Below are 576716 nucleotides of genomic sequence, written 5' to 3'. Positions count from 1 at the left end.
TAGGCTGCTGGGTAAACGTGGGGTGGTTTACATATGAGGATAGAGTTCCACGAGGCATTTCTAAATTCACCCCGTATGCGCTAAAAGGGAAGAGGTGAGGGGGTTGGCTGAGAGAGCGGGAGAGAATCAGGTGGGTGGGTGATGCGGGTTCCTTGAGATGAGAAAAGGAGACGGGTGTGGCTCGAGGCATATGAGAGATAGAGGGAGCGGAAAAGAAGACGTGGAAGGTTTAAGGGTGCGTTTGGTGAAGGGACGGTGTGAAGTACGCAGTTTAAACCGCGTGAGGTACTGTTCGGGTTCAGCTGCTCAGATTGAGATGACTTCATAGTCTTTATGGCGAAGTAATTACTGTGAAATCTCTAAAGTCAACTTTTTGTGGAGCATTGTCGTGGAACAACTTAACTAATGATCAAAGAAGATATCGAATTGCCCACAATTTTACAATAAATTGTATAGTAAAATTGTGAGCAATACAATATCTTCGTTGGTCATTGGTGAAATCTGTACGCACTGACACGTCTGGCTTAAGGACAGTATTCATTCCCCCGGCATAAGGATACGTATTTTTATTAGGATAGAACCTCTAGTATACTATTTCTCTCCCACTTACGGACACGGGCAGTTTATAGACACAATTTTACCTCGCCATTGGTTTTCTTACCGATCTCTCAAAAATTGAATTATATTAAATAAAAGGATTTCATTCTGCTGGCTTAAATTACTAAACTTTAATACTTGCGGGGTAATATTAAGCTTAAAAAGGTGTTTTCTCTTCAGATCATCTCCGACTTTAGAGCACCTCTTACTTACGAACACATTTTCGAGGAACGTTTGTATCCGTAAATGACAGGTTTCATTGTGGTTAATTTGGATGCTCTCAGTAGAGCATTCTTCGCTATCAATTAATACTGGCTACTTCTAGTCTACGTTTTGCTGAATTACCATATTTGACGGCATGTAAGGCGTACCCTCATTTAAGAGTGGCATGCACAAGAAAAAATAAGTCGCGCGATAGCCCGGAAGCTCAACATCTCAAATTAGTTCCTTTTATATCTTTTACGATCGTTTAATAAATCGAAGCGAGCTGTCGAACTCGAACATCGAAGGAGGAGCTATCGATGGATCTTCCATCTCCTTCGATATCGCAGGAGGGATCAAAACGATAGTATTATATTATATAAAAAATAAAGTCACATAATAGCAATGACCATAATGATAACAATGACAGCTACAACGTTACATTGTATTCATGACATTCAGTATTCTAATTGAACGAGCGTGCCCACCACGAGTGTAAACGATACATCAGCATTTCCATGGTATATTATCTATTTTTTGTCTCTTATATAATTTAATTTTGTCCAATTAGTCCCCTTTTCTACTATACTTCATAACAAAGCATTTGGCAAACCTTGTTGGAAGCTTTTCTCTGTTTGGACCTATTTCCTCATTTCTATACACATTTTGAAGGCATCAGTTTTCCTGTTTTTCTTGTCCCTTTTGTAATCCTTGGTAAAAAAATACATTATTTTTATCCATATGGTGTATGCTGCGATATAAAAATAAATTTGAAAAAAAATACTAATTTTTATGACTTAGCTGGCTTTGGTGTACTAAAAAAATTTCTTGATACTCTTGTTGAAGCAAGATAAACGCATAAACCTTTTACTAAGTGCTTTCGTGAATAACATACAAATATGGATGGTAGATGCTTGGATTTTGTGTCGTGATGCAAATTATCTTTACTCCCGCCTAATGGCTTTTTGTTTCCATGGAAGCTAAATGCGCCGGGAACATAACTCCGCCCCCTTAAAAGGTGTCCTCCAATGAGAGTTTAGACCTCCCGCAGCCCGTGGAGACATCTACCTCATTATTCCCAGCCCTCCACTGCGCAGAAGACTTGAGTTTCCTCGAGAAAAAACGCCATTAATTAAGCCGGCCGCCGCGAGCTGGCGGTTGGAGACTCATTTCCCTCAACGACAGGAGAAAGATGCCTCCCTAAGGCAAAAACTTTCTGTGTTGTAATCTCTCCATTTTTTTATTATTATTTTAAACCCCAACTCTTTCCTGCCAGGCAACCAAAACTGCCTAGTTTACCGAAAAATAAATGCGAGCAAAATCGCCATTTGCAGAATTGAGGAGCTTCATTACGGCCCTCAAAGTTTTTCCCTCCCCGAAGCGGACTTAGCATCTTTTCGCTTGAGTAATGACTACGAGGAGGCGCCTTCCTCTCTCCCTTCCTTCCTGAAGATTAAAAAAATGAGCAAAAAGTTCCCACCCTTAGTATTATTTTTGTTTTTTTTTTACCTCGAAAATATTTCTCCCTCAAACGAGGCGATCCCTAAGGAGCGTCCCTGCGTATTTATGCGAGGGTATCTATGTGCGCGTAAGCCCGTTATAAGGTTCCACACGGGGTGGAGAAACACTCGGGAACACCCCGAGAACCCCTTTCCCTTCGTGCTATACCACTTCTCCTACCCCCTCCATTTCCTCTCCCTAATTCTCCCTACTTCCCCCTCCCTTCTCCCTGCTTTCCCCACAAAAACCGTCCCACAATCCCCTTCTCACGCCCCCACAGCGCCGCCCTCCCCCTTCCCATGGTTCCATGCGGCACACACATAACCGCAAACCCACCCCTCATTCTCCCTCTCTCTCTCTCTCTCTTCCCCCGTAATCTTAAGCCAGCCTCTTAATCCGTGGGCACACGAGACATCCGCTTTACTTTTTAATAAGTTCTCCAGGCGCCCATTTTTGGAAACCCGCCCATTATGGCCGAGGACCGTTAAAAAAAAGTAAGAAATACGGGGTAGGGAGAAAAAGGACGCTTGCTGCTCCTATAGGGACGTTGGTTTTCCCTTTTTATTATTATATATAATTTTTTTTTTCTTCTTCTTCCTTCCGAAGAAGCCATCACCACAAACCTCCCTCTCCTGCCATTACAAATACACCCACACACGTACACGCACAAGGGAATATATATATGTGTGTGTGTGTGTGTCTATCTTCCTCCCACCGTTTATTATCGTTTTTCCACCCTCCGAACCACCACCCATTCCGTATTCTTTCCTTCCCCCTTCCATTCAAGGGCCTTTCTCTTTCCTCTCTCTCTCTGCGATAGGAAGGGGGGGTTGGGAGGGATTGTGGTTTCGGCTCAGGGTCCGCAGGGAAAGGGGGAGCAATAAAGTCACCGTTAAAGAGAGAGGAGTCCTCGTAATTGCAACTTTTTATCGATAGGAAGCGCCACTATATAAAACAAGCATTTTTAAGGGAGAGAAGGCGGGGCTGATGGAGGATTGAGAGGTATAGGGATAGCGGTGCCGCCTGTGAGGCGATTGTGGGCTGCTTCGAAGTGGTTAGATACATCGGCCACCCAATACAGGCTGCGCGTAAAACTTTGCATTTGTAGTCTCGTTTAGCTTTATTTACTCTTGCACTTGAAAGTCACCTTATGCAAGCGAATTCTACTTGAAATTACGGTAAATTTCATGATTTATCTATGGAAAACCTTTTTTTTATTCATAAAACAACAACCAATTGCTAATAAACTAGGAGACGCTTTTAGTGAAATTAAATTATTCCATAAGTTCTAGCGAAAACTGATTGAGTGTGCCAATCCAGGTTTACAGATATACTTACTTCGTAACTTAATTACGACCACGTATATTTTTTCCTGACATTGAACGATACATTATCTTGCAATGCTAACTGAGTCATAATATAACTCGATAGCTTAACTGGCTAAAGCACTAGAGCGGAAATCCGGGGGATCCGGTTTCGAATCCCGGTCAAGGCGAATGATTATTTCTCTGTGGATTTTTCGCAGACTTTTAAAAATGATTTTCGTCTGCCTTGAGGCTTAAAACGGTACATACCTTATACGATTGGGTATACTGTTTAGATTTCGTGGTAGTACAGCATAATATCATTGAGTACCTGCCTATCGTGATGCTGGTGTCCCGAATTAAATAGGCTATTATGCATCCCTATTGTATGGGAGGTATTGAAATTAATATATTCTTCATATTGAAAATTCATAGCTTAGTTATGAAACGTAATGAAATATTGCTTAGTCTCTAAACCAATGTGGCAAGTGCTATTGCATGAATATCTCACCTTATTGAAATGGTTAGTGCCATTGTAATCCATTCACGTATTGCCATTGTATCCACTTCACGGAAAGTGGATATGAAAACATGCAGAGGGGTACGCAAGGTAAATATCAAGATCTCTCCTTTGGTAGCTGCGAACAGTACTTCGCCTTCCTCTTGAATAAACTACGATTTCATATTTTTAAAAGTAGTCCCTACCCCCCTGCATGCTCCCCCTTCTTGATACTGCCATCGTGTATGCAAGGGCATAAAACTATGCAGTTCCTTCCCCTCATTTCACTCACCCTTATTTCTCATCGCTCCTTTTAGCACCATCTACTTAGATACTCTTCCCCTATCCTCAGTCATTAGCCCCCTCCCCAAGGCCTCACCCCATCTCCTCACATTACGCATTGTTGATTTTTCTTTATACTCCTCCGAAGAGAGTAGCCCCTTTATGCATTGTTTATTTTTATTCATCTCCGGAGTCGTACGAAGGCCATTGATTAAAAATCCGAAATAACCCATTTTTCATGTTTTCGACGGGATGCATCTTTGGTTCATTCCCGTGAGCGCGTCATTGTTTGCATTTTTAACGAGAAAAATTCATGTCGGGAATCCTATATTCAGTTTGCTTTGCGATGTAAACTTTGATGTTTTAATACCGGAAGTTATTGCGACAAGCATTATCGAGTCAATATTTACTGTACCGTAAAAGCATATCAATATCCTTGTTCACTGACTAAGCTCTAAGCCTAAGGTATGGTATTGTTTATGATGAGGGAGTTGAGAACTTTTTCTGCCCGTTAATACGCTTCCAAAATAAGTTCAGCGTTATCAAAAATGCAGAGGTAAATTACCTGTGATTTATTGATTGGCAAGGCCATTTTTTGCTGTCTTCAACTCAGCAATAAAAAATCACGGTTTTAATTCAAAATATTGCAAAACGTGCAATATCCACATTATCGCCGAGTGGAAATTTTATGTTCACTGAAAAATGTTTACAATTTTGCCTTAAGCCAATAACGCTAATCAAATGTTACTATCCAAATTCTCGTTGTCATAAAGAACCAGTTCTCGGTATTTACGTGCGCTGAACGTAACTCATGCGTGGAATTATCTCTCTTCCTATTAACAAACTTGTTATAATTCGGCGTTCTTCACTCTGGTATATATTCAAAGTAGCAATAGACGGAAATGCGAGATTTTATGCGGTGACATTGAATTCAAGTGTAAAAATATTATAAAATGAACGTTGTTGACATGAGAAGAATTGAACCTTGAAAATGACCATATCATAGTCACTATGACTAAGAGGTAAGTAGGCTAGATATAATACTAACTGAACTGACGCTATCTTCAATGAATAAAGGTAGCTCTGCAATTGGAGGACTACGGTCGATACTAATAACGAGGCCCTTTAATTGCACTATTCCGGTGGAAAAATAAATATCACCATATGAGTCTTTGTAATGATGTTAATTTTCAAATGCAATTTCCGGACAGTTCAATTGGAGCGTCGATTTTTAGTGGGCCGTCGGTCGATGAACTACAAATCGGAAATTGTACCTTGAAATCCTAATTAATATGACTCGGTACACTTAGTCTATCGATGCAGTTTGTATGTAATTCTTTACGACGTTCTTCATTTATACTTTCAGTGGATTATTTCCATTCTAGGGCACGATCGTCCAAAGCTCTCTGGGTTCCTTCTTTGCATGGAACTTTATTACGCCTTTCTGAAGAGTTAGGTGAGCACTTTGCGAAGATATGTGTATAAGGGCAATGCGCGCCCTCAAATCTCACCGAGACATGAAAATTTTGCGGCGAAGAGTCGTGTTACACTTCTCCGGCGTGCGTATTTTTTTGCTCTCCGCTTGCTGCCGCGGAAAGCACTAAGTGAACTCAAGGCCGTCAACCTTTCCTCCAGCAAGGCAGATACAAACTTTTTTGCTGGAAATTTACGGCGACGAAGACACAAGTTTTCAACCAGAATTGGAGGTTACAAGTGATGGGAAGAACGTCTAGGGTGCCCCGTTAAGAAGCGGAGAAAAAATGTAATGTGTGTAATAATTGTAGAGTCAATTCTCTGGTTTCACTCTTAAGACTGATAAAAATAAATAAGTCTTTCAATTTTGTTTCCGAAAATTTCATTGAGAGTCAGGGAAAAATCTTGTGGATCTTTTAGGATCACGTAGAATATTCTTGCGATGCTGGTCTAGCCGTTGGAAAATTTTAAGTTGAAGTTAAAAATTTCATTGTGTGAAAATGAACGGTTAAAGGAATGCTAAGAATCATAGCAAAAAAAGCTTAAATAACCATAGGGAGCCATGATAGTTAGGCTAGGTAACAATACTACTTTATGAGTTTATGGCTATAATTTTATTCAAATCACGTTAGTTACAGGCAAACGACTCTACATTCGGCCCACAAAGCTTCAAAATACATTGGTTAGGAAGTATGAGCGGGTTATTATTTATTACCATATGTCCATTCAATGCAGAGCAGTAACAAATACTCTCCAACCCAACTTAGTTGCATTATATTTTGCTGGTGTATTGTTAATCCTCTATTAAAAATTTAAAAAATGGACATCTTTCCATAACTTACACGGGATACCAATTATGCCCAATTTGCAAGGAATCGGAAAGGGTCGGGTTGAGTGTTGTGCTTGTAGATAGAGGCTCCTCAAAAGTGCCGAAATCAAATGGAATGAACCAAGGCATTGAATTTCCCACGTGATGTGCAATGTTACTCAGCTTATCAATATGAATGGTGGCATCTATGTAAGTAAAACTTTTACAACAAACTATGCGAAAAGTATTTGTTCTGAGACGTTCATTCGGGATGGAACCTCTGTAAGGAGGGAGGGATGTGCAGGTTATGGGCGTTGGGCTGAGAGCTGGGATGGGGGAGGGGAAGGGTAGTCGAGGAAAATTGAGGCAGAGTTAAGTGTTCGGGACCCATCTGCTGCTGCAACATGTTTATTAAATTTCATCGGGATGTGGCATACACAAAGTGTGGCTGCTTGAAAATAAAAGTAAAGTGAGGGGGGGTTGGGTAGTCCAAGAGGTGAGAAGGGGGAGGTTTTCACTCTGGGGTGGGGGATGTAAGGAGGAGTTTTTTTAGGGAGGAAATAGGGTGAATAGTTTTTTTCTTCACTTTTTTCACGTTTTGTTTTTTTCTTTGCATTTTCATCCACCATGTCGCGTAGATGCCTTATATTTATGCCGCAATTACACCATGTAACAATGCTATAAATCAATTTTTAATGAACGGAATCATATAATTAATGTAATAATATATTATCAGACGTCCAATCCTGGAAATAAATTAATAAAATATTATTATATAAATTCTTTTGGTCTTTACCGACCCTGGATGGGAGACATCTAACACTGTTGAAATAACATTTGATGCTTACCGGGCGAATAATGTGGGTAAAATTTTCTAAATACTTTAAATACTCCATGATAGCTAACGTTTCAAGCTCCGACTCGGGGTTCATCTTCAGGGCTGCTGAATTTCTTATATGCAACACTTTTATTTAATTAACACATTTTCGAAGTTATGTAAATTTTTTGGTTTTCCAAAGTGCATTCCTTATAAAGTATTTTACATATAATATTCCTGTGCAATATTGTTACATGCCATCTCGATTTCTAAAAACTGCATTCTATTGCAAAAAGTTATGTAATTGTGTTGCGTTGCATACTGTAAATGCGGATTTAAAGGATGGCGGTCGCTTGCATGTTTTTTTTTCTTTCCAGCGCATAAGGGGTGGGGAAATACTTTATCTCGCTGCACCCTAATGCCTGAGGTTCAGTTCTTGTTTCTCCTGCTCGTTTTAACTTACGAAAGAATATTCCTTCTCCGTGTGACCCCACTCTTAGCGCTATACCACCATCGCTTTTTTTCAACCCCTAATGTTTTTCGCCCCTTACTCTCTCTCCACCCTCCTTTCCCCAGCCTCTCTCTCGGTCTCTGGAGACCCACGGGCAAACCACGAAAAAGCTTCAAACTGTGCCATAACCCCCGCCTAAGCCAACCATCCGATTCTTTATGCCGAAAACATCACCATGTTTTTAAGTCCCTCACAACACTATAGCACTTCCTACCTGCATTTGCTCTACACCGCCCGTTAAGACGCGATATCTCTTTTGCCTCCAATGGATACCTAGGAGGAGTGTAAATTTAGTAATGAGACTGAATTTTTACGATTTTTCTATTAAAATATAATTACCATTTCACATCAACGGCCTTGAGAACATACTTCCAACCTTGGGAAGCCACACATGGCTGGAGACGATTCTTCCATTCCTCAAATCAGTGCTGGAACTTTGCCTCAAGCTGGTCGGTTACGGCTGTTTAAATATTCTCCCAAATGTCCCAAAAGGATTTCCCTTATTTTACAATCTCGGTAACGTAAAGAAGTCTCGAGGACTCGAGTCGAGTGAATAAGGAGGCTTAGGAGCCACATAATTGCTTTTTCTGGCCAAAAACTGATTGATAAAAATCATGGTGTGACAACGTTGTTTGAAATCTATATCACTCATTTATGGAGGAATGATTTCGCGCAAACACATCTTTCTCACAAAAAATTCACCACGCAACAACTAACTTGCACTGGCCGCGTATCAGATGCTAGCCTGCGTCTCCTTCATCTGCCGCGTCCCCAGTATTCCCAGATCGAACTATAGAGAATTAGTCTCGTTATTTAATTTACGAACATGTACATCTCCCTTACTTCATGATCTTCTTTTCAGTTCACACTATCTACGTGTTATATCCCATGTCCAAAACCAATGTCTTTTCTTGTATGAACTTTCATGGCCACCGGCACGTCTCAATTGAGATGGTTAGACATTTGGAGAGGAGTATACGGAATTTATTTTTTTAATACTGGAAAACAATTTAAATTTGTTTTATAAGCTCAATAATTTAATGCTTGACTCCGTAAAATTTAAGGTTTTTTCTCCGATATTATCATCTAACCAAAATCGAGGTTCAACCTTGATTTTGACAATTAATGATTTTCCAATCAGATTTTAGAATCGAATTATCGCCTTCGTAACATTTCACATTGAATGTAGCGAAAAGAGCTAGAATAGAGTATTTTCGGTTAAATAAATATGTCCTAAATACTTTATTACCCATTAATTTGGTAGATGTTGGAATAAAAAACTACGACCGAAATATCTTCGGTACGCATTTTAAAAAACTAATTCTCAGCATTCGGAGCGAAAGTTGATCAGAATTACAATGCGATTTTTTTTCTAAGACCCAATATTGTCTTAACTATCCGTAAATTATGAAATAAATTTTCGTGCTGCAGTCAATGTGGTGCTAAACATTGTCGGTTGTGGGCATGCTTCCTTAGAAGAAAGCGATTTGCGCCCGAACTGCTGAAACCGAATCATTTTTCTTGTTCCTCCGTATTAAAGACAGCTTATTGCATATATGGCACCATATCGAGGAAATCATCGAGAATATCTACGGTGAAAGTCTCCGAGTGACTATGTACTCGGGTGTAGTATGCTGAGTAATCGAGCGCGAGCGAGTAATCGCTTCTGACGAAAATCTAGTGAACGCAGTAGCTGTGAAAATATTGAAAAGGGCATTCCTACAGTAATAAAGGAAATTAATCAGAAATTTCACTAGGTACACGCAATCGAAACATTATCTGAAAGTGAGAAATATGCATCAATTATTTTGTGTATTACTTTTTGTCCCTCACCGAATACATTTTTAATAATATTTATTTCTTGGAATTACGTTTGCGACAACTATTACTTTCAATACATTTAGCTTCTATCTCTCATATACGATTATTTATGATTGGTGGAGAGGCCCATTATCTTTACCAGTTACTGTTAATGTTTCAGGCGGAGGAGAGTTTTTAAGGTATATGATCATTACGATTATAAGTAGTCTACGAAGAAGTGGCTTGTATGATAGGTTAAAATTTTGGGTGGGAAGGAGTAGATGTAAGATCCTTACAAAAGGTTTATCTTGTATTAATGCCTAATCATGCATGGAAACGCGAAATATAACAACCCTTTATTTTGTAATCTTTATTTTTCTTTTTTGACCAAAGTCAAGTGAACAAAGGGTAAAATGAAAAGTTACATTTCAGAACTGAATTTATAGCTCTGCTTTGTGTTGTCCTTTTGATTTCATAGAATGAATCGCAAATCGCCGTCTTGCCGATGCAAGGTTCTGGACGACGGACGGGATAAAGATGATCCTCCGAGGTAGTTGGAGTGTCTGCCATCTACTGAGAGCTCTTTGAACCCACTCGTGAAATTCGGAAAGTTGCTTTGAAATTTCGCATTCAATTGATCCAATAAGTGTATTAAATATTTTTCTTGGCCACTTCAGGTACCCAAAGTTTATTCGTTTTGCTCTAGTTACGGGTTTTCTATCATTGGTACCTAAATGTGAATTTATGAAACAGGTAGATGGATAACACGATTTTCTCAAATTAAGCATCGGGACGCTATAATTAGAGATATTTAATTCCATTAGTGTCACTTTTATGCAATAAGAAAATAATAATAAGCTTTTTCTTCCTCCTTGTGTGATCACATCAATGGATACTATACAGTTTAGACATTAATCACAAGTTGTACGTCTACTTTTCTTGTTTTTAAAGTCATTCTTTATTAAATTTATTTACATTGACTCTATGTAGTTGATAGTGGTTTCATACGTCAACATAGATGTCACAAAATATAACCATTCATTTATTGAAAATACAATAGCTGAGTTTGGTGGTGAATCGTTACTTGTGAAATTATGGTACGTATTTTGCATAGGTACTACATGTATTTTACAACTTGTATCATTTTACGATAAATCGAATTATAATAAATTGTACTGGTAGGTCTAAGGTAATAGGCTTGTTTAAAAGTCTTCAATACCTTCATCCTAACACAATTTACCTTTTCAAGCGATTCTTGAGCTGTCCCATAAGAATGGAAATAGAGAAAAAAAATCATATCCTGATTATTAATGAAAACAGAACAGAGTAAATACTAAAAATATCCTTTCTCTTTTTTGCTTTAAGTCATTAACTGCGATTAGCGATAGAACGATCTTATCAACTGATATTTTTCATTTTGCTATTACGTGAATATATTTTGGACTAGATTTGCCATGTATCCCATTACATTTTTTTTTAATTTCAAGTGTGCTCTTTATGTACCAAATATATTCTTGTGTACCAAAAATTCCATTATTACTGCATAAACACTATGAGTTAGATGCTGCACGTTAGGATGAGTATACCATTTAGCCATATCTGATCTTCATTTATTGAATACCTTTGTAGTAATTCAATTTACTGAGTCACAAGTCATTTATAAAAATTACGAATGGAATAAGATATTCTAGCACATATATTTCTGCCATTTTAGGATTTTCATTGCAAATCCCGTATGAGGAAAATAAATTCCAGCGTAACCTTTGGATTTCAATGCCATTATTTTATGCGTAGTGCATTCTCACATTCACAGTGGCGCCGACTACATGGGGGGATCCGAGCCCCCGCAAAAATTCGTTTCGGGTGGGCGGAGTTGCAATAATTAAAGAAAATTAAATAATTTGAATCTAGCAATTTATTCTTTTGATGATAGTTTAGGATTTATTTAAATATAATTGCAGTCTTTTCAGAGCTACATATTCACTGCTCTGTAATGTTCTATAAGCATAATTATTACTGCAAATGAAATTATCTTTTTACGAAAATACCGTGCTTGTTCATGTTTTATTTTCTTTTTTCAAGCCAAATAATGTATCAGGCTTGTCGAGTGTCCCACAGTGTCGACTAATTATATGAGTCTTCTAAAATGCTTTTCAAAAAAAAACAAAAAAATTCACTATTTTTTATCTAAAATTTAGAAGATTTCTAGGGGCAAGACCCTCCATAGGGGCTCCCATAATATTTTTTGGTCGGCGCTCCTGCACATTCATGTACATAGTGAGCTAATCCTTCTCACAGCTCCAATAAAGACTTCAAACGTATGTTCGTGTTGACTGGGCACTCGAATTTTTTATATTACCTTACAATATAATGCTATTGGCAGCGCCAAGAAAACCAAATAAGAAATTGATATCACCAGTGATGTCTGTATTTTTTTAAACAAATAATGCACTTAGTCGGATATACAAGAAAATACAGACGTGTGTATGAAAATTTTATGAAATAGAAAAATTGGGCGGAGAATTACGTCTATCCATTCTCAAGGATAGCTGTCCTACTATTACATGTTTGCGGAAAGAATAATAAGAAGAAGAATAATATCTCTAATTATTCGCATATATGTGGCGCCTTGATGCCGATATAGCCTAATTTTAGCATAAAATCTAAAAATTTACAGTACCCAAGTTTATAACTAGAATTAATCAAGCAATTATCAACACTTCAGACTTAAATGCACCACTTGTTTCATGTAGTTCTTTGAAAACTCAAGAGCTTTAATTTTAACCTGACTGAGGTTTATTAAAAGTTGAGAAATCCTGCTATCTGAAATAAAGTTTGTAGATTATCGTCAAGAATTTCCTTAATTATTGTCGCCTTCCTAAGCCTATTCGTCATATTTCTATCATATCCCTAAGCTCCTATAATAGCTGCGAAAATCGGCTTGCATCACCACATTCGCCCATCTTTGGAGAGTGACTATGCACAGTTTCAATTTATTGGGTGAAAGCAAAAATATATTTTTGGAGGATTTCTTCCAGCGTTTCATTCGATCGCGGCGCACTGTGCGCCGCCTCAGATGGGCGCCGCCTCTTGGTGATCGGCAGGGCAAACACAGGGCGGCCCGCATATATCCGCGGGACGGCCCTAATCACCATCCGGTGGGATCAGCGCTTCGTCCCCTCCGCAAGCTGGGTTCCCCCGACGATCCGGGCGGGGGCTTCGCGCGCATGCCCGGGCCGAGGGTGTGACGCTCTCGGCACCACCGCAAAGGATGCAGGGTAAACGCGGGATTCGGATGGAGGGAGGGAGGAGAGGGATGTATGGGATTTTATACGTGGGAGAGGCTTCGGTGGCGTGCCTTTGTTGTGGGAGGAAGTTGTAAGTGTAAAAGGACGGACGATACATGCGATGTGATGGAAAAAAGACGAATATGTGCGGCTAGCAAGGTGATGGCGCTAAATAATTACGGAAATTCTTGACGATATTCTACAAACTTTGTTTCAGATAGCAGGGTTTCTCAGCTTTTAATAAAAACCCGATTTGGTTAGAATAAAAGTTCTGGAATGCTGCCATTTGCTTGTTATATTTGTAGTTATAGAATTGCATATTGTTAATTTATACATGTGTTGCTAAGGCTTGGCTATATTGGCACCAACGATTTTATATATTCTAAACCTAATCACCTTTATAACGCTTACCTAATCACCTTTATAACACCATTTCCCATGGACACTCTCCAAAAATACGGATTCTTAAATATATTAACCGATTGCCTGGAGTACAAATAACTTTTCATGAGGAACGAGTTCCTGACCAATAACTCCAAGCACTTATAAGTCGTGTTGCTCATGCTCAATTGGTAACAGCTACCTTAACACATCATGTCATTAATGAGCTCCTTAAGAGAAAAACAGAATACCGTGAGTGGTACGGGTTAATGCTGGAGCCAACTGCCCCAATGGTAGAGTGTATGAAGGAACATTTATTTAAATATTCAAAGGCAATAGAATCCCAAAAAGCATTGGTGGACTCAATTTATATGACGGGATCCAAAATATTTAACGAGAACAAGTTTACTACTAATACCAGCTATCTCCAGGATGTCTACCCGGAATGACTGTAGGTCCTAAGTACTGTAGGTCGCGTCCATACGCCAGCCATCAGCTTAAAAAATATGACTAAATGTTGTAACTAAGATTTGTGTATTTACTTGCTTGAGTTGTTCGTGGATAGCTATGATGGTTCTACATTGTTCGTGGAAGTAACGAATTCCCCGGGAAATCCGTTTGGCAATGTTATTTTGTCACCCATAAAGTCGAAGATAAAAATGTTGTACTTTTCTAAAATTATATATAGTAGTCAGCCACAAGCTCCTGAAAAAAAAATTATTTACTGGTCCAAATTTTTCTACGCATCTTCTAAGTACATGATCGAAGTAATTAGCACCTAATACGTATACAAGAAGTAAAATCACGTATTTCCCGGCATATGCTCTCGATGGAGACTGATCAGTTTTACAGAAGTGGAGTTAATAAATCTCTAGTGCTACCTCACTATGGCGTCGTCATTCTACCATTTATTAACATCTACCGTTTAAATTTGCCCTTCCATTGTATAATCTCCTTGGCAAAATATTACTTTAGTTTGAACCATACCACATTATGATATATTTATAATAAGTAATAATTTTGGATAAAATTTTCCGCAGTAGAACTCTAATCGATTTTATCCATGGATCTGTCAGTGCTTTCATAACTTTCGATACATAAGACTTTGTCATTACACCTTTATCAATGACTTAAGATAGAATTGTCTTTTACCTATTTTTTAGTCATATCTTATATTAAATCCTTCTTTACATTGAATTAATGGAAAAAGTACGTCTTTCTTTCTCAAAATATCGTTTAGATATTTTCCTAGCGCCTGATTTCGGCAAATGGGTTGAGTTTGCCTTCAAAGACCCGACGGCGAGCATAATTTTACTATTAGGAAGCACACTGATAAAATCAATGTAATTGTAGTCCTCTCCGGAGTCAATAATCGGAAATAATTCAACTTCAAATTCCGAAATTCGGAAAAAAAACCTGGAACCTAGTCCATTAAATGGCATAAATTTCCACATCCAATGCATATATATTTTGAAGAACGGACCCAAATAACAATTACCGCTCGCCTGTCGCTATAATTTCAAAATTCTATCTTTCTTCGAGAGAAAATAAAATCATTTTTCGACACCCTTCCATTCCTGGAGGGCTGCAAATGAATCCACGCTTGTTTGGAAAGCAATCAATAATCAATTCACAGGATGAAGAGAGAGAAAAACGTCTTCATTAATCTCTCCCATCAACACGGGCCGTTCCGGGAGACGAAGAAGAAATTCTGCGCTCAGCGGGTAAGTAATGAAATGGATAAATAAACGAAGGACGGAGTAAGAGCGATGTCAAAAGTAAAAATGATGAGGAGCAGGGAGAGAGGATCCTTTGTTATTTTAATAATATATTTTTTCATCCCGGAGAAAAATAAGGGTAAAAACATCATCGCAGCGTCATGATTGACGCATTGGGAAAAAAGTGGGCTGGGGGAACTTATGAGCGAGAATGAAATTAGGGTACCATCAAGCAGTAGAAAAAGGGGTGGGTCGGAGAATATTATCATTTGCCGTCCTCGTTTCTTTATTTTTTTTTGTAGCAAAAATCTCCGCATTCGAGTGAACGAAGTGTTTTTTTTTAGTCATCATGGCCGCTGCCCGTTCGCATTTCGTTGCTTTCTTCTTCCTCATCCACCAATCCCACAATCCTCATCTCAACTCTCTCCCTCTCTCTGCCCATTTTAAAGATAATGGATGCCTTAATAAAAAAAAGCGAGTCACCCTCAGTGCTCGCTTGAGGATCTCCAATAATGGAACGGAACAAAGGAGTAAAGCGCCCAGAAATTCATCTGTTTAAGCGATAAACCCTAATGACGATTTCAAACGCAATCTTGGAATTACATAAAAAAGAATATGTTCTCTCCGCAGAGGCATTCACGACGTAATGGGATAGTAAGGCGTTAAATTTCTCCATTAAGCCGAGTAATTTACGATTCCAGCGAAATGGGCTGCCTGAGTGGTGGGAGAATTCTCTAACTACCTACCGTGTAGATGCAGCACACTTTTGAGTGGAATAGAAAAAAATAACGGATAGATATACTGCGCATGATCGGAGCCTAAGTGAATTCGCAAGTACTGCACAGACTATTGTAAATTGTATCATATCAGTGTAATTCAATTTGCCGCGAAATTTATCTTGCCTATTCGACTAAGGTTATCCTTTGCATCTCTGTGGAAAAAAAGCCGCATAAGGTTTTCATGACTGCCCGCATTTTTAGTCCGGATGTTTTATTTGCACTTGTATACATTTCCCGCAAATGCATACACATTTTACTCTTTTTACTATGTTGCCGTATACTCTAGCTGCCTACCGTGTAGATGCAGCACTTTTTGGAGTGGAATAAAAATTAGTTCGATAAACTGCGCATAATGGAAGCCTTAAAGAATTCTCAAATACTGCACAGATGTTTGAAAATTGTATTATATTTATTGGTGCTAACTTACTATCATTCACTCACAAGCTATTCTCCGTCTTGCTTCTTCTAGCGTGAAATTTGAGCTTATTAAGTAGCCTCTACGTCGAAATTTGATACTGCAAAAGTAGGTAGGTACACATTATTACTATCACTAAAAGATGAAACGTAAATAATACTTCAGCCGGGAATCCTCTGAGTCCTTGATCCATTTCGAAATACAATCATTATATAATGGATTTTGTTTTCCGAACGCAGATTTGAAATCTAAAAATGACAAATCGAGACGAAAATTATGCAAATGATTTTTTTCATTCTCAATCGCATATCATACGGTCGAGGAGAAAAGGTAGAGAAAAAAATTCACTCAATGATTGATCCTGCAAAAGTAATCAGCAATTTTTTCAAAATCCATTATATACTCAAATAGCCGCCGGCTGCTTTTGGATGAGTTCCTTATAAGGGTATACCTATTTCACAAATTGCAAATACCGGAGCTAGCGCGAAAATTAAATCCGGTGAGTGGCCGACATTAGAGAGAAGGTCGGGACAAAAGAATTATTTCTCGAAACTGGATATTTCGGTTCGCATTTCTTCAATTTATACCGACCGGCCTCCACCGTGGAGGGAATCAATTTACCGAAGAAATAATATTCGGAGGCAAACAAGCTCCTCTTTCTTTCTTTATTTTTATTGGCTCATCTGCAGGATTCCGTCGTTATAAAAAATTTTGAATCTGAGATGAGGAAGGGAAGAAGAGGAGCAATTACCATCGTCCTTTCTGTCTCACACGTAGCGCCGAGTTGGTGCTTATGTACGCGGAGGACACAACTGACGTGGCGTTAGTCAAAAGCTCGCTGGTACGTATTTCGACGATTTATATAATCCGCTAACAAACGCTGAAGGAAGTTTGAACGCACAAAGACGTAGATGTCAGTTTCCTGAAAATTTCAAATGTGGTCCTTTCTTCTGTCTTCTTCTGATTTTCATTGAGAAATTGGGCTTTTCAATCTTTAACCTGGTAATTTTACTTCAAAATTCCAAATTTTTGTCGGCTGGTTTAGCATTGTTTCTATGCATAAAAACATTAATTCCTAATTGAATGTAACTACCATAAAAAATTAATACCACTGATTAAAAATGCGTCATGTCGTGGCAGCCATGCTGAAAATAAAACTAAGGGCCCTAAATGAAGTGCTGCTTTAGTTTTTTTCTATTTAATTATGCATCTGAAATCCAATAGGTGACTCCCTACAGCGGAAAAAATGAAATATCTCAGTTTGTATCAGAATATGTAAAATATGCAAACAATTGTAAAGCTTATTCTCTATCCTAAATTTACACACGTCCATCTATCCACACAAATTGTATGCAAAACTTTTGAATCATTTTTTTTATCTCTCAGTCAGCGAAATCCGTAGCATGTATGATGAAAGCATTTATGATTTGATTTACTTTATTTGAGAACTGAATTTGACTGCGTAAGTTAGTAGAAAGTAGGTAGTATACTGAATGATCGAACCCAAGGGCTGTGATTTTGCACATTCAGTTCGCTTCCCTGGGACACCTCAAACTTCGAGACACTTATTTGCGATTACTTTAAGGCGTCACCCTGGGATGTGAACCCGGGACAATTCGATCGACAGACCAACCCTCTAACCTTTAGGATACCATTCTCTGCTGTTCTGGTGTGGTATTTGGGGGAGGCGACTTACAGCTAAGGTCATTTGCACCATGAGGGAAGGGTGGAGAGAAACCTGGCGTCGGCATTAGCCTGCTCTGAATGAAAGGCGCCAAGGGGAGCGCGGCTTAACGTCCCATCCGACGGACGGAGTGCTGCACTTGAAGTGCACTATGCACTCGAGTAGAGATCGGGTAGCGTCTGAAAAATCTCTGCTACCGCCCGGATTTGAACCCTGACCATCTGGGTGGTAAGCCAGCATTCGGGCCCTCATATCAACCCGATCCCCACTATTCTCTGAGGTAGGTTCCAAATGCCTAATAAAAATAGAAGAATAATCATTAACTACTCTGTGGTAGAGTCAACTTTTTGCGGAGAGATGCCGTGGCAAAACATATCAAATAATCAATGAAGATATCGTATTGCCCACACATTTTATTAAAACAGCTAACAAAACGTGTTTCCATTTTTGCACAAGTACTTGATGAATGTGTAACAATCGCAACATGTGTAGTAAGCTGTTATAATATAAAAATCGGGCAATACGTTATCTTCGTTGATCATTACCCCAGCAGAACCGATATTTCGCCGGTGTATATTTTACCGTTGCACGCATCAGGCATATTTTATGTCGTATATCTCTAGTATATAGTAGTTTTACATATATTATATTATACGATATAGTATTTTATATAAGTTGTATTTTTACCACATGATTTCTTTTTCCATTTACCACAGCACCGTTGTCCTCGTCCTTTTTCTATTATATGAACCTACCCCTCTCTTTCCCACTATATGAATTTATTTATATAGTATAATAATATATATCAATATTTCGGTATATTTTAGGAATCGCGAATCCCTGGCAGGTTCCCATTTGTTTGTAGCATTGTAATTGTAACGAGGCGATGAAAGGGGGGAGGAGGAGTGGTTTCTTGAGCGTTCTCAGAGGGAAGAAGGGAGAGTGGGGCATTAACGATGCTGATGACTCCGTTACGTGAGCACGGTGATGAATGGTAAGAGAAAAAAGTCGTTTGAATACAGAGGGAGAGAGAGAGAGAAGAAAAAATAAATGAAAATCAAGAAATTCTTCTCTTAAGGCTCCTGGGGAGGAATAATAATAATAAAAAAATAAAAGGATTCCGGGAAGATGGGAACAATTCCCTCTGTCGGTTGCTAAGGTGATTGGCCCTCTGGCATTACGATAGGGTGAGTGGCAGGGGGTGAGAGAGGATGGGGCGATATTTTTGTAAATGCTAAAATTTGATATCATTATATTTTTCTCTCTCGTTCCGTGCCATCCTATCCTTGGCCTCTTCCCACCCCCCGATTCGCCCTCTTCTTTCCTAGTGTTTTTGATCGTTTTGGTCTTCGGGGGGTTGGAGGGACAAATGAACTGTAGGAAGGTTGTTAGAGTGAGGACTGTGGGGATGGAGAATGAAGGCTTGCCTCCTCATTTCCATCCGCCCCCTCACACGCAGCATGGGCTTTAATTTTTTCCAACCCCCCCTACCTCTTCCAAGCCACCTCTTTGCTTTCCGGAATTATAATATAAAAATACCCAGTCCCGTGATTCGATTATATATCTACGGCAAGCGCATAAAGGAAAAAGATGAGCGGATCGGATAATTTTACGGAATGGATCAAAGAAGCGGATGAAAGGATAAGGTGCTCAAGAGAAGGTTTTGGGTGTGGGAGAATTATTTGGAGTGTCTGCCGTTTCTCCTTTTGCGGGAAATGTTATTTTTTACTTATTTACATATTTTTATATGTGGATGTACCATAGTGCGGGTAGCTATGGTTTGGTGGGGGTGTATACCGCGTATTGTCGTGGAGATGAATGAATAAAAAAAATTGCATTCGAATCAGCACTGTTATTTTTGGAATTTTCTTCTTGCTTCTCGTTCTTACCAAAGACGGGATAATATTCTCACCTCTACATCACCTTTTTGCTTTGTTAATTGTGTCTCACTGAAAAATGTATACGATTGCGAGAATTCATTCTACTTTTTATTCATTACCTAATTTTTTTAATTTGTTACTCTAATTAATTAATTTGATACTCTTTTCCGCTGAAGCAATACGATCGCATATGAATTTCTAACTCTGATGGCGACACTATCCCTTATTCAATTGCGGAGGAATAACTTTCGTAGGCTGTTTATTGTTTTACCTATTTTATTACCTACTCACTTCCTTTTTCTGTTGGACGGAATACCGTAAAATTCAACGCCCTAATTATCACTGCTCCTTATTGGGTCCCCAGCTGTTTTGATTCCTCCTTTTTCTTGGGGTTATTCAGTTATAATAGCCTTCTTTCTGAACTTCTAAAAGAGACAGGGCCCTAAAATTACCTCTTAAGGCAACTTGCATTTCATCATTTGATACCTTATGTGATATAGAAAATTGTTATAATACTATAATTGGTTATGAAACATAACGTAAAGTCTTGCTGAGGTAATTGTAAAGTGATTGCTATCTCCTTTTGAAATAAATTAAAGATTTTTATGGAGTCTACTGAACGACATTTATAAATGATAGTAAACAAGACTGGTTATTGCGATCGGTTAAATTTAGTCAGACGTGGTCATGAGATAATGAAATGCGTTTTTCTTTAATCATTTTTTTGTTGTTATTTGAAATTCTTTTCTCGTAGAGATACGATAGCACGCCAAGGGTTCTCTCTTCGGGAATTTTCCTCCCATAGGACACCACCATCTCTTGTTCTATTTTGGCGTGTAATGAACACGTTTTCTGAGGGAATTCTCTCCACGATTGCTTTTTATGCCTTTCTTTGTTCATCAACTTCCTTTGTCGGGAGTTATTACAAGAAATTGGACGCCAGATATAATTGGATCCCTATAATGATGCTAGATGCTTTTCGTTGTCCCATTTGTGAATAGATTTCAGGATCGCGTGCAGGTTATTCATTCTGCTTTGAATTTCTTTGATCTGAGGAAACTAAATGTCTTTAAATGAATAATTGAATTAAATGTGATACACAAGTATTCACTATATTAAACGTAAACAATATTTACTTAGTTCAATGATGCAAAGTATGTAATTCTCTCCACAAAATATCATTTTGAAAATGCTAATCCACTTGATAAGGTATGTTTACATGCATGATCGAAAATAATTTCTGAAATACACAAATACACTAAATTACATCTTAAGGTGCATTATATGTCGGCATTATATGGGGGCAAATAAAATATACTACAAAATATTTCATAATTTGTTTCTTTTTCATGACGGAGAAATTTTACACCACTTGCACTGCACTCAACATACTATAGTTAATATGTGGCTTGTTCACGAAACGTTTTCATGATTTTAATGCACATTTTTAATCAACGTTCTATGCTACGCGCTTGAAATACATCGAATGCATCTCCATTCTTTTCAGACTGCAAAGTGGGATCATTAAACCATCCTCAAACTCATGGCTTCCATTACATTCACAAAAGTCACCTATGAACATGGCTTTATTTTGTTATCCAATTAGTTATTTTATCGGTGCGTTACGTTAGCGGAAGTATTTATGTTTGTAATTAACGTTCAGTTCTTCAGCAAACTGTTACTTCGATGTCCATGTCCATTTCTCGTTCGACTTTGCTTGTATTGAATGCAGATGAAGAATTTATATCTCACTTTTTTATTTTTTAATGCTTTTTAATCAACTGCCTCTTTCGATGGAGATTATGTAAGAATCGGGATTTGGCATTTACTTTTCGTCGCGATTTCAGAGAATTTTTTATTCGCCTTTTATTGAAAGAAAAAGCGAGTGTCCTTTTCCTGTGTCTTGTTCGGAGTGATATCAACCCGTGAAAACTAGCAATGTAGAATGAGTGGAGGAAATAATTGAGTGAAATGTTTATTTGATTTTTAGGATTTATTTAGTTTAATTGCCTTGAAAGAGAGCCGAAAAATTCTACAAAACGAAAATGGAGGCTTGAAATTTCATTTCATAATCGAGATAGTACCTTTTTGAAACCTCTCTTGTATTATATTAGTAATGCGAGGCAATTGTAATTATTTTTGATGAAATCTTCACGGGAAATCAGCCGGGTAATGATGGTCATTGCTGCCAACGTTTCGATGGCCTTCTCTGCCATCGTCTTCAGGGCGAATTCCCGTGAATATTTCATCAACAGCATTCGCCGGGAAAGCACCAAATCCTTCTTAATTGTAATTACAACCATTTGGAAAATTCTCAAATTCGTTGGTTGAGATACCTATTGAAGTGAATTCAGTATAAAATATATTTATACTTTTTTGTTGCAGTGATGAATTGCATTTCTTTTGTTGGTAGTCGGTTTTGATGGGAATACGAAAATTAAGGCTTAATTTTAATTTGTACTAGTATGTTCATATTAATTTTTAATATTTAATTTTTGAAGGTATAATTCGGTCATAATCATTTTTCATGTCTTGAATTATCATTGACGTTCTCCCATGCGTTGTCCACTTGAGTTAATGAGATATCTATGATGAATATATTTTGCAGAGATTCCTGCCGAGTCAATGATAAGGTTGAAAAAAATTAATGAAAAATGATGTATTTTCCAAGAAGTCTGTAATTGAAGTTATATCCCTTTGCCCAGAACCACTCGCCGGATAACTTCCAAGACTTTAATGCTTGAGTTATAGCTCATTTGTTTTGTTCTCATTTCCGAAATCCCTTGGAAGAAAAAAAAGTATTTAAAATCCCTGAGACTTTTCAAAACAGGCACGATAGCTCATCAATTAGGCAGGGAAGCCATTGAGGGCCAAAGCTTCCAAGGATTAAGATTAATGAATCCTTCTTTCGCTTTTTTCCCGATCCCTTGGTCCGTGAAACCGATGAGAATAAGTACGGCTGCTCAAGTGAATACCTTGCGAGCCTTTCATTTCGTCTTCTCAAGAATTCAGATTTCTACCACCACCCTCTAATCTTCTTATGCATAAAAACTCCCCAAGTTCTTAAGTGGAAAACTTGGTTTGCAGAGATTACTCATGGAGCGAGGAAAAGAATTAATGGGGATTATGACGTAAACGGTAAATATTTCTAATTCCAAGATTTTGGAAGAGTTATGGTCTCTGTATTGAAGAAGGGGAGTGGAGGATCTCCATTTTTTAAACGAATTGTGCCATTAAAAAGGTGTCGGATTTTGAGCGAAAAAAATTCAAGTGATGACCTATGGGAATCCTATCGGTGGGTCTAATTGCTGGAGGACGCGTCCTTCTGGGGTTTTATAGGATTTGTGCCAGCTTAAACTTTTTTCAAATAAACTGATAGACATACAGTCAGTACAAACTACTCAGTTATGATGTAAAGGTGCGTACAAGTAAGCACTTCCCAGCTTGATAAGGTGTGAGGAGTGTCATAATAAGACATATTGAAAAGGATCTAAAAAACAATCGCAATGCCCAAATGTTTGATGTTTTTCCCTTTTAATACCTTTATTAGTGGTATTTTTGTTTAATATAAATTATACATTATCTATTCAATATTTAAAAAATTTTGGTCCATTTTTTCCTGCTTATACAACGAGAAATATTCATAGAAGTTGAGTCGAGTAATGGTAAATGAGATTAATGCTAATGCAGAGTAATCGAATGATTACATCTAATTTCATGTGCACTGGGCTTAATAAAGCCACCACTCTGGTATTTAGATTTTATCTTTCATTAGGCTTCATCTGATTTCTCTAAAAAATTTGCAGCTGATTTCAAATATCATTCTACTCTTTGTGATTCACGAAGACAGGGACCAAGGAATAATTTGTACTTATTACGGACATTGCTAAGCTAGAGTGTTCTCTACACTACCTCTTGGTTGTTGCACTTCTCAAGCACGGTTGTCCGGCAAATATACTGGGTGAAAAACTTATTGAGATTGCCAGAAATACTTAATTTCATTTTACAAAAAAATATATATTGCCCATATAAGTTTATTTTAAGATTACCCTGGATCTGTACGTTGGATATAATCAGCAGCTGGCCATAAGACATTTGCCCAATGAAATTATTTCGGCCCACGATTTTTCCACAAATCCATTCGATTATAATTATTATTTAACCTTCAAATCCTGCACATAGATGCACGAAGACAAGCCTCATGCAGCTGTTATCTAATTGATTATACGAAGGTAACACCGTAGCCACGAGATTGCCCTTAACGACTATGATGGAATTAAAGAAAAATTAAAATTCAGAACAGCGCTCCAGTAGGCTTTTCTGAGAGGATCTGACTTTTTTAAATCTCTTTCCAGCTGAAAATTTTTCCTTCGTATTTTTTTTCTCCTGATGGCAAGATCCGACACGACTTTAATGAGGCCTCCCCACCCTTTTTCGCAATTACAAGTTCGTCGAGTGCGGGCCAAGAGGTCCTTTCGGTGTCTTGAAGGACCCTCGTCTTAATTTTCACTTTTTTTCATCCCACCGCATAAAATTCATCACACGTCCACGGAACGTACCCCGGAACACGAAAAAGAAAAGGAAAAAAACTGAGGAAGTCGATCCGCTTCCCCCTTTTAATCCGCCATGCTAATGAAACAACGACCTGGCGTCGAGCAGTAGAGTCGAATGAATGAATAAAGAGGAAATGAGCGGGGAATTGCGGGATTACCGTATCCGATTACGAATGCATGCGGAGGACAATTATTACACTCGTGTCGATCCATTCCAAGGCGGTCTTTCTGTTCATCCACCTCTGTTTTATTTCCTTCAGCTCGCCTCTCCTTCGAGCTGAATTAAGAACTGCAAGGGTGACGGAGTCAAGTTGGGCCATGTAGTGCCAAGACAGCTTCTCCCCCAATCTTTCTAGGTGAAGTAGGTTTACCAACCCTCATTGCTCTGGAATTTTTGAAAATCTGTCGGCGCTGGAGGCATTCCATTGCACTCCTTGCGCATCAAGATAAGATAACTTTTTTTAACGAATTCGTCCACCGTTTTATCACCAGTCAGGTTTTGAACCGGCTACTTAAAAATCTGACCTATAGAGCTTATGGTTTCGGGATTTAATGTGGAAGGAGTGGGAATTTTACTATCTTGAAAGAAGAGTAAACTTCTTATGCCCTCATCACTATCTCGAGGCTAACTTGATGGAATTTTTCATTTCAAAGTAAGGTCCGATAGTGTACTCAATGCATATTTTTGACCAATTAGTAAGTGGGTTCAATTTGAAATGGCGGAGTTTCTTCAATGCCTTTCAATGTTAACTTGGAAATTACCTACGCGTAAGTATACTCCTAGCTTGTACTTTTTGTATCAGATATCATTTGCATTCATCTTTGTTAGGGCGTATTCTGTGCCCTTTGAGGAAATTTTAAATGCAATATAATAATATTATTAGCTATCAGTAATAACTTTTAAAATATAAAAACGGCTACATTTATCTTCATAGTAACGGGTGGTAGCGGGTTTGCATTAGCTTAAGCTTTGGCCTATTTTTGGATGCGATATATGATCAGGTTAGACTATAATTAATGCTATGTTATCTTTAATTATTTAATTTTTTTAAATATGAACCGTTTAAAGGTTTTTTATATAAACTAAAATTTCGTCGCGTGATTGCAAATTATTGAGCGACGAGACCTTTTCCTTCGTACGATCTAATCGATTCAATAATTTACGAAATCCAGCGTGTCAAAATAAATAAAAGGGCTATTTCTCCTCCACGTATTCATGCATTGAAATATCGTGGAAGGTTTTTCGGTTACGATTACGATTAACTAGTCGTCCATCGTTATCAGAGCATGCGTATTTTCGGCCGTGCCCTGATGATAAAGGACGACTCGTTCGTCGAAACTTCGACCGTGACAGAAAACCTGACGTGGTGGAAATCCCAAGTAACATTCCACGGTACAATACTCCGGTAAAGCCTGCGTTCATTCCTCATTAAAATATCGTTGCAGATATTTGCTCTTTTATTTAATGCTTTCTTCACTGCACCTTAGTATCTATACAGAAATGCCTCGTGTTAAACAGGAAGCAATGCTATTTCGATTCCTCGGTTGGCAATTCCCGAAGTTGGCATCCCTAACTTGTGAGAGAGGTGTTCTTGTTTGCAGGAGGCGTCGAGGTAAGGGGGCGGGGAAGGGAAAAATCAAACTGCCGTTCGAATTTTAATTGGATGTTATTCTTGCACGGAGATCGGGGGCGTACGGATGCTGGGGAAAAAATGAGAGGAATCTTTATGCATATCCTAACTCACTCCCCCGAAACGCCCATCCTCTTCCCCCCTGGATCTCTTGCTCCCTTCTCCCTCCGCCCCTGCATGCCCTTTCCAACCCCCTTCTGCAACAACCCCCTCGTCACTGCCTCCTCCTTCTTCATTCAACCCCGTCTCGACGATCACCGACTGGTAACCACAGAAGCAGGACTAGCGTCGACTCCTTCACCACACACACTTCAAAGTTGTACGTAATCGAGTGCCCGCAAGCGCCGTATTATTAGCGCCGAACGAGGAGTTCAAGCACTCCCCGTTTCCTGGTTTTTACGCTCCTACATCAAGCGAAATTCAGCACGTTCAATCTTCCGTATTGACTGCGTTCATAATTGTAATTAAAGTTCCAGCAGTGAAATTAAGGTATTTCCATATTTTTTTCTCTTAATTCGAAAAAATAGGCAAATAGAGTCTACTGATTGATTCTCCCACCAATATTGAAATAAGCACTAGCAATTTTCCACGATTATAAATTTTATTCCTACCTAGGTTTCGATGTTACTACATCATCTTCAAGGTAGCATCTTATTTCGTAGCGAGTGTGGTTAACTCAGTCAGTAGATACAAACGGCCAGATTCATTTTTCATACCTTTATTCATTCGTTTTTGGTGGCTTAACTGTTTTAATTTATTATATTTTTCCACTAAATTTTTGCTTTGATGTAAATTGACATTAAACTGGGACATGTTCCATGCAAAACGCAAAGAATAGAGATGATGTAGAATCAATCTACTTGCAATCATTCAAAAGGTGTCCAGATTTTCTTTCTGATATTTAATGTGCACAGATGCGCAACAAATTTTTTAGAAGTCTCCACCTTTTAAATACCCGATCTGATACCCGATACAAAAGTCAAGTTCTATACCACCTATGTGTTACAGCGTTCAATTAATCAATCAAACAGAGAACATGAAAAATATTATGCAAACTTTTAGCAGAAGCTCAAGGTTATTCCTCTTCATTTTCTGCTCGAAGCGCGTACTGCCTCTTTTTTCATTTTCACTCGGACTATCGCTGGATAATTATATTCAAACTTCATGTCTTTGATAAATATAGTGTCCTAACCTTCGCTTCATTTTTGAAAGTTTTCGAGAAACATTTGCCGAAGTCTTTTTTTCCTCATTATCCATAGTTCCTATCAGGGTGGCTCCATAAAGTTTCCTTTCAGTTAGGAACCTTTTCTTTGCATGTGATTATACTACTTATGTACGTCATATTTCTCACAGTTTTACACAATAACTGAGACATCGAAACATTTAGTAATTAAAAACATGTGGTAAAAATAGAAACGAGGCAATTTAATGCGTAAAAATGTAAGCGTATAAAGCATAAAAATATGAAGAAAAAAAATTCGTTCGCGTTGGGACTTTCACGCGGGACGTGTAAAGGCACCTTTGCACATGATATGTATTCTAGCAGAAGAGAAAGCAATTGGAGAGGTAGCGCACAGGATTGACAATCACTTCGGTGGGATGGAGATTTGAAAAATGGCTGATAAAGATACGCAAGATCTACTTGAGAGATCCTTGGATCAAATCCGCGAGGTGCATGAGTGTGAGCGTGATTTTCCTAGTTTTATATATTTTGTATATTTATTTGATGTGAGTGGGTCACTGGCGGAAGCGGAAGCTTCGCAAACCTGAGTGTGTGTCTGATTGAGACCTACGCGGAAATTTGTTCCTTGGAGCAAATCTGCTAGGCGAGTGAGTGAGCTTACGCGATTGTTTGTTTCATTGTTTCAGCTCAATTTTGTGTATCACCCCATTGTCATCCTTATAACTTACCAATCCACTACCTTTTTGCCAGGCAGAGAATACGGCCTTGGGGAATTTTCTTTCAACTGTTATACGGTCGTAGATCGTTCAATCACCTGTAGCAAGATCTACTGGTTAAGCTAGGGACATTTCAGCATCAAAACAAGGCAATCTGTGTCGACCCCTGGTTGCGCTGAAATATTTTCAGCTTTTATCAACTTTATTGGCCATTCTTCCTTCTTTGTAAAACTCAATTGTTTGCCGATGAATTAACCGTTTCATTTTCCTTCTATTTCAAGATATTTAAAAAATAAAATGAGTTTTTTTCTTCATTTTCATGACCTCTTATTTAGTACATAATTAGTTTTTTTAATATGAATTTTTAATTTTCATAAATGTAGCATATTCGTAAGACCAACACTCCAGAAAAATCATTTACTTTATTTATGAAATTTGCAAAACCATTTAGAGGCGGACTGACCAGGACGCGCGGGAATTTCCCCCGGGAAACCAGACCCGGAAAGGCCCCAGGGCATGTACCTGTATAATACGTGCATTGGCGCTGATCGAGTACCTTGCGAGCGAGTGTTCTTTACGTTCAAGATCTTCTTCCTTCCAGCTCCCATGGCTCATTGTCACAAAAAAATAAGAAATTTATTCGTGTTGAAAGACTGTCAGCTTGTAGGGCAGACAAGAATACGATATTGGATATGTGTTTTCGCAGACATTCGAAGAGCTTTAAACAGTGATACTTTAAATTTTACATTGCATACGTCTGTTTAAGTAATTAAAATTGCTCATCTTTATGTTTCATCTCACTTTTTAAAGGGGTAACTAGCCTTTTGAGGCCACTCGAGCGTATCGCTGCCGGTATACATGGTCAACCACTTCGCACTTCTCCCCTGAAATCATAATATGCACTAAGTTAATAACGCCTAGCTTTCGTGAACAAAATATCAAGAGAAACTGTTGCTAAAATGTGGTTTTTCCGACGCTAGTTAATTTTTGACTTCTTTTGAAAGCCGATAATTACGATACTAACACGAAAAACTTGTATAGATAAAAAGAGTTGTTACTTCCCCAGGAAGAAAGTGGCAAATGTCCACACCTTACCAATGCTACCTGAAACCATCTCCATCCGCTTCTCCACCCCTAACTTACTCTCCTCATCCCTCTCCCATAATACATCCCCCCCGCCCTCGGTCTTTAAGAAGATTTTTCTACTTATTCAGTTCAGAGGGTCTCTCTTTCTCAGCTTCTTTTCTCTTGAATAAAAAATATATGTCTCTTCCCGGGGAGTGAGTGCCTAGGTGGTTTTCGGTCATTAAAAATGATGGAGGGTGGGTTGGGTCGAGGGGATGGAGAAATGGATGGCGGGCGAGCTTTTTCTTGATATGTCGGGAAGCGGGGGTGGGTTTTTTTGGGGTTGGAGATGGTGGTGGACCAGAGAAAAGAGAAGATGAAAGGGCTTGGCTGCTGCCCGGTAGCGGAGGAATAGAGGGAGAGTGGGGGTGGGGCTTAGAGAGGTCTGAGAAATGCGAGGAAAGGAAAAACGACGGGAGTTGAATTTACGCGAACACGTGGAAGAGTTTTTAGCTACGCACATGCAGATTGAGGTGGTGCCACTCAATTATGAAAATTTCAATTAATTTATATAACTAGCGCAATAATTATTCCTCCCATCGATGCATTGAGATTTCTGAAGGCCAAAATATTCATTGCCTGGATGCAAGGCAAGCAAGAGTACAATTATTCTTAGATATTATTATTATAAAATTAATTTCTTAGTGATGTCTCCATGTTTCTGGGTCTAGACAACGCCGCGGAAAACTACGCATCAACTTCATAATTTCTTAGTACCAAACAGTACTTGGTATTAATTGTATGGAAATATTATGCTGACTAATTACTGCAAATTCTAAATGGACATGTATTTTGTGTTTGTCCATACAATTACTTGGTGTTAAGGTGTATTGCAAATGAAGACTGAGGTGGTTCCGCTCAATTATTAAAATTTCAATTAATTTTTATTTCCGGCATATATATTATTCCTTCCATTGATGCATAAACATTTATGAATTCCAAAATATTCTATGAATTGATGTATGGTATAAAGAAATTTAATGACATTTAAATATTATTCTAACTGTGGATCAACCGAGATAATAATGGGGAAGACTTAAGAAGAGTAAGAGAAGGGAAGAGAAGCCTCATGAAAACCTTTAGAACTGAAGACGGAACAACCTTATAGGCCACATCTTGAGACATGATGGCCTGATGAAGACAATCGTCGAGGGACAAGTGCGGAAAGAACGGAAAAGGAAAACCTCGAACAAAAAAATGCAACAAGCAAAGAAGGATGCGAAATAGAAGACAAACGTAGGTGTAAAAAGATTAGCTGGTAGAATTGAGTGGAGAGCTGCGTCAAACCAATCTTAGGATTGCTGACCAGTGATAATGAATTTCTTCGACATCATTCTTGCATCCCAGCTCTACCTTATTGTTACCGAGGCCGGTATTTTCATCAGTTCCTTTTTCTATCCCTATCTTGACATTTTTTATGCATGCCTAGCGCATATTTTTCGCTAAATCTTATTTGGAAACTTTAAAACGTTTCATAGAAAATGTATTCCGTTATATTCAATGCTGTATTTATGAATGTAATACAAATTTACTATGTTCTGTATGCCCATTGGTGTTCGCTAGTTATTGCAGCTTCGTCTTTGCTTGCTTATTTTCATTTCATTCCACTAGCTTTTTTCTCTCATGGCATTTGAATTAGCGATTAATCTTTTTTTTGCAGTATGCTCATAAATTATCATTATTTATGACATTTAAATGAGAAAATTTTCAATGGCTATTGGATTACTGTACTTCTCACATCAATGTATTGAATATTTTGGTATTCCATAAACCACTGTTTTTTAATGGCTTAAATTTTTAAGTGCCGGATAGCCACCGAAGCCATTACCGCCTTTGTGTACTCGGAGAAGTGAAGACCTTATCTTCATAACGCGGCCTCATCGTATTTTTTTTACCTACTCCTATATTTTTCTCGGGCTGGGAAAATATGCAGCTCTGGAAGGAACTTTGCCGTTAATAGCTTTCTTAAGTAAAAGGTGATGAAAACGGGCCGGGATCAGGAAATTAAAAGCCTTCTTTTATACGGGAGACTTAAAAGAACGTTAGTCGTCTGAGGGTATGGGAGGGGGAGTGTGGATTATTGGTTATAGAGGCTATGGCTATGAATTAATGCGCGGTAGGGAAAAAATTAAGTGGGCTCTCGGCGCCTTGAGGTGGTCCCCATTATTTTTCTGGTTTTTTTCAATCGAGGTTGTTTCAGGATAAATTTGCATTACTAGAGGAGGAGGTAGGTGTGACTATTTTAAGCATTTTTGCCCCCATCTCCTTAACCTTTTATATTGCAGACCTTAGGCGACTTAAATATTTTTATAAGGTACATTTTGTATAGTCATTGGAAACGGCGCATAGTAGTGACACTAAATAATTAAATGAGATCTTCTCCGGTAAGTGCTTAAACCATTTTAAACCATTAAAAGCAGTCATTCAGGCTAAGTAACGTTACGCTGCCAGGCCAATTGAATAATCGCATTAAAACAAAATACATACTTTTTTAGCTTTTTACCAGGAGGTATTTTCAGACCTCTTCATATAATAATATTAATAAAATATGCACTCTCAATTAAGAAAATTTTATGTTAGTGTGTTTATATCAATTTGGTGTAACTGCTCCATCATTTACAGGTGAGTAAATACTACAAAGTGGAAAATCGCATTTCATTCACCAATAAAAGAGAAAAATATTCTCAATTTCAGTATAATATCTGAATATGATACACATCACTAAACATTTCGGCAGAAATAGAACTGCGCAAATTTGTTTTTGTGGCATAAAAGTTGAATTACGTTATTTATTCTCATTATACGACTTTTTTTTACCTTTTCTGGTTAATTTCCTATTTGATTCTGATGCTATGTTTGCGATGCCAATGGTAAGGAAACGTACCTCAATTTTTACAGGAGAAATTGCTTAAAATCAGCTCCCATAACACCTCAACAAATGTTTCAGAATCTTACTAAAACATCGCGAATGTCTCGACAGCACTGTAGTGCGGCACGATCGAATCCTAGCAGACAACGGCTGGGACAGGGTGCGGGCTCAGGACTTACTCGGCTTGGGGTCTCTCTTTACGGTCCAGCCCCCCTGCTGGCCAAAAGGAACTCCGAAAGCGAGGTTTTATACATATATTTCTTTTTCCTCCACCTTAAGGAGGTCATTTTCTTTCCTTGTTATGAGTTATGGAATCCGAAAGCTCTTTTTTTATTCGAAAGAAGTTTCGTTGCCTCGAATCTCTATGCAAGGTTTTAAAAGGAAATGAGGTTCGAGACTTCTCCGACCTCATTTTTTTAATATTATATATTCTATGCTTTATTGATTCTTCGAATGGCCTCTCACTCTTGCCCCCTCAACACCCCTCCCCAATACCCCAATCTCTTCACGAAGACATTTCCTTATTTTATCGCAAAAGTCAGCTTTTCAAAGGTAGTCGATATTATGAATTTGAAAAACTAATGGCCCAGCAACTTAATTCCGTCCAAGTCCCTCAGTTTCTTTTTCTCTTGGACTCTTTTTTTTTCTACCATTCGGGAACTTTCTTCGTTTTCCCTTCTCTTTCCTTTCCCGTTTATTTTTTAGGTAATAAGAGGTCAAAATTGGGAGCTTAAGGATGATTAATAATACTTTTTGAAGTCTTTCCCAGGGTTTCTTCAAAAGGAGAGATTTTCTTGAAGCGATAATTATGATGATTAATTTCCTTCAGATTCTTCACGCCAAAAGAAGGGATTCGATCGGTTATCCCTCCCGCATTAATACTTATCATTCACCACTTTTAAGGGTTCGCGACGATCTGTCAAGGTAATGAAGAGTCTTTAAGATCGGATGCGTCTTTCTACTCGATCGGAAATGAGTTATGAGCCCATTGGATATGCATCAGATTATCTATCCCCTCGAAATCAAATTTCCAAAGGAATAGTTACTAAAGATCAAAATAATTTTCATATTTGGAAAATATTGAAAGAGTCCAATAATTGCTATTGGCAGAGGCAATGTTTTACAAAAGATATTTTGAAAGATTAGCCCATTTGGTGATTGAATATTTTTTCTCAGAAACTAAGTGTATTGAGTGCCTATTTTAGTTCACTTTAACATGTTTCCTGGATCTGGGCGTGAGATGAAGTAGAGGACGTAATTAATTTTATTTTTCTTTTATTTTGCTTTTCAGCGTAATTTTACAAGAAATGATGCATGATTCAAATGTCCGAAATTGTTTATCATGTGATTGTCAAATCTGAAACCCATTTCAAACATTTATCATTGCAAAACTATCAAAACAAATCAATGATTTTTACCGATTAAATATGATGTACAAAGTTCCCACACGTTGTTGAGATAGCAATGGCTGCTGTTAGAGTGGTAGCTTAGTGTCGCAGCAGCGCTATTTTTTTAAATTCTCGGACCAAATAAAGCCAATCAAAGACTTTACATTCGGCAATAAATTTTTAGTGCATGCAAGATAAAAGCTTTTATCGTAGAGTGAGATGATTGAAACATTTAACCAAGGGTGGGTGTATAGGGAATTAATTATACATCATTCAAGGTAATATTTTCAAACCACCACGTTTTAGTAAATTAAGCTCTTTACTGACTATTGGTTTGGTTAGATTGCTGCAGTTTCTAGTAATATCAATGTCTTGAATGAATATCAAAAAATTATGCCTTAGTATCCAATTCAATCACATAACGCTTGATTCCAATAAAATCGATGGAGAAGCATGACAGACATTATGTGGTCAAATAAATCTAATATGCTCTTCTGGCGAACTTACTTAGTGCTGAAAATTCTTTCGAGTCTGCGCCTACTAAAAACGGATAGCATTTTTTCGCATATATCGATCGTAAAAAAATTCGACCTTAACACATACTCACACAAAATGACACACATTAACTTGGTAAAATCTGAGAGAAAAGCTAAAGAAAATTTACCTACTTTGAGCATCCTGCTGTCAACATTCAGTCTTTTCAAAGCCGTTTTCTGGAAGTCCACATCGATGTTACATATATTAACTTATTATTGACGTTTAATATAATACCTTACTCCCCTAAATTACAGCTGAAGTGGAGCAAATGGCGTAACGTTGTGTGCCCAGTGGGCACTAGGTATTTAAAAAGCGAACTTTTCACTAACTCGTGTAAGCAATAAATAAAAGGTATGTTGCAGTTATTGTGAAATTTTATCGCCAAGGAAAACGGCGCGTGTTGACTATCACCCCTCGTAAGGTGTTGTCTTATTGAAAAAATTATGCATTTTTCGTTGTGTACGGACGAAATTTAAATAAAAACGAAAATAAATAAATGCCAGACCGCAGGCAGGTTGTCGAACTCTCGCAACCCTCACTATATTTTTTTAATGTTGTCTTACTGTTTAACCCTGTATCCTTAAACCGCCTATTAAATCTGCTTACGGATTAGCTTGTTGATATAGGTGTCATTGCGCATTGAATAATTAAATTGGCCTAACGCATGCATTTGCTTTATTTATCTGTACCCTGGTAAAACAAAAACTGCCATTTTGTACCGGTGTAATATACCACTTGTAAGTCAGGGGATTAAGTCGTATGTTAACGTCAAACGGAGTTCATTTCTCAATATAAACTTAAATAACCAATTACTTTTAATATGTAATTGTTTGGGTAAACTTGTTACCAATCTATGTTACCATCCGACCGAATTTTCGACTTGTAACTTTATTTTAATGATAATTATAATAATTTTATTTTTTCGATTTGCGTAACTCACCCGCTTTTCCTCCGAGACGCCATTACGTGGTCTCCAGTCCTCCATTTTGTCTTCCCTCTTCTAGCTTCGCGTCACACTCTCCCCCATCACTCCACACCCCCTCCTCTTGGCGCCCCTCCCCCACTTCTTCCCATCACTTACCCTCCCCTACAATAACACCCTCTCGAAGAAGAAAAGAATCGCCTTGCGCAGAATCCGCGACGATCCCCTCCGCTCCTTTCGTCATCTTGGGGATGCTGGTCCACTCAATCCACGGCTATGCGCCGCGCCGTCTAGACGTCTATAGGCTGGCTCGTAAGGCACTCCTTCCATGGCGTGTAGGCTGAACTGGAACCCAGCAAGGGATACGGCACTGTTTTTCCGTAGAAATACCACGGTCTCACGGCTCTAGCTGCTCTGAGACATCGCCTGTTGTCCAGAAAATTCCTATCTCTAAGACATATTTTCTTCTCACTAGTAACTGTACGTACGCTCTCTAAGAGCTTGTACTTTGGTTTCAAGAAACAAGTGGGCCTCTCATACATATTCTATTCCGTTTCTCCTTCGAAATACTATAGGCTCATGACTCACTAGCTACTCTGCAGTATCGCCTCTTGTGCAGAACTTTCGCATCTCTGAAGTCTTGTTTACACGGTAAACTATCTCGTACAAGTTAATGTCAAAATATAGGAACTCGAAAATGAACGACAGAATGCACCGTAACAACCCAACTTGTGCAGAAAATGGGACCTGTTCTAATTTGGTTCATGCATTTGTACATGTTCCGTTCTGGTCCACAAAATCGTTCGCGCAAACAGACATTAAATCGTACGTGTTAATGCATCGTGTAAACAGGCCTTAAGACTCAATTACTGGCATGTAACTGTACGCACTCTCTAACCACTACTTCTTTGGTTTGAATAAAGAAGTGTACCTCATGTACAGATTCTATACTGTTTTCTGCATTGAAATAGCACACGATCGCTATATTTCCTATGGAATCAGCAATTGATCGCACAATTCGCAACTGATAGACGCATTATTTTTTTTACCTCCAAACTCAACCCAAACTGCGCATTGAAGGACGACTGGATCTCGCCTAGAAATAATGTTTCCCGCGTCGAGATAGCACATGCTCACGGTTCATCTGTAATAATAACTTTGATCGGATAATTCGCAGCTTAGAGGCACATTTTCTTGAAACTCATAACTCTCCTAAAGCACCCCATCTGCGCACTCCTTCCTTGGTTGACAAGAATGACCAGTCCTCAAGAAAGATACTTTATCTCGTTGCTCTACTGTTTGTTATCGCTGCTTGATTTTCTTTTGTTCGTTTGTCACTCCCCTTAACTATGTTTGCGAGAGACTTAGCGCTATTTCCCACGCACATCGAGATATTCATTGCTTACGACTTAATAGCGCCTCCTTCGAAACTTCTTTCTACTAAATGTCTCACGAGTCAAAGACGCTTTTCTTTTATCACCTAGCTATATGATTTTTCCGTCTTCCCTCAGTAATACATTTGGACTTAAAGTTGACCACGCAGATAACTATTTATTATATCTTCATAATTCTGCCTTTTGAAAAGAAAAGACATGTTTTTTTAAGCCGTAAACAGCTTCCGAAAACCGCAGAAGGAAATAGACCGATATGAGAACATTTCAAGGTGCCTTTTCAATATTTGCCCTTTACATTTTCGAGGTATGCGGAAAGTAATTGCAACCTAAGTATTGATTTATTTTGACTATTTTGTCTTAAAAATTCATTTTATCGATGAATTTCACTGATTATTCCGACGAAAAATCGTGTGAAGCTTCTATAAAATTCGGTACTTCTACAACGTAGCAAAGCCCTGTGTCAATGTTTCGTTTGCAAATTGCGTCATTAGTCTTCTCCATATCATTGAATCAAATATTTCTTTAATTAACCGTTTTTTTCCCTCTGCAATATGAATGGAACACTAATTTGCTGCTTTAGCTTTTCTCGGTAAACGATGATGTTCGTTCTCGGCTTCCATAACTGTTTTCGATGTTTACTGTTTGTGTGAAAGTAAAAGAAAATCGAAGCTATCCTCACGGGTATATAAATCAGGCGAAAACGCTGTAGATCTCCGAATTTATAAATCGTGAACTACGGATCGATGTGGCTAATGATTACGAATAGCATGCCCTTCTGTTGTTAATGCCGCTGCGGCTATGTAAACATTGAAAGAAACCATTGCTGAGCTGCGGTCAGAGAAAGAAGGGTAGCGACCTCCCTACCGGCAAATAAAAACAAGTATTTTTTTCTGAACCTCTGAATTAGTCGAAAAAAGAATGTGGACAAGAAAAAAAACTGACTGACACTGCCCCATCTGCAGCAGATTAGTATCGAAGACAAAAAAAGAATCTTCTTTTTTTCGGCCGGCCTAATGTATTACTGCTCTCTGCCCAGTCGCAGCAAAACGTTTAATGTTCGTACCTCAAAAAAAACACGGCGTGTTACAATTTTTAACCTCAGCACTCGGAATTAAAAGGTGTCCTGACCCTCGGAGCGTGACTATCTTCGTAATTTCTTCTTTTCGCATGCCCTATCCTAGCGGTTCGTTCTACTATTACGATTTTATCGTGCGAAAATGGGAATAAATCGACTTTTTCGATCGGCTCTAACCACGATCTACGGCCCTAAACCTACGGTCCTCTCAGTGCTGCATATACCCCAAATACTGTCACACCTGCAATTATGATTGATTAAGACACTATTTAAGACGAATGGACAGTAATATTTCAGGAATGTTTAATGAGAAAAACTTTCCGATTGCGATTATCTAAAAAAAAACTCGACTTTCGATTATCTGAGATTTGATTTTAACTGTGGATATTGCTGGTTTTTTCTATCGATACGAAAACATTTCTCATTATTATGCCAGATACCGCTCATTTATCGTCGGAAAATGTTTTAAACAAAGCGCATACTAAAGGACTTTATCTAACCATCCAACCTATTTTGCGCCTATGCGTGGTTGTCGGAAGCGACAAGGTTCTGTAAAAAAAATAATTATGTGAAAATATGAACCGTCTAAGATTCCCTGGAACTTTCGGGCCAAGACGAACCTACGAGCAGCTAGTTTCGCGGCTTGACTCTCCGCCACTTCGCCCGACCTACCCCATCCGCGCCCGCGCACACCCGGGGAAAACGGCACGAAAAACTTTCTCCCGACCCGACTGGCGGACCGGGCCACACTGCCGAAGGCTTTAGCGAACTCGGCGCGCTCATGTGCTCCCTTGGATGAAAAAATTGTGCCAGCGGGTTGTTGTGCGCGGGGAGGGTTTTTTTCACGTCCTTACCCAGCGGCTGTCGACGTAGGGGTAGGTTTTTGGGGTACGTTATTTTTTTTCATTCGAGGGCGAAGAGAAAGGAGAGAGGTTGGCTGTTTGAAAAAAATGAGCGAGCCTCTGTGTGTGGGACTTGGAAAAAAAACCCTCCCCTAGGATACCCCTCCGATCCATCCCTCCCCTTACCCTTTATACTTTTTGCCTATCCAGGGGTGCACACCCGCACGAATTTTTTTCACCCCTCCCCCCAACCAGGCTTATACCTTCACTATGTCGGTCTACCTATGCCATCCATCCAAAGGGAAAAAGTTCAAGCCCCCTCTCCTTATGCCCCAGTCTGCCAACCCCCCGACCTTCCTTGTCTAGGCCCCCGCGTTTTTTTTCAGAATAGATTGTCTGGGCGTGGAGGGGTCGTGTCGAGTGCGTTCTGGGTTGGGAAGCAGCTGAAAAATATCACCCCCGTTCTTATGGCTTTCCTCTTCTCTTGGTGCATACGCACGTTTTTTTAATCGCCTCCTTATACGATAATTTTTGGCGAAAATTTGTTTATTTCGAGAAATAAATGAAATTTCCGCGAAAAATGTGCGGTGATGTTCGTGTGTATATCGTTCTGAGGAGTGGTGAGTGAATACTAGCGTATTTTGAGACTTGTCAAATTTTTTTTCGTATTGTGGGAATGTGTATGACCTGCTTTGCTTTAGTCATTGCTCTTTTAGCGAAGAAATATTTTTCTTTCGCTGTTTACATTTTTTATTGTTATTGAAGGTTATTTATCCACCACCTCGGAGCCGGCGTACTACTACCAATGTCCACGCCTCCATATCCTAATTCCATTATAAGTTATGTAGTCTTTTGATTTTAGCGTAAAACCCACTTATGATTATCCCAGCCGTAAGTGCTGATAGCCTGTAACAAATGGATTAAATATTATGATTGATTGATGACACTTACAATGATTGGCGAGTAAGCTGGTTTCTATCATTTTAGCGAAGAGTTGTTTCACCTTAGCTGCCTCTCAGCATGTAAAATATTTAATATGAATAAATGTTTCCATTCAGAAGTCTGTTTACATCCTTAGTTTTCATAGATAAACGACCTCTATTATCGTTTATTAGTTCCACCATTTGCATTAGGATAGCGATTCCCATATTTGATGCATAGAAAGGTATCAGTTATCCGTTTCACTGAAGCTAAAAACATGGTCACCCCTCTAACTGGATAATTATTTTATCTGATCATTGCAATAATTGTCATCTTACTCTTCTATTGCTTCCTATAACGCATATCTTTTCTTTTAAAACTTGAGCCCATTAGCCCACCACAACTGCATCAAATCCAATTCTATTATATTCTGTACACTATCAATCCCTCCAATCAAAGCGTGAGTTGGCAGAAAACTTGATTGTGAAATGTAAACGGATGACCCCTACTCTGTCGAAGTGTTGAATGGTTTTAGAGATTAAAGAAAATTGTTCAAAGTACGAGAAACTGATTCATTTGGAATTTATCGATAAATATTGCCTCATTAAAGAAATCCCTACCTGACAAAAACGAATTCGATGGGGTTTCCAGATAACGTCAAGAAATAAAAATATGACAAATTATGTAGAGTTTAATACCGTTGTTTCAGTAGTAATTAATTGCCTTTTTGAAATGGGTTGATAGGGGCCAACCAATGTTTCCAATCATTCCTTCTCGGTTTTCTCGATAAAGCATGGCTGGAAAACCTCTGCCTTCTCTGCACCCTGGCAGGAATACGTCCGTCTGACCGAAGAACTAATCAAAAGGCTCGATCTAATTTGATCAAACGAGCCACTCTAATCTCTCTCTCATTTATTTTCCTACCTATCCCTTACTTCTCCGCAATTTCACATTCTATTTTCCCCGAAATTCTTTCGCCTCATTTCTCCCCTTGCACAGTTTTCCCTGTCCCTTGTGTCAGCTCGGCGTTACTGCCGCGCCGGTGGATGTCCACGTTACGGGAGGATTTGGTCCCCATACGCTCCCAAGGGAACAAAGAAGCCCTAAGGTGTGAGCGGGCCTCGAGTATCTGAACTGAACCCACGCCTTTCTGGTGGGAAAAGTAGATAAGTCGTTCATTTACTTACTCCCGGGATTATCATTCAATGAAGGAAAAAATTAGGAGCAAAGTGTTTCGCATTAATGAACTAACAAGCTGGTCACTAGTTCAACCTTAGCAGTGACACATATTAGTTGGCATACCGAACGACAAGTTACGCAATAATACCTACGTAATTTCGTCGACATCATTAAGGTACCCAATGACGTATTACTACGGATGGATGGATTATAATGGATGGGTGTATTTATTCTGATTAATATTGTGGTTTTGTCGACACAATCAAAATGCTCCATGATGTGTACCTACATATTCGTTCTGTATTGATATTTCAATTTTTCAAAACTCTGGTCCGTTCAAGGATCTACTCGATAGAATGATCCCTCGCTGTACATAATTCGGTATTTATACGTGAGTTAGTCGCCGAAATTAACGTAATATCACCGTAATGTTAATTTCTTGTTATTCACAATTATAATATTCATTTTTTTTCATGCTCTCGTACTCTTCTTTCAGTCTCCCTATCTTTTATTTTTGTCATTGTCTGGCATTCTTTGCCTTCTTAATCTATGTCGTACTTGTGGGGGGCAGCTTTTTTCTATTGGTCTCTTGAAGCAGGCATTCTCACCCTGAATTCATTGCCCTTATATCAGCGTGGTTTTACAATTTAGGCTATTACTATAATTGAAAGAGCGCACACATTTATCTCGGACGGATAGACAACTATTTTTTGGCTTTAGTCCAGGTGACGGCGAATAATCATTTTCTTCGCCAAAATTTTCGGGAATACTAGTGCTTGAAGTTGGCTTCCCGGATCGCGGATTTTTAATATTCTGATTTTGATAAAGTATTTAATAATTTATAGCAATTAATAAAAATGCTGGGCTGGAATTGCATCAAGTTTGCAGTAAAGAACTTCGCCCTATTTTTAAATCGAGTTGAATCAAAAATAGGGTGAATGAATTAGGGATTATAATATGTTTAAAATCTGAGAATTTTAACGAAATTGAATGAAATACGCCCGTGTTGGAATGATGAGATGTAACTTTCCATTAATGTTACTTTAAGTTCGACCAGGGTTTCAGTCGTCTGCGATGGCATTGTCAAAGTTGAATCTCATTCTGCCAAAATTAATGGTTATTGCCTCCTCACATGCAATATTAGTCTCCAAATTCCTCCTATCGCCTCATTTTCGAAATTTTTGGGAGTTGAAAATTTAGTAAATGGACCTATTGGAGGTGTAGTAGCGTAAACGTTTGGTGAGCACATGGCTACTAATTTTCCATTTAATGAAGAAATTTTTGACCATTGCTTTTAGCTTCCTTCCTGCTCGGCAACATGCTTTCCCAATATGAACTTGTTCTCAACTAACCACGAATTTAAACGTGAATTCTTCAAAATTACACACAGAGTACAACATCAGTGACGGATTCTGAGGAGGGGATGCTATACCCCCCTCCCCGCTCTGAGGCATCCAATTTACTCAAGGTAAAATGGTAATTTGGTTCAGTTTTAGAATAAATACAGAAGAAAAGAGCCCCTTATCCACCCTTGTTCCTATCCTGGATCTACCACTGTAAAATATATTTATTTTTCTTTGAAAATGTTGATGTTTCAGGGTTGGTAATGTGAAAATATTTCGTACTGAATAAGACAACCTATGCGAATTGAATTAAAATAACATACTCACAATCAGTACTAAATATAGATTAGTGTTGGTCCTAAACTTTGTGAATGATTAGGCTGTAAAGTAATGTATACTTAGAATATGAAATGGGTATGATACGAAATCCGCTCTCCGTCTTGACGAGCAGCGCCGATGCCGCACCCTTGCCTGTTCCGTCTTCCCTCCTGCACCCTCTCTCTCTCCCCCACTCCCCAACTCCCTCTCATACACATCTTGCTTAATTTTTCCGTCGTGTTTTTGACGGAACAGTGAAAGGCGGTGGATGAGGGCCGGCACACTCGGCCTGCCCTCAGTCCATTATCGACCCATCTCCCACAGCGAGGTTCCGTTCCAAGGGGGTGAGGAATGCCCTCGTCTAGCTGTCCCCAACACACGCTCACTTCAACAAGAGACACCTCATCCCGCGTCGTTCCTCAGATCCAAATCGTATCGAGCATTGTTGCTTCGTTTAAAGATTTCTGGGTTTACGTTGTGGATTCCCTAAGTAGGAAAAAAAATTGGAAAATAGCTATGACCCGTCAACGCCCACGGGTGCCATATGGCACCCAGTGCAGTGCCGAGCCAATACTCCTGCAATGCATTTAATACGCGAATTTTAGCAAACATTTCGGTGCACATACTTAGTAGAAGGTATCATCTATTATTAAGTCAGTTTGGACTGTGTTCGTTGTGTTGAGCTCATATGTATCATATTTTATAAAAGTGAAATGTGTGTGAATTTAAAAAAAACTTTGGGCGCTGACGGGTCTTGTGAGTTATATCATTACGAACATTACGATAGAAGATTCTCCAGTCGGCCTCCAATTAATTTTCAATTGACCCAATGGTTTCGAAGTTAGCAGAGATTTGCGTTGTGGTTACAGCAAATTCATCCATTTTCGTGGTATTAACAGTTCTGCAAACTGTTAATGCAAGATCTGACTACCATACTACGTGCTAAGTTACATGTTAAAGACAGTTCATAATTATTTAGTCCCATGCTCTTTATCCTACTAGTAGTCTTTCTACTGATCTTGGTAATGGTAGGCGCGTCGAAGCGTAGGTAGTAAATGTAAGAAGGTGGCCTAATGCATTAATTCATATAGTTTCAATTTTTTGGTATTTTTCCGAGATAATATATCAGTAATGCACTCAGATTTTCGATCAAGAAAGACTTGTGTGACTCCCGGAAATCGATATATCACCAAATTGAAACCGAGAACTCCGAGCTCTATTTTATACGCGAATTAAGGGTAATAAAATCAACTACAAATGTTTTATATTTGAATATTAGTCATAGGCCAGTCAACATGAGAATATTTGGCTTTAGAATTTTAAAATTGAAAATAAATCCAATAGCGTATTTTTCAAGAGCTATATCTAAGGAATGTATTAAAATACGAAAGATTCTGGATTTAACTGAGGCGATATTTATTGTATTGAAAGTCAGAAGTGGAGTCTTCACAATAAACCCATAGTTTGGGCATAATAAGCATACTGCACAAGAAAGACAGGCTTTGGATTTCGAGCTATCATGAGGGCAACTATTTGCAATTGATTGGCAAAAGAACAGATTTTCTGTTATTTCAACAATTAATGTCCTGAGCAATGAGATTAATCTAAAAATTTTATGGGATCATCTTTTCAATTACAGCTTATAAGGAGATTAAACCCTGTGAAAATTTGCGTGTTTCTAAAATATGACAATTTTACTGCAGTATTTTCCAGGAGGAAAGGTTTTCCTATGTTGGGTACAGGAAGATTTTGACAATAGTTTACTACTCACCTTACCTAGTTATCTTTACCTCCCCGAAAACGCTGAATTTTGTCCTTTGTATCATTTTATTTTTCATCGTCATTTTATGGCGTTTTAGGCATTTTTTATAGGAGGTACACGACTTATTTCCGCCGCTACTGAGCCGGTAGTGTCAAAATTTTAGCGTTACATTTAAAAGATAATTCCGCATTTAAAGAAGTACACTGGTCAAACGGGAGTAATGAGTCCACCTTAAGGTGCGTTTACACTATGTAACATGTTACATAAACTAGTTACATGTAACATATTTTACGAAAAAGTTACAAATCCGTGTAACAAGTTACATGCAACATTGTGTTACAAAACCAATATTCGTGTTATATTACAAGTTTTTGGTATCCCGCACAAAGTGGGAAAATGTGTAACATGTTACAGAAAAGAGGTGAGGCGCATGGTGGGGATAGGCAGTTGACGGGCGGGCTAGGACTGAATCTGTAACTTGTTCTTTGTGTATTTTTGGCTCCGCTGGACTCTTGTTATAAAACAAATGTTACAAGTAACTTGTTACAGAGTGTAAACGCACCTTAACCCTTAACCAGTGACGTGAAAAATTTGTTAAACTACCAGTGGCGTGCGGCCTTGGAAACCACAATAAATCCTATAAGTATTCATAAAATTTTGCGACGGCATTTTTTATTGCTTAGGTTTATGCTTCTTTATCTGCTAAACTATTCTAAACTCTATATTTTATGCGTTACCAATATGCATCAGTTTTTCGTTAAAAAGGCAATTTAAAACAGGATCAAACAACTGGCGTCAAAAACACTTGAGGAATTACTATCGTTTTTAAGTGTCAATATCTCGCCATATTTCAAAATAATGCCTTCAATGTTAAAGTGGAATGTCTAACTAATTAGAAACAACTAAATGTATCTCGTTCATTCCTTTTCCTGATGCATTCTGCAGGCATGACGTGAGGCCTCTCAGACCGCTAATCAGATTAATTTGCAAATTTACGGAATCAAATAATGATAGCATTTCATATTAGGAGCGTTATATCTTTTATTATACAAAAATATGAAGCTAATGATGATTTTAGATAATTAAAAAAGTCATTTTGAAAATATTCATAATTTCAAAAACGCAGCTGTCTCCCAGACCGCACGTCACCGGTTAAGGGTTAATGGATCTTAATCAGTTGATTCAATAAAATTTTCTCGGGAATGGCATACGTACAGGTTTTTCCCGCATAAGCTGAGGCCGACCCTAAACGTGTGCGTGAATTCCTCCCCCGATTCACATCACTCCCCGCGTCGCATTTCTTCCGTCCTTACCCAACATGAACTCCCGCGTGCTAGGTCAGATGCACTCCGCCCGCCACAGCTTTCCCCTTCACCCCTAAAAAAAAAGACCTAGCCACACCCCTTCCGGGCCACAAAACAACTCCTCCCCAACCTCTCCTGCGTGTACGAAAACCCCTCAAAAGTTCGATACGCAACCCTTCCTCCTCTTACATAAGTAGTCTCCGCTTTTCCTATGACTTTATGATCGTCTCAACCCTTTTCTCTCTCTCTCTCGCTCCTCCCAACCGTCCCCCCCCCCCCCCTAACTCTCAAGGATCCCAATTTTACACGATCCAATTGCCAATATAGGTTTCTCCTCCACTTCCGATCTCAGCTCGTTGAAAGGTCGGGCGCCCGTTGAGCGATGGAGGCTTGAAAGAACCGTGAGCGGACCGACTTTCTCCGGGGACGAGTCATCGAAAAAAATTGTGCACATGCCCCCCAACCTCATTGGGTCTATTCAGGCTGCTCGAATGGTCGCAGCCCACGGGCCCTCAGCAGCGATTGATTATGTTCTAAAAAGAGTAATTGGTCATGATGATTGCTGCTTTTTACAATTTGTTGTAATTTACGAGTGCAATTTCATCACTATTATACATAGTGTTTCGGGGTAAATCTGCAATATGTATATTAGTAGGTGGTAGGGGAGACAATTTTAAGCATTTTTTTATCCATATACATGGGGTCGTAAGTCTTTAGTTATTGCTCTATGGAAGTCTTTATATTATTTTTAGTTATGTTCTTTGGTAGGTAGTTTATTTAGTTATGTGGTAGCGCAAACAATTTTTGGACCCACTCTGCAGTTACCGTGAAAACTGTATTTCTTAGGTACCGTATCCAACCTTTACGACATTTTAATTAATACTCTGAATTTTGAAGGGCATTAAATAATTAAGGTTTTACTAAAAAGTGTGATTATAACTGTCTGAAATAATTACTTATCTCAAAATGGGTGAGATTGCGCAATCGTATATTTTATACTCACTAAAAGTTCTCGTTTTATTAGGCTCAAATGTTGAATTGTTCCAGGCATGCGTATATTTAATGCCATTGAATATTCCTACAGAAACACCATGTAGAATAGTTTGGATATGCTGCTAATTGGCTTGAGAGAGAATCGCCGATGGCAAGAAAATTCTAATGCCGATTTGAATTGGAAGTATGAGATATCTCCGAACTGGGTTTTTCATTCACGTATCAGTCTTCGGTGGGAATGAAAATAGGTGACCCCTAGTCTAGCCCTTGGTGGCTTAATAACTATTTTCCTCTCGGTAGATTATTGCCTAGCCAATCTAAAAACCGGTTACGGAGGTTTGTTCTCTACTTTAATTCACGTAAGATTCCCTTGCCTTTGAACATTTTCATCATCATAATAGGCCAGCAGCCCAAGGATTGGTTCCATATAACTCTTTCGTCAGTTAATCGTGTCATATTGTGTCCTATCTTTCACATCTTTGATTACTTTTCCCACATTTATTCGAGGCCTTCGTCGTTCCTTTGTCGCTGTTTTTAGGTTCTCCCTGCCGAGTACCAAAAACCCTTTAAAACAGAGTTAGTTACAATCACTGCCACTCATGGGCGTACCCAGCGGGGGACAGGGGGGACTGCTCCCCCCCTAGAAGCAAAAATGAATTTAGAACTAAACAAAAATTATAAACAATTTTCTTTGGAAGAAAAATGATATTAGTATAAGACATGGAAATAAAATTTAAATCAGATTTTTTCAAGCAAATTATTATAAAAACTAATAAATTGCTGTCATAATTTCCTTAAAATTTTGGTTTCATTACCCTATTCTGTGCAAAAAGTTACAACTTGAACGACCACGTGTAGTTTTGTTTCTGGGTACGCCCATGCTGCCACTGTTCCTTGTCATTTTGGATATGTCTTAAAGAAGTATTTGAATGATATTCTAGTGTAGGCTTTCGCGGTGTGGTAAATATCCAGCGGAGAGGTTTACGGTATAGCACCGCGTGTGTCCATAGTTCCTATGCTGTCTTCAGGTTGATAAAGACTTCGTTGACATCAATATTCTAGCTGTAATACCGGCGAAACTGTCGTCTACGAAGATGGACACACGCGGTGAATATCCCGTTTACCTCTACGCTGAACGATTTGAATGATTTAAATGTCTAGACTTCTTAATTTACGACAATCTTTGGTGGTTTTTCAGCAAAAATTTGAGCACATTTCACTCGGAAGGTATTGAGTAGCAACTCGTGAACGCATTTTGTGTGTGATTCACTCATGCATATCCGTGCATGCCGGTCTCGGTATCGGCGGGGATAAGTCCTCGCCTTTCACACCGAAGGCCGCGGGTTCGAGTCCCGCCTGAATAGGATGCGCCAGTCTTGGGTATGGATGTGTATAATCGTTTATTGTTAATTGATGTTGAAACTCCCGATTTAAAGGCCACATTGTGCTGTTTTCGGGGGTAATAGAGATGAGTAAATTCTTTGATGAATCAGAACAACAGTTAATGTGCCTAGTTTATACCAGTGCTTGTTCTCACGACGTTTTTGATCAATGTTTAAAGGTAAAGTAGTCGTCAGAAAGTGACGATTGGGACACAATAAGAATTTAATGAGTAGGTAATACCTCGGTAAATTTTCAAAAAGTAACGATTACGAGTGAAAATAATCTAAAATGTAATAGTTACCGAAAACTCAGTAGATTTAAATCAGTTTTCCCGATCCTTATGTAGTAGTAGTATGATCCTTACTCTAGTAGTAGTATGTATACGTATTATAGCGGGCATTTGTTGAGGATTTTCGGGGCGCGTTCTGGGTTGGAGGCAAAAGGGGTTGTGCCTAGTCACCGCCACTATTTGATCGGCGAGAGAGCTAGCTAGGTTTCTCTTTTTCGCATCTGCCGCTCGCTTCCTTTTTCCGGGGCAAAAGCCCTCTTTTTCTCATAACGAGGGCCAGTCAGCCACCGTTCCGCCGCCGAAAGGGGCGGGGTAACGGCATTTTTTTTCTCTGAACCTGGTTAGAAAAAAAATTATGCCCACGATTTCCGAGTATTTACCAATTTTAACCCCTATGTTGTTTCCGCCGTTTCTCCAAAATCATAACGTCCAATAACGGCCAAATGACGACTTCTCTCTCTCTCTCCCGCTGACATCAGACCGAGGGTTTTTTTCAGCGACTGCGCGGTTTAGAGAAATTAGCATATGGGTATTGAACTGAGAGGTGAAGAGTTTTATTATCATGAACATTTTGAAATATTTTCTTCCAATTGGTCTTTATTCATCGGCTTACGTAAAAAAAAGCTATCTGTCTAAAAATTTCTAAAAATTGTATTTGAAACAACTAATTTTTGCAGATTATAATTGCGATATACCATAGAGTAAGTATATACTATGATACATAGAGTAAGGATATACGTATGAAACGCGAGAAAATATGTATTACTCGTACATAACTATGCATGTAGTTTAGATATTTATACAGAAGTGGATATAATACGAGAAAGTATACACCAGTCATAATAAAAAGAAAATTTTGGAACTTCGCTGACTACTTTTGGTGGTTTTAGCAATTTAATGGTATAAATGAAGGCAAATCACATAAACTAGATGACAATTGCGTTACAGTTGTCACTACAGGCGTTAAAAATAGCATGGAAAAGACTACAGGCATGGAAAAATCATTAAATTGAAAATATGTTGATATATTGATCCGAATTTTCTGTACCCTAATGATAAATACGCCATTTGTATTTAACGTACGAGTTTTGCACTAAGAGATTATTACTCATTTTATTAAATCTCCGGCATTAGCGCATCAGATCAATTTCTATCAAACCAATTTTACATTTAAATATTAATTTATTTCTTTCCTGCGAGTTTGCAAGCGTCTCAACGTCGCAATAGAACTTTTAGGTTTTTAATCTAATTTTAAGGAAATAATGTCAGGAATAGTCTAGTCATTTGAGCAATGGTCATCAAAGAGTTTGAAGAGCAGACTTTGTAATTTTTGAAATTGATGTCATTTTTCTTCGGTACTACTAAGTTCAAATAGCCCAAAAATCTGAGAAATTCAGACACCAAAAAAATGAAGCAAATGAGTGAGAGAGAGAGCCAAGTCTCACCTATTCACCCTTCAAACAACTAAAGTACCTGCTTCAGTAACCAGAATGAACCATGACATAATGAATGATTGCTTACGCTCAGTCAGAGCTATGGTGGTTGACTTACTTTACCTACATGTGTGCGGAGTACCGATTAGGCACCTTTTGTGGCACAGAATGTCTACACTTTGCACACGGTACGCGCGAGTGACATTGCCGGTTAGAAAAACTTCAACTCGTTAATTAACAAGACTTGTTTATTTTTAAACGATTTAATTCTCTGTCTGGACCCAAAATCTACCATCGGCCTAATTAACAACCGGTGACCTTATCCTCCGTAAATATAAGTCTGCCTATAATGGGCAACCGCGTTCCATTATCCAAATATGGTATTTAAAGAATGTTCCTTAAGTATGAAATTAATAATAATATAGGTATACTTATGCATATGAAATTTTAGCTCCAACGTTTAATGTTAAATATATTTGTGTGGCATAAAATGGTGATATTAGCTAATGACAACTTCAAATGTTTGCGAATTTATTCGGATGGTTTATAGCTAGATTCGGATGTTAATAGATAATATTCACTGTGATTTTTGGTACTGTTTGCTGCGTGGCAGATCTCAAGTGTATGAATACGTATAATACCTGGTTGCTGAAACGACTAAACTTATTGCGTGATGTAATAATGATTACCGAAAATTCAAATTAGCTTTTTTTCAGCGTAGGTTAGAAGAACCACTCTCCCGTATTAAAAGAAACAAGATAAAATACTGCGAGTTCATAAATGATAGTTAAAATTCATTTGTTTTGTTTCATAATGTTTTCTACCCATAGTAGAACATTGTGATTGAAATTTTTGTAACATATATTTTACAAAATGAAACTCGTTTCAAATATTTCGGTGGCATGATAAAGCTATTAAAATGACACTAAATTTTTATATATACCTATTATTTTCGGATTTTTTTATCCAAAAGAGGAATTTTAAATGCCCTTGGAATTTTTGTGCTCAAATTTAAAGGAAGTATCACTGAATTATAATATTGAATCATTTATTTCGAATTTGAGGCCACAGATGAATCATTTTAATGTCTTCGGGAACGCGCGCTGGAAAGTCAAACGCAAGACTAACTAAGAAAAAGAGAACATTTGCTCATTTTTTCCAAGAATACCTGAGTCGACTTAAAAAGAATCTTTTTTCAGCATTGCACTCTTATGCATCGGTGTCGGGATGTTAGATTTCGAAAGGCATTATTTTTTTTAATACTGATAAATAATATTTATTTCCCCCGTTCCTTGCATTGCAGGTAACAAAGCATCTTTTCTTGGTAGTCTTTCATTTGATAATCATCGTTCCAATGATTACGTTATTTTCCCCTGAGGGGAAGTCTTCGGAAGGTCGTCTGCTCCATTATTAAGGTTGGTAATATTGTGAAATTACTTTGGCTAGTTGCATAATACTTAAGTTTTGTATTGATTTTATATGGACTTCCATCGATCGTTGTCATCTCCAGTTGAATAAAATTTTGTCTCTGTAGGGGGTAATGTTAAGACACTTGTTTAGTTTACGTTACACCACAAATCTAATACTTTTCCCTGTGAAAAACAAATGCACGCCGTAGATATAAAATATGACCAATTCAGGACTGGAGAACCATCAGGACAAAATACCATTGGATTAGTCGGAATAGGTGTTATTTCCGAACCAAACAGTGTCTTTTTCCTTGGTTGATTGAGTCCCCGTTGTCCTGTAGGCGTTGAGATAATATAGTGGTAGCCGAAAGCGACGGGACAACGGTTTTGTGGGAAAGACAATCGAACAACACCAGACAAACGTGTCGTGTTTGCTGTGAATCTAAATACCTCTGCCCAATCTCATAAGAGAGAAGAACAACGGTCCTTAATATTTTTGATATCATTTGGTTTCATTATGTGAATCTCGTACTAAAAGTATTCCGATACCCGAGGTACAGTCGTATTCTCTGAGATATTCCGAACAATTTTTGTTGGTTTTCCTCACATAGTATATAAATCACCTATAACTCCATAATGGATGCATGCAGTTTTGAAGTTAGTACAACAAAAACATCAGCATCGAATTGTTGGTTATTTTTCTTACAAACCCATTGCCAGTGCTCCAGCATGATGTATTATCACTTCCACTGCCTTTTTCGTTTATTTATTTCATTTAATCAAATGAATAACACGGTCTACGATGTCTAATCTAGTCACTGATACAGGATCAAATTCATTTCCCACCTAACTTCAATCTGCACTTAAGATAAAAACTGTCACGAAAAAAGAGTGAGTCTTGACCATTCACCACAATCACATTCTCAATATCATGACAAAGTACCGTTGAATCAGAGGGGAGAGGGGCTGTGTCCGAACCGACTAGTGTCCAGTCCCGTGGTCAATTGTGTCCCCTCGGTGTGTCCAGTAGGTGTGTAGGCTGAGATAATGTTGTGGTAGCCGAACGCGATGGGACACCGGTTTAGCGGGAAGCAGTCCACCCAGACAAACGTCGAGTTTGTTGTGAATCTAAAAACCTCTGGCCCCATCACATCCGAGGAAAAGGCCCCTCATTTCGTACTACTAGGGCCTGAGGCAGGGAGGGTGGGATACTCGTGTACTACTCCCTACCCAGACAGACAGGGCGGGGGGGGATGATTTTTTAGGAGCTGTTTTTTATGCGAAGGGCGTAGGGCAGGGTATGGCAAGTAGTGGGTTGAGGGTAGTTCCCCCTCCCTTTCCTATTGGGATGGAGTGTGGGGAATTTTTCGGGACAGACGCGAAAGGTAAGGAGGGGACCGTGCCCCCCCCCAGAAGAGGGGGCTCTAGAAGCTATGTACTATGGTGTAGCGGGAAGAATTCGGGAAGGTAGTGGTGTTGGTGTGGGTCTGAGGAAGCATTGCAGACCTTAGTGGGGTGGAGGGCAATTTTTTATGTTAGTCTCATTTCCCCTCCCTCCTATGGTCGCGCACCCCACGGGTTTTTTTCATGTGCGTGGAAGGGGGTCTAGGGTCGTCCCCTTCCTATTTTTTTCATAAGGGGTGGCGGATACAGGAGTGCAAGTCCGAGGTGGGGTGTGCGAGGGGGGTCCCGGGGGTTGCGATCCGAGGGGGATGATGTTGCGCTCTCAGGGTTTTCACTGCTTCCGCACGCTGGAGAGAGAGAGGCGGAAAAAATGGTTAGCATCTGCGGCCAGCTTTCTCCGAGTGCATTCCGCGAACGATTGTGGATGAGCATGTTCGATGATTCCATTTAACTAACTCGATATCTCGTTTATTCGTTAGGGAAGACCGTTGCACATTTACTCGGATTTTTGTTATTGAATTTAGTATTTTTTTCAAGTATTCTTAGAACTAAAAGTTCCCCACAGAGCAGTTTCTCGCCTACCTTTAGGTTGGCATCAAGGGGACTGCATAGAGGAGGCCCAAATCCATCCCATAGAGGGCTGATTACTGTTGCCTCATCGGTCCCATTTTAATCGGCTTTCAAAAATGTCCGCAGGGCGGTGATAAGTGCAACGCGATCCACTTTTTTCCAATATTTTGCGTAATAATGTTTGTAATTGCGGGAAATAGCATTGAGCTTTTATGAATTTGTTAGATCACATCATCATGCGCATGAATTTCCATCAGCACTCCTAATTATATTTTATTTCTCCGTGAAACTCGGATCACTGTCCGTCAGCGTCGCGAGTCGCAACTTCTGTTAACCCATTTAAATGCTGGGTGGGTGACCACACATTTGGAGGCCGACTTGAGAATCCTCTGTTACAATATTCGTGGTTAGCATGTTCGATGATTCCATTCAACTTTCCCACGATGAAACTCACGAGTGTGAATTAGTACATGCTTTAATGATAAGCGTTAGGTAAACATTCAAAGCAAAGGTCAATTTACTCATAAAGTAAATAAGTAACTTAATATTCTAAATCAAATACATTTTCTACAGCCCCATTAAATTTCAAATCATCAAAAATACAAAATTGAAAAATACTCGAGTTACATTGACTTGAAATTGATATCAGACATTAAACCAAAGATCACTTTCATAGACAATGAAATGATCAATAACCCTTTTCAAACAAATTTGCATTTTTTGTCAACCCCTCCACATAATAACAGCTTTCCAAGTGTCGTATTTCTTGTGTGCGTCCAAATCCTTATTAATGGCATCATCTTGTCCCACCTCGAATGCTTTACCATAAGTTTTGAGATCATGAGCACATAGGCAATAAGTGGATGAGACCGGTACACATTTACTCGGATTTGTGCTATTGAAATTTGCATTTTTTCCAAGTAATTTAAGAACCAAAACGTACCTACTCCGCAATATAGAGCAGTTTTTGACCTACCTTTAGGTGAGCAGGTTTGATGATCCCATCCTAAATGACTCGATATTTCGATTATTCGTTTGGGAAGACCGGTGCACATTTTATGCGGGTTTGTGCTATTTACTTTTGATTTTTTTCAAGTACTTTTAGAAGAAAGACTAAAACACAATTCAGAGCAATTTCTGTCCTACCTTTAGGTGCAGGTATATATATTCTTGTATTTTCATCGCCACCAGTCTTGATTAGAGGCAGGGTAATAGATAGGATCCTCGGCCACCTTTCTCTGACCGTGACGGCTTAGATTTATTTCAACCCACAGTGTGCGTTTATTTTTCAAATTAAAATAAATTACTACACCGAATTAATGAAATTTTTAAAGAATTGCCAAACATATTGGTTAACTGCATTACTTCCACATGTGAAAACATCAATAATACGAATCAGTTCATCACTGCAGGCCATTTCTCTTAAGCAATTGCGACTTGACAAAATGAATTTTTGGAAAACATTCTCGTCCGAGCAGGTAGACCAGAGGTACTTTGGATATGTAGAGAAGCCGTGCGTAGCATAAATTCCTATCTTGTGGAATACTTACCTGCGCTTTCGCCATTTAATTATGTACATTGAAATTGGGGCGATGAGCTTGCCGGAGACCAATGCAGCAAATGCAGCTCCCAACTACGAGCCAAATAATGCATTAGTTTTTTTTCAACTTACACAACTTACACACCGTCGCATTCAAAGTAGGGTTCTCATTCCCTCTGCCTTTAACTCCGCAACCTGTATTCGTTATTTCTGATCCGTATCAACAACACGTGCATAAAAAAGTGAATTTCATATTGTCTTCAGCGAGAGCAGGAAGTCGAAAATGACTATGATGACGAATGCAATCGAAGTTCGTGCGACCGCATCGCGTTGGACATGCGAATAGCTAAATACATGAGTGATTCTCTCATTTCTTAGGGTATGTGATACATTTATATAATCTCTAGCCAAAACCGCTCACAAGAACAGAATATTTTACAAAATTGTACCGGCCGGGTTACGAAAATTTTAATTGGGCTCAAAGCTTTACGTGGAGTTTAAAATGGCCGTAAGTGAAAAAATAGATATCGGAAAAGTATAGTTTCACTATAATTTGGTTTAAATAATTTTATGGAGTTTTGTTGAATAATGATTTTTTTTAAGTAGTGTATTGGGGAGATAATATTTCTCATACTTGCCATCGTGGGAAGCCGCGCAAAACCAGCCACAACGGCTTCGATGTAGAAACCATTCCCTAAAAGGAGACAGCCGCATCAGTTGCAGTTTTCATATTTGCCACGCGCAGAAGTTCACGATGATTGTTAAGTCGTTCTCCTAGGGAGAGGCTGGTTCATTGCAACCCGATGGAACTGAACCCTACGTTAGTACCAAATGTGAGTAAATCGGTAATATTCTTTGAGATCTTTGTAGATCTTTGGTAATATGGACTTCGATCGCGCTGATGGTGTAGGGAGAAGAAGCTTTCGCCTTCCTACCCTCTGTTTGAAATTCAAACGCCAGGAGATTCCTCACGCATCAAAACTATCCATTGGGATGAATCATCGTAAGCGAGCGAGCCATAATTGAACACCGTCGTTTCGAATGTTTACTATCCGTTCTCTAATGATTTCCCGTTTATCCTAAAAATTTCCGCTGTGGTAAGGCACTTCATGGTATTGAATTATGTATATTCCCTTTTAATTGGAATGTTTTATTCCTACTGAAGTTAGTACAGTACTGATTTTAGTAAGCTGCATTGTTGGCCCATATTTAACTCTTAGAATTTGAAAGTTTTTTTCCCTATAATACCGAAGAACTCCCAGTAAAGGCTTCTCCTCGTATTTTGACGGCAGGAAAAGCTAAATGGATTGTGTAACTCAAAATAATGATGTCGATTAGTAAAATTTTTCTGTTGCTGGAATTCGGAGAGAAAATTATTCCATTCACTCCTCCAAATCTTTGTCTCTGTTTCCGTGTCAATCATCTCAGCGTGTGGGAGATCTCAGGTTCACCCACAATTTCATATGTTAGCGCTCATTTATATACGTAGTTTGTAGTCATACTGCGAGAGGTCGCATGAGTCCACGCTTTTCCTCTGACGGGTGCTTTGTGTACTAAATCGTCCCGGGAAAGGACAGAACAACGAGAGCGCGAAGGTGATGACTATTATGAACATGAACGTACATGTATGTTCATGATTATGAAAGTATTCGTAAGTAGTAGAAGTATTGGTAAGTACTCGTAAGTAGAATGGGCTATGTTTCCGCTGTGTTTTTTCATGATTAGCAAAATTCCTTCTTGAACTACTATATTTTTTGTCCACAAAAATTTATTGCTATCGCTGACCAGTATATCACTTGTACTTCATTAACTATCCTGATACAACGCTAAAGTTTAATAATAGAACATTACTTTCTAAGTAACGTAATTCACATGGTTGTACATTCATTTTTTGCTGGATAAATATAAATGTGCAAATAACACATATATTCTACTTTATATGCTGTAGTAACCTGAAAATGGTGCAAATTTCGATAAGCATCGGCTTAAATATTTTGAGTTATTAAGTGATTTTCTGGTTGCCTTCAGTACTGTATGGGTCTTCTTCTGCAATACCAATACAGGAGTACGAACGTCATCTTTATGTAAAATTCTGTTGTTAAAACCCAATCAAAGGCTGATATTTTTCTCTCATTTTATTCATTGGTGGAACCACTATAATAAAAAATGAGAATATTTCTGAATAGCTCATATCAACTCAAAAGTGAGATAGTATTTAATGTGGATGGTTACAGGCTTTACATTGTGAAAATCCATACTAAAGAATTAAAAAGGTCTGGTACTTTTTTCACAGAATTTATGTAAGTCGACTGGTTTCGACGACTGGTTCGCCGAAACCGGTCAACTTAAATAAATTCTGTGAAAAAAGTACCATACATATTTAATTCTTGACACAGATGGAGTTTATAAACTGAAAAAATGAAATAAATAAATAAAACAATTCAACAGGTTAATATGAGGTAACATCTCTGACCTTCCCAAGTATCGTGATCATTTAAGACTTTGGGACTCCTTCATTTGTGAGTCATTTGAAGGAAACTAAGTGAAAGTGCCATCAGTAACAATCAATGGGAATCCAAATTAAAGATAATCTGGTCATTCTGGAACTATGTATGAGACAGAAAAATAGAGCTGTCGATAGTTCTGTGCACCACTGACCCTAAAAACTAGCTCCTTGCGTGCTGAGGAGTCATCTCATTGGCATATTGGACTATCTAAGTCAATAGGTGATTATGAAGCTTCCAATCTTTTTCTATATTTTAATGTATGTTCATTCAAAATATTAGGATTAATCTTTACTCATTTCTGTTGGAGCTCTACCTAGGTAGACTTTGAACTTGATGAACTGCCGCTTGATTTAGTTACAGACATGTTGTTTAATTATTTTACATGTCTTCAAGACTTAGCATAAAAATTTTATCTCTTTAATGTGTTAAATATGTTAATAGAGTGTCTATTATTAAAATATATTTATTGCAACATTGTGCAATAAATATTACTTTTTATGATAAAAATGTACAAAACATGTGAATTTAATTTTCTACCAGTAGACAAATATATGAAAGTTAAAGATTCAAGTGTGGTGGAGTTGAAATTTTCCATATTGAAATAAAAATACTTGCAATTTTCAATGGTTTTAAAATATATTACGAATTAGGTTTCACAGTTACTACATCATCTTCGAGGTTAACATTTCACTCCATTGCGTAGTGCAAAAGTACGTATGATGTGTACTCTACACTCCATTTACACCTTGAAGATCATGTCCCAAGCAGCGCCCGAGCGCATTATATGTGCATTAAATGCGCGTACGACCGCATTGGTCGCTAATCCGCATAAATACCGCATTACTAATGCGCATTCGCGATGCACTTTCTATGCAGGTCGCAGATACATCCGGAACAGTAGAAATCACTGCAGATACGACATAAGCCAAGATTAATGAAAGCAAAATTGTCTGCTGTGTTTTTTCTTTTCCGGCCTCATCAATATTCCGGCGAATTCGCAAAAATTTTGACTCATATTAGGGCGACATATACGTTTCTTCATTTGGGATATTCGAGTCTTTCCATGACAAGCTCTTAATGATTTAATTATTTAAAGGTACGGGTAGTAACGTGACTACTGTGAAAGTGAGTTATAACGTAGGCTGGGTAGTGAGATTTTAATATTCGCGGGATCGCTTAAGCGGCGGCCATGTAGCACGACCATGGCACGACCGGCACGACCTCAGGCCTCAGGCATGGCATCATCATATGGCAACCAGATGGTGACGGAGACTTCGGCTCATAGGGCCATAGATCTTTCATCTTCGGCCCGCTGTTCAAGTGGTGTTGTGCTCTTCTCAGTTCGGCGGTTCGGCTTTATCATTTGTCGTTCGTGTTCCTCGGTTATTGAAAACACCGGAATCTCGAAGAATGGAAGTAAGTAAATTAAAATATACCTTTCTATTAATTTATGCAAATATAATTAAATACAATAAAATAAAATTATAATATATGTATAGTATTACTTCGTTAAAACTTTCGCGGGTACTGGCCATGTTGAATTTTCTATTCAGAATCCCTTGAGAAAGCGACCAGCATCGGTCGGGAAACGTTGCGACCACCCAAGAATTGACGCGGCGATATAGCCCAAAAGTTTTTATTCATCGACGAGTACCCGCGAAAGTTTTAACGAAAAAAAGTGCTCTAGTTTATAGAAACGTGAGAGAGTGAATATCGTGAACTGCTGACGTGAATTTCGGCGATCATGTCTTCCAAAAAATTCATGCCTTTGCAACGGTCTATTAAAAAGCGCGCGAGTAGATTGGCTAAGAGACAGATTGATACTTTTTTTAGAATTCTTAATGGAGAGAGTGAAAACACTGGAATATCTTCCCCTCCTGAAATTCCTGTGCGAGTACCAGTTCCCACAAGCATGAATAGTCACAGGCAAAGTATGAATCGTTTTGATTATAATGGTCTACTCATAAAACTTATTGAACTAGGATTTCTATGTCTTGCTACGAGTACTTTTCCATCAACAGCTCGAAAATATTGGTGAAATGAAAATTTAAAATGATTGTTTAGCAGATGGAGAAAGGGGCAGTGATGAGCTTAAAACACCTGGACCGTCTTATAGAGGTCACCAACATCACCCCTCGACAAAGTCATCTGGGGAAAGTCTTACATGCCTAGGTAATTTTTGAGATTTAAAAATTTCATTACTTAAACGCCATTTTTTTAGTCTTACTGCATATTTTTTTCCTTTGTTTAGATCCACCATCTGGCAGAAGCTTGGAGAATGCGCACCAAGAGAGCACAGTGCAGTCCTCAGGGGCATCAGAAGGTGAGTAGCTAGAAATCTGCACCCATGTTATCAAGTTAAATATTCAATTTTCCTTCTTGTTAACTTTTGGTATTTATCTCGGTTTCCAGAAATGAAAAGATGTCTTCAAAAAATATTGAAAAATCAGGAGGAGATAAAGGCGACATTAAGAGCACATAAAGCCATATTAGAAAATATATGTGCTCATATTGGGAGTGAGTCGTCTGCAGAGAAATTCACAAAGCCCAAAGGGTGGCCCTCTGCGATGCCTCTCCCAGATCATGAGGCCTTCGAGAAGTTTGAGTTTTTTCTGGGGAAGAAAGAAAACTTTGATTTTGTGGTACGTATTCAGTCTGATAATGGTTAATGAACAAAATGTAATTTGAATCTATACATAAGGTAAACAAACTATTTTTCTATTTTTTTACACTGCAGACAAAATACATTTCTTTCATATGTTATAGCCCTAAGGGTTATGAGGAGATGAGTAGGAATATTTGCCGATACATCATTTCAAGGCAGCTGAAGGTGAAGTTAAACTGGAGGGGAACAGAGCAGAAGAAAGGACTTTGCAGCACAAAAACTGCTTCTGTTCTGACTGGTGTGTATTTTTCCTTTAGCACAGATTAAGCAAATAGGCACGATCACTTTCTTTAAATTCTTATGTATTTTTTTTCGTTACAGATGCAGTACTTTTTAAGTACCCAGGCTCCGGCTCAAAAGCCATAGCCAAGGCAGTGGGCTCCTGGCTGCGTAATAACCTCCCCTCTAGCAAAAAACGAGCCTTCGCAGACACTGGAAAGATTGGCTCAGATGATAATTTGGGTCAAAAATAGGGATGGGTTGATGAGTTATGCACTGGGTCAGGTCCTCCATTTCTCCTCCCAATGTTTCGACGGATAACTTGCCCATCGTCATCAGGGATTCAGGAATCCAATACCAAATCCTCAAAGACTCAGGGTATACATACAGAATTCTGTGGATGAGGGCAGTTCAGCATCTCCTGATTGGCTACCAGTCCCCAGTCGTATTAGCCAATCAGGAGATGCTGAACCCCCTTCACCCACAAAATTCTGTATATATACCCCAAGGCTTTGGATCAAGGGGCTGGCCGACACAGTGCCATTATTACTTTGCCCAGTGCTTCCCTCTCCAGGTCCAGCTGCCAAGACCCTGGTGACCAAAGACGACCTGCTATGACTACTCAGCCTGCTGTTGGCCAATCTACACCCGAAAGAGAGGACAACAGTAGCAGGGATCCTGGACAACGTAGCTCTTGATGTTCTGGGATACTCCATCGGTGTATTCCAGGAACCAACAGCTGGCGGCCATTGAGAAGGCAGACGGATGAGCATAAAAACCTTTTTTAATTCCTAATTCTTAAAACTAGCCTTCTCAAATCCAGCCCTTCCGAGACCGATCTGATTTTAACGTAGCTATGATCTAATTTCATTACACTAAAAATTAAGTAAATTCATAAAAATGAGAATGAGTAACTAAATTTCAATAGATAATCATTAATCCAATATGGCAAAGCTTTGTTTGAAATTTTGAAACTGCTTAAAATCCTTGAACTGTGTTTAGAACTTTACAATCACTTATTAAATCATTTGTTCTTAGCATTTATTTGCCGAAATAACTTTTATCTCAATTAAAATACCCATCTCATCACTTCAATTCCTATTTTAGTATTATCAGTGAAGTCATTTGAATTTTATCAGCTACATTTCCTTAGAATTGCCCTTTTACCCTCTCTAATATCGACTGGAATCTAAATGCCTACCTTCTAACGTTTACTTAAATTTAAATTAAATAAAAATAAATTAATATACTGCTATGCAAATCTTTCTGCCCTTGAAGAAAATTTAAATATTAAAATCACACTAAATTATGTTTCTTAAGACAGTTTAAAAACTTATCCCTCGTATGTAAATATCCTGCACTTCTATGCTCGAATCTGTCATTTATTTTGACGACGGGCTCTATGTAAATAATTCTTAGCTATGACGATGAAAATTCTAAATGGCGACTGCAAGTTTGCTCCACTTCATAATATGTAAATATACTTTCAGTGATCAAAGCTTGTTGGCTTCAATATGACTTGTGCTTATAAAATGTAATATAATGTATATTAACTCCAATTTCTGACATTGCAGCACTGCAAACAAAGACCAGATACACCAGCAATGCAAGGACACCAGGATAACAGTGAAAGACATCACCGCGAGCACTTCATCGACCAACAACAACATCAGCATCATATACACGGCGGTCTACGTGGGGTTTTGCCGGTTTCCCTCACGTCTCGGACGAATGTCAGACCTATAGCCATCCCGGAGGAAAAGAGTTCCAGAATTTTTTACTTTTACCATATCTGCTACAAGCTGGCAAACAATGTATACATAAATAATAACAATGTGAAATGGCCTGAAGAGGAAGTATTTCCTATAAAGGGGACCTACTGTAAATAACCATAACTCTACCTTACTGTGTAAATATGTTCATGTACACTGCAGTATGGAGGATTTGATATTGGATTCCTGAATCCCTGGTGACGATGGGGGAGTTGTCCGTCGAAACATTGAAAGGAGAAATGGAGGACCTGACCCGGTACAAACCCGTGAAAACTTCACTGCCACCCTTCGGTGAGTGATGGGGAGACAGAAAGCTAATAGGGGCCCCACCATTCCACCTGTCGATTTCCACCATTGTCAACAGATAAAAGTGTTACATCATCTCACAGATTGAGGCATTTCATCTATCAGAGGGTTAAAATAAAAAATACTGAACACTTAGGGAGTCATTCTTCTTCAATATGACTTTATTACTGTAGCAAATGTTACCCGCGATCACATCAAACTTGCGTGTATGCAGCACCGCAATTCTATTGGTTTTTTGTATTATATATTTTTGTATTGTTCATAATAATTTAGTGTTTATTTGCAAACCTTAAATAAATTATTGACAATTACTTTAAAATTAGAATATGAAAAATGTAAATTTCATGATACATATTGTGTAAAAAGATCATTATTTGAGGTATTCGGTGATTCAACTACCTAATTGGACATCCCATCCTTAGTCAAGACATCTTACTATGATGATATGTATCTAGTTGGAAATATATTTGGTGTACTTCTCATAGCACATTTTTTTATTTGAACCTGCTACAAGTGCAGCTGGCACTATCCTTTTAAAATTCCGGAATTTTGTCATTTTGTTTTGTAATTTGGCCTGTCCTGCAATAATAAATACTCATTCAAAAATCGCAGATGAGATACTTGATTGAGTTGTTTTCAGTCTACTCTAAAAAACAATGTGTTGGTGGTACTGCTTTCCTTTATCTAATGTATATTTCCCTTTCTCTTTATTCCTCTCTACAGTGTGTTTCAGGATCTATTGTACTTCAGAAGGGATCACATTGTCTCTTTTAATCATCTGTCCTTGCTTTAGTATTACACCCAGTGCCGGAACCAGGACATATGGTCCAAACAAAATTGCCATTTTATCTTGCGTAAATAGGACACTCAAGGGGGGCTATAGTCTACCATTGTTATTATTAGCCCCTCTCTGAATCTGCCGCTGTTTAAACCTATATCAATGCAGTGAAATTAGTGCATAAATAATGCACATTCAATGTACCTAAAATGCGTAGAAAAAAATGTGCATTCAGAATGCACTTGCAATGTACCGAAAATGCGAAAAAAAACGTGCATTCACAATGTACATTCAAGGTACCTAAAATGCACAGACAAATGTGCTTTCAATGTGCATTTTCTATGTGCGTTTAATGCAGAAATGAATGCATATTAAAAGCACATATAATGCACTTTGGCTCTACTACATGTAGTAACATTGAAACCTAGGTCATAATAATTTTTGCAATCCTGAAAAATCGCAAGTATTTATTTCAATGTTTATGAAATAGCAATATTTTGAATAACAAATGTTATGGGAGAACAGGATTCAAACAATTGTCCCCATTTTAAATTTTCCTGACTTTTCCATAATTCTCAGTCAGCCTTTTTAAAATTTACCTGACGTCACGTAAATGGCAAAAGGTAGTATATGAGAATGTTGTTTAAAAAAAATACTTTTCTGCCTGAATGGGCTGTAACCCTCAGATTTGGAAGAGGCCTGTGGCCCTGGATCTTCCTACATTGTTGAGATATTTGTTCACAAAATAATGAAGTCGCACGATTTGGCCGAAATTAAAAGTGTTCTGATTGGTCTGAAAATCGGTATCTCAATGCATCGTGTGGTTTAGATTAAAAATTGAAAAATCGGTATTTTGACCCCCAAATGCCCCCAAAAAGTAAAGTTATAGTGGCAGTTGGCAAGACTGTGATAGATAGAAAATAGAAAATTTAGTGTTTTGATATTTATTTCAGATGATATCAGAGGGGGTCAATTCTATGATTCCTTGTCACATCTCCTCTCATTAAACCCAAACATTAATGTGAGTGAGTGAGTAATCAGAAGAGGGTACATGTACAGATTCAGCAAGGTATATTGTAAAATTTAATCAAGCGCTTGCTGCGCAGGATCAAACAATGCTGCGTAGCATTAGCAGCAGCTGATAAAAAGTCGTGTATCATCAACTTTGCGCAGCCCACTTCCAGCCAGCCAGGAGGACAACAGATCTGTGATCAACATATCAGATGAATGAGGATGAATCTGTAATTAAACATTTTGCTGTCATTTAAAGAGATTAAAATGCCATTGAATTCTCATGAATTTCAAATGCAAACACAAAAATTGCTCATTAAATGGCACAGAAAATGAGTTTGATGGGTTTTAATTCTACTAACAAATATTTTGCCCAATTCAATGCCTGCCTCACCTGCCATACCCAACAACACTGTCTATTCAACCATGATTTTCATCTGCCCTAAATTCTCAACCCTAGTTACTCTGAGTAATACATAGGGTTCTTCTGCAATATTTTTGAAAATATTTTATGTGCGTTATAGATTAGGTGACCCAGTTTGCATTATGAATAAGAATAACTAGGTTGGTAAATTAAAAAAAATATCTTTACACATTCACAAAATTAATCAGTAAAAATGATGATATTATTTACCAATTTCAATGGTTCCAAGAATATAAATTTTAGCAGTAATATTTCTACAGGTATCCTGTACGTAATGTATGAATGTGTATTATTCTTGAAATTTTGGAAGCATGCAGATAACGCCAAAGGATGACTGGCGTTTTATGTGAGGGTGCCCATTATTATTGCGAAGAGAGGGTATTTTCTATGTCAAGGGAGTTTTTTCCGGGCTATAAGCTAATATGCCTGACATAACTTTCAGCATGATATTTACTTCCCTGACATTTCCAGGAATTTCTTCACCTATGTGAACCCTGTGAAATACAGGTGACATTCTCTAAAAATTAGCATCAACCGAGCTAACTGCTAATGAGGATCTCAATTTACTTTTTTTGTACTGTAAATGGATTGATCACTAAAGCTAATTAATCCAGAGTTAGTACGAAGGCATTTTGGCCCATACACATCTTTTCCGTTACCACAGGCTTGGTTTTCAAAATTTGACAAGTTATTATAATTTAAGATTTTATAATTTCTGTAATTAAAACCAGTCACTTACCCCCCTGGAATATTTTCAATTAGATTATGCTAGTAGTTTTGACAAAGGACATCGTTGAAGTGGAATTAACACACGACGAGACTCTGCAGCTTAGAGTAGACTTGATTGGGGTGTAGCTTAGCTCCAACTCAGAGCCAGATGCATGAATTGCATCAATCACCAAGTAGAATTGGGAAGGACTGTTAAAAAATTGTAAAAGGTGTATATAAAACTAGATACTTTTGAGAGCTTTCACCAGCAATCTCAAAAAAAAAAAACAACGCATAGTCCAGTCATCTAAGGCATTGCATCAGAAAGTTTGTATCACATAATTTTTGAGCTTAAGAAATACTGTCCCAAATTCATTACAGAGTTAAATGAAGATGAATGAGGATGAATCTGTAATTACATATGAAGCAGTCATCTACAGAGATTAAAATCCTATTGGATTCCTGTGAATTTCAAGTGCAAACACAAAAAGAAAAATTGTTCATTGGCACAGGAAATGAGTTGGATGGGTTTTAATGCTAATAACAAATATTTTTCCCCATTTTTGTTATTTATGAAGAGAATATACATTAATGTAAAATTAATGTGGTGACAAAATCACTTTACAGTAGAATGTATCGTGGAAGTATAAATTCCACTTAATGCCGCTTGTTGCATTTTTATTCACTACCTAAGGTGCACCATATGCAGTAGCATGTATGGCAGGCTGACAGTTCCTCTTTTACCCACCCAAGCAGAGCCAAAGTGCAATATATATGTGCCTTTAATATGCATTCATTTCTGCATTAAATGCACATAGACAAAACACATTAAAAGCACATTTTTGTTCCCACCTTAAAGGTACATTATAAGTACATTGTGAATGCACGTTTTTTTTCTACTCATTTTAGGTACATTGAATGTGCATTATTTATGCACTCATTTCACTGCATTGGGAAAGGTTTAATCAGCGGCAGATTCAGAGAGGGGCTACGGTAGACTATAGCCCCCCTTGAGTGTCCAATTTGCACAAGATAAAATGGCAATTTTGTTTGGACCTCCACCTTATGTCCTGGTTCCGGCACTGGGTGTAATACTAAAGCAAGGACAGATGATTAAAAGAGACAATATGATACCTTCTGAAGTACTAAAGATCCTGAAACACACTGTAGAGAGGAATAAAGAGAAAGGGAAATATACATTGGATAAAGGAAAGCAATGCCACCAACACATTGTTTTTTAGAGTAGACTGAAACCAACTCAATCAAGTATCTCCTCTGATTTCTGAATGAGTGGTTATTATTGCAGGACAGGCCAAATTATGAAACAAAATGACAAAATTCCGGAATTTTAAAAGGATAGTGCCAGCTGCACTTGTAGCAGATTCAAATAAAAAAATGTGCTATGAGAAGTACACCAAATATATTTCCAAAGAGATACATAACATCATATTAAGATGTCTTGACTAAGGATGGGATGTCCAATTAGGTAGTTGAATCACCGAATACCTCGAATAATGATCTTTTTACACAATATCATGAAATTTATACTTTGCATATTCAAATTTTAAAGTAATTGTCAATAATTTATTTAAGGTTTGCAATAAACAATAAAATATTATATCATCATCATCATCACTGGTCAACAATCCTAGGATTGGTTTGACGCAGCTCTCCACTCAGTTCTCCTATCAGCTAATCTTTTCACACCTACATATTTCTTCTCTTTCACATCTCTCTTTACTTGTTCCATATATTTTGTTCGGGGTCTTCCTTTTCCATTCTTGCCTTCCACTTATCCTTCGACGATTGTCTTCATCAGGCCATCATGTCTCAAGATGTGGCCTATAAGGTTGTTCCGTCGTCTTATTAAGGTTTTCATGAGGCTTCTCTTCTCTCCTACCCTTCTTAGGACTTCCTCGTTACTAACTCGGTCGATCCATTTGATTTTCGTCATTCTTCTGTAGCACCACATTTCAAAGGCCTCTATCCTTGCTTTCTCCGCTGCGGTCATTGTCCATGCCTCACTTCCGTATAGGAGCATACTCCAGATGTAGGTTCTTATAAATTGTTTCTTTACTTCCATATTTAAGTTTCCCGCTGTGAGCAGGTCTCTCTTTTGGTGGAATGCTCTCTTCGCCTGGGCTATTCTGCTGATAATTTCTTTCTTGCTTCTCCCGTCACTAGTTATCTTGCTTCCCAAATAACAGAATTCATCCACCTCTATCAGTTTTTGCCTCCCTATTTTAATGTTAGTCTTGACTTCTTCTCTTCTGCTGCATACTAAGATCTTGGTTTTCTTCGTGCTTATTTTCAGTTGATATCTACTCATTACCCTACCCATATTAACCAGAATATTTTTCAAATCATTCTCTTTTTCTGCTATAACGGCTATGTCATCGGCAAATCTTAGCATGCTAATTTTTTCTCCATGGATATTCACTCCCAATTCCTTTTCTTTGATTTCATTAATGGCTTTTTCAATGTAAACGTTGAAAATTACGGGTGACAATGTACAGCCTTGTCGCACTCCTTTCCTAATTCTTGCTTCTTCACAGCTGGGCCCTGATTTTATCACGGCTACTTGGTTTTTGTATAAACTGTGGATGATTCTTCTGTCATTATAAAGAACCCCAACTTCCTTTAGGATTCCAAGCATTGTGCTCCAATCCACGTTGTCAAATGCTTTCTCTGAGTCCACAAACGCAACAAATGTTGGCTTGTTCTTTTCCATTCTCTTCTCTATGAGCAGTCTTAGGGTCAATATTGCTTCCCTTGTGCCATTGTTTTTTCTGAATCCAAATTGGTCCTCATCCAAGTACTCTTCTGCTTTTCGTTCCATTCTTCTATAGATGATCCTTGTCAGTATCTTTGACGCATGTGTAGTAAGGCTTATGGTCCTAAAATCTTCGCACTTCTCAGCTCTTTTCGTCTTAGGAATGGGGAATATAATGTTCCTCTCGAAATCCTTGGTATCTCACCTGTCATATACATTTCACTAATGATTTTGCATAGCTGGTTCAACGTCTTCTCTCCTGAATTTTTGATTAGTTCTGCAGGAATGTCTACAATGCCAGACGCTTTATTTATCCTGAGGTCTCTTACAGCCACATCAAATTCCGATCTTAAAATTGGGGCTCCCATGTCATCGGCATCCACTTCCCTCTGGTTTTTGATAGCTTTCGTTCTGAGGCGACTTCCTTTGTACAAATCTTCCAGATATTCCTTCCATCTCTTCCCTTTTTCTTCGTTTTCAATCAATAGTTCTCCATTTTTGTCCCTAAGGGTATTACATCTTACGCCCCTTATGTTATGTTATGAACAATACAAAAATATGTAATACAAAAAACCAATAGAATTGCGGTGCTGCATGCACGCAAGTTTGATGTGATCGTGGGTAACAATTGTGACAGTATTAAAGTCATATTGAAGAAGAATGACTTGCTAAGTGTTCAGCATTTTTTATTTTAACCCTCTGATAGATGAAATAAATCTGTGAGATGATGTAACACTTTTATCCGTTGACAATGGTGGAAATCAACAGGTGGAATGGTGGGGCCCCTATTAGCTTTCTGTCTCCCTGTCACTCACCGAAAGGTGGCAGTGAAGTTTTCACGGGTTTGCACCGGGTCAGGTCCTCCATTTCTCCTTTTAATGTTTCGACGGACAACTCGCCCATCGTCATCAGGGATTCAGGAATCCAATATCAAATCCTCCATACTGCAGTGTACATGAACATATTTACATAATAAGGTAGAGTTATAATTATTTACAATAGGTCCCCATTATAGGAAATATTTCCTCTTCAGGCCATTTCACATTGTTATTATTTATACGTTGTTTGCGAGCTTGTAGCAGATATGGTAAAAGTCAAAAATTTTGGAAAAGCCCCCCGCGGGGCTTTGTAAAATTCTCTGCAGATGACTCACTCCCAATATGAGCACATACATTTTATAATATGGCACTATGTGCACTTAATGTCGCCTTTATCTCCTCCTGATTTTCAATATTTTCTGAAGACATCTTTTCGTACCTGGAAACCAAGTTAAATACCAAAAGTTAACAAGAATCAAAATGAGTATTGAACTTGATAACATGGGTGCAGATTTTTAGCTACTCACCTTCTGTTGCCCCTGAGGACTGCACTGTGCTCTCTTGGTGCATATTCTCCAAGCTTCTGCCAGATGGTGGATCTAAAAAAAGGAAAAAAAATGTACGCTGCAAGACTAAAAAAAATGGTATTTAAGTAATGAAATTTCTAAATCTTAAAAATTACCGTGTATGTATACCGTAAGACGTATATGTCACCCTAATATGAGTAAAAAATTCTGCGAATTCGCCGGAAGATTGATGAGGCCGGAAAAGAAAAAACACAGCAGACAATTTTGCTTTCATTAATCTTGGGTTATGTTGTATCCGCAGTGATTTCTACTGTTCCGGATGTATCTGCGGCCTGCATAGAAAGTGCATCGCAAATGCACATTAGTAATGCAGTATTTATGCGGTTTAGCAACCAATGCGGTCGTACTCGCATTTAATGCACATATAATGCGCTCGGGCGCTGCGTGGGCAGTATCTTATGTTTGATGCACAAAGTGCTTAATTTGCTTTATATTACAGAACAGAATTAATAATACCATTAATGCACTTACCTTTTAGATGGAAAGACATACCAATGAGTAAGTTGTGCAGATGGTCTCGTTTCCACCCACCATTGGCATGCCACGGTGAAGACCCAGCAGTAGCCACCAACCTTCCAAGTGCAATCCAGGTCCACTAGGATATTGTATTTTGAGCAATTCTTCTAATGCCTAAGTCAGAGAAAAAAAGGTAACTTATCAACAAAGTACATAATGCTGTGATTTCATGGTAGGTAATTAAAAACATGGTCAAATAAAAACCGTCGGTAGATACAGCAGAAACTTGATGTAACTGATATCTTGTATGATATGTAGCACAGTGTGGTGGAAGTTATTATGAAATGTATTTGTTAAATGTTACATCGTAATGTTTCCATTGAATTTATTTGAGCACAATTTTTTTTGTTGTTGCAACAACATTCTCAAGTGACAATTAAATGCGGGAGTGTGTCATTCAATTAATATTGATGAAACAATTTTCAAGGCACCCAAAAAATAGTAAATTCAATATTACAAAGCCAAAATTTTTTCATAAAAATTTTTATGAGGACCTATCTTCACACATTCCCTTAACTTTCAATGCATTTTTCTCATAAACGTGTAAATTATGATTATAAAATTGTAAAGTCATTAGTTATTTGCAATTAATGTGCTCCATCAATGTTTGAAGAGGTCTAAACCTCATCTATACCTACAATGATGCAGAAAATGTCATTTCCATGGAAGAAAGTATTAGATTGGATATAATATTCATTGGAGATGGCATCTGCATGCATTTTTTGAGATGTGGCAGTGCACCACTCTACACTCCATTGGTCATTACAGCATAAATTAGCGAATGATGACTATACATAGAACTCAGGGAAATCGATAGCTCGAAATAATTATTTAGTATGTATTCATTTTGCTTTTCAGAAAGGAGTAACTTTTAGAATGTTCACGATCTTATGTGCTGGTTTCTGAGAAACATGGATCAAAGGCTATATGATGTTGAGAGGTGTGATCACAGATCCTGAAATTAGATTCTAAGGATATGTTGAACCACTGCCTGATGTGGGAAAATAAACTGTCAGACAGCCACGTGCCCCAAAATTGTGTCGGGGCATACATTAACCAAGAGGAAACCAATTTAATATAGTTTCAAGATCATGGAGCTTAATCGTCCTCCAGGTATTTCCATCAATCCGAGAAGTTTGGAAACCAGTAGCACGTCAGAGTTCCCATTTAGTCAACTAGTGCTCAAAACCACTGTCATGGATGATGGATACCAAAATGTGATAGACAACCTTAGCGAGTCATTTTTTTTTATATTGCGTGATGACATTGCCTTATTCCCTTAAGAGCTTAATCTTCAATCACCATATGATATCCAAAATCATTTATGAACTCTTCTCGGGATACCATGCGGGTAAGATTATGTAAGAGCACCAACGTTTCGGGTACCAACTCCTTACTCATTCTCACGGCTACTGACAGAAAATTTGTAGTGACCGTTGAAGCTCAGCATAAGGAGGGGCCGGATTGGCCAACAAAGTTGTTTCCTTGTTAACACGGGTTCTTCTAGCTGATATGTTGAAAATTCTGGAGAAGAAATTTGACAGTGGGACGGTAATGCTATTCCATCATACGCTTACATCCACCAATACAACGATAGTTTCTACGAAATGGCAGATGGAGTTGCAATGGGATCCGCTTTGTTACCAGCCATTGCCAACTTTTATATGCAAGATTTTGAAGAGAGAGCCCTTTCATCTGCTCTGTTATGCCCTAAATGCTTCCTAAGATATGTTGATGACACCTTCATAATATGGCCTCATGGACTTTCGCTCTTTACACTTTTTTGGAACATATGACAACCAACAACCAACGCCCGAACATCAAGTTCACTATGGAGATAGAGCAGATTATTAAGATTTCCTTTCTTGATGTCCTCGTCAATAGGAAAGAAAATGGCAAACTGAGTCATAGTGTCCTTCGTAAACCCACACATACAGATCTGTACATCAATGGCCATAGTCACCATCATCCTTCTCAATGTGAAGCTGTTCTTTCCACCCTGATACATCATGCGAGAGCAATTTCCAACGTGGAGAGTTTTCCAGTGGAATTGGACTATCTCAAAAATACCTTTCACCAGAATGGGTATGGAGAGCAGCAGATCTCTTTGGCCTTCAGAAAATCCTCCGAAACTCCAAAGAGCTCAGCTATGAAGGAGGATCAAACTTAACCGACATCCAGGGCCTTTTTACCCCATATTTCTACAATATCGGGCAAAATTTCTAGGGTTTTGAGGAGGTATAACATCAAAACCATGCATCGACCTATGCCAAGTTCAAGAGACCGCCTCTTTTGTGTAAAAGATCCAATTGGCCTTATGACTCCTGGAGTTTATAAAATCCCTTGTGAATGTGGTAATGTCTATGTGGGGGAGACTGGGTGAACAATATCTACCCATCTCAAAGAGCATCAAAGGCTTTTCCGACTTGGTCAACTGGAAAAATCAGTCATAATAGAGCATAGCCTGGATGAGGACCATAAAATAAGGTGGGATGACACCAGAGTTTTATGGCAATCAAATCGATTTTGGGATCGTTTAACTGAAGAGGATATTGAAATAAGACTTGAGAATTAAAATGTCAACAGAGACACCGGATATTTGATCAGCAGCTCTTGGAATAGAACTCTTAAAAGCATTATGCTTGCCAGGGCATAGTCTACGCTGGTCCACGGTCCTCCCCGACTACAATCGGGGCTCGACCAATCCGGCCCCTCCTAATGCTGAGCTTCAATGGTCACTTCAAATTTTCTGTCAATAGCCGTGAGAATGGGTAGTGAGTCGGTACCCGGTACGCTCTTACATAATCTTACCCACGCGGTATTCCGAGAAGAGTTTATACATGTTGTCCACCAGGAAAGTGTAAAATCCAAAATCATTTCTCACACTTGTGGTAAACTGTTGCAATTGCCTCATGGTGGCATCAAAAATCTGTGCAGCATGAGGCTTCCTCAAGTTATAGTCACTAATCTGATGCAGTGCCAAACAGCTCATCATAAGGCCTTGAATATTCTTCCCAAGCCAAGTTACAGCAGCTAACAATGTAAAAATGGTTAAAGGATGAAAGAAGTCACAGATATTGAGGGCAGGGTAATTTAATAAGTTTTCTTCACTCTTGTTTTGTGCAGTTGCAGTTGTGCAACATATAGAATTCAACAGCAGCAGAGCCGGAGTTAAATTTTTCAGGATGAGATGGGGTGCAGCTTTCCATACCAATGTTATCTACAAATATGAATTGAAAGTTCAGTTCCAATCGTAGAGAAGAACATGATTATAGTTTAAAATATTTTTAAAAGAGCATGGGTCTCACATATTATGTCCTTGATTTAGACTGATGTGGTAATATTTGAGCACTTTTAGAAAATTTTAATCATTAAATTTGCGGAGATATTAACTTTTTACGATTTTAAACTTTCAAATTTTTGTTTTTCATCAATGAACACTGATGAATGTATTGAAAATTGTATTGCTATTCAAAAGCGTAAGTATTTCACGTGAAGATAAATTTCACTCTTCGAACTCTTGCGATGACTCCCTTCTTATTCAAATATAATTAAAAATAACAAATTTTTAAATTTATTAAGTCATCAAAAGTACGCACAATGTACTGAACGGCACTAAGGAAGGCGAATACTTTCGTAATCGTATTACCTTCGCGCTCTGGCTGTTTCCGGGACAATTTAGTTCTCAAATCACCCGTTAGAGGGAAATTGTGGACACACGCGACCTCTCGCAGAGCGATTACGAACTACGTATATGAATGAGCGCTAACATGAAATTGTGGTTGGATCTGATTGTGAGCTCTCATTCTTTGAGATTGAATTGAATTATGTTCTCTCCTAATTCCTACGTATCTTATATAATTCAGCTTTGCCTGTTCGTACGATTAATGTTTTGCGAAAATTTATTTCGTTACTCTTTGATGAATTTAGTTAATTTCGTTAGTCGCAATTGCTTAAGATATGGCCAGCGGTGATGAACTGATTTTTGGTATTGATTTTTGTTCGCGTTTGGAAAAATCTAAAATCAGTTTTTAAAACAATCTAAATGTATAGCAATACTTGAATAATGATTCACCTAAATAACTCGGAGTCGTGATGTATTTTAATGTAGAAGAAACACTAACTCTGGGTTGAAATAAATTTAAGCCGTTATCATTTCCGAGCTAACTTTGACCGTTTATCAAAATTGCGTGCACATTATTTTTACCTGGTATAATTAGATGTCAATTGTCATGACATAATAAATTTGCGGACCATCTGAAAGATAATCATAATCTCTCTATCCTTTAACTCTCGCAAAATGTTTTTTTTACAGTGCCTGAATTCATCAAATGTAACTCTGAATTATAGCGGAATACAAAGTTTTTGGCTTCCCTCAAGGCTATTTAATTTTCAGTGCAATGTAAACTTCAGTAATGGCCGGTTGCATGAAACTTCCGCTGTTGGTTCGGTAGCTATGACATGGGTCCAGTAAATTTATGGAACTCGTAACTTATTGAACGTTCTTGCAACGCAAATTATTTGGTTACCATGGTTTATGAGTCTAATAAAGGGTCTAGCCGGTTAAGATGGTGAAAAGTGCCCCCCGATGTTTAGAAAAATAAAAAATATACACTTGAAGTGCATCAAAAATTATGTATTTCCCCAAAGTTCCAGGCCTTAACAATGGATAATAACCCCAAAAAAATTTAAACACGATTTTTAGTTTTTTGACTATATCTCCAGTTTTTATTTCTGTAAAATCCCTATCTTGATTTTAAAATGTAAATACAATTACGTTCTACCACCCTGATTTTTTTCAAAGTTTTTAGACCGAAAACTAAACTTTTATATAAGTTTGAAATATTCAAAATTAAATTTAAAAAATTAGGAAACAATAGACACGCCGAAAAAAATATATGAATTGTTACCCCTACATCAAAGTATATTCCTAATTTTTTCAGATTTTTAAAATTGGTGGAACACTGTCAAAAACACGAATAACTACTTTGCGCAATTAATTCTCTGAGCGATTTTGTAGGTGCAGCGTGTGAAATAATAGTGCTGTGAATTAGTAGAGAGATGAGTGACTTATGAGCCTCCTGAGGGACCGCAGAATTGACATCGACACCGAGGAGTTAATTCATTTGGTCCCTGCATAAAAAAGCTAGAAGGCTAAATTCAATTTTATAATAATATTTTTATATTTTCCTTTAAGGGTTTATAATAAATATGTATATTTAACCGTATACGCTATTTTATTTATCTTGTAAAAATAATTTTATGTTTTTCTACTATTCCATAAACCCCCAAAAAATATTTTCTGGCTACGGTCTTATCTAGGAGCCCAAAAGTACGCATACGCTCAGCTGAGAATAGCCGGAGCACTAACGCCACCCCCGAAGCTTGGAGAATTGGAGGTGAGCGTTTATGCTCCAGCTACTGCCAGCCTCAGAGTAAGGATGGTTTCTCTGAGCTGCCAGCTGAGGGCTCCTAGATGAGCGAATTTGATTCGATGGGCTTTTGTTGAGCACTTATGTAGTGGAGGTATCGAAACATATATTTCCTGCAACCGGCCCTTAGTCCCGTAGATTAGCGATTACCTCATTTCGTTTCGTCTCTTTTCGAATGTTACCAATTAATATCAATTCTAACGTTCTAAAATCATCGTTAAAATTCGAAAATGATTGCTTCCTTCCATTAAAAATTTGAATAAAAGAACTCGAGTTCTACTAGCTGAGGATATTGACGATTACCATTACATTTGAAGGCCAAAGCTATGGAAAATTTTTTCTATTTATTTTACATCAATGAACCATCCTCCATATAATCGTACTGAGAATTTCGATACTTATCAACTTTGCCTTGATTATTTCTCTTAGAATGAACCCCATTTTTTATCACTTAGAAGGCTGAATGACCTTACCCAGTGGCGTTACTAGGTTAATGCTTTGGGGGGATGAAGGGGCCAGAAGGTGATCCCCCCCCCCTCAAACAACGGGTATTCCGGGAAAATGTTTGAAAACTGACATGCCTGGAAATACATTTTACGTAATTTTGGCACTTAAAATTTAACTTTGAGCGGATGCAGTTTTTTATGTCAAAACTAGACAATAGTTGGAAATAATGTTTTATTTCTTTGAAGCTTTAGGGGGGATCTACCCCCTCAACCCCTCCCCCCCATAGTTACGCCACTGACCTAACCTATTCGACGCATGTATTTCTGTAATCGTTGCTTAGAAGTTCACATGATGATAGACCGAATGTGCAAATGAAGGACGTAGGCGGAATTAGGCGGGGCACGGGGACACGTGCCCACCCTCCAGATGCTTTAGAAATTGACAAGATTTTTAATACTCTTATCATTACTTTCGTTTTGTTTTGTGTATTACGGAGCTTCAATCATTTAATTTAATATTAATAATTTTCATATAAAAATTGATAGAATATTTCGGACAGTAATTTTTATATGTTGTTTTTCATCTAAAATACGAGAGGACTGTTTGTCTGTCAGATCCTTGTGCCCCCATAAAAAATCCCTTAAAAAGGATGAAGGAAATTAACATCAAAAAACTAAAATTGAATGTTTGAATAGATATTCAACGTTGTGATTCACTTACAACGTTACAGAAAACAGGGCCGTATATTTCATCTAAGTAGTGCCTAAGATTAAGAGCCTAACTCCAAACCAAAATAATCGTTGTACCTAACCTATCTATTTTGGGAAGTTATTCAGTTCGTTACTTCTAGATGTAGTTTAATTTGTTGACCGAAAGAAATCACTGATCTGAAAGACCTCCTTTAATTCCGCCTAACAGGTTTTTTACGGCAGCGCTATTCAGATCAGCCTCTTCGGAAAATGTGACTAAGTCGTCAAAGGCAATTAAATAATTTGAGATAAAGGCGTTTCAAATTTAAAATTGAAACGGTAAATTTTGCTTTTGCTTCATCGCCAGTTGATGCGCATGTAATTTCCATGGGAATATTATTTTTAAAATGAGTATTGTTGAAATTGAAATTTATGTTGAGTTTAATATTCCCTTTTTACGCTTATTCGTTAAATTATCTCTTTGAAATGGAACCTTTCGTTTATATTTCGCCCTTGTGCCTTATTAATTTTATATGATGTGGTGGCATCCTTTTGCTATTGAAAATTTATTTTGCCAATATATATTGGTTTTTGCGAAAAACAGGATTAACTAAGGGCATTACTTTAACACGCCCCTTGAGAAATCTTACATACGTGGATAGGCTGATGAAAGTTTTTCACCAGTTTGGAAACAACTTTTCCGTTAAAAATGCGTGTTCTGATGGCCTTCAGTTAACATCTTCATTCTCTCTTATTTAACCCCTAAAATGTGCAATTTACCAGTGATAGGCCTTTTCTGGTAGTACGTCTTAATCTTCTGTGTCCGTTCAGCTTGACTTTCGTTTATTGAGGTCAATTATCGCCAGAAATACTGGCGCCCCGGCGCTCAAGCCTTTCAGTTTAGTGGAAGAGTTCTCTCTACCTTCCTTTGCCGTTCGACTTCAGTCATGGGCCGGCTCTAGACATTTTTCCAGTGTTAGGTAACAATGTTCTGCCCCCCCCCCCCCTCAAAAATAGCCTGAGAGGTAGTAGAGTTTCTATCTGGATGCATTTTTAAATGAATACAAATACTATGAGAATAAAGGTTGAGACTTAAATATCAGCGTGAAATTTAAACGTGCGTGCTCTTATGTATCGAATGTTTAATTTTTAGAGTTTAAAAACCAATTTTAAATATTGTACTGATCGCTTAGGCGCCTCCTTTTGCCCGGCGCCCTAACGGCCGCGTACTTTACTTACCGGTTAATACGGCCCTGACTTCAGTCCTACTACTTACCCTGTGCGATGCTGTGAATTATCTTATCCTAGTCTCTTTACAGAGACTGGAATTTTTTCACTTAATTACAACACAGAGAACAGCCTCGCTACTGAAGAAGTGTCATTTTTAGAGATGGAACTACGTTACCTAGCACTAAAATGTTTTATTGTTTTTTATTTATTATTGTAGGTTAAGCATAAGCTTTAATTTCGCGATTTTCGGAAAAAAAATGAGACAGGTGACTTCTTCATAATTTGTCAAACTTTGGACCCACATCAATTGTGATTGCCGCATAACTTGGGCAAACTGCACGCATCATGACAATAAAAATCTACGTACGTCATCTATGCAAATGTTCACTTTTCGTACCAAAAAAAGTAATTTAGAGGGTTTTCTATTTTTTTCAATGCCCCCGCTGCTCAACTGCAGAAATACTAAGTCTGACCCGGTGAATAAAGCTACTCCTTTAAAGTTCTAATCACTTCGAAGCACTGGAGAGTGAAGCTGGTAGGAATAGTTAGGTGATAAATAAGTAATTGTTACGTAAAAATAGGTAATAGTTAGGTAAAATAATAGTTAATGGTTAGGTAAAATATGTAATCGTTAGGTTGGGCAATAAATAGGTAATAGTTAGGTAAAACTGCCGTTCGTCATCATTGACATTAGACAGGGTGATCATTAAAATGCCCAATAGCATTCCGAAATGCACTGCTTCAGTCCAAAATGCGATGCACTAGTTCTGTCTGAAAAAAATGGTAATTCGGAGAGCCTTACTCGGAGTAATCCTCGTGAAGATTTTATTAGCTGCCCATTATTTTGAAAGAGTCCAACATCAAAGATTATTTTTCGTACTCCGATGACTGTACGATTAATATTGATTTGCTGATGAGACCGAGGCTATGCATATAAATATGTCCGGCCTTTATTATCTCTAACCGTTTAGGAATTGCACGCTGTAAACGCTCTTGCCGTAGCAATGAGTCGTCCATTGGTTAAACCACCAAGAGTTCACACTTCTCAGTGCAACCATCATTTTTATTTTATTTTTGCAAGGTCAGAATCTGCCCGGAAAAATTATTATAAACAGCTTAAATACTTTGTTACTATTGTTAGAATTCTTATTTAAAAAATTAAATTTGCAATGAAATTTATTTTTACATCAACAGCCATCCATTTCCATTTTCGTCATGGTAAATTAAATGTGAGTGGTATTACAGTCGATTTTGATGTAATTGAGATTTTTTCGTAAAGGGTCTATTGTGCCTCACTTCATGTTTGTTGTACATTCTATATTTGAATTCATTTTACAGTCACTACAGCTTTGAATTTATTTTACGTACAGAATTCCTTTGGACGTTTTTCTTTCGGTAATGATTATTTTTGGTTCTGTTTTTTTCATTTCGTATTTAAGAATTTTTAAGTTAATTACAGACCTAATTACAGGCTTATTGCCTTACAGGTTACCTTGCTTCCCCGAATTTAAATAAGTATCAGTATGTACATATGTATGGAAGAAAAAAATATATTATCATTTTTCATTGATATCTGAGAAGATAAACCTATTCGGAAATTGTGAAAATAAATAAAAAATTATGGTTTGATCATTAAGGCGAGACCTTTAATGGCATGGCCAGAGGAAGACCCATTACCTGGGCTACCGCACCCCGTCCTATGTCAAGAGATAAGAAGGGTCGTTCGTAAGAGATTAGCAGGGTCGGCCACAGGTAACCGCAGGGCCATCGGCCAACCTTTGGTAAATTCCCACAATAACCCGTGTTCGGATTAAGTTCGAATCAGCGCAAGGAATGAGCAAGGATATTCATTTCTCCACTCAACATGCGCGAAACTGGGATAGCAATGAGAATTCTTGAGAATTAACTATTATTTAGATTTTTATTTTTTTTTACGATACACTTGTGTCCTCCGATGACTGTACGATTGTCCTGCGTGTTTGTTTGATGCATGTAAATATAGCTGTGATGAAATACACATTCCTTGAACCGAATTATTCCTGAAATTGATGGCTGAGCTGAAATTGAGAGAATAAACTCATTTTCAGCAATGGAATCGACTTAGTATCACTGAAGTATTTAATTTTTCTGCAGAAGGTATTTCGCTATGAAAAAGATACAACTCCCAAAGTTAAAACATTCTCGCGCTTCCAATAGGGTGGTTTCCTATTATTTTTTTATTGCCTAAATCGAAAGATTATTACTCCTGGAGTACGTATTTCACGCTTTTAGATTTTTAAATGACGATATCTATTTTTCGCGATTAAATGAAAAGTGAAAATTTTCAAGCGCGCGAAAACGCGACGCTTAAGTATGAATGTCGGGAAGTCTCTCCGCGTGACGTATTTCTGGTTCCCGCTCCCGCCCTGCGAGGTGACCTTGAGGCGAGGCTTAGCGCTGATACGACGCAGGCTGCTTGCGGCTAGCCTACTACTAGTAGTACCCTGCTGGCTGGTAGCGCTTGGCTTAAATAAGGATTATTAATAACTTATCAAACGAGGAAAACTTTCCGACCTTAGCCAGTTTTAATAAGTGATTGTTAAGACATGTTTCCCTGAGCTCTGCGCCTCATGCATGCAATGGTAACCTCAGACGACGTATAACTCCTATCTTCTCGTATAGAAACTGCGTCCCTGTGACGTCACGTGGAGTGGCATCGCATGGGCGCCAATCTGGTCCTTTTCAAATGAGGATAAAAATGGACCATTGCCATTCGTCTAACCCGGTATTTCTAAAACAAAATAATTTGTATATTATGAATACACTAGTGGTGGGTAACGAATCGCAATCAATGCCTTTTGTTTTCTTTGATGAAGGAAACCACCCTATTAGCCTACCATTCAAACCACTTTCAACCAAGCATTCACATCTCATCAGCGCCGTTTTAAATCATTTCAAAGTTGGGTTTACCTACTTTATTTTCCAAACTTTCCCGGCCAGAAATACGAACTTAGCCGAGGCCTTGAAGTGTACCCCGATGGCGAGCCAGGGTTTTACTTACACTAGGACTTATATCTAGGAGTTTTACTTATATCCATTTTATTGTCAAACCAATGTAAAGATTATAACATTTATCAATAGGTTTTATGCTTGGATCGTATAAGTCTGTACTAAAATGCGCATCATTTTCCGCAATTTCTGGAAGACAATAGCATTGTTAGCCTATTTTTCAATGGAAATGAGTTGTAAGATCATATTCCGCAATTCTCATAAGAGTAAAATACATTGGGGAGCCTAGACCCCAAACTCAAATGGTAGTTAGTCCGAAAAAGTACGTAACCAATACATATAATTACAATGAAAACAAGAACATCAAAAGTTTAAACACGCTAAAAACATCTTTGTGTTGTTTATTCTTTCATAGTACATACTTCAGTTTTAAGAGGCTAATTTAAACAAATTTTCCAGGGGTGGCCTCGGAGACCCCTCCCCCCGTTTCACTGGGGGTAAACCATAGCCCCTATACCTCCAACATAGTTGCTGGCCCCCCAACATAAAACACTGAACTCCGCCCATGGTGAAATATACTATGTTTCCCGTAACAATCTCCTTTAGCCCAGTGCTCGTGCTTCACCTCAGAACAGTAACGGCACTCGTCGAGGTTTTTCGGCCCTCGTCAGGGGTTCTCTCTGCGCCTCATGCTGAGGCATCGGCTGCTGAAGGCTCCGTTCTTGTGTACACATACTTTGTAGGTCTCCGTCACGTCGATAGATGTAGAGGGCGCCCCTCAAAGCCCATCTCAAATTGAAATCTTCCACTCCTCCGCGCCATCAAAGAAAAAAATGAGGGTGCCTTCCCCCCCGATGCTAACTAATTCGTGTCCCCACTCCTCTGCCACCCAGACCCTGAACCTCTTCTTCCTTCTCTTTACATTAGAGGGCGGCAGTGTTAAGAGGAAGATTTCCTGGAGGCTCCAGCTGTATGAGGATCATAAGTATTCCAAACCGCTTTGTTTGCTCATCCCGCCAAGGCTCCCCGCTGTGGTTACTCCGTCCTTAGCATTTCTGTGGCTTCGCTGAGGGTACGACATCAATCAGTGGTCATAAATTTATTTTAAAAAAAAACACTCGTCGTGAAAGAATAAAACTTTTCGGGCCTAACTTTAACACTAACTGTGCTTACCTTAGTACTGCAGATCTGTACCCCAGTGTTGACCATTTTTAATGCTTTCTGCTATTTCTTAACAACCAACCTTTGATGGAATAGGTGTTCGGTATCATTAAAAAAATAAATTTTGCTTTTTTTAAATTTGTTTATCCAGTGGTTAGATTTAGAGGTCTACCATTTTGTCAAAAAATGGAAAATTAAGATTTTTCAAAAGACGGATGGCATAGTATTACGCCCATAGAACGCAGAGTGTGAAGGAAATTAGCTTTTATAATCGCAAGAAAAAATCACTCCGCATTTGATATTTAGACTAACACCAGTTCGACTTGATAATGACGACAGCATTCGATAAAACTTGGTAGTGGGATAAATACTGTCCTTGGTAGTAAGATAAGTACTGTGAGCATTTCACTTAAATAATACTCTACTAGATCTGGAATGGTACGATAGTAGAAATGTCTGATATGTGATGGTATATCTTGGGTAATTCCTGAAGCAGAATTACTTATAATCTCATGCTTCTCAATCACAAAAATGAATTATTTAAGTTATTTAGTATTTCAAAAATATTTCTTTTACTGGCGCTCTTGAGACCATCATCACTTTCTTTGGTCTCAATTTTCCATTGATCTGGGTCGAAACCAGAGAGAGGCTCCTTCGATACTTCGATCCCGGATTCAAATCCTGAATGACGCCTGGAAAGAAATGAAGGGGACATGCAAGGGGACATTTTGCTTAGCCGGAATTCGAACCCCGACAATCGGTAGTTACTTCGAATACTTTGCCTGCATTTGCCTTTACCCAGAGCATCCGGAAACACGGCAAACTCGCGGCCAACAGTAGCGGATGCAAAAAAAAACTCAAGGTGGGCGGCACAAAAGACATCTTGAGTCACCTTTTCTTTTATTGTAATAAAAAATAATCAAGTCACGTACAAAGTTTAAGAAATTTTTAGTCTATACATATATGCAATAAATTGCCACCTTATGACATAAAAAGTTACAATTAGGTCCCGCAATGCTTGGCGATATGTAGGCGGATACATTAAGCGATACGGGCGGCCCCACAATTGCCAAATGTTTGCACCTATATGTATCCGCCACTGGCGGCCAATAGGAGCTCTTACCTCAAAGTTTCTGTAGTTTAAAAATGGTGCATTTTTGATTTGGACGTCAGTAGTAATTTTGGTTGTGCCAAAAATCCACAGAGAAAAAAGTCATTCGCCTTGACCGGGATTCAAACCCGGATCCCTCGATTTCCGGCTGAGCGCTTTAGCCAGTTAAGCTACCGAGGAAAACAGTAACTTTGCTTCTTACTGGCATCAGCAATCCAGGGTTAAAATTACGTGACACAATTTTCTCCACCCTGTATAGTGTTAGCTCCTCCGCAGAAGTTCCTCTCCTCACATCTCTCTAAGGATTCCAAGGGTGTTGGGACGAGGCTTATGCTTTCAAACAGTGTCTACCCCCTTCCCCGTCCGTGTTTGCTTAGCTAATTGAGCAGGGAGGGTGGGGGCGGAGAAGGAGGCGACCAACCGTTAGGAAAGGGGGAAGGAGGAATGGTTGAAAGGATTTTCGGTTAAGTAGCAGGAAGAGGTCCAATGTGGAGGGGAGCGGCCGGCTATGGAATCTGTTTGATGCAGAAAAAAGCGACATAGAGGACGAGGGAGATGAAGTGAGTTCATTGTCTCAGCGTGGAAGGCTCAGAGGATGGTGAAAGAGCGAGTGGTTGTGGGATAGCCATGTGACAGGGGGCTATTATTTTTCCTTTTTTTAAATCCCTCTGGTGGGTGGAAGGGTGTGGATGGGAACTGGACTGAAAGAGTTCCCTTGTGTTTTGGCAGTTTTTCCGACCGCCAAAGAAAGATTTCCTCTCCTTTTTCCTCATAGAAGCCACATGAAGTTCTTTTCTAGAACTCTCTCTTCTCGGTGAAGGTTCCTCAAGGCTTCTTCATTTTTCTCAGTAATCCTCCTTTGGTGAACTTGTAGTTTCGTCTCGGAGGACCGAAGGAAATCTCTCTTAATACTTGAGACCACTTTTTGGCGTTAGGGATTTATCTATGCTTCTATATTTCTGTTGTAAGATATTGAAATGCTTTCCACTGGCATTAATGATCACGCTCGGAGGCAGTGACGTAGCCAGGATGGGCACAGGGGACAGGTCCCCCCCACCTAACCAATGAATTTTAGCAGAAAAATATTAACCTATAATACAAATGTATTCTGCTCTACCAGCATGTTTTAGTTAAACAGCTTTCCGACGACCCATTAATTGAGTAATTTTAAGTTCCAAAGTAGTATAACATGTGATTTTTAGAGATAAAAAAATGTTCATATTTATCCCAAATGTTCAACTCCCCAGTCCCCCTGAGTCGTGCATCGTCCTGGCTTCTCCCCTGCTCGGAGAGTTACGTAGGATTACAATAATATCCAATAATTTATTAATCTGTGTGCACGTCCTCGAAAACAGCCATTAGATTATTCCATTTGTTTTTTAATGAAATGTTACAAATAACGACTACAAACACCAAGGAAACATGCCCGGCGGAAATCGGACTGCAACCTTTGAGTTAGAATGTGGAGACTTCGCCCCGATGAGACGCAATAATACAATGCTTCGCGTTCGGCGAAGTCAATAAATATCAATGAAAAGTATCAAAAGACCTACGCCAACAGCGTCATAAATACCACCAAATTTTGCCTGAAATAATGCATCTCTTCATTGCTTTATGAACTCGATTAGTAAATTTTACGTGATACGTCGTTAACAGCCGTTGCTGTAAAGTGTTTGTATTTGAAAATTGAAGTAAAAATTACGTTTCTGATTTCATCTCATAATTTCGTACGCTTCCGCGCGCAGAGCATATTTATTGCATTCATTGAGCAATCTTTATAAAACCTTCAGTCGTATTTTCAGTTAAAAAGAGAGATCGTTTCACATATTTTAATACTTTCATTTAACATTCAAAATGTTGTTATAATCAACTGAAAAAATTTTCTCTGCAACATGTACTGAGTAATACAGCTACCTAAGCTGGGGTAAAAAAGAATCCTACGTATGTTGTAACGTCAATTTTCAAGCTATTTCCTCTTAAAAATGAAACTTAAGTTTATCTTAGTTCTCTTTCTTTCACATGAAATGTTTAGCCAAAGGACACCTCTTTTTTTTCTTGATAAGTTTCTCCATAATCCATATTACGAGCCATTTCTTCCATATTTCCCGGAAACTATCCTTTTGCTTTACTATTTACATCACTTCCGTATTAAAGCTATCATATCATGGAATTATAATTGACTCCAACGTACATGAGATGGCTTCAAGAAGAAAATGTTTAACCTGAGTATTTATCCTAGAAAACCTTTCGGTAATCACGGGAAAGTATGTAAAAATAAAATAGCTGTTTTTAATCATAAAAGGAACTTTATTATTGATCAGCACATCGATTTTAACATTTCTCTAAAATTGGTACCATAAAGACATGTAAAATAAATAATTCACAATTTGACTGAAGTTCAAATGGGCAGTAGCACATAATAGGGTTTTATTTTTTGTACTTACTCGTCAGAGGTAAATATTCAGATCACACAAACTATGCGATTCGATAAAAATTATGTTTACGTCTATTTCGACTCCATAACTCTCTAGATTATAATAAATAATTTAAACAATCTAATATCATTATGTACATCACTGAGTTTACTCCCCTTATACATTTGAGCAATCAAAATATTTGACATCAATATCTGTAAAGCTAATATTTAATTTACACATATAGATATTTTTACAATAAACATTTACTCTTTCACAAATCAACAATCACATAACTAGGTATATATATATATATATATTTCTTGTGCTCAAATATATATCATTTTGGTTAAATTACATTGCACAGATTTTTATCAAACCCATACAAATTCAAAGTATACGAACACATTTAGCGTATTTTGACTAAACTTTATCTCGACTCGTCTCGTTTCGTTCGATTAAAGTACACTAGCATGAAAACGAGACATAAGGTAACTTGTTGCATTCCATCTGAGTATTATCATATTATTAACATACGTTTCTTCCGTGCGACTTCGTAAAGTATCCCAAATGTAGGCTCTGGGGAAATGGGAGACACTATTACAATCAAATTTATCAAAATTTAGATGATGAATCAATATAGACTTTGAAAACACACTAAATCCTCTTATATGATTATTTCGATGCATAATATTTCGCACATATCTAATAATGTTCTTGAATTTATGTGCTAGGAATGCTAAATGCGCACATTACAATTTTCAGCGTCATTCCGGAATAAAGGAATCCGCTACCTAGTGTACACTTCATATTAAACACGTTTAAATATACCACCATTGAATATCTCACGTTTCACATTTTCTTGGAGTAGGTTATTCCGAATTTTAGAAACAGTGAGGATTGCTATTGCTTCCAGCAATTTGAAGCAACCTTAAACATGAAATTAGGATTCACACTTATACAGGATGGCATTTTCGTTTGGTACAGCTGAAAAATGTGCTGATAAAGAGCTGAACTTGTACGATTTGACTTTCCACGTCCTGCTCCGATGAGAGAAGTCCTTAAGAATGGCAATTATCATGCAAGAACGACATGGTTTTAGCATAAAAAGTTTTCAAATGCTTCACTGCATTATTCGTCTTTGCCTCGAAAGGATGAATACTCTTAGCTTCCCAAAGCATCTTGTTTACTTGCTCATTAGCCTTTAAGGAGGATTCAAAGCACTCGGGAGTGTAGGTAAACATGGTCCAGTCCATTCGCTTTTCAGCAGTCCTTTTGTCTCAGCACAATTAACACATTCGCCCATCTCACTTTTTCTCCGAGGATATCTCAACCGTTTCCTCAAAGAAGACCTTTTACGATCAGGCCTTATCCCATTAGGATGAGGAGGAACTCTTTGGCCTCTCGTTAAGGGGGTCCACTACCTCGACGGAAAACGTACGGACACATGAAGTCTATTATGACTCCCTTATCGCTGCTTAACGTTGAGGTTGGTGCTTTTGGAATTTTAGTTTATTTTTCATAGGAAAACATGAATTTGCGCTTTTCATACCGAATATTGGTTATTTAAAAGTTCATTTCGAGGACCGGAAACTCAGTTGTAAATATCCATTGATGCAGTTTTACACAAAATAATCACATGTCTAAAAGATGCCAAGATTGCTCCGTCGAACATGATTAATGTATGCATAATTGTGTTTACGTATACAAAGCTACGACATGATTCATAAGGACGTATGTTCTGAGTTTAAAATATAAGTGAAAAATTCTCATGGTGTGAGTTCGTGTTTTCTATAACGCATTTCAACGCAATCTTGTGTATCTATTTGGACAAGTTGATGGGAGACCAATCGATGGTTTTTTTGGTCGAGTTTTACGCTTTCCGTTCAGGTCGTATCTCCATTTATCACTCTAGATAGGGAGTAGTGAATGAGCAACGTAGGCCTTGCGCGGCGAACTAAGGTAACGAAGACCATAACGCGAAAGGTCTTGCTGGAAGCAGGTAAAGTCTAGTTTTCCGTTTCCCACGAAGGTGAAGTACACACCAAAGATCACTTTACCAAATGTTTTAATCGTGGAAGGATTCTCTTCAATGCCAGCTAGGGAGCGCCAAGACGGTGGAAACCGTACACATTAGGGCTAGGAGCAATGAATGGACTGGATAGAGTTTAGCCGACGCAGATCTCGGCGCGGACAATCTTGCTGGAAGCGGGAACAGCCTATTATCCGTGTTCTGCGGTGGCATTGTACCTTCCCGGGAACACTGCACTAAAGGTGGCGCGTATGCCGTTGGCCGCATTCTCCCAGAGGTACCCCAAGGTGCCGGCTCGGTTTCCGGTTGACCGAGAAGCAGGACAGGCACACCACTCTCACCCACCTCGACCCTGGCCAAGTCCGCCTCTGCGGCGGGTACCCGAATACCCAGAGCGGAGCAGCCACGGGTCGCGGTCACGTCCACCGTGACCCCGACCCTCCAGGTTCCAGGTCGCCCGCAGTCACCGGTCGACGACGCGGCCGCAACTTCCAGACCCCGCGCGACTCCCGCGTCGTGGACTGTGACCGCGGCAGCCGTCACGTGGAAGTCCACTTCGGCCGCCCCGGGAACCGAAGGGGCCGTCACGATGGTGGTGGTTCCTTGTTGGCGCCTCCAGTTGCTCCTGGGTGCGGCGTAGGCGTAGGATCCGGAAGCGGCGACGGTGAACGTTGGGGAGGTGCAGGCGGCGTCCGAGTAGAAGCGGTACTCTGCGGCGAAGCGCCTGGGTGCGGCGGCTCGAAAGCGAAGTCGCCTCCGGAGGAATAGTCCGGTAGAGGGTCGGGATTCGCAGCGGGAGGAGGCCCAGTCGCCGCCGCCTAGCAGGGCAGGGAGGCGCGGGCGGGCGTGGAGGTGCGGCGGAGAGCGGGGAGTGGCGCGGGACACCATACGGCAGATGTGGCAGGCGTCGCTCTGCAGAATTGAATGAAAGAATCATTTAGTCATTAATAAATGAATGGGAATGGATGATAACGAATGAGCGTCAGTGATTGCATCTAGATACTCGCGTATTTTGCATTAGTATTCTCGACTCGAGTACGCCGGAATAGATGAAATCTTCTCGGGTTTTCCAGCGGGTGAGTTGCCTGTAAGCCCACGATTCGTTGCCTGCCTCTACCATCATACTCAGGGCGTCCTCCCAGAGGCAGCCATCAAAACGTTGGTCTGCAAGCAACTCACCCGGTGGAAACCCCGAGAAAACTTCACCAGTTTCATGAGCCAAGAGCAAAATCATACGCGGATATGGTATCTTAAGACAAACATAAAAATACTCAGCAAGACTAGAATGATGATTGTACTAGTTTTTCCTGTAAAGGAAAAGACGATTTACCAATTTTTAAACTTTTATATTTGTTACAGTTATTTTCGATCCTCTGTGTTATTTTCAAGTCCGCTAGGCTATGTTACGTTGCATTGTAATAAAAGAGTAAGAGTGAGTAATTCCTTGGACGTTAATAGTGAAAAAACACCAGGAATTATTTTATCATCGTAAATAGTAAAGCGTAAAAAAATTATTCATCGCAAATAGAAAGCGAAATTTAACTTTTTCTTTTCTAGTAGATAATGGAACCGTTTATCCACTTCAACCGAGATACGGAGACCAAAAACCGCGACGCATATTTTAAAAAATTAAAAGTTATTTTTTAAATCTTAGTTATTTTTAACCCACTTAGAGTTAGAACAGGGTGTCACCATTGAATGGTGACACTGTAATAAAATTTCATGGTATATTTTAAGTCTGATTCGTGCGGTTAAAATTTTTACTTAATGACTCGGTTGAGTAGCAAGTACATTGTACATACATAGATATAAGCTTAATGAACATGCCCTCAAATATTTTCTCGAAATGACAGGTTCACCGAGTCCATTTCGCATGCATGATACAAGTCGTAAAATGCAAAAGAGTAAAAAACTAGCTTGTCCCTTTTCCTTTGAATTTGCATATGGGAATTGTGCTTTTTCGACAGGCGGATATTCATCGTCTTCCTCCGTAGAAGAAGGAATGAGGACGGAATAGGAAATTAGGGTAAAAGGCAGGATGCCTTGAAATTCCAACTCTCCACAGGGGTCCGAAGGTCTTCGTCGGCCAACAGGTCAAAGACTCCTTTTAGCTCCGCAGAGGGTTGCAAAAGGGACTATGTGTCGCCTTTGAAAGGTTGGGCAGGTAGGCAGGCATCAGATTTATGGCAAGGGTCGCGTGTTGAAAATTAAAGGCAAGAGAATTATGGCTCCACGTGATGTAAGCGTAAACAGTGAGCCTATAAGACCAACGGAGCTCTCGTATTGTTTCCAAGTGATAGGCTGTAACTCACGAGTAGTCGGAAATTCGGTGAGGGATCTTCGTATTTTCCTGTAAATGTTGCTGATTATGCATGCTTTATCAAGTGCATCCACCACTTTCCTCACCTTTTTTAAAGGGAAATGTGGTCTAATGGGAAGAAAAATCCCTTCCACCCCTCGTAACTAGCTCAATAAGTAGTGAGTACTCTCTGTAAAGTCGATGAACTTAGCATTCTAAAAGATACTTATATTATTGTCATGGCGGAAATATATATTCTTTATAAGTCTTTTTAATCTATCAACACTTGCATTCAATTTAGGCCCATCTTTTCTAACATTTAAGCTATAGATAAAGCAATATTCGAGTTGTAGAAATGGCTTCTAGCAATAACTAAGTGATTTGAAGAAATATATTAACAAAACTGAAAATTTCTATCTTAGTTTCCTAAGTGTTTTGATAGACTTCGTCGCCGTTTACAAATAACTGGACGTATTTTTTTTATCAGCTTCACAGTTAATATTCTCTTTCAATGTGGCACGGTAAATGAACTACGATTTCAGTTTTTGATTATTTAAATGATAATGTCAGCACGGAATATCGTAATGACAATGAATATAGCTATTACAATTAGGCAAACATTTCTATTCAAGTGCATGGAAGTTTTCAAATTTTTATGTCATTTTACAAATAAATGAATTTAAAATTAAATTAAGTTAATATGTTATGCTGAGTTCATAATCCGGGATTAAAGTCTATAAAGCACAATTAGGCGTTCGAGCCTCTTTTTAAACTTCTGGTTCAAAGTCCAATGAAGCTGATTAATTTTATCGTAGTCTACATTTTACAGCGGTGCTAAGGTCCATGCACGCGTGTGCACGACAGCGTAGAAAGTCACAAGTTTATTCATTTTAAAATTAGTATTATGACGAAATGAAATGGACCAAGTCAGCAATGAGGAGGTTCTGGAAAGAGGGAGGGATAGGTAAGTCCCATCAAAACCTTATTTCGAGGACATTTAGCGAGCACATGTCTTCGAAGTTTAACTTTGTTTGCAGTTGTTCGTTACACCCTAAAAATGTTGCGCAGTAACAAAATCATGGTCGGGCAAAATAAATCACCAAGGGAAAAAGAAAAGTTTTTATTCATTCAACTCCTAGGAATTTTGGAAGTTATTTTTGCCATAACGACCGTCATTTTGTCGTGAGGATTAGAGGGAGCACTTGCCTGCTCGACGTGCTGCAGGGGCGTCTGGAATGCGGTGGACCTGTAGCCGGCCCTGAGGCTCGGCGTGGAATGCACGTCTCCCAGAAGAAGCTCCCTGCGCATGGTCTGCGTTGGGCCCGGCGCGTCCGGGGCCGTCCTGGGCCTCCGGTGCGACCTCATGAGCTGCAGCTCGTGGAAGGTGGCGTCGTGGATGGCGGCCAGCACGCAGTCCACGTCCCCCGAGACGGCCCAGGGGGCGGCCCCTGAGGGTCCTTTGGCAGATGCCCCCGCCACTCCGCCCACACCGCTCCGCAAGTGCTGCCCGCGCCGACCCCTCCTCTTCTTCCGCCCGCTCCTGACACTCCCGGCCGTGTTGTCCTCCTCGATCGCTTTCCTGTTGAGGAGAGTTCGGATCATTATTAATCAATATTACATCTACATAGTGCCCTAGCGAGCCACCTGCAGGGCGTTTGGCTGGGGTGATCAGTCACCGGCATGCGAGGGTATCCCCACATGTACACCGGACGGTCATGAAAATATTAGGCATGCTAACAAGTTATACGTCCATAGTCACGCAAAGGCACCTCACCCTGCCAAACACCCTAGAGGTGGCTCGCAGGGTCTTATGTAGATGTAGAAAGGCAAAACTTTTCAATGGTTATTTATTAATTTTATTATATATTTCGTTATTAATTTATATAGTTAATTGTTTCGGTATTTATTTATTTATTTTCTTAGTTATTTATTAAGTTTTTGATTCAAAAGTTATAAATTTCTATAGCAAAGCCATATAAGTACAATCGAAAAAAAGGAAAACATGTACTGAGTCGTCCTAGCGAGTGACACCATACATTTTATTAATCGAGACACCGTTGCTGGGCATTATCGCTGACTGGCTGGATACGTTGCACTAGCTAGAGAATAAGCTTATCCTAATTACTTTCTTTGTGTAGGCTTTCGGGGTGTGGAGAAGATTCAGACAAGAGGTTTACGGCATATGCATCGCGTGTGAACATCATCGTAGACGACAGCTACGCCGGCATTGCTGCTGTCTTCTACAGGACCTATCCCTGAATCTCATTCTAATTGCTTATAATTTATTTTAATAACCGCAACGTATTTTAGGATCATACATTGCATGAAACTGTTAAATATTAGACTCGTCAATCATAGAGTGCATCGAAACTAATCATCACTGTGTAGCCTAATACGAGCTTTGTTTGGAAATTTTCAACTCTTTATACAGCTCATGATTGAAAAGATCCTCCACGCCGACCTTGGTACCTGAAGATATCATTAAGGATATCATTTGGAAAATATGATTCGAATGACTGCAAGAGCTAAGAGGTCTGTTGTAATCGTAAGCGTCGTTTAATTTTTTTTAAATCGAATTCAAAATTAGCACCTATCCCAGATATGAACATAGTTATTCCTCCAATCAACAACAAATAAGTAGCAAATCCAGTGTTTATAATGAAGAGGTTTAAACGAATCAATAAGATATACCCCAGCTGTAACTAAAGTGGATGAGTGAGCCAAAGAAGAAACGGGAGTAGGGGCTGCCATGGTAGCAGTTAACCAAGAAGAAAAAATTCGTGTTCTTCGACGTTACAATTTTACACGTACATTTAGGCCGCTTTCGACGGGGCATGTATTTGCACAATCTAACGTGTGTACAATTGCGTGTGTGAAATTCTTCGCGTAAAGCGGCGAATCGCGAGAAAGCATGAACGAGAGAAGGCAAATTAGCCCCTGTTTTTATCTTCTTCGTGCATTGGCGCAACTGCACCCCATAATGAGAAATTAATGCAGTTCTAACCTGCGCGGTGTAAAACGGCCTTTACAGTTGTTCGAAATTCCAGCTGCACAATGCACTGCCTCATATCGCGTGACCCATCCCTCCCTCTCTTCCACGACGTCATGCTGTGGATACTAATTCAAGTCTATGGTTGAGAGGGACCGTTTTAAATCATTAAAACCAATCCTCTGTCGGGCTCCTTTGAAATCTGGCGAATGCAATCATGAATATGGATGGCTGTTTAGCAAGGGATGCGTCCGCCTTTGTGTGCAACCCTGTTGAGTATCCGTTTTGAACGCCGCTCTTTGAAGGAAGGAAACAAGGTTAATGTGAGTCACTCAATGCAAACTCCCGCACTCTTTTGCTACCATGAAATTTGGAGTAAAAGGCATTGCATTCATTATATCTAAATCTAAATACTTTGTTGCTAGCCGCTCGATAGACGTGTGATAGAGCAGGAAAACAAGGTGTATGTATTTCTCTTACCAAGCCATCTCATACCCAGATGTTGAACGAATTAGGCTGGGAGCCGCTGGAGACTCGGAGGCTGCGCGCTACGCTTAGATTGCTTGAACAATTGAGAATGGATATCTTTAAGAGCGACACGGAGATAATAATATTAGAGCCGCACTATATTTCCAGGTCCGTTAGAAGAGATAATTTAAGAGAGATGTTTTGCCGAATGGATAGATATCCGAATTCGTTTTCCCCCCCGAACCATAGAGGATTTCAATAAATGCTAGTCGTAATTTCCTTACAGCACTTCCTTTTTAATTGTAAATGACTGGTGTCCTAACACCCCCTGCCACACGCTTTTTAGGTGGCTTGCGGGGTATTATGTAGATACCTTTTTTACAGCAATGGAATGCTAGAGAAGGAACCATAGAAACTATATAAATGTATCTACATTTACTCGCTATGATAAAAACCGCGACTGCAGACATGTGGCCGAGGAGGTTAGTCCATCAGCCGTCCAATGCACTTTTGCAAACCTAGCATAGTCTATAAAGAACTTTGGTTAAATAGGGAGTTCCTATATCATGATAACTTCACTTTAAGGAACTCACATTCATTTAAATGACAATTCAGGATAAAAATATTTATATTGAAGTGATTCCCAAAAATATGAACGAATTAATTCACTAGGGGGATCAGTGGTCTTTTTCAATACCAGTCTTTTGATTTGATTTGTCCTACGCATCGATGCGGCTTTGTTGCGAGGATAACCTTCGCTTAGGCTTCATTTCTCAAGTTTTACGCGAGTAATTTGTCTCCAAAAGTGACCCGTCCTCTTGACCGGTAGAATACTTGAGGGACGACGTTCCGATAATCCGTGTGTGTCTCACCTGGAGGACACGTTCTTGGCTTGGTGGCTGTGGTTTCCGTATGCGACCCCTTGCCTCTGGTCGTCCCTCTTCTGGTGACCGCCCCTGCGACCCGACGTGTCCCTCTGGTGCAGGCCCTTCCTCGCCTTGCCTCGGTGGTGGTGGTGGTGTCCCTTCTTGCGTCTCAGCAGGTCGCCCACCTCCACGCCGCCCTCCCTCAGTAGGCTCCTCAGGCCCTCCTCCTCGTCTGCAGTCACCCCCACGTCCCTCAGCTCCATCCCCCCCATCCCCTCGTCACCCTGCGCCTCCACACCAACGCCACCCACGAACTCGTTCATCACAACGTACTCCCTGCAACGAACATACAAATAAGATAACAAACCCAGCTGGATACTCATTATAGTACAGTGTAATGTAGATCATTACAGTATAATATAGGTATATAAAGGAACGGCGAAGTGCTGGATATGATTGGCGAGGAGAGGCAGCTTTTAGATGAGATACGGAGGAGACAGAAGGTATGGATGGAGTTAGTGCTTAGCGGTGAGGGGATGTTGAAAATGGTGTTGGAGGGTAGAATGTTGGGGAAACGAGGGAGGGGAAGGAAAAGAATAGGATTTTTAGATAGATTGAAAGAGAGTAGGCCTTACAGTGAATTAAAGAAGGCAGTCCTGGAAGGAAAGAGAGGCTCCCAGATCACTTCTTGAATACTCTATGGAAACCTACCTTAATCGGTAGAATACTATAATAATAATATTAGGTCTATATATACAAATACCAATAGGTATAGATACTCATAATAATATAGATCAGTGCTTAATTTCGGTTGCTTCGCAGGTTGAGGTTAAGAAATTGTCTCTAGCCCGCGGCCCCTACAGGCTAAAGAAAATATTGTATCGCACCGCACAATATACAACAAATATGGACAAACTCGTCAAAGATAAACAATGTCAAAAATCGCATTTATGGAATGAACTTTTTAACCAATGAAGATTATTGCACTTTGAAATTATGTTTTTTTTTACTTTATTGATGTGGGCTATGTGACGTGGAGCATTGTGGCCCTCCGGACGATGTCAAATCGATTTTTGGCCCTTGCAGTAAAAAAGTTTTAAGATCCCTGATGTAAACGAAGATGCAGTTCTTCCGGGCTTTGCTCGACGTCGATCCATATTTCTTCCCGACGACAGTTTCAGGTCGCCGAAATAAGATGCAAACAATATCGGCAAAATTGTTTCCCGGAAGAAAAGTGGACCGGCGCGAAGTAAGAAGCCCGGAAGAGCCATATCTTCATCCTAAAACCTATTGAAATAGTAAATTTTCATCTTATCTTTTCCAATTTTGTATTTTGCAAATTTTCAATAACCAAAGTAGGTATTTAGAATCAGGGAAAATAGGGTGGTGTTAAAAAATATCATCATTTTCTTTTAAATATTTAGTAAATTTTAAAAAGTTTAAAGTAATCGAAATTTTTAGGGGGGCTTATATTCGAAAATTGCATGTATAAAATGTGTTGGTATGCGTGTCGGTACATAGAAGTTCAGAATTAAAGCAATGGTATATACCCTGGCTTTACGATTGGTTCGACTTACTTACGTACTTCGGCATACGATCTGTGGGGAATTTAGTCTGTATTTTCGAATTAGGGCTCAAATTCGCATGACATCACAGATTTAACGAAATAAGGGCTTTCATTGAAAGTTCAATAAGTGTCTAACTAGATTCTAAAAATAGCATTTTTGAAATATCGTAATTTTTTCAGCCTAAAACGCCCCCAATAATAAGAGGCATAGAGGCAGTTAGCAACGCTCTAATAGACAGAAAATTTTGATGCTTCGACAAATTTTGCTAGGGTTTAGACGGTGTTTGAGGGAGTTGATTCTGTGATTTTTTTGTCGTATCTCGTCTCGTTCTCCACAAAATTTTGTAAGAATCAGTCTGTCAGTCAATGGTCGGAAGTGGGTTCTATAGTATAGTGATTCCTCTTCCGATGATTATTTTTTTACTTGCTTTCCGGGTTAAAGAAATTAACTCTTGTAAGACAACCTATGGAATTTGCTAGTCAGCAATACAAAGAGCGGGTAATATGGGAGTAGGGAAGTTAGTTGTTTATGACTTTAACTTTATATTGATATTTATATCATTATTTACCAGCCTTAAGGATTCATTGAAGTATTTATCACTCTTTGATTTTTCCTGGTGAAAAATATTCAAGAGTTCTTTTCGGGCTCTACACCATGTTCATTCAGTCGTATTAGGACTGAATAAATCTATAAAGATCAATATAAGGTTAAATTAATAACAAAACTAACTTCCCCACGCCCAAATTACCCGATCTACACCAGGTTAATTCAGTCGTACTGCGTCAGAATTAATCGGGCGTAGAACCCGAGAAGAACCCCTGAATATTTATCACTAGCTATTTCTTTCATTTTCATTTTATCATACTCTTAAGATCATATTTAAAAAATTAAGTTGAATTATTATGAATTTATGTTGATTCTTGTCTCGTTCACCCCAACACATTTGTGTGAATCAGTCTGTCAGTGGTTGGAAGTGGGTTGTGTAGTGTTTATATGATCAAGTTACATAGTAAAGCTTTTTTAAATGCGTGGAAGGTTACTAGGGAATTCCACCCGGTCAGATTCTCCAACTCCATCTCGGCCGACGTGTCGGTGTACGAATTGTCCATCGTCATCAGGAGATGGAGTTGGTGAATCTGACTCGGTGGAATTCCCGAGTGACCTTCCACGATTCTATACGCCGGGAAAGCCTGCGATCATTCTTTTGTAAATTGGTTGGCAGATCGATATCTCCACTGCAAAAACGCTCAACAAACGCCCACCGAATCAAATCCGATCATTTAGTAGCCCAACAATACGAATCTGCTCAGCTGGCAGTGTCCGAAGCATAAACGCTCATCTCCTATTCACCAAGCTTGGAGGTGAGCGTTTATGCTCCGGACATTGCCAGCTGAGCGGATTCGTATTGTTGGGCTACTAGATGTGCGGGTTTTATTCGGTGGGCGATTGTTGAGCGTTTCTGCAAATGGAACGGGACTCCTACGGCGGGCTCACAGGGATACACTCCTGGGGCAGGGCCTATAAGCGCGAGGGTTTTTAACTCTGCACCGCAGAAGGGGGAGGACAAGAAGGAGAAAGGAAGGAGGCGCCGCCGCGATAGGAGCCCGACGACGCCTCCTGGGACGGGATTGGACGAGGAATCTCGCACCGTTACAAAGACGGGCAGGTCCTACCACCAGCGAAACCAGGCAACAGCCATTGCTATTCTAACGACTTTGGAGGGTTAACCTATGAGGAAGAATAATCCAACGATCAAATCGTTAGATTGAGCGTTTCTGCAACGGATGAGGGCTCAGGGGAGCCCTTCGAGGATACAACACACCGGGGCCGGGAACCAAGCCAGTGGCTTATACGCCCGATCACCCGGGGAGGGGGAGGAGAGGAAGGGAAAAGGAAAGAGGCGCCGTCGCGATCGGAGCCCGACGACGCCTCTGGGAGAGGAAAGGTGCGGAAGGGACGGGAGAGGGAAAGACACCTCAACGCTATAGAAGCGAAGAGGACCCTACTATTAGCGAAACCAGGCAAAGCCATTAATGTGCCAACGATTTTGGTGAATTTTCCTATAAATGAGAATAAATCTATCGATCAAATCGTTGGATCGTCGTTTCTGCAGTGGAGGTATCGAGATGTCCCTCCTGCTTTATCTAGAGGGGAGTGCTGGCGTGTCCACTGACCTGTACGGCCTCCAGCCTCCGCGCCGCACGATGACCCCGGGACAGGAGGCGTTGATGCGCCGCGAAAGGTCCGCCGCGGCGTCCACCGAGTGAGCCACGACGCCGATGCCGGAGAGCGCGTAGTCCGTCTCCGCGGCGCCCGCGTCCGGCGACAGCCACGATCGTCCGCGCATCCGCAGTGTTCCCCGGGCCGTGATGGTGTAAATAGGCAGGGCGCACGACTCGTCCGAGTAATGGTACTGGGTAAGTCGAAATGAGTAGGAGGAGTAGGCGGAAGGCCCGAAGGGCGACGAGGGCCCTGAAGGAGATGGCGAGGGACTCTTGTAGAAAGTGTAGCTCCTCAGAAGAAACTCGGGGCCCGAACGGATCTCGCAGCTGAAATGAGAATTTAAAAAAAAATCTTAATATGTAAATGGAGATTTATTATTAAAATTAGACATTGCAATATTTCCACTTATAGTTTTGTTCTTACACAAACCGTTTCGTCGTTACAAACGACATAATCAAGTGTGATAATGTCATTTGTAATGCCTCATTTTAATAATATTACGAACTTCCACCACATCGTGCCTAACATCATACAAGATATGAAAATTTATGGTGATGCTCACAGGGATATCCACATTAATTGTTATGGAAACAATTCCCTGCTTCCAGAGATAAAACGAAGTCATTTAAATTAAAAAAGAAACAAACGGAAATATTAGTGGAGCTTTTAAAGATAGTTCATTTATCACTATCGTCTCAGGATCAACTTTTATGGAAGTTCATTTTAATAATGAAATGAAAAAACTTCGTTTCATTCCATCAGTTTAATTTAAGGTATGATTAATTTCGAAGGCATCTGATGATGACGCCGCTGCGTCGAAACTAGTCGTACCTTAAAATAAATTGGTGGAATGAAAAAAAGTTATTCATGTCATTATTAAGATACTATGTGATTAATTTCAAGCCTAGCGTATAAACTGCTTTGAGATTTGCAGTTACCAGGGGAAAATTCCTTTAAGGCTTTTACAAGGCGCACGTAATTGCACAATCTGGCAATGTACGAAAGCGCAGTCAAAGTTTCGTCGTGTAAGGCGGCAAATTTCTAGAGCGCATGCGAGAATGCATGGATTATTGTAGTATTCTAACGATAAAGGTAGGTTTCCATGGAGTACTAAAGAAGTAATCTGGAAGCCTCCATTTCCTTCCAGCTCTGCCTTCTTCAATTCACTGTTAGGCCTACTCCCTTTCAGTCTATCTAAAATCCTATTCTCTTCCTTCCTCTCCCTCGTTTACCTAACATTCCACCCTCTAACATTGTTTACGACATTCCCTCCCTGTTTAGCTCTCGCTCCTTCCATACCTTCTGTCTCCTCCGTATTTCATCTAAAAGCTGCCTCTCCTCACCCACCATATCCAAGACTTCGTCGTTTCTCCTCCTCTCCGTCCACTTCACCTTCTCCATTCTTCGCCGCACCAACATCTCGAATGCCTCGAGTCTTCTCTCGTCCTCCTTTCTCAGTATCCACAAAAGATGACAAGATAGCCCCATTCCATTCAAGCATTCGTACAATTGCACGCCATATTGAGAAAGTAATGCTCTTCTAACCTACGAAATTACGCACCCTGTGTAAAACGGCCTTTAGTCAGGGAATCGCTATCTGGTACGAAGCCTTAATCTACATTAATCGGTTAGATTGAAGTTTTAACCTCTCTCACGAAAGTGAGGCGATATTACTCGTTATTTCCCCTGATTGACCATGGTATTTACGTAATATTTCCTTTCACGATTCAATTGCTTCCCTTTGGCTCCATGATGAGGTACAGAATTCAGAAAAGGGAAAGGAATATTATCTTACTGGTTCGTGTTATTGAAAGCATGTGAAATGCATGCATCTAAAAATTTATGTTTGACATAATGCATGGTTTTATGATATAAACTTATAGAGTTTTAATAAACTTATTTCCTTCCACTAATTATTTATTTCTTAGTACTCAATATGAACTCCACTGTTGTGGGAACACTCATGAAACGAAGACCATTTGGTCTCTAGACTAGCGTTCATATTTTGCTCCCTAAATGAAAAGGCGATTAACTTATACTTGGATGTGTTGGGTGGGATGAAGAACATTAGATTTAAATTGAATCAACCATGAAGAACTAAAAGAAATTCTTCCCCTAAAAATTACTGACAGTATCACAGCATTATTCACACTTTGGTCAGCCAATTAGAGTTATCCTGTCATCGGAGACGTTTTATACCATTTGAAATTTAGTAATAAATAGGTGCAGTTGTTTCGGTAATGGTTTGTCGTCTTATTCGGAGTAACCATTGCGATGGGTGGAGTTAGCCATGGAATCTCTCTCGACTAGGAGCATTCATTCCGTCACTCGTTCAATTAGCATGGAGACGCGAGAGGTTTCCAAGAGACGTGCCCTAGTCGTGCCACGAGGAAGAGGAAACACGTGGTGCATACTTGGATTTTCAGGCGTCTATTTTTTTATGGCTGAAACCTTTGCATTATTACCCGCATCTCGTATAAATAAGTTCAACAATACTCGCCGCACCGTTACGAAAATGTCGTTTGCTATTGTACGCCCTCTCGAAATACTCAAAAATGTCGAATGCCTTTGGGACCTTTTCTGTGGGTAAAAAATATAAGCGTAGGGGCTTATGGGGACAAGAAGGATTTATTTATATTTTTAATCATTTGAAAGAGAAATTCGTGAATCCTCTGTAAAGCATCTTTCGGGTAACATTCGTGAGGGCAAAGGCCAAACATCGTTTTGACGTATGGAGTCGAGTGCAGCTGTTGTTATGTCAACCGACCATATTGACGTTTTTTTCCTTCCGATATCAGTGACCCGGAATGTGAAGGGGTCTAGAAAGATACATTGTCCCATCAAAAGAGATTCAAATGGCTGCAAGAGTTGTTTATAATAGCTGTATATGGAAAGATTTTTGGGATCATCCTTTTGGTGGCTAAGAACTTTTATATGAAAAAGACATTTACCGAGCGATACGTTAATTATATATGCCTTTATTTTGTGGTAACAATCCATTTTTTCTTGTACAATTCCATGCTTCTCCGTGAATTCAGGATTTAAAATGCAAGCCTACTTCATTTAATTTTTCGAGCGTTGCTAAAAAAATATTCTTTGGTAGATGATGTTCGTCGATCTGAAAAGGCTACATCACAGTGCCTTTAATTTAGATTATTCATGTGATAAGTTTTTTAATTTGTACTAAATCGCTCCATAGAAGCCAATTTTGGCATCGTTTACACTCGTTGGAAAAAAATTAATCCATTTGCTTTCCCACAGAATGACTACCATTTTATAATGATAGAGTAGCGAACAGAGAGGAATTGATTTTATAATGTCTCAAAACGGAGTGATGTTAGATGCCTTCTTTTTTATTGATTGTATGGGAAAACTCGAGTTATGTAAACATTTTTAAGTAAACATGGCGTTTATAATAGTTGAAAAATTACTTTTTTTCTTTCACTCTAAAATACTTTCTTTTTTATTTCACTCTAATTTCAATTTTACCCAGAAAAAAAATATATTTTCTTAAATGGAACCCCTCCGACCGGCATTGTGTCACATTTATTTGACATTTGAGTGACATCAACATAATTCCACAACCTCTGTGTACAATAGTTGGCAAATCGAACCACGGACCTTTGGTTTTCTGGGCCACTGCGCAGACTACTACGCCATCCACGTCCCTGGATTCCAACGAAAATTTATTTTTATTTCACCGCCGTCAATGCAGCAACATCGAAATATTTTAAAAACCTGTCTACTCTTGTTAATATTCGTTTCCAGATTAAAATAGACAACTCTGCAAATTATTTATCGTGTATCAAGACTGTCTTGAACGCATCAAACGACTGGAGTCGCGTTTATTATTCTATTGCACTCTTTAAAAAATCAATTTTTGATAACCTTATTAGCATTCATGTTGAAGTAAGCCTAATATTTTTCTTGTGACGATTGTATAAATTGCCTATGCAGCAATTTCATGCATTCAAAAGTCGCCGTATTCAAGTTATAGATAATGTGTGCGTTTAAATCCATTCTTTCTAACGTGCCAGGAAGAAGATCCCAGTAGCTAACGCCGTAACTAGAAAAGTAAATTCGAATCGACGGATCCTGGCTGCTCGAACGTATTAAACAAACATTCTTACCACGTCACTGACAATAAACCACGAAAACGACGTGACAAACGTGGAAATTCGGGTGAATAACTTTCGTCAACAGCGTAATTGGACCCAGGCTTGTGGTGTTTGGCAGTGAGGGAGGGGACGGGAATCTTAAAAAGAGGGCGCGTCTCATCCTATTATCGTTCTTCAGCTGTCGCCCTGTCGCCACAAATGCCACCTACCGGAGTTACGACGGATATTAATGTCAATCCCCCCGGTTAGCGTTGCTTAGCACCGTCAAATGAACGAGAAGAAGAGAGATTCACCGTATCTGCTGAGGTTCTTTCACCGGGCGATGGGAATCTTCCTAACTTGCTTCCTCTCCCCTTCGATATCCCCTAATAATGGAAAGTCTTTCATATTTAAGATCGTGATCTAAAAGGTTTTTCTTTGATTAGCATTCGATGTTCACAGGCTCGCGGAATCTTGTTTGTGAGCTCTTGTTAACGCCTTGCTGGTAGAACGTCGCCAGTTTTAATTTTCGATGCATTTATGTCAGCCTGAGGCGTCTCCATAAGTACATTAAACTGGCTCGGCAGTTCATCGGAAATAAAATAAAAAATAGATCGGCGTTATTCACTTGGAAATAGGTAACTTTAACTTTCGATCTTTTTATCAAACATTTTGGGAATCTTGTTTTATTTTAAGAAGGATTTAATTCTTTCCCGATGAATAGTGGCTATTAATATCTCTCGGGCTTCCCACCGGGTGAGGCACTCCATACCTGCCAACATTCATGAACCAGCCTTGAGGACGATGAGAAAATATTTTATCGAAACGTCGGCAGAAATGGAGTGTCTTACCAGGTCGAAATCTCGAGGGGCATTCACAGCTTGTTGTATTTTACCCGGATGTCTTATACTGGTATCCAGTGGGTAGTGATACTTCCAGCCTTGATTTTCAAAACTTTACTTTTCCAGTTAAAATTGCACTTTTGAAGTATTTATTTTGTCATGCAGATCTCCGAAAACTCCAATAAAAGACGTTCTCTTTGTAGAACAAGCTTAGTCATTGATTTAATATTCTCTTTTGATCACTTGAGGTAGAATATGAAGCATACCTAATACAATATATGAAGAATTTACCTCTCTTTTTTCCACAGGTAGAAGCGATATATGGCAACCAAAGGATAGCCTCCTAAAAATTCTCTTCTGGAGTCCTAAATACACCGTGGCTTTGATGGTAATCCTCTTACGGATAGCTTTTCTTGTCTTATTTTGTAGTGCTACCTTAAGTCTAGATATTAAGATCGCGAACCATCAGACTATTTATATTTAATTTTAGAGAAGTATTCAATTCAGGTCACAAGAGCGATCAATCCAAAAGCAATTAAAGATAGATGATTGGAAAGTCCATCTTTTAATGCTGATTACTGCAAACTAGCTCATTCATATTAAATTTAGCACCAAACTCTTTCCAAGGGACTTATGTCCTGAAACGAGAATCAATATTTTGCTCGCGGCGATACCCTACGTACAGGTTCAACGAGCATAGTGTTTCAAATCAACTGTGCATTTTAAAGTGTTTTACTTTTTTTGAAGTTAAGAGTGTATAAGGTTAGAAGTTGACTACATCCCATCCGTTATTGGTAGTGTTGATTTCCTGTCTTATATGAATAAATCTTGCAAACTTACAGAAATGTTAGCTGAAATCGAACCCTAAATATCATTTTCAAATAAAAAAATACTCTTTAAAAATGTATTTCGACACGGAGCGCAATCTCCAGAGGTATATCAAGGGCTGAGAGTACGTCAAGTCCACCTAACTCGATAGATTTTTCACACGAGCAAGCTGACATTATTCAAGAACTTCCGTTTCCACTCGACAATTCCCAGGAATTCATTCCCGGCTGTATGTTTTCTTGGGACGGACTTCGTGACATCCTCAAGAGGGTCCTCCTTCCAATGACAGCGCACAGTCAAAAAATCGAGAGATTTACCAAACTGGCCGGCGCCGGCCGGAAGCAGTTTGTCCTGTTAAGTGGGAAAAGCTGGGAAGTCGTGAGGAGTTGGAACTTGGAAGAGGGGGTGGTTAACGGGTGTGCATCGCGTCAAGGGAGAGGGAAGTGTCGGCACCCTAGGATGGTGGGGTGAGGGCCAAACCACTGTGCAGTTTCCTTGGTGACCGTGATGCATTGGAGTTAAACTGTAGTGCGACTTCGGACCTTGAGTGAGTGAAGGGCGGAGGAAATTTTGACGGACGTGTACAGAATTGAGTGGCTCGCGAGGGAAGTAAGAAAATTCCAGGGTGGAGACGCCAGTGCTTAGACAAAAGCGTGCGTCCCCTGTGTGTTAAGGTGTGTTCGACTAAGCATTCGTGTCCCTGGCCAAATAAATGCATGAGCGGACTGAGTTCTTCACCTACCAGTTTCGAAGTAACAGCGTTTTAAACACTCGAAGCTGAAAATCAGCAATCTACTGTGCAAGGCAGACGTTTTTTGATGGTTGGAGCGGTAAATAGATAAGTTCCGATAAAATTGCATACAAGGTAATGGGTGAGATCAGTACAAATTTGCCACATGGTAATTACAACTTTCCACTCCTCCTGCTGAATATATATTCAGATAGTTAACTGAATCACCATATCTAGCAGCAAATACTGAGGCAGATTTGGCCAAAATACATGTGGAAATGTTGCCTCGAATTCAAGACACCAGCGTTGAATGTGTTAATACATTGAAGGATATCAATTCGTAAACTGTGCGAGCATTGGCTTCAATTTTTAATTCCTATCAAATAAAATACGAAATAGCGATGATTAGATAGAATTTTGTGTATTAAAATTCATTCCAATGGTAAATATGTATTAGTGATTTCATTCCTTCACACACATATTCCTTCACACGGCTTGGCAGGCTTGCCTTTAAGCCTACTAATTCTGTTCGTTTACATTCTCAATTGGTTTGCGAAATTACATTCTGATGGAATAATTCAGTTTTTAATCGAGTCACAAAAATAATTTTACGTGCGATAGGTGGAAATAGTGGCTCATTGACCATTTTTATAAACATCCCTTTAAAATTTTCAAGAAGCATTTCTGTAAGGAATCGTTTGAAAAAGTCTCAATTAGATTTTCTGTCTTTCAAAAAAGATTTTCATAGCATCATTTCCTGTAACCAATGATTGATAATAGCCTCAATATCTACCTCATTAAAGACGTTAAACATATTTAGACTGATTGTTAGCGTCGATTCGCGTATTCTCTTGTCAAGAGCTGATCGAGGTAATTACAAACAAGAAAAAATTATCATGCGCAGCGATTCTTGTGAGAATGGACTTAATGTTTTCCTTCTGCTTGGTCTTCTGTGGAGTATCACAGTCACTTTAAGAAAAAATATTTCAAACCCCCAAGCAAATAACTTGCAGATCTTGAGGATTTATAGAACGCCTTTGGTGGGTAAAAAACAATGCAAGGCACGGGGAGGAGTTCGCGATTTGAGAGAAAAAATCGTAGAAAGGATATTGCAGTTACTTCTTACACTTTCGGAAAGAAATTATCGAGTGCAAATGAAGATTAGACGCATAGACTGAATAATGACCCTGAATATATGAAATTATAGACTTCATAAGGATAAAATGCTATACTAGCGAGATATTTTTAGGAGTGGGTATCTTGATAGTGAAAACCGTAACCAAATTTCAATGGTCCACTTTCAGAACTTCTATGTTCCAACATTTATGGACTCTCTGCTGATTTATTTGAATATGTGGAGTAATATTGGGCGATAGAAAATAGCTTGCTGTAAGGATCACCTCTGTCAGCTCGGCTTCCGTTTTCACCTTCCTGCGCCCCATCCCAACTATTACCCACTCCACCTCTAGCATCTGAGCTAGTAAGCATATCAGATACCTACACCTCTTCCTTCCTTCTATTTCCTCACCCCCTTCCCCGAATCATCACATTCTTCATTTCCACGGGAGCGCATTGTTTCCTCTCTCCCATGCGAAGCCTACCATGGGGAACTGCAAAGACAAGCACTGCGGCAGGGGGAGGGGTGCGCCGAGAGAGAGCTGCGAGGAGACAGCGCGTGGCAGTGGCAGTAGTTAATGTATCGTCGCTGAGAGTGATCACAATAAAAACCTGTAAAGAGTGTCTCTGAGTTTCCTTCACAGAATCCCTGCCAAATCGGTGTTGATTCCCCTTTTGAGTGATCAGGGGTCTTACATTGCATAGACTGCAATTAATCTCCTTAGTTTTACATCGTGATGCCTTTAGTTATTCAGGAATTAACGAACAAGTTGGAGGATATTGCATCATAGACTATGTAGTTAAGCTCCTTTAACAGTCTTCGTCAGAACTTAATTCACCTCTTGTCACAAATTAAAAAAAAAATAACTTTAACTTTATAATTTTATCTCGCGTATGATTTGATCTTACAAAAAAAACGAACTTGTCAAAGAAAAGAGCTCTTCGCAATATTTTAGAATCGTTTAAATAAAACTACAGTTTTCCCGGATAAATGGTGTGGATTTCATCAAATGTTCAGTTTTATCTTGCAAGGCGTGACAAAATACTCAATATTCTACAATACATGGGCAAGAACGAATATGGTTCCGGGTACACTACTCTTGTCTTAAAATCCACTGCCCAAATAAATGTCCAGCTCTTTTTTTCCACGGCTCTCTCGTTCATTGTGTATCATGGATGTCAGCATATTTTTCCTCGAGTTTATTTTATATACACTACCTCTCTCGCTAGACTGCATAAACTACCCTTCTTGTGACAAGCCTGTTGGTGGCGTACTTCTTTGCTTGTTTGACTTTCTACCTACGCTTTTTTCTCCATCTTTCAAGCCCACCACTCAACAGCTATCTATTTCCATAGACTACTCTTTTGGCTTGGAAGCCATTTAGTGCCACGTTCCGTATAAAGGATTCGTATAAATGTTTCTACAGCTACACAAAATGTGTGTAAAGAGATCGCGCTTTTTAGTATATATTTTCATTCTACACCGGAGCTATTCTCGCGCAGGTATATTCAGATTGTTTGTATACGGCTGATTCCCATTCCAAAAGGGGCCTAAAAAATCTCTGTTGTGTGTATGGTAACATAAGCAATATGTTTTAAAGGAGTGCTTGGTTGAATTATCTTTTTAAATTACTTGATGAAATAGTACTATTCTAAATGCTTGTAAATTAAGTTTCAAAAAGCACTGTTGTACTTAATTAAAAATTGGCTATTCTTATAGACAATCAAAGTAAATAGAACTTTATTAGCGTTTTTTGCCAAAAGTGGTTTTTAAGTATATTAATAAAGAGTAATAGGTGGTTCTAGTCTCGAAATTGATCAAGAAATTGTCGTCTTTCACTGCTCGCTTATTTTATTTTTATTACATTAAAATTGACTTTAAGAAACATGCTTCCGTACACGAAAAACGTTTCACTCAAGTATTGATTCTATATAAAATTAATTAATTCATTAGGAATGGTGTTTACTTGAAATGCAATAATTAAAATTTCTACCATTCAATTGAAATATCAATGGAACTATTGATGACATTTTACTTCTAAATTGATGAGATAAACAGCTAAAAATACAATTGACGACACTCTACTTCTAAATTGATGAGATAAACAACCAAAAATAATCAACAAAATGCTACGATCATTAAAAACTTACTCTTATTTTGGCATCAAATGAAGATTACCGCTATTCCTTTATTTCTACATTCATCTTCAGTAATATCGAAAGAGAAATTTTTGGATAGATTTTAAGGGAAAATATGAAGAGCAGCGTAAAAAATAAGAGAATTAATGACACAGTACTTGGAGATGATGAAAGAGAGGACGATAAATATCCAATCAAAATAAGGTCGGAGATAAACTTATTGTCAGTTGCAGGCACTAGGGTTTTCCATTAAAACAGATATTGCCTTATTTTATCCCCAACAGTCAATTTGAACCTCGTTCACTTTACTGAGCTATACAGTGGTAGATTGCAGCGAAATAACCTGAAAATCATTGAGGTTAGGCAGTAGGTTACATTTCTCGGAAGCTCTCGTGCAAATGAGATAAATTATGTCATCAGTTAAAGAATGAAATGAAAATGAAATCATTTCTGCTGCTTGAGGTTTGCTTTCCTTGGATTGACGTTGTTTCTTAGGCGCAAAACAGGCGATCACAGGAAGCTAAGTGATTCTTTCTCATATGAAAATCAAGTTCTATAGAAACAAGTGAAGCTGAGGCCTAGACTAAGATACGAAACAAGAATACACGGGTTTTCTTTAAATGTTTAATCCACTCTCTCTTTGAAGAGTGTTCGCAGTCTTTCCCGGCGTATTGTATCGTGGAAGGTTACTCGGGATTTCCACCGGGTCAGCATCTCATCACGGCCGACGTTTCGATGAACGAGTCGTCCATCGTCATCAGGGCATGACAGAAAATATGCATGTGATGTGTGAACAAAATATGTGATGGAAAACATGACCTGATAGAAATCCAGAGTAATCTTTCACGACACTTTCTATTTATTTCGCTTAAAACCTACGGTGAATGCATGCTTTTCAATTGAAGACGCTTATCTCTCTTCATCTCATCTTATTTATTCTGGATATTGGTTTTGATTGAGTGATTAGGATGGCAGGAAACTCAACTGAGAAAAAACTATCAACGGTCGTATAGATAATGACTTCAAAACGTGATAGGTTTGAGGAATTTTTCTAGAGTGATGCTAGGAGAATCAAAGATTATATTATTCACGTGATTAAAATCACGTCAACGATTCGAAGGAGACTGAGCAGAATTGAATTTTCGGAAGCGAAATCCGGTGCGAGAGTTTGAAATTCCTTGGAACGATACACACTTGGCTGTCGAGTTGAGATAATATCTTGCCTTCCCTAATGGGCGATGAGCTGTAATTTACACAGGAGATAAACAAAGAATGGATTAAGAGTAATTATCTTCTTTAAGGCTCTCATAACGTCCTCTAGAAATTTATTGATTACAATCACTAATTTATATTTCAAACAGAAAAGTGTTTATAGTATCAATAAATCAAATTAAACTCTGTGATTAAACCAATTACGCGGAGAAATTATCGCATCATATATCTAAATAGCCTCATTTATGAGATGTTTTTCATTTTTAGGTGGAAATTGATCTTAATTACGTATTGTTAACCATTATTGGTTAAATTTTAATCCGTGAGAATGCTTCAGTCATAAGGTTAATGGAGGAAATAAGATTGTAAAGATAGCCCGTAGGATGAAGTTTGACTTCCTTTTTGACAGAAAATATTCGGTTATTCTATTATCTGACCTGGGAAGCTTTGATAATTATTGTTAAAATTTTGATGCAGGAATAATTCTTACTGGTTTCTTATACGGTAGTTTTACGGCAACAGAATTGAGTTATGTAATATTGAACTTAGCTTGCCTTACAATTAACTTCAATGGCGTCCATAAAAATGAATTAATGTATTTTGTGGACTCTGGACTTAAAATAAATACTTAATTCCATTCGCAAGTATTAAAAAAAAAACTTCATTTATGCATGACACCATTTGATCGAACGTAAAAAATTTGTTCCTGGCATATATATTTTAAATTAATAAAACTTTCAGATAGAATTTATTCCTGATTTATCGGCTAGATTATTGACAGTTTTATATTCACTCAGAACTTAGAATGATGAGGAAAAAGAATTATTTCATTCGCATATTTGTTGCATAAAAGAGTATTTTTGCAACAAGGTTTTTTTTATTATGACATTTTAATTTTCTTTGAAACTATATGTCCTTTCTTATTGGCAAGCACTACAGCAAAAATCAAATGGCATTTTCAAATAGCGTGTGCAAAACATGGTAGGATGAGGATTATTTATGACTGTCGGTATAGAACAGATGTGGTGGTTTTTTTCCCGAAAATGACGTTATCTGTTTCTCATTGGAGTGATATTGATTTATCATTTAATGCTCAAATGTTTAAGTTGAAATACGTAGGTAACTCACCATACCGGTCCGTGTAAGCGACCGAAACCGTACGCGATGGACATCGTTGGTCATGTGTGACGTAAAATCACTTATTTGATCACCTTCCGTTGCTATTAATACTAGCCAAATTTCAAGCATTTCAACCTCCTACCTAGTAGACAGACTGCGAAAACGTGTATTCCAGTTTCAGTGCGTCATCTCACTGACGATAAGTTATTTCTATTTGCGAGTCAGTTTTCCTGGCTATATCTCTTTAAAGAATTTCGAATTAATATTTCTCTCTCCTTTTTCCCGCTATTTTCTTCGGGTAAATTGAAAAGAGACCACCCAAGAAGGTTCGGCTTCTTCGCGTCAACGAGCCAATTTCATTTCCAACGTTTTCCTTAAGAAGTTATGCCCAGCCCCGAGGAGGCACTTCTTGGAATAACCTAACGGCTCCAGACTTGCCATTACCACATTACGCCCCTCGCGCGGACGACATCAACGATGTGACGGTGCGACGCTAGTGAACGTTCCTCGTATTCAGCTACTTAAAGGGGTTCAACCCTCCTTCAGATTGGCTAAAGTCTGCAAATGTAAGTTTATTCATTTATTTAATGACACATTGCAAATATGCCAATCGCCAGGTGGCAAGTAATTAGCGACTACAATGTAAATGTACTATGGTTACATTATTAGGAAAATAAAAAGAAACAATATGAAAAATGCACCCAGCGAGAGGGGCAAATCAAACGAATAAAACTTGTGAAATTAGACGTTGCAATAAATCCACTGGGTTTTACTTCAACAAAATGCGTTTCGTTGTTACAAACAACTTCCACTTGATAATGTTGTTTGTACCAACGAAACGCGTTGCGTTAAAATAACACCCAGTGGAATTATTGCAATGTCTAATTTTAGTATTATTAAGAACTTCCACCACATCGTGCCTTACATAATAAATAATAATAATAATAATAAGTAAGAAAAAATAACAATTGATCAAAAAGAAAAACCAAGGGCTCACAACAAAAGAAGTCAATCACTGTATTGAGAGGCTAAACCTACTTTCAATTTGCGACAGATTTGTCTTTTGAGCTACTTCTCGAATCTATTTGCTTTTTTTGGGTAAGGATTTAAGAGTTCCTTTGATAGTGATCTCCTTCCCAAATACCCCTATTAATGAATGAAAATTTATTTGTATTCAAGTTCTCTGGGGTAGTAGTTTTGATATTTGGCCTACACAATTATAAATCGCAAAGTTTGGTTATTATGCACTCAGGGGTCGTAATAAGCGCCCTAGATAACAGATGAGAAGAGTACCAACGGCACAAATTTAAATGCCGCATTTAACGTTCGACTTTGAAGTTGTAGTCGTGGTATACTGGTCTCATTAGCTATAAGATCTGGATTCATGTTCATTCAAAATTTTAATACTTTAATTAGGGATGGACAGGCTGAGAAGTATTTGAAATACAAAATACCACGCCAAATGTATTTGAAATGCAAAATACTTTTGACTTGGGTTTGTGGAAAACAAACTGCAAAATAGTATCTTAAATACCTTTTAAAATACCTTATAAAAATACCTTACAAAATAACCTGCCTTGGCTCGTTATGGATAGATGCAAACAAGAAGGAAACGATTCTAACGAAAACGAAGTAATCTCTGAAGCATATTGTACAGGGGTGTTATCAGAGCTACTTTAAAAGTGTTTTACAAATGTATTTTTTAATTCTTGAATAGCTTAGTACTAAAAATCTGTATTTGAAATAAAAAATACGAGATAAACTCAGGTCGTGTATATGAAATGCCAAATTAATATTACATATGTATTTTAAATACGCATTTTAAAATACTTGTATTTGAAACACTGCCCAGCCCTGCCAATTATAAGTTTCCCACTCCTTATGTACCGTGAAAATGTCTATGAGGTAGGCGAAACCCGATTAGTTGCATTAGGTTTTACTGTGAGGAACATAGGAAGTATTTTGTTCATTTATTTTATATTTATATATTTATTTATTATTTTGTACGCTACCCTTAAACTGTAGATTACGCAATTAATATTTAATCCCAGAACTGAGGAGATTATAATAGATTCAAGGTATTGTTTTGAGGAACAAGACTTGTGAGCCGCCGTGCTGCCGGCGGCTCACAGTTCCAGTTCCTGCCCCCTGAACGGAAGTGCAGAGGGGGCAGCATTACGACGTATGTCGAAGGAGTGGGGGGGGGGGGGGGTGCGGAAAGGAGTGCGGGAAACGAGAGAAACAAAAGAAGGTCGTGGACGTAAATAGAGTAGAGGACTGCGTGTAAGGCGCATGGCCCTGTGAGAAGAAAAGAGGGGCATAGAGCGCTCACGGTTTATTATTTTTTCACGACCACGCAACCAGATATTCGTTTGTTTTCCGGAGCGGGATCTGCGGTTCCCCGAAAAATCTCCACAAAACGAAGGGGATTGTGGGAAAGGCGATGAGGGTTCTCCCTCGAATCTCAGAGGAGGTTCTTTTTTTAAAAGGGAGTGAAAGGGTGGGACAATGGTGGGTTAGCTAAGAAGACGATGTGTGGAACGAGAGCTTCTGAAGATTCTCCTCTAAGTGGGTCCCGTTAAGCGTATTAAGTTTCCGTGCGAGACGAGGAATATAGGTAGGAGTTCATTTTTGTAGTTGTGCCGTACTTCACGCATGTCACGGAAGAGAGACTTGAAGTGTGTGCTAACTGGTGGTGTATATCATGTGGGCATCCAAATCAAGGGATTCTTGGCGTGTAGGCTAGAAGGCCTGGTTACATTATGATTTAGTGGTAAAGTGTATTTTTGTTCTCCCTTAAAGCATGAATCATACGATCGTTTTTTCCGTTCCTCTGAGTGTTAGCTACAGCGATAGGTTTTCAAAAATGATCGCTCGACCAATCATTTTCTAAATCACACGGTCATTCGTACTGTCTCTTTTTCCATCGCGTATTCCGTCACTCTCGTATTTATTATTTTAATGTATTTAATTACCCCTACATACCACTTATTCAGTTAAAAGCCAAGCGTACATTACAATCGCTGTAAGCGGCCGTGCATTCTGATTGGCTGAACGACGGTGCCAGCAATGGTTTCAGCGAGGGAAAAAGGGACGAGCCGAGGGATTAAAAAAAGGATGGGATATCCATCCCTGGAGCCATCGCGGAAAATCATCGCGTGAAATGACCATTTTTCTGCGATCATTGGCGCGATCGCTGGAGCTGTCCCTTGAAAGGGATGGGGAAAATGATCATGAGGAAAATGATCGTTATTTATGCTTAACCAACATTAAATTAAGCATTAAAGATTTGTATTGAGGTTACCTATGGCTTTATCCGGGTTTAGAACGTGTTCTCTTCCGCATAAAAATCTCCCCCCAACGTAACCACGAGACTTTGAGAAAGTATTCAAAATTTAATTTCATCTATATGAATAATTACACTCTATGCATAATATTAAATAAAATTGCTATTCAATATCAAATCGTTCAATTGGATGACAGAAAGAATACTAAAAGCTCCAGTTTACATTAGATTTTCAACGCATACCCAATCTGACCAATGCGTTAGTATTTTTCACCTATATAAGTACATGAATGTTTGTACGCGAATTTGTGATCGTAAGTTTTCATTAAGAACACTATCGTAAACTTGAAACTTCGCTGAGATATTTGTGGAACGCGCAGAAAAATTGTTAGCGGTTTTCGGAGCAAAGAGTTTTCTCTCAATAATTTTTAATAATTCTTTTGTTGTTTCTTTCACGGGTCCAATTTTTAATCATATTACAATTTAAGTACCCAAATATTTATCTCATATTTCAAATGACACTTCTGGAGAATAATATTCTTATTTCGCGAAAATGAGATGCATAAAGAGCTGCTTGGCACTAAAATTGGGTCAACCTTGTGGATTATAGACTATGAGGGATTGACAGGGAGTTTTACCTGGAACCAATGGCGTAGCGAGGGGGAAGTTACTGGGGTCCGGGTTTCCCCCCGAAATATGTTACTTTGATTCATCATCAAAGAAAACAATATAGAAAAATCATGAATTCACAAAAGATTTCTTTGAAATATTAAGTTTTTTCTTCGACCATGAAAAGTGTAAAAATTAGTTTGAAACCCTCTACTTATTGTTAGTATCCTGTTTTTCAAAAATGTTTCCCCGGGCCCCCAGGTTTTGGACCCCCCCAACGATATTCCTGGCTACGCCACTGCTTGGAACGCTGACTGCAGCGATGAAAATAAAGCGGTGATGAAGAAAATGTTCCCGGGAGTATGTGTCGGGCTTGTCACCTTTTATCGACTCCGAGCACGTCGATCACGCCGATATCGTGGAGACATATCTTCTCATCGCTGACCAGTGTGGTAAAATCGTCTGGGCGGGATCGAAGAAGACCACTTCCTCCCGATGTCCCATCCCAGATAATCCAGTGTCCTCAGCTTTTCCTAGCCCTATGAGGTGTGTGAGCAGAATGCGAGATACCGGTGTGTTCCCCTCACACCCTTTGGCTTCCCTCCCGAAAATTCCACCGGTGGAGCGTCAAAGGAAAGATGACGATCGCACCCGAGGAATACAGATATTTGTCGAGATAGTCACGTGATGATTTCCCTGACCGAGAGACAAGCCAAGAGCACGTCTGACGCCGAGAATTTTCATGAAATTCTCGTTTTTTTTCCTTCCTTTCCTCCCAACATCTCTCCGTCCTGGACGAAACGTGATAGCTATTCATCGAGGAAATTCTTGAGCGGCGAGGAGAATGTGCAATATCAATTATTCAAATCCCGAAATGGGATACCCGAGTCCATTTCAATGCTGTACGGATGCTGTGGAAGTCTCTAATGCTCGTCCTCGGATGGGCCGAAACCTAAGTCTAGAGCCGTGCTTTTCAATGTTCTGAGGGACCATCAATCTCAAGTCAGGTCTTCTGCTACTCGTATGTCAGGTCTTTCGGTCTCTATGGAAGGAATCGGTCCTTAGGATTACTTGTATTAACTATACATGTGGGGTTATTCGCACCTCTCTTGTCTTAACCCTTTTACTGACAGCGGGCCCATATAACGGCCCTCGCTGATTGTGCGAAAACTGCCACGGGCCATATATCGTCGCGAGAGTTAACGTTAAAATTTGACATAAGAAGACACTACTTGCGAATTATCTGTATGTGTTTTAGAACACAGAATATTGTGGAAAAAAATTAAACAGTAAAATAGTTTCAGTTCCTTAATGCTAAAACCCATAGTTATTTCCAATCATGTGGCCATAACTATGTTTAAATTCTGGTTCAATATGACGCAACGGGAGTAATTACTTGACTTCATCTCAGGTGACTACTTAAGGGGTAGAATCCCAATGCAATTATCTGGTACTTTTGATTTTGCGATATAATTACCGCACTATCTCCTCGAAACCTCCACTTAAATCGGCCCAATATGCAACTTAGGAGGTTCACCGGAATTTCTGGAATCTGATTTTATGCCAGTAACAAGAAACGAAATGGAACTGACATTCCCTCATTGCTATTAAGTGTTAGGCAGCAGACGAGGGGAATGTGGAAGCTAAGTGGGGCATGGAGGGAAATGTGGGAACATCATGATGTAGACGCCAACTCGTGTAATGGCGGGTTTAAATTGCGAGCCTCTGTTAGAAAAAAGTGGGGGAAGACCACTATAATGGGCACTAAAACCATTGAAACCGCCTCTTTGTTTGTAAATAAGACCGCATGGAAACGTCCTGAATCCATACGCTCCGCTTTCTTCGTAGCTGAGCCGTTTTGCAGAACTTCGAGGAGTTGGGGAGACATATTTTCTCTTTGTCTGGCTTCTGAACTAGAAACCCGAGTTTCCGTCGGCCTGTTTTTTGAAGCATTCACCCGGATTAAATAGAATATCCCGAAATTATGGGTTCATACTGCTTATGAAAAGCATCGTAGAAAGTTTCTTCTGCGTTGTAGTGATATTCCCTGACGTCATTCAACTGTTGTAATAATATTTATAGCCATTTGATGGGAATTATGTATTCGACAATAGTGATAAATTAAATTGTGTGTTCAAAATTATATTATTTTTGACGATTTGAAGTTTTGGGAACTCCCGATCGGTTTTTAGTTGCGTTCGCGTTTTAAAAGATTATCTGGTTTCATCTGAGGTCGCTGCATTTTAATCCTCATGCGAGCAGGAAGTTGTCGACGGATACCTGTCACTTCAATTAGGTAACGCAGCTCGTACGTTGACTATTTATTTTTGATTTTATCATTATAGCTTTACTATGAAGGAATAAAGAATAGCAGCGTGTGGTCTAGAACCGTAGGTATGGAATGTGCCACACACTCTTCCACGTCGCCATTCAGCTGCTGGAGGATATAAGTCCTGTTCATGACGTCATTTCTCGTAAAATCTTTGGATGTTTAAAGAACGAAGACATTTTCAAGAAAAAATTGAAGGTACCTCTAAACCTATGATTCCGAAATTTTTAAACTGCTTCTGTGTATAATATACCTTAATGACCTTATCGTGTATAATATTTGAAAACTCAAAAGGTGATTTTTGGTTTCTACTGCATTAATTTTTACATATCTATATGCTCTCTTCGATGATTTATGTGGGAAAATCGGCAGATATTTTCCGAAATTTCTGAGATATCCATAAAATAATGAAATGGAAGTCTCATCTTATGGATGACAGAGAATTGATCTTTGGATTTTACGAAAATAAAAACGGACAAGTCCCTGGACGAAACTACGTCGTAAATATTTTTTACATGCAAGAAAGTTCAAGATCCTGAAGAATTATAATTATATAAGAAGAATAATTATTCATCCTCACGTCATAGAATTCATTCCCTCTATTCCATTACTTTTAACAGTGATCACCTTCTAATTACGATTGCTGCCTTAAAAAACTACTAATCGCTTTCACGGTATAGGTTATAGGAAAACTTTCCCCATATTATTCGGCTACTATAAAAGTCTTTTTCTTCTCACCAGAGGTTCCGTAATCCTTGTTGAATGCTATTGAATGAAAAAAGTTTTCATTTTGTTGCTATTTTGTCCTTAATTGGTAACGCAAGTCAGTAAGGATATTAGACGGTCGAGGAGATATTTATCACCTGTTACTACAAAATGTATAGCAGAGCGTGGTTTCGATCCACGGACCTCTGGGTTATGGGCCCAGCACGCTTCCACTGCGCCACTCTGCTTCGTGGACGGTAATAGTAATATTCGTGGATAGTAATCGTAAGTTGAGTGAACACGTCTGAAAATTAGGGTAGGAGTGCTGGGTTATCATGTTCGCATGAGTCTCAAATGACACATTAACAGTTGCGGATATGGGAACAACCGCAGAAGACGGTAAAACCTGCCCATTTTGCGAGGCATTCATCTTAATATAGTCTGTGTAGTGAACGTTCCCATGCACAATGGGTCTGAAAAAACATCACGTAGCCAATGCACTGATCACAAAGAAAACCGCGCTGCAGGCGGACAGGACACTTAAAATATTTTAATAAAGTAGGTGGTCCTCATCTTTTGTTCGTCATCAAGTGCTGTACTGTTCATTCATTGAGGTAGTACTTTTCAACAGCAATGCTGATGCTTCTTACGCGGGCATGACTCTCATCCAGGCTCCTCCATTGGAGAAAATTGGTGGGCAAAAGCCGGAAGAGGTTCTCAATTGGCTTTGAAAAAATACTCGAGTGCAAAGGCGGTAAAAATCAAAGAGACTGCTCCTAGCCGAGCGCCTTGCAGATGTTTATTCACCCTCCATTAATCAAGAGACGTATAGTGAGACAAATGAGGCATTGTATCAACGGGCCCCGGTATGAAAAAATCTCATGTCTCCTCGCCTGCGAGGAAAAGAAATATATGCGTGGCCCTGGCCCGATTATGAAACGTTTCTCCGTTTTAATTTGCTCAACCGTGGAACACACATGCTCTTGTCAGTTTCTTTATCTGAACTTATAGAATTCGCTTAATCATTGAATTTTTTCGGCTTCAATGGTGGCAAGGCGCTGAGTACGAGACCACAGTTGTCATAAACAATATTTCTAATTAATTGCATATTTCTTTGCAAAAAGTATCTTAAAAAACTAAATTTTGGATAAATTTAATTAGAGAGGGATTATATCACCCAATTGTTATAAAATTCATGTAGAGACTTTAAAAATTTCAAAGGACGCCATTCAAAAGTATTTTATTCGTCAAATTTGACACTTTACGCTCACGAAAATCGCGTAGCTTCTTTATATCAGGTTCTCACTAAACAGGACTCCAGCATGAATTTACTGTTGAAAAACTTGAAATAGCATAATTCCACGGAAGAAAAAACATTCATCTCTACCAAGGGCCCTATAATGTGAAATCTTGAAACTTTAGAGCTATGAAAACGACATGCCTTTGATGTTAAGGTAATAAAAAATGCTATTTACAAGCTAGTGTTAGTTGAAGTTATGAAGCACACACGCAGATTTCGAGCCGGTGGATAATCGTCGCCTGGGACAGCAACCAATATTGAAATGGCGAAAGCCGAAATATCGCGACAGGAGTGACGTTTCTGATTGGCTGATTCCGACGATAGAGTGTGTATAAATATTGTTTATTTCGATTGGAAATTTTATTGCAATTTGCTTTTATTCCCACGCAGAAGAAATATTAGGATTTTAATAAAATCCATTATGAATGATTCATTTGCTTACGTTTTCCCTTGTCCATAATAATATCAAAATTAGTATTTCAATTTTGGTTTCAGAGTTTAGAACCGGCACAACCTCCTCAGTGGTATTGTATAGATATATTTCGTCTGAAAGACGTCACGCCAAGTCTTCACTGCGTAAGACTTGTAGACATGAATCGAGATACCTCGATTTCCTCAAGGATCCATCAGCAGCAAAAAATATTGGTGAACACATCCATTAGGGAATGCAAAAATGTCTGGTACATAGCGCAAGGAGGATATCTTAAGAAGCGTCACGTCACTCGTATCCGATCTTTAGAAATTCGATCAAATAATAATGGAAGAGCTGGATACCAATGGAGGGATAGGGATCGATTCGTAGTTCCAAAGAATCTGCGTGGCGACTAGAGTGTTTTGAGATTGACTAAACGTTCGTCTGGGTGAGTAAAGCGAGAGATACCTATCTCATGGTGGAGGGCTGTGAGGCTTATTCTCCACATCCCTCCTCCACTCTTCCACTAACCCTTCGCCTTCATTCCATTGAATTCTCCGCCACTGAGTAAAAATCCCTCTTCAAATACACCCCCGTATTCATATCTGATTTGTAAACATGGAATAGAGCGTCTGAATATGTCTCAAACCTTGACTACAAGTGATGTCAGGAGCGAGAGAGATAAATTGGAAATAAAAATAAACGGTTCAGTTCAAGTACTATATAAATATTCGGCAGTAAATTTATACTTTTATTATGGACATATCATCATGGAGTCTAAATAGCCTACCTAAGGGTAGGATTGAATCTGAAAATTTTCTGCCTCTACCAAAATATGAATCCAGGTCGTGGTAGTTAAAATTGTTAGCGTAGTAGTCTGCACGATGGCCAGGAAAGGCATAGGTCCGTAGTTCGATTCCCGGTCCAGGTGAATTTTTTCTCATAGCAATTCATTTATACTCTACTTTATTTTTACTCTGTGGTACCTTCAACCTTCCTCGGAGATCTCATTGTCGATAGCATTTAGTATTAGCCTTCCTGTGTATGTTATTCATCCCTCAGACTCCACGACCGTTTACCCCATTGCATTTGCCGCCGCTACTTCTAAAATCCCTTCCCAAACTCCGCTCCGCATCCATCCGCCAAATCCGCAGAGAATCCCGTCTCGCTTCTTTCATCTCCTATTTGGTTTTCCCCTTTCTTCGCAAACCAACTCACACTCACCCACCCACGTAGACTCGCTTGAAATCCTAGCACGGCGCAAATTGGATGCATTAAGGGGGTTCAGCGTGTAACTGTGCGCTTCGGAATCCATTAGAAAATGCATTTTTAGACGAGGGGCGCTTTTCAAACACTGCATTCCGTGCTACAAAGCCTAAAGTAGTCGAGGATTAGGGTGCCTGCATCAACAGAATTATCCTCGAGGCCACTACAAACTATGAAGTAAGTTTCAAACAGAAGTACTGTTTCAGGTGCGCCTGGTGGAATAGATTAACATCATTATTATTTAAGGATAACATTGAGAGTCCCCACAAAGATAAGAGCCGATTTACTTTCCAGAACGCGTTTCGCTGCTTGCATATGTACTTGAGAATATTTTTCTTACAACTAAAATATTCATTCTAAGAAATCTTTGTGGAAATTTTCAACCTTTAACGGCATAGCTGCACCATGGCATGCGTGTAGTAATAGGGTAGTTTCCTTCATCAAAGAAAACGATAGGCATTGATTGCGATTCGTTACTCACCATTAGTGTATTCATAATATACAAATTATTTGGTTTTAGAAATCCCAGTTCAGACGAATGGCAATAGTCAATTTTAACCGCATTTGAAAAAGGCCCGATTGGCGCCCATTCGAAGCCACTCCACGTGACGTCACAGGGACCTAGTTTCTATACGCGTAGATAGGAGTTTTACATCGTCCGAGATTACCAATACATGCATGAGGCACAGACTTCAGGGAAACATGTCTTAATAATCACCTATTAAAACTGCTTATAGTCGGAAAGTTTCCTTCGTTTGATAAGGTATTAATAATCCTTATTTAAGCCAAGCGCTACCTGCTAGCAGGGTACTCAGCTACCTGCTAGCAGCCTGCATCGTATCAGCGCTCAAAGCCTCGCCCCAAGGTCACCTCAGAATGCGGCAGCGGGAAGCAGACTGACGTCACACGGGCTTTTCCCATCATTCATACTTACCCTTCGCGTTTTCGCGCGCTTGAAAATTTGCACTTTTCATTTAATCGCGAAAAATAGATATTGTCATTTAAAAATCTAAGAGCGTGAAATGCGGACTCCAGGAGTAATAAACTTTCGATTTAGGCAATAAAAAAATAATAGGAAACCACCCAATTGGAGTTTGTTTACAGTCACCATCCAAAGCGCTGACTCTCTCATTGTTATCCTAACAGTCACTTTCACTAAAATGATGCGCGGATAATGTGCAATGGACTCTTTTGGGTATTTGAGGTTAAAAATCACGTAAACTTTTATAAATCGCATTCGAAATGTAAATTACGAATTAAGATCCATTTAAGTACTACTAGTTCTTTCGAAAGAGATGGAATTCGCTCAATTCTTAAATAGGATTTTCCAAAACCCCATTCACTCCTACTTCCCATCTACTGACCTCTTTTCTTGAGCCATACTTAAAACTTAGCTGGTTTCGACAACTCCAGGTCATTATCAAGGAGCCAAAGGTTCTTTATACTATTGAATTCAATTAATTTATTATCGTGGGCCATTTGGCCCATGAGATAATTTACAAGTGCACAACAATTCAGTAAAAATCATTTGAAAAAGGTTCAAAGAAAAAAAACACTACATCAAGACTCAATAAATGCAAAAATAGAGAAAAAAACTAAAAACAAAAACAAAATATGAACCTATAGAAGCATATACATACAATTGCATCCCGAATACGGATACCCGGGTATCTAGCAACACAACATTTTCAGACATTTTAAATACATTTGAAACAGTATCACAATTTATTCAAAGAAAAATATTTACGTGTAACAGAAAAACGTATTCACCCCTAGATGTTGACTTAAATTGGTCTAAACCGTTGGAGTTTCGATGAAATATGTATATTATAATGAGTATTTTTACGCTAAGTCTTCATTCCACGAAGTTGAAAGTCAAAGAAAGAAATTCCCATTCATTGCATTTATTGCCTTAATTTTAGTAATAACTTGCTGGTAAAATGTTTTTAATCAAACCCAATTAAAGATATTCGAATAGAATTTAGTTCTATTGACCATGAATTGATTTCGAAATTGCTATTCTCGTGTCCAAAGATGGTTGGGAAGCTGACTCATTGTAATCCGCGGCGTATTGATGCGAAATTACGTGACAAACAAGCGACGGATCTGTTTGAGTGAAGCAATTTTTTTCTCCCGGGGTCATAGTATGGAGCGAATACTGATTCAGTTGAAGCTAATCTCTTTAAGAGTGTGCATCAAGGAACACTTCCCATTGAGAAATTTCCCCATCTTAACTCCGGCTTATCCCCTTTCACTCCCTCACGCCTTAACAACTAGATTCCATGGGGTATTTCTAGCATGCACCCGTCCCTTGCGTAAACACCTCTGGGAAATATTCTAATCGCCCCATGCTGCGCTGCAAAAGCATGATTTTGAGAGCCTACACTAGATCAAGGCCCGTTCCTAAGCGCTCCTCTTTTATTTGCCTTTTGGATATGGGCTGTTTGACGTTCGCTTACGATGAAAGCCCCTCTCAGCTGCCTCTCCGTTCTACATTCGTCTCAATCCATCCCATCCACACTCTTTCAATTTACTTGAAGATAACTGCTCCTTCACTAGCTATGGGCTGTTTTGGTCAAACACGTGCTAGCTCAAGCCTGAATCACACGATCATTTTTTTTCATCCTTTTTGAGGGACATCTCCAGGGATCGATCCAATGATGGCGGAAAAATGAACCTTCCAAGTGATCATTTTCTACGATGGCTCGAGGGATGGAAATCCCATCCTTTTTCTCATCACTCGATACGTCCCTTTTTTCGTCGCTGATGCCGTCTTTTAGCCAGTTAGAACGCACGGCCGCTGACAGATGTAACGCCAAGCTTGGCTTAGATTGTGATTGAATTACAGTTGTAAATGCGAGAAAGTGACGGAATAAGCGATGGAAAAAAGGACGGTGGGAAAGACCGTGTGATTCGGAAAATGATGGGTCGAACCAACGTCGAACGATCACTCTTTCGGTCCCTGACAACCTATCGCTGGAACTATCATTTTGAGGGGCGGAAAAAATGATTATGTGATTCAAGATTTATTTAAAAAGCGACTGAATGATTCAGTTTTTTCAGATTCAGATTCAGATTACAATTTTTTTATTTGTATTCTTTATTATCCATTCCTGAAGATATGCGATTGCTAAAAATGAATTTGGCCAGAAAAAGATACATTTCGCTTCTTTGCTTCGAGTGTAGTAAAATGGTGGATACAATGGCCAATGGGAATTAACAAGTATTCTGTGCCAGAGAAGGACTCGCTGGATAGGATATGTTATAGTACTGAGTGATGCGTGAGATATATAATGGAGCGAAAAAATAAGAGATAAATTCTCCCGAAGAAGACCAAGAGATAATTACTTGGGGCATATAAAGATGGAAACTAGGAAAATGATATTACATTTACATACTACCCCGAAAGCCGCGTAAAAGGCGCGTGGCGTCTTAGGACACCAGCCAGTTGCACATAAATAGGAAATGCTTACGAAATTACGACTGGCATTTATTAACCCTTTATGGTTCGGGGGATAAAGGATTCGCATATTTATCCGTTCGGCAAAATATCTCTCTTAATTTATCGCTTCTGTCGGACCTGGAAATATAGTGGGGCTCTAATATTATGTTCTCCGTGTCGCTCCTAAAAATATCCATTCTCAATTGTTCCAACAATCTAAGCCTAGCGCTCAGCCTCCGAGTCTACAGCAGCATTAATCAGGGAACAGTGGGAAATAGCTAGGATACCAGCTCGGTTACCATACTCAAATCCGTTCCGTCGCTTCCAGTATATCTTCAATTTTCCTGAAAGTGATATAGATTTTATTTTCGACGTCTTTGAAGCAATAGAGATCGTACTGTGGAAGGCTCAGGCCCCTTTTCTCAGCTATTTATCTCCGCCAACTCCTCCCCTCTACTTCATTGCATCTTCCACCGCTGCTTTGGATACCACTTTTCAAAGCCTTAAAATAGTATACCAGACTGAGAATTGCAGAGCCGTGAATAGATGCCGAAAAAAATCGAAAATATTTCATCTTAGATAATTTTCTGACAGAGCACTCCATCCTCAAATCATCATCAACAGTAGTCAACAATTTTGTGATGGGTTTGACTCAGCTCTCCTACCAGATAACTTTTTCATTGTAACGTATTTCTTCTCTTTTAAATCCTTTATAACCCATCCAATGTAACTGATTCGGGGCCATCTATCACCCTTCCTTCCTTCCACCGGTCCTTCCCCAATTGTTTTCGTCAGGCCATTATGCCTTAGAATGTGGCCAACTAAGTTTTCCCGTCTTCTACTAAGAATTTTTACAAAAAAAGTTGTCTCCCACTCTTCTTCGCACTTCATTATTTACTCTTCCATCCTCGAAATGACTTTTTAATGTTCGCTGCAAATGTTTCGTTTTTAGGATCGATTGAGCATCGGAAACTTGATGTTTGTCGGAACGGCGGGTCGGAGGATATCAATCTTAGTGCCAGTAGTACAGTACCGTAAATGACTGATGCTGCAGAAAATCATCCTATATAACTCACAAGATTTCGCCAGTTTTATCTCTCTCCCCTATTTTTCCTCCCTTTGCGTTGCAAATGTTACAATGCTCTTGCACTTTGTGCCCGAAAGACGATATCGTTTGTTTTTATTCTAGTTATTTCGATCGGAAAATTGATTTTCGTTGATTAATGCGCACGAAGAAGGAGAAGTGTCAAAATTGTAGTACATTCCATTCATTAGTATTTCATTTCATAGCTTTTTCCATGATAATTCCGAAGTTAGAGTTTCAATGTCTAGATATTTAGATAGATTATTTATAGATTTCTAGTCACCACCACCTCAGAGTAAATATGAACGAGGAAAATTAGCTCTATGTATGTATATGTCGCCTTAATTTTAGTAGTTCGTCTACCTGTTTTTTATTTGGATTGGATGGTTTATTTCCATCACACCTATCATTCAAGTGGGAGTGAAATATAAATATATTATATCTTAATATTTCCATCTTCACTATATATTATTAATAATATATTCTTACGGGCGTTTCATTTCTAGCTGATATTATCTACAAATATTTCTAGATGCCACTCCTCCTTCCTCTCTTTCCCTCTCTGATTAGTAAACGCCCCCCCCTCCCCCGCCTTCTGATTCCCCTTGCATGCATTCACCCCTTCTTGAAACGCCTCCCTCCCTACCCAGAGCTTCATCTCCCCACAAAACCCTTCGTGACAGCGAGAGTGCGGAGGAGAGCCGTGGCAGCAGCTGTTGCCGCTCTTGAAAGGGTCCCTGCTCCTCCACACGCACCCACCACCACTCCCTCCTGTCAAACGCGATGACGACCCTCCGCACCCTATTCTTCCAAGCATATCCACCACCCGCGCACACAATATTCTCACGCATTCACAACACCAAACACACACTTCCTCCTCCAACCATCTCCCTCGTGCAAAGTGCTGAAAAACTCCAGCTATAGTCTCGGAGTAAAGATAAATACAACGATTTTTGGCATATGCGCATAGGACCGTGTTTGAAAGGGAAACATCGGAGAGCATGTGATGGGTTAGATTGGCTGGCTGGCTTCGAAGATAGCGTTTCTTTTCATGATGATTATTTTGATTGGAAATTTTATTTTCGTTAAAATTAATGCTCACGACGATTTAGAGGTATCGGAATTTTAGTGCATTCTATTTTCGATAATAATTCTTAAATTATAAGTTTCAGTATTTCTAGATTTTTCCAGTTACCACCACCTCAGAGTAAATATGAAAAAGATGAAAATTATCTTGCGCAAATATTTCAAAAATTAAAATAAGTATTTTCGTTTTTATGTTTCGATTGTAAAGTTTATTTTCTACATTCAGTGCTCAATGGAAAGTGAAACGTCAAGATTTTAATAATATATATTCACGATCATTTCAATTTTAAACTTTTCAAAAACATTATAACTCTAAAATTTGTCAAATTTTGGGAGTTAAATATTGGTCTCCGCTTATGAATGCTAACAAAATGTGAAACCATTTTGAGCGCTCTTGAACACATTTGGTCTGATACTATAGAAACGGTTCATTTGGAAAAAACTGGATTAATCACAGCGCGACGCCTCATCGGTTGACATTAGCATTCCGCACTATACAATTCACAGTTTCATTTTAAATTTGTCAGTTATACTATTGCGTGCGCTACATCACCAAGGTGTTCCTGAAAATGTGTGACCTTTATATGTTCCGTCAGGAGACCGTAATTTAAGGATCGCCATTATGTGCTCGTACACAAACCTTATTTATTTACGAAAGAGATGTACTGCTAAACAAATTTTGTGGCTTGTTCTTTTCCGCTCGAATGATGGCTTACTTTCTGAGTGATTGGTGACGACTTTAACACCGTTTCCCGGAGAAGTAGCCGATCCTTGACCGATTTAGATGGTGAAATGTAATGACTGCATGATTAGACGCCTCATATAGGAATTAAAATGATAATATTTCTAAAACGCTTTTGAAGTTATCCTGATCAAAAAAGAGGATACCAAAAGTAGCTCAAATTTCTTATTTTTTCTATTGATCAAGGATCCGTCAAGGACGTGATGCGTCAAACACATTATTCAGACATCATGAAAATACGGAAAAGTGTTCTTAATACAGTATTTTTCTTGTGGTCGTGGAATCGGAATGATTCAAAAATCTTTTTTATGCATCTCGACCACTCTGTGTATATATTTTTTCTCATTTCCTTCTTTCTGCAATGCACCGCAGGATTGCGAAGTTTTGGGGACTGGTATTCGTACCCCATTCGCGCCGAGACATGACAGCCCAAACCCAGGGAAATGATCTGGGACGGTAATACGTTTCGCAAGTCTCTCCCAGCATTGCGGTACCGGAAACGACGAGATAGGAGCCGGAGGATAGGGATTTTTTTTGGCGTCGGTCGAAAAAAAAAGTTGACGCTCAACGTCCGTATCGAGATGGACGCCGCGCATTGGAAATTGTCAACTCAGCGCGGCGGCCTGTCGCTTCTGTCGACGCCTCTTTTCCGGAAGGACGTGCCGCTGACGTAGTCTTGAAGCATCAACTGAGGGTGGGGGGCGTGGTTTTTCGTAGGATATTAAGAAACGTTATACAGACGTTAGACCATCGCGAGTGACTGACGGGAGCAGCAGTCTCCACAACTTTTTAAAGAATTTTTTGTCGCCAATTTAATCCTAGACTCTCCGGAGGAAAAAATCTTGGGGCAGAAAAAAATTAAGAATATGCCTCCAGCGTCATTAAGCTTTTAAACGGGTTGGAAGGTTCTGGGAGATGTGAAGTGCCCTCCCCTGGTTTAGAAATTAACGAACTTAATGACACTTGTGCTATAAAATTGAGCTTATAATAAAGTTTTCTACGATTATTTTGAATTCTTTCATGTTTTACTGGCAACATAATTCACAGAGTTGAATTGATTTCCGTGATATTCATGTAAAAAATAAATATGATACTGGTGAAAATATGCATTCCTTTTAAAATTTCACCTTCAATAACGAATAAGGATGAAAGTAATTGAAAATAATTAAATTTGTCTAATCCGCGGCATAAACAATGAGTTTTTATATGCTCGATATTTTCATTTCTTAAATTTTAATTGAACCCCTTAATCTGTTATCTATTTGTGATGGCCCCTCGCAATTCCTTGTATTGTGGCTCATAATTTTATGATACGAATACTAGATAGAAATCATGTTCATCATTAAAATAATCACTTACCACAGAACTACATCTGCATGATACTTGCGAGATTTCCTAGAGTGTTCGGATAGGAATTAATATATCTCCCCAACATGCATCCAGCTTCCAAAGGTAGCATATAAGTTATGCAACTAAACTCTCTAAAGAATTACTATTTCTTTATATTGCCGTAAAATTATTAGTTGGGACTGATCGTGTTTAGAAAGAATGAATTTTTGTACCTCTTCATTCACGAATCCATTTCTGTGATTTTGATTTCATTAGCTAATATACTATGGTGTCAGATATCTCAGAATATCTTTGACCTCGTCCGCAAATATTTCACGCGGCAACTTATTAAAATATATTTATTGCAAGATCTAAACGACGCGACGTTCCGACAATGGTGCCAATCCTAATTGTTATGCGCGATATAAATTGAGCCATGCGGGAAAATTCCACTTTAATCATCGGCGAGCATTCGCTTCCGGAAAAAAAACTTCAATGCAGCCTCGCGAGAAATTCGACGGTGGATGGAATCGTTTTCCCCGACCCCCTTCATTTAGAAATTCTTCGAAGTCTTCGTCGCTTAGTGAACCCCAGTCTATTCTTGAAATGCCCTCATCAGTCAGTTCATCCTCAAAGTTCTTTCTTTACGGTGTCGGAATTTTTCACGGATAGGGATCGAATGAGCATTAAGATTCCATCTCGAAAACACTTAGTCAAGTAAGGTGGTAGCTCTGAATCTTATTTATTTCCTAATTGAAGCTAAAAAAAATAACCTAATTGACAAATTAATATTTGCCTCTTAAGATCCGTAAGGGTTAAATGACCGTTTCCCAGCGCTGAAGGCAAGCAAAAATATTATCGTTCCTCAGCATGATGATTCAGGCCATTGCTACTTCCTTACACAGTGATTTTGGTAGTAGCTATTCTCCTAGGAAAATGCAGAAGCTGGAGCACGGCACACGGCAAGTTCCTTAGTGTTGATTATGATTATTTTGAAAAGTGAAATAAGGTACAGGCATTAGAGGTGGGTTAAACTGTTCATTTTTATGAACCGTTCACTTTGATCCTGTTCAGTAAAAAGAACAGTTCAAAATATCGGTTCATAGTGAACAAGTAGGGTCATTCGGTAGAAAATATTGTTTATCATGCGTTTAGAGTACATGAAAGCTTAGTGTGGTATCGTAAGGTTTGTGGAGAGTGTTATGGTAATTTCGAGCAAGAATCGCGTTTTAAACAATATTTTTGGAGATGCATCCACATTAAAAAATTTCATCGTAGGCGCCAAAAACTAAGTCCAAAGATCATCTTGGTAAGGGGACCGAAAAAAATGTTCCACAGTCATGAGTTCAATCGTTTCCTAAGTTCATGAATCGCGTTTTAAACAATATTTTTGGAGATGCATCCACATTAAAAAATTTCATCGTAGGCGCCAAAAACGAAGTCCAAATATCAATTTGGTAAAGGGACCGAAAAAAATGTTCCACAATCATGAGTTCAATCGTTTCCTTAGTTCATGAATCGCGTTTTAAACAATATTTTTGGAGATGCATCCACAGATCCACAAATGTTCAAAATACGAAATCAAAATGAACGCGATTTCCCAACTGAACGCCCCGAGGAAACTAATATTTGATCTAATATTTCGAACGGTTCGAAGGAACTGATATTTTAAATATCAGTTCAAATATTAGTTATTTCGAACGGTTCTAAAGAACTAATATTTTAAATATCAGTTCAAATATTAGTCATTTCGAACGGTTCAAAAGAACTAATATTTTAAATATCAGTTCAAATATTAGTTAGAACGAACCGTTCAGTGGCTATCGGAGGGGAATAGTAGAGAAAGAAGGGGAGGGGCTCGGTCGTCTACGACGCACTTCGGCGGCCTTGGATGGCCTCCGTCGTAACCGCCATCTGTTGTACCCACATCGCACTTGCTCGAGTAAGCTGCAGTTCAAAATGCCTCTTGATGATCATACCTACTGTACCGAGTACGCCGCAATTGTGCAGTGCCGACATGAACAGTGAACAGGGTGTTTTAGAGAACGGTTCATTTTCGAACCGGTTCATTTCAGTGAACAGTTCGTTTTGGCAGTTCGGTTCTTTTTGACCCATCTCTAACAGGCATTATATCTAGGCATATATTTTACGCATTGAAAACATTAACTTGTTTTTATGGCCGCGCCTGTGATATAGAACGTATGGAAACATCAGTCATCATTAAGTTCAGTAAATTAACTCGAGGATCACGGTATTTAGATGGCGTAGTGGTGTACACTATTGGCCCGTGGTTCGATTTCTGGCACTTGAGTATTTAATGCCATGGCAATTTGAGTAAATCCGGTGGTTACTTTCAAAACGCACCTAGTAGAGGGTGAGGGATGGATCATTCAACTTGCATATAAGTGCGTGTTACAAGCGTACATATTTAATAGATTGCTACTTTATATCGCGTGAACTGGAACATTTCGTCGAAGGGTGACTTCATTGCAATACTAGAAATTAAAAACAAGCCTCGGTGGCGATGTGCCATCGCCTTAAATATTTTCCTTAAGTCCTCGACTACTAAACAAGCGGCCGCGGGGTCGGGTAGCTTGCCTTTATCACGGTTTTGTATGTTCGTGTAGTTTTAATTGTTAACTTGTTGAAAAAAAATTAAAAGGTTAATCTGATGCTGTTATTGGTGCTATGGTAAAAATAAATAAAAAATAAAATAGATAAACAGTAAAATAAATAATAAATAAAAATAATGTGTAAAAATTATAATAAATAATAAATTTAAAGAATGATAAATAGAAAATAGTGAAGTCTCACACCTTTTGATTTCCACGTGTGAACCGGTGACAATTTACCTCCCCCCCGCCACCCACCTCCCCCTTCAGCTTGTACACGTCCAAAGGGAAACGAGCCCCTCGGAACCCATTAACGCGCTTCAAAGCCCCTCTCTTCAAAAACGTCAACAAAACGGTCGGAATTCATCACGAGGTGGGTGTCGGAGATATTCTTTCGCGAAAATTATGGCCGTGTTTGCTTTTAACGTCGCTGTCAGGGCGTTTAAATGCCTGGACGGACAGGTCGAGGGTCAGCGGGTTGTTTACGCTAGTGAAGGGAAACTTTGCACTTGCGGAGTTATTCCGGGTACCTACCACGTGTTGATGAGATTTCCCAAGGGAGTAACTGAAGGAGGGACAGGTTGCTTAGGAATAGGAAGGTGATGAGTTTAGGGGAGATTAGTAAATAATGCGAAGTAAATAAGTTATATATTTCGTAAAACGTAATAGAAATGGTGCCAAACGTATGTTTTACTCAAACACTAACAGCCGCATATCAACATTGAAAATTCTAATATGTACAGTTTCCAGGCCCTACTTTTCCATATTAAAATATTTCCTAATTTTCTACAATTTTATTTTTTGCACTTGAAAATAACATTTAAGTTCATAAAAAAATATTTAAGGTTTTGTCATTTTATCATTCATACGTTATCGATTGTGTCGCAAGAAAATTTTTGCTAGAAGAAAAGGTCCACAAAAATTAATGGAAAAAGTTTTTTTCTACTATCATGAATGCACTCAAATGGAACGAATAAAATGTATACGGTATTTTAGATGATGGAACCGATTGGTCCTCGAAATATTTTCATCAAAATAAGAGACCTCGTGTGCTGAATTTTATGAATCAAAGTCTGCAAAATATCATAAAACCTCTTGAAATGGGTGGCCCAGGTTGAGTATTTGTTGCATGAATTGGTCTCTTTTGGGTTGGCTCGATAATTTATGATGAAGAAGGCGAGCGATAAAGAAATTCTTATTAGCAACTTGAAAAAATGCGAAGTGTGCTGCATAGCTTTAAATTTATCCTCACGCTGAAGGATAAGAAAAAGACGGCGAGAAGTACTGGTAATGAAAAACCTTCTTTGGTAAGAGGCGTGAATAGCATGCGTTATTTACCAATCTCAAGGTTCAATAAAACTCTAGTAGCTAGCTTACTGCACGATCTCACAGCTCCTTGGATCGTTCATGACATATTTCGTAGAAGTGGACTCTTTCTGCTCAACGCAACTCTTCACGTTACTATACAACCATGTGCTATCGATTGTCGACATATATATTCCCTGCTCGCAGTGGCTGCTCTTTCATCCTTACATCGCGTCGGCGGCAAGTGACGGCTATACCACTACAAGTATTCCCGGGATTAATAGGATACAAACAGCCGTAGTGATTTTATTAGCGTAATGGCCCGTACTATACCGAAGTTACGTTGCGGTTCGTACGTTGAAGTGTGAGTCATTGCCCTTGGTGTCGGGAAGCGAATGATCACATCTTTAAAATCTTTAAAATATTTACCCAAAGGTTATTTTCATGTAAAATCCCTCTTGAAAATTAGTGCAATGATCAAATATTAAGTAATGAATTTGTGCGTCCAGAATAGCCAAAATTTTAGGTTTTACCAATGAAAAATTTGTACGGAAATTACTGCGGCTGTTTTTATCTAATTACCCCCTGCGAATGCTTGTAGAAATGGTATAGCCGTCGCTCGTCTCCACCGTAGGAAGCAGGCAAAGCTAGCAGAGAATATATGTGTTTAATTCCTTTTGCGGTATTAGAGCTCCTGAGATTGTTCATACCAATTTTCATGGATTTGAACTCTTAAAGGACAACAAAATTATTCTAGTGAAAGAGAAAACTTCTTGCAAATCTGATCGATTGTCGACGAGATCTTTTTGCGGAAATTCATTGTAATAAGATATAAATAGCCGTAGTAATTTTCCATACTAACTAAAAAAATAGTGCAGAAAATTACTGTGGCTATTTGTATATCTTGCGAAAGCTTTTAATAGTATAGACGTCACTAGTCGCCGGCCGTTTTCCACGGGGCACGGAACTTCACAGGTTATAACTGCATTAATTTCCCTTTATTGCGTGGAATTGCGCGAATGACATTAGAACAGGGACTATGTTACCATCTCACGTCCACACATTCTCGCATGTATGCTAGCTATTCACCGCTTTAAAGGACGCAATTTTGACTGCGCCTTCGCGCACACGTCAGATTGTCCAATTACGTGCCCCATGTAAAACGGCCTTAAGAAGCAGGCACTGCGAGCACAGGAGTGTTTACTTCCTTTATTTTCCTTTTGCAGCATTGGACACCGAAGTCTCACTCCCTTCAACTCCTACCCCGCTTCGTCTATTTTCCTTCCTCCCATCCTTTCGCCACCCCATCCCTTGCTATAGGACGAAGGCACTCGACGACAAATACCAACCCCGCTGTCGAAGGGGTTCGCCGCTGTCCATCACAGGCGCTGCTGTCACTCGCGTTCCCAGACGTCGACATAGCCATTCTTTCACGGTCAAATCGGAACCAATGCCCTTGTCTTGTTTGAACAGCCTTCTCCCTCTCTCTCACACCAAGAGAGAGAGACATACCCTCGTCTTCTCTTTCTTCTCTTCCATTGCTCTCCAATTCTCTCTTGCCCCTGCCTTCTTAATCTTGAGAACCAATCTGCGAGACCCCTTTTCTACGTATCCTCACGTTTCTCCCACACAACTCCTCCTTTTCTAAGTACCACGTATTTGTGGAAGTTTATGTCAGATCTCCTTAAGATGATGTATCAATCCAGCTCGAGCGGTCTGATTTCGTAAATTATTACTTTTCTAAACATAAAATCCGAAAATTCAAGCGAGATAGAGTGGAATTTTTCCATGTTGAAATAAACACTTTCAACTGTCCACGATTATAAAATTTATTACGACATAGGTTTCATTGTTGCTACATGGAAACCTAGGTCGACTATGACTAAAGATGATGGAGTGACATTGAAACCTAGGTCGTAAAAAATTTTACTATCGTGGAAAATTGCAAATATTTTAGGGATGTGCGAGTACTCGAAATTTTTAGTCGAGTCGAGTAGTTACGGTTATATAGCTTTCTAGGCTAATAGGTCCAGCAATCTGCCGACAGGAAGCGCTATCATGAAACTCATGTAATAATACCGTTTTTAAAGCCGATAAGTCATTCTAATGCCTTGGCCGTAGTTTCAGCGTGATATTCATTTGTTGCGTTTAGTTTCTTTCCTCAACTTAAAAAAAAACAAGAGTTTTTAAGGTTGATTAAATGGCGTGAGAAGTATGGAATTGTTTTTGCTCTACAAAACTAAAGCTAAGGTCTATAGTTCGCTCGCTTCGTCCACTTGAATTCCATAAAGATTCAAGATCCATAAAAATCGTTGATATAATTTTTAATAAAAATTCCAAAGGTTCCGAAATCTTGCAAATTTGGTAGAAAAGTACTTTCCCAGTCACACAAGTGTGTAGCAAAAGTCAATTTCCTGCAGGCAGTAATACTGAAACATGGAGACGTCAAAACTTGCTGGCTGAGCATGTAGAATAATTGGTTTTTCTGCTTGAGAATTTGAAAGGGCCAAATGTTACATGATTCATATGCGTAGTATGTAATCTTTATTAAAGCTCTCCCTTGTAGTTTGGATACATATATGACTTAAATGGTCGACATATAACTTGCGGTTAATGAATTTCAAGTGTGCCTAAGGAACTATTGAAGACACATTAATTTTCATTCATCTTCTACTACATACATCTGAGATTAACCATCAACGATCCTCATTATATTTTCCTTCCCACATTAAGCTAGATATACATCATGGAAAATTGGAGTAGAATATATTGCAGTATGCATGGCTGTATTGCCTGGTTCAGAAATGAACATACTCCACTCGATTCGACTCGATACTCGCGAGTAATTTTCAACTCCACTCGAGATCAAAACGTGCTGCTCGCACATCCCCAAAATATTCACTTCAACCTGTTTAAAACTTAAGCCCTCAGTTTGAAAATTTCAAGATAATATGGTGTATAATAATCACCTAAGTTACAAACCACTTTTTCAACAATCACCTGCGTTACTAATATGAAAAGTTTATTAATTTTTCCCCCTAAGACTGACTGTCTTCCGCCACTTCAAATATCTAGCTTTGATTTTGTACAATTTTTATATTTGGCTTTGGGGAATTTGCTGAATATACAGGGTGGAGAAAATTGTGTCACGAAATTTTAACCCTGGATAGCTGATGCCAGAAAGGAACCAAAGTTACCCATGACGTTTAGGTCAAAAACGCACCATTTTAAAACTGAAGAAACTTTGAACCAAGCGTTCCAGATTGGCTAAATTAACCATTTATTAAAACTTCTTTTCCTATAAAATTGGCGTGAAGTATTCCTTGGAATCCACTGGGGAGAGAAAGAAATGAGTAGAATAAATCCGAGGAAAGAGCGAGGAAAAGGTTTCAAATTTAAGATTCGTGGAAATATTGACTAGGGCCCAAACTATTTGCTCTGATGATTTAAAGTGACTGCATATGTTTTTTTTCCAATAATACTTCAAGAATAAAGACTGGTCGATCAGGAGTGATGATGCCTTTCTGAATATCTTATTATTTACATAATGCGGTCCTAAAACAGCACAAGGCCAATTACAAAGTACCCATAATAACAAATAAAACAATAAAAAATAGGAAATAAAACGTTGTCAATAATGAACAAAATAATATTCAACAGTTGTATCAAATAACAAACACACAATGGTGGTATTCATAGGTGGTGTCAGGAGTAGGGGGAAAATTACTATGGAGATGGTGCAAGATAGGTGTGAGTTGAAAAATAGCATGAGGATTAATCACAAGAAAACTAAGGTTATGCGGTTTTGTAAAGCATCACGAGCGAGGAATGTGAGACTCAAGATAAAGGTGGGTGGTGAAAAACTTGAGCAGGTTGAGCAATTCAACTATTTAGGCAGTACGTTAGAGGAAAACGGATACAGTAGTAAGACATCAGGAAGAGAATAGCTTTAGCGAAGGAGGAGTTCATGAGCAGAAAGGAGCTTCTGAGAGGATCGTTGTGAAAGAGTTTAAAGAAAAGGCTGGTGAAGAGTTTGATTTGGAGTGTAGCTCTCTACGGTGCGGAAACGTGGACACTGAGGAAAAAAGACGAGAGAAGATTGGAGGCATTTGAGATGTGGGTATGGAGAAGAATGGAGAGGGTGAAATGGACGGAGAGGAAAAGGAACGACGAAGTGCTGGATATGGTTGGCGAGGAGAGGCAGCTTTTAGATGAGATACGCAGGAGACAGAAGGTATGGATGGAGTTAGTGCTTAGTGGTGAGGGGATGCTGAAAATGGTGTTGGAGGGTAGAATGTTAGGGAAACGAGGGAGGGGAAGGAAAAGAATAGGATTTTTAGATAGATTGAAAGAGAGTAGGCCTTTCAGTGAATTAAATAAGGCAGTGCTGGAAGGAAAGGGAGGCTCCCAGATCACTTCTTGAATACTCTATGGAAACCTACCTTAATCGGTAGAATACTATAATAATAATAACTATTTATGGGGACTAAATAGTCCATAGATCATCATCAATTTTCTGTTTTTTTTCAGCTCATTTCAAACTGCTGCCAATCCTCAGGATGATTCCTCGTTGAAGGTATCGTTTCGTCCGCTTCCTTTCCGCAGTTGACTTTTGGCGGCTTTTTTAGCCCTTTCTTCCCCGTCCCTCACAAAAGCACCTCTCCTCGTCTTCCACCTCTCGTTCCCCCAAAGGGCATTATTCCCCCCCCCCCCCTCCCCCATAAACCTGCCAGCGCAATGTTAGGGGCACCCACGCTACTTCTTCCCAAGTCCCTTTTCTACCTCACCTCCTTCCCTCCCTCTCTTTCTCCTCCCTGACTCTCAACGCGACTTCAGAACCCTTTCCTCGCCGTGAAAAGTTTTTCTGCGAATTTTTTCTCACGAGTGGTAGAATCTCTCGAGTACGTTTCATTGTCTAAGGGGCTTTAAGAATTCATTTGCTGCTTGAATAGCTCGTTAAATATTGCTTGCAGTGGTCAAGTTATTTATGCATTGTTAAAATGCCAGGAAAGAGTAGAACCAAATATTTTAGGAAAAGAAAATATGCGTATCAGTGACAATGGTGTAAACGCCGTGTGAGAGGGTGACAGAATGGAAATAAATCTATTTTAATGCCTTGTAGCAACCATAGTCTTTCTCTTTCCTTCTATTCCCCGTGAAGCCATTGAATCTAAAACCAACGGCCCTCGAGGTTATTATTTTTGGAACATTTCGCGTAGGGCATGGTAATAACTCTCAGATATCTGTTACAGAAGGCTTTGTTCATTTTATTGATGAGTAAGAGGGGGAAATTTTTCAATTAAAGTTTACATGCTTTCATTTAATTTTGGAGATTTTTTGTTTCCCCGGGATTATGGAAATGAAGCTCTAACCATGCGTTTATTTGTTCTATAGCACATGTGTATATACTATAAATGCAGATTTGCAGCAGTGTTTACATGCCCTTATCGCTGCTTATGATTTTTGCGCGATTTCAAGATGAAGCGAGAGTTAAACCTTGAAGGGAAGTTGCAAAGAGTCTTTGGGGTTAACCCGGGAAGAGGGAAGAATATGATTTAAAGATATAATGAAAGCGAGCGTACCTATTTTTTTAAAGTGAGTTGGAAACTTCAACAACGAAGGATGTCGGGTCGAAATGATTCATATAAATGCTCCTTCAAAACTGCCTTAACTGGTAGGATACCTTAAATAATTAAAAGGTCAACTTTTACCGTAGCAGGGTGCCCCTTCAAATAAATTCGATGGACATGTCATCAAAGTATGTACGTCTCCCTCCCGATGAGTGATCAGCAATGTGGATTTCTGTCTCCGTTGAATTTGCCTCGCCATTCTTGGCCTTGTGCCGTAAGTTTTCCGTGTCCCAAGGTACGAACTTGACTTTCATGCGCCCGATCCCTCGACAAACCCATTTCCTATGTTAGTCCTTAGCGTCTGCAATGTCAAGCGGTCAGGGGCTTCGGATCGCGAATAAACTGTTCCTCCGAGGATCGGGGTAAGGGGTCGTTTGCCCTTAGCGCTGAAAATTTGGGAAATTAAATAGGGTCGAGGGTCAGCCGAGATAACCGCCTTTAAGTGAGGTGTTCACCGATTTATATTTTGGTGCGGCGTTAAATATTGACAAAGCCTAATCGCCAAGGTGCGGCCCTCTTGCCCCTAGGTTATGAGTTTTTTGGTGCTGAAAATGGTCCATCACATAGATCGTATATTTTCGCGTCTATACCGCTATTTTTTCACTGCTATGAATAAAGCAAATTGCCTACGATGGCATTCTATCAGAAGACATTACTAATAAATATGATTTTTGTGCTCAGGATGTACTATCTTCAGGAATCAGCTAAAATGCCAGCCCTCCTGCCAAATCAGACCCCCGGCAAACACTCTAGAGGTGGCTCGCAGGGTATTATGTAGATGTACATGTAAATGGGAAAGTATGGGAAAATTTGGGCGTTACAAGCGTGCAAGGCTCCGTTCAGGTGGAATTGTTCAATAATTTTCATACTTAATAGAAGAAAAGTTTTCGTTACATTTTTCCTATTTTCCTGGCTTCTGAATCGAACCGTATTGAGTGATAGTTTACTTATATTTCAATAATATCTTAAATCGCTCCTGGCTATTTTGCCAAGGAATATCAACCATTTGAAGGTAAATCCCTCTCAAATAGACCTAGCATCATCATATATATTGGGTGAAAACTAATTCATTTAGGTATGTACTTATTATAAGCTAGACGGTAGGGTAAAGGTAAACATGATTTCTTGGTTTGAAGTTAAATCCTTATGATTGATTACATTGTCAAAGCAATCAATGACTTTCATAATCCTTAGGTATCGGAATATAAATTAAAACATTTGCATCTTCAGGCTGAACCATATAGCTCGTTTATTGGGCGAGTTATTGTTATGGAAATTTTGAATATTCATCCACCATTCCCTTAAAGTTTTAGGGCCTCTCGTTAGTCGCAAGCCTAGTTATTCTTATTCAAAGAATTTAGTAATTAATTTCAGTAATTAAGCCAGCTATAAATTTTGTATGTATTGGCTGAACTCTAGCGAAACGTAGAATTTCTTTAGACGTGAAAAAATGGCTCCTATATTGCACAAAAAGTATTTCGACGCTGTGCGGAAGGTGTATAGACGTGAATGTTGGTCTGATGTTGTGAAAACAATTAAACGAAAGGGAAGAGTTTACCGAGAATATCTTAAGTAAATGTGTTGGAAGGCTCTCGTTAAATTGGTTTGTATTAGCTTAAGAGAAACTGAAATAGATAAATCTGGTGGGAACCGGAGCGTGAATGTGACAGCTGAGAAACTGGGTGGCAAAGAAGGGGCAGAATTGAAGAAATGGCTAAAAGGAGCTAATATATTTAGCCAAGCGGTGTAAATTGAGCTAAGTTTACCACTAAGCCAACCTTAAAAAAATGCATGATTTACGAACCCGACTTTTCTTGTTCAAGGCTGATGGAAACGATGACTCAAAATTGAAACGAGGGAAAACAATGCAAGGTAGTTAAATTTTAGTGCTATGACTTAGTACCGAGGATACTACGTCTTCTTCGTTCATTCTCATTTAGGAATTGTACTTAGGGTATTAAATGCCTTCGTTTCAATGGAACTTTTAGTTGTGATCTCTAAGATGCCTTCCATGACAGTAGTTGACCTTAATCTTTGGTTCCACGTACACGCTAGGTTTCCATTAGAGTCGGATTAATTTCTAATTGTGTCAATATCAATTGAAAACAAACGTGTGTCCCTTATCAAATTTGGCGACATGATCAGTGCATTATCAGCTGAACAGGCTCGAAGAATTCAATTTTGAGGTAAATACATTTTTAAAATTTGCGTAGTTGCAGTTGAGTTACAATACAAACATATTATTTGTATTAGACATGTACAAATGTATTTTAGTGTACAACTATAAATGTGTTTCTCTGTATGAGTAATTTATGACTTAATATGTGTAATTTTATTAATATAAGTGTTATCAACAAGCGTTTTTCATGAAGAAAACTTCTTCATATCAAACATACGGCGTGTACTTTCTGCTATCGCATCTCAAAATATAGATCACGGAGGTATTACATTTTAGTGTTGGAGGGAGGGAGAAAGGAGAGGGAATCAGGGGAGGGGGGCGCCGAATTGATCTCTGTCCCCCCCTGACAATACTTCCTAGTTCCGGTCCTGAGTTGACATGTTTTGGAACACAAAAATCGAAGTCGATCAATTTTCCTATTTGAGGACGATTATTATTATGAGTTCATTTATTTGGTGTAAAATTCAACCATCCTCAAGTTAAGTTCACGGCTGTATCGCGTTAAAGATTACGGAAGCCAAGAATCATGAGAAGGGTCCTTAGTAACCCACCCACCCATTGAAACAGGGTGTAAGGCGTTTTGTTGTCATTTCCACCCAAATGAGACAATTAACTGCTGAAGAGACGGCATCTACGAATTCCTAATTCCCGGAAAGGTCGAGAAAATCGAGAGGGTTGAAGGACAAACATTTACCCGAATTCTAGGGTGTCCGCTCCCGTTTTTATCTCCTCCCCGTCGCATTTCTTTCCACGGATCCGGAGATAAAAAGGGAATAACGGGGCGCGCTATATAGGCCACGGTCTCTCGTTCTGTTCTTTTCTGTGGAAAGGCCACGCAGTCGGTCGCATAAAAGTCTCTAACACGGCGAGCATAAATTCAATTCTTCCCGAAAATGTTTAGTAGGCCCTTCCGAATGGGTTTTTAATCTCGCTCCGGTCACCGAATACGATCATTGTTTTTACTTCACCGTCCCGTGCCGAGTTTGACTGCGTTCGTAAATTTCTTCTCTCGGAGGGAGCCAAACTAGGGGTGCAGTTTACATCACACTTGATCTTTTCAGACTCTGCGCGATGAATTCAAGTGATTTGTTTTTAAAATTGAATTTTGCTTCAAATGTTGAATTTGATTATCTAAAAGCATGTACGGAGCTTGCTCACTCTGTCTTTCTTGTAATTTATTACTTTTTTAAACAAATGCAATCGTCTTAAAAAGTTCGGGGCAAATAGAGCTGACCCTTGCCGTTATTTTTCGTCGTTTCAACTGAAAATTTCATCTCAATGTGTCAGTGGCGCGGCGGAGGTTTGGAGGAAGCGACCTACAATTAAAGTCGTCTGTACCGTAAGGCTGGTTAAGGAAGAAAAGAAGGGTGGATGGAAACCCGGTGTCGGCGTTAGCTTGGTCTTCACTAAAGCCGCCGAGGGGGCCACGGCTTCATTTACATCTACATACTACCCTAATAGATGTAGCCAACCATTAGCAATAAAAGAACGGGAATAAACACCCTCTTCTCCCTAATAATGAAATGAAGCGCAATGATTTTTTTCACACAATTACCCATTGCATAGAGCCCAACAGAAAAATTGAATTCAAGCCCTCTTTTCAAATCATGTCCCTGAGCACAATAAGTGCGGGAATTCGTAAAAAAAGAGAGGTTGGCCCAATGCATTACGCTATTTAGAAGGCACTTTATTACTAATGATCGCGTACTTAAGTTAGCTAAGAAATTAGCGACATCGTTTTAAGTTTGTTACGTATAGCAATGTTACGTTTGTTTTCTACTATTTTCTTACGGCTAGGTAATTTCAGCTGCACCAAACCAGTTGCAATAAAAGAACCATAATTAACACCCTGTTCCCCTTCTTCATGAAATAAAGTACGACGATTATCTCCCCAGAATTTCCCGTTGTTTAGATCTCAACAGAAAAATCGCATTTAAACTCTGTTTCCGCATCATGTCCCCAAGGAATGGTACGAATACGGGCACCAGTCTAGTCGCGAGAAGTCGTAAATAGAAGAGAGGTTGGCCCTGTGCGTTACGCTATTTAGAAGCCATGGCCTCGGTGGCGGGTCGTAATTTACGGTCCTTCGCATGGACGGAGTTTACGGTGCAGTGGTCGAGTCGAGGGTTGAGAAGTTTGCTCAAAAAGTTCATGGAGACACTCAGGAGGGGGGGGGGGACGTGTCTGGTGCTGGAAGAATAGAGGAAAAAAGGAGGGAAAAGTCTCCCTGTCTATTCCGACGTTAACGTTTATATTGCTCCATTCTCCCGCGAGACGTGTTGGCGAAGCGTGCGCAGAGGTACACAGCGTGACACATGTCAGGCCAGACGCGAGTCTTTGTGTCAGACTATGTATAGAAGACCGATTTGTAAGTGTGAAAACTGTGTCAATGCGAAACAGATAACTTCCAACAAAAATTCTCACGACTCCCAGGGGAATTCTCTACTGCCTGCCGTGTTCCTACAGCTGCATATTACATCTAATAAATTCAGCCGGTTCGGGCGTAACGTAGTGTAAATTCGACGTATTTTTTTTTTAAAAAAGGTAGTTGCACTTGCACACAACTATTTTAATGCGAAGTAAGCGTATCGGCTTACAGAGCTATTATCTACTACAAGACATCACAGTGCATGAGAGCATCATACTTCTCTCCCACCTCTTCCTCAAATGCATAAATGTGATGTTCCCATGTATCGTGATGTCTTGTACCGTATGATGTCTCTGTGAGCCGAAACGAGTCTAACGAATTTAAAAAAATTGGGAAAAGTGCAACTAACTTGTATTTCAAAACTATTTCAATACATAATACCGTTCGACCTAACCTCAAGTGTGTTAGACATGGGATGTTTTTTCAAGTACAAACATCATGATTAGAGATACGTGAAAATCGCACTTTCATTTTTATTTTATCGCACTTTCAATAACAGTTTATCGCATTTTGTAGCGTCCATTTTTTATTTTCATAATGAGGTAGATGACGATAAAATGTAGTGAAACACAGTTACATGAAAAAATACAGAATATTTTAAATAAATTCTTTAGAATAATAATAAATTAAGGAATAGGACATATAGAGGCGGAGGTGTAGCTTGCCCGGGCCCACTTGTAGTTCGCGGCCACGTAGAGTCCCAGCCAACTAGCAGCTGGCCAGTCGCTCACATGCGGTGTATTGTGTTGGCGGAGCATTTACACTGCGCTCGGCACAAAATGTACGAATTTTGCCGTCGAAAAGGCAAATTTGCGTAAAAATATCATAAAAGTCCAGTCATCGCATCTATGTTGCATTTATTTGCGCGCATCGCATCTATATCGCATTTATCGCATTTGCGATTTTCACGCATCTCTAATCATGATATACGCTGTGTGTCGATGGTACATCTTCCTGGTTGTCGAAAGGTGATGAATAACAGGTTCATCTGCGTGCAGGCATTGCTAGCTCCCACCATGTATGGATCGTTTCATGCAGCACAGGACCATAGCACAAATACACATATGTACTCGTACACTTTCAATCGTGTTACGGCGCAATTGATTTTCCAGTAAAAATTCTCTTCTCAAAAGTCTCGAGTGATGATAAAAGGGATCCCATCCCTTTTATCATCACTCGGCTCGTCCTTTTTTTCCGTCGCTGAAACCATCGCTGGCTCCGTCCTTCAGCCAATCAGAACGCATGCCCGATAACATCGATTGTAACACCATGCTTGGCTTTTAATTGAGCGACGACTGCATTTACGGAAAGTGGCGGAATAAGCGATTGAAAAAAAGACAGTGGGAATTACAGTGTGATTCATAAAATAATAGATCGAGCGATCATTTTTCTGGTCAGTAATAAGCTATCGCTGTAGCTATCACTCAGGGGAAGGAAAAAAAGATCGTGTGCGTTATATATAGTTACGAATAAAATGAATACCTACTATCGTCAGGACTTGCAGTCGATTAATTTCTTTTGTTTTACTCCAATTATACAGCTTATCCCTAAAGTGTCTCGTTTGCAGGAGGTACTTTCTGTACTTTTTTCGTCTCTCGACACATTTTTATGCTTGACTTATCATCTTTGAGGATTTATGACTAGTTATTGGGCTGCAATTTGAATAGTGAAGTGATAGCATATCCTCATTTCCTTCATCCAGGCCAGTCTCAAATTTATTTCTACTTATTCTCGAAAATCATGAGTTGTGCGGGTAGGTAATTGGGGAAAAACGAAAAATACACTTTCTGTATATGAAGCAAAAGGCATATTGCATGTAGAGAGAAGGCTAGACAGTAATTCCAGGAGGCACATGTTTTCATTCACACCATTCATGGTAGACTCAGCTTTTGCTCGTTCTCTTCATCCATCTTTCAGCCATTTATTTCTTGGAGCACATGAGGATCGTATTGCATGAGGGATGGTTGGATATACGATCGGGTCGCGTCCCAGAAAAATGTGGTTGACCTCGGTTAAATGGGTGCATGCTCTCTTCTTCACTTGCTTCTTCACTTGCTAACAGTTCTTAATTGCCTCCTCTTGAAAGAATCCATGATATATGTCTCCCCTATCTACATTATCTTCGCTCGTATTTCCTTCAAACCCTATTCTCAACATCTCACGTGCTAGGCAATATTCTTTATTTTCAATGCCGCTGGAAACATTTCTCTAACGATTAGTGATATTTTTGATAAAGTTATGTTGACTATGAATATCTTATCCAATCTGTTCATACCTCGGCAGGAAGGCCCAGTGGCGCAGCGAGGGGGGGTTTTGGGGGATAAACCCCCCCCCCTCCCAGAGCTCAGAGAAATTTTTAAGTTTAATCCATTTTAATTGATTGGATCAGTATTACTTATAGAATAGTGTTAGTATTAATCAAATATCCCTAAGAAAGCCGTAAAACTCGAAAATTTTGAACCATTATTCATATAAATTTTCTTAGCGGGCCTCCCGCGACTCCTGCTTATCCCGGTGGGCATGCATACCCCATACCCGTAGGTATTAGTTGCGCCTAAAACCCCCCCTAGCATAAATTCCTAGCTGCGCCCCTGGGAAGGCCGATACGTCTATTTTTTTCGTGAATAATAGGGTGGTTTCCTATTACTTTTTATTGCCTAAATCGAAAGATTATTACTCCTGGAGTACGTATTTCACGCTTTTAGATGTTTAAATGACGAATTCTATTTTTCGCGATTAAATGAAAAGTTAAAGTTTACAAGCGCGCGAAAACGCGGCGGCTAAGTATGAATGCTGGGAAAAGCCCGTGCGACACTGTGTATGATAAAAGCGGCATCGTAGATTAGCGTTCTTATTTTGCTTCAGTTCTTAATTATGACGAATATCGATTTCTTCTGCTTGGACTTTAGATCTTTAACTTCGTGAGTGTTCATTGACAAATTTTAATCATTTTTAACCATTACGATCAAATTTTCAAAGGTAAAACTTGACAATCGTTGTGGTGAATTCCTCAAACAAACTATGCCATAGTGCCATCATCCACCCTCTGTGCAACACAACAATTCTGTATGACTAATTTTTATACGGAGAATTATTCAAACTAATTGATTTTTGTATAAGTCGCCAATTCATTTTGCATCTAAACGTGGTCCTCTTGACGACCGCCTTTGGCATAATTGACTATGCGTGCGACACGGGTGATAAATATGATACTGGCAAATGGTAATGCAGCGAAAGATGAAGTTAATCTCACCTATTCTTTGGGACTTCACGCTTCGCGGTTCATGCAATGCAAATGACTTGGTTTAATATTCCTGGATGCCTTATACGCCAATATCTCAGGGGTATTCGCCCAAGATCATGATGCGCTAGAATTTTCCGTGAGAAAGAACCGACTCTTGGATTTAAGCTCGCATAAAACTGAAAAGAGATATCCTTTCACGGCATCTGCATAACTGATGGACCACTGAGAATAGTAATTCGCGTGTGAAAGGCCTTTAGTGAAACTCCTGCAATTGATGCGGATTGAAATTTTAGTCATTGGTTGATGGTTTCGTGATTTAACATGTACGTGACGATTTTTTTTTCCTGCTAAAAAGACTAATTACGGATTCTGGATCAGATGTCGTGGTAGAAGGACATAAATTTCTCGGCAACTTGTAAGACTTGCTTAATTATTCCCCACAAATAATTTTGATGAGTGCAGACCCATATTTATTTTCCAATGCCGTAATGAGGGCACTTTTCCTATTGCGCATTACTAATCAGCTAAACTCTATGCACTCAAATTGGTCCATCTTGATTAAGTAAAGATTTTATGTTATATAAATGTGGAATTGATTAAAAAAATTGCTTCAAGTTGAAACGGTGAAACAAAATCATTGTAATTAATTCTGAATTTTAAACGATGGCTGGAATAAAATTTCGTCTTACTGACTGGTTTCTCCTGAGATCTCTAATTAAAATTTTTGTCATTGACCGCAGGTGCAAGGACTTACCTTGCATTTGTTTCTTAATACGGACACGTGGGTATTTTTTGGCGCGATTCTCCTCGGCAGTTAACTTGAATTACTTCTTCTACTGGCGTGAATGAGAAAATAAACCACCGCGTTACGCTCCTGCCAAATAGCTGCGCATTAATTCCCAGCGAGTTCCCGTGATTGGAATGGCAAATAGCCCATCCTCACGGATCAAGATAAGAATTTATTTCTGCACGCTGTACGTCTCGCAGACACTCTTGTCCTCATAAACAAAGTCTCAGAGGCTTTTACCAGACGAAAGTGATTTTAAGGGACTTCCATTGTCACTTCTATGAACGGGCGCAATATTTTTCTCCTCGACCACCCTTGTCCACTTTCACTATTAAATTCGTACCAAATTTCGACTTTCCAGGTTTCCATTAGAGTTCCGGTGAAAAATTAGACACTTTAATGACCTCTTTAAAGTTTTATTCCTTTGAAAATTTATTTTAGTGTCACGCAATGGTCTTTTTCTTGCTTGAAAATCGGACAGTCATGCATACAACCCAGAAATACGATACTAGGAACCAGTAGGAAGGGAAATATTTCTAATAGTCCCAATATTCCCGCCTTTATTTACAATTCCTCTTCCAAATTTTACTAAAGGGATGCATTTTGGTCGTCAGGGTAATTTTGATCAAATTTGAATCTGGTGTATCCTGTTAATTTTTTATTAGTTAAATACGTAAAGAAGAAAACCCTTCCCTGCTTAGTACAAAATATTTTTTTCCTCTTATCGTATTCCTTACAGAAAAAAACAAGTTTGGTCCAGTGTAAAATTCGAATGAAGAAATTCAGTTTTAACTTCTTATTCAGTCCTATTGATCAAATGTGGTGTACGATCATAAAATAAAATTTTATTTCTCACGGAGACGGTTTTATTCCTGATTAAAACTACCCTTACCTATTGACACAAGCCTCGGGTTGTTCCTTCATATTTATTGCTAGTCAGTAGGTTAAAAGTTTTTGTCCTGTATCTCTACTTCTTGAGACCCAAGTATGTTGCAGCATAGAGATAAATCTCGAACCGGCATTAGTTTTCTGTATTTGTCAGTGAGACTACAGCTTAGCTTGCTGCAGACGGGTGTAGTAATGTGCGAAGTATGGACGGATTTCATGACTTCCCATCCTCCCCGCACTCAAGAAATCTTTTCGATCGTAACTTACCTTGATAAAATCGAAAATTTTGGAGGGTCGGTACTAAATTTTACAAGTATTTGTATATAATTTATGGCAAATTTACTATTCGTAATGAATTAAAATACAGATTAGGTTTTAACTTTTAACCATTTCATAATGGTAAGTTTCGACCCATTGACCGGCCACTGCACCAATCCAGCGGTGCTTCGTACTAACCCCGATGGTTTGGAAGATTTTTCAGAGGAAGAATCTATCCATGATTAGAACACAAATGGTAATTTCCACACTATTTAATTGAACACTTTACGACCGACCATGGTTTCGAAAGTTTTCCACTAAATTAAGCCTGAAACGATTTTATACGAAGAATCTATCCATAACCAACCTATTATTCATTGTGTTTAACCAACTTTTTATTTGCATAAGTTTTGAACTAATTTGCATTCATAAATAATTAATAATAAAAATTATTAGAAATTATTAATTATACCTAATCATTTCCATTTTAACTTCGGGCTTATGTAAAGTGCTATTGATACGTTTTGTAAAACTGCAGTTTTTGAGCGTTTCCAAAATTTTTAGGAAAGGACCCTGGAATCCTCCTTCGGCTGGGGCTCAGCCTTTGGACTCGAGCAAGCACTATATGTGTGTACATCGCACGTTTTGAGAGAAGAGAAAATTTCTCAGTTAAATTTTTTGCCGCGTTAACCAAGCACACGTACTAACGAAGCCTACGATAACGGCCAGCTTTCAGATGGGAGCAGTTGATGGGTGATGTCACTACATAAATCTCGGAGGAATGGAAGGAAGAGCGACCAATTCGTTGATGACAGGCGAGCATTAATGGGGACAACACTTTTATAAAGTCTCGTCACTCACGCCAATCAATCCGGAATGACCGAAGCTTGCTCTTGGTTATATCCTCAACCCTATGCTTTGAGTCATAACGAATCCCATGAAAATTTTTCGTGGCCTGGAAAGGGGTTTTTCTCTCCTTTGGAAGACGGAAGAGGATCGTAAAAATGAGTGAACTATGTAATGCTCTCAAAAAAATTACAGCATCTCTCAACGATAAGATTGAATTTTATTCTTATTATGACAGAACGCAATGGCGCCATTGACGATGTGTTGAATGGTTCAAGTAAGTATTCGTCGTAATTTTTACATCCTTGGTATGAGTGCTCATCAATTTTGGTATCTCTGGGATAGACATTATGTTTTCAGTGGAATGCTATCACAGCCTCCCTTGATAAATATTCGGAGCCGCTTGGCGAGTTTTATCTTTGCTGCGTAAGCAGCTGTCAGCACGTACAGAAAGTTAAGTCGTCCGTTAATATCAGAGGAGAAAGATAGACTAACGCTAATTTCATTTCTTTAATTTTACGAGTACAATTGCCGCATCAAGTCCAAAGCCCTAAGACTGCTACGATGATTTGGTTTCGCTCATGCGTTCAATTCTCTTTATTAACTACTCGAGTTTCTATTTTATTCGCTTTGTTACATTCCCAGATAACTTCGACTTGTGCGCTTTTGCTCGAATGTACAGATGAAGAGGTTTTAGGTGAGTCGCTCGTGCCAGAGAGAAGGAAACTGAATTTTCAAAAGATACTTTCACAAATGCAGCTGTTTTGATAATCATAAGTCCGTTTTTCTATGAAATCGTTGAGTCTTTTGAGTTTCAGACCCAAGCATAATAAAAATTTCCAGTATTTTCGGATGGAAAAACTTTTTCAATGTGGAATCCAGTTCGAGTTTTGTTAGAACTGTGTAAGTCATAACTGTTGCACGTACACAAAGTGATGTTTGCCGTTAAGATTAGAGAAAAAGATAACTTATGATAATCCCTTATTCCATTTTACGAGCGTAAACGTTAGTCACGCCAATCGATCATGAGCAAAGCTTGTTTGGTTTTATCCTTGGCCCTAATGTGGACCACAAGTAATAATAAAAAAATAAAAAAGTAAACTTAGTCCCACGACTAGAAATTAGAGGCCTGGAGAATGTTGAGTTTTCACCCTTCCCGTATTCCTCTCAATTGCAGCGCGTACTCCAGTCTTTTTTTTCATTTTCCCCTCCCTGTTTTCCCTATCGCCTAACCCCGTCACGGAGGCTGCACCCCCCCGAGAGATATTTCCCCCGCCCTCCGCGGTCTGCATCTCGCCGGGAATCTTAATACGACGCCATCCACTGTGGGAGGGAGTCATCAGGGACGCCGCGCCGCTCAGTCGGGCTCCTCTGCGCAGAGATTTGTCCCTTTCCTCCCCTCTCTTCCCTTCCGTCTTCGCGCCCATCTCTTATTTATGTTTTATTCCTCCTTAAACGATCACCCATTCCTTCATCCCAGAGCTCCCTCAACTTTCAGAGCTTTAGGAGATATGACATCAAGACGCAGAGGGCCATCACAATCTCCAATTTCGTTGCACAATCCGCCAGTGGAGTTAGACATTTCTGGTTTTCGTTAACGAAAGACATGTATTTTTCCATTGAAAGACATTTTAAAATTTTATTTTGGGGCTAAATAGACGAATGGACGGAAAACTAATCTCAGGAAATAAAGTACCCTGCCAAGAGAATAAAAGAGGATAACTATCAAAATTGCCAGCAATGGACAAGACACCCAAAGGAAATAAGTATTTGTTCATGCCTTGAAAAAACTAATAGCCCCAAAAAAAATATTGTAAAGGCCTGTTTACACGATCCTATAACACTTACTAGTAAATTTCTATTTGCATTAACGATAATTATGGACCGGAACAACATGTACGAGTGCATAAACCAAATTAGAGCAGGTTCTATTTTCTGTCCATGCATTCGCACAAGTTGGGTTGTCACATGGTACATGTTTGTGATCAATCATGCGTTCATACATTTAGGCATTAACTCATGCGGGTTAATGTACCGTGTAAACACGTCTAAAGATAATGCATTCATGATATATTTAGTTCCTTGTGGATAGTAGTACAGAGGTAGTACAGAGCAAGATACGCAAAAAGGAAGAATCTATTCATTCTTTGCATAGCTATTCCGATTCCCAATCTGGTCTTGGAGAAATATTTGATTACTCCTTTAACCCCTCAGGATTAACCCCATCCGTCCTATTCGGAAATCTTTTTTGGTGCTACGCATCCCGAGTCATTTGCGGCGAAGGAATCTGGCGTTGTCGCCTCCGACGCTGCGTCACCAGGACAGGACACAGCGGCGGCGGCTATCGCCACGGCGACTTCAGGGAAGGAGGTGTTTCAGAAACAATCTGAAGGGACGAATTCTTCGAGTTTCTCTCGCCGCCAAGACTCCGGGGTCGGAGAAAAATCATCGCTCCAAACCGTTTCAACTCTTTCCCCAGCCACATTCGATTCCTCCAGGGGGAATCCTTCTTCGTACGTATTCCGAAATCTTCTTTTTTTCTTCTGCAAAGATGCGATTCAAGAATGTGGGTTGGATTGGCACGCATAATGAGCAACTTGGGGGAATAAGATTCAAATATTATTCGAGAATGGAAAGGAGAAATTTCTGAAGTTATTGGAAGGGGAAGAAGGGAGAGGGGGGGGAAGAAAAATAGTGAAACTTCTTTTCGGGTGAGGAAGGCTCTCCGACGCGAAAGAAATAAAAGAAAAAAATGTGTTCATTCCTTTTCAATTCTCCGGAGCATCCGGATCGTTCGCGTGGTATGTGGATGTCGAAAGATTTACGATCCGCCCTTGGAGTGAATGCTTTAAAAAGGGAAGGCAGTGGAGATGGAGGGACCTCGAAGCTCAAGGGAGACCGAGGAAGACGAGTTGGAAGTAAAAGTTTTCGGAGAGATTGAGGAAGGGGCAAATTTTCGCCGAGGTTAGAAAAGGGTTAAACTCACGTGCCAATATTCACTTCGAAACACGTATTATTTCCCTCTTCAATAGCGTACTTCAATGCAACTCTTTGCTTGTGAAGCAATATTTATTCATAAACCCAAATCCCATTTGGTGCGAGGTGGCGTAGGGAAAGGAATTGACTCGTTTGCCAAGTTTAAGTAGAGAACTGTCCAAAGGGCACTGCGTTCATATACTGGGTTTGGGCACCACAGGTATAATATTTGCGGTCTGAAGGGGCGAGAGGAAATAAGCTTCCCCCTAATCTGAATTAACGCGCCATCGGCTTTTTTAATTGTGAATGTTTAGGATGAGCTCTTCTTTTACCTATCCTAATCAACCTTTGGTTTGAAGCACCTACAAAACGTATAGCTTGATTGTAAGAAATGAAAAATATCTCAGTTGCTTTAAATCCGCACTTTCTTTCTTTTTCATGCACGTGTATTCTTGCTGTACTGATTAGTCTCCAAAGCTAGAGGAGACTATAAGTGTTGGAATCTCCACAGTAAAGTTAAAATCCATTGATTAGACAAGAACGGAAACGCGATTTATCTCGATTTTGACCCATTGAATAGGGATAATTCGATTTGGGTACCGATATCACTCCCTAGTGGACTATGTTTGACTTTTATTTGAAAAGCTCCAGTTCCGAGTCGATTTGAATAACCCATAGGGAAATGTTTTCTTGCGTGGTTTCCAGAAATTAAGAACTTTGGCAGAGAAGGAGATAAAAATTTTTCTCGTTATTTTAAACGTAACTCAATATCTCCCTCAATAAATAAAATTTTTAGCCTGTCTTCAATACTATTTCCATAGTTATCGTTTCAATGAATGCTGACAGGCTGCTGCGGCGCGCCGTAGCGCCCTAATACAAGAAAGGCAATTTAGAAAGTATTTTTTGCCAACTCTCTGCGTGGCTACGCATTATTTCTGTTTCAGAATCTCCCTTCGCACACGTTTTTTCACATCTTTTTACACTCGGTAAATGTTACATTTTTCACTTTGCATCAATATTTTGTTTTTGAAAGCATACTTTTGCGTCTCTAATTAATCATTTACGTCATTTAATTTTAAGAGTAACTTGACAAGATATTTATTTATTTAATCTGCAAATATTTCATATATGGCGAGGAGTTAGATGGAATATGAGACTTTCTTGTCCCGATTTCGCCCAATAGGACTGATTATTTTCATTATTATTCGCAATCACGTAAAATTTTTACTTGCCGTCAAAACGTATATCGTAAAGATAATGAACGATAAAACGTTCGCAAATGCAAGTACTAGAACGCGTGCTATTAAACGAAGGCTCTACTGTGATTATCGCGCACACCTCACAGCCAACGGAGACCACTTTCCACGTGTGACGGAACGCTACTGAAAGGAAAAGTGAACACCAAGCTGTTGGCTCGTCCTTACCTTTCGGAGACCCATTTGCCAGCAATCCTGGGCGGGAAATCTATGACGGTGGCCCTCTCTGCTGATTCCACTGCCTCCTCCAGGCGGTCGCATGGTGACGGGCCGTCCGACGCCGTCTCGGGCCTTCCCCCGATACCGCGGTGGCCGTGCTCGGAGGCCGAGGTCTCCGCCCCCGCCGGCCCCCGACCAGCGGCTCCACCCCTCCTCATCCCCGCGACCCCGCCTCCGACACCTGCCTCCGGAATGGCATTGTTGAGCAGGCAGTGGGACAGACCTGGGGGCGAGATAAGAAGATTATCTATACCATGTGAAGGCAGTTTTAAAATTTTCGTCTCGTTTTATTTTTTTTTTCAATGGAGACCCAATAGATTTCTCCTTTTTCCCCTTTCTTGCCTTTCCTGGTTTTCAGAATCGGGAAGAAGAGTGTTAAATTTTGGGTAAGGTCGCATTGTTCGCTGATTTGGTCCCAAGGAAGGAGGTTCTGCCACAATGTGTTAATTGTGTCTCTCCCTGCCTCTGCCTTCGACTTGTTTGGGAGAATCCTATGGTCGCAGAAATGGCCAACCGAAGGGTTTTTTTGGGGTGGGGTCGGGAAGAAAAGTTTTTTTCCCTTACAAAAATATAAGGAAGGGATATTTGTACCGTGAAAAGAAACTGTATCTGAGAATTTCTCCCCTTTGTAAGAATAATATTTGCTATTCTATTAGCTTTGCCCCAAATTCATTGAGATGTGTATTGAAAGCTGTCGTTTACCGATCATAATGGCGGTAAGCCAGACTCGAGGTGAAATCTTTAAAGTTATTAATTTTAAGCGACATTATGTTGTCATTTTTCGACGATTGTGTTAAGGTTTCAGGTTCGTATCCATTAGGGTAAAAGGTATCCATTTCACCAATTAAATATTTAATCATTCGACCTTTTATAATTTCATTACTTTCAGCTTGTTTGACAAAACGATGATTCGATAAATAATGTGATAAATATCGTTACTGATCGAATATTTTATCAGGGTCCGTTTTTTGTCACTGTTTAATAAAAATTCGCACTTCGCAGGCTTTCACAAAATGGCTGGTGTTCCATTATGACATCACAATTAAATAACTTTGTACCCTAGTTATAGCATCTAGGTGTACGTGGAGCATATTTCGGATTATCCCGGTCTGTACCCTTCCCTTGGTTAAACTTCTGCCTTCAATTCACAGGCCTATTCCCTTTCATGATATTTATGAATGAATTCTACCTTCCTCTCTCTCTATCCCACCTTCATTTTCTTCTTCTTATTCCTCCTTCTTACACAGTTTTCAATATCCCCTCCTCGCTTTGTTCACGTTCCTCCGTATCTCCTCCAAAAGTTTCTTCTCCTCAACCACCATATCCCGCACTTCCTCGTTACGTTTCTACCCCGTCCATTAGCGTTGTAATGACAGCCGCAAAAACCATTGCGGGTTTGTTCACATCAGGCTTCGTTAAAAAAGTTAGCCCTATAGAAAGGAATTGGACGCTATTAATACCAGCTTTATCGGAGAATTAAACTTTTCTTTGCCAAAATGATCAATTTTTTTAACCCCCTATATATCCTCCCACTAATGAGACGAAATCGTCATTAATTAAAGTCGTTGCATTGCCTGGCCTTTTGAAATGGTATCACTTCACTCATTTCATCGATATTTTTCATTAGTATTTCCAGCAGCCCAATCAAAAGACTAAAAAAAAAACTTTTTTTCAATTCGATCGATAGCTCCGAATACGGATAACGTTTTCAATCGTGCAAAGCTCGCCTCGATGCAGGAATTAATGCCGCTCGTTCACAGATCGTAACTTTCGAAAAGGGCGAAGGCGGAAACCAGATGCACCTCGCAAGTGCGCTCTTGCTGCGTTTCATGCGTCGGGTGCATCGTGGGTGGCCTTGTCCAGTGGACGGAATAAATCAAAGGCGTTGACAGACGCGGATTGATTGCGGCGACGAGGACGAAAATGCGTCCGACGAATGTTTTTTGTTTTTTTTTCGATTTCATCTCCTCCCGCACATGGCCATCATCCCGAACGGGAATGAACCTGTTTTTCCTCAAAATGAAACTCATTATGGGGACTTAAATGTATTGATTATTGGAAAAGTGGCGCACTCCTCATCACTCTCACTTTTTTTGTCATTCGGAGAGGTTCGTTTGAAAATGTTGACTGGTTTCATAAACTAAAAACCGCAATTAGGAAGGCTCTTTGTTAACAGCGTATAGGTTAAGCCAAAAATGTATGCTAGTCATTTAGTACATCACCAGTGCTTATGTTATAATTGAGCAAGATAAAATAAATACATCACTTTTTCATACTCACCTTTGTGCAACATTTAATTTTAATTCGAAAATATCTAGAATAAAACTGGAATGAGGAGGACTTTAGCTCTGCGACCTCAGAGATGCAATATGGAATGAAAAAACTCAAATGGTCGTATTAATGTTTATTAAAATTTTTCGACCATTTGAGTTTTTTATTCTGCGTTGCATAGAAAGAATTTGTTTAAATCGTTTATATGCATTGCATATATAATTTGGAGAGCTAGTATAGCGGAGTAGATAAACATAGACCTTTTATTTAGTCATCGTGGCAAGCTCACTGCTCAGCCTTCACAGCCTGTTACAGGTCTAAGGAATTACATTTCGAAGGTTTAAATGCGTTTCTTCTCATAATTTATAGAAGAACGATAGTGGGGTTCAGCTAGTAGTGCATAAAGGCCGAAGTTGTTTCAACACTGGACTACATGATTTTGCCGCGGAATTGCAGTTAATTTTACTTAAAAAAATGTAATTGACATAAATTGATGCCAAATGAAATATAGTTGGCACATAATTCAATTTTATGGAAAATGAAAAAATATACTTCGTTTAGTCCACCAAAAAAGCACGACACGGGTTTTCTGATATAGTTACATCCTCAGGTATGTAAAAACTCTCTTAGAAAACCAGGATTGTGCTTTTTCATGTATACTATAAGAACCGAGCAAAGCTTATTCTTTCAGTTTCCATATACATAAGCCTGAAATCATCAGTTACGCTTCAGCTTAATATGATTTTTGGGGTATTCATAGCTCTAACCAAATTCACCAACATTTTGTGATGTCAAATAAGCCGTTACAATGATATGTACCAATAATATTAATATAGTTTCGCAGGTACTCAAGGATATGAGAGTTGGTGATAGCAATTGATAGATGGAAGAGTTGCATGACGAAGCGAGGCAATATTGACCCAAAGTCAATGCACTCAGTCCTTAAGATACCTCTGTTATTCCTTACTAGATATCTTGGCGAATCAGGATGTCAACGCTTCGGTCATTTTATCTCTTGGTGGTGTCATTGTTGATCCTCATTCCTTAAGCCTGAATCACACGATCATTTTTTTTCGTCGCGAAAGTGATCACTATCGCGAGCACTGCGCAAAATGATCGTCGGCGGCAATTGTTTTTCGCGATGGCGATCGCGATGTGGATTCCCATCGCTATTTTTCATCACTCGTCCGGTCGCTTTTTCCGTCGCTAAAACCGTCACTAAAACCCCATATCAGCCAATCAGATAGCATGACCGTATGGTGTGATTGCAGCGCCACGTTTGACAAATGTGGGAACGGCATAAATAAACAAACACGCTATATAATTTCGTGATGAGGGTCCTATGACAACGAGCTGTGATATTGGAAATGATGCGAAAAGCGACGGCGGGAGTGACCGTGTGATTCAGAAAAATGATCACAAGAGCGATTGCTTTTCGCGACGGGAAAAGTGATCTCGATAGTGATTACTTTCGCGACGAAAAAAAATGATCGTGTGATTCAGGCTTTAAGGAATCGTCCGGTGGCATTAGATCGCGTTCGGTGCGAGAAAACGCGCGAGGTCGGGCGACGACGGGTCGAGAGAGCATCAATGCCTACTTACCCTGTAAATAAGCCTTCGTCGACGGACTTGCGCTGAATTCCCAACTCATCCTCTCTCGACACCCTCTTTAAGAGATCTCTCCACTTCTCCTCGCATTAGCACTCTTCTCACGCACTCCAATGAGGCATGAATACCTTCCCGTGGAGGGGGAAACTCGAATTTATTACTCCACCGCGGGAAATGTAAACTCGTCCAAGATTCGAGATTCTTTTTTTTTTAGAGCATTATATTGTTAATCGATTCGCTTTTTTCCTCTCGATCTTTCCCTTCCCCTGCTCTGGCAGGACTGAGTGACGTTTTTCCCGAGAGGTAACTGCACTGCGATTTTCGAGAATTGCATCGGACGTCTTCGCAAATCAACGTCCATTCTTTTCTCCCTCCCTTTCCTTACCCAATTTCCTTTCAGGAGTCGTGCACTTCCTTCTGCATTGCCCACACTCCTCCCCCTGGCCGAGCATATCCCATAAGTCGTGCAATAAATCCACGTCAATGAATTTAAAAAAATCCCTTCGTCCGAACTTTCAAGCCCCGTCTTCTTCTTCTTATTCCTCCTCCTCATTCTCCGTTTAGTCCCTTTGTTCTTCCAAATTACTTTTTTTCGGCGAAAGCATTTGAATTCAAAAGGGGGGAAGCGAGAGAAGGGTCTTTCCACGAAGCCCGTTCGACGGGCAGAAGGTGGAATCACGTATGCACCGGCTGGCCGTATCTGTTCGTTTTTCCCTCCGACCATTTTTCCGTGGCCAATCACGGATGCAGCAGCGGCTCCGTGATTGGAAGGTGTAATGCAGCGGCTGGAGACAAGGCGAGACGTGAGAAATAACGCGGGAATGGCCTCGGGTAAGTACACTCGGACGGCCGTGGAGGTATTCCGACTCTTAGGATGAATTGAGCGATTTTCTGAGGGAATGTGGATTTCTCCGCTTAAGGTGACAGTTACGTAACATTTGCGTCAACAGGGTTAAATTTGGTGACGAGGGGCTGAAATCTTTCTCATTAGAGATGCTTTAGGATGTACGTAACCGTTTAACTCACCACATAGGCTGGGCAAAATAGGGTGATGTATATTTTTTATGAAAAGCATGAATGATGGAGATCAAATGGTTCGACCGAGTCAGTAATGAGGAGTTGTTAAGAATATTTGGAGAGGTAAAAAGTCTTTCATAAATCATCATAAGAAAGTAACTTAATTTCATCAGCTACATCGTATGTAGAATAGTTGAATATAGAGAATAGAATAATTGCCGGGGTAATACTTTTTGATGAATGTTCCCTAACGGTCGACCTTTTTTACGGATTTTTTCCATGGCCGTGAAAGGCATATCACATAAGCTCCTCTTCGGCTAAGCAAAACCGGAGCGAAGTCACCATTCAATTCGCAAAACCAAGCACAATGCAGACAAAACGCCACTCTAATAAAAACACTTGAGTGTATAGAGCTGCGGGGCGAAAAATTGTATTGTTGCCAAGCTTCGATTTTCGAACTCAAAGAGTGTAAAGAAAGTGATTCTCCCTGCTAAAAATTCTAGAGGTGGCTCGCAGGATTTAATGTAGATTTAGATTATTGGATACTCCGCAAATGACTCAGGCTGAAAAATCGCAAAATCACGACGCCTAGTTAATAAAAGCAATTAATATTTGAGCTTAATTTAACGACAGCTCTGAGCGAGTACCAACAATACGATTGCTCAAACTCACCCATTTTGAGATTAATTGTTTAAAACAATTTAATGGTAAATTTTCGTCCACCCTTAATTATTATATCCTTAAAACGCCAGAGTAATATATAAAATGTCGAAAAGGGTGTGAAAGGGGTACCAATGAAAAGCCGTTTTCATGGTAACAGCAAATTAAAACAAAAAATATCTCTGCGTTGTATAAAAAGTAGTTCAGTGACTAAGGATTGGTGACCCCATGTTTATGGACAAAAAATGCTTAAAATTGTCTCCTCTACCACTTCCTGAAGTATTGAAGATTTCTCCTGAAACACTCTTTGAGTTTCTAACCCGTTCGTCATCAACCGGGGTACCGATAGCAAAGAGAAATTTAGCGATTCCGTACATCCCCTTGGTCAATTGTTATGAGGGACGACTCCTGATTGGCTGCCTGTCATGGATCGTCGTGAGCGTCTGAATTTCCTTTCAGGGTTCCTCCAATCCTTACCACGCCCCTCTCTCCTCTCCAGATCCGATCCTCCCAAGTCATTATCCATCTTACCCTTCGCATTGTCTCCAGCCGTCGCATCGGAAATGATTTGATCCGTGTGTCCTGCCCACACGGATGCTTCGAAATCCCATCGACCGTGAGTGCCACGGCGGCGTCAGCAGCAGGCCTCCCAGAGTTTTTGGTCATGACGGGATCGAGTGGGATGAAAACATCCGAGTGCGTGGACGCGCAGTGGATTTTATGTCCTCTGGCGGGACGGCGAAGGGATTAGGGGAGGATGTGTGCTGGGGCCGGAAATGAATCTGGAGATGTGAGCGGTGGGTGCTATGGAGGTTTTCATCTACATCAGGGGTCGGCAAGCCAAGCCAACTAACGCATTCACTCGTAGTAATCCAATCCTAAGATCGGAATTCTGCAGACCCTGGTTCCTTCAATTCCATGACGTCCTTGTCTTCTTACTAATTAGCCTCAAGTAGGTACTTATTTCTTGTTCTTCCTCCGGTAAATTTTCGTACAATTTTTTCCTCCATTAAATTTGTCACGTGATTGCTGTTTCTTACGACATCGTCTATCCAAGTGGTCCTTCTGTGAATTTTGGCATACTTCCGCACTTATCTTTCCTCTCCTACCATTCGGTACACCTCGTAATTTCTCACTCAAGAGGAAGGTTGCGGTAAAAAACAAATTAGCCGTCACTCATTCCTTCAAACTATAATTTTACAGCAATATTGCGCAGCGTAGTGTAATCCTAAGATTGCTGGAGCCCACCATTTCTCCCTTCTCGTCTTCCTTGAAGGCCTTTTTTTTCGATTTTTCCCTCCGATATATTCCTAGAGCTATTGCTGTGTCCTAAAACGTTGCCTATCCGCCGGGTCCTTCTCTAGCGTATTCTCCATAATTCCCTTACTTATAATAATCTACGGTACAGTTCCTCGTTTCACACCCTATGTGTCCATTTAGACTTAAACACCTGCCAGCGGCATTAGCCTTCAATTCATTTCTTTTCAACTTTTTCAGACCTCGTCCGACTACTATTTATCAATAATTTAATTCCAAGAATTATTTAGGTGTTAAGAGTGTGTGTTCAATCTTCTTTTAATGGAAATCATCTCGGAAAAACACTAAAGTATTTGCGGTTGACATAGACTGGCCATTTAGAAAATACAACTCACAGCTACATGCCAATTTTACAATGCCGTCCAAACCTGGGTAAAGGTCACGCATGAAGGCACTCATGACATTGACATTATCTCATGAAGGCACATCCATTTCAGACAATAAAACCGGTACCTATTCGGACAATAACCGAGACGTGGTGCAATGTTTTGGAATCGAGATAACTCAAGGGAAATTTGGGAAACGAGGAGATAGAGACGATGTTATTTTATGGAGGAAACAAAAGGATCCAGGGTGAGGAAGAAAGGAGAATACTTCGGACATTTCACGACCTGTCGGGAGAGGTCGGACAGCAGTTTGACGAGAACAGAGTGGACTTCAAAAGGAATTAAAAATACTCAATCATCCCGTCCCCCCAGTCTGAGGGATGTTGATGATACCAATTAGAAGAGGGGTATCGAATTGAAATGCGATGATAACTACTCCGACGAAAAGGTGACAAATACGGGAGAAAATCGAGACTATTACATTTTTTCCTATCCCGACTGGCGGATGGTAGCTATTAATGCATAGCGGTGATGAAATAAAATAAAAAACGCTGCAATCATTTTCATTCCAAATTTTTCCCTAAATTAATTATTTACATTTTTTATTTGCCCGCTTTTGAGAGCCAGCGTAGCCCGTCTATCTAGGTATTGGTATTTGGAGGAGGCAAGTGGCAGCTGAGGTCATTCGCGCCAAGAGGGAAGGACAAGGGAAAAAGGGTGGAGAGTAACCCGGCGTCAGGGCCTGCTCTTAACGATAGGCGCCATAGGGACCATGGGTTAGCGTCCCTTCCGACGAAGGGAGTGTTGCGCTTTAAATGCCCTCCATAAAGCACAAGGAAGGGTTAAGGCATTCTCTAAAAAATCTGTGCCACCTCCGGGTCCCACCTCTCCAATTGACATCTCTATTAATATGATATGTATCATTTAAATTTACTCTGTATACAAAATGAATGGTTGAATTGATTCACTTCTGTAACTTTCGTTATTTAAAAATGCTATAAGTGATTTCCACTCACCTGAGCGGACCGAATAATCCTTTTCCTTTGATATGAGATAACTAAAGTTACATCTATAGTTTAGTAAACCATCAGATCAAGAGTTTTTATTTATAATTGAAAATAGAGTTGGAATAACTGTACAAATTTTACGTGGACGGATATAGGGATTCTCTAAAACATCTGTGCCACCTCCGGGTCCCACCTCTCAAATTGACATCTCTATTAATATGACATGTATCATTTAAATATACTCTGTATACAAAATGGTTTCTGTATACAAATTAACTAAAGGCGATTGATTTGGTACAACGAATGAATCTATTCTCTAAAAATATTAAATATACAATACGGTATGATCCAATATTTTTGATAACCCTCGTGATGGACCCCTGCTGTTCCATTTTTGGTCACCGAAAATTCTTTCAATAAAATTCTCTTTCATTTCTTGCACATTGTACTGTAACTAGTATAGTCTTGCGATAAATTCGATGTAATCCAAGGAGAGATAACGAAGTAGCCTCGACGGTAAAAATTCCTCTGTCGTGTTTTACTTCCAAATCGTATGTGTACACCAATAGTCCTTCAGTAAACTATTGTACCATTATTCACCTAGACTATCACGCTGAAATATCTTTCTTCAGTAATGATTTAAATGGTTGAACGCGTTTCATTCCCAAGAATTTAATAATGTGGAATAATTTTCAAAATAAAAATTCTTATCTGATCATTGAGATCCGAGCCAAACTCCAGGAATTAAGTGAAATTAAATTTTAAACTTACAATTAATGATAAATAATGCGTAATTATGTAATTTTCTCAAAATGTCATGAAAATCTAACCTCATTAGATGAAAATAGAATACGAAGCCCATGTGAACGATCCTCAGTCTACATCTAAATGCCAAATTTTGCCAGCAGATGGTGCATTTAATTTTTGACCTATGTCTCAATCACTACGCTATCCTTCGTGTATGTATCATTAATCCTTAGCCGTCAAGGCAGTTTGAAACCAGCCGATAAGGAGTTGGGCCAAAGGAAAAAAATGTATAAAAAGACAGCCGTCAGTTCAATTTTGAAATTTCGTGTCATTTATGGACTGCCCTCTTCAAAACGAGGAATATTTTCGTATGTCGGATAAGATAAGATCTCCCATTGTTTCCGAAAGAGTCCTTCAGAGATGACTAAGAAATGATTAAATGCTGGAACCGGTATTAAGGTATCTAGAGCGCCGCAGTAAAAGTAACAAGAATTTGATGAAACTTTGGTCACATATTCTTTGATAGACGAACTTTCAATTATTCAAAGAAAGAGGGATTCCCGTGTGCCCTTTTTGAGATATTTGACGGTAAAATTAGGATAATTTGACATGGGCTCTCACGGAGAAGTACGGTTATTAAGAAGCTGATTGTAACAAGGCGTTGTTGTGACGGTATCCATTAGAAGCAAAATTTTGTGACGGATCGAAATATATGCGGGAAAATATAAGTTCATGATGAAATAAGAAAGATTTTTGCAAAAAAAACTGCCTGAAAATGGCAAGATGGCCGCTTCTACCTATGGTACTAACATCGCAAAACGAAAATCACTTCACCCACTTCGCCTAAATTACGCAAATATATAATATTTAGCTGCCCGACTTTTGAATTCGTCTTACATATATTATGTTTTTGAAGAAATATATTTATTTAGGATTTTCCACTTATATTGTGAATATTTAGTAAATACTTATCGTCAGAATTGTGCTAAGGTTCGAAGCAATGTTGAAACTAGTCAAGTTGACCACTGTATATACCTTTTAAAAAATCATTTTGCCGTTGGCATTGTGCAGAGGTGCAAAATTGCGCTCAAATTTCAGTCCTACTCATGTTTTCTTCTGTTTAAATTTATTTTGGCGACTCTTTTGCATAAATAAAAGGTAGCTCGAGGACATCACTTGACTTCAGCCGATGCCGCTCTTACCACCTTGATCGGAGAATTAATTGAAAAGAGCGGGAATTGTTAGCTCTGCCACTCTCTCATGGAGATAAGGTAACATGATTGATAAGTGCATGGTAAGTCCGATCTCTTGCTTGTATAAGCTTTGATTTACATCTTCGTCGTACACCGCGGCAGTATTCGAAGAAATGTCACGGACTCGTCACTTATGAAACAGGTACGTGACGAGAATGGCGATACCCAACCGTGAGCCCAAAAACGAAACGAAATCTAGAACGGGTTACGAACTCTTAAGCCAAAAAAGGCGGACCGTATAGACAGCGGGAGACGACCGGACCGGCCGAGAAGAAATAGAAAAAAAAGTAAGCGTAGAAAAAACAATCGTATCGTGGGGGCGTATAAATACATCTTGTGTCGCATGGAACGTTTGAGTCGTTTATTCAAAACAAGATGGAGAGGAGAGGGACTGTAGAAGATTGACAAGATGGATTGACCGGCGGGTTTCCTGAAAGGGACCAAACCTCTCTCCCCGGCCAGAGGAAATCTTTTGCCGAGGCGGCCGAAACCGTGGAAGGCGGAGTTGTGTGTCTCCGCCGGAGACTCTCCAGTCATCCTACTCCGGGGGACTCAGAAGTCAACTCCTTGTAGGAGGAGGGATAGCTAGGACACAAGTCGGTCGGGAATCTGGAGCGGCTGTTTCGGAACGTGAGACAGATGGGCATCTCCCTAAAAACCTTACCCAGAAGGTCGACCATCCTTGTGGTCTGTGCGTATATTTTTTTCTCGTCATCCGCACCGAAATCGTATGCCGCGCGAAGGATAAAAAAAAGATCCACATTTGGAGGGAAATGAGTTGGCAGGTCTGAATGGATGGTTTTGCCGACGAGGAATTGATTGTATTCGTAGGTTTTTGCATAGGGACGCTCGGAAAGAAGAGAAGGATATAAGGATGGATAGAATGAGATGATAATTCTAAGGAAATGCCATCCATCCAAATGCAATAAATGTCTCAGAGTATATTTGCGTACGTTTGAAATTTTTGTCGATAGCAGCGTATCATTTTACCAATGGGGCGTGGGCTTCTTTTACGTGAAAAGAATAAATGATGAGATCGCATAACTTTATGTGATGCCGTGAAAATACTAGTGACGTAAAGATGAACCGATGCAATGTCTGTTTTTTCCCGGCGAATAATGGCAGTGAATATTTATCGGGTCTTACACCGGGTAATTTCCTCCATACCTCCTTCCGACGTTTCCATGTGCAACTCACCCATAGTTCTGATGGGCAAGAAATGATGAGTACTAACTGCGCGTACAGCTACTTTTTGTTCGCATTTTCTCTGTCAGATATTATCTTCGAGCTAGAGAGTTTATTTTAAACTTAAAGGCCTCCAAACTATAGGTACGAAGAGGTATACTGCTGTTTATTCCCTTTCATTAAATTGCATCGAGAAATACAAAAATATTAATATGTTTCATCTTCATTGAAGCCACCATTGAAGCAATTTTTTTCCTCGCCTTATTTTCTCATCCTACTATTTCACTTTTATGAGGTACCTGCATTTTATCATCACATTCTACACTCCTCATTTATGCCAATGCTCCCAAAATGAAGATTCTCATAGTAAATGTGGCTCAATTGCTGTAAACGTTAGTGTTCATTAAACGATATTGGATGAAAACGAAGCTGTTCTTGTTCTGTTCCTTAAATTTTTGAAGTATAAATGAAACAATTAGAATCCATCTCAAGAAAGACTCAGTCTTCAACTAATTCAACATTTGACTAAATGATATTTTTATTTGCAATGTAAGATCAGATTTATATCAGCAATCGCTCTTCCAAATTTAAATTTAAAGCACCTAATCTGCGAATAAACACATCATTTTCGCACTAACCCTTACTTATTCGTTTATCTTTGGGGAAATACGAGTCTCAAGAAGTGAGGTAATGTATTTATTTTATTTATCTTCACCTCCCCGCAAACAGCACGTATAAGGCCTTTTCAGGAATTCTAACAATAAATAACGATAAAGAGTCACAAACATCCCGTGCCCTGGATAGGAGAACCCCATTCAGATCGGACTCGATCCCGCGATCTTCGATATGGCAGGCGAGGAATTTACCCCGCTACCACCGAGGCCAGCATTAGCAAAATAAAAAAGCAATTTCGGCTTAAGTTGACTTTGAGGGTATTTTTTTTGCTGCAGATTCTATCGGTGACATCGTAAAGTAGGTTATTCCACGGTTATTCAGTAGCAAAAATCTCGCAAATCCTGCTTTTGGAATACGGCACTAAAAAACTTCGGAAAAAGGTACCAATTTTGTGATTTCTTTTGCCACGGATTAAATCGCCGAATTAGTGAATGCGAGAAACCTCTGGCAATCGCAATAAAAGCATCCCCAATGGACTTTAAAATGCAAAAAAAACAGGTTAGCTTAGTGGTGAGGCTTAAGTGGTCCTGAAAGACTCCGGAGGTGCAAGAAAATTTTCCACTCGATGTTATGCCCTGAAAAGGAGGCTAAAAAGATGCGACCGGCGGAAACGCTGTGATGGAAAAGGGAGAAAAAAAAGGGTCCCATGAGGGTGGAGGAAGGGGACCGAGATACGTTACACTGACAAGAAGTTACGAGGGTGCCAGGAGGCGACTGTCGTCTGCCCGACCGCAGGTGATTCCAATCTGGTTTAAAAAGATGGACAAAGGGAGTCTGGGAAAATGAAAAAAAAATGTCGGGGACGACATGGTCTTGTATCCTATTTCCACCCTTTTTTCCGTCAGCCTGGAATCCTGTGCTAGGGTTTTTGCGCTTTCCCTCCTGGCACCAGTGAGGTGGTCCCAGGGTTTGGTGAATGTTGACGGTGGGCGGTTTCTGGGGTTACCGAAAACTCAGAAAAAAATCTCAGCGCTCAAAAAGTAACAGCAGAGATTGGCCTTTTTTCTGTGAACAGCAATACAATACTGTACTCTGAGGCGGCTTTAGGGGGAGTATAATGGGGTCATGGCAACCCCTCCCCCTAAATTTAATGAAAATTTTAAATTTTTATTGGTATAATAGTTTTTTAATCCTTCTAAAGAAGTAAAGGGAGGACATAGTGAAATGCATGGCTACAAGTCCCAAACGTGAGAGAAGTTTGAGTTGTATTTATCGTAATAGAGCGTTGCACTCCCTACAGAAAATTTTATAAGGGAGAACGCCCCCCTTTCCCGGAGGTATTCCATTCTCCCCGAACCTTGGTTATGACTTCCTCCCCCAATTTGATGCTTAGTCCGTCCATGAATCCTCTACATTATTTCTACTGTGTAGATACCTTTTCTCAACTTATACGCAACCAAACTCTACAAATTAGGTACCAAAATGCACAGAATTTATCAGAGAACATACGACGGTATATCTTACTTCCTAAATATTGATATTGTTTCCTAAAATTGGTTTTTAAAAATAAAAAATAAAAATAATTGATTCCGGCAAGATTTTCCTCATCCCAAGAATACAGTTAATGCCGTCGGATCCCACCATGCCTTTTAAATTGACTTGCAGACAATTTCCCATTAAGGTTTCCCATGCGATGACTATTAACAAGGCTCAGGGTCAGACTTTGCAAAGGGCTGGCTTATTCCTGCCTGACCCTGTATTCTCTTATGGCCAACTTTATTCAGCATTCTCTAGGGTAAGATCTTTTCAAAATATTTTTGTAAATATTAATGAAAACGCTAAACAAGTATTAACAGAGGATAGTGTAATTACTTCCAATGTTGCGTTTAACGAGGTCCTCTGACCTCAATTTGTACATGAGCATTCCAATTAAATTTGTACATGTGACCCTGCCTTTTTTTCCACATTTTAAAATTAGAAACGCGCCTATCCCTCTGTGGACCTGCATTGAAAAGAGCGGGGGAAGCCCGCTGGGAGCGGGCGCATCACGCTCGTATATTTTTATTTAGATTCAGCATAGAACGTATGAACGCGGAAACGCTGAAAACATATGCTGCTCGTAGGGTCCATATTGTAACATACGCTTATTGGAAAATAAGGTGCTACAGAAGAGTGATGGACATAAAATGGATCGACCGAGTGAGTTTTAGGGAATCTTTAGAAGAATGGGAGAAAAGAGAAGACTGAAAAATCATATGCTCGTCTAATCGTCGAGGTGCAAGTGGAAAGAAGGAAAGAGATAAAAAGTCCCAGAATGAGTTAAATTTATTACAGGACAGATTATTTAGGATGCTAAAGAAAAAAATATGTCAATATTAAAAGAAGGTAAGTTAAAGGAACCAAATAGAAGACGGGAACAAATGATACCGCGAAGTCAATTTTATTATCAGTGGTTTGTCGCCAGCACGAGCTCTGAAATAAAAAAATGTCTCAGGAAGCGCAGCTTCCGTGTTGTCCTCCTCAGGTTCAAACCGCCTGCCACAACGCCGGCGAAATTGTCGTCACGAAGAAGAATCTATACGGAGGACAACGCGAAAACGAAGCTGCGCCTATTGCACCACTCCGCGGAGACCTCCATTCCCAAAAGAAAAATTTCTCGTAAAGAATGAAATGATCAATCCTTTCCTTATAATATCTGAAATGTACCAGGATCAGTGGAGACGTTGAACTACGAAAAGGGAAACTGTCGTGGTCTGCAGCGTATCTCTCCGTGAAGATAGTGCATTGCGGTGGTCCCAGGGTTTGGTGAATGTTGGGAGTGAGGGGTTGGGCTTGAAAGAGAGGGAGGGGTCATCGCAGTTCTGGTGCTCATCCATCACGACAACGCACCATGTCTGGTGTCTCTCTAAGGGCCGTGTGTGCAGCTAAAGCTTTTTCAAGTCGCACTTTTTACCCATAATTTTTTTCCCGCTAACTGGAACTCTGAACCATGATTCTCGCCCTCACCCCTTCACCTTTTTACCCTGCACCATGTTACGCTCCAGCTTCTCCCTCACTTCAGCAGCTAAGACAACCCGCGAAGAGCTTGTGCAGCTGCGGCGAGTTCAGGAAGGCACTAAGTATGGGAAGTCAAGCGAATTGGAGCGCGAAGACCAAAGCTTACACCCTGGCCCCACGCTATTTTTTTCCTTCAGTGGAGGTCGAGTCCGTAACGCTACTCATTTACCATCTTCGAAGAAAAATGGGTCTAGTAGGGACGAGTAGTCAATTTTAGGGGAAGACTATCGGTAAATTGAATAAGTCTTACAGATTGAAGGACAATAACTTTTTTTATTGAAACGATGCGTCGCGTCGTTGCGAGGGTATGCAAAGCAGTATATAGCGTGTCGTGGTAGGTTATTCGGGCATTCCACTGGGTTAGGCTCTCCAACTCCATCTCGGACGACGTTTCGACGAACGAGTAGTCCATCGGCATCAGGGAAACGATGTACAACTCGTTCGTCGAAACCTCGGCCGAGATGGAGTTGGAGAAACTGACCCAGTGAAATGCCCGAATAACCTTCCACGATTCGATACGCTGGGAAAGCCTGCGATCATTCTTCAGTATATAGCGTGGTATTTTTTTGTATAACATAACCGTCTACCTTCAGAGAGTATTTAAAAGTTAATGGCAATTACGAAATTTTAATTCGAATCAAAAGCAGCGATGGCAACATCAAGAATTTCTTTTACAAACCGCCTATACTTTGGCACTTAACGTCGTGTGATAGTAATCCTAAATCGTAAGAAAAATAAATAAACAGAGTTGGTTGATCTTAATCCAGCGCAAGAATAACATGTGCGCGCCAGATTAGAGTTGTCATTCTACATGATTTGGAGCACTATACATCCTCTTTTTCTGTATTACAAAAATCTGAGAATCTCATAAATTCCATTTGATTTTTTTTAGTATCCATCGAGCGTTGGATGCGCAAGTAACTCATGATGATACGCTCATTTTTACTGAATTTCCAACATCAGATTCTAAAATAAAAGCTAGATGATATATTTACGTTAACGGATGACTGAAATAATATTTACTCTCCAGCTTTAGCGCATTTTATTCTAAGGACCCCGCAGAATTAGCTAAGATTACATTGAGAAGAATTAGGTTCAGAAAGGGTACCCCTGTATTACGAACCCTTTACCCTAAAATCGGACATGATAGCATTAACTTGTGTGGAAAACCTTTCAGCTCAGCTTTCTAACTCAGTTCATTGTGTTTCAAAGTTGTTTGTATGAATAATTGGAGCATTCAAGCGGTGGCCAGACAGTTTTTTTCATCGTTATTCGAGGTCTATTATGGATGCGATTCATCTTTGAGGTTCAAATTGAAAGCCGGTAGGTAAACCTTCAGCGGTAAAAAAAAAATTTGTACAGAAGATTAGGAGTGTCTTTCTTGCATGACATTTGCGGAATTTTATTCAATTTATACAGATCTACGGAGAACGCAAATATGGAAATCGCCCGTCGCAGTGCAATCACCATAAACATGCCAAGTCGGGATCTTTTCCTCTGAGGAGCCCTCCCCTATTATAATGCCGTCCAGATTTTAAAATAAGCGACGGTGAATTCAAAGAATGCTGCTCGGGATAATATTTTTTCCCGTCGCTAAGTAAGTCATTTTACCACGAGATTTTTTTTTCTTTTTTGTGATGAGTTGTAGCTTATGAAGTAGGTATCAAGGAATTTATCCAACAGGGTCCCACTGTATTTCGGTAAATACGCATTGAAGTAGGCAATCACACAGCTGTTGTATCTTCCATGAGACCGCATGCATGGCAAGAATGACGAATCTATTAATTGATGGAAACTCCTTGCTTCAGATAACCAACAGACAACAAAAACTCCCTTTCAGCGGAATGAAGTTTTACGACACCTTTTGTCGTGGTTACAGTCAAAGGTGACAGCTGGGATTCTGTAGAATATTACCATATAGGCTTCTTCCCATTTATCTCTTGGCGCCATAGAAACCATGTGTTGCCTCAAGGGATGTCCTAGGGTGAGTTCACGACCCCAGACGGTTGACAAGTAAATCAAATCTTTGGAGGGCCTTAAAAAGATATATTCGACCCTTAACTTTGAGATGATGACTCACACAAATTTAAGGAAATGATTAGAAGGCGGTGTGCGGGGACTAGCTCTAAGATGATAATCTGGGAGGAAGGCTTAGCGCCTGAATCATTATTGACGACGCCTGCCGTGAGTTGGGGACATAAAAATGTCTAAGGGTGGATGCCATATCCTTTTGGTCTCTTATCGTCTTGACTATGCAGCCCTTTCAAATAAAATACGTGGAATCCAATTTTACAGTTTCTAGAGGTCCTTTTACAACTACTGAAGACATAAGAAACGTAAATTTTTCCCATTTCCTCTATACTGTTATCTTCATGACTCAATTATTGTAGTTAGCTTCATGAAAAAATATTTCTTCAATACAAATGAATAAGAAAGCTTAAAAAAATAATTTTTGTGAAATTTTAAGTTGTTTTGGAGTTATTTCGATTTGCCAGTAATTCTAACATTGCTGAAGAGAGCTTTGTCAACTTTTCAACGGATGTAATAATTACTTCAGCACGCATTAAAAATCTAGTGTAGCCTTTGCGACCACAACATAACCGACGTAAGCGGCATAGTAAATACTAGTTTAACATATACTGTTAACATAATTAAAATAATAAAAATAAAAATGTGTGCAAACATTTCTAAAAATAACGATTTTACTGTGCATGTAATAAGGTGTATTGTGTAAAACTAAAATTGTATTTAACATGTACGTATAGGTTTAAATATGCACATATGCAATTAATCTTGCATTGTATGTCAATAATATGTAAACTATGTAATGTTTATTTTGTAAAACCGAGCATTGACGTCAGGGAAATGTACTTGGTCACACGGAGCATGCCCTAGGCTTATAAATTGCCTATCTGTATATCTGAGTTGACAATAGTGTCATTTACCGCAGGCCATGTATCAAAAATCAGTTTTCTCGTGAGTTACTTGTGGCAAAAAAAGTGACAAGAAAACAATTGTGAAATACTAATAAGGATATTAATTCTTTTACCAACTACTTGCTGGTGACCGAAGGAGAGTGAAGAGGCGATTCATATAGATAACCTTCAAACGAATGATGGTCGATGTGAGAACTGAAGCATTCAATGTAAGCTATCAGAAGTAATAAATTGGCTTTTTTAATGGATCTCGTGGAGATGAGTGCTCTCTTGAGTGACTCGCCATAAAATGAAATCGTTTTCACGGAGCACAATATGCTCCCTTCATTCAAAAGCCACAAATTTTTATCAAGAGCAGGAAACAGTTATCCCCAGTAATTATCGTTTAATTAAGGCCTGGGTTTCCATGAATTATCAATTCATCGTCCATTTGGGTCACAATTTCATTTATACCTCCGATTCATCTCATTGCGAGTCGTAAATATTTTACGATCCTTCCTATCTCGTAACCTAAAATTCGAATTCTCGTGGTACGAGTGATAAAACGCTCATTATCAAGGGTGATATATTCCCAGTTATAAGATCATGCCCCGTTTGATGAATACTGAGTCCTGTATGTAAGAACAGTTGTTGCCTCAAGAAATGTACGCTTATCAGTATGAATTACTTCTTTGGTCCCGTGCCTTTTCTGCATAAATAGCTGTAGGCTGGTGCAATATGTGGTTTATCGGTCATCCAATATTAATTTCCTCATTGAATCGCGTGTTATATAGTGAATAATTTATATGATGAATAAAATTCTCTCAAAGAAATGGCTCTTCATGGAAAAATGCGAACAAGTCGCAAAATTTAACAACATTTAAATAAATACGACTCATCCTTCAAGGTTTTAAAATTGATAGCATAATTTAAAATCCGAATCGGTATTGCTAAACAAATATGGATGATACGATGTTCTTTCAATTCTCCTAAATTAATTAATAAACATAAAATAATAAAATAAAAAATAATTTGAATAATAAAATAGATGATTATTTATTTATCCAATTGAAATATTCTCTTTTGGAATTTTATAAGAGTTGAGGGGGAAGAATTTCCTAAAAAAAGATATCATTTTCCAAGCAAGGATTTCGGGAAAAAATATTGCTCTCAAGAATTTAATAACAATTATTATTATGCGCTATGCAAATATTATTTGACAAAGATATAAAAATCACTATTTTATTTCTTTACCATAATTTTCATATGTTTAATGTTTGGGTCTCGTTCGGAAACAAAAAATTAAAACCTATAAGATAAAAATTCCTTATATCCCCAGCACAATGTGATCTGTTTAAAGTTTTAAACTATGTCAGTGTGATTTTTAAAAAATTGTAAGTATTTATTGGTGAGTTTTCAGTGATTAAATAAACTCCATCGATCTTTTGAATGAGAATTTATCCGTCCTCGACTGTTGAAAACGTACCTCAACTATGATTCTGAGGTCTACTTTCAGTGTACTTGAAAATTTTCGTGAAAAATAAAAAAAATTAGGCTGCACGGATGTTTAGTGCATAATTTGATGAAAACTAAAATTAGACACTATTCAATCAAGAAAGAAATTAAAATAAATATACATCAATGTACCTATATGGTGAAATAATTAATACATTTTAAATGCAGCGGGGAACCATAAAGTCATCGTAGATTTTCAGAAAATACCTCTTCAACGAAAAAGAAATCAAATAATGTGATCCAAGCAAATTTATCTCACTCTGCAAACCGGTAGCAGGTGTCGAGAAAATTTAAGTCCGTCGGAATTTTTTAATATTGAAATTTTAGAATCAATCGCCTCTCTCTAAAGGCCGCTATGCACGGCGAATGATTTCATTCGCATGATCATTCTGCATGATAATGCGCATGACCATTCACCGTGTATAAAGGCCGTTTACACGGTACACGGAATTGCGCAATCTGACGTACGTGCGAAGGCGCAATCAAAATTGCGTCGTGTAAAGCGGTGAATTGCTAGAACACATGCGAGAATGTGTGGATGCGAGACGGCAAAATAACCCCTGTTCTACTTTCGTTCATGCATTCGCGCAATTCCGCGCCATTTTAGAAATTAACGCAGCTCTAACCTGCGCAATTCCGTGCCCCGTGCAAAACGGCCTTAATGGAACAATTCGCGAATGAACCTTCATACGCATGATCATTCAGTGAACATTAGAACATGTTATATTTTACTCGCATGATCCTGTGAATGATCACGTGATCATTCAGCATGATCATTCACTGTGTATAGCGGCCTTAAGAACGGTAGTAGGTACCCAGGATCGTCAGTCACAGTTTCAACCCACTTATTTTCTTGGGGTTAAGTAATGGCCCCTCAAAATTAGATAGGAGCCTCACGGCTCCTGTGAGAATCGACGCCCATCCCTGTTAGATCCTCCGCCTTCTCCAGTTCTGAGGGATCCTCGAAAGGGAAAGTCCCCCTAATATTATTATTACGGGGTGCCCGCATCCGACCCGTGGGCAGAGCCCATCCTCGCCGCTATTGCTGCCGCCTCCTTGCGGTCGCCCGAACATAAACAATTCCGGCCACGAGAGTGTCAGCTGTGCCTCTAGTGAGGGGAGGGGGTGGAAGGGTCGTAAAATCGCTATCAGGGTAATTAACCTCAGGCTCCTCTCTCCGAGGCTTCATCACGCGGAAACCGGGACGAAAGGGAGGCTGTGGAGAGAGGCGATGTAGATGGGAGACTGGTAAACGTCACTCAACGGAGGTGCAGTTGTCGTATAAATTATGACCAAGTAAATAGCCTATTCGATTCTTATGCGGGTGGGGAAATCAACGGGAATAATTGGAAGTAGGGTAGAGTGTAGACTGAGAAATATACGCTTGCTTACAATATTAGAATTGTTAAATGGCATTTATTATTTACTAAGTATAAAACCGATACCATTTTAATCGATCACTTTGAAAGTTGACACATCTAAATATTTTAGTGGAAGGAGGATGTTTTTTAAATTATCTACATTGATGTAACTCGCCTTCAAGGCATATAAAGGCATCAATTGATCCCTACATCTAAGAATTTATATTTTCGCTTTCTCCTTTTCGAGTAAATACGGCCTTACATGCCTTTTTTAGTCCTAATTTGGGCGAAGAAGTCTCCATAGTATCTCTTTCTCTAGCGAAAATGCGTTCCCTCACGACAAATCAAGATTATAGATTATACAAAAATTCAATTATAAAGAGGATTTTGGAGGATTATTTGGTGGAAATAAAATTTTCAAAAGAACAATGAGGTGGACTCTCTTGATGAGACCAGCAGCTAAAGAGAATTTCATGGAACACGTATGATGAATGGAAATTCGCAATTGTGCCTTATGGAAGCCAAAAGCGAATTAGAATTTGTTTAGTTTCATCAGAATCAACTTGGTTTTCCTCTACAAAAAATATGTTCCTGCTTACATGCCCTTAGCTCCTACTTTTTGTTCAGGTATTTTTTTCCTCGTTCAATTACGTTTCACTAAGGTTTTTATTTAAAGGAGAAGTTCCAGATATACATCTATGTTAAATCACAGCGAAAAATACAAATAACTATATATTGATAGGCTGTTTTTACTTTACAGGTAATATAAATATTTGATTATTCCTGCTTTCCTGAGCAATTTTGCAAAAGTGAAGAGTGATTGTTTTAAACATAGCCCAGAACACGAAATATTGAGTTATCGTTGCGATAAGTACTTATAATATTCTTGGTACCGAGATAGTTTCGGAAAAACTTCCGAGATTGTATTACTTTGTAGGGATGAGAATTGCGCGAAATGCCTAGTTTTTTTCTTTAAGAATGGAAGACTTATTTCAGCAATCATTTGCCAGTGGAGGATCTAGCTGTATATCTAAAAGGGTCAATATCTGTTATTATGTTTTACGTATTATTGGAGGAGTAGGCGGTTATGGAATGCCTAAATATCGGTATTTTACTTCGGAGGGATGAGATGCTGGGGAGGGGGGAATTACCCCATCCCTCAGGTTCCGCCACTTAAATACGCGAAGAAGGTTACTAAAAGAATCTTTTCCAAATCTAAGGATTAATTGACGGCTTCCATGTTACTATTCCGAGGTATTATCATTCATAGTGTGTAATCCTGATCTACGGTGTTTAAGTAAGCTATCCAAATCCAAGCTCACCATCAGTTGTAAAAATAGGTTAACATTCAAATGTATCTATTGTACCTAATCTTACTTAATTGAGCTATTACTTTGTGGGACGGATCGTGGTCTTTGTTTGAGGAGCTAAATTATGAAAGTCTCCTCGGAAGATTATCTCGTTAAACGAAGCGGAGATCCTCGCGTAGAGACTATTAAATCCGAGGGTGGCGCGATCGACGACTTATTCGGTGACGCGGAAACGACGACATAAAAGACACCAATAAGGTGGACTCGCTTGATGACATACAGGGACAAAAGGGAAGCTCACGGAACACGCATGCTGAGGGGGAAATCCTCAAGTGTGCCGTATGGAAGCCGAAATCGAATGAGAAATTTACTCACCGGAAATTGAAAGGATCAAGAATAACTCCACCCATGTCCGCTGTATCCTGCTGCAGCCACCGGATCTACTCCTTCGTGCTCGCCTTTCGTTTTCCATGGTGTTGAGCGCTTCTTTCACCATCAACTTTTCACCTTGATTTAGAGAAGTCTTGACTGCTTACATAGGGTTCCGTTCTGTTCGCTATGTTTGTCCAATGTATTTACATCGTGGTGGCAACGATAAGGAAGACGGCTCCTTGTTATTTTTTAGTCAGTCACATCGCCGGAAAAGTTTCTGTACTTGAGATAGCTACACCTTCTTGATTCTCTAACTTAGTTATTTTGAGAAATAAATATATAGTTTACTTATAGTTTTGAACTGTCCTTTACTTTCATCAATTAAGAAGAGAGAATGAACTGCTGTCCTTAATCTGGATCCATCTGTCTCTCCTATTATTTATCTTCGAGAAACTTGGAGCATACGTCCTCTATTACATGCCTTCTTCCGAGCTCTCGATCGGAACGTACCACGGGAGCCCGTTCGTGTGAGGCACGTGGCGATTTGTAAACAATGAAGCTTGGCTCCAGATTCGAGAGGCGGGAAACACTGCGTGAACAGATGAACTTACACGCCGTACACAGGAGGCCCAAATGCCTTAAAAATACGACAGCTCTGAAAACTTATTTAGCGAATTACAGCTCCAACCAATGGAAAAATCGCCCGCGCATCTTGATCAGTGTTTGGCGATTGAATTTACTGCGCAGTGAACATGAAATCACTGTCGAAATCAGCGTTGGCAGTATTTAGAGATGATTAAACACTGGTTACCTGAAGCTAATTGCATAAACAGATAGCAATGGAGTCAATCGCATTCCTCCAAAGTCGCTTCAGTCCCTCGCTCACATAACCACTCCATAGGAACACAAGTTGATGTTTTCCTTCGGTTCGGCTGCGTAACAACGAATTCGTTGCACACGAGAAACTGTAAATGTCACCGATGGCTGAGAAATGTTCAGTATCCCAATCAGTGCGGATTTATCCCAAATTGACTCGGCCTTATTGGGTGAACTGGATAATTGTTTTCACGAGGGGAAATAGTTGATAACACTCCCGTGGAGAACTGATTGATCGATTTGGCATTACCACGCACGGATAGCTTCCCTCCAGAATCCAAATCATGGGTCAGCAGTCAGTCCATCACCGGTGACACGCCTTCCGTGATCGCGGGCGAGTTGTCGTTCGCTTGTGGAGACACTCGAGGAAAATACGTGCTTCGCCGGTCGCAGACGAGCGCGGACTACTGCCTCCGCTGTGGTGGAGGACTTTTGCCGGCGACTTGGTGTGTTGCGCCCTCCCCCCTCCCTCCCTACCACCAGGCTTTCTCCCCCTCCTTTTAGCAGCGTACCCTTCCCCCCATCCCCTCGCAGTCCCACCCCCGCTTACCCAGTCAGTCCTCTTCTCTTCGGGGGTGGAGGGACCCTGCCCACACTTCTTTCTCACCCGCTTAGCGCTGTCAATTTTGTCCAGTCCCTTCCTCCTCATCCCTCACATGTTTCCTCGAAAGACCTCTCTCCCCCAACCCACCTCTTTCACCACCAAGTCCGTTCGCGCCCGAAACTAAGCAGACCTTCCCATAACTCCCTTCTTACATATTCCCAAACCCTACAAGTGCCACATCCTCGTTCCTCTATTTCCTGCCAAGATATTTCTTTTCCTTATCATTGAGGCAAGCGGGCATCAGTCGCGCTAATTACGGTCGTTAACTGTTTGCTTGCTATGGGCGTAATAATACGCCAACCGTCTTTTGAGAAATCGCACTCGCCATTTTTTTAACAAAGTGGTACCCTCTAAATAAACAAATTTAAAAAATAAAAGCAAACTTCATTCTTAAAAAATAATACCAAACACCTATTTTTTCTGCACTCATATCACCCAATTCAAGTGCGCAATGTTCACGCCAATTATTACGGGTTTTGATTATGTCTACTTAAATATTAAGTGATTTCTCCAACCCTTTCCGGTGTATTCCGAGAGTTTTGATGGCCTAGTTCGCATAGAGGAATGTAGAAAAACATGCGACTCGACATAAACTGTTATCCCCCCATGTCGGGTCGATTGCTTTAACCCATTGACATAAAGGGTCTGCCGAGTACCTATCTCAACTCATCAGTGTACTATTTCCTTTTTCTCATTCTTAATATTTGTTTCTCTGTTATAAATAAATCACTAATAATCCACTGCAAAATATCCACTTCCAGGACTTCACAATGTTATTATTATTTATGAAAAATCATAAAAAGTATAATTTCATGCATATATTTGACTAAACTAGCCATTGAAGACTCGAAATTTGAGATATTATCATGAATATGAGAATGAATTTGATAAAAAAGGGAAATAATCACGATCAAGCGAAGTGAAAGTCTTCTTTCAAGCTAATTTTACCATTTTAGTAGCCATTACTATTTAGTCAAAATCTCAACATTTTTTGTGAGCACTTTTTTCTTTTACAATGAGGCACTACAAATGAACCATTTCCCTAATATGTTTACGAATTGTAGAGTTTTGAAATTAAAATAAGTAGTCAGTAAAATGCCTTTGTGTATCTTTTCTGGCATGTTTACGTTTATTTTACTAGTTCAAAAAAATTTAAACGCTCAAATGTTGGAATCCTAAACTCATAATCCATCCGATAAGGATGGTATTTGGTTTAGGGAAAAATCCTAAATTATTCTACAGGGACGTGTCTTCTAACTTCGCACGTGTCTCTTCTTTTTCTCAATATTTTTTTCTTGCAGTGTGAATATTAATTTCTACTATGTTTTGTAACCACGGGTCCAACCCAAATGGATATCAGGATCTACTAGATGAAGACTCAGTTGCTTCCAGACGAAGGTTAGAAGAACACGGAAAAGTTGGAGAAAATCGCTGCAGGTACGAAAGAATTGAAATGTTTTCGGTTTCAACGCTGTCTTCTGTCGGCGAATCTAGTCATGCGTGCATTTATTTGTTTCCTATTTCGCATCCCTAATTATTTTGTTATTATGCAAATAAGCCACGCGTCTGTGCACTCTATTGCCACCCTAATTTTAAATATCTTATCGCAGTAAATTTCTTATTAGATTTTCCCTATCTTCGCAATTTTTATGAAAATTATGCATGCTTTCATATTTATGATCAGCGTCACCACGATTAATTTGCTGCTGTGTCAAATTTGTGCTCCACTTGCGCAATCCACAAACATGAGTACGAATAGTGTTTTGATTATGATAGTTTACTTCTCCAATCCCGAGGATAATAATTCCGAAGATACTTCTTTTTCTCCCCATCCCTTCATCGGAATCCGATCTATCTGTACGATCTTTTTACCCTTAGAAAATTATTCCTGAGTGTGAACCCGTTCTGAAATTACCTTCTTTAATATCATTGTTATTATTACACATTTCCTATCAAATTGACTATGGTTAAATGGCATAGCTACTACCAGTGGGGTAATTACATAGTAAGACATGTTATTCTTAATCAAATTTTCACATTGTAAGAAATAAGAAAACAATATGGAAATTGAAAAGTTAAAATATATTAAAATATCCGTTAAAATTTCATCATCATCAGTGACGATGCACACATTTATCATATTTATTTTAAAATGCCCGTATTTTTTTAGATATCTGTTTTAATCAGTGCATTTTTTCATTCTTGCCGTAGAAGAATGGCTCCTTGAGTTCTATTTTAAGCTTGACCCATGCTTAATCATTCTTTATTATTCTATAAAACCAGCAAATCGAATTTCTTTTCCGTCTGCTTTGTAGAATCTCCCATCATAAGACTCCCATCATTTCTGTCACGCTTTCAGAGCCCTTGCCAATGCTTAGGTATCCCCTTCCCTACCGTTGATTCTAGGTTTTTTAATCCTTTGCCATCTCGGGTTAAATACTCTAGCTATCCCTCCAGTTATTCAAAGCCAAATTATACCATAATTTAAAAATTCATCATGAAGTACGGAAAACTCTTATAATATGGTATTAACCAGCCAAACTTTTAACTAATGAGCATCTTAGCATTGAATTTTGAACCTAAACAGTTTAGTTACAAATTTTATATTTCTGTTGTTACTATATTAGGTCATTCCAGAAGATAAATAAGGATTAAATTATTATTTATCTTTCTCCGTTCCTTAACTCTTCGATCCCCATTTTCGTTCAATCGCCTTGATCTTCCATATCCCACTGAGGCGCCTCATTTCGAAAGCTTCTAATCCTCCATCTTCCTGCCACACTGAGTTCATATCCCACTTCCGTTGGGAGAGGGCTCGTTAGATTTACGTCTCGGAAAAAACGTCTTCCCACGCAAGCTTGTGTTCCCAGCAGACAATAAATTTTCTTGTGGAGTACTGTCCTGTTTATCCGAGCTATCATGCTGGATTTTTTTTGCACTCACGGTAAACTAGGATACTTCTATTCCGTGGATAGTACACTTCATGGCCCATGATTAATTTTTAGCTTGAAAGCACCATAAATTTACTTCTTCCATACTACATTTGAAGTATTTTTGTTTTTAGCCTGTCATAATATACTCGCGTACCTAAAACCCTACCAGAATGGTTTAATTGGAGAGGAGTTTCATCACATAGCAATTTTCATAGTGCGCTTCATATATTATTGAAATCCTATTCTTGTTGGTTTTACATATGGTCGTCTTCCGTACAAACTTGACTCAGTTTTATAGATGGCGGGCACTGATTTTTTTATTATTTTTATCGAATAAAACATTTATTTATAAAAATGTTCGCTTAATTTATGTTTTAGCGTCTATATTATAGGTACTCACTAATAAGTCTAAAATGTCTTTCTTATGTAAAAAATATTTTATGAAACCATGTCAATTCCCCGATAGATCGATCTAAATTCTTCCTCATAGCAGATAATTTGCTGTGGCAATGATCATCTCGAGGTCCTTAACATGCATAAAATTTAATTGAAAATAAATATGTTTAGCACGCGTATTTGAGAAGACGAAAATTTATCGTAAAAATTGCTTTTATGTAATGTAACAGCGCTGAGCATCATAACTGATAGCGATTCTATGTGATCTACGTATTAACCACAATAGGGCTCCGAAAAACACGAGTTTTCATTCATGGTTTTGTGTGAAATAGCTGCAAGGTCGATCTTATTTATCGATCGTATATTAATTATTTTTGAGCGTCAAATATTTTTCCGCTCCATTCAGTTTGTCACTGACAAGAAAACATTTTAAGTGGTTTTACACGCATGATTTCTAGTAGATCAATTCTTGAGGCATACTTTTCAGATTAAGATTTATGCATGTTTATTTCCTCAGGCGGATTATTGGAAGACACTGAGTTATGATGCACTCCGTTAAATACAGTTACCCATTAATCAACGCTTATCAGTAAATATATTCCAATTAATGTATCAACTGCATTGCCCCTCCATTCTATAAGGAGTAAAAATTAAATTTAACGACTTGGAATCTATGAGACATTGGTATGATTCGCAATGGCATAAAATGGGTCGCTGTTTAACGCTCTCATATCAATTATTGAGTCGTTTCATTTCATTGAAATGATATTACTGCCTCCTTTTCCCCTTCACATTTAGAGTCCTATTGCTTGAACAGTTGTGCCCTGAGGTACAATGAGGAAGATATTCCAATACCATGCAAAAATAAGTCATTTTTGTGAAACATTTGTTGGAAGAGTTCCCGTAAAAATATGTTTTATGAATAAGTCATAGTCTCATTAATTTTGGTAAGATTTCCTTTACCTAATATTGATTTATTATTTCCCGCGATGTATCTGAATCATGTAAAGATGTGAACTTCAAAAGGAAATAGAAATTTTGTTCCAATTCTCTAAATTTTGAATTTTTTCATATCCTATACAAATATACGAATAATAGATGAGGGTTTTCATGGAATGAGGACTACCTTTCTCTTGTGGTTATTTTTCTTGGTAAATAGGCACCATCCTGCGGCCAACAGTGACAAAAATTTGATTGCCAAAAGTTGTCTGCAAGTCTCCTCTTGCGACTGAGAGCTAGAAAAAGTACATGAGTTTTTTTGCCAAATTTGCCATAGAATTCTCTAATCCATTTACCTAATAATCGTTTTTAAGAATTGCTTACTAGACTTCATTTGAACCCATCCAGAGATTTTCTTCGACCCCATTCCTTATCGGTTTATTGAAAGTATGTGAGGTCACAAGAGTGCATTGTCAACCTCCAATGCAAAGAGGGTCATGACCACAGGAATTCTTCTTTGTGTGGTTTTTCAAATTTATGACTCACATTCTTGCTGTCATAGCTTACCATTCTACATCATGGGTTATGAAATTGACTTCTCCCCACCAAACTGTTTTCGGTGAGTTTGTCTAACCGTGTGACATTTTGATGTCAATGAAACACTTAATTCTGTCGGAAAAATTGCGAAAGAGGTTTCTGAGAGTACTACTGCTATTTCCTCCACAATTATAATAAATAACCCTATTATTTTCATTGAATTGGGCTAATCATTTCATTTATCCCCTTCTTTAATTTCAGATTTCTAAAAGTTTCTTATGCCACTAGTTGGTAATTATCCTATCATGTCCCGATTAGTTACTACCTATGGCTTTGCCAGCCATGATCATTTATTCTTCATGCTTCTTCCTATGTAACTGATTTAGAATGATTCTCTTGCATTAATAGGACCACAATTTAACTATCCCGGTCTTAAAACTTAAGTGGAGAACGTAAGTTGCGTTTACGTTCTTGAATAGTTTTGACTATTAAAACAAATCAGTCGCGCCTTTCGAGTAGAAAAGAGTAAAATCCGGTATGTTCGGTCAAACTTTTTCCCATATTACTATTAGTTAGGAAGATCTCAATTTTTTCATAATTCTTGCGGAATGCAAGAGAGATTCACCGAACTCAATGCAATGAACTGCTGATCTACATGCCCCGCGGACGGGAGCAGTTGAAGCCAGGGTAAAGCTCATCCGGGCCTCCCAAACTTGGCTGACTCCGATGCATTTTGAATACCCAAAATTCGATGGAAAGTGTAGGGCATTTTTCGGTACAAAAGGTTCCGCATGGGATCCAAGTAATTCGTCTGCCAAGTCGAAATATAATTCAAATTATAAAAGCTGAATTAAAAATTCAAATTAAAGCTATTTCCCATGCATTTACATGGAGCGCAATGATAGAGGTCAAGGTGGTCAAATGCAAAATTTCTTGGCTTCTAGGAAGAGGATATCAGCGTTCTATTGCTTAGTATCCAGTGGGGGAAATAATACACTAGGTAGCAATGTGATTGATATTTCTTAAACAATCGAGATTTCTTGCCAATAAATATCCTGATTGGTGCGCAGGGTGATCTGTGATTGGTTGTATGCTTCATATCTTAAGGTCTGGTTACACGGTACATTAACACGTACAAGTTAATATACGTTTGCGTGAATGATTTTGGTGGACCGGAACGGATCATGTACGAATGCATGAACCAAATTAGAACAGGTTCTGTTTTCTGTGCATGCATTCGCACAAGTTGGGTTACACGGTGCATTTTGGCGTTCATTCTCGCGTTCATACATTTAGAAATTAACCCGTTCGTGTTAATGTCTAAATGTATAATACCACGCCTTTAGTCCGGGCCCTGATAAGTCAGTTAACGCCAAGTGACATTATTGTGAACGGGGATTGAGAGATTCCCCAAGTATTGCGGCATTATCGCTGACCAATCACAAAACGCATTCCCCATCGGAAAATCCGACGCAAGTGAATTATGAAAGCAATACCGTGCACATACGTGCATGCACGTGTGGCAGCAAAGCAACACACTCACCATAGGCCTTGGCGACGCCCCTCTCTTTGAAATAAGATGCTAAGCATGACTGACGATGACAGATAGTCAAAGACAGATTTACTCCAGCGTCCCGACTGGGTTTTTAAACAGCCAAGATTTCCCATTCCCGTCGCGGCGTGACTCCTAAGTGATTCTCCTGAGGGATTGTCTCTTGGGACCTCCAGGGCCCACCGCCGCAGTGCTAGGGCCTCGCGTCGAGGAACCCTGCTCCCTCTCTCCAGGCTCCCCAGGAGCCCGTCGTAACTCACCGCTAAGTACCCGCTAATCCATCTCTGCCACGCGTTCCGGTGTCCCTGCCGCGTTTGGGGCAGAGGCAAATATGTTTCCCTCGAAGCCCGGAGACTAACAAAAAAATAAGGCTCTTTTGGAGGTTTAAGGGAGCAGCGAACGTCGATACACTACCTCTGGGGTGGTCCCTTATATACCAGCCTCCGACGCTGAGATTTTCTCCCTCGACCAGGTTATTTTTATTCACTATCCCCTCAGCACATCAATCTTGCGCCAGTTGTATTTTGTCTGGATTCCTTGAAGAATTTTTTGTTTAAAACCATGGTTATCATGTTGTAGCTATCAGGGGATAGATCAGACTCTTACCAAGTATAAGTACCTTTTGGTGACGATTCATCCCTTGCCAAACACCTCTGTCAGTGGCTTGCAGGGCAATATGTAGATAGATAAAAATTGAATATTAAATATGAAAAAGTAACCTTAAATCCGGCACTACAGTGAAGTTATTTTATACTTGAGATAGCGGTGGTTCTTGATATTGGTCTACTGTCTGCACCCTGAAAACTTCAAGATGATTGCTATTAGAATTATTACAATTAAAATTTGAAGGCATGTATAAATTTTTGACCGTTTTGATTAATAAATATTGTCTTTTGAGACCCTCCACCGCGTGGACATATATCTGGATCTAAATCTAAGCGCTAGCTACATTTATTTTGGTGCACGATTGGGAGGAATACACTAGATGGACGTTATGCTTGTCTCGAAATCGATTATGAAGAATAAATATAATCCTCTATGAAAACATCATAATCAACGTAAGGAATCTGGGCCATTATAAAGTGCGTACCCTTCTTTCTGTAAGATAATGTGATGAAAATTAGGAAGAAGTTGAGATTTAATTGGAGATCTAAATTTAACATAATAGTCATTTTTACAAATAAGGTAAATACTTAAAATTTATTCTTAACGGAGGGTAATGTAAAATTAAAAATGAAATGGTTAATGTTGAGCTTCGATTGACCATTTTAATTTTTTATTCTTGGAGTATATATCAATCACAGACCACCAATACCTCTCGCCAAAGTTTTCTTGAAGGTGGAAACATACAATGAGAACAACATCAACTATGACGGGAATGATAGTGAAAATAGACTTCCTTAGCTCGCAGGGTATCATGTAGATGTAGAATCATGTCAGGCGGTATTTGGAGGTGCAGTGTGTTGAACAATGAAGCTGAAAAGGGAAATGTTGGGCTCTTCCCAATTTACTTGAATTAATTAGCGTCGAAACGCGTTTATTTTCTTGTAATTATAACACCATCATGAATCAACAATCCAAAGATTAGTTTGACTCGTCAGGTCTAACCTCAAATCTCCCATCGTCTAATCTCCTAACACTATCCGCTTGGAGATTTCAAAACTTAAATAATTTTGTACCGTACAAGGCGAAAAATATTTACTTTAGTAATGTAAAATAAGAACTCAAGAGTTTCATTCCGTGAAATAGCGTACCGATCGCTATTTGTTGGCTCTTTTGACTCTTTGGGGAAGCTCTGGGCTCGCAGTCAAATGGCTTGACGATCTTTCCATCTCTCTGTTCATCGTTATCTCTCCCCTTGATTCAAAACCCTGGCTTTGACGTGTCTGGACTTCGGACTCCCACAGCCGTATCATATTCTCCAATCTGCCTGACTGTCTTATAGTTTAGGGCATCGCTGTCAGGGGCCATCCCTTGCCTCCCTCACCAGTCACAAATCTTTCCCCGGCCTTTGCACCGTGGAGTCACAAGTCACTCGGAACCAAGGACTTTTTTGACGTCTGAGGGAGAGCGGGGAGGAGGATTCCTTTCTTGCCCTTAAACCATAACCCCCTCCTCTTTCCCCTTGGAAGGAGGAGGAGGTCCTAGGACTAAGGGATTCTGACCATTTCCCTCCAAATTTTCTTTGTACCAGCAGCCCTGGCACACATATATGCATGGGCAGAGTTCGTCTACATCCATGAGGTACCGTGGTGTATGGCACGGGGTGATTCCACACCAGGAATGCAGCACTCTTTCTAGTCTTAATCAGAAACGCGCTCGTTCACCGGATACAGACCATGCACTCAGGAAAACGATAGAGTCAGATACGGTCAGAGCAAAAACTAGGAGAGTGGTCACGCGCATGCCACCATGCAAATAAAACTATTAGTCGGTTCAAGAAAAAGGTAAACAAAACACGAAAAGTTAGCGCAGTAATTGATTCATGCATGACTTAAAACGTGCCAACAAAATTCGTGTAAATGGTTAATATTTACAAATATAATGAGTTATTAACTACACGTGCATATCCTATTTTACCAAGTCTGAGTCAAGGTTTCATAAAATAAACTAAAGTTAAACTATCGCGAACATTATGACCCCTTATTGTACGCGGAAAAAGTGGCATCTTAAATCTATCGATTCTGTAGTCTATTTCACCAATCTTATCCATGTGATATTTTATAGCATAGTAATTTGAATCTCTTAAAATATCTTGAACATCAGGCAAAAAGTATTTTACTTTAAATTTGGGAAAAAGATTTAATCAAAAATTTTCCCTTCGATCAGTTAGGCATTCCCATTCTAAATTCTCAATTAATTCAGTTACGCTTCTATGTCCATCGGTAACAATTTTTAAAAAATCTTGTTGCTCGCCTCTATATTCTCTATAACTATATCCGAAATCATTACTTTTTCATGCGAGTCCTATTTAATAGCGGCGCACTCTATACGAGGTATCAAGAGAGAATTAGAACATGATTCTTTTACTTTTCCATCGCATTTTCTGATAATTCTTTTAATTAACTTTAATTAAAAAATTTTAACAAAAAATTTAACTAAAAATTAATAAATTCTTTTAATTAATCCTAATTTCCGATTTATCTGCCCGAAAATTTCCTGAATGTGCTTTCCCCAGGAGAGTCCTGGATAAGAGTTTCTCCTAAATACTTAACCAACCTTCCTTTAATAACTTTGCTATATTGATTAAATGTTTTAAGTTTGGTAAGTCTTCCTTTGACCAAAAATTCATCACTACATTTTTTTTAAGATTTAACTCTAATTGCCAAGAATAACACCAATCGAATAAAGCCTTGAGACTTCTCTTGCACGAAATTCTGTCGGTTTATATCTCAGTAGAACAAAGCATCGTCCGCGAAAAGTCGAATTACACCAGAAACTGTGGTAGAGATATCATTAAAATAAAGGAATAATAAGGTGCCAATGTTCCCTTACTCCGTGAGGTTCTATTATTTCGTGGGGATCACCGGATGTGACTTTCGCCGTATCTGAACTAATGCCATCTAGAAATATCTTTTTTTCGCGGTAGTTTAAGAAATCCTTAATCCAACATATATGATATCGGATAGTACTCAATAGACCTCTAACTTAACTAATAATTACCTATAATAATAAAATAACTAATAAAAACCCATCACATAAAAAAAACTATTGGTAAAACGAGTCGGTTACTCAAAACAGAATCTTAATTCTAATGGGGTACCTATGATCCAAATTATATATGTACTAATAAAAATTGTACCTATGTCTGGAACAAATATTAATATTATTATTAAACTTCGCGTGCGGAAATTTATCACAAGATTATTTGAAATCTAAAAATATCGCGTCTATTTTGTCGTTTTTTGATATTTCATGCCATGCTTCGTCAAATTATAAAAGAATATTTACAATTATATCAATTTTACATTACATTACCTTGTATATATCAGTTTTACATCAATTAATGTGGCGAAGTAATCGCAGTGCAAATGTAGTTGTAATTTACTCAAAAGTGATTAAAACAGTCGGTGCAATTCCATTAAATTTTTTTCCTGACGGCCGGTTTTGGAATTGACTGCGTCATGTTCATGATCAAGAGTTTGAAACAAGCATTGTTTTAGTGGAACCGTTCTGGATATTTTAAAAATGTTTACTATTAGTCGGCCGACATTATCGCACTTACTAGAATGGTAATGAATCATTTTGACTCATTTTCCGGTTTCTACGATTAATGCAATCAAGGTATTCTATTTTTTAAGCATATTTTAGCTCTAAAAAGTGATGTTTTTCTATCATAGAATGAAAATAACTTAAGATTGATTCATATAATGTACAAGGAAATGTCATTTTATTGGGACTCTAAGAAATGTGAACGCAGTTGCGATAAAGCCTACACGTATATCAGGAGAGACTTCTCTATCGAATAGTACCTACCATCCGAATGGAATGGAAAGTTTTCAAATGTTAATATAAATGATGTGATATTATCTCAGTAAATGAATATATGGAGTCAATTGAACATGAAAATGGCGAAAAAGCTCATTCTCACCATAGAGATAGAGGTTATGGGTCTAATTTTACCGAAGCTGTCTTTATAAGTATAGTACACTCATTAAAATTTCCTGAGAAAATTGTATTTTTTCTATTATGATATAACAAATGAAAATATACACTAAATCACGAATTAATGGAATAATAGGATAATCCTTTCGTAGCTAAAGTCAATTTTGGATATGACGTGTGGTTCAAATGAATAGTTCCGTCATTCTAGAGTTAATTCTACCGCGTTCTACAAAGTAGCCCCTAAATCTTTTGACTCGTTACGCAGGTTAAATATGAGGCATGTAAGGAGGAGCCTTCCATGTATGAGCCTTCTGTTTTTCGGTATGCAGGGAATTAGAATGAGCACTGCAAGTGACAAGGCAGCCAGCAATTCTCGCAAATACGTTTTCGGGCCGAGGCGAAGTTTCGAGCATAAGCAAAACATTCCTTTGTGTAAGTTTCCTTTCTGCCACGGCCTCCAGTTCTCCTTTTGCTGCCTGCGGGCTGATGGGAAAATCTGTCCTTCGTCACCACTCCAAGGACGGAAATTGAGGCATGCCAAAATTGAAAAGGACAGGGTCTGGCACTAATCCGGGTTAACCATTGTCGTTACGCTGCTTTTGTTCGCTTCGTTTATGGGAAAGGAGAGACTTTTTCAATTTGGGGAAAGGACAGTTTTAAATATATATATGAGCAGTTTTAAAGGGCTCTTGCGATTGACTTATGGAATGAATGGTTGTCAAGATTTTCCGGTTTTGCGACGCACATGTGAAAGATTTTGTTTTAGCGTGACACGTTGCATTAGTGGCTTAGGACATCCCACCCCATGCCACTGTGTATGTGCGACGGTAAATTATTTAAGTGATTGAAAAGCAATTCTATGTAATTCCGCGTAAATTTATTTAAACAGCCGGGTTTTCTTCGCAGTACGTCGTCGTTAGGTAGCAAGTCACTCAGGTGAAATAGTACTTGCGTGTTTTATCCGAGTGATTTTTGATTTGAGACAGCTCAATCACAGTGCTAAGTAAATTCTATGAAGTCATGCATATAACAACCAAATTAATAATTGAAGTGCTTCAGTGGCGTAACTATGGGGGGATGAGGGAATAGATGGTTAGAAACACCCCCAAAGCCTCAGAGAAATAAAAAAAAATATTTAAAACTATTGACTAGTTTTGGCGTATAATAACTGCATTTGCTTAAAGCTCAATTTTTATTGCTAAAATGGTTTAAAATGTATTTCCGGGCATGTCATTTTTCAAAAATTTGACCAGATTTTGCCTGGGGGAGGAGTCGCCACTCCCGGCCATCCCATCCCCTACACCCAAGGCTTATTCGTAGTTACGGCACTGAAGTGCTTAAAAAATATAAATCATGGCTTGAATGGTGGCATTAATATGTAATTCATAGTTAATATTCCCTAGTAAGTAAAAGTCCCAAGAAGGAATAAGACGGGCGGTCTAGTCAGTCGGCAATCGCCGAGGGCCCCCGCAACTCTCGCGTCTGAAGCGCATATGGACGATGTAATGAAAAATAATAGTCAGATTCGTTGAACCAAAGTTTTTTTGAAATTATTAAATAATACATTTTCATTTTTAGCTTAATTTATAACTCATTGTAAAAATATTTAATAAAAATAATGGTGTCGGATGATAAAAGAAAAACTGACGCTTTTTTGAAAGGGTTATTTGGAAAGGCTATTTCTGAGGTTTTCTAGAATTCAGTGGTTTCAAGGAACAAATTCAATAAATAGATTATAGAACCATAACACATTATTAAATTTTATAAGAAGTGAAATTCTCACTTTTCATAGAACTTTTTCGTACGAAATTGCTATTTTTTTATCATCTATTATCTAGTTTTTAAGAGCCAGAATAGCGTCCAAAAACATTTCCTAAAATTTCCCCCGGTTAGGAGGGGGCCCATCACGAGCCCCCATCTCCCCAGACCGCCCCTACAATAAGGCCTTAGAAATGGATGTGGAGGACAATCGAAGGGATATGAGAAGGTGTACGAAATGAGGAAATATTACAAATAATCAGAGAATAGGGGCAAATAGTGAAGAGAGTAAAGAAATGGGAAGATGAACTGCTTGGGACTTTATGTTGAAAAGTGAGTGCTTGCTGAGGGCAATGAAAGAGGGAAAATTTTCAGGGAAGAGTAGACGAGGAAGAAAAAAATTTAAATGCCGCCAGAAATTTAAAATGTAGGAAAGCATGAGTATGCCAAAAGACTGGCCAAATGGGGACAAAAATGAGGGCCAATTAGAATTGAACCTGAATATCAACAGAACAACCAGTCATTGAGCCCCAATAAATAATGAATAAATGGAAAAACGCCTAAAGTCGGACGCCTCCTTAATCCAGTTTCTTCTGAACGCGAGCTGAAGGCGGTCAAGAGGCAATTTCGGGTTTCATGTTCGCTCGCAGGCCTCAAAACCAACTGATGGATTTCGGTGGGAATTTTAAATCTGATGCAATTCATGAACACCATGAAAGGAGTTGCATACGAACGAAACCCTTGAAGAAGTCGGAATAATTTTCGCCAACAACGTTGGTAAGGCAATGGAAAAAAGTTCCTCATGGTCAAGGGGGAAAAGAAGAGCGTTAGTATGTACAAGAAAGTTGGGAACTATCTAATATGTAAAAGGAGTAAAGTCATGGCACTGAAAGAACTTAAACGTTTTAACATCACAATAGTTAATGGAGATAACACTGGACGGCATGAAAATCGGCCCTGACACCATTCCTGCTGATTCTCACGTAAAATGACCTCCTAAATACGAATATGAACTCCGATTTTTCCCCATCACCCACCATTTTCGGGGGAGCTTCCCCCTCCAATTTTTATGACTTTTCGGTCATTTGGAGGAATTAAAAGGATTATTTTATCATTTAAAAATTTTCTAGGGCTTTTGAAGGGTGCAAAATTCTAAAAAATCTATATATATAAAAGAACGTGTTAGTTAGAACACTTATAACTCGAGAACGGCTGCACCGATTTCAATGAGATTTGGTTCTTTGGATTCGTCTCAGGCGGGGTTAACATATAGGCCATTAAAAAAAGGATAATTTCACAAAAAAAATTCATCTCTTTCCTTTGGACATGCTTTTAGGAGTTATAGTAACACAACAATTGATAAGTCGGTCAAAACTACAAATTAAATAATTTGTTTTGTTTTTACCACTTTAATAACTGAATTTAGTAACAATATAACATTTTAATTACTAAATATATTCAAAATATTAATTAAATTGAAATTATTACATTTTTAAAATTTAATTCGAGCTGATTGTAAGCCCAGCCGTGGCCCAGCTTGAGTTGACACTTCACTACCGTGTTTGTAAACAAATCTCCAAGCAATTGTTGACAAACGGTAATGTCCGTGTTCCTGTCGAGGAATCGAGTAGTTTTAACGCATTTCCTTGAAAATTTCGATTGCAAATTAGTTACAGCGAAAGGTGAGCTCATCAACAAAGAGTTCCAGAATATGATTGATCACCAAAATAATCAAAGATGGTTGATTTAGCGAGCAAGAACGAAGATGTGGATGACTAAAACGAGGTAAATTCAAATAGTTCGTACTCTGCATGAATTCGAATCTTTTAAATGTGTAACAAACGAAGACGAAATCACCAACTATCTATCTGAATATTTTAAGTCCTTGGACGTACCTGGCTTACCAAGGCACGATTTACAGAAAAATGTAGTTTCTGTGCTCATGATCTTTCGAAGCCTAAACCAACCATAACTATCCAACGGAACGTGTTTGGTGATTAAAATAATTGGTAATTAATGTGATTCACGCAACTTTACTCAAAGGAAAATTCAAAGGTGAGGAAGTCCTTACTCCGTATATTGCATGATCTCAACTCATATGCCCATTTGAGCTTAAACGCATTCAATTTACAATTCGTGTTGCATTCGTGATAACGATTAAAAAATCGCATGGTCATTCTTTCAGTTTTTGTGTTGTTTGTGCTCATGTGCTAATGAAAACCCATGATTTTCTCATGGTCAATTTAGCGTGCTATGTTCACGAGTCGATAAACCATCCTCTGTATTTCTTCCTTCGCTTCAAGTGCGTAGCTAGGATAGGGGGTTTTGGGCGCAGCTAATACCACGGGTCTGTAGGGTATAGAAAACTAGCTAAGGTAAGCGGGAAGTGTGGGGGCACTTCCCCCAGACATTTTTTAAGATAAATTGTTCAAAATAGTGGGTTTTGTGGCTGTGTGAATAGTTAAATATGTTTTGTTTGTTAGTCATCCGTCCCCCTAATATTAATAACAAAATCTTTCATAAAAAAATTCTCTAAGCTCTTGGGGGGGGGGGTGTATCCCCCAAAACCTCCCCTCGCTGCGTCACTGCTTTGCTTCGCTATATTTATTTAGCTAAATCCGCTTCATCTTGCACCTGATAACAAAACAAAAACTGTTGTTTCTCAGAAGGTGCTTGACGCAAGGCATTAAACCCGAATGTGTAGGGCTCACCGTGGTGCGTTTACGCATGCAGTACGTTTACGCAGTGCATTTTTACCAAACAGAGATACTAAAACTGGCGCGCCTTAAGTCATTTAATGCGAATGCTGCTTCATAGGGGTTTTTTTTGCACGATTTTGAGCATCAGTCAAGCGTCGGTCTGGGGTCGTGTCAACCTGCCCCCTGAATGGGCCAAGTGTATGCAACAGACTTGGACCTAAAAACATTTTTTTACAGCTAATAACGCAAATAGCCAACAACTGAATGCGTATAATTTTTATTTCATGAACTGCTTTATCAAACCACAATGCCCAAAATTTCTTAAGCTAAAACGTAAGAAAATTTGTTGAAAAAAATCCGCGTAAACGTGCTCCGATTCACCCTATGTAGATTCAATAAAGAAAATGTCTTTCTGACAAGCAATTTTGGTACTCATTTACGTAGTTTTATTGAATTTGTATCCTTATTTTATTATAATAAATTAAACATGATTAAAAACGATACAGCCGCTCTTGATTTATAAATGGTGTAAGTTAACTGTAGGTTCATTGATTGTTAGGCGGTACGAAGTTCGCCGGGTCAGCTAGTATATATATAAAAGAAAGTCGAAAATCGTGTTAGTTAGAACACTTATAACTCGAGAACGGCTGCACCGATTTCAGTGACATTAGGCTCTATGGATTCGTCTCAGCCCCGGATAACATATAGGACATTAAAAAATAGTAAAACTTCACAAAAAAATTCAACTTTATTCTAGAGATATGTTTTTAGGAGTTGATTGTTAAGACGGTCAAAAAAATAAGATTTTTTTTTCGTTTTTACTGATGTATTCACTGATCTTTTTAACAATATTAAAAAAAATTAAATGTTCAAACATGTTAAAAAATATTAAAGTAATATTAAAATAGTATTAAAATAATTGAATTAGAGGTAAGCTCAGCTCGAATTGAGTTGTCAACAAACACATAACTACCGTGTGTGTAAACAAATCTCCAAGCAATTGTTGATTATCAGTACTGTCCGTGTACTATGCATGAATTCAAGTCTTTTAACTTTGTAATAAACGAAGACGAAGTCACCAACTATCTATATGAATATTTAAAGTCCTTGGACGCAACTGGCTTACCACGGCACGATTAAAAGCTTAAGGTAGGCTATGTGTTCATGATCTTTTGAAACCTAAACCAACCAAAACTATCCAACGGAACGTGTTTGGTTATTAAAAAAACTGATAATGAAAGTGATTCACGCCACTATACTCAAAGGAAAATTCAAAGATGAGGAAGTTCTCAATCCGAAGATTCCATTATCCCAACTTACGTATATGCCCTTTTGAGCTTAAACGTATTCAATTTCCAATTCGAGTTCCATTCGTGATAACGATTAACAAATCGCATGGTCAGTCTTTCAGTTTTTGTGATGTTTGTTCTCATGTGCCAGTGAAAACCCATGATTTTCTCGTGGTAAATAATATGTGGTATGTTTACGAGTCGGTAAACCACCCGCTGTATTTCTTCCTTCGCTTCAAGGGCGCAGCTAGGAATTAAGGATAGGCGCAGCTATATAATACTGGCGGGTCTGTAGGGTATAGAAAATTCGCCAAGGTAAGCGAGAGGTGTGGGGGCCCTCCCCAGACATTTTTTAGGATAAAAGGTTCAAAATGGTAGGTTTAGCGGCTGCGTGAACAGTTAAATATTTTGTGACTCATCCGTCCCCCTAATATTAATGGTAAATGTCCAGAAAACAACCCCCACCGATTCCACGGAAAATTTTTTCCTCATTCTATGTTAAAAACCCTCCTAATTAACGTGGTGCTAGTCATTTCTTTCGCAAATGAATATTTTCCCATTTATTGACATTTTTAATTATCCACCCAAAACTACCTCCTTACCCTTTAATCACCAGCTTTCGCGAGATTGGAGCAGCTCGAGGGATATTTTTTTCCAGTTGAACCCGAAACTACGCCCTTACCCGTTAATCACCAACTTACGCGACTAAAATCGAAGAATATTACATTGTCTTACCTTAAGCAGTTACTTCGCCGCTGCGCATGCGCTCACGTCTTCCGCCGTAATTTCTACGTCTTCCGTCGTCATTCCTCCTACTTTTCCCGTCATGGAAGGACGTTGCGATACTTGTGAAGGAAATTACTTCGACAATATATCGGCTTTTCATAAAAAGGAAGACGCCGCCATAACATTTTTACGACGCCACGGTGTCATTGCACCTTCTGTGAAGTGCGGTATTTGTGGTGCTCTCTGTTGAACCCGAAACTACCCCCTTACCCGTTAATCACCAACTTACGCGACTAAAATCGAAGAATATTACATTGTCTTACCTTAAGCAGTTACTTCGCCGCTGCGCATGCGCTCACGTCTTCCGCCGTAATTTCTACGTCTTCCGTCGTCATTCCTCCTACTTTTCCCGTCATGGAAGGACGTTGCGATACTTGTGAAGGAAATTACTTCGACAATATATCGGCTTTTCATAAAAAGGAAGACGCCGCCATAACATTTTTACGACGCCACGGTGTCATTGCACCATCTGTGAAGTGCGGTATTTGTGGTGCTCTCTGTCACTTTTCCGAAGATAGACTTCTCTGGCGTTGTCCAGCAACCCACGTGGTTCCGAAAACTAAGAAAAGGAAGCGGTGTAATTATCAGGTTTCCGCTTTGAAAGGAACTTTCCTTTCGGGCCTGCATTTTCCACCCTGGAAACTTCTGATCTTCGTCAACCACTGGCTGTCCAAACACTGGGATCACGACACAATCACAGAGTGTTTGGGCTTCTCAAGAACCACTAGCGTGGATTGGCGGTCCTTTTGCAGCGAAGTTACTGAACACTGGGTAAGAAATCAGTCTCCTATTGGTGGCGAAGGAGTGATAGTGGAGATTGACGAGACCCTCATCGCCAGAAGAAAATATCAGCGAGGGCGCGGTGTTAAACAAATTTGGCTATTCGGTGAGATCGAAAGGCATTCAAAAAAGAAATTCATCGTCCCTTTACCTGAGAAACGTGATCGAGCAAGCTTGGAGCCACTCATTGAAAAGTTCATTCGACGTGGGTCGACGGTTTATAGTGACTGTTGGAAGGGATATTGTAATATCAGAGATCTCGGGTACGTTCACCATACTGTGAACCACAGCGAAAATTTTGTGAACCCCGATAGCCCTGCCGTCCACACGCAAAACATTGAGAGGCTGTGGCGTGACGTGAAGGAGTGGGTGAGGCGTCCCGGGAATCGTTCCGAATATTTGCAACAGTATCTGTCGCGATACTTATTCATCTGTGCCACACCGAAGAATCAGCTACTTCATCAGTTTTTCCTGCAGGCTGCGACTTTATACCCCCCCCCCCCCCCCCCCAACCATCCCATGTGGAAGACGCGTCGCCCACTGAAGCCGGAGAACTAGGGGTTGTTTTCTGGACATTTACCATATTAATAACCAAATGTTTTATAAAAAGATTCTCTGAGCTTTTGGGGGGGTTTTAACCCGCAAAAACCCCCCTCGCTGCGTCCCTGCTTCGCTTCGCTATTTTTATTTAGCTTCATTCGCTTCACCTTGCTCCTGATAACAAAACAAAAACTGTTGTTTATCAGAAGGCGCTTGACGCAAGACATTAAACCCGAATGTGTAGGGCACACCGTGGTGCGTTTACGCATGCAGCACGTTTACGCAGTGCATTTTTTCCAAACAGAGATACTATAACTGGCGCGCCTAAAGTCATTTGATACGAATGCTGCTTCATAGGGGCTTTTATTACACTATATTGACCATCAGTCAAGCGTCGGTCTAGCGTTGCGTTAACCTGCCCCGTGAACGAGCCAAGTTTACGCTACGGACTTAGACCTAAAAACATTTTTTTACGGTTAATAACACAAAAAGCCAACAACTGAATGCGTATGATTTTTATTTCATCAATATTTTCTCATTTAATTTATAATAAATCAAATATGATTAAAACGATACAGGCGCTCTTTATTGATAAATGGTGCAACTAAACTATAAGTTCATTGAATGTTAGGCGGTACGAAGTTCGCCGGGTCAGCTAGTTAATTATAAAAGTAAAGAGGTCGTTTTGGGGGGAATTAGTCCTCGTAAATTGTGTAAAAACGCATTAAAAATTATCAATTTTGTCATTTTTTCGCGAATTTTCACGTACTTTTAAAAACTTCCAGCTTTCATTTCACACCATCCTCCCCCGAATGATAAAAATATATGACAACAAGAAACAGCAGTAACAATAAAAATATTTTGTTGCATAGCATAGCAACAATAATTAAAATATTTCGCTATAGCTCGGAAGATTCACTTTACTACGCTGGCCCTCGCAGTGCCTCTCCCGTTCCGGCATGGACGGCAATTCTCTTGCTTTCGCAGTGAAAAAAAGGAACAGTAATACTTTCTAATACCATGAAAAATATAAGATTGAGGTTTTCATATTGTCATTAGAGTTAAAAAGTATTCTTTCTCCTTAATCATGGAGTTCCACAAAGTATCAGCCTCTCCAATCAATTATGCATGTTGAAGTTGTCGTCATCTTCCCTCGGTATACCCCTAGCGATCCCAGAGTGTATTCTTTCGGTGTCCTGTTGGCCAATGGCAATGAGTTACCTTCTGTCCTATCTACATACTCTGCCGATGTGAAAGATACGTACGGAAATATCAGCCGAATCCTTGAAAATATTAATTATTGTGATTATAATTGGTAAGTTTGTGCTGATCTGAACATTGTCGCTCTACTCACGGGACTGCAATCAGGCTTCACGAAATACTGCTGCTTCCTTTGTGAAAACAGCAGCCGCGCCCGAGAATAGCATTACATCTTACGGAACTGGCCTCTGCGCGAAAGCTTCACTCATGGTCGTAAAAATTTATCTCATGTTTCCCTGGTTACGACAGAAAATATTCACTTGCCACCATTGCACATCAAACTACGACAGATGAAATATTTTTTGAAAGCAATCGGCAAGACAGGAGCTGAATTTCAATTTTTTAACTGAAAGTCCTCGTCTTAGTAAGTCTAAAACAAAGGAAGAAATTCGTGGTCCCCAAGATTAGGAAACTTTTCCAAGATTCGACGTTTATGAAACACCTGAATCATAAAGAAAATCGAGCTTGGCTTGGATTCTGAAACGCGTGTTAGAACTTTTTGGGTGACAAAGAAGTGATGATTATTTCGCCCATGTCGAGGAATTTCTGTCAGCGTATTAGGCCATGGGGTGTAACATATCACTAAAATGCATTTCTTTCATTAACACCTTGACCTTTTCATAGAATATTTTGGAGCAGTTTCAGATTAACATCGGGGACGGTTACATGAAGATAACACCAGAGGGCATAGCCGGATAAAGAGGGTGAAAAGTCCCCCCTCCCAGATTTTTCCCGTAGATACTTGGGGTATACAATTTGGGATCAAATAGGACAAACCTCCCCACATATCCAGCCCGCTAGAGGCCCACCAGGGCCGGCTAGATCGAAAACACGATTTTCACTCTTTTTTTAATATCTCGGTGAAGAAGGCATATTTTTATTACGGATTGCGGAATTTGAAACCTTATTTAATGGAGCAGGTTTCCAACTGTTTTCAAGAACTTTGAGCGAGACAAGGAGATATGGCGTTGCTTTGAAAATTTCTAACGCATGTTTTTATAAAATATGTTTGAGAGGACCAAAAAGAAAAAACTTTTTCTGGAGGTGTTTTTTAATACCTTTCGGCTGGCGTATTGAAAAAATAATTTTTAGGTGGTGGAACATCGCGAAAAATGCGATTAAAATATGCGATTTTTGCCATTTGGCTCTATGCTCTGGTCTCTTTCATTCCTCCATAACACCCATTTTATTTATCATAGTATTCTAGCGATTAAAGTGCTTACACAGGGACAGAATAGGGTAGTTTCCTTCATCAAAGAAAACGAAAGGCATTGATTGCGATTCGTTACCCACCATTATTGTATTCATAATACACAAATTATTTGGTTTTTGAAATACCGGTTTAGACGAATGGCAAGGGTCAAATTTTATCCTCATTTGAAAAAGGCCAGATTGGCGCCCATGCGATTCCACTCCACGTGACGTCACAGGGACCTAGTTTCTACACAAGAGGATAGGAGTTATACATCGTCTGAGGTTACCAATGCATGCATGAGGCACAGAGCTCAGGGAAACATGTCTTAATAATCACCTACTAAAACTGGCTAGGGTCGGAAAGTTTTCTTCGTTTGATAAGGTATTAATAAACCTTTTTTAAGCCAAGCGCTACCTTTCAGCAAGGTACTCAGCTACCCGCTGGCAGCCTGCGACGTATCAGCGCTAAGCCTCGCCTCAAGGTCACTTCACCGGGCGGGAGGGGGGAACCAGAAATACGACGTACGGAGATATTTCCCGGCATTCATACTTGAGCGTCGCGTTTTCGCGCGCTTGAAAATTTTCACTTTTCATTTAATCGCGAAAAATAGATATTTTCATTTAAAAATCTAAAAGCGTGAAATACGTACTCCAGGAGTAATAATCTTTCGATTAAGGCAATAAAAAAATAAAAGGAAACCACCCTATTGCATGGATACTGGTGCCGAAAATGGCTTCACGAGAGCGCAAGCGTACCTTCTGAACTGTTGACACATATTTTCATTATTTTTTCTATGCCTTGTCCTTAAATATTTTTATTATTCCCTATATAAGCTGTTGATATATTTTTCCATTATTCTGGGATATTTCGGGTAGGGAAAGATGAACTGGGAGCTGAAATATGAAGAAAATAAGTGAAAAAAATAGCGAAAAAAGAAAAGGTTGATAATTTTTAATGTGTTTTTTTAATCAGTAACGGAAACTAATCCCCCCAAATCCATATCACTACCATTAATTATCATGTTTTAGAACTTTTCACCTCTCAAAAACCTAATAAGAAAAATAAATGTTAATATAATCCCTTTCATTCCTCCAAATTATTGCAAAAAGGATGAAAAGTAATATCTCCACGAGAAAGAATTTTGAATCTGTTGCCGACGAAGCATGGTTTTATATGGAATGCATAACTCCCAATTTAAAAGCTCATTTATGAATTGCTGTACAAGCATATGTTGTTCACGTAAAGTTTAAAGGTCACTACTATCAGGTTTAATGAATTACGAAGCAAGTATGGGCATACCGTAGGCACTTAAAACCAGAAATTCCTAGGTTTTTCTATTTTTATATGACAAGTTATAACACAAAATGGTTTTCTTAGTGTGAATCTAATACCCATTGTTTTAGGAGGGCTGTTAATGAAGGCAAGTTCATACTTCATTACACTACAAATTTTAGGTTAATTTTTCATCTAGATAATTGGCAAAAATTGGTACACAACACAATGCAAAGGCTAATAAGGAACCTAGGTAGGATAATGGTCTGCGCAGTGGCCTGGAAAGGTCTGCAGTTCCAGTACTGGTGAATGTTTTCTTTTGGCAATTATTATGGATTTCACTGCTCTTTAATTTAGTTGAACAGCTTGACTTGCTGAGGTCACTTCATAACCAAATACGGCAAAAACATTTTTAAATAAATGAGATTGGCACCACCACCCAAGACGACAGTGGGCTTGTGTTTGTACCATATTATAGAGGCAATTTGCTGGGAGGGAGTCCATATAGAAAACCTCTAGAATACTACCCTAAGAGTGGGCTGCACCTTTGCTGCCTGATCAATCCTCAGCTTCCTCTTATGCCCTGCCATGGACAGGAAGCACCTGTGTAATTATAATTGTCTGAAAGAATAAGTCTTTGAAATTAATTAAATCAGAGCTTTGAGCAGGTATCAACAAAATCTCACCCATTTTGAGATTGTTGCAGACAGTTCTAATCACACATTTTTGTCCAACCTGAGCTATTCAATGTCTCAAAAATCAAGAATATAAAATAGAATGTTACAAAGACTGGATACCCAAGAAAAACACTTTCATGGTAACTGCAAAGTGAATCAAAAAATTGCATGCTTTGCATTTGCTAAGTAACTATAAGCCATTCACTTGATGTTTGCTGGTGAGCTTTCATGAGAGACCGTACACTATCCGAAGGCTTCACTAATGGGGTAGGGGTAGTACCGCGAGAGAGAGGTGAGGAGGGAACTTAATGTAGCCAAAAGTACATGGCCGCCCTACTTTGTCACCGAAAATGTCTGCACTGAGACAACATACCCACTCATTTAGAAGGTATTGAGGATAATCCTTTCACAGAAGCCCATGACATTGTCAGCTACCATGCTGATTGAGGCACCGTGGGTGAAAGGCATACTTAAAGACATAAAAGGAGAGGTTTGGCAACACTGCTCCACGAACAGCTTCACAATGTTAACTCCACGGAAGTCTGAGAGCGACGGACTGAGACCACGCCTACTATTTGCTGATTGGCCAAGGGAAAATCACATGTCGAGAAACTTTCCCTCCCTTCACCCCCACTTGTTTTAGCCACACCAGCTCACCCGCAAAGATATGATGAACTGAGAATAAGGTAATGCAATCCAGTGGCAGATACAGATCGGGAGGCTCACGCCCCCCCTTGCAGGCCCGCCGGTATTGCCAAACATTGCAGAACCACAATTATAACTTTTTACTTCATAAGATGGCATTTTCTTATATGTATATTTGTTTAATTAAAATTTTCTTAAACTCTCCATGTGACTTGTTATTTTTTATTAGGATAAAAGTAAAGGTAACTCAAGATATCTTTTGCACCCCCCCCCCCCCCATTTTTTCTGTATCCGCTACTGATGCAATCCCATGTTTAGAGGCAAAAAATTGTTTCCCCTACCTCCTCCTGAAGTATTACAGATTCCTCCTGAAACACCCTATATATGTGTAGTAGCAGTTTAGTCTTTCTGCTGTTTAGTTTTCATCTTCAAAAGATAACAGAATTGTAAAATAAGGACAGCAAACTCCCGATTATCCAAGCTAATGATGGGGAGAGGCATGTACTATTATTTAAGCTCATTGTCCGTTATTTTAGATAGGTTTCTTTTCCCAACCTTGATATTTTTAGCGGCGACAATGTGATTGTACTCTTATTCCTACTGCTCCACATAATACCTGGTTTCTAAAAACCATGCATCCATGGCTGCGAGATTGCAGAATCTGAAAAGATTGATTTTGCACGGACGCTGCAAATCCACTGCTAGACGTTGGGAACTACACTGTCACTGGGTAAACTCATGCACAAATAATCTTCAACATGGATAAACCACAGCCAGATAATCGGGAGTCGTCTGTAGTATACAAACAGCCAAATCAAGGTTACTTTCAAAATTGCAACTAGTCAACAAGACAATCTAGAAATTTATTTCAAAGTTTTGTTTTAACGTAGTACAAGAATGAACATGCTTGTAAGGTTTAAATCTCCATTTACAATAGAGTGAAATGTGAAATTTGAGTATAAATTGATTGTGAGATGAGCTGAAAATGCAATAACAAAGTACAACAATAAAGCCTCACAACAGTTAGCAAAGTTCTCTTATTAGGGCTAAGCTTACCTATAATTTTGCAAGTGGTGGCATAATTTATTAGAAAGATAACAGTGATGCACACACATGCGAAAATACAAAGGATGAGGGATTCATGGCATAAGTCAGCTACAGCATTTGAGTTCAACTGTGTGCCTACCAAGATCTCAAAACAGGAGTCTTTTGTTTTACCTAGAAATAAATTACTTACATACATTATTATTCAATTGTCAAATTAAATAGTGAAAATAGATTAAAACTCCTGAGATGACGTTGCACATCACACTATAATATATATCCCTGCTTTTAAATGGTTAATCATTTAAATTTGATTTAAAACATTCGCTAGCATGCAAGGTCGTTTGATATAACACTGGAAAAACATACAGTAAAAGCTTTATGAATGATGAACATCATTATCTCTTAATTACATAGAAATCTACAGTACATTTTTGGCAAAAATGCTGCTTCAAACTTTTAATTGGAAACATCCATTAAAATTGATATACTTCCTTGTCATACAAAATAAAATACATCACACTTTGATCACTCCTATGGTCCAATTATGAGTTTAAAAATAAGTTTCCCAATAAGATTTTTACTAACTAGTCACAACATATAATACTGAAAATTAATTTGAGTATGGATTCATACTCATAGCAACCATTTAATCAATACCTCTACTTTGACAGCACACACTTTAGTGCATTAATATTTTCAAATGTGAATATAAATTCTCATTACAAACATTGTGCCAGCAAGTTTACAGAGAAATTGCAACAGGTTTTCTTTACAGCACCACCAATATTTACTCACACTTCCATTTCAGCAGAAATGTTTAACAATTCTTAAAACATCTCAAAAAATGACATAACCTTTTTTATAATCTTTATGGCCCCACGTGGCCGATCCCAACATTCAATTATGTTATCACAGATCCTTGCTGTGCATTTTCAGCATTGTTCTTTCTATAATTAAGTATCTGCTAATGGCAATGAGATCTTATACTTTTCATAAATAATTATTAAAAATAATATTTTATGCAAACAGTTGACAGTGAAAAAGGCATTCCTTCCCAAAGATGTCACATTTTCCTATTTCATAGCAATGGAAATAAGAAACAAAGCTAATGCAAAAATCATCCATAGAAGCTTTGTGATAGGACAGAAGGAACACTGTCATTTGGAACAGATGGCACCCATTATACCTTAATTACTTCAAGTGAACCACACCCCTCCTCTTCCTCACTCAATAGGTGCCGATAGGAATGGACAAGAGAGGTAAAATACGAAAAGGGAGGAATGCCCTTGTCCAGTGAGGATCAATCCATGCGAGTCTTGCCCCTGGATTTCCTTAACTGTCATACAAAGTCCATGTCTGGCTTTACCCTCCTGTGCCTTTGGTCAAAGTGACGCTCGACAAACTTTTTAAGCTCGGAAAATATGAAGACGGTTGAAGTCAATGAGACCAGGAATAGCATATCTGCAAAGGAAAATAGTAAAATGATAACAATTAACCTGTTGAGCCTGTAAACAGATTAGTCAACTCTAATATGATTAATAAATGTTTAATTATTATGTTGTCTCATAGTTCTTGATTGGAGAATATCTCCATATTCCAGGTTTTTGCTGTGTTTTTTTGTACTAGACATGACAATTTCGCCGGGTTTCCACCAGGCGTATTGAAAGTCGACCTGAAGATGCCCAATGGAATCTCCCGGGATGGAAGCCCAGTGAAACTGTCGTCAATCTATGACAAACAACACTGCAAAAACCCAGAAGAAGAAAAGAGGCGATCAAATTATTACATAAATGGCCACTCTAGTATCAATGAAATTTCTCAACTTTCCAGGCTACCTTCAAAATTTTCCAAATGTTTACCTTGGCTCACCCATTCTTCCTTCTGATTATTCCCTTACCACTATTTTTGGAAGATATATCTGTCTTGGTATTGAAAATTGTTAGTACCTCATGATGATTGCCAGCCAATATAAACGTGTAGTAGAGCTGGTGAAATTAAAATTACGTCTGAAGTACGATATCTTAGAGTATCATTGTTTCCTACTGACTTTATCAATTTCTGGTCACTCTGCTATCCAAAAAGCAGAACTCCTTCACCTTCTCTTTCCTAGTTTCAGGTTGGTCTCTCCTCTTCTCTTCCGCTGAAGACCAATACTTATGCTTTCTTTGCATTCATTTTCAGCTATCCCTAGTTACACTATTTTTCATAATTAGGTACACCCATGTCTCGTATAGCACAATTTCGATTAGCGTAATTTCGATATAGCGCAAATTCGTTCTTCGGGGAAACATTGCAACGCAGTGTAGCCTAATCAAAAATCTTAAACGCTCTCATGATAAAAGGTGAACTTGCGCTAAGTACACACGAAATTTCTATCATTTTACGCATATGTAATATTATTGCTTGCCTCAAATCTTCTTTTTTGTTTATATATTAATCGAAATCCATTGCTGTGCAATGGCCGAAAGTATTACTCGTCATTGGGTACAGATAGCCGGCCTACCGAAGTAATTTATCTCGTCTCCTTAACAGAATGATAATACATAATTTAGATCGTTAATTAAGCGTGGGGCTGGTGGAAATGAATTTTTTTTTCAGCAATACAGTTTGAGACGTATTTTTGCCGTCATAGGTTATCGGGCGATTGACTTCCAGGTAGAGGGTCTATGCTAAAGCCTTCAAGGTCATCGGTATTCACGGGGGAGAATGGAGCGGTGGCCGAGTTGCGCATGAATAGCATCAACACATAAAAGGGTCCGCTATAGAGTCTCAAACACAATGGCTTCGTTCCCTCCCCGCAGTCGTAGGCCTTCTGCATCTCAGGAATACAGTTCAGCAGTGGAGGGTGATTTAGATAGAGCCATACAGAGTAAAAACCAAGAGAATATGCCAAAAAATAGGAATGCGTATAGAAAAATCAAGAATTTATCAAGAAAAACTGTAAACCTAGAAGAGGAATTGAAAGAGGTCAATTGCTTTGAAAATGGAGAATGTCAAAGCGATATTGTGCAGAAGTTTAAACGCACGAACCTTATTCTGACTGAAGACGAAGTTAAAACATCAGTGACCTCAGCCGCACCTACTTCAACCAAGCGGTCTACACATATGGAAAGTTCATAGTGAATCAGTACAAAAAGACGAAAGTGGTAATCACTCCGAGACATTTAGTGAAAGCTGCGGTTGGTTCCAGAATTTAAACGGCAAGCAGGTATTTTCAGTGCGGCGATATCAGGTGCATCTGCAAGTGTTGATAGTGCAGTCACCGCAACATTTTCTGATGAACTCCAAGCTGTGATTGAAAGTGGCTCCTTTCCCCCTCAACCAGTTTTTATTGTTGACGAGACGATATTGTTTTGAAAAGAATGCAATCTCGTTCATTCATTTTCAGGGAAGGAAAACCTGGGTCAGGTTTCAAGGCATTTAAAGGCTGTTTCACGTAGCTGCTAATGACTCGGAGGACTTCAAATTAAAATGATTTATCATTCATAAACTCCGCTAGCTATGAAATGGCATTCAAAGTAGCATTTTCCTGTCATTTCGATGAGCGACAAAAGGGCCTGGGTGACACAATAGTTGTTTTTAGACTACTTTGAAAAATCGTCAACTGCTGGCAACGTATTACGATTCCCTGAGATAGCAGATGTTAGTCCACCCGCACGACAGGAGGGAATTTCAAAAGCACGTAAGAATATTTTGTAACGTGAATAAAAGTCTTCAAATGCGTGCATACTATCTTTAAAGATGTTTTAAACTATGAAAAATTATATAAATAATGTTTTATATGGCTATTTATGGGAATATATATGTTTTAGAGGAAATTCAATACCCAAGACCTATGCTACCAGGAACGCATCCCTATCTTCCCAATGTTAAAACGCTCTCGTATAACGCAAATTCGTATAGCGCAAAGACCCCAAGGAACGCATCCCTTGCGCTATACGAGACATGGGTGTACTGTAAATTCCTTCAGGTATATCTCTATCATTCATTTTAATTAGTGATGGGTCGATTCCAAAATTTTATCGATTCCGATCCCGATTCCGATTCTGTCATTTCGATTCCGATTCTACCGATACCGATTCCATCGATTCTGATGCCATAGTCTCCAAGAAAAATATCACTTAATTCCAGGCAACAAGAAAACCATTTTAAAAAATATTACTCTGTGAAAGAGTCAGTTGAAAAAAGCATCTTTCATATCATCACTATGTAATTAAAATATAATAACTAAATTTCAAAACGGAACATACCTGAAAAGTGTTGTTACATGATAGGTATTACTTTAGAATATTAGCACTCATGTTTAACTTTAAAATAAAAGTATCTCATTTAATATCTATCTTTTATTGATAATATCTTAACATTATCAATAATGTCTCACAAATTTAGTCTCCTTTCACAGACTTTACATTTTTGCTCAGAAAGCAAAGCATCTTCACTCTGTCAGTATAAAGCCTGTTGCATTTTACTTCACATATTTTTCCTGCAGAACTAAATGTCTTTCACTGAACACAGGGGATGGCGGTATGGCAAGAAACCTCTTCGCTAACACTTTCAGCCTTGGGTAGGAGATACAAGTCTTCCAGTATTTCCCAGGGAAGGAATTTGGTGGTGCATTCATCTCTGATAAATAAGCTTCCACTTCAGCTTCAACAGCGTTTGCTATAGTGACTTTGGGTACTTTTCCAAATGCATAACTGTATCTTGACCATATACCTGTCACAGGCTCCCTAGTTTGCATTTGCTCCTTCGGAATATAATAGGTATTTCCAAGAAGCACTTTTTGATCTCGAGTCGAGTTGAAAATTACTCGCGAGTATCGAGTCGAGTGGAGTATGATAATTTCTGAACGAGGCATGTACAGCAATGCATACTACAATATATTCTACTCCAATTTTCTATGATGAATGTCTAGCCTAATGTAAGAAAGAAAATATAATGAGGATCGTTAATGGTTATTGTTAGAAGTAGGAGATGAATGAAAACTAATGTGTCTTCAACGGTTCCATAGGCACAATTGAAATTAATTAACCTCAAGTAATATTTCTACCATATATATGTATCCAAACTACAAGGGAGACCCCTCAGTATAGTAATTTTCACAGCTATAATTAAGATAACATACTACGATTATGAATCATGTAATATTTGGCCCTTTCAAATTCTCAAGCAGAAAAACCAATTATTCTACATGCTCAGCCAGCAGGTTTTGACGCCTCCATGTTACAGTATTGCTGCCTGCAGAAAATTGTCGTTTGCTACACACTTGTGTGACCTAGGTGAGACGCGCGGTGAAGGTGGAAAGGGAAAAAGGGTATCAGTTGTTGCCCTTCACGGAAACAGTTCATTTTTCTCTCTCTTAAGCATGCTGACTTAATCTCTTCACTTTACTTCAATACCCGAGCCATATTTCTAATGCGTGGGGTGGTTCCGAAAAATATCCAATCCTTAGTATTTTCACTCGAGTAATGCGCTTAATGGTCTAGTCAATCTATACATAATCCTTTTTATCGTCCTCAGTTTAGTGTTTTAAGTCAATGAAGACGATTATCCATTTTTTAAATGACGATTTTCAAGACTAATGTTTTAAAAAACTTGAAAATTCGGCCTGTTACCGAGCCTCAGAGTTCCGCGGCGTGTAGCTCAGCCTTGACGCGCGATTGAAAAATCGCTCTATTTCCTTCGTCGCAAACTTTTTTTCCGAGATTTCTAATTAGTACTCTTTAGAAATCTCTACTTTATATTGTAATTCAAATTTTTCGAGTTATATTTTTCGTAAACGAAAGTTAATGTCTACTTTATGTCAAATTTCACGTGAAAAACGGGTCGGCCATTTTGCGTTGTAAAAGCAGACAGATGAGAGCCAAAATCTTCAAAAGTCATTGAAAGTATAGGCAAAGCACCAGATCAAAGGAATATTGCGTTTTTTATTCCTTAAAACTCATACCAACGCAAAATGACCTGGATAAATTCAAATATTTTTGATGAAAAACGATACCTCTCGTGGCATTTAAAAATTGGTCATGTTTGGGCCTCTGTATCTCACTAAAGTTTCGTATTTATGTAAAATGGCATATAAATCTATATCTGGTAATTATTTATGAGTATTTACGCTAATTTTCATGTCTCTATCCCCAAAAACTTTTTTTGGGCTTTATTCCAGCTTTTTCCGATTTCGGACCAGTGTGCGCCGGGTAGGAAGACGATCGGCCGCCGCGGCTGGCGTAAAGGCGCTATAACTATAGTGTATTCGGCAAGCTGAAACTACCAGGCCAAGGCATTAGAATGACTTATCGGCTTTTAAAACTGCATTATTACATGAGTTTCATGATAGCGCTTCCTGTCGGCAGATTGCTGGACCTACTAGCCTCGAAAGCTCTGTAGCCTTAACTGCTCGACTCGACATTCGTGATGCTACTCGAAACGCTCGAGTTGAGTACCAACTAATCGACTCGATTTGAATTTTGGAGTACTCGCACATCCCAAGATATGTGTTTTTTTATTACGATTACGTGGCGCGAAAATTCGAATGACTGTTGGAAACGCGGTCGTATATAAATTTGTGGGTTGAAGTACTACTGGAATCGGAATCGATTTTTCACTTTGACAAGTACTCGTTTTCGATTCCGGTTCTTGGTCGGAAATCGAGGAATCGAACCGACCCATCACTAATTTTAATATAATCTTTCATGATTTTTTTTCAAAGATTCCCTTCACTTAAAATTGCATTCTAAAAGAGCTATTAGAACCCCCTAATTTTTCTATCAGACGTAGGAGAGTAGCTTTGCTGTTCTTATAATTACAAGTTAAGGGTATATAAGAGTCCCTTGAGCTTTTTTTATAAACCCTCACCATAATCCAAGTAAGTTTTGTGCTTTCAAATAAAATAGCAGAATTCAGGTAAATGCTTGTTCTTTTGAGTAATGAACAAAGAGTATCATACATTGCAAAATATCCTTTTTAACTTTTCATTTCCAAAACTTTATACCTGTGGTAAAGCATTCTTTTCCCAGTACACACATTTTCTTCGTGTTTGAATTCTTGTGCTTTATGGAGTCTTAAGTAAGCATACATAATGAAAACAGTAGCAAGGTTTCTTTGCCACAGAAATCTTAAGCATTCTCTTAATTTAATACTAATTATGACAATGAAACTTAAAATTTATCATGATTTCATTCGGTACTGAAAGTAAAATATTACGTAATCGCATTTTTTTAAGATATCTATTTCACTTACCACCAGCAGTAAGAGCCTCAGTTTGGAATACTTTTTGGAGAGGAGGAAAATAAATTACTAAGAGTTGTCCAACAATTGACAGAGTCACCGCCACCAGAAACATCTTATTGCTGAACAGTCCAATCGTGAAGATAGATTTTGTCTGAAAGAAATTTATTACCACATTATTTTCAACCCATTATCATGTTTTATGCTGAAGGAAAGATAAGATACCGTACAGATAAATAATTGGTCAGAGCAACTCAATAGAATACATATACTATCCAAGAAATCTGTTAATTTAAATGTAATTATCAACTCTAGCTTCCTATGTTATAATTGATTGGCATAAGTTGCCTCTTGTATTCATCCCTACCTGAGATCGGCAACTGAGAGCATTGAACATGTCAAAGAACACGAAGCAGGTGAAAGTCATTGTGGTATCTCTTGGAGTAATGGTGTTGTCTTCCATCTGAAAAGGCAAAAAAGTACACAGGTAGTCATTAACTTAAAAGTGCACACTATTAAAGACATCAATTAATATTGAAGACCACATTATAGCACAACCATGAGTGAATAAAGATGAGCAATATACTCCATTCAAAAGTTAACCACTTTATTTAGAATAAAAATACCCCAGTGAAAAACGATCTTTGTATGGTGAAACATAGTTTGTCAAATAACCCCTCTCTATAACAATTTTATTCAGTACTGCTATTTTGAAGTAAGAATACCACTGATTGAATATCATTCGCCAAATCGTCTTAATCTGACAAATGATGGTCTTCTAATACATAGCTCTCATAATTTACAATAAAAAGACTAAATAGAACAAAAGTCATATCCCTGATTGATACTTTATGCGATGCTGATCTAAAAATAACAAGTATAATGTAAACAATGAATTATGGCTCCACTTGAGTTCCCATAAAACATTATGAAATCACAGACTTCAGGTGGAATACAAGCAAGAGCCTTTAATCTGTAAAATAAATAGAAATGGGTCCAATTAAGACATCATCTTACCTCTCTTTTGAAAACCCATAGTGTTCCACCAATGATGATAATTGCTGATAAAATAACATTGCAGACCAAGGAACGCGTGATCATGGGCTCCTTGACATTGCGGGGCTTCTGTTTAACAACATCCTTGTCAACAGGTTCAACACCCAAACTAAGCAATTAAAGCAACTTTGATTACTATCTTTTACACAATCAATTATACATTTATAGCAATTGCATTGAACTTTTACACAAGCATTGCATTTTTTTACTTTCGTAACTATCCTCATATTGGTCTTCAAAATGTGAATAAGAGAGAAGTATCATTATAATTATTTAGTCCAAAAAACATGTTTTATGATTACAAAGGGTGATAATTTGGGATTCACTATAAGAATTAGTGCTGCATCAATTTTGGTAAGATTTTCTGATTAGTAAGCAAGTTGCAGTCAAAAGGGATCAAATCTATCAAAGGTACGCTGAATGATGCATGACAGTAGCAACATTACATAGTTGGTTGAACTTGTAAAATCTTTAATCTTCAGATGCAAGCACTTTGAAGAAATAATTTTTGAATAAACAGGTTCAACTGAAAAAAAAATTCATTACGATCCAATATTTTTAAAAATTACAATGCAATGGTAATTAACCCCTTGGTTGGGGGCAGAAATTTCCTTATATTTCACGTGGTGGGGAGCAAATCCACCGATTTTTGGAGATGCCGTTTTCGAAAAAAAATTTATAGTAAAGCTATTGCACAAAAATGGCAATATACTTAAAATATTGGTATAGAACCTCTGACAAAGAAAAAACATGCAATGATGCATTAAGAATGAATATTCACGCCTTCTCCGCATAACATTGCGATGCGACAGCACGCGCGACGGCACACGCGACTATAGTCGCGCTCCACACATGGGGAGCGGAGTCCACTTGCGACTATAGTCGCTCTCCCCAGTTAAGGGGTTAAAGCAAATATTTCTCCACCAATTCAGAGTATACATGACCACTTTAAAGTAAACTAAATGGTTAAAACTAGTAAGGCACATTTTCATCAGTGAAAAAAAGACATTTAAACTCTTCCTTTGAAGTTTTATGAATACCAATTCCTTCATGAAAGATCTCCAATCTGGTATTTGTCCCATTTGAACATTTTTGTGGCTTCTAAAATATGTACTAGTTTGAAAAACAATAAATTCATGATTCCCATTAGTTTTTATAGAAAATGCCAAGCATAATTTGTACATGAAAATGATCATGAAGAAGTTCGTTCAAAAACAATCCATATTCCAATCCTGGAAGATGGGTCTTTTCCAAGTAGATCCAAGGCCTATCTCATTCTGATGCCAATGAGCTTTATATTAATGTTTTCCATCACTGTAGAAATATTAGGCATAAAAGAAGTTTCATCTGTTCTTTACCTTTGAGCTGGGGGCCCATCCATGATAATATTGATCCACAAAATCTGCATAGCATTGAGAGGATTTGGAATGCCAATGAGAGTAGCTAAAGCTATCAATGACAGTGCAGCAATACTGGTACTAAGCTGGAACCGGACAAAGTTGCGAATGTTGTAGAAGATTCCTTTTCCTTCTTCAATGGCAGCACTGCAAAGTAAAGTTCACCCCACGAGTTTAATAATCAAAGTTGATACATCACATTACCACAATGTGGCCATGATTTAGCCCAGACCTCATTTGCTAAATAAACATTTGGGTGAATAAATGTGAGTGATTGACACAGTATAAGTCTGTAAAAGTGAGAGGTGATGAGCATCCAGAATCACTCTACATGATGTCCACTTCTCATGGTTAAAACTTACAATTAATCACATCAGTCATCACTTGCACAGTTGAACTCCCTGAATCTGAATTTCCCAAATCTGGTAACACCCATAATACGGCAATATTTCTGTTAGTGCAACTAGGTGTTATCTGCATTTAATGTTAAAGGCGAACATGGATGATGAATAATTTTAAGTCCCTTTCTAAGTGTATATTTTAAGCAAGAACAGAAAAAATGCCAATTTTTTCAGCCAATTGTCTTATAAATGAATTACAACAAAAAATAATAGTCAACTTACATAATTGTGTGGAAATCATCATCTACAAGAATCATATCAGCAGCTTCCTTGCACACATCTGTACCATTCCTTCCCATTGCTATTCCGATATCTGCCTTCTTCAGAGCTACTCCATCATTCACACCATCACCAGTCATACCAACAATTATACCATTCTGTTGAAGAGCCTATGAAAAAAAAAGTCAGGAAACACTCAGAAAACATATTTTCATCATCAACTTTGAGCTATGATAAATGCTTTGCAGTGGAAGCTTGGTTTGATGAGTGCTCATAATCCCCTATATTTATTGAGATATTAATGCATTACCTTTACTATACACAACTTGTGCCTGGGTGTAACTCTGTAGAAAACACTAACTCTGCTAATGATCTGCTCCAGCTGCTGTTCACTGAAAGACTCAATCTCTTCCCCAGACAAAACTTGCATGTGCTGAGTGTCAAGACCAATCATGGACGCTAAAATTAAAACAAAAGAATCAATGTTAGCAAAATAAATATTAAAAAATAACAATTAAATGAGAACAGTAAGAAATGTACAGGTGCCAACGAATTATGATTCAACTTATATTTAAGTCGAAATTTCAAAGAAAAACCGGCTCTTTATCAAAAATGGCTTTCCTACAGTACAAAAATAATTCCACTTTAAATCAACGCTTACATCAAGGGAGATTCACAGACAACAAATATCTGGCATGACAGAAATTCATTCTCTCTTTCCATAATTCCATTTATACCAAATCTTACTTGTGATAAATATATGCAGATTCAAATTGAGTAATTTGCCTATAAATGATATTTGAATGAATAATACTGATCAAGTTCCCTCATATTGTTACAAAAATACTATGCTCATAGGTTCTAATTCTCCACAAATGAAAAGACTTTCTTCCTCCCACATCATACACAAACAGCCAGCCAAAGTTTCAGACCTGCATCACAGCTGTGAAATCCCTTTGATTCTAGGTATTTCCTTATGCTATCATCACCCTTACTCCCTTTTTAATTCTTCAACTACAGTCCTGCGGACGAGAGTTGACCGATGACAGTGCAAAAGGAGGGGCGGAGAACCCTACGCCAACACGTTTTGCAGCCAATTGCTGTCACCCAAACGCACCCTACACCCTCGCCTAGTCATACAACATTGTCACATACATTGAAGCACCGAAACATGCCTGAACCACCAAAACGAGCCCTTCATTTGAATCACCAATACAAGGGATTCTTCCTTTGGGTCCTTCACACCACAGAGGTTACCTCTATGCTTCACACTCGTCATCCCCTCCGGCTCCTTTCTTCACGGAAATTTTTTTTTTTACATGTGATGCCTTTTACTCTTGGTGGCCGGTCTGAAGATGCTGTATTTCATTCCCTGTCCTAAAAAATGATGGCACTCAGCCATGCCTTCCCTTACTTGGATGCTGGGGATCCCTTCTCTCCTACCCAAGTAAACTTCAGACGGCAGCACAAAGGTCTACGTACTCTAAGAGATATGAGATGTATTTCATCGAGACATTACGGCAGTGTACTTCAAAATGAGGTTGAGAACAACTGACCATATGCACATAACACAGTCCAATTACAAGGAGTTAAATTGCCCAGCTCTTCAGCTCTGTTATAAACAGTGGCGGATACAGATGGGGGGCGCGCGCCCCCCCTTTGCGGGGCCACCCGTATTGCCAAACATAGCAGAACCATAATTTTAACTTTTTTATATCATAAGATGGCATTGTCTTGAATGTGTGTTAAATCACTTTAGTTAAAACTTCTGAAGCTCTGCATGTGACTTGATTATTTTTTATTGCGATAAAAGTAAAGGTAACTCAAGATGTCTTTTGCGCCCCCCCCCCTTGAATTTTCTCTGTATCCGCCACTGGTTATAAATAGCCTACACGATACAAGGAAGTAAAACAGCATATCCCTAATTGACTGCGATAGACATACTGACTACTACAGCAAACACGACACATCACATAAATTACCACATATTGGCATAAATTGTATGAAAAATTGAGGTGCTACAGAATGTTAAAATCTGCACAAACTCAAAGATCTTACTTGCCACCCTGTGACTAAAAATAGCATTTTAAATAATCTCAGAGGCACAAATAATATGACCACAAATCTTTGCTTTACACAATTGAGGATTTCAGGCCATTCCTAAAAATTAAATTAGTTAAACCAATAAAGGCCTAAGAAAATAAGCATTTAGATTATATCATTGACACCAGCACAGGTACCACATAAGGAGGATACAAGCTAATGTTCAAAATCTTTACTTTTTTCCATTAAATCACAAGTTACTCGACAGATTTGCACCAGTTTTAGTTCGCACCAAAACAAAATTTTACAAAATTTAACAGCCACAAATAAGGCTACTGAGTAGGTTAGAATTCCTGACTGATTTAAAGCACTCTTACCAATAGCTACAGCTGTCTCTTGAGCATCACCAGTAACCAGTTTAATATTTACACCAGACTGCTGCAGAACCTGAATTGACTCACGGACATTAGGACGTGGAGGATCACAAATTCCAACCAGACCTACATATACTAGATCTTGGAGGGAGGATCCCCGAGCCATTCCGACAACTAGAAAAGAAATTTGCAATATTGAATTTGTTAGAATACGACGCTAGAATCCTCTCTAGCATTACTTTTACGTTTTAAATTTCGGTTCACTTCAGAAATAAAACTCTAGCAGTTAGTCCAACGAGTTAACATTTTATATTCACTTATTCACAGTCTTTTTACCCACAATTCAATGAAACAAACAAAAGACATACAAAAATCATTCTATGGGGCGGGATTAACTCAAACAAATTAGGAACAACAGAATTAGATATTTACGGGAAAATGATTTCTTAGTAGAAATCTAGATATAAAATTACCAGTAACTAATGACGTATCAATTAAATAGGTATAAGAGAAAATTTAATGAAACATTGACTCAATTACAGTGAGTAACATAATGTGACACATTCAAAAACATCAAGTCAAGAATTAAATTGACCATTCCAATAGCAACCAAGACAAACCGAATTATGGATCTATGGATATCATGGATCAATTATGGATGTAAGGGTCTACACATCAGATGAAGCTTGATAATTTAACACATATCATGAGAAGTTATCTTTAGGTATGCCAAATAATTTTCTCACAACAAAACAACACTGATGGCAGGGAGAAAATGTTGCTTTGAATAATATTTTAGAAACATATATGACCAAGTTTTTCAACTTAGGATGAAAATAAATAAAATAAGCAAACAGTAATATTTAGGATGAATTTCTGCTTCTTATTTATCATATTTTTCATAGTGAACAGACAAGGCATGCAATTTCGATACGAGAGGTGATTGCATAAAATCCTCCAGAAATAGAGTGAGACCAGATTTCCTTGAGTCTGACTAACATGCTTCCACAATAATTACCCAGTGAATCTATTTCATTCATTTATAAAACGAATCCTGAAAGCCACCAATATTAGGACAAAAGTACTTACGTATCTTTTGGAAAAAGAGACAAAATTGAACTTTTTCAAAATTATTTTCTATGCTCAAGCCAACAATGACACTACGTTTTACAGCAAGTCACTGCTTCACAAAAGCAACCTCTTTATTAATCCTTATAGTGAAGCTAAATCTTTTTACACACTTTACACTACAGACTAATTCCTTGCAATCCCCTTAACTGAAGCATTATAATCGCTCTAGACAAGATTCAAACCAGCAAAATTTTTGATGTTCTAAAATATGTATAATACCTTTTAAAGATTAATTAAACTAATTAATTGTAATGATTGTTAATTAGAGTATAAAAGTAACAAATGACTTAACTAATACATGGCAGTATTTTCCGAGAAGGAATAAACTTCCGCTTCAAGCAACCATAAAACATAATTCAGAATGAATTTAGTAAATTCATAGGTTTATCACACAGTGTTTTCATTTCTATGAGAAAAAGGTCATACACCAGTACTATCTACTTTAGAGGGAGTGGATTGTCCTTACCAGCCAAAACAAAAGGTTTTGGATATCTCATCCGACTCTCTCAAGTTAGAACACTTTACTTACAAGACATGGATGTTTCTGTATATTCACTTGCATTTACCCAGTTAAACCAAGATATGAATGCTAGAAATATCAAGATTATTACCTCTCAAACCTCTACAGCCAATATCATATGCATCAGCAAGTATTTCTTTCTCTTTCTTTGCATTCAATTGCTGGCTGGCCCCAGATCGGTCAGCATACTTGGTACAGTGTTGCAATACTCGCTCTAATGCTCCCTTGACAAAATATATCTCTTCTTTGCTCTGTTTAAAGAAATATTAGGCACATAATTTACTACAAATTAATTAATTGATACAACAGTAAGAATACTAATTAAATCAAGATAACTGACCTCACTGTACTTCGGAATGCATTTCACAGCCATCATTTTTTGCTCAGAACTGAAAGGATACTCCTGTAAACGCACATATTGGTCAGGTACACCGTACATCCCATGCTGAAATTAAAGAATTAAGGTGAATTAGTTCACTTGAATTAAAGTTTCCACCACTACTTCCCAAAACATTAAACATAAAAAGTTTTTCTAATTAGACTTAGTCAGGGTGTCCAGCCAATAAAAGCAGAAAAATTTATCAATACATAATTTCCTGTTTGCCAAAGAAATATGTACATATTACAATATTCTTGTTAATCCAGATTAATCTTATGTGATTACTGCAAAGGATGGGGATTTTAAAACACCCACAATTACTTTTAAATAACATTATATTTACGTATTTTCAAGGACAAGGGATTGGTTAGTTAGCGCACATTGTATTCAAACTTAAATTCATTCAATGCCCGCCAAGATGCTCATAATTAGATGTTGATGTCGCCTGGCATTCTATTCTTTGTCCTTTTGAATGTACTTGAGTCAAGAGTGCTAGACATTTCCATTCTGTTGTCTTGTCTGACATTCCACGCCTCTATGCGGCAGTAAAAATTCTAATAGGATACTGCCCTTAAAATTAAGACAAACACATTTTAGGCCAGAAAATGGGTATTGAACTGGCAAAATTTTATGTAAAATGGATTTTGAAATAAAAGATATTGAAATTCCCTGGTGAAGAAAAAATTCATGAATAATCCATGCATAATTCCAGGTACTAATAATTCACGCACAATTCCTGATTCTCCCAGTTCCTGGACACCCTGTTAGGAGGTCCATTATAGAAAATAATAAATGAAGACTAAATAAGTAGGTAATCAAAAAATTTAACATGTTGGTAACTTGACAAAGATTATTTGAATATTCCATCATTGGAAAGTTTGAATTGTCATAAATTGGCTTCTAAATATATGTTGAATTGAAATTTAAGTTACATTGGTAACGCTTCCAACAGGTTTCCTTGCATTACTCATTATGCCAACGATAAAGTAGAGCCGCGACATAATAAATAGACATGCAGTCAATGTTTGACATTACGTACGAATCAGTTACTGTGACTTCCAAACATCCTAATTAAAGAAACAATTGTTTTATTCGTCTATCACAAGGATGCCATAATGAAATGCATCGAACATGAACTTACAACAGTTTTGTGGTTTAAGTTTAGCGCAGGGTTATCCTAAGAGTTACATAACCCGGATGACATCTGCCGTGAAATGGTCTACTTAAAGTGTTAGGTCAAACACAAGCACTCTTCATAGATGGATAATTTCCTATGATTTTCCACATGGGCCAATAAAATCACTTGCTACCCTTGATATATGCCACACTCTCCACAGCTATCTAATTTTCCTCGCAAGCAGTTGTAATGACGTCCCAATTTTGTCTTCTGTGCACTGGCACAATAATATTCTCCCCTATTGCCTATCATAACTTTCAATCCGCTGCTCCAAGACTCTAAGCAATGCTCGAAACAGGGAATGACTTTTGAGTTTTTCTTCATTTACTATTGTATAAAGAGCCTTCAATAAGGAGAAAATGCCAAAGGGAACCTACCATTACAATCATTTTGAGAAAATAATTTTTGCTCAGGTTTACATGAAAGCTCATTTGAGAAAAAATAACAAAACCATGACTTTAAGGGCCGTATTCTTAGTCGACCCTACATATCCGTCCCTACATAACAAAAGCCCCTACATGCGTTTCTCAGTCGACCCTACATAAGTGGTGGGGGGTGATTCCGTCGTCAACTTCTCTGAGATGACGTAGATGATGGCGCAGCGCCAATTTTCCATACTGGTGGCGTAATGGGAACTAACTATGAAAGTAAGAAAAGACGTCCTATAATTTTCGGGCGCATTGTTAGGGCAACAGCTCAAGGTAAATAAACAATCGGTGTCGTCCGTCAGGTCGTGTCGGTACCTTAATTATCGCTACAAATACACTCATATCGAGCCAAAAGTAAAACCTTATTGTCTTCAAATTACTTCAAAAGCGGTCTGTACAAGATAGTAATAAGTACGGAGCAAATATGATCATTGACGTGGGAACTTACGTTGCATCATCAAGGTTCGTCGTTCGCTTTTACCTTCCGTAGTTAAGTTTATTATGTGGCATATAGTGGCATGAAAATACGTTTTCTATGGTTGTACGTAAACGAAGTATTGGCTTCCCAAAAGTATACCAAGTGCCAAACGTGAAAAATATTATATATTCGTTGAAACCAGATGCTTGTATACCGCTATATTCTTCTTATTAGTTTGTAGCAGGCGTAGGAATTGTCTGCTAGCAATGATAAGGCACTGTAATGGTTTGGACGATGTTTATTAATCCGTTCCATATTTCAGACTGACTTGCCGGCCAATTCAAATTCAAATTCAACGGCCGAAAGGCCGCAGTATTTATTCTATTGGTGCACTTCCAGAATGTTCTATGTTACTGTTCTTGAACATGAAAGAAATTCTAGAAGGCAAGAAAAAATAAAATAATTACAATTTCCGGCACGGGGAATCGAATTCGGGCCGTCCGCTTGGGAGGCGACCGCTCTACCGCTGGGCTAGCTGGCCTATTGAGGAGATTCGATGATGGAGCGCGATTTATGTTGCCTCCGGGCAAGCGGTGTGGCGGCGAGGCAGGACGTGCGGCCGCCACAAGTTCAGTCAATTTTATAATTTATTTAACTTGGTGGCTATAAAGTGGTAGTATTATTACTTTTCCGCTGTGTTACTGTACATTTTAAAATGGTTTGTGCGAGCTCGTCACCCTTAATATGCATTACAACGTAAATTATTTAATCGAGGTGATCAGCAGACGATATTTGGCCGCCATGTTTTTGTAGGGTGTAGGGTTGGTTCGGGTACCCTACATCAAGTAGGGCCCGTTTAGTTCCAAAAACGGCCATATGTAGGGCTTGATGTGGCGTATGTAGGGTGAGATCGGTTTATGTAGGGGCTGATGACGTATCCAGGGTCGGTTGGCCCTACAGGGTCGACTAAGAATACGGCCCTAACTCACCTTCATTGCCGCAGCAAGTAGAGCACCTTCAGTTGGCTGGCCGAGGAGTGTGTCACCGGTGATGTGAGCATTATTGCATACACAACCAACTTCAAGCAATCGGTGGACAGACTCCCTAGCACGTTCCAGGTTATCACACTTGTGAATATGGATTTCACCATGATCATTATAGCCAGCACCAGAAACCTAGAAAATTCAATTGAAGACCGTATACAAATGAAGTGTAAAAAATAGAAATTGAACTATGAGAAACAGCACAATCTAATACTGCAGCTTTTCAGATGTAGGAGGGCAATTGGATTTTTGTATCAAACAGTGAATCTTCAAGAATGAAAGATGTGACCACAGGACACCACTACATGACCCCAATCGGCTCAAAAGATAAGACACATCCACAATGACTTGAAGTTATGACAAAAGATTTGAGGAAACATACACAGATCACAGTAAACATAAAAAATATTTTACTGACATAAGCAGCCATACCCCATAATCCCTCATTGCAATGTCATTTTGAACAGGCAACGCAGAAGCATGAATTTTTTACCATTCTATGCTCTAGAATATTTATTCTAATCAGAAAAAGTTACCTAAATAAGTTTAAAAATATTATTAAGGTACATTACCTCAGCCTTGTATGCATCGGATGTTATAATCACAGTTACTGTCATTTCATTTTTTGTGATAGTGCCAGTCTTATCAGAGCAGATAACATTGACACAACCTAGAAAAAAATAATCACAATGAAAAATTACAAGGACATACCGTATATCTCCGAATATAGTCCCCCCCCGAATATAGTCCCCCCCCCCCAATTTTGAGACCTCAGTTTTGGGAAAAAATTTAAAATGTAAAGGAAGGCAATTTTTCTGTGGTTAGCAAGTTAAGATTCTAGATTCGATAAAAACTATTATTTTCTGTGAAGATTAAGAACAAATCTGTTCACATATTTTCCATCACAACAAAATAACTATACCTAAAACATGTTGTGATCCATTGCATGTATTAGTAATTTATAGTTCCTTAACCAGATGTAATGAAGAAATGAGAAATTTTTTTAAGTATCCAAGGCTATTGTATTTTTTAAACCTTCACAAATTATTAATATTTTTGATTTCCAAATGACTTCAGACAATGTCAATATATAAGCTTTAACTTAAAGCCCATAAACAGTATTGCATTTGGCCCTGAAACTTCCTTAGATCCAGTGTAACACACCCATCAAGTCATCACAAATCCAAGTGACCTGAAGAATTTAGGAAATCTAAATAAAATTGTGTTAAATAAATTATAAATATTATAAAAATATTGCTATCAAATGCCTGCTAAGCAAAACAATTAAACTACAGCACTTACAAATATCAAAGTAATAAAATTAAGAAATAAACTTTTTCCAACAACATTAAAACTGAAAAAAATTATATCAATTTTCAATGCCTCGTCGCGAATCATTGCATAAGTTACACAAAGAGCTTCTGCTCTGCATTTGCGCACAAATTCGACGATATTTTCCTCTAATTCTTTGAATCTGCCGCATCGAGACCCCCGAAATGACTTCCGCGATGTAATAGCGCTTTGCTAGCGCTGTAAATACTATGATTTACGGCGTATTCTGCAACGGCTATTTTTAAATTGGCATCGAAACTCCGTCTTTGAAGGCCTCTAATCTGCCGCAGGATTGATCCTCATCTTTCTACTTGATCCATCACCTCACTGTTGAACGTAAAATTATTTTTAATAAAGAAAATATCGCGGAAATAATTGCGAAACGTTACGCGACGTAATTTATCGATCCTATTTACCCTGACGAATTGAAGATATTCCTCAATAAATTGATTACACTTTCGATGCTGAGTCGCTGTATTTCGATCAAATGCAGTAATGCCGGCGCTTCTGGTTTAAAGTCGTCGATTATTGCGCCTTTTCAGAAACAAATGCATCACCTATTGCGCATTCTTGTTCTGTGAAGGCGGTAAAGGCAGTGGTTGTAAACACGAACCGCACGGACGTATAGAAGCTACGGACGCAATGAAATGCTAAATCGTCACGAAAGGTTCACTTTATCTGTTTATTTTTCGCAATTATTTAAATCGTGTAGTTATTAAATGAGCGACGGGTACATATACTATTGATTCAATTCTAGTGTTCGATTAATGTAATGATAGTGTGTGTTTAGTTTTCATTTTAATTATTTACTATTTTGCGTCATTAAGTGATCAGTGTCGATTGAATTATTCTAACAATACTTTTCCAAGAAAAATTAGCGGCTACCCGATGGATTCCGTGAAAACGCATATTCGATATGCTATTTGAATCGGAATAATCGTATCTGTACAACATTTGTGGTAAAAATTGTCTTAATTTCCGGTAAAACGTGGCAGTATTTACTAATATCTCCGATTATAATCCTCATAAATATACTCAAATAGAAAGACTACGAGAACATTAGCCATTATGCCGTTATTTATTACTTTATGGTCACCTTTAGTATGCTAAATTGGTTTACACTCGATTATAGTCCCCCCCCCTTACTTTTCCGCGGCCATTTTTGGAAAAAAAGGGGGGACTATATTCGGAGATATACGGTAGTTATACATTTACGAAATGAAAATTTGCATAACTAAGATCCAAGTCCAAAAAAGCAAAATTTTGCTATCTCGTTAGTAGATACATATTTTCATAATCACTGAGGACCTAGAAAAATGTTAACTACACAAGAGGTAAAGCAGCATAAAAAATAGCAAATTTCATGAATTAGTGCCAATTGCCCTTGGAAGTGTTATACCTTGAAAAGTGGTTAAAATAGCCAATGGCATACTCTAACAAAAAATAGGGACAGAGGGTAAAATTTCAAAAATTACTTGCATTTCATAAACATACACCTGACATCATACACTTAATTCGTTAATTTATCCTTAAATAACTCATACTGTTTACTCAAGGAGATCAGTACACATCAGCCACAGCTTGGGTGGAATGCCCAATTGACATTATCCACCTCCTTCCCCAATCTTTAAGACACTTAAGATACCTTAGTCCATCACAGTTTTCAGTCTTAACATTGAATAAGCACAATTGCTTGAATGGCATTACAGAATATAAATACTAAATGGAAGTAATATTTCAGCAGCACGATAAAAAAAATTCTACCGATAATGTAATCCTTTTAAGAAGAGCATGAACACCTGAGCTAAATAAATAAGGGCAAACATTTTTTCTACAGTACATAACTACTTACCTAATGTTTCCACAGTTGGTAACTTCTTCACAATAGCTTTCCTCTTCGCCATTCTCATCACTCCCAATGCAAGGGTCACAGTAACAACTATTGGTAGGCCTTCTGGAATAGCAGCCACAGCAAGACTAGGAATGGAAAGGATGCCAGTCAAAACATCAAGTGAGAAGACATAAAATGAGATAATGTGCAATTCAAATGCATTTAGCAATAGGGAGGGATTGTGAAATGAAGTCACTATCTAATACCAGAGAAATAATTAAGAGGGATTCTAATGACCGAAGACTTACTACTTAATGTTAGACTGTACAAGGAAGCTGGACGAAGGCATAAATGAACAGACAAGAAAAATCTGTTCATCATTTATATTGATTGCATTTCAGATCTCTTTTAAAGGAAACGTCAACCTCAAGAAAATGCTTCTTAAAATATCACTCAGACACAAGAAGGGATAGGATACATTTGCCAAAAATTTGATAAATCATCTACTATTAAATTTGAGTTACATTAGTATAGACTATATTATGTACTTGGCTGGGAGTTGAGAGGGGTTGGTACTATGCTTGTTGAGAGAAGGACCAAAAAAAAAAACACTAAATACTGTACATATTGTGGTGCGTGCACAACCTCTTAAATATACATAGCTCATTCTGCTACCAAGTTCTTCACTTAATTAAGAAAACCTACATTTATGTTTGCAATATGTATAGGTAATCACTGAAAATCTTAATCTAGATCTGATGACCAAAAATAAGGATTAAGTTTACTGAAAATCATGGGAATACGGTAATGCATCATACTAAGTTTAAACTCAAGAATTTCAAGATACCAATAAAATATTTCCTGCATATTCCAGGTGTGACAGAACCATTGTAGGATTTTTTAACTATTCTCAAGTATCCCAGTTTCCAAAGTCCTTGACAATCCTAGTTGTCCATGCACGAATTTACTACATATTTTGTACAGAGGGATCCAATATTATACTATGATGCTAATTCAACTCACCTCACACCAATAGTCATCATGTCCAATATTGGTCTACCTTGAAACCACCCCAGCACCATGATTAGACCAATAATACAGAAAGAATAGAAAGAGAGCTGCTTGCCAAGAATGTCCATGCTCTTTTGCAGGGGAGTTTTAGGAGACTGTAAATTCATAAACAAGTCTATTATGCATGGGTCAAACTGAACAATTATAACAATCCACTAAGAAAAAAGGGAGAAAACAATCAGCTATTTACTAATCCAAATAATTTCATCTGTCACGTAAGCAATCGTATGAGAATATTTGATTGTTAAAAGCAGCAATTTACGCCAGTTATAATTGGCCAAATTTATATTATGCTTTACCTGATTGTTTTACAACTCAAAATTGAGATGGAATTTAATATTAAGGCTGAAGAAAGAGAATGCTGTGTAGAATCAAGATTTTGAAGAAAAAATAGAAATACAAAACGGAAAGGCCTCTAACAAAGATTAATAAAGTATATTACTAACATAATGCACATTTTTACTCAACTTCTAGCGACATTTTTCAAGAATAAATTATTAACTGAACTACAGGTGAAATTTTATGTGAAGTTCATAACACATTATGTGAGTGAAGAAAATTTTAACAGTGCAATAAAGTCCAGACATGACATCCATGATATACATAAATGACAATTTTCTATGCTTATGACCATTTGATAAAAATAACACAAAAAATGAACTAATCTCAGACACTTTCCAAAACTTTCTTTCAAAGACTAAACTTTCCAAAATTTAATGTATCAAGAATAATACTGGAAATAACAAATCTAGCCTATCAAATGCATGAGGGCCACCTTTTTCACTTAGTAATTTAACACAACTATTTTAAACCATAGTATGCAATGAAAACAAGGTAAAATTCAGCTTATTAACGTGGGCTATTGATGGCTTACTTAAATGACAATGATGGGCCATGAGTCTTACGGCACTGTCATTAGAATTTTATGACAAGGATTAGAAAAAAATTTGAAAACATAAAAATTCATAGAAAGTAAAAAGGAAATAATTTTACAATGATTATATTTTACATTACATTCCGAAATCATGTTTTGAGGAAAACAAACATACCTCCTCAGCCTGCATCATTTTGAAGACTTCACCAAACTCTGATTTCTCACCTGTGTTGACAACAATACCCTGCAAGAAAATTCTTTGGTTAGCCATATGGAAGTTACCAAATGTTTTAATTCACTCTTAACGACAAAAGGTAATGAAAAATATAGTGAATTCCAATGAACTACATTAATCAACAGTTTCACATTAAGATTATGTTATACAACTAAACACACAGGGCTGCTGAAGATTGATACATATCTAGTGATGTCATAATTTGATTAAAAAAATTAATAGCAATTACAAATATTCAATCCATTCAGAAAGACCAAGTTTAAAATACCTTCACATCAGAAACGTTATAACTGAACAACCAAAATCAACATAATACAGTAGACTCTCGTTAATAATAAACAACCTTATTACAAAGTAAATCGTTGGTCCCAATGAAAAGGCCTATCCAATCTACAGTAAAAGAATTTAGTTAGTTATTACTAGTTAATACTAAATAGGGTGGTTTCCTATTATTTTTTATTGCCTAAATCGAAAGATTATTACTTTGTACTGGAGTACGTATTTCATGCTTTTAGATTTTAAATGACAATATCTATTTTTCGCGATTAAATAAAAAGTGAAAATTTTCAAGCGCGCGAAAACGCGACGGTGAAGTAGGAATGCTGGGAAAACTCCATGTGACATCGTTCTAGTTCCCGCTGCCGCAAACGAGATGACCTTGGGGCGAGGCTTTGAGCGCTGATACACGCATGATGCTAGCAGGTAGCAGAGTACCGTGCTAGCTGGTAGCGCTTGGCTTAAATAAGGATAATTAATACCTTATCAAACGAAGAAAACTTTCCGACCTTAGCCAGTTTTAATAGGTGATTATTAAGACATGTTTCCCTGAGCTCTGTGCCTCATGCATGCATTCTCAGACGATGTAAAACTCTTATCTACTCGTATAGAAATTAGGTCCCTGTGACGTCAGGTGGAGTGGCATCGCATGGGCGCCTTTTTCAAATGAGGATAAAATTGACCACTGCCATTCGTCTAAACCAGTATTTCTAAAACCAAATAATTTGTTTATTATGAATACACTAATGGTGGTTAACGAATCGCAATCAATGCCTTTCGTTTTCTTTGATGAAGGAAACTACCCTATTTTCGTTATTATGATATTACGAATCTCAGTTCCAGTCCCAGGGGGTACAAAGCAAACTCTTTTACAAAGTTCCACAGACAAGCAACGGTGTTTGTACACTAACTAGCGGAGTTTTTATACACTAAGCTATGTCATAATCATTTTGCTATGTTTAATAAGTTCTCCTCGTCTACTATGCCCAAGAGCCCCACTTTTAGTTCTTTCTCCAGAAAGATATACTTCAGTATCTACGCAAAATAATATAACAAGCTTCATTCCTATGGAATCATGGTGACCCACTCATTACTGCTCTTACATTGGACAAACAGTTACTCTTCCAACGCAAGTTCGATTTACAAACTTTCAGAGCTGCAAACATTTGAAAAATTCAAGGGTGTCCGAAATTTCAAATTTGGCACCTTTCGAGTTGGAGTTTGCATAAAATAACCATATGACTCTGAAGCTATTTTGCAATGCAACTATTAGTACGGGAGATTGAAGAGAAAAGAAATTTCCAAAATCTATGTTTCTGTTGACGACACATAAAAGAAACATGTTAAAATATTTCTTGGAGTGTAGGTCAACGTATATTATGCAAAAAAAGTTTCTGTTTATTTAAAACCATCATCAGGGCTTAACTTTGTACATATTTATTGATTTATTTTTTAACATCAATAAATATATTCAAATTTAAGCCCTGATGATGGTTTTAAATACACAGAAACGTTGGCTATAACTTTTTTGCATAACATACGTTGACCTACACTTCAAAAAATATTTTAACATGTATCAAACGAGGTGAAGATAAGGAGAAAAAAAATAATCGTAAAATAAACGTTAATATGTTACTATTACAACCCTCCAGTCCCTTTTTGATTAGGCAACTTGAAACTTTGCTTGACACCAGTGAACCTTTGTCAACTTAAGGAGCACTCGGCTCTTTACCTCCCAACTCACTATTCCACTTCAATTTATAAATTTATGGGCGACGACTATAGCCTTTAATAAAATTCATCAATAATGGCAGAATTAGATCTTGTTAGATCTCATTCTTGTGATCTTGTGATGTGAGAATCTTGTGTACATTACTGATATTTCATTCCAAAAGCTATGATACCAATGGACGAAAGTAATTTTAGACACATTTGTTCCCAACTCGTGACTCATGTAGCAGTTGACCTCCAGAAATTGAGACATGTAAGCAGGTAGACTGAAATTTGGCAAGAAAGGGGGAGAGGAGAAATAAGTGGGTTGGAAACCAAGGAGTACAAGTGATTTTTTTCTCAACAGAGTTAGGTAAAGTTAATTGTTAGAATAAATACACAAAAACCTGGTTACCAAAGGAAACGAGTGAGTCTCTGTTCTGTGCTGACATCGAGTGGAAAATCAAATGCACTACTAAGCATCTGATTTATCTCGGTTGTTTTCTATACCTAATTTCTGTACCTAACTCAGTATAGAAAAGAGAAATCACTTGTAACCCTTGGCATCCAACCCACTCATTTCCATTACCCTTGAGTAACTTCACATTTTCTTTCTGAACTAATGATTTATAGTCTCCATGACATGAACCTCAAGGAAGCAATGATTCAGGGCCTGTTAGTTGGCTCAGAGAGGAAAAAATTGTCATAGGTATGGGCCAAGGGCTTATGGAGGGAGATAGTGGATTTTGGGAAATGTGCGACCAAGTGACTATCTTAGGGCACTGAGCTTCCCAGATGGTAGTTCCATCTCCTGAGGAAATTCACACTTATCTGCCTGCCGTACTTAGCCTCAATCAACAAATTTCCAAGGTAACTTAAACCAAACAAGCTCCTTGCATCAACAGTTCACATTGCAGCATAGGAAGCCACTATCACCATACGAGTAATTGACATGTTTTGAAGAACAGATTACACAACTTCCAAACCAGCCACTTGCACTCATCCAAAAGTAGCTCGGTGGAAAAATAGAAATTCCTTGCAAGGGTTTGGCTGCTATTTATCTGAACTACATCCACAAAGATATCATGATCACTTCTACATGCAGTTACACCAAGAAACCTCAAGGTTCCCTGAGTCACAGGAAATTATGAAGACTACATTTTTACCTTTCCATTTCCACAACGAACGAGTGTACCCATGAATGCAATATTATCCTTTGAAGTATGGCCATTGCTTTTCAACACCAGTGATGTTATTTTAGAGGCTGGTTCAGTTTCCCCAGTAAAGCTGCTCTCATCAATGGCTAAGTCAATTGCCTAAAAAAATTACATGAATGCAAACATTTTAGCAGACAAAATTATCAAGCTTTTCATTATTTAAAATTATCATATTAATGATTTTTGGTGAGCATGCTAATTCTTTACACTCACCACTATATTGCAACTATACGTATTTCACAAGGAACACCATGATTAGGAAGAGACAACTGCTTATGAGACAATGTCATGAAACTCTTAAAGGGATTTTTTTGAACTTGGACGGTGTAAATAGCAATCATAAAACTTCAAAATAAATGGCAAGCATGAACATACCTCAAATAACCTAAGGTCTGCTGGCACTCTGTCACCAACATTAAGGTGAACAATGTCTCCAGGAACCAAATTTCTGGCCAAAAATGTTTCCAGGTTTCCATCACGAAGACTGAAAAATAACAGAGGCATCCCCAAAGCCAAATTAGGTATGCCAAAATAATCAACAGTATACACTCAAAAAATAATTTTACATTCAAATTTATGTTGACTTAAAGCACAAGTTACATCTAAAAATTGAATAACTGTCAATTATTGACTCCTTCATTAAATTCAGCAATTTTATAGATGACATGATTGATAAGAAAAGCATGTTAACAGAAATGGAAAAGATAGATGCTCACCAATGGCAAGTTGGTGGCACAAGCTTAGTTAATTCTTCCAAGGACTTCTCAGAACGATATTCTTGCACAAATGCCACAGTGACTACAATTATAATGGCCTGAAAAACAAATGCAAATAAGGATTAAATTTTGCAAATATGTACCAATAAATATCTAAAATTAACTTATACAACTACAATTATTCTCATAACTAATGGCAATAAATAAAATAGCCATTCTAGTGCAAAGGATATATTGGTTTCACCTCCCCATTCCTTCACCAGAAAAATAATGATTTAGGACAGTGTTTCCCATAAAACTACCATTTTCTACATTTAGCGCATTTGTGATGCATTAGAAACCAAAGTCATTGGCACCAAATCATCGAGTTAAGAATGATGGCTTATTCAGCATGAGAAAAAACTACTTGTGCGCTGGAACTAGCAAACTGAACATGCAACAATGACAAGAAGACCATGTCAGGTAAATTGAGAGGAAAGAAAAGGACCACAAGATGCAAAAACGTGTACTGAGGTTGTAGGTAAAAAATATAGTGGAAAAATATTACTTACAAAACATTTAAATTTTAAAAAAGTAATTTTTCTGACACAGAAAAATTTGGAAGACATTGTTAATTGAAAATTTAACACTAATAAAGACAAAATAAGTTGCTACGTTTAATTCGAAGAAGTTTAATCATAAAATAGCAATGAATTGTGCACTTTCAAAATAATAAATGCAAACGGGTCAAGTTTCCTAAGCTCAGTTTTACTCTTGTCAGAGGTAAGGATTTGTCACAAAGAAAAGAACAACATTGATAAATATGCATGAGTTTAAATTTTATGAGTCTGTAACACACTGCTTCTTTTATGTCGACCCCAAGTCCACACTCGATTCAATTATTTCATAATCAAATAAATAGTACTCTAACAAACTGGGATACTGATACATAGTGAGATACATACCACTGTTATACTGACGGCATCATCAAACTGCTTCATGCACACACTAACAAATGCAGATGCTAGTAGGAGCATTATCAGAGGATTACGGAACTGTAAAAAGAAAGAAGTGGTTAATGATAATTGGTACATGAAGCAAATACAATAAACATGAAAAATATAGCCACGACCATAACAGAAAGCTCCTCCCATAGGCAAATTTAGCAGTTTGAAGTCACAAAAAAGGTCCTAACAATGTTCCTCATCAAAGTTCCATAAATTTCAATAATCATAATCTAATTCATGCATAAAAATCAAATGGCATCCGACCCTCAATCACTATATAACCACTGAAAAAATATGAACCCAATTTGGAAGAAAAATATTTGATACATCTGGTTCACACATGTGCCTCAACGCCCTAAAAATCCCTCAAATTGTCTTTTGTTGTCAAACTATGGCCTAAGTCAAGAGTTTTTTTCCTGCATAAAAGACATGCAAATCATGCCTACAGTATAATCTCATTTTTCTAAGCATGGTTATGACCAGGATCATTCCACAAAGGATTTTTCATAAAAACAGCATGTTATTTCATTGGCCACGGGTTTTCTGCTTTAAAACATGTATAAGTTCATATTACTCTGAGGTGTGGAAGGACAAGGCTGCGACTTTTTGATAGCCCGTAATTATATCCCCAATTCAATGCAACACACCCACTTTACCAAAACACCAGTCGAGATCTCTTATTTTCTCTCATATAAATTGATTGTAAACACTTACAGGTAGAGGACGGGAACATTATGGTCAAGGTGTGAATGCTAGCTCATCCAACCATAATCAAAGCCCATCATTATTTAACTTAGGAGAGCTTGCAGGAGCCAGTGTGTCACTGTGAGAATGCTCATGCCCTACTCTATGATCTAACAGAGTAGCATTACTATGACATGATGACAACTTCATTCAGGGCTACGTCACATAAGATATCTGATCACCTCATAGAATCCAATATGCATAGTGAGGTTAAAAAATTGAGCTTAAAAATCGAATGGCCAGTTTGTGTTCACCATTCTGTCTTTGGTTAAAATATGAATGCCCCATGCATCTACTAACAATAAGCCGAACCTCTAATTCATTCAACCATACTTCGTATTCAGTGTGTGGGTCAAAACTAAACTGTTCGAAGGTGAAGCACGTGGTCCCTCCAGTGCGAAACATCTGTTTTGTTTCGTCCCAGAGATTTAGTTTAGTTTTGAACCAAAGTAGTTTTGACTCTGATTTTGTTTCCACCCCAAGTATAGCTCCCCGGGTTTAAATCCATTTCATTTTGTTCCTACATTTCACTTCCGGGAACGAAACTATTGAAATTTTACTGGTTTTGAATTTCGTTTTGTTTCACTAGCCATCCCTGGTCACAAGTGAAAATGAGACCCTTAAGAGGCAAAGGTCTGAGAAACCCATTCTAATAAGCTTTATTGGTAGTAAAAGAAATTTGACAAAATTCACTACTCTAAATTTTATTATTTTTTATTGAATGCCAATATCGAGTGGACAGCACTATTGGTATGAATTGTCCTCTATTGATCATGGGTCCTCAAGCAGAGAGACCAAAACATTATCCGTTAAGTCAATTTCAGTGCATAAGAAAAGAGCATGAGATAAAACGGAACGGAGAGGATGAAATATCAGAAACATGCAACTAAGTACAGCTATACATGACATGATTCTAGTAGACCCTTGCCATATTTCAAGATTCAGGAGAAAAAAATTAAGAGATACTATTTTTCAAGTGTATAGGTTTAGGAATATTATTTTTCCCCAAACGATAAAGGACTTCTATAAGTGCTAAGTGAAACTCAGTATGTGTATTTCATTTCTCCACGGTCAATGGCTGGAGTTAGAATACCCACCACACTTATGGTGGTCAGCCTGGTGGCATGTAAATGTAGATATTTTACAGAGGGCAGTTGATTGAGGGGTATTGAAATAGCTAATTTCAGTTTTCTTCGAGAATCTTGTGAAGGCACTGTATTATTTATAATTTTATTTCAGCCACTAGAGATTTCACCAATCTTAAGTATTTTATTAGGCGTGCTGGAGCAGATTAGAATAGTTGACATTACTAATCTAATAAAATATTTTGCAGTCACCTGCGCTGAATGAGGTATGGAATTGGGAAGAGAATATTAGACCAGTGATATCATAATTGAAGAGTTTGAGGCCGTATAGCCCTAGAAAACAACTCTAAGACATTCCACAAGTAATACTTTGCAAGGTAGGTATTGAGCTTGAGATTATAACCAATAATTTCCGTTATTTAGGAAGCAGTACAAGAGAATTACATAGAATTACTGGATATAAAAAAAAACTAATTCCAGCAAAACTCTAGACCCTACCTTGGTGGGTTTGGCAAAAAGCCTAAGCCTTGGAACTTGGCAGCATAAAAGTAACCCCAACAGAATACACCTTGGTTCCCCATGGGAATAAGAGCAGGCAAGCAGATGCATAAATAGAAACCCGTAACTAACTCTCAGCAAGAATATTCATCAAAAAACTGACGTGGGTTCAAGCACATTCAAAATTTAATAAAAATTCAGCATACATACAACTATGAAACTGCAACAGTTGAGCACGAGTTAAAATTAAGTGCCTACTGCACTTTAAAAGTATGTATTTTAAAAATTCTCATGTAGAACAATAAGAGGTTCGTAAAAGTACTTCAGTCTATCTCAAAACAGCAGTTTTTATCTAATCTATAACAGGCTAATCCAGATACATTTCTTCAATAGTAATGTTTGAATTTCTGTTAATTCTGTCCATTAGGAATAATTTCTAGAATTGGACCCGAAATTGTTTCAATTGAGACACGGTGCCGAGTAAAAAAATCAAAAATCTGTCAACATTGCAACCGCAGACCTCGATATTAGGGTGGGCGATGCAAGTACGATGGAACGGATCAACATTGACACCTAACTGATATTTCAAAGGAAATCCCAAAATATCGATTGTTACAGAAATTGCAGGATTCCAAATCACCGCCCTTTAGTGAACCAAGACAGACACAAAGGTGATGGCATGTTTATTTTTACTTGGCCTTATATCAGCGGACTACTGGACTACAGGCAAGTGAGGGGTCAAGTTAAGCCAGACTCAGCCAAGAGAGAACTAGTATACGATTCTGCAGGCAACTCATTTGAATAATAGTGAAGAGATTTGATGTCTCCATGCTTCTGGGTTTCACCGCGTGGATTTTCTTTGCGACGACAGTTTCTCCGGTATTCCAACCGGTGTCTTCAGGTAAAATCAACCTGAAGACGCCAGTTGGAATACCAGAGAAACTGTCGTCGCAAAGAAAATCCACGTGGTGAAACCCAGAAGCATGGAGACATCATCTAGACAACGCCGCGGAAAACTACGCATCGACTTCAAGTGAAGAGATTTATCAATGTTTTAAGTACGGATGTTGAATGTCTTTCTCAAATTCTCTATTTTACCTGTTACCAATACACGTGCAACTAGTAATGCTTGATTTTAGTCATGATGCCTTTTCAGAGCATAATTTCAAGGCCTGAGTCTTAATAGGTGAAACATGATATTCCACTGAACACTTAATGTTGTTGACTAGATCTACAAATATTTAGGCATAGTTGATAGCTGACTAAATATTTTCCTCCTTCAAGGCAACAACAGCCCTCATACTGCACACTTTACTAACAACCTTATGAGGATATATTGAATAACACAGTAACCCCAAACATACCTTCGGTGGGACACACAGATTTATTGTTTGGTAGAACGATGAACAATACTGCAATAGAGTACCGAATCAGACTAGTTTGTCAAGGCTCACTAATGCTGCGTTAAAAGGTACCAATCCAGGGTACCATTACTCCTTAACACGTTGCGTACCGGGGTATGTATTTAAATTCCTAGGTATGCCGATTCTGGGAAATATGTGCCTATTAGGGTGTAATGCCTTTGGTTTAAACATGGTTAAAAAGCTAATGTTTAGAATATAACTTTACCCAATCAAACGTTATGATGCATCAATTCATTATGAACAACGAACAACAACTGAAAACGTACAAACGAATACGTATTGTACGCTTTGAAATTGTTTAGGTTGACGCACCTAAATGACGAGAATCTTCGTCATCCACCCAGAACGTTCGGGAAAAAAATGACGAGAATTCTCGCCATCCGTACGCAACGTGTTAAGAGCAAGTCTTCCAAACTTCCTTTCCCCCACATAAAGCCTCACCGGCAGCCGAACACATTTAACAAATGTTGAGTGCAATCCTTGGAGAAATTGCTCATTCTACCTTCTCACTTGCTACGGGTAAGATATTGCCATACAACACACCCTGTCAGTCCAGATCTCACCAATAATTACTATCATCTTTCTACCGAACCACTGGAGTTTTTCAAATAAAATCAATTTTTTGATGATGAAGAGGTGAGAGACTCTGACTGAAGGAGGTTGAGCCAGAGTTCTTTGACACAAATGCCACCACAAACTCACCAAAAGGATTGATCAGAATGGCAATCATGCCGTAAAATGATTCAGATTTGTCTTAAGATTCCTAAATTAAAATTCCCACTCTCTTCCCTAACTAAATCCTTCATTTACTTTGACTTCTTCACTCTCTTGTTTATTAAATAACATTATTGAAGAGTAATCAATAGATTCAATGAAACGATAGATTATTTTGGAATCCCATTTAAATTAATTTTAAAGGCTATTTCTTTATATCTAACACTTAGAAAAACTGTTGTAAATCTAACCAAAACGTCAAGCTCTCGAATAGCTAAAACAACTCATCCGTTCTTTCAAGTCACACGTCATAACATAAATTTCCCGCATGCCATGGAAAAGATTGCCAGGTCCCGACTCATTTCAAGCCCTAACTTTTTCTGAGTACCTGGATCTGTATTTATGGCAATATTCAATCAATATAACCTGAAGAGTGTCTGAACTTGGTAACTATCACAGTAATTGTAAAATTAACATAATACCTGCAAATCAGTAATATTGCTAAAATACAAGCAGTCGAGATTATAACCAATAATTATAGAAGTGATGTGACATGAATGTGCATTATAAGCTTCAATGATGTTTTCCACAAAATAGGTAGAAAGCTCGATCAGTAGGGTTTGAGCACCACAACTGTGACAAATTCTATTGCAGAATAGCAGAATTCCATAATGCGTCATTATGACCCCTTACACTGCAAATGATAGATCATAATATAGAAAAAGCCGTAGAAAAAAGGACAGACCAAAAAAGGACAAAACTTCATATGGGTAGACTGAGTCCCACATTATAAATATACAAACAATTCAATCCTGCCAATTTTTCAAATAAGCGTGAAAAAATACGAGACAATGGGGAGGGGTCATTTTGACCCCTGCTATGCTTCTAGAGTTAAAGCACAAAAGCCAAGCAGAGATGAAAAAAATAAACCAATGGATATGCTGAAAAAGACAAGCTCAATATTTCCAATTAGATAAATCACAGTATGCTGGTGGGTGGAGCATTAGGGTACGGATCTAAGGAACCAGGGATGATTCCTGGGCTTCAGGCACCGCACACTTAAGTCTGTGAAACATGAATTGGCAAAAGGCAAAGAACTTGCTCCCCTATTCATCGTGTTTAAAATTCTCTACCCTCAACAACACAATCCAACTTTACCATCAAACGACTCAGTAAGTATTCTGCATGAAGACTTGAAATTTGTTAATTGGCTACGCCCATCGATATACTTGAATTTTTTTAAGAGACAAGAGTGATAATATGGCCATAACAGAGATTAAACATAAAATCGAACAAAATATGAATGAAAATAGCAAATGATTCGAGAGAAACAGTTTGAAATCACAAGAAATTCACGAAGTGCGTTTAATCTCTTTTATACATTTCTGTTCACAAAAAATTCACCTTGACTCCAATTTTGTAGCCAATACCTAGCATAGCTAATTCACTCACTCCCAGAAGCATTCCTTAATTTGGCATTGATCCTCCATGATAATTTGGAGTAAGTTCCCTATGTATACTATTTCGAATAACTTTATTAATCACAAAACTAATTAATTCACTATTAAATTGGGTAGAAAATTCATGTTCCTTAAAAAATGAAATACCATCTCAAACCTTAAGTCCAAAGATGGCTAAGAAAAGCTAACAAACTTCATTCACCAAACCCAACCCGGCACTCCCTTCTCCAAATAATTCAATATACATTATAAATCAAAGCATGGTAATGAGCATAAGCGGATTCACCATATTTAAATAAACAAATAGAGCACAGAGGGAAGACTAATATCTCCGCATACTTATCCACACAATCCTGGAGTATAAGTAGCTGTATAAAATATGCAGATTGAAAATAAGCATTGAAAGAAAAATTTCACCTGCTCAATGTATTTCTTCCAAGTGGGATCATCTTCCTTAACTGTAAGTTCATTATATCCAGCCAACTGCCTACGAAGTTCAGCCTCTCTCCACCTTAAACCATTTCTTATGTCTGCTCGAAGGCGGGCACTAACTTCTTCCACTCCGAGTGTACTGGCGTCGCCGGTTTTTAGCCACATGTCTTCAACATTTATATTCGCCGATTCCTGAAAAACACGGGATGAAATAGCTTTTCACTTATGATATAGTCAATGCTAAGGGTGGGCACATAAGTCCATCAAATAAAAACAGACAATCTGCAATATATAACTGAAGCACAATTGGGAATAAATTAACACAAAGGAAGAAATAAACTTAAGGAAATGTGTTATTTAAAATGCATGAACTTCTATTTACAGCCATTTCAGCCGTCATCATGTGACACCCGATATTGATCCGTCGAAATGAGAACACAACATACTACGCTGAACTACCGAGGAAGACTAACATCCTTATCAAGCTTCACAATATTTTAACAAAATGCCTGGGTTTTAAGTCTTCGGAATCGACTGGGTGAAGCAAATCAATAAGCAAGCTCAGCTCACCTCTTTTTTTTCCGGGCTCAAGAAATTATCTCCTGCATACTCCTTCCCTTGATGTATAGGTGGTATTTTCGCGTATTTTGCATTGTTAGGATGTTTCATGGTAATTTGACTTAAGTAACCGTGGTAAGGAGCTAACCCTAATTACATTAATCCATTACTAAAGGGGCGAGTACGACTAGAACGTTCTCTGCGATCTCCATCGACTGATGTTCTTCGGTTCTGAACATGCGCACTTGAAAACGTGGATAAAATAAACGAAAATTGCGCTACCCGTACGCTATTTGTCCCTGTTGTCCATTGCTACCTGTTTCCCCTGTATGCCCGTTCACGCGAGAGATATCATATCTCGGTCCTAGCAAGGCTAAATGTATCAGGCTTTTCGTAATTAATATCGCCGATAGCCATGCCATGTTGCTTTGCTTTGATTGTGTGACTTCGAGGTTACACATCGTATTTGACATTTAAATAAAATTTCCTTTACGTCACCGACCAAGTGACGCGTTTAAATAGGATTGTTACTCACCCAAAAACAGGAAATGACATATACGTTTTAAAGTATTGTGGATTACAGCATCATGATACTTCCAGACTTCGTAAAAGAACGTGCCTATTGGCCAGTCGGCGATAAATTAGCGATTTTGGTCTGCTAAGTGATCACAACAAGAAGTGACGGCCGCAGTGGATCTACGTTCCGAATGGCCGTTATTGTTGACTGATTGTGACTGACTGATTGTCAAATAATCGAACGTGCGTCATAAGTTGGTCTTAAGTAAATAATATTATGCGTCGGCCAATGAAAATTCTCTTCAATGTGTTCCTAATTATTTTTCGGAATAGCATCGATCAATTATTACGATGACAATTGTTTTCGGAGAACTCTGTAATGATTTAATTTAAAGTAGAGCCATGAAATAAAGAATAAAATTCCCCCTAAAGAAGAGAATGTTTGCATATTGGTACGCAATACCATATCGTCTGAAAATTCTCGGGAACGGTGCAATTGTTGCGCCCGTTTTGACACCTGTTAGTCTTTACTTCTTTCATTGTTGACGTGTGGCCTCTGAGCCTTCACGTCAACAATGGTGTGACAATAGATAAAGATATTAAAACCTCGATGATTGCTCCTTACAATCGATCGATCGATCGATCTTACAGCGGAATATGCTTCTGAAAGAAAATAGGTACCATTGCAAATATTCGCTATTTCTCCCTACTGAAAATTATGCGCATATGACGGCAACAAAGAAAAACTGACCCACGGGAGGTAAAGAGAGAGAAAGTTCTACAGAGGTTGTTCACTTCATGCCCTACTACCACTTGATCGTGTGAAAGGAGGAAGAAATACATGAGCATTTCCTTCGGTGTAATCTGACCTGAATTCAACATAAAAGTCGATATCTTTTACGCCATATTAGCACGAACTAATGCAAGGATAAGCTTTCCTACAACTCAGCCGGACGGTAGCCAGATTATAATTTAGGGGGGACACTTGAGACCGTATCTCTCCAGTACTGAAGGTGGGGTTGAAATCCTTTCTCCTGGGCCTGTGCCACATGCATTGCTGGGAGAAGGCGTTTTTGTTATTAACACTAAGGTATGTCATGGTTAAGAGAGAATTACTCCACCAAAAAGGGGAAAAACACTCACAAAAGGGGTGACCCACGAGTAACTGCACTATCCGTAATTGTGATGCCACAGTCAAGGACATGGGGTGACAAATCAATTGTTCCTGACATTTTTGAAGGATAAGCCTTGCGTAAAATTTTTCCAGGTTGTAACATATTATACCCAAAGGAGGCAAATGTATATTCATGAAGGTTTAGATACTTTCCCATTGAATTACCTTCAGAGGAGAATCTTGGATTTCCTACCAGATGACAGGCTCCATGATTACAGGTGTTTTCTCCAGCCCTAATGACCATTTAACACAGGTCTCGTCATTGCACAATCTGACGTATGGATGAAGGTGCAATCAAAAATACATCATATTGAGCAGTGAATTGCTCAGAAACATGTGAGAATGCATGGATGCGAGACAGCAAAATATCCTCTGCCTTAATTCAGTGCTCCCATTCTCATTATTTCAACAATTGTTTTCAGTGCTAACCTGCACAATGTCGTGCCCAGTATAAAACGGGCTTACAACAGAGAGTGAGTGGCCCTTCAAAATATTGATTATGTTGAAACCAGTCATTCCATTAATGCCACTATACCCTGTGAATGATCACGTGATTATTCACAGGATCAAACGAGCAAAGTAGAACATGTTCTAATTTTCACTGAATGATCATGTGCATAATGATGGTTCATTTGCAAATTTTTCCGTTGTACACATCGAATGATTTTACACGGTGATTGATCATTCAGCATGATCATTAACTGTTAATAGTGGCCTTTAGAATCCCCAGAAGCCTTTCAGTGAGGCATTCATGTTTTTCCTTCAACAGATACAGGAAACCATGGGCAGATCCAAGATTTCTTTCTGGGGGGGGCACAGGTAAACAGGCACAGGGCCGTATCCAGTATTTTGTTCTGGGAGGGCCTAAGGATACCTTGTAATACAAAACAAACACAATGATAATGGGACCGTATTGAAAATATTGCATATTTTTTAAGGTTCTGGGGTGGCACATGCCCCTCCTCCCCCCCCCAAGATCCACCTACGCAGGAAACAATTTACCACTCTTAAGTATTAATGTATGAACTTAACCTTTGTAGATAATAGGTAACTTCAATCCATTTTATAAACTCAAAAGTTAGGTTGCCACATAACATTGACTTGTAAGTAAAAAAAACAATATTCACCAAGCCAAAAAAAGGTTTTGTATATAACACTTACCATTAGACAGGGTAATAATCTCACGTAACTGCACTACTTAAATAATATACTCTCCCAATGAAAAACTTTTACCTTTGTTTTCATGGCCAAACCTCATGAATTGTTGATTTATGATACTTTAGTCAAAAATATAGGGTCACAACGAATGCCCCAGTGCATAGGATTAACCAGTTAGAAAACCTAAGATGAATGACAATCAGAACTTATCTTTTCGGAAGGTTTTTCACTAAGGGAAACAGAAATATAATAAAATAAGAAGATTGTCAGTAAATCACATTTATTGCACATGCACACATAATATAGTAATAATATAGCAGACTGTATACAATAAATCAGGTTACAATGAAAGCCTAAAGAATTATTCCTACAAAGAGGAATCCTAAATAAATCAATTATCTAAAAATGTTTCCATAAAGATACAAGGTTATAACAAACTGAGGTTATTAGGCATTACACATTTGAGAGCAGCAATTTTGTCAATCATACTCTTTTTCTTTGTAAATAAAAAAAATGGTAAGAATACTTAATTACATCATAAAGAAAATATACATAAGTAATTATAAAATATATTACTTAGTATTTGAAACACTAGGCAATATAAGCATCAGTCAGCTTCTTTGGTAAATGCAAGACCAATTTTCAATTACTTTATCCAAAATAACATAAAAAAAAGATGAGGGCTTACGATATGGGGCAGAAGATATCTTCCCTCCAAATTTGGCAGAGGACATCAACTACATAAAAATCTCACAAGAAATATATGTAGCATAACATCTAGCCCCAACATTACCATTATTTTGACTCTCATCAGAATGAGCACCTGCAACCATTAGCAACAGCTTACACAACTGAAAATGTAATGATCACAATAGGTAGTTATACTACATCAATAGAAAAAAATATGGCACAATTCTCGTGTACTTCACTAATATGACTCCTCTAATATAATCATAACAAAAGGAACTCAAGGCCTGGCACACTATAAAATGGAGAAAAGCATTTTTATATGCACAATACATCCATGTAGGTGGGATGACTTTAACACTGCAACTATTTGTAACAAATCATTTGCATTAACAGTATAATAAATATGCCTAATATTGGATTACTGAGGTTTAAATAAATGAAAGCATGTCTACGCAAGTCTAAAAAAAGAAACAATTGAACTATTTGCCAATAAAATATCCAACTCCAGGGAAGTTTTTACCCTGAACTTCAAAAGAAGATTAGACGACAACAAACAAAATGAAATACTACGGCAAGCCAAAGAAGGGGTTTTTGCTCCCTTACGCACAAAAAATTACTTTTTGCAAAAAATGATACTACAGAAGAAAGTAGGTAAAGGGCACCGAGGGGAGGGAACTATGGGGACAGTTATCCCAAGGTCCCAAATTTTAGGGCCCAATTAGAGCATTAAAAACCACTGTAAGTGATCTTCAAGGAGTGGGAGGGATTTGAAAAGCATTGCCCCTGGGCCCAAATGCCTCTTGGTGACCTTATAGAAAGCTATAATATGACAATTCACCACATAGATAACTGCAATACAAGTAAAATTATTTTTAAATTGTTTTTGAAAATGCACAATAATACATGGCAAGCAGTACTTGTAATCATGATGCTTAATGACTAGAGTGAATAATGACATCAGAATGTGATTCATGATGGGTAAACAATAGGTTTACCTGGCAAGAAAGTCTAAAATACAACTTGAAAAATAACATTGGGAAGTAAAATGACTAATAATGATGTACAATGGATTAGGTAGATCACACAATTTCTTTCAATAGTTAACGTCAATAATGTGCTTTTGACTTCAAGAATGAGTGTAACTTGAATTTTGATCCAAGGAAACACGCATACTCTTTTACATAAATCTTCCATTCGGTAAATATGAGTATGATTCCTACTACATATTTTTGTTGCACAGAATAAGGCCACCACTAAAAAAAATGAAAATATAAAGGTGCTACTGAAATCTTAGTAGCTATTCCTTACTTCTTTTTGATATACCATGGTTAAAAAATGGGTTAGGTCACAAAGGCACCAAATAAGAGCTAAAAATGCACCCTATGAAAGCACCAACAGGACAATGAAATATGTGGTATAGTAATAGCTATTACTTCTCTGTCAGTTAATTAATGCATACGATGGTCCCGGTACAGTTGAAAATTGAAATCTTGAGACTCTATATAATTTGTTCCCCTTCAAAAACTAAAGACACAACGAAGATTTCAGGCAAATTAGAACACGAAAATTAGCCCTAATTTCAACATTAATTTTTGACATAAGAAGACAGCTATATGAATTGTTAAAATTATATAGTGATGGCACAAAAACGAAGTTAATCTAACATTGCCACATTCCCACTGATAATATAAACAAATATTAAATGAAATACGGATGAGCTAGAACTCGGTACAGAGAAAGGACATTCTAGATATAAGATAGATATTCCAATTTTGTATGTACTGGCTTTTTGGCATACATCAAAGTTTCATCCCAACTACTCATATAATTCAATTCACAAAGAGCTATATTTAACTTTATAAGAAGCAAAAGTTAATTAACAATGACAACAACACAGATATACTTAATAAATTAACACAACACATCATCAATGAAAACAAAATTAGAACCAGAGGAAGCACTATGCAGGATTTATCATGCAAATTAAAAATATTTATGGTGTTAAAAACAAGGGTAAACTTTAAAATTAAATAGCATCCAGCATTATCTTTTAATAAAATGATCTGAATCTAGAATATATACTGAAATAATATTTTTGAGACTTAAAATCTCATAGCTAAATAATATTTCAAAGTAAACAAAACTTTAAGCCTGAGAGCTTTGATAACATTCATGAAGTCCCTTATTATAAACTTGACTTTTATATAAATATGATACATTTCAAAGTATAGCTGTAATATATGCAGTGATGCTTGCATACCTTCATATATTTAAGACCTTCATAGTGTAAAAATAACATTTCTCAACAGGTGCTTCCCTCATAAAACTGTTCACATAGCAATGTTTATAAACATTGAACAAGAAGATGCAAATACGTACCTTAAAAACATATTCATTCACAATCTCATGCAGAACAATAGAATTTTAAACATGACCAATGATCAAGTGAGAAGGGCTTGGGACAACTGTCAGACTGCAATACATCCTTATCAAAAAAGAAAAAAAAAGAAAAAAGAGAATGGAGGAAATTGTATTGATAAGAGGGTTCAAATGAAAGCCATTGAGGAAGGAGAGTGAGAGGAAAATGAACCTCAAGAGGACAAAGGGTAGTAAAATGCCATTGGGAGATAAGGCATACAGAGTGAGCAGAAGGCAACACAGATAAATATGAATATGTGAACTGCCTGTCATGAGGCCAATTCCTCTAGAAGATCCTCAATGGAACGATTTTCTTTTCGAAACTTCTGCATGTACCGCTGTGGAACAGTCCACTCGAGTAGTATCTCAACATTGCGACGAAGAACCTCAGCTTCATCCTCTTTAGCGGAGTCAGCTGCCCCACCTTTGCTTTCTCCAGATTTCTCGCTTACTTCAAGACCTTCCTCATCAGCATCCTCATCACTATCATTCCCTTCAGAATCTTTAGAACTGCTTTTTGCATTCCCAGCTGCTTTCCGACCAGATCCTTCGATTGAATCACGGAGGACTTCATCAATTAGGCGGCGTCCAAATCCAAGAGCTTCAAGCCTCGACGGAGTTGATATTCTTTTCAACAGGACAGCAACATGAAGCCGCATCTGTTCCACAGTCATTTTTGGCACCACTCTGAACTGCTAAAAAATGAAATTTAAGCATTACATAATTTTCATGTGATTGCCAAGAGCTGTTTTGTAGTGGAATTATTAAACCAAACACCAATAGTAAAAAGCAATAATATTTTGGAGGCCACTGAAATTATTAGGATAAAAAATTAAGAGACAATTTTCCCACTACAATTAAATTAATATAGGAAAAAGTTAGTGAATTGGTTACAAAATAGAATAATACCATTTTACACCATATTTGACTCATTTTCAGAGGCAAACTGCTACAAAACATTAAATTTAACCGTAAGTATAAATATTTAAAACCAAAACTCTTCACCAAATTTTGTCCATTTCACAATTTACTTCCTACAATTTCCAGGCATGTAATTAATTATAGGTATTTGAAATTTGTTAGTAAGTAGTTGTCCTGACACAAGCCAGAGGCCAACGACATTCTTTTAAATACAGCGGACTCCCGATTATCCGGCTGCGGTTTATCCGGTTTGCGGATTATCCGTGCATGATTTTTACTCTCGCTCAATTTTTTCCGCGATCTTTATTTTTAAAAATAAAATCGGACGCAAAATCATCGGAATTACTGCATCAATGCCAGGAACACCGGGCTTATCATTTCCGTAAGAATCCCCTTCGTAAAACGGAAGCGATGACGCGCTAGCTGCATTCACGGGAGTACCGTGTTTCTGTTTTCCAAGCCTCGCAGTGCGCGACCGCGATCCGTGATCACGGATACACGTCCCGCAGCAGTTGCAACCCGGGCAAATTATGCGAGACACGACTACGTGGCGTGGTGCCTGGCAGTGTAGTTTCCGACATCGAGCAGTGGTTTTGAAGCATTCGCGCAAACCACTTTTCTGTATCCATGATCACACAGCCAAGGATGTGTGATTTTCGAAATCAGGCCTTATATGGAGCATTAATAATACGAGTACAACCATGTTATCGCCGCTAAATAGATCGTGAACTGGCAAAGAAAGCTCTCAATGAGTCCGGGAACCAATCTAAAATAACAGACTAACTGCTTTAATAATAATATATTGTTTGTTTTACGTATATTATGAATATTACGAGACATGTAAGTGAAAGTTTGGATTATCCGTGTTTCCCTATTATTCGTGCCGTCTCTCCTCATCATTAGCCCGGATAATCGGGAGTGTACTGTATATCTGAACAAAAAAAATCAAACAATTATCTAATGACTTTGATAGTAGACACTTTTACTGTGACATAAATAGAGCTATGATATGCAATAGCTGATAAATAATATGATTCACGGTACTATCATAACCTCTAGCCATAAGTTTAACTATAATACAGCAAATAGTAATGAATTAACCCCTCCCCTTATAGCTCATGCCTCTCATGAAAGAATATAAAAAACAATGAATATATCATTAAGCTCAATCACCAACATACAACTACTAATATAAGTTTACCAACCCACACCTCTACCCTGGTTCCTCCAGTACACCTACACCAAAAATCATGCACACCTCAGAAAACACTTACCTGAATGATGATGTATTTGGAATACCTGCAGTAACTTAAAAGTTAGTTTCATAAAGAACAATTAGAATAATGTGGGTTAATTCAAGGAAGGGATGAGAAAGAATCATCAGTCACCAATTAAAAAGTAGAGAAAAACTAATGCAAAGTAGAGTGTTCAGGGTGTTGATTAATCCCCTAGCCACCACCTGTGAAAATGATATTGAGTTTATACCCCATTTGCTTGCGAGTAATGCAAGGTAATCCGCAGCTCTCACAATTGATAGATGAAAATCTTGTTTGCTTGAAACAGTATCACCCTGGATTCAATAACAATCATGTCCACTGGAGAAGTTTTATCATCAGCATCACCAGCCCAACCTGAAGACAATAAAGATTCTAGGTTCTAAATTACAATCTAAGTGGGAGGATCCACAGCAAAGTTGATGGTAATGCGATGATGCGATGGTAATATATTTTGCTTTTGATGGATCCCAAAATCAGCCATTCCTAACTTAGCCCAAAATAGGACTGTTATGGAGAAGGCTTTCATTGAAATCAATTAGAATTAATAGTTTAATTAACAAACACTCATCCATAATAATGAAAGCTACATCTGGTTCAAGCTGAAATAAAAATTAAAAAGTAGAAGTCATACTGTACGATTTCATCCTTTAGTGGCAATGACTTATCAACACTGAATTATTGATTTCTACAACATGGGATATGGAAGACCGTGATTTCTACAGCAACATTCATTATATTCTTCATGGAGAGATACTGAAGAGAATAGCAGATATAGCAACTCTAATGGCAGCTAACATAGAAAAAATGTGGGGGAAAACTCAAGAGTTCAATTGAAGATGTGCTTATATTAACCTAGGCTCATTTATTTTTCCAAAATTCAAATTATTTGCTTCAAACTGATAGCATAAGTTCACCACAGTAATTCATAATGACAAATAAAATGATTATGAAATTTCAAAACTAATATATTTAACATTCCCTACGCTAATAATTTATTTCTATGTGGAAAAAAATGATCAAAAGCCAACCAATACATTAAGCAATATGAAGCTTAGGAGAGTAAAAGTTATACTAGCAGAATTAAAAACAAAATAAACAAAAACACCAACATTTATGGTGGAAAACATAAGAAATTTCTGAAAAATATTAAGTATGCATGGAAGATAGGCCGTAGATGACTTTGTCACTGAGTAAATCTGGTTTCTGATAAACTTAACCTCAGTCCAATTGGGTTCAATGTAACCACTGAAAATCAACTTCACTATCACTTACAAACCAAACTAGTTTAACAGAGGAAAAATAACCAGTTTAGGCATTTGATAACATATTGTGATTGGGACTGGTTATCTCCCAAAAATAGTAGTTTTAAGGGTACACTTATACACCTCATCAAAATTTCCATATTTTTCTAAAATTTCATTAAATTATCATTTAAACCTTTTACTGCCAGCCTGTTTTGAGTACAACGTGCAAAGACTGCCTAGGCTGTTTTCAGGAAATTTACTTGGTTGCAGACTTTTCATTATTTCAAGAACTTAATTTGTAATACACAAAGATTTTTTTCCAATGCTGAAGATATGTTTCGGACTGAGCACCAGTGAAGAATTATGAGGGCAGAAATATTTTCAGCCTCCTGACAGCAAAGGGGCTAATAAATTGATAGGATTTTTTAAGTTTAAAGATGGAAATGAATTGGAAATTTTAAAAATACCATTATCATACTAAGTGATAACAGCATTTTTTCAATAGAGATCTAATGCATTAACATATTTGAGAGTGTAGATTACATATAAATACATAGACATTCCCTAAACAATGAACTTGTGTGGTTGCAGATATTCTAAAGCAGCTGGAAAAAATAAGGATTTGTCCAGGCAATAACAAACTCAGTGGCTAGCTGGTTGACCTTTTCTAGTACAACACCATAAATTTATTTAAATACCTGAAGGCCAAGCTGTACTATACATATGAAAACGAGCTGAGATTTTGAAATGACAGCCATTCTTGGGATAAGTGAAAGGGTGAACAGAATGAATTCCTTACTGTCTTTCAACATTATGTTGTCATTAGACATCCGCACAAAAAGGTACACAAAAAAGATACTAAATAAAAATTTAATGGGAATTTAATTTGCTAATCTCAATAATATCACAGATTCTCCACCATATTTGAGGCTGGCTTATTTCAAATTGACAAATTATTACCCTCAAATATTGTACCAACTTAGATACCATTCAGAGAGATTCGGATATTGAATAAAATTTAACACATATGCAACACTTGTGCATATGAGTACCCCAATTTATAGCGGCTGAACATTGCTCTTCAGCCACCCATGTAGCCAGATTTATTTAGCGCGTATTTTACTTTATTCATTGCAATTGAAAACTCAAGCCATCTGGAGTGCACATATCCAACAGTACTTATTGGCCTTACATTAATACCACTATGGTACTCCTTCCACTATGTTGACCAGCTCCCACAAGTAAATAAACAAGATTACAATGTTGAGGAACCTGATTATAAAAAAAAACAACTTACTTCTTTAACTTCCTAAGGGAAAAGTGATTTCAAAACTATTATTTAACAGACAATCAAAACATCAATTAGAGTAAAACTTAGCGATTCAACCAATTCATTCCAATTATGATCTAGGATTATGTTTATGGTTTAAGTCACATTTTTACCATATAACTATGAGGAATACGTTACACACCTAACAAACACACAGCAAGAAAAATTTGTATTTGATAAAAATGAATTAGCTGAACAGGGCATGGAATACGTTGAAGATAGAAAACCAGATGAAAAATTGGCAAATAATATGCCTAATTATTCATAAGGTACTTCATTCAAGAATGACTGGTACTGTCCCATAATAGTACACAATAATACAACACTAGTTACAAATTATTTTTCTTAATTTTCAAAAAGGGTACTTTCTTCTGATATAGAAAAACAGAGGAAATTAATGGTCAATAAGAATGAAAGCTAAAATAATGAGCCAGAAAAAAAATAGCAAACACAATATCACATAAATATGTAATTCACTAAAAAAGTGATTATTATATCTTGACAAACCACAACAAATATACCTTGTTATCCATGACACTCTCCACCAATGAGTTCACATCCATTGTACTTAATGCATTGTCAGCTTCTTCTCCTGGTTCTCCTTTGCAATTGGTTGCTGCTTGATCAGGGGTTGTCTCTTCTGCTTTCACACACTTGTCCTTCTCCTGGTGAGCCTCCAAATCATTCTTTGTCTTAAAGAATCGCCCACACCCAGCTGGGCACAAATACGGCTTGTCTGACTTATGGATGCAGCGCATGTGCTTTTTCAAATGAGGCAACTGTGCAAACGATGCTCCACAAATCAGACATTTGAACGGTTTTTCACCAGTATGCCGTCTAACATGGAGTTTCAGAGCTGTGGAGTGTGCAAATGCACGCCTGAAATAATAAAAACTTAGTCAATAAGTGCAAATTTCATGGTGAACAAATATTAGGGTGGATACACACTGAAATTTCCAAAAAATACATTCATCATAATTACCCAACAAAAGTTTTCCCTGAAAAAAATTATGATCGGTCGTTTTAACATTACTTCAGTGATTAAAGGGTATTTTACCTCTGATATAATACAGGGTTCCCACTCTAACTAAATTATAAAATTCACGGTTTTTTCCAGGTTTTCACGGTCTAAATATTGTCAAATTCACGGCCTGTTGATAAGCCATTTTAGGCAGAAATATTGATGACGTAACAAACACCGCCCGCACGTTAACTAAAAATTTATCAACCGCAACAGAGGCGCCGTGAATTCAAACGTAGCAATGAATGTGCAATTTCTCATGACGTCACCTATTGATATCAAAATTGAAGGGAAGCTTAAGGTTGTGAGTGGCAAAATGGAGGGAGCAGTGAGGAAGGGAAGTAAAGAAGTGTCTGATTTTTCGCCAGGGTTAATGAACACTTTGTTTGCCGATCTTCCAATCACAGGCTCAAGGTCAATGTGTCGTCATGGCACAAGGACCAATAATTACACTGCGAATATACGTGTGGAGATGAATGTGTGAACAGTGTCTGTATGTGGCTCGGCCTTGAAACATGATTGAAATATCTTTTTTTCTTTTGATCTGTCAATTTTAGTTCTTTTTCTATAAGCTCGAGAGATTTTTAAGGTTTTATGATGAAATTCACGGCTATTTCCAGGTTTTTTCACGGTAGACGAAATTCACGGCTTATTCACGGTTTTAAGGTTTTCGCGGTTGAGTGGGAACCCTGTAATATTATCAACAATAATAATAAGAACAAAAGAACATAAACTCGATTGTTTCAGGCTTAACTTTGTGAAAATCCATAGTACACAATAAAAAGTTATGGTACTTTTTCACACAATTTAAATTGATTTTAAATTAAATTTATTATCATTTATTTAATTATTATTTTTAAAAATGTTTAATTTTAAATTGTGAGAAAAAGTACCATAAATTTTTATTGTGTACAAAAGAACATACTTGAATAAATTTTATTTCTTAATTTAAAATGCAGGAGGAAACAATGGTTAAATGTTAATGAGTAATTATTTTCTTTTCACTTTTGCTCATATCAACACACACATTGAAGTGTGTGAAATCCAAAAGGCAAGGATTGATCATAGAATACCAATAAAAAGATCCACATAAAAACCCAACTTGTGTGCTTGCTGTAACTGCAGTTGCGACATTTGGGGATTGAATTTTCTCTAGAGTGACCTTTCACTTAAAATAATAGTTGAGGATGAATAATTCTCGGACATAAGAAAGTGTTGCCAACCACATCCATCAAATGAAGCTGTGTCATTTCAGCATATTGGCCTACATGTCAGGATAAATTCCACCAAAAACTAAACAGCTGCAAGCAACCAAAATCATAATATAATGACTTGGATGGGGGACAAGGTGAGACCCGCACTGAAACAGTGGTTGTGTGGGGCACATTATAAGCATTTTTAACTGTGATTAAAGACAACCAAGTCAGTGCACATTTTAGGCAGAGTGAATGAAGTCATTAACGTGACTTATGGGCCATACAGATAATCATTACTGAATGGAATGCAAATTACTCACTTGCAAACCCTGCACTCATAGGGTTTTTCACCCGTGTGGATCCTTCGATGGACAGTTAGCTGTGATCGTTGCACAAAGGCAGCCCCGCAATCTGGACACACATGCGGTCGCTCTTCCGAGTGGGTCCTCGCGTGTTGTGTTATGTGGCCTTTGTACCTTTTACCACACACCCCACACACAAAAGGCTTCTCGCCCCGATGGAAGCAAAGAAGGTGCTTTCGCAAGCCATCCCGGCGGGTAAACAGCTTCCCACACAAGGTGCACTCGTGGTCCTTTTCACCAAGGTGCCTTTTCATATGCACCTGATAAGAAAAAGCATGATCTACTTCAACGACTTATCTGATACAGCCACAGAAGCATTGAAAATGAAATCCCTTTCACAAGCAAGAATAATTTTGGCATGACATTCTCCTTTCTCAATAGTAACCTTTCACTAAAAATTATAACAGAAGATGGAATAATTTTCAGAGATATGATGACAAAAGATTGTTGCCAACCACGTTCATAGCATGAAGTTGTGTTCTTGTGTATTGAGAGACAAAATCCTTTCCAGAACTGACATCAGTAATACAATTGCCAAATTCCAAGCACAATTTTGTTTAGCAAAAATGGGGTCAAGACAGCAAACCTAGTGATCAGGTGGAATGTCGACCAAAAAATGGCACATAATAAAGTGTTTCATGATGGAAGGCTAGAAAAATTTACCTTTAGGTTGGTTGCACAGGCAAACGTTGCAGGGCATCTGCTACAGCTGTATGGACGCTCTCCTGTATGTGAGCGCAGATGTTGCTGCAACTGCCCTCCTCGCGCAAAGGATTTTCCGCAACGGTTGCAATTGTATGGCTTCTCACCAGTGTGTACGCGCACATGTAAGCGCAAGCGATCTTTCATTGCAAAAGTTTTTCCACAGTGATGACAACGAAACGGGTGATCGTCAGAATGAACGCTCATGTGAGTGCGAAGTGCTGCAGCCTGAAAGGTTAAAAATTATTATTTACAAATTGCATTAGAAAGACAAACTGAAAAACGAGCATTCACATGCTTAACCACAAGGTCAACACAACAACAAGTTGCTAAAACTCCATATTGGAAGATTAAAACAAAAAGACATACTGCAGGCCAATGAAACAGCATTCAACCAATCATTTCCTTTTGAGCGACAAGTTACCTAGACATGTCAAATACTTTTTGGTGAAATAAAAAACTTGCGATATGCATATGAATCCTAGCATTTTACCTATTTTCACATCTGGAATGATTCATCAACTCCCATCCTGAACTATCGGTGATTGACCCAGGACATTATGAAAATATATCTATACCACTGACTGAGTACTACAAGAGAATTACGGCAACCAACAATGCATGATGTTATTTTACCTCAATGACTTTCAAATTCAATTAAGGGAAGCAGTACTTTTTCTTTCATATGGTTTTCCAAGTACAATTTCTTTCTCCTGGTATTGCATTTCAAACGTGCAATCCTATTTTGAAATCATTTTCTCTTTCTTTTTAAAAACTGATATTTCCTCAGCATTGCGACAGGAATATGTACTGAAAACCATGGGATTTCAAAGGTTTTATTGGAACATACCTGCCTATAATATTTAAAAGCCACACTTAAGTGTCACATAAATATCTAGAGAACCTTTTTGTTCACAGCTGTATACTAATTTTTATCGTTTACCAAATGAAAATATTTCATGAAAATCAACAGCCTAATAAACTGATGAAAACAAGTATCTCCCTTAATTATAAAAGTCTTCACACCCATAGACAACTTACTGATTTTGGCATTTTTAACGCAGTAAAAGTAGTAAACTCTGGCATGAGCACACAACTACTCAAGCAAGACATTAGAGAATAAATTCAATAAATTTCATGCTTGCGAAATATACACGTGGACATTAAAAACCACATGATTGGTAGGATTGAAAATTTCAAGAATAGGATGAGCACATGCTCAAGAAGAAAAGAAGAACGCTTTATAAACATTACTGGAATGGAAACAACAGAATCAAACACACCCTGGCACCATGCAAACAAAATAATATTCTCACTTTCAGCAGGGATTCTGGGTGTCTAGTGTGGTCACAGGCCACATATGATGAGTCAATAGAGGAAGCTATGTTGTACATATACTCATTCAATGTCAGCAGTATAGCAATATTTGTTAGTAGCAATGAGAATCTCCAGCATAATACATGCCTAAACCCTTGGTAGCTCAAACAAGTCTTTCAAACTGTTTGGAAACTATTCCTAAGAACCCAGCCTTTCATCCAGAGAAGAGGTAGTGCCAGCACTCATGACGATTTTCTTGCGCATTCAGAAATTGGACACCCAAAAATTGACCACAGATTTAGTAGAACTTCATCATGCATGTTATAGATACAAAAAATAACTACTTCTAACCAAATCACTACATCAACAAGTTCTTTACTATGCTCTCATTGATCTAAAACCAAGTACCAAGGAAATTCATTGCCATTTACCAAGCGTGAATGGGCCAGGAAAAAGACAACAAACAATTCCAGAATATCTTGAGAAAGCAGTAAGTAGGAAGAGTTGTTGTTCAGAATGTATTAAAGCAACTATGTACTTAAAAAAGAAGGGAGGCAATGATTTGGATAATGGAGGACAAAAATTCCCTATCACTTGGGAAAGAAATAGTGCTACTCATGAAGAAAAGCAAGGACTAAGGGAGGAGATAATAAGAGAGTTAACCATAAAAATATATATTCCCCAGCAGTTGCCAAAGCATGAGTGGAAAAATAAAGAAGTTGTTCTCTACAACCTATGTGTTAAAGGCTATGAGATTTCCATATTCAAAAAAAAAGTTTTTTTCTCTTAACTGGCTTCTTAGATCTACCAAATAAAAAAGACTATTTAAACTGACAAGTACTAGAAGTATAACCCAGTTCCATCTCTGAGGGACTTTAATGCGTGAGCCACTAAGTAGGCACTATTTAAAGGTGCCTGTATTCATTCAGAACAGCAAATTTTAGTTTTCCTAGATAATGTGTGGAGCCCACTCATTCATCCATAGCTATTTCTTACCCTCCTACCCTCCACTGCTACCTTGGTGCACGTCCTACCCTTGGTGCAATCCAGCAAAAAATCAATGCCCTTAAAACTGGCAGCCTTAAAAGAACTTCGTACTGGGGATAAGCTGATTCATTTTCTCAAGCTTCTCTCACTGACCCAGCTTTAAGAAGACTCCCCACTGCCAATGACTGCACCATAGTGCTGGTCTTGGTAGCAGCAGGGTAGTCCTCGCCTATTAATGCTGAGGCTGCAAGTGCGAATCCTACCTGGGAGGATTTTTCACCATGCATGGCTTTTGTATGTGCATGTCAAAACTAGCTGAATCTAAGAGATGACTTAAAGAACTCAATTTCACAAGTAAAAATAAAGATATTATTATTATCACCTGATTATCTACACTCATTAGATGTGGGAAATTGAGGGGACATGAATTTTTTTACAGTGGAACAGGAAGAAAGATATGGTTGCACAGAGAGTGAAAGGCTTAAAGTCATGACAACATTGGAACAGGAATATGAAGTGAGAATTACTGAGGCTGATATGCTTGAATTGCAAATGACAATTTAGAGTACTCGTTTAAACTTTAATTTAGCCCTAATTTAACCACAATTACTGTATTTATCCATAGAAGCCGCACACCTTTTTCCCGTTAATGCCGGTGAAAAAATGGGTGCGCGCAGCTTACACAAATCCTCCAAATTAAGCCGCTCTCCATTTTCCCTCAAATTCTTATCGTATATATATCTCCAGAGTTTAGCATTGAAACTAGGAAACCTTTGCAGGAATTACATTTCTAACTTTATTTAACCATATTAATCATGGAAATATAAATTTATCGATTTTGCAATGAATCAAGAGTTTCTATATTACATCGCACCCAAAAAGCGTTAGGAAGAATGATCGTAGGCTTTCCCAGCATATAGAATAGTGGAAGGTTACACGGGATTTCCACCAGGTCTGGTTCTCCAACTCCATCTCGGCCAACGTTTCGATGGGCGAGTTGTCCATCGTCTTCAGGGCATGTCGAGTCTTGAAAATCGTCCTCCTTATACATGGATACCGCCGTCATCCATATATAAGGAGGACAATTTTCAAGACTCGACATGCCCTGAAGACGATGGACAACTCGCCCATCAAAACATCGGCCGAGATGGAGTTGGAGAACCTGACCCGGTGGAAATCCCGTGTAACCTTCCACAAGCGTTAGGAAGTTTTTTTCCCTCACGAGCCAGCCCAAAAATAGGGGTGCATGGGATACCTGAGGGCGTGGGTTACGTGAGTAAATACGGCATGATTACAATCATGAATAAAATATTTTCCTTGTTTCAAGAGCTGCACAAGGTGGAAAGGAAGCATTTTGATACAAATAAAATGTATTACATTCATTGCATTTTCTTATGTAACATGAACACCTATTTCTTTTTTCTCAGCATCTGGGGAACATGTCGTAAGAACTAAAAAACATCAATTTACAATCTCAGGGCCTTTATAACATTCTTTAAATGACTGCCTGTTGATAACACTGCGTTACCTCCACTGCATAAACACTCAACAATCGCCCACCGAATCAAATCCGCTCATCTAGATAGCCCTTATAGTACTAGATGAGTGGATTTGATTCCGTGGGTGATTGTTGAGCGTTTATGCAGTGGAGGTACCGACTGCATCAGACAATATAACTTCCCTCGCAACCTAACTGCCTCTCCTCAGTCCTGAAACTCTTTCTCCAACACTGGAAAATCATACAAATGATTCCGTAGCTGACCTATATATTTGCATTAAAGAATTCCACAAAGTTAATTTTTATAAGTTTTTTTACAGAATCTATTCACTACACAGAGCCACTGACTTTTAACTGAAATGTAACACTTCCAGACGACAGAAACTCAAGTAATTTATGAAGAATGAAAATCAAAAGCAGTAGAAACTGCAAATTCCAATGAAGTATGGTCATCAACTGTTCTCCCTGCACTTTTTCACTATTGTTCACACTGGAAATTTGAAGACTTTCAAGGGTGGCATAACTGCTGATGTTTCAGGTTTCATGTTAGTATTGAAGTGGATGACGACCCACGGCTTAGTTTTGGTAAACCTCTCTCCCACTCTTTCAACAAAAATGAAAACATAAATTTTATACGAATCAAATGCAAAAATTATTTTATTGAACACAAGCAGAATTTTGGCAATACCGCAGCCAAAAGTGCATTTCCAATTCAGTAGAAGTAAATACTAGCCATCAGAAATTTGGAAGAGTTCATGACCTTGGATGTCCTTTGTCACTCCATATGACCAATTCAATGATTTTCCTGAGCTTCACATAAATAGAAGAAACCCTAAACGCCTCATTTCAGGAATTATAATTGATTTAATATGCGATCAAATGAAAATAAAGCACAAAGGAAAGTAGAGCAATAAATCAATAATTATCACAAGCGAGTGGAGAGAAAAACACAGCTTTTCCTCACATAGTGGGAGCCACTTCAGACTCGGAGATGATAAGCTAGGCTCATATTTCCCATGCAATCAAGAACAGATAATTTTCATACTGACACACACAATATTATCGTAGAGTCTCACTATATTTCCAGGTCCAACAAAAAAACCCTAAGTAAGACTAATATTTCCCCCAACAGATAATTATATAGGAGTTCATTTTTCCCCAGACTTATAAAGGACTTTATGGAATTCAAGATTGATGCCATGCTGCCAAATTCCTCGCGCAACTATTTTTTCATCATTCCCATGCAGGTAAACAGCTTGTGCCGTAACACCTATCACCACATGCCTATTGAAGAAGCTTGTGGGGTAGTAGGTAGTTTTAGATGAATATCCAGGATTCAGCCTTAAATACAGCATAATGGAACAATCTGCAACTGCTTATTAGTGCTTCGAAGATGGCAGAGTCAAACCAGATACAAGTAACTAGGCAGCATTTACAACATAATATTTCACTAAGGAATGATTTAAATAAAAATTACAGTTGATGATGAAAACCATTATGACAGCTTAAGATAACAAAATCTGACTTTTGCATCTCAGTAATTGAGCAATACTAACACCACCCTCTCTAATCTGGATGTGATTTATATTTCTGGAAATGTTGATGCTACTAGGACAATCTTTCTTTTAGTACCTAAGATTAAATAGTATTGATACGGTATATTTAAGCTCTCACTTCCGTCATGCAACAATTTCAGATTATCTTGGTATCCTGCTTTGAGGTTAGCATCCAGGCATTGTTTTCACAATACGTAAAGGCTATTATGAGGATTAAGGATCAAATGTAACATATTATTAACAAGATTCCCACAACAAACGCTACCAAATGAGCAATTAGGGATGCACAATTTTACAGGCCGTGCGAATACAAAACAGCAAAATAACTTTCCGAGTATATCATTTTGGAAACCCAAAATTTGACCAAAAAATGCATACGAACTGATACGAGCATGCATGGCAAGGTTTGCTAAACAATTACACTGCTAAGTAAGGTGTTGAAATTTCCCATTTCAAGAAAGGATTTACACGTTCACGGATAAGTTAAAAGGTGACTTTCAATCATGAGCATATACTTATGGATATAATAGAAGAATCTTTACTTCAAGCAATACATGAGCATTAAAAATAACACTCAAGACATATGTTTCGTAAACAGGGTAACGCTTAAGGGCAAAAACATTCGTTTGTTGTACAGCCAGGCGGGTGAGGAGCATTACCCACTTTCTCCAATCACTACACGAGCAAGCAGTTTTGATAAGTCGACTAGTATGGCAAAACGAGTGTCACAATAAAGTAGCCACTCACCTGAGTAAATGTACTTCCGCAAACGTCGCATGTGAAAGACTTTGCGTCGGCATGTGAATGGACGTGCTTCCTTAGTTCATTCCTTAATTCAAATGACTTGCCACAAAGCTTACACCTATGTTTTTTCTCTCTTGTATGAGTCATTTTAGTGAGGGATTTGAAGAACTTTTGACGGAAAATTCGATGTCCTGTCTTACGAAATCAAGTATTAACCCTCATTGTAATGAATTAAATGAATGTAAACACTGTTACTCGAAGAGATGATAGCCCATGACTGGGTCTTTATGATAACGGCAATAATAAACCACGGAAGACAATTATCGGCTAAAATAAATCAACTTCGGAGGATAAATACACTACAGCTGTAATTAAAACTCTACAGCTGTAATAATAACCGAGGTTTTGGCACTGATAAATAGTGATGCTGAATGTAGTGTACAAAAAAATAATGGAAACGGGGACAATTACTTGCGAAGTGAGAGATTGCGATGGACTAGTGTTTACGCATGGCTTTCATTCAAATATTGTATCACTTTTCTGTACAGTTAAAATCAGTCTGTAATAGAGGATAAAAATAATGTAGCATCATACAAATGAAGCGTACGCCCTATACGCTAACTTACAAGTATCATAGAAACAGTAAATACTAACATTCCACTTAAATCCGCCAATAAAGAACATTAAGAGCACACAGTTGCATATAATGTATGAATTTAATGACATTTAAAGAGAGTAAATTAATCATTCTCACCTTAATTACTACGATGCCATTGAAGTTTATGGTCACCAAAGCCCCGCATAGATGGTGACCATCTTGATTCCGCGATCGTTCTCCAGCGCTCTGCTGAGATATTTTCACAGCATTTGAGCACCAATGACGAACGCTCTACACGTCCGTACCCTCCGAGCGCCGAAACTTCAACGGCAGAATAGAATACGAGTAAATTTTACATATTCTTTTACGGCGTAAATCGGAAAAATCGAATTAGGTACACCTTCATTGAGGAACAGGTGGAAAAGCGATTACACAAATCACATTTTCTATGTCTGAAATTCGTTAATTATGCGAAAATTAAAAATTAACATTAGGACGCACGCACATCTGTACTAACAATTACAAGAGAAAACCGCATAGATGCAGGAAGAAAGGTGAATACTTCGAAAGAAAGATTTTTGCAGATATATTATGATATACATATTTCGAGATAGAGTAAGGCGCTATATTTTTTCCCATTATCGACAAAGAGTTTAAAAATAGCATTGTAGGAATAATATGGAGAAATAACAATTGAGATTGAGAAGCATTAAAATATGTTTTCAATTTCGAAACGACGTTCACTAATTTCAGAAGTGGCCATATTATTCTAAGTCGGTTATGATGAGCCCACACACGCCATATGTTCTGAATTTAGCTAATAAACGATTCAAATCTCACGTCAGGAATAGATCAAAGTGTATCCCATCTGAGCAAACGACGTGTTGGCGCGCGACAGGAGCTCCTCGGATCTTCGTTGGCCTGAGCCAACAAATATAGAACCCCACTCTCACATCCTGAGGATCAGTACCACAATTTATCATCCGTACCTCTATGCGCATAATGATCCCAAATCCGGGACTGTTTCCAGAATGCTCGCAAGGAAATATAAAATTGCGCCAAATAAAAAAGAATTTAGAGAGGTATACAAATTTGGCAATTTGGAAAGTGAATGAAAATATATTCATGTAGTAAACAGTTTTATGTTTCTAAAGGAGGTAATTTATGAATCGGCGAGCCATTATGGAAAAAGAGAGAATAACATAAGCATAGACTACATATTAAACCAAAGTCCGGATGGATAACTTATCGAAATTCAGCCCGGGGTAAGTAGCGGGGGTAAAGAGGAAGGTAGGATTGAAGGTTTTTGGGGGAACGCCCCTTCATCATGGGCGCCGCTGATTTTCAGCTAATCCAGCTTCAAAACAACTCATGTTCACTAAGAAACATTCCATTTTACCTTACTTCTGTTTTGGTTTCTTTCTGTAGCTTAACTATTCTACATTACCAAATTCAGGTACAAGCTGCCATAGGCGGATTTAGGGGTGGGGGGCGCGGAAGCATGTACCCCCCCAACCAGACGCTTAAAAAATAGATAATATATTTAGCACAAATATTATCAAATTCAATATTTTTATATAAAGGTTATAAATATTTGCATACTTATAAATTAAAAATATATTTCGTAGAGTAATTGTTGCATGTAGTTTTTAATCCCAAATATGAGACGACAGTTTTCATGTCAGACCCTGGTGCCCCCTTCCCCCCCCCCCCCCCCCCCCCCCAGAAAAAATCCAGGATCCGCGCCTGCATCCTGCATTTGTGAGGATGTTCCAGTTATACCACAGTTTTAATGGCAATAGTAAAAAATTGAATATTGAAGTGTTACAGGGTCATAATCAGGATCCAGTATTCCAAATGATCCCTTACCGAGCGTGTCTATATTGTTCGTGTCTGGATCCCTGAGGGTCATACCCAATTTTAATAGGCTCAATTTTTAAGCAGAAAAAAGGTATTGCGCAAAAATAATCCAGCGCAATAATTACAATTAACTATTCATTTTGAGAAATTTTTACCACACACTCTTCGTAAACATGATTATGATAGACTTTTTATTTACTTGTTAAAATTTTACTAACGAATGCGGTCCAAAACAGAATTTATGATCTCTGGGAGTTCACTTAAGGAAAAATTTCGAACCGCAGCTCTAGTCGTTTGAAACTGTACTTCTAGCTGTCGATTTTCAGCCCCAGAACAGTTAAGCCAATATTTTTGACAAGAATTACGTAATTATTAGGGATTCTCCCGCATGAAGAGTATGTCTAACCGAGAGTAACACAAATTCGTCAATTTTTAGGACCACGGCGGTTCGCACTTTCCTTTTCTGCTCGTCCCCGGTAACCCGCTAATGGAGATGACGACTGGTCGTTAACACTTAGTCGCCAAATATAATTAACTGTCATTATCTGTCATGTAACAATGCGGACTGGCCGATGCCTATCACCGACCAGCCATGAGTCAATAGATGGTATCATAATCCTACAGTTTCCTTTTCGCTTCATAGAATTTTAATGGCGTTTATTCGTAACTAAATCTCAACCCTCTCAGCAAAAAATGATTCTGTGCTTGGTGAATTTGTTGAATGCGAAAAACTGATGAAAAGAGCAGGATATTTGAACCGGCAAGCATGCCAAGTGCCTGTAGTAATATGTATGATCCGTCATATTCTTGTCTCAAATTGTGGAAAAAATTGCGAAGACGATTCCTGGCTTTCGCACTTGATTACATTTAATTTTTTGCCTTGGAGAATGTTGTTTTTTGATGCCCAATTTCCTCAGCACCTCAACTATCGGCACAAATGTCCGTTTCGCGCATTAACATTAATTTTAAATCGAAATGATAAAAAACCATTTGAAAGTCAATCGGTCATTTTTACCATGTAAAAATTTAATAGTTTTTTATTGTAATTTTTGCTTCTTAATTTTAGTTCTAGCCGATGAGAATGTTCCGTGCAAGCACTACGGTTTCTGTCGTCATTAATTAAGAGCTCTCACAGTATCGCCGAGGAAGATAAACGGAGTATGTAAAATAATAAAAAATATTAGAAGGGGAAATGCCAAAAATTAATGGATATTGCTCATCCTCAGGATATTCACTAATTGTATTATCGGCACGCTAAACTACAGTAAAAATGATAATAAAGTATGCATTATTTAAAGAACATTCAAATTTAAAACTTAAAAAATAACGTCATAAATTGTAAGAATAAGCTTAATTTTTTTACGTTGTTATAACAACGTAAAAAATGTATTATAACGCAATTAAAACTGGGAATTAATGGGAGGAAACTATGTCTGAAAATTTAAATCGTGCGCCACGGTAGCTTAAATGGATTTAAATGTCAGTGAATAGACGTAACAAAAATATTCCCCGCAAAAAGTCTCCGTATTGGCATGTAGTTACGTTCTTGTCTACTGTTGAACTCTCCGCAGCAGTATCAAGCAGCACAATGCTATTCGTAGATTCTCTCGGCCAAGGAGCGTTATTGATTTTTTTGCCCCCTCCCTTCCAGTTGCCAACAGCCAGGTGGCTATGGGTACGCCGCACACATCTTGTGCTTCCCACCGAAGAGTTTCCCCTGGCTCACGCATGGCAACTTTATATTGGCAAGTGCTCGCATTTAAACATTTTGAATCAAAGGATATTTTGATACAGTCAGTACCTCATACTTGGAATAGGGATCTAACTTGACACAAAAGGGCTTTTTTTATTTTTCGAGGTTGGCTACCAAGATTCAAACATTGCTCAGAATGGTGTCAATTGTTGCATAATCATACTGTCTTCAAAGAGTAGTGTTGATTTATTAGATTTTTTTTAAGGCAACGTATTTTTTCAGGTGAGTTTTGCTACTGTTGAGTGTAATTAAAAACCTACTAGTGTCCCAGGTTAGATTATAAACAAAGGAACAAAAGGAAACAATGGTTTCCCAAGTAAGGGGAAGGTATTGCTGACTTGGGAAAACACAAAAAAATTAAATTAAATTAAAAAAAGGTCGGCAGTTTAGCACATCCTTATTTTTAAAGTGCAAGGGTTCTTTAAAGTTTTGATTTACATTCACACTTTGTAGATATTTCCTACAGTATTTTTATTTATGCTAGAAAATAAAATCTCTCCCAAGAATAGGTAACTGACTTCACTCAAGTAGTGAGGTCAAACAAAAGAGTCTGGGATAAAGGATGCCAAACCTCCCCTTCCTGTCTATAAATTTACCATTATATTTTCGTTATGTAGGAATGTATCTTTCGTGAATGATAATTACTGGCTCGTACCGTGAAAATTTCGCTAAAGCACAGCCCGATAAAGAGCGATCCATTATTACACATGTGGCACCCATTAATTCACTACGTAAAAGAGTGCGCGTAGAGTTAATGCATGGGTGACTGGCGTTATTAGCAATTGACAGGAAAAATACTGAAGCATAAATAACAATGGGGTGAAAATAAAAATAATACGTGTTTTCTGGAGGAATATTAGCCGTGTATTATTCAATAACAGTGGTTTTCATCGATAAATCGTGAAAATTAAGTATTTTTATGGCTCTGGGTTTGAGAGAATTTCCTCATTTGTTGTTTTAGTACATTAAAATAAGTAACATTGGATATGTTTGAAGCACTATTTGAATTCGATTTCTCCCCTGTAGACCCGCCTACAGAGAGTAAATTGGAGTTCTCGAGGGAACCAGTACCCCCCATCGCCATTTTGAAAATGTGCTGAAAGAAGTCAGAAAATTCAAAAAAAATTTAATGTTGATTGCATCATATCCAAGGCGTCCTTTAGCTATTCACGTGCAATCAATACCATAACTCTCCCGCCCCACCCATATTCCTCTCAAATTAGCTTAGTAGGGGAATAGAATTCGAGCTCATCTTAACATATATTTAATGGGGAGTGCATTGATACCCGGAGATTGGTTAACTTTCATACTCGATGAGCAAAAGAGCTAATGTTTTCAAAATATCAGATTTTCTAAAATTTTATCCAACGTATCCGTGTGGTGTAAGTTCGACCCTTGAGGTCACCAGCATGCCGCGAACACTGAAAGACTAATTCACAACCTCGGAATTTTAGCAATAGTCTGACGCGCAATAATGGATGATTCCAGCTTAAATATTGACATTATGAATTAACTTTGAATGGCAAATATCAAACCGAAAATGATTCAAAATTATTCTAATTCTATGGTAATTGTCCTATTTTAGTAAATCCATATCTTCTAATCTAAGTGAAAGAAATTAAAACCGCGGAATGTTCCAACGTAGAATTTATTTGAATCGTACAGCATGAAAATAAGAGTTACTAATTGGGAGTATCTTATGTCAAAAACTCATTATATGTCCGATTCATTAAAAGATTTATCTGAAAATATTTCAATAGAACTTGGATTTGTAGTAAACTACATATATGTCCAATATTGAAATAGTTACTACTGTTTCCATGTTACTTATAATTAATAATATAAAATTAAAGGATTATTTTCCTATTAATTATTTAAATGAATAAGATGACATTTTAGTCATTGAGTTATCAACCACCTTTCTTGAAGCATAATTAACAATATGCCGTGCGGCGATACTGCTCCGAAAATATTCCGACTTATCAAATAGGCTATTATGATACGCCTTGGGCTATAAAAATACGAATATTGAAAGAGTCTTAGAAAAATTGAGTAGCCCTATGATGAGATCCATGGTCGTCTCTCTGTTTTCAAAGCGGAACATTTGTAAATAAGCTGAGAAAATCGAGACGCCTTCAAAATTTACCCCAGGAACTCAACAAGCTGATGTACTTCTTCCGTAGTTGAAAATACGGCCGATAGTTAATACATGGAGGGTTAACTCTGTTTTCCAAGTTCTCTGCCCCGTCGGTCCGTTTTATGGTCAATATTTTACTGATTATCCTGATCAATAAAAAGAGTATGAAAAAAGAAAGTCTCATTTTATCCTTGAACTTTCGTAGTATAATCTTCAGCCTGCAGAATGGCTAACGCATTATTATCCAGAATATGAATGAATTAAGATAATCGGCCAATATTATATCCCAAGAGATGGACACAAAATCACTCTAAAGCAGAAGACTCAGCCAGAATATCGTATTACCTCCCGCGGTCGATCTGATTAATTGTCAAAATAACATGGCGGGATTCTAATTTTAATTGGTAGCATGGTCACACCCTGAGTAATGTCTAGAAAATGGCTGAACGAACAAGTGTGATCAGGGAGCGTTAAAGTCTTTCTGTCAAAGTCTATTTATATTCTGACCAATCTCGAAATTTCTTTCTTTTACTGATCGACCGTAATTTGTATAATCCATTCTGTTCATATATATATGTTTATATATATTTCTATTAATTATATTGTTTATATAAAAAAAGGCACGATTGCTCCTTTTTTATGTATATATATTGTATATTGCCTAATTCTCTGCATTTTATATTGTTTCATAATTTTTTTTTTTTTTTTTTCTAACATAGCCCTGAAGATGTTTTTAAAATAAAACGAAACGTTGGCTGCTAACTTTTAATTTATTGACCTAAACTCCAGGAAACATCATTTTATATATTAAAATAAGGTCAAGAAAAAGGAGAAAATATAATAATGATCGACCGTAACTTCGGGAAAAAGAAAACGAAAAAAAAAATTTCAGTACAGTCTGTAAATATCGATCTATGAGTCTCCGGGTGGAAGGAAAAGTGTTCATATAAGTATAGCTAAAATCAACGTAATCAACGATTTAAACAACTTTAGAATTTGCTCCTTGGTAATTTTGAAAATCCAATTTCAGGCACGAGCAATGCCATTATGTAGGTACCTTTATTACGTTATGAGTTGGATGAATAAGCGAGAGAAAATTCGGTTAATAAAAGGGTGTTCCGCACCGTGATTCATCTGCATCTACACCTACTCAATACCCCGCAAGCCACCTAAAAGGCGAGTGGCAGGGGGTGTTAAGACACCAGCCGTTTACAGCTAAAAAATGAAGTGCTCCAACGAAGTTGGGACTAGCGTTTATTAAAGTCCTTTATGGTTCGGGGGAAGAACGAATTCCGATATCTATCCGTTCGGCAAAGCATCTCTCTTAATTTATCGCTTCGTGATTATGCTATCTGTCTTAAAGTTCCACAGATTATCACAAAGTATCTTAGATTAATAACCAAACGCTTTCAGCAGAAATAATGAAACGTTGACAGTGAAGATTTCTCGGGTCTCAGACCGTGTAAGGTCCTCCATATCTCCCTACGACTTTCCCATCGTCCTCAGGGACCAAGGAATCCAATGATTGAATTCTTGGATATACTTGGATTCCTAAATCCCTGAGGACTATGGGCGAGTTGCACATCGAAAAATCGGAAGGAGATATGGATTACCTTACCCAATGTGAAACCCGATAAATCTTCACTGCCATTGTTCGCCGGGAAAAAAACCAGACATTACATCAATGAAACGTTGAGTTATTTTAAAAATACGAAACGGCAAACCCGAAAATGACCTTTAGCTATGGCAAAAATTCACCTTGAAAGATGTCCAATGCCTGATCAAAACCAAGCACCGAGGGAGAAAAGCATCGGCGGAATAGTGGCGCAAAAGTGGAACGGATAAGATGAAGTGGAACATCGTCGGCTCACAAATCGGTGAGGGCTCCATCGATCTGAATTCTCCCAGGGCCATCCGCGCCACGAGATTGAACGCTCGCTCGCGGAGACAGGCACAAGCTGTAGCGGGATCATTGCCCCATGGCGTCCCTTGTAAGTGGATGCGTAAGTATTTGATGGCGATAACGTCATTCAGGAGAGTGCTTACATTGATTATAAGAGGACCAAAAAACCAGATAGGAGAACCAAATATGTCAGTGGCTTGGCGCTAAAAGGGCCAATGTCAAACATTTACACTTAATGCAATTATACCTCCATAGAACTTGAAATACATATTGGAAACTATGGAGTGTAAAGGAAAGAGGCGCCGCCGCGATAGGAGCCCGTCGACGCCTCTGGGGTAGGATAGGTGCGGAAGGGACGGGACGGGGAAAAACACCTTAACGCTATAGAAGCGAAGAGGGCCCAACTAAATAGCGAAACCAAGCAAAGCTATTAATGTTCTAACGATCTTGGAGGACCATTTTATAAGGAAGAAAAATCCAACGATCAAATCATTAGATAACATCCATGATCATACAGTTAAAATTAGAACATGTTCTATTTTGCTCGCATGATCCTGTGAATGATCGCGTGATAATTCAGCATGATCATCCACCGTGTATAGCGGCTTTTACCCAAGTTAATACATGATATTGCAATGAAAAAACATGTACATGGAGAAACACATAAACAGCAATACAATGTAAACTTTGCCCTAAGCATAGTAAACATACAAAAATGAGAAAGTCCTTTACTTTTTAATATTATTTAACCTTATCGAGGAGGTCTTTAGATTTCGCGGGAAGGGTTCCAAAACTACCTTCGGTAGACCATTCTAATCCCCTATCCCTCGATGCAGGAAAGAATATTTCACAGAATTTGAATGCTGTTTCGGATGGCCTATTTTGTGATCTTTTCTTGTCCATCCCCTTAACACCACCCAAAGCACTGTCTGTCAACCGCCATGACCGTGCACCATGCTTATAATTCGCTGCATTGGTCCGAAAATCTGACCAAAAACACGTAATATTAGAGAAAATTTATTGCCACCTCTTAGAATTGTTTTATTTATGACCAAAGCCAAACGATTTGCTTTTTGTTCTCCTCTAACATCCAGGGAAAGTAACCTTTTCAATAATATTCATTTTTCAGATCAAATCGGATTTTAACTTATAATTTCATTATATACAATAAGGTCGGAGAGAACATTGTCAAAGCAATGTATGGAATCGTTCAATAATCACCACAATCAATCTCTAATTACATCCCGAGCAATCAAAATAGTCAAGTACCACAATCTCCTTATTTTGAACCCAAATAACACTGAAAAAAAAATTCTGACTAGTTGTATTAAAATTTTTATATCCATTTCAACCATGGAAAAATGCTCCAGTAGCACAATTAATGCCTAAAAAGCACTCGGAATATACCATTCATTCAAAGCAGTTATGCCGTGAAAAAACGTGCAAAACTGAATGCCGCACAGTGACCGGTGAAATGTCTGAACCTCTTGTAACATTGTAAACAAACTGACTATGAGTATTAAATTAGTCATCAGAATTTTAGAACAATAAGAGCAGAGAGCTGGCCCTGCCAATTTCTAATTTCCAAAAGAGATAGGTGGGGCTTGAAAAAACAATTGAGTGGTCTTACCTATTTTATTACGGATAACAGATGGGTTTGCTGCATAAAATATAGCATAGGAACACTGCCCAAAGAATATATTTAGCAGTCCTACTAGGAATCGTTAAGCGTTCTGTTGGAAGATTTACGGATGAAAAAAGGAGGTGCTATTTCGCACTCTTCCGGCCACACCTTGCGAGCATATGGGATCCGGCACAGAAAGACTATATCCGTGAGCTGAGTAAAACACAAAGAAAAGCTGCGCGATCCGTCAAAAACTACAGTCCACTACAGCGTACACAAAGCGTTACCTACTCAGATGTTAAACGAATATTAGGCTGGGAGCAGCTAGAGACTCGGAGGCTGCGCGCTAGGTTTAGATTGCTGGAGCAATTGAGAATAGATATATTTAAGAGCGTCATGGAGAACATCATATTAAAGCCCCCTTATATTTCCTGATACGACAGAAACGATAAGTAAAGAGACTTATTTTACCGAACGGATAGGCATAGGAATTCGGTATGGAGATGAAACGTAAAGGAGGTCTCAACGCTTACGCCATCTAGCAAAGATACATTAAAATAACCACTAAAACAGAGCATGGAATGAGCATGTTTTCGAGAAATTCCACGGAAATGATCAGATAACTTGATTTCGAAATATGTTCACGGTTATGCGTGAACGATTGATACGTCGAGACAATGTACGGCTCGTGCGTGCCAGTGCGGCGCGATAGCATTCGTTTTATCGGACCTTGAAGGCAGTATCATGACGTCTCATCTTGTGTCAACGAACTCAGCTAGACCGGAAAGAATTGCAAAAACTAGAGAGTTTATCGATTTTAAGGAACTCCGACGTAACCAGCGCGTTCAAAAAACATGCGCGTGATTCTCGGGGATAGAGGCCGGCAATAACGAATATCGAAGACTTTAACAAGGAATACAGGAGTAAGAGATGAATTTGGGATGATCATGATTGGACCATTCACAGGCAGAAAGAGCCGAGACGGTACAAGATACAAGGAGCTCGTTGCCGCAAAAATTAAATTTTAAAGGGGCAAAGGTGAGAATAATTGGTTTGCCCTAATGGAAAAAAAACAGCTTCTCACTTCTCTTAGAGAATCTCCGAGAGGGAAAAAATATAAACTGTTAGTTTGAACAGCAGGGCCGGATAAGAAGCCCCAGGCTATTCCACTAATGAGGCTAATAATAACAACAACCGCAAAAGCCCTCTCACCTCCCATTTTTATGTTTGTAAATTACATGAGAGATAATAAAGGATTTATGCAGGGCGGTCTGTGGGACCTCCGCTGGAGCTCATTCCTGGGGCTGGGGCCCCCGGGAAAATTTTAGGAATAAGCCCGGAAATGGATTATGACGCTATTATGGCTCCTGAAAGCTAGATAAAAGTTATTGAGAAATAGCAATTTCGTAAGGAAAAATAGTATGAAAAGTGTGGATTTCACATCTTACAAATTGTAATTATGAATTATATTTCTATTTTCTATTTAGTGAATTTTTTCCTTGAAATTGCAAGGAAATCTAAAATAAAACTAAAATAAATTCAAATATTTTCAAATATTCCTTTCATGAAAGCACCTGGTTCTGTTTCATCTTTATTTTTTATATGATTTTTTACACTGAGAATATTGTGAATAAAGCAACTAGTATAAGCATGGAATATTATAATTTCAAAAGAACTTTGCTTCAAATAATCCGAGTCTTTTTCATTAAACCGTTCATACTTATAAACTTCACGATAGACGTGAACGTTGTGGGGGTCCCTTTAGCTAGGGGCCGACGGCCATTGCCGACCAGCAGACATGGTCAGACCCACCCTCGATTTATGCAGACAAAAAACTATCATCATTAAACGTAATTCCCCTACGCGAGTTTTTATTTCACCTGTGCAATACATAATCCTTCTGCGTTATTTTTCTTTTGATTTCACGAAGAATATACTCCCGAGATAATACATATATCACAGGAATCGCGAAGGATGGTGAACTATCCGATGGAACAAAAGCCGTAAAATACGAATCCTAAATAATATTAGGTTAATACACAAATGCGAAGTCATTCGAGGGTCTACGGCCACGCACGTGTGCACGCCCCCACTATTCTGATACGCCGAAAGAGATAAAGCTGTCTGCGGCTGTAAATAAATAAAATCCAATAAATAACCACTTCTGAGAAAGCAAAAACATCACCACCACATTTATGAGAGCGATTATAAAAATAACCGGCTGAGGCCCTTGTGAAAATTAAATATGAAAAACTGAAAAAGGACACGTGGAAAGTTCTTATTTCTTTTTTCCTTGAAAACTTTTCCATGGGATTGATGGCTGAGTCAGGTACACTTGGCCCTGATGGGCGTAGCTGGAAGAGTTTGGCTGGGCAGATGGAAAGGGGCGCCCCTTCTACAAAATAATTACTAATCATAAATATTAGTATAATACATAAATATCTCCATACATTGCCCATGAATCCTTATAAGGTTGAAATGAAAAGAAATCGGGAGGAGAAACACTTCCTCTTGAAGTGGGGAAACCCCCCTGAGGTTGGGTGGTGCTGGGGTGATCCCATGGCCCCCTCCTGCCAATTGCCTTCGCTACCTTTTCCTTGTCAATACTCCCGTCAATACTCGTCTCAATACTCAAAAACCCACTTCCGACACTGATTGAGACTTTTTAGTCCCAATCTCGCCCAATAAAGACGTATTATTATTGACTGACTGATTCATACAAATGGTTGGGGTAAACGAGATGAGATACGACAAAAAGACATAGAATCCACCCCCTCTAAAATCGTCTGAGGCCCTATGACAACTTTTCCGAACACTATATCTATATCTAGGACAGTGTTACCAACTTCCTTTATGCCTCTACTTTTTGAGGGCATTTGGAGGTCACAAAATCCATTTTTTATGTCATTTTTCGTATCTAGACCACGTGATGCGTCGAGAAACCAATTTTCAGACCGGATCGATATAATTTTGGCCAAATAGTGCAATTCCACTATTTCGCGTATTATTATCTCAACAACGGAGGGAGATACTGAGTTGCGTCGTGTGGTTCAACAAAAATTGTAAGAACTGGCAAAGTGACCAGTAAAGGTCTCAGGCCTTTTCCGGAGGGGACTGGGGGGGGGACATAAAAATGGAGTCAATCCATGATACTCAGTGGATTTTAATTTCCACGTCAAGTGAAAAATTATTCACCAGGGAAACGACATTGTTTGCCAAATGAAGGGGAAGAACAGGTTTCACTCCTTCCCTCTCTCCCCCGAAGTGTTACACCCTCCCCCTAAAGTTCAGCGACTGCGGTTGATTGTTTCGCTAACATATTGACAATAACTCGGGTTTCACTGAAGTTTTCAACGTATTGAAATGCGATGAATATTGTAGAGTGTACGTATTATAAATTACTGTAATTTTAAATATGACTTTGTATGCAAGCTGTGAAATTAATTACAACGTAAGTAAGCATGAACTTAAACAATGAGAATTATGCGATGAATACTTAAATGCGTATGGATGATGACTTATTGTAATTTTGAATATGATTTGCATTCAAGCTGTGAACTTTACAGCAAAGCAAGTATAAATTTAAGTAGTGAGAAGAGATAGGAATGAGAAACGTGAAATTAAATACCGAGCGTTGGAAGTTTAAGGAATAGATTGGTATATGACGTTGTGACTCGAATTGTTCTATTACCCACTCACCCACCCACTACCCGGTACATTTTGTGCAGAGTTCGTCCAACTATAACCATGTTTATGCTGTGGATGGTATTAACATAAAGGCCACAGACGAAGACAAGTACCTGGGAGTTACGATAACCTCGAACCTAACGTGGAGAACACATGTAAGAAATATTTGCGGCATAGCCCTGAAGAAATTAGGATTCATCAAGCGTATTGTGGGAAGATTTTCGGATGAGAAGGTAAAATAAAGGTGCTATTTCGCTCTCGTCCGACCACACCTTGAATATGCAGCGAGCGTATGGGATCCGGCGCAGAAAGACTTAATCCGCGAACTGAATAAAATACAAATGAGGGCTGCGCGGTTCGTCAAAAACCGCTACGGGCGTACAGACAGCGTTACCCAGATGTTAAGCGAATGAGGCTGGGAGCCGCTGGAGACTCGGAGGCTGCGCGCTAGGGTTAGATTCCTTGAACAATTGAGAATAGGTATCTTTAAGAGCGACTAGGAAAACATAATAATAGAGCCCCACTATATTTCCAGGTCCGACAGAAGCGATAAATTAAGAGATATTTTGCCGCACGGATAGATATGCGAATTCCTTTTTCCCTCGAACCATAAAGGACTTTAAAAAATGCCAGTCGTAATGTCGTTAGATCTTCCTTTTAATGTAAGAATGGCTGGGGTCTTAACACCCTCTGCCACACGCTTTTTAGGCGGCTTGCGGGGTTTTATGTAGATGTAGATGTACCCACCTAAGACGCCCATCGAGGCGGGCAAGAAGTAAATTTCTGCCGACGCGAAATTTTTTCTGGTATCTTTAAGCCGGAAGCTGATAAACATGGCCAATGAATATGCATATTGTTGCCACGAAAAATAATAGCCTTCTTTGCCTCCAATAAGAAACTACTCTGTAAGGATTGATGAATAATAAAAGGTAGCATACTAAATAAATTAGTACCTAAAAATGTTCATCCGTAAGGACTGGTTTGCGGAAAATATATGCATTCCTCGTCTCCAAATCTATGCAAAGAGGTTTGCCGTAAGTTTTCGCAGGTCCATACGTTACTTTCAAGAGTTTTATGAGAAACTCGGCTGTCAAAAAAAAAACGGAATTTCTAGAGTGATAACATTCCCTTTGAAAGGAGTGCCTTCTCAACTGCTCATTAAAGTCTCCGGGCGAGTAAGTTCAGCGGCTGCATATGAACGGGTGAAATTCATCAGAATACTCAACGCAATGCGTCGAATGGACTAGATGGACATGATGGAGGCAATGTATTCTTTCTGTAATTTATAAGCTAATCTGCAACTTAAAATCAACCCCTTCACTTTTCGAAATATGAGTTCAAATATTCAGATACCGAACAGGAATTAGCAGATGCCGCATATCACGGACCACTACTGCGAAGGGAGTGTAAATCTGAAACACGACCTAGTTTTTACAGTATCGAAGGTCATGCTTATCACCAAATCCCCACCGTCATCAGTTGCTCGATAGTTAGCACGTAGATACTCGAGAATCACGTACTGTAGCTAAACAGTTGAGATCAAATTTGATATCGACTAACAGATACTTTGTATCAATTCACTTCATCATCTTTCATTGACATAAAGATTAGATAATGCATATAGTTTTTATGAAATACGACCATGCGTGTGAAATACCGAATGCTCCAAAATTGATATTTTTCAATTCAAAAAGGTTTCAATTAACGTCGTTTTATATTTATAAATAGGTTTTATCAGTGAAGAATGGCCAACAGATAATGTTATTGTTTAAAAGCTAATGACGTAAACTTAACAAAGATATTGTATTTTTTACCTTTTCATGCAAAAATTCCATTTCAGCCGGGATAATTTGAAAATGTTCAGTCACAGGAAACAAGTTCAATAAAGTTCAAGTTTCCTGCTTGTAGAAAATATGGTCTTTGAAAAAAAACAGAAAAAATACCAAATTTTCAGGAGAGCGAAAAATCGAATAAGATTTTTGATTGCAGACTGAAATTAAAAACCAAAATTTCATAAAACTGAAAAAGAAGCATTCATTTGCATAAAAAGAGTTTATTTTGCTTGTATTTTATTTTCTAAAGTTATTGCACTTTGCTTAAGATACCTTTCTCAAACCGGCCGAATTTGAGATACGTGTTGCTAGAACTTAGCCATCAACAGCGTCGGATCCAGGATTTCTTTCTGGGGGGGGGGGGGCACAAGCAAGGCTGTATCCAGAATTTTGTTCTGGGGGAGCACAAGGATACCTCGTAATACAAAACAAGCGCAATGATAATGGGACCGTATTAAAAATCTTGCATATATTTTAAGAGTCTGGGTGGGGGGGGGGCACGTGCCCCGTGCCTCCTACCCCCCCCCTATATCCGCATATGGCCATCGATATAAAATATTTAAACAATAGAGCAGGAATTTTATAGAGTGAAAAGTTCGTACACCTTTCTAGCCACTCGAGAGGCCTCTTTATAGATCGTAAGCTCCTTGCCTACGTTTTCGGATCTAAAAATATCGCGAGTTGTATACAAAAATATTCATCGCTACTCTAAAAATTGGAAACGTCGATTTGTTTAACGCCGTCGAGACGCCAAAAAAGGGACAAGTTGCCGCACTACTCATTCTTTTTTACCTTCTAACATCTGTCGATTTATATTATCAAAGATGAGCGCCCTCCTAGCAGCACACGCGAGATTAATTTTGCTGCATTCGGGGCGTGGGAGGGGGTGAGGCTAGCGGGGAGGGGACGGGAGCGGCCTCCTGCTCTTCTCTTCGCGACGCTGCGAGGGCGTTGGAATATTTTCTTATCGGTTGCGCACTCAAATTTTGCATTGTGTGGCTTAACGGTGGCAGATACGTCAAAATGCTCGAAATATTTGCTCTCAAAGGGCAGTAATTCGGCAAAATCTATAGGGAGTGATCATAAAAATTACATTTTCCGATAGTTTACCCTCCCCCCCCCCTATAAACAGCATTTGAGTGAGGATCAGGGTTTCACCTTGATGTCTCAAAATTTTCAGGCCTTATTTTCGATCAGTCCCACAACTTTTTTTCACTGGGCCAGATGGATTTGAAAAAAAAATCGATTTTTCCGTTCCGCCTCAGTACACATTGCTCCCATAGAATGCTCACGCTGGGTGCTTGTCATTGTTAACTCGTGTCGGCGAATTAGTGAATACAACTCTTTGATTTGTATTTCAATTCCCAGTGCACTTGACATTCCCTCCACATATCACTTAAATGTACTCGCACAAAAACGAGTCTTGAATTGGCCAAGCATGCTCTGGTTATCGAACACGCAGTGTAATCAGCGTCACTCATTAAAAATTCTGGCCAGATGTATAAAACTCGCTTTCGACATAGGTGGCTCATTAGCGCTTCCGGTTGCCATAGAAATCACGAACGCGGTCAATCACCTAAGATTGTCGCCTGTTGAGAAATCAGAGTGTATCTGTACTTTGGCGTCGATTGTAGGAAAACTTTGTGGAGGAATGGCATCCGTGAGGTCTGGGGGTATGAAATAGCTCCCAATGGGACGGGGGTTCCACCCCCCCGGATATTTAAAAAATCATGGAAATGGTGATTTTAATGCATTTTTTACCACATTTTATACCCAAAGTCTATCCAATTTTATAGCCCACCAGGAGAAAAAATGCTAATTCATAATTACCTCATTAAAATCTCTAGGGGGCATGTTCAGTGGCACTGCGAAGGAGGGTTTTGGGGGATAATCCCCCCCCCCCAGAACTCATAAAAAATTTTAGTTTAATCCATTTTACTTAATTGGATTGATATTACTAATAGAATAGTGTAAGGACTAATAAAATATCTCTCAGAAACCCGTAAAACTCACCACTTTGAACTATTTATCTTAAAATTCCGCACTTTATCCTCTTGAGTATTCTATACTCCCACACACCCCGGTATTAGTTGCACCTAACCCCCCCCCCCAATCTTAATTCCTAGCTGCGTCCCAGATATCATGCATATCAAATACTAGGGGGACGCGTCCCCCACGTCCCTCCCAGGATAGACGCAAGTATATCAGTCTCATTTTTCGAATGGCCTTTCAATGTCGTGTTTGAATCGCGATGATAATGCATACATTCCTGCATGTATACTTATCTGTAGCAGTGGCGAGGCTCTTACAGACTGAGAATACCCCAAATTATTTTAGTTGAATATTTATTGTGTGTACATGGTTTGTCATGTATTATATATTTCCAGCAAAGCAACAGAAAACAACTTTTTACCTAAATGTCCATGCATCACATTACGCTCAAGTATTTGGAAGGCTTGGGAGTCTTAGCTGTTGGTCCAAAAAATTTAGTTTGGTTCATGGATCGTGATAATCGCCGAAAGATAGATAGGAATTGGGAGAGGAAATCGCGGGTTACGGTTCCCGAATAAAGGGAGTCTTGTAAACAAAACCGCCTCTAATCATATTTGCTTTTCTCTGTCATTAAAGTCTCCCCGCTCCTCTTCTAAAATAAACGTCTAATTGCGTGAAAGAGAAGTAGGTTTCTTAAGGGCATAATACTTCATTTTTCTTGCTTAGTTCGAATGGTCTAAGTTCGCACATGGTCGGTGACTCACTGCCTTTCTCTTTCATTTATTCTGCTGATCAGTGGTGCAGCGAGGGGGGGGGGAGTTTTGGGGGATGAACCCTCCCCCCCTAGAGCTTAGAGAAATTTTTAAGTTAAATCTATTTTACTTAATTGGATTAATATTGCTAATAGAATAGTGTAAGGATTAACAAAATATTCCTCAGAAGGCCGTAAAACTCAACATTTTGAACCATTTATCTTAAATTTTTTTTCCAGCGGAGGGCCCCCGCACCTCCCGCTTACCCTGGCGGGTATACCACACCCCCAGTATTATTTGCGCCTAAAACCCCCCCTAACCTTAACTCCTAGCTGGGCCCCTGCTGCTGATTATGTTAAGAAAAATAACGTTGATTAGTGACTTGGACTGGAGGTCTTTAAGAATTAAATGCAAAATATTTGGCCAACGTTTCGGTGTATTTTACCAGGGCTATTTTTTGCAATGAATATGATATGTTTTTGTTATTAAAAAAATAACTGCATTAAGCTACTACTTCTTGGCTTTGAAAAAAACAAACAGATTCCAGGGCCGGATTTACGATGTGGGCGGGCCCGGGCCCATTGTGGTGGGATAAGGGGAGGTTGCGTTCAGAGCTACATAAACAACGCCAACGGATAATGTGTTTTTTGTCAACAGCGTTGATCATTTATTAACATCAATGTTGACGAATGCATGCTAACCAAAAAACAAGCCAGCTTAACATTGAATCCTCTCATACTTGATGATATTTTTCTGTTTTTCCGACTTAAACAGTTTTACCTCTACAGTGGCGGATGGCTCATGCTTGGAGGGTGGCCCTGAGCCCGAGCCTCCTTGGTATTGTCTTCAGCCGGTGGTAGATTTCAAAACTGGTTCTTATGTCAAGTTTTGTGAAGTGACCAGATAAGCAATGTAAGGAGGGGGTTTAGAAGAACAGATAAGGATAGGAAACGAGTAAAACAAGCGGGCGAGTATAAAGAAGAGCGAAATTTAAACACTGATTGTCTGAGTTGTCACCAAATTTACCGTTTCGCAAGACAGGTACTTCAACTTCCTTAGCTGATGAACTGCAAAAATCTAATCCCTATCGTTGGATTTTTTCACAGTCCATTTCACTCGAGGAACTGTATGAACGTAGAAAAAACTGTTAAGCTCGCAAATGGAAAATCTTAAGGTAATTAAACCGAATTACCCTTAGTGAATACTTAAATCACTCGCACATGCGATTTCTTTTTTTGGGGATAAGCCGCTAGGCAGGGTCGTGGTGAGCGGGATATAGGGGCATACTCTTAAAAGTAGGGAGAGTATCGGTTTGCTTGTTGGGAGTCTTAAAATACCTACGACCCTTAGTCTTACGTGTACTACTTACAAATGAAGCCCTCCGTAAATACAACTCTTTGATTTGTATTACAATTCCCAGAGCACTTGACATTCTCCCTACATATCAATAAAATGTACAAGCACAAAAACGAGTCTTGAATCAGCCACGCATGCTCGAGTTATCGAGCACGCAGAGTTATCAGCGTCATAGAGCTGGAAGAGCTCGTGGCTCTTTTTGATTGGCGGTGACTTGACATATAAAATCAACCGATACAGTCGTGATGTTGTGAAAGTTCGACATATTGAAATGAAAGGTAGTGGCAATTGTTCACAATTACTTGCTCATGCCTATGACGTGCATGCTGTGAGCCGAAACGCTTCGTTCGCATTAAATTATTGTGGAAAAGTGAAACTACCTTTCATTCCAATACTTGACATTTACTCAGCCTTTTTTTTAACTTAAGAATTGTAACGAGATACAGTGGCGCCGACTCCATGAGGCCTGAGGGGGCCCGAGCCCCCTCAAAAATTCGTTATGGGTGTGAGGAAAAAATGTGTCAGGCTTGTCGATTTTCCCCGGAGTGTCCAGATATCGAGATTCGAGTTATCAGGGTTCTAATGATGATCATATGACTCTTCTAAAATGCTTAAAAAACTAAAAACTCACTACTTATAAAATTTCCCGGGGTAAGACCCCCGGTTTGCAGCCCCCCCCACCCCCAATATTTTTTGTAAGTCGGCATCCCTGACGAGATACCGACGAATTTTCTCGGTGTCAGAGAGACATTTGGAAGGCAATAGAAAAAGCAAAAAAGATAGATGTTATTGAAAAGTATAAAATAAGGGTCATGCACTTAATGAGCAGGAAATGCGGTGAACAAGATATTACTTACATGAAGCGATTTTTCTTCACTTTGTTCAGCCACAGCTCGGCCCTCTTTGGTCGATTGTTTCCAACTACGCACAGCAAAAACTCGACCCGCAGTAATTCCTCTGGGCACGAGTTCAAGGAACCTTCCAAAGGTTTTCCTCTCGAATTTCCGAAACAAACCACACAAGACAGCCCTTGCGGTCGAAACGTGAGTCAAATTTATCTGCACTGGGGATAAGCGTAAAAGTGCCGAGAAACACGTCGACAGGACAGCGAGTGCACGGTCTATAAGAGAGAACATAACTGAACACGTCACGCGGCAAAGAAATATCTTAGAACTGTGTTTTATTTCGTCGACCATAAGAGCTTCAACTCTAGCCAACTACCAGGAAATTGTGGCAACATTATCGTTCGTATCCGTTCGATGATTCCCCAGCCGCTCCTATCATGAACGTTTGTAAGTTTGTAAGGTTTTCTTTTAGACACCAATTCCGGCTCTGTTTCAACTCCCATGTTTTTTTCACTTGCCAACAATGTATTCTGCCTCAACAATCGCCCTGCCAATTGTTAAGCTCCGTTCACATTACACGTTGTTGCCCGTGCGGGAAAAAAACTGCACGGTCCTCTTTTTATTAGTCCACTGAAGAAGTTTATGAGACTTTCCACATTGTACGTTTAAAACACGGGCACGATTTTTAGCCGCATTGTAGCCGTCCTGTGCCACTCGAGCAACGCGGCTACCTTTCCCGTCTTTCTGCTTACTTAGTGATCCTCGTAACCAAATGCAGACTTTCACACTAAAGGGTTTCAGTCGTGCACGATTTTTTTCCCGCACGGGCGAAAACGTGTAATGAGCAAGGGGCGTTACACTTGATTTCAAAAGAGGAAAATGGATCACGTTTAATTCATTGCCCGGGTTGTTCTATTCACGTGTATAATCGAAGATATGTAGCAATTCGAGGGGTAGTCGCGCCCCTTTTCAGCGGCTACTTTATCAGAAAAAAATGTAATAGTTAGCAATTGAATTGAGTTTAAACCACCAAAATTTATTAGAAACAACTAAATTAATTCATTGAAATAAATATCTACCTATGGAGTATGTTACATTGTACTCCATAGGTAGATATTTATTTCAATGAATTAATTTCGTTGTTTCTAATAAATATTGGTGGTTTAAACTCAATTCAATTGCTAACTATTACATTTTTTTCTGATAAAGTTGCCGCTGAAAAGGGGCGCGACTACCCCTCGAACTGCGGGTGTGGGGGGGATGTTATCCACACAAAATATTGTGCACCGTTGTCACTATAGGGATGGATGCATAGGCAGATTTTGGGGCGGGACACGTCCCCCCTCCTAACGCTAAAAAAATAGACAAAATTTCTTGTTCGGTTATCATTACGTTGATTTTGTTTTGTATAATTACGGAGCCTCAATCATTTAATTTCATAGGAATGGATAACTTTCTCATTAAACGAGAGAGAATATTTCGTACAGTAATTGTTGAATATTTTTTTAAAATCTCAAGTACAAGAAGGCCGCTTGCCATTCAGACCCTTATGCCCCCCAGAAATAAATCCTGAATCCGCCCCTGGATGGATGCGTAAATAATTTTGCTGATAGGCCAGTGTCCATACAAATGTGAGCCACGACCTTCGATTTCTGAGGGAGGAGCTAGCCCCTTCCTGCCCCACTATCTCGCCGAGGGAGGATGCGCCACCTTTGCACCACTCCATTGTGGCGCCCCTGTAAGAATCTTAGGCATACTAAGGGGCGTGTGTGGCCATGATATCCAGAGCCTCTACTTTGAGGTTTCCTAAATCGTGACTCACTCAATGATTGCACGCCCATGAAAAAGATATTTATTACTCTTGCTCGCATTGCTCAAATATGCCTCTCCTGAAAAAGGATTTCTTATTTTGACAATAAACGATCCCGTAGGCAGGTCCGGATTTAGGGTGATCACAGAGGTCATGACCCATCCAAAATTTTGTAAAGTTTTTATTAGTTTTATAGTTTTTGTATCCTTGTGAAGGAGTAAAAGGGGTGTGTATGCAAATTCAAGGCTGCAAGTCCCAAGAATGAGAGAAGTGTGAGTTTTATTTATCGTTAAGTGATGAATGCGCAGTACAACCCTACTGTATAAACGCCCCTCTCTCTCGGGGGGTATTCCATACTCCCCGGACCAGGGACGGATCCAGGATTTCTTTCTGGGGGGGGGGGCACAAGCAAGGCCGTATCCAGGATTTAGTTCTGGTGGAGGCACAAGGATACCTCGTAGTACAAAACGAACGCAATGATAATGGGACCGCATTAAAAATCTTGCATATTTTTATGGGTCTGGGGGGGGGGGGGGGGGCACGTGCCCCCGTGCCCCCCCCCCCCCCTAGATCCGCCTATGCCCCGGACCCAGGTGATGACCCCCTTCCCTAATTTTGATGCTGAATCCGCCTCCGCCTGTAGGAGGGGTGTTTTGGAATTATTCTGCCATGGTAGCTGGATATCCAAAAGAAGCTTATTAAAAATGTTATATTTAATGTATGGCGTTAAAGATAAAGTTAATAAGCCGTGATTATGACGACCTAGACGTTTTTACCTATTTAAAAACCCTTGAATCGCACATGGCGTGCGGGTATAACTTTTAAATAGACTATTTTGTCGCTCCGTAGTAGATTTTGACTTCCATGGAAAAAACTTTATTTGTGTTGGGCGAGTTTAAGGATAAATGCCCACACTGGTTAAATAAAAAAAGGTGTGGGAGTGATTTTTATGTAGTGGCTGGGTGTATTTCACAGTATTTACAATGAACACCATGAAAAAGTAAAGGCGCTGTCATAGTTCAATGTTTCAAGAGTACATACCGCTGCGCAATTCATTCCGCATTTCTAGTCAATTTCTTTAGTTTAAGGTTTCAGCGACCATGGTTGCAGCAAAATAAATTTTCTTGTATTTTTTTTACCTACAAGCAATGACACCAAATAGGTATTAAAAAATCGGATTAGGAAGAAGGGATTAGGATTTCCGCAGCATCTGGTGATAATGATCAGCTGTTGACTGTAAGCTGTCACGACATCTTTTTCGTCGTTCTCTTCCCAGCTTGATTCTTCCATTGTTTTCGAAATGCCTAAGCAGCAATAGCGTATAAAATTGCATGATGACTCAATTGTAGCTTTTCATTATACAAGAGAGTGCTCATTGTTTAATTTCTGACTAGACTTGTCTTTCTGAGGAAAAGTCGATCCGCGCGGTGAACTATCGTTGCCTTGGTGGTTAATTTTTCAATTCGTGGCTTATTGTTGGATTTATCTGCGGCGAAAGATCAAAGTTGTAGAACCTTTGGAAGAAAAGGGAGTAAAACGTAACTCCCGTCCAATCATCATGTATGCTGCATGCGAACTGCCCATTGAGCGCGGGCTTATCAGTTGTAGTACTGGGTCCCGGCCCCGGGAGCTGTAACCCTGAAAGAACCCCCAAATTTTTGGATTCTCATTGGTGCCTATTGAGCCAACGATTAATTTATCCAACGATTTGACGACCCTCAAAATTGGCCGGCTTGTATAGCATGGATGGTTCTGCTGCCGGTGAGTATTAACACCACCTCTTCAGCGGCGATGATTGTACGCAAAGTGCGTACGCGGGACAATAATTGACAAAACAAGTGTAAAAGGACCAGTGTAACATTTCCAATGTTAGTGAAGGAGAATGCGAAAGACAGGCTTCTAGTGAGTGCGTGAAAAAGCACTCTAAAATTAGGAAGATTCAACCTAACCGACATCGGAAGCTGGGAACGGCCCTGATTTGATCTTTGGATTTTTCTATTTTATAGAAAAATCTTCGAAAATCGTTGGCACAGAAATTTATAGTTTCGATAATAGTGGGCCCTGTCTTTTTTCATGGAGTCGTGGGTATTTCCCTATCCTGCCATTACATACCTATCCCTACCCCGGAGGCGTCGACGGGCTCCTATCGCGGCGGCGCCTCCATCCTTTTTCCTCCCCATTCTAATCCGCTCCCCAGGCGCGCGGGCGTATAAGTGGAATTATTGGGTCCAGGCCCCGGTACATGGTAACCTTGGGTCCTCATTCGTTGCCCATCGAGCCGGAGTTATTATGATGCCGAAATTTTTTATTCCCTATTTTTTACCATCCTCCTTCAGATTTCATGCACGAAAATCGAATTATGATCGCTGTAAAATACCAGTTTCAATATGTAAGCCCATAGTAACCGTACGTCGCCAGCATAAACTCCATCAAAATTTTTCCGCCTAAAACTATATCATAGGGATTTTTAATTAAAAATATTCCTTAAGACAGGAAAATTGCAATACAACCAGAAATTTCTGGTGAAGCGAAATTATTTTTTTTCTAGTGAGTTTTTGCACGAGTTTTTGCATTTTCACACATTTTTCAGTGTTTTGAAGCTCTCGACGGGAATCAGGCGGCCCCTAGTTTATATCTAGGTCAACAGAAATGATTTTATCGCGGTAAAATTTTGGTCCGTGATCAATTTCATTTTTATGGTGGGGAAGCTACCCCGTAGAATGCAGAAAAGCCTAAAAAAATCAGAATTTCTGTCGCTTTATAGAGCGGGAATTCCTGTAATAATTCCGTTTCAATCCGGGTAACAATCATGTTGTCAATACTGGTACATATTAACATCGTTTCCGAAGAGGTCGTTAAGAGGATTGGTCGCTTGAGAGGAGTGAAGGGTTTCCCAATGCATGCGAGGGAAAGGCTCCCTAATGTGACCGGTCATTATTCCTCGGTCTTCAAAGCTTCCGTGTGGACAAGGGGATTAGCGCAACTCTCCGGCAGAACAGACAATGCCGAACTATGTACTTACTTACCTTCGTAATCACCACGCTAATCCCCATTGTTGTCGCATAGTGGAACCGCAGGGAGTCACCAATCAGGTTCAACTAGGATTGCCAACCGCCCGGAATTTGATTTTTTGTTTGGAGCACGAACGAATCCAAGGGGCGGAGGCGGGGAAGGGTGGTTAGGAGGACAATCCTGCAAGCCCTAGATGGAAAATGTACACCATATAAACTCGTGATAGAGGTGCGCCTCATAATAGAGCTTATTTTTTTTACAAAACTTCCTTAATCACACTTCAACTCAGAAAGTTAAAAAATTATAATTTTACAGAATAAAAACGAAATACAACCAGAAAATTTTAAGATAAAGACTTATTGTTTCCTTTCTAGATTTTGTGCACATCGATTTTTGCGTACTTGTCCATAAATCATTGCCCCTCCCTGGAGCGTCTAAGTCAGAGAAAAATATTCTTGGTTATTGTTGATGAAATCTTCTCGGGAAATCAGCCGGGTGATGATGGCCATTGCTGCCAACGTTTCGATGGCCTTCTCTGCCATCGTCTTCAGGGCGAAAAAGGGTTTAGGGCATTTTTCGCCCTGAAGACGATGGCAGAGAAGGCCATCGAAACGTTGGCAGCAATGGCCATCATCACCCGGCTGATTTCCCGAGAAGATTTCATCAACAGCATTCGCCGGGAAAGAACCAAATCCTTCTTCATTCTTGGTTATTTTTCGTAATCCAAGTCGCGAGCGGTGGCGCAGCGAGGGGGGGATGGTAAGGGAAGGAGTTCCAAGGAAGGGTAGACGAAGGATTTTTCTACCCTTCCCCTACCCTTAATGGTGGGTAGCAGGGGCGGATCCAGGATTTTTTTTCTGGGAGGGGCACAAGCAAGGCCGTATCCAGGATTTTGCTCTGGGTGGGGCACAAGGATACCTCGTAATACAAAAAGAATGCAATGATAATGGGAGCGTATTAAAAATCTTGCATATTTTTGAGGGTCTGGGGGGGGCACGTGCCCCCCCCCCTGGATCCGCCTATGGTGGGTAGGGCGTGGGTTGTGCAAGGGTAACTACCCACCATGAAGGCTACTACCCTTCCTTTTCCCACCATGGTGGTTTATTTTTATCAGAGAACAAGCTTACATGTTAGGTCACAACAATTGGGAAAATAATGTTTTAACAAGTGGGTTGCTCATGCAATTGAATTACTTTTAATCTTACAAAAGTAAGAGTATCAAAATATTTCAATAAACTGTTGAATTGAACAGCCTCATTTGAGTCGAATTAATTTTGAAGCATTCACAAAGATTTTAGGGGAACCAAAATAAGAATCAATAAGGCTTTACCCAGTAAATGAACCCAGAGTTCCAAGGGCAGGGGTTCCAATGCCCAAAACTTTGTTTGAGAAAAATGCATTGTTTTGAGTACACATCATCCAGCCTGAAATGCAACTGCCATCCAAATTAGCCTTAAACAACTCTCAAGCTGTGGCTTTAATCACAAAATTTTATAGGCACAGTTATTTATTCTATGGCAGTGCAGGATTATTGTGAAACTATTAATATTGTATAAGATATATATTGATGGCATTGAATGAATGTCAGGTCGCATTATTGACCTCTGATTTTTAGCTTTTTTCCATCTACCACAGCACTGTTCTCCTCGTCCTTTTGCCATTATATGTTCCTACCCCTTTCTTTCCTTACCTTAGAATTTATTTGTATGTTTGTGCTTACGGCACCGTGTGAATAATGAATGAAGACATTTTGTTTTGGGGCAGTTCAAAATGTATGAAGCATAAAAGCTTTCAAGACTATTGTTGAAGTGTAACCTAAATCTTGATTTTTAACATTACACAAATAATTTATAATAGCACCAAGGCGTTAGCCAAAGAAAATTTGGGAGATCCATTTGGAAGGTCCCAATCACCGTAATGCATCATAAAATCGATTAGGTTTCATGAAAAATTTACCTATGATAATTTCTGGCATAGAATCAGAAGACCATACCAATTTTTGAATTGCCAGCGCTTCCATGAGGATCAAATTATCATATTTTTTATAATCGTGATTAAATCTATAAAATGGGAATTTCCAGGTGAATTTAGAGCAATGAAAATTTGTAAGATTAGTGAAGATAATTACTCACTTGGTATTCATATCCAAATTTACATCTAAATCATAACACACGGTTAATCACCTCTAAGGTAGTGGACAATGGGAAAGGAACCTCAGGAGGCTCTGATGAGCCTGGATTTTACAAAAGAAGGAGGTCATAAAAATGAAGAGGAAATGCATGAAGATCACACCTCTGACAAAGCAAGGCATATTCACAGGGTGCTGCACACTTTCACACAATCATTTCAACCATCAGTTTTTTGAAAATTAGGGAATTCCTATATGTACTTACCAATGGGTGAAATGGAGTGGCATGAAGTAGGCTCTGGCTAGGTATTTGAAGGCAGCTGAATGCAAAATTATGTTATTCATGCTTTGTTTAAAATGAAACTTTCATGATGCAATTTCCTTTGCAATTTCTCAAATTTGAAATCGGTGGCAGATCCATTATTACAATTTGACTGAACCTGATTATTTTCTAAAACTCTCCCACCTAAGCAGCTGCTTAATATTTGAACAGCCCCACTGGTACTATTCCATATGAAAGCACTTGCACAAGTTCATTCAACTTCAACGGGGTTATATTTTCATAAGCATTTTGAAAGATTTTTTTAGCAAAGCCTTATTTCCTTTGTTATGGTCCATAGCAAAAAATTTTATCTCACAAACATTACTCAAGAGAATCCTAGACCCACCTCTAAATCTATAGTTGATTTGTACGTATTTCTCTCTGCAGTGACATAAATTGTGGTACCATAAATTTTGGTCGTTTTCACGGCAGAACTGCTTTTGCTTTCTGCAATCTCAAAGCTTCATACATATATGATGATGAAGCTGCAGGTTGGATGGGTGACCATTCATATCTCCACCACAGTGAAGGTAAATCTGGGGTTAGCACAATGAATCAAGACATGTCTACTTGTCTTGGCAATAGACAAAGGTCCCCCAACTGTACAATTTAACTCACAAGTGTGGCGAAGCTTATTGGTACACATCAGCATTTTATTAGGCTTATATTCACAGAGGGAATGGCCTTTTTAAATTTCATATCAGAAAGGTAATATGAAAAAAATGACCCAAAAGATTAGCCATGGCTAAATAATTATGCCAACTTCAATATTTGAGATGATGTATCGCAATGGGGAACATATCCCTTTCAGTTCCTGATTGCACCAATAAGTATTCCATTCCCTTTGCATTCAGGGGCGCCGACTTATAAAAAATATTGGGGGGGCCCATATCCGAGGTCTCGCCCCGGGAAGAGGTTAAATTCAAAGTGTGTCGCAGCACCGAAACACTATCATGATTCACACCACCTGATTCAGTCAACCTGCTTCACCTTGTAATTATTTGTTTTGACACATTGTTGAATTTATTTTAAAAGGTAACTATCGTCAAACATGGGAAATAAAAATTACCAATATATTTTTGTGATTTCACAAAGCATAATATAGCTTAATTATTTTCTTGAAATATTGAGGGGGCTCCGCCCCCCCAAACGAATCTTTGAGGGGGCTCGGGCCCCCTCAGGCCCCATGGAGTCAGCGCCACTGTTTGCATTTATAGTAGAAAAGAACCCATTACTGTTTTGACACCTTGAATTTCTCCAATAGATTTTAATGCCTTTTTCTTCATTTCGAAGACACATTTGAAAAAAATGTCACTTATACAAAAAAGTAAAAAGAGGGGAGGACAATCCTTTTAAATTGGCTACACTTCCGGAATTGAATTACATAAACCATGTGATCTATATTGATGAGGGTGTGGCGATGAATGGAGACGGTGAAGTGGACGGAGAGGAGGAGGAAAGACGAAGTGCTGGACATGGTGGTTGAGGAGAGACCGCTTTTAGATGAGATACAGAGGAGACAGATGGTATGGGTGGAGGGAGTATATAGTGGGGAGGGGATGTTGAAAACAGTATTAGACAGTAGAATGTTAGTTAAACGAGGGAGAGAAAGGAAAAGAATAGGATTTTTAGATAAATGAAAGTTGGTAGGTCTTACTGTGAATAGGGTAGTTTCCTTCATCAAAGAAAACAAAAGGCATTGATTGCGATTCGTTACCCACCATTACTGTATTCATAATATACAAATTATTTCGTTTTAGAAATACCGGTTTAGACGAATGGCAATGGTCCATTTTTACCCTCATTTGAAAAGGGCCAGATTGGCGCCCATGCGATGCCACTCCACGTGACGTCACAGGGACCTAGTTTCTATACGAGAAGATAGGAGTTATACGTCGTCTGAGGTTACCAATGCATGCATGAGGCGCAGAGTTCAGGGAAACATGTCTTAATAATCACTTATTAAAACTGGCTAAGGTCGGAAAGTTTTCTTCACTTGATAAGGTATTAATAATCCTTATTTAAGCCAAGCGCTACCAGCCAGCAGGGTACTCAGCTACCCGCTAGCAGCCTCCATCGTATCAGCGCTAAGCCTTGCCTCAAGGTCACCTCACAGGGCAGAAGCGGGAACCAGAAATACGTCACACGGAGAGATTTCCCGGCATTCATACTTACGCGTCGCATTTTTGCGCGCTTGAAATTTTTCACTTTTCATTTAATCGCGAAAAATAGATATCGTCATTTAAAAATCTAAAAGAGTGAAATACGTACTCCAGGAGTAATAATCTTTCGATTTACGCAATAAAAAAATAATAGGAAACCACCCTATTGGAAAGGGAAGTACATGAAGGAAGGAGAGGCGGCCAGAATGATTCTGAATGAAAATAAAGATCTTTTTTAGTTTAAACTCATTATTTTAAATGATGTAAACTCAACTTCACTGATGGCGCTGTCAAAAATAATGTGTTTTTGCTGTATGGAGTTGAAACTTGCATTGAGGAAGTGGAAGAGATGAAAAAAATCGGTCTATCAGTGGCCGGTAGACACAACATTACCAGTTCACCCACAGTATTTCCAGTCAGATTACTTTTCTCACATACCTCGTAATATGCTGTTCCATGATATCTCTAGACAAAAAGTTGACTTCACTATATACCGCAGGACTATGAATTAGTGATTCATCCAAATGGAGGAAGAGGTGGGGAAAATGTCCCAGATGGTAGCTCACAACCCAAGAAAAGATCACAGGTAGCCTATGTTTCATTATTTCACAACCACATGAGGAGCAAAAATTTATTTTGGCTCGAATGCTTCTGGTTTACTAATGTACCTAATGACAGATACTCTCATATAGTTGATGCCCTACTGCATTGCTTCCCACATAACCAAGTGTACTAAATTAATAGGTGATTAATGAAAAAATATTTTTAAGCAAATATTCAATTGTTTTATTTCTGGAACTATATACAAGTTTCCGGCGACAACTATGTCTATATACATCAAATTATTAACAATAATATTGCAGCTTAGAGGATACAAAATTTTGCATTTCTATAAATTTTCTGATTATAGAGGGTAAATTTTTGACTTATTGAAAGATCAAACAAATCAAGACACATTGATGATAAATAAACACAAGGATTTTCTTCTATCACAAAAAAAAACACTTGAAAAATAAGAAAAATCAAATTCCTAAGTATATACAAAAAAAAAAAACATTTTTGTAGATTAGGTATGAAAACCATCATACAAAATAGGTACTTAGGCCAACGATTCAATAAGAATCAGGAAGAGAAATAACTTCACAAATTAAAGAAAAAAGCCTTCAATGCTTTACGGCATTGATTTGTGGTTAATTCTTACAAACAAAAGCCTTAAGTTATTCAAAATCAAATTAGATGCTAAGCTGGATTAAATGGTTAGCTTTATGCCTCTTGTATTTTAAATTTTCCTTAATTATTGTACTCCAAAAAGTACTACAACATTTCCTATTTTTGCAGATATTTACAATTTTAATTAATGCCACAGAATGAGATTTTTCCAAGATTAGCAAAGATATTTGAGCACACGAAAGAAACAAATATAATGCTAAGCCAGGTTTGAATTTTTCTGACTTGAGTCAACTTTAAACCAAGACTATTTCAGGAATGGAATAACTTAAAAATGAGATATTTTGGTGCAAGAAATTCACCTCAATATATCACCTGAGTAACATAGCATCGAAATATAATGTGACTTCAAACAATCTGAATGGATCGGGTCAAAATAAACAATCCCAAGGTAATGATGAATAAGTGATATATGTATAACAATAATGATAAATGCTTTGTGGTCAACAAAAAGTGACTTTTCTAGCGATCCCATAATGAGGAGCAAATAGAAAATTGAGATACATCTTAAAAAATGAACCTGAGAAAAAATTGATCAACTACGTTTTTCTTCTCAAACATGATACTTCCAAGCACCAAGAAAATTCTAGGCTTCCAAAATGAATTAACTTTATTTTTCTTCCAAAGGGCTACTTGGTTTTAGTTTGAAAATTAGTTCTTAATGAAATTCACTCCATTGCAAGAAACTAAAAAAAATAATTTAACCACAATCTGCACTTGATTTATCATAAATGCTTCAATGACATTCATTGAATGCCTTATTTTCACTATTCATAAGTACATTAAACACTCTGAATAAGATACCATCACAGACCTACCATGAAATTTCTTACTAGAATTTTCCACAGTTTCTCTAACAATTACAGCCAGATCTTATAAAACAAGAATATAAGGAGAGGAGAAATCAAAGAATCAATATCAAAATTTATTGAGAGGAAATTAAGAAAAAATACCATCTTGAGCAGAAATATCATGTTCATCAGAAGTACCATTGCTGCCTTTAATTATCTATCCACAAATAATCATAGGGCTCCAGGTGAAACTTCATTAAAAATAACAATAAAAGGACTAGTTGGAGGTGTATCTCTTCCAGAACTCACAACATGGATATTTTACGTATGCTTTTAATCAGGGGAATTTCTGCGTGAAGCATACACTTATCAGCTACTCTCCCGAGGCATTTCCGTTGTGTCACTGACTGTGGCATTTGCTTTGATGCTCCTCGCGGCAACCTTACCCGCAACGATCCCGATGCTCTCCCCTCCACCCTCTTCTTCCTCCTCCTCCTCTAGTTTCTCACCATTCACCCCACCACCACCCCCACTGCACACGCGACACTTGCAACACAATATGCACGGAGCCGCCAGGAGCAGAAGAGGCGATGCAACCAACAAAAGAATTCCAAACCCGGCAAATATTCCAATGACCTGCGCCCGGTGCCAAATAACAGAAGCACGGGAGTGGCCGAGCTTATTCTTGCATGGACCCTTATCGTAGTGCCGCAGAAGGAAGTCATCCTGAAAAGAGAAAAAAAAAATTTTGAGTTACAGTGAAATTAAAAAAAAAATTCAAATAACATTAACACAGCATACAAATTACAGTGGAACCTTAATTATCTGAGGTTCGATTTACTGTACGAGGGGGGACCCAAAAACAACCAGTCACAATTTAAAAAAAATTCAAAATTTAATTTTTTGTCTTACAAATGTTAGTCACCTTCGAAGAACTCTCCATTTACACTGACACATTGGTTAAATGTTTTTCCAGTGCGTGAAACACCTTTGGTACTTGTCATTTCCGATGCCTTGCAGTGCCGCCTTAGATTTTATTTTACCTCCATAGTATGACCAAAACATTTCCCTTTCATCACCATTTTCATCTAGTTTAACAAAAGGAACTCTAAAGGTGAGAGATCTGGTGAGTTGGGTGGGTGAGGAAGTGGTATTATGCAATTTTTTACCAAAAACTCTAGTCGTGGCAATGGGCAACACGTGCCACTTTTGATCAGGAGGCAACGAGCGGGGTGAATTTTGCCCCGATTCGACTCAATAGCAAATCTTCAGCTAAAATTAGTGGTAATGAACTCTATTTGAATGACCAGATTGTTCCGCAAGTCCGTCAATCGTATGATTTTTTATCCTCGTACACATGGGTAAGAGTTTTCTTTCACAGTTCTGGACCTGGAAGGCCAGTCTGGGCGTTGAATGTCTTCGATCGAGATGTTGCGACATTTGAATCGCGAATACCACTCATTCATTTGAGTTATTTTATAAGTGAGTTCTATATAACCTATAGACAACATAATAACAATGTCCGACTCAATTTTACTGAACAGAGAGCAAAATTTCAACACTGCACGCTGTTCTCAAATATCAGCCATTTCAAAAATCGAAGAGGTCAAAAAAGTCTTTGAATGTAAATTGTAACAATGGCTTTCTCCAAAAGTCTATATCCATTCCGTTTCGCATACTGACTCAGAAATGATGAAATAACACCCATGTATCGGGAGAAGCCCAAAATATAAGAGCAATGCTACGAGTGATTTCCTTCCGATTATTTTTGGGTCCCCCCTCATACGTTGGATTATCTGTGTATCATTTCCCAAAGCAGCATAAACCTGCAGAGGGTCATAAATCCATGTGTCTCCAACTTGCATTCATCTATTGCCCATGCTCATATCCACACCGATCCGCGAGATGTAGATGCTTGTCTTTGACCGACTACCCAGGTTGCCCATGTTCCAAGAAAGCGATTGCCAAGCAAGCTTAAATTGTTGGGGAATAAAAACGGGTCCATCTGAAGGTTGGCATAGTTCAGGGAAAAAAGCAAGCGACTGCCTCGAAAGTAGTTAGCACCCCAACCCCTTTGGGAATACTTCTAGCAAGAGAAAGCGAGGAAGGGGAACTTTGTCTAATGAGTCTATTTCTACCTCTTGACCATCGCATTTACTTTTTATTCACTTATCTTCATTACCCAGAAATGGGCACAAAAATCCAATAAAAAAGATTCAAATTATTTCAAAACAGGACCTATTTGAAAAGTTTTGCCATAGATTTTACTGTGGAGTGATTAAATGTCACATTCCACTTTGATTGGTTGAGACCCGAAGAGAGAAGGAAATCAGCTTCCTAAGTGTAGTCACTCCATTGTACCCACCTCAAAAATTGTACCTCAAAATTAAGGACCAGATTTTTGGTGACACTCATTTTGGTCTTCCATACGAGGCACTTTGCAACTCGGAAGAAAGGGTTGCCATCAAGTTTGGAGTGAAACTTGGCAAGCTTGAAATGAAAACTTTGCTCATAAAAAGGACAGCTTTTAGAGATTATTAATGGCCTTAACATCCAAGTCTACTAGTCAAGGGACAAAGTCTCTTTTGGAGGCTGTGAACCAGTCAGCAATGAAGCCCTTGCTGAAGAGCGACCTACAATTACTATCAATGAAAATCAAAGTAAAAGAAATCTACACCAAATCCTTTGCAGAAGTGTTCCAGAGATTCAAATGAAAGGCACATCTTCTCTAAGCCAACATACAACAGGCAGCTTCACTACAATGAAGCGATAGCCCTCACTGCCTTGCTAGTGACCTGCTTATATATTTAATTACATAAATTACATAAAACGGAGTAACTTTAGGTAGCCATTAAGGACAACCTGTTTTTTGGCTACCATCATTTACATAGGGTCATGCTGACATATAAACATTTGAATTGAAGCAAGCACAACATTTGAATAGAAGCAATATCCATGCAAAGGTAACCAAGTTTGCCCTGCCATCATAAAATCATGGAAAAGCTTCCATAGACTTCTTTCCGCTCCAATAAGTCAAAAGCTTTAATGTGCACTCCAGATGGGACCAACTATGATTCCCCATACTCTTCTGTGGAGCCAATTTCATAGAAGCCCATTTTTGTTAAGATAATTTATAAAAATTGAATTCATATTTTAGTGTTCTTACAAAATTCCCAAACTCAAATTTCTTAACTATTCCCTGACTTTTCTTTGACAAAAATCATAAATCCCTCAATTTTTTTCTCTTCTTCTAATTATTATGTGACACTTTTGCTCGGCCCAGCCAATCACTGCAAACTTCACTTATGAATCACATATGTCCTCAGGAAACACATATGGTAGGACTTCCTAATGGTTATTTGTAGTATCTTACATTGCAGTCAAATACAGTACTAGTAATGTTTTGTACGTTCCTCCTTAGCATGGCGATTTCTCTCGGTCTTGGTACCATTCCAGCAAAATGCAGGTTAAACTATGTGGTTAGTATGCTATCAATAGTCGCACTTTCCTGGGTAGTAAGCTCAATAATTTGCCATGAAGCAACCCACAAGTCGTTTCCTTGTATTTTCTGAGTGTGTAAACCTTTGAATTCATTAGTTATTTTATTATTATCAGCCATTGACCTCCTTCTCTCCCACATCTCTCTTTCTACGACTGTGATGCATCTAAATGTATTTCTCAATGCGAGGAGTATGCGCGTCATCACTAGACAAGTGTTGCAGGAGCAAATCTCCACACAAAACTTAATGCAAAATACTTGATTTCGATACAAGAAATAGAATGCACACTCCATAGGAAAAATGTTTTAAGAGAATTTAAACTGTACAATATAAAACTCTGCTTATTATAATCTATAAATGTTTTATTAATCGTCATATCAATATCGATATATCAATTGATATATTCATCGATATGGGTTCATTCCGAGAACAAATGTACGGCTGTTGTCGGGATTTATGGTAAAGAAAATGTAGCCCAATTTTATGATTTTTAAAAACAACCAATCGATATACTCACAGTTATCGTCATTTTCCATTGAGTAATCTGTGAGAAATTAGAAATGACTTAGCTTAACTTGTCCTCAGATATACGACAAATTACGGGAGAATGAAGGCATTTTTATGTAATTATCTCCGGGAAATTTATGACTACATTGTGATTTTCATTTCATGGTATTTGTTTGGCCATTTAGTGCTAATTTTCTTGATTTCAAAAGTGAAATAAAGAAATAAAACTTTGCAAGGTTCAATATTATTAAATTATGGGCACAGACTGGGTTACGTAACTTGGTAACATCGTCAGGTTACGAAACCCGGGTCGTGCCCATAATTAAATAATAGTGAATCTTACAAAGTTTTATTTCTTCATTTTCAATATGGAGAGGTTTCACAAAGTAAAGCCTGAAGTTATCAGTTACACAAATTTCTAATATTTACTTTCCTAGTTAGCACGTTTTCCAGGGTAGCATGTTCATTTTTTGTGGTCCCTTCAGAAACGTACTGAAGAAGTTCTACAGTATTCCACGAGAGAAAAATAGCAAGGTTTTTCTTCAAGAACTTTTTATAGGTAGTGAAACAAAAATATTTGGCAATATAGCCAAAGCAATACTATGTAATTCGATGATGTTAGAATCTTAATTTTCAAAAAACACTAACTGAAAATGATTTTACAGAGAATTGATTTATCTCCTAAGGCAAATTTACCTAATCTTTCCATGTTAAAGATGCAACTCCTATGACAGCCGATAGTGTGGTGTATGTTTAACAAAGTCAGGCATTATACATATTCATTAATAGTTGGAGAATATAAAATTATGAAGATAGTGTGGTGATTATTTTGAATCACTCATCATGACATAAATTTTTCCAGACGCAATGCACAAAATTCCCTGGCTTTTACCTGATAGGCCACTCATATTAAAAATCTCCTCCCTAGTTTCCTTCAATTCCCTTATTTCCCTGGCCTATAACAACCTTTTAAAACGAATTAATCTTAATTAAAACTAAATTTTACACATAATGGTCAATGATTAAATAATTCCTGAAGTAAAGGTCATACATAATGCAAAAAAGTTGTTAGCCAAAGTTTCGGTTTATTTTAAAACCTCCATCAGGGCCTTAACCTTTGGGCAAGGGCCTTATTGTAACCTTTATTTATGTATCAATATTGTATATCATTGTATTTTATTATACTCTCATGTTTTCACTCACAGCCCTGATGAAGGTTTTAAAATAAACCGAAGTGTTGGCTAAAAACTTTTTTGCATTATATATGACCTATACTACAGGAATTACTTAATCATTAATTAAATGAGGTCAAGATAAGAAGAAAAAGAAAATCTAATTATAATGGTCAATGAGGTAGAGCTACTTACATCGAGAGAGGCAAGGCAGTACCAGCAAAACACGTGCTTGCATCGCTTGCACATCATTTGTGCACATCCTTCATCCTTTTCAATGGGAACACTGCACATGGGACAGCACTTGATCAGATCTGAATCAAGTGGCACTCCAGGAGGGAGAAGCAGCTGGGCCACTTGATTGGAAGTACCCCAGCGACCCCGCCACAACTGGGCAGCAACATCACACGACATCCCAACATGGGACGGTTTTTTACAAGCCGAACAAAAGTCAAAGCTGCATGTGGGGCAAACAACTCTCTGCGGGGGACACATGCAGAAACCATTGGGACTCTTTCCCATTTCCCACGGTTGGCAGGGCGTGGTCACTGGAGAGGAATCGTTCGGAGGGGGGTGAATGGTGCATACTGTCTCACAGCCAGCAACAGGACACCAAGTACGATTGACATCTAAGTCAACCTCTGAAAATAAAAAATAATGGTTAGAAAAACAAGAAAAGGAAAAATACACATTAAAATGCCAAGAGTAATAATATTGATTTATGTTACAGTAGATTCCGTTTAATGGGCCCTCCGGTTTCTTGGGGCAGCCGCTTAATTGGGGCAGATCTTGAAGAACAGAACCCAATAGAGGAATATCCCAGGGTATTCTCCGCTTAATTTGGACAGGATGCCGCTTTATTGGGCCATGAGTCGGTGACATAGACTCTATACTCGAAACGAAATTAAAATTTTTTGTTTTCAGAATACTATTTTTTATATTTTCCTCCTTTGATTTACTCTCATTTTTCACAAATGTTCTTATTCTTGCCCTATTATGATAGCTCTTGTTGTTATACTATCCGCAAGAGGATAGGACTTTTCTTTAATAGGACTAAGTAAAAGACATTCATTCAGCGTCGCCCGAGGCTGTGAAAAATATTTTTAACTAAATTGTTATAAATCTTAAAAATTATAATAAATTACCTAAACTCGCTGATTTATTAATCAAATAATAGTTTAATAAACGTATGTTGCATTAGAAACATTCTTTAGTCTTTTTTCTATCATTTCAACGTTTGTTTATGCCTATATACAGGATAGTTCGCCTAATTGGGGCAGCCGCTTAATTGGGGCAAAGTGCACAAGTCCCAATATGTCCCAATTAACCGGAATCTACTGTATTAAGATGATGGATTAAATATGCTAAAAATATAAAAACAAGAGCTTCCACTCATGTGATAATGAAAATGAGGATTTAAATTCCAAATTGAAAATATTAGCACTAGGCATTCTGGAGGAAGGCACTCCATAGAAATGCCTCACAACATGTTCAGATTGTTCAAGTGGTACACATTTGTTACTTCCAATTGACAGAATTTCAGTTCTTTAATTTTCATTTATTTTTTATGCCTTTAAACTTTCAGCAATTTCTGTTTGATGTAAAGTCATACTTATGCTTTTACCCAATAGTGATCCATTTAAAAAAACAACTTTATTTGACTAAGTAGAGCAGTTACTAATCATATTTTTTCTCATGAAATTGGAATTGATGAGTGCAATTAACATGGGTTATTAGAACAAAACAATTGTATATAGAGCAATTAAAACTTAAGCAAAAAAGTAACCATTTCTGAACAAGGAACTAGGAAGACAGCCTTGATTTTTCATGACATGAAATTTTGGCATTGAACTGTGATAAAGTGACCCAAAAAATAGGATACTGTCCAACTACATAAGTATTTATCTCCATTTTCTATTGCTTAAAAATGTATGTTGGCAAAAACTGTAGCAGTGGCATAACTAGGAATATGCCCTGGGGGGATGGGATGGCGACCCCTCCCACCCCAGGCAAAATCTGATAAAATTTTTGAAAAATTACATCCCAGGAGATAAATTTTACACAAATTTGGAACTAAAAATTGAAATTTAAGCAGATGCAGTTATTACATGTCAAAACTAGTCAATAGTTTTAAATATTTTTTTCTCTGAGGATTTGGGGGGGGGGGGGAATCTATACCTTCATCCCACCCTCCCATAGTTATGCCACTGAACTGTAGAGCATATTCGGTGCTGATAATGAATTCCCTATAAGTCAAAAACTGAAATTTAGAAATTCAGAGGGAAAATCGATTTTTGACAATGGTATTATTACCATGTACACAGAGGCAAATTCAGACATAAATTTTGACACAGGTGAGGAAGGGGGTTGAACTTCCCTGGAGTAAATTGCTCCTCATTTACCATCCCTACCAGGTAGAAATATGACACCTTCCTATTGTATGAAGCTCAGTTTAAAAGTATTAAAATTATTATACCAAGGAAATAATATTTTGTCCTTGACTTTGGGTAGAGGATTTTCTCCCATACCCTACCATTGGTCTGCTATTGCTAGTTCAAACATGTGTGAAAGGTCTATAAAAGGCTATTGCTAGTACAAACATGTGCGAAACTTTGGCCAGTTAAACTCAAGGAACATGAAACTGTCAAGATTTCCATTGACCAATCTACAAAATATTCCAATGGCACAGCAAAAACCAATTTCAAATCTTGCTAACTTATCTTAGCAAGATTTGAAATTGGTAAATCATAAATCTGGAAAAATCAAACAAAGCATGAAGAAATACAATATGCGTTGATTGAATAGAAAATAGAAAAAAAAATTAAATTGAGATGCACAACATAAATATGTACTAGCAATAAAATGTTTTCTTACCCTTGTTGAGCCTAAATCGGTGATGCTTTTCCGTGAGATCTGGCCCAACCAAGTGTTCGATCTCAACCATGGAAAGGGCACCCTGAGCAGGACATTGTGCATCTGGACATGATATATCATATGCTCCTTCTTGAATTTCAAAAGCTACATAGGAACTCATGCACTGTAAAACAAATGTAAAACCAATTAGAGATTAAGACAAAATAAAAATACACAAAGGACAAAAATTTCACATTCACTATCTTGTGATATTAAGAATTTAGTAAAATATAACTAGTGGCCCAAGAAAAGAAATTGAGTATATAGTCAAATAGCATGGAATACAAATGCCCAGGACATTGATTATTTATATACGTAGTAAAAGCACAAGGAATAATCATTAAATAAAGCCAAAATCGAAAAAGGATGATAAATTTGAAATAATTAAGAAACTTTTCCTTTTGAGCAAATGTATACTGGCGCACAAACAATATATTTACGGTGTGTAGCCAAGGACTGCAAAAGAAGTGAGGGAAACTAAATTTTCATGAAAAGCAGAAGAGACACCACAAACTAAGTTGTAAAACTTCTGAACATCAAGCCTCAAGTGAAGATAAGAAATTGAAGCCAGTACATATGTCATATGGGGTAGAGGACCAACAGAATGTCGTAATTGACACATGGTTGAGGTATATGGGAAAATAAGCAAACCAGAGTTGTGGTAAATATTGGTAAATGTAATAAAACATTCTAAAAGAACTAGTAGTGGCCTCAAGGTATTATCCATATTAAATAGTGATGAAATAAATAAAGATCATGAGAAACGATAATCTACTACAGAAGTCAATGAAATATTTAAATAACATAGTCTATGTAAATTATAAATATTACTTTGACACATAACTCCAGTTGTCATGCAGTAAAAGTGACAGTGGCAAAACATCTTAAGTGCATCGCAACAGACTATCGGAGATAAAAAAGGTTTCCATTTCCAGGGAAACCTTTCCTGGCCATGGCTACCACACTGACTTTAAAGATGTAGGTTTTGGAGAAGAATGGGCGATAAAAGTGAAATGGGTGGAGATGAAAGTCAAAGAAAAAATGTCATTTCAATACATATAGAAACATGGAGAAGATCCAATGCCTTTACTCAAAAAGAATGTGACCAATTTTTTAATGTCCATAAATTTCCGAAAGAATTCAGATATTCTTCTAAACGCTCCATGATTTTGGTGACACATTCGTGCTACACAACAGCAACCAATGCAAGAACCCGTGTGATGAGGTGGGTCATATTGGTAGATCAAATACCAAATTGATATTTAGTGTTGTTAGGCCATTAAACTTTATGAGATATGCCCTTACCTATACCATCCAATTTTTGGCTGAAACACTTAAAAGAGACACCTCTAACCTTAAGTGCTCAGAACCGAATGAAACCGCACTCAGAACAGCAAGTCTAAACAAAACAGTGCTGTGTGTCATTTTCATGCAAAACTCCGCACTTGTCTGCCAGCACCACTAGATGGTGTCATAGTGTAGCTATACTAACCAGTGTTCCAGTTGCGCGAGAGGTATACCTGCAGAAGGTATGTGTAGTTAATATTTGGACCACATTTGTAGGATTAATGTTGCTTGCTTGCGAACACTCCAGAAGACAAATACCTACTGAAGGTATACCACTCATGCAACTGGAGCACTGCTTAGTGCAGCTACACTATGCCACCATCTACTGGCATAGTGTAGCTGCACTGCAGTGACAAGTGCAGATTTTTGCATGAAAATGATGCACACCACCGTTTTTTTAATGACTGCTTGTTGTTCCAAACACAGTTTCAGACGGTTTCGAATGTTTGAGGTCAGAGGTGTCCCTTGTAAGTGAATTAAAAACAAAAAATAAGTGAAAACCGAGAAAAACTGACGAACCTCAGACATGTGCCTAAGTAAGGAAAAATTTTGTTAATGAATGCACAGCCTGCTCTTCAGAGTAGCAGTCAGAGATAGGGGTAAACTAGTTCACAGGTAACAATTTGTAAATTTTCAATGAAGTAATATGATATAACGCCAACAATCGTCTATTCTCACTGTAAAAAAGAAGTAGGACTTGAAGATATGTTATGATAACCCTGAAGGTGAGGAGAAGTTTCAAGACAAGCTGCCATGGAATAGTTTTGAAAGTTGGATCAATAGAATAACAGCAAAGAAATTACTTGCAGATAAGATATTGAATATAAAGCTTGAAAGACTTCATTTATTTAATATTCAAAACTTTTACTTATTTAAGTCCATTGGTAAACCCATTGTCCCTAAAGACAATGGTTTTACCAATCAAATTGAAAGTGCCTAATTATGTGTTTTAATTTTTGCTCATATGGATCAATGAGTAAAGGGGACCATGGAGAAGAACTAGATTAAAAATCAGAGAGCATTTTAGCGGGCGTCTTTCAAGCATTCAGATGATGAAGGAAAAATAATCATATTCATAGAGCCTTACATGGAAGTATTACATTATACAACAATATGGAAGTATTGATACCTATTGATATTTGTAGTAGGTGAAAAATTCCATTGGAGAAGGGTATGAAGGACAGCTGTAGAGATAACTGATGACAGCTTTAGCTGTCTCTTGACAAAAGGTGCCAAGGGGACCATGGCTATAAGTCCTACCCTAAGAAGTAATTGTTGCAACTGAAATGCCTTCCACACAGCACTCAATCAGGGATCGGGCAATCACTCTCAGCAGAAAATGATCTCTGCCAGCACCAGAATGAGCCTGGGCACACAGGGTGAGAAATCAACCCTGTGGCTACCACTCTAGCTTTCAAGATGTAGGTTTTGGAGAAGAATTGGTGATAAAAGTGAGATGAATGGACATGAAAGTCAAGGAAGAGTTCGAGATGGTAGGCAAGGAGAAGGAACTATTGGAAGATGTGAGGAAAAACAGTTTGTATTTCTCAGAGTATAGATTGGCAAAATAATAATAAAATCTATAACAGATCTCCCTAGAATCTCCCTAAAATAAAACCTCTAAAGGTGTATGTTCATGATTTATGGAGGTAGATGCATTAAAATATTAACCATCAAAATTTCACCAATTAAATACACAAAATTGTGCAACTACATGTCCAGGAAATATATCCTGCTCTAATTTTGAGAATATATCCTAGCATTATCCTAGCATGTCCTGCTATGTACTTGCTCAGCTCCTCAGATGTAAATATAAAGAACGTGATATAAGTGGTTTCAGTTGATGTCAGGACCATCACTCTGGAGAAGTATACAAAGTGCATATCTGATTAATCGCATCGATAAGTCATGCTTCAGTTTATGTCAGAATGTCAACCTGTGACTTAACAACGGTTTTGAAGACCCCAGCAGAGAAGAACTTAGAATATGACCTAATGTATACGCGAGCTTTCTGGATTTTGAAAAACATTTGAGAGAGTGAACTGGGAAATATTCATGGGCATTCTTACTAAAATAGGAGTGGGAGTACAATAAGAGTCACAAACGGGAGTTTAAGAGAGGGGATTGACTTTCCAAGATTATCACGTGTTGATTAGCCAGTTAGTGAAAGGCTTGCAGGCAATGGACAATACAAGGGGGAAACAGAGCAACATAGCAACATATGTAGCACGAGGATAAATAAAGAAAAGATAAAAATTATGCAATGATTCATATTATATGCCTATATAAATAAATAATAAGCAGAGGCATTTAAAGGTGACTTTCTAAAGGAAAGGATCCCCTCCCTTTCATCTGAAATTTTAAATTAGAATGAGCTCTTTAAATCAAGGCACATTATGTGAACTAATAATTTTATGGTACCAGCCATATGATATGCAGTTAGGTTGGTCAACGAGGGTCTAATCCCAGGGAGGACATACATAAATGGCAAACCTTTTTAAAATGAATGAAATTGGGATTGGCCCTTCCAAAAAAATGTCTACTGCATAAGTGAGTTTCTGCGGCACATGAGAATTTCCACTGTATTCGATGAAGAACTTCTACTGCACATGCGTAGTCAGCTTTGAATAGGTTTGATTGAGTCATGATTCATCAATACAAATTTATCTTTGCATTAAATTATTCCCTAATTCTGAAAAGAGCCCATTAAGTACTTAAAGTATTCTCCTGAAGTGTGAGCTGAAAGTGTCTCTATCATGATGTTAAGTCTGGGAGGAATATGCCAAGAGTGGATAGATCATTAAATATTTCATCTCTGCTAGTGAAATGATTCTCATTTATCCACTTCTTTTCTTTGCTGTACTTTATCCATTACTCTATTTGCCCATGTTTCCTATATTATGAAATCATCATCACCATAAGTCAATAGTTTGTACAACCCTCCGGTCAATCATCATATTGCTAATCTTTTAACACCAACATAATTCTTCTGCCTATCATCCTTCATCACCAGCTATACACATTTCATTCAAGGCTTTACTCAGCTGTTCTTCCCTTCCACAGGTCAGGTTTGACCTTCAAAAAAAATTTTCATTTTTCCATTGTGCCTCATGATGTGGTCCATTAAATTGTCCTGTCTTTTACCCAAGGTTTTCAAAACTTTTCTCCTCTCTTACTCTTCTTAGAACTTCTGCATTACTCACATAATGCAACTATTTGATTGTAATCATTATTCTACTAGACCATATTCCAAAAGCTCCCAACCTTTACTTCTCTGTTACCGTCATTGTCATTGCCTCACTACCACAAGGAGGCATACTCCAAATTTAAGTCCCAATAAATTGCTTCTGAACTTCAACATCTTTATTTTCAGCTGCAAGAAGATTCTCTTTTATAGGAATGCCCTCTTTGCTTGGCCTACTTAACTGAATACTTCCTTCTCGCTTCAACCACTGTTAGTCACTCAACTCCTCAAGTGGCAGAATTTCTTGATCTCCTCAAGTTTATTGTTTCCTTGTTTCAGGTTGGTCTTGGCCACTTATCTTCTGCAGACCTATATTTCTGTTTTATTTGTGTTGATTTACGGCTTAAATCTAAATAGGTTTTCCATAGTTAAAAGAATTTTCTTCAGGGCTCTCTCTGTCTCTGCTATGACATAGACAAATCACAGATTGCTAATTTTCTGACCATGTATTTTCACTCATGGTACTTCCTACCTTATTTTGTTCATAGATTTATCATGATGAACACACTGAGAATTATAAGAGACACACCCTTGTGTTACTCTTTTACCTTATCTTTCTTATTCACAGCTGGATCAAGAGTAAATCACAGGTACTAGGTTTCTATAGATTTTGTAGATGATTCTGCAGTCATTATAAAAGACAAAGATTTCTTTTAGGATTGCGACAGTCACATTCCAAGTTATGATATCAAAAGCTTTTTATAAGTCAAAAACATGATGAATGTAGGTCTGTTCTTCTACATTCTGTTCTCTGCAAGCAGCCTATGGCCTCTGTTTAGCCCTTATTTTTCCTAAATCTAAATTAGTCTTCATCAAGGAACTTTCCATTCTATTCTGCTGTAAATGATTCTAGTTAATATCTTTGATGCATGAGTAGTACGGTCCTAAAAGCTTCCCATTTCTCCACCCTCTTCTCTTTGGGAATAGGAATGATGATGTTCTTCTCAAAGCCCCTTCGTACGTTTCCTGTTATGTACATGTTTCAGATGGTTTTCTACAGATGAGATAATGTCTAATCTCATGCACTCATAATAAGCTCAGCAGGAATATCCTCAACTTCAGATGCTTTATTCATCTGTAGGTCCTTAATTGCAGCAAAAATTTGTATCTCAGGATTGAAGCTCCCATATCACTCTTTTTGATGTCACTTTCCTCTCAAGCACAACTCTTCCAGACACACCTTCCATCTCTTCGATTTGTCTTCACTTTATATCAGGAGATCTCCATTCTTGCTCTTAATGGCACTGCATCTGGCACCCTGCTTCTTGAAATTTCCCTAGCTTTCCTCATTTTGAGACTTATTTTGTTCTTTATTTTCTCGTGGTGCTGTTCTTTGTTTTTTACATTCTTGTACTCTCTTCAATGAGTTCTAAGATTTCATCTATGGTCCATGGATTTTATTTTACGGCTTTTCTTCTTCCATGAATTTTTGTATGCAGCCTCCTATAGTCCACTTTTCATGCCTTTCCAGCGATCTTCAACTGATTTCTCAATTATATCCTCTTTTATTTTTCTCTCTACTGCTTCATGAAATGCTAGCTGACACTGAGCCTCCTTCAACTTATCTGCCTTCCATACATTCTTCACAGTTCTATCCAGTTTCTTGAACTTTATGTGACATTTCACCATCATATATTATGGTCGTTGTCCATATCAATCCCCCGGGTAGCTTTTGCAGACCTTCACTTGGTTTCTAAATCTCTGTCTCACTAAGAAACATAACACAATTATTTGAAATCTCCTCATGTATCCTGGCATTTTCACAGATATCTTATTAGGTTATCAACAATTAAAAAAGAACAAACTTTGTATTTATCCACCAATTTATTTTCGTGGTACAACTAGTTTTGACGCAGCAGCATCATCCTCCGGTACAAAGGTTACAAGCAATAAAATATTCTTATATATCATGTGGTTTTTGAGGGGGAAGAAGAAGGTAGGTGGAAGGGGTGGCTGGGAAAATCTCAAGTATCTGATGTGGCGTTGTGGGTGGGTGGTGAGAGTTGGAGAGGGGGGGGGGTCTGGAAGACCGTTGGTCGGGAGTTTCGGAGGTTGATAAATACTAATTTTGTTCTTTTTTAATTGTTGAATTGAACTTCCACAAGGTTGAGCCTGAGACTATAGAGATTATCTTATTTGGTTATGATTCTTAAATATAACATGTTCCCAACCACCACATTGTATTCCCTGCAGAATTTAAGTAATCTTTCTCCTCTTTCATTTTGTTTACCTAATCCATCATGCACGGTTTTCTTTGTCTTCACCTTCTCTGATGAGAGAATTCTAATCTCTTGAAATAGAAAGATTCATTTACCCTTATTCCTGCTTGACTACTTCCACTATTTTCTTCTATGAATCCTGTAACATATCTTCATAGACCATCGTAGGCATATAAACCTGTACCACCTCAGTATGTACCGGTTAGGTCTTGATCTCAACCATGATTATTTTTATTATACATACTGCAGAAACCTTTCAACCCACTTTCCGGCACTCCTTCTTTGAATTACATACACCTGAGCATTACCATTTATGGATTATGTATGTATCATTCTGAAGCTTCCACTCCAAAAGTCCCCTTCAGGTGACTTCATTTCACTGATTCCTGATATTTGGAGGTTAATTGTTCTTATTTTCACCTCCCTGTTCTCTAGCCTACTGCAGGTACAAAGCAATCTCATATTCCATGTTCCAATCCTTAACAATTTTACAAAATTGACTGATATAGACTTCTTGAGTAGTCTCTGTCTGGAGATCCGAGTTGAGTACTTGTTTACCTTGGGAATACTTTACTTGCGAGAATGCCATCATATTTTTTATGTCAATGAATGGAGTAGCTGCAAATCCTCTGAATATTAATGAGGTTGTTTCCCTTGCCTTCCATGTCATAATACTACAGGTGTTAAAGTAAATGCTACCATGCCTGCAGTGATATGAGTGCTGCTGTACCGACCACCGTGGCCTCCACCTTCACTCATATGAATAAGAACTACTCCTTTGGGTATTGGGAAGTATAATTTTTGGTGGCATTCAGTCGCCAAGTCACAGCTTCATCACAGGTTTTGGTAAGTATCACTTAAAACAGCCTCCCATATCAGAGGATAGACCAACACCACCTCTGAATGCCATCAATTTTTGCCTGTCTTTTATCACAACAGCTTATTTGATGTGTAAACTTTCTAATATTGTAGCAAACCTCCATAGGTAGAGGTTTACCCACTATACACAATGCAGTGAAGGAACTTGATGGCTTCAAGCTTAGCTACGACTACTCTCAAAATATTTCTAAAGGGCTCTTTGCAATGAGAGGTGGTCTGATTTGGAATGGAACTTTGCCAACAGATACATAGCATAGGTGGTACTCATTCTGTTTCTCAATAGGTGAATGCAATAGTTTTCTTGGGGTGGTTTTTTAGAGTACTATTACTTCAACTATACAGGATAAAAATATATATATATCAGTAAATGCTATAACAAATGAATCGATTGAAAAAGAGAGATGATAAATTCTAGGGTCTACAAAAGAAAAAAGATGTTTCATTGGTGATCAAGAGTAGAGAATGAAATTAAGGGACAAAAGATTTAGAAAACATTACGACAGATAAAGCATACTTGTCAAAGGTGAAGGATTTGGCAAACGAATATTTGTCAGAGGCACATCCCAAAGAAGGCTTAACACTGCAGAATCAAAGGCACTTTAGGCAAGGCTGCAACTAGTTGGGGGGAGGTCAAGGGGTTCAAACTCCCCAGAAATTGTTGAGGAGGAACGTTATTGTCCCTCAACAACGAAGCTTTTTTTATAGGAACATCCATAATCCCCTAAACACACTACCCTTCCAGATGAATCCCACAAAACACATTTTCTGGGTTGGACTTAGTATTAAGCAGAGCAAAAACAAGTTTTCATTGGTGGAAAGGGTTTCAGATAAATTTTTAACTATACATATACCGCATAAAAAAGCATTGCAGCCAAAGTATTCATCATCAAGAAATTTGATGGCAGTAAAAAATATATGGTGCTATAGACCAATAAATCAAAATAACTTAGCCAATATCAGTATTGGGCCACTATCAAAATCTGGTTTGGAACATTCATATGAAACAAACTAAGATTGTCAATAACCTAAAACCATAGATATAATAATGTAATCACATTTGGAGAGTATTCTGAGTTAATATTTTTAAATTCTCAAAACTTTATTCAGTAAAAGATTATATCAAAAGCCTCCAATGAGATTATTGATTAAATATAAATTTTAGAAAATTAAAAACTCAAATATTGTTTGAATTTAATCTTTTACTCCAATAAATGACCATTAAAAAGATGAATATTTTACCAAAATTGGATAAAATACTATCATAGTGTAACATAATGTAAAGCAAATATATTATTCGAAAGATACTTACGTCTTGACAGAAAAGGCAGCCACACTGTTGTATTTTAACAACCATGGATCCTGTGACATTTTCAGTTAAGCACAATTTGCACAAAGAGAGTGAGGAAGGCACTTCCAATGAAATATCACTATCACTTCGATCCATACTCATGGTTAACCCAACATTATTGCAACTCTCACTCTTATCTTCTGGAATATCTTTCATTTCCACTTTTGCGAGGGAAATTTTGTCCTCTCCAGTTTCATCTTCTTCTTGGGCGACAGCCTGCACTGTGGGTAGCACTGAAGTAACACCAAGGGAAAGTCTTGAGGCTGAGAGGCTAACAAGGGATGAACACCGTGAGCAAGACACACGCAACCTATTAACTGGCTTCATGGGCCCTTCCGTATCACCACTGTGCTCCAACATGCCAGAGCCATGTCCACTGTTTTGCAGATGTAAGAGGGGAGAAGTAGCAGAAGGACTGAAAGACGAAGAGTTTGTGGAGGTGCAAGAAGCCGAAAACTCCTTCCGCAATGGCAAAAGAAGGTTACGGGTGGAAGCAGATATTAGGTTTCGTGAAGAAACAAAGGGTCGCTTACACTCCTTTTCTTTACGAGAGGCAATCCTACTGGGTGGGATACTCCTGCCATTTTGGTTGAGGCAGCCTAAAGCCATCTTTGTTGAGCATTGGGCAGGATTAGGTTTTTGCACTGGATCTTCGACAGCCAAGCTCGAGAGACCCATTGCTGTCTCACACTTCCTGATTGTCAAGTCGGGGTGGCCAACTTTGGGATGCCCCAAGCTACTGCAGCTGACATCCCTCTTGAGTGACGCTTCCACTTCTCCACGTACACATGGGATCCCATTCTGCTTATTGCTAGGTGCCTCGGCCACAGTAGTCTTCGACTGCTGCGCCCGGTTTCGGCACACCATGGAGCGAAAGCTAGGCATTGGAGGAGGAGGTAATTGTATGTAAGACGAACGGGGACAGGTCACTTCAAGACGTCCTAGGGAACCGTACGAAGCCGTTAACACAGATGAACACTTATTATTGCAGGATGCTGTTTGTGAGGGTTGGTTGTGTATGGGTGGAATGGTATCAGCTCTGGAATGGGGTAAAATTCCCAGCACTGGTCTCTCTACTCTTTGTGGGACTTTGTCCACCACCTTTTCTTCAGGAGTGAATGACACAGCTTTGGGCCTCCACATGACTCACTGTATACTGACTTTCAAAATCACTCCCAGGTCTGTGACTGCTTGTTAGAGCGCCACTAGGCGCCGCCTAATGAAGGAAGAAGATAATCGTGTTATGCCAAGAAAACCTTTACAAACATTAACTACGAAAACACATGATAAACAAAAATTATGCTGTAAATTGCAGTTATGTTAAAAGTGGAATTTTTATATAATTATATGAGGTTGAATAACAAGGGAGTCAGAGAAATATCCAGGATAGGGTAACAGGGAAACTTTTAATTCATACACAAATTTTTTTCAAAAAATTAATGAAAACCCCTCCTTCGTGGGTAATTATGGGATTTGCTACAAAAGCAGTAATCGTCAAAAGTTTATAAAAATTGAAAATATTTCAGGGAGAGCTAAAACACATGTCAGGCATAACAGAAAATGCATTCGCCATGTCTACACATCTAACAGCCATGAACACTCTTACTCAGAAATTCATAAGATTTCAAAACGAAAACACAAACACAATTCATTGAGCAATGGGCAGTAAGTCATTCAGCACAATCATAAATGGTTTATCAATACCAAATCGCTGCAACATGCATTTGAAAATAATCAGGAGGATTATTTAAAGTTCTAAACTCTTTTAACACTTTGTGAAAGACAGAAGGATACCATAACAACTGAAACTCAACACACTACATTATCCAAGAACAATCAAATATTTGCTTCGAGCAATATAGCACAATGACTCCACCGATACACAAACAGTTTATTGAAAATTATAAAAACTATAGTTCCGGATTTGTCTAAAGAAACTGAGACTTCTCATTAGACTGGGACTTGCTGTCATTCAGTGCCACTACAGAGATTAATATTGAACTCTCAGTAATATATGGATGAATATTATAAAATAAATTCATAAGGGCGAATATTCTCCATATCAATGTCACACTCGAACAACTTCTCAAGAAAAAAATTTGCATAAAACAAGCTTCGTCTTTCGAAGGAATACTCGGCAATACTGAAGTAGGGCTGTAAGTTTTGTCAGACTCAAACGATCATATATTGACTTCATCACCCTTTACCTAGGAATTTGAGGTTGTAGCAGATACAGAAAGAAAACTGAAAAATTATCAAGTTTGAAGCAAGCCACCGAACAGACGTAAGTGACATAGATAAACGGATAGCCTGACGCATTAAGGAAGATTTCGTGAATCCAACACGGTAATACTTAAACTTCAATTAACAAATTATTTTCCAGAGATTTTACACGAACTGTGATTAATAATAAAGTTAAACGGTCAAATGAAAAATATAACAAGGGGATCATGAAATACAACACCATTCCAAGAGCAATACCTACTTTATTGTGAATTGTCCCATGATCTACCACTACCTCACAATTAGGTAAGTAAATAATAACGACGAGTACTAAATGGAATGAGCTATTAAAAATGAAACGAAGATCAAAAGAGCAAGATGTGACATAAATACCACGAAAGAGGGCATCCGTGGGTCACAACAGTCCAAACTCGTATTTATAACGGTAACAAAAACACAATAAAAACACCAAGAGTTGAGAATAAGGTAGTCAATGGAACAGCTAAAATTTCTTGATACTTCTTGCACTAAGTCGAAACTAAACCGTAATTCGAAACGTTTGTAGGGCAAGGTGTAGCAGCACTATTCATTACAATTGTAAACAAATAGACGACATTAGTAACTCACCATTCCGTTTCAGCAAAATGGAGTTCTGTATTGGAGATGTTGACAGATCGCCGGGAAGAGCAGCAATAAGCAGGTCCTGCAGAAGCCGCAGAGGAGCTCTGTGAAGAATTAAAAAATTCATTTTAACGTCATAATTAACTGACGCAGGCGTACAACGACTTCGCGAAACCCATCGCCCTACTCTGAGCATCGAAATGCGCAAGGCATATTCGGGCATATTCTCGGCGGTTATCGGACAAGGCATCAGTAAAAAAGCCTAATGAATTACGGCATTTTTTCATTCTCAACAGATAAAATGGTAAAATAATATTCTCGGAAGTGAAGACTTAATACTATGTCCAAATGCAAAGAAATTTCTTTATGCAGATATAACAATGAAAAAAAAACAAGGGGAGGAAATTAAAATAAAATTTCGGAAACTTTTCCATACTTAATTAATTCCATAATAAAATAGGTTAAAAATGTGCGTCATATAAGGTAAGTGTTATAAAAATCAATTACCCAATGAACGAGAATGCCCATAAGTCAAGGCAGAATATCCTTGAGTTACACCAAGAAAATTATACAAGGAAAAAAAAACGGACGTGAAGATAACTTGGACGGCTTGGACGCGAACATTAAAACAGCATTATCATTAATTTTATGAATCATGGTTCGCACCAAGTGGTGCTTTTCGCTCCAAAAATCCATACTTGAGTTAATAAAAAATTTCTCAAAATATATTACTAGATTCAAAGTTTCTTTTTAGGTAGGGGATATTGGTGCATGCAATGCATAAAAATGTAACTCAAAACTGAGTGTATTTATGCCGATTTTAAGCATACGTTTTCGCTGACGAACACGTAAAACTTCACATAATTCAACACTCTCCCCTACTCCGTCTAAAGGCCTCCGCTCATGCTAAAAAAACACCCACACAGAATATCCCGCTCACGAGACAACAACACATAAAAATGTCACTAATTTTCCCAATCGATTTATCCTGATAGGTAAGCCCTTGGTATATTATTCTGCAGCTCCCACTTCAGGATGGAGGAGACATTTTCGTAGATGCTTCCAGTAGGGTAACAAATATAAATACACATTCCCAAACAGGTTCCAACTCACACTCACCACACTATTCTCTCCGTATCACAGAATAACTCGCTCTATTTTCAGGCAATCGTACGCACTCCTACGAACGACGGATCGCGCCAAGCGAACGAAATCGACGGGATGCCCAGAGAACTTCAAAAAAACCAGCCCGCCTCCTCGGGAGCACGGAGGCCACCTCCACCGCAGGAAGTACGGCGATGACTGCTCGGCAAGTCGAGTGCAGAGGAAGAACCGACGAGGTGCGTGAGCGTAATGTTGGGAGACACCCTCCCCTCCTCCTCCAACGAACCTATTCGTATTCTTCCCTCAACAGCGTCCACCTCTGGTAGAAGACGTCGTCTGAGACGACTGTCAGAGGAGACCTCCAAACGGTCAGAGCCACGTTGCCAGGTTCGTACACAAGACCTGACTGAAGGAGGAAAGTTGATTCGCGAGGCGAATCGGTGGGTGGAGAGAGAGAGAGAGAGGGGATGGAGGAGAGAGATTGAGGAGGAGGAGGGGTTAAGAGGAGCATAGGCCTACAGATGCATGAAATCACGTAATTAGTATTATAGAAATCCTTGGCTAGCTAGCGCGGACGGAAGAGTTCAACATCACCCTCTTGAAAATTTTTGCCAAAATTATGGCCAAAATCACCGAACAGCTGTTGCTCTAATGCCATAACAAGAGATCGATAGCCTACCTAATCTCGCGAGAAAGAGACATGGATGTGATTTTCATCACGATTGTTCCCATTACCGTCGTTTTTCTTCGACAGACCACTTTTTATGAGCGTTATCTGCCTCGGTGGGTCAATTCTATTCACACGAAAGAGAGAAGAAGGGACGCTGAAGCCAACATATTGTTTTTGTGAAATATTTTTAGGGAGAAATATTCGCAAAAAAGTTTTCCTTTCGGACAATATTTACGGTCGACCTTATGATGACAGAATGGAACTGACCGTAATATGATTCAACTCTAACCTAAGCTTGAGAATAGATGAAAGTTACAATAAAGAAAAATAGTTGAGAATATAGATTATAGTTAAAGTTACGACATCAAATGGAAGAATTCGGCCACTACTCGTTTTCATTTTTCCGAAAAATTTTAACTTATCCTCAGAAAATGGCCGTCCGAGTGTACAACAAAAGTATTTTCGCCAATAAGGTTGCGTCTTGGTGAGAAGGAAGGAACGGGTGGAAAAGGCGGGTGGGTGGTGGGAGGTATTGAGGAGATCGAGGTGGTCACGTGATCAAGGTGGAGCTCCACCGTGGGCATGCGGCCGAAGCGGCACACTGATGTTGGAAGGCCTCTTTCTACCTGAGCGCTGTATCATTATTCTCACGAGGAGAGTGGGCAAGTTCAGCACAACGTCCTTCGGAAAGGACGTTAAACCTTGTGACCCATTAGAGCATTTCGCAAGAGAGCCTGTAGCCGTCACCGGGTTTTGCTCATTATGCTTTTTTTAGCTTGTTGCACGAGAAAGCCGCGTGGCTCGATACGATGGAGAACATGCACCTGCGAAGGACGTTACATGCGCAAGTGATGATAAAATATCTAAATATACACAACCGCCTTCGATACGATACCGCTAATTTTATCCCAGACGGTGCAATATATCCAAGGCGAAAATAGGCTCGTCCGAAGCCGATTTATTAATATTTGTTTGCATATCCTCAGTGAATGAGAATTACCGAGTAAATAAAGAAGTGTTTGTTACGTGAACAAATCCTCCATTAAATTCCTGGCAGTAAAATAAACAATTCTACTCCGACGACCAATAATAATGGCAACACTTCCGACTAAACTTATAAATAAAGATTTGAAGTCACATTTAGCCAACTTAACGAGCAATTTAAGACACAAAGAGAAGACACAGACGGATGTGCCACATTTTGTTTTATGCCTTGTTGATGACTAAACGAAAACCAATTCCCCATGTCACTGTCCATTCACATGCAAAAATTTTTTTGCGCCGCTCATTGTCCACCAGAATGCGATTTTTTATGAACTCAACGAGTGTCTTTGAAAAGAATGAATCAAAAGTGAAAATTTTCAGTCCGTTGCAATGATTACCCTATTTTGACGATTCTGTTTTTCATAGAAAATTTTCGACCGCTGAAATGTTTCCGCACGCTTTCCCTATCCGGTAGAAAGACAGCGAGGATTCCCACTGTATGACGTCATCAAATACTTGAAAATTGACTTATCAGGTAAAAGTGTGTCCTCAGCAGTTTTACATTCTTTTCCGAGTTAAAAAACCGACGTCTTACGAGTTGCCAGCTTCACATTAGAGTTAAAACCTAATTATTCACACGTTTTAAATTTCACGCGAGGATTATATTTCAACAAGTTTATCAATACACCACGGAGGCTGGCGTAAATAAAACAAGGATAATGGTGGAATCCAAAATGCTACATTATGGACTCAATAAACGATCCATAACATGCTAATCGGTCCCTACATCATGATGCATGGATAAATGAACCAAATTTATCAGCAGGAAAATGGACTTTCCAAGTAGTCTTCTGCGGAGATTATAACGGAAGGCAGCGATTCTTCAGGATTTCCTTCCGCGTTTATCCATTTTACTGGGCAATATTTCGCCAACGTTCCAGTTGACTTCCTCAGGTCCTTCAGGTACTTCAGTGGACCTGACGAAGCCAACAGTTACGTTGGCGAAATATTAACCAGTGAAATGGATAAACGCGAATGGAGACCCGGTAAAATCATTGCCTACAGGAAAATAGAATTCCCAGCGTTCATGGGCATGAATATAAACGAAATAAATAACTATTTGCCGCTCTCTAAAGAGCTAATAAAGGTATACTTCATGAAAATTCCTGACATTTAGATTCGAAATAAGATTCTGTGATGAGTTATTGATAATTTAAAACGTAAACAAATGAAATGAAAAGTTAGTCTTGTGTTTTATCTCATGTGGCAATTCAAATGATGATGACTAACTGATTTTTCCTCGATAACGATCTGGCCATGCTCAGTCTGAATAGGCATTAATTCATATATAGAGCTGAAAATTTTATTGATGCTAGCATCAAAACAAGCACTGTTGAGCATAATTAGAAAATATAGCATTTAGCAAAAAAATCGTAATGGCCACTATCTAACGGACAAGACATAAAGGATTATTGTAAATCAAGGCGAGAGAAAATGTGGTCTTAATGTTGCAATTGGGAAACAAACTGACAATGAGACATGACACGAGGAATAGTTTTATCCATCTAACGTTAGCTTGAGCGCCGCGGAAACAGTGGCATCCTCAAGACCTTTTTAATACTTTATTCATGAAAAATTGCAATTTTAAATTTTGATGTCATTCACAACCAAATGTTTGACAAAATTATCATCAATAGCGGATCTTTTATTTCTCTACCGAGTAAGCAAAGGATAGTAAAATAAATATTTTCTTCATAAAACTGTTACCTTTACACCCAATATACGTTAAAATATGCGCTGAAATTATTCCACAATACAATGAATATAAGTCAAAGTAGCAGCTGATTCAATAATAAGGACGTTATATTGACTGATATAACTACCAAGAAATTATAGACAGATAAAAATAAAAAATCATCTTCCCCATTTTCTTAGTAGAGTTGGAGGGACATTTTAGATTACTCAACTGGATTAAGGCATACGATGAAAACAAACCAAGCCTAACGCAATATCAATTATTGATTTGAAATTTACAGATAATATTAAATCGACTCTTCACTCTTTTATGCGCTATTAATTTAAGTGATGATACCGATATGGGTCTGTCTCGTCTTGACGGCAGAAGTCTTAAAGAAAATTGCTTTGATAACTAATATTACTCTGCACTTACTGCCTGACACATGGATCTATATCTCGGACGAATAAAGCATCACCACTATGATCGTGACGTGAACCAAGCGATACCGAACTTCCATAGCGAACAATACCTGCAATCCTCTAACTCGTGAGTCTGCAACTTTCCTTGACTAGTTCATGGTGAAACAAAACTCAGTACTATTCCACAAACTTTTATTTTAACAGTCTACTAGTTTCGACGTTTATACCGTCATTATCAAGACTAATGGTTAAGTTTTGATGTGCGCAATAGTGAGTATAATTGACTAAGTGATATTTAGTAGAGCAGTAGCTACATATATATCCTTAAAATAATTGGTAACGCATCAACTGTCATCGTTTCACCAAGTAACGCCCAAATCAGTTGATTTTATTCCTTGACTAGACTTTCATGATATCGGGACTGGGCAGGTCACTCAATCACGAAGGATGACGGCAAAACAAATACACTTATTTCTTTATTCCTAAGGCAAGGTTTCGCTGGTCATGTGAACCTTGGCACAGATTTAACTCCTCACCTCGGCCGCCATCTTCATGAAACTTAACCACATCATTTGTAAAAAGCTTGATGGATATAGGAAAGATTTATGACATGCTGTCTTCCATTTACCCTTGGTACACGAAGGAAATCAAGCTTAACGCTAGAAAAAAATCATAATTCAGACTTCGAACGAATATAATGAAGGTTCAAGCTTATTAAGTTTCGATGTACGCATTGGTGAGTGTAATTGACTAAGTGATATTTAGTAGAGCAGTAGCTACACATATATCCTTAAAATAATTGGTAACGCATCAACTTTCATGATGGTTACGTAATGAGCATTTAAAAAATAGGTAGGTACTGCGAATGTATTTCCTTATTACCGCGAAATATCCAGCGATTTTGCTGTCGCGACTTGCTAAGAAATACAAAAGAATCCGAATTTGTCAGTCATCGGAGACAGAGAACACCAGCTGCTCGTAGGGTACACTATCACTAACAGCTTGCTCAATCTCATTCATATAGCAGGCATAGTTTCAACTAATGTATTACATTAATATTAGTTAACAGCCACACCCTTTGATAGAATGAGTTACTGTGACCCCTTGAGAAAGGCAACCGCGTAAGCATGCGTGTGAACGGGTGATGTATGTACGACGGGTTTGAGGGGCACCCCTGTTTGATCAATGTGTCTTCGTCACAGCGACTTCTAGATAAATCATCTACTGAGTGATGTACTATTCAATATCATCCTGGACTAAGTTACAGGCCTGAGAATTTCACAGACTCGGATCAACTTCATTCCCCGAGTCACGTCGCGTCGCTCTTCGATGATTTTCGTTAACTATAAAAAAATATTTGAAGAATTATTCAAAGCGGAAAATCCGAGATTCCCTATTGGAATGAAGGGAAACACTTGAAAAATGAATTTACATTGAAATCGAATGAGATTATTCACTAGAAACTATAAAATATTTATGTGGTTTAGTACATGGTTGTTACCCTGGTTAAGTGTTTTCGCAAGAGAAAATGAGAAGAAAAGAGATAAAGATACGACATAATGATGTTGTATATAGCACGTCGAGCGTATCTGGAAGCGACTGTATGCCCACGGAAGCAAAGATAAGCGGTGTACGATAGTGCTCCCCCGCCTTCATTGTGCGATATAGACACTTGAATGCATCAACGTTAGAATAGTGATAGATTGGATGCACAAGGAGTAAAATTGAACCAAAAGATCTGCGTTAAAATAAGAATGGTTAAAAAATGGGATTTGGAGAATGAGGAGAGAGTGTGGAATAATTTTGATGATAGGGAAATAACGGAAAGGAAAGATCCTCGATGGTTTTTTTTGGAATGTGGAGAGAATGGACGAGAGTCGAAAATAAACACATCTTTGAAAGAGGACTGAATAGCGCGGTGGTAAAGTGCACATATAAATATAAGGAGATCGGGTTATTGTTGTTATTATCATATATGTTTTATTACAGAAAGGTCTTTTTATGTCATTAAGTATATGCTTCATTAATGCTGCACCTACAGGAATAAATGAGGTATCATGTTAAACGTTGAATCACCGGCTTCTGACGAAAATACAATATTAATCTCAAATTTCACTCTTCACCCATAAATTTCACTTAAATGTTTCGATTTTTCCATCTCGATTACTCGCTCGAGGTATATCGACTTCAGACATTTTTTAATTTTAAACTAAAAAAAAAGGCTTAAAACCCGTTAAATCCGTGACTAAACTAAAAAACGTAAGATTAGCTGGCAAAAATATTAAAAATAAAATATATGAAGTCTGGAGAATATTAAACGTTCTTTAAAAGAGACATCGTGTGTAAGGAACTGACAAGATAACGTGTATCACGAAAACAAATCGTGTTGAATGTATTCAAGAATTATTATCAACGGGAATCGACAAAAAAAATGAAAATAGTACGGAATGCACATAAAAGTGCAAAATTTTCGCACCGGTTACCTAGTTATTAGAATTAATATAGTGTTGGATGCCCACTCATTGGGGCCAATGTTCAAATTGTCCGATCCCTGCTTGAATGTTTTGTGGACGGCACTTCAAGAACAGGGGGCCCTATCCACTAAGGCTATCTCTCGAATAGCTAGTGGTTGGTTTTCGGAAAGACGTCATAATTTCAGAATAAGCTAACCACTAAGGCCTATCCGAACTTTCCGTCTCGGAAACTCGTCCGAGAGCGGCATAAATAACGGAGGGTCTCGGAAAATGACTTTCCGTTTCTCGGAGTCGGAAAGATTGATGTGCCAACTGGTAAGTTATGGAATATTTTTAACGCGAAAGTGGTGCTGCAGAAGCTGGTAAGAGGTCTCAAGTAAATTAAGTAAGTTATTTGTGCTAAAAATTAAGGGAAATGGATGATTATGCACGGGGTCAGGAAGAGTTTCTTTCATCAAACAAAACGAAAAGCATTGACCGCGATTCGTTACTCACCATTAGTGAATTCATAATATGCAAATGACTTGGTTTTAGAAATCCCAGTTTAGACGAATGTCAACGGTCAATTTTAACCTCATTTGAACTCAACCTTGGTACAATTGCCACGGGGTCTCAGGAACATGGATAGTATATTGGTTTGTTCAGTGGCCTAGAAAGTCAAAGGTCTCTGGTTCGATTTCCGGTCCTGAGAAATTTTTTCTCATGACAAATCATGTATATTTCACCGTCTTTCACGCAGCAGGCTTCGAAATGTTCATCTTTTATTTCATATTTAAATACACCTTTTTCATGATTTCGTGATGCAGGTAAAAAGGTTTGTATTGCTGGAATTAAGTCGCCAGTAAAAATATAATTAAAAAATCTGGTATATCTGGTTATTGACTCAGCCTTTCAATTAAGGCTGAGGAAAATCATCAATAGATCCGAATATATTATTGAAAAACAAGAAATATGGCTACATTAATTATTTTAATCGTCAAATATCAAGTTGGATGTAAGGGAGCTTGCTTTAAAAAAGCGCGTGGATTTTGCAGACCTTACATTTAACGAAAACGGAAGTATGCTGGGATAAAAAGTTTGGAGGTATGGCGTGATGGATAATGCATGAAAGATCAATTCACAAGGCAAGGCCACTCTGAGCTAAATTCAGCCTCATCTTCCGTCTACCCCGTCAATTTAAGTAGGCCTCACCTCATGGGAGGTAATATCATTTATTTCCACCTCGTAATTAAGGGCAATCTTACCAAAGAAAAGTTGGTGTGAAGTCAAAAAACGTAAAAAAAGCTTCATGGTTCTCCACAATTTAAAACGTATAGGAAACAATGAGCAATTACACTACTTTCTAAGGCTTTCAAGAAATTTACTTGCTAAGAATCATACCTTATGCAAATGATATTAATTACATGGAAATTATAGCTAAGTTAGCTATTTTAATTCTGCTATACTTTTTTGTAATTGCTATTCCGAATCGTTCCGCCGCCTTACCGCAGGATGGTAAAACCCCTAGTGATAATCATAAATAAAAAAAGTTTCACACATAGAGCTGAGCGAGAGATGTGAAAACTTAAATAATGGATGGAGATGATTTTACATTCATTATATTACATGGTTTATGGAAGTTTAATAAGTTATTATATTCAATAAAATTGTATTTTTATAAAATTTATATCATCATAATCATAATTCAAGGATCCGGAGATAACTTTGACGCACCTCTTCATTACACTCTCTTATATGCTAGCCTTTTCATGTTAACGTTTATTTTTTATTTTAAATACTTAAAAACATGTCCTTAGTAACTCATTTGAGACCGTCCTTTTCCTTTCTTACGGTCAACTAGTCCTTCGAAATATAGTAGAAAAATAGAATAATAAAATACATTAGAACCTTCAAAAATAGCAATTAAAATGTGAATTTAGGTGATTTAAGTCAATAAAATAAATCGAAAACGTCATTATACTCATAAAAATGAATGTATTTTTTAAATAAATTGTTTCGTCTCGATTCTCAGGTAATATCAGTCGTTAAAAGGAAGGAACTAAAGGGTAGATTTCAAGCTTAAAACACAATTTTCGGAGGAAAACATACCCTAAAAGGAAATAAGAATCGTTAGACTAAGAAAAATATTACCCTTGATCCGGCATTTATAGAGAAAATAATTTTTCAAAGAAATATAGGAATAAAAAAGGAAAGAAAGATTTTAAATACTTTCCTAATGAATATATAATAATGGTAATATCAGTCGTTAAAAGGAAGGAACTAAAGGGTAGATTTCAAGCTTAAAACACAATTTTCGGAGGAAAACGTACCCTAAAAGGAAATAAGAATCGTTAGACTAAGAAAAATATTACCCTTGATCCGGCATTTATAGAGAAAATAATTTTTCAAAGAAATATAGGAACATAAAAGGAAAGAAAGATTTTAAATACTTTCCTAATGAATATTAACTTTTAACGTAGCTAGGATGCAAACCATCCCAAAAAGTGTTTATTAAAAAAAATCCTCTGATAATGCCTACAGATCGCATAATGAATATATCCGAAAAATTTGTCGGTTTTATCAACTGACGCCTGGACTAGAGAGTTATTTGTACAGAATATTTGGCTTTTAAGAGTATCGCTTTTTGTGATTCGCGTACTCTCTTTTTTTCCTCAGCTGAAATGCAAAAGGTGCGCCTAAATACATTTTCACACCAAGACGGTGGTGGCAGGGTAGAATCCTTGCCTGCTAAACCGTGGGTCGCGGGTTCAAGTCCCTCCTGGGTATATTTCCGCTAACCAGGGAATGGATATTTATGTTGGCCCATTGATATTTGCTGTAGCCCTTCGATGTCAAGTCCTAATAGATCTGTCTTTAGGGTGACGAATAGAAATAATTATAATAAAAATATATAAACGAACAGATGTCATAGAAGGACACAACAATTACTCAACCTTCCAGAGACGCACTGAGAGAGAGGTTTTAGGCTCAAAAATAAAAATTGTGTTTAATATATTTGGTGATCATTAGAGAATCATTATAAATGAAGAATTCTTTAAAACGCTCTTCACCGCAACATTCACTGGCAGCTAAAAAGGAATATTAATCCATTATTAATTGCGCATATCAACAATGGATTGAATGGAATACTGCTTGTGCCACCATCTTATTTAAGTTAACCCTCCTGAAAGGATATTATTGGCTGCGTCTCAGCAACCTTGGACACGTTGTACATCGGAGATACCTCCTTAAACGAAGCGAAATCCTGGTCTCGAATCATGAAGGACTTGACGTGGGTATACCACCAACCCTCAAGCACGAGCATTACCACGTCAAACGAACGAGAGGACATTCATCAAATGCACTCTCTCGAGCCTTGAGCAAACTCGGAGCCGTCAAACCCAGCCTTTTTCGAGTCCTCCCGTGTATATAAGCAATGAGGCACTTGAACTCAGCACGGCAGTTGGGAGTAGTGGAGGTGAATTCCTCCACACCGTCCTCAGCCTTTCCCTCGTGCCGAAAGAGAGGGAGAGGCTCTCTCCCTAAATTTAGCCTTTGACAATCGATAAAAGGGACTCGCGTCCCGAAGGGGTCAACTGTGACCACGCGTCCGTCTCCCCGCTGCTAGCCAACAGCATGGGCATGACACGAATGGGTGTCGTGTCGGCTTTAAAGGGGTCACCTGTAGGCAGGGTTGGGCAAAATACAGGCCGAGGAGTACCTATTTGAAATAAAATATACCGCTCCAAATGTATTTGAAATGCAAAATACAAAATACCTTACGCTTGGCTATTTGAAAAAAAACTTCAAAATACCTTTTAAATAACAAAATACATTTGTATGGAAACTGAGACATCTCAAGAAAAATATAACCGGCCTTGGGGCGTAATGGATGGTTGAAAACAAGACGAAAGCGATTCTAACGAAAACGAAGTAATATCTGAAGCACATGTGTTATCAGAGCTGCTTCAAAAGTATTTTACAAATGAAATTTTCAGTTTAGAATGGGAAAATACCAAAAATCTGTGTTTGAAATTCAAAATACAAGGTACAATTAAGTCGTGTATTTGAAATACCAAATACAAATTACAAATGTATTTCAAATACGTATTTTAAAATACCTGTATTTGAAATACTGCTCAGCCCTGCCTGTTGGACAGGGTGAAGTGCTTCAAGAGGGGAGGGGGCAATGATAAAAGTACCAGTGAGCTATTGCAATCAGAGATGCAGAGAAGTAACACTTTTAAATCATTACACTACACCTACTAATACTTATAAAATCCGTAAATACAAGCGTGATGGAGAGGATTTTTTCCATATTGAAATAAACAATTGCAATTTTCCTAGATCATGAAATTTTACTCCGAACTGGGTCTCAATGTTACTACATCATCTTCAAGGTACAAAAAGGTTATATTTTGTTTATGGCACCATTTTGTATCTTGAAGACGATCTAGAAACATCGAAACCTAGGACGGAATATAATTTTATAGTCGTGGAAAATTGCAAGTATTTATTTCAACATTACTAATAAATTTTTCAAAATCTTTTCATTCCACTAATAGTGATTTGCTGATATCCCTTTGGGATTGCACCTTCAAACGAGCACAAAGTCCCCAAAACCGTACTTAACCCTACCCAAATACCCACTTCTACTTAATTGAATCTATGTCATGACTTAACTTCAATTTTTACTAGCCTGCGACTTATTAAATGTGATACACTCAGTCAGCAGATAGCTCTAAAGCTGGGAACTTGCGTTACCAAACAAAAGTGTTATAACATCGTAGCGTAGCGTTGCAGAATATTCATGATAGTACATTTGATTGTGATCTCCTGAAAATAGTACGTGTAAGAACTCAATCATGATCAGTGATTCAATCCGAAGGTTGTTTACGATGGATGAGAGTAAAACTCACCGTACACCAGTGGCGAATCCAGGATAGGGACAAAGGGGATTATGTGGGAATTACTGGTGGGTAACCTACCGGCATTAGTGGTGGTACGTAAGGTTTCGAAATTTTTGAGAATTTCCAAGCTTATAACAACACTTTAAGGTTATCCCATCTCTAATTTTTCCAAAGAATTAAGTTTTAAAACAAGTATTTATGAATATTTTTATAACTTCATCTCGTGGTAAGTTTCTATAATGCATTATGTTTTTATTATTTATTATAACATGTCCATTACCATTTTATCTAGGATAAATTGAATCCAGAGAGGGGCTAAGGGGACTGTAGCCCCTCTCTGGACCCACCGCTGCCCTAGAGTACGCCGTATTAAGTGTGATGCCACAAATTCAGAGCAGGATACAACTAGTTCAGGATAGTTGGATCAGTCCCTTTACTTGGCCCACCTCGCACTTGGAGGATTTTTGTAAGCAGTATTTCAAATTTCATGGGATTCATCTGGGATTTAAACCTGAGAGCTAATACTCTACCCATTGGACTAACACGCTCCCTGGACTACAAGAAAAATTCCTCTTCTCAAGAAAGTTATAGTAATAGCTACAAAATTAGTATTCTTTTTGACCGCTCATTATGAATATACTTCTATTGGGTTTGCGCGCGATTAAGAAAAATTAAGGCAGCCTACGTTTCGAGTTCCGTCTCGTCACTCATTTTCAAGGTTACTTATTAAAATTTGAAGTATCCATTGAAGCGCGGCTTCAGGAGGGGCGGGATTGGTTGAGTCCCGGTTGTCGTGGCAGAGGATCGTGGACCAACGAAGACTTAGTTTTGGCGATCATAATTCCTATCAGAGGGAACGCGGAACGTCGGCTACCTTAATTTTTCTTACCCGCGCTCAAACCCGAGTGAAATTTATTCATTCTATTTGCCGGGAAAGTGTTAAATCTTACATCTCATTATATGTTTGTAGACTTGTTTTTGGAGTTAAGGTATCTTTTATATTAATTAAGAAACACACGTAATATAGAGTTTCGTAAATTTCTTTTCTATTTTCAAGGCTTTAATGCAATGTGTTTTTTATGGTTTCTAGTAATGTAGTTGTGTAGTAACGACAAACAAGTCATTGCATGAAATCCTTAAAAATGAAAAAAATAAATTTCCCAAACGTGGCCTTACACATGTTTTTTAATTGATACTTACAGGAATAAGTGTACAGTGATAACAAAATAGTGGCTTGATAATTTATGAGTACTCGACGGCAGTAGTAATTTAGTCTCAGGTCTCTGAAGAATTTCCAGAAAACATTGAGCAATACAAAATATCCGGGTCACATTAGGGCTGCACAACGACATATAAAATATTTTTTTTATTCTGGCGATGCATAACAAATCTTACGCAGCTAAACATTACTTTGTCGTGAAGTAGAAAACGCTTAGTTGGAGCGTCAAAGCTTCTCTTTCTTTAGTTCAGCATTATTCCCGCATCCATGCATTACATCCATGACATTTACACACCACTGCATCTCCCAATTTCTTTGATGAATGAGAAAAAAGTAGCTTCGAGTGTCCCGCAAATGTCGGCGCTATAAACATCATCGCTCTGCTCAAAAATTTCTCAAGCAACTTTCTTTCCTGCCCTACAAGCCGAGCACTTTTTCTATTGTGCTGTATTCCATTCATTGTGCTTTCTCGAGCCACCTACTTCCCCAAGTACAGATCTCACAGCGCTTCTTTGTCATTCTCTCCGTGGTTCTAGTTCCACTGCCCTCTATCAAATCGCTCAATATCTGGATCTCGTCACTTTCCTGACGTGAGGACTCCAATCTACAACTTATTACTATATGAGTACAAAAGAGCGGTAAATCTTCATATTTTTTTAAAAACGCAAAAAATGGGCTGTTTACTTATCCTAAAATTGAAGGAATACTAATTAAATCAAATTTAATAATTATAATAATACATTTAGTCAAAGATATTATTTTGCTATTGTTGGTACGTGTCCTTTTGTCCACTATTTATAAACCAATGTATGGAAGATTCTATATTGATGGTACCCTGAACACAGTTCCGCCCTCTAGGTCACTTAAGGCTCCTTTCATTTCGTACATGTCTTTGTTTGTAATTAATATGGAGCGATAATCATTATTATTATGTTTTATTGTAGGATTTCTATTACACTTCTGTTCCTGTTCTCGAGGATCTTCCACAAACGCAGTATTATTTAAAATACTCTCAACACTCTAAATTTTCCTAATATTTCAATGAGATTTACAATTCAATACCTTGAGATTTGGTAATGTTTAGGAAAATCAACCCTCCATGCAAACCATTTCCTTCACTCGATCTAATAAAAAAAAGTAAATCAGGAGTGAATGAGGCTATTTTTATCAATAGGTTACCTATACATATTCTTAAAAAAAGATTCCACCTTAGCCTCGAAAACTAATTAGGGCTACACGCTTGCTATACATATATAAGATGTAGGACTCTATTTGCGATATGCGCGGGGCAAATAGTATCGGATCTGTATTTACCCTAATGAGGTCTTCGGTTTAGAAATCAAAACGACGATTTTTTAAAGGATAAAAAGCAGTAATACTCCAAAGGAGACAGCGCCCGTCACTGATGGGCCGCCAGACTCATGTAATCCCTCTTTTTAGTCAAACATTTCCTATCTTATACCCCATAACTCCTATGGATCATAAAGAATTTAAAGGAGGAAGGTTATCGATAGCGCGGACCAAAACAAATAATTTCCACGTATGCAGATAAAAAAATGTTGTTCTGTGTTAAGCGATATCCATCGAGGTTTAAAGCCAAATTTGGGGACAGAGAATGTGAATTAGTCAATCTTTATATTTTCCAAATAATGATTTTCTATCTAATTGAGACTACCATAGTTCCATTTTCACGTAACTAACGTGACTTTATTACAATGAGATCGTTCACTAAAGCGGTGTTTACACTTTGACTACTGTAGAGGTTGCTCAAATATTTATTGATATGTCTCGACACTATTTTTTGCACATAAGTTCCAAAGGAGTGCCTATGCCCTCTGTGATGGCATAGGTAGAAAAAAGTGGGGTATGCAAAGGAGAAATAATTTCAATTCCTCTTCTTTGTGAGAAAATTCAATCAATTTTTGGCTAACCGTTGATCTATAATATGTAATAAATTGAAAATTGCAATCTAAACTTAATTTTTCGCCTTGGGTATGCGTATCAACACGTCTTACCGTTTGCGATTTATCCATATCTATCGATTCCTACTTTAGAAAAAGTTGAACTGATTCAACTTAGCTAATAGATCGAAGGAAAACCTCAATCGATTCTACTTTTCTTCGCAGTGCTTCGTTAACGCTCTCCACAAGTACGAGTCGAGACCAGCTTAGACCCGAAGTCGTATTAGATTCAACGAATTCTGTAATTTGAAGGGAAAGAGAAGCTACGATAAAAAAGTCTTCCTCAATCACTTATTCTCTCTTAAGTAGATGATAAACAAACTGGACAAGTATCCATAAGGACTTGCATAAAAATAGGGATTTTTAAATGTAATCACCGGATGTTATAGCACGGAAAGCCCATTTTTAATTACCGCCAGTCGATGAAATTCAGTTGATAGTTTTACAATATAAGACATAAGAAAAGACATATTTAGTTTTATCCATGATTCCGGAACTTGAACGTCAATGCATGGTACTTATTTTTGGACAAGGAAGATGATGCACCATAGTACCGCATGACGCCAGTGAGGAACAAAGAAGCCCGGCCGGTTCGCAGCGAGCATCTTCCCCTTAGAGCAGATCATCTCTCGATATCCTGCTGCGCTGGAGTGGGGACCTTTGAGCTAAGGCGGACGGAAATAGGAATTTGGTTTGGAACGCGTCCAAAGCGTTGGAGAAAAAGAACAAAGGATTATGAAGGGTGTCCAATGTCGTTTAGGGGTTGAGCTATGTAGTTCAAGGTCGGCGCTGAGCATCTGCAGCGAGGTTGACACTGAGATTTTCAAGAACCCCTGATAGGACCATAATCGATGGTGAGGTGGGCTTCAGAGGGAACGGGCTGTGACAACTGCCTCAGGGAATATAACGGGCCAAAACAGTCCATAGGCGGGATCAATGGACAAGAACGAACCGTATCAAAAAGGGTGGGAAATTTAGGATGTAATTGCATTTTATCTCAGACATAAATAACAACGATAATAATCTTCATCTAATCAAGTATTTTGACCTCTTTCATTGAGATATGAATCAAGATGACAAATAATCACTTTTGTTTTCTGATGCTGTTATCACATTCAGATGCAGTCACGACAGGTTAAAAATAGTATGTTGACTTTAACGACGATCTGATAATGTCTAAAAGATTAATAATAAAATCAGCAATATTAAATGATACAGTTAGCAAGAGGTTGACATTAATTATTCGAAGGAGTCACATCCTGTGGGTTAATTGGATAAAAATTGCATATATACGAGAGTAGCGTTGAAAGTCATAACTTCGCAGAAAATTGGAGGGAATGGGCTATCACAACTGCCTCAGGGAACATAATGGTCCAACACAGCCCATCGGTGGGATCAATGGACGAGAATGAACTGTATCAAAGAGGGTGGAAAAATTTTAATTTAATCGGACTTTATCTCAGACATATATAATAACGATAATAATCTTCATTATCAATATAAAATCAAGTATTTTAACCTTCTGCATTCAGATTTACAGATGAAACAAGATGGCAAATAATCTCATATGTATTACGATGGCGATATCACTTTCTGATGCAGTGAAAGGTGATTTAGCAAGTAATAGCTGGTTAAAAAGAGTGGGTTGATTTTATCGACGCTCTACTGAAGCCTAATTTATAAATGATAATCACATATCGTTTTCTAGAGGGTGGTTTCTAGGGGCTAATTATTAACACTAAAAATAACGCAATAAACACGGATAAAAATACGCAATAAAGCTGAAAATTATGACTTTCCAAGCCACAGGTTAGGTATTTAGAGCATTCATAACCTCCAATTTATCGTAATTATCATGTGCTTGTAGCAGTATATCTTAATATAATTCCTTTTGTGAAAAAGATAAGTATTTTTTCAGGCGAACTTTTTTCTTGGAACACACGACAGCCTTCGCTAGAACAACAAAGAAAAAAATGCTGATGTCAAGAGCATATCTCAAACGTGGTTAAGGCTCCAAGAGAAATTGAACATAACCGTGGATAATGAGGTAAACGTTCTACTTTCCAAGGATTTGAGCTACCTCAGTCCCTTGTTCAACACAATTAACTTCGTGAAAAGAAGAGAACCATCGGCTTCGAGTGCACGAAAAACGTTATTTTCACGTCACATCTCGGACATGATGATGATGCAACGAATTTTCTCGTGGCTCAAGCGATATAGGCAGCGGTGAGAGCGACATATTACCTAATCTTTTTCTTCGTTTTTATCCAGGCCAGATCAGCATTTCACCTGAGGCGTTCTCAGGGAAGGATTTATTTAAAATTACATGCATTAAATTTCAAATTAAGAGTATAAATGGGCAAAAAAATGAAGACATCTTCAATAATAAGCTTTTTACCGTGCATAATTTTGTGAGAAGTGATAGTTGTCACGAGGAAAATACAAGCTCTTTCCCGACACTGAGGAAAAGGCAATGCTTGCAACAATGATTATTGCCACCGGCTGTTTTTACCGATTGGCGCTCATCATCTCGCGCAAAAAATAAATTTCGTTATAAAATCAACGCATAATAGTAAGCAATTGATAGCTTATGTACAAAATAACAATAATAAGTAGTAGTTACAATTGTGTCAAAATTATCCTCGTAGGTATGGGCAACCGTTGATTAGAAAATATTGTTCCATAATTTTTTTTTTATGTTGCAATTGCGGGAAACGTATGAAACTTAAGATTAATGCCAAAAATAAGTCTTACTCAATGTAATTTTGGTGAGGTTAGTAATGCACGTTAAGCGTTGGATAATGTTTAAAGTTGAGGTTTACTCAGAAAGGTTTAAAAACCGCTACTTTTTTAGTCTCTGCAGTAATACATATATTTACCCAGTAAGGTAGAAATTGGTCAACCTTATTGATCAACGCGCAATATAGCAAGGAAAGGAAAGATACCAATATCATGAAAATGGCTAAAAGGGTATGTTTTTACAAGCGTTAAAACTCGAGTTTCTACACTTTTGTTACGGACAGTAAATAAGCTAAACTGTGACTATCTTAGCTTCATAAACCACTGTAATCCACCAAGTGATTTCTCAACATCATCCTCAGAAAACTGGCATATGGGTTCTCGCTTGTGTAACGTTGAACGCACTATGGAAAGGCGCTCTTTTTTCGGTACAATTTTCGTAACCAAGCGAAAGTGTGAGTTCATTAGCACCAGGCTGTAATGTTATTCTTGCAAGCACGCCATATGGAACGTGAATGAAGTACGGAAAGGAGAAACTCTATGCGATATATCTACGCTCCAAAACTCTTTGTCTATTGAGAAAAGGGAGTAAATTAACTTTTGAGAAACCAATGAGTAGCAGTTCAAATTAATGTCAATTTGGAATTTTAAGTTACCGAGGACAACGCAAATAAATGATCCTGTGAAGTAAAGGAAAAAATGCCATATAAGGCTAAAGACTTTCCTTTCACAGATTACAGCTTGCGCAATGGAGAGTTGTTAGTTTAAACACGCATACTGAAAGCATATTTTATGATCTCATAAATCAATCTCATGAATTGTCCAAGAAAATGCGTGCAAACGCAATTACTTTCAAGCGAAAGAGGTTTAAAAAAAACTTTTACTTTCGAATGCGTAACACATGTCCTATTAAATAGCATGACAGTATGGTCAGCTACAAACGCTCACGATACGTTTCACTAGTGGTACAATTAATATAAAATTCAGTTCCAACTTGTAACTTCCAAGAGAGGGTAAATATGTTCGATTATGAGTTAAATATTAGTATACCTTACTAGACGGGAGAAACTCAAGGAGAATCTTTGTCACAAATGGAGACATAGGGATGATTTAATTTAAGTTAATAAAACACCAAAACAATTAAAATAAATCAAAGAAGGGATCATTAGAAAAATAGGTTAAAAGAACTAGAGATCAAATCTAATTAGACAGAGGGAAATTGTTATTTAAGAACAGCGATTGAAATGGTAATTTAAGACGAGTTGTTTTCTTTTCTTTTGATAAAAAATATTTATGTAGATTCTTAGAAGCCTTTTCCCTCCGATTTAACGATCCTATATCTAGTGTTGATTGTATAGGTCACCGAGAGCAAAATAGTACTTATTTTACCAGTTTAACTAACTTGTATGTAATGGAGAATTACTTCAGAATGACAATGCGTTAGCATAAAATGGAAATGGGAAACATAAAATTACGGGTTAACGGTCAATGCATGAAGTACCTAATTGTTTTGCTTAAGAGAGAGTCGCAAGACATAGCGTATGATGATCGAGATGACTCATTCAGGAAAACAGCAGTGCTAGGAAGCGCCGTTAATCGTTATAAGAAGACTTACTTTGCTAGGTCACGGATGTTTTAGTGGCTATATGTGAACAACCTCAAAAATAACTTAGTAACTCTAGTAAATTTATTTGAACCGCACAAGAAGTTGTAGCCATGTGTTAATTCACAAACAATTTTTGTAATTAGGCTCGAGATTTATGAAACAACCACAATGTTTTAGTATATTTAACGATAAATGGGATCCATAGGTTGGAAACTTCAGCCAGCTCAGTTATTTCTAAACGATATGTATGTCTGAGGTCAAAGAAAACAAGGTTTGCAGAAATATTTATGTAGCATGTGTGAGTTTTTAAAAAGAAGCAAATATTTTTTCGGTTTTTGCCGTTCCATTTACGGTAAAACAATATGGTATCAAAGCTGATAATTGATAACCACTACGACCAACATGCATATTTATGCCCTAATTTCTTTGGCCTTTAAAGAGAAAACAAGGTTACAATAAGGTAGGTAATATAAAGCCCATTCACGTACAATGGTTAGAGTTATCAAGAGGAAAACATACAAGAGATGTTGGACGCCGGATGAACAGGAATCGATGATTGCAGTAAGGCTTACCAGCTATATTTTGGTGAAATATACATTTGGTGAAATATATATACAAAAGTATGAACTTCCAGACGTTATTTAGAAGATTAATATACCTACTTTGGCAGCCACAAAGGCATGACTAAAGGAAAATCATCGCCATCAATTATTAAAAAATCCTCATCGTTTGCATGAATGTTGTTAGATGTAATTTTAATATGTAGTCGAAGGCAGCATCAACTCACGTAATAAAACCTGCAGTAACTTTGAAATTTCGATTAATTCTTGGTTGCATTAGAAATTAATTTACTTAAAACGTTTTCGAAGCCATCACAACTGACTTGTAGTAGAAAAGGACGGTCGTAATCGTTCACTCCGGGAAAGCTCAACATTAAAATTTTCATCGCTTACCAAAATACGTTCAAAGCTTGCCATGCTTTTAAAACATTATGGCAGCCATCATTTAAATACGGATGGGTTAAAGAAATTTTAATTCAAAAACGATAAAGGAAATGAGGATCGGGTTAGCATTTTTTGCCAATATATTGATAAATGTGATTGCTTCAGCCATTTCAGGTAATTTAAAACTTAATTTTTCAGGAGGAATTTTTATTGCTGAATTAAACTGGGTATTGGAATTCAATTGGCATCAACTGTGTAACGTCAGACGTTTGTTTTACTCCAAATACTCATAATTTTCTTTGAGATACTGTTTCTAATTGATTCACTACTTCGAGCAACTTTCCCTTTTTTTTCTCTCCTCAACAATCCCCCCATCCTCCCATCAACAACTCCCTGACAATATCATGATCAGTGATTCCACCATCAAATTATATATTAATTTCATCTTGGATACAAAGAACAATAACCCTCGATGATATATATAAAACCAACCTTTATCAACATGCTATAACTATTTAAATTATAATCTGAACACTACAGAGACCAAAAATAGTCAAAATGGAGTAGCTATTGACGGCAGGAACCATCATAGGTATTGTTTAAATATACGTATAAGCGTTACAACAGGTAAAATAAAACTACTGCCACTACAATATGCTTCCGTAGAGTACGGTGGTTTCACGAATTAGAAAATTTTCATCTCATAGGTATTAAAATACGATCAATGTTTACAATTTAAGTTCATTTTGGAAGCCAACTCGAACCAGCATCGAAAGTAAAAAAAATGCGGTCGGACGTGTCGTGCTAATTGCGCCACGATCCATTTGTTGTTGATCTCACTCTTTTCGCGAGTGGTTTGGACCGTGGAAGAGCCATAAGGCCTGCCAACGCTGGCGACTGAGCAACCCGGAAGGAATTCCTTCTCAGCGGCGGCGCAGTCGCGTAGTCGCCGCCGACTTCTAGAAATCCACCTCGGGACTTCCTTCTTTCCATCTCTCTTTCTCTCTTTTCATCCACTTCCCACGCACCTACCCACTCCCTACCTCCACAACAGTAAGCGATCTCATTTTCAAGGCCATGACCTGTGTCACGGGTTTCTCAGTCGTCTGATCTCGCGGGGTTATATTTCAGATAATGGGTCTGCAATTCGCTGTCTTTTTTCTTTACCCATTGTCTTCATTAGGGGTTGGCTTTCCGGAAGTATCAACGAAATCTACGCCACGCCGGAACATCACTTTGGGCTTATCTTTCACCTGTCCCAGTCAAAGGCTGTCTCCGCTTCGTTTCAGTAAAAGTCATTTCAGTTTAAGCGTTCAAAATTTAGTCACGGTATGGCTTATTCTCTTCTGTCCTGGCGTATTCTATGCAATGCCTCGACGCTTGAATTTTTTCACAGCTTGGCTAATTGTAAGAGAAATGCCGTTTTTGCAACTAGTTAGTTCACTGCGTCCTTACAAAACACGGCATCGTACAGAAGAAGCATGATTCACAGAAATCGCTAATAATCGCTATGTTTCTTGTTAAAATCTAATAACCCAGAATAAATGTAATTCAAACCAAAACTAAAGGTGCATTTACATTGTGTAACATGTTATATGTATAAACAAGTTACATATAACATTTTTACGAAAAAGTTACAAATCCGTGTAACAAGTTGCATGTAACATTGTGTTACAAAACAAAAATTCGTGTTGCATGACAAGTTTTTGGTTTCCCGCACGAAGTGGGAAAATGAGTAGCATGTTACAGAAAAGAGGTGAGGCGCATGGTGGGGATAGGCAGTTGACGGGTGGGCTAGGACTGAATCTGTAACATGTTATTTGTGCATTTTTGGCTCCGCTGGACTCTTGTTATAAAACAAATGTTATAAACAACAAATGTTACAAGCAAAGTGTTACATATAGCATGTTACGCAGTGTAAACGCACCTTAACGGTAGATATGTCCCGGGACTGAGAAGGTTAAAAATTGATTAAGGGGAGGGGATATGGTTGGATAGATGGGCAGATTGTGGGGTTCGGTGGGTTACGTTGGCTGGCGGTTGTTGCTCTCAAAGGGTATCTAATAGTGAATTACCAGTGGCAAGGAGAGATTTTCAGAAAAAAATCGATAAATTTGCTTTCATTTCCGTGAGTATTAGTGTGATTTGTAGGTGTTCCGCAAATCTTTGTTTCCTATGAACCAAGGCGCGTCTACCCCATTGTAATGATTAAATCTGTAGCTTTTATTTTTTACGAGTGCGATTTTGCAGCCACCAGCCGTACTGGTAAAGCATGCATCAAAAGTGGTTTTATCATAGTTCTGTATGGCATGAGTTTTGGGAGTCTCGACGTGATGGGCACGACGAATTCAGTTAGTAAAAACCACCGGGGTTGGAAGGTTAGCGAAGGGAGAATCTCGCGCCTTGGGTGACCCTTAAAGGCCACAGGAATATTGAGATCTCATCCCTCAATATTGTTATAATGCATCTAAAATGTGCCTACAAGAAAATTAATTTTAATGAAAATATTATAACCTGTGCCAATTAGAACACAAAGTCGTGCGAGAAAAAATGTCCATACTGACCGCACTGAATTGCCGTTGGTGTCCGTTTGTTTTTCATTGCTTTTTATTGTTTTAATGGGTGTTTATAGATACTGTCCCCATCATAATGTTGCATGAGTTACGGAGTGCTGAAGAATATGTTAATTGTAAAATTACGCACAACACCAAATAACTGTACGAATGTTGCCGTCTACTAGATGAGTGTTGGCAGTTTTATTTCATAATTGACGGAGGTGAAGCTGACTACAAGTGAAAGTGCTAATCTTATGCTTCGTGAGTGCTCGATAGTCTGGAAAAGGTCAGATTGCCACCCGGAGCAGTACGCCATTGTCCGTAAAAGTTAATTTAATTGCATTTAGGATGGAGACAAAAACAAAAAAATTGCAGAAAGAACGACGATATTCTAAGCAACGGGAGGAGAAATTCAAGCAAAACATGGACGACCTGTTTGATATTTCTCAAGCCAATGCTCTGTCGACCATAAAGCTGGAAGAAGATAGGCTGTTTTTATTGCGCCGGAGAGAGCCAAGACGTATCTGCTACCATGCTGGAGTTGATCACCACTCACGTTGTTGTTGAGGCGGCTTGAGCTACCACAGACGAGGCCAGACATCTACTGTTCCCAGAGCAATTGCACTCATTTCCATTACATAAGTAAATGAACACAGATTTTTATCTCGTAAATGGATTTCACTGTGCTTTTCAGCGCCGCGTTGTCAAACTGTACGAGGTAACTTGCTGTGGATTCTCGTGGAAATCCATGATATTTTGTATTTATTCCTGTGCCACCGCAGACAGTACTATTGACTTTTTACTTTTTTTAACTTAATAATTAAGCTTACAAAAACATCCATGCCCTGGACAGGGGCAACCTACCCAGTTGGTATCCGAACCCGTGGCCTTTTGTACGGAAGTCAAGAGCTTTACCCTTCCACCACTGAGGCCGGCCTTTTTATTCTTAATCATGCCACCGCTAAATGTAATCAAATCAAAAATTTTTCATGCCGAAGAAGGAATCCAAGAAGAAGGTAAACATGCTTACATTTTTTAAGTGCAAAAATAAGTTTTACAGAGGAATTGATGTTATCAAAGGAGAGAAATTCTCTTGAATGGTTCTCTAGGTATTGCTAACAGAGGAGATGAATGGAACAGGTTTCGCCGTCAAGAAAAAATTGGGTGCGGGGAATCACTTTTGGGGCTAAGGCAATTCGGCGTATGCATTCGGAAAATGTGCGTACATTCATAATATTTTCACCATTTTACAGTAATGTACATTAGTATCCAAGAATGTAACAATGAATTGATATTAATAGTTCAGTTGAATATTTTAAGTATGTCCTTCAAATATGATATCAGATTATGGTCTTGTGTTCGTAGTACTAATTAGCAGAGGAGGAATTGTAGATAAAGTAGTTGTGGAGGAGGGTTGAGGGTAAAAATTCATTAGTTTGGGGAAAATCACCGTCATCATTTCAGGGGAGGAATAGGCTCCCCGAATTCCAATTGAAAGGATGGGGAAACTAGAGATACATCAGTGCTACGAGAATCTTGAATTTACAATAAATTAAATTACAATAGAAAAGTATATAAAGTCGGTGCAGCTCAGAGAATTACTTTTCGGCTGCAATTCAACACAAACGAGAGTGGGAACACAAAGTTCTCATAAAAATTCCTAGCAGCAAGGAATAATGTTGGGATAAAATTAACAGTAGAAGTTAAACATAATTCTATGTTTGTACGAGTGATAATTTATTACAGAATCTAAATCCAATTAATGTATCCAGGTAAATGTGATATTTATTTAATCAAATTTTTATGGTGAAATTGAAAGTGGAAGAAAATTTTCAAATATGCCTATTTTTACACTGAAGGTTAATTTATTTTTATCATAAAATAATAAAAATGAAAAATCATTATTTAAATTATTTAAATACGCGGTTCAGTTGAAGGCGTGTTAATGGTCTGATAAATGCTGAAAGTGTTTTTTGTTATTCTGGTCAAAAGTACTTTAGCATGATGAAATACAATCACAAATAAAATGAAATAAAATGATGGAGTAGGTGGATTTGTTAAATAGCAACCATAAGTCTAATTTATGGCTCAAAATATACCTGGAGATGTTGTTTGGAGGTGAACGACAGCTAAGATTATTTCCGCATAGTTGATGAACATGGTCTGAATTTATGGTGTTGCTACGCCGATGGCCATTTGTGCACTGAGGGTAAATAATGTATAAAAACTATCAATTATAACTCGAGTCCAGCCGAGCTTTAGTTAAGTAGGTACAATATAGTAGGAAATATTTTCCTTCATTCTTTAGGTTACTACTTACTATTGAGGCCACAACGAAAACAAAAGAATGGAAATAATCTTTAAAAACTCAAGCCCAACGTAAACTGTTCCCAATCTGTTATTGGCTGGTATCCGACACCTACCGCGTACCACTTGTCCTTCCGACAGCTTTCAGGATAGAATGTGGATATCGTAAGAAAGGTAACGGGAAGAACAAGTTTAGGGGGAGGTGGAAGGGTTGAATGGAATCTGGCGGCGTTGATTGCCCCATTCCTAAAGAAATGCGGTGCAGGCAAAGGAGTTCAGTTTTCATCCACCCACGCACGAGAAAAATAATTTAAGACCAATACTTCAGCACGTACACATATGATCAAAATTATATCCGTCTTGCTTTCACGCTAAGGATAATTTCCATACCTAAATCAACCTCACATATAAATATGAAACTATTTTAGTCCGAATTAAAATGAACACAAAATCTACTCAAAGAAAAATGATAAAAGAATGTGATGGCAACAGGGTATTATACGAATTTTTATGCCTAAGTATTTCTTTCCAATTCACGAAGGCGAATGAAGTCGATTTTTTTAGAACCAAGGCATTCTGCCAAAAATGCACTAACTTTTAACACCAATAAAATAATGGTGGCTGTTTTACATTAAGGAATAATATCGTGTCACCACATGTCACGTATTCACCACATGTCCAGGTATTAATTTTTTTAATTTGCTAATTTTTTACAGAAAATAGGACGTTTCTTTCTTAGTGTTCAACAAAATTTCGGAACTAAAGATTTTCAACTTGAATTATAGAATATATGTAACGGGAACGAAAATGCATGGAATGCACCCATAAGGCACGCTTGTAAGATCGTACAGAAAGCTCTAATTTAGCTTACTTAGAGCCTACTAAGGGAAAAATGAAGCACTGAGTAGAGGAAAAACGATTAGTTGGAAAATTAATGGTATACATCGAAAAGCTAATGGCAATTTGGCAAAATATTAGCGCGCCGGGGTGTAGTTAATCTGAAAATGAGCTCCTGAATTTTACGAAGGGAATCGCTTTCGTTCGCTCGGGGGTTTCCCCCCCCCCCCTCCCCCAGATAACCCCGGAAAAGGCCCTCGGGCTTTCCTGGTACCACTCAGCCTGTCATTACAATTTTTTTCGAACCCTATGGCGCAACATCTCATCTCCCTCCGTTGTTGAGATGATAACTCACGAGAGAGTGAAATTGTTCGATTTGGCCAAAATTAAGTGTTCCAATCGGTCTGAAAATTTGTTTCTCGAAGTATCACGTTGTCTAGATTCGAAAAATGATATTTTGTAAAAATAGATTTTTTTGACCCCAAAATGCCCCCAAAAAGTAGAGGTAGTTGGCAACACTGGTAGTAATATATCGATGGCCAAGTTCTAACAAAACGTATCTCAAAAATAGCAACTTTTCTGTAGAGCAAAAAAAAAGATTTATTATTTTTGATTCTATATAATTTTAATTGAAATTAAAACCAAAAATATACAAAACTGAAAAAGAAGCATAAATTTGCAAACAAAGAGTTGTTTTTTGCTTGAATTTTGTTTTTTATTAACAGAATTAACGGTATTAACTCAGACCGACAAAATTTTGAGATACGTGTTGTTAGAACTTAGCCATCGATATAGAAAATTAAGTGTGTCGACAATTTTCCCTAGGGTTTAAGATGATTCTAGAGGGGGTCCATTTTGTGACATTTTGTCGTATCTCATCTCGTTCACCTCAAGTATATGCTTAAATAAATAAAAAAATGTGGAAAACCGCTACGATCTTTTATTTATTTCAATATGTCTACTTCCACCATTTGAAGCCTGAAGCTGTTAACCTTATTTAAACATTTGTATGAATCAGTCAGTGATCGGAAGTGGGTTTTATAATATATATGAATACAACTGCTGAGGGAATGATGACAATCGTTGAGGTACGAGTAGATGGTAAGAACGGAAAAGGAAGACCTCGAAAAAAATGTATGGAAGAGGTAAAGAAGGATATGAAAGATAAGGAATACGTAGGCGTGAAAAGATTAGCTGATAGGAGAATGGAACGGAGAGCTGCATCAAACCAGTTTTGTGATCGTTGACCAGTGATGATGAGATACTTAAGGAACCGGATGATCGGGTACCTGATATTTCAATGTAAACCTGCAATAAGAAATGCTCGTAATGCAGGAAACGACATCAAAGTGACCTGCTATGGATATGAGCTTGAGGAAACGAGCTTGAGGGAAGAGCTAGGAGGAGATCTTGAACTAGGGCCAAGAGATGGGCGAAACCACCACGTCGCGTCGTTTCAATGCCGCATACCTCACCGAGCTTCTCGCCACATCAATTGGATGCTTTCCTCGCCGCCATTTGGTGTGATGACGCGTACAGCCGGTGCAGGGGCGTCCCGCCCACTCTATGCCAAACAAGTTGCGCCTCACGGAAGAGGAAGTAACACGGCTCAGTAGAGTGGCGAGAGATGCCATCCCCAAGTACAAGGCCTAACGAACTGCGGTCCCCTTACAAATACTTCCCGTTCCCAAATTCAGTCTCCTCACAATGGAGGAGCATATCATAACGTGTCACAATAACCAAACACCGAAACAGTATTTTTTTTTCGTTTTCTCCGCGGAAAAATAGAAGATTCAAATGACCAAAAACTTAAAACCAAGGTAAGCATCACATATTTGATGAGATTTTCTCAAGATGCTCTGCCTTAGTACAAGGCCTACCAAACTACCGTCCAAGTTCAACAGATTCAGGAGTTATATGGTGGAAGTTTGACATATTTAAATGAAAGGTAGTAGCACTTTTACACAATTTTTTAATGCGTACGACGCGCTTCGGCTCACTACTACCGTCCCCTTATAAATACTTTCTGGTCCCAAATCCAGTCTCCGCACAATGGAGGAGCATATCATGACGTGTCACAATAACCAAATAAAGAAACGGTCCATTTTTGTTTTCTCTGCGCATATATAGGAGATTCAAAGCATCAAACTTAAAGTCAAAGTAAGAATCAAATATTTTAACAAGATTTTTTTACGATTGCGTTTCACCGAAAATGTTTCATTTGATAAAAACTAAGCCACTCCAAGCAAGTGATCTATTATCAACAAATAATTAAACAATTTATGAATGAAATGAAATTTGCAAAATGTTTTAAAGGGTAAACTATATTTTGAGCATGAATCCATTAAAAAGTCCAACTTAACTGATTTGATTAATTAATATTAAATATGATAAATCATAAAATTATTGGATGAAATTTTATATCTGTAACAAAATATTGCCGGAAGGATTAAAAGTATATAAGTAGGAAAAGTTAAAAGTATAAGTAGGAAATGGTAGCAATTGTAAGTGACCAAATACTAACGCCGCTATAATGCAATGTATGATCGTATTAAAAACCAAAGCTCATGTTAATTTTATCCGTTCCTAAACACAACTACCAGATACATTCCGTTAATTTCGGCTTGGCATTATAATTATTGGGCACTAAATCGGATTTCGTACTCAATTCACCAAATTCAACACCGACTGAACGCATATGATATTAGAAATGTCTATTAAATGCGTCTTGACCGATGGGGCTCAAATCATGAATAATTATCATAATTTTAGATTTGGCTCTCAATCAAGATTTTAGATTTGGCAAGATTAGTTTCAGCCTTACTTAAAATTGTGTATCAATAAAATACAAGAAAATAAAATCCAAAATATATACTTCCAGTGAGTAATATTTCGTTTTCTAGCGTTACAACGGAATGTTGGTATATCCTTGGTCGCAAAGCGAAAGAGTAACAATGGTGGAACGAAGATAGGAGATATAGACCGGAAATTAGAGCGCATGCAACCATGGTTCGATAGCAAGAGAAGGAAACAAGTAATGGACCGAGTTGATTATTAGACAGTCTTCAGGGAAGTAACTTGTTAAAAGAAATAAACTTTTTAGTAAATTATGCACGATTTTAAATAACTGATCTTGTATCTTCATATTATACAGTAAAGGATTCAGATAGTCAATAACGGACTTCTTAGGACGGACGGAGTATACTTCCAGTGAGTAATATTTCGTTTTATAGCGTTACAACGGAATGTTGGTATATTCTTGGTCACAAAGCGAACGATTAACAATGGTGGAACGAAGATAGGAGATATAGACCGGAAATTAGAGCGCATGCAACCATGATTCGATAACATGAGAACGAAACAAGTAATGGACCGAGTTGATTATTAGACAGTCTTCAGGGGAGTAACTTGTTAAAAGAAATAAACTTTTTTAGTAAATTATGCACGATTTTAAATAACTGATCTTGTATCTTCATATTATACAGTAAAGGATTCAGATAGTCAATAACGGACTTTTATACCAAAACAATGATTTGAGAGATGTAAAATAACCTCAGCTTTCGGCCCACCAAAGCAAACCAATTCTGCCACTCTCTACCGAGCTGATCCGATCCCAAACCCCACATTCAGTCTTGGTAATGGCTTCACCTCTCACTCGCGCGTTTAAGTGTTTACTACCCCAGTGAGATCCATTTCTGAGAGGTATATGGAAAACTTAAATTATCTCGTGAATGGCTGGGGTGCGAAGGAGGCGTCAGCGTCTTCTTGTCCCGAAACTCGTAGCCAAACATTTCTCTTCCTTGAAAATATAAATCTCGGAGAGTGTTCGTTCCTGTCAGACTTCCGAATGCCCGCCATCTGGGATTTCCCATGCAAGAATCGCCGCCAAACTCTAAGCCTGAGGTTCTTATTAACTAACGATTATGGTTCCAATACAGTAGAATATCGATTAATAATTCAGATGAATCGTTATCGGACGCAGTGTAGATTAAAAGATTTTATCCCGGTTTATTATTAAAGTATTATTCTGATTAAGGAATTATCATATTATTCTTGGAAATTTTTAGAAGTATTCTGTCAGTCTTCCTTCCCTTTAAGGAATTCCTATTTTGATTAATAACAAGGTCTACTCCCTCTCATTCCATCTAAACATTCTCTTCTCTTCCTTCGCCCAGACCAGAAAAAAAAATCCTCTCCGTGTCTTTGACATTAAGAAACAGCTAAAAACTCAAAATTAGAAATCACTTCAGCACTGCGGCTATGAGATAGGAGCAAGTAAATGAAGCCATTAAAAATATGAAGTTTTTTTCAAAGTCATTTCGTAGTCTCGAATATACGCTTTTGACAAATACATTCGTTTTATTCACTAAATCTTATTTTTCGCCGAGTCAGAATCCGGATTATCGACGCCCCAGATTTTTTTCGCAGAGATTATTGACCCTCTGATATTTTCACTTCCATCTGTGGCTTGCGTTCTCTCCAAACCAACCTCCAGCAAGGAATAATAGGGAAGATAGGCATAATTGAATTCGATCTATTCGATCTATCTTTATTTAAAGTATGTTGTCGCAAAGTATTAGTAGTTATTAATTGCAACGTGCATACCATACAGATTTAACGAAAATAGTGTGGATAAAAAATATCGAATGCATTCATTGGATTAATTAGCGTTTTCCCGAGCGAACTTTATAATTTTACCAGTATTTAAACAAATCGCTCTCAGTGCTTTAACCCGAATGTTGAAGGGGATATATACATAATTAAACTCGCTCCCTTTCCTCTTTTTAAAGTGCACAAATTAAATAAAATTCACTCATCCGGAGCAATTTTTTCTCACTTATTGTTAGTTCTCCTAAGAATTTTTGTTCCGGGGCCTCCTCTGGCTCCGGCCAGATTTAAACCCACAGCTCTTAAACAAGTAATCAAACGTTCCACCCACTGAGGTACGACTTTCCCGCCATACTAAAAAACATAACAGTGTTAGAATTTTAAACTACTCCATTAGGATAACATTTTATTGAAAAATGCTGCAAAAGGGCTTCCTTTCTCGTAGGAAAAGATACTACGGGTAATTCAAACCGTTATATTTTTAACAACTCAGTTAAAAATATGAGCAAATAGCAGGTAAGGCATATTTTTGCGTGGCTAAGCTATTTTATGTCCATTTGGAAAGGTATTCATAATGCTGTTTGATCGCGCTGGAATCTACTTTTTAATGCGGGACAAATAAACATAATCAGATGAATGCTTTCAATTGCTGTGCATGAATATTTTTTGTTCTAGGCATAATTAATACACTTAAAGCATATATTTCCATCCAAGCCAATTAGCTTTGCTCAGCTCCACTAGGTATTTTCAAGGTTAGAAGGTTGATCATAACTCTTCACAAATAGGATCTGTTACGGGGTGACCTTCATCTATCTTTCCGAAATAGATTGACCTTGTCTGAGGTTTTAAACGACGGAATTGAAACGGCAAAGGATAGAGGGAAGATTTTGGGAGCAATAAAGATACATGCTATAATAGTGAGCGAGTGACGGTAACCACGAAAATGGTACGTAGGTATTAGGCCTGAGAAAAATAATCACTTAATTTTACTCCCTTTCCCAACGCCAGCTGTGAGGAGTAATTTTTGGCAGAACTTTTAGAGGTAACCTTCAAAGTTCACGCAGTGATTTGTAAATTTAGACTAAATACGAACTCCTAACCTTTTGAGTATAAATTTCATTAAAAATTCTCGCCATCGTTGAAAGAGCTCCGATCGGTCTGAAAATTGGTTTCTCGACGCATCACGCGGTTTAGGTTCGAAATATGACATTTTTGAAAAATCAATTTTTGGACCCCCAAATTCTCCCAAAAAGTCGAGGCAAAACTTCAACTCTGTCTTCGGTGTACTGTTCATTGTACTTTCAAAGCAACACTCTTATAGATGTAAAACAGAAAATTTAGTGTTTCGGCAATTTTTTCTAGGGTTTCAGACGATTTTAGAGGGGATCGATTCTATGACTTTTCGTCGTATCTCGTATCGTTCAAACTGAAAATTTTTATAAATCAGTTAGTCAGACAGTGGTTGGAAGTGGTATTTATAGTATAGTGATAGAGACATTACCACTATAGGCATAAATCGAAGTCATCAGCTACGAGTGTTAGAAAGTCGGATCCTCAAGTCGGCCTCTAAATGTTTTGTCACCCACCATGCATTTAAACGAGTTTACAAAAGTCGCCACTCACGGGCTGACGAACAAATTTATCTAACAATAAGTTTCTTGGGGAAATAAGGTAAAATCAGTGGTTTTAACCGAAATATATATACATGATGATGTGATTTATCAAATTTATGACTTTTCAATACTATTCATCCCAATTACAAACTCTAAACTGCAAAATATTGGAAAAAAGTGGATAGCATGCACTCGTCACCGCGCCACAGACATTTTTGAAAACTGATTTAAATTCCACCGAAGTGGGCAACAGAAGTCACCCTTCATTGGGATGGAATTGGGCCTTCTCTGTGCAGTTCCTTTGCCGCGAACCATCGAGAAATTGGCGTCTGCTAGCAAAGAAATTTTGACCCGAATAACGGGGGGTACAATGGTGTTCACGATTTGATGACGCCTTACTGGGGCAGCTCAAATTTGCTGGGGTCTACAATTACAAACATTATAATGCAAAATATTGGGAAAAACGGATCTCATTGCGCTCATCCCGCCGCGGAAAATTTTGAAAACCGATTAAAATGAGACCGCAGTGGCAACAGAAATCAACCTTCTGTGGTATGGAATTGGGCCTCCTCTATGCAGTCTTCTTGGCTTCAGCTAACAACGAAAAGTGCTCAAGAAAAATATATGGAGGATGAAGAAATTGCAAGCATAGAAATTTTTAGGAGAATTGGTTGCCTGCTCTCGACGCAGCTGTGTTTGCATCGGACTCTACAAAGTTTATCCCAACGAGCGCTATAGAACGAAATTTCTTCTCGCAGCTCTGGATTCCGTGCAAGAAGGCAAAATAAACTCGTAGTAAGATGTGGAGAGCCATATAACTATCTCGTTCAGGCGCATTCTTTGGGTCGTCATCGGCAAAAATAAAAATAAATTCTCGAAAGTTCGGTTGGAGGACCCCGCCAGCTTCGATGGCCTTGCTTACGTCACGATGTCGTGTGACGCAGAGAAAATCCACATGGAAGCCCAGTTCCTTAAAAGTTAAAAAAGGGCCAACTCTCTCCATGGAGAAGTCTGAATATATCAAACCGTCGGAGAGATAATGAAGTATCGAGATGGTTCTCAAGGTAATCCTGGCAAAATTAAAGGTTTTAAGAAAATAAAAAAATTGACTAGATAAGATTTATTTCCAGGTCACGGCAATGCTATTAGATATGGAATTTTTTAAAAATTCTCAGCCTTATCTATTTTGAAAAATTGCTCAAGGACTCATCCACTTAACGGTTGGTAAGCAAATTAGAATAAATTTCCTCCAATGATAATCAACTCCTACGGGAAAGAGTAGTCAAAAATCGGCAAGGGCTCTGTCAAAATGATGTTATAGACGTTAAATTCGCGGCAGTATATACGAAGGATATTTTCCCAAAAAGTCTCCTCATAATTGATGGCCGTTCAGCCCTTGAAAATTTACAAAGTAGTAATTACCCATCGGATATAATAGAGCAGAATAAATCTCCTAGAATGATAGAATCAGTATTATTTAATGAGAACGAAAATGATATCGAATTTCACAAAAATTCAAATACTGGTTTCGTGTCAGTGTCAATACATAAACAAGGTGTTTCTTCAACAAGTGTCTCTGAAATAAATGTTAAAATAATGCCTGAACTTCAACTTTACGCCTTTATTAACAATGTTGTAAATAAGTTTAAAATAATACTTAAAATGTGTGTCATACTCTTGGATTATGCTTGAAAAAATACGTAAAACAAGGTGGAGTCAATGAGAAAATTTGGATAATTATCCACGATTAAAATCGAAAGCGTAAGTTCACACATGAGATGAAATCAACACGCGAAAATATATGCCCGCGTTACATTGAGTTGTTTTCCTCATACAGAATTTTTCTCTGAGCTCTCATTCATGGCAAAAAGTCTATCATCTTAATCTGACATATTTTAAGTCAATTCATCCACGCAAAGAAGATTATACCTCTATCAGCTGAAAACATGTTATTGGGGCTGTCTCACAGATACTGTCGTCAAGGGAACAATTTATTTTTCCTTCCGCCGACCTAACGTGGTCAAAAATTCATCGGGGTCAACATCGCTTCTCGGCATCAACCATTCGCATGGTACGTTATAATGGGCTGTGGTCAGTTTTCTGAGTCATCGCTTGTCAAACACAGAAGATGAAGAAGTCGAGTTGGGAAATAGCAGAGGGTAAGAGAGCTATCCTAATCTAACGAATAGATGAATGACGTAAGCCTTTGTCCATGGAAGATGGGCCACTTTCTCTCCAGAAGAAAAAGAATGGAGACCATGCCCATGTGAGACTAACGTTTTTCACGACAGACAAGAACAATGAATATGCTAATTCTTTCCTCATAAATCATCGGTGATGAGCATAATAAGCAGAAGAATACTATTCCAGCCATTGGTGTAAAGTTGAAGGAAAAAACCCTTTATAACATTTACGACGTACGTGTAACGCATTCATTTTAAAACGTGATTTTGAACTTCCGCGAGTGTTCAGTGTATTTCAGTGAGAGCTAAACACCATGAGCTAAGGATTTTCCACGACATCCGAGAACCTTGAATGTCAATTCATTCTTCAATAAATCATCGGTGATTAGTAGAATAAGCAGATGAATAACTATTTCCGCCACCGGTATAAAATTGAATGAAAATACCCTTAATGACATTTACGACGTACCTTGAACGCATTCATGAGCGTGCACGCTCAACGCGTGCTTTTGAACCTTCGCGAGCATTAAGGAAATTTCAGGGAGAGCTAAAGAGAAGGAGGTTTATGCGCAGTACAGAGGAATGATGATGATGATGAATGATTGAAAAATTGAGAGAAAAAAATGAAGTAATGCTGGAGTGACATAAAATGGGATACTGCAATGAATTAAACCTCGTAGTGCCACGAGCCTATGTATCAGCTGGAGCATAGACCGGTTTTTAATTCATTTTAATTTAATCCGTGATGCGCCCGCTCCCAGCGGGCTTCCCCCGCTCTTTTCAATGCAGGTCCACAGAGGGATAGGCGCGTTTCTAATTTTAAAATGTAGAAAAAAAGGCAGGGTCTTATGTACAAATTTAATTGGAATGTTCATGCACAAATTGAGGTCAGAGGACCTCTTTAAACACAACATTGGAAGAAATTACACTATCCTCTGTTAAACGCCCATGATGACTAATACTTACGTATCAACAGGAGACTTGAATGTGGAATCAGCTGCATTTTGATAAAAGTTATTTAAAGAATGCGAGATATTGTTGCAAATGAACAAATGTATAAGTTTGTGCGCCGTTAACATCAGGAACATTTTCAGTTTTTTTTAATTATTTAAAAACCAATTTTAGGAAACAATAGCAATATTTAGGTAGTAAGATATGCCGTCGCATGTTCTCTGATAAATTCTGTGCATTTTGGTACCTTATTTATAGAGTTTGGTTGCGTATAAGTTGAGAAAAAGGTTTCTATACAGTAGAAATAATATAGTAGATTAAGTTAGCAGCACTTTTTGTTTAATCCTTTATCCAATGCAGTTGAAAATTATAACCAACAAATGATTCCTTTTTAGTAGTATAAAAATATTACATTGATTTCTAAAATGGTAACCTCACATTGTGTTTTCTCAAAAATGCTACAAAATTATTAAATTTACGTTTGCACTTTACTGTATTCCCACGGAATTTCGGTAGCTCTAAGAGGGTTAAGACTCCAAATATAGGTATAAAAAACCTCTTCAAAGATTATTTCCTTAGCATACGGAGTATATTTTGCCTTTCGATGGAGACTACGGAATATGTCAGAGAGCGCACCAGTATCGGGATCAACCGCTGACACTGACGAGTATCGCTGAAGAGATATCGATTGCCTGAGGATGAATGAAATTTATTTCCAAAGAAATACGAACTTATTGGGATCTGAGCTAAGGGCATTAACCCTGACCAACCATGTAAAGGTGTACAGTGGACGTCGATAAGATTCATTGTCGCTAATTGCATAGCGCAAACAAAATCGTCGAACGGTCCAACAAATCTCTACGTAAATTGAATCTTAGATAGAGAGAAGTGTACAGTCATATCCAGTTATGTATACACTCAGGCATCACTATCATCCAAATATCTTACCATATTTATAGAATGCACAACACACATAAATGCCGAGTATGAGATTGAACCGCTCAGTGAACCCTTTTGCAAATTTAACTTTGAATGAAGAGGAGTCATTCAACCAAGCAGACGACGTTCTATCACTATCACAAAATCCAAATATCTTACCATACTTCTAGAATGCACAACACCAACAAATTCTGAGCTTGAGATTGTACCGCCCGGTGAATCCTTTAGCAAATTTAACTTTGTTTCGAAGAGGAGTCACTCAATCAAGCAGACGGCGCGGCGTTGATTGCGGAGGAATGCAGTGTTATTTTAGAAATGAATTATACGCACAAGCATCGCCCGCTGCCTGCCGAGTAGTGAGTGCTGCCCAGTGGCGGCTCGTGAGTCAAATGCTCGGGGGGGCACACTTCAGCGGGGGGTCAACATTTTTGAATATTTTGTGTATTTTAGTGAGTTTTTTTAAATAAGGATATCTAGGTATTAAATTTGTTTAATTTAAAATAATATAATTTAAATATTTATAATAATAAAATTTGAATCAAAACAAGTATTCTGCAACACTACAGCACCAAGTAGACGCCAGATTATACGCCCGCCGGCCGGCGCGGCGATGTGAACTCACTAGATGTCGCTCTGCGCATGCTCGGACGGCATCCCAAGACTTCCATAAGACACAAGTTTAGACGCGTCATAGCACCAGCAGCCCCCAGCATTACCACTCTTCATATAACTGCATGGCGATGGATTGGGACGTTCTGGCCAAGGCCCCACGGCTACAAATACGAACTTCTCGCGCTATTTTTGCGTGTTTTTCCTACATTTTCGATGCATGCGAATGAAAAAAACACTTTGGTTGAATAGATGTATATTTTAATTGAATGGGTATTTATTTATTTTTTTCCTTTTTCAAATCTTTGGGAGGGACGGCGTCCGAGAGTTCTTATGGGCAAGACGCCACTGGTGCTGCCGTGAGACTCGTGGTGTCTCGTCTCGAGTTTGGCGGAAAGTTCAAATTTTTTTTTTACAAATTACATTTTATTTAATGGCCGCGGGCATTGAATGTAAGCACGTGATTGATACTAGCACCATAGTAAGTAATACCTAATGTCATGAAACCCAGAGTGATGAGTCATTATGTCTCAAGCAATCTACCGATTCGATCGATGGATTTTTCTTCCTCATAGGAAAATCCACTAGGATTGGTAGAAAATTAGTTGCATATGTATGCTTGGTTTCGCTAATAGTAGGGCCTCCTTCGCTTCTATAGTGTTGGGGTGTTTTTCCCTCGTCCCCTCCCTTCCGCTCCTATCCCTTCCCAGAGGCGTCGGCGGGCTCCCATCGCGGCGGCGCCTCTATCCTTTTTCCTACCTCTCCAGCCCCTCCGCGGGTGATCGGGCGTATAAGCCACGGGCTTGGGTCCCGGCCCCGGTGTGTTTTATCCCTAAGAGGGTTCACCTAGAACCCTCATAGTCTCTCTGTCCCAAGCATGCTCTGTTCTCGGGGTCAATCTATTATCCACTGACGCAAACAAGATATTAAATTTTATAATTAATTAATATACGACACGAGAGAAGACCACTTCCACGAGAGACTATAAAGTCTCGAAATTCAGCTTATCCTTGAAGAAGCAGCTTCCATGACTCTCCACTGCGTTTTATTAACTACACGCTCACTTTGACTCACGGTTTTCTTCATCAGTATTTTGCGAGAGAGAATTTGGGTCTGACATGGTTACTTTGACTCCTACTGCCATGACTTCGCCTCCATAAAGTAGAAATAATTGTCAACTGAAGAGGGTGAAATTATCACTTCCTTATTCAGTATTTTCAGCCAAATTTTTTAACCTTGAGTTGATTTGTCCTTCACATTATTACTGCATAGTCGCTTTGATCAAATTTTATGAATCATGTTTTTAGTTTATTCATTTTGTATCAACGAAATCAATGATATTACATGCAGTTGAATGTCTTCGGTGCCTTGTTTAATGTATACTTTAAGTATTCATAATTTTCATGAATACCGAGAAGGTACCGATGCAACGATTACATAAGTAAAGGTACTCTGGCTCCAATCCCGCATCGTCGCACTTATGCTGTCGATGCACGTGACCCAATCAACGGGCAGTGAGAAATGAATGCCTATTTTAGGAAAGGAATCTATTACGTAAATAAAACTTCAAATAAATTAAATAACAAGGAATAAATAAAGTACACAGTGGATTTCTCTTACCAAGCAGAAATGAATACGAACTGTTCCTCCATTTGGCTCAGTGACAAAAATTGTCCATCCACGTTCTTGTTGTTGTGTAAACACTACCGAACGACTTTATTACTCTCATTAAATATCATAAATCACTCATTCAAGGCCTTGAAAATCAGCAAACCTATCAGTAATTCACTTTATATATTTCGTTCCCGTTCGTCGACAACCGTACTATTTTTCCCAACCCCTGATGCCCTTCAGCATTCTACGCTGACTCTAAAAATGAAAATTTCAATGGAAAACATATAAAATCAATGCTTAAGGATTGAGAACCATCCTTTGTTTCCTTCCTGTTGCTCAAATTTGATGTATATTTTATCAAGAAGAAAATACCGACGAGTAAAAAATCTGAACAGGCGAACTGTAACAGCTACTTTGCGTTGAACGAATCCTTCGGCAAGACCTGGGCGAGAAATCAAGGTAAATATCGCAATATGATCATTTTTATATTATTAAATAGTGGGGATATATTGCGATCGCGTTAAAATTGCGATAATTGAACGATTTTCTATCGAAATCATGCGATGTAGGCACAGTAGCGGATACAGAAAAAACTCAATGGGGGAGGGGGTGCAAAAGACTTTAAAGTTCTACAAAAGTAAAGGTACCAAAAATCTTTAGCTAACTTTACTTTTGTAGAAATGACAAATAATTAAGTAACATACAAAGTTCAAGAAAGTTTTATTTAAACTGATAATACGGATGTACAAGACAATACAATTTTATGGTATAAAAAAGTTAAAATTGTGGTTCTGCAATGTTAGGCAATGCGGGCGCCCCCATATGTATCCGCCACTGTGTTGGTATCGTCTATTTTCAAAACTCATTATAGCCTCTGCGTTATTTGACGATACAGATATTTATCACCCGCGTCTATACCAGGGTCGAAGCAGTTAACCAAGTGACCCAGCAACGAGGTGGTAAAGGAGTCCTAAAAAGCACATTATCCCCTTAAAAAGTGGCGTGAAACTTTTCGAGTAGTATTTTCCATGTATTGAATAAAAGATTTCAATATATAATTTATAGTGATGGCATTTTCAGTTCTCTTGATGTCCAAGTAAATGTATACACAATAGTATTTTTCTCTACTTAAAATATAGTCTTTCAGCACTCATAAAACTTCAAACTGTTTCTCAGGCAAAGAGCTGTGCGATCTGGGAGTTAGTATTTTGACTTTAAGAAACACAGCTCGCACCGCAGATGGGTTCACGGGACGGTCAGCAAAAATTCACAACGCGTCTTCCCCAATATCAACTCTCGCTCGTCAACCGCCTAAGCTTTGAGGAGGTTTAGGCAACCTCCTCAAAGCCTGCAGTAACGAAGTATACACACGACCTCTAACAATTAGTGGCGAAAAAATGTGATTAAACTCGCACGTGCTTTTAGAGCGGGAACGGTGGTTGAACTTATCTTCGGGGCATGTGACCCACTCGAGGACAGCCGCATTAGGGACCATGGCAACCGCCGCTGGAACGCACAAGGTCCAGAGAACTGGTTCGAGCGCCTCCGATTGGGTGCCTACGTGTTCGCCGGAGTTTCCTCAATGGACATCGGATTGCGCATTTGGGGAGGTGAAGAGGATTGAGGAACCGGTCGGGAAAGAGGAAATTTGAAGACGAAAATCGGAGAAAAAACACTTTACATTTCGGGAAAATACACTTATGGTGTGCATTATGCAGGGATGCTAACCGTCAGAGAGAAAAGATGCCTGAGAAAAGATGGCGTTGCATGATAGAGGAAAACGATCGAAACGGATTTTTCCCGATGAAACTTCGAAGATTTTAGAAAGGAAATCAGTAGATCGAGTTGACGAGTTGACTTTGTAGAAATTCATTGTACGTAATATGAAAAAAACATGAAGTAATAAGAAATGTCCACCGACTGTTTCATGGGCGCACGGAACCAAATGTGTGAATGTAAATGATTTAATTTATTAATAATTAGTTCTAAAAGTAAACACTTCACGGTAAGCATCGAGCTGTTTGAGATATATTCTACGCACTTAGAATAATAAATCAATCACAAAAATGTTTGATGCCATCATCTGAAATTTATGGCACCAGAAAAGAGGCAAGTTTCCTAAATATATAGCTTGTCTTTTCCGTTTCGTTTAGTCAATTTAGCCATAAATTTTTACTGGTGTTGATTGGAAACCTGAACCTCTTAAGATAGCGGTTAGGAAAAAGGAACATCTCTCTTAGTAAAATTAAAAAGAAGAACTTTGTGCTTTCACATGAATATTTATTCACAAATTTACGACAATGTTTTCAACGTTAGACGTCATCATCAGGTACCATCTCCACCTGATGTTGACGTCTAACGTTGAAATCATGGCGGTAAATTTGTGAATATATATTCATGTGAAAGCACAAAGTTCTTGTTTTTAATTTTAATATTGAATCGCTTTCACAAAGTTACGCCTCAAACAATCAATGTCTCTTAGACTCTGAAACTTTGTTTAGGCATTGTTTAAAAACTATTTTCGAAAGATTACAATTTAACTAAGGAAGTGCATTACTTCATCGTATACCAGAAATCACGGGGATTACTCACGTATAAAAAATATGACTGTTTCAAATCGCTTATCAAATAAAGAATAAAAAAAATTAGGTCAACCTATAAATAAGCTTCAGACCTCACTCATTTCCTCCTGACGGAAATCATTCTTTTCCTCGAGCAAACTTTTTACGCAAGGACAATTTCAGAGGAGTGATTTTACGGATTTGATTTCTGAAATGGCAAAAAAAGATAATAAATTTAGCTAATGACATTATTGATAGAGAAACAAAAACGGAAATGAAAAACCCAAGTGGTTGATTTCAGAGGTAGAAAAAGGTGAAGTGCACCCTTAGCTGGGAATCAAGTTCGCTGAACAAGAACCGCATCAGCTCAAAAAGTAATGCATAATTTTGTTTGCAAGCGAATGAAGATAGATTTCGATCTAAATTTAGCAAAAAATGCGAAAAACCTGAATGCGAACAAATATTTGGCTCGAGGAGCTTGTTCGAGAATATTCGGATTTGGCGTGGAAGTTTTTCTCAAATAGTCATGAAGGGCTATAAGATAAAATAAATGTCATCTTCTAAGACTTAGAACTCTCAAAAAAAATAATCGTTATGGAATTACTGTTCGCATGAAAGAATAAAATGAAGTGTAACGAAATTTTAAACTGGCAATTGAAAGATTTTACGTTCTAATAATGGATTGAGGAGTGCGGAAATGTGGTGGTCTAGCAAGGACGCCCAGCTAAAACGATTTCTGTACATTTCGGGGATTTAGGGAGTCAAATACTAATTATAAGTCGGTGAGTTGGCTGTATAGTTTTCTTGATAACGTAATGCACATACTTGCGAGAAAATTCACACGCTTTTTTGTGAGACGCTGTGAAAAAACGAAAACATTTATTTTGCACCCTATTAGTTCTACAGATATTCATGCATGCATGCAGTCTTTTACAGCAAATTATAAGTACACCAATGAACCAATTATGAACGTGTAGATTTTCTTATCAGGAATATATGCCACATAAAAATCACTAAAAATCAAGAAAACTTAAAGTATCGCAAACACATATTAGAAAACATAATTTTTGCTGATGTCACACTCCAGTAATACGTCAAATCATGTTCTAAAGAAGACAAAAATGAAACATTAACTTCTTTCGGGGCTCCCAATGCTACGAATTTGCTGAGTCACAAATGTTACTTATGTGTCCTTTCTTATTTCATGGGGCTAGTATTTTATGGACTGGATCGTTAATTAGACTCGGCGATCACCGTTTTAGCCACCTTACTCGGGACGCGAAATGGACCACAAAAGTGACACATCGTCCTTTTACGGCCGACATCTTTAAAATAAATGCGCCATGGTTATTTATTCGGGGAAAATAGGTTTTGAAAACTTGTTTCGTGATGATTATTAAAATGAGACTGACTCCCTTACATCCCGGTAATCTAGGTGGAGCTTCTGCTGATCACTCATATGAATTATGGGAGGTTCCATGAATAATAATGATACTAAGCATGCAATTACATAAAAGTACATAAAAATGAGTTCTAGTGTAGATTATAATCATTTCATTGATTTTTATTCGAGAACAAAACTAATGTGATGACATTCTATAATTACAAATGTTGAGATAAGGCGTCCAGTTTTTCAATAATAATTAAAAAGGATTTTAATGCTTGAGAAAGATTAATTCGGCTCTGTTTGCTAACCTCGCATCTCCCCCAATGACTTTAAAAATTCTTCTCACTACCTTCATCCACTGGAATTTTCCTCTAAGTGGAATTTCTCTCGCTGACTTTTTAACGTGTTTGAATCAAGGCAAAATTTTCCACGAATAGGCGCCTTCCGTCTTATCTGTTAAGAGAACAGTCTTCCAGTTACTGAACTAATGCCGGGCACACGCAGACGCGGCTCACGGGCGAGCTGATTAGCAGCAATTCCGTGATCACACCTCAATCACCCCATACATGACCTCAGCATGCTTAGCGAACGAGTTAAAACGGGAAGTCAAGACCAAGGCAAAATTCGCAATTGAGCCACATCCCACGGAAGTTTATGAAGCGATAATAATTGTCACAGTAGATTGTCAAAGCACTTTGTACATCCATTATGTTAAATAAGCTGTCAAATACTAGATTACGAGCATGGGAAGTAAGATTTAATGAAAAAGAAAGCTAGAAATTTTCCAAAAATTTATTTACTAATTCTATTTTAATAGGGTGGCTTCCTATTAATTTTTTATTGCCTAAATCGAAAGATTATTACTCCTGGAGTACGTATTTCAGGCTTTTAGATTTTCAAATGACGATATCTATTTTTCGCGTTTAAACGAAAAGTGAAAAATTTCAAGCGCGTGAAAACGCGACGGCTAAGTAGGAATGATAGGAAAAGTCCGTGTGACGTATTTCTAGTTCCAGCTGCCGGCTTGTGAGGTGACTTTGGGGCGAGGCTTGAGCGCTGATACGACGCAGGCAGCTAGCAGGTAGATGAGTACCCTGCTAGCAGGTAGCGCTTGGCTTAAATAAGGATTATTATTCCCCTATTAAGCGAAGGAAACTTTCCGAACTTAGGTATTTTTAATGTGTGATTATTAAGGGATGTTTCCCTGAGCTCTGTGCCTCATGCGTGCATTGGTAATCTCAGACGATGTAAAACTCCTATCTACTCGTATATAAACTAGGTCCCTGTGACTTCGGGTGGAGTGGCATCGCATGGGCGCCAATCTGGCCTTTTTCAAATGAGGTTAAAATTGACCGTTGCCATTCGCCTAAACCGGGATTTCTAAAACCAAATAATTTGTATATTATGAATACACTAATAGTGGGCAACGAATCGTAATCAATGCCTTTCGTTTTCTTTGATGAAGGAAACTGCCTTATTTGATAACATTACATATTAAATAAATTTTTGGAAACTTCCATTCCTCTTTTTCAATAAATCAGGATGCCATTCCACTACATCTCGCCCGTCTCAGATACTTTTGTGAGGAGTCCGTAAGGATGGAATCCCCTTTCAAACTGAATTTTCAAATTTGCATAATCTCTTGAGCAGTTAAATTCATAATACCTAACGACCATTATGTGAAATAAATCTAAAACATCAGTTTTAGGAATTTTAAAATAAAGATGGAAGTACAATGAAACTCCCATTCCAAATTTAAAAGATATGTTAGAAAGAGGATAAAACTTACCTAGGACTAAGATATGAGTGATTGAATGTTTCAAATTAAACACGGGTGGGTAACTTTCTTTTCATGGAGCTTTTATGATGTTTAACGTAATTCAGATAGCCAGAATATATTTCGGCTAAATTTTTTAGTCTGGGTTTATCTGTGCTCCCCCTGGATTCAAATCCGGGAACCATAATCCAAAACTCCAGCACCGCAAGATTATCACATCGACCCTTTCGTACTTATCAGAGCTAAATTAGTTCTAATACCTAAACCTATAGGGCAGGTATTGGACCCACAACGTTAGGGCCATTTGAGACACAGTAGTGTTTCTTTTCTAGCCGCCAGATTCGCTCATTGTTATACTGAAACAGGCATGTATGTAATGAAGCAAGCAATTCCACCGATATAATTGCGACCAGTTACCAAATATACAGATATTTTGAGCACTTCATGGGGACGAGAACGTAAATTCCAATGCAAACATGGAGCCAAGGTATTAAAAAAGCCTTTTCTCCGAAGTTTTGCGCTCTTCGTACTTTTCTTGCGTCTCGATGGATTAGGAGCAAATCTATTCGATCTCATTCACGGGTAATACACATCGCACTGAATCCCGCAAGATGTATTATGGGTTATCGAATACGAAATACGATCAAAACTGTAAGTACAGTTATATGAAATAATGTAATTGATCATAATTTTAACGGTATCGTCGACTGAGACCAATTATTGTACTTACAGTCTAGCAGTATAGAGTTATTTCATGGCTGTTAAAGGGGATAAAGAACCCTTTTTAAATGCACGCATGCTTCGCTAAACCAATCGCTTCCTTCCATTTGCAACTCACACCCTCGCCTTCCGTGAGGTCCTTTCTTGTTTATAAATCATCAGAAATACTCTTTCATTCCGTTTCTATTTTAAGTGTTTCAATCTTAATTATCACCTAGGTGGCGGTGAGGAAAAGTCCTCGCATACCAAACCGAAAGTCGCGGGTTTGAGTCCCGCCTGGATAGGTTGCCCCTACTAGGACATGAATGATGTATGGATCGTCTGTTGTTGATTGCTAAAACCACCATTGCAAAGGTCTCACTGTGCTGTTTTCGGGAGCAATTTAGATAAAAATGAATAAAAGTAAATTTAGATAAATAAAAGTCCATCATTCCTCACCCTTTCTTTGCGTTAATCTATGTTTACCTCTGGCTATATGGGCGTTTCCTTACCTAAACTATTAATCTAGGCCTCACTTAACACTTCTGCATGCGATGGGACAATTTCGGCTAGCTTTTCCTTCATGTGACGTTAAAAAGTAAGCCCAAGAATAATACAGGCAGGAAAAAAATCAGTTGATGCATTCCACACTAGTACTTTATAACTACTAATATCTAAGGTATTTTGATAATAAAATAGTACTGTCGAAACCATGGTCGGGCATAAAGCATTAGTATCGAAGGTAATAAGTGAGTTCTTTCTTCTTGTTTTTCGGTCTCCTAAGTTATCCACAAACCTTAAAAATGTAGATAAGAATAATTTAAACTTTTAGATCAGTGGTTCCCAACAGGTAGATGCGCGAACCAGTCGGGGGTACGCCGAAAATAAGAGGTACGACGGACGCCAGATGTATCTCTTAACCAGGAAATATGTATACATATTATATGAGGAATTTAAAACAATCGTTCTATTTATACAATCATTTATAACTGAAAGTGCCTCTCACCCGCAGTGAAATTATGTAATAAAATGTGCACGTTACATTTTTGGGGGTACAGTATTGGTTACATACATATAGAGAGGTGCGGGAGGAAAAAAAAATGTTAAGAACTTATATTTTAGACGAACGGCGTGATCAACCCAAAAATGACTGACAAACGTAGGAAATGTAAGGGAAGGATCTACGGTCGCACCTAAAGTTACTGCCTACTTCGATGCACTTGCGGTGAGTTCAGAGCACTCGGAAAAGCAACATTCATTCTGATAGCGAGGAGCTAATAAGCCGTTCGCGAGGTTGTGGAGCAGCATGTTGGAGCAGCTCCGTCACAGACCGGATTCAGTCGAGTGCGTCACGACCCAAGAACCCAGAACCGCTTGCAGTCGGCTGGAGATAAAGACGACGGGTGATAGGGCACGACCATTGTGGAGCCGCTGGAAGGCGATGCAAAACCCTTTACGCCTCTCTCAGCTCTACTATCTCAATAGACTCTTCGAAAGCCTTGTTTCCGGTCCCTTCTTGCGATGAATCATGTAGAGAAAGTACTAAAGTTGCACGTGGGAAAGGAAACTGATGAAAGATAGCCGATGAAATTTAATCCCTAAATATAGTTTCAGTTAATGCCTAATTTTAAGAGAAAAGAACCGATTAAAGTTAAAACAAGTCACTTGAATTTGAAATTTATCTTTCCAGTAACTTTTACGAAGATTGTATGACTCACTTATCTATGCTTTTAGGTAATTGTTACTTCGTGTTCATGAATTGCATAGAGAACCATATTTCCTACGGCATTGTTGGAAAACGGATGATTATGAGTTTCTGAAAATAAACTACTCATTTCTCCTGACGTCTGTTGGGTTAAAGGGATCCCCAATTCCCGAAACCCTCAAGAATAAAACTATTTCTAGTTCGCTATCGATAGATGGCATACAATTTTAACGATAACAGTGAAAAGTCAACTAATAAAAAGTAATTATTAAGTAAGATAGTTGACTACATTTTCAAGTATCAATGCTAATAATTAACACGTTGATCTAAAGTATAGTAGATGAAAGGCTAATAAAAGCTAATCATGGTAGAATATCCTCTGTTTGGCGGAGCCGCGCGCGAAAGACGCCGACTACGGATAATTTTTGGTGTAGAAACGCATTTACTAACGAGTCGTAGTGAGATTGTACTCCGAGTAAAACGCTGAGTCGAGGAGCATAGTCAGTAGTCTACATGTATTCGGTAACTTGAAGTGAACAAAGTCAGGAAATACGAAAAAAAATATTTTCTTCAATTCTAGAAACCAAATGAAAAGATAAAGCGTAAATCAAGGTACTTTCAACAACTACTGTTTCCAGTAATCTTTCATGTTCTTTTATGCGCATCGCGGTATCAATTTATCTTTGGCAACTACAGTGATCTGTATGTTTGTTTGCCATTATATTTTCTTGCAAAACGAATTATATTCATTAATTACGCATCAGTTTCGGTGGCGGCTGAGAAAAGTCCTAGCCTGCCAAACAAGGGTTTCTGGGTTCGAGTCCCGTCTGCGTAGATGCACATATTAAAGGAATGACAGTTTGTGCTCGTAGAAATATGGAATTTTTTATGTAAATCGATGTAAAAGTCTATTATGTGCTGTTCTCATTGGTATGGACATAAATAAAGAATGTTTTGTTTTCTAGAATGCATGGAATTTAGGAAACTTTGTAGTCACAAAACGAGCGAATTTAGACGGTTGAAGGATCTACTTGATTCGTTATTTGGGAGAAACCTACGACGGGTCGATGCAGGAGGCATCGTGCAGTCGGCAAACGGCATTCGAGGAAGGAGCCAACTGGTCAGCTCTTGGTGCAGACCTTGGGAGGCACATGACGCACGGAAACGTGAGAGGAATGTCTTCAGTGATTATTTATGTCCGCGGCGCACTAACAGTCACGAGCACATGAGGTGGGGGGGGATTGAAAACCCATCAATGACGAAGAGGAGACAGGTTATCCCACATAAGGATATCCCAGATACTTCTACACTTTACGGATTAGGCTGTGCAGCTTGTACCGGAAACAATCTCTGCATAGGCCTACCAGTATTACGAAGATCTGACCTTCGACAACAATGTAAAATTGGCACCAAAAAATAATTAAATGTAATAGCTACGGAGGATAGGTATCAAATATTTGTAGGCTTTACCCAATGAATTGAAAGCAAAAGAGCAAAATTAAGTCGAACATTTTACTTTTTTAAATAAAAATTCACCTTCAGAAAATGTGCCATTTGTACATGATGCCATTTTTCGCCTCCTTCTTATGGGGTCGCGATGAGAAAAATGAAATCCAACAATAAAAAAATTAGGTGGAGCTGCCATTTGGCTGAAATGATAATTAGAAGTGAATATCTTGAAGCCGGTCAAAATATTAATGCTATCTCCGAAGCAGGTATTTCGGTTGCTAAGCAATCATCAACGGGGAGGACAATATATGTCCAACCAATATGATTTTGTTCTTTCGTGGCGTATAATACTGGTGAAATGTTTTCGGGTTCTCCACCGGGTGATTTTGTGGTCGGCCGACGTTTCAACGACTATCTCTGCCATCGTCCTCAGGGCACGACTATTCGAAAATGGTTCCTTTTTATACAACGGTATGTTTCGCTCCAGAATTTGTTAGGTTCCTTTTCAATGGCTCGCGCAAATTTTCTGCCACCCGGCACTACGAACAATCAATGAAGAAAGGTAGAAAATTAGCGCAAGCCAATCAGAAGGGACCTCGCAACTTTTGGCGCGAAACAGACCGCTATATAAGAGGGCACCATTTTCCCAATCTAAACAAACTGTGCGTCATCCAAAACAAGATACTAAGACGAATTGTTGATGCACCATGGTTCGTCAGAAACGACTATATCGCCAACAACCTAAACATTCCTCCCCTCTCCCGACACCTACACACTCTAAAAGACAAATTTGAAAAATCCCTAAACAATATAGACAACACTCTCATACACAACATATGGGACTACCAACCCAACCCACATTTCAAACACAAGACCGAAATTCCCCCTCCGTTTAGAACCCCTCACAAACAAATGAAGAATACTTAATGCACCAAAAACATTTCCACCGATGAAGAATAAGCCCTAATTGACAATACCGCCATAAACACCTAAACACACCAACGATTAGCAGCCGCGGCTGAATATCGAGCCATATGTGCACCAGCACAGCCAAACTGCCTGCCTGCCTGCCAGATTGCCATGCCCTAAGGATGATGGCAGATGCAGCCATCGAAACGCCGGCCTATAAGCAACTCTCCCGGTGGAAAATCCGAGAAGATATCACCAGTAGGTATATGCCAATCTGTCCGAGGACGTGTCAAGATATATTCCCCTCCACGATGATGGTTGCCTAGCTAAACGAGAAACCGGTTTCGGAGGTATGAATTCCTATTTTAATTGACTTTCGAAGATAACCTTATGAATTTCGTCGCAACCATCGCCAGTAAAAGTACGCCCAATTCACGAGATCTAGCCTAATTTAGTTTTCAAGTCTGCGGCAATTGTCAGGGTTCACAAAATGTTGAATGGATAATGCCGTATCGTGGTGGCCTCCTGATCGGAGATACCGATGTCGAATCCCAAGTGAGGCCTTCTAAAACCTCACCTAAAATTCATCGAAGGAGGGCTGAGGCATGGAATTGGCTCCTATACTGAATATGAGGTATTTCATTCCCGTGGCTTAGTCTGAAGTGAGCTCTACTCTTACCTATCCATGCCAACCATCAGGTACAATCACAGAGTGAGAGATGCTCAATATTACTATTTTTATGACAAAATTTATAAAAATTAGTGCTAATTGTAAGTAAAAAAATTATCTGTAGCTGAAGATATCGCAAGACGGGGAAAAGCGTCATAAAAAACGATTTTGCAAAAGATGAAATTTGAAACCGCGACTACAGTATTTTTTCAAGAAACGAAGTCTGAAATTATTAGTTGTATTATGATTAAGGTTTAACTGGAAGGCCATCTTGAGGAGACGTTTTTGTTCCGTGTATGTGCCACCTAAAGGTAAATCGAATCACCGTCTTTTTGAACAATGCGTCAAGAAATGTTTCAGTCAAGACTTTATGGCGGGAAGAATATCAGCTGCAACTGCGATTCATGTAAACTGCAATGATATAGCAAGTTAAAAAAATTGCTATCAAAGTTTTCACCAGATTAAAAAAAAATTAATTTAAAATTCATTTTCAAGAAAATTGAACTCTCCACGCAAAACACAAGGAGATGAAAGCTGAATATTACGAGGAGATGCAAAACCATCATATACCCGAAGATTTCCTGGAGTAGTTTGATTGGCACGTAAATGATCATCAATCATCACCTTTCAAGCCTCCAGTAACAAGGAGGTTGTTATTTCCATCAAAAAGAGTTTTTATCACCATTAGTCTTCGGTTTAACCACGCTCCTCCACTATTGATCCCCCTTCCCCGGCAGTAGTTATTGCCTGAGCTCCCACACATCATTGAGTAACGCTTTTGAGTGATAATTTAATAATACAAATGCTCTATACAATGTTACCTCATCGAAGTGCAGCAGTTTCTCATAAAGTGTCATCTAACTCGAGGTTTCTAATCACAACATAATTTAAGCTTTTTTTGTCAGTGTAGACTCCGTCTGCCAGAGAGAAAAATATTTTTTTCACACAGAACGTTTAGTATACGGATGAGATCTTCATTTTCGTATTCATTACATCAAGCTACATGACATATTTCCCAATAAATCTCATCAAACTAGATGGAGACATACTTAGACTCTATCACAAGGTTCTGATGAGAAATATGTTGGTGTGTAGGTTCAAAGCATCAGCCGTCGGAAAAACTAAATGGAGAACTTGCATGGGTCGTCAAGTGCTATAAAAACTATTTTGAACAGGTAAAATGGATATATTATCTTGCAAAAATACCTAAAGTTTCTCCAATAATCATCATCAAAAGAAAAAAAAAAATTGACTTTAAAATCGAGAAAAATTTCTCCGAGCCGACCACTGCGCGAAGACACCCGAACTCTGCCGAAGCAAAGCGTGACGTCATATGTGCTTACACTGCCGTCGGGAGTCGAGAAATACAGTGAGCGCATGCAGTAAACATTGTTTTGAGGGAGTATTTAACCGCTCATCGACACTTGTGTATGTGCTGTTATTCTTGGTAAGTTTTACTATTGCTATTGTGCCACGATTATTACTTGGGATACTAAAAATGCGACATCGGGATGATGAAGTACAAGCCGTTCACTTCGTATGTTTCAGTCATATGAAAAATGGATGATAACGTTGCCGCTCGTTCGAATAGTACTCCTGAAATTCATTTACATCTACATACTACCCCTCGAGCCGCCTAAAAGGCGTGTGGGAGGGGGTGTTAGGACACCAGCCATTTTTTAGGACACCAGAAATTGATGCCACGACCCTCATGGGATTTGTTAAGACAAATTATTGCTGTACGTCGGCGGAAAATCGAGATGTAAAAGTAACTTGCAATACTGGAGGATAACGATCATAAGCTTACAAGCCGTGCTGTTGAATTTGGCAAAGCCGAATTAGCGGAGAAGGTAGTCCTATCCGTCCTGAGGTGGTCCGATTCTCTTCCTGCTAAAAGTTCATCACGAATACTTAGCTGGAGAGCCTTAATCACAGGTAAAAATACTTAACTCTTGTGAAAAACAAATTATCTGTTGCTCTGCATTCTTTTCAAGTAAGAAGAGGGGTTTGGAAAGCTAATGGCAATTCAGAGAGCACAAAAATCACTTTCTTTAATTATGAAAAATAACTTTTAGGCAATTGTTTATGAAAACCAATGGGCAGTTAAAACCCAACAAATGCATTTATTATTATTCAAAGAAACTTTTATTTAATGATAATGTGACAGAGTTTCATTGGGTTCACGAATACGAATTCACAGCAAAACAGCCTGCATAAAATTCACATGTGAGATTGCGAATCGATTTCGCTGCCAACTTACACACAAGCTGCAACCTATTTTTAATAATATAGGAAAATCCATAAACGATATATTTGCATATACTATAAAAATGTAGTGGGAAATAAGCAAATACAATTATTACAAACTGGAAGTCACTACCATTCTTGTATTCATCACGTATAACTTACAATAACAGAGCTCTTTATGATGAAAACAACTATTTATTCACTGATTTAGAGCCTTAAATTAGCCCACGCAAGTGACACAAGTTAGAATCGTTTTCTTCATATTTGCAACTATCCATATCGTGCCAAGGCAGGTTATATTTTTAAAAGATATCTTGGTATCCTTACAAATGTATTTTGTATTTTAAAAGGTATTTAAAATACTATTTTGTAGTTTGTTTCTCAAATACCCTAGTCAAAGGTATTTTGAATTTCAAATACATTTGAAGCGGTATTTGGTACATCAAATGCATATGGAGCGGTATTTTGTATTCCAAATACTCCCTAGCCTGTATTTCGCCCTGCCCTGATACTGACAATGTCTGACCGTGAGCATGCATCAGGGAGTGAAGTGACATAATTAAAAACTTAGCCAACCATATGGATTAACGCGCAACAAGTGAATGGGAGATGGCGTGCAGTGCAACCAAGAATTGAGGTGAAACCACAGCAGTCAGAATCGCATTAGCGCGGAGCGAAGAGGAACACGTTGCAAACGCGTGTGCTCACTAGCTTTTGCAATCTCTCGGTTTTTAAGTATGTCAAGGCCATGACTTCTCCTCTTCCACCGCAAACCAGGACCTTTCGGCTCTTCAACTTTATTCATACAAAACAATACTACCGCAAGTAAAAAAATCTATGAGAAAAGAAAACGGAGTGTACTGAGCGGATGTAAGAGACAAAAGGTAGCAAACACTCACGTGAAGAATACGAAAGTACCCTCTGGCACAAACAGCAGTAGTAGATTATCACGTGAGATGGTCGGAAAAAGAAAACAAATTTTAAGCGAGCGTCGGAGATTAACTGAGCGAGAGAAGTGTTGAGGATTAATTCAGTAGTTAAGTTCATGATAAAAACTACAATTGGTATAATTTCCACTCTTAAACTCAAAACTAAAATAGTAGTTTGTCTCGATTGATTATGATCATATTTTTATTCAAAACTCAGCTATCAGTAGCTACTGGAGATAACCTTTTGTAGTTTTTAGCATGGATATATCGAATCTCCGCCAAGTCAGGCCTGAAACGATTTTATTGGTAGCACGAGAGTCCTTTGATCGACCAGGCATGATACGTATCATTGAGTAATTATGATTCAACGGATTAGAGGAGGTGGCTATCATTGTTTGATGCACCTAGATTATAATTTCATCTAAGTATCTAAATCCTGATGAAGAAAGAAAATCTTAAAGACGAGGAAGCAATTAATTACCGTTCCTCTGCAATTGACCTCACTGTTTACCCGTATTAATTATTGATATTGTTTTTTGGGGAATGAGAGCATTTTATAGGCTATTAGATTCCCACTTTTAAACTAACGATATGGGCACAGAGAACTCATATGATCCCGAATATCGTCGTTTCTGGCGTCCTTTTATTGAGAAATGTCAAATATATATTTGGACGACACAGTGTAGGAGATCACGAGTGCGGTCGCTCGCTTGTACCTACTCACAGTGTGGAGCGACAACAACGGTTTCCTTATCAAAAGATAAGATATCATTTCATAGCGCTGAGTGAGGTGATATATGGGATCAGGTAGGCGAAGTAAATAGATTCATGACTTTCAAAAAAGGGGCCCTTAGCTCTTCTCTTTTTCAATAGACAGAGGATATCGTTCCTGGTTAGAATTGAAGAGAATATGTTGGAACTGTAGAAAAGGAACTGGAGTATTCAATTGTCTCTCCAAGTCAACTATATTGTTTTATGAAGTGTAAGAGTAAAATCCCTACTCACTCCAGTAGAATATATCAGGTTTAGAAACCTGAGCCTTTTTGATAAAAATATAGTGAAATTCAATTAAGTAATTTTCGACTTGTATTGTCAGTCCGAACGTAACTGGAGTTATATACACGGAAGCCATGACATTCCCTTTCTATCTATCCGATTTCAGGGAGCATTAAATTCGATTATCTCTCCTTCCTCTTGATCACGAAAACACTGATAGCCCATATAGGTTTTATAGGCAGCTGGTGTCCATTTTTGGCATTATCTTACATGCTGCTACATGTTTCGGGTGGCTTTAAATAGCATAATGTAATATATATGGGAAACGTGTTTTCGTTATACGTTTAAATAACCTAAACATACAGTGACTATCTAAATGACTGAGTATTTAGTAGCTTCAAAATATCCTTCCACACATTTTGTGATCCATGTTTACATCTACGCGGTATTCCTTGCAAATATTTTTGATATTCAAAACGTAAATGTTATGGCGCGCATAACAAGTTCATATTTTGATCAAAAAGAAAATATTTTTGCCAAATCCTTATCTCAAAAGTTTACATATCTTTCCACGTTGGTTTACAAAACATTGTTATCTAATCTTAATCTCAATTAGTAAATTATTTAATCGTGAGATGATTGATGGAATCACTAATACTATAGATAGCAATACTACTGCTAGTGATGGAAGACATGTAAAAATACCTAATAAAGATTTTCAATTATATTCCGAACAACTTAAAAAGGTTATGCGGGGTGGATGAAAATTTTTGGTGCATCCAAAATCAACACCTCCAGTAAACTAATAATATTTATAAGATACGGTGAGGATAAGTCAAAATTCCAAAATTATTTTTAAAAATTATTCGGAGGCTACCATTTAGCCATTCATCAGCATCTATGAGATACCGTGCAAGCCACCGCCAGGGTGAGTGGCACGGGGTGATTCCATACAAAGGATGCGGCACTCTCTAGCCATCAGGAATGCGCTCGCTCGTTGGACACAAGCCAAGCACACAGAACAACGAAACGCGGTCAGACCAGACTGGCAAAGTGCTAAGGATACGACCATGTTACCTTGCAAATGGAAGATGCCTGATGGAACCCCGGTGAAACTGTCGTCAACCTCTGACAACTAATGCGGGAATACCCCGAAAGATTGAGGGATTTAAAACTAATAGTTTGTTATAGAAATAACGTAATAATACAGGTCACATTCTTAATTCCCATCTAATCTAAAATCTTAAAAGTCAACACGGGTTTGATTTTTCGTATCGCCCCCTTAGATATTTCCACGGCCGAGCGAGTAAACTAAACTACTATTTAACTCCCAGAGCAGATGCCAAGTAATCCTCTATCTGATGCCTTAAATCAGTAAATGTCGGTGCAGTTGCTGCAAAATGGGGATTTCCCTTCTTTTGGACAACACGACACAGGAAGTGAAACCATCCGCTAGGAAGTTCAATTGCTTTTAGCTTCGGTGAAGTAATTGTAGATTAAATATAAATAGAACGCACTTAGAGATCATCCTCGCCCCAGAGATGACTTTTATCAGAATGTCATCGTAAGATATGAATACTTATTTCCTATTACATTTTAGCGGCTTTTTAACTTGCTTCTTCTAGTAATTGACTTTTAATCCACTTCGGTTTGAAATTATGCTTGCGTTTGATGACAATACAATATTTAATAATCAGACATTTGAATTTTTTTACATTGCGCTCTAATTAGTAAACAAAATTTGCATATTAAAAATAATTATAAATTTTCTCAATGGATGGCGTTAGTTATCATTTTATTTGCAGAAATGTTTTTGACAGCTCTGGTTTAATCAATTGCATGATTCACCACTAAATAGTAGAAAATAAAAATAAAATGAAAAGTATGAAAAAGCATGCTTTTTCAAAAACAGTGTAAAAACCACTAAAATAAGCTTTTCAATACCGCCTGAGTTCTGATTGGGTTCAGATATTGATATTGCGTACCAGTCTCTACTTTCCTAAAGGGTTCTTCCTAAAAGCTCTTCCCTGAGAAATCTTATCAACGACCACGCTTGATTCTCCAAGTGATGCATAGCACATTTTTTACTTAATAGTGCGTTTTATACCGTTTTTGGAAAAACCGTGTTTTTTTATAAATCTTTTTTTATTATCAGTAAGTAGTTCCATTGAAATAAGTTGAATGTAATACCTATAACTTCAGGTTGGCTACAGGCAGTTGCATACAACTTCATCACAGAGGCCACTTAAATCAAATAAGATAACATACCTGAAACTAGTCATATGAGACATAGAATAGTAGGGATATTGATTTATAGAAATAAGAGGAGCATGTGAAGGAAATTTGTGAAAAATATTCCGAATGCAGCGCAGGTCTAACCTAGTCGCTACGAAAAATCCCAACGCGCTTGCGGTAAGACGGCTCTTTTGGCGCATAAACGAGCAAAGTAGAAACTTTCTCGAAAACGTGAAGAATGCGTGATCAGTCGTGAAGGGAAAATATGAGCACGTGTTTCACAATACCGAGAGACGATATAGAAGTCTTGCGGCTGCTGGGGACAGCAGCACAATTAACGCAAGAAAATATCTGACTCATTCCACCTGAGGTTTAAGTAGAAAAATAAAAAAAAATATTATCAAATCCAATGGAATTGCAATATCATGCATGAAAAAAAGATCATTGAAGTCATCATTTATAACAAATACACAGCGTATATGCCTAGGTACTATATATATTTTTGGAACTCCGGATTAAACGTATTTATGTAATATGAAACCCATAAAATGAAAAAGTAAAATGTAATAACCAAGCAATTTAACTTAAGAGGATACCAACATCAAGGGAAAACGCGATACATCAGTCCGGTGTGGAAACAAGAAAATATCTACTCAGGAAATGAGGGGGTGTAATTAAAAATATATGGAATTTACTTAGAGTAAACGAGTGCGATTCACAATAAAAAAAAGTACCTAAGTTATAAGTTTTGAAGTATCACATTCGCAAATTACTCATAAACATTTTTTGCGAAAATAGTTGGAATGATAAAGGACATTTTATAGCTGCGTTTGCAAAAGTAGTGAGTAATTATATCCCGAGAAATAATAAAAAAAGACACCTTTAAACGAACAGCAGCTCATTTGCTTTCTCATTTCCACCAATAGCATTTTTGCCGGATATCATTCGATAGTTTTTACGTGATACTGTGCCTTTTTCATTCTTCACAGACCTGTCATTGCTGGTCACCAACAGTTGCGAAACGTTTGCTGTAAACTTAAAAGGTAGAGGTACACAGCGAGTATCCTGAAAGGCCATAAATCGCCCTTGGGAGAAATGCGGCAACTCCCCTAAGTGTGGAAGATTTCAAGGTCAACACAATATCCCCAGAACAGCTAAAACACTAAAATATATTTTCCATACGGTCAAGTACAAGGTCAAGGCTGCCAAACATTTGCAACTACGCACCTGCATAGCCTCAAACGAGATTTTCTCAGCCCTCGAGTCGATTTGGCTCTGACTCAGGGGAACTTTTATGACGTCCGGTTAAGATTTTTTTCTGTAAAAAAAACAGAAGTTTACTAAAGTAATGTTCTTCCTCAGAACTTGCATTTGGAGTATGCTTCTCTACGAAAGTGAGGCATGAAAAATGACATTCGCGGAGAAATATAGGGTAGAGACCTTCGAAATGTGGTGCTACGGTAGAATGATGAGGATCAAATGAATCGATCGAATTGGTAAAGAGGGAGTGCAAAGAAAAAGAGGAGAGAAGAGAAGCCTTGAGAAAACTTTGATAAGAAGACGGAACAACCAAATCGGCCATGTCTTGAGACATGATGGCCTGATGAAGACAATCGTAGAGGGACAAGTTGTTGGTAAGAACTGACAAGGAAGACCTCGGATTAAATATATGGAACAGGTAAAGTGAAAGGAGATGAAATAAGTCGGTGAGAACAGATAAGCTGACAGGGGAATTGAGTGGAGAGCTGCATCAAATCAATCTTAGGATTGCACCAGTGTTAATGATGGCCTCCCTTGAGGTTAAAATAACTCTTGTGCTAGGGTTACGACTGTGCCGTGACATGGTTAAAGCTAAGCTGAAATCATGTTACTGTCCCTAATAGTTCGATATTTTATAGCAGCGCGAACAAAGTCGCTGAAAAAGCATTGATGAGGGGAGTTAAAATCTCCATATGGATATGTAGGAGCAACAAACCCGCATTATCAGATATATATTTGCTGATTAACTAAAAAGACAACTTAAACGATCGAAATCAATAAGAGATAAACGAACAAAATGATAGAAAATGTGGAAGCCAAAATTCACGATCTCAAGACAGATTCTCTAATTCGATAAAGACAAATGCTCATTCTATAAGATGAAATTTTATGCAAAACATGGCTTATTAGACGGGCAAGAAAGCATACATAGATAAGATATAAGATTTTTAAAAGAAGGTGATATAAACATCTAGTTCTATGAATGCAAGCTTCCACATCTATATATAACCGTGCGAGCCAACTCTAGGGCGTTTGGCAGGGGGTGATCAATCACCAGCATGCAGCATGCAGGAGGGTTCACACATGCACACCACACGGACATAAAAGATTACGCATACTAACAAATTATGCTTCCAAATTCATGCCAAGGCAAAAAACGCCAACTACTCATGAATGCAATCTGTCAAGAGAGCTAGAAAACACAGAAAATGCCGTTAGGAATACTTAGAAATTTCAGAAACATGCATTAAGTAATACATAAGTTATTAGGCTACACTGCAATTCAACTAATCTATTTGTAAGTCCTGACGCTGCCGTTTTAGTCTCTTATTGATCGAGGAAAAAACGGCATTCTGAATCTATTTGTACTACAGTCCATCTATCTTATTTTATTTATATGATCTAATCAACCGTGGTATGTTGGCGTTCGTAAGATGTGGCTGACTCCGTCGGAAAATAAACTGCTCTTGAATTTATATAAAAGGTTTATTTCTACTGGGATTCATATGCCTCCGTCGACCTACAATACTGAAAGGGCAGCTGAAATGTGCGTACCTACACTAGGAAACGATGGCAAAAAAATAAGCGCAGTTAAATTCATTACGGAAGGGATATAAATTTAACCTCTTGTGACCCACATCAATGCTTATTGCTTACTCGGAACCTCTGGCACGTTGGAGAAACAGCAAAACGTGTTGGTACACGTACGGGAGAGTTTTTACCGCGCAAGGAGAGCATGTTGCTCCGAGTAAAAAGTCATCGAAACCTCTAAGGAGGTCGATATTGAAAGTGAAAGGAGGATTTAGAAAGTCAGGAGTTGGTAATGTGAGTCTGGGACCCAAGGGAGGAAAACGACTTAATAAGATGACAGAGAATAGGATAGCCAACGGAACGTCCTGCGAGACTCACTGACCTGGGACGATCAAGACACGCGAGGAAGCAGGAAATGCTTTTTCAGAAGGTCATATTACCTAACACTCACAATCAGTCGAGCTTCACTGTGAGATTGTGTCGAATTGATTTTTCCGAAAAAAACTCATCAACGATCTCTACGACTTAAACAATTTATGAATATTTTTGTTCCTTATTGATATTTTATAATCATAAACATAATTTTGAATGCATTATAATTTTGAATGTCATTAAAGGCAGGACCAAAATAATTATCTGAAAGGAATTTTACTTTATGCTTAAACTCATTAAATACTAACTTATGACGCCAATTAACAGAATTTTCGTTTTTTTTGTTTACTTTTTTAGTTTAATTTTTTAAACCTTGTTGCGGTTTTAAACGTGTTCAATGCTGAAATTATGAAAACGATGGCAAGTTCTCCGATAGTTGCGAAGTCTTACGGATAATTTTTTAAGTTCCACAAGGTAAAATAAGTTGGATGTATTTTTCGAGAGTGAAAAAATATCGTTGTCATAAGATACCATGCCAACGCCTAGTTTTATGCGGAATCTGAGACATGAAAGAAAACAAAGAATAACGTTAAGATTTATTGTTTCACAAATACGTATGGTATATAAAAGGGCATAGCAGTGCTTTAATTAAATTTTAATAACAAAAAAATCTAGAAAAATGAAACCTCTCGCAATAGAAAATTGTGGTTATGTCATTGCCTTGCGGACGCACGGCATACTATTTTTCAAGCAATCTTCCGTGCGGCAGGTAAAATTTGATCCCACCACACAGGGTTGGAGGAAGTGTTCTTATTTCACTAATTATCAACTATTAAGGTTTGAATTGCGCGATATTTTACTCAGAATCCATACTAGAGGCACTTAATCTCAACAAAAACCCTATGTATTGGCAGCTTTCCTCACGGGTAATTAAATCGAAACATATAGAATCCATTTAAGGAAATGTCCCATACTCACGTGGAACTGCCTGTGCAAAGGATTACAAAATTCATACGAGTATATTCTAACACGGCTTGAGAAAACTAAAGCGATATTTTCCACTCTAATAAACAAACTGTCGGTTTCCAGCCACGTGCGTAAAAAACAAGCAAGAACCACATTTGGTCTCATGGAAGGGAATTAATATCAAAACCTCAGTATTTAACGCATAGGTATGAACTCACGAAACAAGTTATGCAACATATGTAAAAATTTGTTTAAATTTAAAGCTACGACAGAATGTATAAAATGAATGTCGTTAAAAAATGTATAAATTGTGCAATTAAGGCAATTTTTAATGATCTTGTGCGATCAGATATGTTTTGAACCATTTATATGATTCGTGCGTAGGTTTCCGCGGCGTTGTTCACGATGACTGCTAGTTTTCGGGTCCTCCAGCCGCGTCTGTCGTTTATGGTTGACAACAGTTTCGGAAGCCATCCTGCTTCCCGAAGCTATCCTGCTTCATATATGACGGCAAAAAATGAAAACTTCTCACCTTCGACCTGAAGACGGAAGCAGGGTGGCTTCCGAAACTGTTGTCAACCATAAACGACAGACGCGGCTGGAGAACCAGAAAATTAGCAGTCATCGTTTATGCGTATACATTAATAGTACTCTATACTCTTTGTTATAATTTTTACTATACCGTTAAAAAATTAAATTAAATTTTCTTTTTTACTAAAAAAAACAATAATTTTCATTTTTTGTCATTTTTTAGGTGCTTTGCTGGATCGGAAGATGACGTCCAAATTCAATCATTCTTTTTTTTGTTTTTCTCGCTCTAACGTATCGCAACTTTTCCGCGCTATAGCGGCACGAAATTTGTAACTTGAGATTTTTCACACCCCCCTAATCTATATGTTTAGCGTACGCGATATTCCGCTACCCATGCTTATAACACGGCTGGTGATTTTTTCCGTAAAGTATACCATTAGAGAATGTACTGCTTCACGCGCTTGCAGAGGCCTACAGCACATAGCCAGCCTTTTCGCCGGAAGTCCAAAAATGATTTGCATATAGTCGAGGTTCCTATTTCTCTGAAATTACTATTTGTTGACTTTTTTGTTCGAACATCTGTACAAACTAACATTTAACTTGCGAGACATGACTTCTTTAAAGCTAAAAAATCCTGAACTTTGAAAAAACATTGTTAATTTCCTTAGAAACCAAGTCATCACCTATTAAGAGATTTTCTAATGAGCCTAGCGACGATTAAAATTTTTATTGCCGTCTGTTCTCACCGTATATCCTTCGAACTCAGTGGACGTCACCTACTAAAACTGTTCGCGGAAAAACGAATTTCGTGCATTATTAGTACAGTGAACAGAAAATTCCATTAAACCATACCTGGAATGACACGTTCCGTAGGATCATGCGTATTACAATTTATAACCATCGACGCACACTTAGCTCGAGATATTGCCCTCAACAACAGAGATAAGAAAGACAATAATGGGATGAATGGTATTACTAAGAAATTTGTCACAGAAGAGGAAAATAGCATTACACAAATGCAGTGGCGGCTCGTGAGTCAAATGCTCGGGGTGGCACACTTTACCGGGGAGGTCAAAATATTTGAATATTTTGTGTATTTTAGTGAGTTTTTAGGGCAATCTAGGTATAAAATTTGTTTCATCTAAAATTATATAATTTAAATATTTATAATAATAAAATTTAAACCAAAACAAGCTCTTCTGCAACGACAAGATTATACGGCCGCCGGCTGGCGCGGCGATGTCAACTCACTAGATACGTCGCTCTGCGCATGCTCGGGCGGCGTCCCAAGACTTTCATAAGGCACAAGCAACGCGTCATAGCAACAGCAGCCCCCACCACTACCACTCTTCATATAACTGCATGGTGATGGATTGGGATGTGCTGGCCAGCGCCCCACGGCTACAAATACGAACTTCTCGCGCTATTTTTGCGTGTTTTTAGTACATTTTCGATGTGTGCGATAGAAAAAAACACTTTGGTTTATTAGATGTATAATTATAATTGAATATGTACTTATTTATTTATTTTTCTTTTTCAAATCTTTGGGAGGGCAGCGTTCGAGAGTCCTTATGGACAAGCCGCCACTGTACAAATTATAGCGACTTCGGGAATCTATCCTCCCATGGATGGAATACCCAAATTTGAGTGGCATAAAACTATCCACTCATCCAGGGAAGGGAGCCTTGATTTCAATCCTCCACAGTAGTTCATTTAAGGAGACCCTTCATCTCCTCTCCAACAGTCATTTTTACTAAAGTATTAGGTGTGCAAAACTTGAGCTATCATCTTGAAAAGTTTGAGCAGACCCTTTTCAATTATTAATAGAATATAAGGGGGTGAGAAGGGAGTGTTACATGAGTTTTTTTTCACTCCCTCAAATAAAATTTGAAAAAAATTATCTCTGCGCCTTCTCAGATGAAAACATCTTATACTTGAAATAAAGGAAAATGTTGAAATGAGTCCAATTCATATGCCCTTAAAATTTTAAGATGGTGGTTTAAGTTTCACTCAAATATTGCGTGAGGAAAAAAGATAACGACCAGGTAATTAATGTTAAGTCTGAGGGATGACTCCTAAGTTTCCGTCGCCAGCGGGGTGAACATTTTTGCAATAGAAAAAGTGGGAAGCGGCTGATAAGGTTGTCGAGAGGGTGATTAGGACCTTTAGGAAGGATGTCACAGTGACGCAGTAGTAAAATAGATAAGGAGTTGGCTGCGAGCGTTTTAAAACGTGAGCCAAGGGTAGAAATGATTTGTGGGTAAATGGCTGGATTTGACGCCGAGGATATTTCCTTCCTCAGGTGATAAGCACCGGTGAGGAAATTATCACACCAACGAGATGTAACTATCTTCAGAAATCATGTAAGAGCCAAGAAAAACGTACCTAGCATTCATCAGAAGCGCGTTCATCGATTTCGAATATTTGAAAAAAATACCATGTTTAATTCTTATAAAATACAGATGGAGGTTCGAACACTTTGAGTCAACTTCAAGCAAAGTAGTGACCAGATTAAAGAAATATAATTTCTGTAAATGTTATTGGTGGTTTATGAGGCGATAATCAACCTTTTACTCAATTTTGAAAAGGCAAACAGTTTCATTTAACTACATTGAGTGATTTTACGAACGATAAGTTCACTTGATAAACTTTAGAACGGATATCCCAATTTTGATTTTCGAGTTAAAACAAATTTTAGCTGGCGCCAAAGAATCCTACGCTAAGAGTAAAATATTAGTTTCTTTTCCGCCGTAAAACGGTGCAAGGGGAATATACAAGCTATTTGAATGTCTTCCGAACGAATGGTGCTCATAAGTCTAGTCCTGAAGCTACCTCCACAATCAGTTGAAAATTGTTAATTATATTACCCATTTCACTTCTTTTATTCCATATCATTCGAAGTACTGCCATGTTTTAATTCGATAATTTTACTAAGGGAATAGGTTTATTTGCATGATCTTTTTATATCAATTTTCTCCCGTGATCATCAATTTTTCGTATCACGCATTAAGGTACTGCTCTGTAATGAAATCGAGTGGCGAGCAGAGAATAAAAAGAGCTGGCACAGCGGCAACAAAAATTATTAGATAAAATTTGAATATTCCAAATGAAAATAAATTATTTGGACATAGCTGATATAAATAGATATTTTATTTCAATACAATAAGCAATACCAATTCATTAACCTCTTCTTAAAAGTACTATTTCTATTAGTACGTGTGACATATGCTATATCCACAAACGGAGGTAAATAGAATTACAGTTTGCAATGACATCCATAAAACATGGAAAAAACTAGTATAAAAATGTCTTATGCAATTAATTTAGAATATGTGAAATTCTTCCGCTTTTTTGTTTCAATTTAGTTTTATTTGAAAACGTGAACGTCAATTAGAGAGAGCCCTTTACAAGGGTGAGCAGAAACTGTATAGTACTAGGCGGATTCAAGACGAATTTGGTTTCCAAGTCTTCATTTTCTAAAGTATATTTTAAATGATACGAACGTTTGAGAGAATAATAAATGTAGAAAACTATCAGGAAAGCAATAGACTAAGAAATATGAAAACTTTTCCGCTTTGTGAAAAAATTAAACTTATACGGAACCGATGTTCACGTGGAAACAATGAAATACCCACGTGAAGCACCGAGTGATACATGCAACCACAAAACATACAAGGCTCATTCCGCAGGACGGTTCATGTTTCGGGTAACATATTGATATTCCTATTCGATATCAATGAGAGTTTCCTAGTGTTAGATAGCTGTGAATATCGAAAGAGTTGCACAACAAAAATATGAATTGGTGACTGATTCTTTGTAGTAAGAATTACGGGAGGATACTTCAGTAATACCAAATGAAACTTCACGAAACATATTATTGAGTGATTTACTGTAAGTGAAGACTACATGTCACGTAGCGTAACGAGAACACAATAATAATGACTTCTTCAGTAAAAGGATTGGTAGTGCGACTTGTTGCCCAAAAATTTTCAAAGCAGCAGTGAATCATTAACAAAACACGTAAGTAAATTGTAGTAATTATTAGTACTGAAGTTGAGATATTCCAATATGGAAATGTGTATATGTGGCTTCGTTATGGGAGAGAGATGTTTTTATTCACATCAGGAATACCATTTGTAAAAAAATATTCGGCAAAAAATAATGCCGAATATTATTCTTGGTTTTTGATAAATTAACAAGCAAAAAAGTCGACCATAAAAACCCAAACAGTGCACTAGAATATTCTTAACTGTAAATTAATTAGAAATTGAAGATCTCATGAAACCACCATTGAGCAAAAAAAATCAAGCACGTAGATCTCCATCTTCAAATGGACCTAAAAGCAGAAGCATAATGGGAATGGCGATAAAACGACTTTTCCAGCTCAGAGTCCAATCCACTTAAGTTCTTTTCAGCGACCGTTCCCCCTGCTCATCAATCAACAGCTCCGAAAGCCTTGAAAACGTTCTCAAACAAAAAGTGACGTGACTACCCGCAGGGCATTGGATACTTGTCGTGTCTACTCTTATCCAAAGGGAAATGGAAGTATCGGATCGATAAGTGGAAGGACGAATGTCATGAGGAATAATAGGAATAAAAAATTGGAAGAGGACTAACACTTGGACTTTCTGACGAGAAGATATTACCCGTAATGACTTTTTTTACTCACCCATAATGGATCGCTAAGGGTTCAAACACACAAATGCTATAATTTCATGAGAAAACTATACCTCGCGGAAGAAAGAGTAATGAGTTTGAATATCCTCCTCAACAATTTCCATTTATGAGTCGGTGGACGAATGAAATAATTTCCCGAGGAAATCAAACCGGGTGATTGCTTGAGCAATCAATTTCACCGGAGATAATAACAAAAGTTTCATTACTGCCTCAGGAAAGTACTTATGCTAAAAATTGTATCACTTTCTAATGATTTGTTATGACATTCTATTTTTCATCGAAAAAAAAGATTCCTTCCAATTAAAATTGCTGTTCAAGAAGTTATTTGCTGTGACTATGAGACGTGAAGATCTCGGAGTAGGTACACATTTCATCGAATATAATGGCTAGAATAAACCATAATTGTTTTGGCTTAGGGTTAAACAATCGTTTGACATTGTCAAGTTTGACGACTCACTAATTCATTGTTTGAGCTTTAGGAAACATGTGAAAAAGAGTGATTTTCGGCCTCTCAGTTTGCAACCAGGATTGAAATGACAGAACGCGAGACCACGCGATATATGTGGCTGGCTGACTACGACGACAGCGATTATTTTCATGTTTACTTCGATTGGAAATTTTATTTACATAAAATATGAAATCTCTAGCCATTAGTATAGTCAGTATTTTAATAAAATCTATCTATATGTATTTCATTTCATAACATTTTTCCCGTAAGAATAATAAAGTTGGAATCAGTTCGACCGAAAAACTTTTTTTTCATCTTGATCGCAACGCAATGAAAGCTATTTTTATTTAAAGACGGTTCCAAGTAATTTTTCTATTGTAATTAATTCAAAGAGCAAAAACACAAAAGAAAACCGAACTTGGATATCTAAGACAAAGCCAGAGCGATTAAAAAAATATAACCGACATTTTATGAAATTACACATAGCATTTATTGCCAGTGGCGCTATAAAAGAGAGCAATAAAATTATTATTATACAATATAATACCTGCTGGAACTAGCAAATATTGCCCTTTTATATTGCGCCATTCATTAAATTTCTGCTATGTATTGTGTTTGGATTTTGATTTGAGTCGTGGCCGGTGATGTTTTTTATTGTTCATTTGTTTTGTGTAAGAATCAAGTGTTTGGAAGCACAGATTTTTTGTGATGTATCAGTTACGATGAGTTCTGTTAAGAGTAAATTTTTTTCCAAATGGAGTTCAATATTTAATAATTCTCTTAGAATTAAATGTTTTCACGATTTCCTGTAATTTGAAGAGTAAAAGATGGGAAATGAAACCGTCACCACCTGGCTTACATAATAATAATAATTATAGATCGGTTGTTCCTTAAGAGAATCCACCGACAATCGAGGTTACTTCAGCTATGGAGGACATGTGGATAGGTTGGCAGGAGAAGGCTTATCCCATGAATTGGAGATGAGACGAAAGGAAAAAAAAAACTTGCCGTTTGGATCAGGCCACTCTTAAAGGAAGGCTACGAGGGGAGGGAACGCTGAGAAACATGAAGTACTCGAATTTCTCACGACCACAGAGTGCACTCGGCTCTCATGTGGAGATCTGCATCGGGGAGAATATCGACATCACTTCCGGGATTAAACCTGGACGAATACACCGGAAACAAATAACCAATCAATGAGAAAAGAGTTTATAAAGCTGTATTTTAACCCTTCAGCACGAAAAGAGTTTATGAAGCTGTATTTTATCATTACATTTATTTAATATGTTGCGTAAATTCAAAATTAAAATTTACATAGGTCTATCCACTTTTACTCATTATAAATCAATCAAAGTTTTAACCCAACCAATGCAACAGATAGGTTTTTAAAGAATTCACTGTATTGAAAGGCATGTCGGTTTCCTACGTTTCACACGAATCACGTAACTGCACAACCTGATACTCCTATGCATAAACGTGTTTCAAAATGCATCATTTAGGGTCGTGAAGTACATGAGCGTTTGCGCAAATGACCACCAGAGAGCAAAGTAGCTCCTGCTCTAATTCTCAAATAATTGCAATTTCGTGCCCCGTTTCCGACGGCTATAATGAATTTTTATGGATAGTAAAAGGCAAAATGTTACGCTGATTAACGGTAACTTCCACCAAATTGAATCTATGGAATTCGCCAAGTATCTCCTGGAATTGATTAATTTTTAAGGACACTCGAAAACACATCGATTCAACATGGAAACAGAATAACTTTCCGATTAGCTTCGCACTAAAGTTGGGATGTCAGTGTTCTTCTTTGCTTTCGGTTAATGCGACAGTGTATTTATATGTATTTCATGTCATAACTTTTCCCATAATAATACTAAAATTGGGATGTCAATATTTGCCTTAATTTTCGGCTACTGCTCAGCCGCCTTGAGAAATCTTGAACAATTACCTCTAAAACTGAGAGTCAAAGGTTTGACCGGTGAGGCTGGAAGACAGATTTAGGCATATGAATATCGCACGATAAGGTAGAAGACCACTTTTTTTCCGTTACTTCGGTTTCTGCTGCAAGTGAAATATTAGCATATTTTAAGTTATTTGCTGTTTGACGAGGAAGTGTACTGAGCCAAAGACGTTGGCTGGAAAGGCAGACAGACGGACATCACCGATGGCCTTAGTTTTTTTTCCCCACACTGCGTACGCGTCAAGAAATTGATTCGCGACACATGCAGCGTCCGCTGGGATTGACCACGGGTCGGATCCGATTGCTCACGTTTCCCACGAGGCAAGAGCTGCGGTTGCAGGGTTAATGCCATCGAGCGAAGGAAGCCTTACGCTTCATCAGAGAAGACCCTTCAAGAGGAAAGGAAATATTTCAAAGAAGCTGTGGGAAGCGCCAGAAACTGGGACTCTATATAAACTTAACTCCATTATAAACTTTAAAATCCCATGTAGACTCCACGTAGACTCACTCGCACGCATTCCTTCCCTTAATAAGGCCCATTCCCAGATTGTCTCTGACCAAACGTTCCCTCCCTCATAAATCCTCCTCCACACCACATTGACCTGCTCTCTTTTCCTTGCCACACTTTTACCAACCGCGCTCTTTCCCATCTGCAGATAAATTTTTAAGGTCAGTATCATTAAGTATAAATTTAGAGATACGTGAAAATCGCACTTTCATTTTTATTTTATATCGCACTTTAAATAACAGTTTATCGCATTTTGTAGCGTCTATTTTTTTGTTTTCATAATGAGGTAGATGACGAAATGTAGTGAAACACAGTTATATGACAAAATACAGAATATATTAGATATATGTTGTAGAACAATAATAAATTAAGGAATAAGACATATAGAGGTGGAGGTGTAGCTTGCCCGCACCCACTTGTAGTTCGCGGCCTCGTAGGGCCCCAGCCAACTAGCAGCTGGCCAGTCGCTCACATGCTTTAATCGGTGAGTGTCGACGGAGCATTTAAACTGCGCTCAAAATGTACAAGTTTTGCCGTCGAAAAGACAAATTTGCGTAAAAATATCATAAAAGTCCAGTCATCGCATCTATGTCGCATTTGCAATTTTCACGCATCTCTAAGTATAATGCATTGTTATTAATTTAACTTTATTATATTTGAATGTGTTGGTAGTTTTTATGTTTGATAAATTGTGCCTCTGTAAACTGGCCAGTAAGATGGAAATGGGAAATTTAGTAACTAAATAAATAAAAGAAACTGTCAGACAAGGAGGATAGAATCCTTTACACGGAGAGCGAAAATTGTTCCATCGACAAACCAAGAAGCTAAGCACGAATGCGAACAGTAACGATTCTTTTTCAAGCATTAAAATTTTTTAGCAATCATTATTAAATCGTTCACTTTGAGTCCACGGTTGAATCATTCTTTGCCGTTCCCATTCGTGTGCTTACAGTACGTCATTCTCCTCTTACCTTTAGTTTTCTAACAAACGCTTGCGCCATAAATGTTTTACGTATCTTTTCAAAATTTATTTCAATATTTCTATTCTCTGCAAATTCAAAAGAAATGCACAGAATAGAATTTACTCAGCAGAAACCAGCATGAAATATTTTATAATACATAATAATATGTTTTAGTAATTAATTTCATTCAATGACTTAGAACACAATATGCCCCTTTTCAACCTAAAGTGAACAATTGAGATGTTTTCAAATGAAAATATTAGCTTGCTACTGTAGTTTCCATTTTAGCTACATAAAATCAATTTAACTCAGCTACAAGAATGTATGGTAGATATTAAACAATAAACCAGCAGAAAATACGGCTCATTACGGCAATATTAAAGAGTGAACAGCTAATCTTAAAAAGAAAATTATTTGACTCCAGATACCGCCCTTATTTTAAATAGGATGAAAATTTAAACAATCTTTGTTGCGTAAAGCTAATATATTGACCTTAGGAACTATTAATTCCGAAATAAAAAAAATCTCTCGATGGGCAATAGAGACAAAATATCCATGTACCGCAACGTCATTTCTGAATCAGAGCTCAATGTATTAAGGGTTCACGGGACGGATTTTATGGCGATCAACAACAAGCCACAAGGAAACTTTAAATAAACTCTCAGAAATAGATAAATAAAAAGAGTATTTTTTGTTATCTCCTAAACGGTGAACTTGATAGCTTACGTCCCATTTAAGGCACTAACGTGACACTGACTTTACGATATCCATTTCATAGAAGAAGACACTTGAATATTTCCATAAAATATTACCAGGAAATTAATTCTAAGACTCAAGTAAAAATGCGTTAATTCAGTGAAGATATCGTAATAGTTGGGACAAATGGATGATAACGGGTTAACCAAAAAAACATAACCATTAAATAAGCAGGGGAAATGTAAATAATTTACGCTCTCTTCGATAAGACTGACTTCTTATGGGAAATCAGTTATGGCCAAAATAAGTGCGAACGAAAGGTTACCCAATAACAATAATTGCGAACGAAATAGGTATCCACTGATGAATCGGTCACCTACTAACACGCAACCAGAGCGGAGCCTCTTAATAGGAGAACATCTGGTGAAAATATGTTTTTCATAATCTGAGGAATTATCCGCTGACTGGAGCATTTCCACACTTTTCGGTTATAATTAAACGGAAGACCGCGCGATTCTGCTACGGACTGTAATCAACACGCACCCGAGGTGGATGTTAATCCGAGAGTCTCGTTCCGCCGCGGGAGCATCTGGATTTGGCTTCCCGCCTCCGCTTGAGCCAAACATTGCGTAAACGGATCCCATAGTCCCATGCAGAGGGGGAGGGGCGGAAAGATAAGGACCTGGGGACTTCCGCGACCGCGCGAAATAATCCGCTTCATTGTTTGCCAATCTTTATCCCCTCCACCACAACCCTCCATCCCCATGTCCTCTAGAGAGGTCTCCACCCACTGAGGTCGTTTCGAATGGCTTTGTACCAAACTAGGGATTGTTTCTCGAATACAACCCACTGAAGTTACCCGCAATGTCGATTTCCGGTCGAGTGCTTCAGTCAAGATACCGAGGCATTATTCTCCTCTGTGGAAATTTCGGGGGATCCGGGTTCGAATCCCGGTCAAGGCGAATGATTATTTTTCCCTATGAATTTTTCGCACAGTTTGAAGATTCGATATTTTTTCACTGGATTAGATCGCATCCGCGATTAAAATTCATAGTTACATGTTTTGTAGTTTGACTAGGCGTTTTCGAAGATGTTCATGAGAGAAAAACATTGAATTGATTAGTATAAATAAGTTAGAAATCATTTTTGGATTCAAACATCGAGCTAAACATTGAGATTTAAATTCATATCTTTAAGGTTTGTTCTGTGAATAAGCTTTTTCGAAGATTAGATTAAAAAATTGGATTGAATACTTGTTCAATATAATATTTGGATTTTGATTAATAGGCCTAAATGTATCTAAATATTCTTTCTGGATAGCATTTTGAGTCATAAAAATTTTTTCTAATAACTAAATTACTTTTTGACTAACTCGTTTATTTTTAATTCGCATGGTATATAGTTGTAAAGGAAGTTTAGTAATTTAATTATTCATTGACAAATAAATATGTTGTTTATTAAGGATATAGAATGCAAGGGTAGTAATGCCGAGATTTTAGGATAAGATTAGGTATTTTGCCTCAAGCATAAGACTGAATTAGTGGAGGCTTAGCTGCTATGCTTGATATACCAAAACATAACTAATGCAATGATTTTTTCGAACATGCAAAATGTAATATTTTTTCGGCATGTAAATATACTAATGGTCAATGAGAAAGTGTTGTCAAAATATAGATAGCCATTTAAATAATCTAAAAATATAATTAATTACTCAGGAATGTAACTATAATATGGCTCCCAAAACTTTAGCAGGTGTATACTTGTTTTAAAGGAAGTTGAGACTAATTTATTGCGCCTGAATACCACGAACAAAGGTGAAAATGTATTATTTCCTAATTATACCTACTCAGTGGAACTAAAGGCCTAATACCTGAAAAAAAGAAAGCAGGAGTGAATGCTGAAAATTTTCTGAACAAATGATCATTGAATGTGCATGGTTAAATACTGAAAAATAATTATGTAGAAATACATGACCGTTTAGTGACAATAATTTACTTAGGAATAGAGCTTCTCAACGTACTTAGTGAGTTGAAATTATGAAGCCTCATATATCCAGTAGATGTAGATGTAGAGAATATAGCTGTCTATTTCGACCATTCCCTTCGATCGTGGGTAGGATTAAGTAAAATGACCCTCTAGAAATATGAAGCAAAATTTTATTGAGTAAATGAATTAAACGACTTATAATTCCACGGAAATAAATGTCGGGATAGTTCTAACTTAGAAATTGCTGTATTTATTTTACCCCTCACTTCATTATTATATTCTTATTATATTCTACTAATACCATTCAATCATTCACTTTCCCGTATTCATTACCAACAATGAATAGCAATCATGGGAATAAAGATGGTAAAAATCAATAAGCGTACCGGAAACAATTTTTCTACGAGGCACAAGTAACAAATAAGTTGAGGCGTCTATAAACAACACGAAGCCGACCGACACAGATTTCCGCAGTTCGTGGGACAAACGGCGAGGCATGGTTGACGGCTGAGACCGATATAGCGGTTTCCTGTGGAAGGGTACATCCGATATAGATATTGAGGAAGGTTTTGAGGGATACGCAGACATGCAGTCCTGCGTCTGTCGATCGCCTGAGTAGTGTATTTGCGTCCACTGGCCCCGGTGAATGAAGGGAGCGGTCAGCCGTCCACTGCGGCTGAGGGGACGGGAAAAGGAAAAACAAAAGGCTGTCACAAAGCGTTCCCTTTTGCGTCTGGCTGCAACGAGTCAAGCGTGGCGACAGCAGTATCTGAGGTTCGCGGGGGCAGTGGACATAGGCGGCCGCCCGCTCGGTGCGGACGCCGCTGTATTGGAAAGAGAATGGGGTGTCAAGGAAACGCACATCAACAGCCCCTAACGGTATCAATAATAGCCCCAAATAACCGTAAGAGAAATCACATTCATGAACAGAACTTCCTAATCCACTGCAAAAATTCTTTATAATTAACCCATATTTGAAATTATTTTATAAAGAATATCAACCAATTTTTTAATGATAAAAAACTGGCCGTGGGAGCGATGCTAAAGGATTAAAGTCACGGCACATAGAATCTTATTTTTTCTCACGCTGATGATACCAATGAATGGAAAATGTTACAATCATGAAGTGTTTTAAAAATACATAAAACATTTTTTTCCGGTTAATACTTGCAGTGATCCTTCGTTATCATGAAAAAATCCAAAACCTCCTGCCTTCTCTAGAATAAAGTTAGAGAAAATTTAATTAAAATAATAAATATTCACAAATCTGAACATAATGTGCATACTAGGCACAGAAGATGAGTTATAAAGCTACACTACGATAATATCTTATTTTTATGTTCAATTTCGGACTGACAAAGGATAACATAAACGAAAATTATGCGTTCAATGAATGCAGCCAAATTTATATGAAATATTGATCACATAGATTTTTCAGGAGCTCATAAATGCATAGTGATTAATACAGAAAGATTTTTTATTCGTGGTAACGCTATAGTGTCCCTCGATGACAGAATAAAACGGGTAATGTGGTGAAGTCATAACGAGCAGCTTCCATATCAAGCATATGGAAGCCATGAATTAAAAATTAGAATTATAATTTTAGATATCTTCAGTAGATTGTTGACTATGTTTGTTGATCAGTGATGGATGCGGAGTCCAATATGTTAACACTTAACCGGTGACGTGCGGTCTGAGAGACCGCTGCGTATCTAAAATTATGAATATTTTCAAAGTTGTTGTTTCAAAATATCTATAGTCCTCGTGAGCGTCATAATTTTGTATATTAGCACTCTTAAAACTTAACGTTCTTATTATTTTTTCTGAAAATTTACAACCGAATTTTAGTAGCGGTCTGTGAGACCTCACGTCATCTAAATTGGAAATCCAATAAACGTAATGATTGTGGAAATCATTAAAAGAGGTGTTTAAAAACAAATCCTAATGATTTTTCAATAATAATAATTATTATTAATAATTTGTAAAGAAGCATTTTTAGTTGCATAACGTGGATAATTTAGTACTTAATTAAAAAAAGTACCATAATAATAATAACCTAAGTGTTTTTGATGTCAGTTTTTTGATCATGTTACAAATAACAATGTTACTGAAAAAGTAGGTTCGTATTGGGAATGCATAGTATTAAATATAAGTTTTATAATAGTTGAGAAGTCAAAGAAACGTTAAAAGAAGCAATAAAATGACTTTGCAACGTTTTATGAATTTTTGTTTTATTGCGGTCTCCCAGATCGCACGTCATTGGTTAAGGGTTGAAGAAAGAAAAGTTCATGAGACGAGAGAGGTGGATGGAAAAAGATGGTCTTGATTTGTAGACAGAGGTGAAAAGAGATCAAAGGGAATCCTGAGGAAGAAAATGACGTTGATGACTAAGTTCGATGGGAGAGAGAGAAGAAATATGGAAGGATCGAGTTCCATCAGAACGGCATAAGTTGAAGTTTTATGCAAACAATGCTTTTAAAAATATTCCACTGGATGTGAACAGACACCTTTGCGATGAAATCTTAGAAATGATGTCAATTAGTAGAAATGTGATAAAAAGCCAGAAAACCAGTACGATCTGTTTAAATTTCTGCAGTAACTCAGATAAACAGCTTCCATAGGAGATATCCTCGTACTTCGGCGTATGATTCCCAATTTACACCTATTTTTGGATAAAATATGGGTTGATGAAAATATAAATTGCATTTGAATAACATTTAAAAGACAATCCGGACCAAATATCGAAAGTATGCTGCGACATAATAATGTTTAATCAATAAAGGGAAGTATCATGACATTTAGCTCAGCCTGATGGCCTTTCGTGATGTGAAAGGACAGTTAGCGTTCTTCACAAGGAATTTCCTGGTTAAAGGTGACGTTTCATTACGATATCGGTCTTCAAATGTTTCAAATGAAAATTAAGTACGTGCTACGGATCACGTAGCATCAATAAAATTATTCCGCGGAATAATACAATGGAGTCACAGAAAAATACAATTTCCCTTGAAAATTTCTATTTCTTATGCCATACTAAACAGTCGCGCCATTAGTCAAGACTAGTTCTCCAGAGATGCTCTGGAAACAAGTGTGACTTACGGCAGATTTTAGTTCAGAAGGCCAACGCGTGCACGAATAAAGAAATGTTAAAATCTAAGATGGCGAAATATTCCAAGAAAGAGAGAATTGATCATGCGTTTCCGTGAAAACGTGAAGTAAATGATTGAAAAATTTAGTAAAACTATTTAGAAGCATTGGAAGTGACGAAAAAATATTTATGGAGGCATTGTAGGCGTTTAATGTCACCAGTTCAAACGATTATGACAAACATTGAATTTATGGCTATTTCAATTGAAAACGATTAGCATGGGGAATGTAGGAATAGAAAAGAAATTGCAAGAAACTCTGAGGATATTACCTTCACTACGTATAAATATTATTAAGAAGAGAAAGGAGTGTTTTCAACAAAGAAAAAGTTATAGAAAATTTATTCATAATGATTATCGATTTCACCATCATAAAACACACTCAATACTCTCAGCCCAGTAAATGACGAGTTATACTGACATCAAGTATCAAATTCCCTTGAAAATTCGGATTTATTATTCCATAAGAAAGAGTCGCGCCATTTGTCAGGACTAGTTAATCAGAGACGCCATGGATAAAAGCATGACTTCTTTCTCATCACATATATGTTACACCTGGTTTTATAGAAACTTCCTCATAGTTTGAACTAAAATATCTTTAGTACTTGAGAACTTAATGTATCATCGATTTTCGATAATGTCCGCAGTAGCTCAAACATTCTCTCTTTAAAATAATAACATGCGAAAATTGAGCTGCGGAACAATGCTAACAAGAAGCAGTGGAGATAACATGGCATTGTCATGGTGATAAGAGCTCAAGGCCTCCTTATCGGAGCGGGAACGGTAAACAGCACCAGCGACCTACATTCAGTATTCTTCGCTCAAAGGTCAAAGTAAAACCTCAAAATATTTCGAGAATGCGTATGATATGACCTAATAGAAATTAATGTCAGGTAAACTATCGAAAAAATACAGTTGATGATCATTTCAATGTGCATAAAACGGTCAATTAATTTTAAGGGAACATCGATATTTTCATGAGAGTGCTAAAGAGTCATTTTTTTAAAAACATTTAGAATGATAAAATTAAAAAAAAATAGTTCATTGAATAAAGCAAAAAAAAAACAAAAACATTGAAACAAAAATTTCTAAGGAGAGAAATTTCATGTATGTGTAGCTAAACTTCCATTAGTCACCTTGAACCTTTCCTCTATTTAGGACCAAAACATTTTGAGATGATAAGACATAAACTATGTTCCGCTTGATAATCGAAATCCCAATAACGATTTACCGATGTATGCTCGATTATAACCTCAAATTAAGCAGAGGATGTATTCATTTTTCAGGATGTCTTCAAGCTATTTTCAGCCACTGATTTGAACACTGCTTTTTCAAAATTTCAAACGCTGCCTTTCGATAAAAATTAAAATCGTATTTGACATGGAGAAATTAGTGAATTATTTCAATGTGCCCCGTAAAAAAATTAAACATTCTTTGATTCAGAATCTAAATATGATGGTTCCATCTTTCTCTGGTGCTGCATTTACCGCTATTGAGTTCTTTCTCCTGCTTGTAAAGATTGATTACAAATATTTCAATAGTCAGCAGTTTTATCAACCTCATTCTAGATGCGTCATGTTACACATGAACTCTTAAAGACATATTTGGATCTTTTCAAGGCGATTAATTCAATTCAATTCTCAGACAATGACGGTGATTCCCGTACTAGATACATAGAGAGTCGAAAACCTGCCCCCCCCCCACAGGAATTAAGTCAAGTAAATTTAATTCTAATTTTTACACGCCATATATTATATTGTAATACATTATACTCCATACTGGGATATAATGGCTGCTGATTTATAACACGAATATTGTGTCAAATTATGAGGGTTCCCCTCACTTTTAAAATGATATCAAGCTACCCTGTGGGTTTGGAAACCTTCTAAGCCAGACAGCCAAGCGATATGGTAAGCGACAGTCAAATGACATGGAAAGATATAATGCAAGCAAACACGTGCTGAATTTATCACCGAGTGGTAAGGCCACAGAGATTCCCAGCTTCGGCTGGAGGAATAAGATTTCGTTTCTTTCCACCAGAAATAACAATATTCGATGATTCACCTGGTGCGATCTAACTAGTATTTCCAAACATAATCCTATATTCACCCGTCTGCAATCGATCATATTTTCACTCCAGTGAAGCGACAGAGACTTCAATAGAGATGCAATAAATGTGCAGCTAATGTGTGATAGGGTAGGTTGTGGTTGTATTCAATAACAGCGAACGATGAATTAATACTGGACACAAAAGCGACTACACTTCGAGTCATGTGCATATAAACGAATATAAGATACGGTAGAGTACTTAATTTTTGGATATCATTTATCGTTAGAGCGTTGGAAGGAACTTATCCTATCCTTCCCAATGAAAGAAAGATAGGATACAATTAAATATGCAAAACCTACAGCTGAAATTATTTTAATTGTACCTACTACTACATGGATTCGATTTACTGCAACATGGCTGTTTCCTCTAGTAACTTAATGATACAAAGGAACTGAATAAAATACAAAGGAAGGCTGCGCGTTTCGTCAAAAACTGCTACGGGCGTACAGACAGCGTTACCCAGATGTTAAGCGAATTAGGCTGGGAGCCATTGGAGACTCGGAGGCTGCGCGCTAGGCTTAGATTGCTTGAACAATTGAGAATGGATATCTTTAAAAGCGACACAGAGAACATAATATTAGAGCCACACTATATTTCCAGGTCCGATAGAAGCGGTAAATTAAGAGAGATGTTTCACCGAACGGATAGATATGGGAATTCGTTTTTCCCCCGAACAATAAAGGACTTTAATAAACGCTAGTACCAACCTCGTTAGAGTACTTAATTTTTTTTAGCTGTAAACGGCTGGTGTCGTAACAGCCCCTGCCACACGCCTTTTAGGCGGCTTGCGGGGTATTATATAAATGTAGATGTAGATGAATGATTTTCTATCGCGATTTCAGTTGAGCGTATCATTCCCAAAGAAAAAAGCTAAGTTGCAATTAAATATATAAAACCCAAAACTGTAACTAATTTACTTGTACCTACTACTACATGTATTCAATTTACTGCAACATGGCTATTTCCGCTTTAAAATTAATAATTTCCTATCACGATTACAGTTGAGCGTATCTTTCCCAAAGAGAAAAAACTAAGTTGCAATCAAATGTGTGACACCCAAAGCTGTAAATAGTTTGCATAAACGTACTGTATCTTGGATTATAATTTTCTAACGTAAATCAACGGGTACACGACGTATAGTCATCAACGCGGTGAAACGGGATGAGCCACAGAGGATAATAGCAGAAATGCCAACGCAACATCCTATTCCAACGCATCCGCACGAAAAAATCCTAACGGAAATGAAGAAAATCTTCCCGCGTAGGAACTCACAGACGTAACGGAATCAGAACGAACGGTGAAGAAATTTATCACAAGCCGTCACGGAAAACGGTCATTACAGAAAAACTGTGATCTTCAGATTACTTCAAAACTTTTCCACCAATTTTATTTTGACTCGCTACACCGAGGGTCACGGCATTACCGATTTCTCACAAACTCACACCTCTATTCACCTAGCTCGCAAAGAAACTCAATTATAAAACTCCCAAGGCTGGGGTTTGCCGCAAATTCTGTAAATAACGGGCGGCTGACGCGGGCTCCGGTCTGCAGTGGCGTATCGCGTTTAGATCGACCGCACGGAAAGAATACAGAAACGTCATGATGGATAGATGTTTGATGGATAAAAAACGAGCGGTGATTTCGTGAGCTAGCGGCTTCGTAACTGCGGATCTTTCGTGTCACTTCAAAATCAAGATTCGTCGGCGGCGCCTCGCCGTAAAAATATTTGACCGGAGTCTAAACTTAAGTCACGATGGGCTGACGCAATGAAAAAAGAGCCCCATAGTGTTCCTACGGGACCCAAAGAATAAAGTGAGCGAATATACAAAAACTTTTTTTGTCTCATTTTCATTTCCGAAATTGGGACGCTGTAGAAACAGACCATTTACTTCAATTATCAAAAAAGTATAGGCACAAAAATAACCTTCCTAATGATGTCTAAAATCTCACAGCGCAGGATATAATGCAGTGTTTAAAAACTAAGATTTCTGTAATGCTCCGATACCATTTGGCTGTAAAAAGTCGCGAGTATTGATTACTTAAGGGTTGGTTATCAGAAATGTATTTGGAAGAATCCATCCCCCCCTCAACCCAGCTGCGATGAGAACTTAACGGCTCCATCAAAGTCATCTCATGTCATATAGAGCAAAATTTTGTCGACCACAGTATATATGTATATTTTCTTAAATTTATAACTCGAAAACGTCAACTCAATTGACTGTGGGATCTTAGTATCAATATTGGATACATTTGTGTACACTAAGTAAGTATACGTACTCTTGTTCCGAACTCCTAGGAAGGTGGTAGTGCCACCGAAAATTAAGTCATGTGAGTGTCTTATGTTGTGACTTTCATTCCATTTAATGCTGTGTTTTACCCAACCTGGATTTATTTATTTGTGCTAGGTAAGTCTAAAATATTCGTTTGTATTAAATATTGATACTGATCCTAGGATCGGCGTGTATAAGCCTTCCATTTCTCTCTATCCCAGGTCAAATCTCTCACTGCCAAGTGATGTTTCTTGCCCTTGTCCTTCTAGATTTACCTCTAGTTATTTTCCCTCGTAATTTTTCCTCCATCAAACCTCCCATAAAATTGCTGTCTCTTGAAATACTCAGACAAATAAGTTCTTATTTGAATTATGAAGCTTTAAAATCTTGCGCTTAGTTTTTGCCCTTCTCTTAATCGCCTTAATGCATCCTCGTTGCTTACACTATCTGCCCGTTAAGTTAAAGTAATCGATATGAGCTATACATCTCCAAATAGAGTATGTTATGCATCGTTTTACGAACTTGAGTAGGTTTGAGTTATGCCAGAGTAGGTAATCGCATGTGCCTCATGCGAGATCCTCTTCAAACCCGACATGACACGAATTTATCGGCTCTTTGAAACAGAACTAATCTCTCGTTATTATATTGATTAACATTTTGACGATCATGTTAATTACAAAAAGCTATATTTATCCATAAATAGACCACTGACTCATCCAAAAATGAAACGTCGGTATCATCATTTCATGTGTTCAACGAAATCAGTTATTATGTGTGCAATTACACCGCCCCGGAAGGAACCATTAAAGGAACGCGTTAACTCAGGAAATGGGTATTTCACGGAAATATTCCTGAGATGAGCCAGCGTTCTCGGAGAGCTCTGTTGCCAAGCACCAAAGCGCACCAAGTTCTCAGTAGGATATTGACAGGTATCAATTCGGGGCCTGGCGCGACTCCAAAGTTAAAACTTTACTCACGGAGGGCGCGAGCACCTCATCCAAGTCGGGGAAAAGTTATTACGAGCCTCTTCACATGCCGCCTGCATGCTTTTTTTTCCGAGAGTTTCACTGTGTTTATACTGCCGCCAGTGGGCTATGTCGAATTCCACCTTCGAATCACTTTCGCCTGTCCACGGCAGATTTTGAAAGAGCGGCGAAGCGGGTGCCAAGCCGTTAATTTGTCCTTCGCCGTCTCGTTGGCTCGCGAAACACTTCGTATTAGAACCAAATGCGAAACGAAATTCGACGTGCAAGCCAATAATCAGCCAGTTGCCATACCTACTTAATAAAGAGTTTGGCTGAGGTAGAAGCCTATCTAAAAATGTAAAGGGTAAAGAAGCCTTTGAAAACCTCATTACAAAGCCTTGGAAAGATGGTCTCGGAAAAATATCTGGTCTGAATATTAAGAATATAAAGACCTTTAGATTAATCCAAGTGAGATAAAACCTCTTCCATTCGAAACAATCTTCGAGTTCAGCACTGCGATTGGTATGAATGCGATTAGTTAACTTTTTCACATGTTACGCGCTGAGACGAAAAAAGTCACCAAAAAATATATATTTTATATCCATGTATTCCAAAATTAAAGTTTTTAAACAGATTTATTGGCTACCTTTTGGCATAATTCACAATAAGACTTAGATATACAAATTCCTATCAATTATTTCCTTCGAAATAATTTTTAGATAATTTGGACATTTTAAGCTCATAGAATTAATCTCTGAACGAGAATTAGAATAATTTGTAAAAATTCGACAACATCCAGTCATTCTACAGCAAGATGTTGGCGTTAGCAGTTTCAATTTTTTGCTGGATCTAGAATAATGAGCATGGAAAAAGACCTCCAAAAGAATAAATCACATTTTTATTACCTCCATTACCGTTACAGACGGCGAGAATAAAAAGGTGTTAACTCAAGTAAAAAATGTCTCAGAAAACTATCATTAGCAAATTTCCGCTTTATCTTCGTCAACAGTAAACGATTATGCTCCGTTTCCTGAATAATAGAATGAAAATTTTGGTATAAAATTTAAGGCATTTAATCATTATCATCATCATAACTTAAACGAGACAATTTCCGTAAGTAAAATGAGGCACATGAATTATGAACTGTTATACACGAGGAATAATTCCAACGTGAAGCTTCAGAAAACTATTATTCGCTGTTTACATAGGGAGGAACCCAATCTTTGAGGGCATTGACTCTTAAAAAAATAACGAAGGTTAGGTTGACCGGAGAGGAACAAAGAAAGGGTGGAGCGCAATCCGGTATTTACTGTTTTGCCCTACAGGAGAGGCGAAGGAAATTACAATTTATCATCTCGAGCAACAGATAGAACAGGAAGAAAAATGGATAAGGAGATTCGAATCACGTGCAAAAACCCACGGGTCCATACACAATATGATGGAAAATCAGATCCGCACCTACCCATCCATTCCCCAAACATCAATAAAAAATGGAAAGATCACAAATTAATTCATCATGATGCACATGTGTGATATTCAGCGCATTTTGGAGAGTTTTAGGTATGTTGCTCCTTCGGTAATCTGTAGCAATCCAGTGAAATGTTTGAATGACACATCAACCTGTAGCCGTATAGCTTAACTTAGTGGTAACGAGGTCAGAATCTAATGTTGCTCAATTTATACGAGTGATCATAATGGAAAGGGTGAATCTTAATGGAAAATATATTTTTGGACGAAGGAAAGTTAAAATAATCCATACAATGCCATTTTGTGTTTAATTTTATGATGCTTGCACGTAATTTACAGACAATTGGCGTCCAAATTGAATTTCCGTTTCATGCCTGTCTCTATCAGTCAGTGGGCTTATTTCTACCGGATTCAAAAATAAACTATTAAGTGGCTTGTTAGAGTGGGCTTCAACAATATATTTGTGGCAATTTGACATTAAAAAGGAGTGCGGGTTTTCTTCAAGAGCCCCGTATGCACTGAATGAAAAGATGTAGCTATATAGCTACGGTGGACGGCATGCGTTAGAAAATATTTTACTGAGCAGAAAGCAGAGCTATTAAAAGGCTCGAGATCACTGGAGTTCAAGTCAAGTGAAGCTAATAACTTATCTTTAGTCCTCATCAACGCAAACTAAGTACAAAAAAGTTTTACATGGGGAATTGGTTGAACACTATAAAATCAAAGGGTAAAAAGATCACAAGCAGTTAGAAATCGCAAGTATTTGACGGAGAAAACAACCTTCTAATAATTATCAAAGACCCAGTTCTTTTTATTCTCGAGGAGACGTAATCTGTTTCACTGCTATATAAATTAAATTATTCAAATTTATTGGCTAAGCAGGACAAAAGTGGGCTGAAGAAAGTCACGCAAAAGGCGCAATCAAAGATTTTAAATAGCCCTTACTCACAAATGAAGCATTCTAGAATCCAATGGTAGGCCAGGTGTTCCTCTCACGGCCAAAAACTCTCCATATCCAAGTGCCAAAAGTTCGCTTGCTATTCATCTCAATACACTGATTTACATCTAAATATCATAAATATTGGCAGTAAATTAAAAGCACAAAGCTGCTTCATGATAATGTTCCTCATCAATTTAGGAACTCAACTCATGATTTTCAAATACAAGTAGTATGTTTTAAATCAAAAAAGGCCATGAAGTTTATTATGATACATGCACTAGAAATATTATATTTTAAAAACCAAAATCACTCCCGATTGTTAAAATGAGTTATGACCGTGATGATCATTGGAAGTATCCGGCAATGTTTCCTCCTCAGAATTCTTAAACCTTACATACTTAATATCTAGCTGGGTTCCACATAAGTCAATCTTAACCGATGCAGTGCAACCATCAAGGTCGACATAATAAGCATTGCTAATGTATATATTTAGTGGACCAAATTACAATTTGTTTCGTAATATTTTATCTAACAATATTTTAAACATAGTCAATTATTAAAAAATTCCATAGCATAATAAAAAATGTTATAAAACAACTAGGCACGTAATCTGTCAATAAATAGTTGATATATTTAATATAATATACGTGCGACATTATGCCACACGCTTCATAATTGATAAGGTGTAAAATAAACTCTCAGAATTATTCCAGTCAAATTTTTAGGGATATAAATTATGAAAAAAACGCGTTGTAGAAGATGCCAACAGGAAATCATAGGCATAGATAAATGGTGTAAATTGCAGCGGAATAGGATCTTCTTCGTGGATTGAAGAGAACGATCATATATCGCTCATGTACGCTACCGCAACGGTACTTGTATACTCGCCGTTTGAGTGGGACGTTACACACCGTCTGGAACATAGCCAGGGGATCAAAGTCAATTCCAACAGCAACGCTGCGGTGCCAGAGACGTCACTAAAAGGCAAAACAACAATAACTTTTTACCCATACGCCAAGCAATGAAGAGCACTGGAAAATCAACTGACCTTTCGAAAACTAATATCCAGAGTCTCTCTTTAGAAGTGCTGTACTCTCTCTTACCCATCAAGCTAAGTCATATAATTCAAATTCTAATATCAATTCTATGTTACCTCAAATAAAATAAACGGGTGCAAGAATTTTCCAAACAGAATTTAAAGAGAATCAAAGGATATCTCAATCACGGAAGATGGCAATGAATTTTTCTACATAAGTTTACAAGACACACTTTACACCTACATCTTACTGGTGTATTACATCTATTCATTTAAGTTCATGTAAAGTCTGTTTTGGAAATCTATGATGTAGGAAATTACAAACTGAAACACTAAAATATGATATTTAAAAGTTTATACAGGCCAGTGGAAAGAACTTTTGAAATTTTATTGATAGTTACACGAAGTAAAAACGTGATTTATTAAATAACAGGCATTGTAAACAGTGCAGAACCTTCAACATACGCTGTAGTGAAGGAAATTTACGGTTAGGGACCTTCCCTTAAGGTACTTTATGCTTTTACACGCATGAAAGTACACGAATTTATGCTTTTCGTAACTCGAGCACATCCACTACTACATCTACTCAAAAGTAATGCTTTTTTTGCATGATACCCCTTATTTAGATAAACTTGCAGGAGTGCAAAATTTTAGAATGTTACCATACGGCTCACGGCTCGAGGCTGAACTCACTATGAAAGTAGAAATCTTTTTACCGCGAAGACTCGCTTGAATTAAACCGATTATGACGCGAATACAAATTATGGTATTTTATGAACGCAAACTTTCATTTACCAGCATCACATGCTCGAAGTAGCTTCAAACCACAAGGGTATAAATTATATGTTTCAAATATTCACCTATTTTTCGTTTTAACTGATTATTGGGTGCAATAATTTTCAACCAGGAAATAGCAAATAACAAGTTGCAATTAGAGGAAGCGAAACTCGTTTTATTTTTAAAAAAGAAGATCATTACACATTTTTCACGATTTCTTGCACTATTTCATTACCTACAAATACCACTACTAGCTATGAAGCATATTATAACATTAAGCATAAATAAATAATATTTTTAAGCACACGATTTAATTTAACGGTCATATGAGCAGGCGTAATCTATCAGTTGAACGAATTCGATGTGGGAATTATTTACGTATCTAAAAATACTAATGACTCATGAATTACGTTTATCGGAATCGAAGTAACCCGAAATGGAGCGCCTACATCAGAAAAAGCGCTTTCCTTTGACCTTTCCCAAGTTAGCCTACTGAGAAAGGAGGACGAAAATATCCAGGAAAAAACCCACATAATTCTCCAAGTCCAAGAATCACTCAACGAAAAGATGGAAAAAATACTTGTGAACGTCGTACGCCGGAGAATCCGGAATGAAGACAACAGGCAAACTGAAGAAAAAATGCCAGCTATGCCTTCCTCTGCCAGATTGATGTTCGTCCGTGACTGGTGGCATTCGTTCATTGAACTTGCTGGAGTAATTTAGGCATCAGATTGGCCCATTTCCAAGAGCTTCTTGAACAAAAACTGCCCACAGCAAATGGCACGAATTAGATTAATTTATCTACAAGACAAAAAACAAGGAAACAAGTCAATAGAATCCTTTAAAGCGCGGCGAGGTCAAAATCTTCAGCCTTCGCCCTTAACCCTGGGGATAGTTTACGCCAGAAGCGGACTATTTTTAACTGTCTATGACGCCAACCGTTGGCATAACATGATGAAAACGAAATCTTTCTTCATTTCTTCTTATAGATGCTTGGGGATCAAGTTTTTTGCATGGTGTACGTGGGCAACTTCATGAGCAGTAAACAATACAGAGCAATAGCATCGTAAGCAACTCATTGGAGAAGAAAAACTATTACCGATTGGGTACGCACTTGATAGGCGCCAAGAAGACGGATATATTAGTTCCGCAAGAATGAACTGCGTAGTACGGCGGCAAAACTAATTTTTCCTTTCTATTTCAAGTATTTGCGCGTAAAGCACTTGTCTGTATTGCTACTCAAATCCAGAAACATATTAAAGGCTACAAAAAATAATATATTATACCACCTACTCCCAAAGTAGAGGAATGAATTTGTAAAGGGCTGGAATTTACACAGAAGAGTTTCTTGAGCACAATAGGAAGAAAAGAAACTTGGCTCAATAGTAGAATTTATATTTTTAACAAACAAGTTTAATTATCGAGTTTAAAAAACTACCAAAATTTTCTCAATTAACTTTATGAGAAAAAAATGCTAAGGAAAAGCATGAAGGTATAAAAAGGTTCTCAAAGATTGAGAGAAAATATCAGTCATTATTATGGCATCAAATGGATACCGTTAACGAATGATAAGATCCAAATTATCGCTATGAAGCGCTAGAGTTAAGTACCACCGCATATTCAGTTAAACTTCGTAACCGAGTAATATTCACAAGGAATAGTGTACAATAGATCTCACGCAGCAAACGAAATGTGTGAAGCCAACACTTTTAAAAACCGGAGTCAACTATGGAAATCAGCTCTAGTATCCTTAACACTTAATCTTATAGGGCACGGAAACTAGGCTGGTAAATGATACGATTCTAAATTGATAGCCGACAGCATAAAGGTGTAGAATCACATATATTTTCTGCAATTAAGGCTTAAATCAGTAGATATGAGTGGGGGAATATGAGGATTAAACCTTTTTTTCACGATTAGTATTCAATAAAACCAACATTGGATGCCATAGCATACCATATTCCATAATACAATACAATAAAATATGAAAATCTCAGCATGCCTCAGCAAAGTCTTGAATAGCGTCATTCACTCAAGCAGTGAAAGTGTGACTTTGTGAGATAAGGTTGACATGTCATGCAACATACAAAGGACGAATCTGAAAACGAAGAACGACGGCCTTGACCTGTCATGTGCAACAACTTAGAAGCGGCTGTTAAGAGGAAAATGAGGCTATCGTAAGAGATCCGGGCTATTTTCCATCCGCAGGAAGAAGTACGGCATCCTGAGGAACGAATGCGCACTAACTTCGATTTGAGGACTTAAAAATGAGCTCATCAGTAGGCACGTGAAAATAGCCAGAGTTCCAGAGAGAAAAATGATGACTTAAATAATATTAAAATGTAAAAATTATTTGAAAAATAACGTTTTGTAAAAAGAATTATTGCTATAATTATGTCATTCTCCTTCCTTTAAATGATCGCAGCGCCGCCAATCGGATTTTGGTGGCCGTGTTTTAAACTAATATCCATGCTTAATTTAAATTTCTGAATAAAAATTCTAGATTCAGTTCCAATAATAATAGAAGTGTTAGAATATTACATTGTCATCTGGTTCTGGGCTATCCTAAAAATTTCAGCTTGACAGCTAATCGGAAAGTGGATTAAAAATTTAATTACAAAAATTGACCCGGACGAGACGACAAACAATAGAGTGAGTTTATAAAAACGTTGTCAATAACAACTGCAGGCGGTAAAAAATTAAGTGTGGAATTAAAATATGTTAAAAAATAATTTTCCATGTAATCTTAGCTTATTAAGGCATTTAACAAAAAGATTACGGTATGCGTATTATGTACGTACAACGATTCAAATAACTTGTCGCAGGAATTCAAAATTAAATTAGAGTTTTCTCAAAAATTCACAATTAATCATGCTTTACCGCTATCAATTTTAGTGAAATAATAAATGGATAAGAAGTAAATCGGCATTTAACACGACAAATACAGTTTGCATGCAAACACCGGAGAGATCGGTATGGTAAAACAGAATAATTCAAGGCAGATAAATAAGATTCTGATTTTTCAATTTCAAGTGACTCACACCCGCGATATTGTAAACCACAAACACGACGGACGGCGACGGACGGAGGCGTTCGTGTGATGGTGCTCATATTCTGAAAATCGGTTTCACCTGCTTTGGTTATTAGAGCTGGAGGACACTATTCGCCATGATCCTTTGTCAGAATAATGAAACATATTTCCGTGATATCCGTTCTTGATCACTTCCAAAGAGCCGCCTCAATAAATCATTTAACTCCTAAAATAAACTATAAAGAAGTTATGAACATTATTTCAAAAGCATTCATGACCATGCTCGTAAGTGCCTTCATCTTCATACAAAAATTGCCCGCTAAAAATGCTTATTAAAATTACTGGTGGAATTTTTGAAGAATTGTGGTCTGTTCAGACATTCCTATGCTTTAAAAATGTGAATTAAACGTAGATATACTATTTTTAAACATTTAACATCAGAGAGTCTCATGGCCTCATGAAAATTTCTCACAAACTACAGAAAATCGCCTTCTCTAATTGGAAATGTGATACTAAAAATGCCAAGTGGTCTAAATACATTATTCAGTTCCACAGAAAAAATAATAATATCAACAGAATTATTTCCGTGCGAGTAAAATCTCAGCGGTGACCGTTAACATCGATAATAGGGAAGTGCACTAATTTTTTTTTATTGCTGAATTTGAAAGTTTAGCCTAAAAAAGAAACATTAGTATAGTCACTTTTATTTCCTGCATCTGGGGTATGCACTTTAAAACGTTTTGAAAGTCGGAAAATTTCATGTTGCACTGAAACACAGTACCTCCATCTTGATTGAGATGTGACGTCACAAGGCAGTAGTCACCAGTGGAGTATCGCTGTATTCCGTCGACTTCTTTAGCGTGGCGAGAGTTTCCGGGAATCGGTGGAGTTTGCTTCCTAAAAATGTCGTCTAGTACCGAAAACATGAATTCAAAATAGAATTATAAATGATTTTTTGTTCCAAATTTCATCTCGACGTCGAAACAAAAGCCTGGAGAAGATATTCATTCCCGTGCCTTAAGCACAAGCTATACGGAATAATTGGTTCAAGGCTGCTCTTGACTCTTACCTATCGATGATATTCTGTTTTGAAAATCATTTGAAGGTATTGTAAGATCAAATTGATATTTATATTATAATAATTTACTTAATAGATACCTCAGTCACATCAGAAAGTGTGTTGAGTCAAAATATAGCATCTTCCGCGTAGACCTACGTAATTTATAAACTGAAAGTAGTTTGGTTAAAGAATTATGGCGCGACTGTTATTTTACACGACCAAGCAATATGCATACTTTGCCCATGATATGTGCATATGTGATAACAAACAATTTTTGTTAAATTTAATCTTTATTTGTTGAAATTAGTACATTTATAGGCAATACAGATATAAAGGTACACGGCAGGTCGCGCGGCGTAATTTGTACTCCACTGGTGACGGGTTCATCTTGCTGATCTAAAACATTAGCTACAATACCTCGAACTTTGAAAACTCGCAATATAGGCAGTCAAAGTACATTGTAGGAATACACGAGACCATTCTAGCCCAGAATGTACGTACAATGTCGAAATCCTTGGTTTTCAAAGATTGACGTATTTTATACGCCAGCGCGCCCGGTCCAGGGTTATCAACTTTTATTTCATCCTATTTGTTAATTGAAATTATATTTCGGAATGGTTCTTTTAGCACTGCTACTGAGGTGAACTCGTAGGTACTGAGGTAGGTACTGAGTAAGTAAACTCCCATTGGAGTAATGTGAATTACAAGTGTTCGAGATATATGGCATTTTATATTCGCTTTGTGTTCTTATTAATTATGTCTGTACGCATATTGTTGCTTGCCGCGAGCCTTTAATGGTATATGTGCTCTTGCAAGAGTGGTTTTCATTTTTAATGTGGAAGTTGGTACGTATAAGCAAAGAAAAAATTAACATTTTAGCGCACACCAACCCTTGTAGTCATTGTATCTCTGCGTTTGTAATGACACTGCTAAAATACCTAAACGCCATTATGATGAAAAAAAAATTGTCTCATGTCAATGATTGCTGCAATTATAATTAATGATAAACTTGACGCCGTATGATCACAATGAAGACATCAAAGAATAATGCCACGATGAAGCTTGGAATCCTGACCCTTCGGGTGGAAATATTCCCGTGAAATCGTGCACGCTACCACTACCCCAACCGACTCATACGGTGTAGGCGGATATTTTAAATTTATATACATAACTAGTGAAAAGTAACGCATGAAAATTAATTAATTACAGCCTAACTAAGGCCCTAATTGAAAAAGATGGAGCAAGGTACGTGGTCTCCCCTTGTTAGCCTTAACGTCTCGCATTTCTATGGAGCGTTGAACCTGTCCTCCTTTTTCAAAAATTCAGTGACCATAAATACATCAAAGTTTGGTATACCATTAATAAATCGTTGGAATTTTCCTTCTCCCAACCAAGATTATCTTTTCTTGAACCCATCCTGGACAGCGAACCATTGCAACAACCAGCCAGCACGGAAATAAGTCTAACATCTCATGATTCTAGTTGCGAAGGGCGAACCTTCCGGCCGGCGTGAATACATACGCAACGAATAAGTCTTGCTGCAAACGTCTGAAATAGGCTTATTAGTTTGACTCGGTTCTTACAAAAAAAGTTTTGGCATGATAAACGGCATTGTGCCAAAATATACCCAGGGAAAAATAAATACCATCATCTATTTATTAAAGATTCAATGTGCTATTCGTACTACTCTTTCCAAACTTGAAGTTGACACGTAAATGAATATTAATATATTACGCAATGATGAAGTCATTTACTCAAAAGAGAAGCAGCTACATATATATTCTGAAGATATTTTATGACAGCAAAAAACGGATACCCTCAAATTCTGTAATTTTTCTATGCAATAATAGTGGTAGAACTAAACGGGGTAGAAGCTGCCTTCTGCTACTGCCTTGTGACGTCACGGCCAATATTCAACATGGACGCCCGTTTTAGCGGCCTTTGAATTTTTCCATATTTCGGACGGTCATCTCGAATCAAGTATTCACTCTTAGGATTTAAACTGTGGTTTTACGACATTATGTTATTCTGAACTCTAATTTAAAGAATGTGTTTGGTGCATTTGAAACACTAGTTTACTTCCCTATTTGATTTACAATAATTTCTGTTTACCATTTCAATGATACTTGCTTGCTTTTACTCACAGATTTTTCATGTTCTCCAATCAGGAAAACTCTCAACCACTGGGTAGTACTTCCGATTGCACTCACCTGAAAATAGAGATAAATTGCATTATTCACAATATTATCTAAAAAGTGACAAAAGCTACCTTACCTAAGATGAAAATTTTTACAATCGGCAAAATATATTTTCATAAAATAAAAGGATATAAGTTGTGCTAGAATATAAGAACCTATTTACTTGACAGTGGTCCAATAACATTAAAAAAAAATTACAATAAAATTTGAATCACGAAGATTCATATTACGAATGAGTAAAAAAAAATTTTGCAATTATATAGATCCGCGTTAAATATTTGGCTGTATATTCGAATGATAGTGAACAGGGGGACTAATATACAGATATTATGCTACACAACGAAAAACTCCATCTTAATTATCTAGACACGTGTTTATTAGTCCGATAATAAGAATTAAGTTTCGGCCATATTATGAAAAAAATACATCATTTAGTATCTCTTACAGCGTGGAAAGGACATGCCTTACTAACGCTAATTTTTAGGTTTTTGTTGCGGAGGAAACAATATTAAATGCTTAATTTTTCTGCCTGTAGAACCCACTAATGTAATTATATCACAAAGTTTACATTGAACTACGTGTATCCAGTTCATACATAACACCATGATTATAAATATAAAATAGGGCATGAGGGAAACGGTTATAATTGGAGCACCTTCATGACGTGGGAATTTCCCAGAGGCGAGCAGAGAGATAATTATCATATGAATTCAGAGACAGTGTGACACGCCGCTCGATTTTTGAACCCAAAGATTAAGAATAATCTTTCACATAACAATAATAACGGAAAACTTAATTGATAACCTACTTAATTTTTTAATCAAGCCCTTACATAAGAAGTAAAAACGACCTCAAATTACCGTCCCGCATAAACAGCTATGACGAATGAGGATAGAAAACACGCAAGTGACAGGAAAAAGAAACATCTTTTTACCCAGTAAAATGGATCGAAAAAATAAAACTTTAAATATTTGAATTTCCTGGTGGATAAAAACAATAACATGAAGGTATATTGTTTGTATCTCTCAGTCCAATAGAAAAAGAATATTTAGCATAATTACACCCACAAGCGATAATAAATTTAACTTTCTTTACCCCAAAAACAATATTATTATTTCTATCACCGGTGCGCTATTAAAATGTGGCCATTTGGCAATATGGTTAATAGTGACCAAGTGCCATTTCCACTTAATATCAGGCAAATTTCACAATACTAATTGTAAGTAATAAAATACAGTGTTGTTAAATAATAACTACAAAAATGAATGAGTTTTGAATCAGTTCATTTAATGATAAATTAGTTCTCAGGGCCATTCCAATAAGGAGACCAAATGGGGCCGCAAGAGATATGAAGAGGGCATTAAAAAATATTGGAAAGGAAATGTAAATTCATACATTCTAGAGACAATTATTATAGTGATGTGTGGTTTTCAAGGACTGATTAAGCAGAAATAACTTGTCTTCAGAAACACAATAACGGCCAATCCTTGTTCGACCCGACCCGAGAAAACGCGAACAACACCATCTTGGATCTTCATTACCGACCATATTGAAGATATGCAAGTTATATCAACTGAAAAAAATGACGAAGCCGTCGTTTAGTCATGAGACCATTCCTGTGATCTTTGGTTGTAAAAGGATTTCGCACGCCCGAACAACAATAAAGAGCTTCATAACGTCCTTTCTAAAATCTTAGTGGATGCTAAGAGAAAAAAACGACTCGTATTTTCGTCTCGTAATTCTCGTAATTGGGCAATCAAATATTTTTTCAAATCCATTAGCTCTGAGGTTGAGACAAAAATGGAAGATAATGCAAGTTTAGACGACGCCTGGGCTTGTGAAAAATTCTGAGATGATGAATAAACACACAATAGGATAATGTAGGTTCGAAGATTTTCGCGGCGTTGGTTAGATGATCTTTCCATTCTATTCGGGTTATTTCACTGCGTTTGTTGTATTTTAAAGACAACAGTTTCGCTGGTGTTGCAGTCAGCGTCTTCAGGTCGAAGGTAAAATTTTTGGAAAATAATGTAATGAGAGAGCATCAGCAGCCGCCGCCGCCTATATAAGGCGGAAAATTTTGTGCCTATAAAAGGCGGAAAAATTTTCCAAAAATTTTACCTTCGACCTGAAGACGCTGACTGTAACGCCAGCGAAACTGTTGTCTTTAAAATACAACAAACGCGGTGAAAAAACCCGAATAGAATGGAAAGATCATACAATAGGATACATTCCACGAATCAACCCCACAATAGAAACTACACACAGACACGACAGCTATAATGCACGCGACTGCGGAAAAGTAAAAGTGTGGGTCATGTTTTCTCATAGAAAGTTTTTATTTGTTTACTTTTAAAACCTGTTCATACGGATTACCCCGATGTCTCTATAAAGCATGTTTAGCGGCTGGCTGTGAAGAAAATAGGGTGAGATGGCAGAAGACCACTTTCAAGCCAATGCATGGTGACTATGTTCACTATTTTGTCATGGATTACGTCACTAGATGAAGATTCGAAATGCCTGATATTCACAGGTAATGTGACAGGTGAAAACTAGTTTGAATAATCTACGCAGAAAAGCGGTATGTGTAGAGAAACGAATGAGTTGGATAGGGAACGATAAAATGAATGAAAAAAAAACTAAGCGTAAGACCCAAAAAAATTTTTCTCTTCTAAATGATAAATGTTTCACTTAACTATTTGTCGTTACACAAGTTTAGTTAAATATAAATGTATGAAAAATTTCCTCGAAAAACGGAATCAAATTCATTCATGCTTTGTAATCTTCATCAAAAACTGAGTTCCACGAACGATCTTTAAGTTTCCTAAGAATTCATATGCAATGAAGATTCTGTTGAATGTGATTCAACCGTTCGAATTAAAGTGAATCAAATAAAATCGATGTACAGTAAATGAGGATTATAATTCTGGTGATTCCCTTATAAAATTTGCATGGCAATAATCTGTTTGGGCAATTTTTAATAGATAAAATTAACATTTTTTTTCTCAAATGAGTAAATTGTGCATCATTAATAGAGAAAGCTACTTTCTCTTCGATAAATTTGATCCCGTTTGTGATAATTCCTATCTGATATTATATCACATAGAATAGGAACAGAAAGATTTTGCGTCCCATATTAACTGATCTTTCTGATAATCATCATCATCACTGGTCAACAATCCTAGGATTGGTTTGACGCAGCTCTCCACTCAGTTCTCCTATCAGCTAGTCTTTTCACTCCTACGTATTTCTTCTCTTTCACATCTCTCTTTACTTGTTCCATATATTTTGTTCGAGGTCTTCCTTTTCCATTCTTGCCTTCCACCTGTCCTTCGACGATTGTCTTCATCAGGCCATCATGTCTCAAGATGTGGCCTATAAGGTTGTTCCGTCTTCTTATTAAGGTTTTCATGAGGCTTCTCTTCTCTCCTACCCTTCTTAGGACTTCCTCGTTACTAACTCGGTCGATCCATTTGATTTTCATCATTCTTCTGTAGCACCACATTTCAAAGGCCTCTATCCTTGCTTTCTCCGCTGCGGTCATTGTCCATGCCTCACTTCCGTATAGGAGCATACTCCAGATGTAGGTTCTTATAAATTGTTTCTTTACATCCATATTTAAGTTTCCCGCTGTAAGCAGGTCTCTCTTTTGGTGGAATGCTCTCTTCGCCTGGGCTATTCTGCTGATAATTTCTTTCTTGCTTCTCCCGTCACTAGTTATCTTGCTTCCCAAATAACAGAATTCATCCACTTCTATCAGTTTTTGCCTCCCTATTTTAATGTTGGTCTTGACTTCTTCTCTTCTGCTGCATACTAAGATCTTGGTTTTCTTCGTGCTTATTTTCAGTTGATATCTACTCATTACCCTACCCATATTAACCAGAATATTTTTCAAATCCTTCTCTGTTTCTGCTATAACGGCTACGTCATCGGCAAATCTTAGCATGCTTATTTTTTCTCCATGGATATTCACTCCCAATGCCTTTTCTTTGATTTCCTTAATGGCTTTTTCAATGTAAACGTTGAAAATTACGGGTGACAATGTACAGCCTTGTCGCACTCCTTTCTTAATTCTTGCTTCTTTACAGCTGGGCCCTGATTTTATCACGGCCACTTGGTTTTTGTATAAACTGTGGATGATTCTTCTGTCATTATAAAGAACCCCAATTTCCTTTAGGATTCCAAGCATTGTGCTCCAATCCACGTTATTAAATGCTTTCTCTAAGTCCACAAACAAAACGAATGTTGGCTTGTTCTTTTCCATTCTCTTTTCTATGAGCAGTCTTAGGGCCAATATTGCTTCCCTTGTGCCTTTGTTTTTCCTGAATCCAAATTGGTCCTCATCCAAGTACTCTTCTGCTTTTCGTTCTATTCTTCTATAGATGATCCTTGTCAGTATCTTTGATGCCTGTGTAGTAAGGCTTATGGTCCTAAAATCTTCGCACTTCTCCGCTCGTTTCTTCTTAGGAATAGGGATTATAATGTTCCTCTCGAAATCCTTTGGTATCTCACCTGTCGTATACATTTCACTAATGATTTTGTATAGCTGGTTCAACGTCTTCTCTCCTGAATGTAACAAAAACTAACAATTAAAACAAGTATTTCAGTCCGGGCACGACGAACTCTCGTACTATGCACCTACTCCTATGAACCTTTCCGTGCCAGCCAATGTGATCTCTGTAACTCTCCTCTTGTTGACGGCCATAGCCTTACAAATTCGATAAAATATTAAATTAATTACAAATATAATAATTTTTTTACCAGTTTATTTTTTCTTTTGAGGTAAACTGTAGGACTAGATAATTTTTAAACATTTTCGTTAATTAACAACAAAGTATGCGGTCTAAAAATACGCCAAAGCCATTTTATGTATGCTCATTAATTTTCGCAACTTATTGCGGAATATAAATGCTGTAGACTTAAAGGTTTTCCCTAGCTTGGGTTATAAAGTTTATGAAGTTGACAAAACGCCTAATTTTACCGTTCACGGAGTCATATTTTTGGCACCGTCATTTTGACATTTTTGACTTTGTCGTAAAACAAAAAGCAATTCAGAATTTGTAATGAAAGTTTCGTTAAAATGCTGTATTATTCATTATTTTAGCATGCACTCAAACGCGAGTAAAGATAAATTTGCAAAGTACAGCGGAACACATTTTGACGCCGACAGTAGCCCCGTCACGAGATGACTTAATGATCTTGTTTTCGTCGTTTGATTCTCATTTTTAGGAGACCGTGCCATGGACGTCGTCGACGGGAGCAAGGCCAGACGAACGAAATAAAGGAAGTTGACTCCCACGAGCGGGCTTGCACAACAACCGCGGTCGGTGCCTGGTCCTACCTAGGCTCACGGACTAGGCGCCGGGTCACTTTCCCCGCTTCCGTTCCTGCAAGAGCCGCTTTCAAAAGAAACATCGTTCGTCCCATCTCTGGTATATTCCCTGCCCTAATACGACCACCCTCGCGCGTCAACAACCTTCGAGTTGCGACGGGAATACAGAGGACTATTTGCCAGGTAGCAGAAAGCATGAGGGCACAATGAATGTATTTACCGTTTCGAATGTTTTGCAGGGATCATTCGCTATCCATGTAGAAGTAATATCTTGAAGCTTCACTGGTAACAATGGCTGAGCTAATCCATTCTCTCATCCAATGTGCTCATCCAATACTCAGCCTTTTTTAAAAACACGCAAGTAGAAATGATGAAGTCTTCTAAGGTTTTTTACCGGGTGCCTTGCCTGTGAGCCTACAATCAACTCAACCGGTGGAAACCCGAGAAGGTTTCCACAGTACCATACTCCGGGAAAGAACAAAATCATATTATTACGCAAGTAGAGTGTGAACGGTGATAATTCTAATATCATTATCACACTCTCAGGTTTCCAGAACTTCCTCAGTAGTTTTAAAACTTTTCCAAACTGTCATTTCGCCAATCCACTTTACAGTATATAACTTATTTTCATGTGTGATGAGTGGGCGGAGTAAAATATTTACTTAAAAGCAACATTACATAAAATTTTGACAGAGCATGATCTTTACCAGCCTTGGATCATGATGGGAATGGCATAAAATTGAACGTATATGATTCCTAGTAATCCGCGAATTTTATGAAAAGTGCCTAACCCCAGGATGAGAAATGAAATTATGAATGAGAAAGGAACAGATCATCGTGAACTCAAAGGCTATTTTTACACAAAAATACATCCGAATGTGGAAAGGGAAATGCATAAAACGCATCATGTTCAAATATCAAAAGTATACCCATGGCGACGAGGAAATATCACCTCATTAATTTTATAGCAACAACGATTTTTCCAGGCAGTGGCGTGACTAAGAATAGGCTTTGTGGGGGGGGGGGTGAAGAGGGGGGCCTAGGGCGGGGACAGGCATCGGGGTTTCCGGGAAAAATTTTTGAAAAATGGCATGTCTGGAAATACATTTTACATCATTTTGGCGCTTAAAATTTAACTTTAATCAGATACTGTTATTATATATCAAAACTAGACAATAGTTTTAATTTTTTTAATCTGGGGGATCGGGTTGGTGTGGTGGCTAGAGTGTTGGCTTCCCATCCAGCGGGCTCGGGTTCAAATCCCGGTAGTGGCAGAGAATTTTCAGAGACTGTGCGATCCCTGCTTGAATGTTGTTTGGAGGACATTTCAAGCGCAACACTCCGTCCGTCGGATGGGACGTTAAGCCGTGGTCCTCTTGGCGCCTTTCGTTAAGAGCAGGCTAATGCCGACGCCGGGTTTCTCTCCATCCTTCCTTCCATACCCTTCCCCCATGGCGCAAATGACCTCAGCTGTCGGTCGCCTCCTCCAAATACCATACCTTATTTCTCTGAGGCTTTGGGGGGATCTATCCCCTCATCCCCCTCATTGTTACGCCACTATAGGTGCAACAATTGCCCGACTTTCCGTTTTCCAGAAGAGTGACCGCTATGAGTTGCTATTGCTTGAGAATTATACTCACGAATCAAGTTCTACAGGGCAAGTTCGGGTGATGTGTCTAATTGTGCTAACCGCATTAAACATTAAATTTAACAGGAACCGAGTCATGGAGGACATGAGCGATTAATTTATATTTATAAACAACCTTAAGATCAATTATTTCCTCAAAGAGAATTTCTCGCAGATTTAAGCAGGAAATGTTTAAAAGAAAACCTGAATGTGTTCCAGCTATATAAGAAAATTTTCATGTTCCCTTTATTGTTGATATTAAAAGAACCTGGTTCCGACAAATATTTGTCATTATAAAGTTATACATTTTATTACTTATCTGGTGGGCATAATTCATACTTATAGCTAATTCTATCTAAAACCTTTCTCGGCCTCGGTGACTGCGATTATAAGACCAAGCCTACCATATCGAAGGTCGCGTATTCGATTCCTGCCTAGATAGGTTGCCCCTTTCCAGGGCATGGAAGAGTGTTAACTCCTGTTGAGAGTTTTTGATGTAACGACTTTATTGGTATTTGGAGGAGGCGACCAACAGCTGAGGTAATTTGCACCATGAGGAAATGGTAAGTAAGGAAGGCTGGAGAGAAACCCGGCGACGGCATAACCCTGCTTTAACGAAACGCGTCAAAGGAATCACGGCTCAACGTCTTGAAATGTCCTCCACACAATATTCAAGCAGGGATCGGGCAGTCTGAAATATTTCGGCCACCGCCGGGATTTGAACCCGAACCCACGCTGTGGGAAGCCAACACTCTAGCCACCACACCAACCTGATCCGCTAACGACTTTATTGTGCTGTTTTCGAGGGTAATTGAGATAAATAAATAAAAAAACCGGCCTGTATTAACGCAACCCCAGCGCCGTCTCAAAACGCGCTCCACGCTTAGAGACAAAAAAAGTCTTCCTGCGTTGCTTGCTTGGCTACGAGAGCACGCGCAGCCATCGGTCAATATTTGTCCCACAATGCGATGGAATGCGCTCTCTCCCCACACTGTCTCCTCTTGCGTACCAGTCTCAACAGCTTAGAACCCAATTCTCGTGTTGCCAGCGACGGGAGATAAGCGAAGTTATAAAAAAATACGCAAGTACCTACGTATCCAGTTGGTTTTTGCGGGAGCGGTAAGCGTTCAACTTGCCACTCTCCTGAAGTGTTTTCGGGAGATGGAAACGGTGTCGCGCATGCTGGAGAGAGTGTTTCGGAGACTAAGAGGCAGTTTTCAGTATTTAGGCCAGCGATGTGGATCGTTGGGATACAAGGAAAAGTTTTTCTGTTTGCTTTCAATCTCGTAAAGTTGAGAGTGCATGAGTGATCCTCCGGTGGGACAGTTCGACACGTATCGGAAGCGATTAAGGTCATGGCAGCACGTGCTATGACCATGGAGCCACGATACCGATTCGTCATTGACGCAAGAGGCGTTGGCGAGAAAATGTCAGTCACACGACATGAGCATTTATGTACTTTGACATCCACGAAAGACCAAAACAAATGAACAGCCTCATAAACCTCAGATCAGGGCCGGCTCAAAGCAGGGCCCAAGGGACACGGGTACTGGGTGTAACTATGGGGGGGATGAGAGGGATAGATCCCACCCCTATAGACTCAGAGAAATTAAAAAAAATATTTAAAACTATTGCCTAGTTTAGACGTATAATAACTGCATCTGCTTTACGTTAAAGATCATTTATTAGTGGTGTGAGATGTTTTTCCAGGCATGCCGTTTTTCAAAAATATACCCCGGATCCCGTGTTACCCAAAGCTCGCTACCCCAGTCCCCCTCATCGTCCCAAAGCATATTCCTTGTTACGCCACTGGGGCCACCCACCAACCCAGGGCCACCTACCAAGCATGAGCCTTCCTCCAGTATAGTGGTAAATCTCACAAAATCGAAAAAAAAAACAGAAAAATATCATCTGTGAGGGGATTCGAAGATAAGCTGTTCTTTTTTTGTTAGAATGTAGTCCTAAACAATGAAGTTAGTAAATGGTTAACGCTGCTGATAAAATACACTTTATCACATCTACATCTATCTACATAATACCCTGCGAGCCACCTCTAGGGTGTTTGGCAGGGGGTGATCAATCACCAGCATTCAGCATGCATTTGGACTCCCACATGCACACCACACCGTCCAAAAAACGTCCCGTATAATAACAAACTATACTACTATATGCTGTTAGAAATAGAATATAGAATTGAAATTCAGAAACATGCATTAAGTTTTACACAGGTTAGTAGGCTACACTACAAGTCATGCAATCTATTTACGAGTTCTATTGCTGCCCTTATAATCTCTTATTGATCGTGGAAAAAATGACATTCGGAATCTGTCTGTTCTACAATCTATCTCTCTTATTTTATTTATATGATCTGATTTTCCGTAGTACGTTGGCGTCCGCAAGATATGGTTAACTTCGTCAGAAAAGACACTGCTCTTGAATTTATCTAAAAGGTTTAGTCTATTTTTCAATCTACGGTCCGACAGAGATTCCCATCCGAGTTTATCTAAGAGGTCAGTTACACTAACAAGACTATCGTAACGACCTTTCACATACCTGGCAGCTCTTCTTTGCACGCGTTCTAACTCTGTTATTAAGCCTTTTTCATGAGAGTCCCAAACACTGGCAGCGTATTCCAGATGTGGCCTAACGAGGGAAAAGTAGCTAATTTCTCTCACTTTGTCGTCGCACTTTCCTAATATTCTTTTAACAAAACTCATTTTACGATTAGCTTGACCGGTTATATCTCGAATATGTTTATTCCACGATAGATCATTATTGAGTCTAACCCCTAGATATTTCACGGATTCAACTGCCTTTAACTGCGTGCCCCGAATGATATAGTTACGCCAAACTTTTCTCTGCGTGGTGAAAAAGCGGGACGGTCCAACCCTTATCTTATCTCGCATATGATAAGGGTTGGACCGTCCCGCTTTTTCACCACGCAGAGAAAAGTTTGGCGCGTCTCTCTGTCGATAGCTCCCAAAACCCACGTCGTCCAAGTCAATCGGCCACGGTTATACTTCTAAAATTAATTTAAATTTTAGTAAATTAATAATGATATAATTTATCCACAGTAAATATTACTTAATTTGGAAAAACTTTTTTGTCATTCTTTGATTAAATTTAGGTATTTGAGACCAAAAATATGAGTTTCTTTATATTTGGAAAAACTTTTGGTTTTTACTTAATTAAATCATTAATAGCAAAATTATTTCCTCAAAATCTAAGCTCAAGTTTACGTGTGTTTGGTAAAAAAGGTTTCGAATTGTCGAAAAAAATGTATTCTGACCATATCAAAAAATTACCCTTTACTTATATGCCTAAGAAAATGAGTGCAATCAACCAAAATATAACTAAAATATCGCTTATTACTCTCTCAAAAAAAGCCTGGTCATAATATCAATTCAAAGGACTAATTCAGGCGTGATTTAATGGAAATTCAACGTAATGAAATGAAAGCTAGTTGCACTTTTCCTCTGTAATTGAATGCGTCCAACGCGTTTCGGCTCACGGAGCCATCATATGACACAAGACCTGGTAAAGGTAAGGCCTAGTAAAGGGTTAATTTGATAGATACGATCAATTCATGAATGTCTCTTGAGTAAAAATTTAGCGGTGTTGGTCTTCAGTATGGAAAGGGAGTGAGAAGTTAAACTTGAGAGGTTTAGGCACCTTTATCCAACAGGACCCCAAAAACATTTAAAAACTTATCGTAGGTTTAACTAGGGCCAGATTTCATGTATCACACTCCCTAAGGGACGGAGATCAGCTCCTGAGCTGATCTTCGTCCCCTAGGGAGTCAGGAGCTCCTTGTTAGGATAGAGAAAGAATAGGATTTTAGGGGCATAATTGGGCAAGGATTCCCAAAATTGGCGAGGAGCTGACAACGGAATGGTCCCTACAAAATGCACAATAACCAATCACTATTATTAGGAAGCACGAATTTCAAATCGAAAAAAAAACCCAAAGGCGTATCCAGGATCATAACTAGGGGGGAGCAAGGATGCGGTCTAGGGGAGGGGGGGCAAGCCAGTTAGTTACATTTTAGCATGGAAAAGGCGAATGAAACCAGCACTTTAAGAAAATTATAACAGCGCTTTATTAGTTTGTGAGATTATTTCCTTGAAAAATAGTTTTATTTTAGATACATATCTTATACTAATACATGTCATTTTTCGTGGGTTTAGAGACAATTTGTTGAATACTTTCGTTTCAATTCAGTACTGATTTTGCTTAAAGAATTTTGCGATTTTTGCTTCTTAGGGGTGGGGGCAGCTGCCCCCCCCCTGCCTCACGCTGGCTACGCCCATGAATGAACCCCTGACAATGTCAAATTTACCAAGGATGCATCTTAAAGTAAATAAACTGAACCTATCTTAAGGCCAATGGGGATATTGACCCTCTCTTTCAGCCTGATTGTAAGTCAAGAATGAAGTCACTACTCCACACTTATCTCCTCACACAAATGTTTAATAAGGTGAGCGATCGGTATCAGGGACCGTGAGATAGAGCTCTCACGTGCAAGTGTTGGGTGCGCCCAATGACCATTTCGGATAACCTTTAAACTGAGCGTAACTGAATCCCTAAGGGCATTGACTTGACCTTCGTCGATCGGTCAGCTGAGCCAATTCCTTTCCATAGATTGCTGATTTCTGTTGCCTCTTCGGTCGCATTTTAATCGGTTTTCAAAAATGTTCGCAGTGCGGTGACGAGTGCAACGCGATCCACATTTTTCCAATATTTTTCAGTACTATAATGTTTGTCATTGCGAGGAATAGCATTGGAAAGTAATGAATTTCATATATCACATCATCATGTATATAAATTTCAGTGAAAGCAACTAATTATAATACTTCGTTAAAATTTTCGCCGGTACTCGTCATGTTGAATAAAAACTTTTGGGCTATGTCGCCGTGTCAATTTTTGGGTGCCTCCAACGTTTCCCGACCGATGCTGGTCGCTTTCTCAAGGGAATCTGAAGAGGTTGGATTAAAATTCATACGAGCGTGCTGCGCCCGCTCCCAGCGGGCTTTCCCCGCTCTTTTCAATGCAGGTCCACAGAGGGATAGGCGCGTTTCTAATTTTAAAATGTAGAAAAAAAGGCAGGGTGTATGTACGAATTTAATTGGAATGTTCATGTACAAAGTGAGGACCTCTTGAAACACAACATTGGAAGTAATTACACTATCCTCTGTTAAACGCACATGATGACTCATACTTACGTATCAACAGGAGACTTGAATGTGGAATCAGCCGCATTTTGATAAGAGTTATTTAAAGAATGCGAGATATCGTTGCAAATGAACAAATGTATCAGTTTGTGCGCCGTTAACGTCAGGAATATTTACCGATTTTTGTTTTTTTTTGTTTTTGTTTTCTTTGTTTGTTTTTTTTAATCATTTAAAAACCAATTTTAGGAAACAATAGCAATATTTAGGAAGTAAGATATGCCGTCGCATATTTTCTGATAAATTCTGTGCATTTTGCTACCTCATATGCAGAGTTTGGTTGCGTATATGCTGAGAAAAAGGTATCTATACAGTAGAAATAATATGGAAGATATATAGGTATCAGTGTCAGGTTGGAGGAGTAGGTTGTTGAGTGTTTAGCCGTACTTGGCGACCCATAATCAGCAAAAACAATTATGCCTTATTTCCGAGTGAAATTCGGATCAATTTGTCCGTCAGCGACGCGAGTGGCGTATTCTTTAAACCCATTTAAATGAGCGGTGTGTGACAACACATGTAGAAACCGACTCGAGGATCCTCTTTTGTAATACGCGTAACTAAGACATACGAAATTACTCTTTCATTTGAAATCTTGGCCAAATCGTATGAGACGACTAAATCCACCCTAAGTTTCTGCCAATTTATATCATAGGGAAAGAATGCTAATTATCGTCCCGAAGTGCTTGTTTTGAAACTCTATTTATTTAATGTCTCCGCGGAGATTTATTTAATTACTCCGTTATTTAATGTCTCTGCGGAGGAAAATTACGTGCACTAAGATATATATGCATAAATATGTTTGCATTTGGACATGCTCGATTAACTCACGTGATACTATTTTCCCAATCAACGCGTAGCATATCCATTATCTTCTTAACTCTTTGGACCTATCAACATCCGTTCACTTCACATTACTCTACACTGAGGTTGGACTAATATGCTAAACCGCTTTCAACGGAAAAATTGTACAAGATAACATTTTGTTGATGCTTACCCATATTCAAGGATCAAGGGTGCCCCTAACTATTACTACACTTTCATAAAAGCTCAAAATTTTTCACTCTTCAATTATCCTTACCGGTCTGAAAAATTACTGCTCAACATCTTGATTAGAGCCTGATTTATTATAACCTCGTTGATTCTTAGACCCTTTTCATTCCGGTCCATTTAAATACTATCTAATCAGAGGGCAAGGAACATTTTGGGAATTAAAACTATTTCTTGTACTTAGTACTTTTGCATGTTTTATGTGAGCAGTAACGCAAGTATGTAGCGAAAGGCAATTTTCTGCAGGCAGTAACACTGTTACATGAAGACATCAAAACCTGATGCCTGAGCATGTAGAGCAATTGCTTTTTATGTATGAGAATTTGAAAGGATCAAATATTACATGATTCATTTACGCAGTATGTAATTTTTATTATAGCTTTGCTAATTCCTTTACTCAGGGCTCTTTCTCGCAGTTTGGATAAATACATTACTTAAATTGTCGACATATTACTAGCTGTTAATTCATTTCAGTTGTGCCTATGGAAACGGTTTAAGTCACAGTACTGTTCATTTATCTCCTGATTCTGACGCAATTACCATCAACGTTCCTCATTATCTTTTCCTTTTTACATCAAGCTAAGCATTTAGAATAGAAAATCCATAATGGGATTGGAAAAATGAGAATATATTGGAGCATGCATTGATGTATTGCCTGGTCCAGAAATTATCATACTCGACTCGACTCGATACTCGCGAGTAGTTTTCAACTCGACTCGATACTCGACACGAGATCAAAAAGAGCTAGTTGCGCATCCCTAGAATGAAGACAAGGAGAGTACAGGAAAAATTCTAAATATTCATATGAACCGAAAATTCAAGGAGTGAAAGGCACGGGAAGAACCAGAAATGACATGCCGCTATAAATTTATTTATCTTTGAAGGATCGTCTTCCGATATTTGAAAGGTTATTTTCCAGTAATCGGACGACGGTAAAATTACTGAAGAGAAAAAGTACAAAACAAATAATTTCTTAGGCAAGAAATACTAGAAAAAAGATACAAACCCAAAACCGAGGAGGAGGATAAATAAAATACTGGAAACATTCCTAAATCATCGTCTACGTTAATAGTTCAGGGAGTGAAAGGTACTGGAAGATCCGAGAACAACCTGCCACGGTGAAATTTGATTTTGGTTGAGCCAGGCCGCATCTATTCGAGGGAACAATGAGTCTTTATCCAACCGCAAAACAAAGGATTACTTTAGAGTGGACGCTTGCGTCAAACCGCCAATCATTAACCTAATCCATGCTCCCGACTGAGGCAAAATACGTCTGAATGAAAGAGTATAGTGACACGAAGCCGACGCATAGTTAAATTAAGATTGCTCTAAATCAGGGGTGTACAACCTTATTTAATTCAACGGCCAAAAATCAATTTCACATCGTCCGAAGGGCCAAAATGTTACACCTCACTTTACCACCACACCATTAAAATAAAAAACATATAGGTAATTTCAAAGTGCGGTAATCATTATTGATTAAATAGTTGAATCAATCAATGCGATTTTGGCACTATTTATTTTTGATGAGTGTCTCGCATTATATTTTACATTAAGTTGCGCCATGTCTTTGCCTCTAGGGGCCGCGAGAAATAAGGTGGCGGGCCGCATGTGGCCCGTGGACCGCGGGTTGAAGACCTTTGCTCTAAAGAAGTAGCAACCACAGCGGAATTAATAGAGCTAGTAATGAATACGCGGTGAGAGATTAAAATTCTCTGTTCCGACTGCCTCTGCTGATCGGGAAAAGCGGAGGGAGGCGATATTTGCTGCACAAGAAGCAGCTGGGTCTGAAGAAAGTGATCGAGGGGATGATGAAGAATTGGAAAAATGGGAATCTCAGCAAATCAGGAAGGGAGTGACTGGTGCACAGATCACTGCTGTTCAACAAGGCACATTATTTGTCTCTCACCCTGGTGTCATGCCCCATGAGGTTCATGATGTGAGCACTGCCGTTTCATCGACACCCATTGTCACAGTACCCAGTGAATCAGGCATTATTGGTGGTGGAGTGGATCACAGTCTTGCCACTGAAGAAGCCCTCAGTAGGCTCGCTGCTCAAACAGGGGAAAAAGTGACACCTGAGAGTGTGAAGCGGAGGCTTGGCGAAAGGTTGGCCTCCCTGCGTGAAGTGTCGAGGCGGCACCAAGCGGACAAGGAAAGGCTAGCTGAGGAGATGGTATCACTGCGAAAGGAGGCGGGCGATCGGGAAGGCATGGCCCCATCGCTCGCCCGACGCTTCCGCTTCTCCCAAGAGTTGCGTGGGTATGTCACTGACTTGGTAGAGTGTCTAGACGAGAGGGTGTCTCTCATCGAGGGGGTAGAGTCTAGAATGCATAACCAATTGTGGCGGAAACGTAGAGATGAATTAATGGCAAGGAGGAGACAGGATGTCCGAGACCAGGCCAAAGAGTTGGCTCCAATTGCTACCAACAGAGTGCCAGCGAGTGGCGTGAGGGCAAACCCAGAGGAAGAGGAGGCGCAGGTGCGGAGGGCAGCAGAGAGGGAAGGTCGGCGTAGTCGGAGGAGAAGAGCAAGGCATTGAAGCACTATGAAGCAGTGGCGGCGCGTGCGTATACGCATGTTAGCAAGTGCACACCCAAAGATGAATAAATTATAAAAGAAAACTATTCCTTTGCAACGCGAAGGATAAAAGTACTGTCTGCATATGCAAGAAACATGAGCCTCCGAACGCTACAGCTATCTCCTTTTCGAATTCACCGCTCTACAAGTGTGCGATCCCGTGGCATCATGCCGGGCGCATTTTCGGTCTGTGCGATCGCTTGCGGGAGCTCTGGCGGGACGAGGTAAGCGGGGGGGTATGTGCTGTTCAAAGGGGCGATGGGAGCAGACTCAAAACCATGCGAATGCGCACGCGCATGTTTTTGGTGACTGACTAGCAGGTAGTGTAGTGGTGTAGCCGCCACCTACACTACCTGCGCCCAGGATCCTAGTCCGTCTACAGAGCCATCTGTATAGCCGTTTTCTACACTACTTCCTCATAGGGTGTAAGGAAAAGAGAATGAATTTCAACTACCGTCCCTTGTAAAGGTGTGTTGAGAATAATTATTTTCATGCATGCTAATATTATTTCTGTTCATGCAATTTTAAGGGTAGAGTGTACCAGTGATATGTTTTGCTTGCTATGTATTCTATTACGACGAAATATGACGCTCATGGATTAGGATTAACATAATATAATTAAATCATCCTATATCTGCTCTAATGCACACCCTAGATAAATTACCACCAGCCGCCACTGCTATGAAGGGATGTCCAGTGATGACGAGCAAACGGAGTTAGAAGTGGTTGCTTACTGCAAGCAAAAGGAAATCATCGAGGGTGATGCCCATAAAATATTTGAGGATGTTGTGGAGGAGTTCTGCACAGTTCGTGGGGTTCTTGGAAGAGGGGAGCAATGGCGCTCGGAGGAGGAAAATTCCTACAGAGAAGCATACGCTAGTCTTTGCTTACCCAAGGTCCTGGCTCCGATTTTACGGTTAAATCTCCTCTCTTGGAATCCAATTGTCATACAGGATGACTCAAGTGGGGCTGGTCCTTGTGGATTTGAGGGAAGGAAATGGTTTGACCTTCTATTAATGTGAACGCGGCGATGTTACTAAGTTGAGGCAAAGGGTTCAAATTTGCGGACTACCGTGGAGTGTGTAACTTCATTACGAACTGGAAATAATCACTTTTGTATTCTCAGGTGTCACGCCGCATGCATCATGGTACTTTCAGCACGCTGGCTAAATTCAGTGGCTCTGTCCTTTAATCAAAACATCATTACCACCATGTAAACCACGTAACAGCCATAAAAATATTTTCACTTTTTATTCATATTTTCACACGGGTGTTCATCTCATTAAGATTTCTTGTTACGGTTTTCTGCCACTGAGCAGTTGCAGCGCCACGACTATACCATTCATATTTGAACGAAAGTGTGTGGCTGAAAGTAATTAATGCAGCGCATGATCATCTAAAATAGGATGGATTTATTTTGTACTAACCTTAACGAGCATATTTTCATTACAAAATACGCTTTAATTAATGAAAAAAAAACCTCCTGACACATTTTTGAATGACATATACGGGGTCGGGGTTTGCAGCGAGAGGCATTCAATCCCAATTTACGGAAACTATGACGGATAGAACAGCAATGAAAAAATAACGGCCGGAGTAGAATCAGCTGACCTAGAATTGTAAAATTTATTTATTTATCGCACCGGAGTGCAAGATATGGCTTGTTGGAAGCGGTTAATGAGGCGTACTTCCAACCACGAAAGATTGAAGCACCGTTGCGCTTGCCATTACACACGAAACATGAACAATCATTGAAAGTGGGGAAGTACTGTCGATTATAATGCTATTTGGGGCATGAAGCCTTTGCATTCTTTGGCTTTCGCTGCAGGTGAATTGATTCGCCACACAGAAGGATTTTATGCAGATAATTCAAGCTGGAGAAATTTTCATTGCCTAATGAATACCAAATTATCTACATACAAAAGCACATGACTCATGACTCCCTATTGATATGGCTGACTCTCGCCGCCATTGAAAAGTTCTGCTATTGTCAGCGCCAAAGTCTAATTTCATAAATAACGACTCCTTTCGTAAATACAGGCAGTAACTTGCACATGAATTTAAGGTAGTCGGAGTCATTTCAATTCAACCCACTAATTTCCTAGAAATCTTACACAGCTCCTATCTACATAACTGTACGGATGTACGTGAAAAAAGCACAATTTTACCATTTTTTTGTCTAGAGCTTCATTTAATTTTTTTTTAATTTGCGGTGAATAGATACATTTAGTCATCTTTTGATTGCTTATGGATTGATTCCTTTCTGAAAGCATGAAACGGCAATCCACGAACCTGCGGTGGAATATGACCAATGTCACGATTTTCCCTTTAGCTAACTAATTGCAAGACAATAAATATTTAAATAAAAAAAAAATTTCTACGATAACTTTCCGCAAAATCAATCCATTCGCTCCTTTAGTTCTTCTCTTCGAAACAAACGTTCAAAAAAATTTGACAGGTCAGGACCATATAAATTCATTCGAACGAAATGCTAACATATTATGCCTACTGCCTTGGATATATTTCCAACGTAACTTGATTTTTCTATATCATTTTATGCGATTGTAATCTTGTGGGTAAAAATAATTAAAAAATCTTACCTTAAAAATTATCTGCAGGTATGTTAAGTGCGACTACCACAGCACTATTATTATTTATACTTCAGTAAGAAACATAAAATATACAGGATTACTTAAAGAATAGTTTCATATGAACCAAATGGCTCACTCAATGGTTCACTCATCGAGCCAAAAATCTCATTCTACCCATTTTAAACCTAGGATTTTATTAGCGACCGAATTGAAGTACTTCAGCCAATCAAATCCTGATTTTGAACGATCGAGCAGTGAAAAAGACATAGGACTCGAAATATACGACGAAATCAGGAGGAAAAATAGAATTTAAAGATATCCGATGCTTCCGGCTGCCATGGATTTTGGCATATTCCCTTTAAGAGAAAGGAAATATAGTCTAAACGAGAGAGCGAGTTGTCGGATCATTATGTATTCACTAGGCATTTAAAAAACAACGTATGTATTGAAGACTATTGGATGAAGTATTTGAAGAAATTAATTTGATATTACTATTAATGAAGTATTTTCTTTCAAATACATTACACTGTAAAAAATCTCATCTTCATGCTGAAAATATTCGGAAATATAGTCTTAACGAGTGAGCGAGTTGTCCGATCATTATGTTTTAACGTGGTGTTTTTTAATCAAAGAATATATTGAGGACTTTTACATAAACAAAATATTCTTTTAAAAACATAAAACTGTAAAAAAGGCTCCACTTCATGCTAAAAATAATCGGAAATATAGTCGGAGTGATCGAGTTTTCGGTTCATTTTGTTTTCACTGAGAATTTTTTAAACAAAGGAAGCTCCACTTCACTGTAAAAAAATATCTACTTTATGCAGCAAATAATCACCGAATCATAAAATTTTTATGTTACACCTGCTAGCTAGCTAGTGGTACTCTAGCAAGCTACAAGAAACTTTAAAACAAGAAGGCAATCGATTATTTATTCCGCACCTGGGTTTGACGAGAGGTTTCCGAATCTCGGTTGTACTAAATCCCAAGATGGTGCAAAACTCGTACTATGGAGAGCGGGAGATGTGGGAAGCGGGGATGGGGTGCAGCTCCGTTCCTTGCTCTGCCTGTCGTATCCCGGAGTATTACGCAGTTTGAGAGTGCAGCGGCATGACCTAGTTTGGATCCACGCACCAGAGCCGGGCACAGGACCTACCCGAGCTTGCTTGATACCAGCGGTACTAAAAGAAATTAGTTTCAAATTTACCGAACGTACAAGCTGTTCATAATATGAATACAAAAATATGCTTTCCAAAATTTCTAAAATTCATGATAAAATACTCTCAACGGGTGATAAAATAACATGACTGGTTTAAGACGAGGACGGATGAGACTGATGAATAAAAAATATTTTAAAAGTTAAAATTCCATAATCAAGTAAAACTGATCTCAACTATTGTGATTTCAATAGTTTCGTTCCGAAGGACATGACTGAGCTACATATTTAAAAAAAATCTAAAGTATTTGCTGTTATTGCGGGATTGAAGTGATGACGAGAACTTTATCAAGATGTTTTTTGAATGAAAATTATATTACTGATGCATACTTGGACAGCCAAGCATTTTTAATGTGAACTCGATACTTTCCTAATTTTCCTTTAAACTCATCAGTATTATTTCTATTATAAAATTATTTCATTCTGAGCATTAGGCGAACATACTTAATTGGCTGATTAGTGTTGCCACGAGACTCCAGAAATTCTTGTATGAATTATGGAACGAGACCGCTTTTTACGAGACGAAACGACAGCACTTCCGAGAGTCATGAAAGTCTAGAAATACATACTTATGATGTTAATTTGTAATTAGAGTATAATTTACCTTAAAACTACGTCTTTCATATAATTCGAAATAAATATCACGTTTTCTCACATATTAAAAGAATACAGAGGTAAATTATAAATGAATTATTTTAAAATACAAATATTTCCGATACATACTAAAAAACGTTCTGGTTGCATAATCCTGGCATTTGGACCCATGTAAGGAAGATTTTTACGCTGCAGTACAACTTTTCCTTTTCACCTCATTTTGTTGTTAACCTGGAAATTTTTTTGCAAAATATTAACGAGCTTCCTAGGCATTTAATTCCAGGGCTTATTATAATGGTAAAAATATTATGTCTTCAGGTCGTACGATGAGTCAAGTATCATCCAGGGGCTCTTTATGTAGCTTACCTGTTCATAAAAATTATGCCAAAACGTCGAATTGTATCACATATCACATCGGCGTGAGAATGTTTGACAACTGAAATCATTTCGTACCTCTTCCTGTATGATTCTTCTTTGAAGGTTACTGAAGATATTTTATATAATATAATTAAGTGGCATCGAAGATACGTAATCCGTGAAAAAAATAACAAAAATAAAATCGAGTCTCCCTTTTCCTATTGTTTGAATTGGATTACATTTTGCCCACCAAAATTCCATTCAGTGGAATAGCTGTCCAATCGACATATCTTCTGACCGAAATTTTTTCGTCACTAACTCATTGTAACTCCATTTATCCTTTTTTATTAATGAACACCAAATATATACTCCCTCTATGCTACTTGCGGTCCAACGTCAAAAATGGTGGGGTACCTCGCGAAAAAACTTTCTGCTGCTAGTTGTATTTGGCACTGAAAACCTCCGATTGAAACAATCAGAAAGAAGTATGGGTGGATAGATACTCGTATACTGCTACGGGGCTAATCTCTTTGATATTTTTCGCGGCGATGTGATTTAATAAATGTACAATGAACATCATTTGACTCATTGACTTTACTCACTAAATATGGCTCATCTCTGAAGACGTCGATTGCTACACTGGAAAACAAATCTATCCTAAGAGATGGCTCGTTTGCATTGTTGATGTATTTTTCCATTGTTTGAGTCAAAATCCTCCGCGGAGGTCATTAGAATAATAACTTGACCTCAAATAAATAGATAATCGTGGTAGTTTTCCAAGAAGAATGAACCATCTCTCTTGTTTCATCATGAATTTGTAAGGTCTTTAATTGTAGATAACAGTACTCAGTGTGTTTATTCTGAGTCCTCGAAATGACAGTTCTCAACATTGACGATTCTGAGTTCGAATGAAATATGTGCCTATAATACGGGAGTATACAAAAACAATATACCATATCCCTATACTGTTTGAAAGATTTATTGTATTCAAACAAGGATGGCAGGTTTATCTTACAATTTCCTAGGAGAGAAATACCAGCAACGCCGTAAGTTCACATTTCAAAAATTGTTTTTTCCGACAGAAGGTATCATTAAAATAATAAAACATCCAAGGGATTTACAGAGTACGAAAAACATAAAGTTTACGATCCAACAGAAAACTAGGATATTTATCATTCAGAAATCTAAGATTTAAGTCTACCTAAGCGTAATGCAATAAAATAAAACTTTCACTACTTTCTGGAAAATATAATAACATACTTCATTTAAGCTTTCAATTGCGTATTTGGCATTTCGACAAGAGAGGGTTGTATCCATATAATAGTTCATCTCAGTGTAATAAAAGCTTGAGGAATAACTAAGTACATACGCTGAAAATCAAAATTAAACAACCGTGGATGATAGCTATAAATAATTCCATATTCTATGGACTTCTATGTGATCATTCTATCAAATAATGAATTATAAAATCTCTTGCATCATGGCGGCACCGTGGTTTCAAATAGCACTTTGACCTGTCCTTCCCTCAAATGGAATAAGCTATTGACGTGACAGCGTAGCCTAAAAATCAAAGTATTAATTTCCCAGCGTTTGAATTTTCGAAGCATATTGATTACACCATTAAAAAAATTTAAGAAGTTCAAATAAAAAATGCATTTGATGAAATATTTTCAAATATGAGGCATAGGCATACGTTGACAAGGGTTTGCTCTACATATCCAGAAAATTTCAGGGTAGTGGCGAAAGTTTAAACCAAGAAGTACGTGACCTAAACAGTTTAAAGAGTGCGATGCGCCATCTTAAGTATAAAAGAGATTCTACTGAGACCAGAAGCCCACTGTTCGCGCGAGTTGACACTGTAACATATCTCACGACTTCTACCAAGAGAGACAGGTGAACTCTGCGGTTGCTATTGGTTACGGGACGTTCATTGTGGATCTTTCTACCCAGCATCTCACTAGAGGTTCAAGCCTCGAAACTTCCCATTGGTGCATTCGCTCATGGTAAACACTAACGAGAACAGTACCTACGTTGCGACTCTCTCTTTCGGCATGAGTCGAGGCTTTGTATCGAGCGCGGAGCGAGGACACGCCTAGTGGGAATCCCGCGTGAAGAGATCACTTCCTCCTTCCTCGATGTACTTATTTTCGTCAGCAATACGCGCTTCTCTGTCATTGTATGTAAATTGAATAAGGACAGACGTTACTGCATGGATTCACATTTACTGAGATGCATCACCAGGAACAATGATGAACTCATGTCACAAAAACAAAAACGAACATTTTCATGAATAATAATACGCTGTGTGCACATACTCCAAATCAACATTCTCGCAACTGTATTTCCCTAGATAATGTGCCTCACTGCAATTATGTACGCCTTTTGTTTGTTCTTTCTGCTGAGTAGAACATTTGCTCTCCACTTAAAAATACCAAGATGCCAAGATTGGGAATATATTTTTACCAAATCATCAAATATAGATAACTTATTACACCTTAAAGCAGTGTAATACTGGCAATTTTGGAATTGTCGTGCTTTAAATAAATGATTTATGCAGATGAAATGATAGGATTACAAACGGTTATAAATGTGTAATCCCTTATAAAAAACAATGGCGGGACCTCATCAGGAAAACAGGAACAGAAAATCTAGTAGGGTGAAGAAAGAAGGTGGATTCATGCTAATTTGTTGTCAGCTCTCCAAAAACTCGTAACACTAAAAGGACATTCATCCATTACAAAGAGGGGAATTGAAATTTAGCATTCCGAAGTTCGAAGGAGGTACAAAGCGATTTGACGAGTTAACATCATGAAGCCAAAGAATGCCCTGAAGTGCTGAAAGCGTGAAATTTGAAAGAGCTAATTGCGGTGAAGTACGAAAACCATAGCTAAATGAAGAAATAATCGTTGAACTTTCACTCTTGTTCTTAATTTCTTCACTGCTGCATACACGCCTTACAAAACGCCATTAGCGGGCAAAGAAAGCCAGCCGAAGAACAGTGAAAGGCCACTGCAGAGAAAGGCTCTATCAAGTGTAACGTATACCCGAGTGACGTTCTGTTGCAAAATAAGAAACGGTGGAAATGTGGAATAAGAAATCTCACCGTGAAAAAGCGACAGGGCAATAAACGAGGGCAATGACACCAGAGAGGAGGATAAAAACGTTGCCACATATTATAATAGAACTTATAGCCTCTTGTTTAAGACAGAGAAGTTATGAGAAAATTCATTCCGATTTTACAAAATATGATACAAAATAGGATAAACTATGCAAATTAACCTGAAATAACTGACTTTCTAAGAGTGAAAGGACATAAGAGATGTGTAATATAACTGAAATAATAATGAACGATAATCTAGTCTTAATAAATTGATAAAAGTTATTAGACGCTAAGACCGAAAAATAGGATTCCAGGTAGTAATAAATACTAAAATAATAACCATTAAATTGTCAGAGAATAGAATTAAAAGTATAAAAAATGCATTTATTTTTCCAGGAGTTAAATTCTTTGTTACATAATAACGATTTACAATTTTCTGGAAGGCAATTAATACGGGAATACGCCAATTAGAAAATCAGGGAACAAACAAGAGAACTTGCCAAAGGAATTGCTAACAATAGACACATAGGTAACAACATTATCATTCAAAAATGTAGAATAAGAACTGGATTGCTTCTTCTAACACAAAAATGATCATTAAAATTGTCACTAAACAAATCAATCAACTCAGTCAGAAACAACGCAGCAAAAGTGACATCGTTGTCTATCAACAATGTGAAAAAAGAACTCCCAGGGCAGTTTTTTTTCAAGCTCCTATGGGCCATGAACAGAAGACGAAATGATCGATTAAAAATTATTTCATAGGTAAATCTTGAGTACAATTGTAGTGTTCTTTCGACATAATCGCCTCGACGATCGAGGAATTAGTCGTAGCTGTGGAAGAGCTTTACTATACCTTCTTCATAGAATGTTGCCACCTATGACTTTTAATGAATTTTGCGCTTGTCCTAAAGATCATCGCCCGTTTGTAAACGCTTCCATCCAAGCCTCTTCTTTATTTCAGCGTAAAGATGGAAGTCACACGATACTAGCTCGGTATTGCAGGGTTGGTGATATAAGATATCCCATTGAATTTCTCAACGAGCAGTTGGGCTGCTACAGCGCTGAGGCGGTCGTTGTCATGGATCAGAGCAATTCCAGAAATCAGCATGTCTCTTATTTTGATTTGAATGGGAATAGACATAATGTTGCAAACTGCTTCACACCCTAGCCACAGTGCATTAAAAATGTCTCTTTTATCGGCATAAAGGTGAAGACTTGTCTACGCTGAAGCCCTTCGGCGAGTTTTCCGGCTAAGCTCTGCAGTGCGCACTCGGCAGGAGTACCAACTGAGGCTGTGTAGTTAATGAGATTACTACTAACCTTAAAGTAACAACTTACGGCCAGAAATGGCGTGTGGTGCGGAGGACGTGCAGTTGCCCTATCCGCGCAGTACCCGCGTGTCGCTTTTACGGTGTTTTTGCTTATCGGAGGTTAAATAATGCTTCCTCGTAAATTGCTTCCTCTAACACAATCATATCAACATTCCTCTAACACATTAATCATATCAATAAATTGCTAAATTAAGTACATAATCAGCATTCTTGGGTCAATGGAAAGTAAGCATGTGACGATTTTTCTCCTAGACATCCTTTTCCATGAGGGGCTTCACGAGTGGAAGGAGCGAGAGACTATTTTGCGAATTTTCATTTTATGAACATGTAGAAAATATGAACTCACTTAAAGCTTCAACCCGAGGTTTAGTTTGAAAAAGTATGCAAGATCTCACCTAGAACTATGACACAGGCGTGTGACTAACTCAATAGGGGTAGGGGAACTAGTCCAGAAGTAACCTCGCACCGTAAAGATCGTCCAAAAGATGATTATAGTTTCATAAGCTAAGAATACTATCCAAGATATCCACGGATTTTGTATGCAGAGTTGTCGTGCAAAGGACGTGAGGTTAGGTGCGATTCCAGTGAGGATTTTGAGTTGCCAAAAGCATTCAGAAATAGTATAGAAAGCATGATAACGAAACTAATAAAAGACGGAAAAAACATGAGCGAATAGGAATGGGGAGGCTGTACACTACAATTCGCTAATTATGTCATTAATAAATTATTATTACGTCAATTTTTTAATTTCGTCTTTATTTTTTAAGCGAATTTAGGACAACAATGTCCTCTCTTACAATTAACTTGATTGGCAATCACAAACATCCATTCCCTGGATGGTGGTCAATTCGAACCCGCGACCTCTAGGCTAGCAGTCGGGGACTTTACCCCGGCGTCACCGAGGCCGGCAAAGACAAGGATCGGAGGTAACGGGAAATGGTAAGGGAAAAATACGCTTCAATTAAGCTGAGAAACATGTTAAAAGAAAAAATATCATTCATCAAAATACATGAAAGAAGATCTCTGACATTAAGGCGAGGCGTTGCAGAAAATGTTAAAAAAATTCTACCTTGCAAGTGAAATCAATACTCACAAAAGGAACAAAAGTAAATTAGGAGCAGAGTTGGAGTCCTGGAGGAATTTTCTCATCGGAAAGGGCCTATAATAATCCAGAAAAACGATATTGGATACGAAAGAGCGACCAATGATAAAAAGGTTGCAGCAGGATGCTGTTCGTTGTCTTGGAAACATGAGAAACACCTGGATCTGTACAAACACCATGGAAACAATGGAAGTATGGCATTATCGACAAAAATTATCACAGATGGATATAGTAGAGAGGAGTGGGCGCTAAAGTAAAAAAAAATACCTGTTTGATGGATATGTTAAAAGAGGAAGAGAAAAAAGTATAGGGTACATTCTGAGACAAAGCAGCGCCTGATAAAAATGGTAGGGTTAAAAAATGAGAAAAGTTTTCATCTCTCCCTAACCCAGAACTGCTTCCGGGAGAAATTAAGTTTCAACGCTTTTCATTTTAAAAATGTGAAAATTTTCTACTCAATTATGATTATTGTGGAAGCCACATATTTCATCATTAAACTTTACAGCATAAAAGAACACGTAGTTTAAGTATTTGCTGAATATAGCTGAAAATGTTATCCATTTTGATGTTACTTAGAAGCAAAATTGAGTTATAATGGGCTAACGACGACCAATACCTATTGAAGGACATTCGAGGTCGAGCTGGAAGGAAATAGGGAACAAAAAAAAAGCCGCGGAAATAAAAAGAAATGAATCGAATGAGTAAGCACAGTTTCAATCCATAAGTGACAAACAATAAGACAAAAATAAAAATATCACAACAAATGCATGGCAAGGGGTAACTTTATAGTTAACAATAATAATCTTTCAAATAACCTGATGATAATCTTTCAATCTAAACGAGGTTTCAAGCCCTAAGCAAACAGTTCGCTACAAAAAAATTAATTTGCCGGCCTCGGTGGCGGCGGGTTAGAGCCCTCGCCTGCCAAGCTGAAGGTCGCGGGTTCGAGTCCCGCCTGGGTAGATTACCCCTGCCCAGGGCATGGATGTCAGTTATTGTCTTTCGTCGTTATGTTCTATCCCATCGATGTAAAGGCCAATCAGTGCTGTTTTCGGGGTTAAGAAAATAAATAAATAAATAATCTATTTCGCGAAGAAACGAAAATGGAGATCAGCTTCTAACAATAGAGGGTCAATACCAGCCAATGTCGGGAATGAAAGGAGAAGGAAATAAACGTCGAAAGGGGATGAGGAGCTTCGTATTCCCCTGCGCACTCATCGTTTGATCATGCATAGTACATGTATAAAAGAGCAACAACAACATCACACGACTGATCCGTTTATACCACGGACGAACGTCCAGAGTTTCACACTTCTCGTCATTCAATGGATTTGAGACCTTTAGTCGATGGAGGCCGTCAAAGGGAAATGTTTTATTGACCTTAACCAAGCAAACCGGCCCACCCACCGAGTTGCTGACTCCACAGCGCCGGAGCCGGGTAGGTATTGATCTTGAATACAGTACGCCACGGTTTCAATCTAGATTTAGCATTCGGACACAAAAGATTTGAATTTATCTTCCGTCTACACCTCGCATCACGTTTTCTGAGCCGAATTCTCTCAAGATAAAAATAAATTTGCACAATAAAATGGCTGTTTCGATTTGCCAAAAAAATTCCGTTAAAATATAATCAGGAATAGGCATTCCCCACTCATTATAGCGGCTTATGAAAACACCTATAGGCCTCCTTCATGACATGCTTTGTATCAATGACTGCAATTCAAAAACTACATCTGCATACTACCCCGCAAGCCGCCTAATATGTAGTGGGGCTCTAGTATGATGTTATCCGTGTCGCTACTAAAATATCCAATTCTCCATTGCTCAAGCAACCTAAGCCTAGCGTTTAGCCTATGGGTCTCTAGCGGTTCTGATCCTAATTAATTTAACATCTGTGTAACTACTATGAGATATACAGTACATTCAATATACATTTATTACCGTGGAACTTTCACTGAAGTGTAAGTTTTTTCTTTGCAGTTTTTCCTTTCCCTGCGTTTGAAATTGTGATTTATTTTCCCATTGCCAATTCCACACTAGGATATTTAATGGAAAATTTTTGATTGGGTAACAACAACCGCACCGTAAAAAGTATACGTTTTCTATGTGTGAATAGTACTTATTGGAGTATATGAATATGACCATTTTTAAGAATTACCCACGGTACAGACCGCAAGCAAATTATGCCATCTACCTTATCCTTGAATCATGGACAAACTGAATGAATTATATTACTCCAAAAGCACAAGGTAAAAATTGAAATTCGCTTTTCTCGTTGAAATATCAGTTCTGTGTTCGCCCAGTAGAAGAATAAGTCATGAATAATAAATACCTCTTAAATATATTTTAACAATGAGACTCACAAAATCTATAAAAGAATTTTTATGGTGAAAAAGGTGAAATTATCTCCACACTTATCGAGTAGATCGGTCGCGGCTAAACTCGACGTCCGCGCATGCCAAATTTAAAGCAAAGTGACGAAAAAAATCTTTTTATACATATATTCTTTCAATATAGACGATAAATCCACTCCACTTGTGCTAGCAACACGCGATCCTAAGCATGTTCTTGAAATAGAGAATTTTATTGATATTTTTTCTGATAACCGAACCAATGATCATGAATCTTTTCTCTTTCTTAGAAGAAAATCATAATTGTATTTTGTGTAAAGATCTATAATACAAAATTTATTATTACAGCCGTGGCCGTAAAATAAAAAAAAAGAACTGCTATTGAAAAACTGTTAAAAACTAAATATGCTGTGAACCAACTCCGTATTTCTTATCGAGAAAAAACGTGCACGCTAAAAAAATGCATAGGTCGCCATTATCAATGCCTACGTTCGAAAAATTTCTCGCGGTAGAATACCTTTTAACTGGTACTTATACATCATCTTTCAGCGATGTAGATACCGAAATAGCTTCCCCAATTAATCTTCATCGAGTTTCACATCGAGTGCAAATACCAGCAGCGATTACAAAGGAAAATGTGTGTAAAGAGTTCAAGGGACGTTTAAATGATAATGAGGTGCCTTCATTAGAGCTGTGGCAATGATTCATGCAAGCCACGTCCTCATCAGCAGAGGCTTAGATTACCTTCTCAAATAGGCTCTCGTACTGCGTCGAACTTAAGCGTCCAAGAGGAGAATTCAAATTCTTGGCAATTATGCAAAAATTCAGAATATGAAGTTGAGGCTTGAATTCGACGACGCACTACGTTATTCGTGCATGAATTCCACTGAAAAATACCAGATCCGATAGAACGCGCCCCGAATTATAGAGAATTATAAATATAGTAAATTTTCGCATTTATTTTTGATTGGTGTAAATCACTTGTTCCAGCTTCATTACGATTAGTATACAACGAAAGATAGACCAGAAAATTCAAGGCTATTAGGAAAAATGCTGAAAAATCGGACTAATGCCAATTAATTTTTTATACAATTTGATAAAATTAATCCAAATGACCAAACCTACGTATACGATTGAACTACCTGCACCAAAGAGAACTTTGAACTGTATTTTGTAAAACCCGCACGCCACGGCTACAAGCTACAAAACATACTTAATTACACCAATTCATAATAGTTATTTAGTAAGCCGATGCTTTCGTAAGTGATACTCATCGATATAAAATATTATATTAGACTACATAGGCAGCATGCAGATTTGCTGATGAACATATGTTTTAATTCACACTATTCATTGCAGTTCTGTCGACAGTGGTTTCTCAGAATAGTTATAAATTAAACATTTTGTGATTAGTTTCTAACGTTGAGGAAGCTAATTTTTATCATGTTTATAACGGCATGATCATCCGTCATCGGATATTTTTTAAAAGTATGTTATATTGCCTATTGTGATAGACATATTTTGTAAGCAGAGGATATATTTATGAAAATAAGAATTTTGGAATAAAATTGGCAAAATTATAGCGGGGAGCACCAAAGTTATTTATCTATACTTATAACACAATATAGAAAATATTTTTTAATAGTCTCGAAAATGACATTTACTTTGTACCTACTTCAGCTGAATCTCCGATTAGTTTGCCCAAAAAATCAGCGGTTGAAGGAATTTTAAGGAAGCCTAGATTTCTATTAGGCCCATGGAAATAAAGACTCCCATGAATAATAGCGACCTTAAAGATCCTTGAAATCAGGGCAGAGAAAAACATCGTGGAATGACCAGCCTTCATCAATCAGAATAGCCGAAAAGAATTGAAGACCATCAGCCACGAGCTGATGGATGAATAGACGGAAAATTGGAAGAGGAAAAGATGAAAGAATGGGATATTTTGGGGAATATGAAAGAAAATGGGGTCGTGTATGATAAATGCGATGACTTCGGTTGGGCTCTATTCTGTCTTAAAATAGAAGGTATATAATAAAGTGGCACTATACTTTATTTTCATCCCTATCTTCTATTCTACGTCTCTTTTGTGCTAATTTGACCTCTTTTCATTTCAAGAGTGACTTTACAATGTTTTCCTCTGCAAATATTTTATGTATGACGAGGGGTTAGATGGAAGATGAGACATTCTAGTCCCAATCTCGCCCAATAAAGACGAAATATTTTTATTTATATTACTATTAGTGATTATATTAAATAATTTATATTAATAGTACTCCAGAATAATTTTTTACAATAAGTAATGGTATCATTTCTATAAGTTTCCTTGATCATAAGTTAACCAACTTTTCATTGCGATGGCGAGTGCATAAGTCAAAGCATTCGAGAAGCCTAACTGACCCGGCGAAATGAAAATATGATGATGAATATTATTAATATCAGTACAGCCGCTCTTGATTAATAAATGGTGTAACCTAATTGTTCAGTGATTATAGGTGGTACGAAGTTCGTCGGGTCAGCTAGGCATAACCAATAGGTAAAATAATTCCGGATAAATTAATCGTGATAGATGCAGGGAGAAAGCATAGTACCACATGGAGGATAGTTGGTCAGATAAATCATGAAAGAAGGACAGGAGATAAGAATAATTCGAATGGGAGTAATCAAATGTATTCTGGTTGACTTGTACAATTGAGAAAATAATGTTAAGTCCACAAATTTTTAACTCATAGGTCTTATTCAAAGAAAATGTTTTTCGCAGGGGTTGAAGGAATTATAGCGTCAATTCACAAGGAAGGAAATACATGTGATACGGAAACATCAAAGTTTTAATTCCATCAACTCCTACGATAAAGGATTTCTACCAAGTCACGCCCGCCACTATTACTTATTGAAAGTGCTTTCGTTGAAATGTGGACTGATATTATAGAAATATGAGGCTTATATATTGTCCTGTCATAAAAAAATTGAATTCCCACCAAATTATGACGCACGAAATCTAGCCCAATCATGATAGTTCATTGCCGTTGGCCTGCGACAGTGGGGCTTGGAGCCTCTCTCGCTTAGTAAGGAACTGCACCTCTGAGATAGATCCGAAAATAGAATGGTGATTCCCACTCTGAAGGACGAGCTGCAGATAAAATAAAATAATATGGCGAGATGCTTGAGTGCTCGTCCAAGGGTTAGCAACCTATTCCTAGGCCGGCGAGCAGACCCATAAATTCTTGTAGGTTATCACACAATGAGGGTGGTTTCAAGGACCGGATTTTTGACGTTTTTTTCTAACGAAGGGTGAGGATGAATTACTCGGGAGTTGCAAAGACACTTATAGCTATTTTATAGATTAACAAAAAAATGCGAGAAATATTATCCTAATTAGGGTGATATTAATTTTCAATCTCCATTAACGTATCCTAATGAAAATCTAAAGCTATTTCTTAAAGATGTGATTTAAACTCTTACTCTAGTACATCCAGTTTTTTCAGATAAGCAATGAGGTGTATCACACGAAAGGCGCCAAGATATTACAGCTATTACCTACATTTTACCACTCAAGACCAAAAATATTGTCGCAAAAATTATCCCATTTGGGTAAAACTAATTTTAAATCTCTATTAATTTATCCTTATCTAAATCTGAGCTATTCCTTGAAGCTTTAAACTATTACGTTCTGAGATAACGAATCAATTTTCAATAAATAATCAATCTATTATCATTTCAACGGCGAGTAGAGTTCAAAGCGAACGAGAAGCCATGCGAATGAGTAGCTAAATTCCGGATATGAATATTCCGATGGATGCAGGGAGAGTTCTAACCTTCTAAGATACTGATATACTGAGAGATCTGATGGAAGCAGGAAGTCCATTAAAACTTGGCGCAGCAGCATTGCGGCTTGCGTAAAAAAAACATTTTCTTGATCCCTTTGATATCTTAAACTCAGCCTTGGGATGAATTCGCTACGGCAACAAGAAGGTTACGGGCCAACAGCTCCATGATATATCATCGGTGAAAGGAAATAACTTTAGATAAAAACTGTATTTTGGGACAAAGGTGCAAAAAATTTCTAATTTTATAACACACATTTAAATTGATGTTGCAACCAAGATAGTAGAAGAAACTAAGCATATGACGACTGTTAAAAAAGTTGCCCTCACGGTTGACCCGATTTCAAGACAAGATAAATTTTCAAATTACCATTCGCATTCATATTTCGAGGAATTCACATTCTTAGTCTTAGAATTTGGTCTGTATTCTTGGGACTTGCTGGTTGAACGACTACGACATTAGTAATTGCTTAATGTCGAGGCAAAGCAGAAGATGAAGTAACGGAAGTTTTACAACCCATTTTATCGTTTTATTGCCCTGGGTTGACATCGTCAATGCTTCTTAAAGGTGCCATAAAAGTTGATTACATCTGTTGAAGGCAGAACTATGGATAGCTCATATTTAGTTCGGATAGTCCACGGAAAAAGACTAAAGAAAAGATACTTTATGATGCACAGCGCTGATTCAAAATAATTCACTAGAGTACAATAATATCGGTTTTTACCATCTTGATAGTTAAAACGAGGAGAAGAAAGATGCGCCGTGGGGGTTTTATCGTACGTTTTGGGGGTTTAAGTTACATTTACGTTTGACTAGCAATTGCTGTAAAGTAGGATTTTACATATGCATTACACGACTAGACGCATCAAACGTTTTTAAAATGGCGGATTATGTGACATTATTACCAAAACTAACAGCAAAACCTAAATTTGATTCTGACGTATTCCAGGTATTCACGGAATGCTTAATACTGATCAATGATAAAACATATCAGGCTGTAAAATATGAGCTGGAGAATCCTGGAAATATTCTTAACGAATATTATTCCTCGAAATAAAACGGAGACTTGCCTGAGAATAGAATTTTCGCGAGAAAATAGTTTTACACATCTGAAGTTTGTTTTACGTCACAAATAACTAGCTGAACTTCCTCAGCAGTCGGAAAAAAACAAAAGCAAGGTTAATCAGGGTCAAGCTAATGAAAATAACGCTGCTGTGAAGTTTGTATTCATGCCAAGAGCCTACATACTGACTTGATTCTCGAAAAAAAAATACGTAACGCATTACTTTAATAGCTAACTGTTTAAAAACAACGTTTGATGGGCAAGTCTGGTTCACATCGCTTTATTATTATGTGGTAAGCATTAGAGATGGAAAAATGGTAGGAAAAACCCAGATACAACTTCCTGGGGAAAGTCAAGAGGGAAATGGGCGAGAAAATCAATAGAGCATTTTTTTCTGCTAAGTGCGCGGTAATTAAGTTCGCGATTGTTCAAGGAAGAGACATGGGTGATAGGCCGACGGGTTGACAAAGGTAATGTGAATGCATACAATAACTGCATGCTATCAGGGGTGCGAGATCGTAGCCAAAAACTTTTTGGGGGGCTCATTTGGAATGGGAACACTTTAAGACTATATCTCCAAAATATTTCCGTAAGGACATGAAACTCGTGATCCCCCTAAATGCATGGCTACGATGCTTCTGCTGCGAGATATGTGAAGACAAGCCACAAAACTTGAAACGGGATTATTTACGCGGGATTGATTAAACTCGGATTTACAACGGGCATGGAGACAGAGACAGGGCCGAAACACAGCTCTTGCATCAAAAGGCCTACATTTGCCATTCTATCATTCAAAAATATACGAGGGAACAATCGAGGATCGCGAGGCGAAGCGTGCATCGCGCCATCCCGAGAGAGGGCGTTGGAAAACGAGCTGCGGGAACAAAAGGCGAAGGCCACGCGCGCGCGGTCATCAAAAATGAGACGAGGAATAGTTTGTGATGGGATTCCAGAGCAGTGAGGCAGCCGGGAAAGATGAAACGAAGTATGGAACAGGAATTCCGCCGCTGCGGTCTATAAACGTCACGCTTGCCGCGTCGCTATGGTGATTTTCATGAACTATGAACATTGTTCCTCGCAATTTTAGCGAAAATCTCGTCGCTTTCTCTCGCTTCGCTCCCGGAAAAAATAGCCAGCGGCATTTTTCTGGTCACTGTTAGTTCCAGTTCTTACAAGTTTTGTTGAACGCCATGACGCACCTCCGTTTCTCCCTCCATTGGTGAGATATTAATTCACGAAATAGTGAATTTGTACGGTTTGGCCAACGTTATAAAAGTGCTCCGATCGATATGAAAATTGGTTTCTTGACGTCTAGATTGGAAAAATGGCATTAAAAAAACGATTGTTTGACCCCCAAATCCAAAAAGTGGAGGCATGGAGGCAAAACAAACGGTGACAATTGGCAAAACTGAAAATTTAGTGTTTCGACAATTTTTTCTTGGGCTTCATACGATTTTAGAGGGGGTCGATTTTATAACTTTTTGTCGTATCTCGCCCCATTCACTCGTCCGTTCACCTCAAACATTTGTATTTGTGAGTGAGTCATTGAGTGGTTGAAAGTGTTTTTATCGAAAATATACATTGTGCAGCTACATGACGAAATAGCCCCTGAAATCTCTCCGGAAGGGAATGCATATCAATTTTGGCGAACGGGGAAATGCCGGGAAGCGCAGAGGATATGGAAAACTAGAAGTAGGTAATATATGAGGAATTATTAATCATTTAAATGAAGGATTTTGAATTTTTAAATATAATTTTGCATTTTTATTGGAGTAAAGAATTTTATAGGAACACTAGAGTTTATATAATGAGCAAAAATTCCAAGCACGATACACAGAGAAGGCGTACAGCTGTACCAATGCTTATCATAAACAGCGCCACATATTATAGAAATAAATTTTTCGGCTTTATTCCTCCCTATATGTTGTATCAAAATTACGTTGATTTAAATAAAAACTGTTTGGCGAATTGGGTATTGCTGCTTTAATTTGTCTAAAAACAATAATTTACTATGCTAAGAAATAGCCATTGAATATCATTCAGCCAATACCATTTTTCAACCATTCTCCACTTCATCCTCAATTCCGTCTCCTCCCTAAATACTTCATAAACACTCCATCCTCTCTCATTAATTATTTTACTAAGCCCATCATCACCATTTTCCTTAAGATTATTCATACAATTCATTCCATTATTATTACAACTATCCGACTGATTAAGCTACAGTAACAAATGCATATGTCTGCAGTATTTTCGTATCCCCACATGATATCGCCTCAACTTTACTAGCACAAAAGGAGTAACTATGGCGGATACGTTTTTGAGACTTTGATGACCATATGAGCAATTTAAGAAGATCGAAATATATGAAATCGTTCTGAAGCCGAAAGTTTCCATTGGATTACAGCTGTTCCGTGTGCCACTTGCTAACTTACATTGTACTATGATTCTATTACCCTTAGTTTCCAATATATAGTCATTTAGGCTCACCTAGCTGCTGAAACACAAACAAGTCGTACCAGGAAGGTGGTGCAAGTAAAGGAAACGACAAATCACACGGCGTGGCGTCACTTTAACAATGGCTTACTCATTGAATAAGGCATCTCTTCTCGTAAACACCAGACAAAGCTGATAAAACGAAGATGAAGATGACGTCGGACGAGTATTTGTTCGCCTGCCACTTCTTGTTTATCATTTCAATGAATAATATACCATCCAGAGTTATACGAAGTTTGCCAACCAAGTACGAGGGCAAATGTTTTTCAAATTCTAAACTGTTTGTGCGTAATTCATTATTGTCTCTGATGACGGAGAGATAATGAGAATTGAATGCAAGTAATTACAATACAGTAGTCCAACACTACACAATAATTTTGCATAATGTCATGACGGATGACCAAATCACCTCTTTCATTAAATGTAAGAAATAATTTCAGCGCATGAGAAAGAAAAAATTTCGACAAATTTCACTGAAAAAGAAAATTAGTGCGTTCAATATTAGGCTCTCAATGCACATAAACCATAATGGAATTCGTAAGAAGTATAAATAATTGCCCTTTTGCCATTGCGAAACTTTTGTCTTCCCCTTACAGTCATTTTATGGCAGTATGATTATTTCTATCCAGTAATCTGATTCCATTAAATCTCATAAACAATGGTATCAAAGTTATGAAAAAAGGAGTGATATTGACATTGAATATGTTAGAAGATAAAGGACATTAATAATGTCTAACCACCAGTAAATTGACATGCGATTTGGTGGCTCTATTAGCTAAATCATATGCATAAATGTATCCATTGTTTTAACTATCTGTTTCAATTAAAAATGATAGGGATAGGTTACAGTGTTAGCATATAATATCAAGTGAAAATGAAAGGTAAAATGAAGCATTTTCTTCGACTCAGCTTCGACTTCGAGTCAGCACTATTTAAAATGAAAATACTACTGGTATATTTATGTGATAAAATATATGATAAAAATAAAATATGAAAAATTTGAGTTCTGGTTTTAAATACAGATGTAACGCAAATGGCACAGAGGAAATTCGCACCTCTTATTAGTAATCAGCTTAGACCAAGCAATTATTAGGTATTCTGAAAAGAGTGCATTTGACATCAGTATCTAGATATAAAGTAATTTAAATCAACATTTTATTACAGAGTTTTGAAAGAGATGACCGCACTATAGCTAATTTCAATAGCGCATAGCAGCAAAAGCAATAGTAAATATACGAGTAAATAATGCAGTTTATTTTTCCGCTGTATCTTGCGTCGCTACCCAGGAACAAGTAGTAATAATTCTCTTCCTCACAATGACTTCAGATTCCTCTGATGCCAATGGATATCCCCCCAAGTAAGACTATTCAGCAGATATAACCAAGCTATTTACCTTACTGGAGATTTTACGCTAACAGAGGAAAATATTCACGAGGAAGTAGACTCTTCTTGGAAATAAATTCACGCCCCAACTCCACCAAAATGATTGAAAAATAAGATAATATCTTCTGTTAAAATATTAAAACTTTCTTAGTTCTTTCACACTTCATGTAATGCAAATAATAAGGATAAAAATCCTACCGTAAACTTATAAAATATCATGCGCAATTTTGTCACCATATAGTAATTAGATGTTAAAATTTAATTTCTTTTCTTTCGATAAAAATATTCAAATGCAGTCTCTACCAGCGTTGCTAAGATAATAAATTCAGAATTAAATATTTTTCCTGAGGAGAGGCCCGATAACTGTCTAGAACCAATATACCTATCCAGCTATCCTGTTCATTATAAGCAATGCCTGAAAGTGGTATTCAAATTGTAATTCAATTTTCAATCAGTTCGAAATGCGCCAATAAGATGCAACTTAATTGATAAAAGATCAAATCAAAGATCAAATCAAATCAAGTTTTAGGTGATATAAAATTTATGGGTGAGAACTATTCTATGCTTTTTAAATATTTTCACGCGAATAAAATTACGAAATACAGGCACAAAAAATTCTGAATGGATAATAGCATAAATAAAATTTGCTACCAGGAGTTGTAAGCTGTTCAATTAAAACAGCCTTAAAAAAACAACAACTACTTTATTATTTACATAGGATTTCCCGTCATTTAAATTTAGAGACCAACATAGTTCTTTGACTTTAGTTTTTTTTGACTGTTTAACCAATTTTGACTGCAGTTAGGTGGGAGTGAAGTGTGCATGGCTCATGAATGGACTACAGCACTTTAAAAATGGAGATGGATAGAATACAAAATTGGTGAAACAGATTGCCTGCTCCGCGGTAGCCTGAGAAATAATTTAAATGGGGATTCCTCGTCTACAGCTACACTTTATGCAGTGTACCTACCTACCTCCTCGAGCGAGGCGGGAGGAAATGGGGAACAGTACGAGTGCAGAATGGAAAGAGGTGGAGGTATATACGGTACACGGGACGTTGTACAGACTTGCGATTGTGACGCACCCAGCAATGAAAACAGGGGGAACCATGGACAGGGTTCGCAAATGGCTTGAAGCAATGAAGGTGGGTCGACGCGAAAACGCCTTTCTTCATAAGGCTAGCTTCCTGCGCGCGAGTCACAAACACAATCGCGGGCCCGAGAAGACAATGGTGTTTAACCAGGATGAATGATAATGAGGCGAAGACCATGTGAACAGAACAATACCTATACTGCCGACACATGCTCACATTCGAACCCAAAAGAGATGCTCGACGCACTTGGGGTATGTGAACTTAATACCTTGCCCAATTTAATAGCAGGAAACGAAACAAAATGTAATGCTTAGCGAGATATTTTGTAATAGAAAGAATGGTGCACGTCCAGGGAGAGATACGCTCTGCTCATGGAATATTGGCTGTATTAAAAATGGAGTAACGTATGGTACATGAACGTTTGAGAAAACAACCCCAAGCATTTTATCTATTTATTTGCGTCGTCTTCAAACAGGAGAAGTTATTTAATTACTTGTAATAATCAATGAAACGGAAAGCCACGTTAAATCCACACCTTGGATGGTGAAAAACCGAACCCGATGAGATTCGATTCCGCTGCCACTATGTAAGAAAGGGTGATCTTTCCCCAGCCGCCATGGCCTGGCCGACATGAGCCTAGTATCACTGGGCAAACAGTACTGGCCAAATGTGGAATTTAGTGCAGGTATCTGTTAGCATTCACATATCTACGAAAATTGACTTAAAAAGTTTAATTTGAGTACCGTTCTGTGGTTGTGACTTGTCTTTCTACCCCGAGGGTCCGGATGCAAATGCTTACAGTGGCAGGCTATATTAAATAAAGAAATCCCGATCTCTAATGGGGTCACCTTCTCAAAATACTTTATATTTTTAATTAAAATAGTTTAATAATTTGTTCAAAAACTGATGTACATGGAGTAGTCCTTATTTATGTACATTTATATGCTGGGAAAATTTCAGTTTTTTATAACAACACCACCAATAACATGTATTTATTTACGGAAGGCAGTCGCGATACATGTGCTTGCGCATTTGAGGCTGCCTAAATCTCCAAATTATTTGTACTTCAATAATGTAAAAAGTTTTGGACTATATGAGCATTATTATTAGATATTGTTACAATATTTTATAAGATAATAATTTACTAAAATACTTCTATATTTATTATAAAAAATACGATATTGGAGTTATCATCAAACCGCCGCGCCACTAGCATAAAATCAATACCTAACTTTATAGCTTTCATATATGTGTATCTAAACACTTAGGATACAATTTGAGCTATTTTTGGATGACGACAACAGCATCTTACAAAACGCGATTTGCAACTGAAAAATAGATGATATTCATAAAATCAAGGAGGTAGAGGAGAGAGATTTAAAACAATAATTTCGCGCTCGAGAAAATCTCGCAATAATTGATTATTGTTGCGGTTTGATTTGGCGACGTCCTTTTTCTGCTTTATGGTGCCCTTGTGGGTTGATGACCTTCCAGCCTTCCTGTGTCGCCCTAAAAGTCAAAGCATTACGGGAGATCAAGGGGTTCTTGACGTCCCTTGACTAGCCGGGCGAAAACTTGCTTTAAGGCTGTTCAGCTGTTGTTCCGAGCGATTACGCACAGACATCTTCTCGCAACCGTGCAGCAAAATTCTCGACAGGTTTTCGCCTCCTAAAGTCAACGTCCACAGAAAGGGTTGCTAATGCGTAGCCCACTCCTCAAATACCGAACGTTTCACATTTGCTTTTTTTCGTGTTTTATTCGTTTTACGGAGTTTATTTTTGATGATTACATACAACCTTATTCCTCCTTACACTCAGTGGCTTTAACCCTTCCTAACCCAGAGCTGGTTCTGGGAGAATTTAATTTTCAAGACTTCTCATTTTGTAAAAGTGAAAATTTTCTACACAATCATAATTATTGTGGCAACTACATATTTCACCGTAAAAATTTACAGCACGACAGAGCAAAATTTTAGGTCTTTCGTGAATAGAGCTGAAAATTTATGCATTTTTGATGTTACTTAGAAGGAACATTGGGTTATAATGGGTTAATAGCCCTCCAATCTATTCTGTTGTAATAACGGTGTTCCCCTCTGTGGAGAAATTCCTTTAAATTTCTTCATATACGTATAAGTAAACACTTAGGATACAATTTGAGCTATTTTCTGATGACGATAGAAATGGATGACATGAACAAAATAAAGGAATTAGAGGAGAGAAATTAAAATAATGTTTCACTTCGCAGTAATTTTTCTCGAAAAGACGCTTTCCTTAATTGAAGCTAATTTCAAGACACTTTGAACGCCAGGTGTCATCTACTCTGTAGTGCATATTAATGATTTTCCTCCGAGTGATCTCATTTTAACCGATAAATAAACTATTATATCCAATGTAACTCGGATAAAACTACTGGTACATGTAGAATCACTGGAAAGCCTCCGAATCAGCATCAGCGTTCGAATCGGTTGGAAGATGTAAATGAATATGAAACTTCAGAAACAATTGTAACTGAAATGGGTATGCAAAGGCATACTCTCAAGCACCACATAGCTATGGCTTTTTATGACCTTTTACTCCTTAAAGCAATGGCGAAATAACTTTGCACTTTGCTAATTTTGGACTGTAATATCATAATACTACTCTTAATAATAATCGATTTTCGGATTCATTTGCAGCCTTGGAAAAAGCTACGCATTATTTTGGAGTAAATTGTAATCACAAAATATTTAGCTGCTAATATATATAATGGTATTTTTGTGAGCAAAATTTCAAATTTTCAAATGAAAAAAAATTTTTAATTTGATTTCTCCCGGAAACAGCTCTGGGTTCAAAAGAGTTAACGTAAAAATATAAATGCATGGATAGTTATAAAATTATAGTAACACAGAAAAAGGTAATTTGATAGGTAGGTTCATGAGACGTTTAAGTGCCGAAGACCCACTATTCTCAATATTTTTCGTCGAATGTGAACACACCAATGCATTTAATATAAAACGGCGATTTGAAATCATAAAAATAGCCTTCGTAATATGGCATATAACCTAAATTATCGTTCCAAAGAACAGAGACATTCGTTTTGAATCCGTATAAGTTACCCAGAGTTTGGTGCTTAGCAACTTGATCATAAATTCATTTAATTGGCAAGAGGGAAAATCATAAAAAATAGCCCGAAACAAACAAAAGTGAAGGGCACGCATTTTTGAGTCATTTTATCTTCGCGGGGCAAGCGACCAAGGCAATATGCTAAAAATAAACACTTTCATAGCCTCTAAAATGTCACATCATTTATCCATACAAAACTCAGTAACCTTGGAGATGAATTATTTTGCGTGAGTATGCTACATCAATGTCCGGAAAAGAGCGCGAGGAAGGGAAACTTTAAAAAATTGCATTGCTGAATAAACCCGTGTTGATAGGATGGATGGATGTTAAATGCACTAAAAAATCAGTGAAAGATATTATGAGATACGAAACCACTTTTGGATTTCGCTCAAAATTTTTGAGGCCTTGTGTAAAATTTCATTTCATCTTTTTTCCATTTGAGGTAGAATTTGATATCAAGCATAGTAGGAGTAAAAAACCAAAAGCAGTCGGATCATAGGATAGCTACAATGATATTACCTCCAGCGATGAAAGCATCAGGTGGAATTAAGGCTGCTGCAAAATGCATCAACATGTGTAACCATATCGAGAAATAATTTTCATTTTATAAAGGAATGGTAAAAATATTTTTCAATCACTTATAGTCATTATTTCACTCTTCGGTGTGGGAAAAATCCGTTCAATTTAAGGCATTTGAAAATTTGTTAATAATAAAACAATCAAATAATAATAAGTAAAATTAATGATTATTATTATTTAGGGGTTGGGATAAATTTCCCCAATCATATGAATAAGTTATATGTAAAATAGTTTCTTAAATTTCAGTAATAAAGAACGGAATTGCAAAAGCTACATAAATAGGGAAATAACATTTGATAGCTTGATTTCGATAGGTTCTTACTTACCCGTTTTGCAAAACTCAGAACTTTAATGCATGATCTAAAACTAAAAGCACACAAAAATTATGAAGCCATTCATTCTATATGACTAGGTATTAAAGAAACTAATTTGACCAAAGAGCAACGAACTAAATACTATCGTACCACTAAATAACTTCGTTTAAATGCAGCTAAAATTTCTTGTTTATTGCATTTAAAGGCTCCTGAAGAGAACAGGGATGAATAAACAAAGAAGAACGTAAAATTGTTTCGGAGGCTTCCGCGGTATTAAGTTTATCAATTGCATTTTTTAACTTATGAATATATGTTCTTCTTTGGTGATTTTTTTTCGGGTTCATTCCACGTTGACTCATATTTTGCGGACAACAGTTTCGGGCGCGTTCCAGCTCCCATCTTCGGCTCCCGAAACTGTCGTCCGCAAAATATGAGTCAACGCGGAATGAACCCGAAAAACAATTACCAAAGAAGAACATATATTCGTAAGTAAAAAAATGCAATTGATAAACCCAATGCCGTGTACTGCTTCCTCTTTACATTTTCAATTAGGTCATAAAAAAACATACAAGTATGGAAGACGTAAGTCCAATTGGTTTCCATGTATAGTGGAGAAGGAAATTAAAATTGCACTCCCACGAACTGAACATACGAGGCTGAATGATAGCTTTTATCTCACCAGGAAGAATTTACCTGTGAATAAGGTTTGAGCCGCACGTGTATTGGGAAAAAAACGAACGAAAGCGGAAAGCAGTCCAATCGAGAGGAGTTTCAAGTATCCCAATGCAGATCTGCTTATTACAACGTTTTAATTAAGCCACTTTCTTGCCTGTTTGCATGTTTATACTTCCGGGAAACATCTTGGAACTCAAATTAAATCAACTTCCTTATCAGCTATCAACTTGAAATTTTCAATACAGGTCAGAACCAGGTACCAATGCATTATCACACTATTTTTAATGCTGATTTTAATGTATTAAAGTTTAGGTTTTGAAGGAGAGGTGAAAACATTTTTCAACCACTTAAAGCCAATATTTCACTCTTTGATGTGAGAAAAATACGGGAAATTAATACGGCTGACACAAAATGCAACAACACTTGTGACCAACTAAAGAAATAATTTTCATTTTACGAAGGAATAGTCAAATTATTTTTCAATCTCTTAAAGCCAATATTTCACACTTTGATGCGAAACAAATCCGGGAGTTTAAAGAAATTGAAAATAATGAATGCATAATAAAACAATTAAATGATAATTGGTGAAATAATTTGCAGCGCTTCAAGACCTACACTCCAAGACTCTGAATCAACGTTAAGCATAGAGGTCAAGAGGAGGAAAAACTATGTATATATACGAAACTATATACATGTAGTTCTTCAGAGGCAGTTTGAGTCACCATTATCGACAATTAACGTTTGCATTAATCACTCAGCAGGACAAGTACAGCACCTCTTTGTATATGTAGGCGGTAAGAGTTTCAACACTCATCTGGCACATCAGATAGTGGCAATGGTGACTTGTTACCCACTTTTAAAGCATTTGGCATGAAAGTGATTTTTAACCAACGCAACATTTATAGGTCGATGCTAATACACAAAAAAAGCATTCACGTGGATAAGGTAAGTTACCACCATGCTCTGAATCGATTGTAAAAGAATTCTAACGTTGGAAAATGCACACGTTTTGTACCAATAGAGGCAAGAATGGTCATGTTATTACATCATCCACACGTTAAGAATATGCTCAATCGCTGAGCTGTCTGACGAATGAATAGGTTCATGTGGGTTTATTTGTGGTGGCAATATACCAATGGGAACATTTTTATTTTAACACTGCTAGGAATCAAATCTTTTTCAGTAATTTTGAAATTATCAGTATATTCATCAAAAACTTCAATATTTGCAAACGGCAATATTTGCATGCAGATCCCACACATATTTCCTATATTAAATTTTCCTTAATGATAATACATTTTAAACTGTAAGGACGAGCAGAATATTCTGGATTCCACAGAGATGATTTGGTGAAATATTGCTCAGGGAAGATAAGGTTCAAAAATCCATAGTAAAGAATCACGTTTACAAAATCCATCACATTCACATAGGAACTTGACATTCACTACTTCTACGAAAATTAGAATATCTGTCTAGGTTCACATTTCAAATCCTCCAAACACCTCATACCAAATAATGAAAAATCGTCACAAGCTTTCCTAAACATTGGAACTTGTTGTATTGAGCATAAAATTATTCGCTTAATGCAGAAACCCCTAAGTTACAGGAATAAGTAATTTTTTTCCTGACTTCCCTAAAATTTACAAATTGTTGGTTATGGGGTTACTGTGATGGACGATTCAATTTCAACCGTAAAATTGAACTTTTTACAAAAATAACTCTATTTAAAATTATTCAGACCCATACGATTGAAAAATGGTCAAGTTTTGTAGTGGGAACTTACGTCATGTTGATGCTTATCAATTTTTTTTCTAAAGAACTTTGTTGCCAGAAAAATGCACGTGACTCCTATTTTTGAGATGACGGACATGGAGTACAGATGGGTAAGGAGCGGAGTGGGACACTTGAAGCCATATGCGGTCAACGTGAGTCAAATACGAAAGCTCCCGCACTGTTGCATCGGAAAGTGCATGTGTATGTCTACCCGATTTATGCCATCCGGCAGGTGGACAAGTGCTGGCGCAAACGAAGTACCTGACACCCGGAAGCAAATCAAGAGGCCGGGACGAATCATCCTACCAAATGAGGAGACGAATCAAGGCCTGAAAAGAGGAAGGTCACATGCGGCGGAGTCTCATTGCAGCAACCGATTACATACTTGAACGCTGAATGCAAAGGTGATGTTGCAAGGTCAGTGCACCTGCAAACAGGGAAGAGAGTCTAGTGAGAACAGATCAGCATCAGACCGCCACTATCTCTCATTAATTCTAATCTGATTGAGCTAGGAAATTAATAACATCGTAATCGTACAACATTTGCGTATCACTGGGAACGAACTTTATGCATATGCATTGTGGAATGACGAGATCAACTTTACGGATCCCAAAGATTAAGGATTATTTACGACATAATGTTATAACGTATACAGAAGGAATCTATAATGTATCAGGATGTGGAAGGGGAGAAATTTTTAAGCATTTTTTGTCCATAAATACCTATGGGGTTGCAATAGTAGTGAGCTATGGCAACGCAAACATATTTTGGATGTACTTTGAAGTTACTGTGAAACCTTTTTTCCGGAATGAAGCCTTCCCGAAATTTCATTGAATACTCTGGATTATAAGGATATTAAGATTGGACGGAAATTGGAATTTGCTTTTCTAATTGTTTGAAATTATTAATCTTAAAATGGGTGAGAATGCGCAATCTTATCTTTGATACTTTCTCAAAGCTCTCGTTTAGTTAAGCTCAAAATTTGCGACCCCAAAAATGCCTAAAACTTTTTCCCCCATTACCTCATGAGGTACTTCAGATTCCTCCTGAAACCTCCCTGTATATTAGCTTTCACTCAGTAGATTTTCGCGGGTTTTTTACGCCCCCCCTTCTTGTGTGGGCGTTCTCCTGCAGCGGGTTTTTTTCGCTGAAGGATATTACACCCTTATCCTCATGTTTTTTTCCCACAAACAGAAATCTTTTTCACACAAAATTTTCACGCATACTTGTTTATCTTTTTTGAAATTTCACTAGTAGTGTATATTGTGTATCTTTTGTATTGTAAAGGGTTATATGCCATTTTTTAATATGTTTGCATTGACGCTATCGAGGGGTTAGGTAGAAGAGGAGACTTCTTAGTCTCAACCTCGCCCGAATAAATTATTATTATTATTACTATTATTTTTTTTCACAGCATTTATTCTGGTTTCAGGTGAGGTACGGGAATCACCAAGCACCCTCGTCTTTTTATTTCTCTTATATATATTTTTTCTCGTTTTTTTGGAATAGATGACAACCCTTTTGGATTTTCAGTTATGAGCCAAGAGTCTTTAAATGATGATAATTGCTTTTTCGTAGTACATCTACTCCATAAATTTATCTCATTTACAAATTAAACCCCAATTTCGGGTCGCAGAGTAAACTACACACGCGGTAATAATTATGTTCCATAACTACATTCAAGGCATAATCCATTAGTTTTAAGTCCATAATACTCACTGTAAAAGAGTGTATTATTATTATTATTATTATATTAAGGTGACAAACTGGCGTAAACCTGAATTTTACTCACTCAAATATAATAAATTTTCCTTAGCCAGCCATCATTCTTATCCTCTTCAAATCCATGACTCTCTTAGCTGTTTTATTTACGTTTCAGGCTCATTTCATAATCATGGTGGATGGAAAAAATTACAAATAGGTAACTACACAGTGAAATTCGAAAGATATATTTATCAAAAAATATTTTACAGTATGCTTCACGTATGTGCAACTTGGGATATTGCGACAATATTTTTATGCACTACGGTAATACAGGGAAACTATTCACATAAAGAACACTATTATGATTCATTACTTTCAATTGATTTAATTTTTATAAAGATTATTTATTAGTTTTAAACAACAGAATACATAGATCAATGAAAACACATGACGACGCACGCCGTTGCTTGCATGCCGTTGTGTCATTCATCATGTTTTGCGAATGCAAAACAAAAGAAATGCGGCATGTAGTGGCATAATCGTGTACTACAAGGGACAAAGAAGTGCAACGCCCGGTTTAAACGAAAATAATTCACACATCAAGGATTATAATAATAAAACCGTTTACGTGCATGTGCGTGTACCTTGGGTTTGAAGAGGTTATGTTTTATTGACTCATGGTTTACTTTTAGGGTTTTAGGCAACGGATAATTGTACTGCTGAACTCTTGTTTAAAGTTGTGAATGTCACTTGCTTTTCCCGTACAGTCGCCACGATCGCTGCATAGCACTTTCCCTCGCACACAGTTCATCAAGGTGGATATGCAAAAAACACATTCCGTGATTACATCATAAACTATTGGAGCAGATGGCAACCCTTTTGGATTTTCAGTTACGAATCAAGAGTGTTTTAACTCTTTCTAACCCAGAGCTGCCTCTGGGAGAAATCTAATTTCAAGGTTTTTCATTGTGAAAACTCGAAAATTTTGCACTCAATCATAATTATCATGGCGGCTAAATGTTTTTTCATCACAATTTACGCCACAAAATAATGTGTAGTTTAGATATTTTCTAAATAGAGAAGAAAATTTATACATTTTTCATGTTGATTTGAAGCAAAATTGGGTTATAATGGGTTAATGGATGATAATCAATGGCGGATCCAGGATAGGGACAAGAGGAGGGGGCTAAGTGGGGGTTAAAATTCCAGCAGTAGTGGGGGTCGGAAAAGAATAACCATTATAACCAGTGTAAATTGAATACCCTAGAGGGGTGGGGGCTGTAGCCCCCTCGGCGCCCCCATAGATCCGCTACTGATGATAATAATTGCTCTTTGGTAGCAAATTTACTCAATAACTTTATCTCATTTACGAATTAAATCCCAATTCCTGGTCGCAGAGTAAACTACCTACGCGCTAATTGTAAATAATTATGTTCCATAAATACATTCAAGGCGTAATCCATTAGTTTTAAGCCCATAATACTCACTGTAAAATAGTGGATGCATTAAAATTACATGAAAATATACGAGTAATATAAATCATTATGCAGCACGCAAGTTAGGTAGCCGCGATTATTGCATCTTATTTCACTTCAAAATATCGCGCTGTCTCGCAATAATCGGAAAATTCAAGTTGATCACTGATAATCTAAATTTTTACATCATCGCGAGATTTAACCGGCAATTATAAAATTGAGTGAAATTGGCAATTATATTCGCTAAATTCATTTATTTCCGTCCTGACATGATTATTGATGCACCAAGTGATCTGAAGCAGGGTGTACATCATATACCCTCTGGAGTCTGTCGTGCCCTATCGAGTCTGATGTAGATCTATCTCTAGTTATCACCAAATCGGAAATTACAATTCAATATTTTATTCCTTTATAGTGCAATAGAAAAATGTTTCTGTTGTCATTGCTCGATAACTAAGGACTTAAAACCCCGTGTTTAGGGGCAAGAAAATACTTAAAATTGTCTCCCTTACCATCTCGTGAAATATTACTGATTCCTCCTGTTGGTTGTAATATTAAAATTGCACGGTTATATACGTATTGATTGTACTACATGGAATTAGCAGATAACGCAAACACACTTTTCTCGATGCACTTTGCAGATACGAATAAAACGGTTTCTCTCGGTTATCCAGCCTTTTCGACATTTTATATAGAACTCTTAATTTTTAGGGGCAATTAATAACACAGTTTACCCTTAAGGGTGAGTATAATGAGCTTAAATCTATAGAACATAAGTGCTTGTAAAATAATGCTAATATTTAAGCACAGAGTGTAGGCAAAAATAAGCAGGAATACTGAAAAATTTCGATGGCGCTTTATAAACCCATTATAACCCAATTTTGCTTCTAAGCAACATCAAAAATGTACATAATATATACTCTGTTCAGGAAATATGTAAACTACGCATTATTTTGTGTTGTTAATCGTAATGACGAAATATTCAGCTGCCCCGATAATTATGATTGATTGCAAAATTTTCAAGTTTTCATAATGAAAAATCTTGAAATTTGGATTCTCCCAAAAGTAGCTCTGGGTTAGAAAGGGTTAAAATAAACCACTATTATGAGAGACTTAGGTCACATCCCGAAGGGCAGCAGTGGACATTTGAGCTTTCTCAAAGCCGTTCACCTACCATAAAACTATGGGGCAGGAGTGGACGGAGAATGCTTGCAGACCTCTATCTCGAAATCTGTGGACCCAACTGGCGCCTCTTTCCACCGAGTCATACGAGGGAACGGTATCGGAGCGGTCGTGAAAGAGTCGAGAATAAGTACACATATATTGGCTAGCCTGTGTTGTCTCAGGTGGCCAACGAACTTACGTTTCGCAAGAGTCGCAACGTTTGTATTCTATGCGGTGGACGCCGAGAGGAAAAAATAGTTTGTTTCCAAAGGAGGGAAAAAAGTGAAAAAAATAAGACAAGAGAGAGCGAGATAGGGTTGTAAGAGTAGAAAGAGAGATAGCGAGAAATAAGTATTGATTCTGGGGAAAAGCGAATATTTGGACAGGAGACTGCCTCTTAAGGGGAAAAAATCTCGTTCTCGCCGCTCGCAACCGGAAGATAGGAGCTTTAGCAGTAGAGGAGGAAAATGCTGCCTTTTTTTCCTGACCGCAATTGCATCTTAAATCAATTTAGAGACCTTCGGTAAGAGAGCCAGCAGATAGCCACGGGACATAAACGTAACTGCGTACACGGGGAAATGGTTGGCAATGAGACTCTGGAAAATGAAGAGTACACGGATATCAAGATCATAAAGCAAAAGGCGAGTTGCACGTATTCCTTAATGAGTGGTTGTTTTCCATGGAAACCTGCCAAGTTAGTCACATGAGTAAAGAGTCGGACTTATGGTCACATGGGCGTACCCAGAATCAAAACTAGCTGTGGTCGTTAAAGCTGTAACTTTTTTTCACAGAAAAGGCTAACGAAATCAAAATTTCAAGGAAATTATGACAGCAGTTTATTAGCTTTTATAATTATTTGCTTGAAAATATAATGATTTTTATTTTAGTTCCAAGTTTTATACTAATGTCATTTTTCTTCGAAAGGAAAATTTGTTCATAACTTTTCTTTTGAACTCAATTTATTTTCGCTTCTATTGGGGGGAGGGCAGTTGCACCCCTTTCCCCCCTTTGGATACCTCCATGTATGGTCATGAGAGGAGCCGATGATCTGTTTGATTCCGACTAAATCTAGTTATTACCTTTGAAAGCAATACAAAACCACTTTTCTTGAAAGCCGATAAGAATCAGTAAACAATGTGGCTCAAAACATAAGGCTAAGCATTAAGTAAATTGTTCATTTGAGAATGAGTAAGAGTTGGCCAACTGATTAAAAGATGAAAATAATTTGCGCTCTAGGAGTATTCACGATTTTGGTATCAGTGAAGACAAAAATAGGAACTTACTTAGCCGGGCTTCACGAAATTCAAAACAATTGGTATTTCATACATTCAGAATAAAAATATCCCATATAAAAACCCCAACTTACACGAATAACACATTTCAATATTCTAGAGGAATAAAACTTATTTTACTATTGCTACTTCAGCATGATATCCAATAATTTGGTTCCATTTGTCTTTTTCCATTTCTCTTGACAATGTTCATACATGTGTATGATCTGCAGCTAATATCTCCCTAAATATTGGGATTTTAGTCTTCTAACATTATTTTTATCTCTCGCTGCGCATCTAAACTCATTAGTCTTCCTTGGATTTTCTATTAGTTCCAAACCTCGCGTTCTGAGCATAAAATTATATTATTGTTCTACTCTTACTTGACTTCGCCATACGTGGGGGAAAAATGCGAAGGGACATGACATTCAGTGAAAATTGTGTCGCTGACTTGGACCTGAAACCGCTATATTATTATCAGAGTTCTATAGAAGTGGGGGAAATGACTAGTGGGGGAAATAAAAGTGAGGGAGATGGTAAGCTATGACGAATTTTTTTTTCATGAGTCGATTACGTCATCGGAGTCCCGGATCACTGACTTATTCAGAAAGAACCGCGCGTTGCGGTTAAGAATCGCTCACAGAAATGCAAATATCAGCGAACCAAGGACTGTGGACCGATTCGAGAGGTCGAGGAGCACAGGGAAGAGGATAAATTGCTTGGCAGGAGTTCGGGGCGTCAACAACTAATCTACGTACGGTCAACGATTTTTCGCCGCGGATGGCACTAGAAGAAGGCGATGGATCGGGAAACGGAAGAATACGGGTATTTTTTGTATTTGATCTTTATTATATGAACTCTATACCAATCGACAATGGAAAGAAAATTGGGGAACGAGTCAAATAGCTGGCTAGTAATGATATATCTAGTCTCCTCACCACCCCCTTGACTTCTTTTGGTGTTTTCGGCCATTATTCTTCATAAATAACAGGGAAACTCGCTCTAATCATCACATTTGCCGCAGAAATAGAGAAAAAGTATAGATGTGAAGAGGGTTGCCTACTTCATACAGTGGAAACTTCGCTAAGCACCATATTCAGTCATCTAGTCGTTGAAAACTTTGCATATTATTGAAATATTAAGATTTTGACGCCAATTTTTATCTGAAATGTTGCCTCGTTGCCTAAAAAAATGGTAATTCTCAATGAAAATGTGCTGGAAATGTTTTGCCTTCGGCGTAATTAAAAAAAAACTTGTGGCAAAAATTATAACCGAACACTATAATCCATTAGAAAATAAGTAAAACCTATGATAATAGGTAACTTTTCACGGGCATTACGATTCTTTTCGAGAAAATAGTAATAAAAAGAGGCGCTCTAAAGGCCTCTTGCATGTGGTTAATTACTTGGTATGATTTTTGGCAAACAATCCGTAAAAAAATATTAAGTTTTTTTATGATTCAAGCTTCCTGAAAACTGTTTGAATTAGAGAAATTCCCAGGAGCACCTATACGGATAAACTCGGGCATTAATTAAAATATAGTCGTAGCTACTGGGTAAGTTATACTTGAAATTATGTTATCCAAACTTGCTATAAATTCACACAGACAATATTTGTTTGTAACTATAAATAAACATTACCTTCCCATTTGAGTGACACATGATTTTGTGTATACCTAACATTTGAGCATTTAAGCTACAATCAGTCTATGGGTATGATTGATTATACAGCCATCATATACTCTTTCTCGGAGTACTGGAATTTTAACCCCTCAAGATATTCCTTAGCACGCTTTCATAATTATTAAGAATCTTCTTGGACTCTGATTTTATTCAAATACCTATTAAAATACTCTTAGCAAAAGAGGGATCTTAATTGCTCCTGAGTTTCTTCATGTAGCCAATACGAGAACCCTCTCCCTCATTGTACTGGAATCATAATAAAATATAAAATAATGGAGATAAAAAAATATTCTCTCACCCAGAATGCATTGCTAATCATTTTAGGGTTGTGGAATGAACTTTGCAATGTAGAGACAAATGGATTAAGCACTAAAAATAAAGAAATAGTAAGAAAAATCACATAAAAAATCAAATAAGGAAATAAAGACTACCTAGGTATTATTACGATTATTATGATATTTGGAGACGTAAGAAAAAAAGTGGGAGGGATGATAGCTGTGAAGAGAAAAGTATGAAGCACTGAAAAATTTGTATCCTTCCTCGTGAAAATATATAGCTGTTTCCCAGCAGATATCAATTACGAGGTGTCTTAGGGCTTTGTTCGGGATTTGGTGTCAATGTGACCTGCCGGACGTTTCCACGGATCATCTTCTTCCGGCTGAATGAGAGTTATTACATACTGAAAGCTATTAAAACAGCGTGTTCATCAAAAATTTAACCTGGGAGAATACCGAAGAAAACTTCATCACCATGTATAGCATATAATCATACTCAGACAAATAATTCTCACCAGCATCGAGAAATATGAAATTCGCGAGCAATTATTTACGATCTCAATTTTTGGCGCGTTATTAAATGTAATCGCTACCGGTAGCCTGACTGGAGTCATGACATTAACAGAAATGTGGATGAGGCATTCCCCCTCTTAGAAATTGCATCTAACCGGAAATGCAGCACATTTAGATGCTTATGACGGTACGATAGGATCATGCAATAAAAAAAATAAAATAGCATAAAGATTAATTCAGACACGTGAATGCTTCTTACCATTTTATGGAAGTAATAAGCATTGCGGGATATGCGGGATAAAATAATCAAGTACTTCTGTTAGGTCCTCCATAGTTATGGAAATTCATTGCTTTCGTCTTTCCCCGCAAATGTTAAGTCTTTTTGAATTTCAAATGTTTTAAGGATCTGAGCGGCCCCGATGTACCAACGAAATGTTTGTCATCTTCTAAGGATGAACGAGGATGGTTTCATACAACGACATTGGAGCTTTGGTGGATGGCAATCCCTTAACCCAGTTGAAAACCGGAGAAAAAAATCCACTTTAATAATAAGGTAGGCTGAGGTAATATACGGGGGACATTAACGACGATAATTATGAAAAATGGCATATTTCGCCATCTTATCATGAAGGGAGATGGTTTCATACCACGATATGGGAACTTCGATGGCCATCAATACCTTAAACCAGTTGAAAACCCGCGACAAACACAGAATTATAGCAATTCTGAGAATTTTGTGGACATCTACGACGAAAATAATGAAAAATGGCATATTTTGCAGTCTTCTCGGGATAAAGGAAGATGGTTTCATATCACGACATGGGAACATCGGGGGCCATAAATACTCATTTGAAAACCCGAGAAAACTTAACAATTATGCAGCAGTTCTGAGGAATATAGGGGACACTTGCGGCGGTAATTATTGAAAAATGCATGAAAACATTAACGATCCCCCGGTGAAATTCTAAATATAGCCGATACCGGAACCGTATCCTCCCATTGTCTAAGAGTATAATAATACAACGAAGGATGAGAGAAATACCCAGAATGCATCTCTCCGGGTCTGGCGGCGCGAAGGCGTGGAAGGGATGGTTGCGTATAGGACGGCGCAATTCAAGGGACGACGTTGCCATAGAAAATCGATGAGGGAGGAGACGAGTTGTTTGGGGAGGCTCTGGAGTTCTGCAACGGACGCACGCGGGGTGAAAGAGGGGGTGGGACGGAGGTGCCAGGGGAAAGGGTGAGGAGATCCTGCGTTGCGAGATTTCATCTGGTTAAAAATGTCATCATCTGGTTGGCGACAACAAATTAATTTCTTTTTTTTAACCCACAGGATGAAATGAATGGAGTTATCGTAAAGAAAAGTTTAATGGAATCAAAAGTAAATTGTGTTATATTCTATAAGGTATTCATTAACCCTTTATAGCCCAATGTTGCTTCTAAGCAACATCAAAAATGTGTAAATTTTCTGCTCAGAGTAGGAAATATCTTAACTAAGCATTATTTTGTGATGTAAAATGCAATGATGAGATATTTAGCTGACACGATGATGGTGATCGAGAGAAAAATTTTCAAGTTTTCATAGTGAAAAATCTTGAAATTTGATATCTCCCAGAAGCAGCTCTGGGTTAGAAAGGGTTAAAAACTCTACCGGTTCTGACCTTTTCTGGTCATAATAATAATACATATACATTCCTACAGTAAATTATTTCCATTCAGGGTGGTAAGTTAGTTGTCTGTAAGGAAATAAGCCTTCCTCAGAAATGATTATTGACGTGGCAGTCTCTCGAAATAAGACCTCGCGTGGTTTCTAGGCATATATCAAATTTCTGAATATCAACTTTTGAAAATTTCATATTTCTGAAGTAAAATAAGTTAAGAATTGAGGCACAAAAATTTTCGAGGCTTTAATGAATAACACCCCAGGAAAGTTTTCTAGCATGCTATTAGCATTGAGTAACGCCAAATACACCCATAATCGTAGACAGAGCCCAGGTATTGTACCGGATGACATCATTTTACAGAGGGCGCGTTTGTGGCCAAGCTGACGCTTCCATGTTTCATTCAATCGGATGATGATGACCATCTAAAACAATGCATCCCTCTCCACCCATGCATGCTTTCCACAAAAGAGTGCCCGGGTGTAAAAGGTGGCGCTTCCACTGATAGTTCGAATAGTGGCGACAACGTCACTCTCTGCCCAGGTTACCATGAAAGGTTAATTCTACTTTGATATAAATAGCTCACTGCATAAGGGGTCGTAGCTGAAAACTTTAAATTTTCAGCCTCAGATGACTGTTAGACAATGAAACTTCTATTCCTATCGCATTCCAATACTTCAATTTCAAAATAAATGAATATTATTAAAAAAATTATTTGCAATGAGGAACTCTCACTTTACATTCCAATTGTCTAAAATAATATTCGTTCAAATTTTCTTTCTCTAATGAAATATTCACCATAGACTTGACCTACTATGAGTAATAGAAAATTATAAGTGGGCCATTCTACCTCAATTCAGCTAACATATATCACTTAGGGTTTCTGATTTCGATGAGGATTTCTGTATGGGTCCGTATCCACCTCAAACTCAATACCCTAATTCCTTAATTCTAATATCCTTGCATGTTGACCGTTTGCATAAATTAGCGTTATATCAGCTAGTGCACGTGGATGTTTATAAGATGAAAAATCTCAACATTTTCTCATACCTAATGACACGATTTCCATAACTACCAAGAGCACAATTTACAAAAGGCTTGGAATTCCATGAGCAGAATTCCTCAATTTTTCATCTCCTGTCGTTACTTACCTTAAAATCGTCAGATTTATTGATTACAAACAGAAAACTAACACGGGAACAGCGAAAGACGTAGGAATAGAGTGGCAAGAGGAAAATCAAACAACACGAACGCCATCTGATTGTGAGTGTGACATTCGAGAGGCTACTGGCTCAGTGAATGATGAAAGTCATATCATTCTGAAAACAAGGCACGTGGTATCGCTTGCTCGGCGTTCAGAAAAAAATAGTGCCACGAAGGGTAACCATTGGACGTATCACACGTGGACAGTTGATGAAGTTACGACGCGATGTCTAACATGCGGTTGGAACTATTCGAGACGAAATGTAATACCTCGTTTTAAAGCTTTTGAATGTTCAATATACGTCTCTCAAGGGCCGCGCTGTAGTCCAGTAACACTAGTATGGATCAAGACACATTGATGCTGTGAGGTAATTCAGTGCGTAAGGGAGTACCTACTTCATCAATTTTAACGAGAACCTTTAACAATCTGCCTTTCATGCCAGTTATCAAGTAGAATTAAAAATGAATTAAAACAGAGATTAAGGAGGTTATTTACCTAAGAAATTCAGTCTGCATTTACATGGGAGAACAAATTAATTAAAACTTCAATGTCATACCAATGTATTTTATTCTATGCATTCAGTTTTTTTTGTCACATTTCGAGAAAGAGTATTCATAGTCAATAGAAATCCTACATCCTCAATCAGAACCACTGCCAATCGTATGGAATTATTACTACAAGAATAGCTCGAAATATCAGTTTGCGAGGGGAATTAAAATGTTGAGATTTTGGTAAGCCAAAACTTATGAGCTCAATGGAGATAATAAGGATTTACAAATGCTTTCTGTAAAAAAATCAATTATTCCATTTATGAGTAGGTTTTTAACTTCTTTGATGTTTATAAAACTGCCCTATATTTATAAATAATCATAAAAAACAGAATATGAAAAATTAACTTTTCCCTTTTAACATTTTTGCAGGTGCTTGCAAATAGGGGTCCGATTCTCCTTCCAAAATGGCAAATAAAGTTTGACTGTTTCTGGATAAACATATCGGTTTATAAATCCCACAATTTGAAGAAAATTCTTTGCAAAAATTGCCCAGACATTTTCATTTTCACAACTCCCCGTTTCATCAAAATGTGATCCCTACTTGATAATGTAGACTCTTCAAGAGAACCGGCACGTAATTGGAAATTTTTGGATATAATTTTTATTAAAAAATAAATTCATCGAGATGCATTATGCACAGTGGCGCCGACTCCACGGGACCTGAGGGGGCACTTGCCCCCTCAAAATTTCGTTATGGGTGTGACGAAAGAATGTGCCAGGCTTGTCGATTTTCCCCGGAGTGTCCAGTTATCGAGATTCGAGTTATCAGGGTTCTAATGTTGATCATATGATTCTTCTAAAATGCTTCAAAAACTTAAAACTCACTACTTACAAAATTTCCCGTTGCAAGATCCCTGGTTTTGGCCCCCCACCCAATATTTTTTGTAAGTCGGCATCCCTGATTATGCATTTGGTTTAGAATGCCATCAATGTAAGTATTTTGTTGCCTTAAAAGGGCACATCTCACCCTCTCAGGGTAGCGTAAAAACTAAAATGGTTTTCTGTGCACTCCGCGAACATTTCAAGCTTATAGCTTCAGTTACACAGTTGTTACATTCATCACGCAAAAAGACAAAATACGACCGGGTGATGAGTCTTCAGAGTAAAATTTTTTATAGAAACAAATTATGGAGATTACCCTTATTTATCCATTAATATATAGTCATGAGTATTCGATTGAGCATAGATAGATTGAAAACGCTGAACTCTGCTAAGAAACCTGTTAACGTTCGCCTGTGTGGAAGCCAATGATTTCAAGAAGAATTAATGGCATTGGACGTGGACCCCTTCCAAGTGATTGCGGCTGTGATTGACGTAATGGAATTTTTTCCACGTCTTCATTTCTTATAGCGTCTCCTTTCCTTCGCATTTTACTCTTCCTCGCCGCTGCAAAGCGCGGTTTGACTTATTCAAAGTTACATGTAGGCAGGAATTCCGCGTCTGCCCGCCTGTTTGCCACGGTCTCGGGAAAGGAAGCTTTTGTTTCCCGACCACACGGTATGTTCGTCGCAGACTGGCGCCGGTATCGCCGCGAATATGTCGCCTTGCCATCTTATATTGCGCTCCGAGCTCCGCATTTCTTCTCCATCCCTCGCTGAATGCTCATGCACTTTTTATGATGTCGTCCGCGCACTCCTCATGCATCAGTCAGCACTTCTCTTCGTGTATGAGTATCATTGAGTCTGCAAATTCTTTGTCGTCCTCCCTCTTCCTCCTCCTTTTCTCTTCATTTTCGTCGCAGTTTTTCAAAGTCGGCGTCAAAGTCGAATTCCTGATACAATTGCGATCACTTCTTTCGTATTGAATCCTCAATGAAACAAGTTATTTTTTTAGACATATGCTTGCGTGAAATAGCGCTTATGCTGTACGTATAACCAGTCACAGGGACAGATATTCTATCTGTGGGCCTCCTAGCCCAAACTCACGTGCCGTCCGGTTGAGTGAAGGTTAGGAAGTGCTGCCTAGGTCAACAGGGACGTATAGTTGGACCCTTGAAATTCTATGTGAGACATAAATCCTCAGGATGAAAGGATCGAAGCAACTGTTACACATTTTAAATTTAAGTGTATAAGTACTCATTTAAGTATTTAATTATTCATTTAAGTACGCATTTAAGTATTCATTTAAGTATTTAAGTATTCATTTTAGTATTTAAGTATTCATTTTAGTATTTAAGTATTCATTTTAGTATTTAAGTATTCATTTTAGTATTTAAGTTCGTTTAAGACTTCGGTCTTTGCCGGCCTCGGTGGCGGTGGGGTAGAGTCTTCGCCTCCCAAACCATGGGTCTCGGGTTTGAATCCCGTCTAGGTAGGTGGTCCCTATTCAGGGCATGGATGTCTGTGTCGAGCTGTGTTAATTACTCCGCTGTAAAGACCTCTATGTACTGTTTACGGGGAAGTTGAAAATAAATGAATAAGTTTGTTACCTTCTCAAACAAGTTCACACACGTTCGTCATGCTACAATGTTAAAATTTAAAATAAGTCAATAATTGCATAAAATATCTCGATGAATATATATATTTTTCAATAAAAATTCTATCCAATACTTTTCAATTACCTACCGGTTCTCTTGAAGAGTCTACATTATCAAGTGGTGGTCACAAACCCCCCTAAACGCCTCACGTGATTAGCGGATGCTCCCTAACCGAGGGGAAACTGCATAGTGATACAAGCCTTTGCATAAAAGGTTCAAGGACGTTCAGAAGACCAACCAGACGAAAAAGCTGGCGTTACGGTTCACTCTTCAGTCATTCATCCCTCGCGACTAGCATTCGGGAGAGCCGAAGGGTAAACCTGCTGCGGGGAACTTAACGCTTCACCTTCGTTCTGCCCTGTTCATTTGAGCTACCTTGACTTCCGTTCCGTACCCATTCAGCGTAGCGCTTTAAAATCTATCTAATTGGGGGTGTCACCTGCCTTCCAATGTCTGGGCACAAAATGGAATATTTAAAGAATTCTACCGGTTTGGTTTACATTAAGCATTTTCCGAATCAAACGGTCTGTAAATGCTCCCAAATTCAAGTTATTTCTTTATTCCGTACTATTGCTAAATCTCTACCATCGAGTCTAATAATTCTATTCTCCTCTTCCTCTTCTGCGACAGCTAGAACACTGTTATTGCATATACTCCCCTCTTAAGTACTATCTCCATGCAAATCTTCTGTACCCTTTGAATCTAGTTTGAAGTTTCCCCTCCTCACCCACCATTTAATGTAATTCGTTATTCCTCCTCCTCTTCGTCCACTTATTCTTACATATTCTCTTCCTAATCCTCATTCCTGGCGCCTCCAGTCATTTGGGTAGACTTCTCTCGGGATTCCCACCGGGTTAGAAATTCCGTATTTTGGCCGAAATTGAGTTTCTAACCCGTTGGAAATCGCGAGAGTTACCCGCATAATTTGCCGGGGAAAGCATCATTTTTTCATAGTCATTTCTCGCCCTCCTTCCACTTTTTTAACGCTAATCTTCAGATATAGGTGGGGGAGGGTTCAAATCCTGGGTGAGGTCTTCGCACACCCCCTTACAAAAATCCTTGGAGTGCGAGGCGACCCAAGGAAAGTAATTGCCTCCCGACATAAATGTGTTAAATACCTAAAGCCTGTAGCTTAGTCTGGGGTGAGCTCTTTCATCACCTAACCTACCAACTTTTATGTCGAATCATCGAGCAAGTGAGTACCTCGGCGTTGGAGCATTGCAAAGCGCAGCGCAACGATTCTTCACTATCATTCTCTTCACCCTCTTATAATTATAACGATCCTCTCATCAGTTCTTTCCTATTCATAAATGCCTCCTTTTCTAACTCTATTCTCGTCTTGCTACCCTTAACACTATTCCCACATAATGTGCTCCCCAAAGCAGACTATTCTTTCAATACTTTAGAACCTTAGATTTCTCGATGGCTGAGATTGCTTGTGTTATTGATGATAGATATCATTAGGAGCGACACGGAGAACATTATATTAGAACCTCACTTTTTTCCTGGTCTGTAACAAATGATAAATTTAGAGAAAAAATTTTCCGAACGGATTGGTATGGAATTAGTTTTTCCCCCGAGCGAAAAATGACTTTAATAAATGCTAGGTGGAATTTAGTTGGAGAATTCCTATTTTATTTGCTATCGGCTGGTATCTTAACATCCCCTACATAATATACCTACCCGCAATCATACCATTGACCTCTATATTCCTAAACATCACACGCCTCATATGAACAAATCATTCATAGTAACCGCCTCACGAATATGGAACTCTCTCCCAGCCCAAATAAGAAGCAGTGCAAATATCAATAGGTTTAAACATAGCACATACGGGTTTCTGAAGAATGCCTCCTTAACCTCAAGTGGTATTTATTTAGTTTATATTCATGTTTAGCCTAATTCTTATTATTGTTGTTATTGTTACTTTAATTGATACATATGTGAATAAATGGTCAACTAAATTTAGAACTGTGCTAAATCAGTGTTATCCTAATGCTATGGTATCCTAATGCTAATGAAATGTTTGTTTGACATAATTGTCATAACGTATTGTCACCTTAAATTCTTGTAATTAGTATGTTAAATCTAAGTGCGATTATTTATTATTTTGTTGAAAATATTGTATTGTTTTTTTCATGCTCTTGGCAATCTGCACTGGTTGCATTTGTCTGTAATTATATTTATTTACATTTTTACTTCTATTTATCTACCAAGATGGAAATGTAGAAAGCTGTACTTTTATTTTGTCATGGGCCCCAGTGCCTACGAAAACAAACGACATTATTATTGTTATTATCCCCCGCCACACTCCTATCGACGTGGCTTGTGAGGTTACATGTAGATGTAGTACCCTTTCATTGGGAGAATATAGGGTAAACAGTCGTCCGATCCCCTCTGTAATCTCCAAATCATGAGAAAAAATCGAAGAGTGGGAGATGTCAACGAGTTACTCCATCACAAGCATCTATCTGATGGATGCAGTAGTATATGATTGCGTGTTCTTCGTGCACCCTAACAAGAAGTAAGAACCACCGCTCAAAAACATCGACCTCAATCCACCTTTGGTCAATATTCCGTTTGCTACATTTTCTGTTAGTTGCACGTAATGCAAAAACGTTAGTGAATTCTTAAAACTCGTAACCTTACGGTTGACATTTCTCTAAGGCTTAGAATCTAGTTTAAAATGAATATAAGCCGTTAGACCTTGAGTTCATTTTAAATGGGTGTCATGGTTATGAGGGAATAAAAATGAACTTAATTATAAACTTAATGGGTTGTTAATTCCCATTGACAATCCTAAGGTCATTTATACACACAGCATAAACGCATGAGAGACTTATGGGATGTAATATACGTATGTGTGTATTCGTGCGCATTTTTTTCATGTGTTTCATCTTTCAACGGGAGGTAAATTAATAACCCATTCGTAGAATGTTGCCGGAAAGGACATTAAGAAATTAAAAGTAAGTTTCCTCGAAAGATTTAACACAGGAGGAAAATTCGTCAGAGAGACACAAGGAAAGTCAACGTTATGAATCCGAATGCAGGCGCCCTTGATCTTTTTTAACAAATAATCTCCTCAAGGTTTCATGACGATAATCATGTATTTTCCTCGAGGAAAATCGATAAATATGAAAGATAAGTCTTTACCACAGTTCTTTTGGAATGAGATGCTTTAAGGACTTCTTACATTAGACTAAAAATGAATTGCAGGCAAATTCGGAAGATCTCGCATTAATGGGCCAAAACTAAGGCACAGAGCCTTATATGGAATGTTACGCTCAATGGTGCTGAATCGTGGATGATTTTAAAGATTAAAGCGACTAATAAGTGGGTATGGAGGAAATTGTTGATATGAATGGAACGATGAGCATTACGAACGAGGAAAACTTGACATAATTAAACGGAGGGATTTTATGGAAGATAGTAGGAGGTGATGCGTATATTTGGTGATGGAACTAAGGAAACTGTTAGCACGTGATGATTCAAAATAGAGTGAAATCAGTGTAGAAGAAAAGGAGGCGATGCTACTTGGATGACATAGAGAGAGAGAAACGTTGGTGGGGAGATACAAGGTTGCAATGAGCTTTAATTAAGCTGAACTTAGCTAAACTGTAAGTATTTGAATATTGATGGAAGGAAAAAAATGCCACCTGACCACCCACGATGAGATTTCCCCGGAGTTTCAAATCGAAGTCGAAATTTCGCATGTAAAGCATGATAACTTAATAAAATTTCCCTAAAAAGTAGGAATTCAGCATGCCAAAAAATGATATTCAAATACCTCTTCGATTCATTACGATATGACATGTTGCAATGGAAGGAGTATGCTGACAATTATACCGCATTATAAAAAGCGTGGACCAAAAGTACCTTATAAAGTTAGATAGAGAGGTCGATAATGAAAGAGTGCGTAAAACTAGGCTTCTATTTCAATATATGTATAGGTTCAAATCATAATTAGTTACCATTGAAACACCAGAATACAAAGGGAAATATACCTGCCATTTCTTTTTGGAAATTATGTCGTCATGCAGGAGGGAAAAATAACAATTTTCCTAAGATTTATTCAGTGGTAATATACCAACTCGCTTCCCCGGCATAATATACTATTCTTCCTATGAAGCTCAAGGGAAGAGACATGGTGACGGATGTAGTAATCAGAATCGACTTCTAACTTAGAATTATGCAACTTCGTGCTCACGCGTACTACGCTGTAGCTTGCGTGCCGACGAAGATATTATATGGACCCACATTATTGCTAATTTCTCCGTCGATGATTCATGTAACCTTGGTATCCAAAAAAGGACCTGTGCGTGACAAACAAAGATCTGTCACTCACGCACAGAGAGTTTTCTCGAAATAACTTCAGACTGGTTTCCTTCACTGACAATTACTGAGAAGGCAACCCGAATATTTTTATGACAACGAGGTGTGTTAGAAAAGTAATGAGACTGATTTTGTACTGACTAAATTTTGTTATTTTTTCAAAAAGCAATGTTATCCCCTTCAAACTAATTCCCTTAGGCAGCTATATACCGGCGGAGTTGTTGTTCCTACTCTTGGTAGCAGCGCTGGAAGTCTTGGAATGGCATGGCTTTAAACTGGTCGCTCACAGTCTTTTGGAAGTTCTCTTGAGTTCCGAAATGATGTCCTATGAGGAGATTTTTCAATATCAGGAAAAGGAATAAGTCACAAGGACTCAAAATAAGGTGAATAGGGGGTTTAGGAACAACAGCACTGCATTTAGAGGTAAAATATTCACCAATGGAAATGGCCGTGTGACACGGGGCATTGTCATGGTGAAGCATCCACTTGTCTGCAATGTCTGGTCTCACATATATCACTTTTGGCAGAAATCGTTCGTAATGTCAAATCGCCCTTCAAAATCTGATGCACGGTGAAAGCACTTAAATTTAACCTTTCTCTCATCATTCTTGATGTTTAACTATGGTCTGAGCTCACAAGAGCCCCTCACACTTTCAACGTTTTCGTTAGTTTTTGAAGTTGCGGGTGATCCTGAGCGAGGTTCATCTTCAACGTGTTTTCGGCCTTCCAAAAATGATTTGTACTAGGGAAAAAAATTTGCTCTTGACAAGCTATGTTCTCCATAGGCCAGTATCAACGTTTCAAAAGTCATACTCGCGCTTTCACCAAGTTTAACACAATACCTTATCGCACAATGTTGCTCTAAATTCCGATGCTCCATTTTTGTAGCACACAACAAAAACACAACTTCACTGCTGGCGCTGTAAAAAATAATTTGTTGTACGTATGGAGCTGAAACTCGCACTGAGGACGTGGAAGAGATGAAAGAATCGGTCTATTACAGCACGGTAGACACCACTTTGCCAGTTCGCCCGCAGTACTGCCAGTCTCATTACTATTCTCACACACCTCGTATATTTTTGCTGGCTTAATAAGTCTAGTTTCATAAGAATTCACTCACCCGGTTGGGGACCCGAAAGAAATCACAGGAATGATTACTACTATTTTTGACCGAATATGCACGTATTTAGACATTGCAAGATGACAAGGAAGATAAAAATGAAATAGTTGTTATGAAGTTGCTCCATAGGTAAAAGTCACCGCTCTAAAAATAAATAACTCATTCAAAATTGATTTAAATTGAAACTGTTACGATTTTAGCATAAAAATATCGGTTCATGAGAAAGATTTCGATGAAAATATTAAAGAATCATAAATTGAATATTTGGCTTCGGTATAGGGTTGTCCCGTTGACAATAATTCAGAAACCACTAGCTAAAATCTAATAATTTGAATAGAATTGTTGCTATAGCTCTATGAAAACAATAAAAAGTATTTTTTTAACAAAACACAATATAAACTTGATTATTCTCGTCTTCCGTTCGAATAAGCTATATTTATGCCTTGGAGATCAATATTAATGAGAGGCACATTACCAAGAAAGACAAAAAAATATGAGTTCGGAGAGCGACAAAACTTAGTTATCCTTATTATTTTTCGAACGCTGATTGTGAGGAAATGGTTAATTAAAATCGAATATTCAACAGCAAGTAGTAAAATGTCCCTCGGATGAAACATACTTGATTTCTACAGCCTACACAAAGTCTAGAAGTGTAATCTTTCCCACGCGCTATCCATTTAGGCGACAAAATAGCAAAAAATAGAATACCTAATGAGATTCAGTGTATGAGTAAAGAGTTTTTCTTTCGATATAAAAAAAGTTAAAGAAAATTATTGCGTTTTAATGATGACCATAGGACAGCTACAACACTAATAGATTCCGGGCTCTGATAGCGCAAGTGCAGACATTTCAGCAAAGAATTCCGATACCTATTTTTGGACAGACAGAGAGCAACGAGTACGGGAGATGTAGATTGAATGATTACATTCCGCCATTGGAATGCTAGAATCGAAGCTGTATACGACCCTATTTTCCCTTTACCAACCAAATGAACCTAGCCGTCTATTCAAATATGTCGAAAATACCTCAGGTGCCACTTATTCTGGAGAAACGAATATTTTTTTCTGGCTATTTTAAAAATGTTCGTCAGAAGCTGGGTGATATCACACGCAGAGGCGGTAGTGGATGCTGAAAACGATACGAGAAGCAATAAAAATGAATAATTCTCCTCTGTGACGTAAGTTTCCTGCAGCTTATTGTTAAGTGTCATGCCTTGTTTTGAACGTTTCCCATCCACCTATTGCTTGCACAATTAATTTCCCTTTTAAGTCAAGACCCATTCTAAATAGCGTTCGTATGCGCGCTTTTAATTAGGTCCCCCAAACTAACAAAAAATTCCAAATGAAATTTAACTAGAGTAATCACTCAAGGAATATTCACGGACTAGCCGGCGGCGTACTTTAATGGGGTCACCCGCAAGTGCAGATAATTTGAATGGAAATAATTTTTCTTCGGTGGAATTTTCAGACTAGAGTAACATGATAGCTTGATTGTTCTTATAAGATGAGTTAGACATTCGTCATTTCAGGCGTGTCTTCATGGAATCAAGTGGACATAATGATATGCAAAAAATAGTTTTATAATTCTACATTAAGTTAATGCTATACGACCTAGATTTCAACGTGACAGTAATCGTCTGTTGATGACGTTGCTCACCAGATGATGACGGGACAAGTCGAAACAAAGGTCGTACAGTATTATTTTTTTGCATCTACATATACATAATACCCTGATAGACGCATAAGGCGTGTGGCAGGGGGGGTTAGGACACCAGCGGTGCACAAATAAAAAGGAAATGCTCTAAGGAAATTACGACTAGCAGTTATTTAAGTCCTTTATGGCTTGGGGGAAAAACGAATTCCCATATCTATCCGTTCAGCAAAACATCTCTCTTAATTTATCGCTTCTGTCGGACTTTGAAATAAAGTAGGGCTCTGATATTATGTTCTCCTTGTCACTCTTAGAGATATCCATTCTCAATTGTTCAAGCAATCTAAGCCTAGCGCGCAGCCTCCGAGTCTCCAGTGGCTCCCAGTCTAATTCGCTGAATTTATGTGGAATTATAAATTTGTATTCGCATTTTAATATGCCTTAGAACGATCTACGGTTATCATCAATAACTCACAATCACGTCAAAACAACTCGGCTAGAATACTTACGGAGAAAAATTACCGCCAGCCCATATTTATCAATTGAAATTTTGTGCTACCTTTTTAACGAGACCATCACTATTGAAAGGAAAATTCAAAAGACCTACAGCAACACATTCATCATTACAACAATTTTTTCAATTAAGAAGGTACCTATCATTGAGGAGAAACCTCATCCCGTAACTTCACACAGCAGAGGACCGCAAAGTGAATGGCCAGAGAAGAGGTCAAAGATCAGTCGAGGGAATATGATGTATTGATTTAGCATCCGAGGTCGTAAGTAGCGAGAGTGCAATATATTATCTCAGCAACCAAGACCGATAAGAGGCATACTTATAGGAGACGCACTTTTGAGGGCAAATCTCGTAATTGCGACATGTGTCGACACGAATGCAATTAATTTTCAAGTGCCTGTGGGGTTTGTGTCGCAGTAAGAAACGGCAGTGTACGTCATGCACATATAACCCAGCATAAGAACGCCCATTTCGCAAAAAGTGTCCTGAAAACACACGGTCAAGGCATATATTATGACCTTAACCTTATTATCGTTATCAAGCCTAGAATAAGGACTAAGAATAAAGTTACTACATCAGCCATGAACTTAAAAACATCTCGATCAACAACTAGCGAAATGACTGTTATTGAGGTTGGATAAGTAGAACACATACACGATAGCTCAATACTGTCTTTAAATAAGCAGGTTTGGGTATTCATTTAGAGATATTATTTCTACCCAACTCCGTTATTTAATTGCAAATCCGTTAAATGCCAGGTGATTACAAAGAAGGCAGAGTAGGAATAAATACGTTAGATGCAGTGACTAAGTAAAGACGTATATAAGGTGGCTCGCAAAAAGAAAAAATATTGTCATAAGAAAACAGCCTTTGAGCCATAAGAAATATTGCCATAAGAAAAAAGCCTTTGGGCCTAATGTAAAATATACCAATTGGAATCCTGGCTCAGTTTCCATTGGATACGATTCTAGCCGGCGCAAGAGGATCATTTATTTTACCACTGGTGAGATGGTTCTACATCTTTACTAGTCAGTTCTTCAGCATTTTTTTATTATTAAATAGAATTTACTGGTATTTACTATATAAATATTTTCATAAATGCTTCCTTCATATTTAATTAAATTAGTTAAAATATCAGTTCAGTATCATTAATATAGCCTTTATTGTGTAATGCAACTGGAAAGAAACACCATGCTCTTAAAGTGGGTACAGGAAGGCACGGAGATGTATGGGAAGACAGTCAGTAGTAAGACACAGATATTTTAACAATGTATGAGTATGGAAAATAAATAAAAAATTAAAAAGGAAAAAAATCAAACAAAATATTTAGGAAAATAGATACGGACGTAGACACATGCTTTTCAAACAAAAATATTACATTCATTGAGTTCCTGCAGCAGTTGAGATAGCACTTAAGCGTGACTCCATGTTTATACTCCCAAAATAAACTATGAGCATATAAAAATAGAAGAATCAAGTGACCAAGTGTCATGAATACATGTCCTCGGACAAAAATTTCCCCAGTAAGTCTTCAATCTTAAAAACTATATATCGGACAACTTGCATTAGACTTCACGTTTTCCTGCATACGGTCACTATGGAAATATGTTTCCCCACACGCACAATTTAGACCCAAACACAAACCAATAACCTAACGCATGCGAATAAAGGGATCATTCCATCTGATTTCAACATTGCCCAACTTTGACATAATTAGTGATCCTGGCCTTTATTAATCATTTATGATAACGCACAACAAGGCCATAAAATAGCAAATTAATTTTATGGTAATGCCACTAATTTCTCGTGTGATATTTTTAGATGACATTTCAATGTAATGGAATTTTTTTTGATCGAAGGATTGTTTTGTGATATTCAATGTCAAATTTTGTAGTAAGTGCATTTTGAACTGAAAAAATCATGCATGCAGAATACGTTGCACAGATTAGAGCATTTAATTATAAAAAATATAAGTTACAATGCTGTGAAATATATTGAAAATATAGTTACAGAAATTTAGCTATCGATAAACGCGCTCAATTTCAAAATATTTTACCAATTTTTGTGCTTTAACTTTCTTGCTAAAGGTAAGAGAATTCTATAAAATGGAATTTTTTCGTTACTTCATATGGTCACAAAAAACGTAAAATTTGAATGGAATCAGAGAGATGGGATTGAAAATGCTAATTTTTTTCTTAGAGTAGACGTGAAATGACCCGAACTCTTCAATAGATATAGGGCTCTCGAGATCTTTTCGTAACTGCTGTGGGACGTCGAGTGTTTTAATACATACATGGAGTGTATGGGTAATCACTTCTGCGTACTTCCTTCTTCCTCTTGAGTGGTCCTCAATGTGACCTCAATTGAATAAAGTCTTTCCGAAGGTAGAGAGATAGATGTTACCACTGCGAGGAAACCGGAGGTAAATGCACAATTGACTCTGTGAGCATTTATAATTAAAATCATAGTGCACGATCAAAATCAAGCAATTAAAGCGCTGACGTTATTAGGAGAGCTAATAAATGTACTTAAGTGTTTTCTTTTTCCCCTTACTTTGAAGAGCATCCAAATTTTTATAGGTATAATATGGTAGCTAGTAAAAGATATTCAAGGAAAAATATACCATTACAATAATTTCAACATTTTAATAAATATTTCTACTCAATATTTCCAATAATTTTACTGCTCGATACTGATTCAAAATTTTGGCTAAATTTTTTGATTATTTAAAATAGAGTGTAACAAAGAAATTTTCTCTCTCTCTTTCCAATTTGCACCTCCTAGTACCTCAAATACACTTCCTCTAGCAATACTAGATAATTCTACATAGAAAAACCTTTGATAGCTTGAGGGTCCGACTGAATGATGATTAAATCTGATCTTATCATCAAATTTCATTTAACACCTAGAACCACATGCTTGTAGCTATCGATGATAATGACGCAATAGTTATTTATTTCATGAAATAAATAATTAATACCTGATGGAGCACACTTTCATTTGGATGAAAACCGAACGATGCAAATGCATGTAAAATAATTCGCCACGGATTTTTAGCGAATGATTAGAGGGATATTTCTTCAGAATAGACACCACCAGTTGCTTTGTAGCTACTACATTTCTATAGTAACCAGGAAACAGTAAGCGGAAGAGAAAGCTCTATAAATAACATCACTCTCCTTTTTGGATTCATTAGAAGGTGAAAGAAAGAATTTCTCTGTGGGAATGTTTTGTAAGATTTCGATGGAAGAGGAAGACACACGATACCGTTGACAAAACGAGGAAGAACAATTTTCCTCCATCATACAAAGGCAGTTCATCTTTCCGCTTCCTCTTTTTTTCACTTATCACTCAAAGGATACAATGAGCTCATCACTTGCTTGAAAGGTTATTCAAGAGATGCAGCCGACCAGCTCCAAACAATTCCATTTACTAACTATTTACGCCTTCAAATAGATGATTCCACGCACCGATGAATACATCAAACTTAAAGGAGATTGCTCAATAGTGATGACATAATTCGGTGCCCATCCTAGACGGGCATAATAACACTCAAGTGTCAGACCGGGGAAATATTTCCCACGTCCCTTCCTCATGTGGATTGGATGCTCTCCATAAACTCGACGGTTGCATGTGCTTAAACAGATATCATCAATGAGTGAACAACTGGAAATACCCGCTCTTCACTAGCTGCCATTCAATAAAGGTGAAAATTCAACGAATGTTATGGAGGCCATTGCAACTCGGAGGCCATTTTTAATACTTCGGGATATTTGAATGATGATTTATGTATTTATTTTAAAATTTGGATAGTAAGCATTCATCAAATGCTGGTAATTAAGACCTGATTTTCATTGACGATTCAAGGAAAAAATTCATCTTAGTTTTTACAATGAGTCAAGCTCATAGTAGAGTAATCTCAAATCATGAGCGGCGACATTGAATTATCTCGTTCTAATCAAAATCAACCTATCAAAATAAATGAAAAGACCTATAATTGATACAAGTCCTTATTATAGAAGCTAAAATTTGTAAAAATAAAGAGAGAGAAAAAAATGTGTTGCCCATGAATGATTCTCGACTCCACAATTCACGAGGGCCCAACAGGGATCCCGTATCCCTGAGTGCAATAGGCCGTTTATGGAACACTTCCTGCATATGTATATGCACTCGCATTTGCATCGTTTTTATGGAAACCTCTTCGATGCATGAATATAGCATAAAATTAGCTTAAAAATCACGTAAAAACGCAACGCGTTGAGCAATAAAAAGATTGCAAAAGACTAGAAATGCCAACCTTGCTGTGGAACAGAGTCAACCTCCTATTCCACAGCCAGGTTGACTCTGCTGCGCTATCGGTCGTTGCCTTGTCGCCTATCGTTGTGGCGCTGATGTCTGTCATAGTGTTGCACCTGTTCCTCGTCACTAGAATTTTGCAAGGGAGAATCACTGCAGTTAAAAACAGGAATTAATTTTGGCTTGCCCCTATCTGTCTCCCGTTTTGTCGGGAGGCTGTTTTTGGTCCGTTTTTGCACGTTTTTTGTCCGCAACTTTACACAATTTCAACCTACAGCGCTGGGACCAAGTATAAAATGTGCGCGTGCAGAGGTTCTGCGTCGAACGCTACAAATGAAAATTCATAATTAAATACCTAGCACGACCGAACTACCACTAATGCATTGAGATAACTAATTTTTTCCAATAAAATAAAACCTTGATTTGGTGGCGTAGGGGTAAAGTCATCATCTGCCGAATCAATGGACGGGGGTTCAAGTTCTGCCTGAGTGAACAATCCTTCATTCAGGGCATCGATGTATATTTTGTGGATTGCTAACGTTGGAATTCCCAATTTAAAATCCATTATTGGCAGTGCCAACCAATTGTGGCTTGCCAATGTTTGTCTCCCGTTTTGTGGGCAAGCTGTTTTTCGTCCGTTTTTTGCCCGCACCTCTACACGATATCTATCTACACCGCTGGGACGAAATCTACCCAGTGAGAAATGGGTGGTGGAATCCACGTGGAACCCACGTGGAATCCACGTTGAGTGGTGGATATTTGGTGGTGGTGGATATTGAGTGGTTGGACCCACGTGGAATCCACGTTGATTTCAAGTGGATTTGTGGTGATTATCATAAAATGTTAAACAGAATTTCTAATTTGTGGAACTTAACTCTCTGGTGACATTGCGTCATTTATCATCCTGAAACCACGCTAGTTATGTGAAAATGTATCGCACATTCTATTTTTATATAATTCGTGGAAAGGCAGCCATGAGAGCACATGAAAAATCGTAGACACATATATAGAAGGTTTAGATATAGAGTGGTTGAGGTTTTAATGGTTTTAGTACAGCGCCAACTGCTGTTTTAATTTTTCCACCAAATTTCCACGTGGGTTCCACGTTGATTCCACGACCAAAAACACGTGGTATCCACGTTAATTCTCCACGTGGGTTCCACGTGGATTCCACCACCCATTTCTCACTGGGTAATGTGTACGCGCAGAGATTCTGAGTCGAACTCACTGAATTCCATCCCTGTAGCCAGTGGCGTAACTACGTGGGGATGAGGGGATAGATTTAAGGGAAATTTAAAAAAATCATTTAACAATAGAATACCCGGCTGGGTCAATTTGACCAAAAGATAATGTTTATGTTGATTATTTTGGAAGGAAGAAAAATTTTAGACCCATATTGCATGGCTTTTAATTATTTAGTTTGCTTTACCCCTGTGCCTGGTTTAGTGGTGCCTGGTGCCAAGTTAGGCCTGATATTATTATTTTTTCTATTTTTTCTCGTCACTTATACCTGCCATGCCCGGATGGCTCATTTTCACCCAGACTATCAAATCCATTTGAAGCATTTCTACTTTTCCTATGTATTCAATGTACCGGTGTGTTTTATACTGATTTTTTGTCAAAATGCTATTGTATTTTTTTCAACCTGATACTATTGAAATTCTTTGTACCTCCCTAACCCATCAGAAGATAAATGATAGGTATTCTCAAATTTGTGGAAGCTAGTTTCCCATAACACCATTGAAATTGTTGAACAACTAAAATTTTAATATTCTTCGTCTGATTAAATTTTTTCTACCCTCCCAAATGCTTCATAAACAATATTAATAAATAAACTGGGGAGGAATTAAATATTTTGAGTAAAATATGCAAACCTGATCATACTGGGTAAAATTGACCTGCAATGGGGGGAAAATCATAGGGGGTAAGAATTGGTCGAGCTTTCTAGTGTTAAATATTTTTTCCAGGTATGACATCTAATAACTACTATTATCTACTTAAAATTAAATATTTAGTGCCAAAATAATGCAAAAATATATTTCCAGGCATGTCATTTTTCAAAAAATTTCCTTTTGCCCCTTCCTCACTCTCCTCCCCCCCGTCGCCACCCTTGGCCACCCCAACCCCCCCCCCCCCCCTTAAGCACATTCTTAGTTACGCCACTGCCGGTAGCACTTATGTTAGTACGACCGAGATACACCCTTAAGTGTGACTGCGCAAAACGCAGACAAACTGAAACGCTACAAACTTAATACATATATAATATAAAGAAAATTTTATTCTTGGGGGTTTAATACTGTTCAGTAGTCGGTGAATTCGCTGGCTGACTGGAAGATACTGCTGGCGGAAGGGAAGTGTGAAGATAATAAATCCCCAGTGGCTATGGATCGCTTCGCTGTGAAACGAAACGTTAATCTTTCCTTTGACCTTGATCACAAGACATTTTCGCATCCACAAAGACACCGTCCTTCCGTGGAGACGCACAAGGCTATAACGCAACCGGTAAGTCTTCGGCGTTAGCCAATCCCACGTGGGGGTGCTTCACGACAGGTATCTTAATCGATTCGCTTTTTAAGGCCGAGATCTGTTTATAATAGCAAATTGCAGAACCCAAGCAATTACTGTTTAAGGAAAATGCTCAACTCTAGTGCTGTAAAATCTTCCAACGTTAAAAAAAAACCGTCCGACGGAAGAATTTCTTTTTACAAACTCGTATACGATTCTTTAGCATCCGCGACCGCAAAGCATAAGAAATACTCCCACGTCAAGCCTACAAACCAACCGAGGAAAATCATATATCTTTTAGAGTGGAGATATACCGTTATAATCTTAGAATCGAAGAGATTTTTTAATAATACGAGATGTAGGGAAGGGACTAGCTAATGAACTATTTTCCACCTTTCTCAATAATAAATTTAGGTTAAATAACGACAGAAAGTTTTTTTGGTTTTGAGAGGTAATTATTCCATCGATATATATCCGCACGTACATTTCATATGGCTATTAATTACGAATGATAAACTCAATTCGGCAGTTTTTAATACATCATGCTTGGGGTAAGGACGCGTAATGCTTTTATATTTAATAACATCCTGTTTTTTATATTTGTTCCCATACATTTGGGTTTTTCTACGATTCATAGAAAAGTGGAAAATACTTAATATAAATTTCTATTTGAGAGGGACATAACGATCGTCCATTCACATTTATAGGGATTGCAATCGTTTATATATAATTACGCTTAAAGATAAATATAAATTTTGGGGTGCGATATTAGTACGAAATATATAAAAACAGTATAAACAGAATTTATTGGAGAAGTTGAGAAAAAAGCTATTTTGAATTAAATCGAATGCTGAGGAAGATAATATGCTTTGCCGTAAAGGTTACGTCAGATTTATGCCGCTGGGATGAGAAAACTCTTATTGCAGTAAAAATGCGGTCAGTTTCTTTCGAAGAATAAAGTAACACTGAAGAAGAATTATCCAAATAAACCTAGAAAAATTGGCGCAACAAAATACATATACAACCGATGCATTCCCTCCGAGGCAAGAAAATAATTTAGTGCTTTACTATTCATGCTAGTATTTTCCATAAATGGTTTTTATGGGGGGAAATTGACGTTCCAAGAAAACATATATGCTAAAATAATGAAAGGATTGAAAACAACTCCAGTCATATAACACGTGCATAACCGGATTGACCAGTTGGAACATCTGAAGAAGAATTGTTGGGAGAAGAATCTGTTAGAAGATGTTCCAACTGGTTGAAGCAAAAATGACGATTCTGACAGTCGCCCCTTTCTGACTGGTCAAAATAACAGCGCCTCAGCCATAATTGGGAAGGTTACAAAAGGAGTTGTATACTTAATTAAAGAAAATTCAATTCCTTGAGAAGAAAGCTACTCAAATCAGTCTTCTGAATAGGGAACTGAATACAGTAAGAGTAAAAAAATATTAACTTTAAAAGTAACTATGTGCAGGTAGTTTCGTAGAGTCAAACATGTCGAGTATTCTCGTCTGGGATCTACCTAAGGTTTTTCGGTCACTCCTATGAATGTCGCATTTGTTTTTGCCATATCAACTTGGTAGAGTAGGTATGGATGCATTGCATACGATCTTAACATTTTTATTTTTTTTAAGTGGAAAACTGCGTATCCAAATTCGACCATGCCAATATTCACAAAAATGAACAGAATAACCTAACTGAAGCTAGTTATAATAAGTTGATGAAAGCTTTCTTCGATATGATATTAAAAGTAAACGCTTCTAATAAGAAAATATTGACATTAAACAGTCATCATCATCACTTGTTAACAATCCTAATATTGGTTTGAACGCAACTCTCCACTCAATTGTAAAATTAGCTAATCTTTTCACACGTAAGTATTTATTATCTTTCACATACCTCTTTAGCTGTTACATGGATACTTTATTTGCGGTTTTTCTTTTACATTCTAGCCATCTACTTGTCCCTCGACAATAGCTTTGTCAGACCATCATGTCTCAAGATATGGCCGATAAGGTTGTTTCGTCTTCTTCAATAAATTATTATTAACGACTAATTTTGAATTCTAGTTATGGTCCTAACGTCATATAGCCTTTGCGGTTCTGGGGACTCCCCACGCGGCTTCCATCTCCAACCGCCTCAAGGATAAGCAAACAAATCCGTCCGGCTTTACCACTTAAGTATATCCCCGCGTTAGACACGGACGTCCTCTTCCTGTCGAAATCGACTATCCGAGCTTGCATTGGAGATTTCAAACCCATTGAGATTCAATTATAACTTTTTCAATCATAAATCGAGACTTCTTCCCAGTTACTTATATTGACTTATTAATTGACGCAGAGGAAACGAATGTAACGCAAAATGGAATATGTGTATGTATATTTTGCCACTGGAAAAATATGAGTCCACTGGGATAGTGATTAATATATTTTTGCGCATTATTATTCCTTATTTTTAATTACATATTTCCTGAACGTGAAAAGTCATTTCACCAGCCAAAATTAATGAAGGGCTTATTTATTAAAATAGAGAGACTAGTTGAAATATAATCAGAGGCTATGTAAAAAATGTTATAGGTAATTTAATAGTTCAAATGACCAAGGTAGAAAAATATCAACCTAAATGCATAACATGGAGAAATCATGATTAGTTTGTGAAATTATAATGAGCTCCTATGATTAAAGAGATAAAAATAGCTTTTAATTAATCAAAATGACACTCGAATTTAACTATATTTTACATATTTAACTGCTTAAATTTCACTCGCTCCTAAAACTCATCATTTTAGCGTCTTCAATCAAACAGAGAGTAAAACATTTACCACTTATTTTCAAATGTATCTAATACAAGTGAAAAAGGAATTATATATTCCATAGCTGCTCACCATATTCTCACACTGGAGGCGACGAAAATCTATTTTAAAAATGTATTCCGTCACAGAAGATATGTTTTCCTCATTCAAAATGAGGAAATTCCATTCAAGATAACTTTTTAATGAATCCCCTCAACATAAGAGGCAAATTGAAACGCAATAAGTGATTTCAATATATTAACTGCTGATAATTCAGAAATTATTTCCTACTCCCAACGCATTATAATAATTATTTTCGAGGATATAATAATTAATTTCGATGGCTTCTTTAAACAAATGGGTCATCAGCTATTTATTCCCAACTATGATTTCAGCATAAGATAAATACCGTTCAATTGTTACTGAGAAACTCTACATAATCAAAGGAAAGTGGAACAATTTACAAAATGAAAGAATCTCTCGCAGTGGTTCATGAATGCAATTGCACTAAAGTGAAGCACACATTAGCCATTTCTATTGAATTATGTTTATTATTACACCGACTGAAAATGAAAACAAAACAAAAAAGAGTGCACCTACTTACCTGAGTTTTTTTTTTCAAAATTTTAACTGGTGTGTATGATAAAAACCAAGTGGGTAGGGTCTTTTCATGTATAGAGGAAAATAATGCGATCCTATAAAGAGGCCCTTCCTATAAAAGGAGCCCCAAAAAAAAAAGGAAACTTACGAGCATAAATGGACTTCAGCATTTTTTAAAAATTTTGATTTATTCAGTGGTCACAAAAGGACTTCAAAGAGGCCATAAATAATATTTTCACGTTTTTGGGTTAACGCCGCAGTTTAAATTTATTCCCAGAACAGTTTCGACAGTACTCAAACTCGCGCGCCATGACGCCATGGTGTCATCAGGTGGAAGGTGATGTATTGCAATTATGACCACCATAAACGTGTTCTTCCTCGCCCATTCTGCCGGACAACTCGTTGCCAGGAGTTTTCCCTAAGAATTGATTTCCGTGATTGGTAAAGATAGGCTATCTGCTTCTCGATCAATATTCTTTAGACTTTTATAAATCTCAATGGTTTATTTAATCAAAAGAGGATGTAAACCTCTCCCGTTAGTTATTCATTGCCTCCTCGAACAATAATATTAAGGTCGGGTCTGCTCCAAGCATTGTCCCCAATGGCAGTAGGTGCGAACTGTTTTTCTTTTACCGTCTAAAATCGTTCCCCATGAATGAGCTACAGGAACATCATACATTGTACATTGTACGCCTTCTTGAAATTTTTGTGGCATTTTGCCTTCTGGCAGAGGAAGCATGTTCTCAGTCTTCACCATGCAGTTTTAACGTATGACGACGCGACGTAAATAAACAGTGAAGCAGAAAGGTGGGACGGAGATATGATACAAAGGTGACTAAGACAGACGTAGATCTCTTTGGACCTATATTCGCCAATAGGGTAGTTTCCTTCTTCAAAGAAAACGAAAGGCATTGATTGCGATTCGTTACCCACCATTATTGTATTCATAATATTCAAAGTATTTGGTTTTAGAAATACCGGTTTAGACGAATGGCAATGGTCAATTTTTATCCTCATTTGAAAAAGGCCAGATTGGCGCCCATGCGATGCCAATCCACGTGATGTCACAGGGACCTAGTTTCTATAGAGTAGATAGGAGTTTTACATCGTCTGAGATTACCAATGCATGTATGAGCCACAGAGCTCAGGGAAACATGTCTTAATAATCACCTATTAAAACTGGTTAAGGTCGGAAAGTTTCCTTCGTTTGATAAGGTATTATTAATCCTTATTTAAGTCAAGCGCTACCAGCTAGAAGGGTACTCTGCTACCTGCTAGCATGGCAGCGGGAACCAGAACGACGTCACACGGAGATTTCCCGGCATTCATACTTAGCCGTCGCGTTTTCGCGCGCTTGAAGCGAGCGCTTGAAAATTTTCACTTTTCATTTAATCGCGAAAACTAGATATCGTCATTTAAAAATCTAAATGCGTGAAATACGTACTTCAGGAGAAATAATCTTTCGATTTAGGGAATAAAAAAATAATAGGAAACCACCCTATTGGAACGCAAGTGAAACTTTTGTTAGAAAATTAAAAAACGCAGTTTCAATCAGATATCACGCAAATACATCACATTCTCTGTGAAAACCTCAGAGATGACGAGACTTATATACAGGATGTTTCTAGAGGAATATGCAATACTTCAGAGGGTGGTAGAGGAGACAGTTTTAATCACGTTTTCTCCATACGCATGGGGTCGCAACTCCTTAGTTACTGAGCTATACCAACCTAAACACTTTTTTCGATGTACTTTGCAGTTACCATGAAAACGGGTTTCTTTGGTTATCCAGCCTTTTCGACATTTCAGTTTGGACGAAAATGTGCGATTTTAATTGCCTGAAACAGTTAATATTCGAGCTTAATTAAACGAGATCTTTGAGCGAGTATCAACCATATGATTGCGTAATATCACCCATTTTGAGATTTGTTTACCACTCTCTCATAGTTGCAAGAGGACTTCCTTATAAGCTGAAGCCAGAGAGCCAAGAAGAAGAGATAAATATTGCATCCGTCCGGCTTCACATTTCCCAATCAATTAAAATGACTTAAAACTATTACATCCGGTACTGGAGGGAATAGTCTATTACTGAAATTCACTACCGTACAAGTCATAAATTTTAGGAATTTTCCCAAGGTATGTGTTATCAGTTATATTTTACGTCAAGCATCTAACAGGAACTAGAGTCAGACACGGAAAACTTCGATTCTATCGTTCCATTGGAGAAAGACCGGAGTGACAACCGAAATATGGCCAATATTAAACAGAGCCGGAGATTAAATTTAGTTTACTGACCCGCTATCCTTGGATAAAGATGCTTAGCAAATAAAATCTTGACCTTCACACGCGAAAAAGAGGATGAGACCACAAACAGCCGGTGTCCTCTAAACTTGACGATGAGCGCTAAACAAGCACGGCCTAAGAGAAAGCGAGAATGCTCCCTAAGAAACTTTCCACATCGTGACGCAGGCGAAGACTATTATCGGAATTTCTCGCAATTCTAATGTGATATACGAGCAGTGCAACATATGAACCAAGAGCTATAAATATAAGCTGGTTTGGTGTTATAAAGTAATTTACGTGCATCAGTTTTAGTTTATTCGTAGCTGGACTGATATGCATAATAGAAATGTTGTTTTACTCGAATATTATGCAAGAACCTTCAATAATCGTCGAACTAGTCCACCTTTTGCCATTTTTTTCATAGCAGAGGAAAGTTAAAAGCTAAGGCTAAGTTGCCTCCGCGCGATTATGTCCGATTCAAAGCTGTTCAACATATTTTATTGATTAAATTATCCGCACTGTCTTACGTAGTCGCTACACGTTGAAAGTAACTACCGCAAAAGTTGTTTAATGAACAACTTTTCAATTGTTGCTGTGAACATAATGTAAAAGTTTTCTATCAGAGTTAGCTCAATAACCCCAAACGTGGAGGAGTTACTATCGTAGCATTCGCATTATAACACAAGATTTTGTATAATAACTTAGGAGTTAGTTTGCCGTAGAGACCTCAACTTCTCTTGATGTTTGCCACGTACATTTACATCCCGTATACATTCTGTGAGTGTAGAAGTAGTTTTATCGGTACGCTGATAATATAAGGTAAGTAATTTAACTGCCGTCATACGCGATGTTTCTATTGAAATTGGTTAAATGCAATGTATCCATGTGTACAATGTGGTGGCGGTACTCATATACATATGTTCTCTCCGAAGTGCTCAAAAACTTGCTCTCACTCTTTCATAAGGCAACTAGCACACTAGAATCGAAAGAAACTCCTGAATAATTTGATAAATGTCTTTCCTACTGAAGAACTTGTATAAGGAATTAAAAATGCAACTAAATACTCCCGAAAATACATAAATTCCATGGATATGTTTCCATTGGGGTAAATTAAATCGCATTGACAAATAAATTAATCACCGAATGGTCTGGCAATCTGGCAATTTGAAAGAGTATAGCTCAGAAGGATAAACAACTTATTCCTGAAATCTCAATAAAAAACCGTAGTTTGCAATAAGGATATTGACTAAAAACACTTCGCATTATATTCTTTGTGTATTATAGGGTTTACTACCATTCCCGCGCAGTACTTGTGAAAACAAAACGCTGTAGCAGCGAAATAGTTGAGAAAATTCTGCTTCAAGCTAGGGCAACCGGCCTTCGCATTCTAGAGCAAAAGAATGATATACTAGACGTTGATGGAAAAAATGAGTTCTAATATGAGTCAACATTTCACTATTTGAGATCAACCAGTTCTTCGCTTCCTTGGAGCTTGTTTTGCTCGAGATTTTAAATGCATGTGTTCTGATCGAAATAGAAGGCTTCAAATATCCTATTGTCATAAAGAAATGAAAGTCTCCACCAGGCAATCAAGAATTTGATAAGAAATGTATAAAGAAAGAAAAAATGGACCGAGAGGAAAAAATACCTTAAACAATATTTAAATATGGGGTGGATGGTTTTTAAAATCGTTGGGCGAATGAAACGAGCGAAGTACCCACATTTCATGGGGAAAGGGCACTCATAGACAAGGATTGAGAGCATGAGATATTAACGACGTAGAAAACCACACAAGAAAATAAAGGATTGTTAATATATTTCATGTTTTAGAAGACATCCTAATAGGAATCAAGAGTCGTACCGAGAAAGTGAAAAGAGAAGTAGGGTGAATAACATAAGAGAAACATCATTAGAAAACATCGTCGAGCGTTACTGCAAAAGGAAAATCATAAAAACTGAAAGAGTGACGGTGACAAATAGACGTTCACATGAAGCAAAAAAAAATGAGGAGGTTATGGACAATTTTGCCAGCAGATGTACTAAGTGGCGTAACCAGGAATATGCTTTGGGGGGGGGGGGGGGGATGAGATGGCTTGGGGCGGGAAAATTAAAAAAAAAAACATGCCTGAATATACGTTTTACATAATTTTGGCAGTAAAAATTTAAATTTAAGCAGATGCAGTTATTATATTTCAAAATTGGGCAATATTTTTAAATAACTTTTTTATTTCTCTGATGCCTTGGGGGGGGGGATCTATCCCCTCACCCCCCCCCCCCCCCATTGCTACGCCAATAGATGTACTTATTGAACATGAAAGAAAGATAAAAGATGCAAAATTCCAAATTAAAATATCGGTTGCTTCGCGCAAAACTTCAAATATATCATACTGCGATCAAGTAAGCGTTAAGTACAGTATTACCATATCAGCGCCCAATAATTCAAATTCCTAAAAAAATCGATCTTAAATGAAATGAGTTTCCAAAACTAATATTTTAAGATGACGATTGAATGATCATATTGTGTCAGATAACAATAAAAACAGGATCTTAAATAGCCTAATTTAAGCGCGCATGGCCGGTGAAAACATAGGAAAAATAAATACGCTGAAAACTAATTTCATTATTGAATAAAACCAAATTACGCACTCAAAGAGTAGATAGATTTTAAAAACAGCCACGCAAATGCGTTTCTCACCCACGCGTCAAAGATGGCTAACTGTCTTCTTGGTAACCACAAGGTTAAGATCCAGGCTGCCAGTGTAACCCGCCCGACCAAAATAAAAAGGCGGGAAGCGGGGGCGGGGTTGAGAGGGGAGGTCGGGGTGAGGGGAGATAACGAGAGCTCTTGTGAGGAGGGAATAACAAAATACGTAAAAGCAGTTTTCATGGTCAGCAGATGGAAGGACGGGAGGGGAAGTAAGTGTGGGTGTGGGATGGTAGGGGGGCGGACAGGAAATGCAAAACACACCGCTCGCCACGCTGCGGTGCGGTTGAGTGTCGTTCACGGCCTCTGGCGGGAAAGCGAGGAAGAAGAGCGAAGTGGAGAGAAGGCGAGGGAGGTGGCCAGCGGGAAATATGATAGGTGAAACTAGGTCCTCTGGCTGAAATACTGTCTGCTTCGGGGTCGACCCAATCCTTTACACTGTGACATAAATGCAGCATCACTGTCTTCGTGATACCATCTCGAAGGAAACGAAAGTTCTTACTTTTTAAGACGAAGTTAACCAGCAAGAGAAAACATGTTGCATTCTATTCCCAAGCCCATATTTCGTCCACTTTGGACTGGTATTCTGACATTCAAATTAATGAACTAAATTTCGGGTACGAATTGCATGGCTCACATTTAACACATACGATTTTCTGGACTAGTAATTCAAGATACGTCTGAATGGAATGATTTTTTTGAGATTCTACTTTGCAGCTAGGAGTGGTCGTTTAATTTCTTTTTTCAGCGAACTTATTTCGTCACTGTTGGTAAAATTTGACTGTTGTGTGAGATATTAAAAGGAATAATTGGGAAAATTTGTCATAGTTTGAAACATTTCCGACCAAGTAGGGCAGGAGTCAAAAAATAAAAATAATCGTTTTTTCATGATAAAACAAAATGTAAAAAAATGTCTCCGTTATATTTGAGTATTACGCTGAATTACTCAAAAGAGTACATTGAAATCGAGAAATGAATGTTGAACATCAAAAATATGTGAAAGCTTTTTTGTGTACACCTGCTCGCATAAATTTAAAAAAAATTAATCAGCGATTCGATAAATAGAAAATATACCAATAATCGTTGTATATATAGTTTAAAAGTAATCAAGCCGAAACATAAATATATGTTTAAACCTCGCACTGACTGGGTGATTAGTTTACGTGTACTCTGTCGTGACTACCAGAGCGTGTCGTAATACCAATTGGAAACTTTATTTCCATTAATTATAAGTTTATAATTATTCTTCCCTCGAAAATACGGTTAGGTATCTTGGACTTAACTTGAAATTTGACTGAACTTGACTGGACTTGGTTCACTGTAAAATGGAAATTAGTACATCAATATTTTCCAATAAAAGAAGTTTGACAGTAAAATCCTATCATAGATAATTAGACATTTATTTTGAGATTGTCACAATAGAAGAAGGGATTACTAACGAATTTTAAACAAATTTAACAACTCTATACAAATAGGCAGACAGTAATCCGCGGTTTCAAAAGAGACAGGAAGTTAAGTGGTAATTTTCGAGTGAAGAAAGAACCATATAAATTCAATGTACCAGAGGAATAGGGTAATTAAAGATAGTGACGGATCAAAATGTACTTAACCATAGAGTAGAACCATATATTTTGTACAATATATTGGTCATGATAGGCAGTGGAAGTGGAGGGAGTAAAACAAAAAGCAATGAAAAACATGCTCTTAACGAGAATGATTACATGAAACTGAAAGATACGTTAAAAAAAACCAGAAATATTCACAACGTAGACCTTCACAGGGGAACTAGATCACAACATTTTATGTTTTTGGGCATCAAAAACAAAAAGCGGATATTATAATACAAGATATAATTCACCACATGGAAAACTAGTACTGCTCGAAAGAAATGAGTGAAATTCAAAGGGATAATACGATGGAGTGAATGTATTTCTATGAATTAGGAATTAAAATATGAGATGTGCCGAAATTATTCACCCTGACAGTGCTTTTCAAAAAATATTTTAAATCGCTTCCCCCATAAGCTTGCTTTGACGTCCCCGTAACAGCCACAATGAGTACTTCAGAGCAGGGGCGCAGCTAGAAAATAAGTCTAGGGGGGGGGGTTTAGGCGAAACTTATACTGGGCTGTCTGGGGGTATGGAATACCCGCCAGAGTAAGCGGGAGGTGCGGGGTCCCTCCCCAGAAAATTTTGAGGATAAATAGTGAGTTTTACGGCTTTCTGAGGGATATATTACAAATCCTTGCACTACTCTATAAGTAATATTAATACAAATAAGTAAAATGGATTTAACTTAAAAAATTCTCTCAGCTCTAGGGGTGGGGGTGGTTTTATCCCCCAACACTCCCCCCTCTCTGCGCCACTGCCTCAGAGAAGCCTTTGTGGGTATGATTACCGCTAAAATGAAATAACCGCCAAACAACAGCAGATTACTAACTTCAAGGCAAGTCAAGGTCTCAGACCAAAGAAAGGCTGGAGAAGTTCCGTTTCCGATTCTCGTTATTTTCACCTCGACACGGAGCGAGAATCCACGATTCCCAAATGAGCAAGAGATGAAAAGATACGAGGACGTTATCGATCGTGTTAGCAGTCATAAAGCCACGCCTTCAATTCAATAACCTCCAGCAAGTGCATCAGGGGTAACGATTTCCATCCAATTCCTTCACTCAGATTCAACGCGATGAGCAAAGAAACTGTTGAACAGTTTAAAGTCATCAATAGAAAAAAATAAACATATTAAATAATATCAGGCTATTTAAAATAAGGTTTGATCAACTCAAAATGAAAATAAGAATTATGTGATAAAAAAATATTGGTCTAGAATCCCCCCCCCATTATATAAAATAAAGAAGATATCATTCATAAAATCATCAGGCCAAAAGGTTCCATACTGTGACGTTCCTTAAAAGATAAAAAAAATATTTCGAAGGGAACTAAAAATATTACTTCCATTGACCCTCCAAACCTCCCGCGAATGGAACTGAGTAGCGCATTATAGAGCAGATCTATTCATCTTATTCACGTCTGCCCAGTCAACCAATAAGGAATACTCGTACTTTTGCAGTTGGAATCCCATTCATTTCTCGACTGAGCGTCAAAAATCGTTATCCAATCCATTTCAGCGCAACCAAATATAATAGTGGACGTATTAAAAAATCTAGTGGTGCTTCCATTCAGATGAAAAATTCGCTCAATTATAAGGCAGAACTGTTAGCGAAAAATTAAAGAATTTATAATATCCATGGAGAATAACCCATGATTGGCTGTATGCATTTAATTTTTTTGATCGGAGCTTCTTTGCTAGTAGCGCTTCTTCTTTTCCTTCAAAATAAAACGTTGCCTTGGTGGCGGAGGGGCATATTCCTCGCCTGCCGAACCGAAGGTCGTGGTTCATGTCCCGCCTGGGTAGATAATCCTCATTTAAGCCATTGATGTAAGTTTTGTGGATTGTTAACGTTCGAACCCATTGTAAAGGCCATTATGTGCTGTTCATGGGGAAGTTTGAAATAAAAGAAAAGCCATGATTTAATATCGCCCGCCAATTGGATAGAAACGTCCCCTCATTTTTATTTTACTAGACAACTCAAATGAAGTGAACACAAGTGGAACAGCAGTTATACCTCAACGTTCTTTTCTCTATTGAATCTCCAGCACAGAGTCATCCTCCACAACACCCATCCGACAAGTTCATTTACGTTTCATTATCCCTTCCTCATCGACCTCTGCTTCAGGCCACGCCCCACTCTCTGGAGGCGGTTGCCAGCGTGATCTCCACCCTGCGGTCTCCAAGGCACCCCCTGGCAATGCGGAAGTGCACCCGCGGAAATCCTATCCCCGCCCGTCGCCTCATTTCCCTTCATGAGCCGCCCTCTCGACAGGAAACTTATCATCGGGGGACAGAAACGTATCGTAGTGAGAACTCTCTTCATTCTCTCGAAAGTCTCATAACATTCTGAGGTTCTGATGATGAATTGGCCAGAGTAGAGATTACGATCGTCCTTAAAAAATTTACGTTGAATTTACATTTTTATCTGTCTAATGCACTTTTTTTATGTAACACCGCTGGGCCACGATGAAGTGAAAATTATTCAGCTGAATAACGTTTCACACACTTAAAAATACTCGTTCATTTTAATTAAGGGTAGAAGTCTATCTTAATTGCAGAATTAGCCGAAAATACCATAACGAGGTACCGTGTAAGCTACCACCAGGGTTTGTGGCACGGGTGATTTCACGCGAGGAATGCCGCACTCATCCTAGCCTTAATCAGAAACGTGCTCGATTGCCAGGGACAGGATAAGCACACGGGATTAAGACACACGGTCAGACCAGAGACTAGGAGAATACTAAAGGCACGAAAATTCTACCATGCAAATAGAAGTACAAGTTAGTAATAGAAAACGTAAAGTTAGGTGGCGTAGTAAGCGATTCATGCATGAGTTATAACAAGCCAAGGAATGCATGCAGATATTGACAAATATAGTAAGTTAATAACCATAGATGCACAGCCAAGTTCATCTAGTCTGAGTCAAGCTATCCTTAGAGCTAAACCAACGTATTTATTATTTTCCCTCAAGGGCGGATCCAGGAATTTAGACTCTAAGATAAAAATATCTTACACCATTGGCTCAGTGTGAGCAAGATGCATTGGATAATACAACTGCCCTGTAGTTGCAGTAGCATGCTCTACTGGTCAGCCTAAGACGATAATGGCAATGAATTGACTTATTATTAGTTAAATTTTACAGACTTAGGATTATTCCGACAAAGGTTTTGACTGTGCCAAAGTCAGTTCAAGATCGCAATTCTTCCCAGAAATTTTTTGTTTCCTAGGAAATAATATTTAAGGGAGCAGGAGATAGAATTACGAAGGAAAATTAATTGCCTAAGTAACTCTTCGGTTATGTTAAAAAATTAACCGGATGTTTACCCATGTAAAATCAATCCACTCTACTTTGGAGATGAATATTTGCAATGCTGGCGACTCAGAAGATGAATGTTTGAATGAAGACCTTTTGCAATATGTAATACGCAGTATATTTCGAAAAAATGATGTTTCATACCTATAGTTGCACCATGTTGGGGGCTACTAGTACACTGGGAGAATACCCAAAAACTTCCTTTTAATATGACTTTACAATGTCTTTGCATGAAAAAAGGGGGACTGAAATTGCTTGGTCACCCTGCTGAAGGAGAGAAATTTCTTTATTTTTTAATGCAACCAAAAATCAGTGCAATGCCAAGGACAAGTCACTCATAATAACAAAGAAAAGAATCAATGAACAGCAAACAAAATGTAGACAACAATGAACAAAATAATATTCAACGAGAAATATGGCACACGTGAGTGATCAAGAATTGTACTCATTGCAAAGTTAACGATAAAAAATTATAGCATATCAGGTTTGCGGATCAATACGGTGGAAATACTTAATACTGTTTAAATGAGGTACATTTAAAAACTTAGATAAGTGGAAATACTGTAGAACAATGTTTGCGGCACATCATTCAAACAATAAAAAATATTACTTTTCATGTCTTTATCGGTATGATCGCTCTGGGTGCGAATGAGTCGACTGCAAATATAAAGGTTGAAAGAGGCATTTTCAATTCTCATAAGCGACCTTTTATAAAGCTTCTACAGCGTACTAGTGAGCTGCCTCCCGACGGAAAGCAATTCTTCTCGACGGAAATTCACTTCATCACGTCACTTCACCATGAGCCATTATCTAGCAAGCAATTCTACCAAACAAACGTGCTCACTACGCAGCTCCGAGGAATACGGGAAAAGTTCCAAACAGTAAATATTCATGAGTCAAACAAACACGGTAAGAATACAGGAACTTAGGAGTGTCGTACCCTTTTGCCCTGTTGTCATTACCGCACCGAAAAAATTGTTTTTCCACTTCTCCCGGTCGGGAAAAGGGATTGAATTTATCTTTCACAGTTGAGTACTAAGGGAATTTATAATTCATATGCGATTAAATCAAATGGTGCTATGGCTGTTATGTTTTACTAAGATAGATATTCCACATTAAGTACGTGATAATGATAAACGAAGATATCGTATTATCCACATTTTATTAACCGAGTACTTGTATAACAATCGAAACACGTGTAGTACTCGGTTAATAAATTGTGGGCAATATGATATCTTCGTTTATCATTAATATTAGTTATGTTCCACGACATCTCTCCCCAGAAAGTTGACTTTATTCCACATTACATTCAATCATCTTTCAAATTTATCAACTAAAAGGAAACCATAATATATTATCTATTGCATAACATGCAATTAATGCATTTATGGATGATCGACAGACGCACAGCATCAACATACATATATTTTAATAGGGAAGACAATATGTATAATGCTTGGTGGAGTTTAGAGCTTACGATACGACAGGATATGAACTGAAATGCAATAAATGGGAAATTTGTGGATACTATGGGTGAATTTTTCTGAAAATCATTTATGAGAAAGAATTTTAATAACATGAGCTTTTCTGATCGTGTTTACGAGTCACAAGAAGGGAGTGTATTGGAATAGGCTGGTTTCCTATTATTTTTTTATTGCCTGAATCGAAATATTATTACTCCTGGAGTAGGATATTTCGCCCACTCCCTCTCCCACTATCTAAAAAAATTAGCACGTGACCCACAGAGGAACGATCCCACTGTCTTTTAATGTTTCAGATCTGATCAGCATGGGCATAGACGCGGATTAGTTTAATCTCATTTATTAAAACCAGCCTTTGCATTTGTGCACATGAGTATGACATGAAAAACATAAATATTCTTTCTAATTTCCTAATTAAAGTAAACACTGCAAAATTGCATCACAATTAGGCGCCTATCTCATCGTCAACGAGCGATCATACAGTTTTCTAAATCTTCACGGAACACTATACCTTCATAAAATGCGTTAGTGAGATAAATAGGGTAACCCAAAATGCATTATGTACTCTATAAGTAACAAGGCTTTAGGTATTAACACACTAACGCTAGCATACATATTGATGTGGCATTTACAGATGTTAAAATAAGTTTTTAACGAGTAATTCATCCCGAAAAAAAGACTACAAATACAACCTCTTTTTTACTCTCATAATAACGAAAAGTAACATCAGGCACCTAATTTCCCTCTCCTAAATGATTTTTCAGCTAAATTCACCAGGAATGTCCTCAAATTCCCAATCCATAGTTTCCGCCAGAGAGTTAAAAAAAAAGCTGTCTATAATACCGCGAAAGCAGAGATATATTGTTTTAGGTGATATGCTGGTATTATACCGATTAAGGTAGGTTTCCATGGAGTGTTAAAGAAGTGATCTGGAAGCCTCTCTTTCCTTCCAGCACTGCCTTCTTTAATTCACTGTAAGGCCTACTCTCTTTCAATCTATCTAAAAATCCTATTCTTTTCCTTCCCCTCCCTCGTTTCCCTAACATTCTACCCTCTAACACCATTTTCAACATCCCCTCACCGCTAAGTACTCGCTCCATCCATACCTTCTGTCTCCTCCGTATCTCATCTAAAAGCTGCCTCTCCTCACCCACCATGTCCAGTACTTCGTCGTTCCTTTTCCTCTCCGTCCATTTCACCCTCTCCATCCTTCTCCATACCCACATCTCGAATGCCTCCAATCTTCTCTCGTCTTCTTTCCTCACTGTCCACGTTTCCGCACCGTAGAGAGCTACACTCCAAATCAAACTCTTCACTAACCTTTTCTTTAAACTCTTAAACACGATCCTCTCAGAAGCTCCTTCCTGTTCATGAACGCCTCCTTTGCTAGTGCAATTCGCTTTCTGATGTCCTTGCTACTGTGTCCGTTTTCCTCTAATGTGCTGCCCAAATAGTTAACTTGTTCTACTTGTTCAAGTTTTTCCCCACCTACTATTATCTAGAGTCTCACATTCCTCCCTCGCGATATTTTTTTTAGGTGATAGAATGTGAAAATGATAGTATAAATGGAGTAAAACTCGCTAATAACGAATTTCAGGGGGCCATCGTTCTATTTTGTTATAAACCGGATTTTGCTACACCCATTTTAAAGGATTTTGCCCCAGGACTGCAGGCTAATATTCCGTAAATCGTATTTACTTAAGCAACAGATCCGTAACAATTAATCATCGTCCCACCCTTTCCATCAAACGGCTATTAAGCGAAGGATTTTAAGATCAACGGTAGAAGTGTGTGTCGATGACCACATGTGAGAACAACTAATGATAAGGTAAGGAACGGTTAACTAGTGAAGACGGTCGTAATATCTTCATAAAAGAGGAAATAATTCCCAAGGGACCAAAGGATAGTTCGTAATAGCGGGGATTTCGTATCATCCGAACTCGTTATATGCGGAGAAATTAACATTGGTGATCATAGGAAAGTTGAAAGCACCGGGAACTCACCTCGTTAATGGCGGGATTTCGTCACATGCATGATCGTTATGAGCGAGTTTCGCCGCATGTGAGGACTGAATGAGAATCTATCTTAAAGCGGCGAAAAAAATATTTTACCCTTTCTAACCCAGAGCTGATTCTGGGAGAAATCAAATTTTGAGATTTTTCATTTTGAAAGTTTGAAAATTTTGCATCCAATCATAATCATCGTGGCAACTAAATATTTCTTCATTAAAATTTACACCTCAAATAAAGCGAAATTTTAATGTTTCCTAAATAGAGCTGACAATTTATAGATTTTTTATGCTGCTTAGAAAAAACATTGGGTTAACCCCACCTTCAAAGTGGAGATTTTACACATGTAATGTTTTGGCTCGCATTGGGAATGCAGAGGTGGAATACAGATGCCCCACTTTCGCATATAAAATTCACGACCGTAACGATCCGGCATCCTTATCTCCATTGGGTTCACTCGATTAGACCGTTCTCTCCTAATATTTCTCCCTCCGCTAAACCCTCGCGCTACGTTTCTCTTCCCTCATCCACCTGGGAATTCCATGCGCACCATCGCTACGACTTCCAAATCCATGATACCATCCCTCCCTGCAACTCCTAACTTCATCTCACCTTTCCCTTCCATTTCCATACTTAAGCCCCCCTACAAACTCACACAGGATGTATTTCACCCCGATAAATACACATTCTCCCAACCCACACAGTCCCCCAATCCCTAGTTCAATATCCTGACCTTTCCGCCAACCTTTCATCTCCACCATTCTCTAAAATAACTCACCCTTCCCCGCCGCTTAAATTCCTGAGAGGGATTCCCTATATGAGTTGCAGGAATGCGCGATATTACACGATGACGTGAGACCACCTTTACGCAGTGTATACCACAAAAAGAAGGGCTTGATCCACGTGTAGACACTTTTGTACGATTGCATTCAAAATGATATAATTTTAGTTACATGAAACATTTTAAATTAGTAAAATTTTAGTTAAATCACATCCCAGTGGTGATTGAGTGGTGACTGGAAAATACCCTCATCGTGTAATATCCTGCAACTCGTGTAAAACATTCCAATTTAACTGCAATATAGCGTATCATACTTACATCTACATGATAGCCAGATATCACTAATAGGTTGGTGATTTCAGGTTATCATATAGGCGTATTTAATGTGCTATATTGCAGTTAAATATGAGGGAGATTTTACGAATGTCTCATTTAAATACTTCCTATGCATCGTGCTGCATATCATACAAAAAATGACATAACATCATATGAGTGGGTTGGAAGCCGAGGGGTACAAGTGATTTTTTTCTCAACAGAGTAAGGTAAAGTTAATTGATATAATAAATGTACAAAAACCTGATTTCCAAGGGAAACGAGTGAGTCTCTGTTCTGTGCTGACATCGAGTGGAAAATCAAATGCACTACCTACCAAATATCTAATTGATCTCGTTTGTATTCTATACCTAATTTCTGTACCTAACTCTGTATAGAAAAGAGAAATAACTTGTACCCCTTGGCTTCCAACCCACACATATACGATTTATATGATCTCATAGAAGCACCGAAATCGATTAATTATAATAAATAGTATGTTCTAAGCAAAAGGGAATTTTTTTATACGAAAAGCACTCAAGCATCACGTCTACACGCATGAAAGCCAAAATTTTTATACTGAGTTCACTATCCTAAGCGATTTAATTTAATTATATTTTAGCAACTAAGCGTTAGAACGAATCAATCATGCAGTCAGTGATAAAGTAATGGACTCTGAAGAGGTTCGGTAAAATATTTAGTGAGAACACGCCTTATTTTCATCTGAAAAAAGAGCCTAGCGGTGATTTTAGGCAATCATCTTGGTTATAATAATATCAAATACTAATCATGCATTCTCTGCTGTATTACAGGTAAATATGAGAGAGATTTTACGTTACAACTGTCGGTCTTGAGTGGATGTGAATGGTAGTTGAAGGAAGCGAACAACAGCTAAGGCCATTTGCGCCTTTAGCGAAAACAGGACGGATAGAAATCCTGACAAGTTGAAATATCAAAGCGCAGTCGAAATTAGAACTCGGTCCCTCTCTTGGAAGAGGTAACACCACCCTTGAAACAACATCAATGCAATACCCGTGTGAAGCGGATTTCACGGGAAGCTCACGCAAGTCGTATTAGATATGCGAAGGAATCACGAAATGGATGCTCATTTAGGGATGAAAAGTATTGACCGCAACGCGAAACTCGAGTTGGAATACTCTCAATGCGCTAGGGCTTCCGACTACCCTAGCTTACTCCTCGATGAACCCTGAGCTCTTCCCATTCTCCCCGACCCAACAACCCCTTACCTAATCCCATCCTCTGGCGCCCCATATGCTCGTACACACACTCTGGCGATGAGCAGTTTCCGTTCTTTCCCGGAATCGTTCATTTCAGTCCCATTCACCAAAAGGAACGATGTCAAGATTCGTTGATCCGGATCTTTTTCCAGATGTAACGCATATAGGTAGTTGCCTGGGTGCCTTTTTGTATAAAAAAATACCTTTGTTTAGATCGCACCTCCCTGGCGTATCACATACTTTTTATTAGAACCCATCGATTTCAGTGCTTTTGCGTATTCATATATAAATTATATCACGTTATTTTATTTTGATTGTGATCGTAAAATAGCCTATAACTGTGACGAAATCTTCCCGTGTGGAATATGCCGCGTAAAGGTGGTATTAGGACACAATTACGCTGGGTACTAAACTTCGACTTATATTAACAATAAAATCAGCCTCTACCGCCTTTAAAACAATTATTTTGGAAAATTATTTATAACATTTTAGGAAATTCTGGATTCTTCAAACTTAAATAATTTTCTTTTGAATAGTGGAGCTGTTATCTATCATTTTACTCAAGTGTCTCTCGAGTACCAACTACTCGACTCGACTCCAATTTTCGAGTATTCGCACATCCCTACAGACGGATATCAATAAAATGGGCGTAAATGGATATCAGCAACCTGTATCAGCGGTATGTTCAAATATAAAAGATACACGAACGGGTATACGCTCAGTGCTTTGACCATAAGGTTGGTTTGGATAGGCTTGGGTAGGACTCTACGCAGTTTAAGCCAAAAGCGTGTGAATTTCTCCAATTCAGGGTATGGAGAAGCGCGTTTCCATGGGTCACCTTGCGCAAATGGCGAGCCAGCGATGACGCATCCCAACACTTCTCTGTCTTTTTCACCGATCTCGACAATTTTTTGCATGACTTCAATTACAATGGCATGTACAAGTAGCGTTTTCATCAGGTTATTCAAAGAAAAAATAAAGAAAAACTCGAAGAAATAAGGGGGTTACCAAGTGCAAGTTATAATGATGCATGAGGTACGTATTAAGTCAACCAATGCATTAAATAAAAATAGGCAATAACGTGCATATTGTTGTTAGAATGGCAATATTCTTCACAATTGATGTCTCTTACCAAAAAATATGGGTCACTCGGACTGACAAAATTGAATGATGATTGTGCTTGTTTTGGTTAAAATTTCAGAGGCAAAAATTATGGCAAGGATAGCAATAGACACAACAGACACTATTAGGTAGAAAACAAAGTCAAATCCGTAATATCGATAGGTTGGGTGAGCAATTTCTTGCGCGCGCTGCTAATGCTCTGACATATAAAAGGAAAAGTAAGCATCCTTGCGTCCTGTGCTCGCAGCCTGAATCGTTCTTTCTCATTCAGTGGATTTGTTCAAAATGCACGAATCTACTTCGAGGCACCCTGTGCCCGCAGCCTGATTCGTTCGTATCGTTCCGAACGGATTCGATCACAGTGAACGAGTCCACCTTGCGACACCCTGTGGCCGTAGCCTGATTCTTTCATTACACTGGGGAACAGCCGTTTCGTTATATCAGATATGAGACTTGTTTTTCACTAAATTTTGGCCTCTGGATGAAAAAATAACCTCAGTTTTTATCTATCATAAGGAATTTAAAAGGAAATCTTACCTTTCATATCATTCCTACAGAATGTTTCAGTCTACACTAAGGTTTTGAGCATAGATGCTTTAATAAAAGGTGCGGTCTCTCAATGCGTGCAAATTAACAACAAAATATGGTGTACGTAACCCGCATATAACCCGAGCTCTCGCTGCAGTATTTCCTGCGTAATTACACCGCTATGCACCTGTCGCTGTCCTCCTTCGGCGTCAGTCACGCGGCATCAGTCGGGGAAATTTAATACCAGCCAATTGGAGAGCAATGATGCCTCCTATGATCCGCACTCAATCTAGAAGAGTGGTCATAATCACATAAGGCAATGGTCTTCAACCCGCGCCCTCCGGTTAATTTCTTGCGGCACCTAGAGGCTAAAGAAAATATTGCATCGTGCCATACAATATAAAATAATATACATCGACTGACTCGTCAAAAATAAAAAAATGTCAAAAATCGCATTTATTGATTGAACTTTTTAACTAATAGAGATTGTTGCGCTTTGAAATTATATGTTTTTTATTGATGTGGTGGTAAAGTGACGTGGAGCATTGTAGCCCTCTGGACGATGTGAAATCGATTTCGGCCCTTGCATTAAAAAAGGATGAAGACCCCTGATATAAGGTCTAGAGATAAAACTTGACACGATGTAAGACATCTACCTTCAGTTTTGGAATGAGCATGCTTATACTACCCAAAATCAGCTCGAAAGTCGAAGTCAACAGAAAATATGTAAAAAAATGTGTTCTTGTTCCAAGCGGATTCGTTCACATTGAACGAATCCACCCGGAACGTTTCTATCCAGAACGAATCTATCACAAACACATGGGTGACTCTGCCATCCCCGCTCACCACGACCTGAGCCGTTCCATTTTCCTCCCCAACCCCACTAACACCCCATCCCCCAAAAATCCCATTTTCAGAACGATCTAGGAGGGGAGGGTTCTGCTCAATAAGCCCCCGGGAATCAGCTGCTGCCTCGAGGAGATGCAGAAGGTAAGGTGGAATAAAGGATGGAACGGGAAGGGCTCAGGGTTCGTCTGTTTCCTCGGAATAAGGAAATAGGGCCGAATGAGAATCCAAATGCCGAAAAATACGATTCGAATGGAGAGACGAATCCTTTTTATTGGCCATCCTCCTCCTTTGGAGAACAAGAACAGACTCTCTCTTTCTCGATATGGACGTGAGAAGGAGGAAGAAGGGAATGATAAAAAAATATATCTTACTGTCCTTTTATTGTATTTAACAACTCACAATACGTGTTTCGATTACCTTAAAATCATCATCATGATGACGCAAGTCCGGAATTTCGGTTATCTGTGTGATGTAATCCTGTTATTTTGCCTCCTCCTAAACCCCTCTACCTCCCTCCAACTTCTTCCTTCTGATATTTCCCCCCACACTTCTTCTGGCATAAAAACACGTAAAAAGAAACACTCACCCGGAAAAAATTTTCTGGAGCTTTTGAAAAATTATATTCTCCCTCAACATCTCAGAAAACACTGTTCTTCGATGTTGAGAAAGTAGCTACTGCTTCGAAAGCTCCAGGAAATTTTTTCCGTGTGTATTTAGGTGAAATTTTGTGTTTCTTTTTTTTTAGTGATAGTGACTCGCTCTTGTACTATCATTATGTGCTACAGGAATTATTTTTCGACATTATTATATTGTATTGCAAGATGTGAGGCACGATGTGGTGGAAAGTCTTAGCATTAATAAAATTGCATACATTGCAATATTTCCACTGAGTTTTGTTTAGACACTACGCATTTCGTTGATACAAACAACATTATAACAAACAAAATTATTGACAACTGATAATGCTGTTTGTAACAACGAAACGCGCAGTGTCAAATAAAACTCAATGGCAATATTGCAATGTCCAATTTTACTAATATTATTGTATTGTCTGGTATAGGAATTTGTTTTTGCTTGATGGTTTTAAGGCTAAAGAAGCACGTGTTGTGAGCTATTAAATAAAATTAGTGGGCAGTACGGTTTCGTTGTTTATCAGTCGACGTGTTGTTTGGCGATATCTATCCGGAAAAAGGTGTCTATATGTGAGAAGGGAGTTGGAAAAAAATTAAGCCCTCCATCACGCCAGCTTCTAACACGTGATAAAGTATTCATCACGGAATAATCCTAATTATTTAAAGTTCAATTCAGGTCGCCATTTTCATCATTTACTCTACAAAGAAATGCTGACAAGGTGGTAGCCCTCCCAGGCCCGGAACGAGGGCGGGGTAAGGGGGCACGTGCCCCGGGCGGTAGATTTCAGGGAGCGGCAAATTTTGAACAAAAAATTTAAAAAAGTAATCGATTTTTTCTCATTTAAGTATTTTACAATAATACTAATAAAATTTCATCCGAGTAAACATACGGTGCGTAATTTCAACCACAGCATTTCAAAAAAAGGCTTACGGATGTATTATATTTTACTGGTGGGAGGAGGGGGAGAAAAAAATGAGGGGGAGGCAAACTGTCCTTTACCTCCCCTGGATAAACTTCTTGTTTCCGACCTGAGTCGTCCCCATACCCGAAATATTTCTTCCCTGCCGAAAATGATTTCGATTAATTTGGTATTGCACATCCGTATTACTGTTGGCATAATTTATAAACTAATTAATTTCAAATGTGATGAATTCTTTTATGGCTGTCCGCGTTCGGAAGGTTTTTAATCTCATTTATATAAATGAACCGAACACAATTCCTGGGGCGAGGAATGCTAATGCCTTTATTACAAGATAAGCATCGCACTTGATTGGTAAGAAACGATAGGAGTAAGAGCTGTAAAAATAACACCAAGAATTGAAAATTCAAGGAATAAATATGAGCTATTTTAATATTTTTCAGCTAAATAGTTTTGACCCCGCTAGAGAGTTTTGGGCATAAAGCAAGCGACAATTTGCTGTGAATCTCACACGGGCGCTCAAAACACCTTTGCTTGTACAAATGATGAATTCAAAGCCGTTGCAAAAACGGCGAGTGAAATACTGTGCATATTAATCGACAAAAAAGGAAAATCACCTTTATTGCAACAGTAACTGTGCTATTTTAGTGATAAAAAACTCGAAAATGAGCAGTAAAAATGGTATATTTTCAGTAAAAGAACAAGTTATTTTCGTTGGCGTCAAAACTACAACAAAATACTTTTTAATTAAACGCCTACTTCTTTTTTCCTAAATGCGGCCGTGGGATTGAAATCAGACAATAGACAGCTATCTCATTTTACCTAATTTCAATTCCAATAATCCGAAATGATGTCATATGAGTGGGCTGGAAACCAAGGGGTACAAGTGATTCTCAACGGAGTTAGTTAAAGTTAAAGTTAGAATAAATACACAAAAACCTGGTTTCAAAGGGAAATGAGTGAGTCTCTATTATGTGCTGACATCAGGTGGAAAATCAAATGCACTACTAAGCATCTAATTCATCTCGTTTGTTTTCTGTAGCTAATTACTGTACCTAACTCTGTATAGAAAAGAGAAATCACTAGTACCCCTTGGCTTCCAACCCACTCATGTATTTACAAGAACCGATACATTTGTATTTGAAAATCGGTGGATATAAAGCAAGAAGTAGATTTGCGAGAATATTTTTTCTAGCCAATGAGTCTGTCCACCAGATACTGTAGGCGGGCTACAGTCGACGAGCCTACTTCTACGAACGATGGAAAGGCTTGATGGGAGGTAGGTATATGCACTTCTGATGGCTTTCATTGCCATCATTTCAGTTTGATATGCTTCTTATGTCATATAACAGAATCGGTAGCAAAATATCAACTATTGCAACCCCATATGACCCATGGAGGCCGTAAACGGAATATTACCAGTGCAATAGGATGGCAATCATATATGTGTGGTATCCGAGGGACCATTACACATCGACCCATGAGAAAGACGTGCAATAATATCCATGATGGTTACCAAAGACTACCAAATTCTCTAAGGATTTAATTTCATCAATAGGTACATAATTATTCCTTTTATATTTATATTATAAACGAAATTTTGTTTCATAAGTGATACATTTGGAAGAGGAATATTTTCGTCACCTACAAGGCATAAAATCAAACATATTTTTTACCGCAGAAAACACCCCTTCTTCTATTTTATCAGTGGTTAATTCCGTCTTCCATCTCGTGTAAATAGGATTCATCCTGCAGTGAGGAATTTGGGAATAACTCGTCCTTTCATTTAGTTTCAACCACTTCCTCTGTGGGTTTCCCAAATATCTAACCGCTAACACTAAACCGCTAGCTTATCTCTTACATCAGTATTTTCTCCTTGAAAACTATTTGAAGCACCTCCATTTTTTTCTTGCCACCTCACATTCCCCGACTTCGTGTTAACCCAAGTCTTAATTACAACTACCCTATTCTCACCTTGATTTATCATGGTCTACAACGGTTTCAAATGCAATTAATGCAGCAGGTCATACTGCGCTAGTATTCTTTTACACTATAATATCTAGTCGATGAGGTTTTCACTCTCCTTGCTTCAGCAGCGTGTTACCTTTCAAAGAAATTTCGATTTTAATTTAACTGTCATTCTTAATTATCTTTTCTAGGTCATTGAGCCCTCCTCAATAACTTACTTTTCGTACTACGAAACTTAGGCAATTAGCAAAGGGTGATTTGTTGGTTGAAGTTTACGAGAGAGATTTATTAGGATAAAGGCGTAGGTGTATAGTAAAAATACTAGACAAAATTAAGTACCTTTATAGATGAAAATGGCAATTCATTCAGAAATTGCTATGCCTCCTCCAGTAGCAGTATTTTCTCATCACATAAGTTAGAAGTAATCTAGTATATTTGAAAATGAAAATGAATGGTATTTCTGTAAATGGATGCGTGCTCCTGAACACAAAAATTTAAACCTGTTTTTGCTCAAGTTAGGATTATAAATATAGCTACAATTATGTACGTACAATTCTAACAGCTTTGTGCGCTGTGGAATCCGTTGGCATCTGGGAGAAACGCTACGCGGTTTTGAATGCATGAATTTTGAATGCCGTGTGGGATCTAGGGTGTACCTTGCTGAATCAATACCAACTTCGGGATAACAACAGCCGTAAATTAGTAATGACAGGCTGGACTGGATAATTTATCAGAAAAAAAGCTTTAAAAAGAAAATCATTCGGTAATCGAGTAACCAGCGATTAAATCCGAAATGCTGACACGGAATTTATGTTGTTTATCTTAAGATTTACGGTACCCTCAATTGTGCAGATTTCATTCAATATTGGAGTTATCTTCACCCGTTATTTATCTCAAATAATAATTTTAGATGTATAGAACATAATCAAATGAAATAGGGACAACCAGATCTTAATTTTTGGCTATTACAAATAACATGTATATCTTGTTCCCGCGGACAAATAAAATTTTTTTATTCCAAAATTACGTAATGCTTAAGTCCTAGAATATAATTTAAATTGAAAGATATGTACGTGACAAAAGAGCTTTAGCTGCCAGGATTCATCTTCAGTTAATCTTCCTCTTATGAGTCCCATCCCAGTGTAGTTAAATCGCAAGACAAAAACTGAGGTTAAGCTGAAAGGAAAAGAATTTTGGTAATAGATCTGCACATTTAATTCATGCCTTTCAACGATGGATACATTGGTTCGACAAGACCGAAAAACTAGATGAAATATAATGATTTTCCTACACTATCCTAGCAGATCTCAATTCTTACTGAGGCAAACTTACACTCATAGCCAACCGTGGCGTCAACACAATGAGATTAATGCATACGAAGATTAACATACATTTTGAAAATTTAAAAATCCATAAAAGGTGATTGCCAATAAAATAAAATAATACACACTACGTTAATGTGACTGTTATTTTGAGCTATAAATACTTCGTATTGTTCTGGATTAAAAAAAAATTCTTCGTTTCTTTTTCTATGCGAAATATCTCTGCATAGAATTAATTGTATGATTGCATTACAGTAGATGCTTAGGGGACACAGACTATTGGTTAGCTAGTAGTGGAGCAATTTTCATGATAATTACGTATGACAGAAAACTTCTTGCCCGTTTGGTCAATGTATGTGCTCCAAGCTTTACAAGAGTTAGCAATTCGAGCGCTGTGTTAGCTCTTGAAATTCCCGTTGACGCCTTAAACAGGACAGAGATGGTTGATTAAAAATACCCTCCATTATATGAAGTAGGTAACGGCTTAAGCTTCTTTGAGAATTTAAAAGCAAACAATATCATGCCATTCTTTAATTTATGATATGATCATGATATTCGAAGTTATTTCGCCTTATTTGAGAATAAAACTAGTTAAAGTAGAAATAATAAGGTCTTGGAAAGTGCATTTGCCAGATTAGCACTCCTTGCTTATCTGGTGCGTTAATACTTCTCGGTAATATGGTTTCGTGCACTTTAGGATAACTAAAGGTTAACGGAGTGAGCCAGCACGCCATGACCTTGTTGAAAATACTTTAGAAGAGAGAAAATTTTATTTCTTGTCATGGAGACGCAGTATTACATCACTGAAAAAAGTGGACGGTGGAGAGATGACAAGAAAAGTTTATTAAGTGTAATGAATTTTTTTAAACGGACATAATTTTCGGAATTAAATTTGAACACTCGAATTGCCTCAAACAAACAAATAAGTTCATCCAATTTGCATTACCATCAAATGTAGGAATGACGCTAAGGATATCATCCATTTATCAGGATTAAAATATTGATGTAATGCGCAATGATTAATATTTTTAAAGCGACTGAGGAATATTATGTAGTTTCTGAGGTTAAAAAAATGTGGCCATTTCACATTTCTAACACCGAAGAGGATAGTGTGGAGACTTATTGTAAAAAAAACCAACCTAATAGAGAAACAAATGTCGCGTATTTCATCGAATATGTTCCTAATTTTTTTGCCTTATATTTATTAATTTATTTTTCACAAGACCGTAACCACAAGTGTCTTTTTACAAAATAGGGACATTTTTTCAACAGAAATAATCACACAGAATTCATGCAATTCAATTATCAAAATGTAAAAATTATTATAACTATATCTGCAAGAATGGACAAATGGGTTGAAAATTACTTTTTATTTTTGAAAATACTCATTTATAAGCAACAAATCACATTTAAATGAACGGAATGATTTTGGGATGCCATTGAACTTATTGACCAAGAAGAGCAAATCACAATGTTGAATAACCATGTACTAAGTCACTGAAATTCGGAAAACTCAGTCCAGCGCCACTAGCATGAGATTAAACAACGATCCGAGAAGGCACTCCTATACGCTAAAAAAATGTATCTCCAAACAAACCCAAGGTTGAAAAACTCAAGCTTATGACGCACGCATTTCGTTTTTACCAAACTCTCTTTTAAACGCTCGAACTTACTGTAACGCAAACCAATTACTCCTTGGCATTGCATAATTAAAATACGGCGACGCCGTAAAGCTTCACAACATGCTTCGAGGAGGTTCGCGTGCTATGACGTAAACGCATGCATATATTTATCACGAGTTTTAGTGCTTAATGAAGAAGGGGAAGGTTTCATAACCATCTCAACTGGAGGTGCTAAATGAGCTTTACACTGTTAGCGTATTTCTTGTGGGCTTCGCTCTGTCCTCCGCGCTTTCTAATGCGAATTAAGGTAACATATGGAAACAGCGATACAGTTCCTGTTAAAAATCAAATGCTATCAGCAATACGCTCGGCTACGTTAGATTCGCGCCCGGAAGTATCAAAACAACACACTATTCTCTGTAGCACCTGCTTGACACTGGATGACGCGATGCAAATGAAGGCCTGCTCCACTTCATCAAATGTAAAATAGCATAGTGAAGTTGAAATGAAAACTATTTTCGCTGATGGTGATTCATGACCACTTTTAACAATATAATATCACTTTTATATACTAATGCCTGCTGTATTTCACAATAGTAGCTTTGACATGTATAGAATTAATTTTATTATTTTAAAATCAGAGCAGATATATTTATTTTCCATTATATTATCTGATATTTGATCGGGTCCGAATTATCAAATGCAATTTATATGTGACTTTATTCTAGAGCAAAATGCATTGTAGTTTTTAAATCGTGTCCTCAAGCCACCTTCGGATAAATGGTAATGGTACTAACTACCATAACAGGGGGCGTTCGCATCAAAAGAACTTCTTGTTCCACTAATCAAAAGTAAACTCTAATGTTAAACAAGGGAAAAAATTCCATATTTTGCGCAAGTATCTACCAATGGAATTTCGATTCAATTTCAGACAGCCTCGTTTCCTTAAGTTGGGACTGGTAGATAGAAGAGGTGACTATTAGATATGGGAAGTGTTATTAGTCTTAGGAATTGCTGTTATGCAAAGGGCATTGCAATTTAATGAGTTACGTGAGCATTAGCATATCATAGACCAAGAAGGATATTTTCATCAAATAACTGTTGAACTACCTGTTATGGTAGTTAGCACCTCTTAATTTTTCTGGTGGATATAATGCCATTTATAACATATTTCTGTCAAAGGGAAGTTATTGATGAAAGTTTCAACATTTCAACCAGCATAAGCATTCAAAATAAATAATCATTGCTTCTATAATAGAATTAAAAAATGACCAATATCAACAGAGACTAGATTAGGAATACACAAATGTGCGCACTGTTAAGAGCTAAAAATATAATTAGATAGAACAATTGATGGTATGGCACATTAGAATAGCATTGCTCAGTATCGAAAACTACGCAAGTGTGATGAATTTCAATATATTTCATAATCCAAATAAATTCGAGCTAGTATGACGAATTCCAGAGGAAAGAGGATGATAGAAAGCCTTTGCCCTTTAAGTTATTCAATCAGCCTGCTAGCATTTTACCGACCTCAGCGGTAGTGGGGTAAAGCCGTCCCAGAAAGGTCATCGGTTCGATATGCGCAACGAAAGGTTTACTATTATTCAGGTCAAAGATGAGTGCTTTTTCGTGTAACTTAATCCCTAATACAAACATTTAGTGCGCCCAAAGTTCTGTGGTACAATTCTGTAGTCGATACGGAATATTATATACTCACTTCACTCCGTGTTTCAACACTGAGCATAGTTTCGACAGGAAAGGATATAGGTAACCTCCAAATAATCCGTTCGCGGGAGATATTCGTACACCATGCGGAGACAAGCGAGTATCATTCGGGTGGCATCGAGTTTTACGGCACATACCATGTTCTGAGAAATATACGACATCGCCTTTTATCCACGATTAAACTCAGATTTGAACCACTATCCCTCCGAATACGTAGTCAAAGTATCAAGAATGAGCCTCAAAAGAATGACGTAAACGAGTTACCGCTACATGAAGTAGAATCCCAATTCGTTGAGTCCGAGGCATTAACAGCACGTTGCGAAAATGTTTCTTCTTTCGAAACTTTTGTAATGTGCTATTTAGTGTTTCATAACAAAATAGTTAGTCACAAATCATCTGCAAAGATAGGCAGTAGGTAATTTATTTATGCAGAAAATTGGTAGATACAAATGCTACTGCTGACTGGTAGCTACCATTATTACGCTCCTGATTAAAAATTTTAATAAAAATTAATCAAATCCAGAGTTATCCGTTCTTTCATTAGTATAAGAATGAGAACGGACGCAAAAAGGTTAGTCTTTTTCTAACTATTTCCTAAAACTCCATAGAAGAAAAATTGCGGGTTGGCTTAATGGCATGACTCCGTCATGACACGGATCGTATCGTCTTAAAAACTCTCAAAGTCCAGTCAATATTTCTGCTCTCATCTTTAATTATTATTTTCGAATCTATCATATCCTCGTTGCAAGACTAGAACTCGCGAACCATTGATTTAATAACCGAATATTCTATTTAACATTTCAAAAGCTTGAAAAATAGGGAGGGGAGCAATACGCTCAGTTTTAAAGCAAAAGAATCGGTTTAGCGGTCACAGAAACGATGGGTGGATACGCTACAAAATTTATTTATGACGTTGGAGCCGAAGTCCGAGGGTTGGAGTCACCTGGTCGTTTAGGCAACCATTTGCTCTCATATCGACTATCGAGTCAATCCGCATCGCACACGGTAAGCTCCCACACCCCAATTTCAAAAGTGAGGGTGCGACCTGGGTCGGTGCCAGGCGTTAGGGGAATGTGGAATGGCGTGAGTAGAGAAAGAGAGAAAGCGAAAGAGAGAGAGAAAGAATAGAGAGAGAAAATAGGCGAGGCGTAAAGGAAAAGCTGGTGGGTTCGGCTCGCCGTGTTTTGCATACGTAACATATGTGCCATACCGAACGATATGGCGACTAGAGGATGGAGGCCACAAAATTATGGGCACTAATTTCGCGACACAACCGCCCCAAGTTCATTCTTTTGCTAAGCGTTCGTAAAAACGCGAATGAAAAAACAAAGAAAGCACGAGATAAGTGGTCTTACATGTGCCTAACATTTCATCTAAAGGTCTATTTTTTTCTTGTTTGGGATTTAAATGAGTTTTTGGTCTTTTAAATTTTCAAAAAATTTTCCTTCTGGCTAATGTTATGGTTGAATTTACTTCAATTTATCAATTTTAAATAAAAAGTTTGTTCCGCAAGAAATTTTGGGTGACATAACAGTCGACGGATAATATTGCGGAAGTTAACTGTAACTGTTTGGAATAAAACAAAAGGCGTATCCGCAAGCTTTTTGCTCGGACATTACATTATATTTTAATAAACTATTGAGGTGAGAAGATGGTTATTAAAACCTGCTTTCAGAATTACGCGTCTTCAAAAGTTTAACTTGCTGCTGTTATGTTGGGACTTGTTCTTTTGAAGTATAAAGACGAAACGGCTCGATTGCGTTTAATCGAGATGTCGGCAGGGGTTCACAATCGGAGTTAAACTTCTCCTCCGGCCTATCCACTATCGGATCGAGTATGTACTACAAGCAAATATAGCTTCCCTCGAATGACACCGGAAGAAGAGCTGATAACTAAATTATGTGCGACCCCATCATCACCGCTTAGGATAGCCAGATATAATAAACTCGGGCGAGAAAAAAGAAACAATTGCAGGTGTCAAATGAAGTAGGGAGCCGTACCTCAAGTAGGCCGCAATTAAAAGTGGGGCAATACATTCCATCAATTCCTTTTAATTAGAGCAACATTAGTTGCGACAAACATAAGGCTCACCGAGCAAGCATGCTGAAATTCAATGCATTCCATTTCTGGCCTGTATCAGCACGAATGAAACGCTCTATAGGTACGAGGTTTCAGGAGGAATCTGCAATCTTCACGAGGTCGTAGGGGAGACAGTTTTAAGCGTTGTTATCAATAAACGTAGGGTCAGTCACAACTTCTTAATTACTGAGCTATAGCAACGTAAACATTTTTATGATGCACTATGTAGTCACCAAGAAAACATTTTTTCTTGGGTTTCCAACTTTTTCTACTATTTTTTTATAATACTATGGATTTTTGACGACATGAAATCATTAATGCTGGACGAATATTTATGATTTTAATTGCCTGAAACAATTGATCACAAAATGGGTGATAATGCGCAATCGTATTGCTGATACTCGCCTAAAGCTCTCGTTTAGTTAAGCTCAATGGTTAATGTTTCACACAACTATAATAGCACATTTACGTCCCACCTTTATTATTTAATGTACATAAAAATCTAGAGCATAAAATATGGTGCCGAAAAGGCTGGATGCCCAAGGAAAACCATTTTCATGGTAACTCCAAAGTGCATCCAAAACAATGTTTGTGTTGCTACAGCTCAGTAACTAAGGAATTGCGACCGCATGTTTATTGACAAAAAATATTTTAAAATACCTACGTTACTAAATATTCTCCTGAAGTATTGCAGAGTTCTCCGGCAACAGCCTGTATACTTGGAGAAAAATCTAAAACCTAAATGAGATAATTATATTCCTGTTAATGAAAAAACATGGGCAACGACAAAAAAAACGAAAGATACGATTTACTCCATGAAATACTAGGAGGCCAACTTTACTTAATATTTTCCCCCCAATAATTGGCCACGGTCCATTTAGATTCCACAAAGGACTTTCACTACTTTTCGAAAATATTTTCATAGCTCCTCCAAATGCTTTCTGCTCAAATTATGAAAATGCAGTCTTTTCCAATGAGATATACGCAAAAAAAGAAAGCAGCGGCAAACCTCAAAGGGGTAATCAATAAAAGAGCCTAGAATTTAGTATATCTTTACTCTCTATGGTAGATTCTTCCCTTCATCATACTGATGGGAGCCGTGGGAGGTAGCGGTAGCCTTAATATGCGAAAGCTTTCCCTGCTATGGGAATTCTCTAGTGCAGAAGCTCTCAGAGTTAACATCGACCTCAAGGACAGAAATGTGTTTGAAAACCATGAATTTGGAGAAGTAGGTGAACGCATAAACCCCAGACACGATTTATTCGAAGTGTTCATGCAAAAATCATTAATTAAACGACTTTAATCAGCGTAATAATATAAAACGCAAATTTACGATAGGCCAGAAGAGCTGAACTAAATTATTAGAAAACCTATTTACAGTAAAATTATTACATTGCAACACTGACTTAAATTTACGGCTTGTAGAGAAAAAAAGGAATTCAGAAATGAAACATCAACATGATCCAGGATTCGAACTTATTTTCTTCCACGCTTCCACAAATATCTTTTTCACCGATCAGGTGAATGATACTTACTCATATACTGTAGCATAGACGTATAAAAATATTTGCCGTTGAAATGGCAAGATAACAAATAAAACCAAAAGGTAGAACACTGATAGTTATACCAAAACAGGTTGTCGAGGGAACAGAGGGGCACAATTGTTCAATGGAAGACGAAGTATGTTTCCCTCTGCAAGTAGAAACTTACTTAGCATTGCGTGACTAATTCGTATGAATTATTGGAGATATCCAGACCCAGGCAGCAAAATAACTACTTACATATATAACACGAGAAACCGCAGTAAAAATCATATTTCAAAATACGTATAAGTAAAACACAAAAATACTCTACCATCATGCCAGGGAATAAAATATAGCACTGTCTGCACGACGAATATTTTCGAAAAATCTTTGGTGTAAGATTTAAAATAAAACAAGAATCAACGTCACGAAAAAACAACTAGAGAAGTATACCGTTTTTGAAAAGCGTATGGAAATATATGGAACCTGGAATATCGCGATTTTTAGTTGGAACAGTAAAGAAAGTAGGTCACTTGGCGCTTTGCCTTATAAAAAAAGCTGTGCTATCATTAAAAACGAAAAAATAATCAATTTGGCTTGACTAAATAGGCTACTCTATCTATTATCACGTTACACATATCCACATTCAAACTGGGACATCTTCTTGAGCATGCAAGGCTGGATCCAGAAGTTTTTCTGGGGAGGCACAATGATTTGACAGACAAACGGTCTTCTTATATTTGAGATTAAAAACGACATACATCAATACTATGCGATATATTCTCTATATTTTAACATCAAAGCTATTAATAAGGAATTAAATGACTAAGGCTCCGCAATATACAAAATAAAACGAACGTAAAGGTAACCGTATTAAATATCTTGTCAATTTCTTTAGCGTCCGGGAGAGAGGGGGGCAAGTGCCCCCGCACCCCTCCCCCTAAATCCGCCCATGCAAGCATGATATATAGGCCTCCGCGCTCCGCGCGCGCTTGTTGAGGGGCTACGCCCCTTATAAACTCCGGATCCGGCTTCGCCGTCTTATTTTGTGGATGCTCGAAGGATTTTTATACAAGTAATCTGACCCCAAAGTGGGGGAAAGAAGCGGACCCTTGGCTGCGCCACGACCGGCTTCGCCGGCACACTCCTCGGAACGGCATCGTCAAAGTACGCGACTTGATTTACCAACCATATTGTTTCCCTTCCAATTTTTCCTAAAGGCTAGTGCCCTTAACTGTCTTAAGTGTCAGGGGCATATTTATCGGCTTTTTCTCCGCGGGCGAAAAAAGCGAATGTAGACCGGATTAAAAATTACCTACTATAGGTAATACATTTTTTTAAAACCTTTATATAATGTATTAGAATATTATAACCATCAAATAATGCCTTTCTGGTTTATTAAAAAGATTAAATTTAAATATAAAATAGAAAATTCGTACTGTTTTTTTATAAAGTGTTAAATATTTCTTTCATTGACGATGGCACTTTTCTTTAGTACCACCAAATTTCGGTGGCACTTTAACTCAGGGAGTAAGCAATCCCTAAATTTGGCCAGGCGAAAGTTATTATGAAAACAAGCCCAGAAATTGTGTAGCAATTCCTAAACAACCTTCATTCCCAAATAATTTCACTCTCTAGGTCACGAGGCCGGTTCGATTCGGGATTCCACCTGTCCCTCGGGCAAGTAATAGCGTGCCGGAAAGAGAGCGAGGGGAGGGAAAGGAGGGAGGAGAGGGGGAATGTGTTTATGAACCAAAGCATGCACCATGAGGGGAAGAAGTGGGGCAGAGAGGAGGGGTAGAAGGAGGGGGGTGAAAATTTGTAGGGGGAGGGGAGATGAGCGCATCGGATTATAAACAGAGGTGGCAGGTTACTCCACCTGCTAGGCACGCGATCGGCACACGGAAAATAACAACATTGACACCGTAACGCGGGAAACACAATAAGCCACCTACTCTCCCTGTAATCAATCCGTTCTTGCTCCGATTTCTATGGTAACGTCCCGCCGGACGAAGTGCAACGAACCTAAAAAATATTCTTTATACGCATGCATGGGCGTGCCCAGCGGGGGTCAGGGGGGAGAAACTGCTCCCCCCCTAGAAGCGAAAATAAATTGAGTTCAAAACAAAAGTATTGAACAAATTTTCTATAGAAGAAAAATGATATTATTATAAGACGGGGAACTAAATTAAAAATCATTATTTTTTCAAGCAAGTTATTGTAAAAACTAATAAATTGCTGTTATAATTTCCTTGCAATTTTCGTTTCATTAACTTTTTCTATGCAAAAAAGTTACAACTTGAACGACCACATCTAGTTTTGCCCCCCTGCTAGTTTTGATTCTGGGTACGCCCATGTACATTCGTTTAAAACGTGACCTAATTTCAATTATTTCTGCTAAAAATTGCATTAGGGAAGACAAATTATAGTGAAAAATGCTAGCAACTATAAGGCACAGATTATCGGTATATCACAGCACAATGACACAGGGGCGTAAAAATTAGTCGTGCGGAAATAATTAAGGGGACATTAACTAAAAACATTCTCCATTATTGCCCAATTTTTTATTTTTTCACACTCTAAGTATTCCCCGGTTCTAATGGAGCAACTTTTTCAAATAATATTACGTAGTGTAGGCCACATTTAAAAATTCGACAAAATACGTCTTTCAGAAATAATAGCTTTACAAATGCTATAGCCATAAATCTCAAAGGTAGTCAAAAGTGTGTGCCAAGTAAGGGGGAAATATCCTGAAAGCTCATATATAACGAACTGAAAAATCAAGGAAGTCAAAAATTACATTGCAATGATTAATTAAAACGAAGACTAATGGAACCGCGGTGATCCCAACGACTTCGAAGCTCTTCAATTTCATCTTCCCTCGCCACTCACTTATGTTTTCATTACTTGGATTCACAAATAATTCCCATTTTTCACCTACTATCACCTACTGCTTTCTCTTCCGCGTGTTTTATTTGAGAGCCAATACAAGTAGTGTGGGTATGAATTATCAAGGTATAATGTCAAATGATGGTTAGAATAGATAAAATCAATTTGTACAATATATTTTTATCTTATAAATGTGATATTTATGCCCAATTTATGCGATCTCATGCATGCATCATGGCTATATTGCGTAAATTATTCCGTAGTCCCCTGTTGAAACGATTGAGGACTTCGTGGTATAAGGTGAAAGAGCGGAATAGCACTCACCTTCCCAGAAGTAAGGATGATGCAGGGACACAGGATACCGCCAGCTGTGTCCAGCCGTGTTGCCAACTGCAGCCCACAAGGGGAAGGTCCACCGAGGAGTCCTTCAAACGCCACCATTCTCATAATCACCACGAATTTAAATAAAAATTATAGACTCTACGAATTTTGGAATCGAGAAGGGGTGAGTGAGATATGGTGATAGACGAGCAGTCATATGATTCCCTTTGGTTCAACCAAAAAGTGCCACTGATCAGACTACATAAGTCGTGCTGTCCACTCTCGAATACTTTGCTTGTCGAGGATTCAGGAGAGACAACGTAAATCGACAGCATTCGACCTTGACCTCTTCCGTGGGAAAACAGAGCATCCAGTACCACGCTAATCCGAAAGACGAAAATAAGGTATCCGTGATGTTATTATCATTTATTCAGGCGGAATTTTGAAATGAAAAACAGAAGGCTTTGCCAAATATGGAGACCCTAGGGATGGAGGAAGAATAAGTGCATAAATATGTGGAGTCCACGAATTTAATCTCAGCTGGAGAGATTCCAAGCTAGACTTATTCTTTCGCCAACTTCGGCTCGAGTTCCTACCCCATCTACACTGGCTAATTGCCACGCAATTCAAGTCCTTAGACCGCGAATGGACATATCACGCCATGAGGAAAGGAATGAAATATGGAGAGGAAGAGGGTGGCAAGCCATCGACGAAACACGAGGCTGGAAACAATGCAATTCAGACCGGCAGACCGCGAGTCTTTTTCAAGGCACAGCCCTCACGGTGCATTTGAATAAATCAGATCACCACCCTCGCGGGGATGAGAACTCGGGCCCAACACGCGAGAATCCACTACTCAAGGCACCGTGCCAATCCGACGCCTCCGCTGGGTTATGAACTCAGGTCCAACGCTCGTGAAACCACAACTGAAGGCAACGTGCCAATTCAAAAATCCCATCTCTCTGTTTTACAACAACGTTTTCGTATACGATACTCGACCCGTTCTTCCCTAATGTCTAGGCAGTGCCAGGGATCGCATGCAAGAACGCGGCTTTTCGCTTACCGCGCCCGTAGAAGACTGAGGAAGCGGGGAACGTTGTGAGGATGATAGGGGGGGTTGGGGTGAAGAACGAGGAGCGGCTAGGAATCGGTGGCGCCCCGCCTAACGCTCCACCCCGCATCCGACGACCTTTCCCCCCAACAACCCCGGCACCCTGCAGTCCTCTCGTCGGCGCCACCTAGGCCCCGTTAAAGGGAGCGCACTACCTCGTCGCTGCAGACCATTCTAAAACTCCTCTTCGTAGCTTAAGAGAATGCATCACTCCCGGTCTGCCGTTCTTCATTCCTGACTTTACTTTTTTCATCGTGTCATGATATAAAATTGGGTGGAGTAGTCGCGACTCCTCGGCATAATAATGTGGTGAATAAAATTTTCTCGGGTCTTCGCGTTGACATGAGACGGAACCCGAAACGTCGGCGCTATTAGATTTTCTCACCCGTGTCGTAACCTGAGAAAATGTTATCAATTCTATTCGCCGGGGAAGTGTTAAATCATACATAATTATGTGGTAGTTTTCCCTTGCCTTCCACATCGCAGTACTACAGCCGTTAAAGTAAGTATCACCACGGCCGTCGTCTCCACCTTCACACATGGATCGCTGACTGCAGAAAGGCATCGTGTCCAAGTTGGACGATTTTTTCTTCTTTAAATTGTTGCTAGGTTCAAGACAATTTGAAAGGAAACTTGTCCGCTCGGTGTTATTAGCATGACATGTTTCAAGAATAGAACGAAGAGCAGAAGAGTATTTGGATGAGGACCAATTTGGATTCAGAAAAAAAACAAAGGCACAAGGGAAGCAATATTGGCCCTTAGACTGCTCATAGAGAAGAGAATGGAAAAGAATGAGCCAACCTTCGTTGAGTTCGTGGACTTAAAGAAGGCATTTGATAACGGAGATTGGAACACAATGCTTGGAATCCTAAAAGAAATTGAGGTTCTTTACAATGACAGAAGAATCATCCACAGTTTATACAAAAACCAAGTAGCGGCGATAAAATCAGGGCCCAGCTGTGAAGAAGCAAGAATAAGGAAAGGAGTGAGACAAGGCTGTGCATTGTCACCGGTAATTTTCAATGTTTACAGTTTTCAATGCGAAAGCCATCAATGAAATCAATTTAAAGGCATTGGGGGTGAATATCCATGGAGAAAAAATTAGTATGCTAAGATTTGCCGATGATATAGTCGTTATAACAGAAACAGAGAAGGATTTGAAAAAAATTCTTGTTGATATGGGTAGGGTAATGGGTAAATATCAATTGAAAATAAGCACGAAGAAAACCAAGATATTAGTATGCAGCAGAAGAGAAGCAGTCAAGACTAACATTAAAATAGGGAAGCAAAAGCTGATGGAGGTGAATGAATTCGGTTATTTGGGAAGCAAGATAACTAGTGACGGGAGAAGCAAGAAAAAAATTACCATCGGAAAAAATATTTATTGGAGCTAGAATAAAAACTCAAGCCTAATGGCAAAAATGAAGTTATTTGAACCATAATAATGATGAAAAATTAAAATGAAGCCAAGACGTTATACTAATTTTTGGGTCGTTCGAAAATTGATGCTTATCAATTGAAGTTAAATCACGTGAGCTTCATGAAAATGGAAAACGATCCGCTAATAATGTTAATAAATTTAATCCTAATGGCAAAAATGAAATTATCTATAATATAATAATATTGAAAAAATAAAATTAGCCAAGACGTTATACTGCTTTTCGACTCGCTCGAAAATTGATGCTCTTCAATTGTAGTTAAATCAGGTAAGCTTTACAAAAATGGATAACGATCCGCTAATAATGTTTTAAAAGCATTAAGTTTATAGTAATATTCTACAATATGATTTTGATTTTTATCTTTAGTGGATGTCATCAATGAGAGAAAAACTTTTTTGACAAAGTATACTCTTATTTTTTTCATTAGTTCATGACTCCCCTGACATAAGAAATTTTCCTTATTTGACACGTATATACGAAAAATAGCCTAAATGTATCTCTTTCAATTACTCAGTTATTCAATCTGAAGGCTGGTTTGGATCAGTGAGGCCAGAGCTCATCCCGGACTCAATCAGGGGCGTATGAGTTCACACACTAACGGTAGGGGAGCTAGTTCTGTTCCATGGGCCACCTCAAGTATCGAGGGTTTTTATTTATGGATGATCAAAAGCTTCTCTCGATACTGGATACCGATCTCAGATCATCAACCGAATACTCTTTCCCATCGGCCTCCATTCTCTTCTCCAATCTCTACAGGGGGTTTCAAGAGGAATCGGTAAAACTTCAGAAGGTGATAGGATAGACAATTTTGAGCATTTTATTGTCCATAAATATGAGGTCGAACTCCTTAGTAACTGAGCTATGACAACGAAAACATTTGGATGCACTTTGTAGTTACCATGAGAACGGTTTTTATTGAGTATCCAGTCTTACCGGCATTTTATTTAAAACTCTGGATTTTTAGAGCATTAAATAATTAGGCCAAACCAATAACAATTTAAAAGTGGAATTCATCAAAGAAATGGGAATTTTTTGCTTGTTTAACATTATTTAGCTTACAATTCAATTAATTCTTAATGTTTATATACATTTATTATTCTAATTGCACGATAACATTCGGTTGCCCCCTAAGCTACTGATGTCTGTGGTAACTTCCATATTATACATGTTTTCGTGAGGAATCTGAGCAATACTTGGTAGGGGATACAATTTTAAGCATTTTTGTCCATAAAATGGGGTCGCCACTCCTTAGTTACTGAGATATAACAATGCAAACTTTTTGGATGCTCTTTGCAGTTACCATGAAAACGGTTTTTATTGGGTGTCCAGCTTATTTGAAATTTTATTTCATATTTCGGATTTTTAAGGACATTAAATAACCAAGGTTGAACGAAAATGTGCGACGATAATTATCTGTAATAATTAAACTCAAAATGGGTGAGATTCTGCAATTATATTGTTGACACTCGCTCAAAGCTCTCAAAGCAAATTAAGCTCAAAGATTAATTGCTTCAGGCAATTACAATCATATATTTTCCTCCAACCCGAATTATTTAATGCCCTCAAAAATCTAGAGCATTGAATGAAAAAGGCTGGATACCCAAGAAAACTGTTTTCATGGTAACCCCAACGTGCATCCAATAAAAATGTTTGCGTTGCCATAACTCAGTAACTAAGGAGTTTCGAGCCAGTGTTTATGGACAAAAGATGATTAAAATTGGACAACCGAAAGTTATCGTGCAAATATAACAATAAATACATGTAAACATTAAGAATTAATTGAATTGTAAGCTAAAAATGTTACATAAGCTACTAATTTCCTATTTTTTTTAGTGTATTTAACTACAATGGCTTGTCATCCTATACGACTGGTTTCCCACCCAGTTCGACTTCAAATCCTGGCGGTGGCAGAGATTTATCCGATGCTGCCCGATTCCTGCTTGAGTGCCTTGTGGAGGGCACTTCAAGCGAAACACTCCATCAGTCGGATGGGACGTTAAGCCGTGGTCCCCTTGGCGCCTTTCTTTAAGAGCAGGCTAATGCCGACGCCGGGTTTCTCTCCACCCATCTTTCCCTATCTTCTCCTCATGGTGCAAACGACCTCAGCTGTCGGTCGCCTCCAAATTTTGTCCAATCTTCCAATACGATCGTTACGCTTTCAACCGAGGTAGTGTGCCCCCTTAAGGGTACTGCCGGAATTAGGAGAGGCGGAAGGAATCGGGGAGGAGAGCTTCAGGGGGAGAAAACTGCGGCACAGACTCGGGACGAACTAGACGGGAGGTGCGGAGGGAGGAAGGGGTGGGGGGAGGGCGAAAGAATTACGTAAAACATTAATGGGGTATGAAGAGAGAGAAAAAGAGAGAGATACTGAGGATGATATTTGGAGGAGAATATCCCTAGAACTTCACCGGATAGGGAGCCGGAATTGGGTAAATGGCTGAATTTATTGTACTCGTTTTAAATAGGTTCAAGGTCAGATTAAAATAATCGAAAGTTTTCAACGATATCGAGACTATAATCAAGCTCACACACTCTGTATCCATGAGAAAATATAAAAAAATAGTAATTTTCAAACAAACATAAAAATTTACTACTGACATCATCCATCATCATCATTAGTCAACAATCCTGAGATTGGTTTGACGCTGCTCTCCATTCCTATCTCCTATCCGCTAAACTTTTCATAGCGACCAATTTCTTCCCTTTTACATCATTTATAACCTGTCGTATGTAAATCATTCAGCACAGTCCCTTGCCCTTCTTCCCTTCCTCCTGTCCTTCAGTGATTGCCTAGTGTATCGCACATACACTAGACAATATCATACCATACGATAAATACGATATCATATATCAGTATATTATATCAGTTTCCCATTGCTTCGATCCAAGTACCTAAATGTTAACGCGGGACCACTTCTTGCATTCTACATATTTCAAGGTTATAACGCAAGTTTTAAACAGTTTTGACTAAGAAATGCGTCAGGAAAAAGAGAAAATACGATCCGTTGTTCGGGATAAGTACGATTCTTAATGAAATTCTACAGACAAAAGAAGGTGATTTCACTATCTTGTAAATTCCAAAATCTGAAAAAAGAAATTCTCCAAATAGGTTACCGGAATGGGGTAGAAGACTGAATTGGTTGCACTTATTTTTAATCCGGTGCAAGGTTAAATAAAAAAATCGAATATATTCAACGATACCGAGACCATAGAAAATAGAGAGATATAATATAAAACAACAATAGTGATTTCCACGCTTCAATGTACAACTACATCACCGACCATGATTTCGATACCCTTATGTCATTATTAATCTTGTGACGTTATACTACACGAGGAAAGGTATATTTTGATCAGGAATATATCAACGAAAGTTGGATAAAAACATGCACTAGTTACAAAACTAGTTACACCCCTGCCTCATATGAAGAAATACCTTGCGAACGACGTTTATTAATTCAACATCTACACATGCGCACCATAAAAGACATGCTCTAGCCATGGTGAATACCCGAACAGGTAAGTCTCTTCTCAATATAGTTCATCTACACCTACATACTACCCCGCAAGCCGCCTAAAAGGCGTGTCGTAGGGGGTGTAAGGACACCAGCCATTTGCTTATAAAAAGGAAATGTTCTAACGAAATTGCGACTGGCATTTTTTAGAGTCCTGTATGGTTCGAGGGAAAAAGGAAATCGCATATATATCTGTGCGGCAAAATATCTCTTAATTTATCGCTTCTGTCGGACCTGGAAATATAGTGGGGCTCTAATATTATGTTCTCCGTGTCGCTCTTAACCTAGACACCTATTCTCAATTTTTCAAGCAATCTAAGCCTTGCGCGCAGCCTCCGCGTCTCCAGCGGCTCCTAGCCTAATTCGCTTAACATCTCGGTAACGCTATCTGTACGCCCATGGCAGTTTTTGACGAACCGCGCAGCCTTCCTTTGTATTCTATTTAGTTCGCGGATTAAGTCTTTCTGCACCGGATTCCATACGCTCGCTGCATATTCAAGGTGCGATCGGACGAGTGTGAAATAGCACCTTTCTTTAACTTTCTCATACGAAAATCTTCCCACAATACGCTTGACGTTGATGTTAAATAAAATACCAAGACTTTTGTACTTTATAAGTAAAAAAATCAAAATAATGATAGCCTTCCAGTCCAAGTCGTAATTAAGATAACTCAAGTAATTTATTTCTCCAAGAAAATATTTCATTCGGGGTCAAAGGAGACTTTGAGGCGAAGGAGGCTGTGGCTCTAGGCTGAACAAAAACAGCAGTCCCGTTCCCTAGATTGGTCAGGAATCTCGCACCTTAGGGTCATATTGGTGCCTTTCCCCAGTCCACATGCCTCATGAAATGAGTTCACTTCCACCACGAAGAATCAATGGCTGGATCACTAATTACATTCTGCGCATTTAATTCTGAACAAGCAGTTATGACATTTCTTTAATGTATTCTTCAGCCACGGCTTAGCCGTTATATGACTCAAATATGATTTGGAAGCAGAAAATTCAAAAAGATATTACGCCCCTATAAACTTCATTCATAAATTTATAAATATGTTGGCCTAACAAGGCAAATGTGATAATAAATAATGATGGCGAAAATTGTGTAATAAATAGTAACATTAGTACCTACTACTTAACGATTAAATGATTTTAGACACATAAAAAGGCGTTATAGGAGTATATAAAGAGAGAGGTTTTCCATCTCAGTTCAATGAAAGTAAAACGACTGCCTAAGTATGCGCTATCTTAAACTAACTCAAAATTTCTATATTTTATGACGTTAAAAATAAAGGCAATGTGACGTATAAAACGAAAAAGACGAGAACTGCTCTCAGATAATGATGCTTGAGGAAAAGAGAAAAAGTTCTGGAGAATAACTTGCTGGAAAAATTAATTGTAGCCTCCATCAATAAAGACCGAAAAAGTCCCTCGCAGCACAATTAAAAGTTTTATGGGCAGTGTGAACAGAAGTTAAGAAAAATTATATGAAAGAATTCTCAAAATGCCTCTTTAGCGGCGCCAATGGGTAAAGTTTTGAAACTAGGTGTAATTACTTACATGAAGTTTAATGTATGAGAATCGCGATTTAGAACAGGACATTTGGAATGAAAATCAAACGAAGAAAAATTTGCGAAGTAGAGCAGGGGTTCTAAAAACCAGGAAATTGATAATTTCAAACTGCACAAGTTGGTACTTTAAAAAAAGAAAACGAATCAAATGACCCTATACAAACAAATTATCTTGTGTATAAAGAGAATAAAATTAATACATTCATTCTAATCATTACATGAATGTGCTTTTGTGCGGTAAATCGAGAACAACAATTCAGTTCTCAAAATGTCGGTATTGATTTGATCGTAATGTCATCAAAACACATATTTTATTGGTAACAATAAATAGCACATCAATATCTCAAAATATGGACGGTATGATAATATATCCAGTCTTTTAGATAAATTTAAATTAGTCCTAATGGGTAAATAACCACAAATAAATACCAGCCCATCATTCAGTGCACAGCTTTGCTTAGTTTCAGTAAGTATTTTAAAGTATCACCTGATATTTTTCTCAATGAGTTGAGCAACAAAAACTTTTTGAAAAAAAAATCACAAAAATTAGTACAATTGGAAAAATTAATTTACAATTTGTTGACTATTAGGTGGCTTTTTCAATGCATTAAAAAATGAAAAGCTTCTGGCCTGCGTTACACACTATGCTTTTTACATAATATGAGGTATGAAGAAGCATTCATATGCATATGAAAATTTGATACGATAGCCCAAGCTATTTATGCAACTGTCATAATTAATTACATTAATAGAATTAAAAGTAATGCAAAAAACTCTGCGATAGTTAACATTTTTAAGCTAATTTCATGAGATTTTCGATAACGAATTAAAATGACTCAATTAAACAGGTATGGTTAAAATAATATGTATGATTTCAAGTGACGCAGGTGAAGTGAAGTTCTCTGATAAATGGAACAAGGATACAGGGGACGTTGTACACTGTGGTAAAAAGAGTCAAAATTGGGCAAGAATAAAATTTTATAGAAGTTGAGAACTTCCCCACGACTATTTACGGAGAATTTTACAACTGCACACTGTTTGGAAAATGGAAGGGGATTGCCACCTGCACGTGAAGCCATACACAGGCAAATCGGATTAAGGTGCTTTACTGGACATACTTCTCAGACCGAGAGACTAGGCAGATTTCACAAACCTAAAAAGTGGAAATCATAGCATATCGATCGCTGCCGAGAACAAACGGTCACCACGACGTACTCCACCCCGATATCTCTTCGTATCGTCCAAGTTATTAGGAAAAAAAGAAGAATTGCAAATATGGGTGAAAGTGACAGTCATATAAATTTGGATGGCAGCCATTCACATTCACTTTGACCTAATTACAAATAAATATTTGACCAATTCCGGTGATTTTTTGTGAGCCTTTTCTGAGTATTGTTTTACGATATAACTTTGAATATCAAGAAAATATTGGAAATAAAACAACTAAGAACGTTTGATTTTCCTAATTGCGTTCATTTTCACATCACGAAGCCACTATAGAGAGAGGCAATTACAGAGTTAAATTTCATTTCAAACTCACCGTATGCTTTCAAAAATAAAAATTGACTGAAAATATGTAACTGGTAACTCAAAGAATGGGTTAAATATGATGTATTTAATTCATGGCGAATTTTCCTTTCTTTATATTCAATTATTCAAAATTCACTAAACTTTTATTGCAACAAATTTCAAGGACCCAAAGCCATTTAAGACATACTCTACATCATAACTTTCCTTGTGCTCCGTGAAGTTCCAAAGTTCACAATTCTGCAGTTTTTTCAATTAGAGTAGTTATTTTGTGCATGTAGTCTAGCAGGCAGCGATTTTTCGGCTCGAATTTTTAAGTATGAAGGCAAATTGCAGTCAGTTTACGCAAGTAACAGCCCCCTCACACAGGGTGAAAGTTTCTTTTTCAATGCTGCTAAATATAGAAGTGGCGGAAAATGGATGATGAAGTGGTCTTAAATACATTATGTGTCCTATTGAATTCAAACGAAATTTTGAAAAAAAAAGATAATTTGCTGGATAGCCGAACTTGGCCCACCGTTAAAACACCGGGGAATATTTGGGCTTCTGCATGAATTAATTACATTCATTTTACGATTTATATTTTTTTCTAAAATTTGCCGAAGACAATTCATTTATAATATTTTAATTCGATGTAGCAAATTTTAAAGGCTAAAAATAGTTTTTGCTGGAAAACAGTAAGAAAATATAGTTTCATTAAAGCTAACAAAATTAGTGACTAATAAAGTGTGAAATACAATAAGTCAATGGATCAACGGATGACTAAGAAGATTAAGATTTACGATACTTCATATGAAGAGATAAGGTCTTTTCTTCCCCAAGAATAAAGGAAGGATCTACGGAAAGAATGTAATTTCAAAACCTCCTGAGATGCGGCTGACCTTTAATGGGAAATTGGGAAAACCTTATAAAAATTGCACATGTATCCATTGGCTTCTAGAGTCTTCATATTAAGTTTACGTGGCATCAACCAAGCAGTGTGAGCCAAGGGACTTGACTTTCTAATTGATCCTTCGATTTAATTTTAAATTATTCTTAATATTTTCTATTGCGAGCTTGCTCCCAAAAACTTACTATGCCTAAATGAAATTGCTCTTGCAGGATCGCCCAACGTACGGAAGTCCAGTATCTGCAATAAAAGGGTGGAAATTTCAGACCACTTACGCCATTTTCCACGTTCCGCGAGCCCAAATTCCTAAACGGACAACTTTGAGTAGCTATTCACATACTACAAACCTTGACAAGCCCTACATGCGGCTACATGCTAACTCGTTGAGTAGAAACATGCGCGTGTATCTCATGAGAGCCTAACCGCAACTCTTTGCAACGTTTGAACATGTTAGCACAACGACATTGCCGAGAAAGTAGTACAAACTGCTATCTGCCGCAACAAAATGTATTACTGAGTCCAGTTACGACCAGTAGTTTTGTAAGGCTATGTTCCATAAAACATGAATCGTTACTTTAGCAATTCCTTGTAAACAGTAAACATGTTTTTACGTTATATTGCTAAAACAACGAATCATAGTTTAAGAAAAAATCGTTTGAGAGATTTTAAACGTGGCCTGACATCACGGTTATTTCATCTCCAACTTGCTCAGCTTAGAAGTTCCCGCTCCTTTGCTGAGCGTCAACGGAAGACTTCCCTCTGATCAGGCAAATCCATCAAACATTTTCTAAGAAAGATTTTGAATGCCCCTAACATAAAATAGTTACTGCCTAGGCAGCTGAACGTGTAATTCATTCCAATGGAAACGCCATCGCTCCACTGACGATTTGTTATCGACGCAATTGTACAATCCTCAGGGTCTATTCTTACTTACTACAAAGATCATGCGACTCGTAAAAACAATTCTCACTGTAAAAAGGAAGTGAACCACATCAATGACGAAACGTTACTACCGGCATTGTTGCATTCGTAAATAATATCGAAAATTTCACTGGATTTTTAAAAATCCTGCTTAGACTACCAATGGGGAACATGCACAATTTTTTAAAAGTACTATAATATGAAGGTTCCAACCTTAAATGTACTCACCGAAAATCGGGCGGGTGAATAATGTTTATTAGCTGAGTTATGAGTCTTTAAAAATTAATCTTCTTCGGCTGCTTGAAAACACGACGTCATCGGAGCGTGACGTCACGTCACGGTATCCACTGTTGACAGACTGAGGAAGTGGATAGAAAATCGATCTATGTAGGGGCTCAAACGCAAATTTGGCTAAAATAATTGATGTTTTTATTTCAATATCTTACATTCAAGGCTCTACCGCTCTACCTTGCGCTCTACTCTCTTAGGGAAGTGAATGGTGTACCGTCCGATGACGTCAGGAGGCGTTTTAGGTCACGTGACTTCCAGCGATATTCGAGCACTTTTAATCAGCATTTAATGACGTTTGTGGACTACCAGGAGAGTTTTGGCTTATATACTTGGACTCGTGAGAAAATTGTCTATCCAGTGAGACTTACTTGCTTGATGAACAAATTTCATGCGTGTTCCCCATTACGCAGATTGAAAAATTCTTATTAGGACTGTTATACCGTGGTTAATGCATTAAATCATCTGGGTATTTAAACCCACGACCAATGGAAAACGCTGTTTCATGTGCCCCTTCGGTTGAGGCGGGGTGGGATAGGTAGCCCCAAAGATATTTTCACCCCTAAGAAATTCGATTTTTTTTTCAAATTTTCAGGAAAACCTGTGTTCTAATGAAATACTGGCACTAAGTGTTTTTAATTTAAGCTGCGCAACGAAAAAGAAATTCGTTTCTGCATCGTATTAGTCGCCAGAGCAAAGTCGAAAGCGATATCACATTTCGGGTTTAAACGAACACTAGGATATATTCACAAATTTTGAATCGGGACCAGATTAACCCAGGATTGTAGAACAAAAATTAGGACGTTATCATTTTTTCGTAACCATATTTTATCGACCTTTAATTCGCATTCGTTCGTAACAATTAACCAGGGCTCATAGCCCTCATCATCAATGTTAATGATATACAATCTAGAAGACTGGTTCAAGCCCGAGCGCACAAGTATTCGCGGGGGAATTTATTATAGAAAGTCGTGTTAGTGTTGAATTGGGCCTTTATGATGCCGCGCAATATATAAATCGGTCTCACAATGGTTTCAATTTTTATTTTTTGTAAGTAATATATTCTTTTAGAATCTAAACATTGTATTTTTATGACTCATAGGGAAGATAAATGGATTTGGCATAGTGGCTGAATATTCAACCCTGATCTTTAACATCAGGGACAAAAGAGACACTCGGATTCACAAGAACCTCCCTCATCTTCGAATAATATTACTCTCAGCGTATTATAAAGAAACTATCTACGAGTGCTTGAACAACGTTAACCTAACGTGGCGTTGGGCATATCCAAGCTGAAGGGTCAAGCACTTTGGATGCTATATGATATGCTTTGAATTTAAGTTCTCTATAGATATGCAATCGGAAAAAATTAACTGCTCACAATATTTTTTTCTCGCTATTATGGAGAACTTGAATCCAAAATATGCAATTTTCGACTGTTCTGAAGTTATATAATTGCAAAATTAAACAGCTGTAAAATCCTAATTCTAGTTTGGTTCGCTCAATAGGTTCCACTTCAAGATTTGCGATGTTAATACTTCTTCAGTGTGTACCACTCGTCACGTCGAAAAAGGATTTCCACCTTCGATGTTATCTTGGTGCACCGTTGCCCATATCTCAGGGGCAATATATTTCCCGTGTCGAAACGAAAATGTTCCGTTACTAGGCACGTGCCGGGGGACGGTGCATTGGAGGCTTTAGCCACCCGAAATTTTTTCCCTTGTGCCGATACATTTGTTGAGGAGACCTCTAGCCCAGGGAGTATATGCTCTGGCACTCCATTTTTCGATACTGCTAAATTTCATCATTTCAGCGAGTAACGAGCGATAAATTTAAAATACAGCCCCATGCAAAGGTATATAGCTGAATTATTAAAAGATAGGGTTTTCCGATGTGTGGGATGTATGTGACAACAGAATAGTAGTATATGCAACCCGCATTCCTTCCTAGCACCCCCGGAAGCAAATTTAAGGCTAATTACTCATCTGTCTCATAAAAGATTGATATTCATCCTTTAATTTGATGACACGAACTTAATTAACATTAAAACGTTGAACTGACCACGGGCGAAACCAGGACACGTATTCTGACCACACCCATTAGTCTCCTTGGGTCTATGACCTCTCAAGATTCCTACACCGATTGCACCATCCCCTCCATTTACCGTGGTTTAGGGCATATGGGGGTCATAACTTTCTGGTCGAGTTCTACTCTAGACCCTGACTGCGCCCTTTCAATACCTGTATCACCTTCGATGTAGCAAAAAAACGCTTTGGGGATGGTAGAGTTCATTTAGCAAAAAAGTATTTTAAACTATCCACCTTAGAGAATAAATATGGGTGACGACAAGGTCTCAGGCACTACAAAAGGCAATTTAATTTCTTTATATTAGATATCTGAATCATCTTTGAGAGTAGAAAGAGAAATTGATGATGTGCAATTTTTCTCATTTTAGAGAGAAAAAGTTCTGTGTTTTTTTCTGAGTTAATTTTAATGATATTTGTAGTTCACATATTTAAGAAATGATAAAAATCCTTCAAACAGAAAAAAGAATTCTATCCAATGATCGCTATTTGGAGCTATCCAATGGCTCAAGGAATCGCTGGCTACAGGGGCACAGCTAGGAATTAAGGCTGGAGGGGGTTTAGGTGCAAGTAATACCGGTGGTGTGTGGGGTATCGTATACCCACCAGGATAAGCGGTAGGTGCGAGATTAATAAATTGCGGAATTTTGGGATATATGGTTCAAAATGGTAAGTTTTACGGCTTTCTGAGGGATGTTTTACTAATCCTTACACTATTGTTTTAGTAATATCAATCCAATTAAGTGAAATAGATTGAACTTATAAATTTCTCTCAGCTCTGGGGGGGTTTTATCCCCCAAAACCTCCCCCTTGCTGCGCCACTGGCTGGCTAGAGTGTAAATAACAGAAAACCACATGCAGAAAATGTGCATGATCAAGAAGAAGTGGAAACATACTCAGCATGAACTCATGATGTCATCAACTTATCTGCAAAAGGATTAAGACTGTCAAATTTCTCTTTGAATAGCTGAAGAAGTAGATGCTGGATCAAAATACAGAAAAATATTGGTCTCATTATTTTTCAAACACTATTGCTACATAAGAACCTAAAATAATTTAAGTTTACTGGGACTAGCCACTGTGATAACTTTACAGAGTCACCCACAATGCACAAATTGTGCAAAAATTCCACAGAGAACCATCGGAAAACCAGATAAGGCGAATGATTATCTCTTTTGGATGTTTGCACAACATAAAATAAATTGGTTAAAAAGCCCATTCGTGTTTCAGAAGATGCTTTGAGTTTGAAAATAACTCTCAATTACCTTGGCCAGTTATATGGTGAAGATGGCTAGAACTTTTTACAATATTTTCTTATCATTTTATATTTATTTTTTATAATGTTTTAATGAAGGAATTTCCTAATAACTGTACTCATTACTTAAGCCCTATTGGAAATTTCTTATAAGTCTCACAGAATTTCTTATAAAATCCTATAAGAATTCTGTAAGACTTATAGAATTCTATAAGACTTATAAGAATTCTATAAGACTTATACAATTCTATAAGTCCTACAGAATTCTTAAAGGATTCTATAAGTCTTACAGTAAATCTTATATGAACTCTGCATTTCTTATAGAATTCTACAACCTTGTTTGGTTGTAAGGTTGCCAGGGATTGCTTTTATATGTTAATCATTGGTCGCGTTCAGCAGATACTCACCGGGATCAAGAGATCTCTCACCGGTGAGCGACCGGTCGTTGCGATCTGCTGAACGGTTGCTGAGCAGTGATCAGTCATGTGACTAAATAGCAGAAACAATTCAAAATGGGCGGTAATGCGATTCCAGTAGAAGCGCTGGCGATTATAATAGCAGGAGACGATGATATTATGAACAATTTGTTCGGCTTAATTCATCGTGAGGCGGGATTCTTAAGGAGAAATCCCTTAGCCGTATGCCTCAGAAGAAATAGGCCGCGGAATGAAAATTACTATGAAAGGATAGTCCCTCGTTTTCAGGACGATCTGTTTCAAGAGCATTTCCGTATGTCTAGGGCAAGTTTTCAGGTAAATTAGTAAATGTTTTTAAAAATTATAATGATTTTAATGCTCTTTAATTTGTCATGGATGATTTTTCGGGTTATTAAATCTCAATAAGCAGCCTGCGTTATACAACTGTCGTGTTTCATATCAGCATTAAGAGAATGATTTGAAATATTATATTTTAGGAATTGGTGAATGTAATCGGCAATGCCATGAACGGAAACAGAAATAGGCTAATTGAATTGCCAAAGAAAGTTATGGTGATGGTGTGGATCTTGGCTAAACAGGAGAGTTTTTTGGCAGTAGGTGACAGATTTGGTGTTGCCAAGAGCTCATGCCATTATGTCCTTAGGGAGATTGTAAGGATCCTAAAACATTTAATTCCAAATTACATAATGTGGCCAGAACGTAGGATTCTCCTTGATAATGCCAATGTAAGTTGTTAAATCAATCCAGTGCTACCTTATCTCAGTATTATTATTATTATAGTATTCTACCGATTAAGGTAGGTTTCCATGGAGCATTCGAGAAGTGATCTGAGAGCCCCCCTTTCCTTCCAGCACTGCCTTCTTTAATTCACTGTAAGGCCTACTCTCTTTCCATCTATCTAAAAAGCCTATTCTTTTCCTGCCCCTCCCTCGTTTCCCTAACATTCTACCCTGTAACACCATTTTCAACATCCCATCCCCGCTAAGCGCTAACTTCATCCATACCTTCTGTCTTCTCCGTATCTCATCTAAAAGCTGCCTCTCCTCGCCAACCATATCCAGCACTTCATCGTTCCTTTTCCTCTCCGTCCATTTCAGCCTCTCCATTCTTCTCTATACCCACATCTCGAATGCCTCCAATCTTCTCTCGTCTTCCTTCCTCAGTGTCCACATTTCCGCACCGTAGAGAGCTACACTCCAAATCAAACTCTTCACTAACCTTTTCTTTAAACTCTTACACAACGATCCTCTCAGAAGCTCCTTCCTGTTCATGAACGCCTCCTTCGCTAATGCAATTCTCTTCCTGATGTCCTTACTACTGTATCCGTTTTCCTCTAACGTACTGCCTAAATAGTTGAATTGCTCAACCTTCTCAAGTTTTTCACCACCCACCTTTATCTTGAGTCTCACATTCTTCGCTCGTGATGCTTTACAAAACCGCATTACCTTAGTTTTCTTCTGATTAATCCTCATCCCATACTCCTCACAACGCTCGTATAACGCATCCACTAGAGCCTGAAGCCCCCTCGCTGACTGGCTAATCAACGCCTGATCATCCACGAATCTCACTGATTTGAACAACATTCCTCCCACTTTTATCCCAGCTTCTAACTCATCCCACGCTTCCCTTACCATCTCTTCAGCGTACACGTTAAAAAGCAGCAGCGATAGAGGACAGCCTTGTCTCACACCTGGGCCAATGCTTGCCCACCCAGATTCTCCGTCCGCTACCCTCACTTGCGCAGTCTGGGCCATATACAGATTACGAATCAGTCGTCTATCCCTCCAATCTACACCTATTCTCTTGAGAATATCCATTAACTTTACCCAGTTCACCCTATCAAACGCTTTCTCAAAATCCACGAAACACGCATATACGTCCTGGTCATATTCTAGGTTCCTCTCCACGAGGGACCTCATTATTGCTTTGATTGCAAAATGCTTGTGGACTGTTGACAAATTTTTCCATGAACTGCAGTGCTGCCAGTTTATGTTTTTTCAGATAACAGTGGCTTTTCGGCAGGCTGATAGGATTTTAGTCCAAACTCAGGGAGGAGCCGGTGGTCTAACTAACAGTGGAATTACTGAACACAAAATTTAAATGTTGCCAAGTTCCCTCAGCCCCTTTACTTAATAAAGGGCTGTCTCAGGCATACTGAGCAATTGTGTTTTCTACTGTTGCTGATGTGCAGTGTGGCTTCCCTGGTCTAAGGTTGCTGTTCAAGGTATTATTGCCATACACATAGAGGTGAGCCTACAAACAAATGGTGATCCAAGTAACTCCCATCCTTCTCGCAACCTAAGAGATGGATTCTTTATTTCTTGATGGATTCATGCTCCATTCTTGGGGCCACCATCTCCTTCAGCCACAGAAACCTTAGAAGATGGAGCATGTTTTATTGCGACGGTTTAAACCAACTGACTCTAAAGTTGGAATGACAGCACACTCACCAACAATTCTTCTTTGTACAGGAAGTATGAGTTAGAATCATACAAAAATTCTTTCATCAAATTATAAAATGAAAAGGACCATTTTGACCACTACCTCACTTCTATTTTTAACTGCCTGTCAGGGAATCATGAATTATTTCTGCATCTTGACCAACCTATATATCATGACTTTCAGTTTCATCTATGTGAGAGATACAATTTCGTATCTATCATGTAGATATGCCACTTTTTCTGCACTTCATTCATGTTGAGATGGATCATTGAGTTCCTTCACGTTAATGCTACCACAAAATGAATACCAGTAATAAATTTTTTTATCTTTATATCTTGCTGAATGACATATTATATATTATATGCAAGAAAATATCATTTTTATGCTAACCATTTCTCAACACACTCATCTGAACAATATTTTCATTTCAGAACCAGAAAATCCGGTTCATCCCCCTCAATCCACTGGGACCCCTCCAAACACCCATTGCCAGGACATCCAGTAACTCCAAAGTGGCCTCCTCCTCAAACAGCAGGTTAGTTGATATCAAAGAGAGAAATTCTATTATTTATGAGTTTCATACATCGAAAGAATCTGTAAGGAATGTCAAATTGAATAGCAGTGAACATAGAGTATTGATTATACTCTTAACTTTGGACTAAAAACTTGCAAGTTCCAATTACTACTAAAGATGTGCTGCCACCAAATTACTCCAGATTAATCTTGTTAAAGGCACCCATGCTAGTTAGGCCAAAGGATGAGAGCCAGCAAAAAGGTATCCCACATCAAGGGCGTACAATGGATTAAAACTAGAGAGCAAACCATGGTCTTTGAAGTTGTAATATTTTAACATGGAAAAGGTGAATGAAACCAACATTTTAAGAAAGTTATAACCGTGCTTTATTAGTTTTTAAATTGTTTGCTTGAAAAAAATATTTTTATTTTAGTAACAATTCTTATATGTACTAATATAATTTCTTGTGGGTTTAAGGAAATTTTTTTGAAAAGGTTTGTTTCAAAGCAGTCCCGATTTTCCTTAAAGACAATTGCAATGTTTGCTTCAAGGGGGGGAGCAGCCCCCTCTACCCCCTGCTGGGTAAGCCCATGTCACACATGATGGTGTCACGTATAAAACATAGTTGGGATAGACCTGGGACACCCTACCAACTACCTCTTCTCTGGAAACATGAAGTTCAATCCAATGAACCTCAGAACCTCATTGAACATGATATTCCTCATAAAGGCAGTTGTCGTTCATAGCAGCAAGGTTGGCAATGTTCTCGATATCACCATCATTAGAAATCCCGCAGAGACTTATCAACAGCAGCATACAGGAAAGAAGAAAATGAGACCAAGTAGATGGAGTGAACGGGGGCAGGAATGAATATAAGGATATGACTGTTAGGGCAATGAAGAGGGATAGTAAATATCAAAAGGGAATTGGGCAAAGGGAGAATGGATAGTTAGGGATTTCATGATCTGAGATGGAGGGATACTGGGTTCTACACCGGTGTGACGGGTACAGGTTTATACTTAAGTTGAGGGGAGAAAAGTCAACTAGGGGCACTAGCTTTGGTACATATTCAGAAAAGCTCAGCCTAAAAATTTTTTATCTTCATAAATTCCCGAATTTCATCCAAACCACTGATGATCGTGCCATCGCAATTCTGTCAATTTTTAAACCAAAACAAACCACTCAATGAAACAAAATAACATCGGTGGTGGTTGAAAATAATATTGAGTGGTATATGACTGGTAAGAGTATGATAGGTATAGATCAGGTAAGGAATAGGATACTGGTGGTAGAAATTGAGACAAGCCCCACCAATCTTGTGATGATTCAAGTTTACATGCCCCCTAGCAATCACAGGGAGGAAGAAGTAGATGAGGTGTATGAACAGCTTGAGGAAATAGTGAGAGGTGTACTGGGCAAGATAAAGGTTGTAGTGAAGGGGGACTGGACCACCTCTCAGTTGGCGAATGGAGGGATGGAAAGGAAACAGGAAAATTTGGACTAGGAATGCGGAACGACAGGGGAGAAAAAGCAGCAGAATTTTGCAAGAGAAAGAATTAGTTATTCATCACAAACTCATGGTTCAAAAATCATAAGGATCAAGGTACACATGGAAAATTTTTGATTGTATTTTGGTAGTTTGTTCCCTGAGTAGTCTTAGGGTAAATAGAATTTCAGAACTTGTATGAGTGCCCTTCATTTAAAAGAGTATGCATGAATAATGATTAATTTTTAAATAATAGGCACAGGCACTTTAGCCTCGAATCTTAAGATATTGTTTTTTATAGTCAATTAAGTGATTCTTTCCTCCAATCTCTCAGGGATTAGTCCCAAACAAACAGATTGATTGAATTTCAGTGTGAGGTCAAGGTAGCAGTACACTTCTTTCATATCACATCTCTCGCAAGAAAGGGAGCATCTGTCAATTTAGTGAGGCGTTTAGGGGGGAGCGAGTCAAGCCAATTCTCACCTAAGGAGAGAGGGAGGTACTGGCAAGTATGATGTCATTTTTTTCCGCAAGAAACAGTGTAAAATGTGATTCTAGACTTCAGTCTTAATAATCTTAAGTACTATATATATAGTACTATAAGACTATAGTCTTATCTTATAAATAAAAATAAGTAAATTGTTTTTTTTAATTCATCCAACGCAATGATGCATAGATGTAGGTATTTCCACAGAAAGTATGTACATACATATTATGAACAACCTCATGTGACATTATAGGGCGGGGGAGGAGAGAGGGGTTCGAGCCAAATCTGATGATATCTCAAAAATTTCCAATATCATTTCACGAAATTAATGGACCCCTATTGCATGGTTCCACAAACTTTCACAATCTAATCATAATGCCGGAAATCACTACCAAAACCATCAAAATGAATGCATAAAAAAATACATGCTGGGCCGCCGGGACATATCCCAGTGCATCCTCCAGTCTGGAAATCTTAGGCACCCTCCTGATCTGAAACTGACAAATTGTACAGTCAGAATACAAACAATGAGCAGTTAACTTGATTTCAATGATGTTACCACTGAAAACAGGTCTATAAGGCCTTTTACATCGGGGTTATTTACATGTTAACAATTTAACGCACACAAACAACCATGCCCTGGATAGAGCATGGTTGTTTGTGCGCGTTACTTACCCAGGTGGGACTTATCCTGCGACCTCCTGTTTGGCAGGCCAAGACTTTACTCCTCCGCCACTTAGGCCGGCAATAATAATGTATACTAACTTATTTCAACATGGCAAGATCCAATTCAATCTCAAGAGGGTAACGATTAAAATTTCAAAATTTATTTATTATATGTATTCCACTCGAGTGGAATCCCCAGAGTGGGGATCCCCAGACCTCCCGCAGTTAAAATTCTAAACCGCCTTCATCCAGCAACGGCATTTGAAATCGAGCGCTTCTAGCGTCTCTAGTCATTGTATGTCAAATGTATTCAAAATTTGTCAATAGTACATCCACCCTTACAATAAAAACTAACTAATTAATTTTATATTTTTTATTTTAGTTTTATGTGCATCAAATACATAGTTGCCCACTTTTTTGGTTAATTTGTCACTTATTCAATCGAAGTAGTTTCCGGTTGATTTTCCCGCCTTCAATGATCTCATATTATCATGTTTTGATTTCTTCGTTGTGAAGTTTTCACTTTGAGTTGTCACCCTTGTCCGTTGCTCTGCTTGATTATCATTCATTCTAAAACATTATAATAGTCGTGTTCAGTTGTGATGATTGTCTGTCGGTGATAAATTCGGATTTATCGGCGTATTCAAGATTTTCTGCCCTGGAGAACATTGGTGTGTCGATTATTGTTGACATACGGAGTGAGCTTCATAGTTGTAAGGCGTTTTGGTAATTAAGAGATACCGATTCAAGGAATTACGAACGATGGATCTAGAAGCCAGGAAAAATTCTTTGAAAAATGAGATTTTACACACGCTAACTGATGTAAATTCAATACTATCAAGTGTGTAAGTACGTTATCCCGGGAAGGTATTATGTTGAATGATTATTTCCGTTATTAAGTAACTTTTTCTGTATTGTCCATAGGGAGCGATTGATGTGCGACTTGCAGCAATCGACTGATTTAGGCAGTTCCTTAGCCGTCGCCGAGAATAATGTAAGCTTTCAGAATTCATTTAAAATTTTGATGCTAATTCTTATAGCCGATTGTTTGTTTCTGCTTTTCTTTTTCAGGCCTCCAATTCCCTTGACCGTACTCATGCTGTACTTTGCGAGAAGAATAACCCATTGCCCAAGTTGTGATTACGTTACAGTTCCTTTTTTATGCAACATCTTTGCTGATGTTATTGAATCTCCGGAGCAATGAAAATTCGTAGCTGTTGTCAGTTTGAAAGTTCTATGGTTATGTTTGTCTTCAGCCCATCATGGAGGACCTGGAAGCGAAATGTAATGATTAAAGTAAGTTAGAGGGATTGAAAATGTTTTCCTCGTCAGAAAACCTTGATTATAATGAGTACCTGAAACTTGGTGAGGAATTATATGCTAAGTCAGCTATGAGGATATGGATGTGTCGCGGTGCTACACAAGTGTTAATGAGTGTATTGTGATTTATTTATCCAGGTGTTGACAATGTCTGAAAGAATATACTGTCCACAGATTACTTGGCTATGGCTTACATTCGTGTGCCTGCTTCCGTTTTATTGCTAGAGGTGCCGAGTTAATTTCACTGTCCCTCATTATTTTTAATTTCAATCTATAATCAGTTTGTATCACGGTTCTTTCTAAAAATGTGGCCTCTTACCTCCCGTTACTAATTTAACTGAATTCATCTCATTAACTTGGTTGCCTTTCTAAGGAAGACTGGGACTATTTTTAGTACCAATTTGGCACGTGCATATGATTTCTTCTTTGGGCTGAAAGACTTGTGCCAAAAATTATGTTGTTTAAATTTAAAGTGAAATATAAATAAATGCAGATAAGAAGCATACACCTTTTGAAAGTATATAACGTCTATTGTCTGTAGTGGTCTTAATGAATGAGATTGATTACTGTTTTTTGCCTTGCTCTTCTGTGTCATTATTATTGATTGTGTTGTCTTTGAGCATCGAAAGAAATGTCACCAAAATGATGATTGTTCTTAAATTACTATTTCTCTATTCTATGGGTATGGTGAATGTTTGAACGAAATTAGAATGGGCTATTTTGTCATCTCACGTCCACGCATTCTTGCATGTGTTCCACTAATTTTACTGCCTTACACAATGCAATTTTCTCTACATGTTTGTACACACATCAGATTGTGCAAGTACGTGCCCCATGTGAAACAACCTTAAGAGATGCACCTTTTTCCTAGAAATTGCAGCAGAAAAGGGGAACTGAGTGGCTTTGGTTTTCAGCGAGTCAGTCATCTGAAACCCTAGGTCAAAAACAGGCAATTTTTCCCTTAGTGGCATGTTTTTACAATGCTCCTATTTCGTTTCTTACTCGTTGAATCAGTGCCTCAGAGGTGAACATTGGAAAGATCGCATGGGGTTTTTTGCTCCAGAGGGTGCGTAAATTTTACTGCTACGAGTGGGCATCCCGCGGCATTTTTACTGCCAATAGTAATTGCATATATAAGTTAAAGAAGCGCATAGTTTTGATGGACAATACTTGGTTAATAGTCAACATCTCTCTTGCCGAGTAGTTTCCATTATGCTAAGGACCTGATTTTTCAAAAATCATCTGTAGACGATATTATGAGGATTATTGCAACTGAAAATTATATTGGTGTCAAAACCTGCAGTTTAAAAAATTCAAACGAGAGTGTACATTGTTGGACTAAATGGTGGATAGAAGAAATGGGAAATGCTTATAAGTGAAGAGCGCTTAAGGAGAGGTCGAGGGGAAGGAGTGCGCTTCCTTCGTCTTTCAAGCAATGAGGCTATGAGAGAAGGAGCAGGGAAGGAACACGTCAGATCTTGCATGTGATGTCGTTGCCTTCAAAGCAAAGGGGTGAAGCACAGTGGTCCTAAATCGGAAAAGGCTGGTCAAAAGTCATTTTTTCAACTTTTTTGGAGAAATTTTTTAAAGTACTACATATTTGTATTCTACACTATGTGATCTATGATATAGGGTAATACTACAACTATTTTGTGACATGTAGTAGTATGTAGAACTCGGCAAACATAAGTCCTCCAGTATAAAAATTTTTTTGGTGCGGATTTTCTAAATTTTACAGCTTCCATTTTACCTCGAACGATGGAAATATTTATCAACAAGGAATAGTATTAATACTAAGATATTTTGCTTCATAATTTGGTGGCAATAATTAAAATATGTAGCAATTTAGTTGGGAAGATTCGCTTTACTATGATGGCACTCGCAATTACTCGCCCGCTCTGGTTTGGACATATGTGCTAATTTATAAATTTTACTTAGGCTGCCAATTTGCCAATCAGGACAATAATTGTACTCCAAGATTTTACTGCACTACTTGTCACAGTAGTTCGACCAAACAGCTCAATGGTACCCGTAAATCATTACTATTTGATGTAACCAAGGTTTGGCTTGATCCTCGCTGTCTATTCACGGATTGTTACTTTACTATGATTTTTACCGTCGGGTTCTCCTGCAAAAGTAAGCATATAATTAATTTTCCTATTTTACCTTCAGCAATAAGACCAATTCCTCAAAACAAATCTTTGCTGATCCCTGGGCTCCGACAAACCTATACTCTAGAGTGAGAAATTGATTTGAGAGACTTCGAACAAAGGCGGGGACAAATACTCCGAGCGATGATAAAGAGTGCTCCAATGGTTCAGCTGATCAATAGCCTCACCTCGTAACACAGCCAGAATTGAATGTACTGGTAAGGGAGTTGCCTAAGAGGATACCTCAACTTCTTGGATCTTGACTTTAACTTATCTATGAAATTCGAGGAATCAAGCGAGATGGAGTGGAATTGATTCATAATGAAACACTAACTTGCAATTTTCCACAAAAATAAAATTTAATTCGACTCGAGTTTCAATGTTACTACATCATTTTCAAGGTACAACTGAGAGGGTCTCTCAACTCTCTCAGTTGTACCTTGAAAATGATGTAGTGACATCGAAACTCGAGTCGAATTAAATTTTATTTTTGTGGAAAATTGCAAGTCAGTGTTTCATTATTTTTAACTTATCTCTTAGAGTAAGCTGTAAAAATCTCCTCTAATAGGACCAGACAGCACTGAAATTAATACTTTTACAGAAAATGAAGACATTGTTTTGCTCTAATACAAGTGCATTGGTAATAAAACTGATGGTGTCATGTGTTCGACTCTTGACGTTCGTGGCGCTGATGTAGCACGAGACAGTGGTGGGAGTCAGTCACGCCTGAACTATGGCAGGGAGAGGTTCAGCAGATGCCATGCTCCCTAATTGGTGACTCATTGCAAATGTATTCTTTGTTCATGGAATCCAGAGATGTGAATCCAGCGAATTAAATTTATCGTGATACAGTCCATTATCTTTTATTATTGCACCAAACATTTTTTGGTCCTTGCGGATGCCGGATTCTACGAATGAAGATTGACTCTTAGGTCATGTGGCTATAAGCGAGTAAGGCCACTTCTACGCTGCTCTGAGAGTACAACCTTGTCAGGGAACGCGCACTCGGCAGCGCTAATCTCCACGCTATAGCTATCTCTCCGTTGGCGCCTCTAGTGTAGTGTTCAACAGTGAAATTAATTTGTGAAGCAACATTCAGTAATGCTGGATGATTTTAACACCATTTGCGTAAGTTAAATCCACCCTTTTTCAATAGTTTAATGAGCTGGTCTTGGCATTCAAGAGCATTATTATTCAGAGAATCTTATGGAGAAACTCTACGACAGAACCTATAACAACCTTTGAGTTACAGACAGTTACCTACAGCACATCGTCAGCACCATTCTTGGCAACTAGGTGTCTGCAACAATTAGCCCAAGATGGAGAAGGCGATTATCCATAGGGAGCAGAAATCCTTTCTCATGACTTCTACGTGGATGATTGCTTATGCGGTGCATCGAATCTCAACGAAGCTCTTGAATGCCAAGACCAGCTCATAAAACTATTGGAAAAGGGTGGATTTAACTTATGCAAATGGTGTTAAAATCATCCAGCATTACTGGAATCTATGTATTCACCTAGAACTTAAAGAAGTGCACCTTCCACTGCGTCTGGACAGTCAAGACAAGGTGACAACTTTGGGTCGTCTTTGGCATGCAGCAGCTGACCAATTTCAGATCATCAACGGTCTTCACAAATATCAAGAATCCAGATTTAGGAACCATACTACTAAGAGAACGGTGATAGGAATCATTTCTTCCATTTTTGATCTGTTGGGTCTTATAAGCCTAATAGTGATAACTGGCAAGATTCTCCTGCCAGTTATCACTATTGGGCTTTTAATAAATTTTTAAATTTAAAAATTTATTAGTGGGAATTTTTAAAGGGAATTAAGGATTTGGTTAAAGGGAATAGACTGGGATGGAGAACTACCAAAATAACTGCTACAGCAATGGCAACATTGGTACACTCAACTTCAGAAAATTGACGAAATCTTTATTGATAGGCTAGCAGTTGTTAAAGGAAGCCTTAGTGATCTTCAAATTCACGGTTTCTCCGAGAAGGCAAATGGTGCTTGCATCTATATTTGATCAACCAATGAAAGGGGCCAGACAATAGTTAAACCACTTTGTGCTAAGTCAAGAGTGGGTCCAGTGAAACGGGTTTTGCTTCCACGTATTGAATTGTGCGCAGCTTTAGTGTTAGCACATCTATTCGAAAAGGTGACTACTGCAGTTAGCCACATCAAATTCTAGACATTTTTGTGGACTGATTCTACGGTGATAGCAGCATCACCAAGTAAATGGGAAACATTTGTAGCAAATAAAGTGGCAGAGATACAAGAAAAAGCGTCAGATCCACAATGGTGTCACGTTTCATCAGAAGATAATCCTGAAGAGGGGAGTAACTGCAGATATCCTTACCCATAACAGAACAAGGTGGATCGGACCTTCATGGATTCGCAGAATGCCAGTTACATGGCCGAACTCCTTTACACGTCATGGCAGAAGAAATTCCAGAACAGAAAAGGGGGAGGAAAACCTTCGAAAAAAGCTTGAACGTTCAAACATCTAGTATCATAGAATGGTTTTCTAGTCTGAGGAAATTGCAACGAGTGATAGCGTATTGTATACGCTTCAAAGAGTATTCAAGAACCAAACGTGTAAGAAGACAAATCGGTGAATTAACTCTGGAAGAAATGGGGAAATCACTTCAGCTCTTGATCAAGATGACACAGTATAGTGAATTCTGTCAGGAGATACATGACCTTAAAGACAATGGGGCTGTTAGTTGTAAGAGTAATTTAAAATCCCTGAATCCAATCTGTTATGAGGATGGACTTCTATGGGTAGGAGGCCGATTGCAGAATTCCGACCTACCCTTTCAACAGAAGCATCCTGCTATTTTACCACAACGACATCATTTAACCAAAATCATAATCCAAGAGGAACACAAGTGACTTCTTCATGCAAGAGGCCAATTTTTACTGAATTCTCTGAGAGAGAGATTTTGAATCCCTAATGGAAGGAATGTGATTAGAATGATAGTCCATTGCTGTTTGCCTTGTAGCAAGTTAAGGGCTCAAGCAATGACACAGTTAATGGGACAGCTTCCGAGCTGCGGAGTTAATCCCTCTACACCCTTTAGAAATACAGGGATTGACTATGCAGTACCTTTTTCATAAGATCAGGTTTACCACGATCCAGAATAAGAGTTATGCTGTACAGCAGTGTTCATATGTCTTGCCACGTGTGCTATACATTTGGAGGTAGTTAGTGGCATGACAGCTCAAGCATTTCTTGCAGCCTTTAACCCGTCAACGCCCGCGGGTGCCATATGGCCAATGCTCCTGCAATGCATATAATATGTGAATTTTAGCATACATTACGGTGCACATACTTAGTAGGTTTCCTTTATTAGTCAGCCAGTTTGAATATTGCTCATTATGTTGAGCTCATATGTATCATATTTTATAAAAGTGAAAGATGTGTGATTTAAAAAAACTTTGGGTGCTGACAGGTTAAGAGATTCATTTCTTGTCGAAGGAGGTGCCAAAATATCTACAGTGACAATGGGACTAGGTTCGTGGGAGCCGATAAGGAGTTACAAAGCTTATGTAAGAACGTGAGTACAGTTCAAAAACATGAATCTGTGACTGAGTTTTCAAGTAGAGAAGGGATACGCTGGCACTTCATTCCACCCCGATCTCCTCACTTTGGTGGAATATGGGAGGCTGGTGTTAAGTCCTTCAAGTATCATCTGAAAAGAGTCATGGGAATGGTGTGCTTGAGCTTTGAAGAATTCACCACCCTTGTTACGCAAATTGAAGGGTGCCTCAATTCAAGGCTTTTAGTTGCTCTGTCCAACGATCCAAACGATCCCTCTGCCTTAACTCCTAGCCATTATCTCATTGGCCAACCCATTACCTCTATCCCAGAACCAGATCTAATTGACATAAGAATTGGCTTCTTTTCTAGATGACAGCAGTTCTGGAAGAAGTGTTCGAATGACTATTTGACTACTCTGCAGCAAAGAAACAAGTGGTGCATAGTCAGGAAAAACATTAATCTGGGTGCATAAGTGGTTTTAAAGGAAGACAACACATCTATGTCCTGGAACCTAGGTGTAATTGAACAAGTTCATCCTGGTGTCAACAGACATGTGCGTGTGGCAGCAGTGCTAACCAAACAGGGAACATTTAAGAGGCCCATAAATAAGATTTGTCTTTTGCCTTTAAATGAAACTGACATTTGATTACATTTTATTTTGTGCTATTAAAAAAAATGGGCCCCATATCCATTTTTTTGCGGGCGTTATGTTCCGACTCTTGACGTTTGTGGCGCAGATGTAGCGCGAGACAGTGGTGGGAGTCAGTCATGCCTGAACTATGGCAGGGAGAGGATTGGCAGATGCCATGCTCCCTAGTTGGTGACCCATTGCGAATGTATTCTTTGATTGTGGAATCCAGCAAATTAAATTTATTGTGATACAGTCCATTATCTTTTATTATCGCACCAAATATCATTTGACCCATAAAAATGGAGACTGTTTATAGATGCACCGAAGACAAGCTTTTAAGTGGTCCTGTTGGCCAATGAGAATGAGGTACCTTCAGTCCCGGTGGTATACTCTGCTGAAATGAGCAGTAGGGTAACTATGGGGGGGGGGGATGAGAGGGATAGATCCCCCCCCAAAGCCTCAGAGAAATAAAAAAAATATTCAAAACCATTTTCTAGTTTTCACTTATAATAACTGCATCTGCTAAAAAAGTTAATTTTTTTAGCGCCAAAATGATGTAAAATGTATTTCCTGGCATGTCATTTTTAAAAAATTTACCGAACCCCCCAAGGGGTGAGGGGGAGTCACCACCCCAGGCCATTTCATCCCCCCCAAAGCATATTCCTAGTTACGCCACTGGATATGAGGGAGACGTACGGAAATATCAGCCGAATCCTTGAACAAATCAATTATCATGATTATAATTGGAAAGTTTGCTCTGACTTGAAAGTTGTCGCTTTACTAGCGCCACTGCAATAAGGCTTCACAAAATACTGCTGCTTCCTCTTTGGAATGGGGCAGCCGAGCTTGGGAAAAACATTACAATATACGAAATTGGCCTCATCAAGAAGACTCCTGGTTATAAAAATGTCGATCAAGATCCTGAGGATCTCAAAATCCTCCTCTTCTATTGATTCGACATAAAATATTTACTTACCACCATTGCACATCAAACTCGGACTGGTGAAACAGTTTGAGATCTATAGACAAGACAGGTGATGCATTTCAATTTCAAAAATTCAATTGCCTTGACTTGGTGAATCTATATTCAAGGAAGGAGTATTCGTGGGCCCTCAAAGTAGAAAACTTTTCCAAGATTAGATGTTTATGAAACACCAGAATGATGATAAACACCTGAAGAAAAACCAGCTTCCTCTGGACTCTGGAACGTGAGCGAGAATTTTTTGGGTAACTACAAAAAATTGGATGACTATTTCGCTCATTTTGAGGAATTGCTATCAGCTTACAAGGCCCTGGGATTTAACATGTTGCTAAAAGTGCATTTCCTTCAGGACTTTTTCACAGAAAATTAAAGAGCAGTTTCAAATGTATATGGGGTGAGCGGTTGCATCAAAACATTTACAAATTTGAGAGAAGATTTTCAGAGGCGGAAAGTGGGTATGTTGGCTGAGGACTGCTGATTTTCTGCACGATGAATTTCTATCTCAGAGTATAGATGGAAACCAAATGCCAACTGGAAGTATTTATCATATACATCGTTTTTTGCATATGATTTTACCCTTCATTGATGCGTGCGAGATATTGAGAGCGACAGCATAGTACCGTATCTTGTGAACTTTTGATACGTATTTTAATTATTGTTGCTATGAGTTGTTCCTAAATATTTTTATTATTGCTGCTATATGTTGTTGATACATATTTCCATCATTCTGGGATATTTGGGGGAAGAAAGGATGGAAAAGAAGCTGTAATATGAGGAAAATAAATGAACAAAATTGCGAAAAAAAGGAAAAGTTGATAATGTTTAGACCGTTTGTTTACAATTTATGTAGACTAATCCCCTTAAATCTTCCTCCTTAGCATAAATCTTAATACTTTAGCACTTTTCACATCTCTAAACCCTTAGAAGAAGTGAAAATGCGAAAATAATCCTTGTTTGTCCCTCCAAATAATTGAAAAGTGATCAAAAAAGTGAAGGAGGGTATCCCCTGAAAATGTTGGGTGATGGGAAAAGCGGATGTCATATTCGGAATCAGGAGGTCATTTTACATCAGAATCAGCAGGTATAGTATCAGGGCTCGAGAAAAAGTAATTTTTTGCCGTCCAATGTAATCTTGATCAAGAATGGTATCCACTGAGGAATTTCAATATGCTGCAAAAGATATTGCGCAGCTAACAACAAGTACATGTATGGATAGTTATACCCCCAAAAAAGAGAAAAATTACTTGACCTATCTAGATGCAAATATTCTGTACAGGTGGGCCCTTTCCAGACCCCTTCCTACGTAAATTTCGATGGTGAACACGGGAGGATGTTGATGATTTAAGTGTGGAAAATGTTCCCGATGGCAGTGACACTGAATATATGTATTCTCAAAATGGATCTTGAATACTGCATACGCTACATATGTAATATGCGTTCAGATCTCCCCTCTTTGCCTGGAAATCATAATTCCACCCAGCGGTATACCAGGAAAAATGTTGACATTGCTCAAGGATAAGACAAAATGTATGATACACTATGTAAACTTGAAACAGACGCTTTCTCTAGGCCTCGCACTGAAAAAGTCACATCGAGTCATCGCGTTTAGTCAGTCTCCATGGTTACTTACATACACCTAAATACATATCGCCGAATAGTTCGTAAAGAATTTAATAAGCTAATGAACAAAGCAGTATTTGCAAGATTATGGAGATTGTGAGGAAATAGAATTAGTAGCAATGAAAAAATATTACAAACACAAGTTAATAGACATATTTGGAAAAGGTAATTCTTCATGAGTCTTCAATGGCCGTTCACATGCTGAAGGCCGTCATAAAGATTTGAATAAGCCCAATTATATTGGATTTTGCGTTCTCGATCTAAGCAAAACGTTGATGTATGACTTTTATTATAGAACAGTGCTTCCCAAATAGGGGAAAGAATATTACTCACTTATACTGGCACCAATAGCCTAATTTACAGTATTGAAACTAATGGAATATACAAAGACATGCTAGATAACCTCAAAGAATTCGATACTTCCAATTATCTGAGATGTTTATTAATGATTATTTAGATTATCAATGTTTGCTCTTCATTAAAAAACAAAAATGTGATGGTCAATTTAAAGATGAATGCAATGGGAAACTTATGACACTTTGTAGTTAAAAATTAATATAGAAAAAGAAAGCAAAGAGTGTACGAGAGCAGTAAAAAAAGTTTAAATTTTGACTACAAGGAATGCTGCGTCAAGGAAAACTCATTAGAACTTTGAAAGATGAATTTCATTTCGAGTAAAATGCACTAGCTATACACCATCCAAATGAATAAAGGAAACACTAGCTGAATTTGACGGTAAATGTTTAATTTATGAAGACTGAACAAATATGCTCGCATGGGGTCATTGTAAAATCCCATGATAAATAACACTGGATGAGGCATTTTTTGTGAATCCTAATCAAGTGTACATATAATATACATCGAAGTTAGTTCATCACCAGTTTTAACCCTGATATCAACACTTTCAATGCTGACCATGTAAAACTCAAAATCGTCCCCTGGTGCGGCTGTCGTTTTTTAATGCAAAACGCATGCATGGATGCCAAAAGAGCTGGGGAAAATAATGAAAAAATTTTCTTGGCTCTAATTTGTTAGCTATGAATTTTTTTATTTATGACGTGATATAACGTCACCTGCACAGCAGGATAGACACGTGATGCGGGTTGGATATGGTCGGATTTTTCCCCACGCCACCATTTTCTTTTAATTTTTTTTTCTGCGCTATGTATCCAAAAAAATAGGAGGTTAATGAATTTGTAATGTTCTACTGGTATCGCCATTGGTATTTCGCTACTGCCATAGGGAAATTTTTGGTTTAGATGGATGTAATGCAAGTTATAAGTACAAGGAATTGCTGTGAACAGCTGTTTGATTGGGATGGTAATTCTGCGCAAGATATTTCAGCATATTCCTTGTACTAGTAATCCTAAGTATCGGGGTAGGGTTCTAGAATATTGAATAATTTCTACATTTTCTTCTCAAGCTATTATTCTCGTCACAAATTCATTCTCTCATTTCTTGTTTTCAGCTCCAATTCCTTTCTTCCCTTACGACCACCCGTAAGCATCAGATATTTAACAAAAATGGTTTTCACATTACTCCCTTCACTGCAGGTGCTTCATGTGGGTCACACTCTGCTTTCGAGCTTATTTTCCGACGGTATTTTAGGGTGTCTCTTGACATGCACCACTCCTGCCGGCTGTTCTAAGGTTGTAGGGGTACGGAGATGATGCGAGGGGTGATAGTAAGATTTAGTCGGTCCGCTTGTAAGAACTAGGAATAACTTTTTTGGGAGTGCCACCGTCACATCAAAAAGATGGGGAAGGTATGAGGAAAGATTTTGCTGATACATGTTCTTTTTAGGTCATCGCGGTATAGACTCCGTTGCCAAAATAAAAATGGATGTGGAAACAGAAATAATCAACCCATAACTTCCTCATTACTTTCTTCTGAACTCAAGCTAATAACATATTTTTGTAATATGATGTGACCGAGTTAAAAATTAATACATAAAAACTGGAACTTAAAGTAATCGCAAGCAAACAACTCACAAGTAATCTTCATTTAGGCCACGTATTGCGGTTCTTACTACGAATATTCTGCAAAAATCTGAAAATGATGTAAATTTCTAATGCAATAATATTTTTTCATTTGGTGGATAATAATAGCAATTCGAGTAAACCATTCAATAATATGTATTGCTAGGAATAGATTGGCAGCATCTTTGCCCCTTATTACGTACCCAATTACTGAAAGCAACGATGGCGTTTTCTTTCTAATTACACGAGGTAAAGACTAATTCCATTGTGCTTGGAAATCTATAGTTACTTCTTATTTATGTAAGATCCCTAGTTATTGAAAAAAGGAATCACATGATATGAAAAAATATTATATTTACCCAAAACAAATTCAATACAATCGAAATGATGACCATTTTCAAATTACATATCATATACAACTATGTACGCACAGTCATGTATGTTTTACCAATGTAGGAAATACCTCTCTCACAAATTTTATAACAATATATTTAACCTATAATAATATTTACAATATATGATACTAAAATATATAATACTATTTATGCCTTCTTATAAGAGAAAGAAAAAAGCTCGGGGCAGAGTAGAGGATAATCCTTACAGCCAGTGTTGATATATGCGGTCTCTTTCTTACGCCCAAGAGTGCTTGCACCGCAATAGTGCAATACTTGCACTATCAATACTTCTTTCTACCATCTTCCTCTTGGATGAGTTCAGGGAAGTGAGATTGAAATATTGATGGTAAAAGTGGCTTGGGATAAGGAATGTAGGATGCAAGAATAAAGGATCTAATGACAGAAAGACGGAATTTATAAAGTGAAATCTTTTCTGTGGGTTCACGATAATTGAAAAAGCGTGCATAGCTTTCGGGAAGGAATTATTGGGGTATCAATGGAGGAGTGAAACGAATATAAAAGGGCAGCATTTTTTTAGGGGAAATACTCTGAAGCTCTGAATGGTTTCCACCGGTGTTTGGTGAAAAATGAAGGGCTTGAAGAATGCTAAAGAATCAATCACGACTCGTGTATTTCCGAAAGTAAAGCTGGTCCGTTGTGAAATAAAAGGTCTATGAAGGTAAAAAAAAACTCTTCATAGGTCTATTGTTTCCAATCCCTAACTCTTCCTTTGGGAGATTATAAGAAAGTATATCTGTATACGAAAGAGAGTATCTGGGAAAAGGAGATGCAAAAAACACTTGGGTCGTTGGAAGGGGGTGGAGTGGTGAGAGCTGGGTTTTCTATGAAAGTGATATTTTGAGGGGTCACTGAACTTCGGGTCCACCGCAAAGGATGTTCGGGTGGAGAAGAACTGACAGTATTGTTAGAGGGCTCAGGGAAAGAATAGGACAAAGGGGATGGGCCAGGGATTGACGTAAAGGGAAGGAGGCAACGGAGTACCTGACTGTGAGGGTTCATCCTCCTTCCCACCCTCCTCCTCGATAATTTCTAACTCTCAGTCTTCAGAGAATGCCGGTTCCTGCTCTCTTCCAGGAGCTCCCGCTTTTCCTCCTTCCTCTACATTCACCTAGAGAAGGTAGAGAGCTCGGAAGGAAATGTTTGTGTCCTTGCGGAGGTTTCCTCCCTCGTCTTCGATGGCTGCAGGTCCCGATGTGAGGTCGAAGACTGCTGATCATCGGCAGAGGCTGATGAATAGGGAATTTCTCCTCTTTCAGGGGGCATCAACTACCTGCCAACATGCAAAATTTTCCGTTTTACTCCTTGCTCCCGTGCCATCTGCAATAAATACGTTTTATTTTTTTTTGTACAAATTCTGATCAATAACAGGATCAAAATAAACACTCTCGGTGAAAGAGGCTAAAGCTGAAATGCTACAAACAGCTTTACTTATGTAAATCTATCTATAGGAACTAAATATTTACAATGGTGAGACTAAGAATTGAGAGCACCCATAAGCCATTGATTTCACAGTTATCGAGAGAATAAAAGCAGTTTTTTAAAGCAACTCCTTAGAATCACTTCTTCGCCAAGCCATGGGATAATGTGCAAACAGTTATTTGCAATTATTTTAAGAATGTCAATAGGAGCATAATATACATTTATCAACAATAAGTGTTATAAATAACTTACACTTTTTCCGTAAATAACTTTCTTCACTCTCGTGATATTGCCGCTTGTTGATCCCCTCACTGCTTAGGAGTTGCACTGACAATCAAAGGAGGGGTGCAAAAGTTAGAGATATATTACGTTGCATAAATAAAATGTAATGGCAATTTCAAACTTGTATTAAAGTTTAACTAATCACAGTACTTCATGTATTATTTGAATAAAACTTATTTACATCAGACAATGAATGTTCGAAAAATACTACTCTCAAGAAGAAAAAAAGGAAGGATGGAGAAAAATATTTATATTCTCGCTAAAAATTATAAAAACGAAATGTAAAATTAATAAACTTCCCTATTTAAGTTTCAGATGGTAAATACATATGATTTGTAAAATAAAACTCAAATAAAATTTGTCATACTCACGCATTAATAGAAAAAAGTAGTCCAGTAGTAGTCCATAGACAAAAGTAATAGCATACTATACAGGGGGGAAAATGAATGGAAATTGGCTTACCTTAGGATAAAAGAAAAAAAAATTCTCCTGATCCTCCCAGGAAAGGTTGCTTGAGGTGGTGTTCACAAATGTACTCTTACAGAGGGCCGGAACCCTCGGGGTGATATCACGTCATCAGCACCAGGGGACAGCACACCATGACGTGATGTCACGTCATGCCGCACTCAATGTGTTAATCTGGAAATATCCTTTTACATGCATCTGCATAGGTCCGTCTGGATGCGGTAAAAGACATGACAAGGTTGGAAAATTTAATTCATGTGATTGACTGTCCTATATAGCAAATCATTTGGTGCTGCAGCCCTGGGAGCGAGCTGATTTTAAATTTAGACAAAGTCTTCACTGTCTATCCTTTCAAGCATCAAATATCCTTTTTTGATGTATGTAATTAGGTAGACCCCTCTAATTTACAAGGTTCATATTCACACAATCATTTAGACGAGTATTTTAATTTGTACGGCTTGCCCCAAATTATTTTTTGTTCCGAATATTAGAAAATTTTTAAAGCCATTTTTGGTCACTTGCAATCATGTTCAAATTTCTAAGCTTTAATTTGGATATTTGTGGTGAATACTGCTGACTGTATAACATACTGAGAAAATATTTAAGGTGAACACTGTACAAATGCCTCACTCACTTCCATCTCACCATTCCTCATCTCAATGACTGCCAAGCCTTGAAGCTGTTTTGTTTCGACCTTCATCATGCTAAGGCAGGGCAGATATCACCCCAGAGCTCAGCGGTGCTGTTCCCGAAGAAATGCGATGATCGGGAATAGGAGGTGATTGTTTGAGAAGAATCTGTCACAGAATGCAGATCGTGTTATTTGAGTTTCAACCAAGATGACAGAGCTTGCAGCCGTCGTTGTTGATTTAAACTGCCTATTTTGGGGTGTTTCAAGAAACATGGAAAACTCATCGCTGGAGGAAAGAAACTTTAATTCTCATACCCCCTACAGCATGATGAGACTTCCTTTAGCGAGGGATTCATTTCTCATGTGGAACTTTCATCCACCTTGGTAACTATGACTGACTCTATGCATCCAACGAAGCCAGGTGTGAGTTCCTGACTGATCTCATAAGGCACATTTTCATCTCTCTTGAAAAAGAATTGAACTGTCCTCCACCTGAAAAATGCTCCTTCCATGCCTTTTCCTCCCTCAATCTATGTCGCAAGTTATGCATTAGTTCTTGCACATTGTAAAATGCTCATTTCCTCACCCTGTGGTTTCATTATCACCACCTCAAAGCCGGGGTTGATCCATGCCCCAATGACTGTTCCCCTCCGACGTCCCCATCATCATCCTGCTGTTAAGCTATTTAAATGCTTGACGTGCGTTAGTCGTCGCCATTGGAGGATGCAGTCCTGCAGTCTTCCCTTGTGAAGAGAAAGAAACCTGCTGCACATCTCATTCCCTCTACACCTCAACTATTCGACAATTTACTTCTTTAAATAGTGTATTATTTGAACAGTGCTAACGCAAAGAGTACAATCCTAACAGAGACTTTGAATCAGTCTTGCAATGTAATCAAGTGGGTAAAAAAGTAAGTTTCCCAATGTGAATGGATAAACATCTTGAACTTGGAAAAGACTGTGAATTTGTTCTATCATATGAAAGAAAAGGGTGTGTTAACTTCATCCTGCTTGGCATATGGGAATTACTTTGGGAAGAGGCATTTGGTTGTAAAAAGCATTTTAACGAAAAGCTCCTTCGACTTAAATGGTGATGAATGAGGAGCTCTGGTGAAACTCTCCAAGCCGACAGATCTCTCTATCTGGAGACTTGGCTAGTCGCGACAAAGTTAGACATTTTCTCACCACCAAATTAGCAAAAAATATCACGGATTGCGATTTCGAAATACGTACTTGAATTAGAGATGGTACTCAAAACATATGATTTGACTGATATGCCTGTGTGTGAATGAAAGGCTTTTTAACCTGTGGCACGAATTATTATCTGTAAGTTAAAAGGTCTTGATGTAAGTTCAACCCTTGGAATTGGGTGTATAAACTTGCAATTTGGTCATACATCACGTTGAGTGCCATTATCGAATTTCAAGGATTCATGTCTAGCATTGGAAATTTTGCTGTCAAGGAGTTGGCAATTATCTTTGCCCAGAAAAAAATGTAATACACTTATTTTAATCATCTGTGAGATTGCTGTATATAAAAGTCATCTTGGCTGAGAAGCTACTATCACGGCTTGACCGAATATTCTGTAGACGTGGATAATCAAGATTTGGGGAGCATACTATTTTACTAAGCAATGTAAATATCTACTTATTCACTTTGGGTGCTCAAAAAGAGGCTGTCCTAACCTGTCTTCTTCCCAAAGCATTATCTTATCAGTTGTACCAGCCTCTAGCTAATCGCCTTTGCTCCCACTGACCTTATGAGTACCCAAGTTTTCATTCACACGTGCAACCCATCCATCACGAGTATCAGTGATAATTCTAGTATAAAAGCTTTCACAGCTAGCTCTCGTCACACCAGTCACCATGATGCAGTGAATTGTAATTAATGTGTTTAACACATCTCTCACGTAGATATTAATGTTTTGCTGCCCCTGTGTTAACATTATGGGGTGGATTGTTTAGGGAGAGGAGGCATCTCATTGCGGTGGAAGAGATTGTGGCTCATGAATGTGCTGTTTTTAATAAAAGTCTAGTAGTGTCAGTAGGACCTGGTGTGGAGTGTCTTCAGGAGCACTGTATTGTCAACAGCAGGAGCAGACCAATCATCTCCCTGATTGGGAGCAGGCTGTTATGGAGTATCCTGTGCAGTGGCTACGCCAGCAGCCCCAAAAGCGGACTGTTAAATATACTTTGGTGGCCAGCCCTGGGAAGGTGGTAAAGGTGACAGTATCCGCTGCTGCTGAAGCCTCAACAGCAACAGCATAGGAGGGTGAAATACACTTTGGGTTCCAGCCCCAGAAAAGTTGATCATATGATGCATTCAATTTTGAATTCACAAATTAAAAGTATAGAAGTACATGTTAAAAAAAATGAACCTGTGTCTCATTGAATCGACAATAGCAATCCCACTCGTTTGATGGAGCACTGATGCTTCAGCATTCAGTCTCAACTTGTTTGAGCGTAGTTGGTAAGGTCGGAGGATGCGTGTACTTCCCTCAGAGGACCAATCCACCCTGCATCTAATTAATCCTTCGTCTCACCCAATTTCACTAAATATAACCAATCCCACCTCAGTTGATAGGTTTTGTTTCATCCAAATTGAATGGCGACCCGATTATTCCAATGACATCTGATCGGATCCCATCCAATGTCCGGCACAATTTCAACCCCTGCACACCACGTCATCGTCTACACTCACCCTTTTGGCATCTTTGCTCACCCAAATTCAAACCTCCTGCAAATGGCCACAAAGTTTTTGCTGCGTCTTCTTTTTCACAAATTCTAACCTCCCAACTGGATGTCAGCAATGCACGTGTGAATGAAAGGTAGAGATGAAACCTTTTTGACCAAGTCAATTCTCGTGAGTTCTCACTCGCTCTTCTGAGATATGCGCATCTGTCTTTAATTAACTATATTCCCATGTACTTCTATTTATATTTTTTTTCCTTCTAAATAATGGCTTTTATCAAGGAACTCAAAATAAGTGTTTGTTTCAGTGATAACCTCTTGGGTCGGCTTAAATCTCTAACCGTGTAGCTATTTCTTCAAATTTTGAAACAGAAAGTAGTCGCAGGGAACTAAATCTGTAGAATATGCAGGATGAGGCAGCAGTTTGTAGCCTAATTTATGGATTTTTGCCATGATGATTACATACAAGTGCACTCTTGCATTGTCTTGATGAAACAGAACTTTTTTCTCATTCAAATGTGGTCGTTTTTCCTTCGAATTGAAATGGAATCTACCAAAAAGCTCCGAATAATGTTGTCTGGTGATCCTTTTACCCTTTTCTAGGTATTCTATGAGAATGACAACGCATGCATCTCAGAAAACGGACTTTGGTGGCAGAGTGACCTTGTTCACCCAAAGGAACCAATGGTCTTGTTTGCTCTTTGGTTCTGGTATGTTGTAATGGATCCATGTTTCATCAACGGTTAAGAAACAGTGCAAAAACTCACTCGAAGTTCAACTGAAAATCGCCAAACACTCCTTTGAAGTGGTCATACTGTTGTGCCTATGCTCGACTGTGAACAATCGCAGCACCTATCAGGCAGATAGCTTTTTCATATCCAAATATTTATTCAAAATGTGATGTACCAGTTCATTTGAGATGCCTACATCATCAGTCATCTCACACACTCATTATTTGACTGCCCAGTATCATTCTATGGAATTTATCTGCTATTTCTGGTGTGACGACCTCTTTCAGGTGTCCTGAGAGTTCAGCGTCACTTGTGATGGTACGACCACAACAGAATTCTGTGAACCACTTCTTCATGATTGAAATTGATGGTGCAGAGTTTCCCTAGTATTTACAAAGTCTTTCTTTGGTTTCAGTGACAGATTATTTGCTCAAAAATAATGTTTATTTACCACGCAAAATTCAATTTTTTCCATCATTGTTAAAGTTCACAAGGTTGTCTGCTTTCAATGGTTGTCAAGCACAAACTAAACTACAGAACTAGCTCAAAATTTCTCAGCTGTTTATTAATAGATGGTAACTAACGGTATAATTACTGTTTTTATATTAACTATGTGGGAAATTCAGAAAGTCACGGACTTATCAAACAACCCTCATTTGTAGTGGAATTTGGCAAGTAGAAGTTGGTGGTTTCTGGCGATACTTTACGATGGCGATATCTGGCAAGTAGAAGTGGATGAGTGGAATAGAGAGTTCACAGCCTGTAGGACACCGGCGGGTCATTATCACTGTAATATAATAATTTTGCCTTTTAAACTCTCCCTCCACCTCAATGTGAGTAATGACCTAAGCTTTGGAGGAAATGGTGAATAAAGGTTAGATTTTTTACTTATATGACAGTATGATAAAACCTCTGAATACCATATTTCAGGTCTTTGTTAAAATTTCTGCTGATTGCGACATGCCAATCTAAGACTTAAACCTGAAAAATGTTTTTTCAAAACAGTGAAATTTCTGGGACACATTATTTATTCCTATGGCTTGCAACCAGTTGATGAAAATATAAAAACAATTAAGGAATTCCCAATTCCCACTAATGTCACTCACATGCAATCTTTCCTTGGATTAACAAGCTATTACCATAAATTTATTAAACATTTTGCACTGCTATCCACCCCACTTAACCTTGATTGACTAGAAAGGATTCACAATTATGTAGTGTAAAGGACGTGAAAGTGTTACGAGATAATGTTACTGAGTATCCTGTGTTTAGATTTCACGAAAGAGTTCATTTTGAATACATATGCCTCGCCTATTGCTGGTGGTTGTGTCTTATTGCAAGAGTTGGAGGATGTGAACACATGATCACACGTGTATGTAAACAAAGGATGTACATACTCTGTGACAGAACTTGAGTGCCTTGGAGTAAGAGAAATGACAAGAAAGTTTTGCGTTTATCTTCTTGATTGCCATTGATTCTATGCTCTAACAACAGACCTTTAGGTGGGCTGCTTTCCCTTCTTGAACTGAAACTGTAACTTGCTAGTTGGATTTCGGAACTGACAGAATTTCTTTTACCATTAAGTTTTGCCCATTGGAGTCTATTGCACTTGCAGATGCTCTTTCTCACATCTGTGTGCCTGTTGTTTCTGTAATGTATTCCAGCATAGAATATGAAACTGCTCAGGATAGAGTGCATATTGCACAACAGCAAAGGTGATCAGCTGACTTACGACCACTATTTCAACTAGCTCGTAGGAATCATCCCAGTTATTTCTTTGCTGACAGTGGCGTATTGTAAGAAGTCGATACCTCAACTCTGGAACTTAACTATGTTTACATATGTCATTAATCCTGTGCTCGAAGCTTCGTCCCCATTGAAAGAATATCCTTGGATATTGTAGGTCCCTTACAATGCTTGCATAGAGTAAACCACTACATTTTATCTTAACAAGATTATTTTACTAGGCACTGCGGGATAACCTTGATTCTGCAATAGAATATCATAAGGCAAAATTTTGTGACGTCAACACCATGTTTGGTAAAACCCAGGCTGAGATTTGCTTTGAGAAGATGGCTTGATGGTGTAACTGGCTAGCATACCTGACCAGCAATTGGGAAATCTGGGATTTTATCCTGGCGAAGCCAAATATTTTTTCATGGCGAATTTCATCCTTGGTGTGTATGTATAACTTTGCCCCTTTGTGAATGACTGTGTACAAAGTCAGGTGTTTTATTCAGTGCTTTGGAACAAGAAATATCCTAGTGCCTTGCAACGATATTTGTCCAATGTATGAGATGGAAATATAAGAATTTCTCGGACTTCTTTTCTGATTGGAGGCTTTAGAGAATTTCGAGAGTACAGGGAAGAATTTTTGAAAGTGTGAGTGATAGAACATCTGGTCCATTATATGCAGCTTTTATGAGCTGAAATAGGTTTTCTTTGCTCCTTCAGATAGTTAGATATGACGATTTGGAAAAAAGATATATCTAAAAGCTAAGTCTCAAATTGGCACCTATTTGTGAAATTGTCAACATTTTTTCGTTTAATATGGAACCACGCACGATGCATCTGCTTTTGGGACTGTTGAGGAACAATTTGTTATCTTCCTAAGAAGTACAGGGTAAAAGTATGGATGCTTTACGATACTGAAACATTATAGCTGCAACCTTAAAGTATACTTGGGCCTTGCTGATGGTGCTAGAGAAATATATCAAGGGACATGAGTTGTAAAGATCTGACATCATTTGGGGCTAATTTAGGTTGAAACTTAGACACAGACAACTTCATTTTTCTGAAATTCCCTTGGCAGAAGGAATGTTGGAAAAGAAATAGACCCTCATTGGGACGACACGAAAAACCAGGGAGAGTCTATCCAAGAAACTGGGGCAAATAGAAGACATGATTCATTATTCTGAATTTCTATTCACAAATGATATCACTTAAGTGCCATGCTTGTCAAGGAAAGGAAAGTGTGGGATCATACTTTCAAGCTACATCATGACCATACAATTTGTGACAAAAATAAAGACTTCAAGCCAGCAATTATTTTAGAGTGAAACCAAAAGTGTAGATATTGTGGAGGAATTAGTTGGAGAATATACATCCTGAAAATGAATCCTATCTTTCATTTTGAGTGACAAAGTGGATAATTTTTGGCAATTTACTGAAAAAAATGCATGAATAAAGAATACTGTGATGGGGACCAGATCCCACAATCTTCACTTACATAGCAGCACATATTCTCAACTATGCCACCTCAGAGTTGATAAGAAATGGAATTCTTATAGTTGATAATTTGTAATTCGTAATTTTTATGACTTTTTTTTGAAACTTTAGTTTATGAAAAAACTTCCTGGAAATGAATCTTCACGTTTTGGTTTATTGTCTTAATTGTCATTACCTCTTATGACGAAAGGAATCTTACCATTTGTATCAGATCATCATGAGTGTCTTGATTTTCCAATTATAATTTTTTTTTCTTCCTCTCAAAGTTTACATGGCATGCACCTCTTTTCTTCTGCTTTTTTATACACTTCCTCATTGATCATTAGGTTGATCGATTTAAATTTCATTTTTCCTCTGAAGAATCATTCATGTATCATATGTATAAAATATGATTTTTGGGGATCAAGTTTTAAGATTATTTACCTATTGTTGTTTCATATTTAGCATGTTAGCAACCAATTTACGTTAGATTTCTGTTTAACATGAGACTGTATTATAAGCTATCTTTGAGTGAAAATTGAGATGGAGGATATTATAGTATGGTTTCAGTAATTATAGAGCTACATATTAGACTCCCTGGCTACAACCTCTTATGTTATCATACTTGCTACTTATGAAGCTGACATTGGTCCTTAATTAATAAGTGAATCACTCCAGACCCATGAGTTATGTTAGTTCTTGTGTTGTGTCTAATAATGAATAAAATAATTGGTATAAATTATCAGTGTAGATAAAATCAACTAATACTGATTGTGGTATTATTAGTTTGAACTAATTAAATAATTTTTTAAAATTACAGTTTTTGCTGTTATACCCGTTTATCCGTGAAAACAGTTTTTCATCGAAGAGATGTACTCCGTAGGCAACCCGTAACACTCGGTTTCTTTTTCCTTGCCTTCTGCAATATATAACCCCATTAATGAAGTCGTGTTTGTGAATCGATTCTGTAGACACCAAGGCAGAGAATAGGGTTGTTCAAGCCTATCAGAACGGTCTAAAAAAACGAATGTATATCACTTCTGATGTAATTTCATTTCGATTGGGATGAATGACAGATGCGTTGAAAAAGTAATGATGGAATTATTAGCAATCAAAATACGAACAATTTTAAACGCCGCCAAAAACGGTCGGCCATCTTGAAATAGAGGTGATGACGACACAAGCCTGTACGGCTGGCCTGTACCCTCGATCGCTCGATGCCAAGCTGAGTACTCTGCATGCCGACTGGACATTTGCCAAGGTTATTCCTTATTTTGAAATGGCCTATGTTGTGCATGAAGCTTCCGGATGGATCAAGGCGACATGAAATCCAGTCTTCAAGTTAGGCAGGCAACGTATCTAGCGTTGACAGGAATTGAAAGTTTTGTATAGCTGCATTTGCTAGGAAACTACGTGCAGTGAACTTTCATTGTGCCTCTAGTGCAAGTGAACACAATTTGTGCCCTTGATGTACCCCTAAGTGAATGATTGCATATAGACGATGAAGTAAAGAGTGAAGTGAGTTGTGAATGTAACTGCTTTGACGAAATTATTTATTTCTTCCATGCTAGTTCAATCAACCCTATACATTTCGATCTAAGGTATCTAACTATTGCCTAGGGGATATGTTTCATATTTGAGCTAGTTGTGCTTTAGGGATACATCGAACGCATATTAATTTTCAATCGTTTGTTCGCTTTGTTCCGTTTGATGATATTACCTATTCATTTTGAGCATTCACGAGTGTTTACATTTCACGAATTTCGTTGCGCTGTTGTTTGTTTTGGTCATATTTTGGTTACGGTAAGAGTACGGGTAAGAGTAATAGTGAAATTCGAAGTTTTTTGATGTTACAATAACCGGTTTAGCAATTTGTTTCAGCCTATTCATTTCATTGTCCTCGAAATGTCAATGTGAAATAACGTAAACTGATTCTAAGTCGTTAGTGATGAGTGGTAAGTGAGGTGTGGAGAATCTTTCGAACTTCAAGGAGTGCAAATTCTTTTAGCGTGTGCAGAGTGATTGGAAAACCGATTATCATGTTTTATTAGTGTTTTATATTTATTGTGAGTCAAGTTTTTCATTGAATCAGTTGATTCGGAATATACTGATTATATGTATCAAAAGGACAACTCGTGAAATGTGTACGTTGTAGTGCTATTTATGATATGATGAGCAATAAACATGTACAAGTAAGGGTAATTTTGCTTATTATTACTCTTACTAAAGGATAAATTTGGATTTTCTTTAAACACTGATCTGGCGGCAGACGCTGGAGATCTTGAAAAAAAGTGGAATAACCCTGCTGAGCCACTTAAACAACACTGCAGTAGGGCATCTACAGGCTTGTGACGTCACACATCAATTCAAGATGGAAGTAGGGCTTTTTGGCGTAACGTAAAATTTGTCACTGTTTAAAGCCTTCTCTAAACATGTACAATGAAGAAAATAGCATAATATTATTGTCATTGCTCCTTCTGAAGCACGATCTTTCGATTTCTTAAATAAAAAAAATATGGTGAACAACCCTATTGTTGAAATAGTTGTATGGAGGAATCACCTTATTTTGCCTCAAATAGTGCTGGTATATCCAGGAAATTCACTGTATCTCTTACTTATGTCCACAATTTGCTGCGATGGCGACTGAGAGATAAGAGAATGTGGTTGGCAAATTCCTCGATAAATGTAATTGAGGGAGGGCGAATTAATTCATCCAGTAGTTGAATAATCGATGTAGAAGAAGTATTTTGCTGTTTAATGTCGTTTGTCACCATAGCTGATTTCTCTTTGCTCAAAATATTGCCACTCGGGCTGTCAAAATGAACGACACTTGCCTTATTTTTTTCGTCTAAAATTGTATCTGCAATATTTACCAATTTTTATTTACGAAAAGCACTTGTTAATGAGACTAATATTAATAAACTTATACTAGCTAATACATATCTTGCACTTATATTGAAAAAACTTATATTAATAACCTACAAAACACTATTTTCGCGTCCCCGACCCCGCTGCAGAGCGCTCAGGCTACTAATTTATAAAAGTAGTAGGCATGACAGTAAAACAGTCACTCCAGATCCATGAGCTACGTTAGTTATTTTGTCGTGTCAAATGATGAATAAAATAATTTGGCATATAGTATCAGTGTTAATGAAACCAAACAATATTGGTAGTGGTATTATCAGCTTGATATAATTATATAAAGTGTTAAAATAAACTCTTCAAAAGTTTCCGCCCCTTGAAATCTGCTGCCAAGGGCACGTGTCCCCCCTGTCCCGCCCTAGTTCCGGGCTTGCTCATGCTGCAACTTCATTGGCATTCTTTCCTCACCCGCCTCCCTGGACTTAACTGTGCCAGCCGCAGACACTAAACCCATCTAACTACGTCCTAATCTCTAAGCACGTTGCATTTTAAATGTTCAGTTTTTAATCTCCATTATTCGCCATTTCTCGCAGGTATAGCCTATAAATTAAAATTTACACTAAGCCATGCGCCAAATTTCGATATTACATAATTATTAGGATGCGATGTTACAAAATAACCTTTCGTCAAATGCCTTTCTGTCCTGGCGGGATGCATTTCCGAATTTACGTGGTAGGACATAGAAAAGAGTACCTACATTTACTATATAAGTTCATGGATGAATAACAGTGTAGTAAATTTTCAAAACTGGTCTGTTTCTAGGTTTGCAGTATTGATTTTAGGGTAGTTTCCTTCATCAAAGAAAACGAAAGTCATTGATTGCGATTCGTTACCCACCATTACTGTATTCATAATATACAAATTATTTCGTTTTAGAAATACCGGTTTAGACGAATGGCAATGGTCCATTTTTATCCTCATTTGAAAAGGGCCAGATTGGCGCCCATGCGATGCCACTCCACGTGACGTCACAGGTTCCTAGTTTCTATACGAGAAGATAGGAGTTACGTCGTCTGTGGTTACCAATGCATGCATGAGGCGCAGAGCTCAGGGAAACATGTCTTAATAATCACTTATTAAAACTGGCTAAGGTCGGAAAGTTTTCTTCATTTGATAAGGTATTAATAATCCTTATTTAAGCCAAGCGCTACCAGCCAGCAGGGTACTCAGCTACCCGCTAGCAGCCTGCGTCGTATCAGCGCTCAACTCGCCTCAAGGTCACCTCACAGGGCGGCAGCGGGAACCAGAAATACGTCACACGGAGAGATTTCCCGGCATTCATACTTACGCGTCGCGTTTTCGCGCGCTAGAAAATTTTCACTTTTCATTTAATCGCGAAAAATAGATATCGTCATTTAAAAATCTAAAAGCGTGAAATACGTACTCCAGGAGTAATAATCTTTCGATTTAGGCAATAAAAAAATAATAGGAGACCACCCTATTTAACAGCATGTATTATGTAGAATAGAGTAGTTATGCCTCTAATTCTGGCAATGATGGCAATGATAATACTTACGTGGTCGAAAAAATTCTCAATGGTGCCTTTGTGTTTCCTAAACTATTTTTTTTGCTGCCGCAGTGATATTTGTATAGCTGCCAATAAAAAATGTACGTTTTCTTGAAGAGATCTAGCAAATTTCAAATAACCGCGAAAGCAATTTTTAGAAAAGAGAGTAATTGTTTTTTTCACGATAAAACTAGTTTAGAAATGCTATTAATTACCAAGAAACAAAGATCACTGTACGCATTGAAAAAATGTAGCTACTAAAGTTGAGCATTGTCTTTTTAAGGATTGTCATTTTCTAAAATGTCAAAATAACTCCTTGCTAACCGCCATGTGGAAAATGTTTAAACTTATGAGCTCACCCTATGGCACGGGTTTCTGAGCCCTGAAGGAGAACACTAATCAGGCAACGTCGTGGATCTCGCCTCCGAGCCATCAGGCGACTTAAAAATCTCTAGTAAGTTGCGTTGATTTCTGCAGCTTCAAAGAGGTAAAATTGATTCTTTATCTAGCTATCTGTAAATATCTTCTGCCACTGAGCGAGGAAACGTCACTAAAATTCAAATCGACTATTAGGGGGTAGTGTATCCATTTATTAAGAGAGACGTTTAGAGGGTAGAGGGGTTAAGCCGATTCTCACTCTATCTCAAGTGAGAGAAAGGGAGGGTCCTGGCAAGTATCACGTAATACTTTTCCGCCAAATTTAGTGTAAAATGTGATAATAGACGACGATCTTTGTAATCTTAAATAATAGCCTGAGCTAATCTTAAATGAAAGTAATTAAATTGTTTTTTTAAAATGAATTATAATATAACTATAAATTATAAACATAAATAATTAAAATATAAATTATAAATTTTTATAAATAAAAATGTAAATTACAATAACCTTACTCAGGAAATAGACGCCCCCTTACCGGCCAGAGAAGAATTGGTAGGGATTTCGTACGGATTGAGTAGTAAAGAATTATATACAGCTACATTTTTCTTTGCTAAAAAACTTCGGCTACTCTAGAAAATTTTTCTCCGGGACAATAAATCTCACCCGTATTATCTATGTGTCAGAAACATCGTCCTAAATACGATATACTCGAGGATCAAGTACGTTGGAATGCTATATAGGAATGTCTGGAAGAGATGCAACTGGTTTCGAATTATCAGTGGATAGGAGGCAGTGCTGCAGTATAGCAGGTAACCCATCCAACGATGTGTTTCATCAACGATGTATCCATTCATGATATTAAGTAGGTTTAATAAAATGGAATTCAGGTGTCAATGATTGGGGAGGATTTTTATTTGAAAAACAATAATAAATTATATTCTTGGGATATTGATGGTTTGTTTTTCCTTGGAGGAGGATTATATAGGTCGTAATCTCGAATGTTTTTGAAGTTTTTTTTTACATCGCCAATTCCCATGTTGTACCGTATTTTCCACTCCGAGCCCTGGTTTAACCCATTAAAATACGGTGGGGCTATCATATCCAACATTTACCGTCACAATCGTTATGCCCCCAGTGGGCAATCTGCCCGACCTGCATCGTTTGTTGGAGTTTAACCTTTGGCCGATTTCCAGAAATCGTGGAGAAGCTTACCATCTATTTCGAATATGATTTTGTCTCCTAAAAAAACTGGGAGTAGTGTTTTCTTGGAATAATATAACCCATTTGAAATCGACGTATCTGTTCTGTCCTAAATTTGGTATCAAGTTATATTTAGTGATCGAATTTCGCACTTATTAAGGTCATAAGCACAGTCCTTGGACTACTGTCTTGTTTGTTTTAATTATTTTATTCGTTTTTTGTCTACCTTTATCGCAACTTATATTATTAAATTTTTTCATGAGTTCGGAACAGTCGTCATGATTAACTTAAAGAAACGATAAGCTTTCAAGGCGTTCAATATTTATTTAATTTATTTTAAAATTTCTAATGCACTGGAAAGTTAAGCCGAGAGAAATGCAGCTCAAGTTTTCGAAAAAAAGTCATCTAAATTATTTAAATGAAAAATTTCAATGTTTCATCTGTCTAATGTAATGTTCCACCACATCGAACCACATATCATACACGAAAGTCATCTAAAAGTTGCCAATATATTGGGAAACAAGTGTATCAGGACGAAGTTCCCTCATGAATAGAAAAATATTTTATATTATTGAGTTGAGAAATGCTGCTTCTTGCCTTTGTTACTAATTTTGCAGACTAATAAGGTGTTCTTAAGTATCTTCCATTTAATTGTGAATAATATTGCTTGATGACTCATCAAGGGAAAAATCAATGTAAATACTTTTATTCTGAAACCTCACTGACAAAGAACATATCTTACCTCAGGTCAGGAAGAGTGAAAAATTTTTCATTTTCAATAAGAGCATAACTATTATTAGCTAAAATAATTGTTATGTTTCTTGGCCATGGTGGCATAGGGAATCGGATTAGACCCTCCTCCCGGTATACGCAAATACTTCAATTCTAGCCGAGTATGGGGTTAGCTTTATCCTTTCCTATTAAACTCCCGACATACACCTCTCTGAACCTCTAGAAATAACTCAATGATCACCTGTATAATCTAATGAACCATCTTGTCTTTCCCCATTATCTGGCTATGAATTCAATAGTGTTATCTTGATCTCTAGGTAAGATCGGTAATTCAATATACCCACACAATTTTCCTACATGTAAGCTGACGTAAATCAATCAATGGCCATTTTCTCTAGCTAAACGGCATTTTTATCTACTTTTCATCTTGAGTCTTAGGAAAATTCAATATATATGTGGTGACTAGATCACTGATTTTCTCAATAACAAAAATTTAACTTTAAACGCACGTTCTGATAAAGCTTACCGTTTAAGCTTCATCAGAACGTGCGGCAAAAGTTGATTTGGCATTTGATTGCTCGGGGAACAATTTTAGTTATTCATACTAAATTCAGCGTTCAATACCCGGCTGCGGTAAATGCATCAATGAAACACAGCAGATGTAGAAGCTGTTCTCATGCTAGTTCCACAATTTCTCATATAATGGGCAGAAATTTGGCTGTTCGAATTGAGCCTCTTGGTATCCGGAGGGTAACATATCTTTTTAGAGGGAATAGGCACCCTATTTTCGATCGGTGAATGTCAGTTGGAAGGGAAGGCACTCTAAAAGTTGGCAAGTCAAGTTTTAGGGCACTTAGGACCAGTCTTTCCCTTCTCTTGAGAGGAAGAGGGGAGACTCGAGATGGAAGGCTTGGGTTGGTCGGTAGAAGTGAGGGTAGAGGAAAGGCAGATGTAATTTGAGGGAGACGAAGTGGTTAAAAACTAAAGTGAATCTTTTTTGGCGTGTTTGGAGGTAGAGCAACAGATTGTGGTACGAGAAGTATCCGTGACAAACGAAGGGAGACTATTCGAATTTCTGTCAAGTTTCTCCATGTACACAGTTAATCACTTTAGGTAAGAAAGTTGCGTCTTTCTGCCTTTTTTTCAGGAAAGGAGTGAATTGAGTAATTGCTTTCCGAGGACGACGAAAAGCCGTTGTGTGCAGTCATTTTAGTCTCAAGAATTGACCTGCCTCTATGCAGGGTGTTTCAAAAGGAATACTTCAAAAGGTGGTAAATGAGACAGTTGTAAGCATTTTTTTGTCCATAAATACGGGGTCACAATTCCTTGGTTACTGAACTATCGCAACGCAAACATTTTTTGGATGTACTTTGCAGTTACCATGGAAACGGTTTCTCTTGTGTATCCAGCCTTTTCGGCATTTTATTTTATACTCTGGATTTTTAAGACATCAAATAATTAAGGTTGGACGAAAATGTGCGATTATAATTGTCTGAAACAATGAATCTTTGAGCTTAAACGAGAGCTTTGAGCGAGTATCAACAAAACGATTAAGCAATTATTCCCATTTCGAGGTTATGCGATTAGCGAGTAATTTTTTTATAAGAACTAGTGAGTGACGTTGTGCCGCGATTTTAAAGCTGATGACAGATGGTTTTACCAAACGCCCATATTTCTGTGTTAAAAATTTTGTCAAAAGTTATAATGTTATTATTTGACAGCCACCGACGGTGAGCGTTAGTTTGGCTGTGTTTGAGGAAAACCTTTCCATCATAATGGAATGGTTATCTACTTCAAGCCCGTTAAGCGAATTTTAACCTTAACAAATCCCCTTGGAAAGAGACCACTGGTAAGGTAAGGTTTCTCCAAGGTAAGGTGTACAGAAAAAAGAAGGTGATAGAATTCTGGAGTGATTGACTGCTATTTTTATTCGTATCCAAGGAAGCCAACTTATACTGATTGTATCAAAATACGATGTAATAGAGCATTGTCCATAAATCAAAATTTGGTTGTCCACAAAATATCACTTGTTGTGGGGTATAAAATTGAACTCTGGTCAAAGAAGGGAATGATTTAGTTAGGAATGAACATTACGTGCGAAGTTCACTTCTTATGGCAGCTCTCACTTCTTCTACAGCTACCATAAGAAAATTTACTGGGTTAACACCCTCTTAAGCTTTGTAATAAAATGGGCGTTCAGATTTTGACCCGGAATTATGAGGGGTGAAAAAGTTGGAAACGATTAAAATGCTGCAGGGAAATGAGTCGTGTACCATCCCCGCTTACAACTTTTTTACTTATTTTCGTAGTAGCATCGTAATACATAGAGATTAGATAATTATTTTTTTCTCTTTTCTTCTGTCGCAACAAAGCTTTGAGATTCCATGTAAGTTTAAGAATATTTTCTTGGTTAGCACAAATAATGAAATTGCTTTTCATTTTAAGCCTTTGGCGCAGCGTTTTGAAATTTCTTGCTCTTACCTGAGGATTCGGTAGGTACTTCTTTCTTATGAAACTTTTTTTCGGAAACGTGTGTTTTTGAAAGAGGACCCAATGAAGCAAATCTGAAGATAGAGCTCAAATGCGAAGGATTTTGAAAATTTTTTCTGATAATGATACTTATTGCTTTTGACGAATCATTTGTGCTCATAAAAAATAATTATTAAAATTCCAGCATTCACCTACCGAATCAAATCCCCTCATCAAGTAGCCCAACAATACGAATCCGCTAAGCTGGCAGTGCCCGGAGCATAAACGCTCACCTCCAAGCTTGGAGAATAGAAGATGAGCGGTTATGCTCCGGACACTGCCAGCTGAGCGTATTCGTATTGTTAGGCTACTGGATGAGCGGATTTGATTCGGTGGGCGATTGCTGAGCACTTTTGCAGTGGAGGTATCGAATTATGTAAAACTGAAACAAAATAAATATTAATGACAAACATAATGTCGGGTGGCGTTCACTTTCTGTCAAAAAAACCCAGGTGACTAATTTAGTCATTTGCAATCATATAGTTCACGAGTGTTTAGTAGTTCTTGATTAGCCTACCTGTTTCCTTGCGGGTGGGAAGGCAATGGATCATTAAACCCAATTGAGACGTAAATCTATGTGAATTTTTATAAATGGAAGCAAGGTAGAGTTTTTCATCGGGATTCAGCTTCGGGGAATCATAGATCAAATTCTCAGCTACGCAGCAAAACATTGCCTAAATTAAATGAAACAAATTTTCGAAAAACAACAAATCAATCAACTGTAGATTCAGTTTGTGCTATATGATTCATACGGAATAAGTAAGGTGAGAATTATTGTTCCGGAGAAAACTTTACAAGAGTAGCCAAATTTTTTAGCAAAGAATAGATACGATTTTTCTCGGAAGGGTCGAATTATTTACTGTTTCATTCATTTGAAACCTCTTAAATTTTTTCTGACCGAAAACCGTCGAATTTTGCTTTTCAGTGGTGTTTCAAAGCTTTTTATTTTAGGGTTCTGGGCTTTTGTGCGGTCATGAAAAGACCTCTCCCGGGAGGCCTTCAGAGTTAAGGACGAGTATCAATAATTATTTTGAATATATATGTGTATTTTATTAGTAACGCTGGAAAGGCAGTCATTGTACTGCTGAGGTACGTTGCGAAATCCTTTCTTGTCGTAATGCCTTCTAATTCATCAGTATTTTGCTAGTCTATACTTTTTACGCTTGGCTGTAAAGCAGAGGAAGTGGCAGTAGGATAATGCCCACTCATTACACAAGTCTACGGGAGGAAGGAGAGCGTTTTCTCATTTAAAATGGGAGCATGCTGTTTGCTTTGAAATAATACCGTCGTTCCCAGGATAGTTGTTGGGAAAATAAAGCACTGAAAGAGTCCCGAGGTGTAAGCGTTTTCACCAGACTTCCCCCATCTGTTTACATCGTTGGCCTCAATGAAAAGGTTACCCCTCCCTCTTTCTAATCTCAGGGGGAAACTAGGGCATCTCCCTTGCCCTTTACCTCCTTATACGGGGGTCTTACCTACCCCTATCCCACCCCGCCTTCCCTATCATTCCTTCACCGCCGGAGGGTCTAATCCAGGCCTACTCCCACTCGTTTCTTTTGTGCGTCCTCCTTCCTTCTCCCATGCAATCCCTTTTCCCATCCAGGCCTTTTATCGAGAGATTGAAAGCTTGCTGGCTCATTACCGCCGTGTGCCAATCTTCGAATCCGCGGCGAAGGGAGGAAAAAATATGAAATACGTATCGTCTTTGCGAGCGTCTTCTTGTTTCGGGATCGAGAGAAAATAATTGCATGCTTGGATGAAGACGAGGGAACGTATTTCTTATTATCCATGCCTATCAATATTTGCTACACGTGCACATACCACCATTCTAGCATTCAGAGGGCGGTATTACTGACCATGAGATGGTCGATATTTGATGTAAGATGAAAAATTCGAACTATTTTTCAAATAATATATGAAAAAATAATATTGCAGCATCAACCAGTTTGATGTTATTAGATTTTTTGTGACCTCATTTTATCGTACTGCTTATTTCAATAAAATTGTTTAATATTGTTCGGGTCAAGGTGGAATTCATCGCAGTTTATGTGAAAAAACCTTTGTCAGCGTCTGGAAGCAACAAGCACCCGCCGGGAGAGCTGTAATTTTCTCAGGTGTTACTGTGAAGAGTTCCAGACGAGGCAAAATAAGAGTAAACCCCTAAGTTTTAAGAATTTCTTGTGACTAAATTGTTTTTTAAGCTTTCCTTTTTCACTTACTGATAATTCTACGTGATGGGGAATCGCTCAAAACCCACGCAAAAACCATTATTAGTCCTGAAAATATTGACGTTTTACGTAATGCTACACGGAAAAAAAAGATTTGATTAAAACTATCGAACTGGTGTGATAGGGAGTATTTTTGTTAAATATACTTAAACTTTGATGCAAATTATTAAGCACTTGATTTATTTTACCAAACGCTAGCGTGAGCTCTTGATAAATTTCATCAAACATTTTGGTATTGCATAATTTGGTCAATACCCACACAGCACAAAGTGAATAATATGCACATAATATTCAAATATTATGCGAATATTATGCCACCACAATGGTATAAAACGCGCATATTATGTACATAATATGTGCATATAAATGGTATAATGTCCTCATAAATTGCGGTATTATGCGCATAATATGCGGAATATATGCAGTGATGGAATGGCATAATATGCACATAATATTCAAATATTATGCGAATATTATGCCACCACAATGGTATAAAACGCGCATATTATGTACATAATATGTGCATATAAATGGTATAATGTCCTCATAAATTGCGGTATTATGCGCATAATATGCGGAATATATGCAGTGATGGAATGGCATAATATTTGCATATATACGGAATATATGCACCTTTTATGTACATAAAAGGTGCATATAAATGGTATAATGTCCTCATATATTCCGTATATATGCAAACATTATGCCATTCCATCAGTGCATATATTCCGCATATTATGCGCATAATATCGCAATTTATGAGGACATTATGCCATTTATATACACATATTATGTACATAATATGCACAAGTTATACCATTGATGTGGCTATATATATGCACATATTATACCCATATATGCCATTTATATGCACCTTTTATGTACATATTATGCACAATTTATACCATGGATGTGGCCTAAAATATATGCGCATATTATGCCCATATATACCATTTATATGCTCCTTTTATGTACATATTATGCACGATTTATACCATTGATGTGGCTATATATGTGCACATATTATACCCATATATATATGCACCTTTTATGTACATATTATGCACAATTTATACCATGGATGTGGCCTAAAAAATATATGCGCATATTATACCATTTATATGCTCCTTTTAGGCACGATTTATACCATTGGTGTGGCTAAATATACACACATATTATACCCATATATACCATTAGTATGCACCTTTAGGTACATGTTATGCACATTTTATACCATATCTACGAACCTTTTATGCATATTTTATACCGTTGATGCGTGATAACATGCAGTTGCATAATATTGGAAAATTACATGAATAAAAATTGATTTCTGGAAACGAGGAGAAATTTAATGAATCATTCATGTAGACACAGCATAGGTACATTGCACTAAAACAAGGCACAATCCTTCATCGTTGTATCACAAATATTCAGTTAGGAGTCCTATATCATCGCAAATTTGGTTTAAATATCATGTGAATGACATCTAATGACAAACATTCGCCCTTCCATAATCGTTACTCATGAAATTGCGATTAGAAAGTACAAAGTATGTCACACGAATTCACAATCACAACACTCGCGATGATTCCTTCCATGACATCCGCATGGTTGAACATCTACGGTCTTTTCTTAGCGAATGTATTAAAAATGGTCCAAAATGTGATTCCAAGCCACAAAGAGGTCTTCTAATCGTATAATTATCTCTGTGTTAGTCATAGAGTTGTGGCGAGCAATCACGCAAACGATGTAAGCAAGCCGTTCTTGAAAATGCACTCCGAAACAATAAAGATAATATTGTCATTAATAATCACAAACTAAAATAATTATATGCATATATGATCAAGTACGTGATATCTTCAGGGCGAAAGTGCAGCTCACAACCTGGTTCAGTACTTAAGTGCCAAAACTTCGTCTTTCCTTGGAATAGCCTCCCTTCACTTTTCAAGCTGGGACTCTGACTGAAAAAGTACCGTCATAAGATATACATTTAGGTAATTAAAAAAATTAATTAAAGTACTGGGAATAACACTCAAAATTAGGAGCTGATAATTTCAGATTTGCTTTCTACCCTATGACAAACGACAACGACTCACGTACGTGTACTTACTTTGATTTTAAATAAAGTCCTGTTCTTCATACCATGAAGCTTATTATTCCTTATCGTATATGCGTTACCAGAATAGTACTGTGACATAAATTAGTTCCGTAAACCCATCTTTTCCTCTTTAATATTAGATTTTTCAATAGACGTTCAATTCTCCCAACTACGGCAATATGGCTACGGCAACAACTAACAACAATGAACAACAACACAACGGCCATGGACAACGGCAATATGGCTACCAAGCTGCGTACCTCGCCAGACCGGAATATGCCGGTGTGTAAAATAAAAAAATAATAATAATTGTGGAGTATTCTGCGAACGATACGAAATTGTTAGTGATATATTAAAACATAAGTTTTCACATTTTTTGATACAGAGGATGTATGATCATCGATTTTTACGGATACAATCACAGTTTACGGCGGCATAATATTTAAATATAATGTGCATATTATTCGCATATTATGTGCATAATCGACGGAATATTATTTGCATATTATGCCTATCCATTTATGCAACTTTTATACTGAATAGGATTTTTGAGTTTGCTGGGTGGCCGTTGATTTATGATTCTTATATGAATCATAATTAATGATAAAATGTTACTAACAACGAAATAATATACATACAATGTCAATATTATTAATAGTTTACGGCGGCATAATATTTAAATATAATGTGCATATTATTCGCATATTATGTGCATAATCGACGGAATATTATTTGCATATTATGCCTATCCATTTATGCAACTTTTATACTGAATAGGATTTTTGAGTTTGCTGGGTGGCTGTTGATTTATGATTCTTATATGAATCATAATTAACGATGGGATGTTACTAACAATGTAATAATATACATATTATGTCAATATTATAGTAATAGTTTACGGCGGCATAATATTTAAATATTATGTGCATATTATTCGCATAATATGTGCATAATCGACGGAATATTACTTATTTGCATATTATACCTATCCATTTATGCAACTTTTATACGGTATAAATTTTGAGTGTGCTGGGTGGCCGTTGATTTATGATTCTTATATGAATCATAATTAATGATAAAATGTTACTAACAACGAAATAATATACATACAATGTCAATATTATTAATAGTTTACGGCGGCACAATATTTAAATATAATGTGCATATTATTCGCATATTATGTGCATAATCGACGGAATATTATTTGCATATTATGCCTATCCATTTATGCAACTTTTATACTGAATAGGATTTTTGAGTTTGCTGGGTGGCTGTTGATTTATGATTCTTATATGAATCATAATTAACGATGGGATGTTACTAACAATGTAATAATATACATATTATGTCAATATTATAGTAATAGTTTACGGCGGCATAATATTTAAATATTATGTGCATATTATTCGCATAATATGTGCATAATCGACGGAATATTATTTGCATATTATACCTATCCATTTATGCAACTTTTATACGGTATAAATTTTGAGTGTGCTGTGTGGGTAGTACGGAAGAGCTTCGTAAAAATAACCGAATTAATTCAATACGATTCTGAGTTTGATAACTTTTATCGAAGTTATGATTAATTATACGAAGTTGATTGCTTGTTTGGTAAAAATTATCAAACTCTACATTGCTATGCAAATTTGGTTTGATAGAATTTACCAAGTGTTTCGTAAATCTATCGAACGGTCTATTGTTCCTCTTATGTTTATACCAATACACATTTGCAGTTGAAAGATTCTTAAACAGGCCTTACATAAAAGATAAGTTGGTAGAAATGTTTTTGCTTTCATTATTTGTGATGGCGATAACGTTTTAATTTTGTTTACGTTCATTTTTCTGTTTTTTTCCTGCTTTAAATTGCAATACTACCCGTTAGCTGGTGCATCAAAGACATTGATTGAATCGCATATTATCATAGATATTAAAGCTGTAAGGAGATGTTTGTGTATTTCGACACATTAAAACTTTAATTAGACGTATTCCTGAGGTATAATCATTCGCGATCATGTTTAATAACATGTGATAAAAGCCGTGATACTAGACCCAATCCATGCTAAGGCACCCAGCACGTTAAAGCCATCTCTATATCGATGTAATAAGCCTGCAAATAAAGTTTTCTTGCGCATCTGCACTAGATATTCATATGGAGTAACTACGTAATGCAATTGTGTGCATCAAGTATTCCTCTTAAGCATACAAAGGGAAACTGTAGTCACACCTTATTCACATTTCAAAACAAAGGTTAAATATTTACAATAATAATATATTAAACCGTTTAAGTTATCATTTATAATGACAACCGATTTAGACTAGTTGTTAGAGTCCGTTGCTACCACGCGGAGGGCCCACGTTCAATGCTTCATGCAGGCTTGTTATTTTTCCACTTTTTTTTGTATTTTTTTTGCAGAAACTTACGCCAAACTCCTAATTTTATTATTTTCAATCATAATAGTGTTTTCTGGGTTGAAAATCTTTCACATGAGCGCTACGTCGATTTTATTACCCTTTCGATTTTGATAGTTTTTATCGAACTGCTGTAGCCATTTCGGTAACAATTACCAAATCAGTTTGATAGAATTTATCAAACTGGTTTGGTAATAATTACTGAATTTTTCAATGTGCCATATGAACCCAAAAGTTTGATAAATTTAATCAGAAATCGATAGTTCTAATCAAACTTTTTTTTCCGTGTAGCGCTGGATCCTCACGTTTTTTGCTTTTGTTATTGTTGATTACTTTTAAGATTTTATTCAATCTTCGCCAAATATTTCTATTTACGAGCTCTTGTAATGCTTTGGGTTTCGCGTGCGCCTAATGTGAGGTGGACAATCTTCATGACTCTTAATGAAATTTTTGAACTTTGAAGAAAAGATTATTGTTGCAATGAGAATTACATCAGATTTCTAATAGCCTCATTTTTACCGGCGTGAGTCAATCTTTGATTCCACAGTAACGGAGGGAGATAAGAAATAAGTAACCTTTGATGAGAATGACATCAGATTTCTAATAGCCTCATTTTTACCGGCGTGAGTCAATCTTTGATTCCACAGTAACGGAGGGGGATAAGAAATAAGTAACCTTTGTGAGCCTATTTTTCATCTTCTTCATATTTTGAGAGTAGGAAAAAGGACTTGAGTGCTTGAGTGAAGGCGTTGGAATGTATTTTTTATTTTATAAACCTATCAGTTCATGCTAGGAGCACATACCTCTCTACCAATAAGCGACAACGACAGATAGGACTCTAATAATGAGTTCGGCAATATTCATGACTTCTCGTTGAATATTTAAAACTAATACGAAAAGGCAATTTGGACCTGTGTTTGGCTCATGTATTCAGTGGTAGCTCTCAGAATGCTATAATATTTAATATACTAATTTTCCTCAAATTCAGTCAGCGAAAACTTATTGTTCTGTCAGGACTAGGATAAATTTTTTTACTTCAAATAAAAAAAAAAAACAAAAACAGAAAATTAAAAATGGATTTTTCGATCGCATGAAAATGCTATCGCGGGATTATTAAAATATAATTCATTTGTACTATTCTGCTATTTGTTGATTTCCTGTAATTATTTTCCATATTGCCAATTTTTCTTCGAATTATTATTTCACGCGATCTCATGTAACTCAATACTAATTCCTATTTTTATTCGGGTTTGATATTAAGAGAAAATTATCTTATGCATGAATGAAAATGCTGAAATATATTGTTTAATAGTAATTGTTATCTGCACTTTATATATCCTATACTTTCACATACAGCCCTGCTTCTGGCATCTATGCGTGTTAGCGGACGACTAGCCTCAAGGTGAGATGGGCAATAGATGGATGGACTCCACGTACAATTTTTCCCAAGGTATTTTAGAAAATGGTAGCCACCGGAATTGTACCAATTCACGCCATTGTCCAACAAAATTGAATACCTGCAGAAAATATTTTGATACTGCTCGGGTGAATGATATTTAAAATTCTATTTTAAAACCCTTTAAATGGATTGCATGCAATGGTGACGAGTTTGACAATCAGTACCGAAGGTAGCACCAAACAGTGAGTACCGAATAGGTTCATCTACATCTACATTCTACCCTGCAAGCCGCCTAAACAGGCGTGAGGCCGTGTTAGGACATTAGCCGTTTATATATGAAAAGGAAATTCTCGAACGAAATCACGCCTTGCACTTTTAAAGTCCTTTATTGTTCGGAAAAAAAGCGAATTGCCATACCTATGCGCTCGGCAAAATATCTCTCTTTAAGTTATCGTTTCTATCGGACCTGGAAATATAGTGGGGTTTTAGTATGTTCTCCCTGCCGCTCTTGAAGATATTTATTCTCAATTGCTAAAGCAATCTCAGCCTAGCGCGCAGCCCCTGAGTCTCTAGCGGCACCCAGCCTAATTCGTTTAACATCTGTGTAACGCTTTCCGTAGGCCCGTGGCGTTTTCGACGAATCATGCAGCTTCCTTTGTATGTAGTTAACCCTAGAAGTGCACACTTATTTTTTCAATCATAAAGTGCACACTGGGGTCCAGCGGACCCAATAACTTTAAAAAATTTTAATTTCAACCCCCTGATATTTTTTTACTATTAATATAGTAAATATCAATAATAGAAGTGTTTCTTACACAAATATGTAAATATATGTTATTTAAACATATTAAAATGAAAGTAAAACAATATTTTTCATTCTAAAGACATAAAAATTCTTTAAGAAAGTCACCAATCCTAGTTTTATTTACTCTTACGAATGCTTTAGATGTACAGACAAATAGTTTTAACAGCTTAAGTATTACATTGTGTAGTTCATGTAAAAAAATGTTTCATATTTTTTCTTTCCATAAAACGTATTAATTTTAACAATTGAAAACAACAAAATTTTCCAGTGTATTTTTTTTATTTTTTTTTTCACAAATTTCATTAGGACTTCCTATTGCTCCAAAATGCACATTGCTATTATTTATTTTACAGGTAAAATATAAATTTTTAGAAAAAAATGCTTTGCTGTTAATTTCTCACTCCAGTACAGGTAGTACACAGATAACTTCGGTGCTCGTCACACATCGGAGCGCGACACGATGAGCAAATAATTCTTGTTTTTCTGTCTCTATTCCTTGGGCATGAGCTGCATCGTATTTTGCTGTGAAGGATTTCAGGTTTATCAATTACTGATGTTTCAATTTTTAAAATTTCCGTAATAGTATTCCTGATTGAACAACGCAGGTTTTTTTTCAAAATCCGTTGATGCAAATAAGGTTTGATGAGTGACAAAGCCAAGTTTTTCAAAAATTTTCTCCGATTTATTTTTTCATTACTATCAATATGAGAGTAAAGAACCATTGCGTTTATACCAGCTTGGTCTAGCATGCCATAGAAAATCCGCATTGGCCATCGAAGGGTTTTTCTGGCTGTTGTATATTCATGACACAGTTGGTCAAATGTGTCTGTTCCTCCTTTAGTGGCATTATACATGCAAATACTCTCGGGCTTTCCATTGTCTTCATTTATAGCTTCATCCAAATGAAAAGATGACAACAAAGGCGCTATTTTATTTCTTTTCGGTGTGAAAGACACCAGGGTCATGTCAGGATCAAAGGCAAATCGTGAAGATTGAACAACAGCTTCTTGTAAAATCCACTGGAATTTGACGCTTGTTTTTACGAATGGTGCCCACCATCGTTATTGAATAATCTTTTAGCATCTTCTTTACAAGCTCAACAGAAGTGAACCGATTGTCGCACGTAATATTTCTATTCGTGCCATGAATTTGTGTTGACAATGTCCGTACATAATATGTCGGAACAGTTTCATCTGGATTGGTAACTACTTTTCCTATGTAAGGATAGGCATTTACCATGTAAAACGTTTTTGCATCATTCGTCATTACAATTTTTATGCCATACTTACCTGGCTTTCCTTTCATATATATCCGAAAGGGGCAACGGCCTCAAAAACCGAGAAGTTGTTCATCTACTGTACAATACTCATGAGGAGTGTAACATTTCTAGCAATTATCTACAAACCCTTCCCAAATTTTACGAAGTGGCGCAAATTTATCGATCGTTCTGCGCTGCATTCTCGTGTTTTTATCATCAAAACGCAAGGTTGACAGCAAAAACAGGAATCGGTGAAGAGACATGGTGCATTGATACAACGTAGATCCAAACTCAGTTGACCACAGTTCATACAAATTTGTGTGGCACGTCTTCTGCACCCCAGAAAAATATGGAAGTCCAAAAAAAGCCTCAATCTCCTCAACATCTACATCACTGTGGTACGATTGAGGAATTGTGACATTTTGATGCTGCCGTTGTATTTCCTCAATTGTGTGCGTCATTATTTTATTTCGTAAAGCGCTATCCAACAGTAATTCCCAAGCTTGCCGGGGAGTTTTGACGTCGCGCGCTGCTCCTTTTGATCCAGGCACATCCGAAACCAAATTTCGCTCTCTCTTTCGATCTCCAAATGATTTCAAACGTCAATGTTTGATGAATAGTTTACTATTATGAGTAATATATGTTCAAAACTATTGCCTTACAATCAATTCCATTGAAGTTTGTTGGTACGTCTTTCACTCCGAAGTTCCTAAATTATTTGCAAAAGAGGAAACCAAGATATTTCACAAAAAAAGTTGATGTCCTCAAATATCCCAAAGTGATAAAAAATGATAAATGACATTTTAATTACTATAAACGTATAAATACTATTATAACAAATGTATTTGCAGCAAAAAAAGCAATAAACAAATGTGTTAATTTTTTTTTGCAATTTCAAAAAAATTTCATGAAGTGCACACTGGGGTCCAATGGACCCCAGACCATTTTCAACATTAAATTATAAAGCAATAAGCGCGTTGAAAAAATCACCACACACATGAAACTTTTACTAAGATATGAAAGGAAATTTACATTGGTATGAGCTTTCAATATTTTGTGCATTACAAAAGTTACAGCAAAGAAAAAAACTCCTGGGGTCCACTGGACCCCAGTGTGCCCTTCTAGGGTTAAGTTCACGGAATAAGTCTTTCTGCCTCGGATCCAATATGCTCGCTGCTTATCCAAGGTGAGGTCGGACGAGTGCGAAATAGTACCCCTCTTTTACATTTCCATCCGAAAATCTTCCCACAGTACCCTTGACGAATCCTAGCTTCTTCAGGGTTCAGCCACAAATATTTCTCATATGTGTTCCCCAAGATATATTCTAAGTTCGACACCTTCCAGATACTTCACTTCTTCCTGCACCTTTATGTTAACGCCATCCACAGCATAAATATGGGGATATTTGGGCGTTGTATGCAAGAAATAAACCGCTAGACACCTGCCGTCACTTTAAGCACATCTGAGCTGAGCATCCTTCAAGAAATAAGGTACATGATATGGACCATACAAATGGATTTCTTTATTTATTTTTCTATCTATTTTTGTCTCCTATTTGGGCAGTCAAATCAAAATAGTAATTTTTTAACTTGATTGTCATTTGTTCTTAGAAGAAGAATTAGCCATTAGGAGGAAAATATTTCATCAAACAAGGAAAAATTGAGATTTCATATTTTTTCTTTTTTCAATTCATGGGTCTCACTGTCATTGACTTCTCGGGATGGGAAAATATCTTGTTTCGTTTGTCGTGTATATTCCTAATATTCGCAGAAATATATCTCTTCTTTAAGTTATATAAGACAGACATCTGCGTCGCTGATTAGCGACGTCAATATCTACACTTCGCGCTGCAGGTGATGCCTGGGCTGCGCAATATCTCTGGAAATCTGCTGTGATGAGGGCATGAGGTATTTATTTCGTAAGTTGATAAGTGTACTATTATAAAAAAAATAGGTTTAGCTGGGTCTAATGTATTTATAAGTACTTATGATATAGGTACATCTTCATTCACATCCAGAAAGATTATTCGAGTATTATATGTACAATAATTTGTGAACAAGTTGTAACCGACGTGTGCTTAAACCTATGTAAACTATTTGAACTAATGGTAGATATTGAAATGAGCAGTTATTCATCTTCAGCTAACTTCAAATTCCATTTGAAGTGAAGCAATTATGCTCACCGCTTTATGTAACTCTTGAATGTATAATAGCGGGTTGTTAGTACCGTGAGGATTAATATGATCATATTATGAGCATGCAAAAAATAAAGCATTTATTTTTATGGAGTCTTCTCTCTTCATACGGCTTATTTACAGTTTACGATGACAAGTGTAAGATATGGGTGAACAATTAAGAAAAAAAAACGATCGGGATGATAGCGTTTTAATAGCGATAGACGTAGTGTATTGCGAGATCATTGGTGGAAAGCGATAAAAAGCTTCTTGTGGTCTCGTAACGACGGAAAACTTCGTAGCAGTCGGAAAAGGACAATATTTGACCCTTCATCTTGAAATAACTGGAAGGAGGAGGAATGATTTTGAAGGAATTAAGAGCAAGGCTATCGACCAGGTACTAGAAGCTGTTTATGGCGAATAGCAAGTTAAGGGATTAAGGGTAAGTGAAAAAAAGAGTGAAGATCCGAAGTAAATTCACCTTTTCCGATAGGGATAGCTTTTTCCATCTTCCCATTCACCATTTCGGAAAGCGATGCGATTTTTTGCATTTAGTCCAAAGTCATCGCCATCTTTCATTGTCAATCACCGAGTGAAAATATTGACCTGTCTGATCATGCTTTGATCATAAAATAGGTTTTTTTTTAACATTATTTATATTTAAGAATATACAATCATTACAAGAAAAGTACAAAAATATGCGTCTCCAATGCTACCGTCAATCTAATGAGAGAGTTCAGTGATATCAAGCGAATGAAATGAGGAGATACGAGAAATCTGTCATGGTTACCTGTCAGAAAATGGTGACCAGCAATATGAAGTGGGTAATTCGTGTTTTGTTTTTATGCGGTTGTGGGTCGAAATCGCTACGTTGCTCGAATTGGGTCAACCTTAACTCCTCGTGATCGCACTTTGATCCTTTAACTCCAACTTTGCGTGCCGGTCTTCTGATTTTTTTCGAGACCGCACGGTAGGTGTACACTTCCCTCTTCGTTAGCTCCTGCTCAACCCTTTTCCACCCTCAATTGCTAGCTGCGTTATCGCTTTCGTCTGTGCCATTTTGCGCGGTTGTTCTTATTATGGAGCTGAGGCTGTTGCGTTGATTGTAATCTCACGCACATCAGCTAAGAAATGATTTGGTTGCTGTTTGTATTCTTGGCTTCGTTTCACCAGCAAAAGATTACCCAGTAAGTATTGGAATGCATCAATTGCTTTTGCAGGGTAACGGAATGTTCTTCAGATTGCCGGTTTTATCTACTGGTTTGAGTTTAGGCATGTTTTTTGTTTAGAGGGATCGTTGGGCAATATCTGGGCACAGAAGACGTGGAGTAGAACAAAAGGATTGGGCATTAAATTTTCTCTCCGCCATTCTCGAATGAGTAAAAGAAAAAAAAAGATCGACTCCTCTCATGGCATAGAATTTTGCAATTTTAGCATGCCGTTAAGATGAGGCTTTAATTTTATATTTATATTTCACTATTACGAGTCCAGAATTGCTCCAATTTTTAGAATTAAGTGCCAAATCATAACTGCGCTTAGTTAATTAGAACCACTTATCATTTGGTTGGTGACGTAAATATTAGCTCCGAACATAAAGGTTTCAAGAAAAATTAAAGCTGCCTAAATAAAATGCATTCCCTCTGAATTTCAGGTCTTTGAAATATGTGTTGCTTATGAGCAACATTGGGCGCTAAAGAGTTAACGACCTCTCGTATCATTCGCTTGGTGTATCATTCTTCCTGAATGATAAACTTTGCTTCATCTAAATTAAAAAGCATATTCAGGCCAGTTCATTTGTGGGCTACTATGTTGCGGAGAATTTAAGCTGTTCCGTATGAGATGCCCGTTACTGGAGGTAAGTCTACGGCGCAATATGAGACTCCAACGTGGGTCTCTGAAGGCGTCACCGACCATATAGCAAGAAAAAAATTGCACTATGCTGTTTAAGTATGTTTAAGTGGTGCCATGGCATTGCGAAATACTTGGGAATTATTGGTTGGGGTATTTTCTTGTATCATGGGGGGACTAGAAATTAATTTGGTTATGCAATTCAGGCGTAGTTGGTACAGGGTATTCAAGGACCTCTGCTTGTATTCTAACGAAGCATAATTTGATTTGTCATTGGATCCAGAAGTCGGATGGATATTTCATATGTAATTTTTACGTCTGTCATGTGTTAAGTACGGAACCTTATTGAATTATTTATGTACAACGACGATACCCCATTGAAACGTGTGTTTAGGGCTACACTAAATAAGAAATTCATGCATATATGTACCTACTACATATGCATAATTGACTTCATAACTCTCATTGAAGTAGGATTTGAAGGAAAGGATATTTGCCTCCGTCATAGCAATTTATGCCCCTAAAATTTAATTTGTTATTTTTCGAATTTCCCATGACTCCATTTTAAAACTCATTGGTAGAGGCCCTTCCCTATATGGTCGGAAGGGGTTTATCTGATCCCGTAAACGAGTGAGTACGAACGTCGTCATTTCCCATGTCCCACACGGGGATCGGTATTCCTCCGAAAAATATGCGCCTCCGCCAGTAATTGAATCCGGACCCACGGGATGGAAAAACTAATCTCCACACCTACCCCATCTCGTAACCCGGCACCATACCGAAGATCTCTCTGCCCGTAATAACTCAAGGGAGAGATGACATCCTTGACACCGTACAATTTTAACCATATTTGAGCCTCCTCGCTTTTCGGTACCTGTTTAGTCTCGTGTGAAACGGTTTAGGACCAATGGCGTAGCGTAGCAGGGTCCTCAGGTGGCACTTATCGATGGACGGATAAATCATGAAAATTGAAAAATGCATATTTCTTACATTGAAAGGTGATGTCGAAACTCATTTTATACACTGGACTTAAATAGTGGTGGACTTGTCATAATAATTATTTTAATTTTCGAATAATAGAAATTTCTAGGAAACTAATAATAATTTTTTATTTCAGTTAATTAAATATTATTCGGGATAATTTTTTTTCTTAGTCAAATTTTGTTTCTTTGCACGTAATAATTGTAATCTTTTATTGATGCTATTTATTGCCCATCTAGAAATTTCGTCTTTTTATATATGCAATTTATCAATTTAGATTGAAGATTTATTTTCTAAAAAAAAACCTTGGTTGTTTATTATCATTGCCGATTGAAAATAATTTTTTGTCGTCGAATCTTGTTTTTGCTGTTTGAAATACTTTTACACTCTCCTTTTGCTGCTTATTACCATATTTGCGCCTGAAAATTTCATATTTTTAGTGGAATCATATTATACTTTTGGGAAGGGAGGTTTATTTGATACTTGCAGGCCACCGGGCTTTGCTCGGGAAGGATAGTACAAAAAAAAGTGGGCAACTTGGAACTGGGATTTTATGATCATGTAAAATTTTTATGTTTTCTCATTGACCGTATTTGGGTGTGTTTTTCCCCGTCAGGATTTACAACCACAGAAGTTAAATGACGTGACGTAACAAATGGTTATGAGAAAACGATGAAAAAGGCGCGTCGAACGCGACCGAAAGTAGCTCTACGGTGTATGGGAGCATGAGATACGCTTTTGTTCTAACTTTGGTCGCAATTCGTGCAGCCTTATGGGAACGAATGGCGGACAGATAAACAGCTGCATAAACAATTGCTACGCCACTACTTAGAGCATAACATTCTCAAAAAGCTCTGTTTGACGTGGGCGTCGCATCAGTATAAAGAACCGTTACGTAACAAATGGTTATGAGAAAACGAAAAAGGCGCGTCGAACGCGACCGAAGGTAGCTCTACGGTGTATGGGAGCATGAGATACACTTTTGTTCTAACTTTGGTCGCAATCCGTGCAGCCTTATGGAAACGAATGGCGGACAGACAAACAGCTGCATGAACAATTGCTACGTCACTACTTAGAGCATAACATTCTCAAAAAGCTCTGTTTGACGTGGGCGTCGCATCAGTATGAAGAACCGTTACATCCTCGTGTCTAGTATCAACTTTTGGCTCGGTATGCTCCAGTCACTAGTGGGTGGTAAAGGTTCAGATGGGGAGTGACTCACGGGCGGAAAACGTAGGCGAGGACTTGTGTGG

General features: G+C 38.0%; 5 protein-coding genes, 1 long non-coding RNA gene and 1 other non-coding gene across 18 annotated transcripts; 2 read left to right on the top strand and 5 right to left on the bottom strand.

Moving 5' to 3' along the window:
- Positions 1-57773: 57773 nt before the first annotated feature.
- Positions 57774-61172, top strand: LOC124163512. Of its 3 annotated transcripts, none has more exons than XM_046540469.1 (6): positions 57774-57942; positions 58591-58698; positions 58778-58849; positions 58939-59168; positions 59264-59429; positions 59513-61172. In XM_046540469.1, the coding sequence occupies exons 1-6, from the start codon at positions 57786-57788 to the stop codon at positions 59662-59664; spliced, it is 885 nt and encodes a 294-aa protein (XP_046396425.1). In that variant the 5' UTR covers positions 57774-57785; the 3' UTR covers positions 59665-61172. The 3 variants fall into 3 exon arrangements, with proteins under 3 accessions (XP_046396425.1, XP_046396424.1, XP_046396423.1); XM_046540468.1 differs by lacking the exon at positions 57774-57942 and adding an exon at positions 58134-58457 and having other exon boundaries at positions 58594-58698; XM_046540467.1 differs by lacking the exon at positions 57774-57942 and adding an exon at positions 58134-58457.
- Positions 61173-84449: 23277 nt separating this feature from the next.
- LOC124163754 (protein APCDD1-like) lies at positions 84450-175130 on the bottom strand. The gene is made up of 6 exons (XM_046540835.1): positions 173861-175130; positions 151271-151544; positions 96972-97346; positions 93236-93565; positions 90113-90485; positions 84450-87519 (listed from the first exon to the last, which is right to left on the bottom strand). Exons 1-6 carry the CDS (start codon positions 173979-173981, stop codon positions 86665-86667), a joined length of 2328 nt encoding a protein of 775 aa, XP_046396791.1. The 5' UTR covers positions 173982-175130; the 3' UTR covers positions 84450-86664.
- On the bottom strand, positions 116209-116280 carry Trnam-cau. Its single transcript has one exon. It is a non-coding gene; the product is annotated as a tRNA-Met (tRNA).
- A 24919-nt stretch (positions 175131-200049) lies between the features above and the next one.
- Positions 200050-235901, bottom strand: LOC124163329 (calcium-transporting ATPase type 2C member 1). Of its 4 annotated transcripts, none has more exons than XM_046540154.1 (21): positions 235756-235901; positions 234648-234854; positions 228264-228353; positions 227320-227417; positions 226979-227087; positions 226553-226702; positions 223341-223409; positions 222244-222386; positions 221242-221366; positions 218630-218727; positions 218004-218189; positions 214953-215057; positions 214704-214863; positions 212965-213135; positions 210855-211003; positions 210548-210714; positions 209886-210071; positions 208489-208636; positions 207839-207934; positions 207484-207625; positions 200050-201708 (listed from the first exon to the last, which is right to left on the bottom strand). In XM_046540154.1, the coding sequence occupies exons 2-21, from the start codon at positions 234825-234827 to the stop codon at positions 201587-201589; spliced, it is 2694 nt and encodes an 897-aa protein (XP_046396110.1). In that variant the 5' UTR covers positions 234828-234854; positions 235756-235901; the 3' UTR covers positions 200050-201586. The 4 variants fall into 4 exon arrangements, with proteins under 4 accessions (XP_046396110.1, XP_046396111.1, XP_046396108.1 ...); XM_046540155.1 differs by having other exon boundaries at positions 235780-235901; XM_046540152.1 differs by lacking the exon at positions 235756-235901 and adding an exon at positions 235233-235591.
- Positions 235902-238331: 2430 nt separating this feature from the next.
- LOC124163344 (zinc finger protein OZF-like) lies at positions 238332-276100 on the bottom strand. Of its 5 annotated transcripts, none has more exons than XM_046540187.1 (6): positions 256086-256186; positions 255335-255890; positions 249191-249457; positions 248486-248787; positions 246470-246827; positions 238332-241871 (listed from the first exon to the last, which is right to left on the bottom strand). In XM_046540187.1, the coding sequence occupies exons 2-6, from the start codon at positions 255476-255478 to the stop codon at positions 241446-241448; spliced, it is 1497 nt and encodes a 498-aa protein (XP_046396143.1). In that variant the 5' UTR covers positions 255479-255890; positions 256086-256186; the 3' UTR covers positions 238332-241445. The 5 variants fall into 5 exon arrangements, 3 of the variants coding, with proteins under 3 accessions (XP_046396143.1, XP_046396141.1, XP_046396142.1); XR_006865752.1 differs by lacking the exons at positions 255335-255890; positions 256086-256186 and adding exons at positions 243583-243728; positions 275683-276100 and having other exon boundaries at positions 241706-241871; XR_006865753.1 differs by lacking the exons at positions 255335-255890; positions 256086-256186 and adding exons at positions 243583-243728; positions 275683-276100 and having other exon boundaries at positions 241706-241868.
- Positions 276101-285866: 9766 nt separating this feature from the next.
- LOC124163207 lies at positions 285867-509357 on the bottom strand. Of its 2 annotated transcripts, none has more exons than XM_046539940.1 (6): positions 508299-509357; positions 307102-307199; positions 304213-305467; positions 295176-295338; positions 292497-292942; positions 285867-287848 (listed from the first exon to the last, which is right to left on the bottom strand). In XM_046539940.1, the coding sequence occupies exons 3-6, from the start codon at positions 305392-305394 to the stop codon at positions 287492-287494; spliced, it is 2148 nt and encodes a 715-aa protein (XP_046395896.1). In that variant the 5' UTR covers positions 305395-305467; positions 307102-307199; positions 508299-509357; the 3' UTR covers positions 285867-287491. The 2 variants fall into 2 exon arrangements, with proteins under 2 accessions (XP_046395896.1, XP_046395895.1); XM_046539939.1 differs by lacking the exon at positions 508299-509357 and adding an exon at positions 308215-308604.
- A 20030-nt stretch (positions 509358-529387) lies between these two features.
- Positions 529388-536827, top strand: LOC124164151. Of its 2 annotated transcripts, XR_006865971.1 has the most exons (4): positions 529388-529768; positions 529848-529917; positions 529995-530219; positions 536311-536827. It is a non-coding gene; the product is annotated as an uncharacterized LOC124164151 (long non-coding RNA). The 2 variants fall into 2 exon arrangements; XR_006865970.1 differs by lacking the exon at positions 536311-536827 and having other exon boundaries at positions 529390-529768; positions 529995-530980.
- The last annotated feature ends 39889 nt before the right edge of the window (positions 536828-576716 follow it).

This window comes from Ischnura elegans, chromosome 8, assembly GCF_921293095.1.
Source record: "Ischnura elegans chromosome 8, ioIscEleg1.1, whole genome shotgun sequence".
Lineage (NCBI taxonomy): Eukaryota > Metazoa > Arthropoda > Insecta > Odonata > Coenagrionidae > Ischnura > Ischnura elegans.
This window is presented reverse-complemented; position numbering and strand designations above follow the sequence as displayed.

Excerpts from the sequence above, each read along its gene's own strand:
- LOC124163344 (XM_046540185.1), bottom strand. The coding sequence starts at position 276,021 with ATGGTCGACGAAATAAAACACAGTTCTAAGATATTTCTTTGCCGCGTG. Across the intron at positions 248,788-249,190 it reads CCTGTGCAACCAACCTAAAG|GTGCATATGAAAAGGCACCT; the intron begins GTAAATTTTTCT and ends TTTTCTTATCAG. Across the intron at positions 241,872-246,469 it reads AGAGTGTCATGGATAACAAG|CAGTTCAGAGTGGTGCCAAA; the intron begins GTATATTTGTTG and ends TTCATTTTTTAG.
- LOC124163512 (XM_046540467.1), top strand. The coding sequence starts at position 58,271 with ATGTCTTCCAAAAAATTCATGCCTTTGCAACGGTCTATTAAAAAGCGC. Across the intron at positions 58,458-58,590 it reads CATGAATAGTCACAGGCAAA|CAGATGGAGAAAGGGGCAGT; the intron begins GTATGAATCGTT and ends ATGATTGTTTAG. Across the intron at positions 59,169-59,263 it reads AAGAAAACTTTGATTTTGTG|ACAAAATACATTTCTTTCAT; the intron begins GTACGTATTCAG and ends TTTACACTGCAG.
- LOC124163754 (XM_046540835.1), bottom strand. The coding sequence starts at position 173,981 with ATGGTGAAAGAAGCGCTCAACACCATGGAAAACGAAAGGCGAGCACGA. Across the intron at positions 97,347-151,270 it reads GGCAAATGGGTCTCCGAAAG|CTGCGAGATCCGTTCGGGCC; the intron begins GTAAGGACGAGC and ends TTCTCATTTCAG. Across the intron at positions 87,520-90,112 it reads CCCTGCAGCACGTCGAGCAG|AGCGACGCCTGCCACATCTG; the intron begins GCAAGTGCTCCC and ends TCAATTCTGCAG.
- LOC124163207 (XM_046539940.1), bottom strand. The coding sequence starts at position 305,394 with ATGTGGAGGCCCAAAGCTGTGTCATTCACTCCTGAAGAAAAGGTGGTG. Across the intron at positions 295,339-304,212 it reads GCTGCCTTTTCTGTCAAGAC|TGCATGAGTTCCTATGTAGC; the intron begins GTAAGTATCTTT and ends TTTGTTTTACAG. Across the intron at positions 292,943-295,175 it reads CCGATTTAGGCTCAACAAGG|AGGTTGACTTAGATGTCAAT; the intron begins GTAAGAAAACAT and ends TTTTATTTTCAG.
- LOC124163329 (XM_046540152.1), bottom strand. The coding sequence starts at position 235,331 with ATGAAACATCCTAACAATGCAAAATACGCGAAAATACCACCTATACAT. Across the intron at positions 228,354-234,647 it reads GGAAGAAATACATTGAGCAG|TTCCGTAATCCTCTGATAAT; the intron begins GTGAAATTTTTC and ends TTCTTTTTACAG. Across the intron at positions 201,709-207,483 it reads TGAGGCTCTTACTGCTGGTG|ATATGCTATTCCTGGTCTCA; the intron begins GTAAGTGAAATA and ends TTTCCTTTGCAG.